Raw genomic sequence first — 536,090 nt, forward strand, 5'->3', positions numbered from 1 at the left:
CCCATCAAGGGAAATCCTCGTGCCTGCCCTGACTACCTTTGACCCGAGAAATTGTCTTTCTCCTGCTTTGGAGTTGAGCTGAGATGGCTCCACCCCTGGTCTTGGGCCTGACGGACACAGCCTGGGGCAGGCAGCACAGACCCTGGTTTTGGGCCTGACAGATGCAGCCTGGGGCAGGTGGCACAGACCCTGGTCTCGGGCCTGATGGACGCAGCCTCGGGTGGGCAGCACAGAGTCTGCTGGGCCAGGGCTGCCTGCCGTCTCGGGACATGTCGGCCCCCAGTTCCTGTGAGTCGGTCAGTCGGTCGGTCTCCAGCTGATTCTGTTCCTCTGGGGAACCTGACCAGGACCCACCCAGGCAGCAGAGAGCTTGGCCTCAGCCCAGAGAGAAACCGGGTGCCTGGGAGGTCCCTCCTGAGCCGTGGAGTGTCCCAAGTACAGGCATGTCTTGTGACGGGGCGGGGGGCAGGTCACACCCACATGGTGACTCGGGTGGTGGACTGGCCGCAGAGAGGCCGGCCTGACCCCTGGGGGGACAGAGGGCTGGAGATCGGGCAGCGACTCAGCCATGCCTGCCACGAAGCCACCGCACACACTGGCAGGCTGCAGCTGAGCCCAGCGCCCCAGGCAGGGATCCCATCGGCAGGGCGGGGGGTGACGTGTCCTGAGGACAGGGCTGCGCTGCTGTGGATGCGTGGACGCTCCCACCCCGTCTTATGTGCCTGCCTCAGCTGGAAAGGAAGAGACGCATCCGTTTGTTTTCACGAACCTGTGATCGTAGGAACCGTGCTGCCCTGAGCTCTGTGACTTGTTCTAGTGAATTGTGGGCCACAAGGGTGCTTGGGAAGCCCCCCCCAGGGTGCAGCCAGCCGGTCTGGAGCGCGGCTGCTCCGGGGACCCCGGGCGGATGGCCGGCATTGGAGGGGACGGTGGTCCCTGAGGCTGTGCGCTGTGGCCACCCCTTCCTCACCACAGCGACCTCCTTGAGTGGGCAGTGGGCTCAGCTCTGCTCCCCACTGGGGTCAGGAGGATGCCTGCCTGGGGTGGGGGGTCAGGCCTGCACTGTGAATGCACGGAATGTGGGGCCTTGGCTGCAGATTGGGTGGAGGGGGTACCAGCCCTGGTCTCGGGGTGTCTGAGGGAAAGCGGCCATCCCGCAGAGAGCCACCGGTCTAGAAGGCTGGCAAGAGATGCGCCTCGTTTTGCATCCTGAATCTCGGGACTGTGTGTTCTCCGTGGCCATCCACTGACCCTCTGCAGTGGGGAAAACAGATCGCCCTCATCACGGGGAACAATCTGCTTCCGTAACCAGCCCATCCACACGCTGACACGTTATGTAACAGTTCTCATTGTCCTCACTTGTCTAAGAATAAAAACACTTTATTCTGCAAGTAAGGCGGCGTTCTCTGTAATCTGATTTTTTGATGAAGCAAAGAAAAGCTGGTTTATTTTTAGATAATGAACGTGCTGATAAGTCCTAATTTGGCTCCAGCGTCTGTAAGCGCCCAACACAGTCAGCCTGCGCCCCTTTCTCCACGGGCACACAGGCGTGGCCGTGCCACCCGCCGGCACGCGGCAGCTTTCCGGGTCCGATCCACACAGAGGCTGCTGTTGATTCTCCAGAAAGAAGAGAATTCAAGTCAGAGTGTTTTCTTTGGCCAAAACTCTCTCTTCCCACCCATGATGATTTTCAGTCTGGCTTTTCTTGAGCTTGTTTCTAGGTTGCAAGAAAGTGGGTTTTAAAAATGAATCCTCATCTCTTGTCCCCATAGCGTGGCTTTAGGAATTAAGTGGGGGCTCTGCTGCTAGAGGTAAAGAACCCGCCTCCCAATGCAGGAGACACAAGGGACGCGGGTTCGATCCCTGGGTTGGAAACATGTTGTGGAGGAGGAGGGCACGGCAACCCACTCCAGGATTCTTGCCTAGGAGAATCCCATGGGCAGAGGAGCCTTGTGGACTACAGTCCATGCGGTCACAGAGTCAGACACAACTGAAGCGACTTAGCGCATGCACACACACACACTTAGGATAAAGGTCATTCTGAGTGCAGAAGGCTTTGTGCCCCCCTCCACGTGCTGAAAGTGTGAACGTGAAAGTGTTAGCCGCTCGGTCGTGTCTGACTCTCTGCAGCCCCATGGACTGTAGCCCACCAGGCCTCTCTGTCCATGGAATTCTCCAGGCAAGAATACTGGAGTGGGCTGCCATTTCCTTCTTCAGGGGATTTTCCCAACCCAAGGCTCGAACCCAGGTCTCCTGCATTGTAGGCAGATTCTTCACCATCTGAGCCACCAGGGAAGCCCTAATACTGGAGTGGGTAGCCATTCCTTTCTCCAGGGGAATCTTCCCGACCCAAGAATTGAACCCAGGTCTCCTGCAATGCAGGCGGATTCTTTACCGGCTGAGCCGCCTGGGAGGCGGGGCCTCTTCTTTCTGGAGCCTGGCTGGAGCCCTGGGCGAGGCGTCGTGTCTCCAGGTCACAGATGCGTCTGAACGTGGAGAGGGACCAGAGTGAGCTGCTGAGGCTCGGACGCCCAGCATGGGCCTGCTGGCCTGGGGTGTCTGGGGCATCACAGTGGCAGCAGGCGAGGCCGCGGAGATGCCGGGCTGGGGCGGGGAGCCTCGTCTGATCCAGCAGCCCAGGCGGAGTGTTTTTCATCCTGTCTGAGGGCAGCATGGAAATCAGTCCTTGCTGTTGAATGAAGGATTTGGTTTCCAGGAAGCGTCCGCACGTGCCAGGCTCTGGGTGAGATGCAGGGGAACCCAGAGCCCACCCGGGGATGCCGGGGCGGGAGGTGGCGCCCGGGGACACGGAGGCGGTGGTGCAGCTGCTAAATCCTGCGGGAAACACCGTCCCCAGTGGGGAGGCAGGCCAGGGAAGGGGCAGGAAGACAGCCCGCAGACGCCCACAACTGAGCCCAAGGTGGGTAACAAGGGGCCCACTTCGAGGACGGGGTGACGGTTAGGGGCCTTGAGGTCGGGAGATGGTCCTGAGTGTCCACGCGGGTCCGGAGAAGGTGGGGGCGTTCTCCGGGCAGGGTCAGAGGGCGGCGCCCCCTCGAGGAGGAGCAGTGAGTCGTGCGATGCGAGGTGGAGCGGCTGTGAACCAGCGGGCGAGGTGCTTCCGAAGCCGGAGCCGGAAGCCGGAAGCGGGAGGGCCCGCCCCCGCCCCGCCCCGCCCCGCCCCTTCCGGCGCCCCGGGGGCATAACCGAGATACCCGTGCTTCGGCCCAGCGAGGCGCGTGCTGGGCTTCAGGCCTCAGGACCGTCAGAGGACCTGTGAGCAGATGGGGCCACTGCGAATGCGCCGTCTAGGACCCTGGGTGCCCCGTGTGCTCCGCTGGGGAGCCCGTTAGAGACGCGGGCCCCTGTGTCGGCGCCAGCTGGGCCGAGGCAGGGCGTGCGTTTAAGAGCAGAGCTGGCCCTGCCTGCCCGGGGCCAGGCGAGCAGGGCAGGGAGGAGCGGAGACAGCAGGACCCGGCTCCGCTCGTCTCCCCACGAGCCGTGAGGCTCCCCGGACTTCCCTGGGGACCATGAGCGAGGCTCTCTTGAAGGTGACAGCCAGCTACTAAGGAGTGTGCCTCCTCTGTGTTCATCTGGTGAGTCCTCACGACCACATTCAGGCTGCGCTGGAGCGGGGCTGGGTCTCATCACACAACCTCTCCCACCTCTCCTTTGAGCAGCCCCGTGGCTGCTGCCTGTTATCATTAACCACTTAGGATGACACCTCCCAGGCATGTCCGTTTCATGTTCCTCTCTTCTGCTTCTTAGTATTTTGTGTACAAGTACTCTGAATTTAGGTAAGTGTCGTCATTAAACTTCCCATTTATATATTCATTCCTTCACTCATATCCACATAAACTCACGGTACGATTGTTTAAAGGGCTATGCTCTGCCACTGTATAGTCCCCATAGGTAGAGCTGTGGTTTTTCCAGTGGTCATGTACAGATGTGAGAGCTGGACCATAAAGAAGGCTGAGCATCGAAGAATTGATGCTTTTGAACTGTGGTGCTGGAGAAGACTCTTGAGAGTCCCTTGAACTGCAAGGAGATCCAACCAGTCCATCCTAAGGGAAATCAGTCCTGAATATTCATGGGAAGGACTGATGCTGAGGCTGAAGCTCCAATACTTTGGCCACCTGAGGCAAAGAGCCAGCTTGTTTGAAAAGACCCTGGTGCTGAGAAAGATTGAAGACGGGAGGAGAAGGGGACAGCAGAGGATGAGATGGTTGGATGGCATCACTGACTCAGTGGACTCCCAGAGAGTCTGAGCAAGCTCTGGGAGTTGGTGATGGACAGGGAGGCCTGGCGTGCTGTGGTCCATGGGGTCAGAGCTGACCATGACTTAGCGACTGAACATCAGCTCTGTTTCCACCATCACTTCCTTTGATGTGTGAATTCCCTGTCCAGCCAGAGAAGCCCTGCAGGCAGCTCGTGCCCCTGGCCTGTCTCCACTGCTCCGGGAGAAGCTTCCTGCCCTCCAGCACAACACGGTGTCCAGGTCCAGACCCGGGATCAGCCGTCTCTCCCAGGACACTGGGTTCCTTTAGTGGTTCCTCCTTTATGCTTCAGCTTGAGGATCCAGCCGCAGTCACACTCGGCCGTGAGGGGGCAGGGGGCTCCTCCCCCACCCCCAGCAGGAGGCTGTTGCAGGGTCCCCCCCACTCCCCGTGGGCCACCTTTGCTCCCAGGAGGTCAGGGGACCCGCCCCGGGCCTCCCCTCCGCCTGAGCAGAGGTCCTTGCCCGTTACCAAGGCCTTGCTTGTGCCTCACCACACTGCTGCTGCTTTTTTCCTGGTGACTTAAAAAACCGTGCTTATCTCTTCTGCTCCAAATTAATCCCCCGTGTTGCTTTATCGAACCATTTGTTGCCGCAGTGACTGTTGATTGCAGACGTACATCATTTCTCCCCCGGCCTTTTCAAGGGCCAATCACTATGGTAACCATATTATGGAAAATTGCTTTGTCTCCTTAAAATACCCTTCAGAGAAAGGTCATTCGGTATTAACATTTTCCAACTAAACCTAGCAAAGTCAGCGATGGGAAGAACCCATTCCCCGTGCCTGCGTGATTTCAGGCTCGCAATTTAAGGAAACTCTCAGAACAGGACTGCATGTTGGGAGGAGAAAGAGTTCTCATGCTGTGATACGTGTGCATGCATGCTTGCAAATTTGAGAAAATATGTTTATTTGGGTCGGTGGTTGCAGCACACACCTTAGTGGCTCTTGGGAGTGACCGATTGCTGATTCCCAGTCCTGGGCGGAGGTTGAGATGGAGATGGGTGCCCTGCTCCTGGCGGGCCTGGAGGAAGCCTGGAGCCCCAGGGAAAGATGACCCTGCGGGCAGATGGGCCCTGGAGCCCCAAAGCCCACATGCAGCGCCCACAGAGGGCGGGCTATCCCGCTAAGTGGGTGTCCGGCTAGGGCCCGGGGCAGGTCACACAATGGAACATGCTTTGTTGCTGCTTTCCACTGACCCTCGGGAGTTTTATGTAAGCATTCTTGGGCGGTAGGCTGTTTTTTTTTTTTTCAGAGTAAGAACCATTCGAACTGGCTTCTGGGTTCCTCCGCCTTTTCCTTTTCCAGGAAGGAGACGAGCGCGCAGAGGTGTGTGTGTCAGAGCTCGTCTCTGGCCACTTGAGTCCTGCTCTGCTTCCTTCTCAGTGACGACCCTCCATCAGATTCACGCAGGAGCCGAGTGTAACACGCACGTGGTCCTACGTGCCTCGGAAGGACATCAGCGTCCTGCCCACCCCCAGACCCTCTCCCCTGGAGAGGCCACTGCTCACCATTTCAGTGCCGACCAGGGGGGTTTCCTGCCTGTTTCTAAACAGTCTCCTTCTGGAGCTGTTTCACCTGCACTTACTCTGGACCAGGAGCTCCTGGAAGCGCGCTTTTCGCCTTTTAACTCCTGATTTTCTCAATAACCCAGGGAGGCAGGTACTATCTGTTGACCCGTGAAGAAACAGACCCAGAGGGGTTAAGGCGTTGGTGCCGACACACAGCGAGGAAGCGGTGGAGCTGGGCCTCGACCCGGGGCTGCCGTGTGGCTGGAGCGTCAGCTTTGTCCCCTGCACACGGGAGGGTCAGGCTTACCCGTGCGTAGCCTCTGCGCCCTTCCTTCCAGCACCGTCTGCATCACTGACGCCCGTGTTCTCCTGTGCCCTCTGCCCCTCTCTCTTGCACCATCCTGACTCACCGGGGGTGTTTCAGCATGTCCTTGCCAGGAACGAGGCTGCCCCGACTTGCCCATGCTGTTCTGGGATCCCCTGCACATCAGAAACACTCCGTATTCCAATTCGCCCAGTCAGCCCCAAAATGCCTTTCACGTACCCTTTCAATCCAGGAACCCCCGAGGAGCACGTTATGTCTGTTTGGGCATCTCTGCCACTTCCTTTGGTCTCGAGCAGCTTCCCCCCCTCGCGACGTGGACACCACACAGTCCAGCCGAGCGTCTCATTTAGCGTCCGCGGCCTGGGCTGTGAGCTGCTTTCCTCGGGATTCAGTTCAGGTCGACTGCTTCGGCAGGAGGGCCACACAGGTGGTCTGTGTCCCTTCTGGCTCGTTGCATTGGCTAGGTCTAATTATTTGGCTGAGATGACTCTCAGGCTTGCCCAGTGTAAGCTGTGTGGCCCTTTCTGAAAATGATAAGAAATCTGTGGGATGACACACTGAAGCTGTGTGAACATCCAGCCCCCCAACAACCTTCCCCCAGTGATTTTTGTCATCCTCAACTGTGGTTGCAGATATTCTAATTGTGTTGTTCCTCCTGTTTATAACGGGCTTTCTTTTGTAAGTTCAGTTCAGTCACTCACTCATCTCCGATTCTTTGCAATCCTATGGACTGCAACATGCCAGGCCTCCCTGTCCATCACCAACCAAACCCATGTCCATTGAGTTGGTGATGCCATCCAACCATCTCATCTTCTGTCGTCCCCTTCTCCTTCAGTCTTTCCAAGCATCAGGGTCTTTTCCAATGAGTCAGTTCTTTGCATCAGGTGGCCAAAGTATTGGAATTTCAGCTTCAACATCAGTCCTTCCAATGAACACCCAGGACTGATCTCCTTTAGGATGGACTGGTTGGATCTCCTTGCAGTCCAAGGGACTCTCAAGAGTCTTCTCCAACATCACAGTTCAAAAGCATCAATTCTTTGGCACTCAGCTTTCTTTATAGTTCAACTCTCACATCCATACATGACTACTGGAAAAACCATAGCCTCGACTAGACAGACCTTTATTGGCAAAGTAATGTCTGCTTTTTAATATGCTGTCTAGGCCGGTCATAACTTTCCTTCCAAGGAGTAAGCGCCTTTTAGTTTCATGGCTGCAATCACCATCTGCAGTGATTTTGGAGCCCAGAAAAATAAAGTCAGCCACTGTTTCCACTGTTTCCCCATCTATTTGCCATGAAGTGATGGGACCGGATGCCATGGTCTTAGTTTTCTGAATGTTGAGCTTTAAGCCAACTTTTCCACTCTTCTCTTTCACTTTCATCAAGAGGCTGTTTAGTTCTTCACTTTCTGCCATAAGGGTGGTGTCATCTGCATATCTGAGGTTATTGATATTTCTCCTGGCAATCTTAATTCCAGCTTGTGCTTCATCCAGCCAAGTATTTCTCATGAAGTACTCTGCATATAAGTTAAATAAGCAGGGTGATAATATACAGCCTTGACGTACTCCTTTTCCTATTTGGAACCAGTCTGTTGTTCCATGTCCAGTTCTAACTATTGCTTACTGACCTGCAAACAGATTTCTCAAGAGGCGGGTCAGGTGGTCTGGTATTCCCATCTCTTTCAGAATTTTCCACGGTTTATTGTCATCCACACAGTCAAAGGCTTTGGCATAGTCAATAAAGCAGCAGTGGATGTTTTTCTGGAACTCTCTTGCTTTTTCAGTGATCTAGCAGATATTGGCAATTTGATCTCTGGTTCCTCTGCCTTTTCTAAATGCAGCTTGAACATCTGGAAGTTCTCGGTTCACATACTGTTGAAGCTTTGCTTGGAGAATTTTGAGTATTACTTTGCTAGCGTGTGAGATGAGTACAGTTGTGCCATTGTTTGACCATTCTTTGGCGTTGCCTTTCTTTGGGATTGAAATGAAAATTGACCTTTTCCAGTCTTGTGGCCACTGTTGAGTTTTCCAAATTTTCTGGCATATTGAGTGCAGAACTTTCAAAGCATCATCTTTTAGGATTTGAAATAGCTCAACTGGAATTCCGTCACTTCCACTAGCTTTGTTTGTAGTGATGCTTTCTAAGGCCCACTTGACTTCACATTCTAGGATGTCTGACTCTAAGGGAGTGATCACACCATCATGATTATCTGGGTCACGAAGATATTTTTTTGTATAGTTCTTCTGTGTATTCTTGCCACCTCTTCTTAACATTTTCTGCTTCTGTTAGGTCCATACCATTTCTGTCCTTTATTGTGCCCATCTTTGCATGAAATGTTACCTTGGTATCTCTAGTTTTCTTGAAGAGATCTCTGGTCTTTCCCATTCTATTGTTTTCCTCTGTTTCTTTTCATTGATCACTGAAGAAGGCCTTCTTATCTCTCCTTTGGAACTCTGCATTCAAATGGGAATATCTTTCTTTTTCTCCTTTGCCTTTTGCTTCTCTTCTTTTCATAGCTATTTGTAAGGCCATTTTGCTTTTTTGCATTTCTTTTTCTTGGGGATGGTCTTGATCCTTGTCTCCTGTACAAAGTCACAAACCTCTGTCCATAGTTCTTCAGGCACTCTATCAGATCTAATCCCTTGAATCTATTTGTCACTTCCACTGAATAATTGTAAGGAATTTGATTTAGGTCATACATGAATGGTCTAGTGGTTTTCCTTACTTTCTTCAATTTAATCTGAATTTGGCAATAAGGAGTTCATGATCTGAGCCACAGTCAGCTCCAGCTCTTGTTCTTGCAGACTGTATAGAGCTTCTCCATCTTTGGCTGCAAAGAATATAATCAATTTGATTTTGGTATTGACCATCTGGTTATGTCCATGTGTAGAGTCTTCTCTTGTGTTGTTGGAGGAGGGTGTTTGCTATGACCAGTGCGTTCTCTTGGCAGAACTCTATTAGCCTTTGCCCTGCTTCATTCTGTATTCCAAGTCCAAATTTGCCTGTTACTCCAGGTGTTTCCTGACTTCCTACTTTTGCATTCCAGTTCCCTGTAATGGAAAAGACATCTTTTTTGGGTGTTAGTTCTAGAAGGTCTTGTAGGTCTTCATAGACCATTCAACTTCAGCTTCTTCAGCATTACTGGTTAGGGAATAGACTTGGATTACCGTGATATTGAGTGGTTTGCCTTGGAAATGAACAGAGATCATTCTGTTCTTTTTGAGATTGCATCCAAGTACTGCATTTCAGACTCTCTTGTTGACTATAATGGCCACTCCATTTCTTCTAAGGGATTCTTGCCCACAGTAGTAGATATAATGGTCAACAGAGTTAAATTCACCAATTCCAGTTCATCTTAGTTCGCTGATTCACTGCTTCACTCTTGCTGTCTCCTGTTTGACCACTTACAAACCACTTCTTTTGTAAAGAATGACTTTATCTTTCTAGCCTTTTCTAAAAACAAATTCACTGTGGACTCAATTATTCTTTTCAATCCCATGTGCTATAATCTATTATCATTAGCATTCTTTTTCATGATCAGATTGTTTGAAGGCTGACCATTGAGCCCCTCACATCAGGTTCTCTCACTTCTTGATATGGCCCATTTGACATTAAGGGGTTCTCTGCCTTCTGACAGGAAAGGTGTTCCTTGCTCACCGTGCCTTCTCAGCCTGAGATGGGATGAGCTAGTTTTCTAAGGGGACTTGGTTACTTTCCATGGGGAGCGAAGTGTATAAACAGACTTGGGGTGTAGGAGGGCTCATTGCTCCTGGCCCATTGAGTGGACAGGGCTAGAAGTTATATTTCCACAGATGCTCTAGCTCAAGCCCAGACCCACAGGTTGTGCCTCTTTCCACGTTCGTCTTTATCGTCTCTTGTGGTGAGACTCTGGGTCTCCCGAGGCTAAATAAACCTTGCCTCTTTGCCCCACCATGCCACGCACAAGTTCACTTCAGAATCACTACATCAACACCATGCTGAATACAAGTTTGTGAAGAGAAATCCCAGATGCCTCTGCAGTAACTGTTGTTACAGCAGACCTCACAAAGTGTGAATAGTCAGAGAGCTGGGGTAAAACTTTGCCTGTATTACTTCTCCTTGCTGTGAGGTTGTGTTATCAATTTGATATGCCATTAAATTCCTTTGCTTCTTTGGGTTTCCAGTTTTAGGGTATGACATTTATTATCATATTTGACTTTGAAGAAGTATGTTAAGCTTTTCAGTTCAGTTCAGTCGTTCAGTTGTGTCCAACTCTTTGCGACCCCATGAACCACAGCATGCCAGACCTCCCTGTCCATCACCAACTCCTGGAGTCCACCCAAACCCATGTCCATTGAGTCGGTGATGCCATCCAACCATCTCATCCTCTGTCATCCCCTTCTCCTCCTGCCTTCGATCTTTCCCAACATCAGGGTCTTTTCTAATGAGTCGGCTCTTTGCATGAGGTGGCCAAACTATTGGAGCGTTAGCTTCAGCATCAGTCAGGGTTGATTTCCTTTAGGATGGACTGGTTTGATCTCTTTGCTGTCCACTAGCACCAGAATTCAAAAGGATCAGTTCTTCAGTACTCAGCCTTCTTTGTGGTCCAGCTGTTGTTCTTACTGCATATACATTATGGCACAGTTTAAAAAGTTTCCTTCACATCTTTCATTATAAAAGAATCTACCCATATTTTCTTCTAGAAGTTTTCCTATGTAGATCACTGATCTGTTTGGTCTTTATTCTGGCATATGGTGTGAAAGATAGACTCATTTATGCCTTTTTAAACAGCCACACAATGATCACAATGTTAATGAAAGTGGGGTCCATTTGACTGCTCAAAAGCCAAGAAAGAGGCAAGGCTGGTGGAAAGGAAAGTTTGCTTTATTTTGGAGGCTGGCAACTGGGGATGGGGAGCAGGTAGGGCAGACTCCTGTCTGGAGGTTGACCTTCACCCCCGCCCCCCTCAACCAGGGGTCCAGGGCTTTTACAGACTGAGGGAGAGGGCTCCATGCAGAAGTGGAGCCCGCTCTGACAGCCGTCACAGAACCGGTCATCGCTGGTCCGCCCAGCGCAGTCTTGGTCGTCTTCAGAACAGCTGGTCTTCAGGGCCACGGTCCCCTTGTTCCCGTCTCCTTGAGGCCGGTTCTCAGAGTTGCGGCAGCTTGTCCCGGCTGCAGTCTGGTCACCGTGTCATTAGCTTCTTCCACCCGGTGTTTCAGGGTCTGCAGGGTCCTGAATGTTACCCGTAGGCCTTGAGCAGGGACTGAAGCCCTTGGCTTTGCTCGCTGACCGCATCGCTATTCTTTGGTCTGCTCTGACTCTTCCCTTTGTTTTGGCATGTTCTCACTTCTCTGACTAAGCTTATTCTTTGGCTAAAGTTTCTCCACGGACAAAAGGCAGGCAGAGGACATGGGCAGAAGGACCATAGGTATGCTGTGTGTCAGCAACATCTTTTATTATCACAGAAACCATCTTTTCCCAGTGATCTGAGATGTCACCCTCACCATGAACTGTATTCACATATGATTTTGGGTCTCTGCCTGGACTTGTTGTTCCACTGGTTGGCTTGCTCATTTGCCAAGATCACGGCTTTAATTATTGAGGCTTTTTAGTATGTTTTAATATCGAGTAGGATTAATCCTCCCTCACTGCTCTGCTTTTAGAATTTTCCTAGCTATTAGCTGCATTTGAATAATATGCAATATAATTATGTTGAAGGCTTAATTTTTCATTTAAACTGTAGAATCAGCTTGTGTAAGTTCACAATAAAAACTTACTGGGAGTTTTATTTCCATTTTGTTAAATGTATATAGTATCTCTAAGGAGGATTGATGTTTTTATAATGTTGAATTACCCTCTGCAAGAACGAAGGATTTTTCTTTTTTCATTTGTTCAAGTCATTTTTGTGCTCTTCAGGAGTGGTTTGAAATTATTTTCACGTGCATTCTGCATATTTCGTGATAAGTTAACTCATAAGCACTAGACCCTCTTTGTTGCTTTTGTAATAGTGAGTTTCTCTTCCATTGCACACCCACACAGACACATGCTATTGGCTTTTGTGGATTCATTTTACCTTCTCCTATTTTTAAAAGTTCTTTTATTATTTTTGTTATTTTCATTGTTGAGTCTCTGCTTTTCCAAGTATATTTTCACCTCTTGTGCATATAAAGTTTTATTGCTTTCCGAATTTTTAACCCTGTAATGACTTTTCCTTATCCAATTGTATTAATTATATTTTCAATATAGAGTTAAATAATAGTGTGTGTGTGTGTGTGTGTGTGTGTGTGTGTGTGAGTTGCTTAGCCATGTTCAACTCTTTGCAACCCAATAGACTGTAGCCCACCAGGCCCCTCTGTCCATGGGATTCTCCAGGCAAGAACACTGGAGTGGGTTGCCATTTCCATCTCCAAAAGGAACTATAGAAAGAAAGTGAAGTCACTCACTCATGTCTGACTCTTTGCAACCCCATGGACTGTAGCCTACCAGGGTCTTCCATCTGTGGAATTTTCCAGGCAAGAGTACTGGAGTGGGTTGCCATCTCCTTCTCCAAAATAGTAGTGTGGAGAATGGGAATTCTTGCCTTCTTTCTGACCTTAGTGGGAAATACCTCTATTATTTTCCTATTAAGAAAGATAATAACCTAAAGGCTGACTTTACGTCTGGGTATGTGGAGTCGCAATGAGTCGGACAGAACTGAGCAACTAACACTTTCACGTATATACATGTGTATGTGTGCATTTAAGTACAAATGTGGGCTTCCCAGGTGGCGCTATTGGTAAAGAACCAGCCAGGAGACAACGACATGTGTTTGATCCCTGGGTTGGGAAGATCCCTCGGAGGAGGAAATGGCAACCCACTCTAGTATTCTCGTTTGGAGAATCCCATGGAGAGAGGAGCCTGGTGGGCTACAGTCTTTAAGGCTGCAGAGAGTCGGACATGACTGAAGTGACTTAGCACACATGCACGCAGATGCAAATGGAGATAGATCTGTACATATGTCTAAGTGTGTGTCTGTGTATTTAGAGAAATATCCATGAATTCTTATTGCTACTGCTGCTAAGTCACTTCAGTCGTGTCTGACTCTGTGCGACCCCATAGACGGCAGCCCACCAGGCTCCCCTGTCCCTGGGATTCTCCAGGCAAGAACACTGGAATGGGTTGCCATTTCCCTCTCCAATGCATGAAAGTGAAAAGTGAAAGTGAAAGTGAAGTCACTCAGTCGTGTCCAACTCTTAGCGACCCCATGGACTGCAGCCCACCAGGCTCCTCCATCCATGGGATTTTCCAGGCAAGAGTACTGGAGTGGGTTGCCATTGCCTTTTCTGGAATTCTTATTGAAATTGCTGAATTTTATTGAAGGCTATTTAGTATTATGGAGAAAATCACACCATTTCTTCCTTATAGCTATTATTAATGTGGCAAATTATATTAATGGATTTTCTAATATTGAGCCAGTCTCACATTCCTAATAAATTCTACTTAGACATGATGTATTATTTTTTAATCTGTTTTTGGATTCTCTGTGCTAGTAAGTTTTGAAGGATTTTTTGCGTTGATACTTATAAGAAATACGGGTCTCTGGTTTTCCTTTTGGGCTATCTTTATTGGCTTAGAGATCAATATTATAGTTGCTTCAAGAAAGAATTTGAAGGTTTCTGTCTTTTTATATCCTGCAACAGTTTAAATACTGTTGAGATTATTTTGTATTTATATAATAGATTCCCAATAAACCTTTTGAGTTTTATTTTCTTTTTAAGGGAACAGTTCTCTTAGATAACTTTCTGTATTTTGTCTCTGGGAGTAGGTCTGTTTAAGCTTTCTATCTTTATTTGGGTCAATTTTAGAAAATTGTGTTTTCCTAGGATATTATTTTGGAGAAGGAAATGGCAACCCACTCCAGTATTCTTGCCTGGAGAATCTCGTGGACAAAAGAGCCTGGTGGGCTACGGTCACAAAGAGTTGGACACGACTTAGCGGCTAAACCAGGATGTTTTTGTTTCATCTGTATTTTTAAGTGAATTTGCATGGAGTTGTACAAAATAGTTCTTAGTTTTTTATGCTTATATTTTTCTTTGTTATTTCTCCCTTTCTTTCTTTATTTTCTTGTTTAGGCAAATTATAGAAGTATGTGTTCATCTCTTCTAAAAGAAACTACATTTTGATTTAATCCTTCTGCTTAATTTTCTATTATGTTCTATTAATAGTTAAGAATTACTTAGCAAATATTAAGTAAATATGAATTTGGTTTCTATTCTGTCACATTTACTTTTAGCTTTATTATTTTTTTCCTTTTGCTTTTTCTTGGCTTATTTTATAGCTGTCTTTCCAGGTTTTGAGTTGGGAACTTAATTCATTTATTTTTTTTCTTTTATTCTATTGGTATAATTTTGTAAAGTTACACAATTTTTCCTGATCACTGTTTTAACTGTATCCCATACATTCTGATATGCAGCACTTTTATTGCCCCTAATTTTTAGTAATTCTACAATTTTTTATTTGTATTTTTCAGCTAATGACTGTTTTTTATTATAGAGTTTTTTCTCCCCCAAGAAGAAGAAAAAAGGGCTTTTTGGTACAGTGCTTAGATTCTGTATTGTAGCTTTTCGGCATTCCTGATGGAGATTTATGTTTGTATTTCATTATTGAACACTTGCTTGTGGCGAAATGTGCTGTGTGTTTCCATGACTGCTTTGAGGAGGGGCGTGTCCTGTGTCCAGAGGTGAAGTTTACTGCATCACCAGGATCTCTGTCTCCTTCCTGATGCTTTGCCCTTTGACCTTTCTTGGACCGAGAGGAGCGGTCTTTCGCGGAGCTTAGCGGTTCCCTTCTCTGCATCTTGATGGTCCTGCACCTCACAGGTGGTTACTGTGCTTCACGAAGGTGTTCACAGCAGACATGGCATCATGAGTTGTCGCTTTAAGCACCCAAGGTATCCTTTTCATCTGTCTGAATGCCGTTTCTGCACCGGAATCCTACACTGACCGTTCACAGCTCTCCTCTCCTACTGTGCATTTGCCGAAACCGTTTGCCCTTTTGGCAAAAGGAGACATGTTGCTCTGGATGCATTTCTTGGATACACATGGGGTTTGATTTTACTTTGTGAAACCATTTGAAAATCTTTAGTTTTCAATGTTGTGTTTGAGTCAATCGTGTTCTATAATGAAGTGTTATAGTTACTGTGTGTATTGTTATGACATGTTCTATTTATTTATTTTTAATTGTTTGCTTTCCTTCTTTTCTCTTTTTTTCCCCAGTAACTTGTTTCTTTGCCCCGATGGTCAGTCTCTATGTGGACACCTTGATGACGCCTTCGTCTCCCCCCACCCACTCGATCACCCCCTGCTTTTTTATTAGCTTTCGCTGTCTGCTGACTCCTCTCCCTCTGACCTCCTGGGTGAGCTGGCCCCTTGGTTTGTCCCCAGACAAGCTCGCTCACCTCGGAGCTGTGACTCCACCCCTGCCCGCCCCCAGCCAAAGTAAAGTTCTTCCTCTTGGGGACAACTGTCCCGTGTCCTCCAGAGGAACTCTCCTTTCCTCATCCACAAGGTGTGGGGCTGACCTTGATCCCAGCCCTGGGGTGCGACACTCGAGGCCCAAAGGGGGAGGTGGGTGCCCCAGGCCCCCGTTTAGGACATCAGGGGGCAGGCCTGGCCCCAGGCACAGCCTGCTTTTGTCCCGAGAGGCGGAAACCACATCCCAAGAGGGCTCAGGCCCAGCTCTTGGGGTCGGGGGCAAGCTCATCACCCTTATCTGCTCTTTTATTTAAAAAAAATTCTAATTGGAAATAGGTATTAAAATTCCTGAATCAGTCATTGAGTTTTTCTCTCTGAACTTTCATCTCTATATTTTTCATTATCCAAATGATTTTCTCTGTTTCTAGTCCTTCAAGTGAACAAGAAGAAAAGCGTAGTATTCTCTGAATTTTCTGAACAATGTGTCTTTTATGGCATGCTATTCTTGTCCATAAAATCAACGTCTCTTATCTCTTTGATGTTAACTGTACTTGAAAGAAGCTCCCCTGCTCCCTTTATTATTTCTATTTCCTCTGAGCTAATTCTTTTTTTCCTCTCTTTCCCACCTTCCTGCCTCTGGGTTTTGTGTTGGGGACTTTCTCCCAGTGCCCGGAGACTCTGACTCTCTGGATGTGGTTTCTGGGATGAGGCCTGGGGGCTGGAGCAGCTGGTGGAGACCCCTGAGCAGCAGCTGGCTTGTCGGTTTTCCCAGACAGCACTCCTGCCTGATGAGACCTGGCCTCTGGGGCCCAGGGGCCCATCGAGAAGGATGCTGCGTCCCGCTGTGTGCCCACGCTGCTGCTCTGGCTGTTATGACAGCATCTCAGCTCCACACCCGGCTGTGCCTCTGGTCCCGCATGGCAGAGTTTACTGATCCCGCCTCCTCAGAGATGGCTGCAGTGGGCTGGGGGCCGCTTCCTGCCTGTGGAAGTTGGGGAAGGGGCCTGGGGTCCAAATAAGCCTCAACAGACCCTGCCCTCCACACCCGACATCCCCCCCTCAGGAGACCCGAGTGTCTCCCACTCCCAGCCTTTTGGGGGTCCTTGGGGGAGCTGCAGTCAAGTGTTGTTGCTTTCTGCATCCTGACGACACCCAGGTTTCATCACCACTGTATTTTCTCTGTCAGTGGCCACTGTGTATTTGCTTTCCATCCTCCAAAAACGCACTGACGCCTTGAGTCTGCCATCAATGCCTTTACCGTTCCACTGGGGAGCACCACCTCTGTTCTGCAGGGATGACTTCAGTGCTGGGGATCAGGGAGAGAGGATGTTCTCATCTCCTGAGCCACCCGCACCTGCCTTCTCTGCCGCCGTCCAGCTGCTCCTGTGCTTTATATGTTTACCTCCCCCGCCCTTCCTTTCTCTTTTTCGACTGTCCACAAAGAAGGCTGAGTGCCAAAGAACTGATGCTTTTGAACTGTGGTGTTGGAGAAGACTCTTGAAAGTCACTTGGACTGCAAGGAGATCCAACCAGTCCATCCTACAGGAAATCAACCCTGAATATTCATTGGAAGGACTGATGCTGAAGCTCCAATACTTTGGCCACCTGATGTGAAGAACTGGCTCACTGGAAAAGACCCTGATGCTGGGAAAGATTGAGGGCAGGAGGAGAAGGGGATGACAGAGGATGAGATGGCTGGATGGCATCAGCGACTCGACGGATATAAGTTTGAGCAAGCTCCAGGAGATGGTGAAGGACAGGGGGGCCTGGAGTGCTGCAGTCCTTGGGGTCACAGAGTCAGACATGACTGAGCGACTGAGCAATAACAAAGATGCTCACATTTGAAGGGTTGTCATTAGTTGTTACAAAAATGCCTCCTACCCGGAGAATTTACACCTTTCTCAGTGAAAACAAGAATGAGTTGGTAGAGTTATTTCTCGAGGCATGAGAGTGTGTGTGATTGTGTAAGTGTGTGTGTGCGCGCGCGTGGGTGCAAGGAGTGGTGGGAGGCAGAGGGTCCAAGGAGAGGGATAAGTCCACAGAACGCCCGCACACGGCTGTCGCTGGGTGCTAACTTGCTCAGAGGCGTGCACGTCGCTGATAGCGAGCTGCGCCCGTGACATCCTGACACCATCTCCCGGGAAGAGAAGGACCTGAAGGATGCTCGTGTAATCGGAGAGCCAGCTGAGACCCGGGCGGCTGGGGATGGGTCGCCATCTCTGCACAATGGTGCTGGCGGAAGGTTGTGTATAAGGTGGCCTTATTAAAGTGACAAGGCAATTTAATTCCTTTGTGCACGATGATTCTACTTCATTGATTTACAATGGGAAGGATATAATTTTGCTAGTGTTGGCAAAAAGCTCAAATGTCAGCCTTTTCAAATTGCCATACTTGCCTTGTTCAGGATGAATAATGAATAAGTCACCTTTTGTCTACAGTTAAATATTCTTGAATAAATACAAAGAACATAAAAGACATAAATGATTGCCTGATTTATATTTAAAATAAAGATCAACATTGTGATAAATGGTGGAAAGCGCTGTGTGTGCAGTGTGGGACTCTCCTGCTAATGACATTTTCCATGAGGAGCGCCAGGTGTAGACAGTGGCCGTGGGCCACGCTGACCTGGGAGCCACCTTCAGCATCTCCATGAAGGGAGCGCGGGTCCCCATGGAAGGGCCTGGGTTCTGTAGACCCTTCCCCATCCAGTACCCAACCAGGGGAGGGCAGGGCAGCCGGGGTGGGACCTCTGGAGGGCTGGTTCCCACTGGGCCATGTTGGAAGGGGTTTTATAAGAAACACTGGAGAAGGGTAGGCAAGCTGATTCATCTGGAAAATCAGCAGATCTCTGGCTGAGTAACTGGCGTTTCTGTACAGTTCTCTGCAGCTGCTGGAAGTGTGCAGGGCAGGGAGGACTTTAGTGATGAGCAGATCTATCCAGGTGGCTCTCAGGTGAGTAAAACCAGGCGTCTGTCAGGATGAAGGTAAGAGTCAACATTATTAAAAACGTGGGTAAATTCATGTGTCAGTCAGGGACTATTTTCCATAGTGTTCTGGAGGAATAAAACAATAGAACGTGTGTGGGGGGTTATGCATGTTTGTCTACAGTTATATATATACATATACACACATAAACTGTATGTGTGTGTGTATGTATATATATATATATATTTTTTTTTTTTAGGGAGAGAGAGATTCAGTTTACAGAGTTGGCGCCCATGAGTGTGGGGCAGGCGCACTGGAGACCCAGGGAAGAGCTGCATGATGATTCACCTCCAAAGGCCGTGGAGGCAGAATCCCCTCCTCTTCAGGGAGTCTCTGTCTGTTTTTCTTAGAGCCTTCAGCTGATTGGATGAGGCCCACCCACATTTTGGAAGGTGTTCTGCTTTGCTCAAAGCCTGGTCATTAAAATATTACTCACATCTGAAAAATGACTCCATAGAGGCTTCCAGACTGACTGACTTTGGCCAAACATCTGAGCACTGTGGTCTGGCCAAGATAACAAACATTAACCATCATTTATATATATACACACACACACACACATGTACATAAATAAATATATACCCATACATGTGCAAACATATATACACATATACACACAGGTATACACAGACATACATATATACACCACCATATATATATATATATATATATATATATATATATATATATATATACACACACACCTACATATGTTGTTGTTCAGTCACTCAGTCGCGTCTGACTCTTTGTGACCCGTGGACTTCAGCACGCCAGGCTTCCCTGTCCATCACCATCTTCCCTGTCCTTCACCATCTCACCATCATCTACATATACATATATACACCCACACACTCTCATACACACACACACACACACAGATACACACATGCACACACACGTGCACACACACAAACACATGTACGCACGCACACATGCTTATACACACATGTACACACATACACACGAACATGCACATGTACACAAAATACATGCACACACACATGTACACACATATGCAAGATACACATACACACATGCATACACACAGACACACACAGGTACACACATGCATGCACACATACACATGCACACATACACACATGCACACATACGTGCAGATACACATACACACAGATGCACACATGTACACACGTACACAGAGACACACATGTACACACATGTATACACATACACCCATACATGCACACAGTGCACACACATACATATGCACACAGATACACATGTACACATATATACACACATGTATACACATACACACGTGTACACACACACACCTCGTCCTGGGTAGGACCAGGGGAGCTTCTCCAACAGAAGGGAGTGCTGTCATATGACTGATCTGCTCCCCCAAGTAACAAAACTATGTCCTTGAAAAACAGAGACCTTAGGGCCCTTTTTTCTGATCAGATCTACTTCCGAAACGAGAGAAGGGATGGATGTGTGAGACCTCTCTGGGGGAGGTGAGCCCAGTGGTCAGTCTGCTCAGCTGTCAGCAAGGGTGGCGGTTTCGCGTGGTTGCTCACAGGTCTGGGGACCCGCAGGTGACGCTCGGCTGAGTCCACGTCAGGCCGTGGAGACTGGAACCCAGGGCTCTGGCTCTGCCCACCGCTCCTTCTTGAAGGAACCAAGTCCTCTGCCCCAGGGTGCAGAGTAGGAGCTGCCGTAGGCTGAGCTTGGACTTTGCCGCAGAGAAGAAGGGTGGCTTTAGCATCCAGTGAGCGGAGTAGATGCCGCGAGGTCAGGTCTCCGGACGCGGCCACGTGCGCTTCCGACCACCGTCTCTGCTCATCCGAGATCTGCAGGAGCAGCAGGCAGGGTGGGGCCTGGCTCTGCCTGCATCAGGGGGTTCAGGAGGAGAGAGGCTCAAGCTGGGCCAGGTGCTCGCGGGGGACCACACACGGTGAAAGATGGGCTCTCATCGCTTCTGCTACAAACAGAAAACCCGAGCCCGCCACACGTGAAGACGATCCTTTCTGCTTGCATGGCTCCTTTTCCCCACATGTCAAGCTGCTGTGTGGACACGCTTCCTCCCGGCCCCGTCTCTGGGAAGACAGGTCTTTGGCAGGATTGGCGGTTCTTTGGCAGATAGCGAGTTTGGGACATAGAGAGGGGCGGGTGCACTCTGCTCCTCCCTATAGCCGAGTGGAGATGGGCGCTGGGTGTCCAGGATCTGGGGGGCGCCGAGCCTGTCTGCGCCATCCCTGGGGTGCAGCAGGCACGGAGTGGGGTGGCTCCGGGCTCTGACCCCAGATGGGGTTCTGGGTGCTGCAGCCCACCTGAGCATCTGGTGACGGAGGAACGTGTCTGGTGGGAAAGGCATGCCTGAGAAGCAGAGAAGAGGGTCTGAGTGGACCCACTGGAGAGGCTGGTCAGGGAGGGCTGGTCTGGGCTGCTGTCAGCTGAAGGAGAGTGTGGGGTGTGGGGGACGGGCTGGTCTGGCGGTCAAGCCCTGGGGTCAGGGTCCTGTCCAGGCTGTCCTGTGGGTAAGGAAGGAGGTTACACCTTCCAGTGCCAGGATGGAGGTGAACGGTTAGGTGGGGCGAGGAGAGGCTCAGGGTGCCGGGCGGCTCCCAGGGCTGGGCGTGGGCCCTCTGACTCCGGGCAGGGCTGTATGCTGGGCACTGTGTGTGTGTGTGTGTGTGTGTGTGTGCGCGCGCGCGAGCTCAGTTGTGTCCGACTGCCTGCTACCCCATAGACTGCAGCCCACCAGGCTCCTCTGTCTATGGGATTCTCCAGGCAAGAATACTGGAGTGGGTGGCCATTCCCTTCTACAGGGGATCTTCCCGACCCGGGGACTGAACCCAGGTCTCCTGCATTTGCAGGCAGGTTCTTTACTGTTGAGCCACCGGGGAAGCCCAGGTGGAATTTTATGGCAATGGCCTCAGGGAACCAAACCGAAAACGAAAACGAATGTTACTGGGGGCATTCTGGTCACATGTCCTGCTGGTGGGGTCCCAGGTCTGGGGTCCTGGTGAAGCAGTGGTGGGCGGAAGCACACCTGTGCAGCTCCTGGGACTCTGGGGGCATCTCTGGGTCTCGCTGTTCTGCTCTGCCGTCTGGAGGGGCCATGCTCTTTACCTAGAGGTAATTAAAAGCCTAATAAACCCCTGCATGCCCGCATGCCAGCAGGGTCCTGACTGCTCTTAGTTTTTTTCCTACATGAAATGGTCAACCTTTCATCACACTAAATGCATTAAAAAAAATCTGATTCATTCAGACTAAATGCAAAATGAATGGATAGAAGAATGTTGTTTTATTTAAAGATAAAGGAGCATTGCCCACTGCCAAGGGCTTCTGGCTTCATTGGGATGAAGAGAAAGCAAGGAGCCCCTTCCTTGAGTCCAAGCAGGATAAAGTGGACCCCAAGCGCTCTTTGTGTCTCTTGGCCTCAGCTGTGGGTCCTTCCTGGTCTTTTGTGCATCCAGTCCTTTTTCACTGTTTAAAAACTCCTCACCCAAATTCCCCTCAAATGTGACTGCATTAAATATAAATACTCTCTGTTATCTGCAGGGCTGTGCGCAGAGGTTCTGCCAAGTACATGCAGACCCAGGGCACAACCTTTGAAGGCCTTATTTCAAAACACAGAGGAAAATCACCCCCGGATTCAGCTGATTTCATAAGTAAAAAAAAAAAAGAAAAACAAATATACGAAATGAAAATTGACTCCACTGGCCTAAGCTTTTACTGTTAGTCTCCAGGCAAAAACGCCCAGAAGAACGACCTCTTCCCAACTCCCTCCAGGCCTTTAAATCAAAAACTGATCTCCAAATCAGGCCTCCCCCGCCTCTCTCCGGCCCCACGGAGTCTGGAGGCTTCGGGGGCATCTTGGGTTTTCAGTGCTTTTTGGCGGATTGTACCATGCTTGTCCTCCCACCAGAGCTGGGGCTGTTTCCGCTCCCAGCGCCTGGGCTGACCCTGGCTGGCTGTGGCCCGCACACGAGGGGTCTGGCCTCACCCTTGCCCTGAGTCCAGCCCTTGAGGAGTCTTCCTGCCCCTCCAGAGGCTGCTGCTGTCCCAAGAGCACGCCCAGGCTCCCTGCTGGAGGCTGGTGCCGGGCGTCCCGGGCAGACCAGCAGAAGCAGCGCCCGCTGATGGCCGTGGTCCGCAGAGCTGAGGCGTGCCCCAGCCGAGCCTCGCGCAGAGCGCTGGCTCCCGGAACTGGAATCTCAAGCAGCAGCCGCCGTGCAAGCCGCCAGCTTTCAGTGCTGTGTTTTGCATAAACCCATGGCCACGAGTCGCGGGCGGTGCTGTCCCCATGTGAGGGCTGTGGCCAGCACACGGAAGTGGTTGACCTTCCACTGCAGTGGTCGGTGATGGACCCTCCCTCAGGCCCCCGAGTCCCCTCCTCTGCTGCCAGACCCTGGTCCCTGTGGCCATCAGTGGAGGGGGGTCACGACCAGCAGGGCAGGGCTCCCAGGCGCCTCTTTTTCTACGACGCTGCCCCTGTTGGATCGGCTGGCCCTCTGCTGTATAGCGGTTGAGTGTCTTGATCATCACTAGCGAGCGTGAGTGGGTGCCGTGTGCAAGGCAACTGGCGGTGTCCTGCTGGGCCGGCCCCCCACTCTGGCCTGGGGGGTCCCCACACCCCCTGAACCCAGGCCCTCATCCCCCTCCCATGTTCTGTGAAGTAGCCCACATGTGAGGCAAAGGACAGGGTCCCCCGCCCTAAAGGAAGCCCCTCACACGGGTGGGGTGCAGGGGTGGAGGCAGGCTTCTCGGGGGTCTCCTGTGTCCCCCGGAGCCTGGGGGTCAGAGCTGGAGTCGTGTTGCTGGGCTGTGGCTCCAGGCCTCGCTTCTCCATCTGAGCAGCGCCGACGCCTCTGTCCCCCGAGCTCGGGCGTGGTGCTCCCTGCGGACAGAGAACCGCCTGACCTTGAAGGGACGCGGGCGATGAGGCAGGTCCGCTGACGGTGATGAGCCAGCAGGTGGAATCTGTCTCCATCCCTCGACTGTCCCGCCCTCACTTTCTCTGGGCTCCTGGCCCTCTAGCACCATTGTGCCCGGAGGGTCCGCCCAGTCCTCCCGAGCCTGAGGCCTGCGTGGAGGCGGCTCTCCCTGCGTTTTCTCGAAGCCCCTTCCGCACACTCGCCGCCCACGGGTGCTGTCTTTCCGCAGTGGCTGTGAGCCGCCCTTGGCGTTGCGTTTTCATCCTGGTTTCCCTGGTCGTCCCCCTTTCTCCACGTCGTGAAGCAGCACGGGGCTCTCAGCATGCTTCCCACCCTCCCCGCCTTAGGCCGTGATTATTCCTTGCTTCGATTTGGACACACAGGAGCAAGCCTGGCCCCTTCTAACCCTGGTGTGTGTGTGCATGTCTGTGTGAGCATGCATGTGTGAGCATGAGTGTGTGTGAGTGTGCATGTATGTGAGCGTGCATGTGTGTGAGTGTGCGTGAGTGTGCATGTATGTGTGCGTGTGTGAGAGTGCATGTGTGAGCATGCGTGTGTGAGCGTGCGTGTGAGTGTGCACGTGAGTGTGCGTGTGTGAGTGTGCGTGTGTGAGCGTGCATGTGTGTGAGCGTGCGTGTGTGCATAAGTGAATTTGCATCCATATTCCATTCCCGCTGGTGTCCCACCAGCTAACCATCATCTCATGTTTTGCTTACTGTAAGCTTGGCTTAGGAGGGTGACTGACTTTTGGAGTAACACTCTGATTTCTGCAGGAGAAAAGATGCTTCCGTTTTGCAGTGCTGCCTCCTCCAGCCCCCCTGAGATTGTCGCTGCATCCTCCTCTCCCCCCGGGCCCCTCCATCCCTGGTCCCCACCAGCTCACCGACCTCCCCCAGCCCGTCACCTCTCAGCTGTCTGTGTCGCCTCCTGTCCGCCTGTGTCTGCCTGTATGGGACTCTCGTCTCTCTTCGCCTCTTCCTTCTGCATCATCACCGCCTCCATCTCCCTGGGCTTTGTATCTTATCTAGGTTTTTCTTTTTTTTTTTTCTTGGTAAAAGAAAACGCCTGTAGCTGGTCTTGATGCCCCAGCTGGTTGTTTTCAGAGGGGACATATATTTAGTATAAGGAGATTCAGACCCAGGTGTGACCTGCAGGATCAGGCCTGTCCAAGACTAGGGTGTTTCTGGAGGAGATGAGGCCTGGTGATAATCTGGACCACACCCTGCCTCTCGGGGAGGGATGCTCTGCGCTCAAGTCCCTCTGGGTGAAACAAGTGAGGAAACACACAGTGCAGCCTGACATCCCTGGGGCCCAGCCCTGGAGCAGGGCCCCGAGATGAGCCTCGAGGGGACACGTGGACCATCTCCCCACGGAGGAGGCCTGGCTGTGGGTGTGCCCGGGCTGCAGGGCCAGGCTCAAGGCGGGCTGTGTCTGCCGAGGCCGCCGCTCCCAGCCCTGCTCCCGGACAGAACACTCACTGCGCCCGCAGCTGGGGCCCGTCCACACAGCTGCAGGGAGCCCTGTCCTCATGCCAAACCAGACCCCACAGTCAGATGCTGACCCCTCCCTCCTTTCCCTGAAGCCTGTGGGCACCTCTGGGAAGCTTGATCTGACCTCAGCTGGAGCCGCTCTCCCCTGCCCCTTGGCCAGCACGGCCTCCCCCTCCCTCTGGACCAGTTGCCTTCTCCTCCTGCTGGGGCTGGCTCCCCCCACCCTGGCCTGCCTGGACACCCAGGCAGAGGCCGCCCACCATCTGTGGCCCGAGTGAGGCCACAGGAACCTTAAGACCCAGCGTGTGTGCTAAGCCACTTCCGTCGTGTCTGACTCTTTGAGACACTATGGACTGTACCCTTGAGAGTCCCTTGGACTGCAAAGAGATCCAACCAGTCCATCCTAAAGGAGATCAGTCCTGGGTGTTCATTGGAAGGACTGATGCTGAAGCTGAAGCTCCAATACTTTGGCCACCTGATGCGAAGAGCTGACTCACTGAAAAAGACCCTGATGCTGGGAAAGGAGGGGAAGGGGGCGACCGAGGATGAGATGGTTGGATGGCATCATCAACTCGATGGACATGAGTTTGAGCAGGCTGTGGGAGTTGGTGATGGACAGGGAGGCCTGGTGAGCTGCGGTCTATGGGGGCTGCAAAGAGCTGGACAGGGCTGAGCAACTGAACTGAACTGGACTGTAGCCCACCAGGCTCCTCTGTCCATGGGATTCTCCAGGTAGGAATACTGGAATATTTGGGGGCATGGGGCTCCCTTTGGGGTGAGAGGGTGCAGCTGGCCTTTGAACTTGTTGATGGCCATGGTCCAGCACGACCTGAAAAGCCTTGGAGGTCATAACGCTCATCCCTGGAGCAACACTTCTGGATCAAGCATCCAAGTCCAGAAGGATTTTAACTTGAGATTGCCTGCATGAGGCAATTTGTCCTTTGGGTTGAGTCTGGCTTGTTTCCTTGCTGTTTTATATATGGAAATAGAGGCTGAAATGGCTCATACCCATCTGGATTCTAATTTTTAGATGTGCATTGATTGTAAGAATTTGTGAGCCAAGCACATGAGGCCAGTCTCTATTTTTTGATAATCAGAAGAGGGGAAAAAAGAGGAGTGTAGAGGGGGGAGGAAATTGAGAGCGTCTGGATTGTAATTTTGAAACATGAAGTAGAATAAGATAAAAACTGGACAGTGATAAAAAATGGAAAGTGATTCTTATCCTGGTGTGGCTCGGCTGGTAAAGAATGTGCCTGCAAGGCAGGAGACACAGGAGATAGCTGTTTGATCCCTGGGTTGGGAAGATTCCCTGGAGAGGGAAATGGCAACCCACTCCAGTACTCTTGCCTGGAGAATCCCATGGACAGAAGAGCCTGGTGGGCTACAGGCCACGGGGTTGCACAGAGTCAGACACGACTGAATGACTACGCAGTTTTTAGATTTTCTTCTTGAGCAGTGGATGGCCATCAAGTTAAAGGCAGCGTCCCCTGCTCCTTAAACGTCCAGTGACAACAGAGAGTCTCCTCTGACGCCGTCAGGCTTCGGGGAAATGTCTTCGCGAGGCCCTCAGAGCCGTGGAGGAAACCTGAGCAATCCATATCAGGTTCCACCAATGGTGCGCATGCCGGCCACCCAGGGCTGAGCTCACGGGTGAGCTTTTCCCGCTTGAACAGTGTGGTTCTTCCGCTTCCGTGGCCTCCTGACTTAGACTTTGATCCAGAGCTCTGCTTCTCGGGGGACTGGCCTTGGCCTCAAGGACGAAGCCTGAGGACAAGGTGTCATGGGTCATTCGGGGCCCGGGAGACCTGATGAGACTTCCCGGAGCTGGGACCACATAGTCGTTGATTTCAGACGGTTGCAGGCCTGATCACAGGGGAGGCGCTCTCTCTCTGGGCAGGGCTCCTGTACGTTCATGGCTGGACCCCAGCGGTCGGCTGGAAGTCTTCAGGCGAGCGGGATCTCCTGTGTCCGGATGATGACGAGGGAGGCAGGAAACGGACTCAGTGCAGCTGAAGGTGAAGAGAAAGTGTCAGAATCTCAGTTGTGTCTGACTCTGCGACCCCATGGACTGTACCTGCCAGCCTCCTCTGTCCATGGGGTTTTCCAGGTGGGAATACTGGAGTGGGATGCCCTATCCTTCCCCAGGGGATCTTCCTGACCAGGAATTGCACCCCAGTCTCCTGCATTGCAGGCAGATTCCTTACTGTCTGAGCCTCCAGGGAAGCCTCCCAGTATAGCTGAAAGACGTTGTAAAGGTGGGTGGGCTGCATGGTTCTAAAGGTGCCGTTCTCTCTGGTGAACAAGCTCGGAGCCCCGAATCCACGGTCACCCTCCCCGTTGATGTGAGTTCCTAGCATGTGACCTTGGCTGACGTGTGATGAAACTCTGGGGTTCCGGCCCTGATGACTCTCAGTGAGTCATGAGTAATGTTCATGGCGTCTCGTGCTAATACTTACTCAAGCTCCTACTGTGTGCAGTTGCATGAAGCCAGGACAGGTGAGCGTCCCTGCTGATCTTCGAGGAGATCGGAGGTTATGGAGAGACTGAGAAACTGGCCCCCGAGCAAGGGGCGGGTCTGCCTGACGCCCAAACTGGACCTTCGCTGGCTTTGTGGACGCTGCCACAACCCGGGGAAAAGCTTCGTTGTCAACCTTCCCTGTGTTTACTTTTCTCTTTTTACTCAAAAACCCCATGTATTTGGAAAGTAAGTCTCCACTTTTAAATGACGGGTGTATCTAAGAAGCCATAAATAAGGAAAATTAGAAAATATTTGTAACAGAAGAAAAATGCAAAGACAATTGACCAGAATTTGTTGCATGCAGCCGAAGCTGCTCAGTGCAACTAAATACCATGTGGAAGCTTGAATAAGGTATGAAAGCAAATAATGGACACGAGCATAAAATTTTGTGAAATCTGAACAAAATCTGTTCTTTAGTTAATACTGGATCACATGTCAATTTCCTTATTATTATTATTTTTTTACAACATGGTATTTCTTTATATTTTCAGAATTGGATTAGAAGTTTCAAGCCTCATTCAAATTATTTAAAAAAAAATCATAAGATAGAAAACTTTCTGGTCTTTTAGCAATAATATTGGATGCCATCTCTGTGTTTACTTTTGAAGAGAACGTCATTTCTGTCCATTCTATGGGTTCCTTTTTTCCTGGAAGCTGAGACTTGTTCAAGGTCCAGAAACACTTTTCCTGGTTAAGCCTCGGCAAGCGTACCCGCGGGCAGGCTTCGGGGGCGCGCGTGGCTTTGCACGCGGGCGGTCACACCCAGCTGGGAGAGCCGCAGCTGCTCAGGGCTCGGAGCCCCGCCCGGGCCTGCTCTGCATGCCGGCTCCTTCAGTCCTTCTCCAATCAGCTCAGTGATCATGGCGTTTTTCTGACTTGATGAGGATGGGGGGTCACCTGGGTGGGAGAGGCCATGCGCAGGCTCCCGGGGCTCTACAAGGGCCGGACCCCAGCCTTCCACTTCTGAGGACGCTTGGCGGCATTATGGTGGTGGTGATGTCACGGCTCCCAGGCCCCCGTTGTGAGGCGCTGGCCCCTGGGGGGTGGACCCCCAGGCCGGCCCCGGGGCCGCTGCAGGCCTGGCTGTGGCCGGATGTGTCCCCTGGCTTGCAGGCTGCTGCTCCGTCCCCCTCGGGGTGTCTCTGAAGCCCCGCGGCCTGCACCTGGAGCTGGTGAATGGCAGACACTCACTGGCAGACCTCGGTGGGCTGCTGACTGACGTCTCTGTCCCGGCTCTCACTGGGCCTCCGTTCGCTCAGGCCGTCACGGCAGCACACGGCCGGGCGGCTTAAACACAGGTGTGGCGTCCTCCCAGCTCTCGAGGCCGGAGGTGCCGGGGGCTGGCTCCTCCTGAGGCCTCTCCCCGGCTCGCAGGCGGCCGCCCGCCAGCCGTGTCCTCACAGGCCTTCCCTTGGCTTGTGCGCTGAGAGGCAAAGTTCTCTCTTTCTCTTCTTAGGAGGCCCCCAGTCCTGAAGGTCTGGGCCCCATCCTTCTGACATCGGCCACCAGGCTCCTCTGTCCACGGAATTCTGCAGGCAAGCATACTGGAGAGGGTTGCCATTCCCTTCTCCAGGGGATCTTTCTGAACCAGGGATTGAACCCGCGTCTCTGGCATTGCAGGCAGATTCCTTGCTGTCTGAGCCATCTATGAAGCCCTTCTGACCTCACATGACCTTTTAGCTCCTAAAAGGTCCATCTCCAAGTACAGTCACAGCAGGGTTGGGGCGTCAATACTTGCATTTTGGGGGAAAAAGTTCAGTTTTTAGCTTTCTGGACTCAACTGCAAACGGCCTTATGTCCAAAAAGGAACAGTGAAGGTGATTGTCATCCGTGACTCTGTGTCTGTGAATTCGCCTACTGGCTCACATTTATTTGTAACCTCAGCAGGTCTCTCACAGATGGACGTGTGCAGGGTGGCAAAAAATATGTATCAATCAACGTATGTGTCCCCAGCTCAGGTCAGATGAGACGGTAGCTGATTCTTGTTTTGGTTTTCTCACTGTAACCATGTGGCCTTTGCATAGCCTTAGAGCCACATGTTTCAAGTTTTTGTGGGTTTTGGGTGATTTTTGCTGTCTTAAATGGCCCCAGGCACAATGCTGGAGTGAGCATGGTGTTCCAAAGTCTGAGAAGCCTTTCTGTGCCTCCTGGGGACAGTACGTTCATTAGAGGAGCCTCCCTCAGGCCCGGGTCACAGGCTGCTGGCTGCAGGCTCCGTGTGAACGAGCATCAATATGTATCCTGTAAGGTGTCTTTAACAGAACACACACAAAACAAGGTCACGTGGTGATGGGTTGGTGGACGTGTTGTGGCCAGAAGCTGGCCAGACCTCCCTGTTCGTCCCCAGGAACCATGGTCAGCATTTGCTAATTCAGAGTTCACGGTGACTTAATAGGACACAATTACTGTGAACGTTTGACCTTAGGTCTTAAAGTCAGGAAACCCTGAGGAAGGTGCCACTGGAATTAGTTATCTGGACTTTTGTTGTCAACCGAGTTCCGAATGCTCAGGTATCAGTAGGCACATGAGTGCTTGGCGGAAGCTCGGCTTTTTAATTATTAGCTTTGACATCATCAACCTCCACTGTTGGTGGTCAGACATGGTGATGATGGGAAGGTCATGGAAAATGACTTATTACAAGTGGAAACCCTCACTCCTACTGGACAGGGAGGCTCGGAAGCCTGACTCGGAGAGAAGAGAGAAAACCCTTGTATTCCGTGTTGAGTTCAGCAGTCTTTGAAAAGTGTGGTGGCCAATGGGGGGTTGTGTTACTCTCTGGTTAATTTGTTCTAAAGTATCAATACTGTTTTCCAGTAAAACATTGAGCATGACACGTTCTTTACCTGTAAACTGCACGGTGTCAGGTAGACAAGCAAGTGAAGGGGCTGGCTTGCTGACTGGCCAGCAGATTTCTAGGGGCATCTGCTTGGCTTTGGCTGGTCCGATCCCACCCGAGGCTTCCACGTGAGCCGGCCGTGCCCCAGCACCTCCAGAGCCAAGTTATCACACCGCAGACTCTATTTGCATAATGTCAAGCGCAGGTTTCTTTGGCAATCCTGCCAGCTTAGGCGTTATTACTCGAATTTTAATGGAAAGAGTGCATGTGGAGAGAGACGTTTTAGCGACAACCTGAGTTATTTAAACATTTGCCTCCAAACCACTTTCGTGGGCCACTGAGCCCTTGCAAACTTCCCGTGTCCCCGGGGGATGGAAGCAACAAGCCCACAGACCCGCGCCCTCCAGGGCAGCCCCAGGGTGGACGGCCCCTCTCGGAGCAGGCGTCCAGCCTCCAGGACACCGGGCCATTGTTCCCAGCCGAGAGTCTTTTCCGTTTTAAATGATGAAGGTGGACAAATATTCCGGGGTGTGTGGGAGTGAGCATTCTCCCCCACAGAGCTCGAATCATGGCTCTACATGTTAAGAGCACATGGAGCCTCTTCCTGGCCACCCAGCCGCCCTCCGCTCCAGCCTGAGAGGCGACAATGTCTGCCTGAACTCTGTCCCTGGGTGTGTGTTTTTAGAGCAGGCTGGGGTGACATTCAGCCTCTGCACTCGTTTTTATGATAATTCCAAGTAAATTGTGGTGCAATAAACTCTTCAAGCCTGTCTTTCTTGTGAAAGCCGTGAATCAATCAGCTGTGGCTTTTTTGGGGGCTTTTCAATGTATGGTGATCATTTAGATTTGACGTGTATTGTGAGACCTGGGCTCGCCTCCTCTCTCTGGTCTGTCATTAATTCCAGCCTCTGCTATTCTGAAGTACAGTGAAGGATGGCTGCGAAATCATTGCCCTCTTCAGCTCCGTGGTTGCGCAAAATAGCAGCGCAATAATTTTTTGTCAATGTTTTACTCTAAAAGCTTTCTACGTCAGTTTTGAAAAGGAAGCAATAAAGCCCATTCAATGGTATGAATAAAAATCCTTTGAGGGTTAGGAGCAGAGCGTCTTTTCTTCAGCTGGTAATCAAATTGGAGCTAAAATGAAATTGAGTTTTCTTATGAAAATAGCCTTTGTTGCTGGGAAGGCTGGTAATTCATAAACAATAACCTGCTCTTTTGTGTGGATAATAATATATTCATGTTCTTTCAATAGGGTAAAAGCCAGACCTAGTGCATTATGGTACAGTAAAAGCAGCAGCAGGAGCCGGCGGGAGCCATCCAAGGCGGAGACGCCGCGCGGTGCCCAGCTCTCGGAAGCCTCCAGAAACGGCCCTCCGCTCGACTTGCTTGTTGGTTTGCTGCTGCCGCACAGCATCTGGCTCCTCGTGGACGGGCTCCAGCTGTGCCCATCGCCGCCACGGCGGCGGCAGCCGGGAGACCTTGCCTGCCGCCCCCGACGCCTGGGCTGCTCCGAGCCGCCTCGCGGCCCCACGAGGACGGGAGCCCGGACCAGACAGCAGCTGGACGTCTGCGCGGGAGGTAGGCGCTGGTCCCCCCTGCAGGAGGGGGTGTCCTGGGGGGGTGGGGGCACCGCGGGCCAGGCCTCTTCTGCTGAGCGCTGGGGCTGGAGGCAGAGGGTCTGGTTGTCTGAACTGCAGTGGCCGCCGCTGGGTCGGGGGCTCCCGGGGGCCACAGAGGCTCTGCCCTGTATCCGGCATGGAGGGAGCCGGGCCGGGTGTGCTGGCCAGCGGGCCGAGCTGGGGCCTGCCAGGGCACGGTGTGAGTGGAGGGAGAGGGCTGACTCTTGGGGGCAGGAGGGCCCTGCAGCTGGATCGGCACTCACATCACTCTTGCTACCTGGGCAGCCGGGACTTGCACTCTCTGTCTCAAGTTGCTGAAAAGTTCTGTTTGGGGGATTGCAAAAACATGTGCCAGCCCCACCCTTGGTGTTGGCTGGGTTTGTGGAGATAGCCCTGGGGCTCCCAGATCCAGACTGGGGTGCTGGGGGGTGCTGGGCCAGCCAGGGGGGGAGATGCTCCCTGGAGGTCACTTTCTGCCCCCCTTTCCCAGGGACTGTGAGCACGTCCCTGCTGCTAGCATGCCCTCACTGTCCCCCGGGGAATCCTTCCTGGCTGCTTTTGAAGTTCCAGTGTCTGGCTCTGAGGATGGTTCCGGGACAGAGGAAGAAAGGAGAGCCGTCTGGCTGCTGAGAGCGTACAGGCTGGCGCGGGCAGAGTCTGCCCTGGTTGGAACAAAGTCCTTCTTCTCGCTGGGTTTTCACTGTGTGCTGGATGGTGGCAGTCTTACTCTGGGTTACCTTTATTTTGGGGTGAGGATCCCACGGAATAACAAGGATCTTTTGGCTTGCCTGAGGGCTCTGCAGACTCCATCCTGGGTTCAGAGCTGGCAAAGGGAGACACTGAAATGAGACCGTGGTGTGTGATTTTAAACTACTAAACTTTGCATTTCGGGGAAACTGAATCAATAAACCCTGAACCTGCCTCACAGAAACGAACAGAAAACGTGAGCAGCGTGGGGTATCATTAGCTCTGAGATAAGGCAGGGGTGTGTGCTAGGTTCAGGGCTGGCTAACAGGTATTTTTGCCTTGTTTTGGTGTTTTAATGATGAAATTGTGTGCTTAACAAAAGGAACTTTTAAAGGCACAGTGGAAGCTGACAGTTGGGATAATATATGTCATTATCCAATTAGTTTACAGGGACGTATATTTTCGTGCTTTCCTTAACACACCTCGACGTGTTTCAGCTCTAACAAACATTACTTTTCTTTGAAGTCTTTCAAAATGAGGATTCTAATTGTATGTATTTTATTCTGCTGCGGTTAGTGTTCTGTGCTTTTCAATATCATGAGCAGCTAAGTAAATTCTGATTTTAAAATCTCTTTCACGTGGGTTTTGGGGGAATAAACGCCAGGGTTCTTCTGGCTTTTATTATGTACTTCGTCAGAGAAACCCTGACAAGTTCCTTCTTACTTTCTCCCGCTCACAGCTGCATCGAGTGGGGCTTTATTCTTAATGCTAAACTTAAATTGATGCAAAAGAAAAGATTGCTAATTGTCAAAGAATTAGCTTTTGACTTACAAAGGAAATGATAAGGAAAAGTTCGTGGTGTATTTCCACTGTGGGAGACACGGTGAAGAAAGAGATTTTATTCATGACATAAACTATTGATCACGTATCACAGCATGTTTTCAACCTGAAAACTCTTGATTTCCTGCGTTTTAACTATTTGGTGGCCTTGATATATCTTCTCTGTAATTCCTGTTGTACCAGTGTGGCTTTGTTCTCTCCACCTGAGAGGCCCCTGCTGAGAGTGGGGAGTGGGGGGTGTCTGATGTGGGGGGTGGGGGGCCTGGCCACCCAGCGGGTAGGCTCCTGGGCCCTGGCCTTGAGCCTGGTTTCTCTCCAGTTACTTAAAAACGAGAAAAGCAAGTGATCTGTCTCGCCCCCGCCTCTGCGGCCAGTGTGTCTCCTCCATGCCCCCCTGGAAGGATGCTCGCTGTCAGGCGGGCAGGTCACAGGGACGCCCCGGGCACTGCGGGCACCCCAGCCCCTCCCCTGCCCGGGGCACCTAAACTGAGCCTGATGGACATTTGGCCCCAGAGGCCCTTCGGGCAGGAGGCGGAGACCAGGTGTCCCAAGAGGGGTGGGCGCCAGGTGTCTTCTGGGCCCCCTAGGACGCAGCAGAGTGAAGGCGCCCTCCCCCACACCGGATGGGGTCACCGGGGCCAGGCCGCTCTGCCACCGCAGTCTGGGCTCTGGCTTCACCTCGGGCCACGGAGCCACCTGCCCGGGGGCCCCGTGTCAGCTTCAAGCGCCGGGCGGAGCGCCCTTCACTTCCTCCGGAGCGCTCGGGCCTCCGGGGTGGGGGAGTGAGCGGCTGAGGGGCTCGGGGGCTGGTCAAAGCCCTTCTAGCGGAGCTCGGGCAGGTCAGGCCCCACACCTGTCCCCGGCGGCGGCAGGGGTCCCGCTGGAGGCCCGCCAGCTCCTCCCCAGGAGCCGCTCCAACTCCCGCATCACGGTCGTGATGCCTCCATCCTGCCTCGCGTGGCGATGCGGAGTCTCCGGTCTCCAGGCGGGAGAACCACCAGGGTCGTGTCCACCTCAGCCTCAAGGCCCCGACTCGCTGGGGCTGCCTCCTGACCAGCTTCCTTGGTTTCCATGGAGACAGGGAGCCCGGCATCCCCACGCCCATGGGAGCTCACCTGGAACCCAGGTGCTAGCTCACTTTGGACGATCCCACCTCACTCTGGGCAGATGGCTGGATTCTGGGCTGGGAGACCCCACGGCCTGGTCCCATCACGCAGTTTCTGCCAGGCGTGAGATGAGTTAGTTTCCTCTGACGGTGTTTTAGAAACTGTAAGTTGACTAAGAAGGTGGAGGAGGGGGAACGAAGGCGGGGGTGGGGTGGGGTGGGGGGGTGGGGGGTGGGGGGGGAATGTCCACCGAGGAAGGGTCAGTGTCCCGCATGACCGGCCTTGTCCACACACGTGACCTAACACAGGCGGATGGATTCTGTGAGGAGGCAAATGACCCGGATTGACCCGGATTTACAGCCCTGTCGATGGGCTCCTCCCGTCAACATCGTTTCAGCCTTTTAATTCTGGATTGTCAAGTGGCTTGTGGTCCCCCGGGCCATACTAGGTTTTCCACAAGGAAAAAAGTGTATGTTCATCTGTAATAGGGATGTTTGAATGTATATTTTTTACTTTTCAGGGAATCAGAATGTAGATGAAACAAATGAGCTTTGATCATTAGAAAAAGAGACAAGTAAAAGTTGGGTTAAAAAAACAGGCACTTCTTTTTTAGTGCTGGCAGCCTGTGTCAGCCATTTCAAAGGGCATCATGCAGACAATTATCTGTCAAGAATTGCATCTCGAGGGTTTCTTTATTTTTTTTCTGTTTTAGTCTGTGCTACATGACCTTCCTCTCTCTAGAACACTGGGTGAAATGCTTTTCTACCGCTGTATGCAACCACCTTTCCAAGCTCACTGGTCTGGCATGAGGCCGTCATGACTTGGGACATCCCCTTGGGTCTTCTGCTGCGAAAAACTAAGAGATTGCTTGCAGATGGCTGTTTCTTGTTCACGGCAGACACGCAATGTTTTCAGATCCTACTTACACTGTGTTCTTACCCCAAGCACACATCTCAAAAACCTAATGCCTAAATCTCCTCCAGCTGATTCAGACAAACTTCGTAGTACTGAAAGATAAACCTGAAAATATGCAATTTTACATTTTACCTTGGTTTTAGTTTTTCCTTAGTGTATCTTATTCAGAAGGCCATCTGTTAGGTATCTGAGATATTTTATCTTGACAGTGAAGAAATGTCTCTAGCATTCTTTGGAAAGTGTTGGATAAATTCTCAAAATATCATGTTTCTCTTTTTGAAAAATGAAAATATAATGTAAAATATAATAACCTAGACAGTATATTAAAAAGCAGAGACATTAGTTTGCCCACAAAGGTCCATATAGTCAAAGCTGTGGTTTTTCTAGTAGTCATGTACGGATGTGAGAGTTGGACCATCAAGAAGGCTGAGCACTGAAGAACTGATGGTTTTGAATTGTTGTACTGGAGAAGACTCTTGGGAGTCCCTTGGACTGCAAGGAGATCCAACCAGTCAATCCTAAAGGAAATCAGTTCTGAATATTCATTGGAAGGACTGATGCTGAAGCTCCAATCCTTTGGCCACCTGATGGGAAGAGCCAACTCATTGGAAAAGACCCCAATGCTGGGAAAGATTGAGGGCAAGAGGAAAAGGGGGTTACAGAAGATGAGATGGTTGATAGCATCATTGACTCAATGGACATGAATTTGAGCAAACGCCAGGAGATAGTGGAGCACAGAAGAGCCTGGTGTGCTGCAGTCCACGGGGTCGAAAAAGTCAGACACAGCTTAGCAACTGAACAGCAACAGTAAAATATAATATAAAATATAAAAAGATGTAATTATTACATCAAAACTCCTGGCCTTGGGAGAAAGCATTCAGTTGGTGGGGGTCTTAGCACTCTAGAAACATCCTGTGTGTGTTTCCAACAAAGAGAACATGTCTTTCCTACACTGTGGTTTTGATGTCCTTTAGACGATGTTTGAAGGCTTACGAGTTTGCTTATTTCTGGAGCTAATAATTGGGATTATTAGAGTTAGTTTTAATTATTTTCTCAGCATTACTTTATAATGAAGTTAATTTTAAAGAAAATGTATAAGGTGTGTTTCATAACATGAATCATCTGTACAATTGGTCTTACTTAAATAACTGTAGTCGAGTTCTGCTGGACAATGTTTTTGCTATTATTCTTGGGTTTAAAGCACAGATTTTGAAGATGTAACTTTACAGTGAAAGGAACTGAAGGAGGCCTGGCAGTGGCCCCATCACATCTCTGGGTGTCAAATAAAGACCGTGCATTGGGCGGTCACCCCAGGTCATGCTCATGCTTAAAAATGGATGGTTACCTTTGCCTGAACACATCTGCTTTTCATCCTCTTGGATTTTGGATTATTTGAATCCACCCACCGCTTCCATTCCTGACCCTGGCTACTTCTCTGGGCCTTATATCCTTCAGCTGAAAATAAATGGGTGACTTGTTCCTGGGGTCATTTAAATCCTTACATCCTTTTTTTCTGGGCTTCCCTGGTGGCTCAGAAGTAAAGACCCTGTCTGTCAATGCAAGAGACAAGGGTTCGATCCCTGGGTTGGGAAGATCCCCTGGAGAAGGGAATGGCATCCCACTCTAGTATTCTTGCCTGGAGAATCCCATGGACAGAGGAGCTTGGTGGGCTACAGTCCATGGGGTCATAAAGTGTTGGATACGACTTAGTGACTAAGCCACCACCACCACCATCCTTGATTCCCAGGGTTAAGCACCCAACAAGCATATAGCCAAGCCCCAGAGCACGCAGGATTGGCTCCCCATTTCTAGAATTTATGGGGCCAGAGCGAGAGAGCCAAGGCAGCCCCCCGGGCCATGTGTCTTGGTGTTTCAGCTATAAATCAAGCCACCAAATGTGGGTCCTGCCTCCTCCTTGAGAAAACGCTCTAAGGATCACTGAAGGCCTGGTTTGCATGTAGAAACCTCACCTTCGGGGGCTTGGCAGGCTTGGACCTGGTGGGTTCAGGTAAGCTGGCCCCAGAGCCACGGCCGTGCACACCACTCCTGAGCCCTGGACCCGCCGATCCGCACCCCCAAGCAGCCGCTGCTTCCCTCCTGGGGAGGCCGGGCGGGAGGCGGCCCGCACAGGCCCAGGCTGGGGCGCTCGCCCCTCCGCATGCGGGACTCCAGGTCTTAGCACCTGACGACGGGTGGGGGCCGATCCAGGGGCTGTATCCCCTGGTCACCGTCCACTGGGGTGGGATTGCCTGGGGGCGACTCGGGCAGCGACCTGTGAGGTGTGGGGGCTCAGGCAGGCGCCCTCCAGCCCTGGTCCAAGGACAGAGGGCTCCGTGGCCCCTGGCTGTGCCCTTCTCAGAACACGGGTCAGGCTGTGGAGGCGTGGGCTGCGTCTCCGTGGGCCAGCGCAGCCCAGATATTAGGGTGTGTCAACATTTACTCCACTACTGGCAAGTACTGCCCTCAGCGAGGGCTACTGGTCTTTACAATGGAGCTTAATTCAAGTTAGCCAACACCTGGACTTTGCTGAACCTCAATGGGGCTTCCCAGGTGGTTCCAGTAGTAAAGAACTCGCCTGCCAATGCAGGAGACATAAGGGAAGCGGGTTCCATCTGTGGGTTGTGAAGACCCCCTAGAGGAGGGCATGGCAATCCACTCCAGTATTCTTGCCTGGAGAGTCCCAAGGATAGAGGAGCCTGGTGGGCTACAGGCCATACGGTCGCAGAGTCAGACACAACTGCAGCAACTCAGCATGCACAAACGTTAATTAAAACTGGAATTTAGGCCCAATCTGCCCTTAGAGGGTGGACGTACCTTCAGGGGGAGGCAGGATGACAAAGGTGAGGCTCAGGGGTCCCCCTACCTGGATACAGCAGGCACTGGCCACCCTTGCCTTCTGAAGCCTGGCTCTCCCTGTCTGGGACGATTGGACAATGAGACCCACCCCTCGGGCCGTCCTGAGGACGCAGTGAGCTAACACTCCTGGTGCTGGTATTCCCAGAGCACAGGAAGAGCTCTCAGTCCACGCTGAGTCTTACTGCTGCCCCTCGGCTTCTACTGTGAACGTCCTTATGTTTTAGCATCTCTGATTTGATGGGTCATGGTAATCAATCTGATCGACTCTTCAATAATTAGGGAATTATTTGCGGACTTGTTGACTTTCTGAGGAGGGAGGGATAGCTGGATTAGTTATTGATGAATATCCATCTCCTAGAATCCTTCTCCCAGAGATGCTGAGGAAGGAGGAACCACAGTGAGTCTGTTGCGGTTGATGTTAGTCAAATCTCTCAGACTAAGATGTGGGCCAGGCAGCATCTTGAAGCAATAAAGCCTCATAATCACCCCCAGAACACTGGATGTTCAGAAAAGACACAAATTGCTGCATTCTGAAAGGGACAAAACATTTTGTCTTCTATTCTGGGCACAAACAGTCTTTACAAAAAGAAGATAATTGACTTGAAATCTCTCACCCTTCCCTTGGAAGGAGATCAGCTCTACTCAGGATCCAGCGTCAAATCCAAACCAAACGTCTTCTCAGAACCGCCGTCTTTCCCGTTACATTTGTAGAACGCCTCTCGCCCTAATTCTCTTCCAGACGCGTGCCGCTCAGGCCGGACCCGAGGGCGGCCCCGGGCCGTCAGCTTTCTTGGGGCGCTATGCCATCCGCGGCCTCGCGCGGCCCTCACCCAGGCGCTCAGCCCCTGCACGGGCTCTCGGGACCTGCGGGCCCTCCTTCTCGCTCCAGAGAGGCAGACCGCGCTCGTCTGCTTTCTGCTCCTGCTGCCCTGGCGTCACCAGACAGCCTGGTTCCTTCTTCCATGGAGCCGGGTTCTGTGACCAAGGATGCTCCAGAAAACAGTCTGTGCAGAGACGAGGAACGGGTGCTCTCTGACGGTACCCGAAGAAGGAGGGTGGCGCCACCTTGAGAATTCTGGGCAAGACTCTGCGGCCGAGCACCGGGCCTAGGCTGCGGGGGCGGGGTCCTCACGGTGGGGGCGGGTCCTCATGGTGGGGGGCGGGTCCTCACGGTGGTGGCGGGTGCTCATGGTAGGGGGCGGGTCCTCACGGTGGGGGGCGGGTCCTCACGGTGGGGGCGGGTCCTCACGGTGGGGGCGGGTCCTCACCAGGTGGCATTCAACCTCTGGGTGTTGGGAAGGTCACCTGGAGGGCATGGGGCCCAGTCTCCTCCTCAGCCCTCTTCCTGCCTACCAGGTGGTCCGTGGGGGCCCTGATGTGACATTAAACACTTATTGTCATATAAAATTCACCCTGTAATCCTTAACTTTCAAAAGGCTACTTTGTATATAAAGGTAATATAAGCTCGTTAATGCAAATTTTAAAATGCTCAAAAAATAGTAAAAATCACCCAAAAGCAGTTGATCTTAATATCTGATGTGATCCTTATAGTCTCTTTTTTTGACCTGAAATCTCTTTGCTTTCATATGAGAAAATAAAAAAAAAAAAAACACCCAACTCATCAGACTATGAATAAGCAGATATTCTATCTGGATCTCTTTGGGCCTGGATTTCCTGAGAGCACAGATCTGCCCTGTGTCTGCTGACCCTCCCTGATCTGTTCTGCATTGAAACACGCTGACCCATACAGCCGGGTGTACTGATGGAGGGGCCCTCCTGACCGTGCGTGCGTGCTCAGTCGTGTCCGACTCTGTGTGACCCCCTGACTGTAGCCCACCGGGCTCCTCTGTCCGTGGGATTCTCCAGGCAAGAATGCTGGAGTGGGTTGCCATTTCCTCCTCCAGGGGATCTTCCCCACCCAGGGATCAAACTGGCGTCTCTTACATTGGCAGGCAGGTTTGTTACCACTAGCGCCACCTGGGAAGCCCATAGCCAGAAGGAAAACAGCCTCGCCTGGTGATGAGGACTGAGATTCACACCGAGAGAGCTTCACTCCTTCCACGTGACCTGCCACGCTCATCACTTGCAGATTTGTGTGGCGAATACGTCATCTTTGTAAGAAGACCTGTTTTTGCCTCAGGGGAAAGTGAGGTCACAGTAAACAGATGCAAAAGTTAAAACATGTGGCTACTGACTGTTGGAGCAGGTTATCCACTGGCTGACCCCCTGGACGTGGGCACTCAGACACCCCCAACTCTCCCCGGCCTTGGCAGGCAGGCTCTGCCCAGGGTTCCCGCAGTGTAGTCTGGAGACAGCATGGTGTGCCCGAGACCTCTGGTGCTGTGCCTGAAGGCCGCTGAGGCCTCGGAAGCCTTTAGGATGCTGGCGGCGGGGCTGCCTGCCTGTCACACCCGCTCCACGGATCCGGGCACCCCCCTTCCCCCCCAGCCCCCATGGGCCGGCCCGGATGAGGACCCTTAAGGAGGAGGCGGGGAGCCCTGGATGGCGCGCTGATGAGGCCACCTCTGGCCTCTGTGCGTCCGGAAGGGACCAGGGCCCGGAGCTGGGGGTCAGAGCCGGTGCCCGAGCTCAGGAGGAGCGAGTCGGGCTGAGCCTTCCCGTCAGGTCTTGGTTATGTTTCTGGCTTGTGGAATTGTTAGCTTCATATCCGTGTAACAGTCATCCTGGGTGCTGGGGGTGTCCTACCCTCTGCCTGCCCCCTCGCGGTAAGGCCCTCTGCTCTGGAGTGTCCCCAGGAAGGAGGACACAGTCTCCCCCCTGGGGACCGGGTCCCTGCATCGGGGGCACCAGCGAGGGGCCTGGCCCTGGTGAGTGTGGTCGCCGTCCTCGCGTGCCCTCCCCAGGACACGGCTGTCCCTGGGACTCCGGCTGCATTTGGCCTGAGACCCCTGGGTGTTGTGCCCCGTGGTGTCCGCTGACATATATAAAGCTCAGGATTTCTCGTTATGTCTCGAATTCCGTAGCAGGGGCTCTGGGACATGAGGAATGCCCCAGGAGGCAGGTTTAGATCTCCTTCAGGTGCAGACACAGAAGCTAGGGCTGGGGTGCTCGTGAGCTCGCTCAGGGTGACCCCGCTGCAGGACGGGAGAGCAGAATGTGGTCAGCGCGGCCCTCCACCACGTGTCTCGAGGGGCTTTTCGGTCAGTCAGCTTTACAGCACCGTCTTTTATTCAATGCAAATCATCACCATTAGCAACAAATTCTTAAACTGCTGTCATGAACAACAGGCTTGCATCAATGTTTGGAAACGCCCTTCAAAAGCAGAAGCCAGTGCTTAGACCGATGCCAGCATTTGGAACGGATTGCCATCTGCCCCTGCGTTGAACACAGCGCCCTCCTCACAGTTGGTACTGATAACTATTTGCCAGTCTGCATTCTTGCTTGTTGCTTTCCGAGGAAGACAGTAAACATTCAGGACACATGGGGCTAGCGATTTTAAATAGAAGAGATGAGCTGAGGGAGAAAAATGTGCTGCAGCCGTGACTGGGTGTTAGGTCTAGAAAGAGTGGGTACTAGTTCATACTAGCGAGTGAGTGACTACAACTTTGAGGGGAGTGTTATCTATTAAAGACTCTGCATCATCAAGAGTTTTCAAGGGTGTTCATTACCTTCAGCCTGCGATGTATGCTTTTTGTCCACGTCAGCAAGAGAATGTACAATTTTAGGCCTCAAGGACAATTCTGGGTTTTCCATGGATGGAATAACCATGAAATTCTTGAGCAACATAAACCAACTGAAGGCAGAATGAGCAAAACATCCCACAGAGTCTCCATTTTTCTCCAACAGTAACATAATTTGAGTAAGGGAATACACTACTAGAGTTCACTTTCCAGACTTGACATAGAAATGAAAAATAAAGCAGCTGCCACCCTTTTGTAAGAAACAGCGGAGAGAGCGCTTAGGACTGGTCGAAGGAGAGACGGTCGGTTCTGCACGCGCACTCCTTTCCTCCTCTGTGCGTCTGGCTCTCTCTCTGTGGGGGATCTTCCTGTCGAAGGCTGGTTTGACAGCTGAGGGAGTCAGAAGGCTTGAGGTGCTAAGACTTCCGAAGGCAACAGCACGCTCAGATTTTCCCATCATGCCATGTTCTGGTCCCTGCCAGCGTAAGCAGTGTCAGAGGAGCCTTCCCTCTGGAGGATGATGGTTGTGCAGAGGAGGGGGCGGCAGAGCCTGTGGAGCTGGGTCTGGGGGGCAGGATTCCTCCTCTGTGGGAGGTGGTCTCTGCTGCCAGTCTGGCGTGGGCTGCAGAGGAGAGAGTAAAAGGCGCTGCTCTCAAGGGGTGAGCTGGGAGGTCAGGACCTTTGCCGGCGGAAGCTGCCTGCAGGGCCTGAAACCCCCGGCCGACGGCCAGTGGGGAGCTCTCCTAGTGATGTCCACGTTGCCTGACCCCCGAGAGCAGGGGGAGCGGTCGAGCTCATGTCCACCCTCCCCGTCTGAAACCTGACGAGGGACAAATGTAAGGGGCCCTTCTGGGAGCAAGATGAATGAATGAATGAGTGAACGATAGAAGCTGGGAGGGCTTTCAGCTTCTGGGCATCTTCAGGCTGGGAGTGTGGCTCCGTGTGTCAGTCCTGGCGTGCCGCAGCTGACCAGAGGGGTCACGGGGGCTCTGGGGGCCAGTCCCTCCGGACACAGACGGACGTGAGGGAGCTGCATGGACCAGTGCGCCCCACGGCTCGGCTGTGGTCCGGGAGCCCCCTCCTGCTCTCTGCAGCCGAGGAGCCTGCAGAGGCGATTCTGGGCGCAGGTCCACGGTGCCCCGTCCTCTCACTGGGGGGCTCAGTGCGGGGCCGCGTGGGTTCTGCTTTGTGTCCTCATGTCTTTGCCTCTCAGGGAGGCACAAGGCCTTAGCCAGGTGAGATCCCTGGGGCACCTGCTTGCAGGGGCTCTCAGCACAGCCCTCAAGTTTCCCCAGGTACAATCCACAACCTGGGGAGACCCGCGTGCACCTCTGCCCAGGCCTGCGGCTTTGCCCACGTTTGCTTTCTGTCCAGCATTAACTCTGGACTTGGACGTGCGCTCTTCCTGCACAAATCTCCCCACACTTCGTAATGTCGCTTTTCAGCCTGCTCAGTGCCTCTGATCTCAAAAGCAGAAAAAAAACCTGTGCAATTTTCCCCACAGGGTGTGGGAGCCGGGTGGTTAGTTCACAGAGAAACAGCAGAATAACAGGACAGGTCATTAACAGTGCTGCGTAACGATCAGGGTGGAGGCATGAAGTGGAAGGCCCTCCAGACTGAGGGCTTGCACCCTGAGCCGTCCACTCAGGGTGTGGGCTCTTGGAGGTGAAGTGGCCTCTCACCCTGGAACCGGAGCCTGTGGGAAGACAGGTCACTCTCAGTACCTGCCGGCCCCTCAGTACTCGCAGGAGAGCAGCCCCTGTGTGTGCAGGTCTTCAGATGGCTGTAGACGGGCTGCGTGATCCAGGCGGCTTGGCGATGCCTCGTCAGGGGTGTGGCAGGAGGAGTCATGGGAGCAGTGGAAGCTTTTAGGCCCTGGTGTCTGTCTCTCCCTCGTGATTACAGAACAGCCTGGTCTGCAGAGCATCTGCTGGAAGACATGTGAGTGCAGGCCGGCAGATGAAGGACAGGGACATTATTTACCTTTTGCACTGCTCTTTACCAGCTGTCCTCTCCACACACTCACACACACACACATATATGTACATATGAACACACATGAATACACACACATATACACACACACCTCTTCAAACCATTTAAGTTGAAATCAAGTCAAGTCCCTCCACTCCAGTATATTTAGTAAAAACAAGACATCCTTTCACAACCAAATGGTTTAATAATCAACACTGGGAAATTTAACCTTGACCCCTGGCAAGTCATTAATCCGATGGTTGGTTCTCCAAGTGGGGTCCCTGCGCCAGCTGTAGCAGCAGCGTCTCCTGGGAACGTGTTAGAAATGCAGATTCCCAGCCCCGCCCCGCCCAGACTCCGAGTCAGGAATCCAGGAGATGGGCAGGAAGCTTCCGCAAGCCCTCAGCGGGCGTGGGGTATTCAGGCCGCAAAGCGAGGCCCTGGAGCAGCTATCTCGGTCCCAGACTGTCAGGTGCTTCCAACTGACTCAGCAGCGTCCTTTTTGGGCGTTCGTTTCCCATCAGAGGCTGATCCTGATCGGGAATGACGCTGAGGGTCATGTCTTGAGAGTGTCCTTCCATCTGGAACAGCTCCTCAGTGCTTCTGGTCCGTCCTGACCCTAACGTCTTTGAAGAGGCCGGGCAGTTCCTTGGATTGATCGGTGGTGGCTCAGTGGTAAAGAGTCCACCTGCCAATACAGGAGGCGGGGGTTCAATCCCTGGGTGGGGAAGACCCCCTGGAGAAGGGAATGGCAACCCATTCCAGCATTCTTGTCTGGAGAATCCCATGGACAGAGGCGCCTGGCAAACTACAGTCCATGGGGTCTCAGAGTCGGACACGACTGGGGGGTCTCAGAGTCGGACACGACTGAGGGTCTCAGTCGGACGCGATGGAGCGAGTAACACTTTTACTTTCTTTAATCTTATGGAAGAAGCCATACTAGTGCAGGAGAGGTTGTTCTGTGATTGACTTGCTTTCATGACTTGGCCACGTTTATATATTTAAATAGTTTAGAACCACCGCGGTTAATTCTGAACACACACTGCTTTGCTTGTTTGCCACACACAGCACGTGGGTCCCTCCTGAGGCTGTGGCAGAGACTCTGTCCTGGCCCCCCAGCTTCTGGTGTGACTGATAACCTTCGGTTTGTAAGAACATGTCCCCATCTCTGTCGCTGCCTTCACACTGACGCCCTCTTCTCTGTGTGAATCTCGGTCTCACCCCTCATGGTTTCCGTGCAATCATCAAAATCAATGCATTAAACTTTGACCAACAATAATGCCATCGATAGCACACGTTCAGATCCTGTCCTTTGTCTCAATCGTGTCCTCCGCCGATATACTTTTCTTCGTCCACAGTCACCTCTGCGGATCTGTAACTGTGCTTCACACTTTTTGTCTTTCTCGATGCTTCTGAAGAGGCCAGGCCGGTCACTTGGTAGAGTGTCTCTGAGTCTGGGTTTGTCCGGTATCTCCCCCTCATCAGATTCCGGTCCCGCGCTCTGGGGAGGAAACCGTGAAGTGTCGCTCTGACTTACCAGGACGTCCATCTGGGAAGCCGGAGGGAGAGAGGAGGCAGGGGGCGGCCTCCGCTTGGCCCAGGTGGGGTGGGGAAGGCAGGCCCTGGCCTCCGGCCTGCTCCGCGCCACAGCCCTTCTCGTCCTTAAGTTTAGAACTGAAGGTCTGCTCCCCGGGCGCTGCCCCCGGGCTCCCCGCCCCCAGCCCTCCCCCTGCGCCCCTGAAGACGCTGGAGGACGCTCGCATCGATCGGCGGGGCGCCCCCTGCCGGCTAACGCGGGAGGCGGTGAGAGAAACACCAGATACAGGAGCGTCAAAAATAGAGCATCAGCTGCGTGAGGAAAAAATAAGCGCCGAGAGAGACGTTCTGAGTAAACGCTGCGGATCAGCGTCGCAAAGACGCTGAGCTAGAGATCCCCGAGGCGGCGGAGGGGAAGGTGCTGGTGCGGATGATCCCGAGAGGGAGACCGCAGCCCTGCTGGACCCTGACCGTGGTGCCCATGCGCTGGGATTCACAGGCCGGGGGAGGACCAGCGCTTCGTCTTCCTGTGGAGATGCAGCGTTTCATAAGGTGGCCCTTCCCATAAGCACACTTCCTGCCGTAGTTACTGACGAGCCTGAGAAGGCTGGGCTGAAGGCCCAGGTCACCTCCGAGGAAGACGCCTACCTGTACACACACCTAGGAGAGGGACACGCCTGGGAGAGGGAGACGCCTGTGGGAGGGAGACGCCTGTGGGAGGGAGACGCCTGGGGGAGGGAGACGCCTGAGAGAGGGAACCTGGGGGAGGGAGACGCCTGGGGGAGGGAGACGCCTGTGGGAGGGAGACGCCTGAGAGAGGGAACCTGGGGGAGGGAGACAGCTGGGGGAGGGACACGCCTGGGGGAGGGACACGCCTGAGAGAGGGAACCTGGGGGAGGGAGACGCCTGGGGGAGGGAGACGCCTGGGGGAGGGAGACGCCTGGGGGAGGGAGACAGCTGGGGGAGGGACACGCCTGGGGGAGGGACACGCCTGAGAGAGGGAACCTGGGGGAGGGAGACGCCTGGGGGAGGGAGACGCCTGGGGGAGGGACACGCCTGAGAGAGGGAACCTGGGGGAGGGGACACGCCTGGGGGAGGGACACGCCTGAGAGAGGGAACCTGGGGGAGGGAGACGCCTGGGGGAGGGAGACACGCCTGGGGGAGGGACACGCCTGAGAGAGGGGACCTGGGGGAGGGACACGCCTGGGGGAGGGACACGCCTGGGGGAGGGGACACGCCTGGGGGAGGGACACGCATGGGGGAGGGGACACGCCTGGGGGAGGGGACACGCCTGGGGGAGGGAGACGCCTGAGAGAGGGGACACGCCTGGGGGAGGGGACACGCATGGGGGAGGGACACGCCTGGGGGAGGGACACGCCTGGGGGAGGGGACACGCCTGGGGGAGGGAGACGCCTGAGAGAGGGGACACGCCTGGGGGAGGGAGACGCCTGGGGGAGGGAGACAGCTGGGGGAGGGACACGCCTGGGGGAGGGACACACCAGAGGGAGGGAGACGCGTCGGGGAGGGAGACGCCTGGGGGAGGGATGTGTGGTTTAGCGTTGCTAAACTTAATTATTCTAAGCCACATGCCAAAAATAAGGCTTTATGGAATGTTATTAAAAGTATATGTGATAAACAATCCATATGACTTGTCACATACTTTCTTGGAACATAGTCAGCACTTGATGAACCCTGGTTATTATTACCATGATGATGATGTAACACTGTGCAGTGGAATTGAAAACAGACAAAATGAGAGACTATAAGAACACTGAACCATTAAAAATAGGTGGAAGAGTGGCCTTAGAAGCACTCATGGTTCTGGTAGGTTTGTTTTGAGTCTGGGTGTTTTGTTAATTCCTTATTAGTTAAGGTAGTTTTATTATTGTAGTTGCTGTTATTGTTGAGTCTCTTGAATTTACTGAGCCTGTAATCATATTCATATCTGAAAATAATAGTATAATTTTCAGTTTTTAATATGGATACTTGTTATTTCAATTTCAAGCATCATTGCATTGGTTAAAAGAGTGGATTTCAAGGGTGTAATCATCAACTTTGCTGAGAAGATCTCCTATTTTAAGAAACATTCAGTGATAATGCTACATAAGCTATTCCAGAGCACAGAACAAGATGAAAAGCTCTCTAATTCTTGTTTTGTTTTATGAGTTTTAAATGCTTTTTCAACATTACTTTAAAAATCATTTTATTTTTATCTTCTGTTGTTTAGCATGTATATATTTGCAATTATTCTTATCTTTCAGATTTTTAAAAACTCTTCCTGTAAACATACATTTTTTTATGATTAAAAGAATAAAATATTGTATCTTGATTTCGCCTATATCATGTGCCCCTCTTCCATGACTTTTGACCTCATATTTCTTTTAATAATATAATCTGTGGTTTGAGAGTGAAATGAGTGTTGTTAATTTATAATTCTTAGAAAACATGACCCATGTGGTCTCATCTCATAGAAAACTTGAGGTCAAAGGAAGGCATTCCACCAAAGAAATAATTTATTTGAAAATAACCAAAATTCCTACTCAGACTTTTCAAATCTATGTTGAGGCTATGTAGATATCAGCAATTTTTAAAAATTCATGTGTTCATTCCTAACTTTCACATCTTTTTTCCTTCTGTTTCTCCCCTGGACTTGCTTTTATAAATACTACCCACTCACCGAAACCCACGCCAGTCTAACCATGGATGAACATTCTCAGGAGGGAGAGGGAGAAAGATAAAAATTAATGAGCATAACCAGACTTGTTCCTTGGTTTACTCCTTTGTTTTTCTGGAACATATTCTCAGCTTGTTGGCTTTTTTTTTTTTTTTTAAAGAGTAGACATCCAGGGTAAAGTTCTTTATATTTACATTTATATTTCCATGTGATTGTAGCTCAGCTGGATATGCAAGCCTAGCCTGAAAGAAACGCACCATAGCTGACAATTTTGGCTCCGTTGTTCTCTGATAACTGATGGTTGTAAGACGGAGGGCAGCAGAAAGGAGTGTGGGGAACCCGTGAGGTTTCTTTCCTGGACATTTTGAGGATCTTTTCTTTATCTTCGACCTTCTGACCGTTCACTCTCATTCCGCTGGCACTTGATGGGCGAAGGCTCTTTCTGAAATGTCCTGAGATATTTTCTTGTGTTAATATTATTTCTTGGGTGGTTTTATTTTTTCTTTCTTAAATGCTTATTTATTTGACTGCACTGGGTCATGCGGGATCTCTGATCTTTGTTTCCGCGCATGAGATCTTTAGTTGCAGCATGTGGGATCTAATTCCCTGACCAGGGATCAAACCTGGGTCCCCTGCATTGGAGCAGGGAGTCGTAGCCACTGGACCCCCAGGGAAGTCCCTGGATGGTTCCCTCTAGTCTTCCTTTCTGGATCTATTTATCTAATATGGATTACTCCTCAACTTTTCTTTAGCTTTTGAGTTATGATTGTTTTTCTTACTGTTCTGTTTTCTAGAAGAATTCCAAAGCTTTACCTCCTTAATGTTCTGTGTTAAGTTTTTGCTTTTAATTTTTGCTTTCGTTTCGCCTTTAAAGGCTCTTTCCTCCTGTTCAGTACTTTCCTTATACTATCCACTTCCCTCCCCCCACCCATGGGCTCAGTGTGATACTGAATCTTTTTGAAAATAGAAAGTTTTAAAGCCCTAGTATTTTTTTCTGAGTTAGCTGTGTCCGCTAATCGCTTGTTCTCCCTTGTGCTTATCTGGCACTTTATCTCTGGTGTGGCTGGATCTCCTCAAATATCTGGGGATCCATGGGTCTCCCTTTGCTGGGTGTTCCAGGGGGGCCCCAGGCGCATCTCCTGTGAAGCTCTGCTCTCCTCTGGCTCTTAGACAACCAAGTGGGGACCCAGGAGGGACCGCAGGGAGGAGCGGGGACCTGCAGGGGGCGTGGCTCTTCTGTTTCCTCCATCTCGGGGCGCGAGGGGTATTCTTGTCCTCGGCCTGGTTTTCTCTTCCTTGTCTCTTCTCACCCACCACGTGGCAGGTCTCGGACAGTGGTCCTCAGTGGGGGCAGCTCTGCCCCAGGGACACAGCAGGATCTGGGGTCACTTGGGGCGGTCACATCAGGGATGGTATTGGCACCCGGCATACAGAGGCCAGGGCCGCTGCTAGGACGCACAGGACGGGCCCCGCCGAGGACCCCCTGGTCCCGGATGTCAGTGGTGCAGGCGCTGGGAAAGCCTGGTCCTGAGGCTGGAGGTCTTGGTTAAACCCTGCACGGAGCAGGCCCAGAGGCTGCAGCCTGAGTCTGGTCTCCAGGCCAGAGGAGGAAAAGGGGGTCTGTGCCTCTGTGTGCCTGTCCAGTGGGTGTATAGACACACACACACACATACACACTCACACGTGCCAATACAGACTCCACACACAGAAACTTTCAGACACGAACACATATACACAAACACACAAATGCATATATACACATATACAAATACACACTCAGGCACACACAAAATATATACATACACAGAAGCTTTCAGACACAAACATGCACAAACACACAGGTGCACACATACACACAAATACATGCAAACACCCCCAGCACCCACACACACCACGTCCAGCGTCGGACAGGAAGTCTCCCGGAATGGCCCATCGTCAGTCCTGCTGGAGCAGACCCCGGGAAAGCTGGGAGTGGCGCGCAGGGCAGGTGGGCAGCCGGGCCTGCAGGGGGGCCACCTGGCAGCAGGTCAGGGGTCTGACTGGCCTGGCGGTGGTGGCCGTTCCTTGGGGGGTCCCTATTGGTATGAGTGGGTCTGCTCCACTCGCCTCCTTCTGGGCTAATCTGGGAACTGGATCTGAGAGAGGGGCCGGCTCTCCAGGGCCCAGAAGAACTAATTAGGTTTCTCTCTGCATCTCATCATATCCGAGTCATTTGTCTCGAAACGACAGAGGACTTCTTTTGTGCCTTCTGCTTCCATCCCAGACGCTAACTAACCCGTGTGCAAACAGAGAGGACGCTTACCATTGTTGTATCGGAAACAACAAAGGTTCTGCCAGCAGACACCCAGCAACGCATCCAGAGGCTGCTTGGATCCCATATTTTCTGGCATAAAAACCCACATCCCACACTCAGGCTTTGTTCTTTCTGGGCGTCGGTTCCAGAATGTTTTCTGTCTCTGCATTCAACAGCCCAGAAGCCGCTTGCCAATCTGTTCGTCCCTGTTTGATCTTGAAAATGTGCAGTGGTTTTTCCAAAGGCCAATACCTGACATCCCAAAGCCGAGAATGGCAGGGTTCTGACCCTGAAGACCATGGGACTGGATTCCCAGGAAATGTTCTAGAAGAGAGTCTGTAAGAAGCAGTGTCTCTTCTGCTATGTGTTAGAACTCAGTTGTGCCAACTCTTTGCGGCCCCGTGGACTTTGCGGCCACCAGGTTCCTCTGTCCATGGGATTCTCCAGGCAAGAATACTGGAGAGGGCAGCCATTCCCTTCTCCGGGGCATCTTCCCGACCCAGGGATCGAACCTGGGTCTCCTGCACTGCAGGCAGCTTCTTTACCACCCGAACCACCAGGGAACTGGATGGGCTGCTGGGGTGTCACCGAGCACGTCTTTCTTCAGATGCCGTGAGTCAGGGAGGACCCTGGATTGGGAGGTGAGAGCCTGCCGGACGTGGCGAGGCCCGTGGTTTGAAGCGCACGTTGGCTCCTGTGTCCGCAGACCTGGCTTTGGCCGAGGTGGGGGGTCCTGCTAGAACTCCGTATCCCTCTGGTGGAGCGTGTCTGCAGTCGTGGAAGGCTGATGGTGGGCAGGAGCTGTCTGTGAGCAGAGGCTGCAGGGCTTCTGTCGAGATGGGCCCTGAGACAGGCCTGAGTGAACATCCTCCCTTGAAAGCATCCCGTGGTCCTTCCCTCTGAGCTCTGTACATCCTGTGCTCTCAGAGCGGGAACACTCTCTGCCAGGGCGGTCCTCCTCCAGCAAGGAGGGGTCTGGAGGCTCTGATGGCAAGGCGCGTCTCTGTGGTCTCCGGAGCTCTTGCCTTCTCCGCCTCCACCCGCTGGCTGTTCTGTTGGTCTGATTCCTCAGGTCCAGTCTGGTCTCACATGCAGGAGCACATGGGTGTGAAGAAGCCCCTCTTTCCAGGTGAAACGTGTTTCCTTTAACAACACACCGGGATGGTTTCCATGGTGACCCACCTTCAGACGTCTCCCTCTTGCCCATGTTTCTCCTGAAATCTGGGCCTGGCTGGGCGTCCGGCCCTGGATGTGGGAGAGCAGAGAGGGCTTCGTGAGCCGAGGTTCAGAGCCTGGGCTGCTCTCAGCTTAGCCGGCGGCTTCCTGTAGCTTCCCTGGTCTCTACTGATGGTCGGCAAGCCTGACGAGGCCTATTTGATGAGAACTACCGCTGTCAACTACGTTGACACCCAGGCTGAACTTACGGAGTGGATTTCTAAACCCTACATCTGTGTTTTATATTTATTCCTAATGAATGTGCGCTCCTTAATTTGGGGCTAGCATCCTTGTGTAGTGAGAAGATTCTGAATCATGGTCTTGAGCTGTGAGCTGTCGTTATGTGAATTGTCTGTGAATTTCTCAGACATGTCTGCTGTGTCATGACCTGAGTCACTTCAAGGCAGGAGAGACTGGTCCAGAAGACAGACTCTGCCTGTCATTGACCTCAGTCTCCTGTGATACCTCCTCACCCCACCCCCGGGGTCCGTCATTGACCAATCTCCTCTGATACCTCCTCACCCCACCCCCGGTCCATCGTTGACCTCATCTCCTGTGATCACCTCCTCACCCCACCCCTGGTCCATCGTTGATCCCATCTCCTGTGATTACCTCCTCAACCCCACCCCCAGGGTCTGTCATTGACCCCATCTCCTGTGATCACCTCCTCACCCCCATCCCTGGGGTCCACCATTGACTCCATTTCCTGTGATCACCTCCTCACCCCACCCCCGGGGTCCGTCGTTGACCCCATCTCCTGTGATCACTCGTCACCCCCACCCCCAGCCCAGGTTTCCCACAAGCGCCTGCTCAGAGTTGAGCAGGACTCACGGCTCTTCCTCTCTGACCCCGTGAGAAGGCAACGGTCTGGGGGTCTCACGTCTCTCCCAACCCCTCTGTCCTCTCCCTGTAACTCCACGTGTTTGGATCAGTGGAAAATTTAGTTCCAACTTATCAAAGGATTTTTTAGAAGCAACTTCTTTTGAGGCTTGATTCGTACAAAATAAAGTGTACATATCTAAATTGTAGTCTTTGATACGGTTTGTCAGATATATAAATGGGAAACCATCACCACGAAGAATAGAACGAATGCGTTCACGGCTCCCCAAAGTTTTCTGGCTCCCCTTCGTAACACTCCTCCCACCCCCTGCCCCAACCAGGGCTCTGTGGCTATAGATTAGTTTCTATATTCTAGCATTTTGTGTAAGTGGAATAATACAGTCAGTATATGCTCCTTTCAGTATGGCTTCTCTCAGAGATTCCAATGGGATCTATAAAAACAGCTATTAGAACCAGTCAGTGAGGGTAGCAAGGCTGATACCACATCAATATGCAAAGATATATTGAATTTCTTTGAGCTTGAAAGTAACATACAGAAATTGAAACAAAAAATACTATTTACAATAGCATAAAATAGTATGAAATACTTAGGGATAAATCTGACAACTGAAAATTATAAAATATAGATGAGAGGAATTAAAGAAGGCCTAAATAATATGAAAGATGTGCCATGTTTGTGAGTCAGAAGATTCAATATTCCTAAAATGTCAGTTTCTCCCAAATCGATCTGAGGATTCAATATGATACCAATCAAAATTTGAACAGGCTTTTTTTTTTGTAATAATTGACAAGATGATTTCCATGAATCTGCATTTATGGGAGTGTGAAGATCCCAGAAGATACCAAAAAACTGAGAAAGAGAAACAAATTGCAGGCCTAACACTCCTTGGTTTCAAGACTAATTATAAAGTTACACTATCAAAGCTGTGTGGTTTTGGTGTCCAGGTAGACAGATAAATCAATTGAACAGAATAGAGAGTGCAGAAATAGACACACACACATACAGATAATTGATTTTCAACTAAGGTACAAAGGCAATTCAGTACAGAAAGGATAGTTATTTTAAAATGGTGCTAGAAAAAATCTGGGTATCCATATGCCAGAAGGGAACTCAATCCATACCTCACATCACAAAGATGAACTCAAAATAGGTACACACCCAAGTATAAAATATAAAATGATAAAACTTCAAGAAGAAGACATAAGACAAAACCTTCATGACCCTGGATTAAGCGAAGGTTTCTTTATATACATCATCAAAACACAAATGTACGGGAAAGAACTGATAATTTGGCTTCATCTTTAGAGGTTCTGTTTTTCAAAAATTCCTTTCAGGCAATGAAAGGTCAAGCTACAACCTGGTAGAAAAACATACATCTGATAAAGAACTTGACTCCAGGACACAAAAAGAATTCTTGAAGATGCACAAATGGAAAATGGGTAGTTTCTCAAAAGGTTGTACGTGTTCCTACCATGTAGTTGGGTCAGTTCCGTGTCTCGGTATCTACTTCAAATTAAAAAATCATATGACCAAAGACTTGGATATGAATGTTTGCCACATTTGTAATAATCCCCAAAGTGGGAGTCACACAAACGTCCCTCAGAGGGTGGCTGGCTAAGCCCGCCATCCGTGTCATGGGCCCATGACACCGCTCAGCAAAGGACAGGGATGAGCTCCTGACGCACACAATGCCTGGAGGAATCGCTAAATTGTCATGCTGTGTGAAAAATCGTCATGCTGCGTCATGCATGCTTCCATGCTGGACGGAAAGTAAGTCCTTTATGATTTCATTCAGATAAAATGCTGAAAAGTGTGAGGTAGTCTACGGTGATGCAGACACAGAAAGTAGACGTAGACACTGCGGGGAGGTGGAGGAAGGCTTACAAAGGAGCATGAGGAAGCTCCAGGCGATGATGTGTGAGCTGTGTTCATGGCAGTGATGGCTTCACGGTGTGTGTTTATGTGAAAGCTCATCACGTTGTCACTTTAAATATGTACATGCAGATCCGTGTAAGTCAGTGATAAACTTCAATAAAAAAAAAAAAAATGTCAAAAAAAACCCCCGAGGTAGAGAAATGCCTGTAGACAGAACCTCAGCGAGGCCTGTGTGTGCCTCTTATCCAGCCGGCGCCCAACGAGCGTGCGCTTAGGAAATGTTACTTTGCCTTCCGTCTTCTTCTCCACCCGTGATAAAAACTCAGAGTGCGTAGAACTAGTTACATCATCAGCTGACATGTCTCCTGTGTGGCTGATGGCAGGACAGGGTTTTGTACAAAGACACTTGGGTCTGGGAAGAGCCCACGATGCTGAAACATTCAAACGCTTCCATGTTATTTGGAACAAGGTGTGCTTGTCAGACGGACAGGTAGTTAAATACTGAAATTCCTGTCCTAGTGAAATGTACCCACGTGAGGTTTTAACGGTGTGGTCACATTTGTGGGAGTCCACAGGGAGGTAACCTCAGCCCATGAAGTATTTATGGAGACTCACCCGAGGTCCCTGTGAGGGCTGTTGCCGCGAGGATGACGGCCAGGACCCCCTGCATGGACCAGTCTCTTTGCTCTGTGGTCTGTGATGACTCTGCTCTTTGTCTGCCTGCCCCCCGCCCCCCTGCCCCTCAAGGCAGCCCTGGACTTGCCTCCATGTAGCCCCTACTCTTTTCCATCCCCCTCTTTCTCCCCATCCCTGTCACCGTGTCTGTGATCTCCAGGCCGGGTCGCCTTTGAAGGATGTATTCATTTAATCATTTCCAGAGTCCCCTCCTCCACAGGTGACACTGGAGGTGCTGAAAGCCCGCCCAGTGAGCCGCATCTTGGAGGGGGCTCTGGAGGAAGAGGATTGTCCTTGGACCCACTTGCAGGAAATAGTGTCACATTTGACTCCTCTGAACAGGGTGAGACAGGACGCAAAATGTACAGGCACATGTGGGTCTGTTTGTGAGACTTGTGCTGGGAGGTCATCTAGTCGTGACCACAATCTGGATGAGGTCACCTGCACGAATCCCGTGTTTGCAGATGGAGCTCCAGCAGGGTGGGGGGGTACTTTCTTGGGGGGGAGCCATCTCCTCCTGGAAACTGGCTGTGCTGTGGACAAAACCACAGGAAGGGGACGGACCTTCGGGTGGGCCCCCACATCAGCTCCCAGGTGCTTTCATTTTCTCTCACCCCGTTAGGTCAGGTGGAGGGGCGGTGGTCTGACTGTGGGTGACTGAAACATTCGAGATGGCTTTTATAGGCTAAAGAACCAAGTGGAATGGCCCACAAGCCCCCAAAAGAACCGTCGGCAGATTGACGGTTGGTGTCTGGCTCACTTGCTGTCGACCTGCAGTGAGCCTGGTTTCAGGGGGCAGAAAGAGTTCTCTCCTTTCTCCTCCCATAAAACACAGCTGAGAACTTCCCGGGAAACTGGGCGCTGCTCCCATCTGCCAGGAAGCACACCTCTGAGCAGGAGGGACCAGAAATCAGAGTCAGAACCAGAAATAATCTCCGCCGACGTGTGGCGCTAACCCCATGCTCACATGTGCTCCCAGGGAACTCGAAACTCTTCTGTGAAAGATGACAAGATGAGATAATAATGCCACAAAAATATGTGGTAGACATCCCCCAATGATTTTCTTTGAAGTAACGTTTATACAACCTGGATGAGCCTCTTTAGGGTCATTTACACGCAATGAAGATGGCAGCTTACCTGAGTGCCCCCAGTGTTAATGGACTCTGATGTTAATTACACAGTTATCTCTTGGTTTAATGGTTCCTAAAAACTGCCTTAAATAACCACTCCTTTTTTTTTTAAATTTTTTCATTTATTTTTATTAGTTGGAGGCTAATTACTTTACAATATTGTAGTGGTTTTGCCATACATTGACATGAATCAGCCATGGATTTACATGTGTTCCCCATCCCGATCCCCCCTTCCGCCTCCCTCCCCATCCCATCCCTCTGGGTCTTCCCAGTGCACCAGCCCTGAGCACTTGTCTCATGCATCCAACCTGGGCTGGTTCACCACTCCTTCTTGACCACATAAAATTCCCCTGCAGTAAGTACTGCTCAGGTAGAAGGCTGTTCTGTTATTTTTTTAAGTTGAAGTACATTAAGTTAATTTACAAGGTTGTTTAGTTTCAAGTGAATAGCAAGGTGACTCAGTTATACATACACATATATGCTTTCTTTTCAGATTACTTTCCCTTATAGGTTATTACGTGATAATGAGTATAGTTCCCTGTGCTATACAGTAGGTCCTTGTTATTTACCTACTTTATAGAATGCTGTTCTTTTATAGGGAATTTCCTGAATTCTGTAGTGACTTACCATTCTTGTGTTTAATTTTTAATTTATATTGGAGTAGAGTTGATTAACAATGTTAAGTTAGTTTCAGGTGTACAACAAAGTGATTCAATTATATGTAATGCATGTATCTATTCTTTTTCACATTCCTTTCCCCTTTAGGTTACTAAGAGTATTGAGGAGAGTTCCCTGTGCGGTACAGTAGGTCCTCGTTGGTTACCTGTTTAAAATACAGCAGTGTGTATTCGTCAGCCCCAAATCTGCCATTCTTAATCTAATATTCACAGCCGTGTATTCTTGGGTTTCTCCACATGTCGCATCGTTAGCGGTTCTCAGTAAAAGGCCTGCTGTTCCCAGGTTCCTGGACCACAACCTCCAGGAGGGCAGAAATGGGGCCGTCCCCATCAGAGCACCACAGCAGGTGCTCGGCACACACGTGTTGAATCAATGATGAAACATCGCATCAGTAGGGGGTGAGGACTTGGGTCCCAGAGGCCCCCCTGAGGACGGACCCTGACCGGCGGGGTGGGCAGCTAAGTCCTCTTGGGCCCATCTCAGCTGGCTGTCTCCTCCCTGGACGGTGGGTTTCCCTGGGGTCTGGCCTCATCCTCCTGGGGAAGCCGGCCAGGAGAACATGGTCTGGCCCAGAGTCGCGTGGGAGCCGCTGGCAGAGGCCCAGCGCCCCCTCCACACTCAGGTCGGCAGCTGGCACCTCCTTGGTGACTCGGGAGCAGATGAGGGCGACCTTGCTGAGCGAGCTGGGATCAGGCTTTGCACGTGTAAGTGTTCAGACTTAGTGCAGGGCAGGATGTTTGCAGTCTGGTCTGGACCTGGCTTTGCATGTGTAAGTGTTCAGACGTAGTGCAGGGCAGGGTGTTTGCAGTCTGGTCTGGACCTGGCTTTGCACGCGTAAGTGTTCAGATGTAGTGCAGGGCAGGGTGTTTGCAGTCTGGTCTGGACCTGGCTTTGCACGCGTACGTGTTCAGACGTAGTGCAGGGCAGGGTGTTTGCAGTCTGGTCTGGACCTGGCTTTGCACGCGTACGTGTTCAGACGTAGTGCAGGGCAGGGTGTTTGCAGTCTGGTCTGGACCTGGCTTTGCACGCGTACGTGTTCAGACGTAGTGCAGGGCAGGGTGTTTGCAGTCTGGTCTGGACCTGGCTTTGCACGCGTACGTGTTCAGACGTAGTGCAGGGCAGGGTGTTTGCAGTCTGGTCTGGACCTGGCTTTGCACGCGTACGTGTTCAGACGTAGTGCAGGGCAGGGTGTTTGCAGTCTGGTCTGGACCTGGCTTTGCACGCGTACGTGTTCAGACTTAGTGCAGGGCAGGGTGTTTGCAGTCTGGTCTGGACCTGGCTTTGCACGCGTACGTGTTCAGACGTAGTGCAGGGCAGGGTGTTTGCAGTCTGGTCTGGACCTGGCTTTGCACGCGTACGTGTTCAGACTTAGTGCAGGGCAGGGTGTTTGCAGTCTGGTCTGGACCTGGCTTTGCACGCGTACGTGTTCAGACTTAGTGCAGGGCAGGGTGTATGCAGTCTGGTCTGGACCTGGCTTTGCACGTGTAAGTGTTCAGACTTAGTGCAGGGCAAGGTGTTTGCTGAACCACAGCCACTGGGAATACTGTGGTTCCTGCATTTGAGTCTTGACCTCGCGTATCTGTGGAATCACACTCTCAGGGCTTGGAGTTAGGAAAGAAGGCATCCTGAGACCTCCATCCTCCTGGTTCTGACTTGCTGTTGACACAGCCCTGGCAGAGCTGCCCCCAGACCCCAGCACGGGCTGCCATGACCCCCTGGGCGCAGGTTTGCCTGGGAAGGTCCCAGGGACAGGCAGATGGCGGGATCAGTAGAGGCTGTTTGCCTGCATTGCTGGCTCAGGGGCCTGCGCAGCCTGGGCTCCCCCCAAGGTGAGCGGCCAGAGGATATATGGGGGTGGTCTGCAGGGGGTGCCCTTTGGGAGGAGGGCCGATGTCGGTCAGCACCTGTCCGCGCAGGTGGTTGGCACTTTTTTTTATCAGAGGATAGAGCTGAGTGGCCAGCCTTGATCTAAGCTCGGGCCCCTTTCTCAGGCTCCCAAGTGAAGCCAGGGGGCGAGGCAGTTGGCGGATCACAGAGGATTCCAGGCGGGGCAGGGTGGAGTGGGGAAGGGGTGACAGGGGCAAAGAGGGGGTGGGACCACTGCAGCCTCTGAAGAACCCCCTGTAATCCACAGGCCAGATGACCACGCACTCACAAAGATGTTAACAGAGGTGAATATTATTTCCTGGGGTTCATATTATTTATAGGACATTTTAAATTACCAAAAAACCATGCAGGCTTTGTAACCCAGATTTACTTGTCATGGCCACAAACAGGCCACAGACAAGGAAGATTTCCAAACTCGGTGAGTTCTACTGGGAAAAAAAACGCTTGCATTCATACAAGAAGCAGTGGGCAAAAAGTGACAGGGAACAGTAAAAAGTGAAGCACCCGACATTCTCTGTTTTCTGCCTGTGTTCTTTGGTGAAATAACTCACGGATGTTTAGAGAGAAAGGAGATGGTGTGTGTGAGAGAGAGACAGACAGAGACAGACAGACAGAGACAGAGAGACACAGCGAGACAGAGACATAGAGACATGAGAGATACAGAGGCAGAGACAGTCAGAGAGACACAGAGAGAGATGTGAGAGAGACAGAGAGACAGACAGAGGCACAGAGGGACAAAGGGACACAGAGACAGAGAGACCGAGCGGCAGAGAGGAGGAGCGCTGCTGACGGATGGAGGGTCGGCCGCGCCGTCAGCTCTGTTACCGGTGAAGCTGGTTTCCTGCCCGGACTGCTCCCGTCGCTGTAGCGTTAGCCTTGGGATCTGCGTCCTCGGCCGCGGGCGGGAGGCGCTCAGAGTGGCCTGGGGAGAGCGGCTCCTGCAGCCGCAAGCTGGGTTCTCCCGACTGGGCTCGGGTGGAGACGGCCCAAGCCGTCAGACAGAAGGCCCGCGCTCAGATTTCCTGAGGAGCCGCGGAAAAGCGGCGGGCGGAGGCGGGCTCGGCGCGCGGAGGAACCGTGCGGGGCGCGCCCTCTAGCGACGGGACGCGGCACAGTCCGCCGCGTCAGGCGCTCCGGCCGCCGCTCGGGCAAGGCCCGCGGCCCAGCCAGAGAAGAGACTGGGGCACGGTCGCCGCCCTGCTCAGCACGCGCGCGTGAGGGCACACGGGGGGCGTGCGCGTGAGGGGCACACGGTGGGGTGCGCGCGTGAGGGGCACATGGGGGCGCGCGTGAGGCACACGGGGGGCGCGCGCGTGAGGGGCACACGGCGGGGGGGGCGTGCGCTTGAGGGCACACGCGGGACGCGCGCGTGAGGGGCACACAGGGAGCGCACGCGTGAGGGCACACGGGGAATGCGCGCCTGAGGGCACACAGGGAGCGCACGCGTGAGGGCACACGGGGAACGCGAGTGAGGGCACACGGGGGCGCGCGCGTGAGGGGCACACGGGGGGGGGGGGGACACGCGCCTAAGGGCACATGGGGAACTCGCGCGTGAGGGCGACACGGGGAAGGCGCGTGAGGGCACACGGGGAGCGCGCGTGTGAGGGCACACGGGGGGGGGCGCGCGTGAGGGCACACGGGGAACGCGAGTGAGGGGCACACGGGGAACACCCGTGAGGGCACACGGGGGGACGCGCGCGTGAGGGGCACACCGGAAGTCTAGAGAGGCTTTCTTGCTTTTTGAGACGCGGGCGTGCAGACCCCTTTGACCGCAGGTGAGCTGAGGGTGGGCGCCTCTGAAGACGGCAAGACTCCCTGTGAAAGGCTGGGCCGCCCTCTGCGCCGGGACCCCGCCGGCCTTGATGGCGGACGGGTCACATCGTTGTCACCGGAACAGGCGTCGGGAGGTGGAAGGCGCTTCTGGGAACCGAGGCTGAGGTGCCCCCTCCAGGGGAACCGCGTCCCCGAGAGCCCGGGGTCAGGTCTCGACGTCGGGGGGCAGCGGCTGTGTCCCTGGGCCCGCCACCTCTCAGAGGGCAGGGCGGGACAGCCACGGGCGGGCTGGGCACAGGGCGGCAGGCGGACAGGACCGTGTGCGCTGCTGCCCTCAGCTTTCTCTCTCCTGGGTCGTTTGGGAACTTCCAACAATGGACAGCCAACACCTGGATACGCTTCTCCTAGACTCAGCTGTGGCCTTGGGCACAGCCGTTTTCTCTCTGTCCGTTTCTCTCTCCCTGTCACATGTGTACGTGTCTTCCTGAGCATCTCTGTCATCTGTCTATCTGTATTTGTCCATATCTGTCATCTGTCTTTATCAATCGTCTGTCATTTGTCTGTCTTTCATCTATCATCTATCCCCTATCTGTATCTATCACCTGTCATCTGCCTATCTTGATCAGCTCTCTGTATCTACTGTCTCTCATCTATCTTTACCTATCATCTGTCCTCTTTATCATCTCTCTGTCTGTCTGTACCTGACTTTCTGAACAGTAGTAACTTGTGGATGTCCTGACACCTCACGTCTGAGAGCAACAGGCTGTATCACCTAATAAGGCTTGGTTTCCCGGTGACCACAGGAACATGATTGCCCTCGAGAAAGTTACTAACAACTTCCTGGTATCATCTAAGAACATGGGCTGCAGGTTTTCATACCTTAAACCAAGGCTCTGTATCTCAAAGTGGACCTGCTCAGGAGATATCAATAACCCTCACACACATTAGGAAGGCCTCTGGTAAATAACCAGAATATCAAATGTCGGAAGGACGTGTAGAAAGGGAACCCTTGGGCACTGTTGGTGGGAATGTAAACGGTGCAGCCATTTCTGTAGCCATTTACTACGGAAAACAGTATGCGGGGGGGGGGTCCTCAAAAATTGAAAATAGGATTACTGTATGATACAGTCATCCCACTTCTGGATGTGTAACCACAAGGACTGAAATTCCAGAGGTGTCTGCATTCCCCAGTGTCCATCAAGGACAAATGGAAAAACAGTTCCTTCCATTGTATTTACAAACTCACAGTGGGATATTATCCAGCCATCAAAACGAAGGAGATTCTGACACCTGCTGCATGTGGATGAACCTTGGGGACACGACGCTGAGTGAAATAAGCCGGCACAGAAGGAAACGCTGTCTGATTTCACTTATATCAAGTACATAGAGTAGTCAGACTCAGAGACAGAAGGTAGAAGGGGGTGGGTGCCAGCGGCTGGGGGAGGGGTAAACAGGGAATTGTCATTGTTTAGTCACTCAGTCATGCCCAACTCTTTGCGAGCCCATGAACTGCAGCCCATCAGGCTCCTCTGTCCACAGGATTTCCCAGGCAAGAACACTAGAGTGGGTTGCCATTTTCTTCTCCAGGGGATCTTCTTGACCCACAGATGGAACCCATGTCTCCTGCTTGGCAGGCAGATTCTTTACCCCTAAGCCACCTGGGAAGCCCAAGCAGGGAGCATTGAGTGTGAAATTTCAGTTTTACAGAATGGAAAAGTTCAAGGTTTCTTGTGCAACAATGTAAACATAGTTAACACTTCTGCACTGTACAATTAGAAATGGTGAAGATGGCAGATTTTATGTGTTTTTAAACTACCTTTTTTTGAAAAGCCTATGTTGGCAGCCAGAAGCCCCCAGCTTTGGACCGTAAAACTACCTCTGATAGCTGTCATGGTTCACATTCCTGGTCTCAGTGTCCTCTTCTGTAAAGTAGGTACGGAAATCTCAGCCCCAAGCTCACGAAGCTGGTGAGTTGAGAGATCTCAGAGCACACCTGCTCTGGGGAAGTGTGTACATCACAGGTTGGTACCCTGTAACCACGTGCTTCTCCTGACTCCGCCTTCTGAGGGGCACAGGTGTTCCGGGGTGATCTTATTTAGATGAGAGGGCCATTAAGCACCACATGGCATTTTTTGAGACCTCAGAGTCTAGAAAATCCTGATTTTAAAATTTTCAGTGGAGCTGCTGTGAGCATCTTCCTGTCAACTCAGACCCTGGATGGAGGGGATGTCAGTGTAGCTTCAAATCAAGAGCAGCCTCAGCATTCTGGGAAAAACCAAGCATTTGTTTGAATGAACGGCTTTACCTAGAGCACCCTGCTGCATCACTCACCAGGGCTGGGTGCTTCCGGGAGCCCCTGGGGCTGCGTCCTTCAGGATGCTGAAAGGGGGCAGGCATCCCCACGAGTCCCCTACAGCCTCGGGGCTCAGAGTGGTCAGGCTACCAGAACATGCGGTCCTGACTCTGGGCTGCGGTCTGCCTATTCACTGTGGAGGCTGTAGACAGAATCACAACAAGCCAGCTCTTGTCTTTGTTTCTAGAAGGTGTAAACTAAGCTCACTGTTGTAGACTGCTGATTCTGTCTCCTTTTGCATTGCTCTTGGGTGGATCAGTGGACGCCTGATAAGTGGTACTTCCCATCTTATGTTGACCAAAAAACCAAGATGAAGTCGATACATATTTAGAGTCAGCAGAGGTGGCTACTTTTAGTTAGATGTGGGTGGATATATGCATGCATGCATGCCAAGTTGCTTCAGCCCTGTCTTACTCTCTGCGACCCCAGAGACTATAGCCCACCAGTCTCCTCTGTCCATGGGATTCTCCAGGCAAGAATACTGGAGTGGGTTGCCATTCCCTCCTCCAGGGGATCTTCCCAACCCAGGGATCGAACCCATGTCTATTATGTTTCCTGTGTTGGCAGGTGGGTTCTTTACCACTAGCGCCCATATAGGGAAAGGGAAGCCCATATAGGTATATAGACATAGATATATACATAGATAGCTCTCTCTCTCTCTATATATATATATATACATATATATATATATATATATACACATACATACACACATATATACCTATATACTTATATGTATATGAAATATGAAGATGTATCAGTTCAGTTCAGTCCTCAGTCTTGTCCAACTCTGCGACCTCTGGACTGCAGCAAGCCAGGCCTCCCTGTCCATCACCAACGCCTGGAGTTTACTCAAACTCATATCCATTGAGTTGGTGATGCCATCCAACCACCTCATCCTCTGTCGCCTCCTTCTCCTCCTGCCTTCAGTCTTTTCCAGCATCAGGGTCTTTTCAGATGAGTTAGTTCTTCACATGAGGTGGCCAAAGTATTGAGGTTTCAGCTTCAGCATCAGTCCTTCCAATGAATATTCAGGACTGATTTTCTTTAGGATGGACTGGTTGGATCTCCTTGCAGTCCAAGGGACTCTCAAGAGTCTTCTCCAACACCACAGTTCAAAAGCATCAATTCTTCGGTGCTCAGCTTTCTGTATGATCCAACTCTCACATCCATACATGATTACTGGGAAAACCATAGCTTTGACTAGATGGACCTTTGTTGGCAGAGTAATGTCTCTGCTTTTTAATATGCTGTCTAGGTTGGTCATCACTTTTCTTCCAAGGAGCAAGTGTCTTTTAATTTCATGGCTGCAGTCAGCGTCTGCAGTGATTTTGAAGCCCCCCAAAATGAAGTCTGCCAATGTTTCCATTGTTTCCCCATCTATTTCCCATGAAGTGATGGTACCAGATGACATTATCTTCATTTTCTGAATGTTGAGTTTTAAGCCAACTTTTTCACTCTCCTCTTTCACTTTCATCAAGAGGCTCTTTAGTTTCTGCCATAAGGGTGGTGTCATCTGCATATCTGAGGTTATTGATATTTCTCCCGGCAATCTTGATTTCAGCTTGTGCTTCATCCATCCCAGCGTTTCTCATGATGTACTCTGCATATAGGTTAAATAAGCACGGTGACAGTATACAACCTTACCGTACTCCTTTCCCTATTTGGAACCAGTCTGTTGTTCCATGTCTAGTTCTAACTGGCTTTCTGACCTGCATATGGATTTCTCAAGAGGCGGGTCAGGTGGTCTGGTATTCCCGTCTCTTCCAGAATTTTCCACAGTTTGTCGTGATCCACACAGTCAAAGGCTTTGGCATAGTCAATAAAGCAGATGCTTTTCTGAAACTCTCTTGCTTTTTTGATGATCCAACGGATGTTGGCAATTTGATCTCTGGTTCCTCTGCCTTTTCAAATCCAGCTTGAACATCTGGAAGTTCATGGTTCAAATACCATTGAAGCCTGGCTTGGAGAATTTTGGGCATTACTTTGCTAGTGTGTGAGATGAGTGCAATTGTATTGTAGTTTGAGCATTCTTTGGCATTGCTGTTCTTTGGGATTGAAATGAAAATTGACCTTTTCCAGTCCTGGGGCCACTGCCAAGTTTTCCAAATTTGCTGGCATATTGAGTACAGCACTTTAACAGCATCATCTTTTAGAATTTAAAATAGCTCAACTGAAATTCCATCACCTCCACTAGCTTTGTTTGTAGTGATGCTTCCTACGCACATCTTGACTTCACACTCCAGGTTGTCTGGCTGTAGGTTGGTGATCACACCATTATGATTAAGATCTTTTTGTATAGTTCTTCTGTGTATTCTTGCCACCTCTTCTTAATATCTTCTGCTTCTGTTAGGTCCATACCATTTCTGTCCTTTATTGTGCCCATCTTTGCATGAAATATTTCCTTGGTATCTCTAATTTTCTGGAAGAGATCTCTAGTCTTTCCCATTCTATTGTTTTCCTCTGTTTCTTTGCATTGATCACGTAGGAAGGCTTTCTTATCTCTCCTTGCTATTCTTTGGAACTCTGCATTCAAATGGGAATATCTTTCTTTTTCTCCTTTGCCTTTCGCTTCTCTTCTTTTCACAGCTATTTGTAAGGCCTCCTCAGACAGCCATTTTGCTTTTTTGCGTTTCTTTTTCTTGGGGATGGTCTTGATCCCCGTCTCCTGTACAAAGTCACAAACCTCCGTCCATAGTTCTTCAGGCACTCTGTCTATCAGATCTAGTCCCTTGAGTCTATTTGTCACTTCCACTGTATAATCGTAAGGAATTTGATTTAGGTCATACCTGAATGGTCTAGTGGTTTTCCTTACTTTCTTCAATTTAATCTGAATTTGGCAATAAGGAGTTCATGATCTCCACAGTCAGCTCCAGCTCTTGTTCTTGCTGACTGTATAGAGCTTCTCCATCTTTGGCTGTAAAGAATATAATCAATCTGATTTTGGTATTGACCATCTGGTGATGTCCATGTGTAGAGTCTTCTCTTGTGTTATTGGAAGAGGGTGTTTGCTATGACCAGTGCATTCTCTTGGCAAAACTCTTATTAGCTTTTGCCCTGCTTCATTCTGTATTCCAAGGCCAGATTTACCTGTTACTCCAGCTATATCTTGACTTGCTACTTTTGCATTCCAATTCCCTATAATGAAATGAACATCTTTTTTGGGTGTTAGTTCTAGAAGGTCTTGTAGGTCTTCATAGAACCATTCAACTTCAACTTCTTCAGCATTACTGGTCAGGGCATACACTTAGATTACTGTGATATTAAATGGTTTGCCTTGGAAATGAATAGAGATCATTCTGTCATTTTTGAGATTGCATCCAAGTACTGCATTTCAGACTCTTTTGTTGACTATGATGGCGATTCCATTTCTTCTAAAGGATTCTTGCCCACAGTAGTAGATCTAATGGTCATCTGAGTTAAATTCACCCAACCCTGTCCATTTCAGTTCTCTGATTCCTAAAATGTCGACGTTCACTCTTGCCATCTCCTGTTTGACCACTTCCAATTTGCCTTGATTTCATGGACCTAACATTCCAGGTTCCTATGTAATTTTGCTCTTTACAACATCGGACCTTGCTTCTATCACCAGTCACATCCACAGCTGGGTGTTGCTTTTGCTTTGACTCCATCTCTTCATTCTTTCTGGAGTTATTTCTCTACTGATCCCCAGTAGCATATTGGGCACCTACTGACCTAGGGAGTTCATCTTTCAGTGTCCTATCTTTTTGCCTCTTCATACTGTTCATGGGGTTCTCAAGGCAAGAATATTGAAGTGGTTTGCCATTCCCTTCTCCAGTGGACCACATTCTGTCAGAACTCTCCACCATGACCTGCCCATCTTGGGTGGCCCTACACAGCATGGCTCATAGTTTCATTGATTTAGACAAGGCTGTGGTCCATGTGATCAGTTTGATTAGTTTACTGTGATTGTGGTTTTCATTCTGACTGCCCTCTGACAAATGAGGATAAGAGGCTTATGGAAGCTTCCTGATGGGAGAGACTGACTGAGGGGGAAACTGGGTGTTGTTCTGATGGGCGGGGCCATGCTCAGTAAATCTGTAATCCAATTTTCTGTTGAAGGTTGGGTCTGTGTTCCCTCCCTGCTATTTACCGGGGCCAAACTGTGGTGGAGGTGATGGAGATAATGGTGGCCTCCCTCAAAAGGTCCCGTGCACACACTGCCACACTCAGTGCCCCCAGCCCTGCAGCAGGCCACCGCTGACCCGCGCCTCCGCCGGAGACGCCTGGCCACTCACGGGCAAGTCTGGGTCAGTCTCTTGTGGGCTCACTGCTCCTTTCTCCTGGGTCCTGGTGCACAAGCTTCTGTTTGAAGATATATAGGGAGGTATATATATGGAGAGAGATATAGGTAAGTAGGTACATGTAGGTATAACCTATATCTCTCTCCATGTATACACTTATATACCTATATCTGTAGACAAATATGTATATATTTTTTTCCACTTCCACACTGGCTGCATTTTGTACATATCCTCCAAGTATAAGAACTTCATGGAAGTGTTTGCAAGTAGGATTTTTCTGTAGCCTGCTGTCATTAATTTTCTCCTGTAGGTCGCCATCCTTTCTGGGTGTCATACTGGAGAGAATTATTTTCCTCCCACTCAAGATTTCTGGAATATTCCCTCTGGGAGTTTCACTTCTGTCTGCCTATCTTTGATTTCTCCGTATCTTCTTCACCTGCATCTCCATGTGCCTGAATCATTGCTTTATTCATTTCCTATGTTAAAGTGTTATGCCTTAAACTATTTATAATATGCATTTATTTATTTATGTGCTTATGAATATATTTGTTTAAAATTTTAAATTATCCCATAAGAGTTTCCAGAGATGGAACAGGCTCACCAGGGTACTCATGCCATTTCAAAGTTGCCTGGTTTTGAGGGGCACTGGTGGACCCTGGAGAAGTGTTGTCCATGTGAGGATCACGCAAGTTCCCCTCTGGCTCCAGGGTGCATGGGGCTCCTTAGGAGGAAAGCTGGAGATGGGCCTGAGAGTTGTCCACATTCAGACACGAGTTTAATACAATGGTCTTGCTTGGTTCGTGTTTGAGATCAGAGTCACAGGCATTTCAGAAGTTATAATCCCTATTTTTTGTTCTCACAGATTTTAGCTTATTACAACTTGAAATTTTGTAGAGGCTTTACCAGTAAAAGCATTATTAAAGATTATATTTTAAATAAAATTTTTCAGGATGGAGGAGACTTGAAAATAATTCTTGGTGGAGTTGACCGTCTTGCTCTCTGTGACTGCCTGGGAGGAGAGTTCAGATGCTCTCATGTGGACAAAATAGGAACCTGTTCAGTGGACTTGGAAAACTTGGAGATTTAGTCGTTATCTTGTCTCTGCCATCTCTGGGTTTTTCCTATTATTTAAGGCCCAATAATGATATATATATATATATGTGTGTAGTTTATGAATACATAGGCTTTGTTATGAATATGTAATTTTAAATGGGATGACTTATATTTAGCTTTCTTTGGTCTTTTAAAATCAAGTTTTAAAAACTCAGAAGAGTTGCGTGTGATACAGGAGAAGTAAATGGCTCCCCACGCCCTTTTCAGCCTCTCACCTGCACTCTTTTCCCTGGAGCTAATGACGCCTTTCACATCCTTCCAACTTCCCAGTGGAGGTGTGAGCAGAGACCCAGATACAGACGAGGATGCAGGTAGTGACGCATGCACACACACACACACACACACACGGGCAGGGCTTTCTTTTTTGCAGAGTTGTACTGCCCAGCATAGGTGTGCACACACATGAAGGTGTGGGGTGTGAGTGTGTAGGTGTGTGTGCTGTGTGTGTGGTGTGTACACAAATGAGTGTGTAGGCATGTGTGCATGCACGTGTGTGTGCATGGTGTGGATACACACTTCTATACAGAAGTGAAGAATGATTCTGGGGCACCTCTGGAGCTCGGCTGGGGCGGTGGCCATGGGCGAAGGCTCTGCGGAGGCTCGGGGGGCGCATCCCTGAGAGGAGCGGGGAGTGTGGTGGGAAGAGTGAGACGGGGTTCGGGTCTGGGCTCTGACTCCTGTGCCCATGGCGGGCTGTGGCTGAATGTCCGGTCCCTGGCGGGGCCGCTGGGCTCCTGGCCCGTCTGCGGTTGAGCGCTGGCGCCACCTATTGGCCAGAGGCTCCTTTCCCAGAGCCGGCCGCGTGGCAGGTGAGCACGTGGCCCCGGAACTGCCAGACCAGGGGCCGTGGTTTGGGTGGGGGTGGGGGGGGGGCGGCTGCCCCACAATACAGGAGCACGTTAAAACCTGCTATCCATACAGGCTTTGTTTTCTGCTTTTGTTCCGATAAAAGTTATATCTCATCACTGCAGACAATTTGGAAAAAATACGAATGTAAAAAGAGAAGGGTCATCACCCACAGGGACACCTGCCAAATATGACTGGAAACATGGGTATGTCTTCTTTAGTATCGGGTCCAAACGTGTGTGAATGAGTGTGAATAGCTCTGTCCACTGTTTGCTGTTTGCTCTGCCCTGACTGTCAGTTAAGGCTTCCCTGGGGGCTCAGATGGTAAAGAATCTGCCTGCAATGTGGGAGACCTGGGTTCGATTCCTGGGTTGGGAAGATCTGGAGAAGGGAAAGGCTACCCACTCCAGTATTCTGGCCTGGAGGATTCCATGGACTCTATAGTCCACGGGGTAGCCAAGAGTCGGACAGGACTGAGCGACGTTCACTTCACTTGTTTGTCAGTTAAGAAGGAAATCTCTCACTTTGCACTGAAAATGCTACCTTTTATCCTTTTGTCCAACTCCTCTTACTTTTAGGGGAGATTCTAGCTGATGCCTGTAGAGCTGCCGAGGCGGGATCATCCTCTTCAGGCCGATCGTTGATAAGTGACTTGTAACGACACAGATGCAGACATCGTCACATCTCTCTGCAGGAACAGGAGGAGAACGGGGTTCGGCACCTGCCCCGCGGTGCCGGGTGCCCTGGCCATGCGGCACTGTCGCTCACTCTTGCACTGTCTGTCCCTGTGACTTGGTGGGGTCAGGGGTGGACACATCCGAGTGTACTCCGGCCACTCCAGAGCCGGCAGAAGGGCCGGAGGAGTGAGAAAGGCCAGTGGGTCAGAAGATAGCTCTCGAGGTCCGACCCGGGCCATGGGCTTGCAGAGGGTTTTTCTGTTAAGCTGGAGATGATCCCAGGATTAGACTGTTTGCTTGTCACGAGTGTTCAAACTTGTGCTCCTGGCCCCTGATTTATTTATTGTCTGGACCCCGGGGCCCGGCGCCTGGGAAGGACGGGGTTTGTCTCCCCCGCACCCTGCGTCCTTAGCTCCCTCTGGGAGCGAGGGTCTGGCTGCTGCTGGGGTCCAGCGTCTGGGTGGGAATTGCAGGCTCCGCACATGGCCCCTTCATTCTGGACAACGGGCCCTAATGCAGGCCGGTTAAATCTCTGCACTTAATTTCTCTGAAAGTGAGATCTTTTCAACTGCCACCAGATGTCAGTAAAATCCCTCCTAAAATAAATGTGTGGCAGGCAGGTTGATGAGAGGCCACGGCGATGCACCTGCTGGTAACACGTTTCGCTCTATCCTCCTCCACACTCCCACCACCTCTCCTCCCGTCCTGGGGGTGCAGTTCGTGGTGTTTGTCCCTGGCTCCCCACTCCCTGCTCTGACCTTTCGCAGCACTATTTTGGGGAGTCAACTGTGAGAGATCAGAGTAGGGCTGACGCAGAGACAAGCCAGCAGAACTGTGACCGTGGCTGGGGCTCCCGAGGCCACTCTTGGGGGGACATGTGGCCCCAGGCTGGGGCCTCCATGCATCACACCCAGGAGCAGCCGGTGGGCCTGGGTGTGGGCTCCGAGAACAGGGCCGGCAAGGGCCAGTGTAACAGGTCTGGACGCTGAGCAGTCAGTCAGTCGTGTCCGACTCTGTGCAACCCATGGACTGCACCACGCCAGGCCTCCCTGTCCATCACCAACTTCCGGAGCTTGCTTAAACTCATGTCCACTGGGTCGGTGATGCCATCCAACCATCTCATCCTCTGTCATCCCCTTCTCCTCCTGCCTCCAATCTTTCCCAGCATCAGGTCTTTTACAGTGAGTCAGTTCTTCCATCAGGTGGCCAAAGTATTGGAGCTTCAGCTTCAGCATCAGTCCTTCCAGAGAGTATTCAGGGTTGTTTTCCTTTAGGATTGACTGGTTTAATCTCCTTGCAGTCCAAGAAACTCTCGAGTCTTCTCCAACACCACAGTTCAAAAGCATCAATTCTTCGGTGCTCAGCCTTTATGGTCCAACTCACACATCCATACATGACTAATGGAAAGATCATAGCTTTGACTAGATGGATCTTTGTTGGCAAAGTGATATCTCTGCTTTTTAATATGCTCTCTAGTTTGGTCATAGCTTTTCCTCCAAGGAGCAAACGTCTTTTAATTTCATGGCTGCAGTCACCATCTGCAGTGATTTTGGAGCCCAAGAAAATAAAGTCTGTCACTATTTCCATTGTTTCCCCATCTATTTATATATTTCCCATTTATATATTTTTAAAAATCTGATTCTGACTCTTGAGTTCTTTCCAGTATTCTTGCCTGGAGAATTCCATGGACAGGGGAGCCTGGGGGAGGGGGTGGTTACAATCCGTGGGATCACCAAGAGTCGGATTTGGCCTAGAAGGTGGTGATGTGGGAGGGTTTAGAGGAGGCGGGATGACTTCTGTCCCCTTCTGGAGGTGGGGAGGCTCTGGGGGGTGCAGAAGCCTGCGTGGGGACTGAGGGCCACCGAGGACCCGCTAGCCCCTGGCGTCCCCGGCTGCCCATTTAGCATCCAGGGTCGGGCGGCTCCTGAGGCCAGGGCCTTGCTCATCGCTGCCCAGGTCCAGGAGAGTGAACTTAGGGATGCCCTGTTCTGTCCGGATAGGAGATGGAAGAGGAGCGTGGAGCTGCCCACCCTGATGCCCAAAGCTGGTGCCTGGAGCGCCCAGCACCCACTGTGGGACACAGCGGCGGGCCCTCCCCACAGTCTCAGCTTCCCCTCCTGCAGCGGCTGCGGGCTAGCTTTCTGTGCCTGGGGCTGAGGTCTGGCCCTGATGGCTTCCGGGGGCCAGGCTGTCCTTTCCCGGGTGCCAGCCCAGCGCTCAGCATTTCTTCCCTGTTTTTTGGATCCAGTGTGGAGAGGGATTTGTGTGTCCGCAGGGCCCCAGGATACAAAGGCCCCATCAGGGCGAGGGCAGAAGCTCCTGGTTGGAGGGTGAGTGTCGGCCGAGGGGTGCACGGGCTGAGGGGGCCCCGATGGGACCGCCTTCCTATTGTGTTTCCAGATCTCATGCCGAGTTTTTGAGGACCTGCTCCGGGCTTGGGGAGACTTACCTGAGAGCAGGTTGTGTCACCCCATTCTTCCTTTTGTAAATCACATTGTGACTTAAATTAACTCTAAGAATGTGTCATTTACAGAAGGAAACAGTATTAATAATTCCTTTTTGTGTAAAGAATGCTCATCTCCTAATAGTCTGGTTTCTGAGTTTAGGTTTTTGGCAGCCTGGGTATTCACTTCGATAACAGGTCCTCCCCACGCCGCGCAGACATCCTCACAAAATGCGGTATTTTCCGGCTCTAAAAGTAAACACACAGTGTGGAGACTGGAGCCCGGCGAACAATGGAGTTAGGAGGTGAGGCAGGCGCTGGTTCTCAGCTCGGGAGTTTCTCGTTGCAAGTTAAACTGTTGAAAATGATGGCTTAATAGGCGCTACCTGGGATGTGGGTGAGATAATGAGGATGAAAGGCTGCGCTTCTGCATTTCCTGGCTTCTTTGTGTTGAAATTAGTAAATGCATGATCATGGCAAAATGGTTTTCTGAATTTAATTTTCACTCCTTCTATGCCCTCTGCCCGAGAGATAAGCAGAGAAGAGGTGCCTTCTTAAGAGCCTTGTTTTAAAGTTGCCTCAGCAGCTCTCGGGGGCCCTGCTGCCCTGGGGAGGGACAGGGTCTGAGGACAGATGGATGCGAGGTCTGGCTCAGGCTGGGGGGTGAAGGCTCAGGGCGGTCGGAGCCCAGCTGGGGGCTGAGGACGTGGAGCAGATGCTGAGTACACCGTGAGGTGGAGCCTTGGGGGAAGGAGACTCAGGAGAGTTACAGGCAGGTGGGCGGCCAGCAGAACGCAGGGAAAGGGGCGCCCACCCCCAGGCCCTCCCCCGAGGCCGCCTCTCTGTTGGGCCAGGCCCTCCCAGGCATTTGGCTGACTCGGGTTTAAAGGACAGCGGGGTTCAGCAGCAGCGGAGGGCACAGCCACTAATATGCCCACTGATTTGATTGTATCAGCCGGGTTCAGGGCCCAGGTTCGATCCCTGGTGGGAGGACTGAGATCCCACAAGCAGCGCTGCCTAAAAAAACACAACAGAAATCAGAGCAGTCGTCCGGGGCCTGACTCAGCCTGTGCTCACCTTCAGGGCCTTCAGGGGAGCTGTGAGGGCGGCTTTCCCGGGGCGGTCAGCGTCCGGAAGGTGCCCATCTGCCCCCGGGTGGCGGGGTCACGGGCCGTGGGGCCTGGCTTCCTCCCGGGCCCACCGGGGCCTGGCCTCTGCGTCTCTGGCCACGAGCTGTCAGGGCCCAGCTCTGCTCAGGAGCCTCTGTTTCTAGGTCAGCCCCCACCAGCGGCGCTGGGGCGGGGACCGGCCGTGCCTGGCTCCTCGTGGTGAGCCCTGGCCCTGCCACCTCTGTTCCGTGGGGCTCGGCCTCCCCAGCAGGGGGCTGGCGCAGTGTGGCCATCAGGGACTCCGCAGGAATTCAGTGACATGGCCCACGCAGCCGTTCGAGCCTGCGGGGCCTCTCCGCAGGCCGGCCGCACTCTCAGGGCTGGGCACCCTGGCTGGAGGGGTGTCTGACTCAGCCAGGGGCACAGGAGCGCCTGGCATTTACAGAGGCGACTTTACCAGCAAAGGCAGCATCGCAGGGAGCCGTCCCACGGCCGGCCCTGCTCTGAAGGCTTTCTGAGCAGAGCAGAGGGAGTGTGAGCGCGTCTTGTGGGCGGGTCCTCATTTGGGTCCCACAGGGGACTTCGTTTAGTGACCACAACCCAGCCCTCCACCTCCTCGGCCTTTGAACTTCATGTGCGCCCTCACGGAAAGGTTGTCCTTGGCGTTTTCGTACCAGCTGGAGCCTAGGATGCGGTGGCAGGCACAGAGCTCTCTGTGCATGGGGAAAACCAAGTGTGGTAAATGGGGAGGGCCTCCCACGTGGCTCTGTGGTCAGGAATCCGCCTGCCAGTGCAGGAGGCCCGGGCTTGATCCCAGGGTGGGGTTGGTCCCCTGGGGAAGGGCCTGGCAACCCACTCCAGGGTTCCTGCCTGGAGAATCCCAGGGACGGAGGAGTCTGGCGGGCTATAGTCCATGGGGTCACAGAGAGTCAGACATGACTGAGTGACTAAATGTGCCTGTAACCCTCCAGGGTTGTCAGGCCGTCCTCCAGGGGATCTTCCCGACCCAGGGATTGACCCCGCATCCTTATGTCTCCTGCACTGGCAGGGGGTCCTTTACCACTAGTTGCCACCACAACAATTAAATAGGAAATTCTCACGGCATGATGGCCTATTCAAGTCCTGTAGCATAGCCTGTGTATAAGATTTTGTAGAATAATGAATTTAAAAGAAAGGTCATATACATGTAATATCCCCCCTCCCTCCCTTCTTTCTTGCTTCCTGCTGTAGGAAAGAAGACAACTTTGGGGAACTTCTTGGATTCTATGCACCTAACTCTTCTAACTTTGCATTAATATACATTTTTGTTTATATTTAATTTCTGTGACAGACAAATTGCATGCCCTTAATTGAATTAACACAAATTAGACCTGAAAGGAATTGAGGAATGAACATCTGGGATGTTTCTTGAAAGCTTTCTTATTGCTTGAAGCGCTTGGAAAAAAAATCCCTCTTCCTTAACGACACCAATTAAAGACATATTAGAGTTAATACCAGCAGCGTCTTTCCAAAGCGGGGGTGATCATGATGGCTTCTGATCCTATTATTTCAGAACTCAGAAGGCAAGTATTTAAAAGCAGGACTGGTTTCAGGGAGGCACCTGGAACTGGAGGAGCAGATGGAGTCTGGGGAGCGGGGAGCTGACCGATCCTAGAGGGTGACCTAGGACGCATCTGCCTGCTAGGGGAGGCGCGGGACTGGTACCCGTGGGACTCTCAGGGCTGGGGGACCTTCCAGGACGCCCGGCACACGCCTCCCCTCCCCTCCCAGCCCCTTGCTTCAGTTCTTCATCTTGTTTGCAGATGACGCTTGCCCGTCTCCAGTGGCTTGTGTGCGCCCCTGAGAGCCCAGGTGCGAGTCAACGGCTGGGCCTCTAAGCAAATGATTCCCTCAGAGAAGCAGGGCCTGTGTCCCCAGGCCATGCCTGCCGGCCTGGGCTGCGCCTGAGGAAGCTTCCTTCTGTGCCCACACTTGCGGGTCTCCAAGTGTTCGAGGGCAGGGCGCCCTCCGTCTCTTTGGCTGCCTCCCCATCTTCCGTACGTGTTTCTGCTCTTTCACGCCCATCCCTTCATCCTGCTGTGAGACATGGGTGGCTTCTTGAAGGCGCTGGTCCTCAAGTGAGGTCTGCAGGCCAGCAGGGTTAGCAGGACCAGGGACCTTAGAAATGCGGATTCACTCCACTCAGACCTCCTGAACCTGAAGAGCATGCGGGCAGAGCTCAGGCTCTGCGGTAACAAGCTCTCCAGGTGGGGTGGAAGCTCCGGAACCGCTGTCTGGTTTCCTGACTGGTCCGACGTGAGTGAGTCAGGAGGGACCAGAAATGCCACCGTCTCAGGGTGCGGGGAGGGGCTCAGGAGGGCGCCGGGGAGGACCTGTGCACGCTCACTTAGGACCAGCCCTCCCCCACGGGAGCCCGCACACCCTCTGGGCAGGAAGCCATGTTTAGTGTTAATCTCAGAAAAAATGCTCTGGGAGGCCTGCTTCCCACTACCCAGGACCTCTGGCGGGCAGCCGTGGGGCCTTCCTTCATGAGGCTGGAATTACCCTTCGTCCTCATTGGAAGATCGTACTTTCCATTCTTCTGGAGGTGGCAACGTTGAACGGAGGCAGTGACTGTGACGTGCCCCAGACCTCCGCGTTCGTGAGAGAGGGGGAGAGGGGGACATCTCACCCCGAGCAGAGTGGGATAAACACTCCATGCAGGTTGTACGTGGTCCCCGAGCGGATCATGGCTGTGCCCTCTCCTCGCAGGGGTGACGGGGGTGTCTCCTCACCCCCAAGCGGAAGTTTCACCAGCGATTCCTGAGCAGTGACACACGAAGGTCTCTTACAAAGGAGAGCCTCCGTCTGCTTCCCTCCTCTAGTTCTCCAGGAGGCTTGTTGGATAAGTGGTCTCTGTGGGCCCCGTGTGGGGCTTCCCTCGTGGCTCAGTTAGTAAAGAATCCGCCTGCAATGCAGGAGGCCCCAGTTCGATTCCTGGGTTGGGAAGATGCACTGGAGAAGGGATAGGCTACCCACTCCAGTATTCTTGGGCTTCCCTTGTGGCTCAGCTGGTGAAGAATCTCCCTGCATGTGCTAGACAGATCCACTGCCCAGTGCGAGAACAATTCCAGGGCAAGATGGGACCCATCCCAGAGTTCTGAAGGAAGTGACAAGAAAATAAACAAACAAGCAAAAGAGAATCTGCCTGCAATGCGGGAGACCTGGGTTCAGTCCCTGGGTTGGGAAGATCCCCTGGAGAAGGGAAAGGCTACCCACTCCAGTGTTCTGGCCTGGAGAATTCCATGGACTGTATAGTCCATGGGGTCATAAAGAGTGGTCTCTGTGAATTGAGGGCACTTCAGCAGGCAGATGGGTTCCTCTCTTATCTGCCTACTTGGCACACACCTCCCCCCCCACCCCCCACAATGTCCCACCATCTGCTGGATCATCTTCCCCACAAGCACAGTGAGAAAGCAAAGCTGTAACCTCCGAGCTTCCTGACGACGGAGGCTGGTCTGTATAACAGGGCCTTGGGAGCCCTCTGCCAGAATGTCATCTTAAAGATGTTCATTGTGTGCTAATCTGTAGAAGTACGTAGATCCCAATCTCCTAACCTTGGGGTGGGCATGTACACACAGCTCTATTTAGAGCAGATGACCAACAAGGACCTACTGTAGGGCAGAGGGAATCCTGCTCAAACCTCTGTGTAACAACCCAAGTGGGGGGAGAGTTTGAAAAAGAACAGATGTGTGTATTACATATAACTGGGTCACTCTGCCGTACCCCTGAAACTACACTCCAGCGTAAAATACAACGGTTCACAGTACCTCGCCTGCAGTGTGGCGCTCGTCTTGGTGGTGCTCGGATGAGGTCTGATCCTCCATCCTAGCGCCGCTTCTCAAGAGGGTCCCTGGCTCCGTGGGGAGCCCCCCACTTTCCTCACCCGTCCCTCACCACCGGGCAGCATCAGTCTCTGCCTTCTTTCCCGTCCCTTGGGGATTTGCTAGAATGTGGTTCACATGAGGCTCTGTGACCTGCTCCGCCTCCCCGGACACCATCAGGCAATGGGAAGGAGAGAGAGACCGAAGACCGGGCTTGGCGCCACGCCAGGCTGCCGGCCGTGGGAGAGCGAGAACGAGGGCCCCGGTGGGTCACGTCCCCCGGCAGGCCAGCCAGGCCCGGACAGCGGAGTTGCTGCCTCCTCTTCTCCTTTTCCACGTTCCACAGGAGAGGCACCTGGGTGGGGTGGAGTGGCCACGGCTCCCTTCCCTGTGGTCTCCACCCTCCGGGAGGGCTGGGACCCAGGACAGCAGGCCGCCATTCGGCGCCTGGCTTGTAGGAACGCGGCTCTGCACCCCAAGAAGAGGCGGGAGCCTCAGCCCAGCGGCTAGACCAGGTGATTTTTCATCTGTCGGAGGGACTGTCAGCATTCACGGTCCTGGGAGAGAGTCTTTCTCCCTGTCACGGGTGAGATAAACTCCCCCCAATGCTACGGCGGCGGCCAAGCTGCCAACTCCACATTTGCATTTCATAGTTTAGTTACAAATCAAAGATGTTGCCAGAACGCTCTGGTTCAGTTTGGGAAGGTAAATTGTAGTCATTATACTGGGGCACAGAAGGCATAGTCAATTTGAGGAGCACACACTGCTAAGGCGGGGGTCAGTCCTTCAGGGGTGACCGAGGGCGGTGTGTTTGCAAACAGGTACGTCTTCCTCCAGATGGAGGTGCCCGATTTAACCAGCTCTCTGTTGATAGGGAGCTACTGTTGGTAGGAGCATCTCACGGATGGGGGGAACTGCAACACCATCTCTAAACGTCGAAGACCACAGAAGGTCCTCCAGGTCTTGCTGGGGATGCTATCGAGGGTCACCAAGTCTTGGCCAGAGGAAGTGCAGTCTTCACGAAGGCCCCGCGGTCAGGCCAGCGGTCGATACTGGGACAAAGGAGCCCCAAGCGGGGCTTTGTCTGCTTACTGTTCAATAAAAGTGCTTTGCTGGGAGAAGGCAGTGCAGCTCTCAGTTTTGAGGGCTTGATATATATGGATATTAAACTCGTCATCAGAACTGAGTGCCCACCGCTTCTGTTTCCTTTGAGAGCCGGGCAGGGTAATTGGAAAGCCGCGGCGGTCCTTGTGCTGAAGCAGCATAAATCTCTGGGGGGTGACGGGCTGACAATGGGCACCCTCCTTCACTATCAGGGTGGCCCTTGTCTGAACTATTTATTAACCGAGATGTGAATGGGCCAATGAAGGGCCAATTTATATGTAACCACAGGAGATGTATTGCGACTGCCTTAAACATTGATTTCCTTCCTGCGTTTGTTCTTAGTGGGGTATAGACGTGCAGAAGTGCAATAATGCGGGTCTGTCCTTATCAGATCTTGGATATTTCCCCAGACTGTCTGCAGCCATTAACCTTGCATATTATCTGACTTTGGTGATTAGTACCGGGCACATAAACCCGTATTGATGGCCGGTCTTGGTGGAGAATAGTCTGCTGAGTTATTGGGGGCTGGATTTTGCTGACTCTGTGATACAGACGATAGTATTATGCTGGTGCTGCGAGATTGCTCATTTGTCATCTCTAGGTGTGCGGTGTGGCCATGCGGGGCTGGGCTACGGGGAGAGGCTTGTTGAGAAGCGTCAATCCCAACTCACTGCGCTTCCCAAGGCTGCGCTGGGGCAGCCGCACCCGCTGACTCTGGTGAAGACCAAGCCACTGTGCTCTCGCTCTCTCGTCCTTGCTCTGCTACCGCGGCTGCTGTTGCTCAGCCGCTCAGTCGTGTCCGACTCTGTGACCCCCGTGGACCGCCGCACGCCAGGCCTCCCTGTCCATCACCAGCTCCCGGAGCTCGCTCAAACTCACGTCCATCCAGTTGGCGATGCCATCCAACCATCTCATCCTCTGTCGCCCCCTTCTCCTCCTGCCCTCAGTCTTTCCCAGCATCAGGGTCTTTTCCAATGAGTCAGTTCTTCGCATCAGGTGGACAAAGTATTGGAGTTTCAGCTTCAGCATCAGTCCTTACAATGAATATTCAGTTGATACCCTTCAGGATTGACTTATTTGACTTCCGTGCAGTCCAAGGGACTCTCAAGAGTCTTCTCCAACACCACAGTTCAAGAGCATGAATCCTTTGGCACTCAGCCTTCTTTACGGTTCAGCTTTCACATCCACACGTGTCTCCTGAAAAACCACAGCTCTAACTATAGGGACTACACAGTAACAGAGTGTAGCCCTTTAAATAATTGGACCATGAGTCCATGTGGACAGGAGTTCAAAGGCATCAGTTCTTTGGTGCTCAGCCATATTTATGGTCCAACTCTCACATCCATACGTGACTGCTGGAAAAACCATAGCTTTGGCTATACAAATCTTCGTGGGCAAAGTAATGTCTCTGCTTTTTCATATGCTGTTTATGTTGGTCATAGCTTTTCTTCCAAGGAGCAAGTGTCTTTTAATTTCATGGCTGTAATCACCATCCACAGTGATTATGGAGCCCAAGAAGATAAAGTCTGTCATTGTTTCCATTGTTTCCCCATCTACTGGCCATGAAGTGATGGGACCGGATGCCATGATCTTAGTTTTTCACCTCTGTTCCTCCTACTCTATCTGCCATCTCTGCCAGGCAGACTAGCGGGGTTACAACTGGACCATGTGCACTCAGACTCAGAGGCTTCCTGCCCTGGTGATGATAGTCTGAGTGGCTGATTCCTGTCTGGTCCTTCTTAGCCCCCAGCAACTTGGGTCTCCATACCCCATAGAATGTGGGCTCCCGAAGGTTGCTCATAGAAGGGAGCCCCAAACGATGGCATCGCCCCTAAAAGACACAGGATCCCATGTCCTCATGGTGTGGGGTGATGCTGAGCCCGTTTATTATGTGTGTGTGTGCTCAGCCATGTCTGACTCTTTGCCACTGGAGGGACTGTAGCTCGCCAGGCTCTTCTGTTGCTGGGATTTTCCAGAGAAGAATGCTGGAGTGGGTTGCCATTTCCTTCTCTAGGGGATCTTCCCAACCCAGAAGTCAACCCCCTGTATCCTGCGTTTCCTGCCTTGGCAGGCAGATTCTTTACCACTAGCCCCACCTGGAAAGCCCCTGGTCATTATGATCAGGACCAAATTCCCAACCTGCAAGTGGCATGAGCAAAGCCAACTTGGAGTTACGGCACTTTAGAAGTTGGGAAGGGCTGGAATGACTGTCTTGCCCAGAAAACCATGATGTCAGCAGGTGGTTAGTGGACCCACTAGAATGGCATTGGGTCTTCACATTTAGCCCATCCCTTCCCATCGCTGGTCATCTGAAGATGCTAAAGGCAGCAAGTTGAGAGTCTACAAGCCTTGTTCAAGGGCTGGGTTTGCCCAGACGGTGTTAGACATGGCTGGCTCCTCCCTGCACCATGCCTGCGAGGCCACGTGTGAACAGCTGTGCTCGGACCTGGGGCATGTGGCCGGGCTCGTCCCCACAGGCAGTGAGGGAGAAAGCACCTCCATCAAGGGATATTCCGTTCTAAGATATTTTTAATTGAAACAGGCATTAGCTGTGCTGTATACGGTACAAATAAATGCCTAAGTATGAAAGATAGCAACATATAAATGAAATAAAATCTGGGCATGGTGTGATGCTTGTGAAGAAGTCAACAATGGTCATAATTTGATTTTTTTATTCTACTAAGGCGGATTCTTAACCAGGGAAGTGCCGCACAGTTTGAGATTTTAAACTTTGGCTTGGACAGCCACGCTGGGTCTCCTTTTGAAGTCAGAAGCCTTCAGTGGATTGGAGTCTTGTCTCTCTGATGTCCTGGGTGTGGGGCCTCAGCTGAGTCCCCTTGGTTAGCCTCTCTGGTCCCTAGTTCCCTATTGACCCCTGTGGACTGAGCCCCCAGTGTTCTGATGGCTCCAGGCCACGTTGTGCTGTCTGTGAAATGAGAGAGGTGAGTGGCGTGCCTTCTACTCTCCCTTCTCGTTCTAGAATCCTGAGATCCAGGCTAGAGATGAGAGTTAGACCAGACTGGATTCCAGGATGGTGACCAGAGACAGCTCGAGGGGAGGGGAGGAATCCGAGCTGGGTTCTCCGGGGCAGGGGGCTCCTGTGGCGTGGGGAAGGCCCCCGTGTCTGGGGGTGTCACCCACCATGGTGGTCCTTGGATGGAAGGAGTCCGGGTTGCAGAGGAGGAATGCCTCAGAGACGCTGCCCCGCGGTTCCTGGGAGGTGGAGGTGGATCAGGCAGAGTCCAGGGCCTGGGATGCTCTGCTTGGGCTCTGAGGAGCCATCTTCGTCCTCAAGCCTGCCCGGGTCTCCTTCCAGCCCCGGAGGAAAGCTTGGGTGGTGAATTTTGGCCTTCTGGATGGTGGAGGGAACGGTCAGAGGGAGAGGGACCGCCTCTCCCGAGACCCTCCGGGGCGCAGGCAGGAGCCAGCCCTGCTGGCAAAGCAGCAACAGGCAGGATGCACCTTCCACCCCAGGCTTGCGCATCATCAGGGCCCGGCAGGCACGGAGGTCCTGTGGAGTGGAGACCTGACCCGGGGAAACGCTTCCCTGACCTCCCACCTGCGTGAGCCAGCCTCACTCCATTGAGGAAGAAAGAGTGGCCTGAACCTCCTCAGCCTCTGCTGAGAAGCTGGCTGCATCCGAGCCTCCGCTTCATCTTCCGATTCTGAGACGGTGACGTCAGCGTCAGCCCAGAAAACTGGACTTTCCCAACTCGTGTCTCCTCCAGCCACCCTGCTGCCCACGCAGTACCTGAGTGTCTCTCCGCTTGGGGGGGCTCCTCGCTTTTGCAGACGCGGGGCTTTCTGTCTGCCTCCTTCACGGTGGTACCGGGTGAGGCGCTTGACACAGCGCCTGTTTTCGGCCGAGTTGGCGCCGAGGCAGCCATCACTCCCAGCCTCCTGTCTTCCCTGCGTCAGTGGCATCTCGTACTTGCCCAGACTCACTTAGGGTGAGATGGTCTTTCTTTTGTTTCTACTTCAATCAGTCTCCAAGACTTGAAAATTTCTGAAAGTGCAGGAGGTGGATAGTGTTTTCCAGAAAATGCTGAAATTTTAAAGTGTTCACCATTCATTAATTTGCTGTTTAATAGTATCTGTATTTGCACCAAACTGCTCAAGGCCACAGGTAATGCAGGGAGGGCCAATCGCGAACGTGTGTTTCTCTGAGGGAGCCTGGTCCCTGGCGATGTGTGTGCTGGAATTGCTCTCACATCCTCTCCTGAACTGCAAGCTGGCTGAAGACCGGGTTTGCCCGGGGAGCCTTGGATGCCCCATGAGACCTGCGGGGAACTCGTGTGGCTGTGTCTCCCTCCGTGAGACTCTGAGCCTGGGTCCTGTGCCCCGGTGCTGTTGCATTTCTGCGGTTTATCTTCTGGAATTGTCTTCAGTTTGGGCTTACAAGCAGCAAGAACTTAATTTCCTTTTGATTTGTTGTTGTTCTTCAGTTGTGAAGTCATGTCCGACTCTCTGCGACACCATGGACGGCAGCACACCAGGCCTCCCTGTCCTTCACCATCTCCCAGAGTTTGCCCAAGTTCGTATCTATTGAATCGGTGATGCCATCAGACCATCTCATCCTCTGTCATCCCCTTCTCCTCCTGCCTTCTATCTTTCCCAGCATCAGGGTCTTTTCCAATGAGTTGGCTCTTCATATCAGGTGGTCAAAGTTTTGGAGCTTCAGCTTCAGCATCAGTCCTTCGAATGAATATTCAGGATTGATTTCCTAAAGGATCAATTGCTTTCATCTCCTTGATGTCCAAAGGACTCTCAAGACGCTTAGCACAATCCTTTGGTGCTCTGCCTTCTTCTTGGTCCAGCTCTTACATTCCTACATGACTACTAGAAAAACCGTAGCTTTGACTAAATACACTGAACATAAGAGCTTCCATTTAACCGTTTCTCAGCGTACATTTCAGGGGCATTTAGTGCATTCACAGAGCGGTGCCCTCATCGCTGGATCGTCTCCATCCTCCCAAATGGAAACTCGCCCCCGTGAAACACTGATTGCCATCCCCACCCTGTCCCTGTGACCACATCCCCTCTCTCCCTCTGTGGGCCGGACGACTCCGGGTCCCCCATAGGAGTGAAATCAGATGCATCCATTCTGTTGCAACTGGGTTCTTTCCCTCAATACTGTCCTCAAGGTTCATCCGTGTTGTTGTGGGATGGAGCCACAGTTCCTTCCCTTCTCTTTTTTGTGGTTGTGCCAGATGGCTTTCAGCATCTTAATTCCCTGCATGCTAAGTCGCTTCAGTTGTGTACAATTCTTTGCGACCCCATGGACTATAGCCCGCCAGGCTCCTCTGTCCTTGGGGGGTCTCCAGGCAAGAATACTGGAGTTGGTTGCCATTTCCTACTCCAAGGGATCTTCCCAACCAAGGGATCAAATCTTCATCTCTTATGTCTCCCACATTGGCAGGCTGTTCTTTATCACTAGTGCCACCTGGGAAGCCTGGCCAGGCATTAAACCCAGGCCTTCAGCAGTGAGAGTGCCGAGTCCTAACCACGGGACCACCAGGGAATCCCCTCCCTCCCTTCTCAAGGCTGAGCAGTGCTCACTGTACGGATGGACCACACTGGTTATCCATCACCTGCTGGCAGATGCTGGGTTGTCTCCGGTTTTGGCCGCTGTGGATGCTGCTGCCACGAGGACCTGTTTGAGTCCCACTGTGGGTCCTCAGCGGCCACACCCATCCTTCTAGGCTTTCTCAGAGGCCGTCCCACATGGGGGCCAACTCTGCCACCTCCCTTGCCAGGCTCAGCACAGGTGTCTCCATCCTCCCGGGCCGCCCGGTGGGCAGGTGTGTGTCCCTGTGTGTTGCCACCACGCCCTAGCCTGCTGCCGTACCCTTTTTCCTCAGTCCCACATCTCAACTCAAGTCTCTGAAAGGCAGGATTAGGTGTGAACCTCATGTGACCAACAGATAGATATGTATTCATCACATTAATAGAGACCCAGATGCATGGACAACTTAGTGATGACTTATCTTTAAATTCATTTTAACCTCTACCCTCACTCTGACCTTCCTCAATGTCTATCCCTCTTTTCTCTTCAGAGCCCCGACATCCACAACACCCTTATTCACAAGGAGTTGTTGGGGTGCTCCATCTCCTGACCACAGCATCTCTGTATAGAGATGCTCTATGGATGGGGGAACTAGCCCTGAAATGACGGCGATGCCTTTGTTTGGAGAAATTCCAGGCTTTTATTTTCTTGCAATAGAATGTGAACCCGTCTACAAAGGGGGAAACTATGGCAAAATAAATAACGAAAACCACTTTTCATTGACTTCTCAGGTCATTTGACCTGACCCCACGTCTCGGTGGTCAGCCCTTTGGCTAACTACTGATGGTACAGAGAGATTATTTTCACAGTTTCGTGCTGATTTCCCTATTTGTCAATTTCTCGGTTTTATGTTCTCGGGTCGGCCCTGGGCCCACAACAAAGGCTTGGTCCATCAGGACAAAGGCACCCATTGGTCACTCGCCAAACCACATACCCAGGAGAGGAGCAGTCACCGATAGCTTCTCTGGGGACCACACTGATCAACCCAGCCTGACAGAGATACTCGTTTGATCCCCATTCTACCCATCTGCCCGCATCCATCTGCAAATCCTGCCGTCCCACGAAAAGCAAGACGTGCAGCCCCAAAGCCAGAAGGATGCTGCCAAGGGTTATGAGAAGCCCACCCCTGACGGTTAACAACTGTCACTCCGGTTACCACCTCCCACCTCCCGCCCCGTCTCTCTATCCTTAATTTTAAACCCTTGAAAGCAAATGGAGAGAGCTGTGCCTTTTCTTCAGCGCATCTGTGGGTGGTCGCTAAGGTGACATATTAAATGACCTCCCCGGGAGCCAGTTTTGTAATAAACCGTTTAGTGCCTCGCAAGCCTGTGTGTTTCTGCTGGGCGGTTATTTGTTTCACTGAGATTAAAGAACTCTGAACTTTCAGCCTGTGCTATTTATTGTGTTGAGCTGTGTTTAAAGGAAATCTACTGCTTTCCCATTGATGGGAGGCTCTAGCTAACAGCACTTTAAAGAAGTGGAAAATGCTCAGTTATCACCCAATGTGAGTGGGATCAATAGTAGTTCAGTAGTGCCTGATAATTGGAGGAGCTGTTACACACAAGAGCTGGTGTCTCCTTGAGTGAGTCTTATCAATCTGTTGTCCACCATCCTCTGATAATCAGACCGAAAATATGGTGGGGAATTTTCCTTTCTTAAAATCAAGCTTGTGAAGAACATTAGAAATATGATGGAAAAAAAAAAAAAAGCAAACCCTCATTGTTCAACTCAGCAGGGAGGAAAATCCAGGAGGTGGGCAGCTCTCTGCCGGACAGACGGAAACCAGAGAGGCAGAAGGCGTGGCGTTGGGAGGGCCGCTCAGAGACGCGGTGTCAGAGGCCGGAGCGCCGCTGCCCTCCTGCCTTCCCCCAGCCCTCCTCCCCACCCCCGATCCGGGCGGGGGTCACGGCTCGAGAGGAGCTGTGGTCAGAGCCCCCGCCGTGGTCACTCCAGCTTTCTGACCACGTCACAGGGCTTCCACGAGCCCGCTGCCGGGGGCTAGGAAGGCCTTGGAAGAGAAGCGTTCAGACACAGTCAGGAGGCGTGGCTGCTGTTCTTGTGCTCGGCTGCTCAGCCACGACCGACTCTGTGAGCTCATGGACCGGAGCCCAAGGATCCTCTCTCCACGGGATTCTCCAGCAAGAATCCTGGAGTGGGTTGCCGTTTCCTTCTCCAGGGCATCTCCCCGACCCAGGGGTGGAACCCGTGTCTCCCGTGTGGGCAGCCTGGTTTCTGACCGTGAGCCACCTGCGGAGCCCCAGGAGGCATCAGAGCCCATGCCCCAGCCTTGTCTGTGCTGAAGACTCAAACCTCTGAGCCGTTCTCTTGGTTCATCCTTCACTGAGTCAGGGGATCCTCAAGTCCTGGCTGGGGGAGGGGGGCGACCCTATGTGGGGTAGATCTCAGCTGAGATCCCCGTCTTCCGGGGCCCCGTGTCTGGTCGTGCATCTCTTGTTCCTGACAGGCAGGCAGTGAGCAGCGTATGCTGCTGACTTGCTCTCTAGGCCCACGGGCAGAAGCGTGTCTGGGCTCTCATGACCTGGTGGCCCGTGGGACTCTGGGGGCAGGTCAGCCCTGGTGGATGGACCTTGTCTGGTTCCCTCCGCTCACTCCGGGCCGGCGTGCCAGACCCAGGCCAGCTCTGTTTCGCCGAGACTCTGTGAGGTCTCAGTATTTCAGAGTCCCGCCTCCTTGGGGCCAAAAGCCCAGTGTCCCCCTGGGGTTGGAGGGCCTGGTCGGCAGTCACGTCCACACCATCCGCCGCTGGACCGTGAGCTGGTGGAGAAGCAGGACTGCAGTCTGCCTGCTGTGCCCGGGACGCCTGGCACTGCGGGCACGGGTGTCTGGGGACGCGGTGACCTCCAGGTGACAGACCTGCTCTCTAGAATCGCTGTTTCCTAGAGCGGGAGTGTTCACATCATGAAATAACCTCATGACTGAGTACCTGTCGGTTTGCACTCATTTCTGGTGATTCCTCAAGAGGCATGTCAGAGCTTCGCTGGACACCCAGGAGCTGCCTCTAAGGACGGACCGGCCGGTCCGCGTCCCAGATCACATCCGTCACAGCGGGGTTTGCTGAGAATTTTACCCGAAGAAGCGCTGCCTAGAGCCCTTTGAGAGGAGCGAGTTGCTGAAGTTCTAACAAGACTTTCCCCTCCGAAAATCGAGCTGCGTATTTCAGGTACTAGTGTGAGGGGCTTCTCTGGCGGCTCAGCGGTAGAGAACCCGCCTGCCAATGCAGGAGACACAGGGTCGATCCCTGGGTCTGAAAGATCCCCTGGAGAAGGGCATGGCCACCCACTCCAGGATTCTCACCTGGGAAATCCCATGGACAGAGGAGCCTGGCGGGCTGCAGTCCCGGGGTCACAAAGAGTTGGACACGACTGCACAACTCGCACTTTACTTCAGTGTGAGGTGTACCCGGGTGAGGGTACTTGTGAGGGGTACTGTTCTGGGGGTGCCAGGCACCTGTGCTGGCTGGTTGGTGTGCTCCGTGGGCTGGTCTAATGGTCTCAGGGACGACAGTTCATTCTGTGGTGTAAATGGTCCAGCCTGAGTCACAAAGGCAGCTCATGGCTATTTTCTGACATGTGCTACTAAAAGGAAGACTTTTCCCCAGTCTCTGCCTTAGTTTCCCCTGATCAACAGAAAATGTCGATTTTTTCATGCACATGTGAACAGGTAAATGCAATTCCTTTTACAGATGACTTTAACATTTATTTATTTGTTATTTGTTGGGCTGCACCAGATCTTAGCTGTGGCATGTGGGATCTACCCACTTAATGTCTTCAAAACGCTTTGAGAACCAATCTGTAGCCAGACCCCGAGATATCTGTCCGTATCCTTCGGTGGCATTTTTCCAGAAAAGCGCAGAAATTTATGAGCATGTCTGTGTAAAATGGAACTTCCAGATGCTGTGAGCCAAAGGAGGCTGCCAGCATCTACACGCCGCTTCGGCGGAGGGCACAGTCAGGACGGGACTGGAGCCGGTATAGCTGCGGGTTCACGGGCAGCGCTGCTGTCCACCCCCAGGCCTGGCCTGGCAGCGTGGCCCAGGGGAAGGCCTGCATCCCGGCCTCTGGGACAGTAACACACCTCCTGTTCGTCTGAAACACACTGGGCGCGAGGAGCGAGATGAGTGAGACGCGCATCCTGGTGTAATCGCTGACTTTGGCCGAAGCAAGTTGCCTAATGGAAGTAAGTGGGGAAGCCCTTCGGCCAGTGCCCTTGAGCTGAATGGAATGGTCTGGGCTGCTCATGAGACCAAGACGGTTAAACGTGGAGGCCGGGGGTCTCTGCAGCTCGCTGTCCAGCACTTACGGACGGTGCTTGGTGGTGACTGTAAGCCCCCCCGCCCGCCCCTTTCTCGTCTTCCGCCCTCTTCCTCTGCTGCTTCACGGGCGTTCCATGGAAGGGTGTTCCCTTCCATCTGCAGCATCGGAAGACTTAATGCAACTCCCACTAGAAAATAAGAACGGCCACATGCCCTGCAGAACACACGGAAGGGGAGGTGGCCTCCTTCCCCGTCTCTGCCGCGGCCGCGGACGCCTGGCATGGGGACAGGGGTGACCCGCCTGCCTGGCAGGCTCGGCCTTTCCTCATCTGGGCTCGGTGTCCCTGTCAGTTGCATTCAAATCATCAAAATCACTTCCCTGGTTTTGTGTGCTAAGTTGCTCAGTTGTGTCTGACTCTCTGTGACCCCATGGACAGTAGACCACCAGGATCCTGTCCATGGGGTTCCCCAGGCAGGAATACTGGAGTGGGTTGCCATGTCCTCCTCCAGGGGATCTTACCAACCCAGGTATTGAACCTAAGAATACTGGAGTGGGTAGCCTATCCCTTCTCCAGGGGAACTTCCTGACCCAGGAATCAAACCAGGGTCTCCTGCGTTGCAGGTGGATTCTTTACCAGCTGAGCTACCTGGGAAGCCCTCTTTGTTGATGTTGGCAGCAGCCAAATGGGTCAGCCAGAGAAGGACAGAGTGCCCCCTTACATTATGTTTGTTGCATTACAAATGCAAATTTGCAGGAATTTAACAACAAAAATAGCAAACCAACTCCTAGCCAAGAACACGAATTTCCTGCATCATTTACTAATGAGTCTCCTGACTCATTGTCCTCTTGATGAACACAGCCCCGAGTCTGTCTGCAGAGGAGACCACCGTCTTCCCAAAGCAGCGTCCGTGCCCCACTCAGCAGGGCAGGGGCTTTTCCCGGTGATCGTGGAAAGCCCCCAGCTTCCAGCTCCCCCCTCCCTTGTTGTCGTTGGGGAGGGGACTTTGTTGGCCTCCCTGTCTTCCCTGCTGTCCCTCCACATGGGACAGGACATGGTTGGGGCAGGGAGAGGTAGGGGCCCAGCATAGACCACCCTTGACCTGCTGGGGCTGTGGTCCTCCTGGCCCGTCACAGCTGTGGCCCCCAAGTCCTGCTTCAGTAGAGCCTGTGTGATCCAAAGGGCAATCTTAGCATGAACTTTGAAATTGGCTCTACAGAATGGGAGGATTTTTTCCAAATTAAGCTTTATTTTATGTAATTGCTTTCTAATTGTGCTTCTGGGGAAGACTCTTGAGAGACCCTTGGGCAGCAAGGAGATCCAACCAGTCCATCCTAAAGAAAATCAGTCCTGAATATTCATTGGAAGGACTGATGCTGAAGCTGAAACTCCAATACTTTGGCCACCTGATGTGAAGAACTGACTCATTGGAAAAGATCCTGATGCTGGGAAACATTGAAGGCAGGAGGAGAAGGGGACGGCAGAGGATGAGGTGGTTGGATGGCATCACCGACTCAATGGACGTAAGTTTGAGCATACTCTGGGAGATGGTGAAGGACAGGGAAGCCTGGCGTGCTGCGGTTCATGGGGTCACAAAGATTCAGACATGGCTTAGCAACTGAACACACCCACAATCACCTTCCAAACCTATAGAAGGTGAATTGATAGACTCTCACAGATCTTTGCATTTTTCTTTGAACTCTCCCCGATCTTAGTAACATGTCAGAAGCAGGGCAGGCCATCTCCCTTACACTTCATTTATCCCAAAACAGGCATTCCCCACCTTCGACGCTTTACAGCAGGTGCGTCGCCGCCCCCAGCGCCTCATCTGGACACCGCTCCTTCCTGGTGGTGCACGTGGCGTGTCTAATGGCCGCCGGGGTTCCGCCTTTAGTCTGAGACTAGGATGTGCCGTCTCCTCCTGAAACTAGGATGAAACGCTGGAGACAGCGTTGATCCCTGTCCCTCCAGCCTCGCCCCGGGCTCCTGGGACAGGGCTGGGACAGCCTGACCTGTGATCTCCGAGGCTCACGTCAGGATCCTGATCTCGTAGGAGCCAGAGTTATTCTGCAGTGTGTGTGTGTGTGTGTGTGTGTGATTTTTAGGTGGATCGTGCGTTGATCACCAAATCCTTTTCGGGAAGACCCTTCCCTCCCTCATCTCCTTTCTCTCCCTCCCCCTCCCCTCTTTCCTCTCCCCCTTCCCCCGGCCCCTGCTCTTTCCCTCCATCACCTGCTCTGATGCTCCTAGCTAAGCTCACTGCCTGTAACCGCTCTCGTCTGCCCCTGCTTGGTCAGAATAAAGCGCGTGTCTTCCGGTGTTAAATTTGGAAACCCGACTCAGGCTCTCAGCTGCTTCCCCTTGAAGCCTGAGCTGCCTCGGCTGCTGGGCTGCTGCGGGAGAACCTCTTGCAGGAAGCCCAGCCCCAGGTCCCGGTCTCCTTCAGGTCAGGGCGCTGGGCACACAGGGTCCTAGCTCCGTGGGCACGCCCCGCTTGTTTTAGGGGCTCGCTGGGCTAGTATTTCTCTTGGGGGGTGAGCACGACCTGACCCCTGGAAGCCCCCCTGCTCCATCTGCCCCTAAACTTTGTTCCTTGGCTGAGGTGCAAGGTGAAGGCAGGATAGAGCCAGGTCCTCTTTCTACTGACGCAGTGGAGAGGAAGCCAGGGCGGGAGGTGCGTCCTGGGGAGTCCGGGGGTCTCGCGCTCGCTGAGCCGGGGGTGGACCAAGGCCTCCTGAGGGCTGTTGGCCCCACGGACGTCTGGGTGGCACACACTGGCCTGGGGACTGGCCCAGTCAGGGTCCGTCTGTCCTCAGCTCCCCGGCTCCTCTCCTTAGAGAAGAGGCCCTCCCAACATCTCTCAGAAAGGTAGCCTCCCCTGGGGGCGGCAGAGGACAGGAGGTGGGCTCCAGGCCTGCGGCGTGGATGAGGGGGGACAGGCGGGCTGGCTCTCTGCCCCCCACCATGGGCAGCTCTGCACCCACCAAGAGGGAGCCCCTCAGGGCCTTCTTCCAGCTTACTGAATGCCCATGTGACTTCTCCCAGGGTCGGTTTCTGACAGATGAGCGGTGGGCGGTTTTCCTCCGACCCTCTCTTCACAGACCAGCAGAGGAGGCTGGAAACCTGCTTTCACGTTCCCTTTCAGAGCCGTTACCGGAGATCATGAGCTGACCTCAAATCCAAGCCTGTGTTTACACGCCTGGCTGAAGGCAGCCGAGCTGGCTTCCGGTCACCCCCGTTCTGCTGGGCAGCTTCGGGCGGGGGCATGAGACTGGCAGGACCGGTGAGCGGGTCTGCCGGCCTTCCCTCCCGACACACCGCCGCCGCGTGTGGGGATTGCTCTGGCTTAATCCCACTTACAGAGAAAAGCTTCTTTTCAGGGATGTCGGTGCCATCCTGCTTCTGGGGCTTAATCTTATGTAGGTGGAATATTAGAGTTTGGGATTCATCAGGGGAAAGCTTGTGTTTTGTGGCAGAAGGAAAAAACGTTAAGTTAAATAACAATAAGGAGATTTGGAAGAATTTCAGCTCTGTAAACGGGCTTTCTGCCTTCCTTTCTCGGGAGAAAGAGGTTTCCTTTCTCTTCAGAAAATTCAAAATCAGAAAGCATTAGAGACTGTTCTAATTTTGAATACCACTCTTCTTATTGGCATTTTCCTTCAGCAACCACTTAAGGGTTTCCACTGTTAGTGTTTTGTTATAGAATTAATTTCTACTGTGTCACTTTAAAAGTATTAAATAATTTTTAAAATATCTAAAGGTAAAATGCATTCATTCTTAGGTGATGTTTTACATTACACATTTTCTTGGAACTGCTTTTACTAAAAAACATGTATAGAAACAGTTTTAAATAGAGCCTCAGCACTAGTTTTGTAAAATATTTTACAGGGTGCACGTGCCGGGAATGCATTTTCATTTATGTATTTTCGTGCCGTGGTTCTTCTTCCCCTGTTGGGCCGACCCACTTCTGGGTCTGTTGTTAGCGGCGCCGGAGGCTCCAGGGCTGGGGTGGAGGGATCTCTCCCTTCAGAGCTCAGCTGCATTCCCAGCTTTTGCAAATAGATGGCACTTTGCCCTCACCCGAGAACAGCCCGAGCAGGGCTTGGCACATGGAACACACACAATGGTCCCTGTCTGAGTCAGACGCGTATCTGCTCCTATTCACGTGGAGGCTGAGAGATTAAAGTTAAACCTCTCCGAGGACAGCAGTATTGCGTCTCTCTTAACTGCTAACACCTTAAACACACAACTACCCCAGGTATGAAAATTAGCACATTTTCTTATCTGTTTCTCTGATTTTTATTCTGCATTGGTGCATGGCGATCTTTGATCCGGAAGAGCAAAAGAAGATAGTGTCCTGAAAGTTAGATTGGAAATAGCATTGTGTGTGGCTGTGAATGTTTTTGGTGATTAATGTGTTGCAAAAGGCCCTTGTGAATATCTTAGCTTCCTCCTGCTTTCCACCATCGGCACACACGTGTGTGCGGGTGCACGCGCGCGCGCGCGCACACACACACACACACACACACACACACACACACACACACACACACACACACACACACACACACACACACACACACACACACAGAGGAGGCTTACAGCCCCTCACGCACACAGAGGGGAAAAAAATCCGGCTGTTGTCTTGCAAGTGTTACTTATCATATTAATTAAAATCTGGTGACAGGATAACACCACCAGCTGTGTGGGAGAGCGAGGGAAATTAACAAACGTTTGATTTGTTGTCTTGCTAATGTGACACTTATTATACAGGTCAGAGTAAAACAATACCTCAGCCAAAATATGCTAATGTGCGCGGAACTGTTGCGGTTGTAAAAACATTGGTGTTTATTATAATGAGGCAAAATAGCACGTTACCTTTAAGAGAATGAAGTGATCTTTGAATCTAATGGCAGAACTAAATTTTTAAACACTGAGTCGTTGGGAGTAAAAAAAAAAAATGCATTTAAAAACTTGTCCTATGTAAGTTTCCAAAAAACAATATAAGAACTTGTTTTAAATGATTTGAGTTCAAAGAAAACACATTTGCTGTTTCCTGTTTAGTTTTATCAGGATGAGAGGGAATTCTACGGAAACGAGCAGACTGCAAATGCTGTTGGTGCTTTGACATCAATCCATCAAATGTGTGAAGATGGGGGTGGTTTACAGTTGGGTACTGCTTAAGGAGAAATAGTAAACTCATTTATTCATATAAATGCCCCTACTAAGAATGACAGTTGAAATTGTTTTTAAAAATTGTATAAAAGAGCATAGTACCAGAGAGTACAGTTTTACAGGAATTTGTTACTGCCTCATGCCCCCTTCCTCCTCACTTGGCTCCACACCCACCCTCAGTCCTGCAACTAAAACAAAGCATACTTTTTCAAAATACCAGGCAGACTCCTTCCCTTTCTCCATCACTCTCTGAGTCAGCAGTTAGAACCTGTGTCTGCAAGTCCAGGCTGGGGCGGGGGTGCTGTGCAAATGCAAAGATAAGTCACCTCAGACATTCCTTGGAGGTCACATTCAGCATTTTGCATCTACAAGCTCACAAGAATATCTGATTTTTACCTTCCTCAGTGCTTTCTCATCCCAGCACAGCGTATTTTCCTTCCTTCCCTTCTGGGGTTTGATCACGGGGCGTACGAAGTCGAACATTTGTTTGACAGTCCTTGACAGCAGGTAATGTAGATTTTGCCCAAGAGAACACCAGTCATTGGGAGCAGAATTTTGAGCGAGCCTTCTACATCCAAGGTCAGATGGTGGGATCAGACGGAACGGGGACCCCTTTCCGATGTAGGGCAGGGCGGTGGGAGCCAGGAAGGCTCAGGTGCCCTGACCGCCAAGCTTGTGTGCAGGTTCAGAGCCTCTTGCTTCTCTTGGGGCTCTGTCCTTTTAGGTGTGAATACTTCCCACAGCAGGGGCCTAGAAGCTGCGGGAGGTGGTGTGTGCGTCCCTGCGAGGTGACCTCGGGTCTCAACACTCAGCCCTCCGGGGCCCTGCCGTGATGAATGCAGTTTCTGACGCGTCACTGTAGGTTCCTTTGGCAGAGGGAAAACTGCTTTATATCTGCTTATCACAATATCCTGAATAATTTCATTCAGAAAGCAAATGCCTGATAATTAAGTCAAAATGGCGATTTCCGAATGCTGGGGGTTCTGGGACAGTTTGGGCTCTAAGTTGTGAGTTTAGAAATGCTGCAATAACACTTTGCTCTCAAGCCACCTAACCGAGCTCCACGGAGAGGGACCCTTGTCACTGATTAAATCTATATAAATAAACACGTCTGCATCTGTGGGGAGCACAGTGAGATTAGGTACAAAATATGACACTGCGCACACAGATTCTCAGCCATTAGGAGGTAATTTTCAGCTCTGTTCAAACTGACAGAGCAGGCAGAGGTTAGTGCGCCAACTAAACTTCTTTTTCTCCAAATCCAGTAGCTTTAATTAAGTCTGTTCGACAGAACTGGCATTTCACCATACAAAGACGTTTAACTCTGACCGTCCCCCCCCCCAAAAAAAAAGTTTATTTAGCTTTGAATGGATTTTTGTGCTTTGAAGTGCTTGTTTTTTCCCCAAACATTAAATTATTAGTGAAAGCGTGCAGGCAATAAATCACAAACAATAATACACATTAGAATTGTGGCTGCCAGATACGCATGGAAGCAGAAGAAAATTTCCAGTATTCTTTAGGTTTTTGTTTTTTTCCTCTCCCACCCTGGGAGATACGTAGAGATTCAGGGAGCAAGCTTTTGTATAAACTTTCCACCTTGGGGTAACCGGGGGCAGGCCCACAATATGTTCAGTCACGTTGAGGAGAGCCAAATCAATAGCAGAGACATGCCGGGACAATTTGAATCTATTAAATAAATGTCATCCAAACACCATTACATATATTAAAAAACACACTTAACGTTGATGAAAAATCAAGGTATGCTGTTCTATCAGGGGAAGATGATTGAACGGGGAAATGGACCCTTCAGGCAGCATCACTAAATAGTTTCTGAGCCTGAGCTCCTCAGCAGGCCCCTTACCTACCCCACAAGGAGGCCAGAAAAAAAACACACCAAGAAAAACCTGTTTTCAGGGGTCATCAGAGTGAGGTGAGTCCTCAGCGTCACGAAGGCAGGCTGGTTTGCCGAGGCTGTGTTAGAAGGCTGGGATGTTGTGGAAGCCAGGCTGGTTAGTATTGTCTACTTAAAACAACAGTTACAAGTCACCCGGAGAAAGGCTGTTGGGACTTTGGGTGTTTCTCTGTTCACCGCACATGCATGCTTTTCTCAAAGCGTCCAGCCATAAACCCCAGGACTATCCCAGGGCAGGAAGTGGGCAGAGTCACCCTGGAAGGAAGGACCGTATGTGTTTGCCCAAGTCCTGTGACAGATTTACACGTCGCTGGCTGAGTGTGCGGAGTGACCGGCGCGGCTGTAGCCGGCACCTCTGTGTGGCGTGTTTACACTTTTCCTCCGCTTCAGGAGGGAAAGCAGCCAGCCCCAGGCAGATGGATGTACGCCCCGATTTGAAAGGGTTTTCTCAGCTGGAGAGAGCTCTGGCTTTTGTGTGTCTGTCTCTCTTTTTACAAACCTCCTCCCCGGTGTGTTATTCGCCCTCCTTGGGCTTTCTGGGCCCTCCTTGACTTGGTTCACCGCTGCGAAGGCCGCCGGCTCTCCGAGTGCGGTGTCTTCCCTGCACCTTGCTCTGGGAGGGTGCTCGGAGCACGTCTCTGATTCCTGGCTGCTGCGCCTCCTCTCCTCGTTACGTTAATCTGGGCGATCCTGCTCACGTTCATGTTCATTGTTCCTTGCATGAGACCTGAAGCAGGCCATTCTCACGATGCAGCAGAGTTTGCTGTGGTTTTCAGCCTGCCTAAGGAGTTTGGAAAGCCAGTATGTGAAAACGACACTGTCCCAGGCTCCCGTCCCTGCCACAGTCACTGTTCAGCCAGAGTGGCCACAGGCCACAATTCCTGGAGGGACAGGGCGCAGCCTTCATCCCTTTTAAAGCTGTGCATGACCCAAGACCAGAGGAGAGCAAACAGCTTTAGTATGTAGGAAATATACCCCTCATATAATTCACTGTTCAATGTGTGACTCTTGTTCCCTTACTCAGAAGGGAGACAAGGACACATTTCCGACATTCTAATATTAACTTTCGCTCTTCCATCTGCCTCGGAAAACACCTGAGCCCTGGACTCACCTCCTTCTGTCTCAATAATGGTTAAAATGAGCATTATTCTGGTTGCCCCTGCTCCCATGCCGTGGCAATGTGGCATTAATATATTATTTATTTCCTCTAATTCTCTACAAATACTGGGGAGGGTGTGGTGTAGGGAAAAGAAATTCAAAATATACCATTTGGGTTTTAAAGACAGTTTTTGAAAAAGAGCAATTTCCATATATCAACACTTTTTGGTGAGATCCATGAAACATTTTGATATGATTTAGCAAAAACAGTTTTTGCATCAGGAACGTTCTAGCTACCTCATCTGCATATGTAAAGAATGCAAAATGGAATCACATTAGGTGTAAATTCAATGCAAAAAAAAGACGCCCTTCGTTAATGCAGTATTACTGTCGGAAATTCAAATGCCCGAAGTCATAAAAGCCAGCTTTCCGGTTCTCAGCAGTTACAGCTGGTGGCTTTGCGCACTTGGCATTGTGTGTGCTCTGAGGGTCCAACCTTGAGAGGGGAGCTTTGGGTCCGCTCACCCCAGTGATCTCGGGAGGAAGACCTGGGGGCTGCAAATCAACGGTGAAGGGTGGTTTTTCTCAGCTGAATCATAGCTTCCATTTCTAAACTGAAACTGAGGGTAGATGGAGCTTTTCTTATTAGAAAAAAAAAACCAGTTATGACCCTGGGGAGAATATAAGTCACAGGGTAAAATGGACAAGTCCCTCTCTGTCCACGAGGAGCCTTGGACTCTGGTTGGGGTATGACAATGACAGACTTGGTTCTTTGTCCAAACCAAACCGAGTGGATGTTGTGATTCTCTGGTAGGGTCCTTGGGGAAGGCTGTTGTGTGTTAACAGATAGTTTGGAAACAGATTCCCTAGGCCCAGTGAGGTTGCCCACAGCACGGCCCATCCAGGTCCTGGCCCTGCCCTAGAACTGAAATCTGTAGCACACTCAGGTGGAGTGAGCAGTGGGCCTATTTTATGTGACCTTCAGCCTTGGGGCATGTTTCCATCTCAAACCTGGGGAAACTGAGACTTTTGGGCTGTGAAACATTTCAGAGACATTATCCAGCGGGCCAGCCTCTGAACTCAGAGTGATCACATCTCCTTTGGGCTGCAGGATTCCTCTTCTCTTTCCTCCTCCTCCTCCCCATCTCCTTCTTCTCCTCCTCTCTATTCTTCCTCTCATATTACCATTACCAACATCATCACCATCATCCTCACCACCGTGATCCTCACCACCATCATCATCATGACCACCACCATCATCATCATGACCACCACCACCACCCTCATCACCACCACCATCACCATCACCACAATCATCATCACCACCACCATCACCACCACCATCACTACCATCATCATCACTACCATCACCAACACCATCATCATCACTACCATCACCACCATCACCACCATCACCACCACCACCATCACCACCACCACCATCACCATCACCACCACCACCACCATCATCATCACCACCATCACCACCACCACCACCACCATCACCACCATCACCACCACCCTCATCGCCACCACCATCACCATCACCACAATCATCATCACCACCACCATCACCACCACCATCACTACCATCATCATCACTACCATCACCAACACCATCATCATCACTACCATTACCACCACCACCACCACCACCACCACCATCACCACCACCATCACCACCACCACCACCACCACCACCACCACCATCACCACCACCATCACCACCACCATCACCATCACCACCATCACCACCACCATCACCATCACCACCATCACCACCACCACCACCACCACCACCATCACCACCACCACCACCACCATCACCACCACCACCACCATCACCACCACCACCATCACCATCACCACCATCACCACCACCACCACCACCATCACCACCATCACCATCACCATCACCACCATCACCACCACCACCACCATCACCACCACCACCACCACCACCACCACCACCATCACCACCACCATCACCACCACCATCACCATCACCACCACCACCACCACCACCACCATCACCACCACCACCACCACCATCACCACCACCACCACCATCACCACCATCACCACCACCACCATCACCATCACCACCATCACCATCACCACCACCACCACCATCACCATCACCATCACCACCATCACCACCACCACCACCACCACCACCACCACCACCACCACCACCATCACCACCACCATCACCACCACCATCACCATCACCACCACCACCACCACCACCACCACCATCACCATCACCACCACCACCATCACCATCACCACCACCACCACCACCACCACCACCACCATCACCACCACCACCATCACCACCACCACCACCATCACCACCATCACCACCATCACCACCACCACCACCACCACCACCATCACCACCACCACCACCACCATCACCACCACCATCACCACCACCATCACCATCACCACCATCACCACCACCACCACCACCACCACTACCACCACCATCACCACCACCACCACCATCACCACCATCACCACCACCACCACCATCACCACCACCACCATCACCACCATCATCACCATCACCACCACCACCACCACCACCATCACCACCATCACCACCATCACCACCATCACCATCACCACCACCATCACCATCACCACCACCATCATCATCACCATCATCACCATCACCACCATCACCACCACCACCATCATCACCACCATCACCATCATCACCACCACCATCATCACCACCACCATCACCATCATCACCACCCTCATCATCACCACCATCACCACCACCATCATCACCACCACCATCACCATCATCACCACCCTCATCATCACCACCATCACCACCACCATCACTACCATCATCATCACTACCATCACCACCACATTACTACCACCACCACCATCACCATCATCACCACCATCACCACCACCATCACCACTATCACCATCACCACCACCACCACCATCACCACCATCACCACCCTCATCATCACCATCACCACCACCATCACCACCACCATCATCACCACCACCATCACCACCATCACCACCCTCATCATCACCATCACCACCATCACCACCACCACCATCACCACCACCACCACCATCACCACCACCACCATCACCATCACCACCACCACCATCACCACCACCACCATCACCACCACCACCATCATCACCACCACCACCATCACCACCATCACCACCCTCATCATCACCACCACCATCACCACCACCACCATCACCACCACCACCACCATCACCACCATCACCACCACCACCACCACCACCCTCATCATCACCATCACCACAATCACCACGATCATCATCACCACCAGCATCATCCTCAGTCACCATCACCCTCACCCACCATCACCCTCACCCTCATCCATGCACAGGGTGCTTTCTGGAAGAGTAACGAAAGGCTTTCTCTCCATGGATCTCCACTCAAATCCTTGGGAACTAGAAGGTGTTGCTCCTTTCATTTTTGACTTTTTCAAGGTCAGGACTGAAGCAGCCTTGAATCTCTGAGTTCTGACTCTAAACTCCTCTTGCTTTCAGCCTCCTGCTTGCAGGTGATGGTAACACACAATATCTTTGTCTTGCAGAGGCAGAATCAGGAAAGCTCACAGAGGATTTGGGTGGAGACAGGAGTAAGGTTCCAACACCTGTCACAGTTGGACTTGAGCCCAGCTGCTCAGAAGCAACCACATAACCATCTTCCCTGGGGTGTGGGAAGGGAGAGTCTCCAAGGCCTACACCCCACATCAGGGAGAAGCCAGGGGGGCCCATGAGCTTGTGGGGGATTAGAATGCCTCCAGAGAGCCCTGCATCCTCAGGACCAGGTGCTCAGGATGGCTCTTCCCTGGAAGGAAACCAATCACGCTCCCCACTAGTAGATTAGGGGCAGGGCAGGTCAGAGGCTGATGCTGCAGGTCTTCAGGCTGCCTCAGCCCTCACCGAGCCAAGCTGCTGTAAGAACCCTGGCTCCTCACCTGCTTCCCTTACACCAGGAGGTTCTCACCCATCATCACCCATGATGGCGGTGGTGGTGATGATGGTGATGGTGGTGGTGATGGTGGTGGTGATGATGGTGATGGTGGTGGTGATGGTGGTGGTGATGGTGGTGATGGTGATGGTGGTGGTGATGGTGGTAATGGTGATAATAGTGGCAGTGATGGTGGTGGTGATGATGATGGTGGTGATGATGATAATGGTGATGATGGTGGTGGTGATGATGGTGATGATGGTGGTGATGGTGGTGATGGTGATAATAGTGGCAGTGATGGTGGTGGTGATGATGATGGTGATCGTCACCCTCCACACCACGTCCTGGTTCATGCTCAGGTCCAAGGGGCCTGGGTTGCCTGCTGCAGGCTCACTCTCTCAGCCTCTTCACGGCACCGGATTCCATGAGCAGACTTCCCTTTGCTGTCTGTGACCACCGTGCAAAGCATCTCAGCTGCAGTTCTACTCAGGCAGAGGCTCACTTCTGGGCAGGAGAGGACGGGGCCAGGGGTCAGAAAGCCCTCACCTTCTCCCAAACCAGCCTCTGAGGGACCAGCCTGGGTTTCTGAACATGGAGCCCGGGGGCACCTCCTTGTTCATCTCTCAGCCCACATGACCTCTGCTACCTCTGCAGTTGCCAAAAAATGTGTTACAAAGCACGCACCGCTCAGGTGAGTAAGGAAGGCCAAGCCTCCCTGTGTGATGCTGAGGGAGCAGGTCCCCTGCCCCGGCAGTGGTCTCCCGTGGAAGAGAACACGGGGAGACTGAGGTCAGGGGCCTCTGTGCGCACCCGCGCACCAGGGTGCTGTCTGTGGAGCGGTTCTGGCCTCCGACTGATGGAAGCTCTGGGGATTTGGGGGTGTGAATGATGTATGTGTAAGGTCTACTGGTCTGGGGGGCACCCGAGGAGCACGGGGGCTCAGGGGCAGGCTGGGGTCACACAGCGAGCCCTTGATTGCTTCTCTTCTTCCACCCACCCTCCCTGGAAGTCAGGAAGATCCGGAGACCCCACCCACTCTGGAAGAGATGCTCTCTGAGCATTTTTGTGTCCTTTTGTTTTAAAAATCCTCATGAGTTCTAACAAAGGCATGGATTCAGGTGACTACCACCAGCGTAGCCAGGGTGGAAGACCGCTTCGTCTCCCCTGGGATCCCCCAGGCTGGCCTCAGTAGTCACACCCACAGCAACCAACCGCCCCGGTGTTTCTGGCATGTGGAACGTTCGGCGCTGAAACTGGAAAGGTGCCAGGGAAACCGAGACCCATGGTCACCCTCCCACATCACCCTTGCCCCTGGGCCCCTCCGGGCTCTTTTCCATTATTGCCTCTGAGCTTCGTCCAGGTTGCCCTGTCCCTTGGCGGGGGGCTCTCTGGCCACAGACAGTGCTATTCCCCAATGTGGATGCACTGAGGTCTGCTTGTCCACTCCTCTGCTGAAGGACATCTGGATCGATTCCAGTGTTTGGGTTTCACGCGTGCAGGTGGTTGTGGGCGTTTGTTCTTGGGCATCACAAGGGAAGTGCGCTCAGCTTCCTAAGATGGGCCAGAGTTCCCAGGAGAGGCTCCATGGCCGCCCGCGTTCCTGCCAGCCCTGCAGGAGCACCCGGGGGCTCTGAGCCTGTGCTTTAAGCCCAGGGGGCCTCGCGGGGCCCTCCTTTGGGGGCGCTCAGCTCCAGGCCACTGCCCTGGGACACGGTCAACTGGGACGGTGCCCCCGGGGCCTCGCGGGTGGAGGTCGGGGTACTGCTGCTGAACACCCTGCCGTGCATGAGATGAACCCGCATCTCCTGTGTCTCCTGCACTGTAGGCGGATTCTTTACCCACGGAACCCTCTGTTTTTACTTCCCGGGAATTGTTAATGGGCTTTGCTGGGGACTCTGGGCAACTCTTTATATAGGATTTACACTGTATTTACAACTATTTACACAGTGCTTGAGTTGTATTGGGCTTCCCAGGTAGCTCAGTGGTAAAGAATCCACCTGCCAATGCAGGAGGCATGGGTTTGATCTTCCTGGGTCAGGAAGAGCCCCTGGAGAAGAAAATGGCAACCCTCTCCAGTATTCTTGCCTGGGAAATCCCATGGATCCTAACCTAGACAGAACAGGGCTGGAAGGAGCCTACAGGCTTAACTTTTTAAAAAAATTAATTCTAATTTTTAAATAAAATACTGCAAGATAAACAATTTGAGGACATGTAGTAAACTTTGGCGGATCAGTCCTTGTAGAGGCCAGGATGGGAGGCGCTGCAGAGCTTTTGTGTTAATATGTGGGCTATTCTGGGTTCTCAGATCCTCCTCATTCCTCCGACAGATGTGGGAAGTGGCCCAGTGGCTTCTTAACTGTTATGTAAAACATAGCCAAAAATGAACAAAAGTAACCAAAAAAAAAAAAAAAAAATGGGCTATCTCAGTATTCTTCCCCCAGATGGAATTGAGTCCTTGAGTTTTTAGTCGGTGTGAACTGGGCAGAGGAAAGCATAGCAAATCTATTTATCTCTCAGAGCCTGAATTCACTTAAGAATTGCTGGAGAGGTGGGCACAGAAACCACGGGCATTTAATGAACACGCAGGTGAGGGCTGGCCAAATCAGAAGGAAGAGAAAAATTTTTGGAGGAGATACACACAGGTATACACACACAGGTATACACACAGATACACACAGGTATACACGGATACACACAAGTATACACAGATACACACAGGTATACACACAGGTATGCACACAGGTATACACAGATACAGGTATACACACAGATACACACAGGTATGCACATACAGGTATACACAGATACAGGTATACACACAGATACACACAGGTATACACAGATACACACAGGTATACACAGATACACACAGGTAAACACACAGATACACACAGGTATGCACACACAGGTAGACGCAGATACACACAGGTATGCACACAGATACACAGAACCCCTCAAGCCCCCTTGGTTTGGCTGAAATGGATCCGCACGAATGTCCAGCAGCATTAGTTGGGCAGTTTCTGAAACAGCGACACCCACAGGGCCAGAGGACTCGGGTTGTCACGTGTGGTTACCTGAGCGAGCACACGTCACCGTTTGGTGCCTGAGTCTTTAGGTACTGAATCCAATCATTCCTTTTTCTTCCTCCCTGAAAAATGTAACTTTTAAATAACAGCATATTAATTCATTTGATTCTAATTTCCAATAACTGAAACGACATTCAGTTTAGAAGCCCGCGTCAAGTAAGCCAAATACCTGAGTGCCCTTGTAATTAAATATACTTTATCAAGCGCTGCCTGACTGACCGTTGACCCTCTCGGCTGCCCGGGGAGCCCGTGGCTTCCGGCCGTGTGGGCCCAGGTCTGTGCTGGGCGCCGGGTCTCCACCTCCATCCGCCGCGCCCGTCCACCCAGGGGGTCCCCAGGCTCAGGCGGTGGGTCACTGCGGGTGAATGCCGTGTGTCCATGTGGGGAGCAGGCACGGGCCCCTCCTTGTGGAAGCTGACATGTCTGCTCTTGGGGAATCAGGTGCCGGGCCGTCCAGCAGGACAGGAGGTGTTGGAGTGAGGTGGGGGGCGGGCCAGATGGGCCCTGAGCTGTGGCACAAATTTTTATTTTTTCCCTAAACAACAACAGCTGCTCTACATGCTGGGGTGGGGAGGGCAGAGGCAAGGTATGCATTCCTTCTTTTTTCTTTTTTTGAGAGGTGGCTTTGGCCGGTTTGCGGACATTCATCAGAGGATCCCAGAAGGGGATGCGCGTTTCTGGCTCCTTCCTGGACTCTTCAGTCCAGCGTCCCGCGGACAGGCTGAGGACTCCGCCTGGCTCTGGCCGCGATCTTTGACTTATGACTCAGAGAAACCTCAGAACCCCCAAAGGAGCCAGGGAGCCCCTAGCACTGTGTCTGTGGCACAGATTCGCTGCGTGTCGGGCACCCGGGAGCAAGCGGCCCAGGACCAGCCCCGGGGTCTGCTGTCAGTGGCCCTCGCTGTGGAGGCCTGCTCTCCGCGTGGCATCTGGAGCCTCTCTGCAGACCGGGCAGTGAGCTTGGGAAGATGGCCAACGGAAGCAAGGCTGCCTGCACCCCAGGGCTGCAGCCTCAGAACCGCTGCCCCGTCTGGGCAGACGCAGGAGACCGCGGCCCCCCCTGGCCCCCTGGCCTTAGGAAGAGCCAGATCAGGCAGTGCAGTGCCGCTGCGAGACCCTCGGAGCTCAGGCCCCCTGCGGGCTAAGTGTCCTTAGAACAGCTGAAGCCGTTGGCTCTGAGGGTTCGGTGAAAGGTCTGGCGTGATCTCGAGAGCAAGTGCTCAGTGTTCAAGACAGGTTAATCACATCATGTCCGTGAGAACCTGGTGACTTCTTGAGAGAACAGTTCCAGAGGGGAATGTATGTGTCTGCACATGTGTGTATATGCATGTGTAAGAACATGAACAGTGCGCAGCATGTGTGTACACACACGTATACACACAAGCTAGCATGTGCACATGCTTAGGTGTATGTGTGCTGTGCACACACGTGTATACACACATGCACACGAGTATACACACATGTTAGCATGGATGTATACATACACTTAGGTGTATATGTGCTGTGCCCAGCATATGTGTATACACATGCACATGAGTATACACACACATTAGCAAGGGCATGTGCAAATGCTTAGGTGTATGTGTGCTGTGTGTGGCATGTGTGTACACACATGATTATAGATGAAGAAATGGAGGAAGCACCCGGCTGGAGCCCGAGGGTGAGTGTGCCTTGCAAGGAGCCCGGTGCTTTGGTGATGATGCTTTAGGCCCGAGCACAGCCGCTGACGGATGGTTTGCTGCCAGTGTCCTGTATCATTCCGGCAGGTGGCCCCGGGGGCCGGCAGGTTAAGAGGTCTGGCTGGGGCGAGGCCCGAGGCTGGTCAGTGGGGTGGTGCCCTCCTGCCCTGCCCATCTCTGCAGAGCCTGTGCTGCCAGCGCGTGACTGCTGCCCCGAGACCTGGTAGTCTGAAGGGCAGTGTGCACACTCACTCGTCAAAATGCCCGGGGATGACTGCCTCTGATGCGTCAGTGAGCCTCGCGGCTCTCTGGAGCACAAGCTACCCGGTTCCTGCGGGGCCCAGGTGCTCCGTTAGGGGGACAGACCTGCCCAGAGCAGGCGGTGGTGGCACACCCATGGCGGTGGGTAACTTCTGGACCTGCGGGAGGGCTTCCCCAAATGACGTTGTCGGGAAGGGAAGAGTGTGGAGCAAAAAGGGGCAGATTCATGGAAAATAATTGATTCTTAATTTCTGGAATGTGAATTAGAATTAGGCCCTCTCTTTTAAGTGACTCTTAGCGTTTTATGGTGAAGTATCTGGGGCAGATGTACACAAAGGACATTGCGCGACAAACGCGTGTGCTCATCACCAAGCGTAACGAGTAAACCGTGCAAGCGGTCCCCCCGCCTCTCTGCTCTCGTTCCCTAGAGGGAACCGCTATCCTGAATTGGGTGTTTCTAAGACCAGAGGCAGTACTGATGTGCATGTGGAAAGACTGTGCAAGCAGAGCTCAGATACCTTTGTGCTTCTTGGTGATGCCCAGCATCTTGTTTCAGAGACTCCCGAAAGGCGGCAGCAGGTAGCTTTGGCTCCTTCGTCTCACTGGTCTTGTTTTACTTCCGACAAATGGGCCACAGCGTGTTTGTTGATCGGCTAATGGATGGGCAGAGAGGTAGTGCCGCCTTTTGCCAGTGTCCAGGACGGCAGTGAGCAGCTCTCTACGTACACGTTGCAGAGTAGCTCTCCACAAGCAAGCTTCTCTGGGTCTAAAGCTACACCAGTTGCTGGGTCTTGGGGACGTAGCTCTTCACCTTTTCTAAGTGCCGCCTTTGTTTTCTAAATCCCTGGGAGAGCGTCAGTGGCGGAGTCAAGGGGCTGTGCCAAGGAACAGACACACTTCAGAGCAGCCTCAGGAAGGGAGCAACTTCATCCCTGACACTTCGTAAATGACGAGCCGGGCGAAGATGTGGTGTGTCACGGGCTGATACTTGCCAGAGCTGGGGTCCCCCACCTGTCTGATTCTGAGCATGAGCCCCAGTGGCCCCCCCACTCCCTGAGACCCCGGGTCCAACCCCCAGCTGAGTGATCTGCAGAGGTGGTCACCGGCAGGGCCCTCCTTTTCCAGGGCCAGTGTTGACGTTCTGCCAGCCTGGCCCTGCCCATCTCCTGGGGCTTGGCCCTCTGCAGAGGGGAGCAGCTGGCCGAGGAGCCGGACCCCACACCTGCGCTCCAGGGCGGGGACATCTGGGCCCTGGAGCTGGCCTTCTGTTTGCAGCTCCTGTCTGTCTGCTCCAACGGGCTGGGCTTGTTCTGGGGGCGGGCCAGCCCTGGGAGGCCTTGAGTCTGGATGGAGTCCTGGCTTGGTCACTCACTCTGTGAACACAAGCGAGTTGCTCACTTTTTCTCGGCGTTTCCTCATCTGTGGAACGGGGCCAACGACACATCTTTCTCATGCATTTTTGTAAAGAGGAGTTGAGATAATCCACCGAAGCACTTAGCGCCAAGGATGCCACCAAGGATGCCGTCAATGCAGTTCACCTGTTCTTTGATCGTATCAAATAGCAGGAGACGGCAGAAGCCAGCCTCTCCCTCCAGTTTATGGAGGAGGAGAGCGAGGAGGTAAAGAGACTCTCCCACAATTGCAGATTTAATGGCGGAGCCTCAACCAGGCTTTAGATCCATCCCTCCATCATCATCCCTTATCCATCCATCTACCCACCCACCCCGCCCGTCCCTTCATCTGTCCATCACCAGCCACCCCGCCATCCTGCCACTCAACAGTCGTTTACTGGGTGTCAAGTGTTGTCACTGGTGATTCCTAGATGAAGCTCATGGTCCCCATGTTGGAGACTGTCTTGGCTTAATGGGAGGGAGCTCACAGTTGGCTAACTGTCTTGCCGTGGCGGAACTACACCAACACATGTATGAGCCGGGTTCCGAGGAGAGAGGGGGCCTCTTCCCAGCCTGGGTGGGGTGGGAAGAAGGTCAGGAAAGGACTTCTGGTTCTCAGATGATAGGGGCTGGTGCTAACTCGGTCCAGGAGGGTGTGTGCGTTTGTCTGGCAGCGGTATCACCTGATGTCGAGGGGGAGGTGTACCTTGGTCCAGGAGAGTGTGATTTTTTCCAGCAGCGGCAGCATCCCTGGGAGCCTGTTAGAAATGCGGTATCTCAGGCTCCATCCCAGGCTGCCTGCGTCAGGATCTTCCTTTTCACAAGACGCCGGGACGGTTCATGCACACATTCAAGTTCAAGTGTGTCTGCTCCACACCGGGCGCCATGTTCCCTGATGCTCCCGGAAAGTGAAAAAAAAGTGAAGTCGCTCAGTCGTGTCTGACTCTTTGTGACACCATGGACTGTAGCCCGCCAGGCTCCTCCGCCCATGGGATTCTCCAGGCAAGAATACTGGAGTGGGTTGCTATTTCCTTCTCTAGGGAATCTTCCCGACCCAGGGATCGAACCCAGGTATCCCGCATTGCAGGCAGATGCTTTAACCACTGAGCCAAGGCACGTGTTAAATATGAGGGCATGGCGGGATTCTGATACAAACTCCTGCGTCCTTCATGGTTATTGGGGAGCATGCACAGTCTCCCCGCTAGTCTAACCTCCTGCCTACAGCATCACAGGCCCGGGGACAGCTAAGATGCTTCCTGTGTGTCCTGCAGGTTCATTAGAAGGCACGCCACGAGCAGAACAAGGGCTTAATTTTCATGAAAACTGGTGTGAATAATACACAAATGAAACGGCCTCTACTTCCTTCATCTGAGCAGGACTCTCCCCAAGGGAGGCGATGGGCACCCTTGTGCCTGGGAGGTCTTCTCAGTGTGGCCTCACCTGCGGGCTGTGTTGGGCGCATTTGGAGAAACCTGGCCAGAGGGAGACAATGGAACGAGGCCTCAAGGAATAAGACATCACTGACTTCTGAGAACACGCATCAGACGTATCGATCTGAAAACCAAATGTTGACCAGTGAAAGCCTATGGTCAATATTTCACCTTGAAGGACAACACACTTGGACGGCTCGCAGAAATACGTATTCTTCTGTGCATTTCTAAGGTATTTATTAGCAATCCCTGAGAAATAGCTGTGGGTTTTCACAGGAGGCGGTGGCCTGTGCCGACGTAATGAGCTGAAGTTCTGAGTCTCGGCTATGAGCTGTGGGGACAGGTGACGTCTGTGTCTCAAGGGGACCCAGAAACCAGGGAGCCGGGGCCCGGGGAGGGGCCTCACGCGTCTCCGCTCACCTTCCTGTCCTGAGTCCACTCCCTGCTCTGCCTTTTCTGACACCAGTTTCCCGAAGAAGCAGATCCAGGTCAGTGGACACCCTGCCTTCAGCGGGGGTGTCACCTTGGAGGAGCCTCTCGGTGGTTTGTGGAAGCGGAGGTGGCCGTGGGCGGTCACTAGAATCCCACAGGGCTCGGCCCGTCCCACCCGACTCAGCTGGGTCCCCACACACATGGCTTTCCCAAGGGGGAAGACCCTGCTTCTGAGTATCTGAGCTTTGGGCCTGCTTCTTTCTCTAAAGCATTGTCACAAAGCTCTTGCGTGAGTGCTCAGCTGTGTCCAACTCTTTGCAACTTCATGGACTGTAGCCCGCCAGGCTCCTCTGTCCACGGATTTCCCAGGCAAGAATACTGGAATCGATTGCCATTTCCTTCGCCAGGGGAGCTTCCTGACCCAGGGATCAAACCCGTGTCTTCTGTGGCTCCTGCACTGGCAGGAAGATTCTTTATCACTGAGCCACCTGGGAAGCCCATCACATAGTTCTAGTTCATGCCAAAATTTCCAGAAATGCACATGTGCTTCAAATGAGGGAAGGTTACTCTTGATGCTGTTCGGAGCTTTACGGAGACTGGGGTCACCGTGTTGGAAGTTCACCTCCGAGCATCCTGTGCCCCCGTCTCCAGCTGTCACATCCTCAGCAGTGGGAGTGTCAGTGCAGGCGTGGGGTGACCTCACTGTGCCTCTGGGGAGGTCACACCCAGGAGTTTACGTGTCAAAGTGCATAGTGTTTACATCATCGGTATCTTCCTTTCACGCTATTAGGGCATTGTGTTGATTTTTGAAGCTAACTGGGGTAGATTTTACTATGTATTATTTCTTTCCAAGATAGCACAGGAGCTTGTAAAACATTTTCATAAAATAGGGCCTGGGGTCTGAGTGGGCTGAGCGCCTCTGCCTCAGGCACCCTCTAGAGCAGGCGGGCAGTTCTCACCTGCTTCCTGTCGTCCTGCCCCGGGCCACCTCCTCCTGGAACTCAGAACGTGTCCAGGGTGTGTGATGGGGTGGGGCGCTCCCTCCCTCTGGGAACAGGTTCCTTTTTGGTCCTTCTCCCAACTGCGCCCTGCTCCCTCCTGAGCCTCTCTCTTCCCTGTCACATTCCCACCGTCATTCTCATTCAAACACCTGATGAAACGGTTTTTCGTATTACATTGTATGTTGTCGTTCAGTTGCTCAGTCGCGTCTGACTCTTTGAGACCTGGTGGACTGCAGCACGCTAGGCTTCCCTGTCCTTCTCCATCTCCTGAAGCTTGCTCAAACCCATGTCCATCGAGTCGGTGAAGCCATCCAACCGTCTCATCCTCTGTCGTCCCCTTCTCCTCCTGCCTTCAATCTTTCCCAGCATCAGGGTCTTTTCAGATGAGTCAGTTCTTTGCATCAGGTGGCCAAAGTATTGGAGTTTCAGCTTCAGCATCAGTCCTTCCAGTGAATATTCAGGACTGATTTCCTTCAGGATTGATATTTATTATGTCATACATGTCAGCTATCACGACATCATGGGGCAGTCATATTCCCTTCCTTTTTGGTCTAGGTGGTCACGTCGTTATTATAGAATGTGTATGTTTGGTTCTTCTGTTATTTATAGTTTCAGACATTTATTATCTATTCTCATTGACCTTATCATTCAAATTATGTCCATTCTAAGAAACACATAAGCAAGCATTTAGTTGATGACCTACACTAGAATTTAAATCGTACTTCACAATAAAGGAGCAAAAATGTAAGCTGGCTGATTCATTATAAAACTGCCTTTGATTTTACTCTTATATGTAGCATTGGATATTTTTAACTTAAAAGGCTTCCTTTGATTCATTTTTTCTTTCAAGGCGGGGAAGGTCTTTATCATGGCTCTCCTATAATGATCGAGACAGTAGGCTGTTTTGGTTCGTGAATTCCTGTTGTCAGTAAATAGTACCCTCTTCAACCTCCAGCCTGCGTTTCCATGCATGTGGTGATGGGAAGATGCGGCGCTGTAAATAAACGGAAGCCGGGGCGGAGGAGGCCCCTAGGAGGCGTTTTCTGAAAGAGACTCAGTGCGCCTCTGCCTGCTGGTCTGAAACCTCCGTTCCCGGGCTCGTCCTCCGCGGGAAGGAGGACACCCCGCCACCCCGCCGCCCCCTCCCGGCTCCGCTGTCTTGGGCAGGGTCGTCTCAGATGAGGGCGGGCGGCTGGGTGGGGCGGCCTCCAGCAGTGTGGAAGCCCCGGGGGTCTGCCGCTGGGGCCCGTGAGCCCGTGGCCACCTCCGCATCTGTGCAGGGCGGGCGGGACCAGACCCCGCGTCTCCTGCCCAGACCCCGCGGTGCGGCGCCTGTGGCGGCCTCGGGCTCAGGTCCCAGGCGGGAGGAGCAGAATCGGCGGTCAGGGGAGGCACCACGGGCGCCCTGGGTAGCTCCTGAGTCTCTGAGCTGATTTTTAAAACAAGCAAGACTTTTCAGGCAGAGAAGCAGGAGCCGGGCGGTGGGGGGAGCGTGTGCAAAGGCCGGGGGTCCCGAATGGTGTGGGCGCCCGGTGAGAGCAGGGCGGTGAGCCTGGGCGCGCACCTGGGTGGGCAGGGTCAAGGTGAAGGCAGTCTTCGTGTCAGGAGGAGAGTCTAGGCGGCTTGGGGACTTGGAGCAGGGAACCGAGAGCAGAGGACGGATGCGTGAGACGCCTGGGAAGCGGATGTGGCCGTTCATGCTGGTGCGTCTGGGGAGGGAACGTGTAGGGGGCAGGGCAGGTTGGCACCCAGGATTTTGCCAGGGGTCAGATGAGTTCCCAAGTTCAAGTTCAAGTCCTGTCCTCAGTGTGCCATCCTGACATGCAGGAATTATCCTTTACAGCTTCATCCCAAAGGTCTGGTTACCTTGTGGAATTTGCAGACACCCTTTGTCCTTTTTTCCTCCCTCGGTGTGGGTGGGGGTGCTTCAAGATGTCACCGTCCTCCAGAGTCTTAGTGAGTCTCAGAAGTGGCTTCTAACTTGCCTTAAAGAAGTACATCCTCCATAAGTAGCAAATTTGGCAGAAAAGCTGGACAAGGTCCCATGACTGCATAAAAAACTAGGGTTCGTTTTACATAAAATATCAAGTTGGTCTTTAAATAGCAGTCTCAGAAGCACAAGCCATTTTATTATCCATTAAGTCATTTAGCATCCACTATCCAATTTTTCCAAGTTATTTTCCCCAGAGGGGCTGCTGGTACACAGTATTCTTGCAAGAAGGGTGGTGGGAGGAGAGGGGAGAAGTTGCTGAAAGAATCAGTGAGCAATCTCTTGTTGCATTTGCTTTTGAATTTAGGGAAAATGCAGACATCAAACCTGAGACAAGAAGTCAAAAAGAAAATCCTTGGATGCTATTGTAAGCCTGTGTTGGGTGCAGTTCAATGAGTTTTCTGCTTTGCTGCCCTAGTCGTTTCTGCCTGTGGCACCTGCTGACATAAACCCATTACCTGTCCCCACTCTGAGTGGGACCCTGATGCAAGTGAGAGAGAAGCTGTGATCCCCAGGCCGGCCAGAGCCCTGTCTGTCTGGGGAGACTGTGCCCACCACCGCCTACTTATCGTAACTCACAGACCCTCCAAAGAGCTTGCTGGAGGCCCTTGGACCTGGAGACCTTGTTTTTTATAATTTTAAAAGGCCGAAAAGGCAGGGGTCAGTTTTCCAGTGGTTTTCACATGCCCTTAATGTGCATGAAAGATTGAGTATATATCTTCATAGGCTTTCTATGGCTTGGGGCAAGAATCCGTATTTATCAGATTCTTAAGAAGGCTAGTTCTTTGTGCCAGAAACGGGAAGAACACAGCACCAGAGTGTTAGTCTTGTAAGAGGATAAATGGGCTCTACGTGCAAAGCTGTAGGTCATCCCAGCAGCCCCTGGTCAACGTGCTGCCCTCGATGGGGCGGTCATGTGCAGGCCCTGCTGAGCGGAGCTGGGCTCACCGCAGCTCTGGGTCGGGGTGGCTCCCTCCAGCAAACTCCCTCCCAGCTTGCCCTCCGAGCTTGAGCCTCAGCAGTTGGAAACGTGCACGTGTCTCAGACTGCGGAGCGACTGTGGATGGCGCGTCCTGGGGGGCCCAGGGTCCCCTGACACAGAGGGAGGCCCGTGTGTGCCCCTGGCTGCCCCGGGGTCATGGACATTCAGGTTTTCCTGGGTCTGTGGGAAGCCTCCTTCTTCTGCCTGTTGACCTGCCTCGGGACCTTCTCTTCTGGGGTGTGGATCACTGGGGGTGAGTTGGGAAGAGCTTTAGAGGAGCTGGAGTCCTTTGCATTCCTTTAGTCAGGGATCAAACACCAAGGTCAATCTTTAAGGTCAAGCAGGACCAGTGTGAATTGGGGCATGGGGTGCCCCTTCCCACCCAGTGGGCCTGACGGCCAGAGCGTCAGTCTGTCCATCTGGTTTAAGGCTTTGGTCTGGTTTAATGGTCCTAATCTTTTATAGGGGCTTCCCAGGTGGTGTTGGTGGTAAAGAACCTGCCTGCCAAAGTGAGAGACATGAGACACGGGTTTGATCCCTGGGTCGGGAAGATCCGTTGCAGAAGGGAATGACTGCCGCTCCAGTATTCTTGCCTCGAGAATCCCATGGACAGAGGAGCCTGGCGGGCTATAGTCCAGGGGGTCACAAAGAGTCAGTCAGGACTGAGCGACTAACATGCTCCTTTTCACTTTTTCTTATGGACTCAGAGATGACAGCTGTCGAGTCCTTGGGTGGCCTCCGGACCCGGGAGTCTGGATGGTGACAGTGGACTTGGTCCCAGGGTGGGAGTGGGCGTTTCCCAGAAGTGGGACCAAAGGCGTGGGCAGGAGGGCATGGCCTCCAGGCCAGTGCCGCCCAGCAGGGGCCCAGCATGGCCTCTGGGCCTGTCCTTCTGTGCCTCCGCTTGGCCGTTTTTCCTGTGTGGCTACCACACAGGTGTGCACTGACCACTCACTGGTAAAGGCTCTAACCCCTCTCCCGCCCCCGCCCCCTTTGATCTCTCTCTCAGCCCCTCTTGTGGGCGCGTCACTTCCCACCCGACTCTGGTTCCTCCCCTGCACCTTCCGGCCCTGATGTGCGGTGATGCTCTAAGATGCTTGCCTGGATCTTAGCATTTCTTGAGCACCTCTGGGAAGGCAGATGTTTTGTGTGGTGGGGAACCAGGGGAAGGACAAGCTGATGGGAGTTCTTGCCATTTGCGGGTGATTGACATTTTGTGTGCATGTGTTCACTTGATTTTTACTACCTGTGAGCCAGGTTTTAATGGGGTTTTTGTATTGGATAAACTTTATAATCTAAGCAGATTGTAGGATTAAGTTTCAGAATCCAGTGGAAGCAGCCATTATTGATGGCTGAATGAGTCTTTGATAAACCTGAAGACTCATACCAATGGTGATCCTGGCTTTAACTTGATAGACTGTAAAATGAACTCTTTTTTCTTTTTTTTTTAGCATTTCTCCGAGTGAATATTTTGGAGTATAATTTCAGGTTAAGAGTTTTATAAAGTATAAATATGTGTTACCTTTCAACCTAGCAATTTCTTGTCCTGGAAATTATTGTAGGAAGAGAATCAAGAATATGCACAAAATTTATACGATAATATATTCATAGTGCTATTTATAATTGTTAAAAATTAGACAGCCTAAATGTTTATTTAAAAGACAAATAAAGATTTACGACAAATCCATGAAGACCTATGTTGTTGTTGTTCAGTCGCTGAGTCTGACTCTTTTCGACCCCATGGACTGCAGCACACCAGGCCTCCCTGTCCATCACCATCTCTCAGAGCTTGCTCAGACTTGTGTCCATGCAGTCGGTGATGCCATCCAACCATCTCATCCTCCGTCATCCCCTTCTCCTCCTGCCCTCAGTCTTTCCCAGCACCAGGGCCTTTTCCAATGAGTCAGCTCTTCGCATCAGGTGGCCAAAGTATTGGCACTTCAACTTCAGTATCAGTCCTTCAGTGAATATTCAGGGTTGATTTCCTTTAGGATGGACTGGGTGGATCTCCTTGCAGTCCAAGGAAGTCTCAGGAGTCTTCTCCAACACCACAGTCCGGAAGCATCAATTCTCCAGCATCCAGCTCTGACCTCTGTACATGACCACTGGAAACGACGTGAATTTGTGGGGGACGCAAACGAACTGCAGCCCTTGACGATAATGCTGCGGAGCATTTTGGGGACGGGCTTGAGGAAGGTTCAAACTCATGATGACGCGATGGCTGGGTGTATCAGCACAGCCGTTTCTCCTGGCGTTTCTACCGAGCAGCCGGACGCGCTGTGCTTTTTGCTGCCTGTCAGGGCCCGCAGCTTGTTCCAAGCGGCTCTGCGGGAAAGCCCACCTGAGCGGAGGGCTTCTCCTGAAGGCCAGCTCTGAAATCCTTCCCATTGTTGGTGCAAAACCACCCCGGGGGAGGAACCCCAAGCTCTCCATCTAAATAACAATTTCTGCTTCTTTATTTAGAGCCGCTGGTGGTGCTATCTAGCGAGGCCAATGTGGTCTTTTTCCCCCCAGGTTCCCTTCTTCATGCTGCCTGGGGAGTGGGGGGCCGGGGTGGCGTGGATCTCAGGGCTGCGGCCCCAGGCGGGAGGTGCAGAGCAGTGCATCTGCCTTCACCGTTCTGAGCGCCACAGCTGCTGATTATACACTATTCACCAGCCTTCAAACACAGGGGAGGCGGCTCAGCGCGTGATAGGTTAATTTGGAATCTTTATTTGTTAACAAACAAATCTTCGAAAAGTACCAAATAAAGCAAAAGGAGGAAAGAAGGAAGGCCCCAACAATCCGAGTTGTCTCTGCGATGTCTTTGCAGCGGAGGAGCTGCCCGTCTCCTGCTCGAGAATTCAAATGAATTTTGAGAATCCCCTTACAAGTGACAGCCCGAAGTGTGGGAATGATAAACGGCTCTGGCCTTGATAATTTTTATTAAGCACTAAATGTCACATTTAACCTGCATTACTGGAAGCAATTACCCGTGTATCAACAGTCAGGCAGTGCCGAGCGGGGCCTGGAGCGGTGCACGGGCCTCCATCTGGGAATAAGGATTTTCAATTAGGAAGCACGGAGCTGTGAGGGGCTGGGGTCCTCCCCGGCTCCCAGAGGGGGCCCGCCGGGCGGGGGCCTCGAATGCGTCATCCAGGCAGGGTGAACGGATCAGCGCCAGCCATCTGCTGCTGGAGCTGCGCTCACTTTATCAAATCTCAATATTTACAGACACTGATCAGCTCTTGGGGCCAGGATGGCTCCCTGCCAGGGAGTTCTGGGAAATTCATTTTAAGGTGTGTTTCAGGAGGCTAATTAATTTACAAGCACCTGTTTCATTGCTGGGAGCTGTTAGCACAGCAGATGAGCCTCAGCCCCGGGGGGAGAGACTTTATCCGGCTAAATTGATTTCAATTGATTTTAATTTGCTGATGGCACAGTTGTAGGTTTAACGTGAACATAGCCTGGAGCCCCCCCCTCTTTTTTTTCCCTTTCTGGAGTCAGCCCATGGCTGGCTTATTCCTTGGCCCTGTCACGGCAGGGAAGTGGCCTCTGAAGGAGGTTTGCATGGCAGACACATGCTGGCGCTCTTGAAAGTGATATTCACTGGGTCTAATCAGATGTTAGGGTCGAGTCAACAGTTAACGTCAGGTTTGGATTTCTGATAAACCATGAGTAGTTTTTTAGTGCATATGTGTCTAGGAGACATAGTTACTGGTTTATCTGAAAGCGTTAGTCGCTCAGTTGTCTCCAACTCTTTGAGACCCCATGGACTGTAGCCCACCAGGGTCCTCTGTCCATGGGATTTCCCAAGCAAGAATACTGGAACGGGTTGCCATTTCCTTCTCCAGGGATTGAACCCAGGTCTCCTGCATTTCAGGCAGATTCTTCACTCTCTGAGCCACCAGAAAAGGCAGGTGCCCTGAATTTTACCTCCTGACTGCCACCCCATGGGGGGGCCACTGAGATGTTCAGGAGCAGGCTGCCCACCCCCCATATCCAATCTGGGTGGTCTCCTCTGCTGCAAAGACGTTCTTGTCACAGGCACGTGGTTTTCATGTACACATCAGAGTCTGGATCAGAACTTCTACCCCGGGCCGTATGTTATGCTGATAATCGGTATAAACACACCCTGCGTGAGAACCACCCTTCTCAGAAAGCGGCTGTGAGTCTGCAGTGCACCCTGTACCCCCCGACCTCCGCTTCCTGTGGGGAGCCCCAGCTCCCAGGGTTAGGAGGTGAGGCTTTGGGAGGTGATCGACCACAGGGCGCAGCCTCATGGTGGGGTTGGCGTCCTCACAAGAAATGCGGGAGGAAGCTTCCTCTTGCTCCCATCCACCTGCCCCCGTCTGCTCCCACATGAAGACACAGAGGAGAAGGCGGCCGTCTGCAAACCAGCAAGAAGGCCCTCACCAGAACCCAACCATGCCAGCACCCAGATCCCCGACTTCCAGCCTCTGGAACCGGGAGAAGTGTCTGTTGTTTACAAGCCTCCCAGCTTGGGGTGCTTTGCTGGGGCAGCCCTCGCAGACTAAGAACCTGACAGATTAGGTCTTGCTCAGTGCTATCAGGGTGAAGAGCAGGTCCCTGGCCGGCATTACCCTCGGGTAACAAGCAAGGCTTCTCTTCCTGGAATTATCACACCCCGAGGGCATCACTTGCACTGCCTTCTCCCCGGGCCTCATCCGTCGCGGAAACAGAAGTCAGCGTCTCCTGGCCTCCCCCTACGCTAGGTCTTCATTGTATCACAGGACAGTCCTAGTTATAGTCTCTATCAGCGCCATCCAACTCTTAATGAAAAGTTCTCTGCTTAGTTTTTAAATATTTAAGCTTATTTTTAATGTATTTTTGTCATTTATTCAAGATTTTTTTTTGGTCTATCTACTTGTACAAAATGCTGTGCTACACTCTGAGGGATTCAAACCAGATGCAGGACCTAGATTCATGCAACAAACAGGCATTTACCTGTGTGCTCAGTGGGACTCCACCCAGTGTTAAGACCTCAGAGAAAATTCCCTCGTGTGGCTTCCTGGAGAGCTGAATGCCATCCTGGTAGTGGCCACAAGGACAGCTTTCAAGAGTTGTTTCTCATGATGCCCTTTCAGACGGGCTACTGGTAAACCCAAATCCAATGCGGTAACAGTGCTATGAACAGGGTGCTGAAACAGTCCTAGACATGCTCTTGGTCTGCTGCGGAGCAGAGCGGCAGATGACCGTGTCCTTCACCAGCCGTCCTGGTGGTGATGTGTCTGGATGAGGTGTTGACAAACGCCCAGTAGCAGCGGCCAGGAGGGTTTTGCTGCCTGAACAGAGCCTGCTGTGCAGACACCTCATTTGGCTTAAAATGGAGAAACATCTTCATTTCTGCACTGCCTTCCTGGAGTTTTCGCTATCCAAGTGCCATTGCCATATAATTAGCACTTACTGATTTCTGTTAAAAAATTTAAATTCCTATTTTAGCTTTTAAATAAGCAGTACCCTGCATGGAGTCATGGGTTTCACCTTGCTCACTTTTCTTGCCTTGTTACTTGGTCATCCATGGGTCACTAAAATCACGCCGTGTGTCCTGAAGATGGTATAATCCCAGAGCAGAAGAGTCATCAGTCCTTCAGGAAAGTGAGGGTCCGGGTTCCCTGGGGAGCCATCTCTGAGGGGGGACCGCGTGCAGGACATTTGTTCCAGGAGAACCCTGGGGACCTACAGCTGAGGACGGGAAGAAGGCGGGCTTGGGCCTGCAGGCGACGGGGCTGGACAGGGAGTCAGTGAAGCTCCAGCCGGCCCCACTGGGGGTCCTGAACATGGATGGCCTCTTAGCTTCCTGGGACGCGGGCTGCTCGGTGAGGGGTGCCCTGCGGCAGGGCGGCTCACTCCAGCTTGGCGGTCCCTGAGCCAGGCTTCAGGCTGCAGGCTGTCCGCCTGTGGAACCCCGTGTCTGCAGGTGGGCCCCTTGACACCCACCACACGGACGGGAGACAGGCGGGTCTGAGGGCTGATGCTTCACCACTCACAACATGCCGCAGCCCTCCAGACACTTCAGCATAAATCCTCACAAGACTTCTGAGGAAGGCATCTTTATTACTCTGGTTTAATATCTGATGAAACTTTCACCCAGAAATGGCAAAGAGCTTAGTGCAAGGCCCCACACCTTGGGGCGTGGATGAGCCAAAAAGGGAAGCCGGGTGGGATTTAACTCCCAGTTAAGTTCCACGTCTCCATATGTGTTCATGCACGTGTATATATTGTACACATACATGTGTGCAATTGCACATATATATGTACATATCACATGATATGGGCTTGGGTATGCAGATGTATCTGTGAATATATCTAACTTCCCCTTATATGCTAGGCCAGATGCTATCAGAGGTGGTGTTGCTTGAAAATGTGCCTTGGTTGGTGGATGAGAGAAAAAGAAAAAAATCACTCCCTGTTGTGAGCTAAGAACCATCCATAAAGGAGGGGCCCTGAGTGTAGAGAGTGTGGGTGGGTCACCCCAGAAGATGAGAAGGCAGGGGTCCAACAGCCAACGCCCAGTCCTGGACTCCAGGACTGTGGCTGCCACATTCCCGTCACCGCCTCCTCCCTGGAGACAGTGAAGGAGCGCTTTGAACATCCCCCTGAGAAGGATGCACGTGGTACAGGCGACCACCCGCTCACCGAGAGGAAGCTCACAGCCCACCTGGTGAAACAGGCAGGACTCGTGGGAGGCGCAGCCTCCGAGGCCCCTCTTCCCCTCTGTCCCCACCTCCCGCCTGCCTATCATTGGAAGCAGCAGAGCGGGAGCTGCCTGCAGACCCTATGAGGCATGTCCCCGTTTGCACGGGTTCCGTGGCAGACTCACCATGGATTAAGGCTTTGAAATTCAAATGCAGTTCAGCACGGCTGCAGTATTTTAGCCTGGAAAAAGCCCAAACCACTTTTATAACAGTGCTCATCTCAGCCATTTGAAAAAAATACAGTAAAATATCTGTACACATTAAAAAATGCCATATTGTGAAACTTCCAAGATAACCAAGTGGCCAAATGCTCTCAGTGGTAACAGAAGGAGTTAACTTGCTGCAGGAGATCATTATAACCCAGCTGAATAATGGTGATTGGCATCAACCATGTGAAACTCAACTGTGGAATCTATCAAGTCCTCTTGGTAATGTTAAAGGTGTTTCGTCTGCAGTGGGAAATCCTTGTGTGTTAATTTTCTAGGGGATGGGCTGGGAGCAAGCACATGGGGAGCTCATCCTAAAATACATGAGGTTAAAAATATTCTTGTTTGCCATACTAGGAATTATCACGTGAGGCATCAGAAGAATTTTGCTACCCATGTTGACACCGAGGTAGCATTAAGGGACAGATTTGGAATGAGTGTTCATCAGTAGCATTTCTAAATGGAGCACATATAGTTTAGCCTGGATTGGGTTACTCTCACGTATGCAAAGGTTGAAGATAAATCCATAAAAGCCGTAAATATGTTCGCTTTATTCCAGTCCGAGTTCTATGCAAAGATGAGCAAAACAACAGTCACCCACAAGTAGGATCTGGCAGGCTCTTCTTCATGGATGTTATTGTCCCGAGAAGCAGGGCTTTCCTAGAAGAGCAAATGGGTGACTACAGAGGTAACATGACTTGCATTGGGAAAGGGTAAGTGGGTGACTGCCGAGAAAATAGGACTCGCATCGGGAAAGGGCCGCAGTTCAAGATGGATGGTGTGATTTCCATTTTAAGAAAGACCCGGATCCCACCAGACAGGGCTCATTAATTTAAGACAGTTGAACTCACAAGCATCGGCGTTCACAATTCAATTATGGGGGAAGATGATCTTCCTGGGGTGCTTTATTTAGCTTCTGATTCTTAATTAACTCTGCTCCACGAGGGAACGCTGCCGACAGCAGCCTGGGCCCGTAATCTCAGGGCCGTCGGTCTCATTTTAGGACGCTGCGGCCAGGCGCACACACAGCGTCAAGGGCTGGGTCCCGGCTCCGTCGTGTGTGGCTGCCTCGCAGGAGTCCACGTGAGCGTCAGCACGCCGATGCTCGAGCAGGAAGCACTTTCTAGAGACGGTTCCTAACCCTACGGAACCTGCTATCGGCACCCGACCCCACTCCCCACACCATGGTGGACGCTGAAGCCAGAGAATAAAGCTTCATAGTTTCATTTCAGGTTCATCAGGATTAGGCAGTTCACTAGGGCTCGGCTTTTTTTTTAGTTTAATTTGGTTTTTTCATTTTAGATAATGATTCTATTTATAATTTAGCTGTGGAAAAGCAGTACTCAGGCATAATACTTAATTCACCATGTAAGCCTGGTTTGTTGCATTTTCCCATGTGGGTTGTGGGGTCATAGTTTCAGTTTGAGTTAATTTCTTTGGGAAGCGCATACTTAACTTACAAGACTTTAACTCAAAATGTAAGGTTCTTGAAAAACAAATAGGTGCATACTCTGTTTCTCCTTTAGACACTGGCTCCCTTTTCTTGTCCCACCTTCTGTCTTCAGTTCGGTTCAGTCGCTCAGGCGTGTCCTACTCTGCGACCCCGTGGACGGCAGCGCTCCAGGCCTCCCTGTCCATCACCAACTCCCGGAGCCTGCTCAAACTCATGTTTTTCCCATCGCTGATGCCATCCAATCACTATTTTCTTAGTTATGAATATGAGTGGTTTTATAGAATTGACTTTGTTTCCTGGGGTACATCATATTCTGAAGTTTTCTCTCATTTCTCTTGTACATGTAGGATCTCCATTTTTTTTTTGTTGTAGTAAAATTTTTGCAGAAATTTCACAGCATTTTTTTTTTTTTCTGTTTCTTACTTTTGACATCGAGGGGAGATCGTTCTGCCTGAGGCTGTAGTTTGCTGCCCAGAGCAGCTGATTCTCTGGGGCTCCCATCTCATTCTCTCACTCCTGCGTCTGCGGGACCCCCACGCCAGGTCCAGGGTGCGGAGGAGGAGTGCTTGGTGTCTGGGGCTGCATCCCCCGACCATCTGTACTGGGCTGAGTCCTCCAGGTTGGGGGTGTATCCAGTCTTCTAGCAAGATGCCCCCAGATTTCAGGGTTCCCCAATCTGCTATTAGTCCTGCTTCACCGTGGGAATAACCACCTCTCCCACATCTTGCCTTCTGGTCCCCAGCCTGCTGCCAGGGCTCAGAGTGCGTCCCCCTGGGGGAGGACAGGGCCTGGGTGGTCCTGCCCATCCTTCCTCTGCCCCTCCCCCCACACCTGCACTGTAGCTCCTGCAGATGGGCCTGGGGCCATGGCCCAAGGGCCCCCACCTCCAGCTGCTGCAAACTGCTCTCCTCTGGAGAGAAATTGGAGACCCAGTTCTGAATTGTATTCAGTTTGACCGGTTGTGTTGTTCAGACCACATTCCTCGAAATTTGCGGTAGTCTTTGGAGCCATCATGCTGGAGGTCAGGCCTTCACTACTTTTGCTTCTCTCCCAATTTTGATCACTTTTAAGGGTGGGAAGTCCTACACTTCCACCTGTTTGCAGGCATCATCACCCCTCCTGGAAGGCGTTCGGACACTGGAGACAGTTCATGTGAAGGAGACCCAGGTCTCAATACAGTTTTGTGCAAGTTGAGTTTTTGTGGCTTTCACACATATATGAGAGGTGAATTATTAATCAGTAAGAGAGTAATTACGATGACTTCTCAGTAATAGCCTGTACAGATGGAGTGTTTTTATTGCTGGAAGAGGGGGGAACTGGGACTCATGGAAATACTGAGTAACTACATGGACCAGTGGCATCAAAAGTGATCCAGAACTCTTCAACTGTCCTTTCAACTCCTGCCCTGTGGAGGTGGGAAAAATAGGAATTTTACCAGGAAAAGCATCTAACATTTTGGAGAAATTACTGTAGTAGCAGAACAGGAAAGAAAGAAGAAAATTTTTGATACAAAGTGCTTTAGCCAACATAGATGGATAAAGTAGCATTTGTCCTTCATGAAGTTAGAGCTGGGTTAGAAATGCAAGGAGGCAGCTTGATGCCCAGATTTGGGGGTACATGCAGACCTGATCCGAGAGAAGAACCTGCAGTGATTCCATCGTCATGAACCCAGGGGACAAAATGGGGGCAAGAGCAAACTTTGTGTCTAAATAATATAATTAATGAATGAAAATTGATTAATCTCCAAGTTGTACCTAAGAAACGCCATTTAAAAATCTTACTCTGTGTGTGTGTTAAGTTTAAGATAGTGTGTGTGTGTGTGTCAGTCTCCAGCTGTGTCTCTTTGTGACCCCAGGGACTGTAGCCCACCAGGCTCCTCTGTCCATGGGATTCTCCAGGCAAGAATCCTGGAGTGGTGGCCATGCCCTCCTCCCGGGGATCTTCCCGGCCCAGGGATGGAACCTGTTGTGTCTTCTGAATTGCAGGTGGATTTTTGACCCGCGGAGCCATCGGGGAAGCCCCATTTGAAGGTAGACCTATTAGTAAAATGTAAGGCATACATTTAAAGCAGAATTCTGCTTTTATTAGAATAAAAAACAAACCCCCAAAATACAGGGTAAGGGACAAAGGCACAGAGAGGCTTGCCAGGCCTGCAGCTGGGTGGCTCAGGTGAAGTCATTTTCGAGATCCTGCTCTGCATTCCCGGCTCAGCGGAAGGTCTCGGAGACCTCTTGAAGACCGAGCTCTGCAATCCTAAACTGAAGTGATGGTAAAATCACACCGTGAGCAGGATGGACGTTTGTGTGTCCGTAATCCCGTTTAGAGCCCCTGGGCATGTCCCGCCGAGAGTCACAAGCTGATGGACCCACACTGCAGGCTTCCTCCGGACGCTCCTGACCCGAGGGCCCGGCGTCCTCATCCATGGCTGGTGGGGGGAGGCAGTTACAGGACTGTAGCCTCTGACCCCACACTCCCCATCTCCTCCCGGATGGCACGGTGGGGCAGGCCAAGCTCTCTTTCCTCCCTAGCACCTGGAACTGTGTTTGCCTACGTGGGGTTTGCTTTCCCGAGCGAGCTCAGTGACTGGAGTGTGACATGCTGTCATAGAAAGATGTCCTTATGACAGTGTTGGACTCTGAGCCAATTGCAGGGCCTGGAGGCCTGCAAGCAGGCATCGGATGCGACTTTGGGAGCTAATGATGTAGTTCCATATGCAAAACTAGGGAAGTTATCTAAATATGTAGCATTTGAAGGAATAGAAGAATCAGGACATCTTTGGGGAGGGGATGAGGATGACTGATTGTTTAAACTGGACAGGCAGCTTTGCCATCAAAGCACGTGCCTCAGACATCTGCAGGCTTCCCCATTCAGCTGGTTTATTTATGTCACCAGGATGGATTTCCAGCATTTGTATTTCACGGATTAAACAAGGTCTCTAGGTAACTCTGTTGGAGAAACATGCTCCCAATTTTATCTGGAAACCATAAGCCTTCTGATTAACAGTATTAACTTGAGAAATAATATTTCTTTAAATGCAGGGAGAGAAAAATAACCCTAAGAGAGTCTAGGGCAGGGATGAGGAGCCCGTCAGGAGTGACTTCAGCGCTACTGCTCTTCAGGGGCTTGGGTCTAGCTGCAGTTTTTACTTTCTGGTTTCTTCCAAGTTCTGCCTCTTCGTGTGTGGGGCCCATGGCTGGACGAAGGGGGGGACTCGGGCATCACCTCCGCCCTCTGCAGTGCAGGCTCTGCAGAGGCCTTGCACTTTTATTTGTGAGGCCCTTTAACGTGGTAAAGCGGCATGTGACGGGTGATCCACCCACACCTGGTCGCGAGGAGACGCACAGCGGCGCGCTGCCATCCCGCGTGTCGGGCACCCCCTTCAGAAGCCGGGGGCCCCGGGGGCTCCGTGGGCGCTGGGGCAGCAGGGTCCTTGCCGCCCTTGCTTGGCCCCTGGATGCTGCGCTGCCTCTTCAGGGCGTCAGTTTGGGCTCGCTTCCAGCCCAGGTCGCCTTTGCCATCAGGGTGCTCGGGCAGCGATCGTGTGACCTGAGACAGACTTGTATGTACATGGTTTCCGTGTAATCTCAGGCTGTGTGCGCACACGCGTGTGTGCTCTCGAGGGTGTGGGATGAGAGTGGACTCAAGGTTAGAAACAGCAGATGGAGACAGAGACCGGTTCCCGGGAGGTCGGCGGTGTGCCCCCTGGTGCCTCTGTGGGGCTCCTCATGGTGGGGCTTGGTGTCCGAGCTCGTCAAAGGCAGTCCAGTCTAGAATCCTGACCGCAGAGTCCCTTCTTGGTCTATGACTGTCCGAGGGTCTGCAGAGTCCCTGACTCCTCTTCCCACACCCCACAGCCGCCTCCATCCCCGGGCTCAGAGGTCCTTCCTCTTTCTCCATTACTCATCCCCCCAGTAAACACCTGGTCTGCCTCTGTCCTATTTGGGCTTCCCTGGGGGCTCAGCGGTAAAGAATCCGCCTTCCAATGCAGGAGATGCTGGTTTGATCCCTGGGTCGGGAAGATCCCCTAGAGAAGGGAATGGCAACCCACCCCAGTATTCTTTCCTGGGGAATCCCATGGACAGAGGAGCCTAGCAGACTACAATCCATGGGGTCGCAAAGAGTTGGACGCAACTGAGCAACCAAGCATGCACGCCTGTTACACTCGGGCTGCAGCATGTCCGTGAGTTTCTGAGCTGCTCCTCACCCTCCTGTCAACACGTTGCAGTCAGACGTTCTCGAAGTCAGTCTGCACACAGAGGCTGTCCAAATACATGTGATGTTGACTCCGTGAGTAAAATCGCCCACCTCCGGTCACCACTGGAGCATGCACCCTCTCTCTCCTCGGTTTGGGCCTAGACTGACACCACGAGTCCCCAGAGGCTGGAACACGCAGTGATTTGACCCATACCTGGCCTCTCAGCACCTGGGCTATGCCAGGCCCCGGGGTTTGCTGTTCTGAGCGTGGCACCTCAATCCAGCTCCATTCGAGTTTTCTGACAGAATATGGGTTTCTTACCAACGCTTCCAGCATGAATCACATTCCCAGACTTCCCGGGCACAGGACTGAGACGCGGTTCTCCTCACCGACATGAGAAGCGTGTTTGTGAGCGCATGTCTTTGTTTAGGCTGGGAGGAAGAATGAGATATACTGCAGGGGCTCACAGACGCCTGCCGCTCCAGAAACACGTGTATTACCGCGTATCATGTAACGGTTCACTGTGGGGAATAGTAATGAATAGTTGGGACCACAATAATGTGCATTGTTGATGTTTGTTAAAATAAAGATATTCAATTTATAATAAAGGGGATTAAAAGCTTAATTCATGACTATGTTAATATTTGCCTGCAAGTACACAGATAAATGGCAACGCACCTTATCACGTTGAACACCTGCGCACACAAGTTCCTCCACGGAGATCTCCGTGGGATTGTACGTTTCGCCGAGCTTAAACTTCCATTTCCCAAAATAATGATATCATCCATTTACAGATATAGATAGGCTCTCCTCACTCCAGCTCCGTCATGAAATGAGCATTGTGACTTCAGCTACAAAAATACGGGATTAATTGCCGGCGCGACACGCACGGTCCGCGCGCCGCGAGAGCAGATGGCACGCCCGGCCGCGCGCAGCGCCCGCACGTCCGGGCTTCCGGGCTGCGGCGCTTCCGCAGCGCTCTTCCTCCGCGGAGGGAAGCAGGTGTGCCTGGCTCCGTGGAAAGTGGCCGCCGCAGATGCCGGCAAATCAGACCCTATTTTTAAATGTTCTGCGGGAGTTTGCCCTTTGAAAGAGGTTTATGATGAATACTTAGGATGACGTGTCCTGATGGAAAATTAACGAGTGTTTACGAGCAGCTCTGACTTGATCATCCCTGGGATAATTACCTGGGAGATGCAAGGATACGATCAGGCTGTGCTTTCATCTGGCTTCAGGAAAAACAAACAAACAGGAATAAATAACCCGAGGTGCTAAGTTACAGGCTTTATTTCTCGGGAAATCTGCTATGTAGGTGATCTACCATGTGTGTGCTCAGACTTGTCCAACTCTTTCTGGACCTCCTGGACTTAGCCCACCAGGCCCCTCTGTCCAGGGGATTCTCCAGGCAACAATAGTGGAGCGGGTTCCCATTCCCTTCTCCGGGGGATCTTCCGGACCCAGGGATTGAACCCATGACTCCTGCGTCTCCTGCGTTGGCAGCTGGGTTCTTTACCACCTGGGAATCCTGATCTGCTTAAGGCTCTTGCTGAGTCAGCTTCCCAGGGCCACTGTAGCAAGTGCCTCAGACTACGTGCCTTCATTCTTTCACACCCTCCGGGCAGAAATCAGGGCTGCGGTGTGGGCAGGCCCGATCCCTCAGGGGCTGGGGCATCTGTCCCCGCCTCTCCGAGGTTTCTGCTGATTCCTGGCTTGTGGCAGCACAGGTCAGCCTGCCCACGGCCTCTCCTGGGGTGTCCTCTGTGTCCAGACTCCCCTTTTATAAGGACGCCAGTCAGAGTATGAAGGCCTGCTGCCAGCAGTAGGACCTCCACTGATTCCACCAGGACTTGCTCTATTTCCAAATAAGGTCCCTTCGGAGGTTCAGGGCAGAACGATGAGCTTTGAAGGATGGATGAAGGGGAAGAAACACTTTCAACAGAAGACACTAAATTAGGGACAGATATTCTGTGAAGAACAAGCAACTGTACACCCCTGATTATCCACAGCTCTCGTCACTTCTCATCATTGACTATTTCCTGCAAAGAACCTCCTGCATGTGCACTTAAAGGTGACGGCAGAAAATAAACCGTGTGCGACTTTGCACGTGAATAGATTGACACACCTGGGGAACGTTGTGGGATCGTGTGTCCTGTTGTATATTTCAGTTTGCAGCTGAGACAACACACGCACAGGAGGAGACAGATGGGGAGATGTGAGCCAGCGTCGTGTCGTGGGTGGGGAGCCTGGGGACAGACAGACTCGGGAAGGCTGGCGGGCTCTGGGGGGCGCAGCCTCAGGCAAACACTGGCCACAGCCCCCCACATGACGGCCCCCCACACGATGGCCCGGGACTGATCTTGAGCTCCAGGGAACGTGGGCAGCACAGCTTGGGCAGGTATGGAGCCCGGAGCCCGAGTGGGCCAGAAGCAGCAGGTGAGGGGCAGGTGAGCCCAGCCCAGGTCAGGAGCCGTGCACGTTTCCTCTTGTTCGGCTGGACGTGGATGGGCCGGAGGCCCCAGTGCGGACATGCAGGCGGGCCGCCTTGCCTGCTGATAGAGAATGCGGTAGCGGGGCGGGGACCCGTCCCAAGGGGCTGCGGAGGCTGTGTCTGAGCGTGGACGAGGCTCAGAGCAGCTCCCCGTCCATAGGTCTGAGCGTGTAACAGGACACAGGATCTGCCCACACTGCTCAGAGGTGAGAACCTATCACATATCGAGTTGCACGGTGTTTATTTTAAAGTCCCCTTTAAATGCATCTGCAATGGATACTTTGCAGAAAACAGTAAACAGTGTGCAGTCAGGATATCTGAACAAGCCCAGGCGGCCCAGCGGCTGTTCTCTGCGGTACGTCTCCTTGAAGGAAGGCCGGCGGGCAGTGGAGGGGGCAGCTTTTGGAGGCCGGGTAGCCTTTGAAGGAACAGTGGGGATAATGGCCGGTGGGACACTCCCTCCAGGCCCTGGAAGGTGGCGTGTGTGTGGCTTGGGAGCGTCCATCCAGAGGTTGGCGTGCGCGTCCCCCGCTGCCACTGCCCTGGGGACCTCCCTGCTCTGCTCCTGGACGCCCGCTTTACCCGCCCCCTCCCTCCCCATGCTGAGCGGCCTGCTGCCCCCAGACGGGAGCCCACAGTGCCACGGATCCGGGGGTGCCGCCTGACCACCCGGGGGTCTTGGTGACCCTCCTCCCAAAAGCCTCTCTCTTTTCCTTTGTTCTTTCATTTCTCACTTGTTTTCCTGTGTTTCCTTCTTTTAAATTTCTTCTCTCAATTCTCGAGTTTCCCTCCCTTCTCAGCCTCCCGTGGCCTCGATCCAGCGCCTCTCGGTGGACTGGGGTCTCCCTGGACATGAACAAGGGTCCGCGTTTAAGAAGGACAGAGGGTGTTCACAGGCATCGGGTATCCTATTTATTATTTAAGATGGTGTTTTTAGGATGTAGGCAAAGTAGCCGTGTGGTTGGGCAGGTCAGCCCTCAATGAGATGATTTTGTATCTTGCAGAGCTGCATCGTCCAGTGCGATAGTACCTGGCTACTTGCGGCTGTTCAATTCAAATCCATTCAAATTAAATTAATTAAATTTTAGTTCTTTAGTCACACTCACCAACTTCCAAGTGTCCAACAAGCTACTGGTGGCCCCTGGCCACTGTTACGGATGAAGCAGGCATGAAACCTTTTCACCATCACAGGAGCGATGCTAAGCATGGCTCTAGGGGACTACGTTTATCTGCCAAAGACCCAGAAATCCTGTTTTAGGTAAATGTTATGATTTGCTGATTGTGTCCTGAAATAAAACCAACCTCGCTACACCGATCTTTCTTTTCGCTTCATGCTTCTCTATTTTTACTACTCAGTTAGAAAAGGTAATTTTTAAAAAATCTATTTTAGATACAAAAGTAACAACTTAGATTTTAAAGGAGTCTATTTCAGCTCTTTGGATAGAATAAGGCCAAAGTGGAATTTGGCTCTGGTGGGGCAGGACACTTGGTGATTTCACAGGACTAAGATGACCACAGACAAACTGCAGTGTAAACACGGCAACGCGGGCGGCTTCCTCCTTTCATGTGGGAAGAAGCCAGGGTGGAGTTCAGTGACCTTGCAGTTCACCCAGGGAGTGTGAAGACATGCCGTGGCTCTCACACCACAGGAGGACTCGCTGGCCAGACCACTGGCAGCCTCTTCTTCGTCCTTAGTTGTGTCCTTAGAATCATGAATCCTGAAGGAGCCAGTGCAGATGGAGACAACATCGCCCTGCCTTCTCTGCAGCCCGCGTTGTTACATCTCTAAGTTCTCGCTAATAACATCCAACACGTGTGTGTGATGTGCAGACCGAACTTGGGTCTGCTGGCCCCATGTGCATTAAAGCCATTGCTACTGACACCAGCGTGTGGTGGAGGCAAGTAAGGCGCTTATTACAGGGCCGAGCAGGACCGCGGCCAGCTGATGCTTAGATGACCCAGTTCCTCCAGGACTTTCAGGGCAGAGTTTTCAAGGACAGTGTGAGCGAGGCGGTGGCAGATCAGCTCATGGACGTTCCCGTTGGTCAATGGTGAGGTCTTGTCCTTTTGACAGGAGTTTGGTCCAGTTTACCTGTTAAACAGTTACTTAATTTCCATGAACATCGGTTTCCCTGTCTGTGGAATAGGAGTGATAATACTGCTTTGAGAGCTGGTCATGAGACGAGCCTGGCAGGGCGCCTGGCCCACGGGACAGACTCAGCGCACTGCTTATGCCACTGCAGCGTCATCACCAAACTTCACGTGTGTGCACGCTCAGTCGCTCCAGTCCTGTCCGACTCTTTATGGACTGCAGCCCACCAGGCTCCTCTGTCCATGGGATTCTCCAGGCAAGAATGCTGGAGTGGGTTGCCATTTCCTTCTCCAGGGGATGGTCCCCACTCAGGGATTGAACTCACGTCTCCTGCATCTCCTGCTCTGCAAGTGGGTTCTTTACCGCTGAGCCACCAGGAAGCCCAACTTCAAGTATATGTTAGAATTAGCACGGGATGAGGATCGGGATATTTTGCTTTCCTGACAAAGATCTAACTCCTATTTTCCTTTCTGTTTTTTTCATGGCTGCTCATTCTAATAGCTTTTAATAGATTAAATAATAACAAAAATAATCAATATTTTTTGATAAATGGGGCTGATCTCTAAATCCCTGGTATAAAGTAAATCCCCATATGTGGTCAGTGTTGTCTTTATCTGAATTACTGGACTTTTGAATTTTGGTTAGTAAAGCATGCTAAGCTTGCCTTTCAGTTCAGTTCAGTCACCCAGTCATGTCTGACTCTTGGCGACCCCATGGATTGCAGCATGCCAGGCTTCCCTGTCCATCACCAACTTTGGGAGTTTACTCAAACCCATGTCCATCGAGTCGGTGATGCCATCCAGCCATCTCATCCTCTGTCGGCCCCTTCTCCTCCTGCCTTCAATCTTGCCTAGCATCAGGGTCTTTTCCAACGAATCAGTTCTTTGCATAAGGTGGCCAGAGTACTGGAGCTTCAGCTTCAGCATCAGTCCTTCCAGTGAACACCCAGGACTGATCTTCTTTAGGATGGACTGGTTGGATCTCCTTGCAGTCCAAGGGACTCTATAGTCAAGAGTCTTCTCCAACACCTCAGTTCAAAGCATCAATTCTTCGGCACTCAGCTTTCTTTCTAGTCCAACTCTCGTATCCATACATGACCACTGGAAGCTTGCCTTTGGTCTCCTATAAAGTAGGGAAAATACATATGTGTGTTTGTGTGTCCACATGCGGCCATTATGCAGTTTTCAATAGCTGGTCAGTCCCCATCCTAATAGAAGAGGAGTGGAGGGGTTTGAGGGGCTGCTGGGAGCCTGTGTTTACAGGAGGGTTCACCCCTCTGTCCAGATCAGTCCAGGCTGGACAGAAGCTGGGCTTCTCCCCCTCACCACCCCCTTCATTTACACAGAATGAAACTTTTGTTATGCTAATCAGCAGGGCCGGTTTCCAGTTCAATTTCACCTGGGTCTGGTCGACCAGTCCCGTCTGTGGCCGCCTCTGGGGACGCCCCTCGTCTTTTAGGCTGTAGTTTAGTCAGAGCTGCTGCTGGTGTCCTGTGCTCACACCCTCGGGGGCAGCATCGCAGATTCTTCGCCCTGTGATGAGGCCGGGCTCAGAGGTAGCATGCCCGTAGCCTTGCCAGTCTCCGGCCTCAGTCCTCCAGGCCACGTGATCTGGCCTCTGCCCGACACCCTGCTCTCTGCTGGTTCTCCTCGAGTCTGGGGCTGGAAGCTTGGGTTGGCGGAGACCCGTCCAGAGGCAGTGCTGCTCACGAGTTAATTAGTGATTTCACCGAGGCGGCCGGGCCGGGTCACCCCTGCCACCTCGCTCGCTCTGACCGTCTCAGGAGAAATGAGATTATAAACCCACTACTTTCAAACTTGGCACAAGAGACCCCACTGCTGAAAGTGTTTTGTGATTAGTTTTTATCGCAGTCAGCAGCTGCCATGAAATCAACAGGGACCTTCCTGCCCCGGGTCCTCTGTCTGGTGCCTGGTGGGGGGAGAGGGGACAATAGCAGCCTGGCTGGCGCCTGGCACCTGACCTGCTGAGCCCCTGAGCAAGCCGGGGAGCCGGACGGCAGACTGCCCAGTGGCTGGGCGTTGGGGAGGCTTCTGTCCTGTTGGAGGGAGAATCCAGGATCTTTGGATCAGGCCTAAGGGGATCATGTTGGTCTCATAAATAAGATATGGGGAAGGTCCTGCCATATCAGTGAACAGGGATGCCACGGTCATCAGGGATCCCAGCCACCACGGATGGTGAGCTGGCGAGCCCTGGGGGAACTCAGGAAGGAAAGAACACCTACCTGCCGCTTGGCAGCCATCAGATTTCAGCCATGCCCCAGAGCGAGCCCTGAGGAGACTCAGGATGTGAAAACACAGGACTTAAGCCGGAGTTAAGTGAGGTGCATATCAAAGGACTGATTTCAGCGAGCCCAGACCCTTGCCTCTTCCCACACAAAGAAAAGCACTAAATTCCTTAACTTGGGATATCTGGTTTCCCTTAATTAAAAATAATCTTTTGATGTTCAGACTACCTGCCCTTTGTTGCAAAACCCCTACATCTCCTACCCTGCCCTCTTCCATGAAGGGTCACGTCTCCCATGACCTCGAGGCTGCCGCTGCCCACTCCAGCTGGTCCCCTGGTGTTTGCTGTGTAGTTCTCAACTCAGTGCGGCTCTTGGTCTGTCCATTCTGTTCTTGTTTAGTCACTAAGTGATGTCTGACTCTCTGCGGCCCCAAAGACTAGCCCACCAGGCTCCTCTGTCCATGAGATTTTCCCTGCAAGAATACTGGAGTGGGTTGCCATTTTCTCTTCCACGGGATCTTCCTGACCCTGGGATCGAACCCGAGTCTCCTGCTTGGCAGGTGGATTCTTCACCACTGAGCCACCTGGGAAGCCGGTCTTACACCTGATATGTGTGTGTAGCTGATTCACTTTGCTGCAGAGCAGAAGCTAACACGGCATTATAAAGCAACTATACTCCTATAAGGGGCTTCCCAGGTAGCACCAGTGGAAAGAACCTGCCTGCAAATCAGGAGACTCGGGTTCAGTCCCTGAGTCAGGAAGATCCCCTGGAGGAGGGCGTGGCGACACACTCCAGGATTCTTGCCTGGAGAATCCCATGGACAGAGGAGCTTGGTGGGATACAGTCCATGGGGTCACAAAGAGTTGAACACAACTAAGGCGACTTAGCACACGTGCATGCATACTCCAGTAAAAATTAACCGAAAGAAAAAGATGGCTCAGGAGAATTAACGGTTAGCTTTCAAGAATTCTGTGAGCCCACTGGTACACACAGTCACAATTAAAAATTATATAAACTCACAATTATAAATTATGCAAACCAGGAGTAATAACTACTCCAAACAGGGCTCCAGCTCCCTCCAGTGTTTTCCTGGAGTCCGCGCCCTCGAGGTCACTTACGCCTGTGGACACAGCACGCAGGAGCGTGCACGGCGCCGGGGCCGGTGCTGCTCGGCGGCTCTGCGTTCGGCGACCCCACGGTGGCAGCTTGAAGCCGGCCGCCCCGGGGCTGTCTACCCCGTGGAGGCTGGCCGACACCTCGGCGCGGGGCTCTCCTGACCGCCCTCCCCGGAGAGCCTGGCCTTCCCCACCGGCCAGCTCTCGAGCCAGGAGCCCCGTCCATGTGCAGAGCCGGTGCTCACCTGCCCAGAGACGCAGCTTCCGGCGTGCGCGGGGCTTCACACCGAGGAGGTGTGAGCTGCCTCGGGGCCCCAGGACTCGGAGGCTTCCCTCCCCAGCAGGCAGAGACTCTTTTCTCCTCCGTCAAAACTCAGTTTCCTCCACTGTTAGTCTAAACAATAACCTACATTTTGGCTAACAGTCTTTCTGAATTTCACAAAACCGTTTTGTAAAAATGTTCGCACGGCAGTTTTGAAATGACTGTGCTTGAGAGAACAAGGCTGTTCCAATGTAGCTTTTACTTCTCAGTAGGACTGTGGGTTTCCGTTCTTTGGCATGTTTAAGAAACTGTCGTTTTTGTGGGGTATGCACATTTTACTCTTTTGTTTGAAAATATTTATAATAGTAATTAACACTATAGTCTTCAAAAAAAGTGTTTAATATTTTCTATAAAGGGAGGAGAGCTGTGAACGCACATGGCACTGTGATATTTTAAAACATGCGGAGTGGAGAGTCCTATAGTTAACACCACACATCTTTGGATTGCAGTTTGATTTTCTTAAAAAGTTAAAATAAAATTAAATCATATACATATATCATTTATAACAAAACTAATATTCTCTAAGCTCAATATTTTAGTCTGAAAATCATGACACTGTGAATAGGAAAATATATAAACAGCTAGAATAAGACAATCACGAAGAAATGAGATAATAGTCTTCAGATGAAACAATTAAATATGAATTATGACATAATTACAGACCCCCCGATGGGTAAAGAAGAAAGCTACTGATGATATAATAGTGTTTTCTATAATGTCTACTGCTGTTTAGTCTAAAAAGATATTTATTTCATTGCAGATTCTTCCGTTTTGTTGCCTTAAACTTTCTCACATGTTCCTTTAGATGGGGGGTTTCATGTGCCTCAGTTGAGTCAAAAATAAGGATATTGAAAAAGTTTAACCAAAGTCCCAGTGGATTTCTGCATCAGAACGCTGTTCCCTTGACTGCTCAGCTGACAGACGTGCAAACACACAATTTCCCCCCAGTAATTACTTTTGCCATCGTTTCAAAATATCAGCTTCAAGGATGCCAGGAACTCATTTTCTAAGCTCTTTGGCAAAAATTCATTTAAGAGTTGGAAACAATTTAAATAGATTGTATCAGTTTGTACAGGACTAATATAATTATCCTGGTCTTAGGGTTTAAAATTCTTTTTTGTCTTACTTAAATTAAATATATACATTTCATTCAGATGATCATCAGAATCCGATCAAAGTCACCACTTCAAAAGGAAGGCTTGATTTCTGAAATTATGTGACTGGAAGCAGAGGAGCAAGTTTGTTATGTGTACATATAAAACATACACATCCAAATACACATCCACATTCATGTACATAAACTCACAAATATAAACATGCACACATTCATCCACGCATGCATAGTTGCACACCTACTCAGGAAACATTCATGTAGATACATAATCAAAAGCAAGAGCACAAATTAGTCTATTCATATATGTATTCATGTGCACGCACACACATGTATAAACATAATCATTCACATATACACACATATACGTACCACATACACACACATATACGTACCACATATGCAAATACATGTTTAAATATTCATATAAACGCAGGAAGTCAAGTGGGCCTTGCTGCTGCTGCTCAGTCACTTCAGTTGTGTCTGACTCTGTGCGACCCCATAGACGTCAGCCCACCAGGCTCCCCCGTCTCTGGGATTCTCCAGCCAAGAACACTGGAATGGGTTGCCATTTACTTCTCCAATGAGTTAAAGTGAAAAGTGAAAGAAGTCGCTTAGTCGTGTCTGACTCTTAGCGACCCCATGGACTGCAGCCTACCAGGCTCCTCCATCCACAGGATTTTCCAGGCAAGAGTACTGGAGTGGGGTGCCATTGCTTTCTCCAAGTGGGCCTTAGGAAGCATCATGATGAATAAAGCTAGTGGAGGTGATGGAATTCCAGTTGAACTATTTCAAATCTTAAAAGGTGATGCTGTGAAAGTACTGCACTCAATATGCCAGCAAATTTGGAAAACTCAGCAGTGGCCACAGGACTGGAAAAGGTCAGTTTTCATTCCAATCCCAAAGAAAGGCAAGGCCAAACGATGCTCAAACTACCGCACAATTGCACTCATCTCACACGCTAGCAAAGAAATGCTCAAAATTCTCCAAACCAGTCTTCAACAGTAGGTGAACCGTGAATTGCCAGATGTTCAAGCTGGTTTTAGAAAAGGCAGAGGAACCAGAGATCAAATTGCCAACATCTGCTGGATCATCAAAAAAGCAAGAGAGTTCCAGAAAAACATCTATTTCTGCTTTATTGACTATGCGAAAGCCTTTGACTGTGTGGATCACAATAAACTGTGGAAAATTCTGAAAGAGATGGGAAAAGCAGACCACCTGACCTGCCTCTTGAGAAACCTGTATGCAGGTCAGGAAGCAAAAGTTAGAACTGGACATGGAACAACAGACTGGTTCCAAATAGGAAAAAGAGTATGTCAAGGCTATATATTGTCACCCTGCTTATTTAATTTATATGCAGAGTACACGATGAGAAACGCTGGGCTGGAAGAAGCACAAGCTGGAATCAAGATTGCCAGGAGAAATATCAATAACCTCAGATATGCAGATGACACCACCCTTATAGGAGAAAGTGAAGAAGAACTAGAGAGCCTCTTGATGAAAGTGAAAGAGGAGAGTGAAAAAGTTGGCTTAGAGCTCAACATTCAGAAAACTAAGATCATGGCATCTGGTCCCATCACTTCATGGCAAATAGATGGGGAAACAGTGCCTGACTATTTTTTTGGACTCCAAAATCACGGCAGATGATGCCTGCAGCCATGAAATGAAAAGACGCTTACTCCTGGGAAGGAAAGTTATGACCAACCTAGACAGCATATTTAAAAGCAGAGACATTACTTTGCCAACAAAGGTCCATCTAGTCAAGGCTATGGTTTTTCCAGTGGTCATGTATGGATGTGAGAGTTGGACTATCAAGAAAGCAGAGAGCCAAAGAATTGATGCTTTTGAACTGTGGTGTTGGAGAAGACTCTTGAGAGTCCTTTGGACAAGGAGATCCAACCAGTTCATCCTAAAGGAAATCAGTCCTGAATATTCATCAGAAAGACTGATGCTGGAGCTGAAGCTCCAATACTTTGGCCACTTGATGCGAAGACCTGACTCATTTGAAAAGACCCTGATGCTGGGAAAGATTGAAGGCAGGAGGAGAAGGGGACCACAGAGGATGAGATGGTTGGATGGCATCACTGACTCAATGCACATGAGTTTGAGTAAACTCCAGGCATTGGTGATGGACAGGGAGGCCTGGTGTGCTGCAGTCCATGGGGTCTCAAAGAGTCGGACACGACTGAGCAACTGAAGTGAACTGAACTGAACTGATAAACAGAGGCATATCCAAACAGACCTATCCATCAGCGCATATCTCTTCATAAGCATATGCACATTCATGGTCATACCCATGCACATATATGATGGTTGGATGGACAAGTTGATGTGTTTTATGACATGTGCCATAGACTTCAAGTTATAAGGTGTTAAGAAATCAAATGCCACTGAAGCAACGTTTCAGATCTGTGTTTTATTTGCTTTAAAGGTGGTGTTAGATTATCGTCATGACTTGTGGATGCAGCCTGGCCCCTGAACCCACTTTGATTCGTCAGTGGACCTGTTAGTAAATTTCTCCATGTCTGTGTTCCGCTCTTTGTTGACTTCAGAAGATTAAGTGTAAAAATGTACCTGATGGCTCATTCTGGAGCTTTCATTTATAAAATCACATCATCCTTTTTAAAATACACCTTATTTTCTTGTATTTTCTCTGGTTGCTCAGACGGTAAAGAATCTGCCTGCAATTCAGGAGACCCAGGTTTGATCCTTGGGTTGGAAGATCCCCTGGGGAAGATCTACCCCCTCCAGCATCCTTGCCTGGAGAATCCCGTGGACAGGAGCCTGGCAGGCTGCAGTCCATAGGTTGCCCAGAGTCGGACATGAGTGAGTGACTAACATGTTCACTTTCTCACTTTCATTTTTCATGTTTATTATAAAAATGTGGGAGATATGGCAGAGTATGGATGAGCAGGAGGTATTTAGCTGTAGAAAGGTTACTGCAGTGTAGCATTCATCAGGAATGACGGTGCGCGTCTCTTCCCGCAAATGCTGTTTTGCAGTGCTGACGTCCTCACGGGATACGGTCTGGTATCCTGGCCTTCTCCTAGCCACACTGATGTGTGAGCATTTTCCCGTGTCATTAAAACCCTTTGCTGACAGTTTCCAACAGTTGTGAAACTTTCTAGGTTTGGTGCCCGGCCGACTCACTCTCCCCTGGTTCTTCTGTTCGGCATTTAGTTGTGTTCCCTGTTTTGAGATGCAGGGATCATCTCATGGTGAACCTCTTTGAATTAAGGGTGACTTTCTCTTCACTTCTTCGGAAGTGAAATGACTGTGACAAGAGACATGAGCCGTCTTCGGCTCCTGCTGTCACCAAGTTGCTTCTGAATCTGCACGCCCAAGGTTGACGTAGGCGCCCACGGCTCACGCACGCTTCTGCTGAATTTGCTCAGTGTGGGGACTTTTCATCATTCAGCTCCTCTTCTGCTCCACATGGACCCCAATGTGACACCCCAGGCCTCTGCTGGTGTTCTAAGCCCATCCTGAGTCCGTTCTTGGGAAGAGGAACCCGGCTGGAGGGCCGCCCTTGGGTGTGGTCGCAGCCCGGCGTCGGTCGGCCGGTCCCGCCGCCCGCTCTCCCGCTCCTGCAGCTCCGCTCGCTCTCACCTCCTCCCCTCACTCGCCCCCAGCGGACTCGAGGTCAGGCCTTCCTCCTCGCGGTCCAGGGGCTGTCCCGGTCAAAGGCCCTTCTCCCGCACCAGCTGCATCCTCTTCAGAAGGGGGCCACGGACGCAGCATGTCCCCCTGGTGACCATAACTCGAGATGAATGGGATTGTGCCCCTTCTAACCCAAAGGAAATGACTTTCAGATAATTACAGATGGAGGGCGGTGCTGGACACTGGTCACTGAACGTCTGTTTCTCCCTCCATCCTGCTCTGTGTAGAACTTAAATCTCTCAGGCAAGTGCCTGCTGCATAAACACACACAAAGTATAAATAAAAGTTCTGCGTGTGGGGTGGGGACGGAGGAAGCTCCCGCCGACCTGGTTTGCAGTGAGGGTCACACCTGCAGTCAAGGGTCTGGAGGGAAGCTGCAAAACGGTGGGGATAACACGGGGCAGGGAGGAGCCCAGTGGGGCAGAGACATGAGGCAGGGTGTCCTGGGGGCCACCTCCACAGCTGTCGGCTCTCACAGGGAACGTGAGAAATGCGCTGTCTCAGGCCCCAGGGGCAGGCCCTGCAATCTGCATTTTAACCCGGGCTCCTGGCACCCTCCTGACCCCTCTTCAGCACCACGGGGCTGACGGACAGCAGCCCCAGCCTCCCGGAGGATGGAAGGGGAGACTGCTGGACCCCGGCTGGGGCGTGGGGATTGGGTGGGCTCCCTGCCCTGTGCCTCCCTGCGGTTTCTATGACGTTGGCGGCATGCTGAGCAGGGTCAGGACGGTGGGGACAGAGCACTCCACGGGCGCGTCACTCATCGTCGATGACGACAGAGCTGGCACTTTTTATGTAATTACAGTCCGCACTAATTGATTATTTTCTACTCCACTAGATCTATACTCCAAGTCGATGCAGGACGTAACAGGGGAATATTGTGCTTGTATCATGCATTATGTGTGTATCCACCCAGATCCAATACCTATGCAGACAATACACTACTAATAATGCGGTGTACCAGATTTTTAATCAAAGCATCCCTTTGTCAGGGTGCAAAACTAATCGTGTTGTTGTGTGTTGGGGGTCAAAGTTGTTGTAATAAAACATCCATCTTGGAGCTTTTTAGAGGAACCTGTTTAAAAAGGTTAAAGTGGGTAATTATCACACCCTAATTTACGACTACTTGGCAATAAGAGTCGCTTTTCAATGAACCATTTACTCATGATCTGCTGCTCCACACGGCAGGGCTCTTCTTGACTAGGTTAGGAAATGTAATTAATAAATGATAGGATTATTTATGGTTCACGGTGCCAGACTGGGAAATACAATGATATACAGAATGAGCTAAAAATGATCCTTGCAAGCAGCCAGCACACTTTAATCCATGGATTGAATTGTCATATCACTTGATATAATGAAGCATATCTGGGTGGAATTCACAGGACGCTTCTGCACGTTGACCTTCCTCTTTTGGGGGCTGGTGGAAAGCAGCCACGGTCCTTCTGCCCCGGTGCAGAGGTGCACCTGTCCGTCTCGGTCTGGGTGTGTCTAGGTGGGATTGGGGGTGAGTGGTGGTAAAGAGAGGTTCATATGATTGCCTGTAACAGAGTTCTCTCTACGTGTTGGCTTCCAAACACACAGCAGAATCATCACAAGGAAATCAATCTGACGTCCTCAACACAGAGGACTTCATACGATCAAGTCAAATCACGTTTAGCTCTGCTACTTGGTTTTTTCAAAGGTGACTTTTTTTTTTTTTTTGCATAAAAACAGAAGTTTATAGCGCTGTTTAGGTTTTCTAAACCTGTCATGCCTCTGGACAGAGGATGTGCTTGAACACGGAGACGTGTGGGACCGGCCGGAGCACAGGGTGCCCGCCTGTCCCCTGTGGGCTCCGGGCAGTCCCAGGAGGGTCTGCACCCCTGCCCCTACCCAGGGCTGATGACCGCGACTGTGACTGGCTTCAGGGTTCCTGTTGGGCCCCCACGGTGCCGCGTGCTAGGGATCTGCAGCCCCGCTCCCTCACTCGGGGTCACGGCTGCCTGTCCAGCCCCGGGCGAGGCCCTCTCAGGCCCTGGTTATGCGGTGTCTGGAGCGGCCCAGCTCGTGTGGGTCGGACGCTGGCTGGGGACCCGCTGGGGACCCAGCACCTCGGGCCTGGTGCAGAGCCGCCCGCAGCGTTTAGCGCTTCCCGCATGGGCGGTGCAGCCCTCACGCTACCCCAGGAAATGGGCCTGTGTTCATGTTTATGTTCCCGCCTTGTCAGTAGTGGTCAGCCCCGGGAGGGCCGGGACCACGGGAGGGGAGCACCTCTCTCTGCTCCGAGGATGGGGCTCCCGAGATGCCCTCGTGGGATCTGGGCAGGTGTAGCATCAGGCGACTGCCTGAGCTTTCAATGGTTTCTTGCAATGTTCTGTTTGGAGGGGTGAGTCTAGATTTTTTTCCCATTTTACTCCAGTTGCGGGCTGGGTAGGAGGCTAGGGAGTGGCCACATTGAACAGAGGAGTCAGCCTGTCCACAACACCAGCTGCCCGTGCTGAGTGCCCCAGTGGGACACACGGCCCATCTCTGGGTTTTCTGATCATCACAACAGGTTGGAGTGTGACTAGCATCTCCTTCTTTCAGCTGGAACTGAGACACAGAAGTTAAATATTTACCAATTCAAGGCTGACCATTTCTAAGTATCTGAGACAATACCTGTGTCCGGCTGCCGTGCCATTTCCATGCATTGCAGAATTTTCTCACTCTTTTTTGTGCTTAACAAGGAGAGACACATTCTGCTCTGACAGACCTAAGAAGCACAAATGCTTTCATGTCAGAAGACGTTTCACTTAATTTCAAACTGTTCAGGTATAAATTATACAGTTTGTGGATCAGACACAGATTTCTAGTCCTTCCTGACTTACCAGTGTTTTCCCAAATTTATTCATTAGCAAATTTACCCAAATAGGAACAGCAGCTGGAGAAATAAAATTACAGTAGTTAATGCCATTATTTTTTAAAGTCCTGGTAAAATGGTTCATGGGTGATGAAGCATACATTTGATAAAAATGGGTGATTGGGATTTCCCTCAGCCATGCCCTTCCTGTTCTTACAGAACTGATGGTTTAGATACCCTAAGTACTATTTTATGTAATAAAATAACTTTCAGCTTTTCTGATAGAGCAATATTTCTTTACCCCAAAGTCTATCATTGTGGCTTTTGAGCTTCACTTAATATTTTGAATAATGAAATAGAAGGATCTTTGTTTGGCAGCTGAGAGGAGAGCATTGCAGAAAGATGGAAGTGCTGGAGTTAATCAGGCTGAATGGCTGTGACATTTGCAAGAAGAGATTGCGGTGAATTAGGATAGGGGAGACGCACTTCATGCTGAACAGACTCTTCTGTGAATTTAAAGGGAGAAAAAACTTAAAAGCACAATTAACTTTTCCTGGGAGTATTTTTCTCCATGGATTAGAATTTCTGCCTCTGATCCCCAAATTAGTATATTGCAACACCACAGCTCACTGAGCGTCTCAGACGGACGTGAAGAGAGGGAGCAGTTTGGAAGTCTTTCTCTAGAGATTTTTTTTTTTTAATTTATTTATTGTTAATTGAAGGATGATTGCTTTACAATATTGGCTTGGTTTCTGCCCTAGATCAACATGAGTCAGCCATCGGTGTACATAAGTCCCCTCCCCCGGGAACTGCCCTCCTGCCTCCCTCCCCATCCCACCCCTCTAGTTGTCACAGAGCCCCGGTGTGAGTTCCCCGAGACACACACCAAATTCCTGTTGGTTATCTATGCTATGTGTGGTCCCCTGCTCCCATCCTTGTCCATAATTCTGTTCTCATTAGAGACTTTTTTTCCTTACTGAATTCTTTTTTTTTTTTTTTTTAGGTATTAAAGTGTTAGTTGAGTTTTGTTTCTGACCTACCAACATCCGGTTGTGACTCAGGTTTAAAAATATCTCAGAGAGGTGTCTGTCTGGTCACCCCCCACCCACCCCCCGCTATTGCCCTGACCCCGTGAGCTGCAGCGCTGGGGCGGGAACCCCTGTTTCTGCCCATGTTGGCTGGGGCTGTGGGGGAGCCTCTGTTTTGAATTGGACGCTTGTTTTCAGGTAGGAGTTTCAATTCTGCCAATTAAGGTAGAACACCTGCTTTCTCTCTATTTTTTCAGTAGATTTACATTTTGAAAAGCCAAGCAGGTGCTTGAATTTTATGCCATTCTAATGAAATGGGAAATTGTCAATGTCACCAAAGTGATTGAAAAATTTCCAAAACGAAGTTGAATTCATGAAATGTTATGAAGCTGTGAGACCAAAGTTCCAACACGGCTTTCAAGCAGCGATTCAGCCAGGGGCCTCGGTGGCAGGGTCTGGAGTGAGTGACACTTCACACACTGTCTCCCTAGGATGTCATGGATTCCCAGAAAGAGCTTGGGGGGAGAAAAGCATTGGGATACAATTTTATGTAGTATGTTTAATACAGCATTTTAAACATACCGTGAACAGCAAATTGTCAGGAACTCTTAGGAGTGCTATTATATCCGTGATTCTGGAGCCAGGAAGAGAGATATGGGAAATTGCAGCAATTACAGTCCCATCTCATTGATTAACACCGATTGCAAAATAGTCACAAAAATATTGGCATTGCAGCTTCAGTCTGTTTTACCTAATAACGTTCATGCCAATCAAACCAGACTTCTCAAAAGAAAGCATTAAAACAACAGAGGCAGCTCCATTTGCCATCTCAGCGTATGCAACTAATGTATATGAGGCCAACACCAGCAAATCTCTCCTGAGCTAATCGCTTCCCAATTCTGATACTGAATTTGCAATCACTGTTTCTTAGCTTAATCACAGACACAAAGATAGTTAACTCAGAAACGCTGCATGTTTTGATATGTAGAAGGCTGTCAAATTAGATAGTCCTATTACGTGTCCTCTGGTGAATCATTGGAAAGACAAAACCTGAAACCAGATAATTTCTTCCCCAGAAAAAAAAAATAGTTCAAGAGTTATATTTCTATTTGTGTGCCTTTTCACCAAAAGTGAGAGGTTGTACTATGATTAAGTTCCCGAGCATATGAAGGTTCTTGACCTTCCCCAGTTCGGTGTTTTTTTCTAAGTGTTTTGTTTCAGAAAAGATGATCTCGTTCCAGGTGTTACATAGGAACACTGGCTACACCTTGTCTTATGTCTTTTTCCTTATTTATGCTGCAACTTGTCCATGTCTTTATGCAGGAACACCTTTGGTTAAAGCAGAAGCTGTAGATATGAAACTCAAAGCATCGTGCAAATGGTTCCTCTTTTCTTGCTTTGCTGCTCCAGCCATTGTCCCTGTATCACTGTAAATGCAGCTCATGTTGATGGTTAGAGAGCATCACTGACTCAATGGATACGAATCTGAGCAAATTCCAGGAGAGTGGGGGCAGAGGACCCTGGAGCACTGCCGTCCATGGGGTCACAAAGAGTCAGACATTACTTAGCAACTGAAAACAACAACAACAGATTTCTGTTGAACCAAGAGTGACGGGTTTGGGAAGAGATGAGGCTGTTTTCTTCTGGACCTTTGGATGGTAATCATAGGACACCATTAGCTCTGGAAAGACACCTCCTGAAGTTTCAGACCTCCTAGATGTGTTTGGCTGGGATGCAGGAAGAATGAAAGTTCTTGAAAACATTGGGGCATCACCCAGAGAAAGCTCCTGAAAGCCCTGCCATTTGTTTTGCTTTGATCAAAAGCTAAGAAAAGGGTCCTTGTGGACAAGAATGAAACCAGCCTTACAAGTGCAAATTCATAAATTGCCAGTGTGCCCCGGAGACGAGTGGAAGCAAGTGAAAGTCACAGGGTCGCTACTTCTTCATGCATTTTCCAGACAATGTCTGCTGAGTAACCAAGTCTGAGGGGACACCGTTGGTCTTGGAGTGGTTCTCCCCAGGAAAGAGTGGCCTGGAGCAGGCAACGCCGGCTCTTCCCCGCACACTCCCCACACCGGCTGCAGCAGGCGGCCCTGGGCTCCCCCCAGAGCCCCGGGCTTCACTGCTTCTCAGGATGTTCCTGAGGGACACCAGCTTCCTCTCCGCCTCGCTCCTCTCCGACTCCCGTCCTCTCACCTATCACGGCCCCTGAGTACCGTGTGGCTCGACCATGTCCCTCCCAAACTCTACACTGGGGCCCTCACCCCAGAACCTCAGAAGGGGACCTGATTTGGAAACAGAATGAGTGCAGGTGGACTCAGCCGAGCTCCTCCCGCAGGAGGGCGGCCCTCATCCACTGACCGGCATCCTTATGAAAGGGGCGTCCAGACACAGGGGACACCCCAAGGGACGCCGTGGGCAGACTGGACCTGTGCTGCCACAGTCAGGAAGCAGCAGAGACCTTGGGGCGGGGTGGGGGACAGACCCCCAACCGCTGCAGAGGGCGCGGCCCTGCCCACCACACCGTCCCCAGGGTGTGAGTGCGGTCTGGTATGTAAGGCTGGGTCTGTGGGCCTTTGCTGCGAAGTCCCAGGACGTGACTGCACAGAACGTACTTAGTCAGATAGGATGCGTGTGTAGCAGTGTTAGTCATTCAGTCGTGTCCGACTCTTTGCAACTGCATGAACTGTAGCCCGCCAGGCTCCTCTGTCCATGGGACTCTCCAGGCAAGAATACTGGAGTGGGTGGCCATACTCTTCTCCAGGGGATCTTCCTGACCCAGGGATCGAACCAAGGTCTCCTGCATTGCAGGCAGATTCTTTACCAGCTGAGCCACAGGGAAGATCCTTCGATACGTACTGGTTGACAATCCCCAGATTCAGTCAGCAAGTCTTTTGTTTTGCTTGTATACATTTTCAGTTCCTTCACATGCTTTTCTTAACAGGACGTGCTTGTTGGCATAAAAAAGAAAGTGCTCACCATGCTCACTGGTGAGTCTCAGCTTTTCCACCTTTGCTTTCTTTAAGAAACTTGGTTAAAGCTTTTTGAGAAATAAGCTTCATTGAGTCTTTGGATCCTGCCCTGGAGAGAAGGAACCCACCCCTGATTCCTGAGCTGACTGGCTTCGGGACGTGGATTCTGAAGTCTTAGGCAGCTTGTGATCAGTGTTATCGTGTTCGACGCTTTCCAGCTCCTGTTCAGGGACGGCTGTGTCTCTGCGTCAGTCCAGGAGCAGAGGGAAGGTGACGGTGCAGGGCAGGCCTGGGCCTGGCCATGCTCCCCTCTCTCCCGCGGCCCCTGTGAGAGAGGGGAGGGGGCCGGGCTTCCAGGCCGTGTCCTCTGTGATCTGGGCACAGACCCAGGACCGTCCTTGGTCTGCACACGTCCTGCTAAGCTTTCCAGGGACATCCCACAGCAGCCCAGGAAGGCCAGAGGGGCCCAAGTAGCTTTGTCTTGGCTCATCTTCCAGAGTTTTGAAATTTTTCCTGACTTTGCTTTGCTGCCTGATATGGTAGACAGTGGAGCTTCCCTGGGGTCACAGTGGGAAAGAATTTGCCTGCAAGGCAGCAGTTGCAGGTTTGATCCCTGGGTCTAGAAGATCCCCTGAAGGAGGGTATAGCAATCATTCCAGTACCCTTGCCTGAAGAGCCCCAGGGACAGAGGAGCCTGGCGGGCTACAGTCCATGGGGCCGCAGAGAGTCGGACACGACCGAAGTGAGTGAGCGGTAAGCACAGCATGCGGCAGACAGTCTCTTGGAAGGAGGAGCCCTGAGCCCCGCCGCCGCCCTGCCCGCGCCCAGGTGCCGTCTGCGTTGTGATGCCTTCCCCTCTGGGGCGGCCTGGCCGCGCCGGTCAACCTTTGGGAGCAGGTGCGTTCAGAGGGTTATTAGAGTGATTCAGGGCTGCTCTACCTTCTGCAGCTACTAGGGGAAACTCTTCGTCGAGGGGGGCTGGAGTGGTTAATTAAAATGTTAATAGGATTTATAGGAGGATTAAAGAGGAAATGTATGCGGGACTTTGGAGTGAGGGAGTGTGAGATCAGAGCTGCCGGGAGTCCTCGAGGAGGCTGCCTGTGAGAAGGGGCTCCGCCCCCCGCCGCCCAGGCCTGCCCCCGTGGCTCCCTCCCGGACTCGGGACCCCCCCAGCGCCTGGCCCCCAGCCCGGTCCACCCCCAGGGCTGACTGTGTGGTCCTGCTGCTGAGTTCCCGACACACATTGCCTCGCTGCCCACCTGAGTGAGGAAATGAAAACTCTCACCGCCCCCACCCTGGGCCCTGGGCCTCTGCCTACAGGTGCCACGTGCTTCACAAGAGCTGAGTGTGACGCTCGGCACACCTGTGGACACACACCTCGGCGGCAGGGCTCACGAGGCTGCGGAAGTGACACAGGTCTCTTTCTTCGTCGTTTTTTCTGGGAAACATTTGGTGCTGCTCTGGCTTTGGGCATAACTGAGACATCATCTTGACGGGCATCAACCCAAGGCCGTAGCACGTCAGGCGGGTGGTGATGTTGCTTGGGGCTCATTAAAGTCTTGGTTTAAAGCAACGCTTATCTAGCAAATACAAAAATGACCGGACCCCTGAGGCGCAGTGGGCCCTGCCCCCACGATGCTCCCCCACCTCCCTGGACACTTGAGGGACTGACCCCCCGGGTACCACCCATAGGAACCTGTCCTGCCTCATCGGGGAGCACGGCTCTGACAGCTGAGATTCCGGGAGGAAGGGCATCAGACCGTGCTCGTCCCGCAGTCTGAAACAGCTCTTGGTGTCAGTGGTGTTGGAGAAATGAGTCACCAGGCCCTGGAGGCTGTGACACTCATTCTGCTGGCCCAGGGCCGGCTCTGAAGGTCACAGGGAAAGGCCCTGCATCAGGATGGCCAGGACGCTCGCCTCTGAGCCACCGAAAAAATGCATCTCCTGTCAGAGCTGGCATCTGTCCAGGGCCGCCTCGTGTAGCCACAGGCTCCAGGAAGTCTTCACTCCAGATCCCGGACTTTGAACTTGTGGGAGCACTCATTGCAAAAGATCCTGATGGTGGGAAAGAACGAGGGCAGGAGGAGAAGGGGGTGACAGAGGATGAGATCGTTGGATGGCATCACCAACTCAAAGGACATGAGTTTGAGCAAATTCCGGGAGACAATGAGGACAGAGGAGCCTGTCATGTTGCAGTCTATGGAGTCAAGGAATCAGACGTGACATAGCGACCAAACAGCAACACACACACATGCCCGCTCCTTCACCAGATTGTCGCCCGGATCCACAGGGGGATGAGTAGAAGGAGGTCGGCTGTGTGTGGAGCCGTCGGGCAGGTTTGGGGGGCCCACCCGTGGTCTGCACCCACAGCGTGTGTTCACCATCTGAACCCCCAGGCCCACCTCCCCATGTGACTCTCTGTCTCTGTCGGGTCCCCGGGCAGCGGGGGCGGGAGCCCACGTCACTCGGGTCGTTCACGGCGGTGGGATTCCTGTAAACACCCCCCGGGCCACCGCTCTGTTCTGTCCAGACCCACGTGTGCTGTTGTCCACAACCCGAAACCCCTCCCCTGGGGAAATGGGCAACTCGGGTGCTCTGTCTGCGTGCTGCTTCAGAGACGTGCCAGCTCAGTCGGTGTGGACCCCTGGCGTGCTCCCCGCTCGCACCGTCTTCCCGAGAGCCCCTCCGAGGAGCCTCCTCCCCGCTGTCCACGCCCCCCGCCCCTGCCGCCACTCTGAGGTCTCCAGACTGGCCTTGATCCCGGTCCTCCTCCCTGCACTGGTGCCCTCACCCCGTGAGCTCACAGATCACATGGGTCCATGAAAGAAATGCCACTGACCCTGAGGTTCACTCTGAAAGCCGTGAAACTGACTCCAGGGAGCCAAGAGAAGCCACGAGGAGTCTGATTTCAGACATCCTGCAAAACCAACCACAACGAGCGTCTGCCCTGCAAAGATGGAGCAATGCGGGGTGAAGGGGGCAACAGAGGGCAATGCAGACTCCCTTCCGGAGGGGGTTCCAGACGCCTGCATTTTAATTAATGAGTAAAGCAGCTTTTGTGTAAACGCTGCCATTTTCAGAGCAGCGTTTGCTGCCTGTGCACAGACACGCAGTAAGCAGCTGTTGCTTGTTTTAGTCGCTCAGTTGTGTCTGAAAAAGACTCTTCACAACCTAATGGACGGTAGCCTGCCAGGCTCCTCTGTCCACGGGATTCTCCAGGCAAGAATATTGGAGTGGGTTCCATTCCCTTCTCCAGAGGCTTTTCCTGCCCCAGGGATGGGACGAGTGTCTCCTTCATTGGCAGGCGGATTCTTTACCCCTGAGCCGCCAGGAAAGCCCCACAGTAAGCTGACTGCCCTCTGCACACACGGGGGAATACATGCTATATAGTGCTTCCCAGTGTGGGACCAAGCTTGCCCCGGGACAGGGGCCATCTTGTCAACCCTCTGCCGGGAACGAGAAGCGGAGGGGATGGGGTGTCTCCTCTGCCGTTTAGTTGCGGGGACCTGGACCGGCAGCCTGCCTTCCAGTTGCCTTATTTGCACACCAACCTGCAGGCCCTGGTGAGACCAGGAGACAGCAAGACCCCAGCAAGAGCCCCTCTTCCTCCCGGGACCCTCACAGAACCCATGACTCCTGCCCAGATGTTCCCAGGGGTGGAGGGGCCCCCTGATCCCCCAAGCCTTTCCTGTCTGCACAGTTCCCATGGGAAGGAGCCCTGGTACTTTCAGATGTAAGATGTCAAGTTCAAGTCCAGCCACCCTTGGGAAATTGTCACTCTAGAGAACACCAGAGAACTCCTGAGACGTGTGCTGTTTTGATACATATATGTCTTTTCTGAGGAGAAAATCCAAAGCTGTCATCAGATTCTCTGAAATGCTCAGAATGTGTCTTCATGATGCAGGTTCTCTCTGGAAGGACGGCTCAGCTCACCCACATGGGAGGACTTCTGTGAATCCGGGCGGCTCCAAGTCCTGACCCTGAGGTTTGGGGTCAAAGTTCTTTGCATCTGGGGAAGGATGGTCGGCTGACAGGAAAGAGGAGATGCTGGGTGTGGTCTGTGATGGTTAATCTCCTGTGTCAACTTGGCCAGGCCGCGGCCCCCAGAAATTCGGTTAGACACCGGTACGGAGGTTGCTGTGTTAGGAACCTTTTAGACATGGTTAGATCAGTAGACTTTGAGTAAAGTGGGTTGCCCTCCCTCACCTAATCAGCAGAAAGTTTTAAGAGAAAGAGACCGAGGTTCTCCTTGAAAAAGGGGACTCTGTCTCCAGCCCTCCCCGAGGCTGCCAGCCCACCCTGCAGCTTCAGAAGTGCTGGCCTTGGTAATCACACGGGCTGAGCCCCTACACTGAATCCATCCCCCCCTCATATGTGCAGACATGCACACAGAGACACTCACACCCATTACTGGCACTGTCTCTCTGAAGAGCCCTGACTAATAAGCAGTCCCCGTTTTCCAATGAACGTGTATTAGCAATTAGTGCTAAGGATTTCCATACACGATTTAATTCTCAAAATGACTCTGTGAGGAGGTCATGGCCCAATTCTGGGGCCAGGTAGAGAGTTGGGGTCAGGGTGCCCCTGCTCCTCCCCTGAAGCCCCTGGTCGGGCGGGGTGGGCCTCGGGCCCGTGCAGGGCTGAGCCCTTCCTGCGGGTGCAGCGGGCAGTGTCTGCAGCTCTGGGCCAGATGATGCCCTCCGCACCGGGCCCCTCCTCGTGCGCGCCTCAGCTCCTTCTGGAGGCTGCATGCCTGTGCGTCCCCCTCAGACGTGGGGAAGCCTGAGCCTGGGCCTGGGGGCCCCCAGGCCGGGCTGTCTGCAGCTTGGCCGCTGCTCCGTCTCCATGACCCTCCCTCCGTCCTGTCTCGGTCCTGGCAGGAGGACGCGCCTCCCGGGGAGCCCCGGGGACAGGCAGCCCGGGCCGCCGGCTCCTGAGAGGTGCAGATGGACTTGGCGGGCACGCCCGCTGGGACGTGAGTTCTCTTTTCTGGCCAAGGGACTTGGCAGGGCCCGGACCCCGTGGGGAGATGAGGGTGCTCGGGGCCTCTCCTGTGGAGCAGGCTTCTCCAGAGCCACTCAGCGCTGACTGCACTCCCCACCATCCAGCCACCCCTTCCAGGGGTGAGGGGGAGGAGGGCAGCCGCACAGAGGTGGGGGTGCCGCACCCCAGCCACTACTGCAGTGGGCCAGCTTCCTGGCTGGCTGCCAGCCCCCAGCCCCGCCAAACTGCCCTGCCCCCGTCTGCCCCTCCCCCGTCTGCCCCTCTCCCGTCTGCCCCTCCCCTGTCTGCCCCTGGGTGGTCCCCTCTCAGGACCCCCGGCCTGTGGACGGGCTTGGGCAGCCGCTCTCACTCCAGGCTTGTCCTAAACCTTGGCGCTCCCAGGGGGGCCTGGGTCCCATCCCGTCAGGGACGGACAGGCCAGCCACGCCACCTCCAGGCACGCGCCTTCGAGGATGAGCAGCTCGTGTGAAGCTGTCACTCACGGTCCAGCCCCGTGGAAGGGGCTGCTCGGCCCCCCGGGGAGAGGCCTGGAGTGGATGGGAGGGCCGGGTCAGTGGGGGTGCCCTCCAGGGGTCTGGGAGGGGGAGAGCTCGTCCTGTGGCGGGAGTCTCCATCCCATGCTGCCTTGCTCCCCATTAGCAGACTCCGGAGCTGCACGCCTCTTTGGCCCCAGAGGCAAGCTCACACCCGCCACCTGCATCTGCCTCCCACACCCGCCATGTCCTTGCCTTCCCGGCGGAGCCCGTGCTGCGCACGGTGGGGGGGTCTGCTCCACTCCAGGTCTGGGGGTCCCACCTCGCCCCTCCTGGACACCAGCTCTTGGTCTGCTTCATCCCGCACCCCTGGATCCAGTCACGTCTTCAGTCCCCCCCTCTGACCACGGTGGACAGCTGGTCTCCCCCAGTCTCTCCCCATGGCTCCTGATGCCGCGGTGCCCCCTGACCACCGCGGGGCTGGTGGTCCCCACCTGGCCCCCGCCCCCTCTGCACGCGCCCGGGGACCCGGGACCGTGGCGCGTGCTCCTCTGCAGGGCCCGGTGGTCAGTCAGCACCGCCTGACTTGGCTGTGGGCCGGCCACAGGGGTCAGGGCAGGGGTGGCCCGGGCAGGGGTGGCCCGCCCCACAAACGCCGGGGCCAGAGGGCAGGGCCAGACACCACGATGGCTCGAGGACCTTGGACCCTGGACCATTCCCCCAGGTCAAGCGGCTCATCGTCACACTTTACGTGTGGCTCCCATCACGAGGTTGACGGCTCACACGGGGACGTCTATCTCCTGAGAAATACATGAACCGAGTACTGACCAGAAGTGGTCCCTCACAGCTGTGACAGACGCAGTTTGCTCCTTGGATGGCATTTGAAGCAGAGAGAAGGGGTTCAGGGGTGGCGTGGAGGGGCTGTGGGTGGTGAGAATCCTCTCCCCCTGAAAGGCAGAGATGCCAGGAAGGTACACACAGCGGGCTGCTTGAGGCAAGCTCAGCCTGGGAGGCCTTGAGTGCCGAGTGACCACGGCGACCCCGCCCCGCCCAGCATCCCGGGGAGGGGTCGGGATGACCCGTCCTCGGTAGGAGTCCACTCCTCTCCGGGGGAGTAGCTTCACCTTGACGCTCAGAGCCTCGCAGACTTTCTGAGCCCATGGCCTGGGAGCATCCAGAAAAACCTCGGGTCTCAGCCCTAGGTCACTGTGCATGTGCGGATGGCGGAGAAAGAGAGAGGAGCCAAATAATAGCAAATGAAGAAACAGACAAAGGATTAATCTCAAAAATATACAAGCAACTCCTGCAGCTCAATTCCAGAAAAATAAATGACCCAATCAAAAAATGGGCCAGAGAACTAAACAGACATTTCTCCAAAGAAGACATACAGATGGCTAACAAACACATGAAAAGGTGCTCAACATCACTCATTATTAGAGAAATGCAAATCAAAACCACAATGAGGTACCATTACACGCCAGTCAGGATGGCTGCTATCCAAAAGTCTACAAGCAATAAATGCTGGAGAGGGTGTGGAGAAAAGGGAACCCTCTTACACTGTTGGTGGGAATGCAAACTAGTACAGCCACTATGGAAAACAGTGTGGAGATTCCTTAAAAAACTGGAACTAGAACTGCCATATGACCCAGCAATACCACTTCTGGGCATACACACTGAGGAAACCAGATCTGAAAGAGACTCATGCACCCCAATGTTCATCGCAACACTGTTTATAATAGCCAGGACATGGAAGCAACCTAGATGCCCATCAGCAGATGAATGGATAAGGAAGCTGTGGTACATATACACCATGGAATATTACTCAGCCGTCAAAAAGAATTCATTTGAACCAGTCCTAATGAGATGGATGAAACTGGAGCCCCTTATACAGAGTGAAGTAAGCCAGAAAGATAAAGAACATTACAGCATACTAACACATATATATGGAATTTAGAAAGATGGTAACGATAACCCTATATGCAAAACAGAAAAAGAGACACAGAAATATAGAACAGACTTTTGAACTCTGTGGGAGAATGTGAGGGTGGGATGTTTCAAAAGAACAGCATGTATACTATCTATGGTGAAACAGATCACCAGCCCAGGTGGGATGCATGAGACAAGTGCTCGGGCCTGGTGCACTGGGAAGACCCAGAGGAATCGGGTAGAGAGGGAGGTGGGAGGGGGGATCGGGATGGGGAATACGTGTAAATCTATGGCTGATTCATGTCAATGTATGACAAAACCCACTGAAATGTTGTGAAGTAATTAGCCTCCAACTAATAAAAAAATTAAAAAAAAAAAAAAAAAAAAGAGAGAGGAGCCAGCCCGGTGGATGGCGGGAGGGGAGGGACGCCAGCTGGGGTGGAGCTGGGGTTGGACAGCCAGGTGCGGAAGGCCACGCAGTGGTTGCCTGGAGACCGGGACTGGTCCTGGGCAGGCAGGCAGCACCTTAGAGGGTGGCTGACCTTGGGAAAATGGGCAGGACTGGATGAGAAAGGAAGCAGGATGGGGGTGGGACTCTGGGAGAGCTCTGACCCCACGCTGGACAGAGGAGAAATGCTTTGAGCGGGTGGAGCTGGGCCGGGTTCCCAGGAGGAGGGAGGCATGGGGGCCGCTGACCAACCGAGGCAGGAAGTCATGCCTCTGCCCGCGGTGGGCCCTTCATCCCAGCTGCCTTCTTCCCCCCAGGGGTGCCTTCTTCCCCCAGGGGCGCCTTCTCCCCCCAGGGGCGCTTTCTCCCCCCAGGGGCACCTTCTCCCCCCAGGGGCGCTGTATGGAAAATGTTCAAGGCATTGCTCAGGCTTCCCCGGTGCTGCCAGGGGTAAAGAACCTGCCTGCCAATGCAGGAGACATAAGAGATGTAAGAGATGCAGTTACAAACCCGGGGTTGGGAAGATCTCCTGAAACGGGGCATGGCAACCCACTCCAGTATACCTGCCTAGAGAATCCCGTGGACAGAGGTGCCTGGTGGGCTACGATCCATGGGGTCGCAAGAGAGTCGGACGTGACTGACGTGACTTAGCGTGCCTGCATGCACTGGCATCTCTCAGGTTATAACCAATTGAGGAGTAATTTAGCAGCAGATATCTTTGACGGAAGTTTGTGGAAATGTCTATAGTTTTTGTAAAAATTAAATATTAACTTTGGAGAACTCCCCCCAGCTCTTCAGAACATGGTTTTAGGAGAACAGTTCCTGGCCAGCTCTGCTGCGGCAGAGCACACCCACCCCCCAGGGGCTGAGACGCTGCCTCCCTGGAGAAACTGTGCAGTCCGTTCCTCAGAGGGGAGGGCGGACAAGGAGGAGATCACGGCACAGGCAAGGTTATTCCTGCCGGAGCCCGGGGTTCCACAGCCATGGAAGTATAAGGAACTGGCCCCCGATGTGGCTTCCTGTCTCTGAAGAAACACAGGACCAGCATGGGGAACTGTCCCCACTGTGTGTCAATCCCCGTCCTTCCCGGGCGTGGTGCTCGGGGACGGGCGTGGTGCTCGGGGACGGGCGTGGACACAGCGCCTCGCGCTCCGCCTCCTCGTCCGGGCGGCCGGGCTGCCCCGACGCTGCCTGAGGTGCCCGGCCGGACACTCTGCACGAAGCGCGGGAGCTTGAAAGCCCCTCGTGCGGCCGGCCATCTTGCTGCTGTCATCTGAGATTGCGTTTTTAATTAAAAGTCTGCCTCGGAGTATGTCAAGTACTCCTGTATTTTTGCCATTCTTCTTATCTCTATGGCAACGAAAATATCTCAGCATTTACATGGACATCATATTCTTCGGCTAATGTACTATCTGAACTGTGTGTACGCCGGGAAGGGGGCTGGCGGAGGCTGCTTCTGCAGGCTAGGATCCTGGAGTTGCCAAGACAACCGGGGGGCCCAAAGATGTCCTCGCCGGGAGCATCAAATGGGAGCTTGAAATTAATTCACTCGCATGTGTTTCTGGAGCTTGTGTTGTTAATTGAAATAATAGGAGTGACCTTCCGTGTCCATTCAAAGCAGCTGTCCTATTGAGGTTGTCTGTGCTATTTGCTTCAGTGCACTCACCTCTCAGGTAAATCTGGCATGAAAGAGCGGAATGGAAGACACTCGCGGTGCGCCATGGCGTATTGACTTGCAGGGGTGGGGAGCAGCTCTGCTTGTGTTGGCTTGAAACACTGGCAATAAGATTTTTATTTTTAAACTTCATCCGTTTCTGCTCTCTTCTTGGCCGGCTCTGGATCTGAGGACCTTTGCGAGCCGTCAGATCCCGGCGCCGGGCAAAGGAGCCTCACCGCTGCATGCGCTGTCCCACCGGTGCATCTAGGCAGGCGGTGGTGTGGACATGCCCACGCTGTCCGCCTCGCCTGGAAGCGGGAATTAGTGTCTGGCCGGGTCTTGATGATCTAGGTGGCCCAGGGTCGCCCCTGCTTCGCCAGTTCGCCTGCTTCTCAGGACTCTTCCACTTGAGCAAATCACCACTCTGGGATCCTGATGGATTTTCCCTCCAAAATGAAAGACCTGGGCTCGGTGGGAGCATGTGAGAATGGGGCTTTTCTCGTCCATGTCCGTGAGCAAGCCGAGGCCCAGGCGTGCTCGACACACTTTGTCTCTGAAGAACATTCCATTCGCAACTATGGATTATTTTCAGAAGCTAAGAATGTGAATACACGCATCTAGAGGGAGGTGTAAGAGCATACATTCGCAGGCTCCACGCTTGAGAGTCACCACCAGCTGCAGAAACAGGGCTAATGGGCAGGTGTCAGCTGAAAAGGCGCTGCCAGAGTCACTAGCAAGAACGCTGCCACCTTCCATGAATCCCCTTTTCATGCAGTTCTCGTGACTACATTCGACATCGCTGCCTGGAAGTGGCTCTCAAGACTGTGGTCACGGGGCCAGGAGCCAGTGCAGGCTCTGCGGCGAGGATGCGCAGGGCAGGTGCGCGCCCAGCAGACAGACGGTCAGGAGACGGCCGGGCGGGGGCCTGGGGCGCCTGCAGGGCTGGGAAGCCTCAGGCTTTGCAGGGAAGAGGAAGGGAGACAGAAGTTAGCAAGAGGTGAGCTTGAAACGCTTTCACTCCCTCTCTCTGTATAAGACCAGTTTACCCACATATGAGCAAATTTTATCTTTTCCTTTCTTTACTCCCTTGCATATAGTATGATCCAGAATTGAGAATTTAATCCAGTTATCAACATTTATACCTATATGGACAAAGGTCCATCTAGTCAAAGCTATGGTTTTTTCCAGTAATCATGTATGGATGTGAGAGTTGGACTATAAAGAAGGCTGAGCGCTGAAGAATTGATGCTTCTGAACCACGGTGTTGGAGAAGACTCTGAGTCCCTTGGACTGCAAGGAGATCCAACCAGTCCATCCTAAAGGAAATCAGCCCTGGATGTTCACTGGAAGGACTGATGCTGAAGCTGAAACTCCAATACTTTGGCTACCGCATGCGAAGAGCTGACTCATTGTAAAAGACCCTGATGCTGGTAGGGATTGAAGGCAGGAGGAGAAGGGGACGACAGAGGGCGAGATGGTTGGATGGCATCACCGACTCGATGGACATGGGTTTGAGCAAACTCTGGCGGATGGTGATGGACAGGGAGGCCTGGCCTGCTGCAGTCTCTGGGGTCGCAGAGAGTCGGACATGACGAGTGAGTGGACAACAGCAACAGCAAACCTATAGAATGAAACAAAAACAGGCAACAAAGCAGCACGTGGAAAGTGGGCAAGTGAGCAGAACTGTCTCCTGGAGTGAAATTCTGACGCCCCTGGCTGTGTTCACGACAGTGGTCTAGAATGTGAAATGTGTCCGGGGAAAGGGTCTCAGCGGTCCTTGTCGGTTGTGGTGCTAGCTGAGAGCCAGGGGGGCAGGGGGACGGATGCGGGGAGGGGGCCAGGGGGCTTCAGGGTCAGCCGCCTCCAGACCCCCCGCCTGCACCCCCGAGCTTGGCTCCCATGCCAGGCCAGCCTGCGGGCAAAGCTAGACCACCCCCATGCCCTGTCTGCCGGGCACCCCCATCTGCCCGCAGCAGCAGTGGTCCCGGAGCCTCCGGCCGCTCCACACCAGAGACGGGCTGCCGCAGGGGGTTCCCTCCCGTGTGATTAAGCTCCAGGGTTCCTGGGACTGGTAATTACTCTAATGGTCGTCTGACTGCTGATTTTAAAGGCATTAGCAGGAGGGCTTTTAAAATGATGACTTTTACTTTATAGCCGCAACATGCACTGTCTTCTCATGCTCTGGACCAGACAGGGAGCTGACCTAAGCATGGATCAAGCAAAGTCACCACTGAAAAGTCAGGAACGCTGCTTTTTAATTGAGGGGGAAGTTTTATTTGACTAGGGGTATTTTCACCACTGGGGACTAGCTTTTCTATTTCATTCATAAAATAATGGTAAAATGTTACTTTGGGTTTTTTCCCCCCAGTTTAAAACTGTTCTCCTTCCTTTTAAAAGAATTAATAAATCACTGTGGCCATACTTAATTAATTGGCTAATTATTAATTTAACTAGACCTCAATGAAATGGCAATTTTAGGCAGATTTGCTGCCACCAATAATTAAATAATAAAAGAAAAAAAGCTTATATTCTGGATAATATCTATGAGGAAATCACTGACACTCATAACATTTTTATTGCACTCCCCAATTCTCCTCCAAAATTTTTTTTTAAGTTTGAATGTCACCCTGTGTCTGATTTTAACACAAAGATGTGTTACTAAGCATGCCTCTGACGGCACCCACATCTGACAATTCCATATCACACTGGTCTGTGTGTTTTCAAAAAGAGAAAGTCCAGGGGAGATTTAAGGAAATATAATCGTCAGACTCTAGGCTGGGTAGCTGGATGGTGAGCTGAAGACGAATTTGGGGAGTAACTTAGAGTAAATCGTCTGGGAGCAGGAGTCAGCAAAGATGCGTCCTCAGAAGCAGAGTCCCTCCCCCAGGAGCTCCTCCCTCCCCTGACCTGTGAGTCCGCCCAGTTTCTGCTGCTCCTTCCGTGTCCAGCACATGACCGCCCGGGTCTGCACACGGACGTGTGTGGACGCGCGGAGGCCCTCCAGCCGCGCTTCTGTGACAAGTGGAGACTCGTGAGAAGCCGAAGGGGAAGTGCAGGCTTCAGACAATCATCTTTCATTTCCTTTCTCGAATTTGCTAAGTTCATCATTGCCTCACAGAGATTTTCCCCATACCTTTGTATGTTTAATTTCCTCTTTAATAGACAAACTGTCAGGGGAGGTTACACAAACATTATTATTCAAAGGAATGTTTATATCCCTCAGATAAATATCATAGGGAATTATGGATAGGGGTGTATTTATTACATATACAGCTGAGAAAAATGACGGTGTATTATTAGGTAAATGCATGCTATATTTAAATAACATGATAACAATCACCAAGTTTTTCCTTGGTGTCCTGGAATCAGAATCCACAGAAAGGCAAATTAATATTTAAACCCTGCGTATAACTTTGAGAAGCCACAATATGCATAACAAAGGGAGATGACTTTGGGCCACGTTGGGGGTACGGGGTTCCCTTAAATGGATCTATGGTGATGGGGGGGAGGGGCAGGCGGTGCTGTCTCCACACTGAAGATCATTCCTTCACTGTTGAGAGCCTGACCTCCTACGGTTCCTGGTGGGCACCATATAAAGTACTTGAAACAAAACAACTTGTGAACCTTGAAAGCTTAGGAGTCGAGGCTGCAGACATGATCCAGGAGCCGGGGTTAACTGGCTAATTATTCCTTCCTGAGCCAAAGGCGGGGGCTGAGAAACGGAAGGAGCTGGAGGAATGGAAAGCTTGGCCAAGGAGGAGCATCCACAGGGCAGACGCGGGTTGCGTCTCAGTGACTTGAGGCGTGATGAGCGGCTTCAGGCATGCAGGTCCCGTCAGAACAAGGTCCCTCACGCGGGCTGCCGCCCTTGTCTCATCCAGCACGTTTCCGTCTACCCTGGAGGGGTGCTGGGTGGGGCTCGGCGTTCAAACCCACCCTGAAGGTCCTGGGAGTGTCAGGAACTTAGTGCAGGGTGCCCCGCCCTGAGATGCCGGGATGCGGCGTTCAGCCTGCTGCCCTGGTCATCCAGCGAAGGCGCTGGTCCTCCTCTCCTCCCTTTCCTCAGCAAGCAGACAAGAATCCAGGAGCAGCTGGCACCAGAGGCCGTGTGGTGAGGCCCACGTCATGTCCCTAATGCAGGCACTGCTGCTGAATGTGGCGAGACGGCCTCATATGTCCCCAGAGGCTGCGTGGTGAGGACCGCCTCGTGTCCCTAAGGCAGACACTGCTGCTGAATGCAGCGAGACGGCCTCTGCATTCTTGGTGCACCTTTCAGAGCAGAGACTCCACACCAGCCGTAAGCGTTCATTCCCAGATCGCACCGTCCTGGCGGTCAAAGTGTCCATCCTCCAGTCCAACCTCAATCCCAGTTAAGACGTTCTGGAATGGTAGGACTGGCCAAAACTTTAGAAACTACCAAGAGCATCCCTCCATTTCCTAAGTAACTGGAGTTCTAGAAAACGGATGCCCACTGCTGGGATTCCCTGAGAGGTCCCTACAGGACAAGGAACCCTCAAATCTAGACTCTGCGTGGACAGACCTCCTAGAAGCCACTCAAATCACTCAGCCAGTCCTGTCTGGATTAGCAGCCCTGCTTCTGTGAACTTTTCTCACAAGAGCATCTCTTCCTTCTAATGGTTGTTGTTAATCACTCAGGCGTGTCCGACTCTTTGTGACCCTACGAACTGCAGCCCGCCTGGCTCCTCTGTCCATGGGATTCTCCAGGCAAGAATACTGGAGTGGGTAGCCATGCCCTCCTCCGGGGGAGTTTCCTGACCCAGGGATCGAACCCAGGGCTGTTGCGTTGCAGGCAGATTCTTTGCTGTCTGAGGCACCAGGGGACCCCTTCTAATGTTTAATCAGTAACAATTTGAACACTGTATGTGTGACATGAAAACATACAACACATGCTACACTTCGATAGATGATGTATAAAGATGCAATGTCTAATCTGTAATAACTACCTGGTAGGTTCCAGAAACTATGCAAGATTCTTTGTCAGTATCTTAAATAATCCTCAGGAAAAAACCCTCCCAGGGAAATATTGTTTATATTTTACAAGGTGAGGAAGTGAGCCTAACAAAGGGTAAACGTCCGACCTTGACGGAGATGAGAAGTTGTAAGAGAGGAGTGGCCGACGCTCTGTTCTGTCAGTTCGGACTCTGGCTCTCTGCCTCAGATGATGTCCTTTCTGACCCTGCATCTCTCCCCTTGGACTGAGACTCGGGGCCCTCACGAGCCTCTGAGCGAGGAGCGGTCCCCCAAACAGCCCCTCTCCCGTCTGCCCGCTGTTCACCAGCTGATGAGCCCATGTCCCTGACTGCTCCTCCCCTGGGCCCGCCCCCCTACTTATCTCACTCAATGCTTCCAAGTCGCTGCCCCGGGGGCCTAGGACCACACAGAGCCGATGGGGGTTTGCGCTGTAATCAAACAAAACTTGCCCACCACACACCAGTGCCCTGAGCACTTGGGCCATTCTGCAGCGGGGATCTGGCAGGGATGGTTAGCAGTGCTCATGGACGGCAGTGATGAGTTTACTGTTCCCGAGCCAAGCTGCTTCCCGAGTTCCTCGTCTTCACTTCACCCACGAGCAGCATCCCTGCGCCGGCTCCCCTAACCCTGCTCCTCCCTCCTCGCGGTCCCGGTGCCCCCTTTGCCCCTCCTGCCCCCCATCACCCACCCCCACAGAGAGACAAATGTCAGGCTTCCCGTGTGTCTGCCCCCACCCCAACACCGCGGACGCGTCCCCTTTCCTCAGCCCCTCACTTGGAGGGTCCTCCCAGGGGTCTCCTCACCCTGTTGAGACCCTGATGCTCTGGACCAGAAGGAAGGGGCTGGGTCCTGGGTCTGTGCCTGGCCCCCCGGGGCCCCCTGGGCAGGTGGACTTGGGAACGGGAGGACTCGGGACCCTGTGAGTCTAAACAGGGCAGCTGCTCAGCGCGCCTTGTGAATCGTGAGACCCCACTGAGCCCCTAGGAGGAAATGACCATCTTCCGACTGTATTTATTCATTCAACCACAATTTATGAGTATTGACTGACTGCACTATTCTGTGTTTCTGAGAAGAAACCTCTTAAGTGGCTCTTCAAAGAACTAAAAGAGGGAGAAGTCGTTTATTTGTTCTCAAAATATCATTTGGGGGCAGCTTAGACTTGACAGGAGATGGAAACTCAGTGAAGGGTCCCGGCGTGGTTGGGGGAGCGCAAGGCGAGAAGCGGCCCCTGTTCGGCGGGTGAGTCTGGGCTTGCGGTCTGAGCTGAGACCCGCAGGGAAGGACAGCGAGGGCGCCAGGCCGGGGGCTCACTGCCGCCAGAGTCTGGGCCCGTGGTGCCGGGGGCCCGGATCCCTGCGTCTGTGTGTGTCCTTAGCACAGCCCTGCGGCCTCATGATCTCTGGGGGGCAGGTCCTCTGTCAGCGCCCAGTCTGCATCGCAGGCGGGAACAGAAACGCACACAAGGATGTGACAACTGGGGTGCTTCCGAGAGCTTCCGAGAGGAGGCCCCAGCTCTGTAGCCCGCTGCCCGGAGCCCTAAGGAGGGGCAGTCCCAGGGAGACCGTGGCAGCGGACGGCAGAGGACAGCAGGCAGATCCCCCCAGGGAGACCGCGGCAAAGGATGGCAGAGACAGCGGGCGGATCCCCCCCATGACGGCCCTGTAGGCATGACTGTGACTCTAGATGCCCGGCTGGCCCATGGGCACTGGGGTGCCAGGAGTGGGCTTAGCTTGAGGCTGGGCTGGTACCAAGGGCCTAGTATGTTCTAGAAGCTGCATTTTGTATACAATAATCACATCCATTACATCACAGTAACTGGGAGGCAGTGTGGTATAGTGGTTAGAGGTGTGGCTGCTAGAATTAGAAAGATCTGGATTAAAATTCCACCTCCGAGCCCCTCGGCGTTGGAGTGGGAGGTTGCAGATAAGCAGGCGAGGTGCTGGAATGGTCCATGTGGGGGTGGGTTAGTGTTAGGGACACCAGGGCAAGCTCATTTCTAACTCACGTGGGTACAGGTGGTTGCATACAGAAGTGCTCGGAGCTGTGGATCTACACAGATTAGTGCACACACATGCGTTCCTTTCCTCTGTCAGCAAAGAGGGCCCAGAAGCAATGCCATCAAGCACATTAGCACCTAGACCATGGTTTCTAATTCCAGTCTCCTAGAGAAAGCGCTGATTCCAGGACTGGAAACTTGCGTAGGAAACGTGTTATACAAGATGAACCTGGGGCATCGTGTTGGGCCAGCAAGTAAGGCCTGCTGAGAAAACCCACCCAGGAACGAGGGGCCCTCACAGGACCCAGGGATGCTGATGCGGTGAAAGCTGGACCAGTCTGAGCAACAAGACAAGTAACGCAGGGTTAGCTTGTAACTCCAAGTGTAAAATAAACATTCGTGAGTCCGTGTGGGTATAGATGAGTGAATAGTTGCATCAATAAACAGGTGGGGAGGAGAAGCCGATCTCCTGCACAGAAGGACTCCAGGTGAGGTATGCAGATGGCCCTGAGCACAGCCCCGGTTCCTGAGATCTGGGCTGCAGGACACGGAGGGTGGGTGGGGTGGGGCGGAGTCGCCTGCTCAGATTCTCGCAGACCTGAGACAGCTGGTCCCAACTTGCTGCTCTGGTCCTCGGAATAGTCTTCCACTTCTCGGGTTACTGTGTTCCCTTGTGAGAAACGTGTCCCCTCTCTCCAGCTGGGCGGGAGGGGAAGCGGAAACCGTGCCTGTGGGATGGAGGTATATTTGAGGAGCCACCATCAAGGCCATCGGTGTCTCCCCACTGGCTTGGCTCAGTCCGCTCTGCCATCCGTCAGAGGGCGAGGTCCATTAGCTGCCGTGCTGCGCTGGGCATTACTGTCCACGTCAAGGCAGCGGGTGCTGACCAGGGTCAGCCTGTCTGCAGCCAGTTAATGCGGCTCACTACTGTTTCCCAGTGATCGCGGGTGGCTGGGCTGTCCGATGCCCCGTGACACTAATGCCCCTTTGACCTCTGCGAGCGGCGTTGATGGGAGGACGTGAGAGAGAGGGACGTGGTCCTGTAGCCACGAGGATAGGCAGCATCGCTCCCGAGAGAGAGACTTTTACAGGAGGGCTTTTCAGCAGGGGGATTTATACTTTGTATTCCTGGTGGGTCAGACGGTGAAGAGTCTGCCTGCGGTGCAGGAGACCCAGCTTCAATCCCCGGGTCGGGAAGATCCCCTGGAGTAGGGAATGGCAACCCACCCCAGTATTCTTGCCTGGAGAATCCCGTGGACAGAGGAGCCTGGCGGGTGCATTTGAAACAGCTGAGAAGCTGGCTTTTCTCACGTGAGAACCCCCGAGTGTGCCCAGTAAACGCCGGGACGGCACAGCTGGTTTCTGATCAGATGACTCATCTTCACTCAGTGACACAACCACGGCAAAGCAGGGCTGGTCTCTGGCTCGTTTCTGCCTCCGAGTGCGTGTTAGTTCATTTTCTTGTCATGATAACCCGTGATAAAAGCACTCTTAGTTATTCCTGTTTCGTAAACGACAGAGAGGTCGAGCAACTTCCTTCAGGTCACGCAGAACTGGGGTTCTAGCAGTCCGTAACCACTGCTCCACGCCATCTTTTAGAGGAACAATTACAAAATGCTTCTAAAACTTCACAGCAGAACATTAAGTTAAATGTGGGGTGTTTGGGCGTGTGTGCCTTTGAGATCGCGTGGGGTAAGGCCTTTAACAGCGGGAGTACCCAGGGCAGTCAGACACTCCCCCGGCTTTAACGGTGGCTGGGGAGGAGGGCACCGTGGTTCCTTGGGCCCAGGGCTCTGCTGCCCAGGAGTCCTGGCCAGGGGGCAGCCATGGCCCGCCAGGGAACCCACAGACAAAGGTTCCTCTTGGGCAGGCCGACCTTCTCTCGCACTGCATGGAGTTAGAATTGTGTCTTCTCTGGATACAGTCTTTGAATGAACTGAGGTTGCTCCTCTTTGTCACTTTATTAGCAAATCATTATAGCCATTTCTTTGGGATTAAAAAGAGAGGAGAGAAGGAACTTAAGAAAAACCTTAATGGTTTATACTGCAGCAATTTTGGGGGGCTTGAATGAAATGACAGAATTGCCACGATGTTAAATTTAACACATTTTATTTTAGCAATATGCTTATCTGATCATATCTCCAAGTGCAGCCAGCGTTACAAAAGTGATTTGTATAATTGTAGACTCATTCACTCTCAGATGGTTCAGAATGACTTTTGAGACCACATTACCAAATTTCAGCTTAAAAAATCCCTTTATCCTGTCATGTGCGTAACTGCAGCAATATGAACAAAACTGGCATTTCTCACGCACGTGGAGGGCAAGAGAATTAAAGTCCTTTGTGCTTCAGAGCATGACCTCTCGTGTTCCTTTCCCACTGCATGTGTTTGCCAACACGTTGTCTCCCTTCTGCCTTGCGCACCAAAGACTCCCCCATGCCAAAGACTCCCCCACGTCACTCCATCCTTTTCCGCCGATGTTTCTACTAGGACCGGCTGGGAAGGTGGGCGTGATGTACCCCCTGGGGGGCAAGGGGTCGCGTCTGGGGGCGCCGGGTGAGGTGGCCAGTCCGGGGGGGGGGCCTCCTGCTTTGCCGTCGGCCTTTAGGTGAGCGCCTGTTTTTAGGATCCGAGATCAGATGAGATCCCAGCCCCTAACGGGCTTGTTGCCATCCAACAAGTAGTGATCACTCGTAGTAACTCAATCAGCAGCGCTCGTTACAAACACACCCAGGGCCGACTCCACACGGAGTCCCCGCAGTTGAGAGGGAGCCTCAGACAGGGAGGGGGAGGCCCAGGACGGCTCCTGCCACCTGGTGCTCTGCCCCAAAGGCTGTGCACACGCGTTGCGTGCTCCAAAGGTTGTGCACATGCGTGCGTGCCCCAAAGCCTGGGACAACTGCTGGCTCCTGGCTTTTAGGGCAGCTTCTTGAGAAAACAGTGCCAAGTCCTGGAGGTTAGGAACAGTTTTAGAAACAGCCGCAGGTTGCCGTGCGCTTCACCTCTCCATTCCCTGGCCATCGTTCCCTGGCTGGCCGCCTGCCCAGGTTAGAGGCTGGGCTCTCTCCCTGACTCGCCAGCCACGAACGCCCTCCATGGTGTCCACGTGCACCCTGCACGCCCTCCAGGCCTCCATGTGGTCAATTGCACAGAGCTGTCCCCGTCTCCCCCCTCAGAGGGGATCACGGCAGGCTGACAGGCGGCAGGGGGCCTGACTTATGACGACCACCAGCCTCGGGGGTCCTGCTCTGATGGTCCCGGCCCAGTGTGGTGATGGCCGGTGACTTAAGGGGAAGAGCGAACAGGAATTGCTCTGTAATTTTCTGTTCCTGGGCGACCCTCCAGGCCCCCAGCCAGCCCCTGGCTCCCCAGGCCAGCCCCATCCTGACCTGGGCTGCGGAAACCAGAGGACAAGCCCAGCGCTGGGGAGCACAGACGTCCATCTGAGCCTTGGGCTGCCATGGACCCCGACCCAGGCCGTGCAACCCGGCTCACACGGCCGGAGAAGGCACACGGACACAGACACAGCTCACGGCCTCGTGTCCTCTGACCGTGGTCGTCTTTACCATGGTCAGTTCTTGAGGGACAGTTTATCAAATGTCCAGCACGGACTCAGCATGCTTCTGCCCAGCCCCAGGCCTGGATGCCACCATGCAGAGCCCACACAGAGACACAGCCTCTGCCTTCATCTGAATCGACTATTTCTCTCCAACAAAAGGCAAAACCTTCAAACCAGGTGATGATTTTTGATCCAATCCAGCTGTGCGCTTCCTGGCCGGGTCTGTGCTTGCCATCTCTGCCTCTGGTTTTCCAACCCTCTGAAGCAGGGGCGTATCTGCACGGCATTGAGGGGTGTTACCTAGGAGACAGTCAAGGAGCAACCTCGGGGCTCGGGTGGGCGCTGGTGGGCTCAGAGGGACCCGGGATAAGCAGGCTGGATGGGACCCATGACTGAAGACCCCTCAGGCTTCCTACCGTCCTTCCCATGGAACATCGTGACTGCCCGTTTTTTAACAATCTTACTGGAGCTGATATATGAAGTGTTAATTTCTGCTGTGCAGCAAAGTGGTTGAGGTCTGTGTTCCTTTCCCTGATGGTCTATCGCAGGACGCTGCCCCGATTAGCCTGGGCTCTGCGGTAGCACCTGGCTGGCGGTCCATCCTGTGTACCCTGGTTTGCATCTGCCAGTCCCAAACGCCCGCCCCATCCCCCCGCTACCTTTATTGCCATTTCTTGGGGCTGTATTTTTAGTGAGCCTCTTATGATTTCAACATGTGGAAATGTTTCCATAATTTCATAAATCAAATTTAATGATACCTTTTAACCAGCCCCCTAAGTGCCGAAGTGGTCTTCATAAAATGACAAATAGCATAAAAGAAAGGAAACAGTCAACTGGAGGAAACTTGCGAAACGTCAGTGAGAAGTCGTGTCAGCCCCGTGTGACTGTTTCTGAATGCTCTGGAGAGCTGGTTGCTTTGTTGCCAGTTTCCCTTTGGGTCTTAGAGGTGAGGACACCCAGGTTCTGCTCCTTCTCTGTAGCTGGTGTTACGGACCCTGGCAGGAGTGCTGTTGGCGAGGTCATCAGTGAGCCGCTACCGCAGATGGGGAGCTTCAGATCCTTATGGGATGTTATGAGCAGTCACCTTGAGCCCCACCAACAGAGGGAGGACGTGAGGTGCTGAGAGCTTTAGTCCGAGCTGGCCCCAGGCCCACAGCCCCTGACCCAGGAGCTGGGCCCGGACGCGGGTGAGAGCCCGCCACCTCCGAGACCTCCGCGCTCCCCACCCCGGAACCGCAGCGCACTCAGACGCTCTTCCTTGCGAAGTGCCGGGTTTGTGTGGGCAGGGCAATTTGCATGACCACGTCCCCAGAGCCAAAGAGAGGTCTGATCAAATACCTGCTGAAAACTCACATGGTAGTCAACACAGCAAGGGAAGAAGACGGTGACTTTTTGTTGTTTTATTGTTATAAGAGGCTTGATTTTAACGATTCAAGAGAAAAGTCTTATGCTATTTTAAAAATATTCAAACGTATGACACTAAAAGCTATGGTGTAACATAAACCTTGTGTAATTCTCCCCAGTGGAGTGGGGGACCACGTATCAGGTTTTGTGAGTGTTTTTATTCTTTTAATGAAATGCAACTAAAGGAGAAAAAGGGCTTCCTTCAAATTTATAAAAGAAATAGAATTCAAACCTGATGTCAGAGTCCTTGTTCCTTGGTAATATCAGCCTCAATATACTATAAGAAAAGAGCTGGACACGACTGAGCCACGAGCGCCGAAGCCACTATACCATAAGAAAAAGACAGGAACTGGTTAAACAGGAAGCCCCACGCCCCGCCCCTGCCTCCAGCGCCCCTGTGACATTTTTGCACACCCTGAAATGCCGAGTTGGAAGCATCAGTTCTTTCCCACTCCGGGTGTCCAACAGTGACTGATATAAATATTTTATTAGGCGAAGCTGCAGGTTTCTGAAGATTATATGTCTTATCAAGTTGACCCTTATAATTATGCTGTCTTCTCCAGCTATGGGATCTCTTTTAATTTTGCAGTTCTTTGGTAAATATTGAACCATAAGAAAGATATACAGCTGTAAGCGGAGACGAGGGAGGACAAGAGGCATGTAAACCAATCGTGATGCACCGCGCGGGCACGGAGGCGTCCCCTGCAGGGCTCCACGTCCACCCGGAGGAGAAGCCAGCGAGGTCGAGAACCCTCTCCCTCCGGCCTGATCCCACCTGGCCCCTGTCGCCCCATCCCGAGTTGGACACGCCTCCCTCCTCCATCCTGCTGAAATCACACCCCCCCCCCCCCACCCAGGGGCAGGGGAGGCTGGGGTCGCCTGGCACGCCCCGTGTGACCCTCCCCCGCCGGGGCACTGGTTTCTCCCGACCCCCATCCTGTGTTGCGCTCTGCGGCCCGGTGGGCACGGCCATCACAGTGGCAGACGCTGCGCTGTCCTGCCGGGGCCAGGGAGGGGGCCCCTTAGCCCCCGAGTGGGCACGGGGAGGGGTGGTCACAGGTCAGCCGCCTCCTTGATGTGTCGGGCCCCCGCCGCGGCCTGCCTCTCATCTCCGCGGGCCCCCTGAGCCCCGCACTGCGCTCGGCACCTTTGAAGCTTAGGAGGCTGCTCTTGGATGTGCCCGGCGGGGACCCTTCCTGCACGGTCACTTCTCTGTCGCGATCTCCTTCCTGCCTGTCGCATCCTGCTGACTTGTGCTCAGAGCTGATCACATCTCCCACACCCTGTGCAGACAGGCCTCTGGAGAAATGTTTATGAGCTGGACAAAATGGCAGGTGGTGAGCTAGAGGGGCTTGCAGTGAGCTCAAGGGTCTCACAGTGAGCTGGAGGGTCTCGCAGTGAGCTGGAGGGTCTCGCAGTGAGCTGGAGGGTCTCAGAGTGAGCTCAAGGGTCTCACAGTGAACTGGAGGGTCCCGCAGTGAGCTTGAGGGTCTCACAGTGAGCTTGAGAGTCTCGCAGTGAGCTGGAGGGTCTCGCAGTGAGCTCAAGGGTCTCACAGTGAGCTGGAGGGTCTCGCAGTGAGCTGGAGGGTCTCGCAGTGAGCTCGAGGGTCTCACAGTGAGCTGGAGGGTCTCGCAGTGAGCTGGATGGTCTCGCAGTGAGCTGGAGGGTCTCGCAATGAGCTGGAGGGTCTCGCAGTGAGCTGGAGGGTCTCACAGTGAGCTGGAGGGTCTCGCAGTGAGCTGGAGGGTCTCTCAGTGAGCTGGAGGGTCTCTCAGTGAGCTGGAGGACCTCACAGTGAGCTGGAGGGTCTCTCAGTGAGCTGGAGGACCTCACAGTGAGCTGGAGGGTCTCTCAGTGAGCTGAGGACCTCACAGTGAGCTCAAGGGTCTCGCAGTGAGCTGGAGGCTGCCATTTGTTCCTGCTGAATTCTGAGCAGTAGGAGATTCCATGCAATGTGCATCCCCTGCCTGACTCTAATGAGGTTGCCTTCTGCAGCTTGTGTTGAGTGTACGTCCTATGGATGGTGACGATGGAACTTCTGGTCCAGGGGTCCCCTTGGCAAGCCAGCTGTGTTCATTCTTGTGAAGAGACCCACTGGGCATGTGGGGGACTGGTGGTCACTCTGACTGGGCACAGTTGGCTCGGGCACTCACCACCACCCTGACCAGAGACCCACCCCAAGAGAGGTGTGGTCCAGGGTGGCAGGGGGTCAAAGAGAAGGCTGCCCGCAGAGGTGGGAACTTCCAAGCAGGTATGGCAACTGTTGGACGGACCACATCAAGCCCCATACAATTGAAACAAATCTCTTCAGAAGGGAGGTAGCAAATAAATACGATGGAGCTGGGGAGGCAGGAACCACTGTTTGCCCTCTCGAGAGAGGGCTGGTCTGGGGGTGGAGGGCTGCTCTCCCTGTGGTGTTAGCGGAGGAAGGGACAGGGTCTGCGGGAGGAGCATGGGCTGACCAGTGCCCATCCTGATGGAGGAGCTGGGACACGCGGGCAGCCTGGGGTGGCAGTGCCCTGTGGTTCCTTTGGGCACATTCAGCGACACCCGTGCGGCACTGGCCCCTGCGTGGACCCCGGCCTCAGCGGCTTCATGGGGCCCATCTGTTTGTTTTGGTGTTGGCAGCAAGAGATGAAGCAGCTGCTAAAGAAGACAATAATGATGAGTGTCAGGAGCATGTGAGGAAAAAGCCACAGGGACCCCTGGGACAGAGCCCTCCCTAGAGAATCCTCCCCCACCCCCGACTCTCTTTGACTTTCTCTTTCTCTCTCTTTTTAGTTCTAGAATTTAGGATTTTGACCTTGCCCCAAAGTGGCTGAAGCAAAGATTGTGATAAAACATCTTGCTTTCCCCCTGTATATTGTTCATTCATAGAAACACAATTGATTTTTATGTGTTTATCTAACATCTTGTGACCTTGCTGAACTTACTTATTAATTGTAGAAGTTTCTGTAGATTTCTTAGGAGTTCTACATGGACAATCATATTATCTGTGAATACAGGCTAAATTTTCTCTCTTTTTTAAAAATCTACATTATTGTTATTTCTCTTTCTTGCCTTATTGCACTGGCTGGGATTTATAGCACTGGGTTTAATTAGAGTGGTGAGAGCAGACGTACTTGCCTTTTCCCCAAACTTCGGGAGAAAATGTTCAGTCTTTCATCGTTAAGTGTGATTTTAACTATGGGGTCTTTGTGTGTGTGCGTACTCCTAGTTTGCTAAGAATCATTATCCTTCATGGGTATCGAGTACTTTTGCTGTGGTCTTTCTTCCTTAGTCTGTTGATGTATGGACTGCACTGATTTATTTTTGCGTAGAGTCATCTTTGCATACTTGGAATAAGTCCTGCTTGGTTGTGGTGTATAGTTCTTTTGGGACATTACTAGGCTCAGTTTGCTAATATTTTTTGAGTATTTTACATTTAAGTCCATGGAAAATACATCTGCGGTTTTCTTTCATCTTTGGCTGGTTTGGTATCAGAATAATACCGACTTTATAAAATGAGTTGGAGAGTACTCTGCTGTCTGCTATTTTCCTGAACAGATTTGTAAAACCGATGTTAATTCTTTTAAGTTTGTGAATTCTCCAGTGAAAGCATCTGGACATGGAGATTTCTTTATCTGGAGCTTTTAAATTACAAATTCGACTTCTTCTAGGTTGTAAGACTGCGTCTTTTCTCAGTTTTGAAAAGCAGGAGGCAGGTACTACGATAGCTTCTTGGTTAGGAAACACAGGGTTTGGGAGAAGGGCGAGGAAAGAGAAGTGGAGAGAATTCGGGTCAGTACCATCATGATCCTGAGATTTCTCACTTATAAAATGGTCTATTTGTAGGCTATGGCACGTAATGCAAAAGTTCATCTTTATTTTTACACCTAATATTCCCGAGACATTTCTGGCGTGATTTTGATAACCTTTACCATTTCCTATTTCCTTTTCTCTTTTTAAAATTTAAGACCTTTTCAATATAGAAATACTTCTGGTCTTAACCTAGTTTTCTCTGTCTCTCTTTTTTTCTCTATTATATTTAGAATGTGTTTCCAAAGTCAATTTATTTTCTTGAGTTTGTTACAGAAGAAGCAAGCATCTGCCCAGATACTTAATGGAAGCAGAAAATCTATTCCTTAGGGCAGCCCTTGCTTTGCGAAGTAGGGTCACGGCAAGTAAATCAATCATGGGAGCCTCTGTCAGTGTGGGTGGAGGCAGGGCTAGGTAGAGTAGACGCTCTGGGAATATAACTTGTGTTGCTGTTTTAACACATCTGGGGGAAATACAAGGATGTACAGATGCTTCCTGAACCTGACCTGCCGTCTACCGCAGTGGCCTTTGGCACCTAGAAGAGCGCTTCCTACCAGGTAAATTTACAAGGGGCTGTCAAATGCATTATTTCAAAACTACAAACTTTTTTCATTAAGCTGGAAAGGAGATGTTAAGTTATGTCAGTAACACCAAAATTGAAGTAATCATTTGTTTTTATGAACTATGTCTTGTAAATATTCCAAATGTATTTTTTAAAATGAAAAATGCATGCCCCAAAGACCACTTGTCTGATTGCCCACGATGATGAAATTGAGGGAGTGATTTTTTGCTCAGGGCATGTGATGAAAACACAGAAGATTGCAGAGTGAGGGGCCGTGTTGGCTTGATTTTTGTTCATAGGAATGGGAGAGTAACCCACTTCATACCTGTAGCCCACCTGGCACAGCCAAGGCTGAAACTGCTGGTCTCCCGTCTGGAGTTATCCCAAGAAAACACTCCTATTGTTTAGAAGTGCATTGTTGTCAGTAAATAAATGCTGTCATCTCAGGGTTTCTGATGTTAAATGAAAGGGATTTTGCATTAATCACTTGCATCCCAAAGCAGGTCATATTTGCCCGAAAGCAGGCTCTGTATAAATAACAAATTCATATTCTATCGATAACATTCCTTCGGACTGCTATTTATTTTACCTTCAAAATGTGCGAACCGCTCTTGATCTTTTTATTTCTTTGAGGATGAACAATTACAGCATCAAGAGACGTTTAAATAGTGCATAGTTTTTAAAGCAAGAGAATGACACAAATAGAAGTGTTCACGCAGACTTCAGATCAGCCTTCTGGTTTTTAGCTTAATGTGTGATATTAACCTATTTAGTAGCATTCTTTTATTTGCTGCACTCTCCATCCCCATTAGACGTCATCTCATTGCTGTTTTGTATTGTTTCCATGTTAGCACATCTCTTATTAAAATATGAAGGTTGAAGGGGAAAATAATTAGATTTATGGCTTTGTACTCTGAGTTTCCGTTTTAAAGGTCTGTTGCAAACTGACTCAAGCTATGGTATGTGCATGACCATTATCTGTTCAAATTAGCTCATCAGCATCGATAGAAGGAAGGCCAACCACTAACCTGTCCACGCATTTCAAACACAACTTGGGATTAACAGTCACAGCGAAACCCACTCAACACAATAGTTGTGCCTATGTGTGTGCTCAGTTGCTCCAGTCATGTCTGAATCTTTGTGACCCCATGGACTGCAGCCCACCGGGCTCCTCTGTCCATGGGATTCTCCAGGCAAAAACACTGGAGTGGGCAGCCATTTCCTCCTCCAGGGGATCTTCCCCACCCGGGAATCAAACCTGCGTCTCCTGCATCTCCTGCATTGGCAGGCGGGCTCTTTACCACTAGCGCCACCCGGGAAGCCCCAACACAGTAGTCAGCATGAGCCAATCGACGATGATCATTTCCATGTGACTTTTTATTTTTTTTAAATTTTTTTATTAGTTGGAGGCTAATTACTTCACAACATTTCAGTGGGTTTTGTCATACATTGATATGAATCAGCCATAGATTTACACGTATTCCCCATCCCGATCCCCCCTCCCACCTCCCTCTCCACCCGATTCCTCTGGGTCTTCCCAGTGCACCAGGCCCGAGCACTTGTCTCATGCATCCCACCTGGGCTGGTGATCTGTTTCACCATAGATAGTATACATGCTGTTCTTTTGAAATATCCCACCCTCACCTTCTCCCACAGAGTTCAAAAGTCTGTTCTGTATTTCTGTGTCTCTTTTTCTGTTTTGCATATAGGGTTATCGTTACCATCTTTCTAGATTCCATATATATGTGTTAGTATGCTGTAATGTTCTTTATCTTTCTGGCTTACTTCACTCTGTATAAGGGGCTCCAGTTTCATCCATCTCATTAGGACTGATTCAAATGAATTCTTTTTAATGGCTGAGTAATATTCCATGGTGTATATGTACCACAGCTTCCTTACCCATTCATCTGCTGATGGGCATCTAGGTTGCTTCCATGTTCTGGCTATTATAAACAGTGCTGCGATGAACACTGGGGTGCACGTGTCTCTTTCAGATCTGGTTTCCTCAGTGTGTATGCCCAGAAGTGGTATTGCTGGGTCATATGGCAGTTCTATTTCCAGTTTTTTAAGAAATCTCCACACTGTTTTCCATAGCGGCTGTACTAGTTTGCATTCCCACCAACAGTGTAAGAGGGTTCCCTTTTCTCCACACCCTCTCCAGCATTTATTGCTTGTAGACTTTTGGATAGCAGCCATCCTGACTGGCGTGTAATGGTACCTCATTGTGGTTTTGATTTGCATTTCTCTAATAATGAGTGATGTTGAGCATCTTTTCATGTGTTTGTTAGCCATCTGTATGTCTTCTTTGGAGAAATCTCTGTTTAGTTCTTTGGTCCATTTTTTTGATTGGGTCATTTATTTTTCTGGAATTGAGCTGCAGGTGTTGCTTGTATATTTTTGAGATTAATCCTTTGTCTGTTTCTTCATTTGCTATTATTTTCTCCCAATCTGAGGGCTGTCTTTTCACCTTACTTATAGTTTCCTTTGTAGTGCAAAAGCTTTTAAGTTTCATTAGGTCCCATTTGTTTAGTTTTGCTTTTATTTCCAATATTCTGGGAGGATCTTGCTGTGATTTATGAGAGTGTTTTGCCTATGTTCTCCTCTAGGAGTTTTATAGTTTCTGGTCTTACATTTAGATCTTTAATCCATTTTGAGTTTATTTTTGTGTATGGTGTTAGAAAGTGTTCTAGTTTCATTCTTTTACAAGTGGTTGACCAGTTTTCCCAGCACCACTTGTTAAAGAGGTTGTCTTTTTTCCATTGTATATCCTTGCCTCCTTTCTCAAAGATAAGGTGTCCATAGGTTCGTGGATTTATCTCTGGGCTTTCTATTCTGTTCCATTGATCTATATTTCTGTCTTTGTGCCAGTACCATACTGTCTTGATGACTGTGGCTTTGTAGTAGAGTCTGAAGTCAGGCAGGTTGATTCCTCCAGTTCCATTCTTCTTTCTCAAGATTACTTTGGCTATTCGAGGTTTTTTGTATTTCCATACAAATTGTGAAATTCTTTGGTCTAGTTCTGTGAAAAATACCGTTGGTAGCTTGATAGGGATTGCATTGAATCTATAGATTGCTTTGGGTAGAATAGCCATTTTGACAATATTGATTCTTCCAATCCATGAACACGGTATGTTTCTCCATCTGTTTGTGTCCTCTTTGATTTCTTTCATCAGTGTTTTATAGTTTTCTATGTATAGGTCTTTTGTTTCTTTAGGTAGATATACTCCTAAGTATTTTATTCTTTTTGTTGCAATGGTGAATGGTATTGTTTCCTTAATTTCTCTTTCTGTTTTTTCATTGTTAGTATATAGGAATGCAAGGGATTTCTGTGTGTTAATTTTATATCCTGCAACTTTACTATATTCATTGATTAGCTCTAGTAATTTTCTGGAAGAGTCTTTAGGGTTTTCTATGTAGAGGATCATGTCATCTGCAAACAGTGAGAGTTTCACTTCTTCTTTTCCTATCTGGATTCCTTTTACTTCTTTTTCTGCTCTGATTGCTGTGGCCAAAACTTCCAACACTATGTTGAATAGTAGTGGTGAGAGTGGGCACCCTTGTCTTGTTCCTGATTTCAGGGGAAATGCTTTCAATTTTTCACCATTGAGGGTGATGCTTGCTGTGGGTTTGTCATATATAGCTTTTATTATGTTGAGGTATGTTCCTTCTATTCCTGCTTTTTGGAGAGTTTTAATCATAAATGAGTGTTGAATTTTGTCAAAGGCTTTCTCTGCATCTATTGAGATAATCATATGGTTTTTATCTTTCAATTTGTTAATGTGGTGTATTACATTGATTGATTTGCGGATATTAAAGAATCCTTGCATTCCTGGGATAAAGCCCACTTGGTCATGGTGTATGATTTTTTTAATATGTTGTTGGATTCTGTTTGCTAGAATTTTGTTAAGGATTTTGGCATCTATGTTCATCAGTGATATTGGCCTGTAGTTTTCTTTTTTTGTGGCATCTTTGTCTGGTTTTGGAATTAGGGTGATGGTGGCCTCATAGAATGAGTTTGGAAGCTTACCTTCATCTGCAATTTTCTGGAAGAGTTTGAGTAAGATAGGTGTTAGCTCTTCTCTAAATTTTTGGTAGAATTCAGCTGTGAAGCCATCTGGTCCTGGGCTTTTGTTTGCTGGAAGATTTTTGATTACAGTTTCGATTTCCTTGCTTGTGATGGATCTGTTAAGATCTTCTATTTCTTCCTGGTTCAGTTTTGGAAAGTTATACTTTTCTAAGAATTTGTCCATTTCATCCAAGTTGTCCATTTTATTGGCATAGCTGCTGGTAGTAGTCTCTTATGATCCTTTGTATTTCAGTGTTGTCTGTTGTGATCTCTCCATTTTCATTTCTAATTTTGTTAATTTGGTTCTTCTCTGTTTCTTAATGAGTCTTGCTAATGGTTTGTCAATTTTGTTTATTTTTTCAAAAAACCAGCTTTTAGCTTTGTTGATTTTTGCTATGGTCTCTTTAGTTTCTTTTGCATTTATTTCTGCCCTGATTTTTAAGATTTCTTTCCTTCTGCTAACCCTGGGGTTCTTCATTTCTTCCTTCTCTAATTGCTTTAGGTGTAGAGTTAGGTTATTTATTTGGCTTTTTTCTTGTTTCTTGATGTAAGCCTGTAATGCTATGAACCTTCCCCTTAGCACTGCTTTTACAGTGTCCCATAGGTTTTGGGTTGTTGTGTTTTCATTTTCATTCATTTCTATACATATTCTGATTTCTTTTTTGATTTCTTCTATGATTTGTTGGTTATTCAGAAGCGTGTTATTTAGTCTCCATATGTTTGAATTTTTAACAATTTTTTCCCTGTAATTGAGATCTAATCTTACTGCACTGTGGTCAGAAAAGATGACTGGAATGATTTCAATTTTTTTGAATTTTCCAAGACCAGATTTATGGCCCAGGATGTGATCTATTCTGGAGAAGGTTCCGTGTGCACTTGAGAAAAAGGTGAAGTTGATTGTTTTGGGGTGAAATGTCCTATAGATATCAATTAGGTCTAGCTGGTCCATTGTGTCATTTAAGGTTTGTGTTTCCTTGTTAATTTTCTGTTTAATTGATCTATCCATAGTTGTGAGTGGGGTATTAAAGTCTCCCACTATTATTGTGTTACTATTAATTTCCTCTTTCATACTCGTTAGTGTTTGCCGTACATATTGCGGTGCTCCTATGTTGGGTGCATATATATTTATAATTGTTATATCTTCTTCTTGGATTGATCCTTTGATCATTATGTAGTGTCCTTCTTTGTCTCTTTTCACATCCTTTATTTGAAAGTCTATTTTATCTGATATGAGTATTGTAACTCCTGCTTTCTTTTGGTCTCTGTTTGCATGAAATATTCTTTTCCAGCCCTTCACTTTTAGTCTGTATGTGTCTCTTGTTTTGAGGTGGGTCTCTTGTATACAGCATATATAGGGGTCATGTTTTTGTATCCATTCAGCCAATCTTTGTCTTTTGGTTGGGGCATTCAACCCATTTACACTTAGGGTAATTATTGATAGGTGTGGTCCCGTTGCCATTTACTTTGTTGTTTTGGGTTCATGTTTTTTTTTTTTTTTTGGGTTCATGTTTATACAACCTTTCTGCATTTCCTGTCTAGAGAAGATCCTTTAGCATTTGTTGAAGAGCTGGTTTGGTGGTGGTGAATTCTCTCAGCTTTTGCTTATCTGTAAAGCTTTTGAATTCTCCTTCATATCTGAATGAGATCCTTGCTGGATACAGTAATCTAGGTTGTAGGTTATTCTCTTTCATTACTTTCAGTACGTCCTGCCATTCCCTTCTGGCCTGGAGGGTTTCTATTGATAGATCAGCTGTTATCCTTATGGGGATCCCTTTGTGTGTTATTTGTTGTTTCTCCCTTGCTGCTTTTAATATTTGTTCTTTGTGTTTGATCTTTGTTAATTTGATTAATATGTGTCTTGGGGTGTTTCACCTTGGGTTTATCCTGTTTGGGACTCTCTGGGTTTCTTGGACTTGGGTGGCTATTTCCTTCCCCATTTTAGGGAAGTTTTCAGCTATTATCTCCTCGAGTATTTTCTCATGGCCTTTCTTTTTGTCTTCTTCTTCTGGAACTCCTATGATTTGAATGTTGGGGCATTTCACATTGTCCCAGAGGTCCCTGAGGTTGTCCTCATTTCTTTTGATCCTTTTTTCTTTTTTCCTCTCTGCTTCATTTATTTCCACCATTTTATCTTCTACCTCACTTATCCTATCTTCTGCCTCCGTTATTCTACTCTTGGTTCCCTCCAAAGTGTTTTTGATCTCATTCATTGCATTATTCATTTTTAATTGACTCTTTTTTATTTCGTCTAGGTCTTTATTAAATATTTCTTGTATCTTTTCAATCTTTGTTTCCAGGTTATTTATCTGTAACTCCATTTTGTTTTCAAGATTTTGGATCATTTTTATTATCATTATTCTAAATTCTCTTTCAGGTAGATTCCCTATGTCCTCCTCTTTTGTTTGACTTGGTGGGCATTTTTCATGTTCCTTTACCTGTTGGGTATTTCTCTGCCTTTTCATCTTGTTTAGATTTCTGTGTCTGGAGTGGGCTTTCTGTATTCTGGAGGTCTGTGGTTCCTTTTTATTGTGGAGGATTTACCCAGTGGGTGGGGTTAGACGATTGGCTTGTCAAGGTTTCCTGGTTAGGGAAGCTTGCATCAGTGTTCTGGTGCGTGGAACTTGATTTCTTCTCTTTGGAGAGCAATGGAGTGCCCAGTAATGAGTTTTGAGATGGGTCTATGTGTTAGGTGTGACCTTGGGCAGCCTGTATGTTGACGTTCAGGGCTATGTTCCTGCGTTGCTGGAGAATTTGCGTGGTATGTCTTGCTCTAAAACTTATTGGCTCTTGGGTGGTGGTTGGTTTCAGTGTAGGTATGGAGGCTTTTGGACGGTCAGTTATTACTTAAAGTTGCATGTAGTCAGGAGTTTTCTGGTGTTCTCAGGTTTTGGGCTTAAGTCTCCTGCCTCTGGATTTCAGTTTTATTCTTCCTGTAGTCTCAGGACTTCTCCAACTATACAGCACTGATAATAAAACTTCTAGGTTAGTGGCGAAAAGATTCTCCCCCATTAGGGACACCCAGAGAGGTTCACAGAGTTACATGAAGGAGAGGAGAGGGAGGAGGGAGATAGAGATGAGCAGGAGGAGAAAAAGGGGGACTCAAGAGGAGAGAGACAGATCTACGCAGCTGTCTGTTCCCAGAGTGTTCTCCGTAGCCCAGTCACCTACAAAGATTCACAGAATTGGATTGGGAAGAGAAGGGGAAAGGAGGAAATAGAGGTGTTCTGAGGTAGAATACAGAGAGTCAAGATTGGGAGAGAATAATCTTCGGTTTAAAAATAGGGCTTCTCTTCTTTTTTTTTTTTGTAAGGTTATAGTGTATTGAAAATGAAAATTAAGGAGTAGTAGAGGAGTACTAGAGGACTTTAAAAGAAATAAGAGAAAAAGAAAAATAGAAAATAGAAGAGGAAAAGGAAAGAAAAAAAGAAGAAAAAAGAAAAAAAAGAAAAAGAAAAAAAAGAAAGAAAAAATTTTTTTTCCCTAATTAAAAAAATCGTGAAAATCTATGAAAATGAAAGTTAAGGAGTAATGGGGGAGTAATAGGGAATTTTAAAGGAAATTAAAAGAGAAAAAAAAAGAAAAAAGAAAAAAAAAAGTAAAAATATATCTAGGAGTTTCTCTGGAGCTGTTGCGGTCGGTGTGGGTTCGGCTCAGTTTCAGATAGCTCCTCGTTCCAGCTTACACTTCTCGATATCTACAGGCCCCTTCCGGTGTAGTCGGTGTTTTCTACAGGGATTTTAATCTGTTGCACCAGTCCCTTCTGAGGCGGTTCCCTTTGTTTATTTGGCTTCTGTTTGCCGGTCTCTTCAGAGCCTCATTTCCGCCCTGACACAGGCGGGCGGAGGTGGACTCTTATTCAGGTAGCTAGTTCCGTCGCTCCGCGGTGAGGGGCTGGCGCTGCGGGGAGGGGCTGGCGCTGCCGGGAAGGGCTGACTTTGCTTTCTCCGTCTGCGCTGCTCAGGCTCCCGGCTGTTCTATATGGAGCGCGCCCCGCGCTGCGCGAGGTTCCAGCCCTCGGGTGTTCCACAAAAGCGCGGAAGGGAAAGCTGCGCCTGCTCTCTGTTCCTTCCCCGTCAGAGCGGTCCAGGCAGCGAGGGGCTTGATGGGCGCACTATCCCCAGGTGTGGCGCGCCCACTCCCTTCCGCGGACCCAGTCTCAGTTTCCGCTGGCGCCAGTCGGGTGCGCGCGCCTTCCGCCCTCCGCGTCCCCAGCCCCAGTCCCCGCCCGCGCCGGTCGGGTGCCTGCGCCCTGTGTCTCGCCGCGACCTTCCCCTCCCCCCTGCCTCCTGCCTCCAGCGGGGCTGGGCCGGTCCGCAGCCTGCGAGCTCTTCTCTGGACTTTCTCGGTCTCTTTGTTCTGTGAACGGCCGGCAGTGTGTTCCGGCCGGTTAATTTTCTCTCTCTCTTTTGGTCTCCCACAGTTCAAGTTGGCAACTCACAGAAGTTCCCTCCGATTGTCCTCAGGGCACTCAGGCCCGGACCCTAGCCCAAGCAATGCCGCCCAAGACTCCCCTCCCGGGACGGATCTCTGTCCTTAGCTCTTTTGTCTCACTTTTTATCTTTTACATTTTGTCCTACCTCCTTTCGAAGACAATGGGCTGCTTTTCTGGGTGCCTGATGACCTCAGCTAGCGATCAGAAGTTGTTTTGCAAAGTTTGCTCTGCGTTCAGTTATTCTTTTGATGGATTTGTAGGAGAGAAAGTGGTCTCCCCGTCCTACTCCTCCGCCATCTTGGCTCCTCCCCCCTCCACGTAACTTTTTAATACTCACACTTCCGGGGGTGTCCTGAGCCTTTAGGCCAGCAGGAGGAGTGTTTGAGTGACTGGTCCTCAGGCTCTGGTGGGGCCTGTCCTTACAGCCGTCCACCCAAAGGATCCACAGGACTGAGGCTCAGAGCAGCCTTGGGGAGATGAGACTGGGGCTGAACCACTGGGTCCATCCTGAACATGGTGGAGGGGAAGGCCTGTTTTGAGGGCGCCACAGCCCGAAACACATGTCCCGTCTGCTGGCCGAGTCCAGGCTGTCTTTTCATGAGATTAAAGACAGCTCAAAGGACTGGCCTGCAGATACACCAGCGTGAACTTCAGGCCTGGTTCTCCTGCCTCAGAAGTTTTATTTCCGGTGATTGCCTGTCGCTTCTTGAGTCTGTGTCCTCAGCTTTAAAATGCAGGAAATATCAGTTTTGTTCAGGTAATTTTATGCCTTTTCTGTCTGTACTTGTGTTGGTTGCTCAGTCATGTCTGACTCTCTGTGACCCCACAGACTGTAGCCCACCAGGCTCCCCTGTCTATGGAAATCTCCAGGCAAGAATACTGGAGTGGGTTGCCACTCCCTTCTCCAGGGGATCTTCCCAACCCAGGGATTAAATCTGGGTCTCCTGAAAGGTAGGCAGATTCTTTTCTGGCTAGGTTACTTTTTTTTCCCCCCACACAATTGAAAATAGACTAAATATGAAGTAACCCATGACATTTTCCTCTTGCTCAGAATTCTCTCTGACTCTTCCATTCACACAGTACTGCCTTGTGGTTTAAACATGATGTGAAATTCTGAACTGGGCTTAGTCGCTCCGTCGTGTCTGACTCTTTGTGACCCCATGGGTTATAGCCCACCAGGCTCCTCTGTCCATGGGATTCTCCAGGCAAGAATACTGGAGAGGGTTGCTATGCCCTCCTCCAGGGGATCTTCTCAACCCAGGGATCAAACCCATGGATGCCGCATTGCAGGCGGATTCTTTACCATCTGAGCCACCAGGGAAGGAACGTGAAAAGGAAACCATAAAATATACAGTGTGGACAGCAACGTCACCTTCGTGTGATTGGTGAGAATATGTGTAACTCCCAGCTTGCTGACTTATTCACAGCACTAATGACCTAGCAGATGTCATGTCCCTGTGACAGAGTGGCCACAGACAGCAGCCCCTGGACGTGTCTGGAGGCGGGCGGATTAGAGTCCTGAATCCAGTACTCACCCCCTCCATCATCTGGGGCTGGTCCTTGCACCTCAGAGTTTTTATTTGTGAAGCAGAGATGAAAATACCACCTTGAGGGTTATCTTAGGAATTCTACATGTTTTCTGTAACAAGCAGGCCAGCAGTTAGGAGCTAACCCCTGCCTGGAGTATTGAGGAGTTTGCTACGTGATGCTGTCTTCGCAGCACCCCTAGGAGACACAGTTATTGCCCCTCCCTGATCACCTGGGAACACGGGGCTCCCCACCCCAACATGTCAGTGGTTCTGGATGAGTCTGTGGTCCTTCCAGACAGCCAGCGTTTTCCCTCTGGAACTTCCATTAAAGCTGGGACTTCCCATCCCTGACCTTGTGTCCAAAGTGTTCAATAGTGACCACTTCTAGGACCCTGTATCTCTGATGATATGGTGGGATCTGATCAGGACGTGGGTATCAGCAGTGACCCAAATCCTTCCTAATTAATTGCAGCTTTGCTACAATCAATCTGCTATAGTGCTGAGTACTACAGGAAGCACGTGGGTTCAGTGAATCCCAACATTACCAAAGACCTCTTGCAAACTAAAAATACCTTAAAAAAAAAATCAGTGTCTTTAAGGAAGGCCATCACTTCAAATACCCATGTCTCAGAAAGTCTATCTGATGGTATGGTTTAACCTCTAGGAAGCATTATTCAATGTGTGTCAGGGGAAAAGTGTGTGTTGTGCAAATGCCTTCCACTTCTCCCCAAAGATGGTCGTATCTCCAGAAGCCACAAGTCCAACGCGAGGAACAGTGCAAAGGAAACCACAGGGGATTTAGCCCCAGTCTGCCGCTTTCTGGCTGCGCGACCCAGGACAGCACAACCTGGGGTCTAATCTCTCGAATCTTAAGGCTCCGCGTCTGTAAAATGGGCTCATGCCGCCCCCACCTTGGGTTTCAAGAATCAAACGAAACAACATATGTAAATACTCGACAATCACGTGGCTCCAGCCTTGATACAGCGTGGGAGCCTAAGAACTGCTCCCTTCCAGTCCTATGATAATGGGAAGCAGCAAACACGTTCAGCTTATTAAGCGTTCTATTAACATATTTCTGGCTTTGAGTTTTGCAGTCCGGTACACACACGCTCCGAGGCATCTTTCATCTTCAGAACGCCTATGTGTTACAAGCCTAGTAAACGGAGATAACCCACCGTGCTCCACGGAGGCCGCTAATCCACTCCTGGAGTATGACCCCCTCTGGGTAAAAAGATCAACAAATGTTTATCAGCTACATAACACCTCGATGAGATTCAATGGGGCCCTTTGATAGCATTTCCTAAAGGACAAAGATAAGAAAGCTGTGGGTGACGCGCCGTTACACCTGTGTGTGTTTATCCAGGTCTTTAAAAGATAAATACTGTAATCAGGGAGTCGAATATTAGGCAATTATAAGACTTCAGAGACTCGATGATGAATTCAGTCCCTTTTCTCCAGTTGGGTGATGGATTTAAATCAGAAACAACCGTCTTGCCCCCGAAGGGAGCGATTCTCGCTTGTGGACCCTGAAAACACAGGCTGAGAATCCTCTGCCTTCTGTCTGTTCATGTAGCCTTCAAAATAAGCGATGCATCTTCTCCAGTAAGCCCGGGTCTTCATCAGAAGATGGTATGGCTCCTCAGCTCGGTCCTCGCCCTTGGCTTAATTGCGTTAAAATTCTCCCCGAGCACAGCGGTCAGAGCAGCGCGTGGGCACTCAGGGAGTCCCAGCTCCTCTCCTAGCCTGTTGGATGTTCGCCTGAGGTTCTGACCCACATTGAACTCTGAAAGATCTACAGGCCTTGGGGCACGCATGGTCCTGACCTAGGGTCACCAGAGTTTCTAGAAAATTTCACTTTGTGGGTTGCTTGTGACCTTCACTTCATCTCCTTTGAGCTGCCTCCCCTCCCAGGTGAGGCACCCCTGAGCGCAGTGGCCGGGAGCCAGTCCACGGCAGGCAGCGGCTGCCGGCTCCTTAGGCGACCGGCCCCAGGGGCCAGGCCCTTCCCTCGCCGCCTGCAGAAGACGGGGGCCTGCTGGGAGCCAGCGCAGGCTCCCTGCTCCTTCAGGTCCGGGGCCCTCTGGGTCTACGCCTTTCAGGAATGGAGGCGTCTCAAGGGAAGATGACCAGAAGGAGAGCGGACTTCAGAACAGAAGCTACTCCGCCCGGCAGCCAGGCCCTGCCCACGCAGAGCAGGTCCTCTGGAGGCACCAGCCGGACAGCTAAAGAAAACGGGGCGGGAGGAGCGGGGAGAAGCCCCTGGAGACCGGGCGGAGGAATAGGAGGTGTGTGCTCGGGAGGCAGTACCGGGGAGAGGCAGACGGCAGCAGGGTCAGGGAAACGTGGGAAGGGGCTGGCATGTGTGGCTGGTCACGGCACCCCTTGCTGAGAGCGTGTTAGGTACCAGACGCCACGCTGAGCGGCCGGCCCACGGGTCTCAGGCCTCTCCCCAGAGCCTGTGCGCAGGCAGCTTTTCCAGCAGTCGGGGGGATGCGGGCAGGAGCCCAGCAGGTGGGTCCGCTCTGCCCATTTGCTATTGGGTAGGCCAAAGAGTTTGTTGGGGTTTTTTTCCCATAAGATGTTGGAGAAAAGACCAGAAGGACCTTTCTGGCCAGCCCTGGACTTCACGGCACTGGCTTTGTCTATATCAGGGTGGGCAAACCCTTCCTGTGAAGAGCCCCAGAGTAAATATTTTTAGCTCTCTTGGTCCTATAAGCTCTGCCATGACTACCCTTGCAGCTCAGAGGAGCCAAAGACCACATGCACATGAATGGCCATGGCACAGTACCAATAAAACTTTATCACAAACAGACAGTGGCCAGTTTTGGCTCAGGAGTCCAGCTTGCCGAGGCCTAGTTTACGTAAAAGTGGGTGGCTCCCATGTCCGGAAGGCCGATGAGTGCCAAGAGGGGGCTGGACTGGGGCTTGTGGGAGAGGCCGGAGTGTACTGGGGAGGGACGGGGAGGGACCGGCAGGGACCGCTGCCAGTCTTGAGGATGGTGAGTCTGACCACAGTTTAATCGTGCAATTGTTTCTGCTTCTAGAAAATGTTCCTATTTATGCTTTAAAAATATAAATGAAATGCATCAGTGTCTTCAAGTGAAATCTTCTCTTTCCTAAGCACCAGTGCCCTGTGCCTTCTTATCGGTGACCTCCCTTCTCCCGAGCGCGCTTGGGTGGGCTCCAAGAGGCGCTGGCCTCCACATGAGAGGCGGTCTGAGGAGCCGAGTCTATCGGGCCCCGCACGTCCCATCTCAGTCCTTTCCTGAGTGCCAGTCACTTTCAGAGGGGAGTCAAGAGAACGGCCCAATGTCTTTTTATGTTTCTTACAAAAAATACAAATGCAGGCATGGATGACTTTTCAGGTAGTGAGAGTCACCTTGATCTAATCATTCTTTCGTGTACTTTCTGTCTGCTACAAGTAGACCATTTTATTATAATCCAGTTTTGTTGACAGTGAGATACCTAGGCACTAACACAGAGCCGGCGTGCTGGAACAAACCTGAACTTTCTGTTGCAGAGCATCGATCTGCGCCGACAGCTCAGAGAAGAATGCAGAAAACGCTGCCCCTCGTCCAGCGAGAGAACAATCCAAGGACGCAGCTGCTGACGCGCCTGGAGGCGGACAGGCTTGTCTCGCCTGCCCAGCGAAGGGCCCTCCAGAAACACTACCCCCCTTTGCTTCCTCTCTCCTCCTTGGCTTCATCAACAGCTTGCCTCACCTCTGGCCATTAGCCATGCCAAGGAAAACGTCTTCTTGTCCCGGTTGAAGGGTCTCTTTGAGCCTCTTGCCTTGTAATTATTTCACCTCTGCCCAGCTGACACACCGGGAAAAATTCTTCTTGTTCCTCATTTAAGTATTTCTCTTGAGTTGTAGGATATTAGCATCGTCAGAGAGCTTTGGGGCCGTCTGGCTCATTTCTAAGCCATGAGATGCCCACGAGAGAGCTTTAGTGAAGTCTGGGGGACCCTCAGACGTGGGTGTGCTTAAATCCCAAATGCTTGGGGGTCCTCTTGGAATGCAAATATAACAGCAGTGTTGTAATTACCAGAGAGACACCTGGGTGTTTATCCCAGGCTTAAGATCTTTCCCGAAAATTAGCAACCTGTTTATTCTCATTTCTGCTTTCACGGATTGCCTGGGTCTGCCTGAAATTGTGGTGGTCTCTCTGAGAACTAGGAAACATTGTTTTAAAACAGTCAACCAGGAAGCCAGACACCCTGGAAGATACGAGTTCCGATTTTCATCAGTGATGACAATCCTTTGGGTTCAGTGAGTCTTTGGGGAGAAGAAAACCTTTGTCAGCTTTTCTCATCACATGGCACCCATTTGAGGTCTTCAGACCCAGCATCCTGCATTGAAACAAGGAAACCACAGCGCGTTCAGCCCTTCTCAGGATGGGAGCGGGGGTTGGCCGGTTACAGCCTGCGGCCAGACCTGGCCCACGCCCGTGGGGGTAGGTGGTGATCTAAGAATGGTTTTTACATTTGTAAGTGGATAGAACGCCGATTAAAATAATGGTATTTCACACCATGTAAAAATTACATGAAATTCAAATTGCTCTGACCTTGGAGTCTGACGAGCACAGAGCCACACGCAGTCACACATTTGCACGCAGCTGCTTTGCGGCCACCAGGGCAGAGTCATTGCAACAGAAGCGGTGCAGCCTGCAAAGCTGAAAATGCTTAGTGTGGGTCCCTTCAGAGGGAAAGTCTCTGCCGCAGGCATGGAGGTCTCGGAGGTCACAGAGGTCATGCCTGGTCTGCTCGCCGTCTCTGGTTCGAATCATCTGCTCTGGATCATCTGAGTTCTGTTTCCACACCTGGTGCTGTGGTTCTGAAACATTTCCAGTCGGTTCTCAACCCTCAGTGTTGGGAAGCTCAAAATGCAGCACTGATAGATAAATAAAAACACACAGTAGCTGATGCTTGGCCTTAAAGACCCACACCCAGCGGGCAAACCAGACGAGTTCCGATTTCAAATCACAAGCCATCCTCCGTAAACATAGCGCCTTTCATCAAAGATTCGGGAGCCTCAGGGCCCAGCTTCAGGGCCCAAACAGACGATGCCCTCTGCTTCCTTCTGTCCTCAGGCCTCCGTGCTGGGGGCACCTGCGCTCTCGGGGATCGCCTTCCACCGGCTGGGCATGTTCCCAGCTCCTGGGGTGGAGACAGTGGGCGAGTGCGGGTCAGGCCAGAGCTAACCTGGACCCAAACGCCCATTGGTTCTTCTACCATTCTGCCCAGAGTTTCTGGAATCTACCACTTATTTGGGTCATTCACCAAGAGCCACTTAGCTCTGTGATAACAAACTCTCGAAAGGCAGAAAGCGTCATTTTTTAAAAGCGGATGCACACGTGTCGAGTTGCAAAGGCGAGGTGGTCTCCGGTGTCCCTCAGTGACCGAATCCCGAGTCTGGGTCCCCAGCACCGCCCGTGGGGGCTGCTGTCCTCTGTGGGTCCTCAGAGACTCGTGTGTGTGCTCACTCAGGCGTGTCCGGCTCTGTGCGACCCCGTGGACTGCAGCCCTCCAGGCTCCTCTGTCCCTGGGATTCTCCAGGCAAGAGTCCTGGAGTGGGTTGCCGTGCCCTCCTCCAGGGGATCTTCCCGACCCGCGTCTCTTCTGCCTCCTGCATTGGCAGGCGGGCTCTTTACTGCTAGCGCCACCCGGGGAGCCCCCTCGGAGCCTCGGGGTGGGTTACTGCCGTGTAACGAGTTCACCGTTGCTGCCCCAGGGCAGGTGTAAACATCTCGGAGCAGGCAGCTGGTCCCGACACGGCTCCACTGGGACGCCAGGCGCCTTGTCAGCGAACCAGGTGAGGCCTGGGTCTCCCGCTGGACCCCCATGGCTGACAAGCGTGGAGCCGTGACGGCCGGCGGGGGGAACCTGACGTCGCAAGCTTCCCTTGTGACGTGTGACGTTCTATTACTGTTGGGGTCAGAGAGCAGCAGGGACAGTAAACAGATACCTCAGGACCACACGGTTCCTCCCACCGTGTCCCCCACCCCACCTGCCCTGCTCCAGAGGCCCCTTCCAGGAAGAAGGAAGTTAAGCACGAAGCGCCTGAAACCACTGGAGTGTTGCCTTTTCTGCTCTCTGACTTACTGTTCTTGAAAGTGAAAGTTGTTTAGTTGTGTCCGACTCTTGGTGACCCCATGGACTATACAGTCCATGGATTTCTCCAGACCAGAATATGGGAGTGGGTAGCCTCTTCCCTTCTCCAGGGGATCTTCCCCACCCAGGGATCAAACTCAGGTCTCTCACATTGCAGGCGGATTCTTTACCAGCTGAGCCACAAGGGAAGCCCGTTGTTCTTAATTAATGTGAATTAATTTGGTGGAAAGAAGCTTAGACAAGAGTCATATTCTGCAGAGTTCACGGATAACAGAGTAACTGAGCAGCCGACAGGTGGGTAGGCGGCGCTCATATGTGAAGCTTGGGAGAGACAGAGACTCACTCACAGACTGTGCTCCGCCAACAGCGACGACATTCGCCTTGGCTCTTGTTTGCAGCGTTTGCAGAGCCCTAGAGACGGGGCTTGGGGCTTTCCCCATGGCTCAGCTGTGAAGACCCTGACTGCCACTGCAGGAGGCCTGGGTTCAATCCCTGCGTGGGGAAGATCCCCTGGAGGAGGACATGGCAACCCACTCCAGTGTTCTTGCCTGGAGAATCCCATGGACAGAGGAGCCTGGCGGGCTACGGTCCATAGGGTAGCACAGAGTCAGACACAACTGAATGAGCACGCAGAGGCTGAGTTTAAGACTTGGATCCACCACCTCCTTTTTCCCTAACGCCTCTTTGTAGTCAGGGCTTTAACCATCCCCAGGACCAATGAAGAGGCTGTGCTCAGAGAGTTTTGTTGTCTTCTTAAAGCCACACAGGTTGGAACCTGGGTGGGATTTCAGGTCTGTCTAACTGTTACCACCCAAGCTCTTAGCCGGGAGTTTAAACGATGATGGAAGGATTTTCCTCCTTCGTGAGTATCTGTTAGTCGTTCCAGCAATGATGCAGCTTAGGAGAGGACTGTCTAGGAGGCTCGGGGCAGGAACACTCAGCGCCCTGCACATTGCCCTCCCCAGGCGGCTTTGTTTACTGGGGACAAGGGCAGGACCTTTGGCTGTGGGGCCGAGGGTGGAGGGGACGCTGGTGTCCCCCTGCCCCTCGTCTGCTCGTGAGTTCAGAGAGGAGCCTGTCCGAGGGCTGCATTAGCAGAGCGGAGTCCCATCTTCCATGGGCCCAGTCTTCCCATCAGATGCGCCCAGCTCTGTGTATTCTGGCTCCAGTAAGGACTTGGTTGCTAAGTTGTCTAAAGCCTTCCTTGTTGAAGCCGTAAAAAAACAGGGGAGTGTAACAGATTGGAGAGGAGACCCACTGGGGAAGATCTGTGTTTATAATGGGGCAGAAAACAGCATTTAGTTTCTAAAAGAAACTGCAGAGAGCTCTTAATAAGGTTCAGTCTGATTTTTCCTGCCTGTGTGAGCAGCTGGCCCTGATGAGATGATGCATGTAATTAAGGGCAACGCTTTTCCCTAGGGGGAAAAAAAATTGAAAGAATTTATGAAGTGATAAGCGATTTGTGGTGGAAATAAGTGAGGGAACCAATGAGGTAGCCGTTTTTCCTTTCTCAATGGGGCGCTCATCTTGGGCAGGGCCTTCTGTGTTTGATGACCTTGACCGGCTTCTTCGGCCTGTCCTGCCATAGCCAGAGGCATTGACCAGTGTGGTCAGGGGAAGCCAAGTGCTCCCCATCCCAGAGCCACCCGAACTTCAGTGTCTTGAGGCTCCCTCACAAAACGGCGAAGGCTCTTGCCTTGTGAAGGCCCTGCCTTGAGATAACTACTCATGCATGTCTTTCCTTTCATTATGAGAGGGCTTTGAAGGCTACAGAGATGCTCTAAAATGTCACATCAATCAATAAGGCCTATGGCATTTGGTGGGAAGAACAAATAGTACATCTTATCTTCATCATGGTGAAGATGCGATATATTTTATTTCATTTTGGGCAACAACAAAAAAGTTGGAAAAAAGGAGTGTGCCCTTGCAGTTAAAAAATCAGAAACCAATGGACCATGGGAAACAGTTCCCTGGAGAGCGGTTCAGCTCTCTAAAGGCGACTGCTGTAACCAACTTCTCATAAATCTTTCTCGGGATGAAGTTTGCATCCACAAGCATGTATTGTGTGCAGACTCTTCACAGTTGTGCCCTTGCAACATGTATACAGTGTTACAAGGCTACAACTTATATACTCAGTTCCATAAGACTATACATACGTCTGTATTTTAAAGGTAAATTATAAACACCGTTTTTCACCTTTGTAAGACCTCTTGGAGACAACCTCTTACCAGCATGCATGGTTATCTTACTTTGTTTTATCTTACCCACAGCTGAGGTTGGTCTGGTCTGCACTGTATGTGCTGTGTGTGTGAGATAATTCTCTTCAGTCGTGTCCCACTCTGTGTGACCCTGAGGACTGTAACCCACCAGACTCCTCTGTCCATGGGATTCTCCAGGCCAGAATACTGGTGTGGATTGTCATGCCCTCCTGCAGGGGATCTTCCCAAACCAGGGATCAAACCTGCGTCTCCTGCGTCTCCTCTTTGGCAGGTGGGTTCTTGACCACTCGCGCCACCTGGGAAGCTCCTGCTCCGTCTGCCCACACCTTTTTTAATGTTTTCCAGCACTTTGGTACAAGGCTTATGTAGCCACTGCCGAGGTCCCCAGGTGACCCGTCCTCCCACCTGGCTGCCTGGGCCCTGGGCGGCTCCAGGCACGTCGCCTGCTAGGTCTGTCCTGGCGCCGCCTGCAGCCTGTCCCCTGCCCGTGCCTCCCCAGGCCAAGGGGAGAGGGCGGTCCAGGCCACAGAGCCGCCAGAAAGCGCGCGCACGTGGGGGGCCTGCCCAGCCCCCGGGTTCTCCGGGAGCCACCTTGCCTGGAGGCGCCTGGGCGGGGCTGCTGCCGGACCACCACCCCGGGGCCGCCCCTTCTCCTCCGTGGTTCTCACGGGTTTCACCCAGCTGCTTGTTTACCGGCATTTCACCCCTGCACAGACCTCGCTGCGCCACACACAGGAGTAGAGTGAATCGCTGGAAGCCCATCAAAGCTGTGAGCATCTTGGTTCAGAGAGAGCGTTGCTAGCTCCCTCCATCCCGATTTGGTTCCCTCCTGTTGGAAGCGCAGTCTCTGTGGGCCTAGGCAGAGATGTCCCCTAGAGCCAGAGCTCCGAGCCGCTTGGCTGAGGCTCCAAACACAGGCGGGCACACAGGCCAAGGGCCACCGTTCTGGGGGGAGCCCCCTGAAGGGCTTTGGGTGCTGGAATGGATGTCTGATTCCAGCCCTGACTTCCCAGGATCCAGGCTGCCCTGCCTGCCCCTGACAGACACGGGAGCGTCTCCTGAAACAAGCCCGAGCAATGGAGGATGGTTCTCCTGAGACTCGGCAGCCGGAGGCTGTGCCCGGACAGCGACACGGCCTAGAAACTCCTTACGTCCCCATCCCCTCCATGGCTTTCATTTCCACTGTGAGGAAGCCTTTGATGATGAGAAAGCTTCAACTGGACTTTGGCATTCTTACCCAAACCCTCAGAGAAAGCAGAGCAGACGGTAAAGAAGCTGCCTTTCAAGTAGGAAGGCACCCTGAAGAGGGAGGAACTTACATAACAAGTAAAAGACACTTAGTTACAGTCATCCAGCAGCCCCGCTCCTAACTAGGTACCCGCAAGAAACAGAGATTAAGTGCTCAGATGCATGTCCACGCACATTCACAGTGCACTCTGCACAGGGCCCTGGCCCGTTGATGGATGATGGACAAGCAACACGTGGTCCATCTGTCCTTCCATCTGAAGGGGCGATACTCAGACTCGAAGAGGGACAAAGCGCTGACACCCACCTCCACGTGGGTGAACCTTAAGGGCATTTTGCTTCAGGAGAAAGCCAGACTTGGGAGTCCACACGGCCCACCATTCCGCTTCTAAGACATATCCAGCAAAGGCAAACCCACAGCTGAGGCTCCAATACTTTGTCCACCTGATGCAAAGAGCCAACTCATTGGAAAAGACCCTGATCCTGGGAAAGACTGAAGGCAGGAGGAGAAGGGGGTGGCTGAGGAAGAGATGACATCTTTGACTCAATGGACATGAGTCTGAGCAAACTCTGGGAGATGGTGGAGGACAGGGAAGCCTGGTGTGCTGCAGTCCCTGGGGTCCCAGAGAGTCAGGCAGGGCTTAGTGGCTGAACAAAGGAAATAACCAAGACAAAACTGGTGTCCCGGGGGCAGGCACCTTTCCAGAAGCCTCCTCCCTGCAGGCCACACTGACCTAGTCCTGCACAGAGTCCTGCACGAGCTCCTCAGGGAGTATCAGGCCCTCTACTCAGGATGTGTATTTATACACATTCTGAGAAATAGAATCACGACGTTCATGATGTTCTATAGTCTTTTCTTCTCCATGTAAACACATTTATCTCTATAGCATCATTTTCAATGGCTGTGAATTATTCCATTAAGAAGCTGTGTAACTTTGGACACAGATGAGACCCCAGGACACGCCGTGGGCAATCTGGACCTGTGCCTCCACAAGCCGGGAACCAGCAGAGACCTCGGAGAGGCGAGGACGGACCCTGCACTCCCCCTTCGGAGGCCCGGCCCTGCTCACACCCCCGACCCTGGCTTCGGCCCCAGCACTGCCTGCGGTGGCGCCACCTTGTCACGGGCCCTGGAGGACACTGGCCTCGGAGGATGAGGGCTGGGGGGCCGTGTGTGCGTGTGGATGGCCATGGTCCCTGTAGCCTGTCCCCCGTCCTCCCCCATCCCCGTAGGGGGCCGTGGGGCTGACAAATGCGTTGTTCTGTTTTGCCTTCTCGGCTGTTAACAAAAGGAAAAGCCACACAAGTGAGAAATAAGTCACTTTCATTTTTTTCCCGTTTCTGCAAAGTTGCAAGGAAAACAGGTCATTGCTTCTTCTCCACGCTTGTTTCTGCACTTGCAGGATGCGAATCCCCAGAACCCAATGGAGACCTTGGCAAACACGCCGCCACGGTGGGGGCAGGCAGGGTCAGATTGTGTGCAAATGACTGATGATTAGTTTATAGTGCTTATGATGCAGGTTCCGTAACAATGGAATTAATCTTTAGAGGGAAAAATTAAAAGGGAGTTTGCTCCCGAGGGAGCTGAGTGGGGTTTGCACATTAGCGTGACGCCTGCTCGTCGGGCAGACAGCAGAGCCCCAGGGCGCCTCATTGTTTAATCAGCGCGTGATATCAAGTTGATTAACCGCTTCCACCCTGCAGAGGCCCGGCTGCATGAGGCTGCGGCCTCTCCCCGTGCCAGGAAGGCTGGGTGCCCCGGGCAGGCCCCTCTGCTCTGGGCGACCGCTGCTGAACTGTGCCTGGTCACAAACCCTAGCCGGAGGGGCAGCTGACCCAGAGGTCCCCACTGTCGGGGACAGGGCTCTTCTCCACTCCCAGCAGAGGGACCCCCGACTTCTGTGCCCGAGACCACACCCTAGGGCAAGCAGCAGGTGGTCCCGACAGCGTCCACACCTGCAGAGTTGCATGTCTCCAGGGGACTGCACGTACCTCTGCACACACGGTCCGACTGAGTCCACGTCACGGTCGTTACTGAGGAAGCAGCAGAGAGGGCTCCACGGTCCCCAAGTGGACAATCCACCCCCATGGGCCCGGTGTGGGGTTGGGTGGCCCGGCAGAGCCTGGATGTGGGGGCCGGCAGCTGAGATGAGACAAACACGCACCCTCTTGTCACTCCACCCATGCCCTGGGCCCCCAGCAAGATCCCCATTTCTCACGGCAAGAACATTAGTTAAAATTAAGAACTGTGTCCGTAGGCCGCTTGGAGACATTGCAGGTTCAGTTCCAGATTACTGCTATATAGCGAATATCACAATTAGAGTCACGTGGATTTTCAGTTTCCCAGAAAGTCTATGTTACCCTGCAGTCCATGAAGTGTGCATTATGTCCAACCCCCCCACCATGTACCTGCCTGAATTAAAAAACACTTTATTGCTCAAAAGTGCTAACCATCATCTGATCCTTCAGCAGTTGCATCAAAGATGCTCTCAGATGACCTTAGAAGTATAATAATAATGAAAAGTCTGGAATGTTGTGAGAATTACCAATATGAGGCACGGGGACAGGAAGTGAGCGGACGCCGCTGGAAAAACTGTGTCGCCAGGCTAGTTGGTGCAGAGTTGCCCCGAACCTTCCATCTGTGAGAAACGCAGCGTCTGCAAAGGGCAGCAATGTGAAGTGTGCATTCTGACGCACCGTTTGTCCTAAGAGGGTGAGCAGGAGCGGGTTTCTATTTCGTGTTCATCCGAGGACACCACCGCACAGCAGTGGGACCTCGGGCTATGAGGGGCCCATCACAACACGCCCTGACGAAGCCCCCGCGGTCCTACAGGGGGCATGGCCCTGGTTAACGTGACCCTGGATGCACACAGATGCTCAGCCAACAGGAAAGGGGCGTGTGTGTGCGCGTGCATGTGTGTGCGTGTGCGTGGTGTGCTGTAAATCCGTGAGGTGAGGGAGGAACCTGACTCAGGGGAAGAATAAGTGTGTGAATGAGTAACGTCCTTATTTTACATCAGGATGCCCTTGGCGGTCATAGAGAGCTGATAGAACATTGCAGTGCTGTGTTTGACGGAACTTGCTGGCATTTTCAGATTCAGAAACTTGGAATTGTGTGTAATCGGTTCTCAGTCTCCATGTGCACACTCTAACATTTCACTGTCTCCTAATTTTAGAATCTTGGAACAGTTCTAAAGTGGTCGCTTTGGCAACTTCAAAATCTTTTTGAAAGGGCCACAAAGAAAATTAGCATGTATATATTAGCTTGATCTTTTATTAGTCTTGAAGTGAAATCAAGCTTGCTATTTTGAAAACCCAACAGCAAAGAAGGACATTTATCAGTGTTATCGGAGAGAAGAGAAAACATCTCTCATTTTACCTGGTAGCGCAATTAAATAAAGAATGTCAGTGAGTACGCTACTATAGCTGTGCAGTAAAATTTATATTAAGAATTTTACTATTTATAAAATATATGATCTTGTAAAATGTTTATTGTTTCTTCTGATGAAAGACCCAAAAACCTGTTATAGTGATAGAGCATGCTCTTAGCGTCTTATAACAGTGTATTAATACCGTCCATATATGCTGCTATGTCAGTGGGGTGCGTTTCCTCTGAATTTCTGGAGATTAGCTTATTAGGGATTGAAAAAGCTATTATTTTCCCTCAAGGGAAAATCTCTTAGCAGCAACTCATCTTACGAGCAAAATTTGAAAAGATAAGTACTTCAAATAAATTTTCACTTTACTTTTGAAAGAAAGGTATAAATATAATAACAACTTAAAATCTGCCAAGGTCTGCCCCCCTTGGAAGCCCAGGGGACTCGGGGGCCCCAAGGAGCAGAGTCATCTCCAGGTGTGGCCGCTCTGTCTCTGCTGAGGTCGCACGGGGCATGTATGGAGCACCTGCTGTGTGCCGGGGGCTGGGTGGGCAGGGCGGGTTCGCGTGTGACATCAGCGTGTGTTCACAGCCGCCCTGCCGAGCTCTGGAGCCCCCGCTGTGTGCGTGCGGAGAGCGCCACCGCGGTGCTGTTGGACGTCACAGTCCGTCTCCTTCGGGGTCCAACCCGGGACTGTGCCCTGCAGACCACACGCTGCAGACTTGCAGAGGCCGGGGCAGGGCTGAGGGGGTCCCGTTCTTCCATCCAAAGGAGCGTCTGCCAGTGAGGATCGCAACAGAGCCACCTGCCTCCAGCTGCAAGAGAGAGACAGATAGAGAGATGGAGAGAGACAGAGAGATGGAGAGACAGAGACACAGAGAGGTGGAGAGACAGACAGACAGAGATGCAGAGGCACGGAGCGTTTGACACAGCCGCAGAGCTTCCTCCTGGTGAAGGCACAGTTCTTGGCGGAACACCTGAGGCTTTGGGACCACAAGTTTTCCTCCACAAATGAGCAGCGACCTCTTTGTCTGGAGGGCTTTGGTGGCCCTGCCTTAAGGTTGGGCCCCGGGTCCCCCATAGCTGTTCTGGGACTGAGCTTCTGAGGTCTGAGGTCCTGGAAAGAACTAGAGAGCGTGATTCTTGTTTATTTCCACCTGTGGATATTAGCGTGAGTCTATTTAAAATGCATACATTTGGTTACATAAAACCAAATTACAGAAAATTACCTCCATTTTCTTAGGCCCAATCCGCGTCTTGCTTCCTTGACTCCTCTGCAGGATAGAACTGAATGGGGATGGGAGTGTGGGATGGAGTGGGGAGGGGAGCAGTGAGCTTCTTGGAAGTGTTCAAGCTCCAGAAACACACCTGCCGTGGAGCGGAGGTTCAGGGCCCGCAGAAGTGAGGGTGGTGTCTCCCACTTTCTTCCCGGGAGCTGCTCTGACCTCCACATGGCCTCTGGGTGGCCCCGTGGGCTGCACATGGGTCGGGCCAGCGGCCAGCATGGGGCCAGGTCTCCTGGTCACCGTCCCCTTCCCTCCCTGCAGTCCACCGCCTCCTCTATGTCTCCCCCTCTGCCCTCCACTTAAGGAAAATGCCACTTGGTCAAGTTCAGTCCATGGGGTCACAAAGAGTTGGACATGACTGAGCGACTGAACTGAAGATGTTTATAATAGTTTAGGGGCTTCCCAGGTGGCGCTGGTGGTAAAGAATCCACCTGCCAATGCAAGAGACGCAGGTTCAATCCCTGGGTTGGGAAGATCCCCTGGAGACGGGCATGGCAACCCACTCTAGCATTCTTGCCTGGTTCCAGCCCATGGACAGGGGACCCTGGCGGGCTGCAGTCCAGGGGGTCGCAGAGAGTTGGACACCACTGAGCAACTAAGCAAACGTTAGTTTAAACTTAAGGAATCTGAAACTTCTTCCCAAGGAGGAGGATACTTTTTCATTTGTTTCTCATGTTTAAAAATGTTCTAAGAAAATGTGCCAGTTTTAACCTTGAAAAATACTTGCAATGAGGCCCTGGTCTTTTCTGGGGGCAAATATAGAAAATCTCCATGTATGTAAAACCGAGGCGGCCTTGAAGCAGGACCCCCTGCCTTCACGGCTGAGCCATAGCTGGGGTCGGGGCCTGGGGTACATCGCGTGAGTGCCTGACGGTGACATGCAGGTTGGCTGGCATGAGCAGCAGCCCTTCCCGGGGGGCAGGCCTTCGTGGAGGCCCAGGCTCCAAGGCCCCGGGAAGGCCCTTCACCAGGGGCCTCGGCACGGAGCACGGTGGGAGGGCTGCCCGGGGGACAGCATGGCTCAGGGTCACTCGGGGAAGCCCAGGGACCACCGCCCAAGAGGAGACGCTGTCACCCTCCGGCCTCATTCCTCGGCCCATGGCTGGACCGGCGTCTTGTCTCCTAAATGTTGAACCTGTCTGTAAGTGTTGCCAGTTTGGAAGCCCCGCTGGGAACCGGCTTTTAACCATCAGCCTGCATTTCCGCCCATCGCAGTCCCAAGGAGGTGGCAGGAGACCTGTCCTCGGCTCCCTGGGGACGCACCGGGCCGGGAGGCAGCCTCGGGGGAGGACGGGACGTGGTCAGCGGGTCACTGGACGCCGCGGGGCTTCTCCCTCCCCTCCTTCCCCGTGGAGTGCCGTCCCCACGGGCCTGTCGGAGAGGCCGCGTCTGAGGCCGAGGCGGTTTAAACCTTCCCGGACACGTCTCATCAGGATGTGTCTGGGCTGGGTGTTGACCGCTGCCCACCCCGCATAGTGTCCCTGGTACCGAAGATGATTGGACGATCCCTGCGCATGCTCGCCTCGGACTTTCGAAAGCTTCCACCTCTCACTGCATGCTGGAACACGGCAGACACTTGATCGCCTTGCCAGTGGGGAGACGGGACTCTGGCAGCCAAGAGCAGCCTGAGGTCCTGAGTGCTGGGCGCGTGACCCCTCCAGTCTCACCTGGGTCGGCCACAACGCAGGTAGGAGGCAGTCTTGGGGAGCTCCTGGAGGTCTCCTGAGCCCAGGGTCCCGCGTCCCAGCCCAGGTGCTGGTTTGGAGGAGGGAGGGCTTGGTGAGCCTCCGGCTGGTCTTTGCCGCATGTGGGCACGGTTGCAAACCCAAAGGGACAAGGAGGAAGCCATGAAAGTTCCAGAAAAGCCCTGATTAGGAGAAAGGTCGTGAGGGAGGTTATAGAAGGGCAGCCAGCGAGCCGCAGCCCTGCTGTGAGGTCAAGGTCACACCTACCAGCTCTCACAAAAGGGACGTTTCCTGTGGCTTTCGGCCCCGTCTGCGTGGGTAAATAGAGCAAGTTTGGGAAGTGCTCCGACGACTTGGCATTCACGCTCTCAGTAGCCTAATTACAGGACAGAAGTTAAAATTTCATGTGCGTGATGTGGACTTAGGGGAGCCAGGACTGGAAGTAACCGGGCTGTGATTCGCACTTTGAAAACCAAGAGGGAATAAACGGGCGGTTACAAACATGGAAAATGACCACGGCTATTCCTAGAGACCTTGAATGTTACCAGTGGAGACGGTTCAGCAAGTGGGACAGAGAGAGGATCCGCTGTTCACAAATGCACATGTCAGCACCCGGAAGCGATGGTGAAAACTGGCCTTGTTGGCAGCTTGCTTTACATTTGTGCCATCAATACTGTGCCATGTGAGCAAAGATCTGGGCTTACTCCCTAAGAAACTGTGGACATTTCTGTGCGTGGACATTTCTGATAAGGACAGGCAGACAGGAGGGCGTCCGAAGGACCAGCTCCATCTGCACGAAGACCGCAGTGTAAAATCCCCCAGCTCCAGGTGTATTTCTGTCATCACTCACAGCACGCCGCGTAGCTGCTCCTGGGCAGTCTCTCTCTGTCTCCCCACTGCCCTGCATCCTTATCTCAGACGAGGCACACGGCAGGTACGCAGCGGACGGTAAGGCACTGAATGTGTGTGAGCGGTTCCCCGGGCTCTCCCCGACCCTGCCCTGGTGAGTGAGGTCAGCGGGGGCCCCGTTTCCACCCATGGAGGGCGGCCATGTGGGCAACCTGTCCTGGCGGGAGGAGCCGGAGCTGGGCCTTGAGCTTGGGGCTCGCGGACTCTGAGACGAGCATCCTTCCACCTGCCCAGAAGTATCTACAAGTATCAGTAGATTCCAGCACAACGGGGTCCTTAGACTTGCTGGTTCCAACGTACTGTCCTCATCGAGTTATCGTAGCTCAACTTTATTTTGACCACAAATATTAATAAAGGACTAGGAAGCCTGGCGTGCTGCAGTTTACGGGGTCATAAAGAGTGGGACATGACTTAGCGATGGAACAACAGGAAAAAAAATTATGTGAATGGTGTGTAGATTTTGTGAAATCAGAGGTTTAATGGTGGTTTTATGAAATGACTGTTGGGTCTTAATCTTTCTTCATCCTGGGGAGGGGCACGGTGATAAACTGGCACATTAAAAATAACCAAGGTGTCTCTCTCTGTCACTTTGCTGTCAGGGGTTTGGAAACTTACCTCATGGGTTGCCAGCATCCCAGCCCCAGGGCCCAGGGTGCAGGTCACCAGGCTGCTCTGAGGAGGTCATGACCACCCCGCTCCGATGCGCTCAGTTCAGCTTCAGCTTCAGAGGGAAGAGCATCGTGGGAGACCCCAGGGTGCCTACACGCAGTGTAGACGTCATCCTCCCCGGGATCTCACCTCCCTGGCTTCCAGCCCTTGTCCCGGCGTAGTTACCAACACCGCCTCCTTGCGCGTCTAGGAGGGAGCCTCACTGGGGTGGTCCTGCTGAGAGCTGACACCACTTCCTACAAGGACCCCGGGGTCATGTTGGATTTGGGACCACTGGGGCTTCCAGGGAGGCTCAGACGGAAAAGAATCCACCTGCAACACAGGAGACCCACGTTTGATTCCTGGGTCAGGAAGATCCCCTGGAGAAGGAAATGGCAACCCATTCCAGTACTTTTGCCTGGAAAATCCCATGGACAGAGGAGCCTGGCGGTCTACAGTCCATGGGGTCGCAAAGAGTCAGACATGACTGAGTGACTAACCCTTTCACACTGCTGCAGCGTGAGATCATCTTTACCAACTACATCGACAACAGCCCTGTTTCCAAATAAGGTCACAGTCAGCGGCCTCGGGGTAGGGTCTTCTATGCTGTGGGGACACCGTTCAACCCATAGCGCGCCCGTGGAGGGAAAGCTCGGCCTCAGACGGGCATCTAATAGCATGAGGTCCAGGCTCTGACCACTCCGTGCAGATGCCAGGGGGACGAGACAGGGCACCGGCCAGAAGGAGTGGGCGCCGTCCGTGGGCTCCTGGTCAGGCCCCTCCCAGCCAGGCCGGGCGCATCCTTGGCCCCTGGCCAGGCTGAGTGGGCCTGAGGGTGACCCTGGGTGGCTCTGCCAGGGCCTTGGAGCCGGACGGTGCTGAAGCAGAGACTGGACACGCCCCGTGTAGACCCAGGGACCAGCGGCCGGGGTGGTGCACCCGCCCCTCCAGCCTGTCACGTGGGGAGGCGCGTCCGAGGCTGGCACACAGACAGGGCTGGCCCACCTGCTCTAGGGCGGGAGGGCCCGCATCTGTCTGGGCGAACGAGGCCAGCTGCCCTCCAGACGCCGTCTCGTGGCCTGAAGGTGCTTCTGTCTCTCCAGCTGAACCTGTAAAGGCCGGGCAGACAGAAGCTAACCTCAGAGATGGAGAGAGTCCTGGGGGGCAGGGGGGCCCAGCCGTGCCCCCATCCTGCTCCCCAGTGTCCTGGAACCAGGAGTTTCAGGATCTGGCATTGGGGAGGAAGAACTCAAAATAAAAGCAGACCCAAGTTTCTGAGGTTCTCTGGGTTCTTCAGCTGTAGCATCTCCACCAGGGAAGCTGTGTTCTTCATGATCATTCAAAACTCCTGCCGGAAACCCCTTAAGCAGCGGAAGGCAGGTCCTCAGGGCTGACTCTCTTGTGTCGGGGACGGGCCGACAGCCTCCAGCGCCCAGGTGACCTCTAGGCATCCCCCCCTGGACCCCACTGGCTTCGGCTCTCTCTGCTTTGCTTGAGCTGGGAACCTCTCTCCTTGTGAAGAAGTTTTCTTTCTCCCTTGATGTCTTTAACTTAAAAACAAAAATCAAAGAGTTGCGGGATTCCCACCGGGACGTGTTATGCAGGAGGAAATTATTCCCATTAGAACCCAGTGAATTTCACATGTATCCAGAAGTGCTTTTATAATAAAAAATAAATGCTCTATAAGTGGTGGTACCAGGGGAATTTCGCCAGTTCTGACACGCCTGGGTGATTTGGGCTCAGAAGTCAGTTTTTCTGTCTCCTCTTTATTTGTCATCTTCCTGAGTCTCCACCCCTTATAGTGCACTTCATTTCATGGGATCTAATACCTGATGGGTGTGCTTGGAAATAGCACTTTATTGGTGCTTCATTTAGATAGGTCCGGGGTGGGGGGCCCGGGTTGCGGGGCAGAGGGGGTGGACGCAGGAAGCCGGGGTCTCCCCATCACGAGGTGACCGCTGAGAGATGATGGAAACAGTTACTCACAGACGAAGAGAACGAGACCCGGGCTCACGAGCACACCCAACGTGAGAGTGGGAGGGAACCCTGGGACGGGGATGCTGCTGGGCTGCTGGCGGGCGAGCAGGGGCAGCCCGCCCAGGAGGGGCCAGGCCCCGGGGCGCCTGCACTCGGGATCTGCTCGATTTTGGAACTGACTGTGGGATCGGGAGGAGAATAAAGCAAGCGTGTCATCCGCTGGGAGTTACAAGGCCCCAAACTCAGGGAGGAGACTTAAAACTCAGCTGTGTACAGATTGGGCTGTGAAATAAAATCCGAGGGTGCCCCCACCCCGCCTCAATTTTGGCTCTTTCCCTTTCCCGAATGTGCACACACCCAGGCACACACACACACACACAGACTCAGAACCGCACTTTATTTGTGGGTCTCTGCAAAGTTCGCAGCCCTCAGGTGGGCAGACCCCCTGCACACAAGCACTTGCCTTTGTTTCTTGAGGTTCCCTCCATCCTGTGGCGCAGAACAGAGTCTGGGGAGAAGGGCCAGGGAGGCCCGTGGTCCACAAGCTGTCCCAGCCTCCTAGAAGTGAAGCCCTCTTTGTATTAATTAGAGAAAAACAGTGCTTGGTCTCCATTTTTTTTTTTAATGGGAATTAAAGCCATTTCTTCTCGATCACTCAACTCCCCCTGTGAGATTTAACGGGAGAACATTATTTATAGACTTCAGCATCGCCTCCTGCTGGTGGCTGGGAGCCGCCCCGAGAGCAAGATTCTGGAGGCGGACGCCCCGGGGGCCCGCGGAGACTCTGGGCGTCCCCGCGGCTCTCCCTGGGCACCGCGAGGGCCCGGGCCGACTCTGGTTCACAAGGCAGTGAGCAGCGTTAGCTGGGTGCCGCGCGGGTCGGGGGCACGCCTCCCTGTCCACTGCCGCCGGGAGGGGGCGTTTCCATGGCGATGAGAAGCGCTGCTCCTGCTCCCTCATTGGTATTCACTCCCCATCCAGGTTCATTGTGCTTGTGCTAATGACAGGGTTGTCTCGGTAATAAGGATGGTGCACTGGAGAAATTTGCTGCCGTGGTACATTTTCCCTGGCAGCAAACTACTCGGAGACTGCAGTCGGCAAGGAGGGTGACTGGCAGGCGGAAGAGGCTGCGCGGCATATGGGGGAAGGCGGCTGCTCTGCGCGCTTGCATATGCTGCCATTAAACTCCAGCTTTGCGCTTTGTGTGCTCCTGGGCTCGTGCCAGCGAGCCCACCTGCTGCAAGAATACTCGCAAAGCCCAACTCAAAAGTGATTGAAAAGCTACTAGAATAAACCGTAATAACACAGCGCTTCACAGATGGGACATAATTGCAAGCTAAAGTGTACAGCCCCAGCCGTAATGAAAACACGAGCCATTAAATTAAAATCATAAGGGAGAAAACGATAAAAGTCTGTGGGGTTTTTCCCCCCTAGTTTTATTGCAAAAACTTCAATTTCCCTGCCCTCATTAATCAAATACCATAAAACTATAGCGCGACTTTGTTCTGGTGGAGGTTCAGGCAATTAGAATGATGAATGTTGATGAAAAATGATGTAACTTTTGTTATCCGCGTGCTCGGATAACTTCAACCCTCTGTAACAGGGGCCACCAGGGGCTGACACGCATCCATCAATCCTCGGGTTGAAAGAGGCTTTGGGTTGTGCCCTGAGGGTTCACGGGGAGGGGTGGTTCAGCCAAGTTTGTCCAAGGCCAGGGCATGTGAAAACGGAACGCGGGGCTTTCTTGCTCAAAACTGGTATGTGTGCAGGGTGAATCCTTTCTCCCTAGCCAGCCCGCTCTTTCTTTTTTTCTTAAATATTGGTTATTTCCCATCTTTTTGGACAATTCAGAGACACTCGTCAAGTTGTAAACCCAGGTGCTGCTGGAGAGCTGGAGCCACGGCTGGGGCTGGGGGACGCTGGTGTGTAAGGAGCGGGCGGCTGCGTGCAAGGGGTGGGGGAGGCCAGGGCTGAGTGGGCCGGCCGGGGCCGCGCGGGGCCTCTGGGGGCCATCCATGCAGGCCCCGGCACCGCTGTCCTGTCCTCCCAGCAGCGGGCCCAGGGAGGACAAAGGAACACCGTGTCACCCGCATCACCCAAGCAAACAGCCTTTTTAGAAGACTTTCTCTTTTCATTTTTAATTATGCATTTCTTAGGCATTCCGCATGGTGAAGTGGAAGCATTCCCATCTATTTAAAACAAAAAAAAAAAGCCTGGCACCAATAGGATAAATGTGTTTTCAATTTACCAGCGGAGACAGGTGTGCGGTCTTGGGGCGTCTTACGTTCACAGAGAAAAAGGATGTGGAGTTTGCAAAGGTCCCTTTGACTGGGCCCTCCGTCCCTGGGGAGGATGTGGGCTTATTTCTCGGGGGCAGGCTTCCCCGGCTGCAGGGTCTCCTGGTCACCAGAGGAGCTGGTGGGTCACCCCGAGCACGGCCTCAGCTCGTGGGCTCCAGAGCGGCCGCGGCCGTTTGGCAGCAGGTTCGGGAACTCATCGCAGAGCCTCAGTTGCGGCAGGGTCCCTGTCTGAGGCTGGCCGTGGAGCCAGGAAGGACCGGGGTGGGTGGGAGGTGGCCTCGCTCACTCCCTGTGGTTACCCCCCGGGGGTGAGGCCTGCAGACGGGGCCCGGCGCGGTCTGTCTCGGGCGGAGGCTGGCCGGGGGCTCGGCTGGGGTTGGCCTCCACTGCCCCGGTTGAGCTGTGTCCCCTGGAGGAGCCTGCGGTCTGCAGCCTGTGCTCACGGCACAGAGACCCTGCCTCCCTGGAGGTGGTCTCACCACTGCACTCTGCCCCCCGTGTGTCCGCCTCTCCCCACCCCTCCAGGACCCTTCCAGAACCCCTCGGCGTTTCTGTCCCGGACTGCAGAGCAGAGCGCTAAAGGCGCCGCAGGCTGCCGGTTCCCTGACTTTTACCAAACTTCCTTGGGAACGGCCGGGTTGATGTCGCCTGGGGCTGGCCTTTCCCTTCCCAGTGGCCCTGGGGGGCATCCGGAAGTCAAGTTGGCCTGGAGAAGGCCAGACTGGATGAAAGGCGGGGAAGGAATGTTGGTCTCACCTGAACCTTGGAGGTGCCGCCAGCCTCCCTGGGCTGGGTCTTGTGTGAGCTGAGCGCCGAGGCAGGGGCAGCTGCATCCTTCTGGTCCCCCGTGGGGCTGAGCTCGAGCCCCCGACCCCTGCCCTCTGCCCCAGACGGAGCTGTGGCCACGTCCGGCCGCTTTAGCTGGTGAAGACACGTGCCCTGTGTCAGGCGTGAGGGGAGATCGGTGTTCATGGGCTATGAGGAAAGCCCTGTCGATGAACACAGATTCATCTAAACTGCCGATCATGAAAAGAGCATGAAAGTGTCTGCTCCAGCTTAGATGCTGCCGCCAGAACACGCGTGTTCCCCTCTGAGATTCGGGAGAACCATCTGAAACCCAGCATGCGGCCTCTGGAGAAACACGGTGTGATAATACCTCTCAGGGAGCCCTGGCAGGCTGCAGTCCAAGGGGTCGCAGAGTCAGACACAACCGAGCAACTGAACAACAACAAATTAAACATGAAGGCCCTGAGCATCCCATGCCAGTGAGTAATTTTAGAATGCTCGGAACTTCAGGAGCCTGAATTAGTTTCTCCATGGTGCAGCCTGGCTGAATGTATAGTCCGTGGGCACCTTGATCTGAAATTTCAGACTCCACGGAAGCCACTTGGAGACTCAGGAAGTCATTCTCAAAGGCAGGTCGCCTCAGAAGACCTGCCCCAGAGTGAAGGTTCCTACACTGCTTAGAACTATTTCCAAGAATCCCTTTTATGAATGTTCTTCTCTTATTTAAAGAAAAGTACAGTTGACCCTTAAACAACATGAGTTTGAACTGTATGAGTCCGCTTACTTGAAAAATTTTTTCGATAAAGATATTGGAAAATTTTTTTGAGATCTGTGACAATTTGAAAAAACTCACAGGTGAACTGTGTGACCTAGAAATATTGAAAAAAATTTAAAAATGTAGGTATGTCTTGAATGCATAAAATTTTATAAAAATATGTGTTAATTGAGTGATTGTGTTATTGATAAGGTTTCTGGTCAATAATAGGCAATTAGTAGCTAAGTTTGGGGGTCTTCCCTGGTGGCTCACTGGTAAAGAATCTGTCTGCAATGCAGGAGACTTGGGTTGCATCCCTGGGTTGGGAAGATCCCCTGGAGAAGGAAATGGCAACCCACTCCAGGATTCTTGCCTGGAGAATCCTCACAGACAGAGGAGCCTGGCAGGGCGACAGTCAATGTGGTCACAAAGAGTCAGACACAACTGGAGCAACTAACATTTTCACTTTCACTTTCACTTTCAGTTCAGTCGCTCAGTCCTGTCAGACTCCCCGCGACCCCACGCACCGCAACACGCCTGGCCTCCCTGTCCGTCACCAACTCCCGGAGTTTACTCAAACTCATGTCCATTGAATCGGTGATGCCATCCAACCATCTCATCCTCTGTCGTCCTTATCCTCCTGCCCTCAATCTATCCCAGCATCAGGGTCTTTTCCAGTGAGTCAGCTCCTCGCATCAGGTGGCCAAAGTATTGGAGTTTCAGCTTCAACATCAGTCCTTCCAACGAACACCCAGGACTGATCTCCTTTAGGATGAACTGGCTGGATCTCCTTGCAGTCCAAGGGACTCTCAAGAGTCTTCTCCAACACCACAGTTCAAAAGCACCAATTCTTTGGTGCTCAGCTTTCTTCACAGTCCAGCTCTCACATCCATACATGACCACTGGAAAAACCATAGCCTTGACTAGACGGACCTTTGTTGACAAATTAATGTCTCTGCTTTTTAATATGCTGTCTAGGTTGGTCATAACTTTCCTTCCAAGGAGTGAGCGTTTTTTAATTTCATGGCTGCAGGCATCATCTGCAGTGATTTTGGAGCCCAGAAAAATAAAGTCAGCCACTGATTCCACTGTTTCCCCATCTATTTGCCATGAAGTGATGGGACCAGATGCCATGATCTTAGTTTTCTGAATGTTGAGCTCTAAGCCAACTTTTTCACTCTCCTCTTTCACTTTCATTAAGAGGCTCTTCTTCGCTTTCTGCCATAAGGGTAGTGTCATTTGCATATCTGAGTTTATTGATATTTCTCCCGGCAATCTTGATTCCAGCCTGTGCTTCCTCCAGCCCAGCATTTCTCATGATGTACTCTGCATATAAGTTAAATAAGCAGGGTGACAATATACAGCCTTGACGTACTCCTTTTCCTATTTGGAACCAGTCTGTTGTTCCATGTCCAGTTCTAACTGTTGCTTCCTGACCTGCATACAGGTTTCTCAAGAGGCAGGTCAGGTGGTCTGGTATTCTCATCTCTTTCAGAATTTTCCACAGTTTGTTGTGATCCACAGTCAAAGGCTTTGGCATAGTCAATAAAGCAGAAATAGATGTTTTTCTGGAACTCTCTTGCTTTTTTGATGATCCAGCGGATGTTGGCAATTTGATCTCTGGTTCCTCTACCTTTTCTAAATCCAGCTTGAACTTCTGGAAGTTCACGCTTCATGTATTACTGAAGCCTGGCTTGGAGAATTTGAGCACTACTTTACTAACATGTGAGATAAGTGCAATCGTGCAGTTATTTGAACATTCTTTGGGATTGCCTTTCTTTGGGACTGGAATGAAAACAGACCTTTTCCAGTCCTGTGGCCACTGCTGAGTTTTCCAAATTTGCTGGCATATTGAGTGCAGCACTTTCACAGCATCATCTTTTAGGATTTGGAATAGCTCAACTGGAATTCCATCACCTCCACTAGCTTTGTTCATAGTGATGCTTCCTAAGGCCCACTTGACTTCACATTCCAGGATGTCTGGCTCTAGGTGAGTGATCACACCATCGTGATTATCTGGGTCATGAAGATCTTTTTTGTACAGCTCTTCTGTGTATTCTTGCCACCTCTTCTTAATATCTTCTGCTTCGTTTAGGTCCATACCATTTCTGTCCTTTATTGAGCTCATCTTTGCATGAAATGTTCCCCTGGTATCTCTAATTTTCTTGAAGAGATCTCTAGAGAAATAGATGTAAGGGACTAGATCTGATAGACAGAGTGCTTGATGAAATATGGACAGAGTTTCGTGACATTGTACAGGAGACAGGGATCAAGACCATCCCCAAGAAAAAGAAACGCAGAAAAGCAAAATGGTTGTCTGAGGAGGCCTTACAAATAGCTGAGAAAAGAGAAGCAAAAAGCAAAGGAGAAAAGGAAAGATACACCCATTTGAGTGCAGAGTTCCTAAGAATAGCCAGGAGAGATAAGAAAGCCTCCCACTTTTACTTTGGGGCAGTCAAAATTTACACGCCGAGTTTTGACTGTGTGGGGGGTCAGCACCCCTAATCCCCATGTGTTCAAGGGTCGACTGTGTTTGTGAATGGGGCTAATGGCCACTGGAACACCAGCCCACAAGACCACGCTCATACCCTGTAGGGTTGTCGGTGGTCTGATGAACACAAGGTTGTCAGCTCGGTAAACATTTTGTGCTTTGGAAAAAAACGGCTGTTTTCACTGCTGGCTCCTCCTTTGCCCATCTTCTTTCTAATTCCCAGGTCCAGATCTCGGGGTGCTCACTGCATTCCCACCACCTAACAGGCAGCTGAAGGGGAAGCAGTCTGTGGTTGCAGGACCCTGTCACCAGTCTCCCTTCCCATCACAGGTGCCGTCTTTGGGGATGGATCTTGTTGGCTCTCAAATCGGGCCAGTTATTTCCTCTCTACCTGAATAAGATGTTTTAAAAGAAAATGGCAGTTTCTCTTGCAGTAGAATACTTCTGGGGAGGATTAGAGGTTAACGGGATACAAATGGATGCTATTCAAAGGGAGGACTAAGCGGTCACGTCATAGGTCACTGTAAAGAATCACAAAAATTAGAGATTTGGATTTGGGCTACTCTGTTTTACTCATTTCACCAACTTGCGATCTTACAGAGACAAAGAATCGGGAAGACAGTTGCTTCAACGTCTTAGAATCTAAGCTAAGTGTAGCCCGTTTCTCAGGTCTGGTGGCACCTCAAACCCGACACCTTATTTGTGCATAAAATACATGCCGACAGATATACTCAGTCATGGTGGTCACCCCCGGCCTCTCAGGGACCAGAAGTATGGAGAATCATTCACACGACACGACTGTCCCCATCTCGGACTGTTGGACCAGACACCTTTGCTGACAGCCTTTGCTGGGCTGTGCTGTAGACGTTCTTGCGAAGGACCCGCTGAGCTTCACTGTAAAATCCACACCCCCTGGTAAAACCCACGCCCGGCTCAGAGCCTCTCAGCTGTGTCTTGACGTCCGTCTGCTCATCAGGCTTTGCCCGTGTCTTCTCCTCGTCGGGTTCGTCCACATCCTCCCCCGCGAGCAGCCCTCCCAAGTCCAGGGCCACCCACCCCTCCTGGAAGCGCTCTGCAGGTGGACGAGGGAAGTGTCTTTGCTGATCTGGGGCCTCAGCTTCCAGTGACCGAGGGGCTTGCTTTTGCCGCGGGCTGGATACCACTCTGTGTTCAGCCGGTGGAAGCTCCTGCGTGCATCTGTGTCATCATGGGGTGAATTCAGAGAGAATGTGCAAGGCCCTGCTTGTGCCCCTTGGAGGCGAACATAAGGAGAACTCACCTGAGGAGCCCTGTTGGGGTCCGAGGGGTGTTGATCCTTGCTCAGTGCTCAAGCCCACCCTTCCTTACGGACGGCTCCTCCTGCCTGGGGGCAGTCGCGGCTCTGCTGAGCTCGAGGCTGGCCATCTGCCCACCCGAGAGAGGTGCTGGCTGCGGTGGGTCTGATTAAATCACTCAGCTCCGCCCCACCCCTGTGACCTACCCGATTGTCATGGTCAGTCAGGATGGCCAGTGGGCCCGGGGGTCCTCCCAGCACGGCCAGAGGCCCGTCTCCTTGTGAGGGGAGGGCCCCACTGACTCTTCGGGCTGTGGGGCACTGACCCCTCCCAGCCTCCAGGATTCTGACCATTGGCTGGAAACGTGCATAGAGAATGCCGTCCTGAGCCCGATGACCCAGCTTGGCTGCCAGCTTAGCCGTCAGTGGAGCAGAGGCGTGGCGGGTGCTGGGGTGCTGGCAGCTCAGTGAATTTTATTTCAGAGGCCAAGACCTTCCTGGGCTTCATCCCTTAATGGACCAGCCTGCCACCCCAGCCGGTGTGGGGCCTGACTCCCTTCTCAGAACTGTGTGAGTGTGCGTGTACGTGTGTGCACACCTGTGTGAGTGTACATGTATGCACACGTGTGTGAGTGCACATGTACATGTGTGCGTGCACACATGTATGGGTGTGTGCACACGTGTGAGCGCACATGTGTGTGTACATGTGTGTGCGTCTGCACACACATGCCTGCGGTCTCCAGGGTAAAAGGCTTCTGGGACGTTACGGCGCCGTTGGACCAGAGCAGCGGTGATGGGGTCACCCGCAGCCCACACGGCTCTCTCTCATGGAGATCCGATCCCCACGCGGGGCTGGGCTGAAGTGCGGGTCAACAGAGGCCTCAGGCGGTCCTGCGGGAAGCTCCGCCCTTCGAAGATTCCTCAAACTCAGGCCTGCTTTCAAAAGGCCCGGCGGTGCAGGGGTGTAACTGGGGCGGCTGGCAGAAATTACGGTACAGCAGGAAAGCCCCGGGGATGTACTGTCTGATAGCTCTGGAGACCAGAAGTCCGGGGCTCAGGGGTCAGCAGGGCTGTGGGTCCCTCCGAAACCTGTAGGGAGGGTCTTCCCTGCATCTTCCGGCTTCTGCTGCCCTGTGGCCTATAGGAGCATCTCTCCAAGATGCCACATGGCATCTTCTTCTCCCCGTGTCTGTGTCCGCTCTCTCGAGGACACCAGTCACCTTGGATCCACCCCACCCCTACCCCCTATATAACCTCATCTGAACTAATACATCTACAAAGACTATTTGCAAACCAGGTCGTATTCTGAGAGTCCTGTGGTCAGAAGCCTGGGGGATGCTAGCACTGACGGTCAGCCTCCTGCGGCTGAGACGATTTCCCAGAAGGTCTCAGCCGTGAGCTGTCGACCTTCCCTGAGCTGGGGGTCAGGGCTGTGCTCCGGGGGTGGGAAGTCTGTTGTCCAGACCATCTGCCCCATCCCTGTCTGCCCTCATCCGGAGCTCTTCCCGGGCTCGGGGGAGGGGATGAGGTCAGACATGCCGGTGCCTGCACCCAGGTGAGGATGCTGAGTCTCAACCTCACGCTTGGTCCTGGGGGGTGCGGAACCCCCGCCTGTCCGCTGGCCTGCTAACCCCGCCGCCTCTGCCGGCCACTTCCTCGGCACCCTGGACTTGCCTGAGTCCCAGATGCCGCGCCCGCCCACTGCCTCTTCTCCACGTCTGTCTCTCCCCCTTCAGCTCCTGGTCCCACAGATGGCCCGCGGAGCCGGGGCCTCCTCTGGGCTTAGGGTGGAAGGAAACTTGCAGTAAGCAGGGTCTTAGTGCTGGCAGAGCGAGTGAGCCCCTCTGAGGATGGAACGGGAGCCAGAGGGCTGTGGGGGCCTCCCAGACAGCAGGCTCCCGGGGGGTCCACCTGCACACACCGCCACCCGGGGCCGGCCACAGGGTGAGGACCCACCACGACCCTTGAAAGCTCATCCACCTCCAGGGAGCGTAAGGCAGCTTGTTTGATCGTCTCACTAGAGACCTTCGCCCAAAACTGCCCAGTCAAGCTCCTGAGTATCTGATCCCCAGGTTATCCCACTTGAGATACAGGGATTGAAATGTGATGCATCATAAATGTTCGTTGTTGTTTGGAACAAAACAAAGCAAAAGGCAGTGGGCCTGATGATGTGGGATCAAGTTCTCATAAAATCAAGGACTGAACCATGCACCCGAGACCAAGCACCCCGGCCACGTCCGCCAGGGAGTCCCCGTGGGGCGTCCAGCCCAGCCCGTAGGGTCCTCGGCGGTTCCCAAGGTGAGAAGGTACCCTGGGGCACAAAGTGTCCCCTCCAAATCCGTGTCCTTCCCGGAGCCTCAGGGTGGGGCTTCTTAGGAAGCAGAGCCCCTGCAGACGTCCCAGGTGTGGTACGCTGTGGTCACAGTGGAGAAGGCGGGCCCTCCATCCAATATGATCCCGGCCCTTCTCGGGGAAGAGAGGTGCTGTGGGAAGAGACAGGCCTGGGTCCAGGGACGGAGCGCCGAGGATGCCGGGCGCTACACGACGGGGAGGGGAGGACACGGCTCCGCTGGACCCTTGATCTCGGCCCTCGGCCTGCAAACTGCGAGGGTCCATTCCCGTGATTGAGACAGCCTGGAACACGGACACAGGGGGTCCAGCCACTTCTAACGGGCGCAGGAGCAGGCGCTCTCAGAGGGACGCTCAGGGTGGGGCGTGGGGTTTGGGGAGTCGGCGAGGAATCCAGGCAGGTGGGGGCCGCTGAGGGCTTTGTGATCATGCAGGGCTCGTGGTCCAGGTCGGGGTCTGGGGCCTGGGGTCCAGGTCGTGGTCTGGGCTGGGGGCTGGGGTCCGTGGTCTGGGGTCCATGGTCTGGGCTGGGATCTGGAGGCTGGGGTCCATGGTCTGGGCCAGGGCCTGGGGTCCGTGGTCTGGGCCAGGCTCTGGGATCCGGGCCGGGGTCTTGGCTGGGGTCTGGAATCTGGGCTGATCCAGGAGACGGGACTGAGGGGGTTGAGTCCTTCCCTCCAGGGACGTCAGTGGCGTTGCAGTACCTTCTCCTCCACCCCCCACCCCACGCTGGGCTCCAGCCCTGGGCTCCAGCGGCAGAACGGCAGTTCATTTTTCCTTCTCAGCTGCAATTAGGCTTCCAAGCAGGGCGGGCCGTCCCCTCCATCCCGACTGGAGGCCGCGGGCGCGTGCGCAGGGCTAGCCTCGCCACTGGGCACCACTTTATTTGGGGGCTCGGGCCTGGGGCGCGAGGGCCTTCTTTCTGCAGCAAGACGCACGCCTGCATGTGAAACGCTGTCAGGGCCCCCGTCCTCCAGGGCTGCTTCTCTTCAGAATAACAAAAACACATCAGTGGTGAGTTTCAGGGTTAGTTTTAATAAAAGAAAACCCTTTAATTTACATATATTTCAGGCTAAGTAAATGAAAATGCATTATATTGCCACTGTTCTAGGGAATAATGAGCCACAGCTTCAGAAGAACATGTGCCTTTCAGAGTCCGCACCCCCCTGCTCTCGGGAGGGGCTCGGGGCCTCGCTCCTGCTCTGTGATCTGGGCCGAAAGTGCCCCCGCGGGGGGCTGGGGGACAAACGGATTTGACATCCAGCTGCAGACCCAAACCTTTTCACCCAGGGCATGTGCAAGTGCATGGAGCTTGTTTCCATAGGGCAGGGCGGCCCTGAGGTGGGCAGGTCTGTCTCCTGAGAGCTGGGCTGGTGGCATTGGCCCTCTGACACCCACACAGAGCCAGCCGGGAAACCAAAGAGAGGACGCCCGTGCACACTCACGCACACACATTTACACACACACATACACACATGCACACGTATACACATGCTCATACACACACATAGTTAGGTGCACACACAGACATCACTTCCCTGCACTGTAGTGGAAGGAACACATCCTTGGGAATCCCTGAAAACCATCATTTCCAGACCTTAGTGGAGCCTGGCGTTCCCCGTCCTCTGAAGGCTCCCCCCGAGAGGCCGTGCTGGAGCCGAGGGGTGTCGTGAGGCACGTGGGGCCTCAGTCCGGCCCCGAGGACCGTCTGTCAGCTGGTGGTGCTGTCGCTGCGAGTCCTTCATCACAAGCACCTGGCCAACCCTGGTGGCGGTCAGGCTTCCCCCTCCAGGAGGATGCCCCCTTGTCCACCTCAATAAAGAGCATGGCTGGAAAGGGAGCCTGCCGGGAAGCAGCGCAGGGACTGCGGCTAGAGAAACACACCCACGGCCACTGCGGGCGAGGACTTGAGGGTCGGGGCCAGGTCCAAGCGGCGTTTATTGGCGTGAGGATGGGGGAGACTTGGCCGGGGATCACTGGTCAGGAGGTGGGTTTCCGTTTTCCATAAATCAGGCGCTGGTGAGGCCTCCTTCTCTCACCTCTTAGGTCTCGCTTTCCTGTGGGCGCAGATCTCAGGTTCTCCCTTTCACATCCTGGTTTTGTTTTAGGTCAAACCCCTTTTGGGTTCTCAGACCTCAAGCATTTGTTCGGGGCTGGGAGTCCAGACAGGCTGGAGGAGGAAACCACCAGCTCGGAGCCCTGACCTGCTCCTCCGCTGGGACCTTCCCCTGACGTGGAGGAGGTGGCCTGGCACGCGGAGCTGTGACCTGGGCCTGGAGCGGTGGGCAGGGGCTTCACGGAGGAGGCGGGGTTTTCCCACGGGCCCGGCAGGGCGGCCGAGGATGGAGCCGGCCACCTGCAGGCCATGGAGTACCGGATGGCCCCCAGGTACCCTCAGAGCTGCAGCTGCAGCCTCGGTCCCCTGGCCTTTCAGTGACATTTGCACCCCGGGCAAGGACACGCTGTCTTTTCTCTGTTTCCCCAGTTAATCAGGTGACTTGAAACCAGAAAAGAGCACTGTTTACCCTGATGACGCCCTGATGACACGTCTGGGGAGACGGAGGGAAAGCTCGCTTTCTGAGCTGTGGAGTCACTAGTGAGGCCTGGAGTCACCGTGTTTCTAGGTTAACGGCCACAGAAAGTCTGGAAAGGGACAACTATGATTTCCCTCCAAAAAGTGCTGATTTTTCACTCTCGCGACAATAAAACGCTCATGAAGGAGCTTCAGGAGGGCCCTGTCTTGCAGCTCAATAACCTGATAATTCCCCTGAAGGCTGTCTGTGCTCCTATTCGAAGGACATTCTTGTGCATTTGTTAAATCTGGGTGGCAGGTCACGAGCTGGACTCATGCAACCCCCTCCCACCTCCCAGGGGACTATCGATCATCCATGAAGACACAAGTGTACCTGCTGAAGCGTCTCACTGGGAATCAGAGACCCCAGCGTGTGCCGGCGTGCATGGCTGCCCGGGCACAGCTCCTGTCTGCTTGGAAAATCCTAAGCAAACACTCAGCAAACAGTACAAGGCAGCCAGCTGCTGGCTCGGCCTTATCATCAAAGTCACGGCAAGACTGCTACTATGAGCCAGGGTAACACTCCTGGGGGCTTCCCAGGTGGCGCTCATGGTGAAGAATCTGCCTGCCAATGCAGGAGATGCAGATTCAGTCCCTGCGTCAGGAAAATCCCCTGGGGGAGGAAATGGCAGCCGACTCCAGTACTCTTGCCTGGAGAACCCCATGGACAGAGAGGAGCCTGGCGGGCTGCGGCCCATGGGGTCATAAAGAGTCAGACACGACTGGAGCAACTTAGCACGCACACAGGCTTGTTACCCTCCCTATGTTTAGAAAAAGGAATCAGACAAATAGTCTGCACCTAGAGGCCAGGGAAGGGCTGTGTTCCTGCTGAAATTTCCCACGAGGGACGTGTTGCTTTCACGGCGGTGACGTGGGTCCGTCCCCTCTTGTTTTTAAGCTGGATGGAACAGGAGTGAGTCCTGCTAGAGCCTGGCTCCTGGAGCAGTTCTCCTCTGTGCCAGACCTTCCTGGGGGAGGGTGCGCTGTGTCTGCAGCCTGCGTCCGGGGGTCCATGCTCTTTGTCCCCGGACCGCCCGCCCTGATGGTGTGTTGGTGACAGATGCCTTCTGACACACTGGTCGGAATCTTCTGCCACTCAGAGGGGCCAGGGGAAAGCTGTCTTAGAATCTTCCTCTTCCTCTTTCTCTCCCCATGGGGACGCAGCCTGGCCGAGCTCGCCTGAGCGGGTCCTCACGGGGGCTGGACGGGGTGCAGAGGCTCTCTGAGCAGCAGCAAGGCTCCGGAGGGCGATGCTGAGCCAGAAGGGTGCGCCTTCCCGGCGAATCCTGGGTCCTCCGTGTGGAGGGGCCTCGAGCTGGGAGGGGAGGACTGCAGACCAAGAGAGAGGACCTCCCGGGTCTGCGGGCGTCGGGTGGGAGTCTTGAGTCAGGCACGCACTGCTGCTTCAGGAAGCCCTTCCCTGTCTCCTTGTCTTCAGCATGATGTCTGTGATTATGTCAGGGGTGGTGCGTCTCCGTGGACAGCAAGCGCCGTGTAGGGGACCGCACTGTCCTTGCTGGGGTCCCCTGAGAACACTGGACCCCTCGGGAAGGATGAACAGCTCATGATCAGTGTGGTTGGGCCCAGGTGCCCCCAGCTACTCTGCTCAGGGACTAAGGCCACAGTCAAAGGCCCTCTGAGTGTCCCACCCTGAACGCTCCGCAGGTCGAAGCAGGTGACTGCCCAAGATGTTTTTGTTTGATCTTGAATCATCTGAATTGGGATTGTGGGGCTGTTTTCCAAGTGGAAAGCAAAGCTAAGCTCATTCCTTGGGTTACACAGAGCTCACATTTGGGATGAGCTGACATGGGTTAGGCACAGACGACCCCCCCACCCACCCAGCTTCCCTTGGCGGGGAGGTCGTCACTGTCAGAAGCGTGATAGCAACTGTCAAATGTGCATGAAATCAGCCGTGCAGATGGTGAAACAGAAGTCACGGCTGCCTTTGTTCTGTGACAGGGGGAACGTTTCAAATTCTTCATCAAGGAGGAAACGGAATTCCAACACTTCCCCATCTAATAAAGGGGCCCGACCCCTTCTGGAGGCTCGTAGCTGACATTCGGTTGTGCAGAGCAGGTCAGCCCCTCTAGCCCAGGAGGACAGGCTGGTAGACTGTGGGGACATCCTCACCAAACGGTTTTATCTGATGTGAAATCTGAATCCGTGCGGCGGCCAAGACACGTGTTCAGAGGTGACCCAGGTCCAGCCTCCGTGCTCCAGGCTCCTGGGTCCTGCACATGGATGGCGGTCTCCCCGCCTGGCTCCTGCACACGGATGGCGGTCTCCCCGCCTGGGTCCCGCACGCGGATGGGGGTCTCCCCGCCTGGCTCCTGCACACGGATTGGGGTCTCCCCGCAGGGAAGAGGCTCCCAGAGACCTGCTTTGTTGCCGCCTCCTCCCTTAACCGTTCCCGGGCCTGGGACAGACCCTCCCCAGGGCTCTGCAGCTCCGGGTCCCCTTGCTCCCCCACCTCAGTGGTCCTCGTGGGGCGGCTGCCTGTGTCCCGGGTGGGAAGACCAGGGGGGCCCTGGAGGCAGTGAGGCTCGGCTGGTCAGCCGCCCCACGGATTCCTGCGGAGACCGTGCAGATGAGACCTCCAGACGCCGAGAGTCCCTCAGAAGCTCCCCTTCCTGGGGGCAAACTAGGAGCTTCACGTCCTCACCTGGCTCAGAGGGTCAGGAGGGTGTGAGGAGTGTCACACGTGTGCACGCTCGTTGCTCACTCGTGTCCGACTCTGTGACCCCACGGGCTGCAGCCCGCCAAGCCCCTCTGTCCCTGGGGTTCTCCGGGAAGAACACTGGCGTGGGTTGTCATGCTCCCGGCCGGGGATCGTCCCGACCTGGGGATCGAACCTGCGGCTCCTGCGTCTCCTGCACTGCAGGTGGCTTCTTTACCCCTGAGTCACCCGGGAAGCAGAGCTGAGTCTGGGCGCTCCCAGGCGTCCTGCCGGGGCGGCTGTCTTCCTGCCCCTGCTCAGACCAACTGGCACATGAAAGGGCCAGTGGGGCCCGCGACCTGGGAGGGGTGGGGATGCTCCTGGGAGGCGGCCCTGCTATCTCCTCTCTCCAGCCACCAGCTGCCCCGGGCGGGGAAGGACGGGGCGAAGGAGCGGAGTGGCGGGTCAGGGGGTTGCGCCATTCCTGGTTCCCGAGGACCCGCGTGCTGTCTCCACAGAGGCTGCACCCACTGAGCTCCCCTCAACGGCGCATCGGGGTCCCCTTTTCTCCACACCCTTCCCAGCGCTTGGTATTTGTGCTCTTTTGGACAGCAGCCCCTCTGACAGGTATGAGTTGATAGCTCGTTGAGGTATTTGACTTGCTTTTTCCCGGTGATTAGTGATGTTTCCAGGTACCCTTCGGCCATTCATACATCTTCTTTGGAAAAATGTCTATTCAGGTCTTCTGTGTATTTTTTAATCATCTTTCTTTTGTTTCCTTGATGTTGAGTTATATGAGTTATTACGCTAAATGAAATGTCAGGAGAAAGACAAACCCGGCATGTTTTCATTTACAGGTGGAATCTAAACAACAAGACAAACAAACAGATCAAACAAAGTGGGAAGAGACTCAGGGAACAATCTAGGTTAGAAGGGTGGGGAGTGAGGGGGCGGGCGCGATAGGTGAGGGGCATGAAGGGGTGGACATTACCAGTTAGAAAGTCAGTCACTCTTGGGGGTGTAATATCCAGCACAGGCGAAATAGCCAGCGTTATAACAGCTTTCCATGGTACACAATCTACAGAAATACCAACACAATCAGTGTGTTGCACACCTGAAATCAATGTAATATCGTAAGCAACTATACTTCAGTCTCAAAAAGGACTGTTAGAAGGGGGCAGCTTTGAAATCTACACATCCAAATACAGGTTTTCCTCCAACAGAAGGAGACAAGGAGTCAGTCACCGCACACCTTTAATTCACATCGGGAAGTAAGCTTGGCTCATACGTCTTATAGATTGCACGTGACGGGATCAAGACAAATACACTGTGAGGTCCTGTGTACACGCTTCAAATAAACACAGTGGATGAGCAGCGCTGAGCACACCTGTCTGGTCGGCTTTGAGTGTGAAGAGAGTGTGTACGTTTCTCTGGCTTGTACAAGCCTTAGACTTTCATTCCAAAAGCTAGAAACCCCATTAAAACCAACTTGAGCAAAATAGGGGCAGTCCTTGGCTGGTTATCCCACGTATGTGTCTGTGTCCTGATCTTCTCCTCCAGGGGAACCTGTCAGACAAGATCAGGGCCCGCCCATGTGGCCTCACTGTAATTTAATCGCCTCTTTAAAAGCCCAACCCCAAGGGCAGTCGCACTCTGAGTCCTGGGGGGTTAGGGCTTCAGCATGTGGTTTTAGGGGGACATAGTTAGGCCACAGCAGCGGCCTTCCGCAGCCTTGCCCAGCACACATGACTTGTCCCCAGACGGCGGCCTGGTGTCTGGCAGCAATGCTCAGAGTCAATGCTGGCAGGAATGAGTCCAGCCTCGTGAGTTTAGTAGGGCTCTGTCAGTCATGTTTCAGGGATAAGAACAATGCTCTCCAGTTTAAAACATCTAAAAATATTAAATATCTAAAATATTAAAATATCTAAAAATAACCTCCATGTTATCATTTTCTTTTTAGGTTTTCTACACATTTTTTCCCTATAATTTAAAAAAGCATGGCAAGAAACTAAAATTATCAAGTGCTTTTAAATTCAGAAACTTTTGCTGAGAAAACGTGAGCCCTGGTTGTTTAAAATCGATGTCCACCTTCCAGAGGGCGCTTCCCCAAGCGTGGGCACGCACCCCAGGGACCTCGGTCTGGGGGCTGAGACGGGACCGCGGTGGCCTTGCTCTTACACACACACCTGTCACTGGTCTTCGGTGGATTAGGGGGAAGGAAACCTCTCCCACCATTAAGGTGCCCTGAGAGGATTAATCTGCTTTTGTAACTCTGCCAGAAACGGCCGCTCTAATCCAGCTGTTGACGAAGTCCGGCCGGGCGGGGCTGGGGTGCGGGGCCTGCTGCTCTGCCCCCAAGTCCTTAGTCCCCGCGGTATTGTGACGAGCATCCTGCTTCTTTTGCGGCTGTTCTGTTCCCGTGCCCATCCTGTAACTTCCCACTGCCGCTTACTCCGTGGAACGCGAGTTGCTGATCCACAGGAGAACCACCGCAAAAGTGCATGTGAACTGCTGGGAATTACCCAAGGGAATGACGCGTCGTGCAATTGTATACTTAGCAAGGTGATCTCAGTGTGAAGCTGGGTACGTTTTTATTTGGAAGACTGGGCTGTACATATAGCAATCTAGTTAAACCTGTTAGCATATGCCTAGAATTTTGGTTCCAAAATACAGCTTTTAACCAAGTGGGAAAGCTTCCTAGAGGACGCGGGACTTGGATCGGCCTTTTGAGTAAGGCTGAGTGACAGGCTTGAGGCAGCAAAGCGCTGCAAACAGGGGCCTAGCGTGGGGGGGCAGGGGGGGCAGGGTTGAGTGCTCTGGGCCCCTCACTCAATCCCAGGCTTGCCACCAGGCCTGCTCTCCCGGGCCGGACTCTCCCACATGGGGACACAGCAGGGCTGGCGGGAAGTCCGCTTCCTGTTTGAGGTGATGTTTCTCTGTGGCTTCTCTGGCTGTTTTGTTACTAGTGACGCTTACCCAGTGCCAGGCTTGTGGTGCGTATAACTAGCAGAAGCCCCGCTTTCCGTCAGTTCAGACGTGAAAATCTATATAAGGAGAGTGGAACAGAGCAGAGCCGGCGGGGAGGGGGCGGTTGGAGTGGCATCGGTGCTCCTGGTCAGGGCGTCAGCCCCGGGGACGCGTCGCACGCGTGCACACATGGGCAGTCACCCTCTGACAGTGAGTCGTCCCTGATTTTGCTGTGATTTGGAGTCAGTGTCTCCAGCTTCCTGCAGACTCTGAAAAATGCACATTCTCACTCTATGGGTCCTGGAGGGGAGGGACCTGGGCCCGTGTTTCCAGCAGCTCCCAGGAGATGCTGGTGCCTCAGGGACGTGCTCTGAGCAGTGAGGCTCTGGGCCCCTCTGAGTGGAGTCTGAGGACCGCTGGTCCCTGCGCCCTGCACCTGCCGGGTCGGAACCCGTGGGAGGGAGGACCCTGGCTGCAGGACAGAACGTGTGTCCTGGCCCAGCGGGGCTCCCCCTGCAAGGGGCCCCTCCCTGGCTCCGCCCCATCCTGGACCTGGGGCACCTGAGCCAGCTTGCGTGCCTTGCAGTTTCCAGGAGACCCTGGGGCACCGGCTCAAGTCAGGTTGGTTATTTGGGAGGAAAGAAAGCTGAGCGGCGAAGAATTGATGCTTTTGAACTGTGGTGTTGGAGAAGACTCTTGAGACTCCTTTGGACTGCAAGGAGATCCAACCAGTCCATCCTAAAGGAGGTCAGTCCTGGGTGTTCATTAGAAGGACTGATGCTGAAGCTGAAACTCCAGTACTTTGGCCACCTGATGCGAAGAATTGATTCATTAGAAAAGACCCTGATGCTGGGAAAGATTGAAGGCGGGAGGAGAAGGAGATGACAGAGGATGAGATGGTTGGATGGCATCACCGACTCGATGGACATGAGTTTGGGTGGACTCCAGGAGTTGGTGATGGACAGGGAGGCCTGACGTGCTGTAGTCCATGGGGTCGCAAAGAGCCAGACACGACTGACTGAACTGAACTGAACTGAGGGGCTGACACTGAGCCCCTTCCTCTGCTTAGGTCTCTGCAGAAGAGATGCCTCCCAGTCGTCCATGTCAGAAAACACGCCTTCTTCCCCTAAGCCTTTCCCCATCCAGCCTCTATCCTGTCTCCTACGTATCTGGAAGCCCCGTCTGTGAACCATCACCACGGCCGCCTGCTCTGGGCATGGGTGCCCAGCTGGCCTGCACTCTGCTATCTGCCTGGTCCTAGCCCACGGGTCTCTCCAGAAATCTCAGATTTACTGTGCTTTCCTGCAGAGGTGCCTAGCGGCTCCTGTCCTCGGGACGGGCTCTAAAGTCTTCGGTGAGGCTGCGGAGCCTGTGTTGTCAGCCCCCACCTCCTCCAACCTCATCACACCCGTCACCCTGGGTCTAGGAATCACCCCTTATTGTGGGACCCTAACCCTGACATTGCAGGGGTTACCCAGCTGCCTGGCATAATGCTAGGGAGGACCACGAGTAGATGCATTTCTTACCAGGCAGCGGGCAGACAGCTCGGTGCTTGGTAAGGAAAGGTAGAAGGAACGGTGAATAAACTAACAAGTGTTTGCTGGCGGGGTGTGTGGTCTCCCATCAGAGGGCTCCGTGTCAGGGGGGCTTCAGTAAGGAGTCTGACCAAGCGCATCCGTCACTCTGGCTTCCTGTGTCCCCCCTCACGGTGGTCCGCGAGGGGCAGCGGAAGCGCCAGCAGCTGACGGGCCCCCTGCTCTTCACCACGTTCATCTTGAAAGGACCTTCTCAAGACTCTTTATCCTCGTCATCTTCTGTTGGTTTAAACTTGATGTTCCTCGATCTCCATCTCATCTATCCTAGGGTGTTTTTCATTTTACCTCTAGTGGGTTTTAAACTTGTAGCTTAATCTTCCCCCTCCCTCATCTTTTGAGCTTTTTATCTCAATGGATTTTGGATTTGGCTTTTATTTCAGTCTCATCAATCATATCTTATTTTCAATATTGCTTTCCTTTTATAGGAGCATTCCCACATGCAAGTGCTCTGGATCAGACCGTTCAAACACAAAGTATCTCCACGTGAGATTCATAAAGATGTTATCTCATGCTTTCTTCTAAATGATAAGAAAACGCTGTCACACTCAGGCTACTAATGCTGGGTTTTCGTGAATGAAGTGAGGTGGGGAGCAGGCTTCTGGGTTTCCCTGGATGACCAGGGGTCCTGTTCTCGCCTCGCTCATCCACAAGGCCTGTTGGAAATCAGCCTTCCCGCGCGTGGACCCGTTTCTAGCCTCTGTACTGTACTTCACTTGATCGTCAGCCACCACCACGCCCTCCTGGTTACTGAAACTACACAGCAAGTCTCTGTGTCTGGTTGATGGTTTTCCTGCTTTGAGCTGCTTGTATGGTATTTATAGTAATGTGGGTTTTAATGTTTTTAAGGCAAAAGTAACCTCGAAGTCCTGTGTGCACATGACTTTTATTTGCTAATGATTTTCAGTATTTTTGCATTTGTGTACGTGTGGGTTTTTGCTCATGTGAAAGGTTGGCCTGTCGTCTCTTTTATATTATCCGTGATTTTGATAACTAGCCCAGTAGGATGAGCTGAAGGAATGTTTGTTCTTTCTACATTCTCTGGAATAGTTGACTGATGGAGTTGTGCAATGATTGGTAGAACTTGCCTGTAAAACCATCTGTATTTTCTTTGCAGATAGATTTTAAAATATTGATTCAAGGCATTTAACGGTTTCAAGATCATTCAGTCCTGTAGGGGTCAGTTTAGCTAAATTGTTTTACATAGGAATTTATTATTTTCACATTTTTTACAAATTATTTGTCCTAGATGTGTTTTAATATTCTTTGATAAATTTTGTTGCTTATACATACTTAACCAATTTTTCTTTTATACTATGAATATTTTATCTTTTTATACTGTGAATATTTGTTAATTTGATTAATCTTTTTCAAGGAATCAAACTTAGGCTTTGCTTATCCTTTCCCCCTTTATTTTCAACTGCCTTGCATCTTGTGCATTACTGTTTCCCTTCTTTTGCTTTGTTGAGTTTATTCTGCTATTCTTGCAGGCTATGCTATTCTTCCAGCCTTTTAAAATTTTCTAATATAATTTGTGCATGTGTGCTAAGTCGCTTCAGGTATGTCTGACTCTTTGCGACCCTGTGGAGCATAGCCCACCAGGCTCCTCTGTCCATGGACTTCTCTAGGCAAGAATACTGGAGTGGGTTGCCATTCCCTTCTCCAGGGGGTCTCCCCGACCCAGGGACGGAACTCGAGTCTCTCCCATCTCCTGCGTTGGCAGGCGGGTTCTTTACCCCTGGGAAGTCCCTCATATAATTTAAGACTATAAATTTGCCTTTTACTGTGACCGTGGCTGCATCTCACAATTACTGACGCCTGATACTTTTAGCAAGTATTTTCTAACTTCCGTAAGGATTACTATTTTGATCCAGGAGGCTTTTTCTTCTTCTACTTGTATTGAGCCCAATTGACACAGAGCGCTGTGTAAGCTTTAGGCGAATTGCATAATGATTTGACATCATGAAATGATCATAAGGTTTTTGAAAGTATGTCTTTTGCTTCACATGAATTTGTTTTAAAATCATTTCATTATTGATTTTGAATTTAACATATTTATTGGCCCTAAAATGCTACACAAGATGTATTAAGATTTCAGAAATGTTAAGATGTGGGAAAATGGCAACAGCAAGTATAAGAGCCCCTGACTGTAAGACACATCCCAATTTAGAGACACTAAAAACCAAAAAAGAAGATTGTGTTTTAGAATCTATAAAATTGTGTTGAAGTCAGAAACGATGTGTCCATATTATATCAACTTACTAAACTACGGTGCACTTAACTTTATTTCCTAGCATGTGGTATTTGTAAATGTTTCTGGAGTGTTTGAAAAAATTTGATTCTTATCTCTGTTTTATCCTTATTTTATCAACCCTTTCAGAGTATTGTTCATATATTTTATATCCTTACTGAATTTTGTCTATTTGGTCTATTGATTATTCACAGAATGTATTTTAAAATCTGCTTCTCTGATGCTGGATTTCTCAAATTTTCCTTACAATTTCACCTATTTTTGTTTTATGTATTTTGATCGAGTTATCAGGAACAGAAGTGCTTAGAATTGTTACACTTTCCTGTTGAACTGAGCTGTTTATGCCTTGTATTAATATGTAATAACCTTTTTTTTTTTAAAAAAATGTAACCATTAATGCCTTTGGCCTTAATTGTTTTGTTTTCAACTTATACCAATATACTAATATCAGTGTCCCTTGGTTACTTTTTTTTAGAACATAGTTTTCCTTTTTGTTTTTGAGTTTTGCCTGTCTAAGCTCTTATACTTTTTTATCTATCTCTTATTAACAACATATAACTGGGATTTTAAAAATTCAGCATGATAATCTTAACCTTTTAATTAGAAAGTTTTATTCATTAGTACTTATTGTGATTAGTGATAATGGAAATTTCTACTATTTTCCTTCATGCTTTCTATTGAATATTTGTCCTCCCTTTGTTAGCTTTCTTTTTTCTTTCTGTTCTTACATCCTTTTAAATTAATTGATTTTTAATTTCTTCCCATCTTATTTTCCAACTCAATTTGGAATACATTCTATTTCTAGGATATTGTTGATTACCATAAAATATTAATAATCCATAAGTCATTTGAGTTGACAAAGTATACAGCTAATATTTACCCTCTTTACAAATGATACAAGAAACTTGGAGTTCTTTTTATTATAAATTATATGTTGCAGTTGTTCTGTTTCTTAGTTCTATTTTGTTATTTTTAACCACACAAATTATATGTTATTATTTTCCACAGCTAATGTTTGTTTAGACTTATCCACATATTTACTATTTTCTTTGATAAATATTCTTTGTATCTCAGATCTTTTTTTTTCTGGGGTCCTTTCTCTCTTCCTAGAGTTTTCCCTACAGAAGTATCTCTAATGAGGGTCAGTCATGAGATTTTTGAAATATTTTTACTTCATCATCATTTTTTAAAAATACATTGAACTGACCTATAATTTAAAGTAAACATCTATTTTTTCTCAGCAGTTTAGATATTATGCCACAGTCTTCTGTTTTCCCTATTACAGTTGAGAAATCAGCTATATTTCTAAATCCTGTTTTCTTTTAGAAAATCTATTTCTTTCCTCCCATTTCACCGACTCGATGGACATGAGTTTGAGTAAACTCCAGGAGTTGGTGATGGACAGGGAGGCCTGGCGTGCTGTGATTCATGGGGTCGCAAAGAGTCGGACACGACTGAGCGACTGAACTGAACTGAACTGAAGAAGTTTTTCTTTGTCATTTGTATCCATCAGTGTCATTAGAATGTGTCTAAATGTGAATTATTAATTACCCTTCTTGGGATTTATGGACATCCTAAATATGATCAGTCATATCTTTAAAAAATATTGGGAAAATTTCAACTATTCTTTTTTCAAATACTGTGTCTCTTCCATTCTATTTTCCCTCTAGAATTCTGATCAGAAACATACTCTATTTTCTCACATTGTGCTACGCCCGTAAAAGGCTAATCTGCATTTTCCTTCTCTTTTCTTTCTTTCTCTGCTTCATTCTAGAATGTTTTTGACAAGGAGGTCTATCTTCCAATCATATAATTCTCTCTTTAGCTCTGTCTAGTCTGCTGTGTAACTTTTCTATGACAGTTTCTATTTTTAATTATCAGATTTTTCATTCTTTTAAAAGTTTAACTCTCAGGCCACCATTCTACATACAATCAAGAAAGCTTTTAGCTTGTGTTAGTGCACTCCACTCACTGTTATTATGTTCACTATCACCAGTGGAAAGCACATTAGGAAGAATAAAATGATTGTCTGATATCACTGACCTGTCCTTAAGTCTTGACTCTGAGACCAGAAATTGATTAGGGCATTTGTCATATCAGCTCAATAGAAACTCATATCTATTGATGTTTAAACCAAACTTTTTCACCAATACTCCTTTGAGCTGTGGTCAATTTGTCCAAATAGGGAGGAATCCCAGCAGGGAAAAACAAAACTGTGCTATAGATCCTTCCTCATGTAGATGATTACTTAATGACTGAATACTAGTTTAGACAAGCTAGGTACCACCTCCTTGACAGACAGGATAGTAAGGTAAATAAATGTTCCCCTGTGGGTTCTCATAAAGTAACATTTTGTGGCAAACCCTGACCCCCACTGCTATGAAGCTATTTATGATCTTTATACCATTTGGTGTGAATATTCATACACTTAACTGCAGAAATTTGTTTGATTATGGTCTGCTGCCTGAGATCCCCTTGACTTGTTAAATCAGATTGGTATTTGGTAGGATTTCCTTTCTAAAATACAGAAAGTTATTGATTCTGAAAAACAACTGGCCTTGGGGGTTTTAGATAAGGGATCATGGCCCCTTAACGTTTATGCCATTGTGTTCTAGCAAGAAGGACACACCACGAAGTGTAGACTGTACAAACTGCTTGGTTTAGAGTAAACCCTCGATAAACCCGAGCGCTCTGGGGGTTGTTATCGGACCACTTCTGTTGTCAGAGCCCCTCTGATTGTCATACTTCCTAAAGTGGTCTTGGGGACAAGGGACAGGAAATGTGGAGCTTGGCCCCTTGATACTTCTGTGGTGTCTTGCATTTCACATGCCAGCGTGCCAGCAACATGGGCTTTTAGAAATTCACTAGGCACTGATGTGGCTGGAGCCAGCCAGACTGAAAACTTCAATCTAAGTGACTCAACGGGGGGAGAGAAAGTCATGGGAATATGGAACAACGTGCTTGAGAAATCAAATGAATGAACACAAAATTGTTAAGACCCTCCCCAGGTCCTTAGAAGGGGCCGTGCAAGCGGGAGGCCAAAGTCTCGGCTTCAGCGGCTTCTCGTTGGACATGAGCCCTGACTCCGGATGCAGTCTAAGCACCCGTGCAAACCGCGCTTTTGGAGCATCCCTCTGAGTTGGCCGTTGGCTGGTGGCCCTGCCCTTCCTTTGCCCACAAGTTCACCACAGAATGCTTGCACAGCCGAGTCCTCAGCCCTCTTCATCTCCACTCAGTCTGGAAGGAATGGGTGTCTCTTTCAAGAATTCTGACGGGCTTGAGGCTGAGCCTTCCAGAAACAGATCCAGCTCCGTGACCCCTGCTGCTTTCCGCACACAGCCATGGGCCACTGGCGGCTGCTAATTAGGGAGACCAGGTGGGCGCGCCCTTGGGGTGAGGCGGGAGGCGCCAAGCCCAGAGGGCGCCGCGATGATCAATGTGAGAGTTCGGGTGCAGGAAGTGGGGGTCCAAACTCACGCCCTGTGCATCCAGAATAATCTGGAATCTAAGGCGGGCAAGAGGCCTCGCTGACCTGCTCACTGCTGACCCCCAGCCCCCCGCCCGTGGCACACCTGACCCGGTGCCTGCGGAGGGACGGATCCACAGAACAGGGCTCTGAGCGGGGCAGGAAGGCGGGCAGGACTCTGAGGGGCAGGGCTGAAGCCAGAGGGAGTTGGAGATGAAACAGGTGAGTCCTCCTCTCTGAAACAAAACGAGTCCTGCCAAGAAGTGCGGAGACAGATCCCAAGCCGCTGGTTGGGAAAGAGAGGGAAGTCCTTAGCTGAGTGCTCCGGGGTGAAAGCAGGTCTCAGGGAGCCGACACTGGGGCCTGGCAAGGGCCAACCACGCGGTCCTGAAGCCGCCCGCTCGCTTCCAAACACGCCTGCCCGGGGCCATTCCCTCCCCAACCCGCCGCCTCTCCCTCCAGGACGGGAGCGGACGCGGCGGCCTGGAAACGTGTGAACTGATGTTCACGGCAGCCCAGACGTGCTCTGCTGGCCCAGCGCCGAGACTCCGAGGACAGACCCGACACTGGGAGGGCTGGAGCGCAAAAGCGCAGGAGCAGCTCGGTCACTCCTGGGGCGGAGCAGCCCCCGAGCGACCACGGGCGACGCCGTGAGCGGGAAGCGTTAATGCGTCTAGCCTCTGAAAGTCTGTGGCCGTTTTAAAGCAGGAGGAAAAACCACTTGAAGTAAGCATGTTAAACTATAGAAGCCTAAAATATAATCTAGTATTCAGCAACACCACCAACGCGTTAAAAATATCTCAAGAGGTGGGAAGAAGGGGAACTCGAAGAACTCAAACCCGGGGTGTGAGATGGCGTTTCCACTGATCACACGGTGAAGGAGCTGAAGTGATGTTTACCCAACACGTTTACGGGAAATAAGAACATTGAAAGACGCGATGGGAGAGCAGGAGAGAGGGATTCCTTTCAAACCACTAAGCTGGCCAACGTGGAAAGAAGTAGGCCCAGGCGGATGGGGCTGGATTAGACCAGCGCGGCGGGGCCTGCTGGTGGCAGCGTAGAGCGGCGGGGCCTTTCCTGAGGAGAGAAGGCCCTTCAGGAGCCGCGCGGTGGGAAGACATGACAGTTGGACGTGAGGGCGGCGGCGCCGCCGTCGCCGCGCCTGGGCCCAGAGGAGTGGGAGGAAGGCCAGGCCCGCTCGGGCGGCGGCTCCAGCGCGAGGCCGCTGCTGGCCTCTCGGTCCACCGCCGCGGGGCCCGGCCTTCAGCCGCCTGCTTCCCCCGCTGAGCCCGAGTGCTTGGTCCGCAGCTCCGCGGTCGCGCTCTCGCCTCCAGGAGTAACACCCGCCGACCGCGAGCTCCGCGCCCCTTTGGCAAGCAGGACCCGACACCGCCTCTGGGGCGAGAGAGAGCCGGGGCGAACGGGATGCTTCACAGATGGAGGGAACCAGACAGGCGGGCCCGCGGCGCCCACCGCCAGGCCTGGAAGTTAGGCTCAGAGAAAGGGCTTCCCGCCCGAGTCTGAATTCTCAGCGTAAGGAATGACTTGACGCGCTGGGTCCTGAACCCCAGAGGCCTCACTTGGGGATGTTGCCTCATCACTGGGGCTGCCCAGTGGGTCAGTAGTGAAGAACTCACCTGCAATGCAGGAGACACAGGACAGAGATGTGGGCTCCATCCCTGGGTGGCGAAGATCCCCTGGAGGAGGGCATGGCGACCCACCCCAGTATTCTTGCCTGGAGAATCCCACGGGCAGAAGAGCCAGGAGGGCTGCCGTCCATGGGGTTGCGAAGAGTCAGACAGGACTGAAGCAGCTGAGCATCTTGTTGTTTGCTTTTTAAAAAAATTACATTGAGTTTGATTGCTCTAATTGAAAAAAAATGCATGCTGATTGTAGGGAAAGTGAATGTTAAAGATAAAGTAGAGATCATAACATATGAGAAAGTTTATATCCTGTGCTTACACTTAGCGTCATATCATGAAAATTTCCCCATAGCATGAAACGCTTTTCTAAAGTGATTTTTGAATATTATGCAATGGTCCCTTATAAATGCACAGTTAAGTCAATTTATTTTGAAGAATTTTCCTCTTGATGAATAGTTAGGTTTTTATTCCCCAAGTTTGATACAGAAAATTACAATTTAAGTCCTTGGTCATAATCTTAGTGTTTCTTTCTAATTATTTCCTCAGGGGACAAACTACAGTTGCTGGTTCAACAGGAGGGAGACATTTGCGAGACACCTGAGACACTTTGAAGATCAGGACTCCAGCAGAAATTGTGTACAAATGAATACACCCGTCAACAAGGTAGGGAACAGTTTCTGATTCCTAGCTACACTTGGCAATCTGAGTGTTGTCATTTTTTAAATGTTTGCCGTTTTGACCACAAACAATGGTATCGAGTTTTAGGTTGTTCTCTTTTGGTTGTTAGTGAGATGAAGAGTTTTCCTATGGTGACTGGCTGTTTATTGGTCTACCTTTCTGAATTGCCTATTTGTAGCCATAGTCTGTTCTTCTAGGGAGTTACTTTATTCTCCTATTGATTTGCAAGCTCTTTCTTACATATTAGAGTGTTTAATGATTTTTTGGGTATTGTATATATTCTAAATATTTCCCCATAGGCATTTTTAACAGTAAAAAGATAAGAACATTTTAAGTTGTCAAATCTATCAAATTTTTCCAAGTGTTTCTATTTCAATGCTATTGTTTACAAAGTCTGTCTTCACACTCTAGAAGTAAGCATATAAAATTTTCTTCCTCTGGTTTTTTCTGGTTTATTCATTGGCAGTTATCTTGTAGTTTACTTAGATGCATGTCAAAATTTACTTATTACTAATGGCAAAGCAATTATATTGGAAGAATTCACTTAATAATTTTTTCTCCACTGAGTTAAAATGCATTTTTACATCACATTAACGACATAGTTTGTTCTATTTCTGCTTTTTTGTCTGTGCTGTTGGACTGTTTACCTCACCTCTGGCCGTTGCATGGTGTTTGAGTTAGTGCTATCCCAGGTATTACGCTTTAATAGGTAGCTGTGGTCCTTCTCAGCTATTTCTCTCCTTAGTGATCTTTATTTTCCTTGCCCATTCATACTTTCTTATAAAGTTTGATATAACTTGGTTAAAACTGTGTTGTTGGTCATTTTACTGGAATTTCTTTCAGTTTATTAAATAATCTCAGGATGAACTGACATTTCTGGAATACATACTGTGGCTTTTCTATCTACGAATATTAAATACTTCTTATTTTATTTATATCTGTTCCCTCAGGAAATATTTGCTTGATAAGATGTGTTTCATCATATTTTAGTGTCTTTTATGTTGTATGGTTTTTCTGAATGGATTTTTTTCATCATTGCCAACATCTGGGAATTATATTATTTTTTGTGTATGTGTTTTTCTACTGGTTGTCTAAATAGGTCCTAAAGTTTCTATTTAGACTTTTATATTAAAAAGTCTAAATAGACTTTCTATTTAGACACTTTGAAATTTATTATTACTTTTTTGAGAGAGTAGTAGAGGAGAAAATCTTACTGTAGGAAAACAATGGCAATTTTGCCTCTGCCCAGTTCCTCCAATTTTCAGATGATGGTGAACATCGGAGTGCAGGGGCATCCTAGCCTTCTGCTGTCAAAGCATCATCACTATGATGATGCAGACTGCAGAGCCTCCATTTTGAATTCACATCTCTTGTGAGCTGTTAAAATAATACGTAAATGTTCCCACTGATCACCAACTGATCTCTAAATCGTTTTTCTTATTCTCAATGTTTCCTTTACATTTTTCTATCTAAAGAAATTATATAGCTTTGCCTCTGTTGGTTTGAAGAATATGTGTTGTGCTTAGTCGCTCAGTCGTGTCCAACTCTTTGCGACTGTATGACTGCAGCCTGCCAGGCCCCTCTGGTCTACGGAGATTCTCCAGGCAAGAGTCCTGGCATGGGCTGCCATGCCCTCCTCCAGCGCATCTTCCCAACCCAGAGATCGAACCCAGGTCTCCCGCATTGCAGGTGGATTCTTTACCATCTAAGCCACAAGGGAAGCCCAAGAATACTGGAGTGGGTAGCCTTTCCGTTCTCCAGGGGATCTTTCCAACCCAGAAATCGAACCGAGGTCTCCTGCATTGCAGGTGGATTTTTTACCAGCTGAGCTACCAGGGAAGAAAATAAACTTAGGTGTTTTTCTTTATTTAATGGCTACTCTTGTGTTTCTGAGACCTGAGTTCAATCTGTGGTCCTCTAATTATCAACGTGAGAAAGTAACTCTCTGCTCTGAAAGACTGGGAACTTCTCTCTCCTCCTCACCCTGAAATAATTTCTAAACATTTTTAATGTAACCTGGGATATTTTAAAGCCAGACAATAATGAAGATAATTTATAATACTTTGTTTTCCAAGAATATTTTGCATTTTACTTTAAATTTAGAATCACGTTTACAATTGTATAAATGTAATTCTATGGTTGTATTGGGAGGCTCCCATACTGAGTTCTGTGTTCGTGTCCACTTTGGGTTCCCTGAGTCACACACACTTCATTCAGAGAGATTGGGAATGTTTTTTTTTTTTTTCCTGAATTCTTCGTCTCTAAGAAGTGGTCTTGCTGCTGTTTGCATATGAAGTCGACTTGCATGGGCTGGGGCTTCTCAGCTCAGCTCTGTGCACCCCGAAACATGGGCCCACCCGTCCCTGTCCTCTGGGGCCACAGTGATGGAGGTGGGAGAGTGTCAGCTTGATTTATTTATGTATTATGTATTTTTACCAGTAACACCTAACTGTAGGATTATTTTGTCTATGCTTGAAATTTAATCACAAGTTCATGTTTTATCTCCCATCAGAAAGTGGGGTTATCTCCCCATTGTGGATGGGGTCTTCTCCCCATCAAGGGGTGGGGTCATCTCCCATCAGGGGGTGGGGTCATCTCCCATCAGGAGGTGGGCTCATCTCCCATCAGAAGGTGGAATCATCATTCCATCAGGGGGTGGGGTCATCTCCCCATGCGGGGATGAGGGGTGGGGGAAGTGAGGTCATCTCCCATCAGAAGGTGGGCTCATCTCCCATCAGAAGATGGGGTCGTCATCCCATCAGGAGGTGGGGTCATCTCCCATCAGAAGATGGGGTCATCTCCCATCAGGAGGTGGGGTCATCTCCCCATCAGGAGGTGGGGTCATCTCCCATCAGAAGATGGGGTCATCTCCCATCAGGAGGTGGAGTCATCATTCCATCAGGGAGTGGGGTCATCTCCCATCAGGGGGTGGGGTCATCTCCCATCAGAAGATGGGGTCATCTCCCATCAGGAGGTGGAGTCATCATTCCATCAGGGAGTGGGGTCATCTCCCATCAGGGGGTGGGGTCATCTCCCATCAGGGGGTGGGGTCATCTCCCATCAGGGGGTGGGGTCATCTCCCCATCAGGAGGTGGGGTCATCTCCCATCAGAAGATGGGGTCATCTCCCATCAGGAGGTGGAGTCATCATTCCATCAGGGAGTGGGGTCATCTCCCATCAGGGGGTGGGGTCATCTCCCATCAGAAGGTGGGGTCATCTCCCATCAGGAGGTGGAGTCATCATTCCATCAGGGAGTGGGGTCATCTCCCATCAGGGGGTGGGGTCATCTCCCATCAGGGGGTGTGGTCATCTCCCATCAGGGGGTGGGGTCATCTCCCCATCAGGAGGTGGGGTCATCTCCCATCAGAAGATGGGGTCATCTCCCATCAGGAGGTGGAGTCATCATTCCATCAGGGAGTGGGGTCGTCTCCCATCAGGGGGTGGGGTCATCTCCCATCAGAAGATGGGGTCATCTCCCATCAGGAGGTGGAGTCATCATTCCATCAGGGAGTGGGGCCATCTCCCATCAGGGGGTGGCATCATCTCCCCATCAGGGAGTGGGGTCATCTCCCCATCAGGGGGTGGGGTCATCTCCCATCAGGGGGTGGGGTCATCTCCCCATGCGGGGATGAGGGGTGGGGGAAGTGAGGTCATCTCCCATCAGGGGGTGGGCTCATCTCCCATCAGAAGATGGGGTCGTCATCCCATCAGGGGTGGGGTCACCTCCCCATCAGGGGGTGGGGTCATTGCCCCATCAGGGGCTGGGGTCATCCCATCAGGGAGTGGGGTCATCTCCCCATCAGGAGCTGGGGTCCTCACCCCATTGGTAGATAGGGTCTATTTCCTCACCCTTGGATTCTTGACTGGCTTATGACATCCCTGGACCAGTAAACTGTAGTAGACATGACAAACTGCAGCTTCTGCCTTTGCCCTCCTGACGTACCCTGGGACCCCCATAAGGCAGTGGTCTGGCCTGCATGAGTCACCACGTAGAGGAGAGCTGGGCAGCCCAGCCAACAGCTACTGCCCACCTCCAGATGAGATCAGTCCAGCCAGCCCTTCAGCTGGACATGGCTGCTGGAGGGAGCCCAGGCAAGGCCAGCCCAGCCCACCCAGCCCACCCACGCGACGGAGGACCCACCTCCTTGTCAGCCACTGAGTTTCGGGGGCGGGTTGTTATGTAGTGAAATTGAACGATGCGCAGTCCTCCTGACCCCAAGGAGGAGGGTGACCCGGTGAGCCGATGGACTTGACCATCTGAGCTCCCAGAGGACGGGGGGAAGACGGCATCGCTGACGTTCTGGAGGCCTCTCTGCCCCAGCCCGGCTCACAGCCCTGCTGGAAGCACAGCTGGACGGGACGCAGGTGGTTTGGGGGCACACGTCTCGTCGGATAATGGGGGCTGAGGGTGAGACGCTGAGCAGGGAGCTCTGGGCGGGGCCTGGGGGCTCGAGGGGTAGCACCGCTAGCCCGGAGTGTCCTTCTCCCAGACTCAAGGCCCGGATGCCAGGCGTGCGGGCTGACTTGTTCTGCAGGCGGGTGGGCGGAGGACAGGAGGCGCTGAGGGCCTGTGGTCCCTGCTCCTTCCCTCTGGCCCCGCAGCACAGGTTCAGGCAGGTCCCTGGAGAGATGGCAGGTTCCCCTCTCTCGGAAGGAATTCACGCCTTTAAAGCTAGTTAAGGAGCTGATGAGATCAGCAGAGGCTGGGAGTGGCCTGACAGTTCGTTTCACCCAGCTGACGCTTAGGAACACGTGAGGCGGCACTCACTCGGAGGTGTAGGACGGTCGTGGCCCTGGAGGAGCCCCAACCCCGTTGGGGATGGTTCATCTCTTCCGCTCGGTTCATCTCCCACGTGTGAGAAATGCAGATAAATACACGCACATGTAAGAATGTGTCTGAGTGTGTGTGCATGGGTGTAGAGAGGCATTTCCCAGAAGAGTTCAGGTTCTGACCCCTGACTCCTGGCTGTACCTGACTCTGCAGCACAAAGCTTCAGAGGAGTCTGGTGCCATGGAGGAGCTAGAAGAACAGGTCAAAGGTTGGAGGTCACAGGAAATTACATGAACTTGAGACTCAGGGGTGAGGGAAAGCCAGGCCTGAAGGAGCCAGGTTGAGGCTGCTGGGGTGGAGCAGGGGGGTGGGGGCACATGTTTATGGGCACAGATGCTGGCTTGGCTCAGCTACTGGCCGGGGAACCAAGGGCTGAAAACAGTCTTCTCTGTCCTGTGTGGCTGGGTCTGGTTAGAGCTGATGTGACCCAAAGAAAGGTAGTTCTAGAATAAACCAGCATGCCCGGCCATATTTCATCAGACGGGTACCTGCTGTGTCCACATCCGATGCCAGGACACCAGTTTATAAGACAGGATGAGGGCCCCGGGCTCGTCAGGGAGCGGCACCCACGGCTGAGGCCCTCCTCTGCGGAGAGTGCCGGCTGCGGTGGCCGTGGCCTCCTCTGGCCACGAGCAGGGGGTCTTGGCTGCCCGCTGTCTGTGTCTCAGGGGCAGCAGGCTTGGGCCTCTGTTGTTGGCCGACTCCCGCCAGCCCGTTCCGCGTTCCTCACTGTCTGTATCTCCCGGGGCTGCAGTGACGGTGACCACTCAGGGGGCCCCCAGGCAGGAGGCTGGCCTCCCACACCCTAGAGCCTGGGCTTCAGAAGCGCCGCTCAGCAGGCCCTGCTCCCCCTGAGCCCCAGGGGGGCTCCTTCCGGCTTCTGGGGCTGCGGACAGTCTTCCGGGTCCTCGGCCCAGTCCCTGCCTCTGGCTGCACACGGTCCCTCTCTGCGCCTCGCCGCCTTCTCATCAGGGCGCCAGTCCCCCTGGGTGAGCAGCCCGGCCTGCTCCGGGGTGACCCCCCTAACCTAGTCACGATAAGGTCAGGCTCACAGGTGCGGGGAGGGACGCTTGCCAAGCCCAGACCCCGGTCCAGTGCTGTCCGCAGGCGGTGGCTGCAGGCCGGGCCCCCAGGACTGGCGGCCTGCCGGGACTCAGGCTGGGCCAGTGTGCGTGAGGAGGGGGCGGCAGATGACAAAGGTGCTGTGTGCTTCCTCCCGGTGCTCCCGGCACCCTAATCACAGCCGTCACCAGCGCCCCTCCATGCTACTTCCGGTCCTGAATCTGCTGGCTCCTCTGCCAACCCACGGCGAGTTCTCCTGCTGCAGCCCTCAGAGTGGTACATTGTCACCCGACTCGAATGTCCGGTGGAAGCAGTATTTTCTACTGAGATGAACCGACCTGTCTGGGCAGGGAGGACCTACCTGGCGAGAAAGGTCTACGGTGACAGCTGGCCCCCGATTTGGAACAACAGTAGTTTAAGGCAGCTCAGTTACTCAACCAGAGAAACCCCTGGGTGTTAGGGTTAACACAGCCACAGTTTACTCCCTGTGGGGCAGCTCTCGAGCTGGGGGTCTAGGATCCAGGCCCACTCCGTCTTAGGCTGCACTGTCCTCCATCATGTTGCCCCTGAGGCCTGGGACGTGGTCCCCATCCCAGCAAACTGGAAAGGGGACAGAGAGCTCAGAAGGGGCGAGTCACTTTCCCTCACGTTCTGCTGTGCCTGCTGCTTGCAAGGCCCAGGAGGAGAGACAGAACTGGATGGGACAAGTGGAGCCCTGCCTCGTGGAATGTCTTCCTGGGTTTGCGTCACCACTCACCCAATCAGCCAAAGTTCCACGAATCAGTCCACTTCTTTTCAGTCTGGTTTCCAGCTAGGATTTCTATACCCAGCCCAAATCTCAATCAAGACAGATGTTCGACTCAGTATATCTTCCTTGGTATCACCTACATCTGCCCTGCCCTGCCCCCTGTGTGGACTGTCCTCCCCTCCCGCAGCAGATCACCCCTAGCCTGATCCTCGTAAACGGTAAATTGGATGGTGGTGTGGCTTCCTGCACAGTCATCTCCCCAAAGTTTTTCCTCTACTTTTTGGGAGGCTTTTTGCTTGTTATAATCCAGTGTCACTTACGAGCTTTTAATTTCCAACGTCATATACTTAATTTCAGTTTTGTGCTCTGAATGATCCCCTTTGTATAGCCTTTTGTCCTTATTTCACTAATGGAATATCGTCCCTTCTCTATTTAAAGACATTTATTTAAAGACAAGTTCCTGCAAAGTTGGCTTCTTCTTGCATGGTCTTTGGTTTTTGGAGATGAGTGTTTTCCTGCTTACTCAATCATTTAATCTGTTGATTTCACATTAGATCCTCTGCTCACACATATGTCTGATGGCCCTTAGTTCTGGCTCATACTCAGGAGAGGGCCCTAAAGGCTCATCTGAAGCTGAAGGGCGGGGGGGCGGCGGGGGACAGGAATGGATGAGTATGGGATTCAGTGAAGGGGGGGAACTATGCGTTTAAGTTGGGAAATGTTACTACTAGTCTCTTTGGGTCTTTTTTCATTGCCCAGTCAGGTGGCTCAGCCTCCTGTCTGGACCATGGAAGGCCTGGCCGCTTGCATTCTGAGACCCTGGATGGGAGGGAGCTGAGGGTGCAAATGTTTGTCTGGTTTCCTGACTTAAGCATGGCTCCCCTACCGTGACTAGATTGAGGTTTCCTGCTTTGCTCACCCAGAGGATCTGGTCTTCCCCAGCCTGCCCACCTCTAAAGGAGACATTTGGCCAATCTGCTTTTTTTAATCCCACTTGGTTCACAGCTTTCAGAAGTCCCCGGGCAGTTCTGTCCTGTAATGTCAGTCACTCTCAACGCCCCCACCGCGGGCCGAGCTGCAGCCTTCCCAAATCTCACCATCAGTTCCAAGCATCCATCACCTCCCAGCTCCCAGGATGGTGTCACTGCTCTTACCGCCCCTCTCCTCCCTCCCCTGTGGGTTTATACCTTTGGAAGAAACCCTGAACTGTCTCTTTGGTGGGGATTTAGAGCACGATTTGGGGGGAGGGAAGCACAAGGTGACCCGCCTGGGCACCGTAACGCCCCCATCTCTGTCCAGCACCCTGCATGGCCGGCCGTGCCCTGCTGGGTTAGGGTCACTCTGCAACCTCAATCACACCGTCCAGGCTGCGTTTCCAACTTGGGCTGGCCAGCATGGCGTCTCGGGTCGTCCACTTCCACCCTGCCACGGTGCCTGGCATTCAGTCATGCGCTGATTAGCAAATGATTGTGGATGGGTGGTCTGCTCATAGATGCTGAGAACACAGAGAGATGCAGGACAGGGCTCCTGGCATTGGGAGGCTGACCGCATCCTTGCAGGGTGTGGGTGGAGACAACGTGAAACAACCAAATAGCCCTTGAATTAGAGTGTGACCCTATTGCATGTGTGTGACCCTGTTGCATACTTTATATACACATCTGCATATTAAAAATGCATGCATGGGTGCATGTGCAGTCACTCAGTCGTGTCTGACTCTGTAACACCATGGGCTGCAGCCCACCAGGCTCTTCTGTCCATGGGATTTCCCAGGCTAGAATACTGGAGTGGGTAGCTGTTTCCTTCTCCAGGGGGTCTTCTCAAGGCAGGGATCAAATCCAGGTCTGCTGCATTGCAGGCAGATTCTTTACCAACTATGCCACCTGGGAAACCTCCATTAAAAATGTATAACACTCAATATAATTTGTTTAACAAATGATATTTTCTTTCAAAATATGTCCAAAAGCACACAGAGCTAATATGTGCAACCTTTGCTTCACTGTTGTATTTATTAATGTGATATCATCCTATTAAATGTGAGGGACTTTTTCTGAATCTGAAATGTGTGTGTGTGTGAAATACATATGCATTTGCTCATTAATTCATTGGCCATACCTTGCTAGCAGATGGAAGCAATAGGGAGGTAAATCTGTCTATTTAAGGTTATTTCCCTATTTCTAAATTGTGAGCTACATGTAGGAGTCACGTCTGATTCATGTTCCCCCCCACCACAATGCCCAGTAAGCAGTTTGCTCAGAGTGCACATATATGGAAAAGACTTAATAAATATTTAATAAATGGATAGATGGATGGATAGATGAGTGGATGTATAGGTAGGTGAGTGAATGAATGGACTGGGTGAATGATGTACAAATGGACAGATAGTCTTTAATTTTTATTAATGATCTCAAAGTTATGGACAGTTTTACAAAATTTAAGTGACATGACATACCAGAAAACACTTGGAAAACCCCAAAATTAAATGCATCAATTACTAATAATAAAAATAAATGCATTACTGTTGGGCTTACGTTGTTTATATTGTGTCTCTTCTCAAGAACATTATGAAGTGCCCATAAGATCTTGGTACCAATGACTGTTGATTGTTGTCCATCTGGTTGCTGAAGTAGACAGATGGTCCAATGACCTCCATGCCATTTGTGCTTTTCTCTTTCTTCTGGACCTAAGGACAGGAAATGAGAAAAGGGACAAATGCCCTTTGTATCTTAAAGTGCTGGAGTTAATCAAAAGGAAAGTGCTTCAGAAAGTCAGAATTTTATTTATTAACCATTTGTATCCTATTATTAATTTTGTATCTGATGTTTTCAGTTTAGTTTAGCTTCAAGATTCCTCTTTTTAAAAAAGTAAAAGAAGAAAAGAAACGGTGAGAAATCTTAGGCAATGTTGAGTGTTTAGATGATGGGCTTGAGTTAACCATATTTAGTCCTGGGGTGGGGGTGTGCAGGGGTAAGAAGGTGAAGGACTTTACTGATTTTCCTGTCCTCAAGATCTGGGACAGTCCTTCTCAGTGGTTTTCAACTTACCAGGGGCAATTTGGCACTATTTGGAGAAATTTTTGATCGTCACCACTGGGAGGGGAAGGCGGCCACCCTGGCACCTGGTGGGTAGGGACCAGGGATGCTGCTAAGGGTGCAGGATGGCCCCACCAGCAAAGAATGGCCTGGCCCCAAATACCGATAGCGAGAAGCCCAGGTCTCAATGCAATGGAAACAGCAAAGGACTTACAGGCTCGTGAATCCTGGAAAAGGAAGGAAGATTTTATGAGGCGGTTGCACACGGAACACCTCTCTCTCAAAGACACCTGAAGACTTACATACCCTCCCTCCTCCAAATCAATGAAAAGAAAAAAAAAAAAAAACCTGGTCTAGAATTTTTTGTTCAATTTTAGTAATAATTGATTTATCTACTAAATTATCTACCTCATAAGGCAAAGCAGAAATGCCTTCTTGCTAGAATAAAATATTAAGTCCAAGAAAGCTAATTTGGGAAAGAAAAAAGGAGGAACAACATTTCTAATAATCACTTCTAAGGACAAGAAAAGCCAGGTTATTTGGCTTTGCAGATCACATTTGTTTTAGTCTAGGATTTTTCTGAGTATACCTTCCTCTCTAGTTCAAGAAATCTGCCTTAACATCTAAGATACAATCTCCTTTCAGAATCACTACAGTACTCCGTCCGAGAATTTGAGCGAAATCTTGGATCTTTGTTTAGGAGAAAAAAATAACCAAAATTTACCAAAAACCTAAAATACTAAGTAAAATGGTGAGTAGTGGAGAAAAATCCTCAATGGAATCATTGGATGGAAAAAAGAAAAGGGTGTTGCCTTAATTGGCTTTTTAATGATTCTGTATTTCTCTCTTCTGGCCTTTTTTTTTTTTTTTTTGGGGGGGGGGAAAACCCTTAAAACAGAAAGGTTAATCTAACTATACATTTTAAGCTTTTAAAGGCTCCATTACAGGACTTATTATGCTAAAAGAAACATACCTGGCACATTGCAGCTTCTAAATGTATCAGCAATGCACGTAATGATTCACTTAAAACACCATGGTCAGAATTCTTCCACGTTATTTCTATGTAAATTGGATGCTTCACAATTACTATAATATGTGTGAAATTCCACTTATTATTTCTTTTAACATAGAAACTTTTATCACTTAACTCACTGGACAGAATATTTGAGCCATTTGCAATCATTAGAGCATTCCTGTTTGGTCAAACCCTTGCGGATTATACTTTGCAAAAGACAGTGAATTATATTCATTGCAAGAAAACAGCAATTTTAAATATATAAGGGGCAGCAGGAAACTTTTCATTTCAGTGCAAATTCAGTATTATATCTTACTACTTTTTACAGCAGGGTAAGCTTTTATCTTTAAGCAATTTATAAAACCCAGCATGGACTAGGCCTGTGGCTCACAGCGTACATCAGTCTGATAGATAAACAGGGACTTGGGTCAGGGTGGAAGCTGAGCCTTGCCGGGCTCCAGGCCCATTGCTTTTCCCTCCGGGAGCCTTCCCGCGTGACCCCGGTGGAGGTCCAGCTCACTGCCCCCTCCCCGCTTCCTGCATGGCTGACTGTGTCCTGCCGTCCCCTCCTAGTTACCCCAGCCCATCTTTTCCCTGGACACCTGAGTGCCCCCGTGAACTCTGGGGACCAGCTGGCTGGTAACGGGCCTTCTGGGAAGAACATTTGAGTTTTTCAAACAGATTTGGAGAAGAAGCTCAAAATCAGAAAAAGAGGGGCGTTGTTACCTATTGAGCTGCTGTCTGTGTGGGCCGAGGGGCTCTGCTTGGGAATCTGGCGCTCTAAACAAGCATTCCAGTCGTGGCGCGGCATGTTTGGAGGAGCCCTTTCTGCCTCGGTCATTTGGGATGCTTTCCAGGGAGGAGAAACAGCAGCGAAGAGGAGATTTGCATGCATGCCACCCGAATTTTAAGACACAGTGTATGTAGGTTTGTTTTTAATAAATGGAGGAGAAAATTAAAATCAGAACTTTATTAATAGCTAATTATGTAAACATCTAAATTATTGGATGAGGTTTTTTTTCTTAAATTGTGCCATTTTAAAATGAGGCAATTTTTCAGTGACATGATGTAATATTGATTTCCCAAGTTTTATTCTCCAAACATTAACTAACAAAGACAAGTTGAGAACATCCGATGAAAGCTCTTATATATGGAATAAAAATTAAGTGATTTTTATTTGGACTGTTTTTTCAGCTATATCCCTTAAAGGAAAGATAGTTACATTCTCCCAGAAAATTGAAAATGCAATTGTCATTTTTCTATTAATGTAATGTTACTTCACATTTTGATTGTACTCTTTTTAGGTGCCTATAGGATATTTGAAATACACTGTGTAACAGACCTGTGTTTGTGTGTATTGTGTGTGTGTGTGTGTGTGTGTGTGTGTGTGTGTATGAATGACTGGTGAATTATGCTTTGGTTTCATCTGAAAGTTACCTTGCATAGATTTAATATTGGAACTATATTATTAATAGTTGAACATATAATGAGCCTAGTCTTTAACTGTGCCCTAAAGAAAGATGGTTTTGGTGTTTAAATGAAAGACGGAGACTGAAATTCAAGTTCATTCCAGGTTCAAATGAAGAAGAGTTAAAAAAAAAAAAAATGTAGGCAGGTCAACCAGGCAGGCTACGCCTCTGTGTCAGGAAGCAAACTGTTGTCAATCCAGCTGGTCCTCCTAGGTCAGCACTGGCCGGCCCAGCCACAGGGATGGGCCCGGCCGGTCCTGGACAGGCTGGTCATGTGGCCTCACGGAGGAAGAGGACACACACATGGACAGCATGGTCTGGGCGTGTCCCGCAAATGACTGAAAGAAGCAGCTACCAAGTACAGGATCGAGGCCCCTCCGTCTGGGGCCGATTAAATAAAATGTATAAACATCACATATCCGTTCTCACCGCACGCTCTGGTAGAAAGGCATGCATCCCAGATGCCAAGATGGTGTGTAGACTTCCGGCAAAGGTGTCGACACCCTGAAAGAATTAAGGACAGAAACCTGGAGGACGGGCAGTACCCCCTTTGGGTTGAATTATCAAGAACAAACTATTTTACAAATTTTAAATGGTTCGTCTATTCATAGCTAAAGCAGAAGAAAAGCCAGTATGTTTTCATTCCTTCTTTTTTTTTTAGCCCGCATATTTTCAAAGACCTCCTATAGTTAACATTATAATATAGTTAGTTGCTACAAATAATCGGGGTGATTATAGGAAAACTGTCAGTGTCGGCTCAGGGTCTGAAAAGGCTGCGGCAAATGGCTTTTCTCTTTGCCATGGAGACTGGGCTCCGTTTGTACGGTTACTCTGGAAACCGGAGCCTTGCTGTTGTTAGTCCCTTTCAGCTACTTCAGCTATTAAACCCTCCGGTTGAGACAAAAGGAGGGAGGTATGCAGACACTTCCTCGGAAAGAAAACCTCGCGCCCGCAAAGGGCAGTGCCCAGGCCGCGGACAGGCGGTGTGTGTCGACTCTGCGTTTTTACCGAGGAGGGGGCCTGATGAACGCACCCTCGCCTGGGGAAGCCACCTCTGAACGTTAGGGTTTGTCATCAGATGTCAGCAGAACGCACCGCCTCTAGCATCCAATTCCTCTGGGCCGGGGCACACATTTTCACGTGGACAGGGGTTAGTGGACTCAGGACGCAGCAGTTCAGAATCTCTGTGCACAATGGGGTTTCTTTTTCATGCAAATGCACGTTTAGAGACTGTATGCATTTTTGTTTTGAAGAAATTGGACCCCACAGTCAGTCATATTTCTCTCCATCCTACTAACAGATCAAGTACTAACCTAAGAAGACGCAGCACTCTGAGTTAGCAGATGTTTCACAGAGCAAGGAGAAGGCGATTTGGAACCTGGAGTTAGATTACTGGCCAGCTCCATGGGACCCTTCACTTTTTCTTTTTTTGCTTTTTTTCCCTTTTTCCTCCAGCTAGGAATGCTTTCTCACCTCCCATAAGAGTTTATTGTTGCCAGCTTTTACATTCTCCTCACTTTTTGGTGAAAGTGTTCTCACCAAAAAGGAATCCTCCCCAGAAGCAGCAACAACCTGAAGAGACATCACATAACACGCTGCTGGGCAGGACGGAGCTCGATTCCAGCCGGAACGTGGCCACACTCAGTAGCACTAAGCCCTGCAGGCCCTGTGGGGATAAGCGACACTCAGTGGGCTGACTATTCAGTTATTTTTCATTTGAACCATTCCAACCATTCAGCACGTCACCCCCAATCCCCTGTACTGTTTCTCTCTATCCTGGTATTACTCAGGGTTAGGTCCTGGCCGCAGAGTTAAAACTGAAACACTTGCTTTTAAAGGTAGCAACCAAATGAATAACAATGGATATGTGTTAACAAGAAGCAGCATTAAGAAGGAAAAAAGAAAGAAATGCTTTCTTTTTCGATCTACCCCCTGACTGCTGTTTGGTGGTTTTATTTATTTTACATCCAAATGCCTAGCAGGCTGGGTTTGCCCGCCCACCGTCCCCTGTATGTGATGTCTTTCCTGTTAGACCCAGGCGGGGGTGAGGACCTTATGAGCACACCCACAGACACGGGAGCCTTTCTGCACCCTCTGTTCCGGCAAATCAAAAACAGCAGCAACCCAAAGAAAGGTCACACCCAAGGGAGCGCGGCAGAGTCGTCCCTGGGGTCCCCACCCAGGCCAGTGATTCCCATGGTCAGCGTGGCTTCCGCCCCACTCCGCCCTGACACGGCTAGGATTTTCAGCCATCGGAAACTCAGGATTCAAGTGGCGCCAACAACACACCGCAGAAGGCAATATCCTTCTTTTAACGAGCCTGCCATATTTCAATCTAAGTCACACTGATTTCTCTCCGAACAAAAATTACATACAAATGGATAGAGGCTTCCCAGTCAATATTCAGCTTCTATTTAAAGAAAATGCAGAGCCCAAAGATATACCATTAGTAATTTACTAATGATCATGAAATTAGGTTTGGTTTTGAAAAAACACAAGTACCAGGGGGTTCATAGAGCTCCACCCCGCCGATTTACACTGTCCTTTATCCTCTGAATGACATCATTCTTCACTCATTCATTCAGTTTTCCAGGCATGTGCATTTAGTGCCTACTATGTGCTCAGACCCACCCCTGCTGTTACAGTGTCCTGAGCGAAGGCAAGCGCATCTCTTGGGATCGCCTCTTTAAGGGGCTGTCTGGTAACCAAGAGTCCTTCTCCACCCATCCTAAAGAGAGACGCGGGCTGTGTGTGTGGGTTCCGTCCCTGATTAACACACCACTCACAATAATGGAGTGGAAAGTATTCCGACCCAGGGAAGACTGGGCTTGTTACATATTCCTTTTCTCTTCCCGTTCTCTCTGACCAATCAGGATAGGAAAATCCCGTGAATTGTGAGGGCTGCCTTTTTCAGCCACGCGTTACGCTGTAATATGTGTGTAGCTCAGATTCTTTTCCTAACATCTCTGCTTTATTTAGCGTAGACTAGTGGGTGAAGGGTAACTTTGGACTCATGGCTCATTCTGCACATTTTCACCTTGATATTTCACCAGACACCAGCCTTCTGGATATCCCCTTTGTTTTGCACTTGTTATTAAAATTGTAATTGGATTTTGGTCGACTATTAGTAAATTAGTATTTTCTGTAACTTTGTCAAAATGCATTGTTTTCCTAAGTGAATTTGGGTGGCTGCTTCGGAGATGCATATAAATTCTTCATTTGAATTTTCTGTTATTGTTCGAAAATGGTTATGCAGTATGTATGTCCTTTGTGTAATGTCAGACATAACTCTAGGGGTTTATATATTAAAGGCTGCCGTCTTTTATAAATTGCTATTTAAAACTGAGTTATTGCTCCTTTGAAACTAGAGTTTTCCAAACAGTAGCTTTTCGTTTATCAGCCTGAATGCCAGATTCACGCTAGAATTTTCAGTCAGACCCTGAGCTCGTTTAAGAGTGATTGCATGGGTTTATACATGCTCAGGAGTACCGAGACTGTCATGGTTTTCCTTGCGAGCCAAATTCTATTCAGATCTCACTGGCTCTTTCCTTGATCATTTCAGCTAAAAGTGAGCTTTTTCTACTTGATTCATAATATTATTGCCTGTAAAGCTAACTCAGCAGTCAAGACGATTGAGTCCTGTAATATTTTTTACTACGGTAGTACCATGGTATTCTCTGAATCTCACTGTAAATTCATTTTGTGCTGCTTTATGTCTCATCTCTCCCGGTACACCATTAACTCCTCAATGGCAAGGGTAATATTTTTAAATGCCTGTGGTATCCTTCCACTCCTAGCCCAGTTCCGCATTCCCAGTTCGTGACATCCTGCCCTGCTTAAAGTATTGCCTGTGGCTTGAATTGAATCGTCACTAGCTGCTAGCGTGCATGTCCGAATGGAAACCATTTTTGATTTGTGGGGACGAGGGGTTGGGATTCCAGCCTCCGTGGAAGCATCAAAGCAAGTCACTTGGACCAGGATCTTGTTCCCTATGAACCTGAGGTGGGGCTTCTCTTCTGTGTGGTCTGAGCATGGGAGGTGACTGACGAAGAGCCTGGTAGACGGGCAGGCTCGCTAGCACCAGTGAGAAGGGACAGGGAACCACAGTGACCCCGAAACCTTGGGAGGGAGGGAGGCAGGAAGGCCGGTGAGCCAGGGCGATGCCCTGTGCCGTGGGGCCAAGGCGTGGGCGTCCCTCTGGGGGTCTTACCTGCCCCTCTCCCCTTTATCCGTCCCCATCCTGCTTTGCTAACACTGGCGTTGAGGGGACTGTCCTCCTACATCGATTGACCTGCTCTTCTATGCTACCCCTTATATAGCTATACCTGTACCAGGGAGACATGGGGACCGGGCACCCAGCAGGAAGGTTCTGACTTGGAAGGAGCCAAGGGATGGCAGATTTTGAATATCTTTGATTTCAGTTGCCTCTTAAATAATATTATGTTCTCTGTGACAAGAAGGCTTTTCAGAAAATAAGGACACAGTTTATGCAGATTTTCTTTTTACTCATTATATTTTTAATAGAGTCTTGTATTTCCTCCTTGCTTTGTTACTTGTGCAGAATATATAAAAAATATACAGAAGTGAATGAACAGATGCAGGGTTAGTCTGTATATTTTATGCAAAGGGTCTTGTATGCCAGGACAGACAGTAAACAAGCCTTTCCTTCTCTCTGCTGTTCTTTGAATTGCTTCAGGACCAGAAACTGCCCATTCACAGGTTGGTGAATCTAGTTGTTGATCCATTTGTCTGTTGGAAGCTTAGACAGTTGGTGGGGAGGCTTTCTTTGGGGGGGGGTCGCTTTGAGGATTTTGTAAATACTTTGTTTATGTGCTCCTTATTTATTTGTGGCCAGTACACAGCTCTCTAAGGGCCTTTTTTACGTCAGAAATAGTAGGAAACACTGATAAGACCTGTCGAGTTAAGGTCCAAAAGACAACCCCCAAGTGAGGTGTTACCCGTGCACGCTGAGGTGTGTGGAATAATATCCCTGAGTTTCCCCGATCTCTCCCGTGGTCTGAACACCTGTAGTGAGTTTCTGTTGATACAGGAAATCTAGACCTCCTCTTCAAATGGTTCCTGGGTCTCTTTGACGTTTCCCGTCACTGGATGGATGCCTCTGGACTTACAAGTTTTGATGTTACACTTCGTCAAACACGCCCGGTGCATGTGCTTACACACACGAAAAAGGAAAAAGAAAATGCAGAGAAGGGAAGCTCAGGCAGTCTGCACCTAGCAGGAGCCTGCCGACCGGTGGGAGACGAATCTCTCAGGACAGCATTTGTGGTCCCGGAGTCTGCACCGGGGCGCGCGGGCCTGCCCCCTCGCGGAGAGGGTGAGCGCAGCCGGGCGCGTGGCGGCAGGGAAACACACCTGCTTCCGGAGTCTGGGTGCTCGAGATCCGGCCACTCCAAGATTCCTCCCCACGACGGAAAAATAAGGAGAGATGAAGAGGCTAGGTGTGGTCTCAACAAAGCCCGGGTGATGGAGATGTTTCAATTATAGCTATTTCAGGGAGCGGGCAGCCCCCGCGCTCCGCACGAGGCTTCCCAAGGGACGGAGGGTCTCCCTGTGTTTACGCTTTTTATTATTATATAGGATTAGGTCTGTTGCCCACACAGAAGAGGAAGTCATTTTATTTTACACAAATCAGCTACTTAAAGTAAATTGAGATATATAGAATTTACCAATGAAATGAGTGATTTGATGTGAATACAAGAGGTGGTGTGTGGTAAATGGACACTGACAGCGAAATGGGGAAAATTGACAGGGCGCTGTAATCACTCCCAACATCCACTGAAGTTATTGATCCAGAACCTCTATAATCCCCTTCACATAACACAGGCAATTTCATATAATACCTGTAATAACGGTGCATTCAAGCTCAAGTAGCCATCTGAGGCATTGTATCTAATGGCGGAGCGGGCCTCCGCCGCGTGAGTGCGGCGGAAAACGCCAGCGGCCCCTGCCTTTCCCAGGTAGCAGCCTCCGCCGAGAGCGCCTTCAGAAGAAGATAAACAGTTTCTAATGCCCAAGAACGCGAACTATTAATTGCTGGCTTGCTAAATATGCCGTAAACGCGGGAGCGGCGGCGGGCACGGCGCGGAGCGAGGGAGGCTGGATCCGGGGGCCGATAAACTTCTCGGGTCAGCCGCGCGCCCGCTATCTGATGTTAATTACGACCGAGGGGAGCGGCAGCTGACAGGCGTTTAGCTGCTGGGTCGTTACACCCTTTCCAGGTGTTTTTCCCATGAAACGTTCCTCCCGTTTTACAAGCTCCTTCCCCACTGATGGATTATTCCGCAGCCTTATCAAAGCCTTGCCAGCTCCTCATTAATATATAGCGCGCTCGGCGCTGTCCTATATATCATTGTCTTCCTCTTGGGGAGGGTTAATCTGTCAGGCATTATCAGCCCGTCGGCAGAAGGTAGGCAATCAGACCTGACAGCGGAGAATCATGGGAGATCAGCGGGGTTAAATGAGGCTGACAGTTGCGATAATGATGATTATACTATAAATTAAGATATGATGATAAAGGAGAATAAAAGACACAATCTGAAGCAATATTTGGTTTAACATGTCTCTCTTTTTCGTTACTGTTACACGGCCATAACATTTATCACACCGAACAAGAATGGACGTTTAACTACCATGATAAAACGGGACAGCATCAGATTGAAAACCCAACAAGTTGTGATTACAGTGTCAGGCACTTTTCCACTGGTTGAGGGGGGAAAAAAAAACCCGGGAGATAGAGCATATGTTATAATCATTCATGCATTATTCTGCAGAATGAAAAGAAAATAGATCTATTTTAGAAATGTCTTTCAGCCCTCTCGATGGAAAACCAAAGGAAACGGTTAACATATTCTGCCGCTTCCCGGATCATTTTTATCAATGAAACAATAGGAACTTAAGCGATGGCCCTCCCATCAGCCTTCTCCCCCAAACGCATGTTTATTAGGCGCTGATTCAGAGGCAGCGCGAGGGAGGTCTGGGAACGTCTCACTCCCGGCTGAATTCTGGAATAAAGCAGCTCGGATCAGCCAAAGAGGTCCCGTGTGTGGCTTTTCAGAGGAGGCGTTCACAGGCTGCTGTGAAACAAAAGTGACGCACAATTTGCTCTCAAAAATTAAGAAGCAGGACATCTGATGTGGAGGGCCAGTTATTAAACCGCCTTTACTGACATATTTCTTTGGGGACAGAGGCTCTAACATTCGAAACCTAAAAAATTTTGACATCTCCATGGGAAAAATTGCTTAAAGGAGGCGCTGTGTCTCTGCACACACCCACACGCTGACCGTCATGGGGTCTGACCTGTGAGTCTCCCACGCACGTGACCAACCGCCAGCATCAGCCCACGTCTGTGTTTCACACCACTTACACAGTCTTACCACGGTCTTACCCATCTCTGCACGTGGGCAGGCTGACAGCTAACGTGAGGTGTAAATTCCACAGTGTGATTTGCTTCCACAGAAGGAAAATGGGTGTTCTGCTCTTGTTTTCCTGTTTCTAGTAGAATCAGGATGGAGGAAAAAGAAGTCCCTATATCCTCCTTGCCTCCTGTGACAGTTTCTCTTTCAGCTGAGAAAGACAAAAATGTATAGTTGAAAAAAAAAATCCCACTCTGCTCTTTTCTCGTGTTTACATTTCAGGAGCTGGGAAGGTCAGGGAGGAAAAGTTTATCACTTCAGCTGCATCTGGTGTTGATGGAGCACAAGGCTTTCAGGCTGTGATTTTTTTTTCTTGCAACTAATATTTGTCCATTTAAACCAGGGTTTGCAGGGCTTAGTTCCTTGGACATTCGTAACGAGTAGCTCTAGCTGAGGGCAGGCCTGTCCTGTGCATTGCAGAATGCCAGCTTCTGCCGCCCGCCAACAGCAGCCCCCCCCCCCCACCGTGTGACAACAAAACTTGTCCCCAGACACTGCCAAGTGTCCCCCAGGGGTAAAGTCACCCCCAGTTGAGAACAATTGATTTAAACCCATACAGTTAGCACAGAGCTGACCTGAAACCAACACCTCTAGCTCTGAGAAGCCTTCCCCAGGATTTCTGCATTTCCTCCTGTGCCTAGTGGTTCATTTTTGTAGCATGCAGACCACATGTTGGAACAGCCGCTTCAGGATATGGGTGCAAGCTGACCTGTGGTTGGTTAACTTTTAAACTGCACACGTATTAACTGGCTACTAGCGTGTACACTCCCTGGAGCAGGAAATGACAACCCACTCCAGGATTCTTGCCTGGAGAATCCCGTGGACAGAGGAGCCTGGCAGGCACATAGTGGGATACGACTGAAGCAACTTAGCACACACACAGTATCTACACTCAACTTCAGCCAAGTGAAAATCACACGCATCCTCCATCCAGATGCAAAAGGAAATTATGAGGCTTAGTCTATAATCTGGTTGGTCTGTTTTGGAAAAGCTCAGGTGAGCTCCACGCTCTGGCGTTGATGTTTACCCCAGAGGGGACTGATAAGGCTGCCAGGATGCCAGGAAGGACACTGACATGGTTTGAAACAAGGGGTGTTTGCCGTGGTGCTCGTGGTAAAGAATCTGCCTGCCAATGCAGGAAATGCAGGAGATGTGGGTTCAGTCCCTGGGTGGGGAAGATCCCCTGGAGAAGCAAATGGCAGCCCACTCCAGCAATCTTGCCTGAAGAATCCCATGGACAGAGGAGCCTGGCGGGCTACAGTCCATGGGATCGCAGAGAGTCAGACACGACTGACTGGCTGAGCATGCACGCAGTGTGTACGTTGGTTGTGACACGCAGCCCATGTAGAGTGTAAGCCTCACAGAGCATGTGTATTAAATTGTCACCGCACAGTGACACATTCTATACGCGAACGAGCACAGGTCATTTTGCAGTTGTGCCTGGGATGCTGCTACTGCTTCAGAGTTGAATCTCACTGTCTCCATGAGGATGGGGACGTGCTGGCCATCCCCCCGGGGGTCAGTCCTGCACGACCTCCTCAGTGCACAGGCCGAGCAGCGGCTTAGGGCTCCAGGAGCGTGGGTTCTGCCTGGCTGGGGGCGTTTGGGGGTGCCGGGACATGGCCCCTGGGTCTGAAAGCAGCCCTCTGCAGCCTCTGCCCCAACCTAGCAGCCCTGGGCCCACCTGCCTGTGGGCCACGACTTACGGACCTTCCCGCGCGGAGCCTCGCAGGATGAAAGCCCAAACGGCCCCTGGTTTCTGGCAGAAGGACTCGCAGATGAGCCAGCAGGCTCGGACCCTCTGAGACCAGGGCGCACGCGTCCTTTACCACCTGCCTGCCGGTTCTGGCTCTGGCGCATGAACCACAGCTGGAAATACCTTGCTCTTTCGTCCGTTTTATTAACTTTGTTCTGCTGGCTGGAGCCGAGCCCTGCATTAGGCCTCGGATAATCACAGCTGCCCAGGGCTCCAGGAGCGGGAACGAGAGGCTTTCTTCCAGGGCCGCGATCCCGCTGAAATGATTCGTACCCCTGGGCTGATTGTCCCCGACGGAAAATGAGAAGCCAGGACATTCAATGCAAAGTAATGCGTTCTGTACAATTACTGGATTAATAATTTTATTCCATTACCTTGCGGGGAGCGGGGACACAGGCCCGCAGGTCTGCAATTCTAGTGTATTTCTAAGCGTCCTGTTAAGAGAGTGAGCAAGGGTCAGGAAACTTAATTATGCTATAACTAGATAGAAATTGCCAAGTGATAAAAAGAAACATCCAGACAGATTCGGCAGGAAATTACAGCTTTAATAATATAGCATAATGCCTACTTCTATACAATTATCGGAGAGACCCTGAATGGTTCAGAATAACAGGCTTGAGTTTCCAGGAACGACAAAAAAAAATCCCACTGAAAATGACATTTTGCATCTTGCTGTAAATATTTTTTTCAGAAAAAAATAAATGGCATCATTATTCAGTGATCAAAAATCTCATCCTCAGGCAAGACCTGATGCGATGACCACGTTGACATTTTGAAATGATGAGAGGGTTGGGTTGTGAGGGAGAGTCATTTACATTTTCAAATTAGGTTTCTGGTGATATACATTAAATTTAAAAATTTGTCTATCCCACTAAGTCTTTGAGAAAGAAAAAAAAAAATACCCCGGTGGGTGGGGGTGTCCTGGTTTCGTGTAGCTGGGCGCGTGTGGTCCCGCTGAAGTGGGAGGCCGGGCACCCTTCTCAGAAGCCGCGGAGGAGGGCCGTGGGTGAGCACCAAGATCCATCACCCGGCCTCAGAAACCGCGGAGGGAGGACTTTGCAGAGAGCACGCGGAGGAGGCCTGGGAGGAAGCGGTCAGGCCCCGCGACGCGGCTCCCACGGCCCCACGACGCGGCTCCCACAGCCTCGCCCTCCGCACGCGGCCCAGGCCCTGTGCCTTTGGCGCCGACTCCTCCCCCCGACCCCCGCTTTCGCGGGGGGCAAAGTCATTTCTTGCGCTCGCCCAGGGGAGCCCCGTGTTTCATTTTGTATTCCGAGGACGCAGATTAATCAGCCGGCTCCCTACCCAGAGATGGCCATCCTGCCCAGAAATCTGCATATCTGCATATTACCGTTCTTCCCCGAATTTAATTTCCTACAGGAGCTGATATTAATCACCCTGTTTAAACAGAGGGGATTTGGGGTCTATACAAATATGACTTTTTTTTTTTTTTCCCGTGGAACTCACAGAATATTTTGCTTTCTGTTTTTCTTTTCCAATTTAAAGGGACAATAGCCTTACTGGCTTAATCCTAAATAGTCGCTGCTGTTGTGTTTTATTTTATTTCTACTTGTCTGCTGGTGACTGGGGCAGTGGCCATGGGCCCGGATTCGACTTCTCCGACTCGGGAAGCGAATCCAGGAGACGCAGAAATAGAGCAGCATCTTGTCCATGGCGGGCAACCCACGTGTCAGTGCGAGGTTCCTCCACCTCTCGGGTGACGGCTGCGCAGGGAACCTCAACGCATCGGCTTTCGGAGCCTCTGCTAGGAGCGCCTGGCGTTTCTTACACTGGCTCCCGGCAACGCAGCAGCGGCCCGGGCAGAAGCGCACACGGGGGATCCCCGGGCTCGGGGCAGAAGTGGTCCCCGGGATCGGTGAGGACACGTGCGCCCGGCCTTGCCGGCTGGGACCGGAGACCCACGTCCAGCCGAGTGGATGCGCCCCTGCCGTGAACCGGGAGCCGCCTCCAGGTCTCGGGGTGGTTTCACCTGGCTTCTGGTGGCTGCGGGGGCTGATTTGGGTGGGGGGTGCTTTCCCCTCGGGCTCTCCTGCTAAGGCCCCGAGCATGTTGAGAGCCGGAGGATGGAGCAGGGAAATGCGGGAAAAGATGCGGTTTCAGGGCATCTCTCAAGAGCCAGGTGCCCCCGCCGCCCCCTCGCCCTGGGGTGTCCTGGAGCAGATGTCCCGAAGCGCAGCAAGGCCGTGGGGCCCAGGGATCCACTGTCCCCACCGGGTCCAACCCTCCTGACGGCCTCACTTGGAGCATCTTCGGGGCCGTGCTCAGTGATGCAGGTGGGGCCAGGCCCCTCAGAAATCAGAGGACGTTCCCGGGCGGTGGCCTTCCTGGTTTCAGCCAGGTCCTTCCGGCACATGAAAAGCGGGCTTCTGTGACTCTCCATGGGTGACGTCACTTGCTACTTTAAGCAGAAACAAAGACGCGGTGTTTAGTATTCTCTTGCTCAGCTGAAACCAGTGAGAGACTCCCTCACGCTTGGTGTTTGCTTAAGTCCGTTTATGCCACTCATTTGAAACCAGGAGCTGCTTTGGGCACACGGGACGCAGCCGGGTGAGGGGCTGAGCAGGTATGAAGGGCCAGGAGCGGCCCAGAGGAGGGGTTTCCGGAGTGTGTGAGTCTTTCTCATCGTGGGGCCTGCTGTGTTCTCTTTGCCCATTGTAAATCACAAGGGTATCGCCCCAGGCAAACAGCGGCTTAGATTGTTTATCTGTCTGTGCTAATAGCGTTTTATTTGAAGTCTTAGAAAGTCCCAAGTGGCTTAAAAGGGTGCTGTTACACGACTTCACATTTTATTGCAAAGTGACCGGGTCCAGCTTCCTCTGCTTTGAAGTCTTAATGCTCCCTGGCTGTCAGATCCCCACGTCCTTTCCAATTTAAACTCGGAACAGAATCCTCTTGAAACGAGCCTCTTTCTTCTGCAGGGTACCAGGGGCATTTAATAACTCATAAAAGTATAGTTTTCAAGAGAGTATGTGGTTGTCACTCCTGTGGTACATCTTACTAGTTGGTTTATTGCCAAAATGTCTGAAAAAGATGACAATGTAAATTCTACTTATTAGGGGAGCATACCTGACTGAAGGGTTGTGGATATTTACCTTCCATTAAATTAACTTGAAAGAAAATCTTCAATATCCACCCCCATCTGACATATGTACATATGCAGTAAACACATTGGAAAGTTGTACAGTCCTTGGAGGAATCAATAAATTCATCTTCAGGAGAAAGGCTGTAATCAGGCGCTCAGTCATGTCCGATTCTCTGCGACCGCATGGGCCATAGCCCATCAGGCTCCTCTGTCCATGGGATTTCCCACTGGAGTGGGTGGCCATTCCCTTCTCCAGGGGCTCGTCCCGACTCAGGGCTTGAATCAGTGTGTAAACTATAAGGCAGGGTGTGTGTGTGCTGGGTCACTTCAGTCGTGTCTGACTCTCTGCAGCCCCATGGACGGTAGCCTGCCAGGTTCCTCTGTCCATGGGATTTCCCAGGCAAGAACACTGGAGTGGGCTGCCATTTCCTCCTCCAGGGGACCTTCCCGACCCAGGGATGCAACCGAGTCTCTGTGTCTCCTACACTGGCAGGCAGATTCTTTACCATTAGCCTCACTCATCCTCAGGAAAAAGTGCCACTACATGTTGGCTTACCTGCAAGCAGAGTTCCAAGCAGTGGAGGAGAGCAGGACTTCAAGACAAAACATGATGGGGGAAGGTTGGTAGGGAGCTGAGAGGTGACGTCGACCTTACTGGGGCTCCCTCAACCCCATGTAAACGTCTGGATCGAAACCTAAAGCCCGTGTGGAGGAGGAAGATCCTGGGGCAGAGACCTGGCGGGCACTGTCTGCAAACTGTCCCCTGACTGACCCTCTTGCCTGGCAGGCCATTGTGAACCTTCCACACCCCGGCCACCCCGTTTGTCCGGCAAAAATAAAGGTGATCCCTCCCCCACGGCGAGGGAACTCGAGATAATCTTTTAAAATAATCCTAGTAGCACGTGCTGCCAATGTCCCCGTGTCGCTTCCAGTGGGGCAGGGGCCCTGCTCCTTGCCAGGAGACTCATGATGGCAAATCGAGATAGAGACACACACAGCTTTTTTTAAAAATTCATTTCCCTTCTCTTCCCTGCACTTCTGTGTATTTTATGCAGAAGTCAGGAGAGAGCCCAATGTACAGATCCTGGTGTAGAGGAGACACACGTCAGAAGAAATTGACGGCAAATGTCAAATATTAAACCCTATCTGGTTATTACCCAGCGTATTAGCGATGTGAGTAGCTTAACAATCGCAGCCGTGATTGACTAGGTGGGAACCAGGATCCTAAACATCAACTGCCAGAAGGGATAATTATAACACATTAGCACCTGCGTAGACGAGATTGACAACTCCAGGGTAACATCTGCTGCGTCTCACTTTCATACTTTTCACGTATTTTTCTCCCTTTTGAATGGGGCAACGCAAGATTTCCTCGAGGGTGACAATAACCCGCATCTATGTTATTCATTCGCATCATCCAGCTGCTGGGTGGCTGCGGCCATGCTTTCCTGCTGACGCTGGTGCAGTTGAGTGAGGAGGGAGGGGTGGGCTCCCGGCGCCAGGCAGGCACAGTCCTGGGACATCTCAGCAAAATCGCGGGTCACTCGATGTGCTGGAAAGGCCTAGCTTAATGGTCGGGTTTGTAAGAATATTCACGTCCACTGAAATCGGATTGGCATCTGAATGATCACATAATCCCACAGTTAAAGCCCAGTAACCACGTGGGCATCCTTCAAAGCGAGTGTCTCACCTGGAGCTCGGGGTGAGGAGGTTGTGCCCTGAGACCGGGGCACCTGGAATTCCGCACCTCCCTTCCACGGAAAGTATCTGAGAAGCACGTTGCAAAACCCCACCTGTCCTTCTTGGCTCGGCTTGGCTACATCTCTGTGGGACTAAAGGTCCAGAACCCTTGCCCATTTATTTAATGACTCCATAAGCAGTTGTTCTTTGCTTAATGAGAGCTATTTTATTACTTCTGTTCTTAGGACCAGGGCTTGGGGTAGATTTTTTTTCTCCTCAGCAATTCCGTAACTGCATGGAGTGTGCTCTGTGGCTCAGGCGTGTCTGACTCTTTGTAACCCCAAGGACTGTAGCCCGCCAGGCTCCTCTGTCCATGGAATTTTCCAGACTAGAATTCTGGAGTGGGTTGCCATTTCCTTCTCTCAACCGCAAGGTGAATGCTTTGGTCTATCTGGGCATATCCCCGTGTAACTCCAGTTGGGGCCGTCAGACAGGCAGCAGGTGGGAGACGATGGCAGAATCAGACAGATTAGAGTTTAGGTTAGACAGATTAGGGTTAGAGTCTTCTCATAGGTGCACGGTCTACGCCCTGACTTTTCGTCATGTGTCCATTCGCCTCTCCATCCTCACCACTCACAGGTTCTTTCAGCTGACAGGCATTCAGTGAGCACCCGCTGCGTGCCAGGCCCTCTGCCAGGCTGCACGGGCACCTTGTGGACGAGATGCAGGCCCAGACTTCGGGCTCTCTTGACCTAAACACACTCTGATGGGCTCACCGTGGTCCAGGCCCTGGGAGGGGTGGTCCCTATCTCTGTGGAGCTTACCCCATAGGAGGAAAGGTACACACAAACATGGCCAGTATTTCCTGGGGCAGGGAGAGTGGCTGTGGACCCCTGGAGCTAAGACCCCTGGATTGACCTGGGCAGTCAGAAACCTCAGCCTGGAAGAAGTGGTCATTTGAATCCTGAAAGATAAGTGAGAATTAGTCAGGAAGAATAGCTATTTCCCTCATTAATTTAGCCTCCAAAAACTGGATTTAAAAAAAAATTAATCAAATCACCTTTGTAGCTGTGGGTACGTTTGTATCATAACACCCAGGCCCTGTAATTATGAGTAAAATTCTATAATAAAATAGAGTGTATTTACAAACATAAAAGTGAAAAAGTGACAGTTTGAATCTTGAAAGATAAGTGAAAGTTAGTCAGGAAGAACAGTTGTTTCCCTCATTTAGCTTCCAACACCATGTAAAGACAGAATGTCATGGTGCATCTCTTGTCTTCCTGAAATGGTGCCATTTTACTGAAGAAGAACAAGCCTAGTGAATAATTAAAGATTCAGCATGCAGAGACAAATAAACAGCCTGTGTTAAGACAACATTGGTAAAATACAAGCTTTCAACAATCTGAGGGCATAGTTTTGCTAGCAAGATTACCCCAGAGTGGGTGTGGGTTCCTAGGTCAGTCCTGATAAAAAATAAGACAATAGCCTTTTGATCGGTGCTTTGCCAAGAACTGTGCTGGCCTTGCCCAGGTGCCAGAGCGTCCTGCTGGCCCGGGAGGAGGGTGGCGCGGGGGTCTCTCCTAGAAGGCGCGCCACCTGCCCAGGGAGAGTGCTAAGTGAACCTGCCCCCAGCCTCCCTCCAGGCCAGGGCAGTCTCGGCAACCTGGCCAGTCCTTCATACTTCTGTTTTGCCTTTTTCAGAATGTCTCGTAGTAGAGTCTTGCAACACAGTAGCCTTTGGAGATGAACTTCTTTAACTTGGTAAAAATTGACTCAAGATCTGTCCATTTGTAGCATGAATCAGTGGCCATTTGATCCTTACTATTACTGCTCTGAGCATTTCTGCAAAGCTGCTATAAACTCACACACAGCTGTGGGGGGTTGGGGCTTTTTGTCTATGTTTTTATTGACTGTGGGAACATAGGGCTTCCCAGCTTGCACTAGTGGCGAGGAAACTGCCTGCCGATACAGGAGACCTAAGAGTGTGGGTTCGATCCCTGGGTTGGGCAGATCCCCCCCGAGACGCAAACAGCAATCCAGTCCAGTATTCTCTCCTGGGGAATCCCATGGACAGAGGAGCCAGGTGGGCTACAGTACATTTAGTACATTAGTACTAAATTTAGTATATGTACATTATAGCACATGTGATTGCAAAGAGTCAGACACGGCTGAAGCGACTTAGCATGCACACATGGGATTAGTGGGTTTTATGGTGCAATTACGTTTAACTTCGTAAGAAACTACCAACCTGTTTTTAGAAAGTGTCTGGACATGTTCCCACCAGTAATAAACAAGAAGATCTGTTTCTCTGCATCTTTGCCAACATTTGGTATTGCTCCTTTTAAAAATGTTATTCATTTGTTTTTAATCTTAACCTTTCTAATTGGTGTGTGGTGATTGTTATCTTGTTGTGGTTTGAATTTTCATTTCCTTAATGACTCATGATGTTGAGCACCTTTCAATAAGCCAAAGCCTATGAGCCATCAATCTATCTTCTTTGGTAAAGTATCTGATCAGATATTTTGTCACTTTTTTATTGGGTTGTTCCTTTTTGTTGTTGTTGAGTTTTAAATGTTCTTTATATAGTCTAGATAGAAGTTTTCTTGCTCATATATTGATTTACAAGTATTTTCTACCAGGTCTGTGGCCTTTCATCCTTCTAACAGTATTTTTCACAGAAGATAAGTTTTTACTTTGATAAAGTAAAATTTATCAAAAATTTTTGGACCATGCTTTTGGTGTTCTATCTAGAATCACAGTCAGTGGATATGAGTTTGAGCAAACCCCAGAAGATGGTGAAATACAGGGAAGCCTGGCATGCTGCAGTCCGTGGAGTCAGAGAGTCAGACACGACTGGGCAGCTGAACAAGTGGAATCCCATCACCAAACCCAGGGTCAAACAGGGTTTTCCATAAAAGTTTTATAACTTTATATTTTATATTTAAGCCTATGAGCTGCTTTGAGTTGAATTTTTGGATAAAGGGTGACGTATACATTAAGGCTTATTTATTTATTCATTTATTTACATAGGTCTATATGATATTTCTAGTTTTTTAGAAACTCCTTTCTCTGTTGAATTGATGTTGCCATGTTGCCCCAGATCAGTTGACTACGTTTCTGCGGGTCTGTTTCTGAACTTTCTCCTGGCCCGTTGATCCATGTGCCCGTTCTTTCCACCACTGTCAGGATCACACACGGGAATCTGAGTGACATGAGGGCTGCCGGTCAGCTCTGTCTTGGCAATTCTAGTTCCTTTGCCTTCTGTAGAAATTTAGAACTGGTTTGTAAACACCTGCAGAAAGCCCTGGTGAGATTTTGATTGAGATTATCATAGATCGGATTCTAGCGGACGGACATCTCAGCACAGTGAGCCTGCTGTCTCAGGCACACAGGACGTCTCTCCCTTTATTTGTACCTTCCTTGACCTCTTCTGCTGGCATTTTGTTCTTTATAGCATACAGATCCTGCACATACTTTGTCAGCTTTGTACTTAAGTACTTTATGGTTTGGTATTATTTTTTCAGTTTCTAATTGTTTGTGTTCAAGAGCTCAGCTGGGCTGAAGGCTGAGCCGCCAGATGTCAGAACAGCTGATTAAGAAAATAAGCTACAGCCAACCTCCCTTCACCTACCATGAAGGGGGAGCAGGAGACTGGGCCAGATGAGGCCCCAGTGCCCACATTCCATCTTGCCCATAGGTTGGCACCAGCTGGGGTCTGGCTGACCAGAGCAGGCATCATGTCATCTCACTGCTGAGGCAGCCCCAAACGAAAGGCTCTCGTGTGTTTTTGGACCCAGGGCTTGCGGGAGGCAGAGGGGGAAGGGCTAGGAATTTTAAAGCACTGGGTACTGAGTCAGAGCAGTGTCTTAGAGAGTCTCCCCTCCTCCCAACAAGGAGATCTCAACAGCAGCACCCGAGGAAGGCCCCAGGTAGACAGGCCCCTGGACAGGGACGTCCATCCTGGGAACGTGGACATGCAGGGGCCTGCGGCCTTGGTGCAACTCCCCTTAGAGACGGTGGTGCCAGGCTGTGTCCCAGGTGTGGGGTGGAGGGCACGGCCCCTGCGAAGTCTGCCCAGTAGAATCTTTGTGATGGCTGTGGATGGGCCTGCGAGATTACTCAGAGATCACACCTAGGCTTTGGGCCAGGGTCCACACTCCTCAGCTGTTACACGGAATGCACTGCATCCTGGGAGCTTGCTCTATTCGCTTACTAATTTTAGGAGTTTTTGTGGAGATGCTTTTTTGGCATCTATTAAGATGATCATATAATTTTTCATTTTTAGTGCCTTAATATGGGAAACTGTGTGAGTTTACTTTTGAATGTTGAACAGTCCTTGAATTCTTGGAATGAACCCTGAGTAGCTGTGTGGTATTATTGTGCTTATATGCCACTGGGTTCTATTTGCTTCTTTCTACTTTTTCTATCTGTATGTCCTTCTTCTTCCTTTCCTGAGTTCTTTTGGGTTATTTGGGCATTTTGTATGAGTCCATTTAATCTCCTGACTTGACCAATAGCTTATAAAGTGAAAGTGAAATTCGCTCAGTCTTGTCTGATTCTTTGCGACCCCATGAACTATACAGCCCATGGAATTCTCCAGGCCGGAATACTGGAGTGGGGAGCCTTTCCCTTCTCCAGGGGATCTTCCCAACCCAGGGATGGAACCCAGGTCTCCCACATTGCAGGCGGATTCTTTATCATCTGAGCCACATGGGAAGCCCAGGAATACTGGAGTGGGTAGCCTATCCCTTCTCCAGGGGATTTTCCCGACCCAGAAATCGAACTGGGGTCTCCTGCATTGCAGGCAGAATCTTTACCAACTGAGCTACTAGGGAAGCCCCCAATAGCATATACATCTTAAGAAAAATTTTAGTAGTTGCCCCACAGTCTAAAATATGTATATAAATATCAAATATGTGTTTAAGGAGTGAGTCTGTGCTGAAATAACTTTGTACCCATTTTGTGGTGTGTAAGGCCCTTACGACAGTATATTACCAATTCCCCTCTCTCTTCCTGTGTGCTTTTCGTCATAACTCCACTTTTACAGACACTACACACACAAGATGCAATGCTACTGTTTTTTCTTTACACCTGGCATCAGCAAAGGTTTTCTTTAAAGGCCCAGATATTAAGTCTTTTAGGCTTTACTGGCGCCATCATATCTGCTGAAACTACTCAGTTCTCCAACCGCAGCATGTAAGCCTGTCTGGATTATGTGCAGATGAATGGGTTTAGCCGCTTCTAGTGAAACAAGAACAGGAGTGGATGGAGCTCTCCCACCTTTACTCCAGACTCCAAAGTTCGCCTTTCAGACGACGTTAAAAAGGAATTTCAGTTGGTTGTTTTTGCTTAGTCCCTGAGTCATGTCTGACCCTTTGAGACCCCGTGGGCTGCAGCACGCCAGGCTTCCCTGTCCTTCACCAGCTCTCACAGTTTGCTCAAGCTCGTGTCCATGGGGTTGATGAATTTCCGTTTGCCTTCATGCATTTTGCTCCAGAGCTTTTTCACTTCTTTGTGCAGATCCAGACTTTGTCTGATACTGCCTTATTGTTTGTATTGTTGGAATACATCTGCTGACACTGAATTCCATCAGTCCTAGTTCTTTCCTGAGAATGTCTGTCTTCTTCTTTCATTTTAAAACACATTCTCTCTGGGTGTAGAATTCAGGGTTGACCGTTTTTCTTCCTTCTGCAGTTTGAGGTGTGATCCCATTGTCTCCTGGTTTCCTTGGTTTCTGTGCACGAAGAAGTCACTCTCTAACTCCCTTCAGGATGTTCTTTGTTTCCTGCTTTTGGTGGTTTAATATGATGTCCTAAGTGAGTGTTTTTGTTTTGCTTCACATTCATCCTGCTGACTGTTTTCTGTGCTTCTCGGATATGTGGTTCGGTGTCTGTCATTCACTCTTGAGACTTCTTAACCAGTATTACTGTGTCTCTGACGGACATGGAGGGGAAGACTCAGGTGGACTTCTGGCCCTTGCTCCCTAGTGCCTGCTGCTTTCTTCCCTGGGTCTTCACTAGAAGGGCTAATTCTGGGGCTCTCTGTAACCGTTTCCACAAGTGTCTGGTTGACTGAGGAGAGAAAGAACCTGTGAGGTGGTGTAGCCTCCCTGACACCTGCAGCCCCGGGGCTCACACTGACCTCCACCAGCCCCTTGGCCCACTGGCTGAATTCCTCCTGACTGTGTCTTGTCCTGTCTACCCAAGGTGGCCCCACATGGGCGTCTCTTTCTCCGTGAGTGCTGGGTCTCCTTCAGCCTTGGGACAGTGGTTTGCTCTGTGAGGTCAACTTCCTGGCAGGTTCATGGAAAGAGGTGACTTTGAAGTTAGGCTGACTCTCACTGTCGGGGAGGGGGAGATATTCCCTCCAACTCTACAGTCCTGGGGTTAGAAACCCAAATCTCCAGGCTCTTCCTTTGAATAGCGCCCACAGCTGGGTCCAGGCACACTGCATTTGGGGATGTCCATATTCCAGTGACTCTCAACCTTGGCTGTAGATCCATTTCATCCAGATTTATAGGCATGAGACCCAGGCTTCAGGGTTTTGGAAAGCTCAACAGGTGGACCCAAGGTGAGGCCAAATCTGGGAACCTGCGATGGAATCCTGCAAGAACCTGTTGTTTGTATTCTCTGCTGCTCACTGGGCCTTCCTCTGCAAACAGCCCTCTTCTAGACCGATGGCTGTTATTGTTGTTATCCCTCCACGGAACAGAAGCAGCAGCAGCCTCCTGTCACTGTTCCCAAAAATGTGCCTCAAAAATGACTCCAACGAGATGAGAATGGTTTTGATTTCTGTATTTGGCTGCTGGTCCTTACTGAAGCCTGCCAAAGGGGCTGCTAGTTGGAACCTGGTCTCATTGGGTTCTCCAGAAACAGAAATAAAATCAGTCTCATATAGTCTCCCCAATTTGGTGACACATACTCTTTCCTTCCCATTCCTATTTCCCAGCCCAGTCTTCCGTCACAGCATCTCCTTCCTTTCACACAGTTGCCGTCTGGCCTTGACCTCTGTCCCCCTCACAGAAGCATTGTGTTTTGGCATTTCATTCTCCCATTCCTCTCTGAAGAGCCAACAGCTTTAATTTCATTATTGCCCCAGAAATAGCTACGTTCATTGGAACGGCTTGAACCAGCTGTTGTCCCTGAAAGGGATGCACTCCATTAGGCATCTTCATCTTTCAGACGATGCCTCTCCAAGTACTCTCTCTCTCTGTTCCAACCTACAGTCCTCTCTAAGCGCGCGGACATTCCCAAGGCCAACAGGCGTTGCTTCCAGGCGTCCCTCGTTTTCTCCTCTGTGGGCACCAGGTGAGGAGTAGGGACATCTTGTGTCTCCTCAGACACATCCTGGCCTGTCATCCTGGCCTCACAGACTCTGGTGAAACGTGTCACACCTTGTGCCTGTCCTGGAGCGGTGCTTCTCAGACGTGTGCTCACGCCTGGTTCCCCGAGGGTCTTCAGATTGCAGAGGGATCAGGAGGTCGAGAGGGCCGGCCCTGCTGGTCTCAGCAGCCCCAGATGGGGCTGGACACACTCCGAGCATCCAGGTGCTAGAGGAATGAAGTAGCATGTACAAAGCTAGATTCTACAGTTTCTAGAACTTTTTATCCTCTCAGTTTTCCAAAATTCCCAGTCCAGGTTGTTAGACTCAAATCTGTTCTTGTGGTCAGTCGCTCAGTCATGTCCAACTCTTTGCAACCCCCGTGGACTGTAGCCAACCAGGCTCCTCTGTCCATGACATTTCCCAGGCAACAGTACTGGAGTAGGTTGCCATTTCCTTCTTCAGGGGATCTTCCCGACCCAAGAATCAAAGCTCCCTGTCTCCTGCGTCTTATGCATTGGCAGGTGACTTCTTTACCACTGAGCTAACAGGGAAGCCCCTGAAGTTCAAATTAGTTTTGCATGATTATTTTTCCTGATGGTATCCTGGAGGTTTTCCTGCAGTTCTTTGAGGACCGGCCAAGTGGACACAGCATTCATCAGCTGAAAAATCAGTGACCTGCTGGGGTTGGAAGAGGGCAGAAGAGGTGAGGAGGCAGGTGGGGTCAGCCCCCAGCAGAACTTCCCAGTCCTTCCAACTCTCTTCCACAGCACAGCACCGTCTCTGGGTGGACACCCTCTGCATGGCCAAGCCAGAAGCTCCCAGTGGCCCCCACGTGTTGGGGGGAGCGGGGCAGCTGGCAGCCCCTCCCTCTGCTTCCCTCCTTCTGCTCCTGACCCACCCCTGCTACATCCACCCCCAGGAGCCGGGACACTACCTAAGACCTTGCCAGTCTGGCCTGACCTTTGTCAGAGGCCAGGCGTGGCCTGGAGACGCGGCCAGGGGTGGTGCCCCTGGCAAAGGGAGCCGACCATCCCCATAGGAGCCCGGCTCTGACTGTCCTTCCGGGCCGGGACTCGGGGACTGTCTGGGTACATCTTTTCAGGAGGACCAGGCGACAGTTTCTGACCTTGAGCTAAGTTTAAAGACCATCCACAGCCTGACAGTGATGCCCCACAGGACCCCACACTCTGTGTCCCCTGCAGCCGTCCTTGTGACCCTCAGCAACCAGAAAGCTGTGCGTGTGTGTGTATGTGTGAGACTCACTGACTCTCTCTGGCTCCCTCTAAGTGCAGTATTTCTGGATGTTCCCTAAAACGAGAAAATAGATCACCCTGTCCTCATGTTCTCTGCGATAGAATGGTCTAGAGAAAACTGACTTCCATTCACGAGTAATTGTCCTTAAATTTTCCCAGAGACATTTGTCCTTTACTTGGCTTCATGGCTGTGAGCATGAAGTCATCCCCCAAAGGTTCAGAGACCCAGATCACAGGATGGGATGGACGCCGTGCGTGCTGACCCCCTCGACCTTCACTTACTGGTTCCACCAGTGCCCGCTGAGACCCAGTGAGTGGTGAGGCCCGCAGCCGGGACCAGCGCCCTTGAGGAAGCTCCTGACGTGATCCCTTCCAAGAACGTGTGACCTATAGGCCCCGCACCCCCACTCCCACCCCCTGCACACCAGGACTGACCCCCTTGGCCACTCGGCTCAAACCCTCACGGGGCTAGATTCCCCGCCCCCGGTGTGATTCTATTCATGGTTGACCTTGTCCATGGTGCCCCCGGCCTAGGGTCCTCTTGCCGTGTGTTTCCATTAGGTTTCTGTGCAGGATGGTGGTCAGTGAGTTCCGTCTAACACGCAGGCCCGGGAAAGTCCTGGGCTCTGGTCCCCACAGGACGCAGGCCCCTCTGCCCAGCATGTGCCAATGTGGGCTTCCCCATCCCCTGTTGTTTGTGGGCCTGCTCTGTCTGCGTCTGCTTCCTCTGGGCGCACGTGGGGTGAATTTATCTGGCTTTGATAGGATGGCCCCATGCGTGCGTGCTGAGTCGCTCCGTCATGTCTGACTCTATGTGACCCCCTGGACTGTAGCCCGCCAGGCTGCTCTGTCCATGGGATTCCCCAGGCAAGAACGCTGGAGTGGGTTGCCATTTCCTTCTCCAGGGGATCTTCCCGACCCAGGGGTCAAACCCGGGTCTCCTGCATGGGCAGGCAGGTTCTTTACCACTGAGCCACCTGGGAAGCCCTGGATGGCCCCAGTGGACAGGAGTTCTCCTAGTACTTTTATTACTGTTTTATTTCTGTTGTTCTCAGAGGTACCTTTTACAGCACACTGGCCAAGCACAGAATATGCTCTGCTTTATCTAACGTGGCGTTTTCCCTGGGTTTTACACTAAATGCTAAGGAAAAAGTCGATAATGACCAAACGGACAGATGGTACATTCTGAAATCAGTACTGCCGGCGCCTTTCCCCCACCAGCTCAGAAAGCCTCCCGATTGGAGGTACAGGGTGAGGAGGCCACGATCCCTGTGGCTGAAGGTTTACGAAGGGGCTCCTTTTGGGGAGTGCTCTCCTGGGCTCTTTCCTCCACTGGTCAAAAAGCTGACGTAAAGACGATGCCTTGTGGTTTGTTTGCCGAATGCATTCACAGAAAGACTTTCTGGGCTGCAGCCCTGTGAGCTGGGTGGTTAGGGCAGCCCTGCCATGGCCCAGGGCGGCGAGCGGGCAGGAGAGGGGGCGGGGTTCTGAAGGCACACTCATGGGGATGCCCGCTGCAGGAGGAGCTGTGGATCTCAGCAGGTGAGCAGGCATAGTGCAAGGGCATGGCTCCCGTGCCTGCCAGCATCCCGCCCCCCCATGCCCGCCAGCATCCCGCCCCCGCCACGATCCTCTGCGTGGACTCTCTGCGGGGCCCTGCTGGACCAGCAAGGAAGCAGGGGGCCACTGGCTGGCAGAGCGCTCACTGTGTGTCTCTTGCCATTCTCAACTGCCCATCACTTGAAACCGCTCAGGGGACCCCGCAGGAGACTCAGCCACATCCTACACGTGAGATATCATTATTTGCAGTCAACAAAGGGAAAACACATACACTGGCCTTCATCAAAATGAAAAACCTGTGTGCATCAAAGGACTCACTTTCACAGAGTGAAAAGGCTTGGGAGAAAAGACTTGCAAATCATATACCGGGTAAGGGGTTAATGATCAGAATCCAGCGTTTTGTTGTCTTCCTTTGATTCCCTTTTGTACATACTGTGCTTTTACAAATTGAAGGTTTGTGGCAACCCTGCGTTGTCACGTGATGGTTAGCATTCTTTAGCGATAAAGTATTTTAAATTAAGGTATGGGCACTGCTTTTTTAGACATGATGCTGTTGTACACTTAATAGACTATGATACAGTGTAAACATCACTTTTGTATTCAGGGGAAAACAAAAAAACCTCATGTAACTTGTTTTCCAGTGGTATTTGATTTATTTAATCATCTGGAACTGAACCCAAATTATCTCCAATGTGTGCCTGTACCCAAAAGAAATTATAGATGCAAATAAAGGTCCATACACCAGTGTCCCTGGGACCATTGTTCACAGAGGCCAAAAGATAGGAAAAATCCCAAATGTCCATGAATAGAGGAACAAATAAACAAAAAGTGAACTGTATATACATACAATGGAACAGTATTCAGCCATGAAAAGGAATAAAATTCTAACACATGCTACCACATGGATGATCCTTGAAGATATGATGCTCAGAGAGATAAGCCAGGCACAGAAAGACACATATCATGTGATTCCACTGACAGGAAGCACCTGGAACAGTCAAATTCATGGAGACAGAAAGTAGGATCGTGGTGACCAGGGGAAGGGAGTGTTTAATGGGGCAGACCATCAGTGTGCGAAGATGGAAGAGTTCTGGAGGTGATGGTGGTGGGGTACACAGCAGTGAATGTCTGCCTCTGAGCTGTGCCCTTAGAAATGGTTGCGGCGGTACCTTGTATATTACATATCTTTTATGTTACGTATGTTTTGCTACAATAAAAAAGCGACATGTCAGGAGAGCTGATGCTGGTGTCAGGAACACTGCATCCACCGAGATGTCATCTCCTGCCGTACAGGGCTTTCTCTGGGTGACTGTAGTTCCTCGGTTGTTAAAAATAAAAGAAGGGGAAAAAAAAATAAAAATAAATAAATAAATAAAAGAAGGAAGACATAGGGTAAAGAGGATTCTGAGGGTATTTTGCTCAGATTTTGTCCTAAGATATTCTAAGGGTTGTCTCATTCGTGGAATATTGCTTTTGGTTTGGAAAGTATATAAATGATGATGGAATCTTGAGTTGGAAGGGACTCAGGAGGTCACCATCTCATTCCCCGCCTGCAGAGGTCACCATCTTGCCCCTGCCTGCAGATACTGTCTCACTTAAATTACCCGAGGTGGATGAGAATCTATCTTCTTATGAAAAAGATCTCTTCATATTCCATTTCAATTTTAAGCATTTCACTGACATGAGACTACTCTTCATAGATAACCTCAAACAGTCACTCTGACCAGAAAAAATTCATAGAGCGCCCACGTGACAATGCCCTGACTTGGGCACTGTGGGGCCCAGAAGCAGACAGTAACCAGCGAATGAGGTCACTATCCTCACGCCTCACGGTCCAGGGAGGGGCTGGCTCATCCCGAGCGCTGTCTGAGGCCCTACTCTGACCCCGCAGACCGGAGGGGTGCCTCCAGGCAACCATCGTCCAGTACAGAGCACGGATGGGACCTGAAGGCCAAGGATCACCTCCTGGCCACCTCCTCCCCAGGCGTGGAATCCCATTTCCTCTCTCACTCCATCCAGGCATCATTTTCCAACCATTCAGTCCTCTTTGAACCCTCCTCCGTGAGCCCTAAGCATTTCCACAGGCTGCTGTTGCCCATACCTTAGAAACAAGCGTTGTTTTCTGGAAAGACTCCATGGAGTTTAAAAGCAATGGGATAAAGGCCTATGTTGCACAGTCATTAAAATGGAACTACACTGTTTTCTTTCCAGTAACCCAGAACAGTTTCAGAATTTGCCGGGTGGGCAAATTTGTCTTCCACTCCCGAAGGCCTCTCATCTGCAGGAGAGCTCAGAGGTCAGTGTTAGGACGTGATCAGCCTCCAGTTGGGAGACCTCCTGTGATGCAAGGTGTTGCAAATACGCCTCTAGTGTATTGACCTTAGCAACTCAGGTTTCTGGCAAATTCCCGTTTTCCATTTTCAGAGTTAGCGTGTGTGTGTGTGTGTGTGTGTGTGTGTGTGCACGCGCGTGCGTGCATTCAGTCACTTCAGGCAAGTTTGACTTTTTGTGACCCCATGGACTGTAGCCCACCAGGCTCCTCTGTCCATGGAATTCTGAACACTGGAGTAGGTTGCCATTTCCTCCGCCAGGGGATCCTCCCAACCCAGGGACTGAACCCACGTCTTCTGTATTTCCTTCATTGCAGGTGGACTCTTTACCCGCTGAGCCACCTGGGAAGCCCAGCATCTGTTTACATTATTTTATTATCTGGTCACTGAGCAAAAAGTGTTTATCTGGGACAAGAACTGACTCACACAATGAACAATGGTTTATCAAGTCATTTTGTCATTTTATTCATTGCTCCGTTGATGTCTATTCCCTCTGATCCATCTGTCAATTTGCTTAGACGATTCCCATATGTGTCATTTGAGACAGATTCCTCTAGATGAGGAAACTGGGGCTTAGGACGTCGTTTTCCTAAACAAGTCAAACTCAAATCCTTGTCTTTGGTCTTCAAATAAATGACATCATTATAGAGCCAGCGTGCGCAAGAATTCCAAGTGTCAAATAGGTCACGGACACGGAATGACTTTCCAGAAAACAATGCTTGTTTCTAAGGGATGGGGGGAGTGAGATGAAGCCTGGACCGGCAGGGGAAGACCATCTAGGGTCCCATCCATCCGGGGGCTCCTGAGTGTGGTGCTCATGTTTCACCATGACTCGCCCGGGCTGATCGGATGGTGCTGAGTACTGGCAGGAAACCCAGAGGAGTGGGTATTGATGTAAAGATTAACTTAAATGCTATTATAATATAGAGCCCCTAGTCGCGCTGTTTAATCTGTCGTTGTTATCTGTCACGTTGCTGGGCGACTGAAAGCAGCTGCATTGCCGACCCGCAAAGTGGGGCTGCTCCCTGGGTGATAATTGACCGCACTGGTATTTCTATTCACGGGTTTTTAAAAAGAAGGTAAAAGTGGGTTGTGGCCAAGTACAGCATTTGATTGTGCTCACAAATGCAATAATCAGGTTTGGATGTACAACAAAGTGCCTCCCACGAGTGGCCGGGTGGCCCAGCCTGCTGGGCGCCTGTAACCGCGGAAAACCCAGGGCCTCTGTCCCCAGACCGCTGTGTCTGTTGTGTGAGACGGCGTCAGCTGTGCCCACTGGAACTGTTTGTTCCGAAAGAAAGTTTTACGTGGAAAGTCACACAGAGAGAACATTTTGCTCCCTGCATTTCCTTCCCTTCCTGAGTCAGTGTTGGAGTTTGAGCATGGGAGGCGGGAGCCCCTTCAAGTCCCAGAGAAAGTCCTTTCCAGGCTGGGCTCCTAAGGTCTGTGCGTGAGCTTGTCCAGTTCTCAGCAGGGCAGCCACTGAGACCCACCAGGGGGAGACCCATCCAGGGGAGGCCCACCAGGGTGAGACCTATCTAGGAGGAGACCCATCCAGGGGAGATCCACCAGGGTGAGGTCCATCCAGGGGGAGACCCACCCTCCAGGGGGAGACCCACCAGGTTGAGGTCCATCCAGGGGGAGCCCCACCCCCCAGGGGGAGACCCATCCAGGGGGAGACACACCACAGGAGACCCAGCAGGGGAGACCTGGGTCCTGATGGGAAAAAGCCCCATGGTCTTGCATCTGACCAGCTCCAGGGACATCTTCGCAGCTCAGGCACCTTGCCCTCCTTATGTGGGACCCAACTCTCCCTGGAGCAGAGGCTCTGGGACTTGGGACTGGCCTGGGATGGAGGGTGCTGGGCAGACATGGGTACGGCTCTGCTTCTGTTGCTTCTGAAAGTTAGAAAACCCTTCAGTCTCCTTCCTCCTCACATCATCTGACGTCTCCATCTGTGGTGCGTGCACGCTCAGTCGTGTCCAACTCTCTGCGACCCCATGGACTGTAGCCTGTCAGGCTCCTCTGTCCATGGGCCTCTCCAGGCAAGAATGAAGGAGTGGGTAGCCATTCCCTTCTCCAGGAGATCTTTCCAACCTACGATCGAACCCGCTTCTATATCTCCTGCATTGCAGGTGTGTTCTTTAGGGCCGGGCCACCTGAGAAGGCCTCCATCTGTGGAAAGATGCTGGTATTACCCACCATGTGGGTTTACTGTGAGCTCCTGAAAGGGGTCCCGTGAAGCCATTGCCTCTCAAAATAGCCACATCAATGTCATGAGCAGTTCTCACATTTATAGTGTTTATTACATCTTTATTCCCTTGTGGCTCAGCTGGTAAAGAATCTGCCTGCAATGCGGGAGACCTGGGTTCGATCTCTGGGTTGGGAAGATCCCCTGGAGAAGGGAAAGACCACCCACTCCAGTATTCTGTCCTGGAGAATCCCATGAACTCTATAGGCCATGGGGTCGCAAAGGGTCAGACATGACTGAGCAGCTTTCACTTAACTTCATACCTTTCTTCCTTAGGCTTTGAATCTTAGCAGTCCCCTTTTCAAGGTAGAACACAGCAGAACAGTGTGATTAAAGTGGGTTATGTGTAAAGAGCTGGGCTTAGTTCTCTGCCCTTGACCTTGTGGGTGGTGGGGTGACCCTGTGTGTGTAGACGCCACTGTCTGCTCTAGACCGGCCTTGAGTGTTGGGGCCGGGGGGATCTTGGGGCTTTTTAGGAGGTGACTGATGGGCGTAATCACCCTCCTGCCTCTTTCTTTCCCCCGGGGGCCCGCGAGCTGCCGTTGCCTCCATCGATGCTCGGGTGGGTAAAACGCCGCGGTCCCCGTGAGCTCTCTGCTTGCAGGAACATCTGAGAAAGCAGAGGGTGAATTAGGGGGCAGTCAGTGTGCAGCCTCCAGCTCACGGCCGCTTATGCAGGGAGCACAGAATGCAGAACCTTTTAGGCAATTGATCTTCCGTCTCTATTTCTATGACTCCCATCACCATGGAGTCTCAGATCCCGGCAGGCGCGGGCTAAAAGCAGAAGCCGGGGGCGGGGGGAGTGCCCTTCCTGACTTGATCACTGGGAGTTCTGTTCTGCTGGGAACAAAGTCGGAGCAGAAGAGTGACTCCCTCCTTCCGGGCGCGGAGGAGGCCCGGCCTCCAGACCTCGGGCTGGGCTGGCTCTGAGCCGCGTCTCAGCCTCCAGGAGGGCATGCTGGCCCAGGGGGCCAGAGCTGGCGCCCAGCTCAGGCCTGGGTGCCCGGGGGTCCCGCTTGTCCACGCGTGTGGGGGTGGGGAGGTCGGCCAGGAGCCAGATGCGGCCTGGGGGCTGGGGTGGCGGCAGGGGGCAGGGGACACACACGGCCCTGTCCTCCGGGGGAGAGCAGGCTCGTCTGCACGCAGGGTCGTCGGAAACCAGGGCTGGGCGGGTGGAATGGGGAGTCACTGCAGGAGCACCGTGGGGCCCCAGGCGTCCTGGAGGCTGAAAGGAGAGAGTGGCATGAGCCAGGCTGACCGGTAGATGTGGGCAGAACGCTGGGGGGGATGAAGTGACCAGAGAACCAGAGGGCCGCCTGTGGCCTTGTGGAGGGGCCCGGGGCCGGTGGACAGCCCACGCAACCCTACTCAGGGCTTATCGTCCCATGCACACTTAAGGGGCTCAGGCCTTGTCCCCAGTCAGCAAGTAAAGGAGATTCTGGAGGCGTCCACCAAGCCAGCAGGGCAACATGGGTGCAGAAGGCTTTGCCCAGAGACATCACTGACCGGAGGCTTTCAGTGTCTTAGATGCGGGGCTTCTCCCGGGATGTGAAGGATTTTTAGCCATCGGTCAGTGCTCGGTTCAAACAGTCATTGCCTTTCCCACACCCTGAGCACTCATTTAAATCCATAGCTTAGTTCTCTCCCGGGAGAAGGACCGCCTCTCTGCAGACTTGTGTTTTCAGATTTTTTCATCATATGCGAGGTCTTTTCCGATCCATGGTTTCTGGTTCCAAGGCACATGGCTGGAGGGGTGGGTGGGCGCCGCTGGCAGGCGGGAGCTGCTGGCGGGCGGGAGCTGCTGGCGGAGCAGAGCACTGTTAGTGAAGAGCTGAGGGAGGTCGAGGCTGAGACTCCCTGGGCCCCGTCCCCCGCTCTGCAGGCTCAGCTGGAGGTCACAGGTTCAGAACCCTACGGGCTGCGTGACTGTCCTCACCCTTGCCTTTCCTCCTCCCACGCTCCCGGGGTGGGGTTTAGCGAAAGCCTTTCCCAGCTTGTGGAGGACGGTGTGATGACCTGTTGTTCAGTCGCTCACACATTAGTAGTTGTAATGATTTTATTGTTGTTCTTCACTTGCTAAGTCGTGCCTGACTCTCTGCAACCCCATGAACTGCAGCACACCAGGCTTCCCCGTCCTTCACCATCTCCCGGATCTTGCTCAAACTCATGTCCTTTGAGTTGGTGATGCCATCCAACCATCTCATCCTCTGTCGTCCCCTTTTCCTCCTGCCCTCAGTCTTCCCCAGCATCAGTGATGGGCTCTAAGATCATTTGTATTTTATACTTTTAAGATAGGAGGATTTGTTACCTGGAAGAGCCCAACATCGAGTGATCACGTTTCCTCCAGATTTCCAGGCCTGGGGCTGTTGCTTTTCTTTCCTGGATGGGCTGCCAGCGCAGCCAGTGGCTCTTCCCATCTGGACGGTGACTCAGGTCAGACTTCTGTGGAAAGCCATACCTTCCGGGCAAAGCTTTCCAAGGAGTTGTATTGAGTCTGGTTGTGAAAACCACCTGAGTAGACTTTCAGGGTGAGAGCTGACCATGCGAGCCGGCTCTGGGACACTTACCTGAGCCCTGGGGCTTGAGCCGTGCCCCCTGATGTGCTGAAGCTCCAGTATCCGGGGCCTGTGAGCGTGAGCGTGCCTGGAGGTCCGGGAGGACAGCGAGTGCAGACACCGCCTCGGGGCCGCCCTAAGCCAATGTGACCGGTGTCCGTGGGAAGAGGGAGAGTCAGACAGACAGACGCAGACAGAGGCGATGAGAAGACGCGGGCAGAAGGTGGTCACCTGCGAGCCGAGGGGTGTCCAGAATCTGGGGAGGAGGCAGGAGCAGGGTCTCCATCACTGCCCCCGGGGAGCCCACCCTGCTGACACCCCCGCCTTGGACTTCCGGCCCGCAGGCTGTGAGAAGGTGCGTTTCTGTGACTTGAACTGGTTTGCAGCACAGCCCCAGGAAATGAATACACTGATCATTGGGGTCAGTGTCACAGATCAGGCTGGCACCAAGCCCGCTGACCCCCGGGTCACTGAGAACGTCTCACAGCCCCTTCGCCAAGATGTCCCAGGGATGTGTACTTCTAACAAACCTCTACTGGAGACGCCACATTCAGGAGGTGGGGTTTGTCCTTGGGAGAGACGACCATGTTTAACATGCTGCCTGTCTGGTCCCACCCGCGCCTCTGGGGTGGTTTCAGGAAATCCAGGGGCATATCTGGGAAGCTTCCTGTCAATAACTACTGAGTGGTTGCCTTCACTTCCTCTTCAAATTTCTGATCTTTCATCAGTTTGGTCGCATCCTGCATGAAGAAAGCTTTTCATCAAATTTGTCCATTCTTCTGCCTTTTGTTCTGGCTCTGTTAAAGTGCTCGACTAGGATCACTTTCAGTTTCATCGCTTGGAAAAACCCTGATAATTAGATTTAAATCATAAAATATGCTAATGCATGCAGATAGACGCAGGATAGAGATTTCAAAGGCAACTTAATGGGTTCCTCGCTGGCAGGAACAATGCGGAGCCACGTGGGTAGTGGCGTATCCGTTCTCGGAGGTTACGTAGGAGGAGCCCAGAGCCGCCAGGCCGGAGAGCCGGGGGCTGCATGGCGCGGGCCGCGGGCGTGTTGATGACCCTTCACTCCCAGGTGCCCTCGGGGCACGTCCGGCCGTGTGCCCAAGCCATTTTGTGCTGCCAGGCCTCGTTTCTGCACCCAGGGGTGCATGCGTCATATGCCGCGGGGGGTCTTGGGGGGGTTTCAGCATGGCCCTGCCCTCAGGGGACCACTTTCAGGGGACAAAGACAATGGACACGGAAGCCCCACCAGCTGGGTTACAGGGGCTCCTGCCCACCCGGAGCAGACGGGCGTGTGTGGGGGGAGATGCTGAGCCCGCAGAGCAGAGTCTCCTCCTAGGAGAGCGGATGCCAGCCCCGCCGGGGAACCGACGGCCAAACAAGCGTGGCCTTGCGGGCTGCCCGTCCGCCTGCACCGCCCGACCCTGGAAACCTGCCAGTCACAGAGGAGCCCCGCGCTGCGGCCCGGGAAGGGTGTCTGGGAGAAGCGGGCGAGTGGCGGGGCGGGGCAGGGGCCGGGGTGCTCTGCGTCTCTCTCAGGTCTCCAGAGGCCGGGAACCTCGGCGTGGGGGCGGCGGGGGGTTCCGGGCCAGAGCTGCAGCCACCAGTGCCTCATGTCAGAAGGTGAGGTTTTAGGGAGCCTCTCGCGTGGGGCTGAAGACGAGGACACTCGGCCTGTCGGGAGGGCAGGGTCTCGGGCATGCGAGGCCAGCGGCGGACAGGCCGACACAGGGTCCCGGGAAGCTCAGGGTCTAGATCCACTTTCCTCCCCAGGGGGAGAAGGAAGGACAGCGGTCAGTTCTCCAGCCCTGAGACCCGGCCGGCCTCGCCCACAGGGGCCTGTGGGTACAAACAGGTCTAATGCCTGATATGCAAGGAAGGGGAGGGGAGTCACCGAACAGAAGTTGAAATTCCAGCAGCTGGCCCTGACCTCCCGATAAACATCTCACCCCCCGCACCCGAAGTCAGCGCTCATTCTCCAGCCCTTCCGGTTGGAGCATGGCGTCCACGGAGGACGAAGGCTTGGTTCTGCACCAAGTGGACCCAAGAGCTTGGAACAGAGCGTAGGCTCCACGTGCCCGTGGACGGAAGGAGGGAAGGAAGGAAGGGGTGAATGGAGAGAGATTTGGGTCCTGCTGCAGACAGAGCGCAACTTCGGTGGGAGGCCCACCCGGAGAGAACCGCACGGTGGTCAGGCTCTGATCACATCGAGCTGGGTTTCCGTGTCCCAGGACCCGGTACGGACTGCCTCATTTCCTGCTTCTTCCTCACGTGGCTCTGTGTGGGGGGCAGCCCAGCAGGTTTATTAAAACTGTGAGCCGTCTACTGAACCCCTTTAATGTGGCCATGGTTCCTTCAGCAAATGGGGCCTCAGCGCAGCAAACTGAAGCCCAGCCCTCGGGGGTCCCAGCCTTGTGTTCAGAGTGGCTGACCCCCTGCAGAATGAGAAGGAGGAACCTCAGAAGGTCACCTGCCTTAATACAGGGCCAGGGCCTTGTCGCGTTTTTCTCGCTTTAAATCAGAAACTAACAGCATGTGCTCTTAGGTCTTCTAAGCAGACTTTCCCCCTGTTCCTTTAACGAATTTGGTCTCATCATACCATGACCGCGCTTGGCAGGGGTGCAGTCACCGTAAGCTGAACGTGAGTCCCCCGAGGGCGCGCCTCACCACCCACCCACTCCTCGGACCCTTGGACGAGGGAGGGGAGGAGTCAAAGAAAGTGCCAGCTGATGACCACGCCCTGGAGCTGAAAGCCGTTGCCCTTAGCTGCCTGTTCTGCCTCTTAGTTCAGAGGCCCCCAAGTCACTTCGCGTCCCGCGATAAAACAGTGGAAGCTTCCATGTGCGAGCATCCCTGTGATTGTCTGAAAGGCCGTTCTGTCTCTCTGTTGAGATTTAATTATTTGCTGCAAAATAGCATCTGTGAATGAGTGTTGCCCAACTCGTGCTGGAATAGAAACGATCAAATATTTGGTAGCCAGAAGCCAAGTGGTGCTGGTTACGCCAAACACACAGCCTTCCGCTCTGGCTCTCGGGAAACCAGACAGGAGGGCAACGCAGGGGAACGAGGGGGCCTGCAGCTGAGACAGGCGGTGACGGTCGTGCTGGTGACCTCACAGTGTACATGGGTCAGCAGCTCTGCCGGTGGAGCGCGTGCGCGCGCGCGCACACACGCACACACACACACGGTCCAGCGTGGGAGCGTCTGAGTTCAGGCAACCTGACCTCAGAGTCACTCACCCTGGGAGCCACGTCTGTCCACCTTCGCCGCCCCCCCGTCCCCCAGGTGCGCTTCTGAAGCCCGGCTGTGCGTGTTTACGTCCTGAGGAAACGTCTGAATTTCTCCGTAACTCTTCGGCACATCTCCTTTGTCTTTTGTTTGTGTTACTTGATGCAGGCGTATACATGCCCCGCTTTTAAAAATGTATGATTTTTTGTTGACGTGTGTTTGACATATACCCTTGTGTAAGTTTAAAGTGTACGTGGTGGCTTGCTGTGTTCATATACTTCAGTATGATGACCACTGAAGCATTAGCTAGCGCCTCTGATGCCAAATGCATAATGATAGAAAGTAAAATGGAGGTTACTGGAGCCTCAGGGGTGCAGGAAGAGATGTTGTTAAGGTGCACATTTGCAACCAGTAGATAAATACGTCCTGGAGCTCTAGGGCCCGCTGCAGCACTTGCAGGCAGCAGGACTGGACACGTGTATGCATGGCTGGTCCCTCTGCCTGCACCCGCACGTCTCCTTGGAGATGACGTCTTTGAGCCCCGACGCTCTGCTTCGTCTGGAGTCTCCTGGTTCCTGCAACGTGTGGGGCCTTCCCCAGCAGTCCTGAGGGCGTCAGGCTTGGCATGCACCCCGCGCCCCCTCTGAGGTCGCCCTGCAGGGGCCGGCTCAGCCTCGGGAAGCGCAGTGCTTCTCCCGTGGGGGTCCCACCAGAGCGGCCACCCCCAAGCGGGTTTCCCAGCCCCATGTGTCAGCTTGTCTGAAGCCAGAGAGCGACATCTGGAGAACCGAGTCACCCAACACCCAGACTTAATGAGTCATGGTTCGGAGCGTGAGCAGCGGCACAGAACCCAGCCACATGGCAGAGTCACGGCTCCAGGTAAGCCCGGCGTCTCCTTCAAAGTTCAGCAAGCGTTCAGACAAGTCAGCGTTTCCTGAGTGAGTTGGAACCTGGTTTTTCTGCCGTGGGACTTGCTGGCCCAGCAAACAAAGATCAGTCACTGCTGGTTTTACTCTTCTCAGCCCCGGGTCACTGTGCTGCTGAGCACCTGGGTTGCCCTCACCCTGAGACACCCCAACCCTCACCCTGAAACACCCCAACCCTCACCCTGAAACACCCCTAACCCTCACCCTGAAACACCCCTAACCCTCACCCTGAAACACCCCAACCCTCACCCTGAAACACCCCAACCCTCACCCTGAAACACCCCAACCCTCACCCTGAAACACCCCTAACCCTCACCCTGAAACACCCCAACCCTCACCCTGAAACACCCCAACCCTCACCCTGAAACACCCCAACCCTCACCCTGAAACACCCCTAACCCTCACCCCGAAACCCCCCAACCCTCACCCTGAAACACCCCCACCCTCACCCTGAAACACCCCAACCCTCACCCTGAAACACCCCTAACCCTCACCCTGAAACACCCCAACCCTCACCCTGAAACACCCCAACCCTCACCCTGAAACACCCCTAACCCTCACCCTGAAACACCCCAACCCTCACCCTGAAACACCCCAACCCTCACCCTGAAACACCCCAACCCTCACCCTGAAACACCCCTAACCCTCACCCTGAAACACCCCAACCCTCACCCTGAAACACCCCAACCCTCACCCTGAAACACCCCAACCCTCACCCTGAGACACCCCAACCCTCACCCTGAGACACCCCAACCCTCACCCTGAGACACCCCAACCCTCACCCTGAGACACCCCAACCCTCACCCTGAAACACCCCTAACCCTCACCCTGAAACACCCCTAACCCTCACCCTGAAACACCCCAACCCTCACCCTGAAACACCCCAACCCTCACCCTGAAACACCCCTAACCCTCACCCTGAAACACCCCAACCCTCACCCTGAAACACCCCAACCCTCACCCTGAAACACCCCTAACCCTCACCCTGTGAGGCACAGGACTGGATCTTTGGTGAATCAGTTTGCATGTCTAGTTCACAGTGATTAATTGCACTGGGGTGTGTGAATATGATGGGCTTTGGTTTCTGACATACAGATCTTAAAAGAAGGAAATAGAGGTAGGTAAGTGTGAAGGAGGGAAGGATGGGAGGGAGAGAGGGGGTCTGGCAGCCAGAGACAGTGACAGCTGAGAAGGGACGAAGCTGACAAACACAGGGAGATGAACTGGCGAAAGCAGAACGACAGTGTCAGAAGCACATACGGTCTAGCAGCTGTGGCTGACGGGATGGGCTCCCGGACCCGCGTGAACATGTGGAGGACCCTTTCTTTGAGGAGGGACCACTTCCCAGACGCTGTGTGGTTGGCGTCGACCTTCGTGGATTGCAGGTTCTTGGCGGGCTGGCAGAGAGATCACGCTGGGATTTCTGCTGCAGGAACTTGTCAAGGACCCCAGGCGGCCTGCCCGCTCTTTCCTGAGGGAGCCGGGCACAGGAGGCTCTCTTCCCACTTCTGGGCGTCTGAGCCCCTGCCCACTCTGCTCCCACGGGAGGACCGCGGCACAGATACCTCATCGCCGGGGACCAGTGGGCAGGCGTGGCAGCCCCCTCTCTGACACCAGCACAGACCCTGTGCTGATAAGGGTCAGTATCCCAAAGGGCTTGATTTGTGTACAAATCAAATACAAATCAAAGTCCGTCACTCTCCCAAAGGAGTCTCTCTCAACCTCCTCCTTACTCAGCACACCGGCTCCCCTGCCAACTCCAGGCCTTGGCCTGCACGCCCTGTTTCCATGACACATGTCTGAGATCAGAGGGATCCAAGTCGCGCGCATGGTGTCAAGTGTGGTCCTGCCCACGGCGCCCATAAAGACGGCTGGAGTCCTCCAGGGTTTTAGCGCATGCTCCCCAGCTGGTCTGCTGTCTTTGACCCACTGGTGACACTTCTGATTTCTGTCTCCATCTCCATGTCCATTCGAGGCCACTGTGTGCCTGTTGCCGTTTCGGCCACCTGCCCTTTCGCAATTTCTATCCCTCATCTCAGTCTCTTTCCTTTCTCCCTCCTCAACTGCGTCCCCACTTACCCAACTCAGAACCATTCCTTTGAGTGACATGACCCCTCACCTCTACTTTTGGCCACTTGTCCCAACCAGCAAATTCCATCACTTGTGCTCTCTCTGCTCCAGGCATCTCTCCCCTTGGACTGGACAAGCCCTCCCTGCCCGCTCTACCATCCCTGCGGCCCTGCAGCGTCCCAGGTGTCTGTTTTTCTTCCCATTGGACCCTGTGTTTGCCCTCATCATCCACCTCAAGTGCTCCATGAGTTCCTCCAGATGAACGATTTATGATTCAAGGACTTGGCCTCCCAAATCTAGTCCCTTCTACTTTCTTCTCTTTCATGTCTTCAAAACAAACTGACAAAAAAGTTTATGACGCAGTATTCTGTGTGATAAAGCTCTGAGCTAGATGTCCTAGGGACAGCTCAGTTGTCCACTGTTTCTCACTAGCAGGGGATAAAGGTCATCTTTCCCTAAGGTGACTCTGAAGCTGCCTCAAGAACACCACTGAGGGACTTCCATGGTGCTCGCATAGTTAAGAGTTTGCCTTCCAATGCAGGGCGTGTGGGTTCAATTCCTGCTCAAGGAGCTAAGATACTACATGCCTCTTGGCCAAAAAACCAAAACATAAAACAGAAGCAATGTACTAACAAATGCAATGAGGACTTCTGAAATGATTATAAAAAAAAAAATCTTAAAAAAGAATACAAAACGAGCAGATGCCCCAGAGCTGGGCTGCAGTATGTTGCTCCATTGCCCCAGAGCTGGGCTGCAGTATGTTGCTCCATTGCCCCAGAGCTGGGCTGCAGTATGTTGCTCCATGTGCGTGTGTGTTTCTCTGCGTGTACCATCTTTACGGGTCAGAAGATCCAAAGCCATTTCTATGCACAAGGAAATAAACAGCTCCCTGTTCCCCATCGTCCCCGTGAAGCCCTAAATGTACAGTGTGCTTGCTGGTCACTCCTGGCAGCCTCAGGCGGCAGCCTCCCCACCCCCTCCCTGCAGGCTCAGGGGTGGGTGCGCCTGCCCCTCTGCAGGCACTCACCTCTGGATCTCCCGTGTCAACAGGGTCCTGGTTTCCTCACCATCCTCGCCCCTCCTGGGGGAGACGTGTGCATGCCCTCCCCGCTCTAGCCCCCTTCGTGAACGATGAGAGAAAACATTAATTGATTTTTTTTAGGAATTAATTATCACAACCATGTTCCAGAGTCCCCATTGTCTCTTGGTGACCTCCGACTCCATCAAGTTGCATTAAATTGCATAATTTATCTTAATACTTCCTGGAGCCTCCCTTTCATTTCCGAGCCTGGCTTTCTCCCCTATTTTTTTTTTTTTTAACTTTTTAAACTTCGGTGTGAGATAATCTCCTCTTCCGCTCTGCCCTGGCGCTCTATCGTGCAGGGACTTCTCACTTAGCATTCATCGTCTCTGTCCTTCCTTCTGCCCTGTGGTAACAACATTTAGCATTTATATAGTGCCTTTCCTCCTCGAAGTGCTGCACAAACTTATGGAGGTTTAATTGTCTTGCCCCCTCGGGCGCTGCTGGATTGGCTACCAGAGATCGGGACGCTGTGTCCAAGGCTCAGGCAGGGCGCCGCGGGCCCCGCAGGCTTCGCCGTGGGCTCCCCATTAATTCCGCAGGCGGGGCCTTCTCCGGGCCGAACGAGGGAGCCGTGCCCTGCAGAGGTGGCTGTGGAGCGTGCTCTCGCAGCTCAGTCCATCCCACCTCTAATCGATTTCTAAACCTGCACCCCACGGCCGCCCCGGGGAATGTGGCGCCTCGCACACAAGGAGGGCGGGGAATGGCCCAGCCCTCACACGCCAGCTGGGTGACTGCAGCGGTCAGGCACACGGGGAAGCCAGCTTGCTTGGAGAGGTTGGCCACGACACGGAGAGGCAAGATGTGTGCGCGGTGACCGGCAAATGGTCCGTCGAAGCGAGGCGTTCAAGGCCCAGCAGCAGGGGCTGATGGCCGGCAAGCGTCTGAGCTTGTTTAGAGTTGTTACTGCAGATACAGACGTGCTGAGAGCCCTCAATGGCTTGTGTTATAAGAAACAGCAAGGCAACGTCACAGTCAGATGTGAAGTAAGAGCCTCGCTACTGGGCTTCTTCCATTTGTGCTTCCTCTAGAGAAACTTTACTGAAAGAAATCACATGTCATTTTACCAGAATCTCATGATGTTTTCCACCCGAAGACTCTCTCACCCAGCCCCCCAGAGACCATACTCTCTGCAGATTTTGTCTCCATTTCTATTTCTTTCATTTTTAAACCTTGAAAATAAGTGTAAATAGACAACCAAACTGCAGACTAAACAGTTTCTAGTGGCTGCTCTTAATAATCACTGGCCCAACGGTCATGAGTTTGGGCAAACTCTGGGAGATGGGGAAGGACAGGGAAGCCTGTAGTGCTGAGTCCGTGGGGTCGCCAGGAGTCGGACACGACTTAGTGACTGGACAGCAGCAACAACTCTTAATAACACTGCTTGAGCTCATTATTGAAGAAAGAAAAAAGTGGGTATAGTGATCTACTACCTAAAACCCCAGTTCATTGGGAGCTTTTATTCTTCAGTTCAGTTCAGTTGCTCAGTCATGTCCAACTCTTTGTGACCCAAGGGACCACAGCACGCCAGGGCCTCCCTGTCCATCACCAGCTCCCGGAGTTTACCCAAACTCATGTCCATTGAGTTGGTGATACCATCCAACCATCTCATCCTCTGTCATCCCCTTCTCCTCTCGCCTTCAATCTTTCCCAGCATCAGGGTCTTTTCCAATGAGTCAGCTCTTCGCATGAGGTGGTCAAAGTATTGGAGTCTCAGCTTCAACATCAGTCCCTCCAACGAACACCCAGGACTGATCTCCTTTAGGATGGATTGGTTGGATCTCCTTACAGTTCAGGGGACTCAGGGGACTCTCAAGAGTCTTCTCCAACACCACAGTTCAAAAGCATCAATTCTTCCTGGCTCAGCTTTCTTTATGGTCCAACTCTCACACCCATACATGACTACTGAAAAAACCAAAGCTTTGACTAGATGGACCTTTGTTGGCAAAGTAATGTCTCTGTTTTTTTAATATCTGTCTAGGTTGGTCATAGTTTTTCTTCTAAGTAGCAAGTGTCTTATAATTTCATGGCTGTAGTCACCATCTGCAGTGATTTTGGAGCCCAAGAAAATAAATTCTGCCACTGTTTCCACTGTTTCCCCATCTATTTGCCATAAAGTGATGGGTTCAGATGCCATGATCTTGGTTTTCTGAATGTTGAGCTTTTAGCCAACTTTTTCACTCTCCTCTTTCACTTTCATCAAGGGGCCCTTTAGTTCTTCACTTTCTGCCATAAGGGTGGTGTCATCTGCATATCTGAGGTTATTGATATTTCTCCTGGCAATCTTGATTCCAGCCTGTGCTTCATCCAGCCCAGCATTTCTCATGATGTACTTTGCATAGAAGTTAAATAAGCAGAGTGACAATATTCAGCCTTGATGTTTTTTTTTCCCTATTTGGAACCAGTCTGTTATTCCATGTCCAGTTCTAACTGTTGCTTCCTGACCTGCATACAGATTTCTCAAGAGGCAGGCCAGGTGGTCTGGTATTCCCACCTCTTGAAGAATTTTCCACAGTTTATTGTGACCCACACAGTCCAAGGCTTTGGCATAGTCAATAGAGCAGAAATAGATGTTTTTCTGGAACTCTCTTGCTTTTTTGATGATCCAGCGGATGTTGGCAATTTGATCTCTGGTTCCTCTGCCTTTTCTACTTCCAGTTTGAACATCTGGAAGTTCACAGTTCACGTGCTGTTGAAGCTTGGCCTGGAGAATTTTGAGCATTACTTTGCTAGCGTGTGAGATGAGTGCAGTTGTGCGGTAGTTTGAGCATTCTTTGGCATTTGGCTTTTCTTTCTTTATTCTTATGTAGAGTGTAATATATTGATGAGGATATTGATAACTCTGAGGGGTGGCAAGTTCTGAAGAATCTTCTGAATCATTAAAGAAATATGAAATCACATTTAGATTAATTTTGTAGTGAATTGTATCTTTATTCTAACAACTTGGAAAATAGCATTTCTGTTACAGTACACGTATCACAAGTCTATGAACTGGACTTCCTGTAGGCCGGGCGTGCTGCATATGTTCCTATATGTTTAAGAACTGAGAAATGGCAGAGTGGTGCTTTTCTAGGTTGAATGTCTATTTTTAAAGGCATGCGACTGTTCCAGAGAGACAGGGGTGAATGGTAACACAGAGCTCTGGAGGGAATCCTTCTTAAGACACACACTCATGTCTGGGTGTCATAATGGTTTTGCAATGCTGGATGGTTAGAGTTTACAAGACCCAAGAACCAAATGAATCAATAAATGTGTCCTGTGAGCCCAGTCGTGTCTGGCTCTTTGTGACCCCATGAACTATAGCCTGCCCGGCTCCTCTGTCCATGGGATTCTCCAGGGAAGAATATTGGAGTGGGTTGTCATTCCCTCCTCCAGGGGATCTTCCTGACTCAGGGACTGAACCTGTGTCTCCTAAGTCTCCTGCATTGGCATACCACCAGCAATTAAGTTGCCTATAAAGGCTATAAGAAGTGCGCTGAGAAGTTTATTGATTTCCCAGAAAATAATCATGTTTTGACCTTGCTACAGTTCACACGGGACCCAACCATTCTTCCCAGCCAGGCCATGAAAGCACGAGCCGCCCCCTGCCCCCGCTGGGAATGTGCCTAGACTTTACCCCAGGGTTCTGAGCCACCCCGAGCCCAGCTGGACACACAAGGGTGATGCTGAAGTGTTCTTCCCAGGTAATCTTGGCTGGACTGGGATTACCTTTCCTTATAGATTTAACTCCAGAGCCAAGAGTGCTGCCCCCAAATGACCTGCAGCTCCAGCCTCATCCCGACTCTCGGTTCCTGGGGACCAAGTAAGTGCAGGTGCGTTAGCCCACGTTGTGCTGCTGTGAGGGAACAGGCAGGAAGGTGCAGGAAGGCCCGCCTGTGCTTCAGGCCGGACAGAAGCAGGAAAAGCACATGGCTTCCGGGGGCCCGGAGCATCGTGAGCACGGGCCACCCCTCAGGCTCACCCTGGTGTCGCTGGGGGCCCTGCAGCTGACAGGCTGCCGTCCTGAGACATTTCTGGGGACATTTCACAGACAGCATGTTTGGAAAGTGGAGCTCATCCTGCCCACTGCACCCAGCCCCCATCTGGGAGGCCATCTGTAGACAGACAGGGCTTCTGTCCCCTCCCCTGCACGGTCACCGTGCTGCTTTGTGAGGGCCCCCCCTCAATCCACAGCTGCCCCGCCCAAGGCAACGGGGCACCCCGAACTCAGATGCCCCACCCTGAAGGCGTGGGTGGGGGCGGCTTCAGGAGAGGCAGCCCGGGGTTGACCAGGTGGCCGGCCCTTCACGGTGTGGCTGGTGCTTCCTGGTCTCTGCGACATAGCACTGAATTGAGCAGCTTAGAAACAGCGGCAACACCCTCACTCCCTGCTCTGGACGCAGGTCTGGGCAGGGCTGGTTGCTCCTTCGGGGCTCAGGAGGGTCTCCCCTGAGGCTCCTGGTGGTGACCCAAGTCCCCGGCTCCCCAGGCATCACCCTGTCTCTGTCCACACAGGCCGTCTTCTCCCCGTGTCTGTGCCCCTGCGTCTCTTTCTGTGAGGACACCAATCCTATCGGATGAGGGTCCGCCCAGCTCCAGGGTGACCTCATCCTAACAGATCCCTCTGCAAAGACCCCCCCTCTCCAAGTAGGCTGTGTTCTGAGGTCTGGGCTCCACCTGTCTTCTGGGGGTGCAATTCAGCCCATGGTATCTGGCTCTCGGTTTCCCAGGTGGTGCTAGTGGTAAAGAACCCACCTGCCAATCCTGGAGATGCAAGAGATACAAGTTTGACCCCCGGGTCGGGAAGACCCCCTGGAGAAGGAAACAGCAGCCCACTCCTGTACTCTTGCCTGGAGAACCCCGTGGACGGAGGAGCCCGGCGGCTGCAGCCCACGGGGTCGCAGAGAGAAGGGCGTGCCTGAGCGACGAGCACGCAGGCACGTCTGGTTCCCAGGCTCTCAGCTGTTGGACTCTGAGGGCCCCGACCTGGAAAGAAGGCGCTGCACTGGGTGGTCCTCACTGAGAGCCTCTGGGCCAGCGGGAGACAGAGGATGCACTGGGTGGTCCTCACTGAGAGCCTCTGGGCCAGCGGGAGACAGAGGATGCACTGGGTGGTCCTCACTGAGAGCCTCTGGGCCAGCGGGAGACAGAGGATGCACTGGGTGGTCCTCACTGAGAGCCTCTGGGCCAGCGGGAGACAGAGGATGCACTGGGTGGTCCTCACTGAGAGCCTCTGGGCCAGCGGGAGACAGAGGATGCACTGGGTGGTCCTCACTGAGAGCCTCTGGGCCAGTGGGAGACAGAGAAGCTCACTTGTCCTTGACTTGCTTAAAAGGAAAGTGAAGACTTGCTTCTCTCCCTTCCCCCAGGAGACACTGACCCCCAGGTAACCGGATGCCAGCATCTCAGCACAGCTCTGCCACTCCAGCCCTGAGATGACTTATTAGACTCATGCGACCATAGAGGGCCTCACATGGGACCCAGTGAACGCCTCCTACCAAGCCAGTCTGCTCACAGGTGACTCCCTGAGACTGAAGTTGTAGGCAGCGCTGTCAAAAATTTATTCAATAAAAATAAGTTTGCAATACTCCTTAAGGAGCCTGTTGTGGTCCTGGCTACACCGTTTATGATAACAGATCCAGGGCATCTAAAATCTCTGTTTCTGATCTGGACCAGCTCTGGCCAAGACTTCGTGGCTTGACTTTCTATACACATGCACCTGCTGTCATGTGTCAGGATCGCTGTAAGCGTCCATCTTCAGCACAGTTGTCCAGGGAGGTCCTCAGAAAGCCCAGGGTCTTCCTGGAGCACCATCAAATATTTCTCGTCACCGCTGACTCTCCCATGTGGCATCCCCCCATCGGAATATACAGCAATTTGTACAAGGCTTAGCACCATCTGCCTGGGGAGGTAGCCTCTCCTTTCTGTGCCTCTGAGTGGAAGGGACTGGACCACCACCAAGCTGTCCAGCCTGGGTGACAGGGGCCATGGATGGTTGCACATGCGCACAAAGATGGACCTTGAGCAGCTGCGGGGGTGGCCGGGAACTTGGCTGTCCACCCAAATCTACCATCCAAATACTGTCCTTTTTATGTGCCAGGGACAGGCCAACAGAGCCCTGGGCTGGTGGCTGTCAGGGTCCCCTGGAGGGCAATGCTTCTGATTTGATTCCTAGCCTGATTGCTTCAGGCCTGACCCAAGTTCTGCACACTGTTGGGTCTGTTTCGTATTCAATCCACAGGCATTCCATAAACATCCATTCCCAGACCCGCCCCATGCATCCTGCTTTAGGCCCAGTGACACTGGGCTGCCCAGGAGCTGCAGAGTCTAACCTCGGGAGAGACCAAGACGGAGGCCAAGAGGATTGTAGCAGAGCAATTCGGTGGGCAGCTGAAGACGCCACCCAGAGTCACCGGCAGGAGCAGGCCCGCGTGATCTCAGTGGGGTGACTGGGAAGGCGACCTTTGACCTGGGGCATGACCACTGGAAGAAGCCAGCAGGTAGACAGCAGACAGCAAAGGCCTTCCTCTGGGGCGGCACAAGCCTCTCGAAGCCCTCCTGGCTGGAGGGGGGCTTGGGGAACCGTACTAAGCAGGTTTCCCCTGCATTGGAGTGAGAGGAACTGGGCACTGAGACGTCTGCACCCACTGAGCACACAGCCAGCCTGTCTGGGGAACCAGGAGCTGCCGCGACTTCCTCCGCGGTGTGAGATCTGCCTGTTTCCTCGGGTCAGGCGCTCATTCACAGCATTCCGACCAAAAGCAAAGCCCTGCTACGTGACAGAGTAAATAATGTGCCCAGAAGTGGGATTCTGAAATATGGAGCTGAGATTGACAGTAATAATTTGTATTTGTGGACTGCTTTTCCTCCTTGACCTTGGAATATTGCTCAGCAGAGCAGGGAAGCCTGTGTGTTTTACACATCCTCACAGCAACCCTGTGAGGCAAAGTGGCTAATGATAGTAATAGTGGAAGTAACAGCAGCTAATGTTTACCGAACGCTGGCGGCAGCGGGGCTGCGCACGCGTGAGGCGGTGCATACCTATGCATTTATTAATGCAGGCTGGGTACAATGGCTATAATGTACACACTATGCTGGCTAATATGCTCTCAGTCAACAAATATCTACTGACCACCTACTACGTGCCAGGCCTGCTCAAGTACCTAAGTGAACAACTAGACAAAACCTCTGCTCTCACAGTTTACTCAATTTCCTTTAATCCTCACAAGAACTAGCAAACACTCGCTGTTATTATCTCCATTGTAAGCTGAGATTTCAGAGACCTGGAGAGCTCGGGTAGCTTTTCAAAGTCACACGACCAGCAAATGTCAAAGCCAGCACTGCCTACAGGGTGCGGTATGGGGGGAGTCCCTCTACATTGCAAGGTGGAAAGACCTGGGATTCAGTTTCTCCAAGATCACAATGTAGGGGCAGCTCCCGAGGATGGCCTAGTCCTGCCCGTCTTCACATAACATGAGCCCCAGGTGCCTCCTGGGGCACAGGAAGTGCAGGGGACACCCAGGGACCTCAGAGCAGGGACACAGGAAGTGCAGGGGACACCAGGGACCTCAGAGCAGGGACACAGGAAGTGCAGGGAACACCCAGGGACCTCAGAGCAGGGACACAGGAAGTGCAGGGTGACACCCAGGGGCCTCAGAGCAGGGACACAGGAAGTGCAGGGAACACCCAGGGACCTCAGAGCAGGGACACAGGAAGTGCAGGGGACACCAGGGACCTCAGAGCAGGGACACAGGAAGTGCAGGGGACACCCATGGGGCTCAGAGCAGGGACACAGGAAGTGCAGGGTGACACCCAGGGGCCTCAGAGCAGGGACACAGGAAGTGCAGGATGACACCCATGGGGCTCAGAGCAGGGACACAGGAAGTGCAGGGTGACACCCAGGGGCCTCAGAGCAGGGACACAGGAAGTGCAGGGGACACCAGGGACCTCAGAGCAGGGACACAGGGAGTGCAGGATGACACCCATGGGGCTCAGAGCAGGGACACAGGAAGTGCAGGGTGACACCCAGGGACCTCAGAGCAGGGACACAGGAAGTGCAGGGGACACCAGGGACCTCAGAGCAGGGACACAGGGAGTTCAGGGTGACACCAGGGACCTCAGAGCAGGGACACAGGAAGTGCAGGGGACACCAGGGACCTCAGAGCAGGGACACAGGAAGTGCAGGGGACACCCAGGGACCTCAGAGCAAGGAACACAGGAAGTGCAGGGGACACCCAGGGGCCTCAGAGCAGGGACACAGGAAGTGCAGGGGACACCAGGGGCCTCAGAGCAGGGACACAGGAAGTGCAGGGGACACCAGGGACCTCAGAGCAGGGATGCAGGAAGTGCAGGGCGACACCCAGGGACCTCAGAGCAGGGACACAGGAAGTGCAGGGGACACCTGGGACCTCAGAGCAGGGACACAGGAAGTGCAGGGGACACCCAGGGGCCTCAGAGCAGGGACGCAGGAAGTGCAGGGGACACCTGGGACCTCAGAGCAGGGACACAGGAAGTGCAGGGGACACCCAGAGGCCTCAGAGCAGGGACACAGGAAGTGCAGGGCGACACCCAGGGACCTCAGAGCAGGGACACAGGAAGTGCAGGTAGACATCAGGGACCTCAGAGCAGGGACACAGGAAGTGCAGGGCGACACCCAGGGACCTCAGAGCAGGGACACAGGAAGTGCAGGGGACACCCAGGGACCTCAGAGCAGGGACACAGGAAGTGCAGGGGACACCCAGGGACCTCAGAGCAGGGACACAGGAAGTGCAGGGGACACCCAGGGGCCTCAGAGCAGGGACACAGGAAGTGCAGGGGACACCAGGGGCCTCAGAGCAGGGACACAGGAAGTGCAGGGGACACCAGGGACCTCAGAGCAGGGATGCAGGAAGTGCAGGGCGACACCCAGGGACCTCAGAGCAGGGACACAGGAAGTGCAGGGGACACCTGGGACCTCAGAGCAGGGACACAGGAAGTGCAGGGGACACCCAGGGGCCTCAGAGCAGGGACGCAGGAAGTGCAGGGGACACCTGGGACCTCAGAGCAGGGACACAGGAAGTGCAGGGGACACCCAGAGGCCTCAGAGCAGGGACACAGGAAGTGCAGGGCGACACCCAGGGACCTCAGAGCAGGGACACAGGAAGTGCAGGTAGACATCAGGGACCTCAGAGCAGGGACACAGGAAGTGCAGGGTGACACCCAGGGACCTCAGAGCAGGGACACAGGAAGTGCAGGGGACACCCAGGGACCTCAGAGCAGGGACACAGGAAGTGCAGGGGACACCCAGGGGCCTCAGAGCAGGGACACAGGAAGTGCAGGGGACACCCAGGGGCCTCAGAGCAGGGACACAGGAAATGCAGGTAGACATGAGGGACCTCAGAGCAGGGACACAGGAAGTGCAGGGGACACCTGGGACCTCAGAGCAGGGACACAGGAAGTGCAGGGGACACCCAGGGGCCTCAGAGCAGGGACACAGGAAGTGCAGGGGACACCTGGGACCTCAGAGCAGGGACATAGGAAGTGCAGGGCGACACCCGGGGTCCTGTTGCAGGGACAAGGGAAGCAGCCCTTTGTCTCAGCAGTGGCACTAGATGATACTAGATGCCCAGGCATCCCGACAAGCCACCGAGGCTCTCAGCTTGTTCTCCCTATGTCACTGTGCTGTGGGAAGGTGCACTCCAGCCTGCAATGCGAGAAGAAGCGAAGGTTTCCACGGCGCTAACCATTTCAGGGCCCAGACAGCAGTCAGAACTGGAACAAAGCGGTGTGTGTCTTTCCAATGACGGCTGTCTCCTTCTCCGGGGACCGGCGGCCTCATGGCCTGGGAACATCTTCTCATGGGACAATTTACAACCATTCAGTTTTTCTTTCCTGGTTAAACCTGGTAATCAGATACACAGAGAAAACCCCAGCCTCATGTCTCTCAGAGGAATTGCAAGGAATCCTACTGTTGCAGCCTCAGATGCAGGAACAATGAGGTCCTGGGACTGTGACGAGCACTGGGCTCCGTGCCCTCAGACGTGGGTGGGGCCCGGAGTCAGCGTTGGGTCATCATTCGTGGGCACAGGTGTCCTGGCCAGGACAGGGCTGGTGGTGCTTGCAGGCTCTTCTCTGTCTCCTCCTTTCCTGGATGTCTGGATGTATACCAGGTAGCACCCCCACACTTCGTAGCTGCCCCAACATTTCATGGCGTAAAAGGATGATTGTCTAGTTAACTCACAGTTCTGCAGTTTGGGGGTTTATGTGGGGGGTGGGGGAAGGTCCGCCCTCACACGTCTATGCTCGGACCTGCTCTCTCCCGCACCTGCAGCCTTGGCTGGGACACATGCTGACATAGACTTGGTTCCCTGGCCCCTCAGCCACCAGCCCGCTGGTCTGGCAGTTAACAGGGATTTGGGCAGAAGGTCAAGGATGAGGGGAGATGCACACAGCGCCCTGGGGTCCTGGGACTGGCTCAGGGTCGCTTCTGTGCAGGTCAGAGCCAAGGCCAGTTCACCCTCCAGGAGGGGGCGGTGGTTTCAGCCTCTTTCTGGGAAGACCTGCCCCATCACCAGCCAAGAGGGGGGGCTTCAGGGAGGGGCTGTCCTGGGGTAGTTTCTGCAAAGCTTCCCCCAGGCCCCCTGTCCCCACCTTGTTCCTACCACCTAGCCAGAGGTCTTGCAGATGCAGCCCCCTGGGTTACTCCCGCCTCCCCAAGTCACCCAGACACTCCTGTCACCCTGACTCTCCTGGGGGTGCCTCACCCCCCACCACACCCTAGTATCCCTCACAGGGGTCCCTAAAACAGGACTTAACTCCAGACCCACCAACCTTTGTGCCAAAACCCATGGAGGCAGATGTGTTTTAGAGTTTAGAATTTTTAGGTTTCAAAATAATACGTCTGTATGTTATATACATATATGCATATATGTACCCATATATAGCACAACCGGCTTCCCTGGTGGCTCAGATGGTAAAGAATCTGCCTGCAATGTAGGAGACCTGGGTTCGATCCTTGGGTGGGGCAGATCCCCTGGAGAAAGGAATGGCTACCCACACCAGTATTCTTATGTGGAGAAGCCCATGGACAGAGGAACCTGGCAGGCTACAGTCCACGGGGTCGCAAAGAGCCAGACACAACTGAGCGACTAACATCTTCATATAGCACAGCCTCTGGGCATCATTTTGTAATCAAGCACATTAATCTTTCTACTTTAAAAATATTGCTCTTCACACTTCGTAGGTAAGGACCATAAACAGCCCCACATGGCTAAAGGCCCTCCTGCCCCGTGAGCTAGTAGCTTTTGCCTGCCACCAATGAACTACAGCAGGGGAGGGACTTCGGTTTTCAGAATGTCTTGGACCCAGAAATGCAGAGAAGGGATTGGAGATCTTTTTCAACTTCTCCACAGACTGGTCTCCACAAGGGAGGAGCTGGACCATCTCCTGGCCCCATCCTGGCCCCATCCTCTTCTCTGTACTAAGTAGAGGGTCGGAAGCCAAGATACTCAGGACGGTTTGAGATAAATAAGCCGGCAAACAACCCCTGTGCAAGCCCTTGAGGTGTGTTCCCTCTGTAGGTGGTTAATTCCTCCTGTTCGAAACCAGTTCTCCTTAACTTCATTGTCAGCAGTTGACAGATTCTGACCCGGCCACATGTTCTGTTCATGCAGGGGACTTGCAGACCCAGACCCTCTGCACGTCCCTGGAAATCTATAGATACCTAGGTAATGACTGTGTTATATGGCATGTTGTATTTGGAAAGCTGGCAGATACCACTCAGGGCATGGCTAGGCGCCGGGAGGCAGGGCTGAGAGCAGCTAGAAGCCTTCTGGTCTTTCCCGGGCTGACTGACCGCCTCTCGTCTCAGCAGTCAGCGATGGCTGTGCTTGCTCTGAGCTTTGCTTTTCCGCACCAGTCGTTCAGAACATTTCCTAGATGTCCTCCAGGGCAGCCGCATGGTTCTTGGTTCAGGGGTTCCCAATCAAGGGGAGTGCTGCGCTTAGTCATTCAGTCGAATCCAACTCTTTGTAACCCCGTAGACTGTAGCCCGCCAGGCTCGTCTGTCCCTAGGGATTCTCCAGGCAAGAATAATGGAGTGGGTTTCCATGCCCTCTCAGGGGATCTTCCAGACCCAAAGATCAAACCCAGGTTCTTGCTTTGCAGGCAGATTCTTTACCACCTGAGCCACCAGGGAAACCCAAGAATACTATCCCTTCTGCAGGGGAACTTCCTGACTCAGGAATCAAACCGGAGTCTCCTGCATGACAGGAGGATTCTTAACCAGCTGAGCTGCCTGGGAAATACATGTACGTTGGGATGAGGCACACGTGACATGTGTGTGATTTGTGGTGTCAGAACAGCTTGAACACATTCTAGAGCGTTTCAGAAGGAACTCTCCCTTCTGCACAAGCTCCCCAGAGAGCATTTCCCCAAGAAAGGTGATTTGAACTGGAAAGCAAAGAAAGACAAAGGCATTTTGAGGCAAGGAAGTCTTGGAAAGTCTTTTCAGGTGGAGAGAAAAGCCTGTCAATGTCTGAACCTCCGATTTGGTGTGTTTGAAACATGGGGTGTTTATGGAGTCAGGAGCGGGACAGGTAGTTTAGTGTTCAGGTTGATTACCACATCAACTAAAAATAGGTAGCATGCTCAAAGCTAAATAAAAACAATTTTAAAGCAATCGGATATAAATTCAGTGCAACTGCTAATGTTAATGATACAAAAAGTGGAAGATCAAGTTTCCATCCTAATAGTAATAAGCATAATTTATTGCAGAATTACTGTGCCAAGGATTATTCTTTCTTTCCATCTGTCAGCTCATTTAGTCCTTGTCAAATCTAGATCCCCATCAGCATTACCATCATCCCTGATCAACAGATGAGGAAGCTGAGGTTCCAGGAGGCAAAGTAATTTTCTGACGGTCACACACAACTTAGTGACAAAGTCAGGAGCTGAACCGAGTCCTCTGGCTCCTGAGCAGACACAAGGCCCCAGCAGGGAACTGAAGTCTGCACCATGTGCAGTCCCCGTAGGAGGACAAGACACGTGAACAGCCTTAGAGGCGAACGTAGAAGAACAAACGCTATTTAACGCCAAAGCAAGGGGGACCAGCAGCATATGCTGGGGGCGGAGAGGGAGCTGAAAACTGCAGGAAGTGTTCGGAAGGGTATGTGCCTCTTTCCCCAGGATTATTATTTTAGACTCATTATCTGTTCTGTTTGTGCAGATAAGTTCTCCCAGAGCCGCATCTGAGGCATAAAAGCGATGAATAGATGACATTCTGCAAATGAAACTGTCCTTTTTCCTGTGGCAGCGTGTGTGTTTGGGTGCGGGTGCCCATGTGTGGAATTTGGGGGTGTTTGTATGTGTGTGTTTGGTTGGAACTTAACAATAAAGTGATCACAGCAAGTGGCTCGCCTGGGGGCAGGGGGTGAGAACCGTTTGCAGAGTGTGGAGATTTCTCGATTGTTTCCCATGTTGCGGAAAGTTGAGCTGCGTTGGTAAACTGCCAGCTGGCAGGTGGGACAGGCAGCTCTGTCCCAGTCTCCGGGCGCAGCGACTCCGCTGCGTTTGTAGCTAGATTAATTAGCAAGTATCTGATAAAAGCAGAGGCGACGTATTTCTTGTTCTGGAGGTGTCACGATTATGTGAAGTTGTTACTTTAGAACCCAGAATGAGCAGTAAGACGCAGAACGGCTTTGGTGCTGTTCAGCCCTGCAAGACAAGGAAGCAGCTGGGAAACCAGGGAGCCTGCTCGAGGCCGCGGCCGGGCCAGCGGGGTTCGTTCAGCGTCGTGAGGACAAGTGAAGTCAGAGGGCATCCCCAAGGAGGAGGCCCTACCCCTGGCGCGGGAGAACCCCAACCTGCGAGCCCGGCGCCCAGCTGAGTGACTGTTCCCTGTGAACCTCAGCGTCCACAGCGGCTCTGGCTCACGGGGGCCACCCGCCGGACCTGACATGAGCGTTTGGAAAGTACAGTGAGCCCCTCTGCGCTCGTGTGACTGGGCTGGGAGGGCGGTCCAGACCACGGTGTCTGTGGCCAAATTACATTCCACTTTCTGCGCCTCGAAAGACGGCGTGCTGTTCCTTCTTCTCTCTGCTCAGCCCACGTCACACACAAGCTTGTCAACCGCCCTTCTGCTCGTCCACACATACATGCACAGACATGCACAGTAACACACATCACAGCTACACCTGCGTGCTCACACACACACACACACACTCGCTCAGAACGGCCCGTTGAGAGGACTTCCTGGGACTGCAGACTGTTCTCTCTGCGCTGCTGGCTGTGTCGCCTGCCAGCAAATGAGCTGGTGACGGGGAAGGGGGGGGTGGACTTTTAATGTAATTGGAATGTAATTATTTCCAGTTCCAGGCCTGGCTTATGGCTGCCAGGCTGGCCAGCCTGGCCCTGAGATGGAAGCCCCGAGGGGACGGGACTCTGTTTGCCTCGCCTCCTTCCGTCCTGCGCGGGGTCTTACAGATGTGCTTGTCCACTGGGTGCCTGAGGCCATCAAAGGGCAGGGCTGGGCCACTTGGAGCCGCCTGGACGCTGTTACCGCCCCCATCCCCGTCCAGGCCTGCACACCCATGCTGAGCGCTGGCCACCTAGTAAAGAGGCCGCCTCCGCCGCAAGCAGCGTTCCAGTTATTGCTGTTGTCTGGGGGGCAGGTCACAACCCCACCCCTCGGGGGCTTCCCAAAGCCGCACGCGCTTCTTCCCCGCCAGGGCCCAGGGAGACAGCTCCTTCCTGCGTTCACCCGGAGGGAAAAGCAGGACTCCGGTGCGTCATCATCTCCCTTATCACAGGTTCACATGGCGTCCTCAGCGTCCTGGCGCCCGGCTCCCTCCACCCCGCCGGGTCTCAGCTTCCGCTGGTTCTGACCCCCGCCACCCACCCCTCCAGTCTCCCCACGCTCCTCCCCCTCCCCGGGCTCCTCTGGCGATGGGGCGTCTCCCCGGGCTGGCAGCCCGGGCCATGGGTGTCATTTTTGGTAGAAACTGACCACAGGCAGGACCGGTGCCGCGTGTGGTCAGACGCCACGCGTGTTCGGGGTGGAAACACACGCCAGCGGCTCCGTGGGGTGGGCAGGACACGCTGCGCCCCTCGCCGCTGCGGTCACTGAGATCGTGTGACCTGCGCCCGCGGACGGGCCGCTGCCGCAGCCTCCCCGTCCTGTTGGTTCTTCTCAGGCGAAGTCCGGCAACCGCATGTTTGGAAGGAAAACTGCCCGAGAAGCCTGACCCCCAGCGCGCCTGCGCGGAACCAGAGGCCAACCGGCCTCCGCGGCCTCGGCTGGGGTCCGCTGACCGCTCAGACCGGAGCGGGAGACACGCGGCCCCAGGAGAGCAGGCCCGTCCGCGGGCCGACCCCTCAGGGCACACCAGCCTGTGCGGGGCCGCCCTGCTTGCGGGGGCCCAGGCCCCTAGTCCCCCGCGGACCCCCGGGAGCTGCCGCGGGGCCTCCAGGACCTCCCGCTGCAGCCCCGCGTCTCCCTCCCCGCCTGGCCCGGCCTCGGCCCCACCTCGGCCCCACCTCGTCTCCGTGTTTGGGTCCCAGCCTCCCCCTCCGCCTCCACCCGCCTCCCCCAGGCCCCGCCGAACAAGGGCAGTGATGGGGACCCGGGAGGGTGTTGTCAGCGCTGTCTGGGCTTACAATGGCCCCGGCCTGCTGATTGGCAGCTACTTACACTCAGCCTCCCACTGAGCTATTGGCGAGCCTGCCTGTTCTGTGCAATTTTAAACTGCTCCTGGCCTGAATATTAATATGTGAGGTCCAGTACATGGAGAAAAATAACGGTGTTTAAACCCCCTTGCTGTGGGATCTCTGCACAGCAAGGTGATTCTGAAGTCCCGGAAAGGTCTTAGTCAAGGCGACCTGAGGCGGAGAGGTGAAGGCTGGGGTTTGCTCCGTGTGTGTTCATATTTCTTCATGGGCCCGTCCCAGTGAAGACGCTGAAGGGACTCCGCTCACATCCACATAAAGCGTGATTGTTGCTTAATCTTTTCTCTTTCTACCCTAAGTGCATTCAGACGGCTTGTAAAAACTTGTCACGGGAGGGATGGTTGGAACCAATTATACATAACAGGTCATTCTGCACGTCTTTGAGTGTGAAACAACTCTTGCTTTTAATATCATCTTGTTGTGTGATTTTTTGAAGGTAAATGGTCCAGAATGTAAGAAAGCGTGATTTTTTTTCTCATTTAAAAAGATTAGGTCTCATCTTTCCATCTGCAAAATCAACAGGTTTAAACGTCTGAAAGACCAGCATGGGTGGTCAGGGTTGGAATGTGGGCTGGACTCTGTGAAGGCCACCCGTGGCCCCAGAGCTGGGCAGTGTCTGGGACTCATGGGGTCTGTCGCCCCAGCCTAGCCCTCCCCAAGCCCTCCTGTCATCTACCCTCAAGGGTGGACCCTGCAGCCCATCCCCCAAGTTCCTCTGATTGGCCTCCATCACATCAGGTGGAGTCTGTCCACCTGACCTCCCTGTGGGTGGCACCCTTGCCCACTGCCTGAGGGTGCTGGTCAGCTGTCTCTGCTAAGTTCGTTTTTCCATGTAGCCATCGGTCCTCCTGGGATGAAAGCCACCCTGCACAGTCCAGGCTGAGGGAGAAGAGGGTGAAATAGTCGCATAAATTCCACAAATTGTTTCACATTCCTTTGCATGAGAGACATGTCTCTCCACCCTTATCTAATAGTTTTTCGATTATTTGTTTACATCACTTGCTGTGATCACATCCTTTTTAAACAACTACCACTCATGAATAACGCTTATGAGGTACACACCGCATGCTCTGAAATGGTCTCTCATTTGCTAAAAACAAGCAGGAGTCTAGGGAATGATCCTTAATATATTAACATGTTGATTTCCTTAAGTACCTTCTAGAAAGAAATGTGTGCATTTAAAGCCACATATCCCTTTCCATAATCTCATTTTATGGTGCTCATTATTCACACACACACCACAAAACTAGTCTTAGGGATAGTTTCTTGATATTTACCTGCCTCTCTGACATACAGTTCAATCACTCATGTTGGGAGTTTACAGCTGTGTGAGTGAAAGGCAAATCTGCAGAACATGATACCATTCTATGTGTTTGGTAATTCGTTCATCCCACCTATTTTCATGAGTTTTCAGTGCTGGGAATGAGGCGGGAAACCAACCGGCAGGTATGTCTCCCTGGGAGCCCCACTGCAGCCCCGGCGGGCCGGCAGCCAGGCCTGTGTGCCAGCCGCTCAGTCCCGTCTGGTCTGTGCTGCCCCAGCGACTGTGGCCCGCCCGGCTCCTCCGTCCGTGGGACTTCCCAGGCAAGAGGACTGCAGTGGGTAGCCGTTTCCTTCTCCAGGGATCTTCCCGACCCAGGGGCTGAACCCGCATCGTCTGCATTTCCTGCACTGGAAGGCGCATTCTTAACCACCATGAAACCAGGCACCTGTGAGTAAAGAAGGGGAAAAGGCCGTTGCCCCAGGAGAGTAACGGGCTGGCGCTGTGCGTGGGGCTGTGGCGTGGATGCGAGTACGGGGCGCTTTCTGAGATGTGTGGCCGGCACGCGCTCTTCAGTCACTTCACTCTTGAGCCACCGTGGCAGGCGTCGATGTGTAATGGTGTCTTTGCATTCAATTTGTAGGTAGAAACAGAGCACAAATGCTATAGGTATTCCCGGTTATATGTAATTAGCAGCTCTTAGAGATTTACAGACCTGCTCATGACCTGTAACAGCGTATCACACCCCCTCCTTCAACAGCCCAGGGTAGGAGGGACAATTAGGGAGCTCGGGGACCACGGTCAGCTCCAACCCAGGGAGGGGCATTTCAGGGTGAGAGGCGGCGAGAGCAGGTCTGAAGCTCTGAACTCGTAAGCGGTTAAGTGCTGAGGAGTCGGAATGTGGATCTCAGGACTGTGCTTCCACAGCAACAGAACTCACGGGGACAAAGGCTGGCTTCTTGGGGAGCCACCCTGACCCCCTTCAGGTGCCTTCTGGGAAGCATTTCAGTGCAATGTCAGATGTCTGGCCGCCGAGGTTGCAGTGGCCCCGGGCCCCTACCTGTTGGGATTGAAGCGCTGACTCCGATGCTACTGTGACAGGGGAGGACATTTCCCTGTTGAGGCCCCTCTCGACCCCTAACAGGGAAGCACGTTTAAAGCCCAACTTCACCCCCCGTTTTCCAATCCAACTGACCGGCACCCGACATGAGGCTCTTCGTGTGTGGAGCCCACCTTCAGCCAACATGGGCTCGGTCAGCACAGGTTAGTCCCACCTCATTTCCAGGGTGAGCCCCCGGAACCCCACCTTCTGGAGGCCCCGGGGTGGATGGGGAGCGACCCTCCCTCTCTAGAGCTTAGAGTCTAGTGAGGAACGCAGACATTGCCCAAACCTTCGCATTCATCACATGCACCAGTCCACCCACCCTCCAGCAAGTGTGAACAGACCGTGGGCTGGGGTCCCGCAGGGCGGGCAGTGAGTGCAGGAAAGTTCGTCCTGAAGCAGTGACGTGGGTGGGAGCCCCAAAATAACTAGAAGATTCCAGGAAGGAGAACCGCCTGTGGAGGCTGTCGAGAAGCACCCAGGTGGATGGAAGGAGAAAGTCAGGCAGGACATGAGGGGACCCCCCCACGCCAGTGTGAAGCTGACGCAGGGGGCTCCCCGGGCCCACGGACCCCAGCTCCCACACCGCTGCGCCCCCACGCTGCTCCCGCTGCCCCAGGCCAAGCGGGCTCCCCCTGCCCTTTGCACCTGCTCTCTGCAGACACCCCGGGCTCGCCCCCTCCCCGCTCCTGCTCTTGTTCAAAGACACCTCCCAGTGGGACCCAGCACCCTGCTCATCCTGACTGCTGCAGCCTGGGCCACTGTTGGCGAAGGACGTTTCTAACAGACCTCTGGCTTTCTCAGTTTTCCTTCCATGTCTGACTTCCCCTTGGAAGTTCGTCTCCGTGAGGCAGGCATTTCTCTGACTCTTCACAGATGTCGCCCTAGTGGCCGGAACAGTGTGTGGTTCTCCACAAATGCTGCAGAAAGGGCGACAGAGGCCCGGCAAGGGGCCTGTGGTGGGACAGTGACCCGGCGGCACGGGCAGAGGGACCGTCCACTGCAGCGGGGGCTGTGAGGGGAGCCAGGGCCGGCACACGGCCAGGGAGGATTTGACCCAAATCCCATTCGCTGCTCTTCCGGAGGCTGCAGTGTACATGTGGCCACAGTGAGAATACTGGCTGTAAAAGGACTTTTCGGACTTGCAGGCAAAAATAGCCCTTGTTTAAAAATTACATGAACTCTGGAGAAGAAGCCCCAGAATCGCATTTTTGAAGGTTCGACCCCATGACCTAACAGCAGTGCCTGGATCACGCCTCTGTGGGCAGAAGCAGGCAGCTCTCAAGGGCTGGCCATGCCTCCCAACAGCTTCAGGTAAGCCAGAGAAAGCCTAGAAACTCAGCAAGTTGAGTCCCACAGCATTGCTGAATGCAGCACTTAAGAAGCCCGGAGAACCCTGGGTGCGCCGGAATCAACGCAAGGATCCAGGTTTCACTGCAGAAAACAAGCTCCTTCCCCCAGAAGACGAGGAGGCCCCCAGGCCCTCGGCATAAACCGGAGGTAGCAGGGACTCGGGCCTCCAGGAAGGGACTGACCACTGCTCAGAGCTTGGGGATTCTGGGGGCAGAGCTGGCTTCGGGTCCTGAAGGTGGAATGACTTCCTGCCCGGGAGTCATGTGGATTTCCTAGGTCCGTCTCATAAAAATGCCCCCAGTCAGCACAGCAGTTATGGTCCCAAGGAGGTGACTGGTCCTGAGAGCGGGAATGCTGGCAGGAGACAGGTGTCCAGACTCTATTTATAGAAGTGTGTGTGTGTGTGTGTGTGTGCGTGCGTGTGTGTGTGTGCGCGCGCGTGTGTGTGTGTGTGCGCATGCGTGTGTGTGTGCACGCATGTGTGTGTGCGTGTGTGTGTGTGTGTGCGCGCGTGTGTGTGTGCACGTGCGTGTGTGTGCGCGCGCGCGTGTGTGTGTGCGTGCATGTGTGTGCGCGCGCGTGTGTGTGTGTGCGCGCGCATGTGTGTGTGCGTGTGTGTGTGTGCGTGCGTGCGTGTGTGTGCGCGCGCGTGTATGTGTGTGCGCGCGTGTGTGTGTGTGCGTGTGTGTGTGTGCGTGTGTGTGTGTGTGCGTGCGTGTGCGTGTGTGTGTGTGTGCGTGTGTGTGTGTGTGTGTGTGCATGCGTGCGTGTGCGCGCATGTGGTCTCAGGGGAAACTGTTCTAAACCATAGGGAAAAATAAGAAGGAAACACTCCCGCTGGAAAACTCTCAGACTGCCTGCATGATGAGGGTCAGACAAACATCCCCACGGGCAGTGGTCGCGATGCCTGTACCCTGCGGGGCTCCAAGTATGGTCTGCAGAGGCCTGGGGTCTCCCAGAGCTGACAGAGTGTCCACAGAGTCGGAACCGTTTGCACAAGTCAGGGCCAGCCTTGCCCTCCCTGCGGGGCTCACCTTGTAATGGAGCGGGGGAGGCCCGGGATGTGATGAGCTCATGTCACGTTGTAAGGCAAAAGGGGTGTGATGGACGTGAAACGGCACGTGTGCGCTGATGAAGGTGCCCAGCCTGGCGAGTCGCTGCGAGCCGCAGAAAAGGAAGATGATGCCTTGTGCCCTCCCCACATCCACGGTTCGGCTGGTGGCAGGTGAACCTGCAGGGCATTGGCACTCGAGAGCGGCCTTGCCCCCCTGGGCACCTCGCCCGTGCAGGGGAGAAAGCCAGGTCCTCTCAAGAATGTTCTGGACAGAGCAGTAAAGAGGGTGCATTTTATTAACCCTTGACCCTTCTCCCACGTCTTTTCAGTGCCCGCGTGACAAAGCTGGGGTGGGCACGAAGCCCCTCTGAAAGGCCACATTTGTCTCAGGGGAAAACTCAGTTTGCAACCCGAACCACCCGCTTTTCTTGGTAGAGCCTCATTTTTGCCTGAAGGGATATTTAATGGGAAACAATACTTCTGCAGACGTGGGCATTAGGCAGACGTTTTCGCAAAACATCACTTCAAAGAAAATAACGCAGCATTTATTGTCAATAAGAAAAATTGAATGTTCAAGTGAAAATTAGAACTTTGGAAAACTGATACCCGCCACTGAGAGCCTCAGATGTTCCGGTACTTGAAGACTTTTCCGCTGAGAACTGTGGTGGGTTTTAAATATATTGTCTAGTAAAATGTGCCAGCCTTTGGAAGATCTGTGTAACTCTAGGGCATCAATAATTTCCAAACAGTGGCACTCAAGATACAAAATCCTGCATTTAGAGGGCAAAACAGACCAACGGATGTTACAGTAATAGAGGAAGAGTTTACTGGTACGGCTTCAGGTTTCATAAGTAAGCACGGCTGAGTCTTGGTGGAGCCATGAAGCACACCCGCGGTTCTCTGAAAAGCTATTCAAACACTCCTCGCTTCCCCAACAACACACCTGCACGAGGCTGAATTTCCTTCACATGATTCAACCAAACAGCACGCAGCAGCCGCCGGGCACAGAGAGACGGGGCCCAGCTGTCCTCTTCAGCCAGGACTTCAGAGAGATGTGCAGAAATGTAGACCAGTGCTACTCTTCCCACTGATTATTTTTGGGAAAATATACCGTTTTCATAAAAATGTTGTTTGTATGAATGTGCACTGGGTTTATTGTGTGTGTGTGGTTTCAGTTGTGTCCGGCTTTTTGCCACCCCATGGACTATAGCCCACCAGGCTCCTTTGTTCATGAGATTCTCCAGACAAAAATACTGGAGTGGGTGTCATTTCCTTCTCCAGGGGATCTTCTCGACCCGGAGATCGAACTTGCGTCTCTCATATCTCCTTCATTGGCAGGTGTGTTCTTTACCACTAGTGAAGGATTTATTGTAGTTATTTTTAAATGGATTAAAGTAATTAATTGATGCAAACACATCCCTATTTTAATTTCTAGCATGGTAAACATCGATAGATACAATCCACAGACACAAGAGCTCTTTGTGTTTTCCGGCGATTAGTACAAAGGACTTTGGGGTCAAAGGTTTGAGAACACCTGATGCAATCTTACACAGGGGGTGGGAGGGAGAGTGTCACTGACGCAGGCTGGGGAGCTCACTGTCACGGACTGAACTGTGTCCCCAGAAGAGACGCCTGCGTTCTGACTCCTGGTGCCTGTGACCGTGACCTTGTTTGGAGATTGGGCCGCTGCAGAGCTAGCCGTGACTGGTGCTGCTGTGAAAAGGGGAAGTGTGGGCACAGAGACAGATACTCCGAGAAGGAAGACGATCGAGGACAGGAGAAGATGACCACGTGGCCGTGCGGAGCCGGCAGTGGACAGGAAGGAGGACACACCCCCTTGACTCTGGACTCTGCCTCCGGGCTGAGACCATCAGCTTCTGCCATGTGAGGCCACCCAGCGTGCGGCGCCGCATCCTGGCCAGCCGGGGACCCTCTGCCACTGCGTGCCCACGCCCCGAGCTGTACCGGCGTGAGTGACCACACCTCGGCCCCCAGGAGCCGCAGAGAAGTGGCCACCCGTCATCTAACACGGCAGGAACAGGAACTGCAGAGGAGCCGGGGCCTGAAGCCCGAGCCTGTCCTGTCTCCCTGGGCTGACTCCAGGGATGGCGACTGCTCCTCTTCCCAAACCCACTCCTGCGATGCCTCACGAGTTCACTCAGGTTGTTGTCTCCCGGAAGAACACGCCGCATGCTGAGGCAGCCTTTATCCTTTAGTGGAGGTGATCATACACATGAGGTCATTAATGACATCGGCCAAGTACCTAACGGTAAAGTTAATAATTACTGTTTTGACTGCCAAAACTTGTCAGCGGTTCCAGCCATCGGTTTTATCAACAAACTCAGGACAGGATTCAAGCGATACCCCGTCTCTGCTCCGCAGCGGTGGGTACTGGCCGGGGTGTGAGGTGATTGGGAACGTTCCTGCCCAAAGACGTGTGACCATGGGAGAGACACAGAAGAGGTGCCCTGGGGGGCTCGGCAGACTTGGGGTCTGGTCCGAGAGAACCGGGCAGGGGAGGAGACTTCAGCCGTGCTGGAGGCAGGTTTGAAGGCTGCCCGGGAACCAGCGGAAGCACAGAGGGGGTTCTCCCGCGATGCTCGCCCAGGGAAGGGGGCCTCCCACTGAGGCCTGTGTACCCCTCTCGCAGTTGCTCTGTTTCATCTTTGGGGGAGACCATGGTCTCTCCTCCTAACCTCCACTCCCCAGGCTTAGGAACCCAGACTTTTTTTTTTCCTTTTCCCTGAGATAGTCTACCTTACAGAAAGATTCTGAAAAAAAATCTTTCAAATTAATGCATTAATGATTTTTCTCAGGGGGAGGGAAATTTGACTTTTAACAGGAGCAAGAACAGTGTGTAACTGAAGCCAAATATGCAGCTCTCTCGGGACCAAATCTCGGTAGTCGAGGGGCAGCGGGAGGGGTCACTGTGAAAAGGGCCCTGACGTCCCAGTCTGCCTGCAGTGGGCATGGCTGGACCGAGCCAGACTCTCCACAGGGCGGTGTCCGCACCCCAGTCTGCCTTCAGCACACTTCCTAGGAAATTCTGCCTTTCACCTTCTGTTCTCCAGCTTCTAGCCTAAAATCGGAAACTCCCCAAACTGGGGTCTTTGGCACCGAGGGGTGGGGAGCTGTTCCTGAGAGCAGAGCCGCAGGGGTGGGTCTGCCCGGCCTGGCGGGGGGCGCGGCTCTCCGGCTGGCCTCCCGAGTCTAGGATTCACGTGTGACCCAGAAACTGGAGGAGCAGCGTCCGCTCAGCAAGCGCCCACCATCGGTGCGTGTTAGAGCCCGTGTCGGAGCGCGAGGTTCCGTTTCCGCTTCAGAACATGTGCATGGATCAGGAACCCGGAAGTTGCGCTTCTTTCCACCCAGCTAACCATTTTCAGATGCCTCGGTTGGGAGGCTGCTTTCAGGTGACGTCAGACAGGTCACCCGGGCCTCGGTGCTGGTCTGGGCTCCAGGGACCTAGGTCCTGCAGGGTCGCCCGACGTCCGCACAGGTCAGCAGTGAGCCGTCCTCCCCCCAGGGCCACTCCAGGGGGTGTGTCGTGATCGTTTTACCCGGCAGAAATCATGGAACTAGGCTGGTGGCGTAGCGGGGTGGATGGTAAGGGATTGATGGAAATGGAGAAGCCAGTGGTGAGATGCCTCTTCCCTGGTGACTGGTGTTAAGTGCACCAAGTCAGGCCATCCTTAGTGGTAACTGAGCCACTCACACCGCAGACCGAGTATTTCCTCCACACAGTTGGCTTGCCGAAGGTTCGTCCGTCTCCCTTACATAGAGAGCATGATGGGTTCTCACCTCTCCTCATCAGGAGGCTTTCAGTAGCCAGCCGCAGTCTCTAATGTCTGAGCTGAAAGGTGCTTTTATAACCCACTGTCTAGCTTCAGTCCTAGAAATCCCTTCCCTGGGCTCCTCACGGGGTGGTTCTGTTACCAGAGGTCAAGAGGAGTGACATCCTCTAAGTTTAGCCCCGAGTGGGCTGTCCTCGGAGCGCCGACCACAGCCTCCCGGTGCTGGAGGTGACACTGGACATTCTCTCCTGGACACTTCCTTCAGACGAAAGACAAGAACTGAAGCCCAGTGTTCTCAGTCTAGACACTTAGGATGTCTTCCTTAGGACGCAGTGCTAGCTTCTTCATTGAAGTTGGAATTCTTAGGTGATCTGCTGCTTTCAGTGCTGGAGACAGAGTCAGGGGTCGGCGCTACATTCAGTGACATTTAGTGACTTCATCTTCGATTGAGGAGAACGCTTGTGGCAGGTGTGAAAAGCAGGCTGCTGTGCGGGGTCTTTGGGGACCACTTAGGTGAGCAGTCGGCCTCAGCCAAGCTGCTGGTCATCTGCATGGATGGCTTCCCCACCAATGAGCCAGTGGCCGGAGACTTGATTCAAGGTGATGCCCACTGTGCTCTGACCATGACTTTTCACCAGCTGATGGACTGCCTGCGTGTCTGAAGGAGGGGCAGAGGCCTCTCCAGCCCTTGCAATGCCTCTTATTACTGAGGTCAGTGCTGAAACTGAAAAGTCAAAATAGACAAGGAATTAGAATTTGTCTCACGGATTTATTTTCTCAACAACTTGTGTGTAAAAGCAATGATGATGTCACCATTTGGAATCTGAGTTAAAATCTAAATTCAAGGTTATCACCAGCCAACAAAGGTACATGTACATTCAAAGCTATGATTTTTCCAGTAATCACATACAGATGTGAGAGTTGGATCATAAAGAAAGCTGAGCGCTGAAGAATTGATGCTTTTTGAACTGTGGTGTTGGAGAAGAGTCTTGAGAGTCCCTTGGAGATCAAACCAGTCCATCCTAAAGGAAATCAACCCTGAATATTCACTGGAAGGACTGATGCTGAAGCTGAAGCTCTAATGGCCACCTGATGCAAAGAGCTGACTCATTGGAAAAGACCCTGATGCTGGGAAAGATTGAGGGCAGGAGGTGAAGGGGACGACAGAGGATGAGATGGCTGGATGGCATCACCGACTCAATGGGCATGACTTTGAGCAAATGCGGCAGGGAATGCCACATTCCATGGAATCACAGAGTTGGACATGATTTAGAGACTGAACAGCCACGCCACCACCAGCCTGAGTAGGTGGTTGCCTTTCCCTTAGTCTGTGGATCGCAGTTAAAGTTATCACGCTCGTGATGGCTGACTTTTTCAGTGAGCAGCTTGGGTTCAGCTCATTTTCTATAAGTTGAAAAGCTTGTATTCCTTTACATTTGGCCGCCAAATGGGGAGACTGTTTAGACCATGATGTGAGGTACACCTTGTCCCATAAAATAAGACACACTTTTCCTAGTAGTTTTAAGTATAATTTTATAATCTGGTAAGTTTTCCTCCAATAGCAAATCTGATTTCAGTTGGTATAAAAGGAAATGAAATGATAAGGGAATATTTTGAGGCTGTGCTAGGACAGAATATTATGGATCCTCAGACTGAAGCTGTGGTCCTGCCTAACTTTCTCTCCTGAGTTGGGGTGTCATCAGAGGTTTCAACCTAGGTGCCTTCCTTTGCTAGAGACAAAAAATAAACTCCATCATCTCATTCTGACAAAGGGTTTTACTGGATGGAGGAAGGTAACATGCAAAAATAACTGGAAGGCTACTCCTTGGACTTTGCAGATGAATGTTCCATGGAGGAGGATGTTTAATTTGCATCAATTATGCAATTCCATTCTCTGAAATTGGAGGCTTTCAAACCGCTGGGAGCAGCATGAGCAAATGCTGGAATATGGCACAGTGCTGTGGGCAGGAACCACAGAAGGCAAGTGTGGGCAAAGAAAGATCTTGGGCTTTGTATCAGAGGCTCCTATGATGAGCAAGTGAGAAGAGCGAGCTAGTTACAGGGAAACCAGACGTGAGACGAGAGTGTAGGGCTGGGCCGCGTTTTCGCGGTTAGTGGAAGCTCATGGGATGGACGTGCGTGGCTGGAGGACCGGGTGGCACCAGGAACAACCAGAGGGCAGGCTTCTGCGGGACCGCACGCCGGCACTCATGGCCTGGTCAGCTGTTCCCCGAGGAGCTTGTGGACGGAAGAAGCACCCGCGGGAACTGTGAGGAATGCGGTGGGAAGCCGTGGGGCACAAGATGAAAAGGAGGCTATGCGGGGCCTAGAGCCGAGAAGGGCAGACACGTGCAAACATGGGGACACGAAGAGCCGTGCGTTCACAGGTACACTGCGCAACGTGGGGAGGACAGCGGTCGCAGCACATAAATCCAGGAGAGGGGAGAGGAGGCGCTTCCGTGCCTCTGTTCCCGGGCTGAGGAAGACTCTGTCTGATGAACTGCTTCTCCGCTTCAGGATGGTGGGGGACACGGATGTCGCATCTCGAGCCCAGGAATGTTGGTTCATTAGGGTGGGGGTCAGCCCACGCTTTCCTGGTGGGATCACGCCATCCTCTGGCCGACACCAGCGGCGCCCTGGGCAGAGCCCTAGTCCCGTCCCTGTGCAGAGACCAGCTCGGGGCTCACTAGCCCCGACTCTCCGCAGGAACACTCGGGACCCTCACGCCCGCCGTGAACGGGTTAGCTGGACGGGTTAGCGCCCGACCGCAGGCGTGGCCTCCCGTCCACGAACTCCCCGGAAACGCCCTACTTAAACTCGAGGTAGACGCCCCTGGACGCGCAGGAGGATGGCGCTTCTCCACCAGGTGGGGTGGCTTCTGCGGAGACCCAGAGCAGACATCCCGACCGAAGGCTGATGCGAGGCAGCCGCGTGCCCCGGGGAGGCTCAGCGCCCTGACTCCCCTTCTGCCCAGCTCCTCAGCTCGGAGGAGCCCCATCCTCGTGGGTGGGGATCCTCCGTGGAGCTGCGCCCCACGTGCTGGCTCAGTGTTCCGGAAGCTTCTGCCTTGTGCCGCCTGTCTGCCAGCCGATGTGTCTGTCCAGCCACGGGAGAGAGAGCTGCAGACCCTCAGGTCCCTCCGTGGGGTTTGGGGAGCGAGGGTCACCCGCTGGACCCGCAGGCTGGCTCCAGGGCTGCCCTCGCGGCAAAGCGACCACGTCGGGGCGGCCCTCCCGATCGCGTCCTCGGCCACCAAGCGGTGCGCTCGCCGCTCCCAAGGGCCCGCGGAAGGCTGCGTCTCCCGGAGCTGGAGGACCTGCGCTCGGGTGGGCTCGCAGGCAGGCCAGGGGCTTCCCTCAGGCGGAGGCGGCTGCTGTCCTCTCCCGCATCGCTGCAGCCACCGTGGAGCCCAGGGCCGGGCGTGGGCGGCGTGTCCTCACTGTCCCCCCACCAGGCCCGGGTGCTCCCTCGAGGCCTTCTTGCCCCCCGGCCGTTTGGACGATGTCACCATGCCCGGCAGCCTCCGGGGCCCCTGCACCGTCCATCCTGAGGTGCAGCCCCCACGGGAACCTGGAGAGGACCGGGTGCCACGGCTGGAGCAGGGGAGGGGCGGGGTCACCCCAGAAACCCCAGGGCCGGCCGCCGCTGCTCGGTCCTCACCCCTCCATCCGTGCTCGGCCCAGAGCGGGCGGCGGCTCTGGGAGCCCCCGGGTCCCTTTGTCCCCGGTGCCCTAAAAGCTTGCTAGGAAACCTCCAACGACTCCCCCAAGGGCTTTTCTCCCCTCCTCTAGTTCTGTTGAAACGTGACAAAGCGGAGATGGAGCAGGGATCACAAGTGCCGTCACCCTTGTCAACCAGGTGTGACAGCACCATCTTCCTAAATTGCCGCTAATCTGCCGGGAGCTCGCGGTCCACAGCCTGCATCGCGCTGTTTGCTCACATTCGGGAACGCTTGAAATTTCCCTTTCCGAGGTGTCACTGTTTGCCATTTAGCGGGTAAGGAGAGCTGTGAGAGCGGCTTCAAGCACACGGATTTGGGAAGCTGGGAAAAGCTGATTAGCTATTCAGGGAGAATAATCTTATTGAGAGTAGTAAGAGCTGTATAAAGAATGCTCTTCCCTTCCCGGGAACAATCTTCTAATTATGTTGTCAAGCTTGCTGTTGAGTTCTTTCCCTGTGCCATTAAGAAACCGTTTTCTATGTTAAGAAAGAGATTTCCAGATTGTGATGCTGTTTGCTGATTTTTTTTTATTGTTTAAAGAATCTGTATGTATTAAACCAAACATTAAAAAATGATTCATGTGCAGCGTAATTATTGGTGACGAGGTTTGGGGACACGGGTGGGAGGTGAGAGGAGGGGTGGTGGGACCAGGGGCCGGGGGTTAGGATCCCAGTCGGGGTGACGAGCACAGCGGCTCTTCCTTGGCGGATGAAAGGGTCAGGAGCAGCGGCAGCACGTGCAGCTCTAGGTTTTGGGTGAAACAAACGTTCCTGGGCAACGGATGCCAATCGAGAAGGAGAACCAAGCCATCTGACCTGTGTACAGCCTCCTGAGGCCCGCTCTCGCTGCTTGAAGGCAGAACCAAGGCAGCCAGGAGGGGATGCCCACCCCGACCACCTGCAGACGCCCCCCCCCCAGGGTCTCCCCCCTCCCATCTCAGACCCACTTCCAGCTGGAGACTCAGGGCCAAGGGAGCAAGCTGTAAACCCTCTCTGCCAGTCCTCTGCTTGTGACCCGCAGTCTCCACGCTGTCTGCATGCATGCTCGGACCCTAAGTCATGTCCGACTCTGCGACCCCAAGGACTAGCCCACCAGGCTTCTCTGTCCATGGGATTTCCCAGGCAAGAATACTGGAGTGGGTTGCCATTTCCTTCTCCGATATAAAATGCTAAGAGATATGCATACTGATCTTAGATATTTTGTGAAAAATAGAAGAGAAAAACTAGAGATGGTGATTTTTAGTCATTCATAATAATTTATTTCTTTCCAGTCATTTTTTTCTTCATTTATAGGCAATACCATCTTGTTGTTTAGTTTCCAAGTCATGTCTGACTCTTTGTGACCCCATGGACTATAGCCCACCCAGCTACCCTGTCCATGGGGTTCTCCAGGCAAGAATACTGGAGTCGGCTGCCATTCCCTCCTCCAGAGGATCTTCCCCACCCAGGGATTGGACCTGCATCTCCTGTGTTGACAGGTGGATTCTTCACCTCTGAGCTACCAGGGAAGCCCATAACACTGTCTGAAAGTGCAAGTCCCTCAGCCATGTCTGACTCTTTGTGACACCAGGGACTGTAGCCTGCCAGGTTCCTCTGTCCATGGAATTCTCCAGGCCAGTATACCAGAGTGGGTTGCCGTTCCCTTTGCCAGTTTTTCCCTACCCAAGTATCGAACCCATTTGTCCCACATTGCAGGCAGATTGTTTACCATCTGAGCCACTAGGGAAGCCCAACAACACTGGAGTGGGTAGTCTATTTATTCTCCAGCAGATCTTCCTGACCCAGGAATCAAGCCAGTGTCTCTTGCATTGCAAGCAGATTCTTTACCAGCTGAGCTACCAGGGAAGCCCCATAACGCTGTCTCAGTTCAGTTCAGTTCAGTTGCTCAGTCGTGTCTGACTCTTTGCGACCCCATGGACTGCTGCAACCAGGCTTCCCTATCCATCACCAACTCCCAGACTTTGCTCAAACTCATGTCCATCAAGTAGGTGATGCCATCCAACCATCTCATCCTCTGTCATCCCCTTATCCTCCTGCCTTCAATCTCTCCCAGCATCAGGGTCTTTTCCAAGGAATCAGTTCTTTGCATCAGGTGGCCAAAATATTGGAGCTTCAGCTTCAGCATCAGTCCTTCCAATGAATATTCAGGACTGATCTCCTTTAGGATGGACTGGTTGGATCTCCTTGCAGTCCAAGGGACTCTCAAGAGCCTTCTCCAACACCACAGTTCAAAAGCATTAATCCTTCTGTGCTAAGCTTTCTTTATAGTCCAACTCTCAGGTCCATACATGACTACTGGAAAAACCATAGCTTTGACTAGATGGACCTTTGTTGGCAAAGTAATGTCTCTGCTTTTTAATATGCTGTCTAGGTTGATCATAGTTTTTCTTCCAAGGAGCAAGCATCTTTTAATTTCATGGCTGCAGTCACCATCCGCAGTGATTTGGGAGCCCAAGAAAATAAAGTCTCTCAGTTTCCATTGTTTCCCCATCTATTTGCCATGAAGTGATGGGACCTGATGCTATGATCTTAGTTTTCTGAATGTTGAGTTTTAAGCCAGCTTTTCATTCTCCTCTTTCACTTTAATCAAGAGTCTCTTTAGTTCTTCTTCACTTTCTGCCTTAAGAGTGGTGTCACATGCATATCTGAGGTTATTGATATTTCTCCTGGAAATCTTGATTCCAGCTTGTGCTTCATCCAGCCTGACATTTCTCATGATGTACTCTGCATATAAGTTAAATAAGCAGGGTGACAATATATAGCCTTGAAGTACTCCTTTCCCAATTAGGAGTCAGTCCGTTGTTCCATGTCCAATCGAACTGTTGCTTTTTGACCTGCTTACAGATTTCTCAGGAGACAGGTAAGGTGGTCTGGGATTCCCATCTTTTTAAGGATTTTCTACAGTTTGTTGTGATCCACACAGTCAAAGGCTTTGGCATAGTCAATGAAGCAGAAGTAGATGTTTTTCTGGAACTCTCTTGCTTTTTCGATGCTCCAACGGATGTTGGCAATTTGTTCTCTGCTTCCTCTGCCTTTTCTAAATCCAGCTTGAACATCTGGAAGTTCACAGTTCATGTACTGTTGAAGCCTGGCTTGGAGAATTTTGAGCTTTACTTTGATAGCATGTGAGATGAGTGCAATTGTGTGGTAGTTTGAACATTCTTTGGCATTGCCTTTCTTTGGCACTGTCTACTGTCTACTACCTGCTAATTTAAATAATAAACAGCATGGAGCTTTGTTTCAACCTCCGTGTGAACCAGGGCACAGAGAGTGGGTTCCAGAAGATTTCGTTATAACAAATCCCATCAGAGGAATGAACACTGAAACCGAAGCTGCGTGCACCTTGCAGGAACAGACCGCATTTCTGGGGCATCCTCACCGGTCGATCCACATTCACTCCTTGGGACCCTGCCTCCTTTTCTTTCGCTACGGTAGGATTTGGGATCGATTCTGGCAAATCCTACAGTTAGACGGTTTGGAATTCATACGTTGGGACCCGTGTTACAACACCTCCTGGTGTATCTATAGGAGCAGGAAGTGACTGAAGCCACCTCCTCTAGCCTTGGTGAAACACACGGTAGCGGGCGTCGTCCATCATTGGTCACTGAGCAGCTACTAGTGCCAGAGTTTGCCGTGGGCGTCACGGAACCAGAGGCAAGAGAGGCTCTGGATTTTCATGACATTAGAAGCAAGACTTCCTGGTACAGTTTCAGTGTAGGGAGAAGTCGGCTTGGACGCCGTCGGCCCCTCCCGCCCCAGTAAGTCTGGACAAAGCTTTTAGCTTTCTGATTCGAGCCCCAACAATTACAAACAAGAACACCATTTATTTGAGGCTTGTTGGAAGGCTTAAAAGAAATTGCCTGGAGTAAGTAGGTACTCAATAAATTGTACACTTTTGTTAATTCTTTGGCTCAGGATGAAAGGACTGCTTCAAGGTTGATTTCCATTTGTTTCTTTTGCTCCTTTTTTGGTTTGTTTTTATTTTAAATGCACAAAATTCAAAAGACTGAAAGAAATACCTCCTGAAAAGTAAGCTCTCTGGTTTGTCAAATCATGAAGCCCAGCCCCCTCCTCTTCTGCACTTGGGGTGGGGCCCAGGAATAGAGTTCACACCACAATGAATCATAAACCCAGGAAACAATATTCCATGGAGTGATTGTATGGATTACCATAGATTACCTAACCGGTTTGCTGTTGGTTGATTATTTTCAATATTTTACATAGTATCTAATGCTGTCTTTGAACATACATATTTTGCTCTGAGTCAACACTTATCAAAGGCAAATTTCTTGAAGAGCAATTTGTGAGTCAAAAAGTGTATGAATTTTTGATAGAAAGTTGACAAATTTCTCTCCATAGAATTTATCCCACTTTTGCAATTCAGGAGACCCTGGTTCGATTCCTGGGTCGGGAAGATCTGCTGGAGAAGGGATGGGCTATCCATTCCAATATTCTTGGGCTTCCCTTGTGGCTTAGCTGGCAAAGAATCTTCCTGCAATGCGGGAGACATGAGTTTGATCCCTGGGTTGGGAAGATCCCCTGGAGAAGGGAATAGCTACCCACTCTAGTGTTCTGGCCTGGAGAATTCCATGGACTATATGGAATTGTGACCATGGGGCTACAAAGAGTCAGACACGACTGAGTGACTTTTACTTTCGCTTTTGATCTTTGACAGCCCGACAGGGAAGCAGTGGTATCTCACTATAGTTTTAATTTACATTTTTCTTTATATGAGGAAAGTCAGGAATCTTATGTGCAAGAGGCATTTGTATTTCATTCTCCATGTTCTGTCTGCTGTATTTCTGCCATTAATTCTGCTAGATGGCTGGTCTTTTGCTTATTGACTTTAGAAGTTCTTTATCTACTAGAAAAATTAGCACTTTATGATATGAGTTCAAATATTTTGATCCACTTAGTCATTTGTCTTTTCTCTTTGTTCCTATTCCTTTTTGTGATTCAAAACTTTTTTCAAATTTTTTTATGTAAAAGGTGAGGCAAAGATTTCTTAAGCATGACACCAAAAGCATGATCTATAAAAGAAAAAAAATGATAAATTGAACATAATAAAAATTAAGAGCGTCTGCTCTTCTAAGGATACTGTTAAGACAATGAAAAGACAAGTCACTGCATGGGAGGAAACATTCGCAAATCATGTATCTGATAAAGGATTTCCATCCAGAATGTAGAAGACACCTTTAGGACTCAGTAACAAAAAAACACTAACCCAGTTTAAAAAACGGGCAGAGATGTGAATAGACGTTTCACCAAGGAAGAGATACAAATGGCCAATGAGCACATGAAAAGATGTGCAGCACCATTAATCACAGCGAGAGGCAAATCAAAACCACAGTGAGACCCCTCTTTTCCAAGGAAATATAAATTTTACCAGCTAAGCCGCCTTGCAGAAATTTAAAGATAAGATGGTTCCACTGGAGAAGTAGCAAAACAGTCACACCTTTTTTTTAAATTGTTGCAGCGTAGTTGATTTACGATGCTATATTATTCTCAGGTGTAAGCATGGTGGTTCAGTATTTGTACAAATCATGCTCCATTGAAAGTTACTACGAGATAATGGCTATGATCCCGCGTCACACAACGTAACCTTGTGTCTTACCTACTGTGTACACCGTCTTTTTTATCTCTTAATCCCATACCCCTGATTGGGCCCTCCGTACTTCCTTCTTCCAGAGTCTGCCTGCAGTGCGGGAGACCTGAGTTCGATCCCTGGGTGGGGAAGATCCCCTGGAGAAGGGAACGGCTCCCCACTCCAGCGTTCTGGCCTGGAGAGTTGCATGGACTGCGTGGTCCCCGGGGTCACAAAGAGCCGGACACGCCTGAGACGCTCTCACTTTCACTTCCTTCTTCCACTTGGGAACCGGCGGTTTGTTTCCTGTGTCCGTGTGTTCCGTTTTGCGTTTACAATTGTTTGTATTACTTTTTGGATTCCTCGTATCAGTGGTCGTACGGTATTTGTCTTGGATTTTGCTAAGCGTATGATATTCTCCAGGTCATCCCTGTCGTTGCAATGGCGATATTGCATTCTTTGTATAGCTGAGCGTATATTCCATCGCACGTGTGTTCCACATCCTCTTCATCCATCCGTCTGCTGATGGGCGCTGAGGTTGCTTTCTAACTTGGCTATTGTGAATACAGCGGCTGTAGACACCGGGGCGCGTATATCTTTATGAATTAGTGTCTTCATTTTTTCCAAATATATACCAGTAGTGGAATTGGTGGATCATATGGTAACTCTATTTTTAGTTTTTTAAAGTTTTTTTCTGTTCTCCATAGTGACTGCACCAACTTACATTCCCAGCGACAGTGTAGAGAATTCCCTTTTCTCCACACCCTCTCAGCACTTGTTATTATGGACTTTTGATGGTGGCCATTCTGACCTGTGTGAGGGGTCCCTCATTTTAATTTTGATTTGCATTTCTCTAATAAGTAGTGATATTGAGCATCCTTTCATATACCTGTTGGCCATCAGTATGTCTCCTTTGGAGAAATGTCTGTGCAGGTCTTCAGCCTATTTTGAGGGTGGGCTGTTGGTTTAATCATGCATCTGGCTCGGTCTCAGTATCCAGTTCTTTGCTTACTGACCTGGACACCAAGCCCGATACTCAACGTCTGAGTCTCAGCTACTGCTCAGACCTCACACAGGTCTCTCCACCCTGCGGGCGGCCTGGTGGAGATTAGCAGGGGCTACAGACCTCCACCAGGGTCTGGGCGAGAGTGGCTGCTCCTCTGATGCTGGGCACCAGGACACAGGGGCGCCAGGAAGCCCGTGGCCTCCTCCAGGGCAGGGCGCCCTCCCGCCCCCTCCCGGAGCGGTGCTGTGCTATCCAGGTGTGGTCCACAGAGTCTGTTTGAAACCATGCAGCGGGGCTGGCGGGCGGTGAAACACACCCGGCCCGACGGACAGACCGCAGGGCTCCCCCTGGGGCCCTGACATCCCGCTTATTTTGAAGCAGCCGCCGCCCACGCTCCCTGCCAGGCCGCAGCCCCAGCGCACAGGGTCCCAGCACCTCTGCGAGCCAGGCCTGCTCCCTGCTGCGCAGGTGAGGAAGCTGGGGGCAGGACCCGAAGTCCGCTCTGGTGGTGGAGTCGGGATTTGAACCTGGAAGCTTCCCCGCAGGGCTCACACCCTCAGACACTCCTCCCCACCATCACTGTTTGAAGCAGGGAGCATGAGGCCGCGGCTGCAGGGGGGCGGTGACTCCTGACCTTGCGGCTGGTTCCTGGGGCAGACGCTGCAGGGGGCGGGCCGGCTTCTTTCACAGGCGCATCTCAGGGCCCCGGGCCCTGCTCCACGGGCAGACCCACTTCCCCAGGGCTCCTGGAGGAGGCGCTAGTGAGACGGACCCCAAGGGAATCTACTGCTGGGAAGCAAGGGAGCCAGATGCTTGCCCACAAACGGAGGTCAGATAGAGACCAGGAAAGGGGTGTGCAGGGCGGGGTGGGGGGGGGGGGCAGCTCTGCCCAGAACCAGCGTGGGGGAGACGGGTGGGCATTGCAGACAGGGGACCCCGAGAGCCTCGGCGAAGCTCCTGGAGGCGGCCTCCTGGATGGAAAAGCAAGAGGAAAGGGAGTGGAGAGGACCCGCAGCCGGTTGCCACCCTCAGGGTTGCCGACGTTCTCGGGAGCCCTTCCCAGGCTCCGTCCCAGCTAAGGCGGCGCTGGGTCAGCGCAGCTCATGGCCGTCACCGCCTGGCCCCGGGCGTTCCCCTGTGTGCACGGGCCAGCGGACTTTGCAGATACGGGCCTCCTGGTCGAGGAGTCTCCACGGAGCTCCAGCTGCCAGCAGCCTTCCCCCGTCTCCCCCTGGGCCCCTGGCCCCAGGAATCACAGAGATGACCCTCGTCATCCCCGCCCCAGGAACCAGGCAGTGAGCGCTGGCTCTGCTTGGCCCCGCATCCTGCGTTCCCCCTCCTGGGCCAGAGCGGCAGCACACTGGACCCCGAGGGCCGTCGGTCCACTCAGACCTCCCAGAGCAGGGCGCGGCGAAGGGCCTGCGGTCCACCTGCTGGGGAGGCGCCTGCTCGCTGCCGGTCTGGGAGGCTGTGTCCTGCCAGTGACGGACAGTGACGAGCCACGCCTCCTGTGGGCAGGAGGGCAGGGGTGAGTGCAGGGGCGGCAGAGCTCCCCCGGCCTGTCCAGGATCAAGGCTGCCAAGAGGAGGGAAGCACCGCTGTGGACAGAACAGGGGCATCCTCGCCCAGAGGGGCCGGCGGGGGGTCTCCTCCAAGAAGAGCAGCCAGCTTCCGTGGCTGCATTTGCAGCGATCGCAGAGGGCACCCCACCCTTGAGTCTTCTGAGGGCCCCGCGTGAGAAAGCAGGTGAGAGCCGGGCTGGCCTGGCAGGGCGACCCTCCGCTGGGGGCGGCAGATAACTGGCCAGTGCGGGCTGCTGCCTCCTGGCTGTCTGAACCTCACAGACACTTTGTGGGCAGACTCAGTGGCCTTAGGTGCTTGGGGTTCACCCGCCAATGGGGGGCGATTGTGCCGGAGAGCATCCTGCTCCCACGTGAGTGGTCCAGGACCAAGAGTGCATCCCTGTGGAGCGGTTCTGGAGACCACGTGTGCTGGGAGCTGGGGAGCGACGCGCGGATGCCCAGAGGAGGGGACGCGAGCCCCAGGGACCCTCCGGCCAGCACCCCGGGCCCCCCACGCTACCCCAGTGGCTGCTTGCCACACTTCTGTGTGGACGGGATCGCACCTCTTGTGCTAGAACGCCAGCTCCAAGGGGACGGGGAGTTTCGTGGGCTCCCCTGGAGCCCCAGAGTCGCTGGTGTGTGCTGGGGGCTTAATCCAGAGGGTGGGATGAGGAGCACACCCCCCTGCACCACGCTCGGTCCCCCGCGGCCGGTGTCATGCGTGGGGAGCAGCTGGGACCGCCGGCCTGTCGGGCCATTTCTGGGCTCACGTTCACGGACTGTGTCGCAGGTCTTCAGTGTACAATTTGAGTCAGAAGTGCCTTTTCACTGAGGTGCCTAATGATTCCTGCTGAGAATGTAATTAAAATATCGCAGTAGTTTAAAAATAATGCTCTCTTAGGATAATACACCAAAACGGCTCATTCAGACTGAGTGCCTCCTGCTTTGATGACATGACGGGGAGCATGGTATATGAAACGCTTTCATCTGAAACGTGACCGTCTACACAAACACACCGCCGCGATGTGCGTCGGACTCTGGGAGGATGACATTTCAGACTCTCCGCGTGGTCCAGACGTGTCTGAGGGCAGCGTCCGGAGTTCACGCTGGTGTTTTGAAGTCCCGGCGTCCGGACGAGCAGAGGCTCCTGTAAATATCATCTCTGCTCAGCCCACCCAAAGACAGGCTGGACACCCGCCTGGCGACCTTGACCTCTGTCCTTTTCACATTAACACCGGTTGGAATTCTGAAGCCTGAGCGAGGCTCGGAGGCTGTGCTGCTGGCTGGGGAAGGGTCTCGGGGACCCTCCGGGGCAGGAGTCTCACAGCCGCCGCTGAGGACGGGGTCTGGGGGTGTGCGGGGGTGCCGGCACCCAGGCCCCCATCCTTGGTCCCTCCCAGGGCAGCCCGGGGGACCAAGGTTCTGATCGCTTCTCTGCTTCTTATGGGTCTTCATTATTTATTGAAGTACAGTTGATTTACAGCATTGTGTTAATTTCTGCTGTATAGCGCAGTGGCTCAGTAATACACATATATGCATTCTTTTTTTTTTTTATTCTTTTCCATTGTGGTTTATCCCAGGATGTTGGATATATTTCTGTGCATACAGTTCGCACTCTCTAGACTCCTGATGGAAAGAGCCGCTACATTGGAAAAGACCCTGATGCTGAAAGATTGAGGGCGGGGAGGAGAAGGGGATGACAGAGGATGAAATGGTTGGATGGCATCACCTATTCGATGGACGTGAGTTTGAGGAAACTCCGGGAGATGGTGATGGACAGGGAAGCCTGGCGTGCTGCAGTCCACGGGGTCGCAGAGAGTCAGACGGGACTTGGCAACTGAAACAAGAAGAGTTCCGACACTTACTGAGAGCTTCACGTAACCAGCCCACAAACTTGGCTCCCTCAGACCTGCCCAGAGGCTCTGCAGAGGCACGGGTTGCTGAGCTGCAGAGGGTCCACATCACGCACGAGCTTCCCCGGTGATGCCCGAGCTTCCAGCCTGGCCACCGTGGGGCCACCAGCAACATGTCACACCAACAAACGCTCCCGGGGCTCAGGGTAGTCACTGTGACCCCTCTGTGTTAACAAAAAATAAAACAAAATTAAATCCAAGGAAGGGCAAAAGACATAGAGTAGGTTGAGTCTGCTCCACTGCCCACAGAGTCTGACCCGAGGGCCTGTGAGCAGATGGAGTAACGCAGATCGAAACTGCTTCCCGGGCCTGGACCGCCACCGTGCAGCCTCCCGGGGCTGCCCAGCCGCCGACACACAGCGCCGCAGACCGTGAGGCTTAGCCCAGAAGTGGACCGTCTCGCGTAGTCCTGGAGCCGGAGTCCAAGGTCAGGGGTCTGCAGGGCTGGCTCCTCGTGAGGCTATGCCTGGTCCCCAAAAAAGCTGCTGTGGGGGGGCAGCCTTGGCTTGTGGATGTGGCACCTCCACCCTCTGCCTCCGTAGCAGGCTTCCCCTGCGGGTGTCCACCTCAGCGTCTCTTCTCTGGACCCCACTGGTCAGCATAGGAGCCCTCTATCTACACCTGCCAACCCCCTGCAAGTGAGTCCCCTGCATACGAATCAGTTCTGCTCCCAGAGCACGTCCGTAAGTCCGGCTTGTTTGTAAGTCCAATGAAGAGAGCCCGGGTACCCAGCCAACCATCAGCTGTAGAGCCCTGCACTGTAGCGGGTTTGTAATACTTTTCACACTAATAACACAGAAAAAAACAAGCACAAAAAAAAGACATTTTTCATCTTCCAGGACAGCACCTGGAAAGCACAGCAGCCCCGGACGACAGCTGGCACACGGGCTGGCATCGAGTGGGCGGGCAGGGAGAGTGCCTGACGGCCGGGAGAGATGGGGAGGGAGGGGGCAGAGCTGCAGGGGCGTCGGTGACGGGAGACGGGAGGCCGGCCGAGACAGCGCGTGCCTGATGCTGATGGAACACACGGTCGCATCCCTGAAGTTTGCAAGTTGGAGGTTCTTACATAGGGGACTTACTGTATCTCTAAATGAGGTCACATCCTGGGGGTTGGGGTGGAGTTAGGGCCTCCGGACCTCTGTGCAGAGACACAGCTCATCACAGAGGACAAGCCTGGTCATCAAGGCCCAACCACCAGGACTTGTCACCCGTCCTGGGGCACAGTCACTGCCTGGCGGCCTCCCGGGAAGGCTTGCAGGACCGCTGGGCCCGGAAGAGCCCCTGCCTGCCCCCAGCTGCTCCTGGTGCATCCCACAGGCTGAGTGGCCGGAAGCTACAGCCAAGGACGCTGGGGCACATGGTCCCCTGAGCCCTGGGCGGAGCTGTGCCAGCCCTGAGCCTGGCAGAGGCACAAGGGGCCCCCCAACTTCTGGCCTCGGTCAGCCTCGGGCCGAGCCTGACCAACACTTTCCCTCCAGGCGCGCCCCTGAGCGGGGCTGGGCATCCTCAGCCATCGCCCCGGTCACGTCCTCCTCAGAGTCAGAGCTGGGGGCCCGCCCTCTCCTCCGACCACGCCGCCCCTGGTGCTGCAGGCAGGATGTGTGGGTGGCACTGAAAGTGACGGTCTTGGCATGTCATGGTCCAGACACCTCGGGGAAGGACACCCACGGGCTGAGGGGTAACTGTGGGCGTCTCCCCATCCACATGGTTCCCACAGCCTGGAGCCTCCTGACCACCCTGCAGGTGCCTCGCTCTGCGTTTCTTCTCCCTGAGGACCCAGGTCAACTCCGCCTGCTTCCTCCTAAATGCCACCCATTTACCTGGCAGCTCAGCGTTTCGGGAGACGCAGGAACCGAGGCGGCCCAAGCATTTCTGCAAAGAGCCCAGGGTCGCCAGGCCACCAGCTGGCCCACGTGGTGGCCTCCGCGTTCCACGAGGCTTAGCTCAGCAGCAAACACAGGGGGCCCAGGACCTCAGCTCCACGGACGGGAAGGCTCCCTCTTGACTATCTTGCCTGCCTTGTTTGGGGAGCAGGGCTTCTGCTCTTGCCTTGGGTTTGTTTTGAAGATGAATATAGAAAGAAGGAGAAAGCAGAGGTCAGAGAAGGCGGGGCAGGTCAGCCGTCCCACCAGGCGAACAGCTGTGAAACTTATGAATATTGCACCTTGTTCTCCGAGAAACTTGCTCTTCTCAAAGCGAGAAGTGAATTCACCGGTGCCCTGCATGCGGGCGGGGCTGTGTTGCCTCCAAGAGGGCAGGTTTTAGAGCAAGCTCTCAGGGTCCCTGCAAACTGCAGCCTTTCGTCACCTTGGACACCCACATGGCATTGAAGAGCTTTCAGCGGAAAGAAGGGGCCTCGTCTGCCATCCTCCACCGTTTCCACACAGGAGCCGGGCTGTCCTGACTAGCGCCTTCCCTCCATGGAGGAAGCATCGCTTGCAGGTGGGAGTGGGCTGCAGCCGTGGCTCCTCCAGACCATCCCTCAAGGGGGGAGGCAGGGGTCTTCTGTCCCTCAAGAGGGGAGGTAGGGGTCTCCTGGTCCCAGGCTCCCTGCAGGGATGGGGTTCAGGTAGGACGGGGCTGGCAGACACCAGGAGCGGGTGACCAGGTCCCGAACCCACCCGTGACCCCTGCTTGCCCTCAGCCCCCGACAGGACCCGGGCAGGTGCACACAGCCAGTGGCCTGGAGCTGCCCGTGGGCTCCACCATGACGGCCGTGGCCGTTGCCACCTTCGAGTCGTCAGCGCTGGGCACCTCCTATCTGTCAGAGCAGCCAGTTCCCAAGCCTGGGACGTGGCTCCTGGTACCTTGATTTTATGGGGGAAAACCAAAGCTCAGAATCTTCAACTAATCTGCTAGGGTCACAGAGATGTCTAGTGAGTGAATGAGTGAAAGTCGCTCAGTCGTGTCCGAGTCTTTGCGACCCCATGGATGATACAGTCCACGGGATTCTCCAGGCCAGAACATTGGAGTGGGTAGCCTTTCCCTTCTCCTAGGTCAGCCCTCAGGAGAGCCCAGATCAGCTGCCTCCCCCGGGAGATGAACGGCCCCTCTGCGGGGGGCTCCAGCCTGGAGGGCAGACCCCCCCCCCACTTCCCTCATCTTTGTTTGCTGACGCTCTGGGGCCTTTGTGGATGTCAAGGCAGACAAGGGAGGCGTGTTCTAATATTTACTCTGCTTCTCGCCTAAGGCTTGTTGCAGCCTGCTCTCAGTTCAAACAGCAGGTGAATCAGAAGGCTTAGACTTAGAAAGACTCATCTTTGAAACGTAACCCTTTGTTCTTCTCCCACGGACCGTGGGGCCATCCAGAAGGAAGGTCGGCTGGGCCTCGGGAAGCATACGCACCACCCTGACCCGAGGGCGGGAGTCAACAAGGAGTCCCGCTTGCCGATTGTTCTCCTCTCAAAGCTGGGCTGCAGCTGGGAAAACACAGACACACGCAAGCCCGCCCGCCCAGCAACGGCCTCCTGCGAGACCGCTCACCTGCCCACGGGCCGCTGGCGGCACCCCACATGCACGCGAGCCCGCCGCGCGGGCCAGGGGCCCTGCTCACCGCTCGCTGGTCCTTCCAGCCGCCTTAGGAGGTCGATCCTGCAACCGTCCCGTTTCACAGACCAGGAAGGGGGGTCGCTCCCCCGCCCCCACGGCGGGTTCCCACAGCGTCCCCGCCAGCCAGGCTCATCGCTGCGGTCAGCTGCGGAAGCCCCAGCCCCATCTCACCAGAGTGAAGACTGACCCGCCCCGTGAGCCACTCTCCACGCACACGCAGCGATCCCTGCTTGAGGGCCTCGTCCTGCTGGCTGGGTGCCCTCCCTGGGGACCTCGTGGGAACAGAGCAGGCTGTCCCCCTGACTCGGCAGCAAACTTCCCTCCTGATGCGCTGCACACCCCTCTCACCCCCAGAAGGACAGTGTCAGCTTCCAACATGCTCCAGCCGGGTGACAAGTGACCGCACATCAGTCACCTTTATCTGAAGTCATTCATTCATTCACACATGTCGGAAGATGACTTCCTAGTGCCTCCAGCCAGTCAGGTGGAGGTGCGGGTCTGTGCTGGGCCTCACGAGCCCGATGTTAGACCCCTTTGTGATGGCACCCCTTAAAACGTATTGTCCGTCATTTTCCAGATTAATGCTCTTCTTCAGCGGGGCCCATGCTCCACTCCAGGTCAGCTGGGTATTTTCAGCCTGAAATCAGTATGTGCTGAAGGAAAGAACTTGGGAGGTTGGATGCCCCGGACAGGAGGAGTGTGGCCATGAGCATCTGACCCCGGGCCTGGCGCCGTCCCAGCGCCTGTGACCCCGCGGCGTCTCTCCCTCCACAGCTGGGTCTGTCTCCACGGGCCCAGAACCATGGGGGCGGCCTGGGGTCTTCTCTGCATCCCGGGGACCCTGCACAGCGGGCTCTGGGGCACCCACAGTGGACGGAAGGGCAGCTCTCAGTCCGTCACCGGGAAGCTTTCCTTTCGGGGCGACTCGGCTGCTGGAGCACAGAGCAGGAGCACGGGGCAGGCGGGAGGATGCGGCGGGATCACCCAGCTCGGCGGAGGGCGGGGAGGGCTGAGCCCTGCAGGCTGCGTGCTCGGGAGCCAGCCCCGCGGTAAGACCGGCTCTCGGAACAGGGGCCCGAGCGCCCGGGTGGGGGTGGTGCGACCTCCCCGCAGGCCCAGGGGGGCAGCCTGCATGTCCCCAGCCGCCCCGGGCCCCGGCGGCTGAAACGCGGAGGGGCCGGGATGAAGAGCCGCTGTGTTTCCAGTTCTGCTTTTCCTCCCGAGGAAGACAGTCTTAGAAGGATTAATGACTGTGATGAGAAATATGTTTCAAGATTAGGGGTGGCGTGTCTTTCCTCATCAATTCCTATTCTTTGGGTCATTAAACCTTGACGTTTTAAATGAAACGGTGCTCGCTGGATTGAAGCCGGGCCTCGGGGACACGGCGTCAGGGAGGCCCCCCGGGTCCCTCCAGGGAGGCCGGACAAGCGCGCTCTGCTCCAGTCTGATGTGGGGCTTGCGGCGTGCGGTGACGGCCTGCTGCCCCTTCTCCTTCCGGCCCGGTCTCTGGCCACGTCCCCAGTCCCCGGCGTGTTCCCTGTGCATCTGGAAGGAACATCTCGAGGGGCCACTAGGGCGGGAGAGTGTGTGGTCCCCACCGAGGGTGCTCTGGGCCTCTCTGCCGACTTCAGCCTGAGTGAGATGCCCTGTGAAGCCAGTGACCGGTCATGCCCAGTGCTGCCTGCACGCGGGCACGGCCACGTCGGGTCTGGAAGCTTACGGCCAAGGTCAATACCAAAGCCGAGGCTTTCTGGCCAAGCCACCGTTCTCCCACCCCAGCCGCTGCCTGGCGAGCCACTTGGTGCTTCTGTCCCGCACCAGCCGGCGGGCACGGGCAGGCAGTGGCCAACCTCAAAGGCAGTTCTCTGTCCTCGTGGGGTTTGCAGCCCAGGGGTCACACGCCTCAGACGTCAGCACAAACTGCGGCCCACAGATGCCTGTGGCTGAGCACCCTCCCTCCCAAACCCTCCCTGTCCCAGTTTCGGGGGAGAACTCCCTGAGGACTGTTGGTGAAGAGGATGCGTGCATGTGTGCATGCATGCTTAGTTGCTCAGTTGTGTCTGACCCTTTGCGACCCTGCGGGCTCTGGCCCACCAGGCTCCCCGTCCATGGGGCTCCCCAGACAAGGATACTGGAGTCAGTTGCCACGTCCTTCTCCAGGGATCTTCTCAACCCGGGGATCGAACCCAGGCCTCCTGCATTGCAGTCAGAGTCTTTACTGTCTGAGCCGCCAGAGGAGCCCATGAAGCGGGTAAAGGTCCTCAAATTTGCGCTTTTAAAAGACTGTCCGCCAGTTGAGAAGGAGTCGGAGGTTGAAGGTCAGCAGGCAGATTCAGGCCCAAGTGGGATGGTGCAAAAGCTGGGGTGGGGTGGGGTGGCGAGCCCTTCTCTGGGCGAAGGGGCTGGGGGCTCCCACAGTCCACACTCGGGGTCCACGGGAGCTGCGCCGGCCCCACCAGCCACCCCTCACTCACATCTTCCTACAAACTCGGTGATGGAAGGCTGATCATGGACCATGATTCCACTGCATCCCAAGCAGCTCCGCCAGCAGCCGGGACCCTGTGGGACCCCAGCTGCCCCCCCTGCCCCTCTCGATTGGCACTCGGATGCATGGATTGGCTGGCATGCTCTTGCCGCTGGACTTGGAGAGTGGATGACGGGTCCAAGAGGGTGGGTCCCCGTCTTCCAGAGCCCCCTGAGGGACTCAGGCCCTTGAGTCCGCAGTGTCCTGCGAGCCAGGTCCTCTGACTGCACCACCCCCGACCCATCCCTGCACTCTCCCTCTGTCCTAGAGTCAATGTTTCAAGCCCACGTTGGGTCCGGGAGCGGAGGGGGCAGAGTTCAAGGGCAGGGCTGGGGGCCCGAGAGAAGGTGCTTGTGGAGAGGTGCAGCTGCCTCGGCACGAAAGGTCCTAGCTTTATTCTCGGAGCCAGAAGCTCTCTGTCAGGCTCAGAGCAGCATGGTCTCCTGCGAGGATGAGGGTGGGTCCACTGGTGCGGCCTCTGATGGGAAACGCCCGGGAGACACCTGAGCTCTCCTTGGGCACGGACGCTTCCGGGGACCCAAGTCTACAAAAGGAAACACAAACTGGAGAAGCTTCTTAAAATACGTGTGAAAATGAAGCTCCCATCCATCAGCGGTGAAGGGGATTTTTCAGTCTGGATGATTCCATTTTTCTCTGAGCCAGCCCACTGTCACCCAAAGTACAACCTCAGAACCGAGGACCACCCCCGGGCATTTCTCACCCACCCCACAAATCCACAGCTTCTGTTGCTGGATTCGTGTACCACACTGCCAGGACAGAAGGGGCGGGGTTTTGATACAAGGTCGCTTTGCATTTAGAATCTGAGATTTTGGAGTTAACGGGCGTCAGTGAAGTTCTGTGTGAACTTCATATCATATCATACATACCCCATATCATACATGGGGTGATGTGAAACAGCGTGCTAGCAAACGCGCTCAGAGCGCGCTGTCTCCACAGCCTGTGGCACAGTGTTGCTGGGCCGGGGTAGTTGCCTTTTATTACTAATGAAAACATATTCTCCTAATTGTTCCGAACCATCTCAGGACTGGTAAGTGTACAGTGTAAGCATTTTATAGGTGTAATTCAATTAATCTCACCAGAAAAATATCTGTTGGATGCACGTAAACATACTGGTTAAATTGTACATCTTCATTTCTTCCACTCCGATGACTGAGACTGTGGGGAACAGACTATAAAAATCTCACCAAAGAGCTTTATTCTCTTTTTATCGCCTGTCAAATAATTGCCGCGACGCCCCTAGTTGGTGGTGAAACATTGCGTTCAGATGCTGCTAGCAACGACACGCCGTGTGTGAGTTGCACATTGAGTTTAGGTAATGTACCAGAAACTGTTGCATGAAAACACTAATTTTCTCAATATATATTAGTAGACACGGTGTTTACCAGTGAAAAGTGGGGATATTTTTAAACAGTTTGTTAACTTCGAGTCTTGGCCGGGCCGCCCGTGAACGCCGTCTGGCTGGTGTTAGAACTGGGGGCAGAGGCGGCCTCAGGGCTGGAGGGCTTGGCTGCACGGTTCCCACCCAGCTGGCCTCACGCACCCTCCGTCACGTGGGCCCTGGCCCCAGGCTCGCTTGCTGGTCATGTTTTGGCATCATCAGCGTTGCTGACATCACTGCAAACAGGCCCAGCTCTCTGCTGCCTCCCTCCATCTCTGCTGGGCTCCCCTCAGCCCCTGACCCCAGGCCCATTCACCCCCGAGCCAGTCATTCCATGGACAGAGCAGGAGCCATTATAGCAACTCATCTCAGGCTGGTGAGCAAAGAGATGTTTAATTTAATTTGTCTGGCCTGCAGAAAACAAAATGGGAGAAGTACAAGATATGTTATTATCAGCCTTAGATGACACCAGCCTTCCAACATTTCATTATCTTATTATTGAGCAGGGTTTCCAAGAAGAACCTCTTTGTCTCTCAGCCTTTCTTAAGAAACCTGTTCTTAAGGAATAATTGTTGTCTACGAGCATGAGGGGAATGCAGCCTCTCGTGGGTGTTCGTGTGGCTGATCTGAGCGCCATCCGATGTGCTATAAATCGATGTCCCCGGGGCTCCGGCCTTCGTCTGTGATGTGCTTGGACCCGACGTTTGCTGGGCCCCATCCTGAGCCTTTTCATAAACAGTCCTCGCACCAGCGTGGGAGGCGGGTCGGTCTGGGCGTGTGCTCTGGCTCCCAGGCCCCACTGAGACATCAAGGACCCCATGCTGCTGACGAGGCCGTGATCGTTTTCCTGCGGAAGACGTGGGACTGAGCCCGTGGTCTCACGCTGGCAGACAGCTGCCGGGGTCCACGAGAGTGCAGAGCCCCCCAGTGTGAAAGAGGGGCCTCCCTCCGCGCTCTAGCCCCAGGTAAAATCATGCACGAATTCCACAGCTGCATCGAATGCCACGGTGCAAAGCAGTCGTGGGTGGTGGAACTAGACGCCCACCACCGCCACGCCTGCAGCCAGCCAGAGGGGGGATCTAGTAGGAAGACACTTCCTCCAGACCAGAGTCCAGCAGTGCTGTGTGCTTCTGTTTTCCATATATATATTTATAGCACAATTATTATCACCTCACAGTGACGTTCTTGTGACCTCAAGGTTAGGACTAACCAGATTATATTGAAAGGATCTAGACAAAAAGAAGAAGAGAATTATTTTTCAATGTAATTTGATAAATACATTTTCATGCAATTTTAGTTTAGTGTAAGAAAGCTTTTATGGTACATTCGGAATATATATGTAATCCCAAAGAAGAAAATAAAATCATTCCTAATCTAAAAGGCAGGATAAGAGGGTGGCAGAGGATGAGATGGTTGGGTGGCATCACTGACTCAATGGACAGGAGTTTGAGCAAACTCTGGGAGATGGTGAAGGACGGGGAAGCCTGGCGTGCTGCAGTCCATGGGGTCACAGAGAGTCGGACACGACTGAGTGACTGAACCGCAGCAACCTCATTCCCAGAGAGAAAGCTTTGTCAATGGGTGTGGTCGGTCAGATTAGGCATTTCTACCGCAAGCATCACACAGCTCCTGAAAAGACTCAGTTTTGCAAAATTTTAAAAACAAGACTAGGATGGAGTAGACTGTCAAAACCTCTGGCACTTTGCAACTAGAGCCCTGGCAGAAATGGGTAATGGATCCAAACACCCCTCCAGGGAACCCATGGCGAGATCTGGAGAACTCTGTGGATGTCAGGACCGGGCTGCTCTGGGCAAGAGCGGTGGCAGCCAGGGGTGCCGCGCACAGCACAGCACACACAGGACGGCCCCACGCAAGGTGCCGTCAGACACCACACCGTCAGCAGAGCAGAAGCCCAGGGACCCGCCCTGGCCACCCCCTCCCCAGGGCCAGCCCAGCCTTCCCTCCCTGTGACGGCCGATCACCGCCCTCCCTCACCTCTCCACTCCTGACGCCTGTATCTTTTGTTTTCTTGTGTGCATGCTCAGATGTGTCCCACTCTTGGCAACCCCAGGGACTGCAGCCCGCCAGGCTCCTCTGTCCATGGAGATTCTCCAGGCAAGAATACTGGAGTGGGTGGCCATTTCCTTCTCCAGCGGATCTTCCCAACTCAGGGATCAAACTCACGTCTTCTGCATTGGCAGGCGGGCTCTTTACCGCTGAGCCTCCTGTAATTCATTTACAAACACACATCTGCACAAAAACGCAGAGACAAGGGGGAAGCACCCTGGTCCTGGAGACCCCACAGTCCAGACGGAAGATAATCTGGACAACTCCAGTTTGCTCTCCGTCCGTTAGTTCACCTAATCTTACAGGGCTTCCCTGATGGCTCAGACGGTAAAAAAAAAAAAAATCTGCCTCTAATGCAGGAGATCCGGGTTCCATCCCTGGGTCAGGAAGATACCTGGAGAAGAGAATGGCAACCCACTGCAGTATTCTTGCCTGGAGAATCCCACGGACGGGGGAGTCCGTCGGGTCACAAAGAGTGGGACACGGCTGAGCGACTAACACACTTCACACACACAGTCACCGCCGCCCCCGAGGAAGGCCCGTGATAACGTTCGCTTATAACAGATAACAGACACAGAGGTTGGTGCGTTAACAGTCATGGCAGGTGAGAGCCACCGTTAGCTTGCAAACAGCCGAACACCCCTCCAGGGAACCCCTGGCAAAATCTGGAGAACTTTGCTGACGTCAGGACTGGGGTGTCAGGGTCAGCGGCTACAGGGTCACAGCCAATATTTGTGGACTTTTCCCGTGCCGGGGGCTATGGATAAAGCGGTGAGCAAAAGCACTAAATAAACACAATTTACTATGACAATTGGTTGCTTTAATCATATACAGAAAATTACAAGTAAATTTATTTTTTAAATGTGTTCATCTTGAAAACTTTTTTCCTTTCAAAAATCTAACTTCTTTCATTTTTTAAAGGGTAAAAATATCACTAATTGCCTTTATATGGGTCTGTGGTTTCTGAAAAAAAAAAAAAAATGCATGGGTCTGTGTCGTTGTCCCAGAGGAGGGCCTTTTAAAAGAAACAACATCTAAATTAAAGAACAGCTAAATTAAAAACTCTCCCCCCAGGACATCAGCAAACGTAATGAGTTGATTGAAGGGGATTTTGTTTCTCTCATCTCAATTTTCTAGGGACAGTTTTCGCACTGTATCAATGAAAAAGAAAGCAACGTACAGGATAAGGATTAAATTTTCTAGTCACAAAAGTTGATTATTTCCCGAGCGGTGGTGCTGCAGTTGCGGGGGTTTCTTTGTGTCTGTGTAAGTTGCCCGGCGTGCCTGGGGGGTTGCTGAGCACAGGGCAAGAGGACCCAGAGAAGACTTTAACGGGTGCAGGCCAGTATGTCCGCCAGGAGTCTCGTAGAGCTTTAACATTTAAATTTGGGTTTAAATGATTCAAAACCAAAGAAAACGAGAATGTAGGTCTTGTTTGCACTGGCCACGCTTCCATGCTCAGCTCCGGCCGGGACAGCGGCCAGCTCGCACCAGACTGAGGCCCGTCCCGGTGGCCCCGGGCTGCCGACGGCGCCGTGAAGACCCCGAGTTTCTGACAGCCCCCTTCCCCCACGGGAGGGGCTGCCTGCAGACCCCACCTCCGTCTGTCCAGCCTTGTGCGTGAGGAGCACACGGCCGCGTCAAACAAGGTGACACCCTTCTTGTGACTGTAAAAATTTTGTCTCTTTTTGATACCATAAGAAAGAACAACCAGATTTTGTATGAATGTGCTTCTGAATTTGGCTTGAAAAAGTGCTCTGACTCTGAGACCCCTGAGGTTTCAGGGGTCCCCAAGACCCCACAGCCATGTTCTGGAAAAAGAGGGGGTCCCCCAGGGGTGTCTGTGGGACAAGGACCAGAACACAGATCGGACCCCAGCCCTCGACGGGACAGAGTCACGCGGAGCCCACATCCCCCGAGCATGGCCACAACGGCCCCACGTCCTCGTTAGGCCAGCGAGTCCCAGCCCCGTGGCCGTCAGAGGCTCTGCAGCTCTCGGCTCTGGGGAGTGTGCCCTGGGGTGGAGCAGAGAACAGAGAGAGAGAAGTTGAGGTTTCCCTTAGTCACAAGGGTTTCCATCCGTTCCCTGCTTTTCTATTCAGTTCAGTCGCTCAGCCGTTCCCGACTCTTGCGACCCCGTGGACTGCAGCACACCAGGCTTCCCTGTCCATCACCCACTCCCGGAGCCTACTCAAGCTCACGTCCATTGAATCGGTGATGCCATCCAACCATCTCATCCTCTGTCGTCCCCTCCTCCTCCCGCCTTCAATCTTTCCCTGCTTTAGGAAACAGCAAGTTCAGGACGATGGACCTGGAATTGTGTGTGTGTGACAGGCTGAGGTGTGATTGATTCAGAAAACTGTGTACGTTCAAGACGTACAGTGAGTCCATCAGTAAATGCATCATAAATTTGACACATTTATGTATCACAACATGATACTACCATAGCCTTAGCTAACTTGTCTATCCTGTGACGTAAGCATCCTTTCTTTGTGGTGAGACCATGGAGGATCCGTCTGCTGGAGACTTTGAAGTTGACGGAATGGTCTCCGTGACATCCTCACCCTGCTGGGCGCCGGGTCCCAGGACTCACTCACCTTCTAGGTGCGACTCTGGGCCCTTCACCCAGCATCTCCCTGGTCCCCCAGCCGCAGCCCCTGCTAACCACTCTGTCCTCCGCTTCTATGAGCTCAGCTTTTTAAAATTCTGCAAATACGTGAGGCCACACAGTTGGTCTCTGACTCGTCTCAGCGGCGTGCCCGCAGGCCTGTCCACGGTCTTGCAGAGGGCAGGGGCTCCTTTTCTGTGGCCACACGATGGTCTCTTCCAGATATTTAGTGAGAGAGATGCAAGCAGGATGTTGAAATGATACCTGCACTCCCGTGCTCACTGCAGCTTTGCTGACAGCAGTGGCCAGGCTCCAGAAGCAGCCCACCTGTCTCTCGGACGTGTCTGCTCTAAGGACCAGGTGTGAGAAGGGAGGAATCATTCCAGGCCATAGAGGGCCAGTCCCCTGGGGACCTCCCAGTCCCCGGTTTAAACCACAGGCCTTGGAACCATTGACTGGCAGCCCCAGACCATGTTTCCTCCTGGCCAGTACGGTCGTTCCTTTGCATGGGGAGCAGTGCCCCCATTTCCGTGGGGCCCAAACCGTTGAGGGTGGAGGGTTTCCCTCACTCCTGCAAGACCCAGTGAGGGGTTGTTCCCAGCCAACGTATATCTGACAACATGAAAAGTGTCGTGGGATGCAGCCCGACCCTGCCAGCGAGCGGGCACACGCCCTCGGCCGCGGAGCCTTTGAAAGCGGGGCGAGTGTGCGTGGGTGTGCCGGGCTGGGCCCCTGCAGCTGCTGGCTGCGGCGTTTGCTCTCTTTGTTCCTCACGACCTCTTTGCACTGAACCCCAGATGCGAGTGAAATGGTCACAAAAGAAGTATCTGGGTTAAATGCGTGGCAAACAGGTTTAAAATTACTGCTCATTGTCTGCACGCAGATGCAAGCCTCAAACAAATGCAAAACCTCAGGCAGACACGCAGGGAGGGCAGCCGGAGCTGGCGCTGAGTGCTGCCCAACGCTGAGCTGGGGGTTCGGCCACGGCCCAGCCACCTGCCCGCGGGGCTCAGGTCCAGCGGCCAGAGGATGGGGAGAGCCGTGGCCCGAGCGTGGGGGAGCCAGGAAGGCAGCCCTTGTTTCCGTGACAAGCTTGACCCCCTGAATCAGGGCCTTTGCACGCCTGGCGTCCTGGGAAGGCCTGTGACCACGAGCCCCAAGCTCACCACTGCCCTTTGTGCTCAGGACGACTTCGCGTGCTTTGCCCAGCAGCGCTCCCCTGGCGCACACCCGGCACCGTCCCTGCATGGAAGCATCCCGTCACGGTGGCTCAGCTCACCTCCGCCTTCCTTGCTTTTCCCGAGTGCACCCTCTGTGTTCTGCAGGCTGCCAGCAGCTCACCCTTACTTGGCACAGCCCTGAGCCCGGCCTCAGTGCAGACCTGTTGAATATGGTGCCTGGATCCTTTGACGGCAACTGGATCACAGAACCTGGATCTCTTGACACCAAGCCTTCATGCAAAGTCTTCCTTGTCATTACAGCTCCATTAGAGATGGCTCTGGCACAGCTCACCTGCACTGGGCATTTCAAAGAGCATTGCACTCTGCCCTCCATGTTGGGGACTCACTCACTGGGGAGACTGGGGTCTGAGGCAGGCTGCATCTGCCCAGGTGGCCTCAGGATCGGAGCCCGGACAGAATCCTCTCTGACGTCTGTGTAGACGTCTCTGCTGACTTAAAGGAGGGGGGACCAGCACCCCCCTCCTTTCATTCTCAATATTTTAGTGTCAAGATGATACTTGGGGGAAGAAAAGGTAATATTTTACCTTTTGAAATCTGACTTCTGATCATCGAGATGATTTACTTGATTCTGCTCCTTAAGTGTTTTGCCAAAGTGGCTGAAAATGAAATCTCAGACAAACTGCTTGAAACTTGGTTCACCCTCATGGCATCACACAGAGTCGGGCATGACCAACTGACTAACTTCTTCTTGCCACTTATGAAAATTTAATATAAAGGGGAATTTAAAATGCCTAAATGCTGCTGAAAAGTATAACCTTCCACTGCTTCTCAGCTCTTCGAATGTCATCTGATCATGTGGGGAGGGGTCAAGCTATCTCTCTCACATCAGGCTCCTGAGAAGTCAGGGGTGACTGATGGTGGCTTGGTCAGGACCTGCTCTGCCAGCGTCTGAGAGGAGAGCGGGTGGGTAGGGGAGTGGGCCTCAGTGGCCCTGCCCCCTGGAGCAGGCACAGTGCGGCCAGGGCCATGGGCTGCAGTGTCCTCTTGGGGTCTTGAGCAGAAATGCCTCTGTGTCTGCTTCACGTCCAAGAACTGAGCGGTTCCCCAGAGAAAGCTTCTCCACGCTGCATGTGCGACCTCGATGTCTAAACCCCAGAAGGAGGACCACTGGACACATATTTTCTGCATTAATAACATTATTTTTTTCCACCAACATGCTTTGAACCCTAAGGCCATGAGGACAGTGAGACATTTTAAGCTCCATTAAAGCCAGAAGGGATCTTTGAGACTCTCCCCGGACCCTCACGAGGGACATGAGTGGACTTAAATCCGTGAGGCTGCTGTCTGTGTCCACAACACAAAGCAGAAAATGGAAACAGAGGGTTAGCGGGGCAAAGCCGCAGCGTGCAGGGCCCGGAACCCGCATCGCTCCTCCTCTACTGAGTCCACACGAGATGAGGGGCCCTGCTCCTCCTGGGTGTATGTGAGTGGCTGTCTAGAACCCTCACAGGCAACAATTATCTTTATAAAAAGCCCGGCAATGCTCGGCCCTCAAGTCCTTCCAGAGGGGCCAGTCCGGGGTCCCCTCCCCCAGCCGCACTTCACAAACCACAGGCCCAGAGCCACAGGTCCGACTGGCTCATCACGGTCCAGAGGCGGGGAGAGGCAGAGACCCCCAGCAAGGTTCATTACTAGCAAGCCTCCCCCGCCCCAGCATCTCCGCGCCCCACTCTCCAGTTTCCATTAGCCGAGAGCAGGTGGGGCCTGGACACGGCAGCCTGGGCCTGGAGGCAGCGGCATGGGGGAGCCTTCTGGGGATTCACAGAGTGCTGGCCTCTCTGTTTACGTGGGAGGTGCTCCCTGCAGTGCCCAGACCCTCCTCTCTCAAGGGATGCGGGGGTCCCCAGGTCCCCTCCTGATTCACTTCTAAGAGCTGCTGCACTGGAGTGATCTGTCCTTGCAGTGGGCTCGCTCTTCCTCGTGGGCGAGCTTATGAACAGCACAGCCTCTCAGTGAAGAAGGGGTCTCCAGGGGGCCGGTGGCTGACATTTAGCAGAGGGGTGTCTGCCTCCAACCAGGGATGTGATAAATGAGAGAGACAGAGAGGCTTCTGCAAACACACACACACGCTGTTGGCTGGCAGACATCAGCGTAGAAACTGCACAACTGGGTCACCCCAACACCTGAGACTCTTTATCTGTAGTGAGGGTGGAAGTGTTAGCTGCTCAGACCTGTCTGACTCTCTGCTGACCCAATGGACTATAGCCCGCCAAGCTCCTCTGTGGGATTCTCCAGGCAAGAATATGAGAGTGGGCTGCCATTCCCTTCTCCAGAGGATCTTCCCAACCCAGGGATGGAACCTGGGTCTCCCACATTGCAGGCAGATTCTTTCCCATCTGAGCAGCCAGGGAAGCCCCTTTATCTGTGACACAGGAGTGAAAACACTCGCAGAGGGGCCCTGGCACCATGACTGTGAACTCTGCCGGGCGCTTGGGAGACATCTGTGTGGAGCTGGCGTCCGGCGAGGTGGGCAAGGGGGGCACCATTCTGGTGAAGATGTGTGAACTGGAAGCACCCGGGGGTCTGCAGGCAGAGGCTCCCAGCGTGGCCCCTCCAGGGGCACTGGGGCCTGGTGGGGGGGGGGGCTAGGGGTTTCCCTGGCATGGGAGGAAGCTGGAAGCAAGGATGCTCACAGCCTGCCATCTAGGGTCAGTCCTTATAGATGAGAAAGGCGGCCTGGGGAGGAACATGAAGATGCCCAGGTTGTTTCCAGGGGCAGCTTGGGGGAGAGACGGATGAGGAGATAGAACTCGGTTGAGGGAGGGGTGGGGACTCCCGTTTGCTGGGCGCCCTGCCCACGGCAGACCTTGGCACATGTGCCCCGGCCTCTCTCCCATATTGTAGCTCAAGCAGGTGATCTTTACTACCCGCCCGTGATAGAGACTTGTGATTCCCACAAAATAGAAGTTCAAGTCAGGGCAGGGAGATGGGAGCTTCTGAGAGGAGCTGCAAACAACACTGAGGATAATAACACATCCCACTGAATACTTAGAGGTGATGTCAATTCAGTCTAAGAGAAAAGTGGTTCAAGCACCTAAATGCTGCAACAGGCACCTCCCACCTCCACACCTGAAAAGGAAATGGATTTTGTTATGCCCTTGACTGTTCTTATTTGTGACATGAAAAGTGAAAGTGAAAGTCCCTCAGTCATGTCCGACTCTTTGCGACCCAACGGACCATACAGTCCATGGAATTCCCCAGGCCAGAATACTGGAGTGGGTAGCCTGTCCTTTCTCCAGGGGATCTTCCCCACCCAGGGATCAAACCCAGGTCTCCCACATTGCAGGCAGATTCTTATTTGTGACATACACACAAACTTCTACTTAGGTACATAAGAAAATGGGCAGGAAACCAGGTTTCCTGGGGACATCAAGAGTCGCTTTGGGATCTGGAGTTCCACTTCTGTGGTGTGAAATTAAGGACATTTAATGTACGGTGTTTGGGGTAATTTGTTACACGGCAGCAGACAGCTGATACAAAGCCCCGTGGGGAAACCCTTCCCGAGGGTTCTGAGAGTGTCCTTTGAGTGCCCAGGCATTCAGGGGCCCAGCTGTCCCTCCTCCTCAGTCACTGGAGGAAGAGCATCGCTCTCTGAGGAGACTTCCCTGGGCTGAGACCGAAATGCAGCCAACAGGCTTGAACCACAGGCTGAGGGCTCAGCATGGTGTGTCCCCTTTTTTCTTTAGAAGGTCAAAAGACTGCGTGCAAACTGGGTCCTCTGGGTCATTTTGTCCTCACACGAGCACCTCCTCCCCCCCAGCCAGGCCATTCCCGACTTTATGAAAATACGGAATGAATATGAGCCAAATTGACCTCAAAAGCCAGCACTCTATTTTGGAGGAAAAAAAAGGAATAACTATTCCTTGTTTCAGTGCAGGAAAACCCAACTAAAATTATTGAGCATTATTTGAGAGAAAGGTTACCGAAAGCACAGCGCACTTGGGGCTAATTAAAGTGGGCAGGACCAGAAGAGATCAGATGCACACGTGTTAAACAGGAGGGCTGGATAACATCTGCAATAAGCCTAAACACGTTGGAAGCACCCTTTCAGCCTGTGTGAAGACAGGCAGGCCCAGCTGGGCGCTGGCCGTCGTCCTGACACTGGGCTCCACCTGGTCTCCCCGGTCACTCTCCAATGCTGCAACCTGAGTGGCAGGCCTTACCTCCCTCATGATGCTGAGAGTGATCTGCCCGAGAAAGTCTTCACTTCAAGCCCTAGCGATGCCAGGTGAAGGTTCAGTGATTTATCGACCTTTTCCCCTGTGTCTGGGAGTGACTCCAGAGCAAGGGAGGCAGGTGCAGAAGCTAGCCCCTTCATGGAGCGAGCATGACCTTGCCATCAGGCCTCTCCTAGGAGATGCTTGGTGCACCTGAGATCCCGAGAAGCCCGATCCATCAAAGTAAGATTCAGCTGTAAAGAAACGGAAGTTGGTGATAATGTAACAAACAGCCTGGGGTAAACTATTAGCCTTTGGGGAGGGAACTAATAGTTTTTTTAAAAGTACTTATGATTAGGACTTATCATTAGCACTTATGATTAGTAGCATTATGATTAGGTTGAGTGCCAAGTAAGATACCTGAGAATAAAATCAAAATAATGAAAAAGAAAGAAAGAAAAGAAACACAGAGTGGAACAGCCCAGACCGGCATAGTGAGTGTAAGGTCAGTGGGAACCACATCCTTTCCAGGTTCTGCCCTACCATCCATGGGGGGTGGGCCTTAACCCCAAAGGTGGAGTTGGACTTGCCCCCCAGACACTCCCTGACCCTGACCGCATCTTGCTCTTCACTCTGCAGGCCCTGCTGTCCACTCCGTTGCGGAGCCCGGCCCAGTGGGCCCCCACATCCTCCCACCCTCCTGCCACTCTGAGAAGGTGCACAGTCCTTGGAGTTGTGAGGGGCAGGTGCCCCCCGGAAGGTCTGCATCTTCAAGGAACAGGAGCATCTCCTCCTCACCTGTCTTGATCCTCCTGGTGCACCCACAATGCAGGGGCTATGTGCCCGCATCCCCGGACCAGTGGCCACAGACACCCCCCAACGGCAAGGAGGGCAAGACCCTGCTGGGGACATTCTGACATTTCTGGGTCTGACTGTCCGTGGAGAGCGATCAGGAGGGAACTGAATGTTCGCCAGGACGGAACTAACTGCGTGACGGAGATTGAGAGCCTGTTGGCACAAAGTGGACAGGCAGTTGTTCAAAGAACAGCTGTCATCAAACACCGGGACCACTCTCCAGTGCGTGACCCCCAGGGGGCCGCAGAGCACGCGGGGACGTGGGGACTGAGAGGGTGTGATGCTGGAGAGACGGGCACCGGCGGCCCACCGCCAGCGGCTTGCCAGCCCTTCAGCCTCTCCACGGAGCCCATGTTCCCTCCTCCTGCTGTCCAGGCCAGCGCCTGCAGGCTGGGGCTTGGGGCCACACTGAGCTATGCTCCCTGAGGAGGGCCAGTCCTACCCCGGGCTCTTAGACAACTGGGCTCTGGAGGACGCCCGTCTCCTCTGCTGAAACCCAGAGGAACTGGAGACAACGTCCTCCCTGCAGCTGAAACTTGCTGGCTTCCTTATCAGCCTCTCAGCCCTGGAGCAGCTAGCCAGGATCGACACCTCGGTGTAGGTCGATTGGAGTTGGATTACAAATGGCACTCGTCTGAGAGAGGAGGTGGTGGACTCTGTATCTGAAGGCATGCCCCGCAGGCAAGGATGGACCCAGAAGCAAGCACGCACGCCTGAGCACTCCGTCCTCAGGCAGGTAAGTCTGAACGCCCTTCTCCTTCTGCTGAGCGATGATGGGCTTCTGTCAGGAGGAAGGTGGAGAAGTTCTAGGGAACGCTTGCTCCATCAAGGTGGTCGTGTGTTCTTGTGGACTTGGGGGCAGGGGGATTGTCTCTGGAATCCCTGGATTGTTACTGCCATTTTGCCATTTTCTATGTCTTGAAACCTCATAATTTTTCAGATGAGACCTAGATTCAGAATGGAGAGCTCAGATTTGTCACGTTTTTGTGTCATGATTTTAGAAAAGGTGAGGGAAGTGCTGAAAACTAAACAAAAGATTTGTTAGAATTAGAGAAATTTGGGTCATAAGAAAAGTTGTAAATTCAATTCACTTAATTTTACCAAGCATTTCAATGCAGAGTGAAAAGCTTGAATGGCTCTGGGTCTGGGCATTAGGGGAGGAATAAGGTTGTGGATCAGAGGGGCTGTGCCCAGGGCTGGACGTCTCTGGGTGGCTGACACTGCCTTTGGCAACATGCAAAATAGACCTTCTAGAAGGACAGGGGGTCAGAGTGGCAAGTCCAGCCAAACCTGTGCCTTTTACCTGAAAAAGGTGAAAGTTGCGGGTGCAGAGAGGGGGTGGTCCCCAGGTGTGCCTCTGGGCTCCTCTAGTGCAGACGGGTGTGAAGGAGAAGGCCACACACGTGGACACACACACACAAACACATGGGTGCACATGTACATGCATACACACATGCACGCACGGGTACACATGCACACACATATGCACACCGGCACACATGTGTGCACACACACATAGGTACACACATGTGCACACAGAGACACATGCACGCACAGGTACATGCATGCACACATACAGACACATGCACACATGTACACATGCTTGCACACACACATGTACAGCCACATATGCACACAGAGACACATGCACACACAGGTACATGCATGCACACATGCAGACACATGCACACATGTACACATGCTTGCACACACACATGTACAGACACACACGCACACGCAGGTGCACACGGCTGTGCCCAGGCTCTAGCCGGTGGTGAGAAGCCTCCCGGCGCTGGCACAGCCCCCCGCGGGGTCCCCACATGAGTGCACAGATGCAGGACGGGAGCGTGTCTGGGAGCTCACACAGGACCAACTTTTCCAAAAGGTGAGAGTAAAGTTTCCATGTCTTGAGGACTGTTTATTGTTTTTCTAGTTCTGTTGATAAAGTATTATCTTAAAGCGTGAAGCAGTTGTTTTCTGATGAAAGTGACCGTGGATGGTCCACTCAAGCTTGCAGCAAAACTGGTACCTTCTTCGCGTCGTCGGGGGCGTGAATGTTTTCAGCAGGGACATTTTGCTGCGTGCTTTAAGACTCACCAGCATGGCTGTCACCACAGTAACCTTTGACCCACCAGTCCCACTGTCAGGACTCTGTCCTAAGGAAAAAAGTTAAATAACGCACATGAAAATATGCATGACGGTCCATTCATAATAGACAAAAATCAGTAAAAAGGCAAAAGGAAAACGATTTCTAAATTGTGACACATAAATCTGTTGGAATTTCTTGCAACTGTTTGACATGGGGAAATCAAACTTTTTATTTATTCCATATCCCATATTTAATAATTTTAATGTAATGATAGTTTGATTTAATAATTTTAATTTAAGCCAAAAGAAAAGCTGAAGGGAATAAACCTCTTTTCTCATCTTTCATTTAGATGTAACAATATTTTATTCTGATTTCTGATAGATATTAGTCTTATTTGGCCTCTTATGTCATGCTTTGTCTTTATTCCCTCTTGCCAGAGGCTTTTTTCTAATGTCCCCAAGATTCCTCCCCATGGTGAACACAGCTGTGTTGCTGTGAGTGGCCTAGGTTACGTGTACAAGACGCTCAGCTGCCCCCGAGGAGGGAGCCTCGCAAGGCTGGGGGCCACAGGAACCCCAGCCCGAGCGCAGAAGGCCCTAGGACCGTGCTCTCTGAGGAGGGTCGTGGGTGTAGAGTCCTGAGGCCACAGGGCAGATGCACAGGGCAGAGCCTGGCAGGGTACGTCCACATTTACCTCGTGTTTCCCTCTGGGGCTTCCCTGGTGGCTTAGCTAGTGAAGAATCCGCCTGCAATGCGGGACACCTGGGTTCCATCCCTGGGTTGGGAAGATCCCCTGGAGGAGGGAAAGGCAACTCACTCCAGTATTCTGTCCTGGAGAATTCCATGGACTGTATAGTCCATAGGGTCGCAAAAGGTCGGACACGACTGCGACTTACACCTTCACTTTTCCTCTAGGAAATGGAGTGAGTTCACACTCAGAGCAGCTCTCCTCAATGCTGTTTCCACCCTTCTGATCTTTTCCTGCCTCAGAAGTAAACTCTAGTTTCCGTGTAGTTTCAACTTGTTCTCTTATTGGAGTGAAGTTGAGCTTCTGTTCGTGTATTAAGCTAAGTGCACACAGGACTGTACCCTTAATAGTGGTTAAGATAGTAAATTATGTGCTTCTTACCACAAGTAAAAAAGCTGTTCTGTTCTTTTTCATAAAGAAACATTCACAGTTGCAGTCCGTGTGTTTGCCTTCACTGTAGTAAGTTTTAGCGGATTCCTCTGGGTTTCTAGGTAGACACTCGTATTTCCTGCAAGTCAGGGTAGCATCGCGTCGCCTTCAGTCACGCCAAGGAGCAGAGGCGTCCCGTCCTCTGTCCCCTCCGCAGGACACGGTCACTCTCCTCGCCATGACTCCATGGTCCGGTGTCATCGGCCATCGCCAGAGGAAACCTGCTTCTAGTTCTTTCCCTGGTGGCCTAGTGGTAAAGAACCGCCTGCCAGTGCAGGAGACAGAAGAGCCGTGGGTGCGATCCCTGGTCAGGAAGATGCCCCGGAGGAGGACACGGCGACCCACTCCAGTGCTCTTGCCTGGAGAACCCCACGGACAGAGGAGCCTGGCAGGGTACAGTCCACGGGGTCACAAAGAGTCGGACATGAAGCGACTTAGCACGCATGCAGTGCTAGTTCTGGTTTCCTTAACATCGTTCAGTCTTCTGCTTCCAGCAGGAGTGTCCTATGTTCTAGGAAGATGTCCTTGCATCGGAAAGAATAGAAACAGGAAAAGGGCCCCTCTCCAACACTTCTTATTCAACAGGGCCCTCTGACTGGAGTATTTCAGATACTCCAGATCCAGCTCCGAGTGAAAGCTCAGTGTCTCTGCCTCAAACTGTGAGATTTTTAGTGTAATTTAGCCCGATTGCTCCTGATTACGATCCTGGATCTTGCACCTTTTCCCTTTTTAAGGAAATTATGTTTGTGTTCATTGGGGACGAACAGCGCTCTGACTAGTAAGAGGTCTGGTCTCAGGTTCCTGGTTCTTGTTACGACAAATCAGTGTGAAACAGACCAAGCCTCCCTGTCAAGAGCATCTAGGAGAACACGGTACAGTTGTTTCGAGATACGCCTGAGGGTGCAGAGAGCTGCCAGGCAGCCCAGGAGAGAACCAGGCTCCCGGAGGCGGGACGCTGGCAGAGCTGAGCCCCTGTTTGCACAGACTCAGCTCCAAGGCCTTTCCTGCCTGATAAGCACCGTGGGCCAAGAAACGGGAAATCTTGGCAGATTTTAGAAGCCAGAGGGGCTGGGGACCTGGGGAGAGCTTCTGCACGTCTCTGGTTTAGAGGGACTCAGGGTCACCAAGACAGGGCTGGCTGGCGGAGCCCGGAGCCCCGGGGAAGGGACGTATCAGACGTGTGGGTTGTCTTTCATCTTGAAGCGTTTGTTGACTCTTGGCCACCTCTGGTCCTTGGGTGGAGATGCTGCTTGCGTGCTAAGTCATTTACATCAAGTCCAACGCTTTGTGACCCTGTGGACTGTAGCCCGCCAGACTCCTCTGTCCATGGGATTCTCCAGGCAAGAGTACTGGAGTGGGGTGCCATGCCCTCCTCCGGGGGATCTTCCTGACCCAGGGATCGAATCCACATCTCTTACGTCTCCTGCACTGGCAGGCGGGCTCTTAATCACTAGCGCCACCTGGGAAGCCCCTGGTGCTGCGTGGGTACTCAGCCTCCATCTGCTACAAAGACTGCTATTCTGGATGCTCAGAGGTTGGGAAGATGAGGTAAAATTCCTAAAATCTGATAGAAAATGAAGAAAAGAATCCTCCAGCTGTAGGACAGCCACGCCATTCCTGGGCCTCTCATTGACATATGTTGGATCTGGGATGATCTCACGATCTTGTGAGATCGCAGTGGATCCCACAAGATTCTGCCTTTCTGACAAGCATCCAGGTGACGCTGAAGCCGCTGGCCCATGGACTTCACTCTGAGCATCAAGGCGCCAGAGAGAGCACTAGTGTGTGACATGCTCACCAGTCTTGAGACCAGTGTGGCTCAAGAGAGCCACAGACACACAGTTCCTCCAAAAGGCCTGATTCCAACAAGGCTGCAGCGAGAAGCAGAGGAAACGGACCCGGCGGGAAATGTCAAGTAAACGCTTTGAATGAGCGCATGGGAGCTGCCGCGGTGTGGGTAGGGTGTGGGTGGGGTTCCGATCACGGATCTGCCACCCAGTAGCTGCGTTTCCCCGTCTGGAGCGAGTGGGTAGGATTCCATGATGTCTAGCAAAGTTCAGCCCGAATCTGCGACCCTCCTGACTGCGGCGAGGGGAGGGGGTCCCCCCGGCCGAGCTCATCACCATGTGTGCTGAGTGGGAGCCGCTAGGGTTGACGTGAAGCCAGGGCCTGAGAGACGGCCAGATGCTGCAGACTGGAATTTGCATGTTTAACTGCTGTTTTCCCAGGAAATCTGAAATGTCACAATTGTCTTCACACCGCTTGCGAGCCTGCAGTGTCAGAGTCCAGCGTGTATTTGTCATGTTGTGCGAGGACTCGCGTTGGCCCAAATCATGGGCTTGGGGTTGTTGCTGTTGAGTCTCCAAAGTCCTAAAAAGTTGTATCAGCTGCAAAGCAGTGGGGGAGTTCTGCGTACTTCGTGCAGTGACTGAAGCTGTCCGGTCCGACCGGAATGACCACGCGCTCTGGGAGCGCTCTTGTGTTCACACAGCTGTGCTGTCTGTCGCTCAGTCGTGTCCAGCTTTGTGACCCCGTGGACTGTAGCCCACCAGGCTCCTCTGTCCATGGGGTTCTCCAGGCAAGAGTCCTGGAGTGGGTCGCCATGCCCTCCTCCAGGGGATCTTCCCGACCCAGGGATCGAACCCGCATCTCCTCTGTCTCCTGCACTGTAGGCAGATTCTTTCCTGCTGACCCACCTGGGAAGCCCTCTCTGCACTCAGATGGAAGATACGTTCCCTCCTGTCCAGGCCTGCAATCGAGGGGGGACGGTGTGAGGAGCCTCAGAACCAGTTCCCACCTGAGCCGCATCCCTAGAGTTACCGGGACTGTGACCTCCAGCGCCTGCCCTGCCACCTCCCAAGCTACACTCTGAGGGTAGCCCGGCCGGGGGGCTTCCTGGAGAAGAACAGAGACCCCCCCAAGGAGAAACAGGTCATGTGCACATATGTGGAGCTCACTGCAGCAGGTGGTCGGCCGCCCTCACCCGTGTTGGGCAGAGACTCTGCCGTGTGCGGCAGAACAGGAGAAATCGAAGTGGAAAGGGAGGGGCAGGGTGCCTGGGGAGGCTGTCGGCCTGAGTGACCGCGGCAGGTTGTTGGAGCCGGCGGCCCGCGTCCAGGGCAAGGGGAGCACGTGGCTCTGTGGTTGGTCCTGAGTTGGAGGCAGGGACGAACGTGGGGAAGCTGTCGGTCACTGATCAAGCCCTCGCCATTTGGGTTGTTGTCTGGCTTCCTGGATCCTTACTGGGGACAGTGGTCAACGTCCTGCTCAGCTGACTAACCGGCAAGGGCTGGCTTCCTGCAAGCCTGGCTTAGAGCGGCTGCCTCCTGGGCGGCCTCTGTCCACAGGAGGCCGGCTTTTCAGGCAGGCTGCTGCAGTGTGGGGAGAGCTCCATCTTTATGGACCGTCTGGCCTGGACCATGTGTAGATTCAGTCTCTCCAGTTTCAAGTGTCAGTGATGAGGTGACGTCTTGCCAAAGCTTTAAGAGAGTCAAGACAGTTCCCAGTTCAGAGCAGCCGCTAAAATGTCCTGAAAGTCTTTTTAGAGTGACAGCACCCCTCAACCCAACCCAACAGAGGGGGCTCTGCCCATTCTAATGGGAGACTGCCAGTCTCCCCGATGGAAAAAGACAGACATCTGCAGGGGACGCAGACGCTGGAGAACAAAAGCAAGGGGCGGTGGCTCCGGGGGGTCTGGAGGTGCCGGAGCCAGAGAAGAGGCGTAACTGGGAGTCGGGGAGAGGCTGCCCCTCCCCTTGGGCGGACCCCAATTTCCAAGCAAATTGTGACGCCCAGCACACTCTTTCATGTAACTTAATTTTGGAGAGCGGGGAGGCGCATTTGAGTCACTGAAAATGAACACCACACACTCACAGCCGTGACTGGAGTGGCTCCAGGTTGTCAGGGAGAGGCTGGGCTGCCTTGGGGTGGAGGGGTGAAGCCAGGCTTGCACAGACGGGCCCATCCCCATGAGGCTTCATCCAGCCGGGCCCCGCGGAATCCCATCCCTGAGACGGCCAACCCGCCACTATTTCAGCAAAACCACAACCTCTGTGCAGTCTCCAGGGAGGATTTCAGTCAATGCTGTGCCTAAGTACCCTTGAGAGAAAAGGCAAAATCAGTCGTACTGATCTCATTTTTATTTGAATTTTATCATTTGGTTTCTCGTGGATTTTTACATTAGCTTCATTTATATAAACGTTGCACTGAAGTATTCTTTACCTCCAGGAAGGGCTGTTTTGACGCATCCCGGCATTTTGTGCCCAAGGTGAGTCAGTGGTCCCAGCGCCCACCTGCCTCCGGTATCCTGGAGTCCAGTGTGGCCCTGGACCTCCTCCACTTCCACACGCCGTCTCTGTGTCCTTCACACTGTACAAGGCCTGGTCTTACACAAGGAAAACACGCAGCTGAAACTCACTGTAAGGATGTTACGGAATGCGAACTGAGCAAGGCAGGGCAGCTCCGCATTTCGGAAGCAGCGGTGATGGACCGGGTCAGCATTCTGCTACTGGGGACAGAACGCCTGCCTGCGTGCAGCTGGGCAACTGACGAGGCTGCAGACAGAGCCCCAGACACGGCAGACGCTGCTCGCAAACAAGACCTCAGGGGACGGGGGACGGCGCTGCCGCACGACTCGGAGGAGAGTTTGTGAGCTATGGGGCGGCCACCTTATCCGCGTGCTAACCCGGCGCTGAACACGTGAAGATGCTCATCCAACTGAACCGGGCCCCCCCCCGCCCCCGTGGATGACAGCATCGTCCACAGATGCGTCTTGGACATAGGACACAGGACAGAAAATTGAGGACGCTGGTGGTGAACGTGGTCATTGACTCAGCGGGCGTGAGCACTGCCCAAAGGGGTGACCACAGTGGGTACTGTCCTCCGAATGCCGTGACCTCATGATGAGCAGCTCTCATCATGCAAGGCTGCTCCAGGAGCTCTGGCTCCCAGGGGGCGACCCACGTGGGCAGGGCTGGGGGTGTCTGGGGCTACCTCATGGGAACTACCTCAAGTCCCAGCAAGTGCAAGGTCCCAGAGCTGCCAGACAAGCTACAGGACTCCCACGGAATTTGAGCTTCAGATAAACAATGAATGCTTTTTTAGTATTAACACATCTCAAACAGTGCTCAGGCATTCTATGTTTCTATTTCCTATCTCTGGGAACCCTAAACAGATGTCAAGGCTTTGGAAGTTGAAGAATGCAGATGGAATCACCATGTTACTGGTAAGGGGCTGCTGGGGGCCTGGGGCAGGGGCTTCCAAAGGCCCCCTTGGAAGCCCAGTCTTGGCAGCTTTGGCTCTAGGTTTTTGTAAATTCCTGAGAGGAGCGTCAGAGCCAGAAAGCTGCAGGGGATGGGGAGGAGCCGTGGAGAGAGGAAGGCGATGATTAAGGGGGTTGGGGGACTGTGTGATTTATGGTTTATGAGTAGAGATTTAAAGACCCAGATAGGATTTCCCTTAATTGTACAAAGACTAATTATCCAAAGACTACCGACAGAGATGAATGCCTGAAAATATCTTTCTGGGCAAAAGCATCAAAGGTGATTAAACTCTGTTGGAATCAGGGACAATGGGACGGCGTCAAGAAAAGAAGGAAAAGTTCTTAAGACAGATGGGTTTTTCCTAAAACCACCACATTCACACTCATAATACAGCCGGCCTGCTGCATTGCTCTCTTGGACATTTTGCCTCCTTTTAATCTTTGGATGCTTTTCCTCATCTGTGAGAACATCCGTGCCCATTGTTTGGGGTTCGCCGAGGACCAGGAGCTGGTGAAGGAAGGATGTTTCTGTTCCTGAGACATTAAGTAATTTGGGGTCTTAGACGACGTATAAAATAAGAGGAGAGAACAGACCATCTAGAGGGAGGGGGCAGGCTGCACCCCCAGCGCAGCTGAGATCCGCTCAGGGCTCGCTGGGTTCTGGCGACTCCAGGGCCGAATCCAGCACCCCACATGGCGAGCCTGTGCTCTGAGGGGCCTTCCTGGAGGCGAGCAGGACGGTTCTGGGTGATGGTCTGGGCTGCAGACGTCCGGTTTTGCACATTATTCAGGCGTTGGTTTGAATGTCAGACATTACAGGGCCTGAAAGCATGGGGCCGAGGGGCCACCCCCGCCTCCAGCAGCAGGTGACCCGCCTGGCCGTGAGGAGCAGCAACTCCATGCTCCTCCGAGAGTGGCCCGCCTGCCGCCCACTGGGGCCTGGCTCCCGGGAGGCGGGCCCTCAGCCAGATGAGGGCCTCGGGATGGACCTCGGTCCCGCGCCCCCGTGGTGAGAGCGCGGATGAGTGATGCAGCTGCTGCGGGCCCCGGGGGGTGGGCTGGGCGCGGGAGACGGGGCGCCCGTCACGGGAGTCCGGGTCTGCTGGCTGTCAGTCTTTCCCCGGAGGACAGACCCTGGAGAGGCAAGGAAGCCATCACTGTGTTGTGGCACACTCTCCCTTGGGTCTGGTGTGGCCCACAGTCAGGCTGGTGTGAGTCTGCCTGCCTCCCCACTGGGGCAGGAATTCTTGCCTCCACAGAGTTCACAGGTCCGACACCCACCGTGTCCGCTGAGCGGTCCCCAGGACACGGGGAGGACCTCTCACAGCTCATCTCCTAGCATCACCCCCGAGGTCATCTCAACCACCAGTCCCCGCATATGGATTCGCTGAAAGGTGCCCTGGGGACACGACCCAACACATGTTACTGGACAACGTTTTGGAAGATACAGATTCAGAGTCTGTTTCACAGAAAACGCAGTTAATCACCCTCTGGGTATAAATTAGTTTGGGTGCATGTTGTAATATATAATATGCGTGCACCAATAATTCCTCTCAGACCAGCTATGAATTTATCAGTATTTTTTTGTTTATTTACTGGGCTGTTTCTATGATTTGGCCCCTATTTAGTTCCGAAACTAGAATGAAAGCTTCAAGGCAAGGATATATATTAATAATCGCAATTGGGTTTAGAAAATACTAAGGCCAAGTGAAAACAAATGTCTCCATCTCTAGAAGAAAACTCACTTCTTCGTTGTCGAGTTTGCGCAGAGTCTTGAAGGATGATGGATCGTGTGCAGCCTGTGCTCTTTTTGAGCAGAAAACACAAGCAGGAAGGAAAGAGCCGCCCCCTCGCCCCACCAGCCCGCACAACCTGCGAGGCGATGTGTGAACCTCGGGTTTTGTTTAGTGGTTAATGTCTGAAAATGTTAAGAAATGATATATTAAAGTTGATTCATAACGAGACAAAGTTGAAGCTTCTAAACTGCGGTGTTGGAGAAGACTCTTGAGAGTCCCTTAGACTGCAAGGAGATGAATCTAGTCCATCCTAAAGGAGATCAGTCCTGAGTGTTCATTGGAAGGACTGATGCTAAAGCTGAAGCTCCAATACTTTGACCACCTGATGCAAAGAGCCAACTCATTGGAAAAGACCCTGAAGCTGGGAAAGATTGAAGCGGGGAGGAGAAGGGGACAACAGCAGATGAGATGGTTGGATGGCATCACCAACTTGATGGACATGAGTTTGAGTAAGCTCTGGGAGGTACTGAAGGACAGGGAAGCCTGGCGTGCTGCAGTCCACGGGGTCACAAAGAGTCGGACATGACTGAGCAACTGAACAGCAATAACGAAGTTGATGCATCTTAATTTTGTGAGTTTCTTCGAGGTCATCCCACCAACACCACCAGTCTGGAGACCTCACTGGATGCCATCAGGGGCCAACAAGATGGCCCGTTTTACCCATGGTAAGAGGGCCTGGAAGCAGCTAGCTGGATGTCCTGATGAAGACTGCTCTCTGGGACCCTGCACTCACCTGTCTCCTGGAAGAGACCACAGTCAGCCTGCAGAGGCCTCCGCCATCTGGCAGGCGTGCAGAGGATCCTGTGAGCTCAGCGGGGAAACTTTCTGCCACTTCTGCGCCCAGTAAATCGTTTCAGTCACTTGCCAGTAAGAAGCTTAAAAAAAAAAAATGTAAGTAGCAATACAAGAAGTGCTCAGCACCGTGAGCACCCAGAAGCTCTCAGGAGAGGCGCTTTATCTTCGAGAACGTCTAGAAGCCGTCAGCGCTCGTCCAGAGGGGCCCGCAGAGCGTCTCCTCCACGTGGGCACCTGGAGACAGTGCCTCTGGTGGGGACGCCAGACAGGGACTCAGCAGATGCGGTTTTCATTCTGCTCCTGCCTTTGAAGGCTGTGTGACCCTGGGCAGGTCACTTGCCTTCTCTGAGTTTCAGTGTCTTTATAAATCAGGAGTTTGGGACGTGATCTTTTCTGACTCTCGCGGCTTACGATCCCTTTTCACTGGTATAAAGATCGACTCTCATCTCAGCACTCTTCTCTGCTAACTGTGATCTTTTACTTGTTGGCAGCCCTGGGTCTTCCCTGCGGTGTGCAGGCCCTTCTTTGCTTCGTGCGGGCATCTCTAGTTCCGGCACACAGGCTTGGCTGTGGTATGTGGGGTCTCGTTCCCTGACCAGGGGTCCAACCTGGGCCCCTGTAGTGGGAGGTGGAGTCTTTGTCACTGGACCACCAGGGAAACCCCCCAGTACTGATCTGACAGACAGTTTGGGCTGGTTTTGCCTGGCCACTCTCCAGCACCGGACTCTGAACACTGGGGCAGAGGAGCTGCGTGGCCCGTGTCCCTCTGACCAGACCCGAGAGCCACGCGTTAAGCAGGAAGCAGGCCTGTGCCATATGTCTCAGGCTGGAAATTTGCAGACATGCATATGGTCTCTTAGAAAACAAGGGGCTCATCCCTATTAAGCTGGTCTCATTACAGAGTAATAAATTGGAAATTGCGATGAAATTAGGTTGATTTCTGACTGACAAATTTTGGTTGCAGGGCGGAGAAGAAATAATCATTTTTAAAGCTGCAACAGCTGTTACATCATATTATATTTTAAAATCCTTTAGAGGAATTAGTTAATTAATTTTAACATTGTTACACTCTCCTTAATAGTGTTCCAAAATACCTGGCAGTGATTAATCATGATCGGAATTTTTATCAGTCATGATCTAATACATTTTTCCAAAAAGAAGATTTTATTGCATATTAAAATTACTTCGTTTGAATTCTTTAATTGTAGATCTTAATCTTGTTTGAAAATATAATCTTTATCCATTCAGTGTCACGGAAAGTTTGTGCTTCTCCTCAAAAAAACATTTTCAAACTTTGCTTGGATTCTTTTCTTTCTCTTTTCTAAGCTGTATCATTTAATTTCATGTGGCTTTAATGAGTAACTGTTTTCAACAGTTTCTAAGAGTTTCCATCAGCAATATTTCATTCCAGAATAAAAGGTAATGATCCATAAATTCTTAATGCCATATTTTTATAGCCAGTAAATTAGTCTTTAATGGGTTCAATAAGTTCTATGATGTATGTCATTAATTGTTAATGGTGTTTTAACTAGATAATTGTTATGAAGGGCTGTTTGTCATCACCTCTGTGAATGACTGATCCTTCTATCCATTCTGCTTCATGGTGTGGCACTTATTTTATCTGGTCTGTGTGCCAAGAACAGACCAGGGACCCAAAACGCACCAGCCGAGCCTCGAATTCCCACAGCCGTGCATCAGGCGATGATGGCAGCTCCAGAGCCTTCAGCTCCGATGTGTTTCTGTCTTGTGTATCGGTCAGCTGTTGGTCCTAGAGTACTGAGTGACGAACCACCCGAAACCCCAGCGGCTTCAAGCAGCAATCATTTACACTCACTGAGGTGGTTTGTCTTACAATGGCCCCGGTACCCAGTTATTCAATCAAGCATAAATCTGGGTGTTACTGTGAAGGCGTTTTGTAGACACAGCTAACATCTAGTCAGCTGACTTTAAATAAAGGAGATTACACTCGCCAACGTGGTGGGCCTTGCCCCATCAGTTGACGGCTGTCAGGGCAAAGACTGAGCCCCAGCTTCTGCCCCAGAGGAGGAATTCTGCCTCCAGACGGCGGCATTGAGTCCTGTCTGCCTTTGCAGCCTCGCCAGCCCCGCTGGGAGTGTGCAGGCTGGGTGGGGATGGGCGGGTCCGGTCCGGGCTCAGCGGGGCTGGCTCTTCACTGCAGGGGCACTCTGCCTGTCCTCGGGTCTCTTGGCTGCCCAGGCACGCTCTCCTTGGCAGGGGCAGAGAAGCAGGAGCTTGCGTGTCAATCCCACTTGCCTCTCATCTGCCCTCCGCCTCTGGCCACAGCAAACTGGGGCTGGATCCCTCAGCGCGGGGCGGGGACGTTCACGCGCTTCCAGGGAAGGCAGTCGGAGCCCTGAGCCGACGGAGAGGACAGAGAGACAGAGCGGGGACCAGCGACCCTGCCTCCTGCCTTCTCCTGAGCCCAGTGAGGCCGGAGCCGCGGGCCGTTTGCTTCTGACACGTCCACCCCATCACTCGTTCTGGGCCAGACTGGGAATCGTGGGTCGAGGACAAGCCAAAACTCCCGAGAAGGCAACACCACCTCTGAGACCCTCAGTGGCACCACTGGCAAGTGACGCAGAGTTGTCACCTTAAAACCTCCATTTTCATCACACGCCGGCCTGCTTTCTCTTGGGTTCAGTATGCATTTTCTCTTTTTTGGGCAACTTTACATGGATAGTCACTGATTTTCCAGCCTGATCAACAGGCTTACTTTGGGGTTTTTTTTTTTTTGCAGCAGTAGAAATGCTACACTACAGCTTCCGTCTTCTCTGTGCGTTTTGACCTTTCTAGACAGACAGTGTCTGGTGCTTGCACCCTGAGAAGGTGACAGATACGTCTGCGAGGGGGCAGGGGGCCCAGAGAGCACACGACGGCACCCCGAGGGAAGAGCCAGCGAAGATGGATGAGCATTGAAAGGGATTTCCAGCCAAGGGAAAGCGTCCACAGAATCAGAGAAAATGATAATTGGTGATAAATGATAACTGCTTCTGTGTAAGCAAGACTGACTCAGTGATTCATGGTCCAATGTCAAAGCACAGCTATGAGTCCTCAGCAATCTGTCTAATCTACCAAAAACTCCCCTAAAATGTCCTCTCGTTAAAAAGAAATTTGTGCTCACATGCACACACAAACGCACAACCACATGCTTGCAAAAACCTACAGCATAGTATACAGTTAGAGGACCTACAACTTCAAGGAGTTCATGGGCCCGTGTCTGCATTCGAGGGCTACTGAGGATTCACGTCCACAGCGTAGTTGGTCAGCTTCATGGGGGATGAGGGAGAGGGAAGGGCCAGGGCTGCTGTTCTCTGATTTGGTTTGTTGGGTGAAGGATATGGGCCTCCTCTGTCCTGGGGCCAGGAGAGCAGCCTCAGGGGCTGGAGGAGAAGGCAGCTGGGCAGGTGGGTCGCCCGTCCAGAGCAGCCAGAAGAGAAGGCAGCTGTCGTCTAGATGCAAGCACAGCAGAGAGCCGGGGTTTGATGTCAGGAGGAGGAGCCGCGGCAACAGACAGAGGTGGAAGCGTTAGGGCCAGGGCTCTGGGGCCCAGAATGGAGGGGAGGGGGCCAGGGCCGCAGGAGGCAGACCGGAGCGGCAGAAGCAGCGGCACAGAGCTGCGTCTCGGAATCTAAAGGGAGGGTCATCTCCACGGTGAGACAGCATGGGGAGCCGCGGCCAGCCGGGCGGGAAGACCAGGGAACAAGCGGCCTTGGAAGAGCGCTGAGACCATCAGGTTTCAAACGGAACAGCTAAAGCCCTCGGGGCTTGCCGGCCACATCTGGTCCCTCGGGACTCGTCAGAGCTGACCTGAGTGGCGGCAACCTGGGGTTGAGGACGCAGATCCGTGACACTGGCCGGGCTGGGCTCTGTCGTTTGCAGAGGGCCCACATCTCCATGCCCTGTTTGGCATCCTCGATCTTTTGGATGGTGAGATTTCCATAACTTAACATTCTGGGCACACTAACAGGTCCATGAAAGGTTCTTTCCTTGCAGTGCGTGAGAGTCAGACTAGGATGCCCCTTCCTGAGAGACGGCAATCCTTTGCCACCCTTCCCCATGGTCCTATGCAGGCCAGGCAATGCCTTCTGGAGACTGCAGGCAGCCTCCGCCTGGAGCTGGGCCCCTAGGGGGACCGCAGAGCTGAAGGGTGACCAAGGCCCAGCCAACCACAACGTGGGTCTCATTACCTCTAAGACGCGTCTGTTTTTACATCTGAGTCCATACAAAAACCAGACATACCTCACAACCCACAGAGTGTCATAATCTAGTTTTTGTTCAGAAGGGGACATAAATTATTGTGTCTGCTACAGTGAAAGGCATCTTAGACTGAGATACGGTTGGCGTGAAGGAGGCCCAGCTCATGGTCATCGGGAATGGTGGGGCTTGTGACGGGTTCAAATTCAGAAAAACATGTGTTTTAACATTTCAAAGATCTGACAAGACTCCTCTGGCTCAAGGTCTGGCCCGTCCCCCTGGCCAGTCCAGGTCATTCTGTGTCTGATGTACGTAGGGCGTGGGGTGACCCCCGGGCGGGCTCGTCACTCCCTGGCTGGGACCCCCAGGGCGGCGCAGCAAGGCAAAGGGGACTGCAGACCAACCAGGGGGGGATGCTGGGGTTCACCCACGAGGTTTCTGGGTTCCCCTGTAGCCGGAAGCTGAGCATCCAGGGCAGCTTACAGCCGCCGAAGCCGCCTGCCCGCCCGCCCTCTTGGGGCGGCCGGCTCTGGGCCACAACTGTGCTCAGCTCTGCGCTGTCGCTGGAGCCTCACAGGCGCTGGGGACGCCCCCTGCCCTCTGCCCCCAGCGCCCACGGGGACACTCCACACCCCGCGCTGCAGCCCAGGTCCCCGAGCCTGCAGAAACCCGGCTCCCACCTCCCTCCACACGCTCTGCGCACCGTTCACCTGGTCTGTTCGGGCTCATGAAACACACAGCATAGGCCACTTGCTAAACAACGGTCACCGCACAGCGCTGGGGGCTGGGAGTCCAAGGTCGAGGAGCCGGTACGCTCGGTTCCGAGTGAGAACCTCGTCTGTGCTGGTAGATACCACCGTCTCGCGGGGTCCGTCACAGCCTCTTCTCAGAGGGGGAGAGAGAGGGAGAGAGGAGGAGGTTTCATCCCCTTGTAAACATGAGTCCCATCACAGGGCCCCACTCTTGTCTCAACCTGACCACTTCTAGAGCCTCCAGACACCCTCCCTGGAGGTTAGAGCTGCAACTCACAGGCTTCAGGGGGACACAAAGGTTCGGCCGTATCAGAGCTGACTCAGCAACACCTATTCCATCATGACGCTCTCACTGCGGCCTGGAGGGGGTGAGGGGGCCCCCGGGGGCTCAAGGGCAGCCCCTGCGGAAGTTCTTCTACCAGGGAGTTGAAGGTTGGGGAGCAAAGCGCTTCTGCCGACTGGAAACAGCAGCGGTGTTATGATCGCCGACATCAGTGAAGATACAGTGGTGAGACCTACGCCAAGCTCTGCTCTTCACGCTCTTATTTATAAAATTTCTCCAAGCACAGCAGTTCGTACCTTTGTGAAATGCAGCTTACTGCGCGAGGAATATGAAGATGGTTATTATGCAGTATCTAATTAGTGCTGGCAAAACAGAAGTCACATGAGAGCTTACAGACACCTTATAACTCAGACAATAATTAAAAGCACTGTAGTTCACATCCGAACAGATTCAGTAAAGATAGTATCACGCCTAGAAAAATAACCTCATGATACTGTGTGTCATAATAACAGCAATAACATGAACCAATGGCAAGAGGCGTAGGCGGCAGAGCAGGATGAATACAAGCCAGGTTGACACCGTTGTCTCCCGTTAAAAAGGTGCACAAACTTTCCTTCATGCATAGGTCCACCGTGAGATCAAATGTAATCACGGTAGCCATCAAGAAACTATGGGGGTCAAAACCAATCAAGAAGAACAATAAAACTGACTCAGCGCAGGGGCATCTGCTCTGGGTCAGCCAAAACGTTGGGTCCAGGCCCTTGGAGATTAATAACAGCGATTACTGCCATTGTCGAGGTAACACCCTGATGACTGAGAGCGCCTGAGAAAAATAATTAAATGTCTGAACAGTTTGTTGATCGCTAGGTCACTGCTCATCTCTGAATATTTTCTCTCTCTTAGTTTTCAAAAATTTTATTTCTAATGTACATTTAGTAAAAACTCACTCTTCAGGGCATAAGGATATGTGAGTGCTGACCGACACATAGAGCCCTGTGGCCACCGCCGCTGTCGAGATACAGAAAAGCGCCATCAGCCTGGACACTGCCTTGAGGGACGGCTCTGAGGTCACACCTCTTCTCGCCTTTACCCCTGGCCTCCGGGTTTCCTCTTGCAGTGTAACGGGAGGAACGCCGCACGCCACCGTCCGAGACCGCGCCCATCACCACGACGCGCTTGAGGCCCAAGCCCCTGGTCTGGTCCTCCTGCTGCGCTTTGGGTTCCGTTTATATGAAGTCACACTTTGCTGTCCGTCCCCCAGATGAAGACCATTTGGGGGGTTTCTACTCTTCAGCAGTTACAATAGAGCCACTGTAAACATCACCTACAGCTCCTTATGAAAACGTGTCTTCATTTCACTTGGACGAGTGCCTCGGAGTGGGCCTGCTGGATCACACGGTGAGTGTGCGTCTAACAAATGCAGAGACCACCGAGCCATTTTCCAACCGGGCTGAACCACCTTGCGTCCGCAGTGTGTGACAGTTCTGACCACTCTGTGTCCCCACCAATGCTCGATATTATTAACTTGTTTCTAATGAAAAAACTTTTGTGGTCCAAAGGACACCGCCAAGAAAGTGAAAAGATAACCTACAGAATAGGAGGAAAGATTTTCAAGTTTTATATCTGATAAGGGTCTGCAACCAAATATGTAAAGCAGTCTTACAACTCAACAATAAAAAAACAAATGGTCTACTTAAAGAATGAACAAAGGAACTGAATAGAATTTCTCCAAAGATACACAAATGGCCGATAAACACCTGAAGTCTTGCTCAACATCATTGCTGGTCAGAGAGCTGCAAATCAAATCCGTGGTGAAATACCACTTCCATCCTCTAAGTGGCTATGATTAAAAAAAAAAAAAAGACAGATAATAACAAGGGTTGACAAAGATGTGGAGAAATTGAAACCCTAATACTTCACTGGTGAGAATGGAAAATGCTGCAGCTACTCTGGAAAACAGTTCCTCAGCAGTATCGCATAAGTGATAGTACACAGTCTCTTGTTTTCATTCTTCTCAAAGTGTTTCCTAATTTCCCTTATGATGTCTTTTTTGACCGACTGATTATTTCGGTGTGTGTAGATTAGTTTCTACATATTTGTGAATCCCCAAGTTTCCTTCTGATTCTGATTTCTAGTTTCATTCCGTTGTGATCAGAGAATACATTCTTTATTATTTTAAATGTATTGAGACTTTATTGAAATCTGTGGCCCAACATGCGTCCTATACTGGAGAATATTTCACGTTCACTCAAGGAGAATGTCTGTCCTGCCATAGCTGGGTGCACTGTTCCACAGAGACCAGGAAACCCCAAGTGGTTAATAATGCCGTTCAGATCTATGATTTCTTTATCAATTTTTGTCTAGTTGTTCTATCCATTACTGAAAGTAGGATGTTGAAATCTTTGACTGTTATTGTTAAATTATTTTTCCTCTTCTATTCCATGAGTTTTTCCTTCCTTTATTTTATTCTGTGTTTTTTGTGTATATTATTTATAATTTTTATATTTTCTTGATAGTTTCACACTTCTATCATTATAAAATGTCCTACTTTGTGTCTGAGAGCAACTGGTATCTCAAAGCCTATTTTGTCTGATATTAGAGTAACTAACCCACTTCTTTTTTGGTTAGTGTTTCTGTGGTGTATCTTTTTCTATCTTCTTACTTCCAGCTTATAAATGTCTTTGGATATAAAGTTTACCTGCCAAGACAGCACATATTTGGATCATGTTGTTGTCTATTCTGCCAATTTCTGCCTTTAAACACTAAAGCATTTAATTGATACATATTTTATGTAATTACTGATCAGATAGTATTTATCCCTGCTGTCACCACAGATTTGTAATTATTTATGCTATGTTCCTTTAAATCATTTAGAGAAAAAATTAAATACGATTTTATGGTCTCTCACTAATATATTTATGTCTGTAGTTCCCTTTACTGGTGCTTTTATGCCATTGCGAGGATTGGAGTTGCTGTCTAACATCCTTGCAGTTTAAGCCTGGGGTCCCCAGCAGTCCCCGCAGGGCAGGTCTGCAAGCCACACAGGCTCTCAGCGTTTGTCCCCCTCGCCCTCACCTTTGAAGGACGGTTTTGCCGGGTGCAGGACTCCGCGCTGACGCTTTCCCTTCTGTGGGCAGTGAGCGTCTCACCGCCCCTGCTCCGTGGCTTCTGGTGAGAAGCCGGCGGTCGCCTTAGGACGGCCCCTCCGTGTGATGTGTTACCGTCACAGCTCTGTCCTTCCACGGGGTGCGTGTTGGGGGCTGAGTCTCTTTGAGTTTGCCTCACTTGGAGTTTGATGAGCTCCTTGGGTGTAGGGATTAATGTTTCCATTCTGACTGGGAAGGTTTTGACACTATTTCTTCAAACATTCTTCCTGCCTCCTTCCATTTCCTCCCTCTTTCTGAGACTTGCCTCAGAGGCCACGTGTGTTAGTGGCCTCTGGGAGCTTTCTGAGGTTCTCCCAGTTTTCTTCTTTCTTTCTGCTCTATTTTTCAGAATGGGTAATTTCAACTGATACACCTCTGAGTTCACAGAGATGAACTAATCTACCGTTAAGCTCTTCTAATGAAATTCTTATTTCAATTATTGTACTTTTCAACTCCGTAATTTCTATTTGATTCCTTTTAAAATAATTTCTCTCCCTTTATGATATTTTCTATTTGGTAAGACATTGTTCTTATATTTTACTTTATCTCACTGAACATATTTTAAATAGCTGGTTTAAAGCCTTTGTCTGGAAAGCCCGATGTCTGTGCTTCTGCTCAGGGACAAGTTCTGTTGATTTTTTGCTTTTCTCCTGTGCATGAGCCGTACTTTTTGTCTTCTCTGCATGTCTCACAATTTTTTGCTGAAAATTGGGCATGTGATGTAACACAACATGTCAGCTCCAGAAATCAGACTCTCTCCCCTCAGGGTCTGTTGATGTTGCTGTTGGTTTAGTACATTCCCTGAGTTGATTCTATCAAGCCTGTGTTTTACGTCACACGTGGCCACTGAGGTCTTTTCTCGGTTAGCTCAGTGGCAGCCCATCATTAGACAAAGTGAAGTGAAGTCCCTCAGTCATGTCCGACTCTTTGCCACCCCATGGACTGCAGCCTACCAGGCTCCTCAGTCCGTGGGATTTTCCAAGCAAGAGTACTGGAGTGGGTTGCCATTTCCTACTCCAGTCATTAGACAAAAGTTCCCTTAAAATCCTGGAACCACTGCATCTCCCTGTCTTTGCTGAGGGGCCAGCTGACTGTCCCCACTCTTCTGTTTGGGATTCAGCCACTAACCTTTGTTTAAATAGTTGTGCTTCTGATTTTCAGATTTATTTTTTCCAACTATGGGTTTGCTGTTCATCCCTCCAGTCAAGGAGTTGTTTTGGAAGTCTTTATTTCTTTTAAAAGTTTCGGCCAAACAACCTTATATAGCTTAGATATTACAGGAAATGTATATAATGTCATAATCTTAAATAAGAATTACTTTTTAAAACGTGATAAGGACTTGAAAGTAAAGCGGGGCGGGGGAGCGGATCACGTGGAGCAAGGCAGACAGGCAGCCGCTGGTGCTCCCCCGGGGCCGGGACACGACCGCCTTCTCCGTCATCCCGAGTGCAAGAGGTGAGGAATTCAGTGTGGACGCAGCATCCTGACACTCAGGGGACAGGTGTGGGCACATGTGCCGTCTCTGGGGGCTCAGCGCCACGGCCATTCCTGCCCCGGGGAGCCCGCAGAGCACTGAGCTTGCAGGAAGCGCCACTGGATGCTTTAACAGTGTTGGCGGAGGTTGGATCTGTGTGCCCAGACCGTCCCACAGTTTGTTCACAGCCTGAGAAGCCCATTTAGACTCAACCCTCCACACGGACTAATTTGTTCTGGGGAAACGTGCAACGACTGAGAGGGTTTTCTCCGGCATGTAGTCGATGCCGTAATTCACTTTGTAGAAACCACTTTGTCAATCAGCCAGATTACCCGGCTCATTTTATTTTTGAAAATTTTGATATGAAAGAATTTGCTGCCAAATCTGAGACACGCCCTTATTCAAATGCACCCAGGGGAGCAGAACCTCCAAACAAAACCCACCCACAGCCCCCTCCGGGTCTTTGCTGCAGGGATTCCTCAGACCCAGGCACCCATGGGGTACAGAGGAGCCAGCGCTTGCAGGCTGCCAGCTCAGTCCGCGAGGGCGAGGGGCCAGCCCCAGCCTGCAGTGTGCATGGAGCACGGAACACAAGGACGCCAGCAGTTTACAGGCAGGATGAAGCAAACACATCAGTGTGCAAACCCTCCCCGGGAGCCCCGAGCAGGCGCCAGCCACAGTGAAGCTTCAGGCCCAGCCTCATCCCCACGTGACTCCCAGAGGCCGGAGCTCCGAGGTCGAAGTTCAAAGACCTGAGACCTAATTACCAGCGTAATTAGAGTAAGGACACCTTCTCCTGTGGAGGGCGGCCCTCGCCTCGGGCAGAAAGCTGGTCTTCATCTCCCGGGAGCCACGGGGCAGCAAGGCCACCCCAGGCCTCACCACCTGCCGGGCCTTCAGCTGGTCCTGGGTACCTGGAGCCACTGCTATGAATGTGCTAACGAGGGTCGTTATTTTAGGTGCATAGGTGAGGGACCAGGCTCTGCAAGCTGAGCTGCCTGGGGAAGGAGCTTGTTTACAGCCCCTCCTTGCAGGGCAGGACTCTCTCGGCTTGCATTTCTGCTTCTCCTACAAACCCACGCCTTTCAGCCTCTGGAACCTGCAGGAGACAAAAGGGAGCGTGGTCGGAGAACAGTCAGCTTGGCGGAAGCAGGCCCCCTCTGGGGCCGGGGGCCCAGGTGGGCTTAGTCAGTGAGAGCCTGGTGCCCAGGCCCAGAGCCCAGCTGGGCCTGAGACCAGCGCCTGGCGACACCTGCACCCTGTGTCGGGCGCTCTGGGGTCCGGAGCGGGCTCTGGGGTCCGAGGGGCGTGCCCTGCCATGCCGGGCCTGGCTCCTCGGCGGGAAGCAGCAGCAATGACTGTGCCCCCCGGGAGTATTGCCCCCCGGGCGGCCCCGCCCCTCCCCCGCAGGCAGAAAGCGGGTGGCTGTCTGAGCCGCCCGTGTTCACACCGTGGTGCACACGCACGGCCTCTCCTGGGACACCCGTGACCAAGCCTGGTCAGGGCTGGCCGGGGCCCCGGGAGGCACCCTAGGAGAAACAGGGAGCTCCCCCGTCTACAGGAGCGAGGAGGCCAAGAAGCTGCCTGCAAGGGGATCTCGGGGGCGAGGGGAGCACACAGGGACTGTTGGGGGTAAGAGGTTAGAGGAGGGGAGCGGGGAAGCTCCAGGGTCCAGTTGGGTCGGAACCAGCTCTTGGGACTGGTGGCTGTCGGCTCTGCAGGGTCCACGCGGGGCGTCCCCAGGGCAGGCGGCCCTCCCAGGGGCCCGCAGGGGCCAGCAAGGCCCGGCGGGGTGCAGAGGAGCAGTCTGTGGAGGCAGAGGGGAGCGTGGACGTGAGCACGGACTGGAGGGAGAACAGAGCCACAGGGCTAGCGGACTACCCAGGGCAGCACGGAAGCAGGGGGATGGAGGCAGAGGCGGCCTGGGCAGGGGTGGTGCTCCAGGGGTAGGGAGGAGACACGAGACGCCACGAGACGGGGGACCGGTCCATGTCGGGTAGCAACAGCCTAGGAGGCTTCTCCCACACATCCTGGCAAAACAAGAGCTGATCCAACTTGAGAGCCATGGGACTCTGAGTCCCGGCTCCGGGGCTGGCTCCTTCCAGGGAGGGGGGCAGTGAGTTGGGGGTGCTGAAATCTGCCAGCGGGGTGCCTTGGGGCAAAGCCCTTACTTCTCAGAGCCTCTGGGAACCTCAGCAGGAGGACTAGGTGGGTGCGGGAGTCTGGGAACACCAGGGCCTTGGAGGCAGAAATTAATTCTGAAATGTCGAGATGCATCATCCTTAAGCCAACATGTTGCGGCTTCCCTGGCGTCTCAGTTGCTAAAGAGGCAGCTTGTTAATCAGCAGACCCGCGTTCGATCCCTGGGTTGGCAAATTCCCCTGGAGGAAATGGCAGCCCACTCCAGTATTGCCTGGAGAATCCCGTGGACAGAGGAGCCTGGCGGGCTGTAGCTCACGTGGTTGCAGAAGAGTCAAACACTTACTGACTAAACCACCCACCACCATCACAAGCCTACATTTTAAATGACATAAAAAATGCATCACAAAAGCCAAAGAGGCATATAAAAAAGCAATTCCCATAGATACGTTAGCTGGATTTAAAACTGAAAGCTGGACAGTTTCTGACAGGAGAGAGCTGGCTTTCCTGTGGCAAGCTCTGGACAAATCCCCGCTAAACACGAGGTCCAGGGCTGGCATCAGGTTGCTGATCTGCGTCTGACCAGAGCCTGCCCCCCATCTGCTGGATCATTCAAGAACTCTGGACCCACCGCTGCTCAGGAGGGTAACTGAAAACTCTGGGGGAGCCTTGGGACGCAGGCCTGAGCCGCACTGACGGGCGGGCTTCAGCTGCCCCTCTGGAAGCCCCGCTGCACACCCAGGAGGTTAGCATCCGGGTGCAGGCGTCAGCTTGGACGGCTGCTGACAGGGGCAGGCAGGAACGTTCAAACATTTGTGCCCCATTCTGCATGGAAAAGGCTGATCAAGCAGAGAAGATGGCATACGCAAGATTCATTTGGGGTCGAGGGCAATTGCTACGTGAGCAGACACTGCAAGCATAATAAAACCCGTGAACACCCCACCCCAATGACTCATGCCCGCCGGCCCTGCACCCTCCGTCCCACCAATCACCGGGAGGGATGCATGTGTCACGCTGATTGCTCTGTTCAAGTGCCACCATCGCTATTACGGGGCTTTCCTTCTTAATTGGTTAAATCCAGGGCTACCATTAAGGCTTGCTTTTTAATTCCACCCCTCTTGGATACGTTATTTGAAAATGCACCTTTTCCAACCCCCACATCAGCCTGGCCCTCAGAAATCTTCAGCTTTCCTGGTTGGTGGCCTGTGGGATGGCGTCCGGCTGACAGTCAACTAGAGAGATGCCCTCCTCAGAGCAGGAGCTGACGAGTCACCGCCATCTGCAGCATCACTCGGAAAGAGTCAAGTCGCCCTGGCAGGGCTGCGCCCTGTGCCTCTGGGGGGTGGCCAAGTCCAGCCCGCAGGTGTCCGCCCCAGGCCAAGTCCCATCACAGACTCAGGGGCCCCCTGGCCTGGGTTTTCTCATGAAGACAACATAAGCAAAGCCACCCTCTGCCCAGTCCACCTCTGCTATCCGGGGGGCACCTCACCCTCCACGACCAAAAGTTCCCAGGCTTTCCTACAGTTTCCAGAGGGCAGCCTGGGGCTGCAGTCCTGAGGGAAGGACCAGGCAATGACCAGAGGCCCTGGGGGCCCAGACTCGGGAGTCCAGATCTCAAGGGAGGTGGGGGTCAGGGGCCCCTTCTTGTAGGCACCCACCTGGGAGGGGCTGCAAGCAGTGTCCCCAGAGATGCTGACTTTTCCGACCAACCCTGAGCAGGGGCCCCTCCTGGGGGCCAGCATCCGATCCCCCACGGGAACGGCTGGCCACGGGTCCCTCTGCCATGGCCGTGCTCCGAAGGCCAGGATGGGGTCCCCTCGGTCCTTCTGGCGAGCTGCCTGCAGCCAACGGCGTGGACTGCAGGCCTGGCTGCCCGGCGCTCGGGAATGGCTGTGATTACACTCTGTGCAGCCTCGCCCCATGCCAGCCTCTCCGCCGAGCCGCGCATTACGCCTGGATGAGACTCAAAGAGCGGCTTAATATCAGATTCTCGGTGCTTAATAGACGGTTCAAGAGCCGGCAGATCCCACCAAGGCGGCGTTTCTGCTCGGTCCCCGGGTTAAAACACGCGGATCACATCTAGGGGCACACTCTGAGTTAAAGCTAAACCCACGGGGCGTGAAGGAAAATAAACAAAGGCCGGCACTCGGCCCAGCGTGAGGACGCCACACGCGGCCGCAGGGAGCTCAGACACACTCGCGGGCACAGGAAGGGGGAAAAATCAAAACCCTCCTCACGGCAGACAGGCTGCCTCTGCCCGCTGGCCACGTGTGTTCTTTTCTTGACATTCCCATGACCCCGAGACCCCCGTCTTTATCACTCGGGCCGAGGTGGGAGACGGCATCCACTGTGGCCCGTGACCCCTGCACAACACGCTGAGGAGACCCTTGATCCCCGAGCAAGCACGTCTGCTCCCACAGCTGGGAGACTCTCTTCAGGCAGCCCTCTGCTCTCGTGTTCCTGGTCTGCACGCCCAGGCGTGGTCCAGAGGAAATGCCGTTTCCCCGGAGATGCAGGTCCCCGTAGTGTGGACGCGGGTCAGCCGTGTCACCAAGTCAAAGCGGATCTGGTGCTCACTGCCTGGTCTCTCTGGCTGTCTGCTCTCCCATCAGCCTGGGGGCCCCACTGGTGGGCAGCCGCGTGTCCTGGCCTGGAGGCAGTGGCCAGCCGTGCGGGTTAAAGGCAGAGGTGCCACCCACACTCCAGGCTCAAGCCTCGGTCCGCCGCCCTTCTGACCACAGGCGGTAAATCCCAGGGTTCCCGTGGCCTCCTTGGGGGCAATAATTCAGAGTGACTCGCAGAACCAGAAAAGCACTCTGTCTGCAGCTCTGCTTTCCAGGACACGAATCGGGGTCCGCCAAAGGAAGAGGCACCTGGGGAGGTCTGGGTGGCCCCAGGGCCCTCTCCCGTGGAGCCAGGGGCATCACCCACCCTCGTGGCATGCGGATGCGGTCCTGCCCAGAGTTTTCACTGGTCTCTACATAGAGTGAATGCCGTCTCAGCCTCATGCCTCTCGTAGAGGTCAGAGGGTGACCTCACTAGGTCAGCCTTGCTGGCATGGCCACCCGGCTCCGAGCACCTCCTCAGCATAAGCATAAGCTCTCCAGGGCCTCTGGAGGACCAGAGACACTTGTGTCTCCAGGGAAATTCAGTCTGTTCAGTCATTTAGTCGTGTCTGACTCTTCTCAACCCCATGGACTGCAGCACGCCAGGCCTCCCTGTCCATCACCAGCTCCCAGAGTTTACTCAGACTCATGTCCGTGGAGTTGGTGATGCCATCCAGCCATCTCATTCCCTGTCGTCCCCTTCTCCTCCTGCCCCCTCAATCCTTCCCAGCTTCAGGGTCTTTTCCAGTGAGTCAGTTCTTCTCATCAGGTGGCCAAATTACTGGAGTTTCAGCTTCAGCATCAATCCTTCCAATGAACACCCAGGACTGATCTCCTTTAGGATGGACTGGTTGGATCTCCTTGCAGTCCAAGGGACTCTCAAGAGTCTTCTCCAACACCACAGTTCAAAAGCATCAGTTTGCAGCAGCTTAAATGTTATCCCCGGGCAGCCGGGACACAACTAGTCAAATTCCTTCTTACACAACAGTTAGATAAGTTATGACCGTTAAATGAGAAAATGCACAGCAAGGAGGAATTGAAGTGTCTGTGGTCCGTGGCTTACATAGTAGATACTTAATAAGGTTAGCTGGGGTCATCACCACCATCACGACAGTCAGCACAGCCCTGGAGAATCAAGGCTGGTCCAAACTCTGCAATACCTGTACTTAAGGTGCTGGCAAACTCCCTGACTGGGTCCACCAGATAAACTGTCCTACATCTATCTGTAAATCATTTCCACATGAACTAAGGCATGCACCAGCCCATTTTGTCAAGGTCCAAATTGCTAATGGCTTTTCAGATCAACTTCATTTCTCTGAATCTAGACCTGTGTTTTATTTACTCTCTCTCACCTTTGAATTTTAGGTGATATCCTGATGTATTTTTATGGGAAATTGATTAGTTATCTCTAAGAACCACAGGTAGCCACTAAACACAAGTAATTTTCATGTTCGTGTGTAATTTCAGTCTCTCAACCATAATTTCAAGTTAGTATTATTATTCACATTTATAAGTCATTATTCTGATGAGGCATGTAAAGGTTACAAGACTATCAAGGCCATAAAGCTGATAAGTGATGGAGCATTGCAGAGAAGTTATTTGGGAGGAATAAGGTGCAGCACTGGGTTCAGAGTGTCAGAGGCTGACTTCTCGGGGGACAGGGAGAGAAGTGGGGTCGTCCTTCCGCCACTGGGGGGAAGAGCTGCCCGGCATGTGGGGACTTCAGCAGACCTGCAGGGACAAGGCAAGGCAGCAGACACTTATCAGATCCCAAGGTCGGCCGTGGGACAGGCCACCCTGCAGGAGTTTCAAGTGAGAACCAGAGCCAGTGAAACAGCCCACTTGGATTAAGGACAGAGAAGGCTTTTAGTCGAGGCGCACTTGGTAAATGCCTTACAACTGGCTCTTGGCAGGCTGGGGAGAGCCCTGATGCAGAGCGTGCCTGTTTCCGTGGTCCCGACACCCATAAAGTGTGTCCACATACATGCATCCGTGTCTGTGCGTCTTTGTCCGTGAATCCACCCACACATCTGTGTCTATGCGTCTTTGTCTATGAATCCACCCATGCATCCGTGTCTATGTGTCTTTGTCTATGAATTCACCCATGCATCCATGTCTACACATCTTTGTGAATTCACTCATGTATCCGTGTCTACACCTCTTTGTCTATGAATTCACCCATGCATCCGTGTCTGTGTCTTTGTCTATGAATTCACCCATGCATCCGTGTCTACACATCTTTGTGAATTCACTCATGTATCCGTGTCTACACATCTTTGTGAATTCACTCATGTATCCGTGTCTACACCTCTTTGTCTATGAATTCACCCATGCATCCGTGTCTGTGTCTTTGTCTATGAATTCACCCATGCATCCGTGTCTGTGTCTTTGTCTATGAATTCACCCATGCATCCGTGTCTGTGTCTTTGTCTATGAATCCACCCATGCATCCGTGTCTACGCATCTTTGTCTATGAATCCACGTCCATCTGCCGGATTCCAGCCACCACCACACCGTCCCTGAGTGCAGAGCGGTGAGGAGGACTGCATATCTTCTCTTGCAAGGCACTCAGCTCTCCAGGGTCCAGGCCAGGGTCCCACGTGTCTCAAGGACTCAGGTCTTGACTTTGTCATCAATCATTCCTGTCTCAGTCCTCTTCAGATTTCCCCAGGCCCTGCGTTGGGAGAGGGTGAACAGAACAATTTTGAGGCAGAGCCTGGAGCCCCGGCTGGAGTCCTTCCAACTCATAGGCACTAGCTGTTCACACTCTTGTCAAGTCACATCCTTTTTCTCTTGGTGAGACACTGTTTACAATGAGCACACGGGGCGTTTCTCAGTGGTGACCCTCATACCCGACCTGGTCCCAGTAAACACGTCTCTTTGCTTTGTGTCGTCTGCAGACCTGCGTGTGGTCTGTTGCCCTGTCGGACTTTATGCTCTTTCCAGGTGGCGTGGTGGTTAAGAATCCTCCTGCCAGCCCAGGAGGTGCAGGAGATGTGGATTTCATCCCTGAGTTGGGAAGATCCCCTGGAGAAGGAGATGGCAACCCACTCCAGTACTCCTGCCTGGATAATCCCATGGGGAGAGGAGCCTGGCGGGCTACAGTCCATGTGGTCACAGAGAGTCGGACATAGCTGAGCACACACACAGACACATCCGACTTTGTGATTCACTCACCAGATGCCGGTCCCCAAACTCAGGAAGGGCTGTGTTAGTTTCACAGCCCTTCCCGGAAAACAGAAGTTCACGCTACTCGACTTACAAAACCCAGGTAAAGAGGACCGCAGAGAAGCCACAGATGCGATGGGAGTCGTTTGGTGCAGGTCTGGACGCCGTCGGCGTGTTTCCACGCTGGGAGACGGCAGGACAGGTGGCATCTGAGTGGGGAGGGCGCGGGGGGAGCACCTGGACCCTGGGCGCGGGAAAGCAGGAGACACAGGCGGGACCCCGGCCTGCGAGGAGGAAGATGAGGCAGAGCCTGGAGCGGGCGCCCGCCAGCCGCAGTTTCAGCGCTGCTGTCCCGAGCCCTGGGTGAGAGTGGGGAGGGAAGCAGCCGATCTGAACCAGTGTGATTTGTCAGGAAAAGAACCCACCCGTGGCTGCCGCTGAAGAAGGAGCAGATCTTCCCCGCAGCTCAGGGGACCACAGGCTCTGAAGCCGGGCCCCGTGTGTGTCTGCTGAAATGCGGCCCTGCTGTCGCTGAGGAAATGCTGCCCCAGCCCACACTCGCGGGGCAGCGCGCTCCAGGCCGCGACCCCGGTCCTCCTCCTGCGGGGAACGCGCGCCCGCCCTCCCCGCAGGCAGCCCTGCCGCACCCCCCGCGCCGCCCCCGTAATTGGCCACCGCGGCTCCCCGCGCCGCGGGAGCTCCTCCAGGAGTATTTTTAGCGCTTCTCCTGCCAACCCCAGTCACAGCCCTGCCGCACGGGTTTGCTGGCAGAGCACTTTGAACACCCCGCTGTTAAATGTCCTCTGCGCTGATGGGGAGCAGTGGGGGAAGCTGGATGGAGCTGCAGAGGCAGCGGACGCCCCTGGGCAGGTTGTGCTAGAGGTCAGCGGCGCTGTGCCCTGGGTGTGTGCCGAGGCCACGCTCGTGGGCAGCGGTTCCCCTGGAGTCTGACCCCATCTCGGAGGCAGGGCTGCAGCCCTCGGTGCCTCCCGCCCATTAAGCCTGGTGCCCCATCCGCCCATCCTCACCCCGCAGACAGGCCGCCTCCGCCCTCACCTCCATGAGTCCAGAGAGCATGTCCTTCCTGCAGCCGGGAGGGGGGCAGCGCACGTCAGTCCCCTGCGGTCTGCTCTCTGGTCCACGGAAGGTCCCGGGCACAGACGCTGGACACGCAGGAGAGAGGCAGAGCTGCGATTTGGGGTCTCCCTGCTCCCCCATCCTCCCCCCATTCTTTCCCCCTTCCTGGCTGCAGCACAGTTACATAAACTAGGAGCTGTGTTAGCGACCCCAGCGTTTTGGTGGCTTTAATGCGGCAGCAGCTTGGCTTCGCCCTCCTATGCAGTCAAGGATGTGCGGCATCTCAGGGGTGAGGTGGGAACCTGCCCTGCACAGCGTCCAGCGTCCCCTGGCCGGAGCTCTGGCCCCTGGCCTGACCCCTGGGGAATGTATGAATGTGTTAGCTGCTCAGTCGTGTAGCACTTTTTGTGACCCTTTAGACTGTAGCCCATCAGGCTCCTCTGTCCACAGGATTTTTCAGGCAAGAATACTGGAGCGGGTTGCCATTTCCTCCTCCAGGGGATCTTCCCCACCCAGGGATCGAACTAGGGTCTCTTGTATTGCAGGCAGACTCTTTACTGTCTGAGCCCCCAGCGAGGCTGGAGACAAAGGCTGTCAGAGACCCAGGGAGAAAATGCGGTGTGTTGGATGAGTGCCAGGCCCGTCTCTCAGACTCTCCCCGGATTTATGCAGGAAAACGGAGATGCTTTAGTGTCCACATTCCAACGTGGGATGGGAAGCATTGATCTAAATCTTAAGTGTCCCCAGACCTGGCCCCTCTTGCTCAATCAGTGGGAGAACATCCGTCGCCCAGCTGGCCCACAGCATCCTCACCTCCTCCCTGCTTCCCACGTTGCCTCCTTCCCCTCCAGCCCACCCCACCCAGCCGGGTGGTGCACCGCTGCGGGCTTTTGCTGCAGCTCTGGCCGCTCGGCTCTGAGGAGCCCGGTCCATGCAGTGCCGGCCTTAGGGCCCTGGGTCTGCCTCCCCCGCCAGGACGGAAGCCTTCAGGACAGGCAGCCTCCTGCTTAGCTCTGAGATCTAGCATGGTGCATACAGCTGGTGCCCAATAAGTGCTCCTTAAACTGATCCCAATTACAGCCTCAAGGGCAGCCGCAGAAACATGGAGCTGGAGGTGTAAGACGCCATCTCTGCTTCACGGCTTTGGGAAGAAGTTCTCAGGAAGGGGGAGGGCGGTGCCTGGCTCCCCACCTCACCGCTCACCAGAAATTCTGAGGTTCGAGCCCCTCCGATACCGGACGTGTCCCCAGACCAGACCATCCCCCGAAGGCGGAGGACCTTGCGGGTCCTCTCTCTGTCCTGAGCGGCTGAGGGGCCCCAGGGCCCACCAAGGTGTCCTGGCAGGCTGGGGTTCTTGACTTTACAGTCTTCTGAGCTCTGAGGAAGACCCGTCCCCGACAGCATCATGGGAAACTGCTCCGCAAGCCGTGCTCAGGGGCCGTTGGGGTGACCTGCTGCCTGGGTCAGAGGCCGCCTGCTCTGAGGCAGAGGGAGCCACAGCCCCATGTCAGATGTCCGTTCCAAAAGGAGCCAAGTCTGGTTCGACAAGTCCCTCCCACTTCCTAGCCCAGGTTGGACTGGACCAAGAGCATCTCCTGTGCGGATTCTCAGCCCCACGTGCAGGGTCCTTTTCAGGAAGTCTGAAGGGTGAGGTCATGCTGCTGGGCCTCAGGGCTGCAGACCCAGTTCCACATGGTCCTCTGGCCACTGCCTCCCTGGGCGAAGGGCCGGCACTCATTATGGTCAGAGGTGGACGTCAGGGAGGGCCCTCCCGCCTGCATGGAGGTGGGGCTGGGATGGCTGTCTGTCCTCAGGGCTCGTCAGGGACAAGACTGACCGCCCTCCACCTGGAACACAGGGCTCACCTTCCCCACCTGTCTCCTCTTCACTTCCGAGCCTCCCCCCCTTCCTCCCCCACCTTCTTCCCCCTCCCTCCTCCCCTCCCCCTCCCTCCCCTCCCCCTTCTCCACCTCCCTCCTCCCCTCTCCCTTCTCCCCCCTCCTCCCCTTCTCCCCCCTCCTCCCCTTCCATCCCCCTCCCCCTCCCTCCTCCCCTCCCCCTCCCTCCCCCTTCTCCCCCCTCTCCTCACCTCCCCTTCCCTCCCCGCCTCTTCTCCCCTCCTCCCCCTTCCCTCCCCCTCCTTCTTCCTCTCCCTCTCCTCCCTCCCCTTCCCTCTCCTCCCTCCCCCTCCCTCCTCACCTCCCCTTCCCTCCCCGCCTCTTCTCCCCTCCTCCCCCTTCCCTCCCCCTCCTTCTTCCTCTCCCCCTCCTCCCTCCCCTTCCCCCTCCTCCCTCCCCCTCCCTCCTCACCTCTCCTTCCCTCCCCGCCTCTTCTCCCCTTCCTCCCCTCCCTCCCCCTCCCCCTCCTCCCCGCCTCTTCTCCCCTCCTCCCCCTTCCCTCCCCCTCCTTCTTCCTCTCCCCCTCCTCCCTCCCCCTCCCTCCTCACCTCCCCTTCCCTCCCCGCCTCTTCTCCCCTCCTCCCCCCTCCCTCCCCCTCCTTCTTTCCCCTCCTTCCCCCCTCCCCCTCCCCTCCTCTCCCCTTCCCCATGTCCCCGGAGGGAGGGGTCCGGAGCAGGCTCTCGGCCAAGCCCGCTCTTCACGCCGGGTCTGCACTTGGCGCCCTGCTCATCTCCGGGCAGCGATTGCGCACACGGCCCACAGTGCAGCGGTGGGAACACCTCCTGGAAGTTGAACTGTAATTTATACGAAGCCTCTTGCTGCCAACAGCAGTAATTTGAGAATAAAATGCTCCTTTTCTCTGTCAAGGTTTTAGGGCATTTCCCTCCCTCTTCTGTGGTCCTTCTGAAGAAGCTCCGTCCTGCTCTGACAGTTGTTGCCGCAACAGTAATGAAGGTTCCCGACGGTCGGGACTCGGCCTGTAACCGGACACGGCCTGTGCCCATGTGCCCCCCAGCCGCGCAGCGTGACCCTGAGGTCTCAGCTTTCGTGGACTTTGCAGAGTGTTACCTGTTGGGCTTCCGAGATGCACTTGTTTGATTTGCACTAAAAGGGAACACCTGCTTACTACAACTTACCAGTTCTTCAGCTGCTGGGGCCGCAAAGGTGGGAGTATGGAATCTGTAAGAGAGGGACGTCAGAGTGGGCACACTTAGAAAAACTAGAAAACCTGCCACCTCTACCTGCCCCGTCCAATCAGGGAGAAGGTGCCGTGAGAACATCTGCCTGCTGCATGCGTCCCCCGGGACGGCCCGGAGCCTGCTCCTGGATGCCCCCCCCACCAGGACGGTTTCAAATTGATGCTGATGGTCACGCATCCAGCCTGACCGAGCCCAGAGAGGGTACGTCCTCTCGGAAATAAGGGCCCAGGAGTCCCGGGGGCAGGCACCCTGTGTCCCTCTGCCTGCCTGGCTCCTGTCCCCAAGGCGTCTCTGCATCCAGAGGGAGCACGCCCCCCAGGGCTGCCGGACCCCCAGATCTGTGAAGACCACCAGCCTCACCTCCCGGTCTCCTGATCCTTGTCCATCGTGGGCTTTCTCTTTCCTCGTCTTTGAATTAACTGCTCTCTCTTCCTCTAAGAATGTCTTCTAAACACTGTGTGAACATGACCCCCGTCTCCCCCCAGCTGCTCAGCCGCCTGTGGGCCCGTGGGCTCCTCTCTGGCCTCTGTGCCCCATTGCTGGTTAGAGCTCCTTTGTTCTTAACTCTTCAGCTAACTGGCCCTGGCCTTTCCTCCCTGATTTTTGCGCTTACCTGTCTCGCCATCTCACCTCACCGAGAGGCTTCCCCTCTGGTGTGTGTGTTTGCTGAATTCCATCTACTTTCTTCTCTTGAGACCACTTTTTTTCTCCTAATTCTCAGTGTCCTTATTACCCTTTTATGATGGAAAAAAAAATGCACCTTTTTCTTCTCCTTCCCCCCTGCTTCTATTTCTTCTCCTTTCTGTTTGTCTTTTAATGGCAGCAGGAAGCTGGGCATTAGGATGGGGAAGGATGTGGGGACTGGGGTGCTCACTGTGGAGAAGAGGTTCTGGAAGCCCAGCTCCCCGAGGGCCTTAAGCTGGCCTGGGGACCGTTGAAAGTGGGATTCTCAGCCCATTTTCAGGAGCCAGGTTCCAACTCTCACCCTGAGGAAGTGGCCAGAAGCCCGGGGTGGCGGCCCTCCACCTCTGCTCCCCTGACTCTCACAGGCAGGGCTCATGGTCAGGATGGGACCTGCGGGTTAGGGGGGGCTCACGGCCGGTTTCCAGGGGCTCCCCCTTCTCTGCAGGGTCACGTCTTCGCCCGCTCCCCGCACCCTCAGCAGCCACATTCTCAGAGCACAGGCCGGAAGGAGAACGTGGCCCGATCGTGGTCACTCTATGTAGGACCACGGTCAAACCAGCAAGCAGGAGTAGCTCTGTCCTGGTTGGACGCCGCCTGACTTTGTAGGGCTGCCCTGGGGCCACCCAGGGCCACCAGCACACACACGGAGGCGACAGCTCCTGCGGTGGGCGGCCAGGTCCTCCCCTGCAGGGCGGGGCCGTGACCCCCACGTCTGGGCTGGGCCTTTCCTCCCCAGACCTCAAGTCACCTGTCCAGAGGACGTCCTTCCCTGGACGACAGCGGTGGGCAAGAACAGGTCTCCCTGCCTCTGATGCGCAGAGCCAGGCCCAGGACTCAGCCCTGGCCCCTCCCAGCCACCCAGGTGGGCGCCCCTGAGGACAGGGTTCCCACGAAGCCTCGGTGTTGGGTGTCCGTTCCCAGGGCCCCAGCCTCCGACGGGTCCCCACCCCAGCACGGCCATTCAGAGGAGCTGAAATCCATCACACAATGAACCCACATGATACTCCTCTTTGCAGAGACATGAATAAATCATTGTGCCAGGCAGGACCGCACCCAAGTGGACGGGGAGGCCCTGCTGCACTTTGATGAGCGGTGCTGGGGAGGCCGCACTGGAATGAATGCGCCCGTCTCTGCCCCCGCGGGCCTGGCACCTGCTGAAACCAGACCTGGGCCGAGGGCACCGCCTGCAGCTGAGGGCAGATGCTGGGGACAAAGCCCGCCGCTGTCGGAGCCCCTCAGCCGAGCGGGGACAGGTGGGTGAGGCAGCTACGGACCCAGTGGGCCCCCATCAGGGACCGGCATCCCACTTCCATCCCCCGTGGGGCTTGTCCCCCAAGGTGGGTACAGGCCACCCCTCTTCATCCCTCAGGGGCTTCTCCTTGTAACAGTAAGCATCCACTTCTTCCAGGAGACACAGTGGCCTGATGTCATAATGGGGGTCCTGACCCCACTCGCCAGGCTGGGTGTTAGGAGCAGACTCTGCTTTGGGGAGGCTCGGGTCCTGGGCTTACCCCTTGGCAGGTAAATACTGTGAAGACTGATGCCAGCACCCAACACACGGTGCATGCTCACTCGGTCCTGTCTGACTCTTTGCCACCGCTTGGACTGCAGCCCGCCAGGCTCCTCTGTCCACGGGATTCTCCAGGCAAGAATACTGGAGTGGGTTGCCATTTCCTCCTCTGGGCAATCTTCCCGACCCAGGGATCGAACCCAGGTCTCTTGCATCTCCTGCATTGGCAGGAGGGTTCCTCCTCCAGGGGACCTTCCCGACCCGGGATTGAACCCTGGTCTCCCACATTGCAAGCGGATTCTTTACCACCAGAGCCTTCAGGGAATACTCCAAACGCAGGAGGGCAGTCACACAGATCCTGCCACAGACACCCCTGCCTCTGGCCCCCGGTGGGGCCGACGTTCCGCACCCAGGACCCTCGCAGGTCCTGCCGGCTGCACGCGGAACCCGTGCGTCCAGCGTGAAGGCCAATCAGACAGCGAGGCCCGGCAGTCTAAGACCCCGAAGCTCCCTCCTAAACGCTAGCGGGCTCGTGAGGGGTCCCCCCACCCTGGAAGCCAAGTGCTGTGCTGGCACACGGCCCCGCCCTGACCAAGTGGACACTGAGTCCACACGGGCAGCTCTGCTCTGCTTTTCCCAGGACGAGAGTCACGCGGAGATGGTCGTCCAGTCACATAGGGGCGGACCCCGGACACAGGGGGCCCGTCCTAGCAGAAGGGCCGTGCCTCAGAACCAGGCTCTGGGCGTTTCTTCCTTTTTAAAGGATGCTTTTGGAAAACTTTGTGCCCGCTCATCCATTATTGTAAGTGCTTTTTTTTTTTTTAATGTGGACCATTTAAAAAATCTTTATTGAATCTGTTACACTGCTATTTCTGTTTTGTGTTTTGTGTTTTTTGGCCAAGAGGCATGTGGCATCTTCGATTCCTGACTGGGAGTCGACCCCACACTCCCTGCATCGGGAGGTGAGGTCTTAACCAACGGACCACCAAGGAAGTCCCCATCACCCGTCCATTTTTAAGATGATCTTTAAATTTGTGTACCATTCATTTGGGAAGATCCCCTGGCGGAGGGCATGGAAACCCACTCCAGTGTTCCTGCCTGGAGAATCCCGTGGACAGAGGAGCCTGGTGGGCCACGGTCCATGGGGTCTCACAGAGTAGGACACGACTGAGTGACTTAGCATGCACGCACCGTTCATTTAAAGAGTTGCGCTGGATAGGTATGTATTGTTTGTTAGAGCTACAGAATTTAGCTATGCAATTTATAGCAAGTGTTATAAATTGCACACACATCAATTAGAAGATCCAGTTCTCCTTGTCAGAACTGACAGCCCAACCAGAGGCACAGACTGCATGAGTTAGGGAGGCCCGGTTAAGCTATCACAGCAAACCGTCCTGAGGCTCAGCGCCCACCCAGGGGCGCTGTCTGGATCCCAGGTCAGGTCACAGGCGCTCAGAGTGCTTGGCTGAGGCGTCCTTGGCGCGGGGTTATGACCGCTACATCTGGGAGGGGAAGTGCGGTCACCGACAGGGTTCACTGCTCGCGTCCCCTGTACCCACCTGCAGTGACCGAACAAGTCATGTGGCCACCCCTGACTCCCAGCGGTGGGTAGGAAGGTGACCTCCAATCACACAGCCCGAAGGAGAAAACCAAGTCACATGGAGACTTGTCTAACGATTATCAGAAAAACCGCGACTTCGTCTACAGTCAGCACGTGTTGATACCGACCCTGTGGGGTCTTCTCTGAATTCAGCAGAGAGACGCACAGAGGGTCATGACGTACCTTCCACAGTCTGCTCCGTCCCCGGGGCCTCGCCCCTCCCGGGACCTCAGGACCTCCTCCCTCCCGACTGTGCCAACCAGCCCCCCTCTCTTCGGGGGTGTGCCCAGCCCTCATCCTCTCCAGGGGCCCCGGTCATGCCTCCATCAGCCCAGTGTTGGCCCCAGCCCTGCTGGGATCTGGAGACACCTCTGGCAGACACCAGTGGTTCCCCAAGGGTGTGTCTGCATCAGTGTTTCCCCAGATGAAGCCGCTCAGGAGGCCCCACGGGGAGTGGAAGGGGGTATGGGGGCTCTGGCAGCAGGGAGTGGGATGCTGCAGACCCAGCCCCCAGATAGCCCTGGGCCTCAGGACAGCTCCAACTCCTGGAAGCCCTCGAAAGCCACCACCATCATCAGAATGTCGACACAGACACACTTGGAAACGTGGGTGCAGCTCCACTGGGTCACTTCACTCGGAGCCCCCGGATCGCGCCGTGTGGCTGGCCCTCAGCGGGCCGGGCCGTCAGCGTCACTCGGGCTGAGCCGGCACGTCGCATCCTGTCACTTGGTCACGTCAAGAATCCGGTTGGCGCTTCAGGCCCTCATTTGCAGGAAAGGATTGTGTCAGCATTTCCCTTCTGAATCCCTATTTTCAATGATTTATAATGAAGCCTCTTCTTAAAATGGTTTCAGCTGTTTGAGCTATATGCAGCCAAGAGAATGGATCCTAGGGCTTTTTTAGCACTCCACTAACTATGAAATTGTTTGATTTTTACAAAACATATTTAGCAAATTGTTAAAAGTATTGGCTAAACACAGCATTTCATAAATGAAATGTTGAAGTGATCAAGATGTTGAACTTTAAAATCATCTGCTTTCGCTGAACAGTGCCTTTTTATTACAAAGTTCAATATGAATTTTTAACTTAATTTTACACAACATTATAAGCGCACTGCTCCATCTTGTAATACCATGCCACTGCACATTCTAATTACCTGATTACATTCGTTTACGTTAAATTTGTGATTAAATGTAACTCTGTGCTTATTGAGTGACAGTCCTTGGAAACTGTGGTCCTGCTGTCTGCAGCAGTCCGCAAGGTCAAGAGCAGCCCAGCCTTGGGGTGTCTGCAACAGCATTTAGCAAATCCCATCCGGCAAATGGTTTCTCAAACACATCTGCAGACAGTGAGCTTGTGGTAGGAGTTAGCTCGTAACGAGTGATGTTGCAGAACAAAGATCTTTGTTCCTGTGGTTTTGATCTTTTGGGGTCCTGAGTCACGCAGTAAAATAGGATACTGCTTTGTCTAACAAATTAGGAAATTTTGATTTGTGTTACGAGGACAGTTACACTATGGGAAGAAGTCACCTGCCTATGTTCAGACCAAGTGCCTTTAAATTCTAAGCCTTTCTTCTCTTGCAACATTTTCTAGTCTTTTTCCAAATTCTATCTCATCTCCTAGCGTCACCATAGCAACCCACCTCCTATGGCAAGCCCGGGGACACTTTCAGATGAGCTCGAAGGGGGAGTCTTAGCCGCAAATTTGGCCTTGAATGACTAATTGTTATCTGCTTTTTGTGAGCACTTAGCCTCATGTGACACTTGAGCAGCCAAATATGTTCAGTAAAAGACTTCTCGGTGGATTTCAGCTGCCCTTGACATCTTGATACCAAAGATGGGTCTGAATCCTCCCCTGTGTCAGCACAGAGAGATCAGGGAAACCGGAACCACGTTGTCTAGCTTGTGCCCAGAGGGAGGTGGCCAGAGGCCTGGCTGAGACAAGGCAGGCAGACCCGGCCGGCCGCCTGGAGCAAGCCCCACCTGCGTGAGTCTCTGCAGAAACGTCCCCGGGGCAACCAGAGCCCCTCTGGTCACCGTGATTATTTAAACAAAACAGAACGAAAGCCTTCCCCACTGAAAGGAGACCAGTGAGGGTGTCCTCGTGGTGCGCACACCTGCGTGTGCCAGAGATTTGCAGGCGGATTTGCTGAAATGCAGCCGGCGGGCTGCACCCCCTCAGTCTCTGATTCTCTGGGTCTGAGGTGGGAGCCAAGGACCCGCTTCTAACTGGCACCCTGGGGGAGCTGGTCTACTGGCCTGGGTGGAGCCTCGCCCTCCGGAGGCTCAGGGGCACAGCATAAATGCCCCAGGACAGAGTCCAACCCGCCCCCACCTTGGAGCTGCACCAGGCCCTGGGTCTGAAATCTCTGGCCAGGCCACGCCCCCCACTGCCACGGTGGGGTGCCCCCTTCCCGTTTCACTGCAGCTTCTAATTTAGAAACAGCAGGGTGGTCACCACGCTCGGGAAAGGAAGAAAGAGACAGCTCTGAAGCCAGTTTACCAAACAACTGCCAGGGATCCCTGGACGGGCGGCCAGTCCAGCTGGTCCCCTCCCCAATACTGACTCAGGGCCTGTGACCCAGCAAAGACTTTTAAAGTCAGATAAGACCTTTCCTCGGGAATGCACACACCGGAGACTTCCACAACCATCCTGAACTTGGAAGCGCGGCAGAGATTTACACTTGGGGGATAATGTTTTCAAGCATAAATGCTTTAATGTAACTATCACAGATATAGGAGAGGAAACGGTTATACTTTCCTCACATTTCACTGTGGATGAGACGTTGTGGAATTGCTCTGTTCTTTAGCTCAGGCAGGCAAGGTTCTCTTAACTCAAAGGCATGCTGCTGGAATTAAAAATAAGCCAAAAGGTGCAGCCATAAAAAAAGAAATATTTCTGGAGGCAGAGGGGGATGATGTTGGGAGACGATTCTCCTATTAGAGAATCATAAGTACTGTTTTAAATTTTCAACAGGTTTGGAAAGGGGCAGAGAAAGCATCCAAAAATACTGTTTGGAAGCACGTGGTTTTTGATAATACTAATTTAAAAAAACCCCAAATCCTGTTTCTCTACTACCATCAGAATGTCCCGTTCCATTTCCATGATTACTCCCGCAGACGTGCTGGGGACTAGGGGTCCGTGGCATCGCTGGGCCTCCATGGTTCTGGCCCATTTCCCACAGTTTGCTCGGCGGGGCTGTTCTTACCTCAGAGAGCAGCGAGGAAACCTGAGCGCTATCACATTTCATCGAAACAGCCGTTGCTTAAGCCTCCCTTGGTGGCTTAGCTGCACAACCTTGTCCTTCAAGAATGTAATCTTTATTTTTACTGTATTTTGGGGCAAGCATGCTTATTCATTCATCCATTCAGCATTTGCTGAGCACCCAGCTTGCACTAGACACCGAGGGCTGAACTATTTAGTAAGTCGCCTGTCACAGAGACAGGAGAGAGAGAAGGATGAGGACTCGGCTGAAGTCCCTAAGACACAGCCTCTCGTAAGGCCTGTGACGGGAGCGGGCAGTGGTCACGGCGGCGGCAGCTCCCCTGAGCGCCGGGGGAGGTTCCCGGCATCCGGTTCCAGCGGCAGAGCGGCTGGAAGCAGGGCCTCGATCCTTGCCTTCTTTGAAGGAGGAATCCAGCAGATTCTGTGAAATAGAGACAGGGCTTAGGAGGCGCGCGATGGGTGAGGAGGAGCGCATGGGTGAGCGCGGATGAGTGGCGTGCAGTGGGCAGCTCAGGCTGCCTCCGCGGGTCAGCTGTCCCGGTGGTCCCTGGACGGTGTCCTGCTCGTGCCCAAGTCTGACTCAGGGCCCCTCCTGATGTGCGAGTGACTCTCGGCCAAGACAGATTCCAACGAGAAAGCGGGACCTGTCATGGGCGGGTGCCTCCTGCCTCCTGTGGCCTCCCTTACACTGCCGACCTCCCCTGCGTGAGCATCGGGCCAGCGGTCGCAGGGACCACAGGGCAAGGAGGGCGGCTGCTCTGTCCTCCACCCGATCGGCGTCTCATCCTGAAGTGTTGGCAACAGACCCGTCAGAGCCGCTCGGCCTCAACCCGACGTGAGTTTGATGGTGGCATCCTCACTGCCTCCCTGGGAGGGCTGAGCCGTGAACACCCACATCACAGTTGGGAGAGTAGGGGTCAGAGACCCCCAGCAGCTCTCCTAAGGTCACACAGCTGCTGATGTGATGGGCACGTCGTCACAGGACTGTCCGGCCGCGCGGGTCGTCCGCTCCCCTCTCTGTGACGCCGACTTCACGCGCGCGTTCCTCTGGGAACACGTGTCAAGCAGGAGGAGCCCGAGCTCCTGGAAGGACCGGCCCCTCTGGGAAGGAGCAACGGCGGCTGGCCTGCAGCTTCTCCTCTGAAGGCCTCCCCTGGCCTCAGCTCCCAGGTGGACGGGGGCGCGGCCGCGGGCTTCCCGGGCGATGGTGCCGTGAGGGCTGGGGGTCCCGTGCCCCCCACCGCAGGCCTGCGGGCGCCCCGCCCCCTGCCGCATCACACGGAAGCATCTGAGATGAGATGCTGATGCTCTCACAGGTGCAGGAGGGGAGGGAGGCGCTGAGCTTTTGAGGAAGTCAGATGGCATTGTACGGCAAACAGAAGGCAGGCGCTGATTTCAAAGCCCAAAATCAGATCCTTTTATTTGTGTAGAATGTATCCATTTGGAAGGCACGGTTTGAAATTGCTGGGTATAGAATCTGCTACGTTTGATTGTAGTATGATGTTCCAGGCGGCAGCATCCAGATCCCAGCCCAGGGGTAACGCGCTCACGCCCAGGCCCGTCTCTCCTGGAACCGTCACCCAGCGCCCCGAGAGGCCCGTGCCCGTCCCGCGTGCCTCACACTCTCGGGCGCTTGGTTTCCCTGAGGCATCGAGCTGCCTGCCGCGGGCTGCGTCCTGTGACTCGGGGTGGGCTTTCTGTGTGATTTCACTTTCTTATTGATTTCTGCTTAAACATCCATGTAAACAAAATAGGGCAAATATTCATAGATTACAGCATCCGCCTCATCTCCCTCCAGCTTTAAGCCAGTGCTTTAAACGCTGACTGATCGCTGGGAAGCGGGAGAGAGAAATGCCCTGTGGTCAAGGCCTCTCAAAGGCATGTCCTCATCATGGTCCAGCTGCTGGCTGGGCCCCTCACCACCCACAGCCCTTCATGGAAGACGGACTCCCCTCCCACAGCCCTGCACAGCGCTGGCCATGGGTGACTCTGGAGGGACATGCGGGAGCTGGGGCGTCACTCCCAGGGGCATCGAGGGAACCATCTCAAGAGAGACTCGGGGTGGGAGGTCCCGGCACGAAGCAAGAGGTCCAGTCCCTTCCAGCGGCCGAGGGTCAGGGGTCAGCCCTGAGCCCGAGGGCCCCTGTTCCGGCCCCCAGGCCAAGGGCTCATGCTGCGGCAGCCTCTGCTCTGGGACGGGCAGGAGCTGGTGTCTGTGGCCGGCCGGCCGCTCCAGCTGTGGCCAGGGCTCACTCCACTTAATCTCAGATGCAGCGTCGACACCACCCCCTGGGCGCTCGTGACCCCAGAGCGGATCACAGGGAGGGTCCTTCTGCCCAGAGTTTATTTCAGTTTCCTGCTTTGCTGCCGTTTTTTAGTTGACAGGGGTACCAGGCATAGGAGTCTCTGTCTTAGAAAGAAAGGAAGAAGGAAGCCAAGGGGAAGGAGGAAGGAAGAATGAGGGAGGAGGGAAAGGGGGAGGAAAGAAAATTCTTCATTAAACCTTTCTGTCATTGAAATAAATGAAGAGGGAAGAAAGGCCACGCTGGGAAGGCCTGCAGACTCAAGCACCAGCAGGTGCGTTCCCGTTTCACCGTCACGTGTGACTCTGATGAAGCCCAGTCCTGGGTGGTGAGCGGAGCTCCCAACACCCAGCCTTGTGCCCCTTCAGCCCTGACCCCTCTGGGCGTGGTCTCTCCTGCACATTGCAGTGGCTCTGTGATGCAAACACCGTCGTATGTTTCACAGACAGAGAAGCGGCGGGTTTTCAAAGCCTCAGATGAGTCACAGAACTACTGTGCCCATTCTTGGGCTTCCCTGGCGGCTCAGCTGGTAAAGAAACCACCTGCAATGCAGGAGACCTGGGCTTGATCCCTGGGTTGGGAAGATCCCCTGGAGAAGGGAACAGCTGCCCACTCCAGTATTCTGGCCTGGAGAATTCCATGGACTGTGAAGCCCGTGGGGCCACAAAGAGTCAGACACGACTGAGCAACTTTCACTTTGCTCCATCACTGCCAATAGACCTTCCCCGCTGGCTCGGGTCCTGGGTCATCACTGCTGACGGCTTCATGGAAATGCTTTCGGTCTTTTTTCCTACTTACTTATCACCCTATCTGACCATTTCTGGAACAAAAATGAAATCACATTCTTTATCCAGGTTCCCAACTTGATGTTATCCTTAACAACAAATTGTGTCTCTCCCTGTCAGCGCAAATGGATCCCCTTTATTCTTTTCAATAGACACATCCTATTTCCTTGTACAAATGGTTTTGTTGTTTATTTTTAACCGATCTGTTGCTGAGGGACATTTGAGTTACTTTCAACTCTTCTCTGCAGTAAGTCATTCCCAGTTTTGCAGACAGCGCTGCACGCAATTCCGGCAGGGCAGTTTGCGAGTGGAGCGTCTGCAGTGAAAGCGAGGCGTGGGAACAGAACGCGACGTGACTGCCCAGCTGGGCCCAGCGTCCGCCTGGGGCCCTGTCCTCCGGGAAGCCGCCTCCAGGTCCGGGGTCCTGGGGGCCGGCCGGGCCCTCGTCACACCCACGGAGGTCCCGGGGCTCCTGACCCAAGCGCAGAGCGTACACCCCTAGCTTAGCCCTGGTCTCACGGATGAGCCAGCAGGCTCTGTGCCCCAGTCTCCGACTCGGGCTCATCTTTCTGGGGGGGAGAGTGAGGAGACGGAGAGTCTAAGTGTTCCTTAATCCCACCAGTTGCAGCCTGCGTTCCCTGAGTTGTGTGTCTGGAGGGCTGAACTGGCCACACCAGGTCAGCAAGTCAGCTGGTGAGCAGGGTTGCCGACTGGGCCCCTGAGCGGTCACCCCGGATCTCTGTCACAGCTCCCAGCCTGCCCTGGGGTGGCAGGGGAGGCCCCCCTCTAGCCTCGTGGCCCCTCCTGGATATGGACCCCGAGGCCCCAGGCCCTGCGCAGAGGACCAGGCGAGGCCCTCGGAAGCAGGCCCAGGAATCCCGCACATCTGCCAGCTGCTGGCTCACTAGGCCCTTGTACGGCCCGAATGAATTCAGTGGGTTCAAATCCACAAGTCCCTCAGCGAGGACCTTGCGGACAGAAAGTGCTGTAGAGGCATTTGCTAAACCAGGAAATAAGAGGGAAAGAATTCACAAATGCCAGACCTTACCATTCTTCATTTTTAAAGTGGGTTTCTTTTTGGCATTCCCAGTCATTTCAGTGAGTATTTAACAGGTGTATCAGATTTAACACACAGTAAAATTTGGATCAACCAGAATGATAAACCTGAATAAACTGTAATTTTAAACGGGGAAAAAGGTTGAGACTCTATTGGTGAGACTGGCCATTAGCAGTGACAGAGTGATAAGAAGCAAGATGGTGTGTGTGCTCGGTTGAGTCTGACTCTGCGACCCCACGGACTGCAGCCCGCCAGGCTCCTCTGTCCGTGGGATTCTCCAGGCAAGAATGCTGGAGTGGGCTGCCATGCCCTCCTCCAGGGGATCTTCCCGACCCAGGGATCGGACCCAGGTCTCCTACACCTCCTGTGTTGGCAGGTGGATTCTTTACCATTGCGCCACCCAGGAAGCCCAAACGAGATGGTGTTAGGATCTATTTAGCACAATTTGTAGAGAGAACAGTGCAATAAGACCCAAACACCCTTCATCCAGGTACTGCAATTATTCATATTCTGCAGTTCTGTTTCATCATTCCCCCTCCCGCTACAATTGCTTTCCAGCGTACTTCACAGGAGAGTGTTTCAAACTCGAGGGTCCACGCAAGACCCCCAGGGATGTCTTCACAATGCATATGCCTCTTCAGGGGGGGCGGGGAAGGCCTGGGACCCGTCTCTCTCACAGCCTCCCAAGTGATTCGCACACTCCTGGACCAGGCCACACCTGGAGCAAGATTTTATTTTTTTTATTTTTTACTTTTTTAGTTCTACCACTTTATTGCTACCAACCCGTCTCCCTCCACCCTCATGCACACATGCTCAGCCATGTGACCCCATGGACTGCAGCCCGCCAGGCTCCTCTGTCCGTGGACTTTTCCAGGCAAGAGTGCTGGAGTGGGTCGCCATTTCCTTCTCCACGAAGCAAGATTTTAAAATACCTGGATGCTGCATCCATCACAGACATCAAGCATTTATTTTTTTTACAAAGGAAAATAAAGCAGCATCTTCTACCTTACACTACATATACATGTACACACACACACACACACACACACACTAACACATACGCTTCTGTAGCAATTGTACAATGAGAATTAACATCCAGGACAGTGACTCACTCACAGAGCCGCCAAATCCAGAATCAGCCAAGAAAGCCCAAATCGTGTCTCCTTTTCTACACTCACAAAGGCAGAGAAACATTCTCACACATTTCACGAAGACTTCTAATGTTAGTCTCTCAGCCGTGTCCTACTTTTTGTGACCCCATGGACTATAGCCCACCAGGCTTCTCTGTCCATGGGATTCTGCAGGCCAGAATACTGCAGTGGGTAGCCTTTCCCTCCTCCAGGGGAGCTTCCCAACCCAGGGATCAAACCTGGGTCTCCTGCACTGCAGGCAGCTTCTTTACCATCTGAGTCACCAAGGAAGCCCCTAAGACTTTAATAGTACTTCTCAAAACCAAAATTTGTATCTGGGTTAACTGTATTGGTCAGGAAAGAAGTCTAAAATACCCCCAATGCCCCGATTTCTGAGTATTTCTGTTCATTAGGGTCGTCCACCCAGACAGGGGCTCAGTGCAGTTCACTGTTTAGAAAGACTCTTCCCATCTCTTCTTTCCATCCTTTGAGTATTCCCAGCAGTGTCTGCTCCCCTCACGAGGGCCACGAGCCTCACAGCAACCACTGCACGATCTGTTTAAGCCAGCTCACTTCAGGTGAAGTTTCACCTGTTTTTCATGATCCGATCTGAGGAAAGTGTGACAAACTCGCCTGAGCGAAGGCGATCCCCTGAGTGAGTCGGATCCCGAGATGACTCTTCATTCACACGCAGACTCAACCAGTGCCCAACACACCGCGCTCACCCCACGCTGCCACCGCCCAGCACGTCCCGTGTCGGAGGGTCGGGCCATTTTCAGAACACTCTGTGAGTCTCAGAGAAGACGAAACAGGAGAGGATGGAAATGACCCCGTTAGAGGAAGCGCGGGAGCGTCCGCCGTGCCCATCTCCCGTGTGTCCGGCCACCAGCTGTGCCCACCCACTCCCAGCTGTGACCACGCCACGGGGGCTGACGCGAGAACCTCCCCTCCCTGATCCGCGCCCTGGACAGCGTGGGGCTGAATTCTCCCGCCCACACCTCACAAGGAGCTCCCTTGGGGGTTCCCCACCGCAGCGGGCTGCATGGCATCCCTGGTGATGCTGCCGGCCTAGGGGCAGGGAGGCCGCTGTGCTGCTGACTGCCCCCGGGTCCGTGGAGCCCCCACCGCCTCTCCATCAACCCAGGAACCTGAGGGGCCCTGGGCATCTCAGTGTTTCAGGAGGAAAGAATCTGGAGAAACCCTGTGGCACTCAAAATGAAACTGCAATCGTTGTAAGTTCTTTTTTTTATTATTATTTTTTTTACTGAAGGATAATTGCTTTCAGAATTTTGTCGTTGTCCATCAAACCTCAGCATGAGCCAGCCATAGGTGTACATATACCCCCTCCCTTTTGAACCTCCTCCCCCATCTCCCTCCCCATCCCACCCCTCTAGGTTGACACAGAGCCCCTGTTTGAGTTTCCTGAAAGTGAAAGTGAAGGTCGCTCAGTCGTGTCCGACTCATTGCAACCCCATGGTCTATACAGTCCATGGAATTCTCCAGGCCAGAATACTGGAGTGGGTAGCCTTTCCCTCCTCCAGGGGTCTTCCCAACCCAGGGATCGAACCCAGGCCTCCTGCACTGCAGGCGGACTCTTTACCAGCTGAGCCACCAGGGAAGCCCAAGAATCCTGGAGTGGGTAGCCTATCCCTTCTCCAGAGGTTCTTCCTGACCCAGGAATCAAACCGGGTCTCCTGCGTTGCAGGCGGATTCTTTACCAGCTGAGCTATGAGGGAAGCCCTGAGTTTCCTGAGCCATACAGCAAATTCCCATTGGCTATCTATTTTACATATGGTAATGTAAGATTCCATGTTACTCCTTCCATACATCTCACCCTCTCCTCCCCTCTCCCCATGTCCATAAGTCTATTCTCTATGTCTATTTCCCCATTGCTGCTCTGTAAGTAAATTCTTCAGTACCATTTTTCTAGATTCCGTATATATGTGTTAGGATACAATATTTATCTTTCTCTTTCTGACTTACTTAACTCTATATAATAGGTTCTAGGTTCATCCACCTCATTAGAACTGACTCAGATATACTCCTTTTATGGCTGAGTAATATTCCATTGTGTATATGTACCACAATTTCTTTATCTATTCATCTGTCGATGGACATCTAGGTTGCTTCTATGATCTAGCTATTGTAAATAGTGCTGCAGTGAACAATGGGATACATGTGTCTTTTTCAATTTTGGTTTCCTCAGGGTATATGCCTAGGAGGGGGATTGCTGGGTCCTATGGTGGTTTTATTCCAAGTTTTTAAAGGAATCTCCATCTTCCATAGTGGCTGTATCAACTTACATTCCCACCAACAGTGCAAAAGGGTTCCCTTTTCTCCACACCCTCTCCAGCATTTATTGTTTGTACTTTTTGATGATGGCCATTCTGACCTGTGTGAGGTGATACCTCATTGTAGTTTTGATTTGCATTTCTCTAATAATGAGCAACGGTGAGCATCTTTTCATGTGTTAGCCATCTGTATGTCTTCTTTGGATAAATGTCTGTTTAGGTCTCTTCCCCACTTTTTGATTGGGTTGTTTGTTTTTCTGATATTGAGTTGTATGAGCTGCTTGTATATTTTGGAAATTAATCCTTTGTCATTTGTTTCATTTGCTATTATTCTCTCCCATTCTGAGGGTTGTCTATCCACCTTGCAGATAACAGAGGGGGTGGGGAAACAGCTGCCCACCTGCCTAGCCCCGGCCCCTGGAGCTTCTTCTGAGAACCCAGGCTGAGAACCACGTGGCCTGCTCACCTCGGGTCACTGGGCACCTCCGGAGTGCCTTGTGCAACCATGCATGTGCTTCAGGGCACAGAGTTGCGAGGGTGACCCACTTGTTTGAGGGATAACATGTTTGAAAGGTCGTCCTCATGTAGTTGCCATGTGTGCTTGTGTGTGCACACGTGTGTAGGAGGGTGAGAGGTTCACGTCTCTTTGGTTTACTGTGGTCAGCTCACAGACCCTCCAGAGACGGAGCCACTGTCCACCGATTCTGAATCAGGACTGGCTCCAGGCCCCTCAGCCCCCAGCAGCCTCGGCGGGAGCGTACTTTACTGCAGACCCTCTTCTGGGGTCACTGTACAGCTGCGGTCCTCGGCTCCATTTGACTCCCCAGCACATCCTCCACCTTCTGGCGGAGAAGAGGTGTGAACGGGGGCAGTTAGCACGGCCACCGTCAGCGTCCCAACCCCGGCACATTGCTGTTGCTCCTGGACGCTCGCATCGACCCCACGGCCTCCACGGACGTGCTGTGAAACGACCTAGGCCCGTTCAGCACCATGCCTGACACCAGTCACGAGCGGTCAGAGCGCTGCGGGTGCCTGGAGCCCGGCTGAGTGACCCTTGCGGCCGGGGTTGAGGACAGGGCGTCCACACCACAAGCCACGTGTGTTGTTACAGGTGCTTTCAGGAACAGGGGCCACTGAAGCCTACATGGATCCAACCTGTGCTGCGTGGTGGTCAGAATGATCGCATTTTATGGAAAGCATCGCACCGTGTCCCACCAGCCAGCCCTTCTCAGGTGATGTGCAATATGTCTGCTTCAGAGAAGCCTGGAATTCAGGAATCCAAGTCTGCAAAAAAAGAAAAAAGAAAAATTCAGTGGAGGAGAGGGATGGTTATATTTTTCGATATGCAAACGTTTCTCACCACTTTTCCTTAAAGCATAAGCTTCTCCTTGTGAATTTTAAGTGGGATTGTTACAAGTCTGAGAAGAGCGCGTGTGTGTACACTTTCACATAACGTGTCACCTGCTCACATCCTCACGTCGTAAGCTCCGCAGTGGGAGCTGGGTGTTCGGTCCCCCGGTGCACAGCTGTTCCACACTGAGAGCTTGAAGGTGAGCAGGCCTCTCTGTAACTGCAGCGGTGGCGTGGCAGGAACGTGAGGGGCTCTGGGCAGGGCAGGAGAGAGGCCCACCGCGGGGTGAGGGCCGTGGGGTCACCAAGAGCCCTGGGGGATCAGCCCGAGGACGGACACGCAGACTGACAGGAAGGCCCCCGGGAGCCACATCCTACAGGGCTGAGCCACGCTCACCAGGCGGCAAGAGCCTTGCCTAGAAAGAGCAAGGCCACGAGCAACGTTGGCGACCTTCAGCGAGCAGCAGGAAGACAGGGATGAGGTCGGTCCAGAGGGCAAAGGGCACAGGTGCCTCGGGAAGGGTCTCCCGTGTAGAGACGTGGGTCTGTGGGCTCTGTGCCAGCCGAGGCTTCCTCTGCCTCTCACCACCCGCTCAGCCTTCAGCTGGGACGGCTTCGAGGGGTCCAACCCCTCCCCTGGGCCCTAGAGCAAGCCTGGAGCTCCTGGAGACAGGCCGGCCCCTGCCTCCCCTGGCAGTCCCCTCTGCTGCCTGCCTTGCGCCTCCTCCTTCAGAACCGATGCAAAGCAGGTCCAGATAGACACGGGCCCCAAACACTGTCCGTTCCGCCCCGCCTCTTCATTGCCCTTCAGGAGAGCCCTGACCGTGGGATGGAACTGGGACACTCAGGGTGCAGAATCAGTTCATCAATTAAGCCAAGTATTTCCAATATTTGGGACCCCTCCTCCCAACCTTGGGTCCCACTGGAAAACACGCAGACAAGGAACCCCATCCTCGGGACACACCGAGGATGTTCCCAGGTTTGATTTGTTCCTTTTTTCAAATCCCTGTTGTCGTGGGGAGTTATTAATTCTCTACTCATTTAATAGCTATTGATCCCGTGTCTGGGTGAGCAGATGAAACAGTAAGCAGAGGAGACATCCTGCCCTCCCCTGGGTTACTTATTCATGCAAAATAAACCCATGATAGAGACCTGGGCGTGAGCTTGGAGAAGACCGCACAGCAGGGGAGGGGACAGACGTGAGCGCGGTGATGCCAGAGCGGGGATAGGAAGAGATGAGCGCTCCAGGCAGGAGAGAAGTCAGGGCGGCAGGGAGGGCCCCCAGCAGCTCGGGGGCATTTTTTCCCCAGTGTTTGATTTTGTCTTTCTGTGTTTTGACTCTTCTCAAAGAACCACCCACTTGGTTATCATTTTCAAGTGTACGGGCCCCGGTTCCTAAGTTTTGATAGTGAGTGTCTCTTTGCAACTTGTCTGGGCTCTCCAGGTGGCACTAGTGGTAAAGAACCCACCTGCCAATGGAGGAGACGTAAGGGATGCGAGTTCAGTCCCTGGGTTGGGAAGATCCTCTGGAGGAGGAAACGGCAACCCACTCCAGTATTCTTGCCTGGAGAATCCCGTGGACAGAGGAGCCTGGCAGGCTGCAGTCCGTGGGGTCGCAGAGAGTTGGACGCAACTCAGCAACTAAACACAAACACCATTCTTTAGTGTAGATTCTGTGGCATTAAATACACTCACATTAGAGTCGACCCTGAACGACATGGGTTTAAAATGCACAGTCCATTTACACATGGATTTTTTTCAAAAGTAGTCACAGCAGCGCTACATGACTGGGGCTGGGTTGAATATGCAGGTGGAGAACCATGCATGTGGAGGATCCACGTACACAGAGGACTGACTGTGACTCACTCTACGATTTTCTACCGTGTAGGACGTCAGTGTCCATGTTCCCCTTGGAGTTCAGGGGTCAACTGTACTGGGCCATCTGCAGAACTTTTCCACCTGCCCAAACTGAAACCCTGTGTCCACTCAGCGCTAACCCCCGGCCCCTCCTCCCCAGCCCTTGGGATCACCAGCTACCTTCTGCTTTAAGACTCTGATGACCCCAGCTCCCTCGTATGAGCGCGCTCACGTAGGATCTGTCCTTCTGTGACTGGCTCACTCCACTGAGCGTATCGACCTCGAGGTTCATCCGTGTCATAGCCTGTGTCAGGATCTCCAACCTTTTCATGGCTGAGTAGTAGTCCATCGCGGGGCTGGACCACGCTGTGCTTACCTGCCACCTGGGCTGCTTCCACCTTTTGGCTGGTGTGAGTTCGCTGCTGAGCACGTGGGTGTGCAAAGAGAGGAGTCCCTTGTGAGGCGCACCTGCCTTTACAGTCATCACCAGGAAGCGAATTCAGTCCCTCCTCCCTCAGGCGTTGGGGGTCTCATCCTTGTAGTGGGGAGTCCCGTCATGTTTGAGGGAGATCTCAGAGGACGGAGGAGCAGGTCCCCGGCCGGGAGTTTGGAGACGCGGCTGAAAGCAGGAGGAGGCGCCGGGGCTGCTGGCTTCTGGGAAGAGCCCTCTGGTTCCTTGGGTCCGCACGCCAGGCGGGCGCTGGGCTGGCCTTTACGGGGCATCCATTTGAGATGCGAAGATGGAACCCGAGCTCTGGGGAGAGAGAACCTCCCACGAGGGCCCCACGTAGACGGCTGGGCCGGCTTTGTTTCAGGGGCGGCCCCTCCCCTCCCAGCAGGGTCTTAGTCCGCCTGGGGGCCCCTGGCCTCCGGTGATTCCCAGACGTGGACCCACGATAGTCGTTCCTGAGGCTTTTATCTTCATCGCTGCACTGGGCGCTTTTTTTAGACTCAGCCTAGATCTGCATCTTCCCCGATGCCACTATCCATTACACTGTCAGCCCGCGGGGCGCCTCGGGGCAGGACGAGTGTCAACAGAAGGTGAGAGGGGAAGTCAGCCGCCAGGGCTAATTACCCTGCCTCGCAGTTAATTAAATGCTTGTTAGGAGCAGCGGGGTAGATCCTAATTAAACGTGTCTAATCACAGTCCCCTGACATCCCCGGACACCAGGCGCCTACCCGGCTGAAGTCACTCTCTCGGGGGCAATAATACCTGTCAGGGCGCAAGGGGCGGAGAGGGGGGCGCCGGCTCCGTGTTCTGCTCGCAGTTCCCAAGAAGCGCGCACTTGGCGGGTCATCGACACTCGTTTCCGGGCAGTGACCCTGAGTTGTCCTGACAATTCTGTCGCTTTCCCCTCTTTTCCAAGAGGAAGAGAAAAGGAACAGAAAGTAACGAACGCGCAGCGGAAGCGGTCAGCAGTGTCCTTCCGCACGATTCGGGTAATGATCATGATTAATGCGTGTTGATTGTTCTGTCTCTTATGTTATGGAAACAAAGCTGTGGCCTTCTCCTTCCAATGCCAATTCCATTTGGAAGCGCGGAGGGAGGGCAAGGCGGCCCTGCCAGCCTGCAGGGGCCTGTGCCCGGCCATGCCCGCCCCGTGGTACCAGACCCGCCTCCTGCCCCGGGCACACAAGCTGGCACCACCCCCTCAAAATGAGCCAGGATGGGGTGAGCGGGTGTCCGCAGGGGCGCTGCAGGCCCCAGACAGTGAGCAGAAAAGGGTGGACTTGCCACTGCTGTTTCCAGCCTTCGTGGGCAAAAGAGGAGACGGTGGAGGGGAGTCAGCGGCCGCATGGGGGTGGGGGGGAGCGCGGGGAAGGCCAGAGAGGGGGCACCCTCTCCAGGCTCGCGGGGGCCTGGGGCTTCGACCTGGTCAGAAACAGAACTGCTGCGCCATGGAGACTGTCCACACAGACGCAAGTGCTTTCTCAGGCTGGGAGGGTCTGGGACTGCTTTTTAAAGTCTTGTTAAGCAGCACAAACACCTGCACACGTCTAATGCCTGTAGGAGAGGAAGCCCGTCTCCCAGGCAGCTCTGTGGTTCAGCTGGGGGGTGGTGGCACCATCGGGGGAGGGGAGATCCTCAGTGTCCCGGCTGGGCGTCTGCAGAGGAGGCTATCTGTGACAAATCCCTGGTGACTGGCCGCGCAAGACCTCCCCAGGAGCCCAGGCGGCAAGTCCAGGGCCAGCGGCCGGTGCTGCAGGGCCAGAGTCCAGAGGAAACCAGCCGCTCGGGTTACAAACGGGCTCGGGTATCTGTCAGGCAGAGACCCAGACTCAGGACGCAGGAGGCCGTGCTAATTCACGGGCATTCGGCACACAGAGCCGCAGCTTGCCCCTGTGAAGCTGTGCCCCAGACCTGCCCCTCCTCCGGTGGTCCCGGAACGGAGGGGTTAAATCAAGCCGCCCCTTCTTATTTTTCACCTTCTCACCAAACAGCATGAATTAATGAAAAGATGTGAGCACTCAGATCTTTTCTGGCAAGAATGCTTGTTGAAATAATCAATTAACCTTGGAAGATCAAATTGACAGGCCTTAAGTGCAAAGTTATTCAAGATGCCAGATTATCTAGCCAGATGACTGCTTCTGTTGCAAGAAGGCGGTAAGAATGCTTTTGAGAAATTTCAAGGCTTCGGAAAGATTTAATGTTATTTCCCCACAGAATTAATCTGCCCATTAGAACATACTTTAACCTCTCACGAGTAATAACCTGGGATAACTTTAATTTACCTCTTTCCTTTATTCGTACAGTGAAAATGAGCTGAAGACAGCAAACAGATAAATTAGGTTCAAGCTTTTGCCTTCATTTATTTTCAAAAGGGTTTTTTTTTTTTTTTAATGAAATGAAATCTCAATTTGCATGAGATATTCTAAATTCATCAAGGTGCCACTCAAATGTCCTTTATCTTGTAATAGTAACTACACTGGATTTTGTAGGCTCAGGATGAGAACATTTTATTCAGAAATGCTTCTATGATGGAAGCTGTCTTTTTCATAACTGGCCAGTCTGCTTTTGCAAAAAATAATGGTATGCTGTCTGGGGGGGAAAGACTCCATGAGAAGTGGTGTCCCATGGGTTTACACACCATGTGTCCACTCCTGGCCACGTGGTGCTATGTCAACTAAAGGAATGCCGGCTGTCGTTGGATACCAGGCAAAGGCGGTTTTTTCTTGGCGTCACACTTGAAAAGTGGTGCTAGGAGCAGCCGGTTTTTCCACAGTGTTTATCTTACCCCATTTTCAAAGTCATTAGCAAGATGTGAGTATTGCTGTAATTTGGAACAGTGACTGTGCAGAGGAGAGTGTAATTCCGTCTCCGCGTTCCCCGACCCTGGCTAGCTCCGTGACAGTTTTTCTTTCGTATGAAAGCCGCCTGCTTATTGGTAATTCCTTTAAATAAAGGAATTATTTTCCTAAGCAATTTGTTTTGATTGTGTTACGTTCTAGCTCGTCCCTCCTCGGCTGTGATGAAAGAAAAGCTAATCTACTGGTTTACTATCTTGCCACACATAAAAGACAAGTGGAAAATGGAATTTTCCAAACACGAAACTCCTAATTTCTGTGACAAAATGTGAATGAAAATGATGAACTTATTCACAAGAGATGAGGATTTTGAAGTGAATGATTTACGGGTGTGAGCATTAAAATATATTAATTTCGTGTGGAGGCAGCGACTGTAACTGTTAGTTGGTGGCTGGGCAGGGAGGGTGTGAGCAGGCGAGCCGAGGGCAGAGCAGCCGTGAGCCACCGCGCTGTCGAGCGGGCCCTGCAGGGAAGCAGCCGGCGAGACTGCAGTCCAGGTGCGGGGGCACCGACCACGCCAGCCCAGGGTTCCCCCCGTCCGTGGCCCGAGTCTGCAGGTGCATGCCAGCAGCCACGCTGGGCGCCCCGCGGGAAGAGCACCTCTCTAGCGAAACCCAGGACTCTCCCACCTCCACACTGTGGTCCCGTGGGGGCAGACGCCCCCCGTGCTGGGGCGTCCTGCGCATCGCGGGGTGAGGAGCAACACCCCTGGCCTCTCCCGCTGGTGCCGATAGCACCCCCTGTCCAGCTGGGGCAGTCCAAACTGCCTGCAGACGCTGGCAAACGTCCCCTGGAAAAGAACGCCAACCGAGGAGCCCCGCTGTGACCTGCTGCAACCCGCGACATCCCCGCGCCGGGCTGGGGCCTCCGCAGAGGCTGCCGCACGCAGAGCTGCGGAGCCGCAAGGTCGGGCCCCTGGCTTCCGTAAATTCCCATCCGAATGGGGTGTTTGCAATCGTGTAAGTCTTTATGAAAGAGGACGGCCCGCATGCCAGGAGGTTAGGCCCCGTAACATCTGGACCTGGTCTTAACCCAGTCAGTGTGGGTCAACCTCCATTACCAAGACCCGGCCGCCCTCTGCCCGCCGGCCGTGTGCCGTGACCTCCACAGAAACAGCCGCCCTGCCCCGCGCCCCCGCACGGCTGGGCCCGACAGCCATGACGTCATTTCCTGGGCCCTGCCGTCACTCCTGTGCTCGGGGGCGCGCCCACAGCAGGGGACGTGGAGCCCTGTTCTCCCGCCGCTGAGGGTTCCGCACAAATGCCGTTGCCACCTGGACCGCTCCGCGTGGTTTATGGCCAGGTCACACTCAGACCACAGATTCCTCGGGAATGCGCCCAGTCCCAGGCAGTGGGGGGCCGGGGGTCAGAGCTGAGAAGACGAGCCCCGCCCCGCCAGGAAGACCGGGCTCAGAGACCACCACGAGGCGGACGCCCTGTCCTGCCGGGGCCTCCCCAGGAAGGGCCCCGTCCGTCCCCAGCCGGCCGCGTCTCGCTGCGGCATCTCCAGCGTGGCGCTGGCGGTGGGCGTGCGTCAGGCCCCCAGCCTCCCAGCCCCCCTGGCCTGCCCTCTTCACCTGGGCCCCCCCAACCTGGGGAGCTCGCGTGGCCACAGGCAGGAGAGACCCCCGCGGAGATTTGGGTCCACGGACGCGCCTGGGCGCCCCTGGAACAGGAGGGCTGAGAATGGCCCTCTGCGTGTCGGCTCTCTGTGGCCAAAGACGGCTTTTCCACCCGAGATGGGTCCCGGGGCCTGAAGCCACCAAAGCGGGTGGGCAGGGGAGCAGAGCAGGTCAGGGCTGGGCGGGGGCGGCGTGTCACGGGTGAGCTTGAACACTCAATCACGCACGAGGATGCAGTTGGCAGCTCTGGTGACCACCCAGCTGCACAGACCACGTGTGCAAAGCAAAGCGCCGCCCTCCCCCGCCACCTCCTCTGACCGCTCCGCTGACCTTAGAACACCGCCCAGGGAGCTGGGAGCGCAAACCACGTCCCCAGGCTCCAGGCGCACCCTGCAGACAAGCCCTTCCCACTTACAGCCCCCAGAGGCTCCAGGCCACCGGTCGGCCTGTAATGTGACGTGAGCCACACGTGTGAGCTTCAGTGCTTCTACTAACCACGTTTTTTTTTAAGTAAAAAGAAATAAGTAATTTTAATGGTATGCTTTATTTAATCCAGTGTATTAATAACACATTTTTTTTTCAATCCAGCAATCACGCTCCTTGGTTTTTACTCAGATGAATTGAAAAGTTACTGCCACACAAACACCAATACACAGTGTCTGTGGCAGCTTCATTCATTGTCACCAAATCTTGGAAGCAACCAAGATGCCCTTCAGTAGGTGACGGGTAAATACGCCAGTGCATCCACGTCATGGGAGTTCGTTCTGCACAAAAAGAAGTGTGTTTCAGTTCACAGAAAGACGTGGAGGAAACGAAGCACATGTGACCAAGTGAGAAGAGCCTGTCTAAAAAGGCTACACACTGTGTGATTCCAGCAACATGACATCCTGGGAAAGGCAAGACACTGGGGACTGTAAAAAGCTCAGTGGCGCCCGGGTTTCAGGGCAGAAAGAGACGGGGGAGAGCATGGAGGATCACAGGGCGATGAGATTCCCCCTCAGGAGACGGGGGCGGTGGAGACATGACGTTACACGCTTGTCCTGGCCGGTAGAATTCTCACCAAGAGCGAACCCTGGTGTCACCTGCGCACTCTGGGCAGTGAGGACACGTCAGTCAGTCAGTCCATCTCTCAGTCGCTCAGTCGTGTCCGACTCTTTGCGACCCCATGGACTGCAGCACAGCAGGCCTCCCGTCCATCACCAACTGCAGGAGCTTACACAGACTCATGCCCATCGAGTGGGTGATGCCATCCAACCATCTCATCCTCTGCCGTCCCCTTCTCCTCCCGCCTTCAGTCTTTCCCAGCATCAGGTCTTTTCCAGTGAGTCGGTTCTTCACATCAGGTGGCCAAAGTATTGGAGTTTCAGCTTCAGCATCATTCAGGACTGATTTCCTTTAGGATGGACTGGTTGGATCTCCTTGCAGTCCAAAGGACTCTCAAGAGTCTTCTCCAACACCACAGTTCAAAAGCATCAATTCTTTGGCACTCAGCTTTCTTTTTAGTCCAACTCTCACATCCATCCATGACTACTGGAAAAACCATAGCTTTGACTAGACGGACGTTTGTTGGCAAAGTAATGTCTCTGCTTTTTAATGTCCTGTCATGGTGGGTCCATCAGTGGTAACAGGTGCCCCGCTGCAGTGGGGGTGCTGGTAACAGGGAGGCTGTCTGGGGAGGGGTGGGGGTTTGTGGGAATCTCTGCCCTTTCCTTCAGTTTTACTGTGGGCCTAAAAACTGCTCCAGAAAATGAAGTCTATTTGTTAAAATTTTTAACAACATATTCTTCTTTTCATGATAAGTCTTCAAAATCCGATGCACGCTTTGCCCTCACCCCCACGTCCTTCCTCTGGATTTCACGTATCAGTGGCCGCCTGGGGGCTCAGGTGCCACCTGCCCGGCTCTGCGGAGGCTAGCACACCGGGCCGGTTACCTGCGGGCTGGGGCTGGGGCGGGGGACCATGAGGAGGGGGAGCAGGGGTTAGAAGGCGGTGTCGCCACCACGGCGTCGCCTCCCGGCACGGCATGTCACCTCCAAGAGCCACCTTCGGCCTCCTGGGCAGACAACACCTGATGCTGAGGCTGCGACGCCTGGCTGGGCACAGAGAAGTGAAGCGTCTTCCCCTGACCTGTCTTGGCTTCCAAGGCCGCACCAGTGTGCAAGCCGGTTGTGAACGGGTGTTTCCAGCTCACCATCAGCCGTCCTTCAGGCTCTTGGAGGTCTGTTTCAGGACCCAGTGCTCACAGGGGCAGCCAGGGTGCAGTACTTCTTTGCTCAACTCAGAGGAGGACTATTGCTTCAGAAAAAGCCTGCATTTTAGGGCAATTAAATAAATAGGTATCACATTTTCTTCCTTGGCTGTACAATGAAGTAGGAAGTTAGTTTTAAAAATAGACCTTTTAGGAAAACACATGTCATAAAACATCACTGATTTCATGTTCAAAAAGTTGGCTTTACCTCTAAAAACCTTCCCTGAATATTTTACCTATCAATAGTTCAGCTGAAAACCAAGCTGTGCCCAGTGAGTAAGTCTGGCCCCGCTAGAGGATGCTGTGGGCGATGGCAGGAGCTGGCATCCACGACGCTCTTCCCTCCAGGGCAGCCTGGGACCCTGGGGACAAGTCGTGAGGAGAGGAGGCTGCCTGTGGCACCGAGGAGAAGTGACCCATGGGCCGGGCCTGCCAGGTCCAGAGTCACGGCTCTTCCCATCCGCCGCGGGCAGGGCACGGTCAAGTTCCCGGGGGCGGTCAGCAGGCGGACAGCACTCCGGGGAGCAGTGCGGGCCAGGGGGCACCTGAGCTCTGTGCCCTCTTGGCCCCGTACATAGGGCCCCGCCGCCCCACTCCTGCATCAGACGGGCGAGCCGCAGCCGTCCCTCAGGGTCCCAGAAGCTTCGGTGAAGAGGTGCACGTAACCCTGAGCCCGCCCTGCGTGGTCAGGGCTCAGGAGGCGGCAGCTGCCGCAGCTCCAGCTCAGTTCAGGGGCCCGATCCACGTGGCAGAAATAAAGCGCAGCAGCCACACGATGGCGTGGACTGAGTCAGCGAAGAGCAGCGGGCGTGTAGGAGAAGGAGGAAATAGATGGACGAGGGGCGGGGATGGGGCAGAAACGGGGAAGGAAAAGGAGCGCCTTGCGAGGGAGAAGGGCTAGCTGGCGCCAGGGGACGAGAGAGCCCGGCTCCACGGCCGCGAAGCAGGGAGACGCTCGCCGGTGATGAGAGGGCAGGACGCCAAGGTCTGTAATAAAGAAGTGATTAATTGAGGCGGCCGGGAGAGGATTAGAACAGAGCGCTTTTGATATTGTGCAGTTGGGGAGGAAGACTGCAAGGAATTTTAAAGCATATTAAAAAAAAAAAAAAAGGAAAGGGAAACGAGCTGAAAAAAATTAAAGACTGGAGAACTGATTTTCATTTTTACTGGGCTTGCTGCAAATTCAGTCCAGGAAAGCATGCACTGCTCTGCCCAGGATGTGTGTGTGGCCAGTTCCCTGGGCAGCAGCACCCGTTGTTTAAAAATCTGGACATAGCAGAACCCAAGGGTGGAAAAGGGAAGTCCACAACTGCGTGCGTGCTCAGTCGTGTCTGACTCTTTGTGACTCCATGGACTGTAGCCCGCCAGGCTCCTCTGTCCATGGGATGCTCCAGGCAAGAATACCAGATTGGGTCGCCAAGCCCTTCTCCAGGGGACCTTCCCGACCCAGAGATGGAACCTGCATCTCCTACACCTCCTGAACTGGCAGATGACTCCTCACCAGTGAGCCACCTCTGCCTTCTGCACATGTTATAAAAATTCAGGTTCTCAAATGTCACGTGTGAAAAGTCCACGTGAAACGGTCAGGCTCCTCACATTCCGTCTAGCTGGGACTATGATGTACAGTAGTGAAACAGGAGGCCGTGAAACACCCAAGGTAAAACGGAGTAACTGGGGGAAGAGGCTTGTGTGTAGCAGCGGCAGGCCAGCTCAGGGGAGCCCCTTCCGACGCACATGAGAGCCGCCGGGGACTTACACAGCACCTTTCCCCCTCAGAGTCTACAATGAGTGGTTCTAATTCACCTTCCCCCAGGATCACCACTGATTAAACATACTACGGGGACATTCGTGTCTTTAGGAAACAGGTGAAGTTGAGGGCATAGAAGTAGATGGACATAAATTATCAAGACAATTTCAGTTTTTACGATTTCTTTATTGTAGTGTGTTTACAATGTTGTGTTAATTTCTCTTGTACAACAAAGTGATTCAATTATATATATATTCTCTATATATATTCTACCCATACATTCTATCTACATAAAAAGAATTTATATATATAAGCATCAATACATTCTTTTTTAAAACTCTTTTCCATTGTAAGATATTGGCTGCACGTCCTGCGCTGCCTGGAGGACCTTGCTCATCCACCCCGTGTGCAGTAGTTTGCGTCTGCCAACCCCAAACCCCCCTCCACCCCTCCCCACACCCCGCCCCTTGGCAAACACCAGTCCGCTCTCCAAGTCCGTGATTCTGTTCCACAGATGGGGCCATTTGTGTCCTAGTTTAGACTCTGCACGTAAGTGGTATCAAGACCATCTTAAAGTTGGAGAACCGGAAGACCAGATTTAAAGTTGGGGAACTGGGAGCCCAGATCGGGTCCCCAAAACCCGAAGTGAGATGTAGACTCACTTCCTCCCCTCAGCAGACACTCCAGCCCCTGAATCTTGGACCCACCCACTTACCTTTGGCCAACTAGGAGAAACACAGCGGTGTGTTCTGTGACCGGCCATCTGCTGCATGCTGATGGCATAGGAAATAAATGAATTAGCCTCTTTCTAAGGCTGAGGAATGGTCCAGAAGCTGAGCCTGTTTTCCAGGCCGCAGGTTAGGGCGGCCTGCCTCAGCTGCCATCAGTGGTCCTCTGAGAACTGACGTTACCTGAGCACAAGCACCTCCAGGTGATACCTGCGGCTTTAGCATCACACAGAGGGATCCTCGAAGATGGAGGAGCCCCGCATCAAGCAATCTCTGAGTCACCTCTCACTTGATCATTTTTGAGTCATCGAAAGACTGAAAATCTGTGTACAAAATGGAAAACTCCTGTAGAAAATAGTAGAGGTTTACTGGAGTGTCTCTACCCCAAAAGTAATTGCATCATTTACTACTGCTTTTCATGGACCACTATATTTAAACCTTTCTAAATTAAAAAAATTGTTTAAGTACTTAAATAGCTTAACAGATCTGAGAACTTATCCCAATTTGTTGGCTAACTGATCTTGAAAAGCCAATTTGCTTTGAATCTCAATTTTTCCCTCTCTAAAATGAGAACATTAGACCAACTGATTTCTCAGATTCCTACCAAATCCTGTTGTTCTCTGAGTTTCCACAACCCTTAGGCTCTGGACTCAGCTTGCTCTACTGAGAAATAAAAACATTAAATTCCAGGACAAGCCCAGAGCCCCCAGGGCTCCAGATAAAGCCAGCAAGGATTTCATCAACCAGGCTTTCTGGTCACGTAGCACTGCAGTGATTGTTTTAAAAAAGGAAAGTGTTCCAACTTCAGAAAAGTACTAGCAACACGGAAGCTGAAGGAACAGAGGCCCAGAGAGCAGGACGGGTCCAGTCACAGCCAGGCCGGGACTCGCCACTCCACTGCGTTTTATTGTCTACTTTCAGCCATAGCACATTTACTGATGGTTTTCCTGTAGAAGCTCAACTAAGATCTCAGTGTTGTGATCTTTGTAAATGGAGAGCTCTCCAGAATCTGCCCAGATGGTGCCTTCAGAGCCATTCAAAGAACCCCTGGTTTAGAAGCTGTGCCCCGATAACTATTTCTATCATGGGAAATAAACATTTTTAAAAGAGATCTTTACAAATGTCCCACTACCAAATCCAAATCACAGCAGCAGGTCACCGTGTGTCGGACGTTGTTGAAACTCACTTGGTCTCCTGTTGCTGCAGAGGGACGTGTTTCCGGAGCATGAAAGCGATGGCAAGGGTCATCCCGAGAGGACACGCTGGCATGAGGGGCGCTCTGGACAGGCCAGGGGCAGAAGGGCCCTTAACACACTGAAGAACAGGCTAGTTTCTAAAACACAAGAGGTAACCAGTGTCGGTGAGGACGTGGCGAGAAGGGAACCCGTGAGCACTGTCGGCTCCTCCAGAATTAAAGTAGGACCACCGTGCGGCCCAGCAAGTCCACTTCTGGGTGTTTATCCTAAAGAAATGGAAACAAGACACTGGGGAAAGCCTGTATCGCCACGTTCACTGCAGCGTTATTCACAGAAGCCAAGATACAGAAATGACTAAGTGTTATCAGTGATGAATGGGTAAAAAATGTGATATGTATTTATTCTGTTATATGTGTATTCCACTATATACATAATAAGAGGTAGTCTGGTGGCTCAGATGGTAAGGAATCTGCTTGTGGTACGGGAGACTGGGGTTCGATCCCTGGGTTGGGAAGATCTCCTGGAGAAGGGAATGGCTACCCACTGCAGTATTCTTGCCTGGAGAATCCCATGCACAGAGGAGCCTGGCGGGCCACAGTCCAGGGGGTCTCAAAGAGTCAGACACAACTGAGCAACTAACACGCACACAATATACATTATATTATATATTCTACCACATATGCTACATATTATAGCTATTCCACTTTATATAATATTATATATTATATGAAGTTACATAAGTATAACATTATATATGTTTATATTATATAACTATAATATATTGCAATGTAATATGATTATATACAATTTTATATTATATAGCAAATTTGACGGAGAAGGCAACGGCACCCCACCCCAGTGCTCTTGCCTGGAAAATCCCATGGACGGAGGAGCCTGATAGGCTGGAGTTCGTGGGGTCACTAAGAGTCGGACACGACTGAGTGACTTCACTTTCACTTTTCACTTTCATGCCTTGGAGAAGGAAATGGCAACCCACTCCAGTGTTCTTGCCTGGAGAATCCCAGGGACGGCGGAGCCTGGTGGGCTGCTGTTTGTGGGGTCGCACAGAGTCGGACATGACTGAAGCGACTTAGCAGCAGCAGCAGCATATTTGATGTTTAATTATATTATAAATAGGTTACATTGTACTCTATTATGTATTGTTATTGTTCAGTCGCTAAGTCGTGTCCAACTCTTTGCAACCCCATGAACTGCAACACGTCAGCCTTCCCTGTCCTTCACCATCTCCCAGAGTTTGCTCAAACTCATGTCCATTGAGTTGGTGATGCCATCCAACCATCTCATTCTCTGTTGCCTCCTGCTCCTCCTGCCCTCGATATTTCCCCAGAATCAGGGTCTTTTTCCATGAGTCAGCTCTTCACATCAGGTGGCCAAAGTATTGGAGGTTTAGCTTTAGCATTAGTCCTTCCAAGTAATATTCAGGGTTGATTTTCTTTAGGATGGACTGGTTGGATCTCCTTGCAGTCCAAGGGACTCTCAAAAGTCTTCTCCAACACCACAATTTGAATGCATCAATTCTTCAGCTCTTAGCCTTCTTTATGGTCCAACACTCACATCTGTACATGACTACTGGAAAAACCATAGCTTTGACTATACGGACCTTTGTCAGCAAAGTAATATCTCTGCTTTGTAATACGCTGTCTAGGGACTATCATATGTTATATGATACTATATAAAGTGAAATATATATAATATATAGCATACGTAGTGGAATATATAATAATGTTATGTATATAGTGGAATATACATATAATAGAATGTATACATATCACATTTTTAAAATCTTTTCATCACTGACAGACTGGACATTTCTGTACCTTGGCTACTGTGAATAAAGCTGCAATGAACATGGTGAGGTATATCCTACAGTGTACATTCCACTACTTATAATATTGTATGTTATATATAATATATTCCACTACATATACTTCACGTATTTCACATACATAATATTAGTAATATTATATAGTGATATTAGATAATATTCTATATATTTCACTATATATATAATATTCTACCATATATATTATATATTCCACTACATATACTCTACTATATGTACCTTTATATATTATATAATACATATATTCTACTATACATAGTATTATGTATTGTATATAATATTATATATGTTATATATATATATATGTGGGGTTCCTTAGTGGCTCAGTTATATTATATATCCTACTATATACACTTAGGACTTCCCTGGTGGCAAGATGGTAAAAGCGTCTGCCTACAATGCGGGAGACCCAGGTTCGATCCCTGGGTCAGGAAGATCCCCTGGAGAAGGAAATGGCAACCCACTCCAATATTCTTGCATGGAAAATCCCATGGACAGGAGCCTGATGGGCTACAGTCCACAGGGCCACAAAGAGTCGGACTGGACTGAGCGACTTCACGTTCACTTTCACTATTTACGCCACTAAATAATGTTATATATTATATATGTTCCACCATATAAATAAGATTCCACCTAGATATAGGTACAGATACAAGTGCAGGTACAGAGAGAGGAAGGTTTTTCATGGTGGAAGGAAGGAAATCCTACCACTGGGATGGCACGGAGCGACCTCGAGGACGCTGAGCCCGGGGAGCCGGTGTGAGAAAGACAGCCGCACGGCCAGCCTCACAGCTGGAATCTCAGGACACTGAACTCAGACTCAGCAGCCTGTGGTTTCCGGAGATGGTGGATGCGGCGGGCTGGCAAGGGTGAAAGTGATCAAAGGTACAGACCTCCAGCTCTAAATGTGAAAACAGAAACGTCTCTTTCAAAAAACGTTGAGAACCAGCTAGAGGTGTGAGGTGCTTGTTTCAGGGGGAGATCAGACACAGTCAGTCACTAAAATGCAATGAGAGAGGAAGGCCTGGATTCGGACACCCCGTAAGTGCAGGGACTCGGCGCTGAGAGTCCGGTGAGCGGCCTCCATGTTCTCAGCTCAGCGAGGCCCGTGTGGCCTGGGGAGTCTGACCCCTGCAGGCCGGGGCCTCTGCATGTGTGCACCCCGAGGAGGGGACAGCTCTGGGTCACCGTGGGCTGGCCACGCGTCCCAGCTCGCCGTGACCGCCATCCCCCGTTGTGTGCGCGGCACAAGCAGGTCGCGTTGGCGGCGCTTCCCCGCCCGAGCCGCAGCAGCCACTCTCTGCAGAAGAGCGAAACCTAGAACCAAAGTCGCAGCCTTCTCTGCCCGCACAGCGCAGCTCTGAGCAGGCACATGGCTCCCCCTTGGAAGGGGACGTCCGGGGACGGGGGACAGCTGGAGACAGCCCGAGGTTGGGGATCGAAGGGCTGGCGGTGGGGCTCCAGGACAGCGCACCCCCGGAAAGACCTGGGTCTGGGCGGCCCCGGCCCAGGCCCCCGCACCTGGCTGAGAACCACAGTTACAGCCGTGACCTGTCTTTCCCTGTTGCCATGAGTGGGGAAAACGTCTTACTGGCAGAAAACTGAAATTCAAGAACGCTTTTTCCTCCAGCTGGCAGGGAAAGAAGAAGTTTACAGGTTATAACTAGCAGGCCCTCTTCTCACAACTGCAGTCCAGGCATGTTACAAAGCAATGTTTAGCTGCTAGGCCTGAAGCGGAGACGGAGCAGCTACGCCCACCAACACACAGAACGTGGAGTCAGGCCTCGCGCTCTGGACCCCCACGCAGGGCACGTGGAGGCCATCGCTGAGTTTATGCTGGGACTGATGGAGCCTGTTCTCAGTAGGGGAGGCCAGTGTCCTCCAAGTAGAAGGTTCTGGAAATGGGCAGAGGGGTCACCCAGGAGTGTGGGTGGTGGGCGCATGCCCAGGCTGACGCTGCCTAAGCAAAACTTCTGGAGCCCCCGTGCGCCCCAAGTGGGGTTGATGGGGGACAGAAGGGAGCGCCCTGGGCTGAGCCCCCGTCACGTGGACTCCGGTGGGTTTTGCTGATACGGGTTTTCCCTCCCGGAACCGGGGGGGCTGGGAGCACCCCCCGCGGCCCGGCCGCCCAGAGGCCACTCGGCTCCTGTCCGCCTTTTTGTTTACACTGGGGACACAATGGGAGCTGCAGTCCTTCCAATACATCATTTATAAGTGTATTCTACCTCTGAATGTACAGACAGAGCTGGCTGTGCGTGAATAAGCCCTGTGAATATTGCCAAGACACTGTGCTTTGTTCAGCATTATTCTTCACAATAGACACCACACTTTGGAAGTAATTTTAAAAAGGGAATCAAAATAGTGGTACTTTTAGCCTTTGTTTCTTTTATACCACACTGCATTCTCTGTCTCTCATTCAGCCGCTCCCATTATCCTGACAAATTAAATAAACCACTCCAGCGCAGAAAGGCTCGGGCGGGCAGGACTTCGCTCCAGTGCAGCCCCGGGAATTCGAAATAAACATTGAGGCGGTTTCTGCTAGCCCTTTCGGCTCACTTTAGCTGGGGGGGGGAAAGTCGGGGGGACTGGAGGTTTGGAGCCGGCCAGCAGCGCCCAGAGCCGGCCTCCGCGGCAGGTGACGGACGGGCAGAGAGGCTGTGGTTCCAGGGAGCCGAGCGCCCATCCTGCTGGGCGGCCGGGAGCCGCACAGGTGAGTCCCGGGAGCGCGGGGCAGGCTGGGGGCTTCGCGGAGCCGCCGAGCCGCTGACCACTCTGCAAGGTCCAGACTCCCCTCCTGCAAGCATCTTGGCGTGTCTCTTCTTTCTGGAAGGCATGATTTATTCATTCGTCTCCTGAGCCGCTCCCTAAGGAGGGTTGGTGGGGGCCAGGTGTGGGCAAGCTCCTCTCTGTGTCTCTCAAACTCTACTCGACTTACAGCAGGTTTTGGTCTGCTACAGACCCCATCTGTTTTTGAAATTCAAGTCCTGGAGGAACCGAGGATAGGATTTTTGAGTGCAGGCTTGGTTTTGGTCTTCTCGAGGTCCCAAGGAGCCATGAATGCCAGCTTTAGAAGGTGTCTGTCTAACTTTTGGCCTGAAAACATTTTTATTTTTGCAGGAGCAGAAAGACAAAAAATTTACTTTATACTAGAGAAGCAAGCTGTTTCAAATTAACAGCTAATTTTTTTTTTAAGACACAAATTCACTGAAATAGAATGCACACTGGAGCCCACAAAAATCTGGGTTTGTCCTTGTGAGTCAGGCCCAGAACGCAGTGTCGGTCTTGAAGAGCGGCTCTGGCTTGACCTGGGAAAAGTGCTGTGAATGTTGTGAAAGTCACCTTCTGAGGCTGTACTGGGACCCCACGCCCCTCCCCTCTGGCCCCCACCCACTCTTAACAAAATAGGGGAGTTGGTGGAAAAGCCTGAGTCCAGAGAGCTGGTTGTCAGGGGCCTCCGAGGCGGCCAGATTCCTCATGAAAACAGAGCCAGTAAATGCCAGTCACGGAAAAGGCTTTGAAGCCTGCAGCCACCAGCTAGGATGACCTCATTGAAAATGCACGCTGTCCCAGGCCTGGGGTGGGAACTCTGTGTTCCAGCAGAGGCGTCCCCCGGCTTCCGAGTCAGAGGCCACCGCAGGCAGAGGGAAATATTGAGCTGGAGGAGTTTGAACAGAACCATCGGGGTTCATCTTTTATTACCAAAGAAAGACTTGAAAAAGCCCAGGTGAAATTTCCTTCCATTGTCTAGGGAAATTCTCTGTAATTTGCCCCCAGGGAAACCCAAGTGCCTTGCGGCCGGGCCCCTCCACCCCTGCGTCCCCCCGCCCCCCCTCCCGCTCCCCCGGCTCAGCGTAAATGTCTCCGGGGTCCCTGGAGGATGGCGCGGGTGAGCGGGGGACGCTGAAGGTCAGGGTTGCCCACTGTGGCCTGACTTTTAAGCTAAAGAGGTTTTTCTTTCTCTTGTTGCCATGTCAGGTCTAATTTGGCGGCATTATGCTAAAGGGGTGGGCCTGCTCCTGACAGGAGGGGGTTAAATGAGATTACAAGCTTCAGAGTCTGTCAGCAGCTCCCACTGCCTGGGATGTTAAATTGCGATTTAATGGTCAGCTTTATCTGTGGAGTATCAGTGGAAATCTGCTGTTTTCAGCAACTTAATTGGCACTGTGTGTGCAGGAGTTTTTTCGGGGAGGTGGGAGAGCTGACCAGATTTTACTGCTGAATTATTTAGAGATCACACTGGCAGAATGTCAGTGGAAATGTGTGGTGCGTTTTGTTTTTCTGGAGCAGGGAGAGCTTATGAATGGGCAAGATGCTGGGATTCTGCTGCGATACCCGAAACTTTTCTAAAAATATTCCTGGGCTCCGATGTAGTTTATTTAAAGACGGAATAAACAAAGAGTAACAGTTGCTACCACAACATATGTGTGCTGCCTGATTGCCAGCAGGGCTGTGAGAATGTGCAGACAGAGGCAGGGACGGGTGCCGGCCTTTCCGAAATTCTAGTGGACGGCATCCGTGTGGAGCTGAGTCTTCTGGGCTGGCTTACAGGTGAATCACAGGTGACGCAGGTGTGTGCACATGTGTGCACGCGTGCAGGATGGCATGTAATCCGTGTCCAGCATGCCGGTTGGTCCCCGCGTGTCAAAGTCGCCTGCGGAAGGCGGAACTGCACAGACACGCTGTGGATGCCCCATCCCCGTCCATCCACAAACCCATCAGTTACCTCGGGCTCCAGCCAAGCGGCTCAGGCCGGAAGGACCCTGAACAGTGTTTCCAGCCAAGGAGGGGGTGCGGTGCCCTCTTCGGATCACCTGCAGGAGCGTGCGCCCATCGGAGGGGGCCGCGGCCTGGGCGCCGGTGACGCTTGAGGGAGCACAGGTTTTGGGGTGCGCACTGGGGCCGGTGGGGCCACGCGAGGGGTCGCAGGGGAGAAAAGGCGGAAGGACAAGAGAAGACAGAGAAAGTGCTTTTCCGGCAGACAGCCGCATTGTCTGCTCCCAGGGAGGGTCAGTCCGCAAAGTGCAGGATTAGTAAATTTAATATCCTGTCAAAATTCTCATGATAATGAGTCCCAGCCAGCCGCGAGCACGGCTGCCTCCGCGCTGCAACCGGAGAGATAGCGGCGCTTGATCGCCGGCAGGAGACCGTGCCGGGCCCCCAGCCCCGCTGCGCCCTGGGCCGGTCACAAGGCGGGGCGGGCTCGGTTTTCCCTAGGAGAACCGGGGGAAGGCCTCACAGGAAAATCTAGTTCTAAGACGATCGCTTGCCGGCCCGTCTCTGTGATCCAAAGCGAGCCTAGACGGATGGGCAGGAGAGTCCCAGAGCCGGGGGAGAGACAGGCAGGAAGAGGGCAGGCCAGCCGTGGCCGCCTCCCGGTGGGGCCGCCCGGGCGGCTTGCAGGCTGCAAGGGTGATGCGAGCTGTGATGGGCCCAGCGAGGAGCACAGAAACGACACAGATCCTGTGCAATTTGTTCAAGGCGCTGCACCTCTCTAAGCAGCTGTCAGATCCGTGCATTATGGCGCATTGAATCTGAATGAGGCTCTCAACATCAAAACCTTCCCTCCATTATGATATCATCTCCCGCTCTAAGCCGTAATGCTTATTAATTCTGCACCCATACTCCCCGGCTCCAGCAAATGTATTCCATCAGCCTAGCATTTAATTTAATTAGTACAGCTGGGCTCTCATTCTCCTTTCTGTGTCAGAGGTATTGTCAGCACGGTCTGCTGTAACACAATTACTGATTGCTTTTAGATAGGCAGAAATATGATTAGGGTATTGGGTGACTGTATCATAAGCCTTATTAGATTCATTTGAAATCTGGAGATAAATAGGAAACTTTTATTTGCAGTGTAATGAGATTATGCTTATTAGGCCAAGACCTCACAGCCTTTTGCAGAGAACACTGTATCAGCCGGATTATACTCTGGGAACACATTCCCGGCTCCCGGCACCCGAGCCATTTCCGAGCCTCCGAGACTTCCGTGTTGTCACACTGGAGTCGTCTGGGGATTAAGGCCACCCCGGATCTTCCCAGTGACACAGAGTCCCAGAGTCCCTTTTCCTTCTCAGAGTCTGATGGAATACACGCATTTTGATATGGAATTTCACTTTGCTAGAAACATTTTGAAAAATCGGTACACAGGCTAAGAGAAATTATACTTTTAAACGTATTTATTTGCTTTTAAGGATGTTTGCATTTATTACATGTCGCTTACCGAGATTGGCATGTAATGAATGTCGGAAAAATCCCTGGTGCTCAATCTCTAAAACATTTATCACTGCTGTTATTGTTTTGATAACAGCTAGTACAATTCCAGAAACATTTTTTTTTCATTGGCATTTATTTGATCGTCTCAAATTTCGAATATTTGTGGAGGGTTCAGGCAGGAATTTTATCCTACCTAGAATATGAATAGTGTGGAGCTATCATGAAAGGGCTGGTATGACTTAAGGAAATCTACTGAAACAGAGAGCATCAAGATGGCAATGTATTTAACTGAGCCGAAATTTGTCAAATATGCCTGTTAGTTTTAAAATAAAGTGCTTCTATACCCAAGGAAAATGATGGTGATTTCTCTTAGATACAAAAGTGTTGAAATGATATAAATGAATTTTGCTTTAGGAAAATCCAAGGTGTAAAATCTAAATTTGCAAGTTACGTGCGGTACCTTTAAACCATGAATCGTCTCCTGTATGACTCCCCTCTAACCCCACTTCATTTTTATCAGATAATTTATAGCATCATTTGATTTAAATGAGTCTAAGTAGATAATTTTCATGAGTTCACTAATTGCATAAGATCTCTATGTACAATGAATGTGCTTTGGCATGAATGTCCACAAAACAAGGAGCACATGCTTCTTGATTAAATATGTGATCAAATCAAGATACATAGAAAAGGAAAACCTATGCTGGCTCACCCGAACTGAAAGCTAAGAAGGAGGTGGAGGCCGTGACAGGGAGGGTGAGGCTTCTTGCTTACTGGGCACTTCACTTCCGTTTGGGGTGATGGAAAAGTTTGGGAAATATGGTGATGGTCCAACAATGGTGGGAGTGTCATTATTGCCACTGAATTGCACACTTAAAAATGGCTAAAATGCCAGATTTTATGTTTTAAACGTTGCACAGCAGCGGAAGAGAAAAGGAATGGAAGAGGCGGGTCTGTGGTGTGAATGACAGGTCCTGGGCACCCGTCAGTGACTCGATGCTCCAGCCCTTGGATTTAATGGCCGGTGGGTTTGAAGCCCCGATTTAGGGAGCTCTGCATCATTCCTGCAAGTTTGGTTTTGACATTTCCTCTCAAATAAAGTATCAGGCACTCTAGTGAAGACACACGTTGTCTCCCCAAAATGACCCACAAGGAGGATCTCGCTTGGCCTTGGCGACCATTCCTGGTGGCGTGATTTGTACACAGAATTAGGGTTGTCGGACTCTGTTCAAGGAGTTGGTATTTAGGGAAGGACTAAATGAATAAGTAGTGAAGAAGCATCAACACGTGTTGGTGACTTCTTTCTCCAGCGGCGCAGAGGAGAGAGCTGACCCTCCAGCTGCCCACCACCGCCTTTCGTCAGCCTTAGAGAGGCGTGTTTGACACATGAAACCACCGTCTATAGTAGCTGTTCATCATGGTGACTTGCTGTATATATATATGAACTGTGGAGGGCCTCCCCCATCTAATTTATTATCAAGGATCACCTCACATATTTATTTTTTGGGGGGATGTGAGAACCTTGAAATTCAACTCCCTTAGCAAATTTCTGTACAACACAGTTTCATCAACAGTGTTACATCAGACGCGGGGACCTTGTCCACCTTAGGCCAAAAATCTGTGCCCTTTGACCTGCCTCTCCCCATCCTTCCCCGTCCACTGCCGTCCTTGCATGGGGTGAAGTGGAGGCAGGATCTAAAGTCTGCGAGGGGAATGGGGTAGGCCTCCAGGGGCATCAGCAGCCGGAGGGAGCTCTCTGCACGCACCTCGTCCTAACCAGCCTTCCCCAAACCCCCCTCCTCTCTGGGATATGGCACTCCCAACCCTCTTCCTCCCTAGGGTTCAGTTCAGTTCAGTCACTCAGTCATGTCCAATTCTTTGTGACCCCATGGACTGCAGCACGCCAGGCCTCCCTGCCCATCACCAACTCCCAGAGCTTGTTCAAACTCATGTCCATCGAGTCGGTGATGCCATCCAACAATCTCATCCTCTGTCGTCCCCTTCTCCTCCCGGCGTCAATCTTTCCCAGCATCAGGGTCTTTTCCAATGAGTCAGTTCTTCACGTCAGGTGGCCAAAGTATTGGAGTTTCAGCTTCAATATCAGTCCTTCCAATGAACAATCAGGACTGATTTCCTTTAGGATGGACTGGTTAGATCTCCTCGCAGTCCCAGGGACTCTGGGGTACAGCACCCCCAACCCTCTTCCTCCCTGGGATACGGCACTTGAATGGCGCCTGACCCTGTCAGAGGTGCTAGATTTGCTCCAACATCAAATCATACCATATGCAATTACTGTTGTTTTTTAATTTAACTAAATATGTGAGCCACTGAAATATGAGTGCAAAAAAACCATAAAGAATATTTTTCTATGGAAATTAAAGTGAGTATTTAGGAAAGGCCAGATAAAACCAGTTGTTTTAAAGTATATAGAATTACTGCTCCTCTGGCAGCGGGCAGCCAAGGTGCAGAGGGCAGTCAAGCAGGCAGGTTGGGCCGCAGCTGGGCGGACACAGCAGAATGTTGGTACCAGAGCGTGCAGCCTAATCGGCAGGCAGGCACTTTCCACCTTGGTGTGTGTGAGCACACAGAAGTGATGTGAGGACTGAAGACCACGCTCTGACTACTCTCTCCTGGGTTACGTGGACAGGCGTACCCTTGCCCGACGTGGCCCGCGTCGAGAACCTGTCTGCCAGCCAGAGGCCTTGAAGGGAAGAGAAGGCCTCCCAGGGCAGCATCTCCACTGATGAGAAAGTCTGACTCTACCAGCTGGAGTTCGGGAGCTCTGCTGACGTGGACGGGCCCACGGACGAGCGGGAGGCGGTGCTGGGCCCTGCCCTGCTCGCCCTCAGCCTCTCGGCACCCCTGTCACCTGGAGAAGCACTGCGGGCACATCCGCAGACTGTTGGGGCGGCCAAGCAGACCGAGAGGACGCGCGGGGCGAAGGCGGCCCCATCCAGGGCTTCTCGGCCGAGCGGGACTGTGGCACGGACGAGCCGCAGAAGTAAGGCCACACCTGCCCCTCACCTGGGCCGGCCCCCTCCACGCCGCTCCGCATGTCTCCTGGAGGTCCTGTCCCAGCACCAGTGCTAATAAACGAGCGGTTTATGTGAAAAAAAAAAAAAAAAAAAGAATCACTTGTAGGTGAGATCAGTATCAGTTACTGGCGGAAAATCTTTGAAACCTAAGAATCAATGTTCAGATTGCTTCACAAGCGGTTTAAACTAATTGGTTCATTTCAAAGAAACACAAGGGATGCATTATAGATAGAAGCTGTGTGTACAAGAGGAAGGACTATGAAACCCCCTCAGCAGCAGCTTTAGCCCTACCTCAAAATAAGTACATGAGTTGCGTTAAAAGTTTCAGGCATAAATTTGGATTTTTTTATTTCTTATTGGGACACTCTTTTCTGATTACCCACTAATCCCCAGCCCCAGTGCTTCAGCCAGGCGGGGGGTCTGGAGGAGACGGGAGGGGCTGTCTGTGCAGTGACCACTCAACTGTAGTTCTGACTCCAAGGAATTTGTTGGGGGGGCTCTGAAGGGGTTCCAGACATTTGCCGTTGGGGTAGAGTGAATAGGTGTGCGTAGGTAAATGCCCAACAGAAGTGTAAGTGACAGGATGGATCCTTTTGCGGTGGCCCTAGGATGGGACAGAGGGTTGGCGTAGAGCAGAGGGGAAGGGAGGAGATGTCTCACACTTTCTCGGGCAGCTTGGGAAAATGCATGTCCAACCATCACGCACATCCCAGTCCTCCCTTCACCTCCCTAACCAGCCTCAGGACATTAATGGGTGAGTTTCAGAGAGATACCACTCAACCCGTGAAAGAGACAGAAAGCCTTTTGCTCAGCAATGACGCATTTCACAGAGAACCTGCACTTCTCCGGCACCTCTTCAACAAAGCCGACCGAGCCTGAGGTGCGTCCTGTGAACTCGAAGCCAGAGGCTGCCGTTCCAGCCTCTGCTTTATCGGGGAAGCACTTGGCGATTTGTTGCTCCTTTCTCCCTGAAATGAGTTGGCAGCCTCCTTGTGTTTCTGACTGTGGGAATCCACCTTGCTGGCGGGCTCGGCAGGGGCAGGGCCTGGACCGCCGCAGCACAAAGAGCCCTGATCGCCCAGAGAGCCAGGGACGGTGCAGGGGGCAAGGTTGGCGGCGGGGAAAGCTGGGCTTGGTGTGGACTCCAGGGCTGACCCTGCAGGAGCCCGGGGCAGCTTTCAAGCCCTGGCAGATGCCGCCCTGCTCTGGGCCTGTTTCACCAGGCCCTCCTGCGGGGAGGCCCCACACGCAGAGAAGGCCCCTGGCGGTGCCAGCAGGAGGCAGGGTGAGCACCACGGCTCTGGGTGTGAAGGGCAGTGCCTGTCCTGGCCTGGCCGTTGGGGGTAGGGATCGGGGGTGGCCAGGGGCTATGCCCACAGCACTGCTTGCCTTTCACTGAGGGTCTGTCCACCTCGGCAGGCCCTCCTGACGCTCCGAGGTCTCTCCACCTCATCCCGGTCTCTCCTTCCTTCCTTCCTTCTCTGGGAGCCCCGTCATCTGAATTTTCCCACTAACTTTCCCACATCAACCCTTCTCCTGGGGCCCAGCTCCCTGCCCAGAGAGCAGCTCTTGACGTCTGCCGCGGGTCTGGCAGGGCCCAGGCCAGACGCGAGTGCATTTCAGCAGACGCCTGCGGGTTCACTGCGCCGAGAGCCCCGTTCCTCCTTCTGTCCTGGGTCCTAGGACTGTCCCGCGACGCCTTGAACATCCAGGTTCTCACTGTCCCAATTGCCCGAGTCCTCCTAAGTTAGCATCCCCACAGGAAGGGCTGGAAAATACACATTTTCCAAAAGCGTCCTTCCCCTGAAGAAGGGCATGGCAACCCACTCCAGTGTTCCTGCCTGGAGAATCCCACGGACAGAGGGGCCAGTGGGCTACAGTCCGTGGGGTTGCAAAGAGTTGGACACGACTGAGTGACTGACAGTTCACTTCAAGAGCATCTTTGCTGTTTGTAACAATAGCAGATTTCTAACAAAACCAAGCTTCAGAAATCCCAAATTTCTCCTTTCACTCTCGCCATGACTCTCAGTTACCGATGAGGAAACAGGGCCTGGAGGGGGAACGTGCCCGCAGTTAAGCCGCAGAGGCCGCCTCAGACCCTGTGGTGGTGAGTGGAGGAGACGCTGGGGGTTGCGGGAGCTCGGGGTCTCCGCGCAGCCTGGGGTTCCCACTCACACCCACGTCCATCCCTCCTCTTTCAGCCTTGGTGACAAACTGTCACCGTAAAGAGTTGTTTTCCAGAAGGTGGCTGTGCCGATGTGCCAGACCACAAGGGGCACATGCTGTAAGGACCCGGGCTGGGGGGCAAAGGTCACCCTGCCCTTCTCGAGACCCCCATCCCGTTACAGGAGGCTCCGGGGTCTATGCTGTCGACGCAGAGCAGCTCTGCAGCGGCTTTCAGAAAAGTCAGTGTCCTTACATTTCACGTAAAAGGAAACTGTGCCATTAGCTGTTAAATACATATTTGCTGTTGTTTTTAGTTGCTAAGTCATGTCAGACCTCTTGTGACCCCGTGGACTGCAGCCCGCCAGGCTCCTCCGTCCATGGGGTTTCCTGGGCAAGTACTGCAGTGGGCTGCCATTTCCTTCTCCAGGGGGTCTGTCTGACCCAGGGATCGAACCCGCGTCTCCTGTATTGTGGGCAGATTCTTTACCACTGAGCCACCTGGGAAGCCCAACAACATGTTTATCACTAAATAAAAATAATTTTAAATCTCTGGGCCTGTATTACAGGCAAAAGTGCATAAGAAGGAAATGATCACGTCAGTTTTCTGAGAACTAGCATATTAAATGAAAGCGTAATCATTGCTATATGTTTGTTTGATGTAGATTCAAAGGTGGAATCACCACAGATGTAATTAGAGTAATTATTAAAGTCTGCGTTTAGTCCAGAAGCCCCAGGGAATACTGCAAATTCATTCATCTGAGCCTGAAATATTTCCGATGAAAATCTGAGCTGCCTCCCAAATCACCTGCCTGTCTGCCCTCTAGGGAGTGGCGGTTTGGGGGACACCTCTGCCTCAGAGACAGGGCTTGCTACTTGCAGACACCGTCTAAGAGGCAGCATTCATCCTGCCAGGATTGTCTCTTTGCTTTCACGAGAACCGTATACTTCCCTGAATTACGTCCTGAGGCGAGAAGGCTGCTGGCAAAGCGTTCTCAGAGACCAGACTCCTGGCCGCTGCTCCTACCAGACGTCCTGCAGGTCGATAGCAGGGTTGAAACCCCCAAGGTGAAAGTTTATCACCTTCTAGAACCGAAGCTCACTTCTGAGTGACTATGTCCTGAAAATAACTGATGGGAAAAAATACACGAAACCACAGAGGGCTTTAATTTACTACTGGGCTCGGTCGCTTCAGTCGTGTCTGACTCTGTGCGGTCCTGTGGACTATAACCCACCAGGCTCCTCTGTCCATGGGATTTCCCAAGTAAAGATACTGGAATGGGTTGCCATGCCCTCCTCCAAGGGATCTTCCCAACCCAGAGAACGAACCCACGTCTCCTCTGTCTCTTGCACTGGCAGGCGGATTCTTTACCACTGAGCCATCCCGGAAGCCAGTAATTCACTATTAGCTGGTTGAGTTCTGATCATCTTATATAAACCTACATACTTCAATAAAGAAGGCAGCTGTATCCTTCATCTTGGATCAGAAAGGATGATGGACTTGCTTCTTAGGGGTCTGTGTCTCTCACTGTGTCTGTCTTCAAGTCTAGGCTCTCGCGCCCCTACCTACGATCACCACTGCTCTGGGATGAGACTGGATGGGACGCAAGGTCCACGGCCCCATCCCTCCGGTGCTGTCCTTCAATACAAAGGGATGACTCGATCAGGAAGTCAATCAGCAAATGTTTATTGAGCCCCTGGGAGCCTGAGGTCCCAATGCCATGAAGAAGCGTGAAAAATAAAAAATAATCAAGTGGGAAGTTGGAACAACCACATAGTTTTTAAAAAACCAAGTTATGTGAGGCAGGGACCTGGGAGGACCCCACGGCCGTGAGCCGGCGCCAGAGACCGCTGCTTTGTCCCTCCTTCCCACACTCCGGCACGCGAGCTTCCCAAGTCGACCGAAAGTTCCATAGACGGTGAGCGTTTCCCGGGTTCTCCAGATTCTTGGGATAGAATTCCAGACAACTTGGGCTACCAGGAGCAGCCTGCCTTCCCGGGGCACCGTCTTTGAGCTGTGTTTGGGAGCACATGGGCTAGACGCTGTCTCGGGTTGGAAAGACACAGGAAGGCTACCCCGGTATAATCGCAAAAGGGCACCAGCTCCTCCCACGATCTGTATCTTTAGAGACTGGCCGCATCCCTCTGTGATCTCCACGGGAGTCCAGTGGCACAAGAGATGTGTGGTTCCAGGATGAACTAGCTTCATTTCTGCTGATCACCTTTAAAGTACAGAAGAATACTCAAATACAGTGAGAGAATAAATTGTAAATCTCCTGCTTGGTGAACATGTTGGTGTTACGTCCTCATCAAGCTTGTCACGAGTCTTTTTTTTTGCACTGATCTATCCAGGTGTTGGTCGCTTTATTCATTCAACCCCACGCTGTTGCCTGTTTCTGTGCAAGGCGCCACAGAGCCCCAGAGACCCGCAGATGGCCAAGGTTTGCCACTGTCTTCAGGGGACTTGTAGTCCCGTGAGACTGCACGGCCAAAGTGCCTCCATCAGAGGCCGACTTGGCTCCAGGGAAGGAACAGCCCCTGGCCGAGGAGTCTAGGGGGACCCATGGCCAGGTTGGCCCTGGAGGCAGCCTTGACCCCCTCATGTGCAGCGGGTACCAGGGCCAGTGGACTATCTCCTGGATCACTGCTGTGTGAGAACCAGCCTTTTTTAGAAGTCAGTATTATGACTACAGTCTTATCCCCGCAATGTTCTTTCCCACTTTTTTTCTGTTCTGTTCAAATAGATCTCTGTAAAATTACCAGGCACGCCCCCCATCCACACGCTCCCATGCAGCTCTCAGCAGAGCAGCGAGATCCTTCTCATTTCCCCCCCATTTACTTTCACATCTCTCACCTTCGTCAATTAACAGCAGATCCTAACTGCACATAAAAGAAATGCTGGCGCCTTTTAATTTCAATCCTGGTTGATTTGACGTCCAAGTTTATACTGTTATTTTGTGGTTCTAAGCGACGGGGGCGATTGAGATTCAGAAAATTTCATCCAGAGGTGCCGCATTTGCATTTCAAGAGTAGTCGTTAGTGAATAGAGTTTATACATTCGCTCTTGAATGAAAACAGCGGTGGCAGAGGCAGCGTTAAAGCAGCTGGTAAGGATGCCCAGGCCACCTCATAGCAACCGCCAGGTTTCCAAGGGCAAATAGCTCCTTCCGACCCTAAGCAACTAGACGGGAACATCAAAACATGCCTCGCACCAGACCTCCAACGCCCATTAGTGTTAGGAGCTGTTACCTCCATCATGAGTGACAGAGCCCTAATTATTAAGGTAATTAGAAGTTATAACACTGGCAATATTAAAGGGAGAACTTCTAGAGCCCATTAACAATGTTACTTTAAGTGATCTGGCTGTGAACTGTTCAAATCTCTAATTACATTATACGTCTATCTTAAAGGGTGATGTAATTAAGTGATGGCGAGGGGATTAGTGTATACGGACTGCTGCTAACGCTCCTAAGTACTATTTTCACAGGATCTGGCTGCAGCAATGTCATTTCGTTTTCTGCCACTTGACCGTATATAGTGTGTAGCTGAAAAAACCTGACCTTGATGTGTTTACGTGTATTTTATGCCCAGATATTTGTCTTCTTTCCTTCCCCTATTGAATGTGTTTCTTTATATTTATGGCAAATTCATCTACACCCAGTTAAAGATAAACCTTTAGTTTATACACAAAATATAGATTCTATTTTTTGATACATAAAAACATTTAAATGTTATGCCTGCCTCTCTACGACTGAATCAGTTGTTCTGGAGATACAGAGCTATAGGAAAACCTTCAATAATTAATAAACTGTAGCATTTTTTTTCTTTTGTGACCCAAGCAATGCATTTTATACTGGACCTATCATTATATCTTAGTTTTCTACAATTTCTCATGAAATTTTATTTAAGATTCAGTAAGATTGGCTTATTTATCATAAGCCATGCCTGCATGCTAAGTCACTGCAGTCGTGTCCGACTCTTTGCAATCCTATGGGCTGTAGCCCACCAGGCTCGTCTGTCCACGGAATTCTCCAGGCAAGAGTACTGGAGTGGGTTGTCATGCCCTCCTCCAGGGGATTTTCCCGGCCCAGGGATCAAACCTGCCTCTCTTACATTGGCAGGCAGGTTCTTTACCACAAGTGCCACCTGAGAAGCCTCTATCATAAGCCATATTTGATCAAAATGAGTTGGTTTTGAGAAATTAGACTTCCAGAAAAGACAATATTTCAAGTTGCCTTCATGGAGAGCTTCATTTTTTATTTTACAAATCATCTTTCATTTAGAAATCATCTACTAATTCATTATATGCCGATAATGTGAGAATATGGAAAATGACAGATAATGAAAATAATGAAGGATATTGTCTTCATTTAAAGTCAGGCCTCATGCAAGGAACCCCAAGCAGCTGCTCTGTGACAATCTGGAGGGATGGGTGGGGAGGGAGGGAGGCCGGAGCAGGGAGCAGGAGAGGCGACACGGGCCACGGGGTGCCTGTGGCCACTTCAGGCCGATACACGGCAAAAACCATCACAATATCATAAAGCAATTCAGTTCAGTTCAGTCACTCAGTCATGTCTGACTCTTTGCAACCCCATGAACCGCAGCACAACAGGCCTCCCTGTCCATCACCAACTCCTGGAGTCCACCCAAACCCATGTCCATTGAGTCGGTGATGCCATCCAACCATCTCATCCTCTGTCATCCCCTTCTCCTCCTGCCCTCAATCTTTCTCAGCATCAGGGTCTTTTCAAATGAGTCAGCTCTTCGCATGAGGTGGCCAAAGTATTGGAGTTTCAGCTTCAGCATCAGTCCTTCCAATGAACACCCAGGACCAATCTCCTTTAGGATGGAAGGGTTGGATCTCCTTGCAGTCCAAGGGACTCTCAAGAGTCTTCTCCAACGCCACAGTTCAAAAGCATCAATTCTTCAGTGCTCAGCTTTCTTTATAGTCCAACTCTCACATCCATACATGACTACTTGAAAAACCATACCCTTGACTAGACGGACCTTTGTTGGCAAAGTAATGTCTCTGCTTTTTAATATGCTATCTAGGTTGGTCATAACTTTCCTTCCAAGGAGTAAGCGTCTTTTAATTTCATGGCTGCAATCACCATCTGCAGTGATTTTGGAGCCCAGAACAATAAAGTCTGACACTGTTTCCATTGTTACCCCATCTATTTGCCATGAAGTGATGGGGCCGGATGCCACGATCTTAATTTTCTGAATGCTGAGCTTTAAGCCAACTTTTTCACTCTCCTCTTTCACCTTCATCAAGAGGCTCTTTAGTTCTTCTTCACTTTCTGCCATAAGGGTGGTGTCATCTGCATATCTGAGGTTATTGATATTTCTCCTGGCAATCTTGATTCCAGCCTGTGCTTCATTCAGCCCAGTGTTTCTCATGATGTACTCTGCATATAAGTTAAATAAGCAACGTGACAATATACAGCCTTGATGTACTCCTTTTCCTATTTGGAAATATAAATATATAAAGCAATTATCCTTCAATTAAAATAAATTAATTTAAAAACTAATGAAGTCAGGCCTCTCAATGCCATCCACACTGGCTTGACGTCAACGAGGCAGCTTCTATTTTTTCTTAGACTAGGAAGAGTCCCCTCGTCTTCCTTTCCTGTCTGACCCCAGCTGTTGGTTTCTTCCCTCCCACGTTCAGGCTGGAGGAGCAGGTGAGCAACAGGACCAGAGGGTCAGCTCCTCCCAACCCGACTGTGTCCCTGCGTAGATGCAGAAGCCGCCCTGGGGCAACCCGCTCCGGGCCTCCCTCTCCCGCCAGTAATCCCAGGCTTGCTCTCTACTTCTGTAAGTCTGGTTCTGTTTTGCGATATTCATTTGTTTGTTTCATTTTTTAGATTCCACAAATAAGTGCTTACATACAGTGTCTGTCTTTGTCTCATTTCATTAAGCCTAATACCCTCCGCAGCCATCCATGTTGTTTCAAATGGCAAGATTTCATTTTTGATGGCTGAGTAGTATTCCATCGTACATACACCACATCTGTTTCTTTCATCTGGTGATGGACACTTAAGTTGCTTCCATATCTTGGCAATTGGAGATAATGCTGCTGTAAACATTGAGGGACATGTAGGTTTTGAAGTAGTGTTTTCATTTCCTTCGGAAAAATACCCAGGAGTGGAATTGCTGGGTCGTATGGTAACTCTACATTTAGTTTTTTGCGGAGCCCTCCATACTCTTCTCCACAGTGGGACACTGACTGGCATCCCCACCAACAGAGTGCAGGGCTCCCTTTTCTCCACAAGAGATTAAGTTAATTTTGAAGGTCATCCTCCATGAAGCATGTGTCGGATCTTCTTCATAATGTTCATGTTGGGTAAGACACGAGCCCCGGCTAAATTGGATTTTGAAATGAGCTGTCACCAAACTATTCAGAACTGAATAAACTAGAATTTCTGTTTCTCGTCCCGAGTGGTACATAAGCTCTGTGTGTGCCTTTACTCTCAGATATCCTTTCAAGAGTAGCGTTCGTCTAAACGAGAAAGTGCTCAGAGTTACGCACACAAACAGTGCAGTGTCATAGGGCTTTCCCTGGTGGCTCAGACAAAAAAGAATTTGCCTGCCAATGCAGGAGACCTGGGTTCAATCCAGGGTCAGGAAGATCCCCTGGAGAAGGAAATGGCAACCCACTCCAGTATTCTTGCCTGAGAATCCCATGGACAGGGGAGCCTAGAGGGCTACAGTCCATGGGGTCGTAAAGAGTCACGACTAAGCTACTATCACTTTCCTTCCCATGGGGAACAAAGCCCGTCAGCCCTGATTAACTCCACCCCTCGCAAATCACACCTTTGCCTTCAACATGAGACGACATCTTTAGTCAAGTTTTTAGTCAAGCCTTTAGTCAAGTTTTATGCCTGAAGGAAGGATTGTAGCTGTTAGCAGCGCTTTATTATCGAGGACACACCTCTACAAACATCCAAATTGGGCGTGTGTTTGTGGGCAGAGGCCCCACGTGCTGGCCGCTCTGTGAATTTCCTGTCACACGTGGCCCGCCCTCCCAGTGTTTGGAAAATCAAGACATTTTCTCAATGTTTTTTACTTAATTACAGTCATAGCTACCCAGATCTAAAGTCTTAGATTTCACCTGGCCCGAGGTTGGAGGTCTAGTGACAGCATGCTTCTGATAACTTTTAACCTCTGTGTGCTCTAGCTGTGTCAGGATAAAATTATTCTCATTTTTAAACACTATAAAACATCAGAGAATTAACTTCGAATGCATGGGGAGGCCTTGGTGAAAATGGAAGTCCTATGAAGTATGAAGAATTTTTGAGCTAAAATTAGCAAGATTATTAACATTTGAAAATTATGAACTCTGCAGGAACACTAAAACATTCTCATTTTTAAGAGCGTTCTATCAGAAACATGTTCTGAAAACAAGTACAGAACTTGGGGTCCATACAGTGAATAAAATTCAAATAGAATGAAGGTATTTATGTCCTTGAGAGATTTCCTCACTTTTTGATTTTTTTTTCTTTCTTCTAATCAGTGTTGAGTTCAAGTTTTGCTGCAGCCGAAGTCAAGTCTTGCAGAATTACACACTTCTGCAATACTCTTGAACGACCTGTGTGATTTCAAGTGTCTGTTTGTGGGTATGCATGTCTATGTATGTGGATGCTTGTATGCACAATGGAATAATAATTTAATTCACAGAGGTGTGCCTTCAACTGTAACAGATTTTAGTTGTTAACACATTGTTTTGTTTTGCTAAAAACTGAGAGTTTCAAGGACCTTATTGTTTCACTGAGCAAGTGTTCGGAGGCACTTGTACTGTTTCCTGTAAATGAAACCAAGGCCCGGCTGTGACACGCCAGTCTTATGACCAGTCTGCTGAGCCAGCATCAGGAGATAGTCCAGGGACCACGGGTCAAGTCTAGGAACCCAACACCTGTGCAGATAAAGAGCAGAAAAGCGAGTGCTTTTCCCAGAAGGTTTCCTTTTTTACTTGCTTATAGCTCCCAGCCTCCTAACTTGGATGAAACATTATCATAATCTTTCACTAAACATAGTTTTAATTTTATCCAATGGGGACACTCTGGCCGATGTCCTTGGTGGCCCACCCAAGACTGAAACTGAGCTGCCATGACTCATGATTATGACATAACAAAATGCAGTGCATTTTAAATATTCTCTTCTGAGCTGCAAATATAGGAAATTGACGTTGGTTCCCAATTAATGTAATCCTTCACCAGCCTCAATTCAAGAAAGGAAAGCATGCTTGCAGCACATTAGTTTGGGAGGTCATCACACAACAGTTTCTGAGCAGACATCCTTAAATATATTGGTCCCCAGGGCACAGTGCTCTCTTAGAAAATGCAAAGACCTGTCTATGTGAGGTACACCCGTAAATACTCATCACATGGCAAATTAACACTGAGAATTTTTAGAAAGTGTTAATTTATTTTAAAATAGCTATAATACATAACATTAACAAATAAACATTACTTTTAACCTTATTCTTGTGAAAAATACAGCCATATTTTCAAGAGAATAAAAGGCCATTTAGTGGAAAGGGTATATTATTTTAAATCTGGCTTGAGAGAAGACAGGCAGGTTTTCATACCTGCTTCAGTATTCAGTCTGTTGGTGTGATATGGTTGAAGGACTTCATGCCAATTTGTACTTGGAAAAGGGGAGAATGTTTTAATACTCTTTTAACAAACTGTGGACATTCTTCTTTGTCACTGCACCGAAACTGGGGACAATATTTAGTATCCTATGGGTTAATTGCACAGACTCTGAAAATACGTCAATAAACTTGTTTTCGTATTTCATATTTAAATCCACTGGGTTATCCTGTGTTTGAATAAATCTTGTACACATTCATGGTTTTGTGACATCACACACTGGTCAGTTGGAAAACACTGAATCGTGCAGTCATGCAGTTGAGACATTTCTTTAAACTATATTCCAAAATCACTCATTAATATTACCACCAGCTTCAACAACAAACAGCCTTTGAGAATTAGGAAGGTGTTAAAGTCACAGAGGCACTTTTTCACAAATCTGCGTTTCTGTTTCAAAAGTCAGATGTTACCATGAACAACAAAGGGGGGCAATTACTTTCCTTGAGCTGACGGGCTGCTTCTTTCACGTTCATCAGATATCAAGTCTTGATATCATGACTTGTCTGTCGGGTTCTTTGGAGTAAAGACTGCACTTGGTGAAGGAGAAGAGTGGCTCGTTTAGCGCTTCTTGGTCAAGGCCACGATGTCTTCATGAGACCAGCGTCATGTTTCCCACCCCCTCACACAGAGCGTGGAAGAGACACACACTCAAGGGCCGAGAGTTCAAATAATCACTTTCACAGTATCGTCAAGGCATTTCTCAAGTGTGGCCGGCATTATTAATTCTTGCTATTATTGTATCCCATGAGCATGGGCCATGAAGCTCCCCGTGACAGCGGGCACCGAGGGGAGCCCCTGCCCTGGCGTGGGCCCGGACCCCAGCAGGTCAGCCACCGGGACGCTGCACCGTCAGCACAAATGTCCACATGGGCAGAGGGCGAGAACACGGCGGCAACTTCATGAGACAGTCAGGGCCTTGGGGCCTATTGTGAAGGCTTTAGGGTTCCCCAGGTAACTGAGTACCACATTTTGAAAATGGCTAAATTAGATGATGGGTAAGGGTCAAAACAAAAAGCAGTTGTTTTGCTAGGAATCTATGAGGACTCCAGAAACTCATAAAAATAACCCAAGCCAGGCGATGCTGTTTTCTATCGAAGTAGCCAAAACCTTTGGCTCGCTTGGAGAGCTGTACAGGGAAAGAGCTGGTATGCTGTTATAAAGAGCAAACTGGCATCCTTGATCTGAGAGGCCATCTCTACCAACTTGCAAGTGAAGCTTGAATAAGAATTCAATGCCTAAACCAGCACCACTGGGCACTGCAGGCTGGGGGAGGCAGCGGGCATCTCTGCTTGTCCAGAAAAGGCTGAACAAGCTCCTCCTACTTCCACGCTCTTGAAATCCGCCCCCCCCCCCCAATGAGGGGAGGGAAGAGCACATGGATCGCAGTATAATTGGAACTGTGGGTGATTTTAATAAGAGCTAATACTCATTTTAAAAAAATAGGAATGGTGCTTGCATCCTACAGAATGTCTTAACAGAAATCTATGAAAATATATGAAAAATGTCATATCAGTAAAGTGGATGAAATTTGTAAAATTTTGTTAGCATGCAGTTAGTATGCAGGAGATCCACATTTTAGACGATAAAAACCTTTTTTTTTTTAAGCAAAACAAAGACAATAAAAGCTAACAATAGCTAGAGCTGCAGTTAATCTTTAGAATTCAATTTATGCCTTGGCAGTTTACTCTGTTTTTGGTGAACACAGGTTTTTTTTTTTTTTTTTTGAAAGCTTTTTGGCTTCGATTCAGGCAAAAGTGAAACAAGGCTGAAAACGTACAGTATTCTGAGCCCCTGATGGACGCCAGCAACAGCGACTCTCAGCTCGTTTGTTTTAAAGGTTGTGTATCTGAGTACAAGTGTCTTTAATATGCTTTTTTTGAAACAAAATGGGATAGATCTAAAAACGGAAAGTGAATGCATTGCTAATGTGTATTGATATTTTAAGAATATTGACATTTCATAACTAGTTTATACAGAAAATACATTACCAAGTATTTGCAAGGTGTTTTTAAGTCTTGTTTGGACCAGCAGCTGATGACTTTATTACTATCGAATAAGCCATTAAGGGGACTACATTACCGCAATATAATTATTTATTAAACCTTTTACAGTGAAATGAACACTTAGAAAGAGAGAACTGTCTCCACTTTCTCTTAACCAATAATTATAATGTATTTACCATGTGTTTTTTTATGTCACTGATGCATGGTAAATTGTATGTATGGTGGCTTCACATTTTACCCATAAGGGTGGTTATTTTATAAATGTGCTAAATCTAATTAGAGTATATTCAGCCAAGAACACCAGCCACCAACACAAAGTCCCGCCTACCTGGCCGTTTGCTTCCTGGTTTCGACCCCTTTGCCCTGGGCGGCATCCGACTAGCAGGACTGGCTGCAGGCTCAGGACAGAGAGGAGCGGTCCTTCCGGGCAGTTACCGGGGAGCGCACGGCCCGCCTGCTGCCGTGGGACCTAACCCCTGCCGGGTCTGCCCGCCCCTCATGCCAGCGCCCCGCGCCGGCCCTGGACGTGTGGTCTGGCTGACCAACCGGGTCTCGGTGAGCTTCTCAAGGTCTTTCCAGTGTCACACACCTGGGGAGGCATCTAGGGAGACGTGTGTGCGTTTCAGGATGTGTGTGGTGTGAAACAATACAACACGGGACATGAGAGGGAAAATGGAAATTTTTGTCAAGAAAACTAAGAAAACCCCCACGCACCTACACAGAGTGTATATTTTCGTATCTAAAGCGTTAAGGATCCAAACAACAGTTAAACTCAGTAAATGCAGAGGATGGGTCATTACGCAGATTTGTTATTGTTAAGAAGAGACAGACAACTGAAGCTGAATCTCAGTTCTACTCAGCTACACTTAGCTGTGTGACTTGGTGGTAATTACTTAACCTCTCTGAGCCTTTGTTTCCCCTTCTGTAAAATGGGCATAATGATAACACCTACCTCACTGGACTCCTGTGAGGATGAAATGAATGAAGTGGTCCATGAGAGGCCTGGTAAACCGCTGTTGTGGTTCAGTGGCTCAGTCGTGTCTGACTCTTTGCAACGCCATGGACTGCAGCACGCCAGGCTTCCCTGTCCTTCACCATCTCCTGGAGTTTGCTCAAACTCACGACCATTGAGTGGATGATGCCATTCAATCATCTCATCCTCTGGTAAACAGTAAGTCCTCAATAAATGGTAGATATTGTTCTTTTTGCTGCCTTTGGGAAGCATCGCGTGTGAATACCGACTCTGCTTTTGTAATCGGACTTCCCAGATGGCTCAGTGGTAAAGGATCCACCTGAATGCAGGAGCCGCAGGAAACACGGGTTTGATCCCTGGGTTGGGAAGGTCCCCTGGAGGAGGGAATGGCCACCCGCTCCAGTATTTTTGCTTGGAGAAGCTGCAAGTTTCCCCTGAGCTGGGAGGGCACAGTGGACGCAGGTTCCCCCTCCAGGCTGCTGCTGCTCCAGCTGCTTGGGTCACTGCTCGTCTGGAGGCAGACGGCGTCAGACGGTGGGTCCAGAGTCCCTCCAGCAGGATGACGGGGCCGGGGCAGAGTGCAAGGATGCGCCCCGGCGCGTCACTCCTCAAAGTGGTGTACGGCCCCGCCAGGGGCTTGGAAAGAGCTGGAGAATAGCACATGCCGCTCAGAGGCCACCACCAGCTGCCGACGGAAGCGCAAGACGGGTCCTCCCGCCTGTGACCATGTCGTCGAGGGGAAGCACCCCTCGAGAGCCCCATAATCGCCCAGGGAGACAGCCCTGGCACGTGGTCCTGGGCACCTCTGTGACCTCACAGGTCCTTACTGCCCCTGGTCCCCCATGTCCTCATCTGTAAATGGGAGATGATGTACCCCCTGTAGAGGGGGTCCACGTGGGCATCTCTGTCATGGAGAGCTGACGGGAAGGGTTCAGTGGGAAGGTGTGTTATTGATGGAAATCCAGTGTACTAATAAAAAGCGAATGTTGGTGACTCTCTTCTGTAAGGGTGTGAACACTTAAATGTGACCTTGGGCATGTATGCATGCGTGCTAAGTCGCTTCTGTCGTACCTGACTCTCTGTGACCCCAGGGACTGCAGCTCACCAGGCTCCTCTGACCATGGAGATTCTTCAGGCAAGAATATTGGCATGGGTTGCCATGTCCTCCTCCAGGGGATCTTCCTGACCCAGGGGTCGAACCCATATCTCTGACGCCTCCTGCATTGGCAGATGGGTTCTTTACCACTAGTGCCACCTGGTATCAAGGCAAATTGGAAGTGGTCAAACAGCAGATGGCAAGAGTGAACATCGACGTTTTAGGAATCTATTAACTAAAATGGACTGGAATGGGTGAAAATAACTCAGGTGACCATTATATCTACTACTGTGGGCAAGAATACCTTAGAAGAAATGGAGTAGCCGTCATAGTCAACAAAGAGCCTGAAATGCAGTACTTGGATGCAATCTCAAAAACAACAGAATGATCTCTATTCATTGCCAAGGCAAACCATTCAGAGTCACAGTAATCCAAGTCTATGGCCCGACCAGTAACGCCAAAGAAGCTGGAGTTGAACGGTTCTATGAAGACCTACAAGACCTTTTAGAACTAACACCCAAAAAAGATGTCCTTTTCATTATAGGGAACTGGAATGCAAAAGTAGGAAGTCAAGAAACACTTGGAGTAATAGGAAAATTTGGCCTTGGAGTACAGAATGAAGCAGGGCAAAGGCGAATAGAGTTTTGCCAAGAGAATGCCCTGGTCATAGCAAACACCCTCTTCCAACAACACAAGAGAAGACTCTATACATGGACATGACTAGATGACCAACACTGAAATCAGGTTGATTATATTCTTTGCAGCCAAAGATGGAGAAGCTTTATACAGTCAGCAAAAACAAGACCGGGAGCTGATTGTGGCTAAAATCATGAACTCCTTATTGCCAAATTCAGACTTAAATTGAAGAAAGTAGGGAAAACCACTAGACCATTCAGGTATGACCTAAATCAAATCCCTTATGATTAAACAGTGGAAGTGAGAAATAGATTTAAGGGACTAGATCTGATAGACAGATTGCCTGATGAACTATGGACAGAGGTTCATGACACTGTACAAGAGACAGGGATCAAGACCATCCCCAAGAAAAAGAAATGTGAAAAAGCAAAATGGCTGCCTGAGGAGGCCTAACAAATAGCTGTGAAAAGAAGAGAAGTGAAAAGCAAAGGAGAAAAAGAAAGATATACCCATCTGAATGCAGAGTTCCAAAGAATAGCAAGGAGAGATAAGAAAGGCTTCCTCAATGATCAATGCAAAGAAATAGAGGAAAACAATAGAATGGGAAAGACTAGAGATCTCTTCAAGAAAATTAGAGATACCAAGGGAACATTTCATGCAAAGATGGGCTCAATAAAGGACAGGAATGGTATGGACCTAACAGAAACAGAAGATATTAAGAAAAGGTGGCAAGAATACACAGAAGAACTGTGCAAAAAAGATCTTCATGACTCAGATAATCACGATGGAGTGATCACTCACCTAGAGCCAGACATTCTGGAATGTGGAGTCAAGTGGGCCTTAGAAAGCATCACTACGAACAAAGCTAGTGGAGGTGATGGAATTCCAGTTGAGCTATTTCAAATCCTAAAAGATGATGCTGTGAAAGTGCTGCACTCAATATGCCAGCAAATTTAGAAAACTCAGCCATGACCAAGGACTGGAAAAGGTCCGTTTTCATTCCAATCCCAAAGAAAGGCAATGCCAAAGAATGCTCAAACTACTGCACAATTGCACTCATCTCACATGTTAGTAAAGTAATGCTCAAAATTCTCCAAGCCAGACTTTAGCAATACATGAACCGTGAACTTCCAGATGTTCAAGCTGACTTTAGAAAAGCCAGAGGAACCAGAGATCAAATTGCCAACATCTACTGGATTATCAAAAAAGCAAGAGAGTTCCAGAAAAACATCTATTTCTGCTTTATTGACTATGCCAAAGCCTTTGACTGTGTGGATCACAATAAACTGGAAAATTCTGAAAGAGATGGGAATACCAGGCCACCTGACCTGCCTCTTGAGAAATCTGTATGCAGGTCAGGAAACAACAGTTAGAACTAGACTGGAACAACAGACTGGTTCCAAATAGGAAAAGGAGTACGTCAAGGCTGTATATTGTCACCCTGCTTATTTAACTTATATGCAGAGTACATCATGAGAAACACTGGGCTGGATGAAGCACAAGCTGGAATCAAGATTGCCAGGAGAAATATCAATAACCTCAGATACGCAGATGACACCACCCTTACGGCAGAATGTGAAGAACAACTAAAAAGCCTCTTGATGAAGGTGAAAGAGGAGAGTGAAAAAGTTGGCTTAAAGCTCAACATTCAGAAAACTAAGATCATGGCATCTGGCCCTATCATTTCATGGCAAATAGATGGGGAAACAGTGGAAATAGTGACAAACTTAATCACTGTAGATGGTGACTGCAGCCATGAAATTAAAAGATGCTTACTCCTTGGAAGGAAAGTTATGACCAACCTAGATAGCATATTAAAAAGCAGAGACATTACTTTGCCAAAAAAGGTCTGTTTAGTCAAGGCTATGGTTTTTCCAGTGGTCATGTATGGGTGTGAGAGTTGGACTATAAATAAAGCTGAGTGCGGAAGAATTGATGCTTTTGAACTGTGGTGTTGGAGAAGACTCTTGAGAGTCCCGTGGACTGCAAGGAGATACAACCAGTCCATCCTAAAGGAGATAAGTCCTGGGTGTTTGTTGGAAGGACTAATGCTGAAGCTGAAACTCTAATACTTTGGCCACCTGACGCGAAGAGCTGACTCATTGGAAAAGACCCTGATGCTGGGAGGGATTGGGGGCAGGAGGAAAAGGGGACGACGGAAGATGAGATGGCTGGATAGCATCACTGACTCGATGGACATGAGTTTGAGTAAACTCCGGAGTTGTTGATGGACAGGGAGGCCTGGCGTGCTGCAGTCCATGGGGCCTCAGAGTTGTATAAGACTGAGCGACTGAACTGGACTGAACTGAGTGCCACCTGGAAGCCCGTGGGTATGTGGAGGATGAAAGTGAAAGTCCCTCATTCATGTCTGACTCTCTTGACCCCATGGACTAATCTGCAGAGTTGAGAAAGGAAGCCTGAGAACAGGCAAGCAGAGAGGGAGGCAAGTGTGGGGCCCTCAGCGTCGACGGTGAAAACAAAAGCCTGGTTTTTAATCTACTTTGCAAGTAAGTAGATAGAAACTGTCTTTTCATCTGTATTCATTGGGCACTTGATGTGATCCAGGGCTTTCCCTAGGCCTAAAAAGTGGGTTAATTCACAACTAATTCTGCTGTTATGAAAGCTGTAGTTTTAAAAATATATAAATCGTAGTATAGTCATAACTGTAGAAAGAAAATACAATCCAATCACATAATGGAAGAAAATAATTTGTGTGTCAGCCGTAGCTATCTTCCAGCAGAGGATTTTGTTTTTCATTTCCAACTTTTCTGTACTGTGTAGATTTTCAACAAGGATCCTGCGTCACTTAAAAGTACTGAATAAATGCTTACGAATTTGAAAAAGAAAGGCACTGTCCAGCGGTAACTAGCTCACTGGCCTCATTAAAGACAAACTCACCTGTCTGGCTCAGTCATGGTCACCATCACGCCAGATGTGGGGCACCTGGCGTGGAGGCCTGGCCTGGAAGCCAGCAGATGGTTCTCCCTGTGCTGGGAGCTGGAGGCCAAGGCTGTGTGGGTGAACCATGGCCCCCCAATTCCTATGTTGGAGCCCCCGCACCCAGGAGCTCAGGATGTGACTGTACTTAGAAAAAGGGTCATTACTGAGGTGGTCAACACGACAAGCTGCTGCCTCCCCCACTTCACACCGCCTCCCCCACTTCACACCGCCTCCCCCCACCTCATACCAATTCCCCCACCGCACACTGCCTCCCCTCACCTCACCAACTCCCTGACCACACACCACCTCCCCCACCTCACTCCATCTCCCCCACCACACACCACCTTCACCCACCTCACCAACACCCCCACCTCACACCGCCTCCCCCACCTTACTCCATCTCCCCCACCTCACACCGCCTCCCCCACCTCACACCGCCTCCCCCACCTCACACCGCCTTCCCCCACCTCACACCACCTCCCCTCACCTCACCCCATCTCCCCCACCTCACACCGCCTCCCCCACCTTACTCCATCTCCCCCACCACACACCACCTTCACCCACCTCACACCGCCTCCCCCACCTCACTCCATCTCCCCCACCTCACACCGCCTCCCCCACCTCACCAACTCCCCCACCTCACACCTCCTCCCCCCACCTCACACCAATTCCCCCACCTCACACCTCCTCCCCTCACCTCACCCCATCTCCCCCACCTCACACCGCCTCCCCCACCTCACACCGCCTTCCCCCACCTCACCAACTCCCCCACCTCACACCTCCTCCCCCACCCCACACCAATTCCCCCACCTCACACCTCCTCCCCTCACCTCACTCCATCTCCCCCACCTCACACCGCCTCCCCCACCTCACACCGCCTCCCCCACCTCACACCGCCTTCCCCCACCTCACACCACCTCCCCTCACCTCACCCCATCTCCCCCACCTCACACCGCCTCCCCCACCTTACTCCATCTCCCCCACCACACACCACCTTCACCCACCTCACACCGCCTCCCCCACCTCACTCCATCTCCCCCACCTCACACCGCCTCCCCCACCTCACCAACTCCCCCACCTCACACCTCCTCCCCCCACCTCACACCAATTCCCCCACCTCACACCTCCTCCCCTCACCTCACCCCATCTCCCCCACCTCACACCGCCTCCCCCACCTCACACCGCCTTCCCCCACCTCACCAACTCCCCCACCTCACACCTCCTCCCCCACCCCACACCAATTCCCCCACCTCACACCTCCTCCCCTCACCTCACTCCATCTCCCCCACCTCACACCGCCTCCCCCACCTCACCAACTCCCCCACCTCACACCTCCTCCCCCCACCTCACACCAATTCCCCCACCTCACACCTCCTCCCCTCACCTCACCCCATCTCCCCCACCTCACACCGCCTCCCCCACCTCACACCGCCTTCCCCCACCTCACCAACTCCCCCACCTCACACCTCCTCCCCCACCCCACACCAATTCCCCCACCTCACACCTCCTCCCCTCACCTCACTCCATCTCCCCCACCTCACACCGCCTCCCCCACCTCACACCGCCTTCCCCCACCTCACCAACTCCCCCACCTCACACCTCCTCCCCCACCCCACACCAATTCCCCCACCTCACACCTCCTCCCCTCACCTCACTCCATCTCCCCCACCTCACACCGCCTCCCCCACCTCACACCGCCTCCCCCACCTCACACCGCCTTCCCCCACCTCACACCAATTCCCCCACCTCACACCTCCTCCCCTCACCTCACCCCATCTCCCCCACCTCACACCGCCTCCCCCATCTCACACCATCTCCCCCACCTCACACCATCTCCCCCACCTCACATCACCTCCCCCACCTCACACTGCCTCCCCCAACTCACACCATCCTCCCCACCCCACACCGCCTCCCTCACCCCTGCTGTGTCCCCTCTCTGGAATCCTCCCCAGGACCCATCAAAACTGAAAGCAAAACTAGGAATTGTTTCTGAAGTTTCAATTCCAAATGGAGACAGGCCAGCTCGGGCATTTCAGGGCTGCTGCCCTGGGGGCCAGCCTGGTGGGAGGGTTCCTGCTGCCCTGCCCCTCACCTGCTCTCTCTGGAGTCCGTGGGAGTCCCACACTCTCGCCAGGGCAGAGTCTGGGGTCACCGGTTAGCGTTCTGCTTGAAGGCAGCCTCTGGCACAAAATCTGACCCCATACTGCAGTTGGGGTTCTACTCTTCCACCAAACCCAAACCCAGGTTCACTCCCTGCTCCCCTGACTTCAGGAGTCCCCCTGGCTCCCTGCTTCTCTGACTCCAGGCACGGAACTCGCCCAGTCACCCAAGCATCTCGGGGCACAGTCCTCTGGCCCATGTGTCTGGGTCCAGGGGTCTTCATCGAGAGCCCGCCTTGCAGCACACTGTCAGGGGCATCCCCAGGGTGCTGCCGTGGCAGTCACCCTGTGTCCCTGTCCCGGAAGGAGAGAGCACTCTCTCTGCTCAGAATCCTCCAGATTCAGGAACAGACCCTTGGAGTGTCGCTCCTCCACATCTCCCCTGACCTGCCCACCCTCCTCTCTCTCCTTCTGCTCCACCAGCTCCTGTGGCTCCTCGACTGCCCTGAGCTCTCTCCCCTTCACCTCAGCCTCAGAATGTTCTGCTCGTCATCTCATCACCGAGACCTGCCCTGGCCAACCTAGGCCCCCTCTCCCCTTAACTTGGGTTTATCTTCCCCAGAGCACGGCCCACCACTTAGCATCGGCAGGTAATCCTCTTATCTGTGAGTTTCTTGTCCCCAGCTACACCTCCAGGACCCAGATTATGGGCCTGTAAGCGGCTCTCAGTAAATCTGTGTTCGATCAATGCAAAACTGAGCTCCTTTCACTCCTATAACCGTCAGCTGAGAAAAAGAAATCCATTACATCCCCAGATCCTAAGCCAATCTCTTGTTTCTGCTGTGACACAGACACAGCTTCCTTCATGAGAATATTGGTCACTGCATGTGTCTCAAGCTTGGTTTTGGAGGAAAATAAAATACATCTTTTCCCTGTTAAGGAGCTCCATCGCAAAGAGGAGACGACGCACCGGCCGTGCTGTGTCTGCACCTGCAGGGTCACCGGGGCCGCTCTGTGTGGGTCTTTAATTAAGATGAAGGGAATGAAAGCCAGGAGACAGCTGCTTGGCTATAGGTCAAGGGCTAAGTAGCCACGGGGATGGGTGGTCACAGTCAGACATGGAACGTTGCCTTCGGCACAGAAAGTTCTCCTGAAAGCCCAACTCTAAACACTTGACCCTGGAATCATTCTCTGTTTGCAGCTATTTGGGAATGAATTGGGGTTAATTAAATAAGACAGAAAGAAAATAACTGATCTTGTTTAAATATCATATTATGGTAACAAGAATTAGCAGATTCATAAAATCATTTCAATAAACCATCTTGCTAGATTCCACAGGAATGTGTGCAAGAAAAGAAACAGAGAAATAAAGCTACAGAGGGTGAGTCTGAGCATCACCAGTTGGAAAGTGCCTTTGCTTGTCCCAGAGAGTTGGTGCCAACCTCCTATTTCCCCCGGGAAACCCTGGGAGCCCCTAACAGGGGAGATCCCCCGGCTGGTGCCCAGACTCAGCCAGGACTTGTCTCCGTGGCCCCGTGATCACAAGTGCTGGGGAAACACAGCTGCCACTGGGACTTTGCGATGTGCGTGTTGTTTCCCCTAAAATGTGTGGGAGTGAACCTGCGATTCTCACAGCTTGGGAAAGGGAGCTGGAGACTTGGAAACACGCAGGTTGTGGCCCCCGCTTGTTCCACGCTGGACCACGGGTCGGGAACCCGAGCCTGCATCCTGGCAGCCCGAGCCTCTGTCACCACAGCTGAGAGCTGACCCGCCCTCAGTGGGCTTGGCTTTCATGCTGAAACTGGCGACGCAGGGCTGATCTGAAAACACGTGGGAAGTAAATGCTGGGCAAAGTGATCACTGCTCCTGCACGCGTCTCCACCATGTGCCGGGTTAGATGGTTTGAGTCTGCGGGACTCTGAGTGTGAGGCGATGGAGAAGTGCATCGGGCCCACCTGCACTGGTCCTCCTGAGGGACGTGGCCCCTTCCTGCCCGCACGAGGCGCTCACCAGGTCCTGGCGTCTCTCCTCGCGAGGATGCTTTGACCTCTGGGTCCTCTCCCAGCCAGCTGTCACCGCCTGGGCCCCGTCCCAGTGCACGTGCTGGAGCCTCACACTGTTTCTGGCCATCAATTCTGTCCTTTGCGGCAAGAGAAGCTCTTCTGTCTGTGCCACGTCACGTCGCTGCTTCAACACCCTCCACTGTTTCTTGAGGAACTTCCATCTAAGGTGCATACAGAGAGATGACCGGCTCCAAGGGCGCAGCCCAGTCAACTACCAAAAGGTGAATCCCTAGGGCCCCCTCAACCCCGTTACCAGCCCCAGACTTGGGACCAGAGACGTCCAGTCACTATCCCCTCCTGTCATCCTAACTCCAGACATTACAGGCTGGCTCTCCGGCTTCTAAAGTGAATGCACAGCATGGATTCTTTTGATTTGGCTTATTTGGTTCAAAGTGACATCCAAGAGACTCAGTCACATTGGTGTGTGTAGCAGCGGATCATTCCATTCCATCCTTTTGCCATTGGCCGTGGTTTGAATGCGCTCAGCACCCAGCTCATCGAGGACCTTCATAATATCTGCCAAATGGTTATTGAGTGTTAATAATGATATCTATTACAAGCTTTGCTCAAGACAACAGGATTCTAAAACTCCGAGGCAACATGCTCATGGCCATCAGAGTTCTCTTTCCAGAATGATCCAAATGAGCAAGGACTTTAATTCAGATTTCATTTTAAGAAGAGAATGTGCACATACATGTGTGAGATCACACTTGGCCCACACAGGACAAGGACAGCAAGAAATGATGACCCCCTAGTCCCTCATGACTGCTCCGGGAACCAGGCACAGGCACTTTCTGGGCTCGGACCCCTCTTCCCAGTGGGTCTCCCTGGAAGTTGGCTTAGTGCATTTACTTCAATGGCTTTAGACTCCCTGGAAAGAAACGTCCCCTACTGCACCTAAATAACCTTGATGTAGGCGCAAACCTAATCCCATTGGGCAGAGACGCTGAGCCCAGTGCTTTCTGCCAAGCGTGCTGCCTGCTTTGTACACAGGCGTGGGGAATGGCATTTTGCATAAGTGGTTTTATGTGGGCGGTTGTTGAGGAAAAAAAAATATTCTCTATCACAGCAGCCCCTCAGTGGGTAAGTCACAAGTGCTCACTTCTGCAGAAAAAATACAAATCTCAAACAAGCCGTGGAAATGCATGGAAACATAGAGTGTACTTCCTTTGACTAAAACTTTAACGCAATTACTCGTTGGAAAGAGGATCAGCCTTCTCCTATGTTAATACTGTTAATCTTTTAAGAAGGACCAAATCGTTGGTATTCAGAGTGGTAAAATTGTTTATTTTCTTTCCTTGAATCCTTTGAATTTTTTTATGCTGTTGTATCACTTAAAATTTAGTCAAGGTTAGTTTATAAAATTCTGAACTAAGTGGGAATTAACCATGTTGTTGTTGCCTGAATACTGGAAATGCCTGCTTCCAGGGGCATTGCTGGGGAGTGGGATCCGTGTACCCCCAGCCCAGCCCAGAGCTATTGCTTATCCTGACAACTAGGAGATTGGCACCTGCTTAAACTTTGTACCCGGGGTGAGTGTCTCATCCCCCTGATGCAGGGCCCAGCCTGACTGGAAGCAAACTAAGGATAAAAACACAGAAGTAAAGGTAAGAGACACAGGACTCTGCCTTCCGTGTTTTTCAGCCATAGTTTGCTCATGATAATTTTTGGATTACTGCTCAACTGCCTCCCAATTCACTAATTCTCTCTTTAGCTCTAATTTATCCTAAATCTATCCAGTGAGATAGATTTTATGAAGATAGATTTTATGAAGACATTGAGTTATTATCATTTTTTTTCTTCTGAAACCCTAAAAATTTTTTTCACTTTTTGTGGTTTCTAATTCCTGGCCATTTTTGAGCTTGGTTTTATCTCTTAAAAGGCAGTAAATATAATCATCCCAGACCACGGCTAGTGACTCTGGCATCTGGAGTCACTGTGGTTCTGTTCATGGTGACTCCTGTCTGCATTTCTTCTCACTCATGGTGGTGTTGTCTGTCGTGTCTGCTTATCTTTGACTGTGTGCTGGACACAGTGGGGTGTGTATGTGTCTAAGTGCTGGAGGAAACCACTTGAGGCCTCGGATGACACTATCTTCCTTTAGGGAAGAGCTTTATTTGCTTCTGTAACTCCCTGGGTGGGCTGGGAGGTAGCTGTCTGGGACACCTTAAACCAGAGGGCAGCCCTGAGGTTTTCCCGGCCACCTCGCTGGCATGAAAGGGGGCTGCAGAACTGTGGGCAGATGGTTCGCCTCACCCTCACTTCTGTGCGAAGCCCCTAGGGGTTGCCAGCCCCCAGTGGGGGTTCCCTTATCAAAGTTTGGTGCGCCGCAGATTCCAGCATTTTTCCTCGGCTCTGGGAGAACCCCAGAAGCAGAGTTCAAGTCTCAGCCACGGCTTCCCGGCCAGCTGCTGCCTATAAGATTCAAAGAGATCCTTCCTGGCCAGTCTGTCTCTGTTCCAGCTCCATCTTGGATTTCAGTCCAGTAATCTCTCACTATCGTCTCAATTCTTTGAGGCTTTAAAAAACTGATTTTCCCCAGCTTATTGGGCTATCCTCTGTAAGACATAGCAAGTCATATAGTTGTTATAGCTAATTATGTTAGTTATTATATTTGCTTTTACAACCTTATGAAATTGTATTTGCTTTTATAATATAATGTTACAGCAAATCATCTAGTCTGCCATTTACTTGAAGTGGCAGTTCTTTCGACAAGAAACTTAAGGACAGATAAAGCTGTACATATAAAAATTTCATGTAAAAAAAAAAAAGGCCCATCAAAAATTTTCCAAGTAATAGAGGTTCGCATGTATTAACTCATTTAGTGTCACTACAATGATCTCCAAGGTTGTGCTATTATTATCCACATTTTTAGGTGACAGAGATTGTGGCCCAGAGACAGGGGATGACTTAACTGTGGATAAGCAGCCAGGCAAGGGCACAGCACGATTTAGACCCAGGCCTGCCTGACTTTGAGGCCCATTCTCTTTGCCTCTGCTTTAGAGTCAGGAATGAAAACTGATATTTTAATCTCTGCTTCATGCAGCAAAAAGGACTTCTTCTGGAGATGAGTGGCAACTGTGAACAGCCAAGAAATCAATGGATAAAATATGCTTTCACTGCATATTTTATACAAATCAGTTCAACCATAAAATTTGACAGCTTGTAAATAATGGCTTAAGAAACCCAGAGAGAAGAGAGGTAAAATTAATTTAGAGACTGATTGTCCCTGGTCTTTAGTGTAACCCCCAGTTCTCTGCTTCCCAACTTTATAATGGCATTTCATGGGTATTTACTTCACTGCAAAGCTCTTTTTCCTTCTCTCAGCGTCTAGATGATGGAGGAGTTATAATACAGATGTACACATATTATAGGAAGCATGTAAGGTGGAAAACAAGTTTACAGTTTTTAAATCATGAAAGCTAGTTTACATTTTAGTAAGTACAAAGCAGCATGGGATGATAAGTAACTAGATATTAAATAATTAAGTACTTAGACGCTCAACTAAGATTTGAAATAATCTAACCCCAAAATAACTCCTGAGTTGACTTAGATGAATTATAATATACTTTTAGTCATTGTTTTAAAATGCAATACAGTGAAATTTTTTGCGCAGCACACTGCATATAAAATAAGCTTCAGAAGAGTATCAAAAATAATCATTAAAAATTCATATTAACTTCTGTTTTGAGGATGGATTGCACATTGTCATTGTTGTTGTTCAGTCAATAAGTCATGGCCAGCTCTTTGCGACCGCATGGAATGCAGCACGCTAGGCTCCTCTGTACTTCACTGTCTTCCAGAGTTTGCTCAGATTTATATCCATTGAGTCAGTGATACTAGTGAACCACCTCATCCTCTGTCACCCCCTTCTCCTTTTGCCTTCAATCTTTCCCAGCATCAGGGTCTTTTCCAGTGAGTTGGCTCTTTGCATCAGGTGATTGCATGAGATTGCCTCAAAGTACTTGACACTATTTTATCCCATGAAACTCTTCTAGTAAACATCAATCTATAGACAGTCCAATACCCGTGACACTTCCTTTTAAAGGGGTCCTTTGCAAATGCACATCCTGCTTCAATAGGTCTGGGATGGGATCTGAGACACTGCACTTGTAACAAGCTCCCAGTGATGCCCGAGCTGGAGTCAGCGGGTGTTTCATTTTCAAAATGCAGAGTTCAGAAAGGTAGCTTTTGAATCACATATAGAAGATATGAGAAAAATCCAGTAATTCTATCAATAAAAATTTAAATAATAGTCTACTTATTTTCAAGCATAAGTAAATTTGTCTACAAAATTAGATAAGGAGAAAATTTTTGCTTAGCCCTGCTCTTTTAAAATTATTTTCTAACATTACAAAATGACTACAAGCTGGCATGTGAAACACACTTTTTCAGATTTTTTTTTATTGATGAGAAGAGCTTCAACAGTTGTTGAGAGAGCATCCCATGGAACCTCAAAGAGAAAGCTTGGGTAAGTATATATGTCATCAGAAGACGGGGAGAAGTGTGTGTGTGTGTGATACCTTCAAATTTATAAAGATGGTAAAACAATCCTGTGTCTTTCTGTCAAGTGGCAAAGAAAATAAATAGGAAAAGAATGAAAATTAAATGTCCTCACAGACAGTACTATATTTATCCTAATCGATAAAATTTTTTTTCTTCTTTCCAAATGCTAAGCTCAATGAATATAATTCAATATGCTTTCCTTATTAAAGAGTGTAATTCACCTAACATAAAGACTCATAACTAAACATAGAAAATCATTCTCTATCGCAAAAAAAAATGCACGGTCAGTATCCAATGAGAAAGAGACTAAAGAAAAGAGAAAGACAGAAGGAGGAGGAGAAGAGGGAAAGAAAGAAAAAGGAGGCGGGAGGAAGAGGAGGAGGAGATGAAGGAGGCGGTAGAGAGTGAGGAAGGAGGGAGTGAAGACAGGAATTAGTTCTTCATCTCAAAAGGAAGCATCTTTATTTACCATTATACACAGAGATCCAGAGTCCAGTAACTATTCAATTTTAATGTGTCCCCCATGAACCTCTTGCGAGGAGAAATTATCCCAAATGCCCTTGGGCAGAACATGAAAGACTACTCAATTTATGTTGCAAACAAAGCAGGGTTTGTAAAAATGGGCCAGATTCTTCACTCGACATCCTGTCCCTTGTCTCTAATGAAGCAAGGACTCTTGAGGCGATCAAAAAAACAGGCAGAGGAACAAGCTAACACAATGCTGGTAGAAGACATTGTATCTTAAAAGGATGCAACAATTCCTCAACACAGCCTAGTTTCTGACTAGAAGGTAAGAGGTCTTAAAAACTCACTGTGGGCAAACTATTCTGAAAATTCACCAACTCCCAAGACTTCGGTTCTCTTTGTAATCAAGCATTATTATTTTCAACACCGTGTTGTGTGGTTTTCTCTTTTTCTTTCTTGCTTTATCTGGAAGCAGACGTTCAGCTTGTTGGAACTAGTGAAGACAAAGACATGGATTCGATCTCCATATGGATCTGTTAACTCCATACTAGTTCTGAAGGGGCAGACTTGCTTTTTAAACACTGAGCTATTTTCTAACTAAATTAGGAGAAAAAATGAAGCATTCCACATATCTCTGGCTCTTCATTTCTTCCTGTAGATGTTAGTTTCCACCGAGGGTCTCGTCCTTTCACTCTGAAGAATGTCTTTTAGCGCTTTTTATAGTGCAAATCTGTTGGTTGTAAATACTATCAGCTTTCAATGATGTGAAAATATCTTATTACAAGCTTCATTTGAAAGATATTTTTGCTTCATATGGAATGACTGGGGGTTGATGGTGTGTGGGGGGCTTTTCTTTCATCATTTTAAAGAGGTCTTTCCTTCATTTTCTGCTCTTCATTGTATTTCATGAGAAATAAATGTGTAATCCTGTACATATGTCCTTTTTCTCCAGCCGATTTGAAGAGCTTCTCTTTTTATTTTCACCAGTTTAACTAAAATATGCCTCTGTATGGTTGTTTTTATATTTATCTTTCTGAGAGTTTGGTGAGCTTCCTAGGTCTGTAGGTCATGTTTTTCACCAAATTGGTCTGATATCTGGCCATTATTTCCTCAAAAAAAAAAAAAAGCTTTCACCTCAGTATTGCTTGCTGGGCTTCCCTGGTGACTCAGATGGTAAAGAATCCGCCTGCAGTGTGGGAGACCTGGGTTCAGTTCCTGGATCAGGGAGATCCCCTGGAGGAGGGCAGGGCAACCCACTGCAGTGTTCTTGCCTGGAGAATCCCATGGACAGAGGAGCCTGGCAGGCCCCATGGGGTCCCAAAGAGTCAGACACGACTGAGTGGCTAAGCACCTTGCCTGCTACTCCTTCTGACCTCCAGTTACATTAGCGGTTAGACCGTTTGATAATGTCTGCAGGTCCCTGAGGCTCTGTTGACTTTTTCTTTACCTTTTCTCTCTCTGTTCCCCAGGTTGGATAATTTCTGTTGGTATCTTTGAATTAATTACTCTCTCTTCCGATGTCTCCTGCCTGCTGGAAGCCTGTCTTACGAATTTTTCTCTGCGGTTACTACGCTTTCAAGTTCATAATTTCCATTTGCTTCTTCTCGATAATTTCAAAATCTTCACTGAGATTCTCAATCTGTTTACTTGTTAATACTATATTTTCCTTCAATCATTTGAACGTGTTTTTGAAATCTTGGCTGAGGGCAACATCTGGGTCATCTCAGGGTCGGTTTCTATCGACTGCTTTTTCTCTTGACTATAGCCTTCATTTTGCTATTTCCCACCATGTCTAGAGAGTCTTTTTACTTCCAGCCCTAATCAGCTGTTCAGTTGAAGGTACACAGTGTGAAAAGTTCACCTTAACTAAGACTGTGGTTTGGCCATATAGTTAGTGAAGCAAGAATAGAGGCAGGAGGCTGAGAGTATTTCAAAGGCGAGATTATGATGAGTGACTAGAACGTAAACTGGTTCAAAGAAGACAACCTCAGGATCGAAGGATTAGTGGAGACGAGCGGGCTGCACACGGCCATGCTGCAGCCCTGTGCTCCCGTGAGGAGGGCTCCAGGGGCAGTTATTTGTGGCAAGATAATCACAGACACGGACTGCAGATCTACACAGAGAGTGTGGATGATGCGTCAGAGAGACTGAGTTCTGCTTCCTTCCTCTCTTCTACATTGGCCCATGACCCGTCACTGGATGGCCACCACAAACTTGGTTCCATGCTCTGCTGGTGCATGCGCGGGAGTCCAAAGTTTCCCCAAGTCCCTCTCACTTGGCCTGACTTTTTGCTTCCTCTGTGAATCTGCCCAGAGCTTGGCATTAGGCTCATTAGCAAATCGGGCCCAAGCGTGTGAGCCTCACCCCGAGGCCGTCCTCTGGGGTCTCGTCTGGATGTGCAGGTGTTGATTTGGCGTTGATGAGCCCCCGTCCCCCGCAGAGTCCACACTGCTCAGCTCTGGTTGCTGTTCGGCTGCCAGTCCCTTTCGAGCTTCTACCTGGTAAGCCCGGTTAGCCTTGCCCGGTGCATGCACAGCCTGGCCGTCAGCCACACCCTCCTGGGCCCCCGCAGGACACCCAGGGCCCTCCAGCTGCATGGCGCTCTCTTCTCTACTGTTCTGCAGATTGCAGCGGCTCCAGGCACCCAGAACTCTGATTTCTGCTTTCCTGACTTAGAGAGACCACTGGGCTCTCTTGGTCCCCAACCACTGGACTGTGGCCAGGAAATCGCTCCCAGGAAGAGAGGCAGGCCACAGGGCTGAGCTCACAAGCTTCCTTCTGCTAGAGATCATGACCTTGTGAAACCTGTTACCCGCTGCTGGAAAACAATTGCCTTGTATTTTTTGTCAGGTTTTACAGTTGTTTGGGGCTGAAGAACAACCCAGGATGGCTTCCCCATCATAGACAACTGGCTGTTTTTGTTTGTTTTTACCTATCCAGAAAATATTTCTTGAGTGTCTACAATGTTGGAGGCATTAGAAATACAGGGTGAACAAATGACATGAACCTTGTCCTCATGAAGTTTATAGTCTATGGGAAAAAATAGATATTAAACAAATAACCACAGAAATAAATCTGCTATTTAAGGTGTGGTAGGTGGTGTATATTTTAAAATACAACATTTGCCTTAATTTAGATTGAGAAAGAAGGCATCTTCAAGCAAGTCACCTGAGTGATGTGTAGGCAAACTAAAGTTTGAGGGAAGAAATATGAGATAAAAGAACAGATTAGAACCAAGAAAAGATTGTGGGAGGAGGTCCCTGGGGCAGGAACGGAAGTCGTCCGGGGCCTTGGGCCTGGGGACAGCACCCAAGATCATGGAATAGCAGACGGGCTTCGTTAACAGTATGAGATCACATCGTCAGAGCTGGAGCACCAAGGAAATGTAAGATCACCTTCAGAATTGTGTTGTTAAGTGTAGGTCACTGTGTGCGTGCTCAGTCATGTCCCAGTCTTTGCGATCCCAATGACTGTAGCCCACCAGGCTCCTCCGTCCTTGGGATTCTCCTGGCAAGAATACTGGAGTGGGTTGCCATGCCCTCCTCCAGGGGATCTTCCTGACTGAGGGATCAAACCTGAGTCTCACGTCTCCTGCATTGGCAGCTGGGTTCTTTGCCACTAGCACCACCTGGGAAGCCCTAAGTATAGATAACAATGATGCTGACTGGTCCCAACAAGTTTGTCACACCACGTCCTCCAAGAACAAGAAGGAATGTATCTTTGAGAGGATGGAATCTCAGCTGAGGATGTTCGCCTCAGAAGACCCAGTGTGCTATAGGCCAGTATTTATTGAGATGATAAAGCTCAATAGTTAGTCCTTCCCTTTCAAACGTTCACAGGGATTGAACCGCGTCTCTTACGGCTCCTACGCTGGCAGGCAGGTTCATTACCACTAGCGCCACCTGGGAAGCCCTCAGACAATAAAATTCTACCTAAAAAGCCCTTTGAAATGTTGCCTGTTGGTTCTCTGTACTTTCACAGGGTTAGCTAGCTGTAGCAAGAACCTTACAAGTGAAAACAGTAGAATTAAAGGCATCAGGCTAGTTTTCTGGAGCTTAAGTGTTAAGGTAAAGAGGCAGTAGATATTAGGAGTTACAAACACCACGGAGAGTAGGAGGGCACACAGAAAAGTCACTTATATAATTACTGGAAATGTTTCCGGAATCTTCTTTGGAGGCCTGACATAAGATGCCAACTAGTAAATGCCTATTGCGATCAAGGTTACTCTTCTGTCTCATACTTGAACTGAAGCAAAAACATTTTTAAGTCATTGAAGAGAAGCTTTCAAACACAGTATTTACAACCTCATATGATCACAGCCGTTCACATGATCACCAAATTTGCTTGGTAACTATCCACTCAAATTAGGCAATTTTTGCTCAGTGTAGACAAATATTGGTCAATCTGGTTAGTTTTGGCTTCAATCATCCTGTTATTAAAATAGTTTCTTTGGGGCAGAAATAAATTAATACTCATGCAAGTCATATTTTTTTTCAAACTGTTGCAGGAGGAGCTGTGTTAATTAAAATTTTAAAGACATTCTGACACAGAAAAAGCATGCATCTTTTCTGCATAAGATACTAGCCAAAAAGATGCATAACTCTGTGTGTGTGCGTGCGTGTGTGTGATGTAGGAAGTTATATGCCCATAATCATGTACATATGTAACCTAGTTCCTCAATGTCACCTCACATACATTATACTCAGCTAAATTACTGAAAATAAAATGTATAGTATGATATATTGCAACCATATATTGTGTACAGTTTGTATATAAAAAAGAAAGAATGATTAAAAGTCGATGAGAGACTGTTTATAAATCTTGATTGCTTCATAATTTTAACTTTGAGCAACATTTTTATCATAATTATAGGCTTTCTTAAAGCATTTATGCAGATTGTTGTTACTCAAAAGGGGGTTTATTCCATTTTGGTATAAACTACACTTTTTTTTCTTTATGAAATCACTCTTTGAGTTCCTAATACTCAGTCCTCTGCCAGAGCTGCAAAATTCACATGGCAAGAATTCACTCCTCTCAAGGGACTGTCGCTTTATCCCCTCGCCTGCCCACGTCCTGCCCCCGACATGGGGCAGGCAGAGAAACACATCCTTACTGCGGGCACTCACATCTGCAGAAGCTTCGAATTTCTCTCTGGACTCTCACAGGCCCGCGAGGCAAGCGCATTTTTGCACCCACTTCTCAGGTCAGACACTTAATCCCTAGAGGTTTAAACTGTGACAAAATATTCCATTCTAGACTCATAAAGCATTACTGCTGCCTCACTTTAAAGCTTGAAAACTCGAGGTCCCAGAGAAGGGACGTGGTGGAGCCACGGCAGAACCGGGGGTTTGCCTGCATTGAAGGAACAGCAACAATCTCATGGAAATCTAGGCAGAATTGTTCACAGAGACTTTGGCATCATGTAGACTCAAAGCCAGAGAAAAATCCTACAGCGTTTTCTTCCACGGAGTCCTCACCTTCCCTGAGTGAGCACAGACCCAAAAGGAAAGGAGGAAAAGAAATATATCACCAGAAACGAACATGAAAACAACCCCACCCTGGCTCCAAACAAAGCTTTAAGAAGAGCACCCATGAAAGGGAGGACCCCCAGAAGAGGCCGGGGTGGGGGGCCGGGGTGGGGAGGCCGTCCCGCAAGAGTGGCCCAGGTCTGCTCAGGCCTGCAGACGTGCTCCCGCGGGGCGGGAGGGGAGTCACACTCCAGGGACGAGCGCGTGGCCACACCCGCGGGGCCAGCTCTGTGCCTGGCACATTGCAGGACATTGGCACAGATACACTTAGTGACTGCATGAAGTTCTGAAACAGAGCACCTCCCCGAACCAGGAAGGAGTAAGACCTCCAAAACCTACAGTTTACGAAAGAGGGACCGCCCTGAGTATCCACTGCGTCGTCAGTAAATAAGCCGTGAGCCTGGAGGGCTAGAGTCCATGGGTCGCAAAGAACTGCACATGACTTAGCAAGTAAACACCAACGTGGACGGAGTAAGAAGTTAAGATTTGGTCAGTTTCCTGAAGAAGTGGATTTGATCACAAGAAGCCATGTGACAGCTCCCTGTTGTCACAGGTTGCAGGGGGCGGGGCCAGGCATCTCAGGTTTTCAGAGGTAAACACTGAAATGTCAAGGTGGTCAGAGTCCGGGTTCCTGAAATGAACACTTGTGCATGGGAGATGGTGATGCCCTCGGGGGCTGCACTGGTCAGACGGGTGGTGTTTTCACAGGAGAAGTCGCTGTTGCCTGGCTGGCCCTCGCTCTGGCCCTCGCTCTGTCCAGGGAAGTCAGCGTCAGCCACTGCAGTGGTTGCAAGAATCCTGAAAGTGGGCGTTGACGTCTCCACTACAGACTAGGGGCCAGGGCTGGAGAAGCTCGGGGTCACACTGCTCGGAGCTGCAGGGAAGCCGGGCTCCGCACTGATGTCCCCGTCGCAATCACTCCATCATGAACACACATCTCCGCACGTGCTGTGCCCAGCCCCCTCCCAGGTGCGAGCTGATCTCCCGACTCCACTACCCCAAGGCCAGAGCCACTTGCAGGCTCCTGTGTGTATCACCAGAAAGCAGGCCAACCACAAATATTAGATGTTACACAGTTACATTCCCTTTTCAAAGGTAAACTGTTTAAATTATGAATATTAATTACCGAGAAGCTCCTCTGTTCTATGAGCGTATATTCACAGAGAAATTTCTGTATTCACAGGTGTGGTTGTGTGTGTACACAGAGATGCACCAGCAAGCCACTCCTCCTTTTTTTCTGATTTATTTTTTATTGCCATATAGTTGATCTACAATGTTGTGTTAATTTCTGCCGTACGGCCGAGTGATACACTACTGCATTCTTGTTTATGTTCTTTTCCATCATGGTTTGTCCCAGAAGACTGAACAGCGTTCCCTGTCTCTGTAGTAGGGTCACGTGGCTCATCCATCCGACATATAACAGTCAGCATCTACTCAACCCACACTCCCAGGCCATCTCTCTCCCACCCCCACCCCCTCCTTTCAAGGACAATTATTCAAGTTCTTCACCAAAAATGTTCAACCCTTTGGTGAAGTCTTTCAATAATTACAGCTGAGCTTCTATGGTAAAGGACAGGAACAGAATGAAAGATGGGGCTTCATCAGCTCTGCTACAGAGAATATTCTGATATTCCAGCTGTCTTCCTGCTCAATGACCTGGGGTTCAGGGTATGCCCCTGGGTTACCATGAGGGTTGACTCTCAGGAGAGGACAGGAGACGCTTATGCCCCATTCAACGTGAATACGGACATTTGACAAATCAGCCAGAATGCATTACTTCATGGCTCAACAGTTCAGTTTAAATCCTTAGATTTAAAAAAAGGCATAGAAAAATACTACCCTGAAAGTTAACTTTAACAAAGGATGGGTAGCTAGAAGGCGAAGGATGTTCCTGAGCGGTGAATCTAACCACGGGGAAACCACTGCTAACTGGGCTTTTGGAAAGGGGCATCACCGCCTGGAGTCCCCGCAGTGGCCTGTCCTGGATGAAGCCCTCCTCCTCCTCCCCGCTCCGCCCCAGGGTTCCCAGTCTCACCGACCTTCTCCAGGCTGGGCGCCTTCTGATGGATGCAGTCTGCACCTCACAGCTCTCCCCTGAAGTGGCTCCTTCGCCTGCACTTCCTGCACATCCCTTAGACCTGAAGGGTCTGTTCCCTGGGGACCTGCTTCCTGCTGAGTCTGACCTTGGGGCTCAAAGCCTGGTATCCTTGCGCTGAGGCAAGGCTGCCCACCGGACCTGCCTCCCCCACCCTCTGCCTTTCCCAGAGACCAGCCAGGACCCCGTGGAGTGGGAGTGAGCTGCTCAATCACGGCACATCACATACAAGTGGGTCACACCTGCAAGCATGCGTGCTGCGTGTCAGCACGCGGGAATCTGCACAGCCGTGTCCACGTCGGCTGCCGTAAACTTTGACATCATAATTCTTCCATAAAACTGGAAAGTAACTCACTGTAAGTGCAAGGCAGTATGGTTTTCAGGTGAGCTTCAAGTTCTCTCTTAAAAATACTAGGTTAAGTGAGGGATTCTCTGAAGTCCAAGCACAAACACTCTGGGGCACGTTTTAAAATCCTGGCAAGTTTTTCAAGAGATTGGATCAGCTGGCCTGGGATGGGCCCACACACTGGAATGTTCTAGAGGCCTTAAGTGATTATCATTTGAAATATTTTTACTTAAATAACTATTTTCGTGGGTAGGTTGTGAAAATAGTGAACTCTGGTCAAAAATTCATTTTTGTATATTTAGAATTAATCAGTTCTATGGACCTGGGAAAGGGGCTCTTAAAACGTTAACACATCTGGTTCTCCATTAAAATATAATTAAAAATCAATGGACACAGGAAGCTTCAGTTGTCCTAAAACTGCCATCCCAGTAAAACATTTGTTCTGTATATTTTAAGAGGACAAGGGTGGGGTATTAAATTTTGTTTTGTTTTCCATCCCATCAGTGAGAATATGAGAAACAAGTAAAGCCCTTATTTCCAGCGTGAAGCAGTGGCACGTGTATTCATAGAAGATTCGAATGTGTCCCAGGCTGATCTTACAGTAAAGCAAGTCAAAGTTAGGGTTTTGATCTTGGTTTATTATAGAGTAGATAGTAGCCTAAATAATCTAGACATTTTTTTTCTAGTTTTATTGAGATGTAATTGGCACATAGCACTCAGCATAATGATTCAACTTATACCCTTCATGGAGTGATCAACATCACCTCATAGAGATACAACATTAAGGAAATGGAAAAAATTATTTTTCCTTGTGACGAGAACTCAGGATTTACTATCAACAGCCTTTATATACAACATGCAGTAGTGCTACTTATATTAATCACTTATTAAAGATGTGATTATAATTGTTATGACAAACCTAGACAGCACATTAAAAAGCAGAGACATCACTTTGCCAACAAAGGTCCATATAGTAAACTCTATGGTTTTTCCAGTAGTCACATATGGATGTGAGAGTTGGAAGAAAGAAGGCTGAGCACTAAAGAACTGATGCTTTCCAACTTGTGGTGCTGGAGGAGACTCTTGAGAGTCCCTTGGACTGAAAGGAGATCAAACCAGTCAATCCTAAAGGAAATCAACCCTGATTATTCATTGGAAGGACTGATACTGAAGCTGAAGCTCCAATACTTTGGCCACCCGATGAGAACTTATTCATTGGAAAAGATTCTGATGCTGAGAAAGATTGAGGGCAGGAGGTGAGGGGGACGATAGAGGATGAGATGGCTGGATGGCATCACCAACTCAATGGACATGAATTTGAGTAAGCTCTGGGAGATAGTAGAGGACTGGGAAGCCTGGTGTGCTGCAATTCATGGGGTCGCAAAGAGTAGGACATGCCTTAGCAATTAAGCAACAACAGTAAATCACAAATCATTGTGCTTATTTATCTGAGGACCGGAAGTCTGCACCTTTTGACAGTCTTCCTCCGATTCCCCTGATGCTCTGTTAACCACGGAACTGACCTCTTCTTCTGTGAGTCTATTGGTGGGTTTGTTTTTGAAGCATAATTGACCTACCATGCTGTGAGTTCCTGTTGCACAACATGGTGATTTGATATTTTTACACTTTTCAGAGTGATGACCGTGATAAGCCTCGTTGCCATCTGTCACCATACGAAGATACATTTTCTGAAATGCCTATCCTGAGGGAATCTGTGAGGCAGAAAAGTCACTTTCTTTCAAGGGAAGCCATGAGAATTTTCTTAATCTTCATACCGACACTTGCTTTTCATCACATGTTGTAGTATGATCAAAGTTTTCTATTTTGACCTTCCAGCTTCAAGAATAAGTTCTAACACTGAGGAGCTGGCAGGATGGCTGTATAAAAGGAAGGAGAGAGCAGCAAGTCAATTGCAATCCGTGGTATAAAAATCTAACAAGTGATCATCTGTTGTGACTCCCACCTTGCCTTGTAACATTCGGCGATGGATGTGACCTTGGCAACATTTGCATTTGGTGGACAAGTTAGGTGACACCAAGAGGTGAAACTTTGGGAAGACATTTCAAGGATGACTTGGGCTCTGAGCGAGCCTGTGTAACTACTCTGCCTTCAGGGTCATCCTTCCATTGCACCCAGTCTCCCGAGAGCAGTGCCGGACACCAGGCCCAGCGGCGCCTAAGTGTTACCCTTACCTGCGCTCAGGATAGAGAGTCGGCAAATCAGATGGTAGAGCTGGGGCCTCTTCGGACTCCAGGGGCTGTCCAGATGTGGGGAGGGGAGACTGCCTGGGAGAGAGAGGGGGTCCCAGGCCTGCCTCTGGGGCGCCAGAACAAAGGAAATGCTCTTCTGCCCCTCCCCCGTCCTCCTGCCTCCGGGAGGGCCTCATTCCTGGTCCCAACTGTGAGGGACAGCCGGCTCCCACCCAGACACCCCGACTTGGGGAGATGGGAAAGAAGCGGCCGGCCCGCCTCTGGCCCTGGGCCTCGCTGCGGTCCGATATGGCCGTGAACAGATGGGCGACCTCGGAGGTGCCGGCTGGTTCCGCAGCGACGGCGGGTATTTTCCTGGGTCTCTATTTCCCAGAGGCCACTGGCAAGGCTGTCTGCCAGAGGCCTTGCGGGGAGAGGCTTGGGCGCCTGGGGAGGAGCCCGCGGGGCTCGCGGCCCCTCCTCGAGCTGGAATCTGCCAAGCTGCCACTGCGCGGGAGGCGGGGCCTTCAGTGGAGGCAGGGGAGCTCCCGGTCCTCCCTCGGGAGCCGGGCATCCGCTCTGCTCCTCCCTGCCTGGGACGGAGAGGAGCGTCTCCCGCTTTACTGAATTCCAGGGTTGCCAGCGCCCAGCACCCGGCCAGGACTTTTCCAGCGCTGGCGTCAGGGGGCTGTCCACATGTGCTCAGGCGCTCCAGCCCTTGATGTGGGTTAAAACTCCACTTCACAACCCCCATTGATATGAGATATGGATTTGACATCTGTTTGCCAGAGTGTTTTGCACTTAGCCTAACACCCACTATTAAGTGACAAAATTGTGGCAGCCTGTCAGAGCCAGATGACTGGCAGCTGCTGGCTTACAAAACCATTCAAATATTTGCAGGTTTTGAAGCTTTATGCAGTGTTGTACCCAATCTTTCAGTGATTTAACATGTAAAATATAAGTCAAAGTTTTAAATCTGGATTCCAAAATGTTTCCATTTTCCTACAAAAGGAAAAAGCATTCAGGGTGTCTGCTGGAATCAGGCCAATTTCAACCTCCCTCCTTTCCCACCACCACCAAGATTCCTGCGCAAACCCGGTTTTTAAAAAATGTTTGGTTTTTTAAAAACCAAACTCTCTCCTCCTATTATGACCGACATCTCGGATGACAGAACTAAATTGCCTTAAACTCCAAGGGAATACAATTTCTCAAAAGTAGACTGCAAGAATAATAAGAATCCCCAAGTAAAGCAGGGCTTCATTTTGCATTTGACAATTGCACCAACGTGCCTTTCGGGGTAAAGGCTCCTAGGTAACATCTGAGCCCTTTGGTTATTTCTAGAACACAAACTCCTCTCCCCACACCTCTAAATAGCTTGGTCCAATTAAGAAATAATTTGCAAATGGCAGAGTATTTCTCTAGATTAAGGTCCATTGAATAAAGTCATGTGGGGGTTTGTCTCCACAATTAGAGCCGGACAGACAAGGACCTCCTGAAAACTGCAGCTGTGAGCAATGGGGGGAAAAAAAAACATTCGTCCAAGATAACTTGATAAGTACACCCGCCTTAAACCCTGGAAGACTGGGGGACTGACTGCCACTTGAGACGTTCAAATGCGCTGTACTTGCAGACTTTTTTTTAATGTTAGTAAATATCCTTTCTTCTGGTGGGAGGGGGTCGTAAGTCCTTTTGGGAAAATGGGGGGTGATCATTTTCAAGCAGTTGCTTTGCTTGTGAGACGTTTCCAGAGAGGATCAAAGGGTACTAGAGGCACAGTTCTAGAGAGAGAGGAGAGAGACCGGAGAGGCGGCTCCGGCCAGGGGGGCCTTCTCAGAAGGCTTCCGCTTCTGGTCCCGCGGGGTGGGCGTCCGGGGCCTCAGAAGGGAGGCCGCGGCCTCCATCGGCAGCGTCAGTCCAGGCGCGGGAGGGCCGAAGCCCTGGAGGCCCCATCGGCCGTGCGCTCCTGGAAGGCGGCCTCCGACCGCAGCCACTTCCTACCTGGAGATGTGTCCGCAATAGTGACCCTTAGGCACAGGCTCTGCTTTCGCAGCTGCCGAGTTGCTTGGTAGAGAGCTGGGGGAGTTAAAGGCCCGTACCAGCGCAAAACAACAAAACAAAAACCGAAAAAATAAAAGCGGGGCCAAGGTGTCCCTTGGGCGGGAGAACAACGCTGAAGCTTGGTCCCCTCGCTGCAGCGAGGACGCGGTGAGGAGCGAGGGGGCGGCGCCCAGACCCCGGGAGCCGGCGCAGGTGACTCGGGCCTGCGGGTGCGGGCAGACACCCTCCGCCCGGAGGTCGGGAAGGGACCTGGGGAGCAGTTCCAGGCGGAAATCGTAGCCTGTGTGATGACAGGAGTGACATCTAGTTTACGGGGAGGGGGGTGTGCCGGAGAGAAGGGAGCTTTTTCAGGCCAGGACAGCTTTATCGGGCTGATCTCTGGGGCCGGGCCGGGCCGGGCCGGGGCTGGGGGTGGGGGCGACGACCGATCCGCGGAGCGAAGGGGGGAGCGGGGCGCGGGCTGGGGCGCGGCGCCGGGAGCACGGCGACTCGGCTCCACCTCCCCGCTCCAAACGGCGTCGCAGCTGCTCGCGAACCAACTGCTCGATTCTATTCACTGTCGAGTAGGAACAAAAAAGTGGCTATTTATTAGAATACTTGTTTGGTATTGTTCGGCGCCGCACAAAAGGCGTTTCATTATGTGGAAGGATCCCCCTTTTTCCAGAGAGAAACAATAACTGGAAATTGTCTTTAAAAGTCTTTTCCATCAGTAATAAATTTCATTTTCGTCTCCCTCGCCGGCAGCGTGCGTGTCCGGGAGGGCGCGCGAGGCGAGCAGCGGCGTGTGCGTGTGCAGCGAGTGTGCGAGCGGGCTGCGCGTGAGTGTGCGCGTGTGAGTGTGCGTGCGCGTGGCGCCCGCGCCCGCCGTGCGGCGCCGCCGGAGCCGGCCGGGCTGGGGTCCCCGGGCAGCGGCGCACGGCGCCGGGCCGGGGAGGCAACCGGGGCCGAGCGCCCGGGCGCCGCCGAGGCGGACCCGCTCCCGGGACCCGCTGGAGCCGGCGAAGGAACTAACTGTAAGTGTGTCTCCAACTTGCGCGGGGTCTTCCGCCCGCCCCAAGCCGAGGAAGGGGGCGGGAGGGGCTCCGGGCGGGGGCGAGGGTCCCTAAGCGACCTTGGCGGCGGCGGCGGGAGGGGGGGGGTGGGTAGGGCGTCCCCGAAGCTCCCGCCCCGGCTGAGAACAGGTGGGGAGCTGCGCTGGCCGCCGCGGGAGGACTGGACCCGCGCGCCGGCCACATTTGTCATTTTCTTATCTGTGCGTTCACTCCTCCTTCCTCCTTGGCTTTCCGGATTGGCCACCGCCCAAGGGACCGAGACTCAGTTTCAGTCGGGTCGCCCTTTGGGGGGAGGGGGGAGGTTGACCCAGTCGATTTTGGGGGGGAGAGGGGAGGTTCGCGTCCGCAGGGTCCCCTTTTCCTCCTGCCCGCGCCCCCGCCCGCCGAGGCCCGGGCTCCCGGCTCCGGCTCTCTGCCGTGCGCTCCTGCAGCGCCGAGAACGAAAGCCGTGGGTCGAAATTGCCTTTAAAAAATTGACATGTTGAGCGTGTGCCATTTAGTGAGAAGTGTTTTGGGCAAAGAATCAATTTAACTTTGACTGACCGACGGTCTTGACTGTGTTAATACTGCCGCAAGCACGCACACTCAAAATCCATGAGCAGGGACCCCTGGACGCGCGGCGAGCGTCCCTGGACCCGGCGCCTGGCCCGCAGCCCCGCTCGCGGCCGATGCCTCGGTCCAGCGAGCTAGAGCAGCGCGCCCCAAGACGGGCTTTGGGGTGCCCTAAAGCCACGCGTGCCGGGCGGGCCGCCCTAGACCGCAGGGATCCCACTCCGCGCGGGCGCCCACCCCCTTGGCTCGCAGGCCCTCCTCCAGCGAAATTGGCTTCCCTGCGCCGCACGCGGCGGCCTCGGTCCTCCGTGCGCGCAGCCGCGAGTCTCCCTTCCGGCGCGCGGGCCGCCCTCCTCCGCCTCCCATTCCCCTGCTTTAGCTGCCCGCTGAGAAGAAAGGTGGCAAGGTGGCGAAGTTTCAAAGGTGAAATGGATTTTTGACGGTGGCTGGGGCTGGAAACCCGCGGCCGTGAGGGGCGGTGCGGCTGCCATCGACCGGGATAGGACGGGGCTGGCCGCCTCTCCAGGCAAGAAACGGGTGTTTGAACATGATAGCGGCCGCCGGTCAATTAACCCATTAAAAGCCCGCTTTGCCGCATCGATTTCCCGGAGCGCTGGACGCCCCTCTGTGAAGGCGCGCGCGGGGGCTGCAGGGCACCCGGCGGGCGCAGAGACCTCCAGCCCCGAGGCAGCGCCGCCCAAGTGGCCAGGCCCAGAGCTCTGCCCTACGCTGAGGTCAAGGAGGGAGGGGTTCTGTCCTCGGCTCCGGCCTGGCAGGTGGGCTTCGCCGAGGCAGAGGGGGGAACGCCCCGCGCCAGCCAGTGTCCCCCGACTCGCCCAACTGTGGCTGTGAACCACAGGCTAAGCCGGCACCGGCGCCGAGGGAAACGGCGCCCAGCCCACCTCCCTACGGCGCTCCTAGGCTTCCTCCCCCAGCGCCTCTCACAGAAGGGGCGCCGCGGGCCGGGCAGCTGGCCTGAACACTGGTGAGGGTGGGGCGGGGAGGTAGCGCCACACTTGCTCCTTGAGGACGACAGCAACCCCCCAGGTGGCCTTGAGTTCGGGTCCCAGTTGTCACCGAAGAGGATAAGGCAGACGGCCGAGCCTGGCGCGGGAGGCAGCAGCTGGTGGGGCAGGACTGGGATCTGAAGGAGGTGCGTCTCTCCAAGGAACCTGCGGCTGCTGAGACTTGGGGGACCCGGTCTCCCCCGCACAAGCAGACAGGGGCCTTGAGGACCCTGCCGGCTCTGCCCCAAGGGCGGCCTCTCTGCTCAACCCCGGGGTAATCCGGGGGTAAGGAGGCTCTCCTTCCGGGGAAAATGAGCCTGTATTGTGAGGGCTCAACACCCTTCAGATGAAACCTAAGAAAACGCCCCGTTCCTACCCAGAGACCTGAGCACCCCTCCCCTTCTGCTTGAGGAGGGTCCTTGGTCCTTTTGGAGCCACTGGGAGCCCCCAGGTTCCAGTCCAGGGTCAGTCGGTCCATAACAGGAGAGGTGCCCACCCCACTAGCCAGCTGTCTAGAAATCCCCCTATGTTCACCTGCTCTTTCCTCATTCAAATCCGGGGCTCAGAAATTTAGCCCTGAAACTAGTAGGGTGCTTGCTCTCTCTCCCTCTCAGTCTCTTTCTTCCTTTCTCTCCCTCTCTCATGCCAAATCTCCCTCCATCTTACTTTCATGCTGCCTAATCCCGAAGGTGGGTAGTGTCCTGAGTGGGGGGAGGTCCCTGGAGACCCTCCCCATCTCCCCTGCATCCCCCCCAAATACCTAAGAAAGAATAATGCAGGTGTGTCCTCCACAAAGACCCATGCCCCTGACATCCACCAGGCGTCCACCTGGTGGACCTTAGGGAGGGACACCTAAGCCCCCCTTGCAGGGCGGCTGGCTCTGCGTGGGGGGGGGGGGGCTAGGAAACGGCCCCGAATGTGGGGGGCTGGGGGGTTCTCAGTTCGAGTACAGGGCCCAGCGCTGCCTTCCCCCAACCCCGCTGCCTGAAGACTCTGATGGACCCACTTCTCTGTTTGCTGTTTTCTAAAGTAAGCAACTGAAAGGGCTTGAAATTGTGTCAAAGTGATGTTTTAATCTCATTGAAAAGTGTATTAAAGGACAAGATGTAATTTATGTGAGATGCTTCGATGAAAGGAGAGATTGGAGTGGATGGGCCTTTCACTCCGGTGAACTTCGTGTCATGTTTATATTGAAGCCTGTGTAGCTAATCTAATTTGCAATAACAGGGCCAGCCTGCACCAAGAAGCATCTCTGATTTCACTTTATTTCTTTTCATATAGAAATTCCTTATGACTGTCTCCTTCTGTGAGTGATGCCTTCTCTATTTGGGGGCTAATGAGAGAGAATAAGAGACAAGGCCGTGTTTACTCATAACCCGGCCTCTTGCCTGCGCACCCCTGGTCCCTGGCTGGCCTGGACTTGACCGGGCGCTGCATGGCCCAGAAACACTATTTTTGATCTCTTCAGAATGAACCCGAGGGCAGCCTCCCGCATCAAGCCCTGTGCCGAACCCCGGGAGCTTGGATGGGGCTCCTCGGTGGAACAGTACATGCTGGACCATTTTCTGCCAAGGATTTTGGCTTTAGAAGTTAGCTTAAAAAGCAGATGGTGCTGTATTGTCAGGCCTTTGTTTCTGCAGATTTTAATGGGAAACACTAAGGAAGCTCCCCCCATTCAGCAAAGTTTCATCTTTGCTGACTCTTTCCAGGAGACCCCGTTCAGGCACCAGCCTTGTATTCTTATTACCACCCTGAACACAAGCATTCTTTACCAATAGAGAACTACACGCGCCAGAAAATTACAACTTCTGTACAACGTAAAAAGGTGTATTCAAACTGTTAATTACCGAGGGTTGTATAAATGAAACTTTCGCAGTGACCCATTTAATTTTGTGGTAATTACTGACAAAAAAAGACAAGGATGAATCACAATACAGTATATTTATCTTGAAGGAGGATATTGCACTGGTGCAGTTAAGCCAAGGACTAAGAAAAAACTAGGGGGGGGGGGTGGAGGGTGTCGCAGAAATAGAAAAAGTACATAAAAATCACACCCTGAAACCATCTGGGTTCAAACTGCAGAAGGCAGGCTCGGGTGGCGTCCATCCAGATTTCAGAGGCTCCCAAACCCTCTGCTCTGGCATCGTCGTGTCAGTCCTGCGGATTCGCTGCCTTGAGCACAACTTCTGCAGATCCTGGAAATCTGGGCGGCAGAACGCGGGCTCTGCCTGCCCTGCATCAGCTCTCGGCAGACTCTGCCCCGGGACGGAGAGGCTGGACAGTGACCCCGAAACCGCGCTGAGCCCAGGCCCGGGAGGGCCGGGCGGGATGCGGCGGGGGTTGTGGACGTCCCCTCGCCCAGTCCGCTTCTTGCAGGCGAGTCCACAGGCTTGCTCCTTCCCGCTCCGTCTCGGGGCTTCAGGGACGGTCGAGGAAGGGACGTGGCCTAGCTTGGGGATCTTCTCTGCCGCCCCGGGGTCGGGCAGCAGCTTAGCCGAGGCCTTCCGGGCACTAGCCGGGGTCCCTGCTCCAGCCGCTTTCCCGCCCAGCCCTGCATCATCTGTGGGGACAGAGAATGCAGGCCGCCTGCCGCGCCCACCAGCGCCTGGCCCTGGGTCCTCACCCCACCTGCAGCCCCAGGGACCAGCGACTGGCTGCCCTGGGCGAGTGGCCCTGCGCCCCGCCGCCGCGGGTGGGGCTGGCAGCCCGCGAGGCCCCTGCCTTCAAAGCCCACTCAACAGAACTGCGCGCTAAAGGCGCGCGCCGCCTGGCCCTCCAACCCAACTGGTTTGGGCCGGATGGGCACCCTCGCAGAGACCCCAGCGCCCGGGCGGACGGGGCCGGAGGTAGGCCTGGTTGAGATTCTCCTCGGGAAGTTTCCCGCGAAAGGAGGGCCGGGCGGCGGAGCGGCAGGAGGAGGCGCGCTGGCGGCGAGGCCCGGGCACCGGCACCCCGCAGCCGCCCGCCCTCCAGGGCGCCCGCAGCTCCCCGGCGGAGGGCGCGAGGCTCCCCTCGGGTCGCCGTGTTTTCCTCTGTCTTCTCTTCATTCATAAACCTGGTGGCTACAGACGCGGCTTGAATATTGACGGCTCTCCCCCAACTGCTCCGCCGTTAACCCAATTACAGAATTCATCAAGAACTGTGTGAATTATCTCTTTCCATACAGTATCAGCATTAGCCTAATTAAAAGCTATAATGTCTGATATAATGATTAAATCGTTAGCTCTGCTGTAGGGAAGCAATATTTTGTTTTCCCTTCAATTAGAAGCTGATTGAGGTTTTCAGAGCAGGTCAGCTGTGAAATTTGAATTATATGTGTGAGTACTGCTCACAGGGTGAGCCCCTACTCGAAAGCGCCGAGATTCTCCAAGCGCTTTCGCCCAGAGCGCTGGAGGCACAAACAACGCGCCCGCGCGCTCACACGCAGGGCGGTTTGATCGTCGCCGGGAATTCACGCATCTCCACGCCGATGCTGGAGAAAGAGTCCTGCTTGACTTAGAGGGGATGGGCTTCCTTTCTCCAGCAGACGCTCCTGGAACAGCCCCCCCCCCCCCCGAAACCCCATTCTTCTCGTTGACGGAGAGGAAGAGATGGCCTTGCCCGCGGCCAGCCGTGGCCGGACCCCCTGCTCTGTAAGGACCGAAACCACTTGAAGCTCCGATTTGGCAGCGGTTCTCTTTCTCTCTGCTTCCTCTCTTCCCGCTTTTCCACACGTTTTATTTTCCCCTTTAAGAGAGAAATTCGCCACCATCAAGAAAAAACTTTTCTGTTACTTTGGCCCCTTGGCTTTGGGAACAGTGGGGCCAAGGTGGCCTGGTCACGACGCAGAGTGGGTACGCAGCGCCCCTAAGGCCCCTAGCTCGTCACCCGCGCGCAAACCCCCGAGTGCGCGCGCCGAGCCCTGGGACCCGCTGGCGCCTGGAGAGCGCCGGCCGGAGGCCCCCGAGCTCCGCCCGGGCGGCGAGGGCGGCGGCGGCCAGCAGACGGCGACCGCGGCCCGTGCGGCGGCTGGGTGCAGGCTGACGCGCGCGGGGCCGGCATCGGGGTCCGGGCGCGCACCCGGCGGCTCCCCCGCCTCCCCGCGAGGTCCCCTCCTGCCCGCCCAGCGCCGCGGTTCCCTCCCACACGCGCGGGCCTCCGCCTCCTCGCCGTCTGCGCCTCCTGTTGGCCGAGGTGACCTCGGAGCCTTTCAATTGAATTGTCTTCTCTTTCCTTTTCCCTCCTGCGCTTTCTTTCCGCCTTCTCTTCCTCTCTCTTCTCACATCACTTTCTTTCCCAAAAGTCCTGCCAAGGAATTGGCGGCTCCGTCGTGATTTGCCTGTTAAAACTTTGGTCTCAGTCCGTCGGGCTGCGCCCTGGGCGGTCTGTGGAGGCGCCTACCCGCGGCCTCGGTCCTCGGGGGATCTCCGGAAGTGGCTGGGCTGAGTTAGGCAGGGCCTCGGGCGGAGGTCTGGGCACCGCCTCCGGAGGGTGTCATCAGACCGGTCGTCTGCGCCAAGGCCTCGGGAGACCTTGGAGAACATTCGTCTTCTTCGCGTTCCCAGAGGTCCCTTTGATTGTCCTCGGAAACTCCTAACCTGTGCATCTCTGCTCCTTGGAGCTTCAGACGGGCGCTGGAACAGAAGGTCATCTCCGAGTGCCTGAGAGCAGGCTTTCATTGACAGACTGCTGGGGCCAGGCTGCTGTCCAGCCTTCTCCTGAGCACAGCCTCAGCAAGGGGAGAGAGCCAACGCCAAGAGTCTGAGTCACTGCGAACAGGCAACGTGAGCTCCTGGTGTTCAAGTCCAGAACTCAAGTTACTGGAGAGTCAAGGGCTCTAGTATAACCGCCTAAACACAGGACTTGAATATATGTGCATATATTCTTTGGGTACACACCTGTATGTACATTGATGCATATATTCTTTGGTATATACATGCATATACAGGTGTGAATATATTCCGTGTGCACCAGTGTGTACATGAATGCATATATGTATATGTCCTGTGTGTACACATGTATTTTATGTGTGCACACATGTATGTAAACATATGCACACATGTGTGTGTGCATGTGTGTTTATACATATGCATATATTTTGTGTATACACATGTATTTAGACATGGGCATATATTCTGTGTATACACATTTATACACAGGCATGTATTATCGATGTGCACTTGTATGTACACAATATGCACAGGTGTGTGTATATAATTTCCTCTAATGAGGGCTTGAATCTGAATTCTCTTTAAGGATTGTCCCCAAAAGTTAAATAAAAGGACAGAAAGCATCTTTACTTATCCGCATTTCTAAGTTGATCTTCTCTTTGGCGCCCTGAACAAACAGGCACAAAGAAGTTTCTGAGTTGCTAAGAGAGCAAATGTGGCCAATCAACAGTGAACGAATCCATCGCTGGGGGTCTGGGCTCTGATGTTACTTGGAACCAGTGTAGTCTGTCTTCACATTCTGCAGTGCCTGGCCTTGGAGAGGCACCAGTGCCCTGCCAACCTGGTGGGGGTCAGGAGGGAGGAACATAGATTCAGGGAGAGATGTTTTCCCAACTGTTTTGGACCATTTCTGGCTTCTCCAGGAGTGACAGGGAGCGGAGGCCACAAGGAGGAAGACGCTGAGGCCCGAAGAAGCCCTCACTGGCAGGAATTCATGTGAAGCTCCTCAATCTCCATGCCAGGCAGGAAGGCACCAAGAGTTCTGGCAAGCAGTGCCCTGCCACTGCCTAGCTGGCACAGGCGGTGGCTGCCAATCATCTATCACTTGGCAACAAGTTACACCTGCAGCTTGGGTTTAATGCTTATGCATGTGGGCACCCGTAGCGTGTGCACCAGCTTGGGCTCAGGGACCACCTCATCACTGAAAAGGGCTTATGGAGAGCACCCTGGATGCTGAGGACCAGTGTGCTTTAACAGAAGGCTAAACCATTTACCCCCTATTTAGATGCTCTGGAAAACAAGGGTAACTTTGTATTTGGGAACAATTTCCAGGACTGTGGTAGAAAGAAATCAGACCATTTCAGAGTCAGCTATCCAAGTTCCCCAAAGCATAAAGCATTCCTGCAATGCACACTGGAGTGCAGGGTGTTTATAAAATAAATTGCTCCATTGATATGGAAAAATAATGTGCCAAGCCTGGTTCACACAAAGCGTTTTCAGGGGGTCTTAGGCTATTTAGTTTAACATTTAAATTGAAAAGCAGAGGAAAGAAATCTTTCACTTGCTAAGTGGATAATATAGTTTATAATTTGTAAACCATTTCCTTTATTTCAGTCTTGCTGACTTTCCATAACACACTGGATCACACTGCACACCCATTGCCTCCTAAGTTATCAAAGGAGAAACAGATCTATAGCATTCTTCAGCAATATTCCTGTTCTTTTTTTGTTCATTCACAATGGAAGTGGTATTTGGAGGTAGTGCATGAAACAAATCAAAAGGTTTAACAAACTCGATGGGTGAAATAAGAAGGCAGTTGAAAACCAAGTTTATAACCTAGATATTTAGTGAAAAATAAATATGAAATGACGTTTCCTTTATAATATAATTATATATTATTTGATGAGTTCACTATTAAATGCTGAATGGCCTGAAATGAAAGCAGTTAAATCTGCAGAGGCCAATTTGCTCTTGCACTGCATACTGCAACAATCCTGCAATAAAAAAAAAAAAAAAGCAACGGTAATAATCACAGTGATTGAGAGGAAAGAAAGCATTATTCCTGTACCCAGGACAAGCAACAGGGTTAGGAAATTCACAAGCTCAGAATTTTTTTAAGGGGTGGGGGGAGGGAAGAGGCGTCGTGTGTTCGCTGCCCGACATACTTGAACAGCCTTCTTAACTTGTAACGATCATCATTATATGTTTATTTTTGTCACAAGATGGTCAGTTAGGCGTTTTGGTTGGGCACCACTTTATCCACCAGCCATCTCCTAAGCACCTCCCTCCGCAGAGCACAGAGACGCCCCGTTCCTCCCCAGGACTTGAGGGATTTTCCGCAAGCCTTTGGGCCATTTTCAGACCCTTGGGGTTGTACCCACAGCGAGAGCGCACTGGTGTTTGAGAACGGGCCTGTGCTTCCCGGAACTGAGGACACTTCGTGGTTTAACAATTACACCCGCAGGTCTGTGCCTTCGTCGTTCCAGGAAACAGGCCTCTGGTTTGCGTAAAGCAGGAGAAAGGGCATCGGTCTCCTCGTCCCGAGGCCCCACGTTTCCAATTCGGGTTCAGGTGCCCACCCACCCGGCCTCCGTTCACGAAGTTTTCGCAGTTCTTAAGCAAACGGCTCCAGAAGAGCGTGGGCTAGATCCTTCGTTTGCGATTTCAAACAACTTTTTCAACTGTCGTTGAGTCACTAGGTTCCAGATAGATCTTGTTGCTTTCAACCTTCCTAGAAATGCAGTTTTAGGAGGAGGAAGCCAAACCAAGAACAGCACGTGATGACAACCCCTAGACTCATTACCCATCTCCCCACCCCGTCCAAAATAAGACTTCAGGGCTAATGCTAAGAGCAGCCGTGGAGTGGAGCCCGACGCAAACGCTCGCGCGCCTCGGGATCCTCGCGGCCTGGACCTCGGAGGCCTCCCCTACGGGAAGGGTCTGAGAACTTCAGCCCGGCGGCGGCGAAGCGTGCGCCTGGGGAGGGGGACGCAGCGGTCCAGGCCTCGCGGGCGCGCCCGCGGGGCGGGGGAAGGGGGACGTTCCAGCTGCGTGCCTCGGCAGGTCTCCCCTGCTCCCGGGGGCGCGCCCGGCCTTCCGCCCCCCGGGCCGAGCGGGGGGAGGTGGGAGGGGGGCGAGCATCCCGCTTCGGCCTCCAACTTCCCCCTTCCCAGCAGGCGCGGAGTTGGCTGGCAGGGGAGCGGAGGGGCCGCGTTTCCTTGGCGCTCTTTTAAACGCTGCTCGGGACTGCCGGCCCCCGCCCCCCGCCCCGCAGGAGTCGTTCTTCATCTTCGCTTTTAAACCCGCTCGTTAATCGTTCGGAGCGCGCGGGCGGGGAGAGGCGAGGAGGGCGAGCTCGGGGTTCACCGCCGCCGCCGCCGCGCGCGCTCGGGAAGCGGCGTGGCGTGGACCCCCTCCCGGCTGCCTCCCGCCTCCCTCTTCCCTCCTCCCCTGCTCCTCCGCTTCCCTTCGCTCCTCCCGCTCCGCCGCCCGCGCCCGGCGCCCCTACCCCCTCCCCACGTCACTCGCCAGCGCGCCATGCAAATCACCGCCGCCGCCGGCTCCCATTGGCCGCGGCGCGCTCATTTAATGGCAGCCCGGGCCCGGCGTATGGCTGCTGGGCCCCGCGCGCCGCCGGCCCCGCGTGCGCCTCCGCTCCGAGCGCACGGCCCCGGGCAGGCAGCCGGCAGCGCGTCCCGGGCTCGGCCGCCCCGCTCTCAGGCCCTCTCCGCGCGCCTGCGCCCCCTCCGCGGCCCCCGGCCCCCCTCCCCGGCTGCACCGTGATCGCCCCCCGCCCCCGCACCCCCCTCCCGCTCCCCTCGGCGACTCGCTCCCCCCGGGCACCTGGGACCGGCACATGCCCAGCGCACGCGGCGCACCGCCCTGCTAGAAGTTGCAGCCCCGGAGTTGGAGGCCGCGGAGGACCGAGCGCGGGAGGAAGGAGCTGCGCGGCGGCGGCGAGCCCCGAGCCGGGCCCCGCGCACCGCTGCGCCCCGGAAAGTGGAGCTGCAACTTGGCCGCGCCTGCACCTGTTGGCAGCACGCCGCCGAGAGCGACCCGGCTGCGGCGACGGCGACCCCGGCCCTCGGCCTCTTCGGCAAGTGGTTGGCGCTTCAGAGAAACTTTCCACCCGTGAGCCGGACCGGCGCTAAGTGCGTGTATCCTTGCCTCTTTTGTGTCGTTGTCGCCTCCACCTCTCCGCACTCTTCTCTCCGCCAGGACCTCACCCCCCCGCCCGCGTCTCGGTCCGTCTGAGCCCCTCTCCATCCCCCACCCCGGCCGTCTATGCGCCAGGCCCTCTCCGCGCGGCGCCGGTGAACCCGCGAGCCGCCTCGATGTACAGCATGATGATGGAGACCGACCTGCATTCGCCCGGCGGCGCCCAGGCGCCCACGAACCTGTCGGGCCCGGCCGGGGCGGGTGGGGGCGGCGGCGGCGGCGGCGGGGGCGCCAAGGCCAACCAGGACCGAGTCAAGCGGCCCATGAACGCCTTCATGGTGTGGTCCCGCGGTCAGCGGCGCAAGATGGCCCAGGAGAACCCCAAGATGCACAACTCGGAGATCAGCAAGCGCCTGGGCGCCGAGTGGAAGGTCATGTCCGAGGCCGAGAAGCGGCCGTTCATCGACGAGGCCAAACGGCTGCGCGCGCTGCACATGAAGGAGCACCCGGATTACAAGTACCGGCCGCGGCGCAAGACCAAGACGCTGCTCAAAAAGGACAAGTACTCGCTGGCCGGCGGGCTGCTGGCGGCCGGCGCGGGCGGCGGCGCGGCCGTGGCCGTGGGCGTGGGCGCAGCGGCCGTGGGCCAGCGGCTCGAGAGCCCCGGCGGCGCGGCGGGCGGCGGCTACGCGCACGTCAACGGCTGGGCCAACGGCGCCTACCCCGGCTCGGTGGCGGCGGCGGCCGCCGCCGCGGCCATGATGCAGGAGGCGCAGCTGGCCTACGGGCAGCACCCGGGCGCGGGTGGCGCGCACCCGCACGCGCACCCCGCGCACCCGCACGCGCACCACCCGCACGCGCACCCGCACAACCCGCAGCCCATGCACCGCTACGACATGGGCGCGCTGCAGTACAGCCCGATCTCCAACTCGCAGGGCTACATGAGCGCCTCGCCCTCGGGCTACGGCGGCCTCCCCTACGGCGCCGCGGGCGGCGCGCACCAGAACTCGGCCGTGGCGGCGGCAGCGGCGGCGGCGGCCGCGTCGTCGGGCGCCCTGGGCGCGCTGGGCTCGCTCGTCAAGTCAGAGCCGAGCGGCAGCCCGCCGGCCGCGGCGCACTCGCGGGCGCCGTGCCCCGGGGACCTGCGCGAGATGATCAGCATGTACTTGCCGGCCGGCGAGGGCGGCGACCCGGCGGCGGCACAGAGCCGGCTGCACTCGCTGCCGCAGCACTACCAGGGCGCGGGCGCGGGCGTCAATGGCACGGTGCCTCTGACGCACATCTAGGGGCGCGCACCCCGCGGCCGGCCGGCCTCCGTACAAACCTGTCCACGTTCTCCTGAAAAGGAAGACACAGGCGCCGCACGCCCGGCGCCGCCTGGCCCCCCGACCGCGAGCTCCCGGGGACCGCTCGGCGGGACGGTTGCGCGTCGGAGACTGAACTCCGGTGTTTTCTTGAGACTTTTTGTACAGTATTTATCATCCATCCGCGGAGAAGGCAGAAAGCGTCTTCTTTGCTCGAGGGGACACAGAGACCGAACCAAACACGAGGCGACTCCCAACTTTTCTATCCCCGCCGCGGGCCCGCTTTCATCCCGCATCGCCTCCTGACGGCGTCGGGTGACGGCGGCGCGGGGAGCGGGTCTCATCTATTAGCAGTGTAGGGAGACGGCGCCAAACACAAGTTTTGGTAGTCGTTATGGCTTTGGGGGGGGTCGGTTTGTTAATTTATACGAAGAGATTCCCCCCACCCACCCCTTTCAGGCGGCAGCGTTATTCTGGGTTTTGTAAAACTTTCTGTATCTGAGCATTTTCATTTTTTTTTTGTTTTGTATTATTTCATGTAAATGCGTTGTGAAATTTTTATTTGCGGCGTTGCGGTGTGGAGAGGGGGATTCAGATTATGTACATAGTTTCCTAAAAAGCCTTTCTTCTAAAAACGAAAAAAAGAACCCCCCACCCTAAAAAATAATTGCATCGAGCTTTGAGTCAATAAATTTAAGAGCGAGAAGTCCGTTTTTCCCCCATAAATTTGAAACGTGCTAAATTTATAATCATGCTTTATGAGCTCAAGATACAATTAGTTAATCTGAAGGAGAAAGAAAAATTATCATCATGAAATGAAACTGAGGGAAGCCGGGGGAGAGGGCACAGTGTCCTTGGAGTTGCATTAAAGAGGAAGGAAGGGGAGTAAAAATCGATAGATTATTTTGTAGACTTTACACTGTCATTACGGAACGAGAAATAATTGCCCCCCCCCAAAAAAAAACAGTTTTGTAGCCCGGCCTTGGGTGCGCAGTTTTTAACCGCAGGCAGATGCCGCGGGCTTTGCGATTCCTTGCTTCCAGCCTCTTCCTGCTGGCCCGGGACCTGCGCGCAGTTTGGTCCAAAGGAGGGAGGAGAAAAGACCCCAGTGGCGGGACCAGGGCAAGGACGGGCGACAAAGACGGTGGGGGTGCCGGGGGGCCCAATTCCCCTGCAGTTAATGAGACTGCAAGTGGAATTTTCTGAATTTGGCTCAAGGAAACGCATTCTTTAAACCAAAATGTACTGCAACCGATTCCCCTCTGTCTGTCCTCAGCCCCTCCCTCTGGTATCTCTCTCCTTGGAAAAGGACAAAATAGTTCTGTTGGGTTTTCACACACAAAACCGATCACTCCCGGATGCCCCGCGTGAACTGGGATGCAAGTTGCTAACCAATGTGAATGCAAAATGCGGTGTTTATTATTCCTGACGAGATCTGAGGTTGTTTGATGCTTTAATTTTTTTTAATTATATTTTTTCTAGGTGTTTATTGGTACATTGCAGTTTTTTCTGGATTTTAAAGTTTTCTGTAAAACTTTGTCTTCAAGTAATGACAGCATTAAATATTGCATTTGAAAGTTATACTGTAGCAAATACATTTTGACATTAGTCACAGCATAAAGATGAAAATTATATTTTTGAAAAGAACAAAGCTTTCAGTCAGATCGAAATACATTGATTTCATCAGCCCCTCATTTTTCTCAACATTTTTTTTTTTTTGGTCCTGGAATGAGCATAGACTGTCCCTCCAAACGTGAGCCTGTGCTAGCAGGTTAAAGAAAACCAGGGTCAGCCTGCGCTAGAGAACAGCTTTAAGTAAAATGCTCACCTGACAATTGACATGTGTAATTTTTTTGGAGTCACTTTGATAATTTTGCTTCAATCACTCATTCCTTAAGGTGATTGCAGAAATTTTAAGAGCTAGGGCAGTTGCTTCTTTCTAACAAGATAATAAAGTTTCCCTCTTTTTTCTTTTCTTTTTTTTTGCTTTAGCAATTTGATGTGTTTGGGCAGAACAGCATCTTAGATAGTGAGACAATCTGAAAATAAATGCCACACACTGTCTCCTCTGGGAGACACTTTGAGAAATTCTGTGATGCTCTGTGGACTCCCCAAGCGGCGGAAGGTGCAGGCCTCATCTGCTCTGAAATGTCCAGAGTTCAGTGGACTCCGCCTGGCTCGTCTGCACCATCTTCCTGCACCTGCTAAGGGGGCAGAACAGACCTGGGGCTGTGCTCACATATAAACACATTTGTATCTTTGCTGGACCATTGGCATAACAATGTTAGTAAGGTGGATACATTGGAAATGTTTCTGACCATAAAAGTTTAGCCGGGCTCCTGGCAAAGCTGCCTGTTGGTCTCCTGGAAGGTGAACTTATAGTGTGGCATTTTCCCTAATCGGCCTCATACCAAGTCAGCAGAAATAGTCAATGCCAGGTGGCCCAAGCCACGTTGTTAAGAACCCCGGAAGATCTGAAAACAAAAATTCCTGAAATTCAGCAATTCTGTTTTGTTGACTAGAACAAGGAGGAGAAAAGCAAATAAAAATTCTTTAATGATTCCATTTTAAAACAACTTAGGACGGGGCGGGGGTGGGTGGGAGTAGAAATTAGCCAGGAATCATGTTTCAGGATTGAGGTCTTATCGCTCCAGCAGTGTTTCTTCGACTTCAGATCGTGGGGAGAATATTCCACAAGGCCCGGGAGCACCTCACTCAACCGCGAACTGCTCTCCTGCCGAGACGGCCTGGCCCTGTTCACGCGCACGGCGTGGCCGTCACGGTACTGCCCCGGCCTCGTCCACGTCCCCAGGGCACTCGGGGGTGGGAGTCCTGAGGCTTACTCCAGTTTTTGTGAAACCCGTGTGGAGACTGCAGACGGGACTCTGATGGTCTTGTGCAAAGTTTGCATAACTTCGTGCCTCGAGGATCCGCGAGCTCAGGAACCGGCCCGCGCGCACCTCCGGCTTCTCCAGGCCGAGGGTAGCAGGGTTTGTTTGCTGGGGACATTTTCCCCTCGTTTCTGTACCCCACCCCCACCTTTTTTTTTTTTAACCCTACGGGGCTCTCTCGTTTTCGTGGTTGAGACTCTGGCCCTCCTCCTCCTCCCCCCTCCCCCGTCAGAGAAGCCCACTGCAGCTGGTGAAATGATTTCCAAACTGGCAGTGGGCATAGAGCGCGCGACCTGCAGACGCGGGACTGGTGGGTCTGGTCAAGGCCTGCCTTTAGGAGCAGATCAACACGCGTCTTCACGCGTTTCACTTTCCCGACAAAGACTGGGCCACGCGGATTTCTTCTTCGAAAAATTCCAGTTAATTCGGGAAACCCCTCCGGGGCCGCCGCGGGCCCGGGTTCCCGCACCCACGGCCCGCGCCCCCCTACGCCCACCCCCACTCCCTCGCTTCTGCAGCCCGGCCCTCGGGGCAGAGGCTCCAGAAACATCGGCGGCTGAATGTAATAATAGGTTTGATTCCTTGGAAACTTCAAGTGAAAAGCAGACTTGGCCTTGGCGCGGCTCTTTTTCCAGCGTGGCTGTTTGGCGGGATTGAAAGGCCCAGCCGGGAGGGGAGGGGTGGGGAGGGGGGCGCGGGCCTCCCGGGGCGAGGAACCGAGGGAGGTGGGCCCGGGCCCCCGCCCCCCAGCCCCCCAGGGTCGGGGCGGCGAGGGGAACGCGCGAGGGCCGGCGGGCGGGCGGCGCGGAGGCCGAGCCCGGCAGTAGGGGACTTGGGACCCCTCACCCTCTCCCACACCTCGAGGTCCGCCCACCCCAGCCAGACGGCGAGGCCCCGCGGGGGGCGCGGAGCTCCCCCTCCCTCCGCCCCCGCCCCCTCACCCCCGCCCTTCCTCTCCAGCTGCGCGCCCCCGGGAACCCGGCAGTGTCGGCGGCGGGCGGCGCACGGGGCCCGGTGCCCTCTGGGCGGGGGCGGCCCGGCCTCGCGGCTTGCGGACGTGGCCCTCCGCCGCGGGCGACCTCCCGCTCCCGCCGCTTCGGGTTCTCTCCGCCCCGCAGCCGCGGCGCCCCTCCGCGTCCTGAGGCCTCTCTCCGCCCCCTCCCTCCCCTCCACCTCCCCTCCGGCTCCGGCTCCTCCGCGCTCCTTCTCCGCGCTCCGGGCCTCCTCGCCTTTGTCTCCACGCGCCCGGCCCACCTCCCCCGCGGCCGGGCCCGGGACACTCCCCGAGGTCCGGGCTGGGTCGGCAGGTGCCCCGAGGGCCGGTGCCCCGTCCCCTCCGCCGCGTCTCTGCGGGCTCGGCGCGGGCGGGGCCCCGCGGGAGCGGCCCGGGCAGGGGGCCGCGCGGGGTGTCAGCCGCGGGGGGATTAAGACGACTGAAGCGAGGGAAGGGGCAGAGTGTTTTGTGTTTAAAGAGAGCGGGATTAGCGGAGAGAAAGTCCTGACCCGGGGTCAGCGGCGAGTCAAACCCTTTTACAATCAGCAGGCGGAACGGGCGGTCTCCACGCTCGGCCGCAACAAGTTGGGGGCGGGGAGGCCGGGCCGTGCGCGGAGGCGGCGGGGGCACCCGGGGGCCCGCAGGCGGCCGAGCGCGCAGAGGGCTCGTCCTTCAGCATCCTTCTCCGTAACCAGAGCGCCTGTCTCCGCTCGCTGGGCCCGCGCGAGCCTGGGAACAAGCCCGCGAGGCTCCATCCTGCCCGGGCAGTTCTGTTTCCAGAAGAAACCACAACCAACGACCGGGCCCTCGGTCGGCCGGCCGGCCTCTCCGTTTTTCACCCGAGGCGCAACGGGCCTGGGTTCCTGCAAACCCTGGGGTGTGTGTGTGTGTGTGTGTGTGTGTGTGTGCGCAGCATGGCGGGGGGCATGGAATATATTCAGGCTGTTTGTGCCTGGACGCGGTTCTCCACCAGGGTGGAGGAATGGAGCGCTGATCTGGGTTGTAAACCCGCGGCGCTCACCAGAGAGTGAGACCCGCGAGGCTCATCTGAAAACTCGGGAAAACTGGAGTTTGCGGTGCCGGGTGGGGGGCGGGTGGGAGTCAAGGGGGAAGGAAAGCGGAGGACGGACTGTCCTCCTCACAAGTCAGGTTGGGGTTCGCGCTGCGATCACAGCTGAAGAGCGCTGCCAACTATGAAAAACAGATCAGGAACCCAGACGACTGATACATCCAAAGATAGAAAAAGATCATCTGTTTTGATAGCGAAAACAGAACTGCCGTATTTTCTTCCAAATTGGCTTCTCATCTGTAAATGTGAAAACGCCAACCCCAGAGAGAGAGGGGGAGAGAAAAGCCATGTTAAAACCACCACAAACAAACCACTCCCGGTGAGCTGACGTGTTTGCACAGCCGTCCTGGGTAACGCTGGACTCTCAGGGTGAATGGGTTCCCGGCTCAGAGCAAGGACCGATTCCTGCTCCCAAGTTGCTCAACACCACCTCTGGGGAAATGCATCTATAGCAGAAACTCTGGACACTGAGAGCAATTCTGAGCGTCCGCAGGCCGCCGCCGCCAGGACTTAATTGCCCGCAGCCCCTTCAGAATGACCGTGTGGGGCATTAAAGATGCTGTTTGTGAAGAACAGCAGGGCATCACATGCAAAGCCTCGAAATAGTCAGCCAGTCAAATCAGTGGAAAAAATCAGCTTTTGTTAGATTTTGCAGTTTCAGGAATTAGGCATTCACTGCAGAGCTGCAGTTTTGAGAAATTGCAATGTCAGGCATGTTCCCAATGGGGAAATATTGTGAGAGTGCGGAGGAATGTCAGGCTGGGTTTGACAATGGGGGGGAGGGGCGCTGACAAGAGTGATCACCCAGACATTGTTCTCTGTCTGCACCCCGGAAACGATAAGTAGGGACCATATCTAGTGGCAGCAATGGTCCTACGTGCTCGAAGACACGGGGATGAGAGTTTGAGCCTGGAAAACACTGACCCAGGCTTCGCAGAAGGAGAACCGGGCCGCACAGTGCACAGAACCGCACAGGTTCGGAACACTTAGGACGGAAGAGCAGCAGGCGAGGGCGGTCCAAAGACGTCCCGAGCAGAGGCCAGCTTCTCTTTGTATTTCTAAGCAACAGAACAGGAGGAAGCCCAGGTGGACGTGTTTCTAACCTGGGAAAGGATGTAGAAACCTCATGCCTTTCAGTCATCCAAACTCTAGGGGGAAATTTAGGCGCGTGGGAGAGCCCAGACTTGGGCAGGACGTTAGCGTGAATGCCCACACAGAGGGAGAAGTGGGGCTTTGTTCTGTGTGTTAGAAACTGCTCTGAAGGGCGATGTTTATCCTTGTAGGAGCTGGGGCCACTTGCATTTCACCCCAGGGAGCAGCGACTCACCTGTGCTGTGACAGGAAGCGTCCGTCCGAGGTGGTGTCTGGACTGCTTCTAATCTCTGCCGACCTTGTCCAGCAGGATGGGGAAGGATGTGGGAGTTGGACCGAAGGGGAGCCTGCTGGTGACCCGGCAGCTCCATGTCCTCAGTTAACGTCTTCACCGCGAGTCCATCTTCTCACCATCACACCCACCGGGGAAGGGTGTTAATGGTTCATGGTCTGAGTGTGTGCTCTGCCCAGAAAATAGCAGCCTTTCAATAAACGGTATTTTGCCAGGTAAGCCTGTGCCCATCCAGGCAGGGACAAAGTGGAGAGTTGTGACCTCAGTTGGGTGCCTGGGTGGCAGACAAAATTATACAGACCAGTGTCCCCCCCCCGCCCCCATCGTATTAATACTGATTTCCTTTGAGAGTTACTGATGAGCGTCGCGTCACTGGCTCACCTGCCCGGCAGACGTTGTTACACATCGATGGTGGGCATGGGTCACTCTCTGGGCGCCTGTCCTGTGCGTGGCCTGTTCCCAGGCCCTGGCAGTGCAGCGCTGGACTCTCGGGCCTCCCTGCGCCAGTGAGCCTGATGGTACATGAGGGAGCGTGACCCTGGGGGCCACCACTGGAGGACAGGCGGTGGGGGCCCATCCTGGGGGCTCAAGGAGGGTCCTTCAGAGGAAGCAGGAGCTGGCCTGGAGGCTGAGACGCCCTGGGCTGCCCTGCCCGTGGGGCCCTCCCATGGGGCATGCACCCTGTCTCTCCGCACGGATGAACGCTGGAACGACTTTGAGCAGAGTGGGTCTGATCACGATCTTGTTCATCGGCAGCGGCCCACATTGCCTTGGAGTTGGCACAGAGTTACCCTCAGAGGTTCACGAGGCAGGGCCTCTCACATCCGGAGGCACGGACGCTGGGAGAGCTTGTTGCCGAGGCAGGGGCTCAGACCAGTCCCCGGCGCAGGACGCCTCCGAGGTCCAGGAGGACCCAGGCCCAACCTGCTCCTCAGCACCCTGGGGATGCTGAGCAGGGCCGCCGGGACTCGGGAGACTGGGGACACGACACGGCCCAGCACGTGTGTGGTGAGCAGTTGTTCAGACTGTGAGTGTGTGTGTTAAGTCGTTCAGTCATGGGACTCTGTGTGACCCCAGGGACTGCAGCCCGCCAGGCTCCTCTGTCCATGGGATTTTCCAGGCTAGAACACTGGAGTGGGTTGCCGTGTCCTCCTCCAGGGGATCTCCCTGACCCAGGGATCAAACCCAGGTCTCCTGCATGGCAGGCAGACTCTTTACCATCTGAGCCACCCAGGAAGCCCAAGACTCTGTTTAGATCACTTAAATTTGAGGAGCAATTTATTGTTTTTAAAGTACTCTCACTTAACTGTTCAATTTAGATGATTTTTGAAAAAATTAAACTGGCAGAAGAAAATTTTAAGCTGGATTATCAGAATCTTGCAAGTAGAGAGGACTGACCAGTTTACTGGTTTTATTCTCCGTTCTTGGACTGGCCGCTCCGGCTGCCTGAGGATGCAGTGCGCCTCTCCTGGAGGGTGGTCGGGCAGACACGGGAGGCAGGCCCCCCACACGTTTCTGTTGTAAAGAATGGGCGACTAAACAGACTCAGCGAGGTCATGTGCTGTGCGTCATCGAGCTCTGATTTTACCAAACTAACTGGTATTCACACAGACCAGGTCTGCACAACCTGTGAGCGCGGTGAGGGCCAAAACACATAAACAGTGGGGCATTGTTTTAATGATACTTGAAAGTGGGAGAAGGGCATTTAATCGTGCAGGTGAAATTGAATGAATGGGTTTTGTTGGATGTAGAACCGTAGCTATTGTCTGTAAAATGGGGCTATCTTGCTTTTTTAAAAAAAGCTTAATACATTAAGCACTTTCAGTAACTTTGAAAGGAAGGGGTTGTGCAGATAGAATAACGGGATAAGCTACTGTGTGTCAGCACCGTTCTGTCTGGAAACGACTCAGCTCTGTGTGATGCGTGTGACTGCTCCTGCAGATCGTAACAACGAGGCCTTCCTTATGTCTGTAGACACAGATCTAGACCAAGGTGTGTTTAGGGAAGAAATGTGTGTCTACTTGAGTAGCATGTGAGGAAATAAATTTTAAATAGGATATAATGAGAGAAAATGTTCTATAGATTCAAAACTATCTTGATAATGCAAAAGTTCCAATAGGGTTTTTAGCTAATTTCAGGACTCAGGGCATCATTCAAAAAATCTGATAACCTGTGCATCTTAACTGTAGCCTTTTGGAGACAATGACAGTGTCTTTGTTGTCTAAATCATTCATCATTTCAGTGGATAAGATGTCAATCCAGACACTCAGGCCCCTGTGCACAGTAGGCAGGGGAGAGTTTCTGAAACCCTCTTGTTTTGACCATCGTTGCGTATTATTAATAGCATCACTGCAGTTATTGTGACTACGTGCGTGCACCTTGCACACCATACACCCAGACCCATCGACATTCTGTCACGTAGCTTGCATAGAGAAAAGAAGGTCCTGCACAAAGAAGGAAAGACGGGGAAAGGGAAGGAGTGGGGAGAGAAGGAAGGGGGAAGGAAGAGAAGAAGGGGGGGAGGCCGGAACAGAAACGGTTACGTCGCAGCTGATGAAATGAGATAGAGAAGTAACATTCAGGCTGACTCTTAGCGCAGTCTCGCCCATGGTCAGAACCAATAGACTAAGCGTCTATTTAAAAACTCGAAGGATTCCCCTGCGCTCCAGTGGTTAAGAATCCGCTTGGCAGTGCAGGGGACGCAGGTTCGATCCCTGGTTGGGGAACGAAGACCCCACGGGCAGCGGGCAGCTAAGCCAGCCTGCCTCGACCACTGAGCATGGAGCTCCACAGCGAGAGTCCACGCACCGCAACGACGACCCTGCAGGACGCGGGCAAGACCCGAGGCAGCCAAGCAGAGAGAGAGAGCTCTTTTAATTGAAAAAATTAAAAGTTGGTAGAAATCCTGGTGCTGCGAACATTTACAATGAAAATAAACAAAAAGCTGGGGAACATGTTTTAGCAAGTCCTTGCGTGTGAGCTTACATGTCAGTAGTTTCAGTTTAGTCCAGTCGCTCAGTCGTGTCCGGCCCTTTGCGACTACATGGACTGCAGCACACAGGCCTCCCTGTCCATCACCAACTCCTGGAGCTTACTCAGACTCATGTCTATCGAGTCGGTGATGCCATCCAACCATCTCATCCTCTGTCGTCCCCTTCTCCTCCCGCCTTCAGTCAGTAGTTCACCATCTCTAGCTCTCTCTGAGTTGCATGGATTAAAATCTGATTATGTTAATCTGAATAAGATATTAATGTAAAACCTTTCTTCTCATTTTAAAAAAGCAAATCATTTATTTTAGTCTTTCAAACCAAAATTACTACAAGAAATATATTCTCAATTTTAAAATATTGATGACAAGATGTGGATAATGAATGAAGTTATACACTTACTAAAGGCAATTAAATGAAAGCCTTCAAATAATTAAACCATACTTTATTATCTAAAATAAATACATCACCTGTAGCAACTATTTGCAGAAAACCAAAATTGTCTTTAAAAGTCACAGCTCAAATGTAATCATGTATTTGCATTAAAAATAGATAATTTAAATCAATCTATAAGCTACAAGTTCAATATAAATTTAAACAGCTTAAGTTTTAAATGAATGTGAAACAGTTATGATTACATTAAATTAGGTTTGAGGAAAATAGCACATTTACAACATTTTAAGCAAAGTCTTCACTTAAGGATTTTTTAAAAACTCAACAAGCAAAACGGGGTCAGTGCCCCTCCCTTGCCTGTGCAGCCTCTGCGGAGTCTGGACACCTGTAGATTCGTGAAGTAAAGGCCTGTCTTTGCTAGAACACCTTCCCAGATGTGCCCCTGGCCAGAGGCCAGTGTGGACTGGCCTGCCAGCAGCCCCCAGCCTCCTGGAGAACAGGCTCTGGGTCCCGCCTGATTTGTTCTGAACACTGTATTTCAAATATCAGCACAGTTCCAGGCACCTCGTGGGGCCAACAGCTGTCTACTGCCCCGGACCCTGCGCAGAGCCGACGTCAGGGCTGGTGGGGCCGAGCCGTCCGGGACCTTGGTGCAGGACTTCTCTTCTCTTTGTAAACCTCATGCTGACAAAACATCTCGAGTCCTGGCTGCTGTGAGCCGCGAACAAGGAACACGGCCGCCTGGAACCCCCATGCAGGCCACCATGGCGCTGCCCACACGTGACGAGGCTGGACATGTTCGCTCAGTCCTGCCTGCAAGGCGGCAGTTCCGAAAGCAGAGGGCGTCGGTGTGAGTCACTCCCACGACTCTGAAATCAAAACATCTGATTACCTTTTACTCTTTCAGGGATTATTTTTATCTCACAGGCTTCCTCAGTATCCATGAATAGGAGGAAAGGGATGACTCTCAGTTTTGCACAGTAAACACCTTCTCCTAAGGCTTTTCATTATTTCAAAATTTATTTTGCTTGTATTTGTTCTGTCTTGTTGAGGAAGCTGAGAAGGACCAAGGCAAGTTCAGGGCAGCGATGAGGGAGGGCAGCTGGCCTGGGACCCGCCCGGTGTCGAGGCAGAGGAGAGCGGCTCTGCATGAATACGGGGCATCGAGGCTCCCTGTGGAGACACTCCTGCCCTGCCCTCAGCCTGGAGGCCGGGCTCTGTGATGCATCAGGTGGTTATGTGATTGCCTTTGAGCTGGATGGGCCTTCCCTGGTGGCTCAGCTGGTAAAAAATCTGCCTGCAATGCAGGAGACCCCGGTTCCATTCCTGGGTCAGGAAGATCCCCTGGAGAAGGGAAAGGCTACCCACTCCAGTATTCTTGGGCTTCCCTTGTGGCTCAGACAGTAAAGAATCTGCCTACAATGTGGGAGACCCAGGTTCATTCCCTGGGTTGGGAAGATCCCCTGGAGAAGGGAACGGCAACCCCCTCCGGTAGTCTTGCCTGGAGAATCCCATGGACCATATAGTCTATGGGGTTGCAAAGAGTTGGACATGACTGAGCGACTTTCACTTCTTTTGAACTGGATGGGATTGAAATATTTTGGTTGGGTGTATTCATGATGGTGACTAGAACGTGGGAACAAGTGGAAAACATAATTCAGACCAAGAAATACAGGGAACACTGAGAAAATTATTAGGAATGAGGGGTTATCCAGACGCCAACAGGGCACCCAAAGCAGAAGGGATCAGAGCGGGGTCACGCTGGAAAGAGAGATGTGTTAAAGGGACAGGAAAGCTGGCAAGGAGACCCCCGACCCCAGCTCAGAGGTGTCCCCCGAGGCTGCAGTGCAGACGCCTGGACGGAAGAGGGGTTCTTGGTCACCTGCCTGTGTGCTGAGTCCCCGCTGCAGGAAACCAGTGCCGCAGGCCTCGGGCTTTCCAACAACACAAAGGTGCGCCCTTGCAGCCTAGAGGCCGGAAGTCAGACTGGAAGAGCGGCCAGGCGGTTCCCTCTGAGGCCAGAGGGAGGACCTGTCCAGGTCCCCAGGCCGTCGGTGGTTTGCGGGCATGCTTGGCGGAAGGACGTTCTGGTCTGGTCTGGACTGCACGGTCCACGCGGTCGCAAAGAGTCGGACACGACTGAGCGACGTTCACACTCACGTTTGGCTGGAGGAGCACCCTCCGTGATCGCTGAGCATCTCCGGGTCCAGGTTGCCCTTTATAAGGACACGGCACACACGGGCCCACTCTGACACCCCATCTTGGTCGTCTGCAGAGGCCGTATTTCCAAGCAAGGTCCCACAGCGGGGTTAGGACACCCTTCTTCCATTCCAGCTGTAACGTCCCCTCTTTCGACCACGATTCCAGCCAGGGTTCTTGCTGAGTGAGTGCTGTGTGCTCAAGGGCCCTGGCTACGGGAAGATTGAAGACTGCCTTCTGCGGGCTCTCAAAGCTCTGTGTGCAATTCTCCCCTCAAGCTGTTTGTGACAGGACCTTCTGATACAGCCAAGCGGGAGCCCACCCTGGACTAAGCATGCACGCAAAAGCGCTGCCACAAAACTCCGAGGGGACTCGCTGAAACCTGACCCCAGACGCGCCGCTTCCGTCAGAAAGGAGGAGCAGTGAACAACGCACAAGTGCCCGACGCGGCCTTCTTTTTATTTGTTTTTAATTCACGTTGTCTTGCTATATTAAATGCATCTTTGTAGACCATCTTCACATCTTTGGGAAGCATGCAACATATAAAGAGGCTAATCACTAGGAGAGTTCACACATATAGTCTCATTTAATCCTCACTGCATCTCCAGCCTAGAAGTAGAGTGGTGCTTAGTCGTTCAGTCGTGTCTGATTCTGTGTGACCCCATGGACTGTAGCCCACCAGGCTCCTCTGTCCAAGGGACTCTCCAGGCAAGAGTCCTGGAGTGGGTTACCGTTTCCTCCTCCAGATAGAAGTATAGTTGTTTCCCCTTTATATAGACTAAGAATCTGAAAGGTTAAGCTATCTACCAAAGGGCATATCATGGAGGAACAGAAAATTCAGAATCAAAATCCAGAGATGACAGATTCTAATATTTATGTAATACATGGGAGTATTTTCAGTAGACTTTATTTTTGGAGTGGTTTTAGGTTCGCAGCAACACCGAGCGTGGGTGCAGAGATGACTGCCTGCCCCGCCATGCCCAGCCTTCCCCGACATCAGCGTGCCCACCAGATGGTTCACTTATGCCAGTGGATGGGCCTCCCTGACGTGTCGTCACCCGGAGTGCAGTCTGCATTCGCATCACTCTGGGTGTTCTGCATCTGCTGCGGTTTTGGACAAAGTCATAATGTCACAGAGTATTTCCTCTGTCCTAATTCCACCCCACCCCCGCCCCTGTACTCCTATTCATTGTCCCTGCCGCCAACCCTGGAAACCACTGATCGTGTTACTGTCCATACTTCTGCTAAACACTTTTTTAAGGCAGGCACTATTATAAAGTTCATTAGGAAAATAACCCTTGTTTCAGGCATCCCAGCCTCCGTCCCAGTCCCCAGCAGCAACGTGTTATAAGACTTTTGGCTGTTTTCCCCATGGTTTATCTCAATGGCTCTGGGTTATATTTTTATATTGCTTATTCTTTATTAATTTGGGGCATTATTTATTTGGACCTTTACTCATTAGACACTGTAAAGCTTTTGCGTCCTTCGCATGCTTCCCCAGCCCTCTTTTCCCCACAGAAGCATATCATTGTTTCTCTTAAGTCCTATCCAGTGTACCCTGGCGTCCGTTCATGGAAGGACTGGTCGTGGCTGAGCCAGTGGAAAACTATGATTATATTTCCTTTCTTTCAAAGCTGTGTTTCCCCTGAAGTTATCAACGGTCTCGTTTGCTGAGAGCGCTTGTTCTTTAACACTTGATTTCTCTGTTCTTATTACAAATTCTCGCCAGGCTCGGCATCACCACGGTAAACACCCTCGATACTAGTTTTTGCAAGGTTAAGCACGTCGGGAATGTATGAGCTCAGCCTCTTCCTCCCGCCGTTGCTGCTGAGGTCTTCTGCCCCCCTGCCCCCAGCGGGTGGCTGCTCTGACGGCGGCCCGTCGTCATCATCGTCTCCTTTCTTCCAGGCGCTTGTTCATCCTCTGGGTCCCATGTTGCCCTCGTGTTCACTTACTCCCCTGTTCCGGTAACTCCCAGCAGGCTGTGCAACACTGGAGTGGTACAGTTTAGCTGGTTAAAGGATTCTAAAATCATCTTCCTTTAAGATTCTGTTTTCTGTCCTACTCTGTTGCTTTTGAATAGTCCATACTACTTTTTTTTTTTTTTTTACAGTTTCCTGAGGGTTACTTGGCATAAAATAAACTATACGTATGTAAAGTGTCCAATATGATTCCTTTTGACAAGTAAGCAAACCCAGGCAACAATTGCCATAGTTTTGAGAGTGAACATGTCTGTCACCCTCAAGGTGTTCCCTACCTTCTTTGCAAACCCCCGCTCCTGTTCTCTCCCCTCACAGGTAATGAGTCATCTGCTTTTATCGGTTTATTTGTCATCATTTGTTTGCGTTTCCTAGAATTTTACATAAATGGAAGTGCATAGTATGGACTCCGCTGCCTGTCCTCTTTCTCCCAGCATAATCACCCTGAGACCCATTCACGTTCTAATGGTCTGTGGGTCCTTCCTTTGACGGCTGAGTGGCGTCCCGCTGTGTGGATGAACTGCAGTCTGCCCACCTCGTGATGGACATTTGTTCCGTTTTGGGCTGTCGTCAGTTGTGTGCAAGTCTGGGTGAACATAGGCTGTCATTTCTCTTGGGTGAATCCGTAGGCTGCTGTGTGGTGCCGTGCCTACTCACTCAGTCCTGACTCTCTGTGACCCCATGGACTGTAGCCGCCAGGCTCCTGTGTCCATGGGGACTCTCCAGGCAAGAATACTGCAGTGGGTTAAATTTTTAAGAAATTGCAAATCCTTTTTCAGAGTGCGTGCCCTGCATTTCATTCCCAGTAGCGTGTATGAGAGTTCCAGTTGCTCCACATCCACACTTGCTTTTTAGTGTTAGCTATGCCCCTGGCTGTGTGAGAGAATCCCGTGTTGCTTTAATTTGCTTTTCCCTAATGACGAATCCTCTCAAGCATCCTTTCATGTGCTTATTAGCCATCCCTCTACATATCTTCTTTGGAGAAACGTCTGTTAAAATATTTGCAAATATTTTCTGTCTGTAGCTTACCTTTTCATCTTAACAATGTCATTTGAAGAAGAAAGGTTTTATGTTTTCGTGAAGTTTGGTTTCTTGATTTCATTTTTCTTTTATATTTATGCATTTTGTGTTGTATTTTCTTTCACATAGGTCATGCCTTTTCTGGTGTATTTTATTTTATTTTTTGCCAAATTCAAGGTCATTAAGATTTTCTCTCAGGATTTCTTTGGAAATTTGTTACCCAATCAAATAGCCACTACCTACATGTGGTCATTTAACATTACAACAAGTAAAATTAAATTTTTTAAAATTTGTTTCTCAATCACAGTAGCCAATTCCAAATGCTCTGTAGTTATATGTGGTTATTATCTTGGGAAATACAAAAATATTTCCAGCATCAAGAAAGTTCTGTTGAACTATCCTGTAACCTTCTATAGCCTCCTGAATTAGGTCAGTGGTGCATCTGTGTTGACTCTTGTATGTGGTATGAGGTAAGGGTTAATGCCTTTTGCATGTGGCTGCTCAGTTCTAATAATTTCATTTTTTGAAAAGATCATTCTTTCCATTAAATTGCTTTGGTACCTTTGCTGACAATCACTTAGCAATGTATGTCTGGATCTGCCTTCAGACTCCCTATCCTGACACTGATTCATTGGCTCGTCTTCCTGCCAGGACCACACAGTGTTGGCTACCACAGATCCAAAATAAACCTTAAAAACGAGCAGTGTAAATTCTCCCACTTTTTCATTTTGTTCAAGATTGTTTTGGCTTTACAATACCCTGTGAATTTTGAGGGACTTAATATCTTGATAATACTGATTCTTCCAATTCACTGCCATGTTATATTTCTCCATGTATTTAAATCTTTAACTTTCTTAAAGCAATGTTTTATTTTCATGTACAGATCTTGTACATCTCTGGTCATTTTTCTCCCAAACTGTTTCATGTTTCATTCTGTTACTGTAGGTAGTAGTGCTTTTTATATTTCCGTTTCTGACAGAAAAATACCACTGATTTTTTAATTTGGGTCTTGTGATGTATACGTTTGATAAATTTTTTATAAGTTGTGGTAGGTTCATTTTGCAGCTTCTGTGAGATTTTTTACAACGACAATTTTACTACCAGCAAATAAAGATTTCTTTCTTCCTCTCTAATCTAGGGATCTTTTTTTTTTCCATGTCTTATTTTACTGGCTAGAACCCCCAGTACAACGTTGAAGAGAAGCTAGGATAGCAACATTCCTGTCTTAGTCTGGATTTCAGGGGGAAGCTTTCAATCTCTCACCATTAAGTCTGATGTTAGCTATGGCGGTGGGTTAGTTACTGACTCGTGTCCGGCTCTTCACGACCACATGCTCTGTAGCCTGCAAGGCTCCTCTGTCCATGGGCTTCTCCAGACAAGAATACTGCAGTGGGTTGCCATTTCCTTCTCCAGGAGATCTTCCTGACCCAGGGATCGAACCCATTCTGTTGCATTCCAGATCCTTTCTTTTTGACCTGTTTTTATTTTGTTTGCTTATTTTTCTTAGTCTCTCTGAGTTATTTTTTGATTGCGTCTCTCTCTCTCTGCTTCTTGAAACCACATGAAGATGTGCGTTATGTTAGACTTCTTCGTGATTTGTTGTACTCTCCACCTCAAGAGATGAACCCTTCAATTCTGAAGATCTTATTAATTTTTGAAGCTTTCTTCTCTCCACTCTCTCTGTCCTCTCTTTCTGGAGCTCCCGTTAGTTAGAAGACACATCTCCATCACCCTCTGATTTTTTGTAATTTTTTCCTTTTATTCTCTCTCCTCCCACCTTCTCTTTAGGTTCTGATTCCCTGAAGAGTTCCTCATATTTATCTTTAACTTATTCTATTGTTTTTTCAGGAATCATATTTTTATATTCCAAGATCTATACTGTTCTCTGAGTTTCCATGTATGTATGTATTGTTGTTCTTGTTGCTCTTCAGTCGCTAAGTCATGTCTGACTCTTTGTGACCCCAAGGACTGCAGCACACCAGGCCTCCCCGTCCTTCAGTATCTCCCAGAGCTTACTCAAACTCATGTCCACTGAGTCAGTGATGCCATCCAGCCATCTCATCCTCTGTCGTCCCCTTCTCCTCCTGCCCTCAGTCTTTCCCAGCATCAGGGTCTTTTCCAGTTAGTTGACTCTTTGAATCTGGTGGTCAGAGTATTGGAGCTTCAGCTGCAGCATCAGTCTTTCCAATGAATATTCAGTGTTGAATTCTTTTAGGATTGACTGGTTTGATTTTCTTGCTGTCCAAGGGACTCTCAAGAGTCTTCTCCAGCACCACAGTTCGAAAGCATCAGTTCTTGAAATGCTGATTTTTTTCATGCGTATCTTCTTTGTGATTTTTTAAAAATACTTTTTCTTTACCCTCAATAGCTTCTGTTCTTTGTGAATCCGCTTTGCATGTTAGTTTTGGACTCAGTCTTTCCTGTTGGAGGTTTTCCACAAAAGTCTAGTCATCTTTTTTATCTGTTAATGTTTAACAGTGGGTCCTCAAACCGTTGCTTGGAAGCTTTGGGAGCTGCTCCCAAAGCTGCTCCCAAAGCACACAGCTGCTATGTGATAGCTGGCAGGCTTTATTATAGCCTGAAACTTGAGTGTTTCATTGCAGGAATATCCAAATATCAGTTATCTGTAGTTTTCCTGCTTCTGGAAACCTTTCCTTTGTCTAGAGAAGAACTCACAATTGCCTACAAAGAGTCTTAAGACAGGCCAGCAGAAGGGGGTCACGGGACTCACAGATCAACACGCAAACTTTGTGCTCCAAGCTCAGTGTTCGGTAACATAGTGTCACTTGATGTTGGAAGAAATACACCAAGGTAAAATAAAGATATAATACATTAATTATTAGCAAATGAAAACTACTTTACAAAAAATCAAAGTCCCACATAAAAATTGGTGTTGAACACGAAGGTGTTGGCAGCGAAATCTGATTCCAATAGCAGACACACTTGCCTTTAGTAATACAGTATAGCCATTTAAGAATGTAATTAAAATATTGCTTTGTTCCTTCGGCTGACATCTGTTACTTTTTTCAATCAACTACAGAGTTGTTAGCACATAAAATATTTTAAGTTGAACCTAACTCCTTAATGAACAAAGCAATGAAGTGTTTCTTTGGGGGAAGGCTGCTGGGCGATGTTCCTGAGACAGTAAGCCCTCTGTGAACCGGGCAGGTCCCGGAGCCGGCAGACCAGGTGGCCCCTCTGTCGGAGCATCACCTCCCATCCGCAGAGGCGGTGCATCCTCCTTAAGGCCTTTTTTAAAAAGTCTTTATTGAACTTGCTACAATATTGCTTCTGGGTTATTTTCAAATTTTTTATTGGGGGATAATTGCTTTACAATATTGTGCTGGTTTCTGCCGTACATCAACACGAATTACCCACAGGCAAATATGTCCCGCCCGCCTGAACCCCCTCCCCCTCCCACCGCGCCCCTCCCCTCGCGGTCCCCACAGAACACGGGGTTGAGCGCCCTCGGGGCACGGCGCGTTCCCACCAGCCGTCTGTTTCACACATGGCACTGGGTGTGCGTCCACGCCCCTCTCTCCGTTCCTCCCGCTCGCTCCTTCCCCCACGGTGCCCCCAAGTCTGCTCTGTATGTCTGCGTCCCCGCTGCTGCCTGACAGGGAACAGGCTGCTGTTTTCTGTGTTGCTTTTTGGTCGCGAGGCACGTGGGATCTCAGCTCCCTGACCAGGGATCAAACCTGCACCCCCTGCAGGAAGGCAAAGGCTTATCCATGGAACCCACCAGGGAAATCCCCTTACGGCCTCTTCTTATTCTAACACTTTAGGAGTCTGGTTCTCTATCACTACAGGTGATTCCTAAGTGGTACAATGAATATGGGGTGTTAACTTGGCCATTTTTCCATCAGGGAGAGGAAAGAAGAAATGCTGGGATTCCCAACTTGTCTCTGAACGAGCCATTCCCCATGGGTCCTAGAAGAAGAGGAAGCCAAGACAGATCCATGAATGTGTCAAACAGCTAAGAACCAGGATGTAAAGTCAGTTCCAATCCCCACATCAGACGTGGCCTGGCTCTCTAGAACAAAGAGAGCAAAGCGTGGTGTTCACCCCAGAAAACCCCCACGCCTTGAGAACGTGGCCATTAACCTGGGGTTCACTGAGCTACCCTGAGGTCTGCCAGGCTACCCTGAAGTCCAAATACCCCGTGAAGAGAACTCAGAATGTCCATTGAACTTGGACAGAAAAATAGTCACCTTTATTTTTATTACCCTTTAACTGAAATTCAGCATTTCGGTAATCCACACACCGCAGGAGCAGTATTCCCTATAACTTTCTCACCAATGGAAATAATCAGTATTTTCATGTCACAGTATACTTGTTGCAAATATTACATTTCAAAATACCATTTATGCTCCCAACCATTTTGAAATTGCAGTTGCTTTTGGACCTGCCACAGAACTTGTTACTTAGTGCATTATGGAGGAAAATTATTACTATATCACACAATATTTTAAAAATATATTCTGATAACTGCATTTCAATACAAGTTGTTTCCTTGGCCATCTTAAATCTTAGTTTTAACCTTTTATCATGGAGGACTTGGAAGATACATTAAAGTAAATGACATGTAGATGCTCACATACCCATCACCCCATTTAGCCCAAACCCTTTCCATTGCTGCAATGCTTGTAGCGAATCCTAGACATTATGTAACTTCACCTGTGAGTATTTCAGCTTGTGCTTCTAAAATAGAAGACCTTTTTCTTCACGTATAATCATAATACCATGCTTGCACTGGAGAAAATCAACACGTCCTTAAGTTCATCAAATATCCCGTCAGTGTTCAAGTCTTCAAGCATCCATAAGCGTTAGCTTTTTAAATTTATTTTTTCAATTAGAATTCAAATAGGTTCACACTTTTAATTAGTGGGTATGTCTCTTAAGCCTCTTAATTTCTAGATTCTGCTTCAACTCTTCTCTCTTCTTACAATTGATTTCTTGAAGTTAAAAAAAGCGGGAAGATTTTTTATCCTGTAGTTTTCCCATCTGAAAGATCCTCTGGAGGAGGAACTGGCACCCACTCCAGTATCCCTGCCTGGGAAACCCCGCGGACAGAGGAGCCTGGCGGGCTGCAGTCCATGGGGTCACACAGAGTCGGACGCGACTGTGGGACAAACAATGACAACAGTAACCCCTGAGTTAGGCCCCTCAGACACAGCGCATTCCTCGGGGCTCCTGTGAAGCAGGGCTGCCCGCGGGGAGCTTAAATATCTTAAATGCTCCGCCTCACACCCTGCGTGGCCCTCGGCGTGTCCCACCCGCGTCCCACTGACGCGTCTCCTGTCCCGCCTGCCCCGCAGGTCCCACTGAGGGGGCAGGGTGGGCGGCTGGGAGCATCTCGGTCGTCAGACTGAGTTGGGATGTGAGCCTCCCCGTGTGGTAGCGGTGTGCTCTGAGCCCCAACTTCCTATTTGTAAACACACGTCGCAGCACCTGCGGGAAGCTCCCCGGCGGGCTGTAAGCGCCGGGCCCCTGGGTCAGTCGCCTCCTTGGAGGGTAACCCTTACCCTCTCCGTGTCCGAGGTCACAGCGGCCCCTGCACGCGGTTCTGCGGTCACTTCCTCCCGGCCTCGTCACTCTGGACAGCAGCGGCTAAAGCCACACTGGCGAGTTAGCCCAGCCTGGGTCCAGATGCCAAGGCTCTGTGGTTTTCAGCTCTAAAGCGGGCGGCGGATTCTCAGACAGGACAAGGCAGTGAGGGGAAGAACAGCAGTGTCCGGCGCCCGCCGGGGGCTCAGTGGAGGCTGCGGTCAGCACAGTTGTCGCCCCTACCCCAAGCCCCCGAGTGGTGTCCAGCCCCTCCAGGGGCCTGCCCTCTCCGCTCGGGCGGGTGGTGGTGTCTGCTCCCTGCCCGCCCCCCAGCTGGGTCCTGAGGGTTGGCAGTGACCCATCTCAGCACGCGGGGACGCGCAGGCACCGCGAGCTCCTCTGCGGTTCCCCAGCTGGCCGGCGCCTCTCCCCTCCAGAACGCTGCTCTCACTCCACTTCTCGGCTTCTAGAGGGGACCCCCACTCCCACCTCTGCTCCGCCCACGGCCTCTTCCCATCCCCCAGCTGGGAAACCCTGTTGCCCCCGTGACAGCTTCGTCCTGTTCCCTCTTCTCAGGACGGCCCTTCCCTTGACCTTCCCATTAACTGTGGTGTGGATGACCACTCTGATCCCAACTCACGTGTCCCCACCAGAGCTGCACACGATACTCCCCCGGTGACCAAACATCCCCCGCGTCTGACTGCCTGGAGGGTGGAGATGCTTTAGGGGGGCACCCAGCAACGCCCCCATCTTCTTTTCTTCTGCCCCTCAGGTATTTCCGACTTTACGCAAATAAACTGGCAGTTTTTCAACCCAGATTCCTCTTTCACGGTCCCTGCCTTGGCTGATGGTAACCTCTCTGCACTGCCGACCCTGCTTCACACAGACAATTCCTCTTCCGCCTTTAAGGTTTAGCGCACTCCCTCCGTCCGCAGGTGAGCAAGGCCTTCCGGGGGCTGGAGGGAGGAACCAGGGCGGCAGGATCCTGTTAGGTTTCATCTCTGGCCAGAACCAGCTCCGGCTGGTGGGACGGGTTTGCAAACACGCATACACTGCGTGATGCTGACCACAAACAGGAAGTCATCCTCACTGCGGCCGGAAGTGATGCTGAGGGCGGCAGCTGAGTCCGGAGCCTCCGCTCTCCTCTGCCCTTCTCCCCACGCCTCCTCCGGCTGAGGTCCTGGCATTTCTGGATCTTCATCTCTGTCGTGGAGGGCACACCCCTGGCCTGTATTCCAGTCCCGGCACAGACGTTGCCGGCGCTGAGAAATAAGCTGAGGTCTGAACTCCTCTGGGGTCCCACACATGGGAAGCAGAAGGGAGCATGGCCGTTTCAGAGACTTAGAGACTAGAAAGAGCTTTTGATTTTGGAAGAACAGTTTTTTAAAATGGATTTGTATGCATAACATCCATTTGCAGTTGGTGATGGTGGAGTCAGTGACTAATAAAAATGTCATTTCCTGTGATTTTTATAAATTACAGTAAATATGCGGTAATCACCCACATTAGCAGGCAGCCATCTGGAGGGGGGACCAGGGACCTCATTGAAGCCTCAAGAGGTAGACCCCACAGGTGCAAATTGACACCTAGGAAAACAGTAGTTAATACATGCTAGAATTTGGAGAAGGGGAAAGTGTTAAAATAAATGTATGTCAAGCAGACAAATTTGGACTTCTCCATGAGAATCTGTCATGTCAAACAGGAAATAGCTATAAATTACTTGTAATAGTAAAAATCTTGTCATTTATAACCTTTAAAGCAACGGGCTCATTTAACACATCAACTCATAGATGATAATCTAGGACAGTCAGCCTGGGTATTTATTTCAGTTTTACTGTGTAGAAACCAGAGCAAGCCATGCATGCTCCACAAAAGACCCCCAGCATTCCATCAGCTCCAAGAGCCACAGAACCGGAGAGCCACCACTGCGGGCCCCAGGAGAGGAATGTGTCAAGATATGAAAACCCTTTCGATCCTACCAAGAAAATTAAGACATGATTAGAAACGTCATGATTTGGGTCGTCTCATAATGAATAATTCCAAATAAATCCCACCATTATTCTGTTTATTTGTTTTACTAAGAGCTATTTGAAGTCGCTGGAGCTGAAAGTATGTTTCAACATGCCAAGTGTATTTACAGTATCTTGTAATCATCTTGCTAACCAGTTCACAGGCAAACAGTAATTGGAGTTCTGTGTTTATTTCAGATACCTCGGTGTATACTACCCACAGATAAGAATCTGGCTCAGAGACCTTTGTGAAGGGGCTGCAACACCCCTGAGAAAGTGTTCCAGGAGTGTGAGTCAGGAAGAGGAGCACACGAAGCATCTTCTGCTTTATTGGAAGAGTCAGTGGCAACTAGGTACTTACGACATGGGTGCCTCATGAAGCTGGCATGTGCTGAATATATATTTATGTCAGTTGATTCAGGGTGGGGGCAGGTTCTGGAGAGAAGAAGTAAGGGCAGGGGACACAACCACACGCCAAGCTAACCACTCACTTTTTCCACCAAGAGTAGGAGTTGGGCTCGGAGACACATTCACAGCTCTGTTGTCATCCTGAGCAGCAGAGGAAAAACCAAGCCTGTCCTGGTTCACAGAGACACTAACCCAAGCTTGTAATTCCTCCAGCTTCTCCCACCTTCTCCCTGGCACACCCACCCTCCTCCGAGTTTGCTCCCTTACCTGCAAGGCACATGTCCATGGGGTACTCACAGACACACACACACACACACACAAGGCACATGTCCATGGGGTACTCACAGACATACACACACACACACACACACACACACACACACACACACACAGCCCAGAAGGGTGCCACCACATTTAGAATCCCTTGGTCTGTTGTTTGGGTAACTTCCCCACTGTTTTACTCTTCCACATTCTGCCAAGGTCCACTGTTAGTGGGGTGAAAGTTTGCCACTGTCCAAATATAGGAACGCAGGCAAATTTAAGAAAAAAAATGAATTTCATCTTAAAAAGAAGTTAAATTTAGAAAATTAGCTTCAACTGATACACAGTTTGACTGATTCCTTGCATTTAACTGGTTATCTCAGACATAGTGGTCCCTGTCTGAGTTTAGTCCTGTTTTCATAATAATGGCTAATTCTGTAGCTGGAATGGTTGTCAGTGAGGGGAGAAGGGGGGTGAGGACAGGGGAAGCATGCAGGCAGAGTTGAGGCCCTCTTCTGTGGCTTTGGTGAACACTCTGTAATTCGGGGGGAAAGCAGACCCTGGGGAACAACCTCTCCGGATGAACAGTCTTCAGACCAAACCCAGCCAGTAACCACACCGGCCTCAATCCGCCGCTTTGCTTTGGCAGGACGTGTCCATGTGGGAAGTGACACATTGATTTTTGCGGGGAATCTCAATGCACCAAATAAACTGAAGAACTGGGGTTCTTTCTGAAGCCTAGGTAAAGTTTCTAGAAATGCCAACAACTTACATCTTCAGCCTCCGTGACCAGAGTATTACTAATGAGAGAATATTTGTCTTTTCTCTCTCTCTTTTTTGTTTTTTGGTGAATTGAATGGATAACTGTGTTGATGCTACATTTTTAAACCACGTACAACTGTAGAGTAGCTGCTGCCTTTGTTGACTACATATTAACACATCTGTTCATTTTTAGCAAAGTTAATTTCTATAGAATAATGAATGATTTTTTCAGTATTTTGGGCAAAATGGTACACATTCATGAATCAACTAACGACTGTGCACACTGCGTTTTCTTGGTTCTAAGACACACATTTTCAGTTTTATCATCTCGGGAATCTAAGTGCACCATTACCCTCAGTGACAGCTCACAATTATAAGTGGCAGAGTTTTTTCATGCATAGTGGCATGTGAAATAAAGATGCATCTTACTGTCAAAGGCATTTCAGGCTGGTTGAAAAGAAAAAGTGCACGTGTGTGTTCATAACCTGTGGATAATTTCTTGTCCACATGGTCTGGGCTGAAGAAAAGTCACATCAAGGATCGGCTAGTCTTCCATGATACTTCCTTACAGAGGGATTACAAGTTACACACCCAAACTTCAGCATGGCTCTCTTTATTCTAAAAAGTCTTATATTTAAAATAGCTGGTTCTCACTAGATCACAATATGCATTTGACAGAGGAGTCCTATGGCCTTGGACCAGAGGTGGTCCAATGCAACTGAAAAGGTTCCTAATGAAACCTCTAGAAGACTCTCAAAGGATGAAGGAAGGGGACCAGTTTTCCGATTGGGACCCAAGCAGATGCTTGACGGTGAGTCAAAATGGAAAAATCGAAGTTAGTGCCACTGAATGGGATTTAGTGACTATTCCAGGTTTCAAGATGAGCCCACAAATGTGTATCAGAATACTCAGCTCCACTTGTGTGCGCTTCCTGGAACCTTTACAAGGCAATTACTGTAATGCAGGAAAATCGCTCCCGCTGAGCCCACAGCCATGCCAGGCGACAGTTCCAGCCTGAAGTCTTTCTGCACCTTTTCCCAGAGCAAGTCTTGGGGAGGCCTGGGACCCGGTGTGAAACATCAGGTCAGTCTGAGGTGGTGTGGGGACGGTAGAGAGAAGAGAAGGAGTTTGTTTCCATTGTTAAACTTTTAAATTACAAGGATTCCAGACCGGAACAGCTGACTCAGGGCCTCTGTGCTCCAGGCCGTGTGCACGAGCCTGCTGGCCGGAGACAGGCCCCCGGGCACACGGGGAGGGTCCACGTTCACGTGTTTCTGGCGGGGTTGATGCTACTCTCCATGCAGCCCTCTGCTCTCCCCGAGTCTCACTCTTCCTGGGAGCATTACCTCAGCGTCCTCTACGTCCGATTTAAAGGGAATTACCTATGACTTCAATTATGTGTCCCTTATCAGCTGATGTTACACTACACGGATTTGCATTGAAAGGCCACAAAGAAAGAGCAAGTCATGGCACCCAGCCAAATAAAAGAGTGATGTTCTGGTGAATTTAGCCTAAATAATTTACTGCTATATAAAAGTGGAAAAGTGGAAGGTGAACCCTTTGACCAATAAATCTCTCCTGCCCGTGAAACCCTTATCTGGTTGCCTCCAACATATTCTGCACGAGGAAGCCATCACCACTGGCTCTGGTTCGTTATTTGTAAACCTTGATCTTCTGCACTCGGTGTCCTAAATATGGATAATTAGCATCAGTTTATCACGCTTCTGCATATTTTCTCTTCTCTCCAAACATGCATGCTTCTATTGGCTGCCGTTCTCCCGCAGAAGATTATGGAGACAGATTGCAGAGAATGAATGTGCTCAACGAGATTAGGAAGGAATAGAAATAGCAACTTGGCCAATAAATTCCTCGTGAGAGCCTTATCATGCAATTACACGTTGCCTCGCGCCACACTCTCCCAGCCTCTTAATCCAACGCCCCACCAAGAATAAAATTTCACTAATTTCTGAATTACTGCATAGCCTCCCGACTCGTTCCCGAGGACGGTTCGGAGGAGAAATGCTGCTGAAAACTACACATCCAACTTTCCAATAAGACGTGAAAGTTGAAATGTCAGGAAGAGCGGCACGGACTCGGGGTGGCTCAGCGGCTACAAAGGGCTGTGGCAGCCCTGGGCCCAGAGAGACCGTCCCTTCCCTCCTGGGCCACTTACGGGGTTCAGGATGGGAGGGAGGGGAGGATTATCTGCTCTGAGACGATCCAGCGTGTTTGAAACCAGGACAAAGCTTCGCTAGTTTTCTCATCATTGCTGATCACAGTCGTGGCCCCGTGAGTCCCCGGCGGTCACCCGGCCCCTCTGAGAACAGCTCACATGGCCTGTTTCACCATCGGCCCCTCTTCCAGGTCCTCACTGACACATCATAGCTTCTTATGCCCCTTGACACGCTGGCATATATAAATGGGAGAGTTCTTGCCCCTCCATGTCTCCTAAGAGTGCAACAAGGCCCGTCCTGGAGCGTTCGCAGAGCTCACACGCCCCTCCGCCTGTTCACACATCCCCCAGGCTTCACGGTCTGTTGGGTGCTTAAGGAGGCCCGTCGGGCCCCCCACCCACCGGGGACCATCTCTCTCCCAGAGCCGCAATCAGGCGGTGGGTACACCCACACAAACAAAATGCTGCAGGACTGTGGCTCCCCTTCCTTGAAGGAGTGGAATCCAGATGGAGTCCAAAACGATGCACGTGCCCTTGCAGACAAGGAAAGGCTTCTGACTGTGGGTGGAAGAATTCTTAGCAGAAGCAATCCCCAGCAGGTGTGAGACTGCCTGCACTGTGCTTTTCCCAGGGGACGTCTGCGAGGGCCTCGGCGGGATGGGGAGAAAGGACCCCGTGTTCCAGAACCCCCCCTTCCAGGCTTAGAATCCAGAGGCAGGAGTGGACGGTGTTCAGGCAAGGAGTGTTTCTGGGAGCCGCCCGTCCTAACGCAGAGCCACGCGTAACCACACAGAGCCGAGGCGTGTCCGGCCAGCTGACGGGACGGACGCTGGGGGTGCGGACGCTGAGGAGTGCGAGTTGGCCTCCCGCTCACTGCCCAGCTACTGGCTGCCCAGGCATTCCTTTCTTGGAGAGAGCCAGCCAGGCACCTCGTGGGGAAGAGAGGGACCAGGCCTCTGGGCCGGCCGCGGGGAGGCCTCCTCGGAGGCCCTGGACTCTCAGTAGGCCCAGTTGCTCGGAGGACAGGGGTCGCCCCAGAGCCTCCAACACAGCCACCGTGGCAGCCCCAGCTCCAGGCTGCCCGCCTCGAGGCCTACTGTCTGTCCCCAAATAAACAAAACCATCTTCCCTGTGCCGATGTTGGAGCAGTTCTGCCTCCTTGAACCCTCCTCCCTTGCAGAGCCCCTCAAGTCCCACCCGAAGGACTGGGGGTCCTGCTGGGCGGGGCGAGGGGCCTGGAGAAGAAGCAGGCTGGGTTGTTGATTTTGTTTCCTGTTGGGTAGGGCCCCATGCAGGGCCCCCGCTCCAGCCAAGAGTCCACAGATGCCAGGCGAGGTCCAGGAGCACTTGGGGTTGGGGTACGCGCGCTGGGGAATCTCCAGGCCCCAGAGTGAAATCAGAGGCGCAGTTATTAATAACCGCCTGCGCTCCCCGGGTCATGTTTCCTGAGTCGGTGAGCTAAGTTGGGGGGCGGGGATGGGAGGGAGTCCGTTTGCCATTAATCTGGGAACAAACGACGGCCAACCTGGGTGACTGGGATTTTCGCCTTTCTTTTCTCCCTGCTCTCAGTGTGGGGAAGCGGAGCCCGCGGGGCGATTGTGCGGCGTCTGCTGGAATTTGGCAGCGCGGAGGCTTGGAGAGCAGCCCCATGCTGGCTCCTATTCAGCCGGCCGGTTCTCCTCGAGCTTTGGAAGTTTCACTCAGCCGTGCACTCAATGGCTTCACAAAGCTGATTACAAGCTTCAGCGCATTCCTGAAGGAGCCGAAAGCGACGCAGGTGCAAGCGAGCCGAGGGAGCCCCTTATCCCGGTGACAGAATGGGAGAAGCTGGGAAAGGCTTGGACCACACAAATCCAAGCGCGCCAGGCAGCAGAGAGCCCGCCTTGGGAACCAGGGGTCATTATGCGCCCTATTCAGCAGGGCCCCGGGACCCTGGGGGCCCGGGAGGCCGGGCCGCGAGGGCGTGCTGGCGGCCAGGCTGAGACGCGGGCCGCCCGCGGGCTTGTGCATTTGCAACGACGGGGCCAGCGAAGTCCGTGCGCGGACGGGCCTGGGGCAGCACCAGCAGAATCACAGAACTCAGCCTGGTGTGTGGACGGCTGCAACCTCTGCCCACCCCCTGTCCAGACCACCTGCCCTTCCCCGGTCCCAGCCCGGCTCTGCGGGTCTCTGCGCCCGCCCCCCGCCCCAGGCCGCTGTCTCTGGGCCCCGAGGGTCACTCTGCGCCCTTCCTCCCCCAGCCCGCCTTCCCCATCAGTCCTCGCGTCGGCCGGTCAGCTGGGAGTGACCGTGTCCGAGCCCCGGTCGCCGGGCCGCCCCGTCGGAGCGAGCTCCTCGTGGCGAGGACGCCTGCGCTGGAAGTCTGACTCCGCGGGGGGAGGAGAGCCGGCCCTCTGGGGCGCGGAGGATGAGTGACGTCCTCGACTGAGCGCAAGGACACAAAACCAGGGGCGCGCGGCGGGGAACGCGAGGGAAAGGAGGGCCCGCGAGGGGACGGTGAACGCTGGCGGAGCTGGAGGCCCTGGAGAGCCGTGCGGCGTCGGGAGAGCGAGGCCCTGTAGTCCCTGCGTGGGGCGGGGGTCCCCGTCGTGCGCGGCCACTTGCCCCGCGACCGCATCCCTCCACCCGTCGGCAGCGCGCTGGACCCGACTGCGCCCGGGGGTCCCTGCGGGCAGGGCGCGGGCGGGCCGGGCGCGCGCGCCGACGCTCTTTTGTCTGATAACTAATTTGAGTTAATGCGATCTTTATGTAAAGCTAACAGCGGATAATTGTCTATTTTCTCGCCAACAATCTCCATCACAATCACTTATCTGGAAACCTGCGGCTGGATTAATCGTTATATTCCCGAGATGAGCGTCGCTGCCATGCGCAGCGAACGCGGGTGTGGACGGGGAAGCGCCTCCCCCGCGCCTGTGGGACTCCAGTCGGCCGTCGGGCTACGGCCTGGGGCCCGGGTGCCCGGGCTTCGGTGCCCACGGGTGCGGCCGCAGGGCACCTGAGCAGCTCAGGTGGGTGGTGTGGGAGTGCGGGGGGCAGCGGAAGGGCTGGAACCGGCGAGAGGGCCGCCGCAGCGACCCCGCGCATCCGGACTCGGCCTCGGGGTCCGCGCGGTCGGGCGCGCTCAGCGCCAGAATCGCGCCTTTTGACCTGAACCGGTGCTCCCTGCCCTCGCTGTTTTCGGCAGGAACGGTTCTCCCTCCTGGGTCTGGGTTCCTCCAGCCTCGTCCCCTCCCCACCCACTCGGTCCGAATTAAGTCCCTCCCCCAGACCCCCTCCTCCAAGATGCCCATCTCTGCAAAATCCCCCGGAGAGGAGGTGCGGAGACCCGCCCCAGTGCCGCCGCCTCCGCGCTCCCCGATGGGGGTGAACCTCGGCGGCAGAGGCATCTGAGGCCTGGGCATGGGGTGGGGCGGGGGGCACTTGGGTGGCCAGGATTTTGTCTTTGAGCTGAAGTCAAAACGTCAGTTCGGATGAAACTCCGACGGGGAAGGAGGCGCTCCGCGCCCGGGTGCGCTGTGCGCGGTGACTTGTAGAGGGTGGACTTCTGAAGGAGGGGCAGGTGCGGCCCGTTGATTAGAACCAAACCATTTGATTCCCCAACTCCGATGGGCTGGCCTAGGGACCTCCGCCGCAACGCCTCAAAACGGTGCTTCAGGGAAAGAGCAAATTCCGTTTCAACTGGTGACAGTTTTTGGCCACACGGCCTGGAACTGGTTCCCTTCCGACAGCGTAACTCTTACTTAAACTTGGGGAGTGAAAGAATACAGGGAAACCAAGTGCCATAAAATCATTGGATTTTTGGATAAAGGAGAGTCCCAAATTGCCCCCCAAATAAGGCATTGTAAATTCCTGTTGAAATCCTTAAGCCTTCCCTTTCCCCTCCAGCGACTTGATGAGGTCTTTAAAAGCAAACAAGTAAATCCACTCTGGGGTCGGCGGCGGCCCCGCCGGGTTTCCCAGGCTGCTCTTTGTGCGGCGGGCGGCCCGGCCCACTTAGCCTCTCACCTGAGCCTTGTCATCCGGGCATCTCCCAGTGATCGGGGAACAAAGCTGGTCCCCGCGGCAGCCCCGCTGGTCAATCAGGCAGAACAGACTATGCAAATGCGGCGCGGAGCCGCAGCGCCGGGAACACTGGCCCCTTTGTCTGCAGCTTCTCAAAGCGGGAGCAGCTGCACAGACTTGTCGCCCCAGACCCTCCGTTGCCACACTAATGTCATCATCGCAAAACATCAGATTTTGAAAACTATACAATCCGAATTCATTAGCAGCCTCCTCGGCAAAGGTTTCTCTTCTTCGTGTGACAAGTTGCAAACTCCAGACCCCCTTCTGCCGCGCGCAGGGGGGCGGGGGGCGCGGGGGCGGGAGTTTGACAAGTGACAGGGCTGATGACCCATCACTTCCTCCCTCTGCTGGATTCCAGACCTCAAAACCCGTCCTGGGGGCTCTGAGCTCCTTCCTGGGACGGGGGCGACTGGGAGATGCCCACCTTTCCAGATTTTCCTTAAGTGTTGCTTCTAAGTTTAAAATTCCTAGGAGCAGCCAAGATAGCCAGTGCAGAGAATTTAACAGAAGCTCGTCTTCTGCCTCTGTGACAACACCCGTGAGAGGTTCTGAAGTTCCTTTCTTCAGATTGAACTCGAAACCATACCTGTTAGGGCTACGGTGTGACCTGAAGCCTCAAGGCGGCTACAGGGGGCTGGGGGGCGCCCCTAGCACCACAACAAACAGCTGGCCACTCTGGGCACCCCAGGACCCGAGTCTTGGAGACCTGTGTGTCTGTCCCCCCTCGACCAAGGATGCTCCTCCTTCTCCATCATCACATCATGCCCCCCGGCCCCCATCTTCTGGGTAGACCTCGGTTTTTCTAGAATCGTGATGGCAGAGGAACGCCCTGGGCTCACCTGTGGCCCAGGTAGGGTGCGTGTGGGGCCACGGGGGCCAGGCGGGGCTGTGCGCCTAGAGCCCCCAAGGCTCCGTGAAGGCCTCTTTGCCCGCTTAAGGCACTGCCCAGGGAGCGGTGTTCACCTGCCCCTCAGTTAACAGGGTTCTGTGCCCACTGCCCTCTCCCTCCTCCGTGGGCTGGAAATGGTCCCCAGGAAAAAGCAGCCGACACGTGGAAAGCCACCAGGTCAATTCATTGCCCGCGGCTGAGGACTGCAGGAGGCTGGACGGCGGGGTCCGAGTTCGCCCCGCGCCCCAGGCCTGGTGCCTCCTGTCTCCTGACCAGCTGGGAGGCCTGGGAGGGGAGTCACCCAAACGGAGGACAGGAAAGCCAGGGGGAAAGGCCCCCAGAGGCTGTGCTTGTTTGGTTGGGGGGGAGGGGAGGCTGAGATCGCCCCCCCAAAACTGTAGGGGCTTTTCTCAAATGTGGACACTTTGTGGGGAACTAGACTAGAGCCCTTCTTCCCAGAAAACTGACTGGGCCTGGGGCCTGCGGGTGTACTTGGAAGTCTCTTGATGCCTGGGACACCCCCACGTCCCCCACCAGCCCTCAGAGCCCCTCCTGCGCCCTCCTGGGGCCCCGTGCAGCTGGGCGAGCTGGAGGCTGGGGGTCTCCCCACCCGAAGGTCCTGGCTGCAGGCACGCGGCTCCCAGGATGCTGCCAGTTCCAGGAGGCCGAGTCTTTGCCCGGTGGCCTCACCAGGGTCTCTCCAGGGTGTAGACAGCGCCTGGTTCATTGGGGGTGCCCAGATACGGTGCTGAAACCCTGAAGGGGCCCTCCTGGGTGGAGCCCGTGGCCGCGGTCAAATGTGAGTGACCAGGGTGGGCTTTTTCCTGGCAGAGGTGGCCCAGTCTCCGGGGAGCTGGTGAGCCTGGCTCTGCCCTCACCTCCCTCCTCACACACGCTGTGCACATCCTTACACGCCCACACACTGTGCACACCCTTACACACTCACACACATGCTGTATACAACCTGACACATTCACTCACACACACTGTGCACATCTGTACACACTCACCTACATGTTCAATCCTTATACACCCCCACACACTGTGCACATCCTCGCACACCCACACACACTGTGCACACCCTTACACACTCACACACATGCTGTATACAACCTGACACATTCACTCACACACGCTGTGCACATCTGTACACACTCACCTACATGTTCAATCCTTATACACCCCCACACACTGTGCACATCCTCACACACCCACACACACTGTGCACACCCTTACACACTCACACACATGCTGTATACAACCTGACACATTCACTCACACACACTGTGCACATCTGTACACACTCACCTACATGTTCAATCCTTATACACCCCCACACACTGTGCACATCCTCGCACACCCACACACACTGTGCACACCCTTACACACTCACACACATGCTGTATACAACCTGACACATTCACTCACACACACTGTGCACATCTGTACACACTCACCTACATGTTCAATCCTTATACACCCCCACACACTGTGCACATCCTCGCACACCCACACACACTGTGCACACCCTTACACACTCACACACATGCTGTATACAACCTGACACATTCACTCACACACGCTGTGCACATCCTCACACACCCACACACACTGTGCACATCCTCACACACCCACACACACTGTGCACATCCTCACACACACTCACACTCACTGTGCACACACTTACACACCCACACACTGTGCACACCCTTACACACTCACCCATACATGCTGTGCACTCACCACCCTCACAAGCACCGGAACCTCTCTCACACACAGCACTTGCTACCCGGGACCACACACTCATTGTTTCACCTATGAGTCTCACACACACACACACACACACACACACACACTGATTCTGGGGTGGCTGGGGAAAAATCAAGCCTCTCCGCCATGTGCAGAGGGCAGGAGTGAGCCAGCCCTTGTGGAAACAGCAAACAGTGCTGAGGGGCGGGCAGCTCTTCCCCACCCTTCCCTTCTGAGTTCTCGGATTCCCGTCTTGAACCAGCACTTCACGTCCACGTTCACTTTCTCCCAAGATGGTTCCCTGGGCTTCCTCTTAGGCATGTGGCCTCTGAGCGCGTCACACGTGGCCTGTTCAAGTGGAGAAGTGCTGAGCGCACGCTGCGCACGGGCTTTAAAATGAAGCCTGGAAGCCAGCATGTAGAGTACCTCGCTATTCATTTTAAAATACTGATTTCATGTTGAAATGCTTGTATTTTTATATAGGGGTAAACTAGGTTCTTGACATGAGTTTCACTTGCTTCTTTTCACCCATTAAAAACGTAGCTATTAATTCAGCTGCCTCTGGCGGCTTGCGTTGCATTTCTGCAGGGCATCTCTGACTCTCCTCGGCATCCTTCAGGAAACGGAAGCGGACAGGCAGAGATGGAGGAAGACGCTGGCCCCGTGGTTCAGGGGGAGGCCAGGCGAAACCGCTTGTGCTGGAGCTGCCTCTGCAACACAGCGTCGCAGCCAAGCATCATTTCTCCCCCTAGAACTGGCGGTGGGACGAGGTGGCATCACACTTTGTATTTTGTTGCCTGATTCATTTTCTTTCCATTTTAATTTTAATCTCATCCAATTATTGTGTTGTGATCTCAGTCAGCAACCTTAAATGAACTCTCAAGTAACTTGGGAAGGGTCGTGCTAGGAGCATTGGATGGGGATTAGATGTAAATTGCAGCAGGTTATCCGGTGATGTCTGCATGGGTGGAAGCAAACCCTTTCCTGTTATTTTCAAATTTCAGATCAGCATTTTTGGTACTCTTCTGTTTACTTTTTCCCCTGCCAGGTATTACCACCACCACCCACCACCACTGCAACCCCAGGCAAAGCAAACGGCGCAGAAAGCCTGCGCCAGGATTTCTCCCAGTGAAGATGCTTTCTATTAAGCAGGAATAGAAGGGTTTTTTTCCCCTGGTTTTTTATTTTATTTTTTATGATTGACCCATAGGTTTAAAAATCTGTGAAGTCACACCTTGGTCAAGGAGAATACAAGAAATCATTTGCAAGCTTTTTAAAATTTTAAATAAGATTTTTCAAAATAGTCTCCATTAACACTTTAGAGACACGAGTTCTAGAAATAAAGTAATAAAACTTAAAAATTATATTTGGTCTTTTGATGATAGCAAGAGACAAGAGAACCCTCCAAGAATATTGTATATAGTAAATTCAGTATAACTGTATCATGAAAAGTCTGCATGCCTATATATTTGCTAGACACACATTATATTTTTTACATATTTATCTTGAGGGCTGTATAAGTAATGAAAAACACAATTCAGCAAAAATGTAAGATGGCTCTACATTGCCAATAATTGAATGTATCTCATAGATAATTTTGGACAAAACTAAAAATATGTTTCTATCATAAAAGGAACCCTTCTGTTATTCATTATTTGTACATTTATTTACAGGTCATTTTTGGCTAAATTAAATTTAATTAATGGGAAAAGAAAATAGTGAATAATACCCAAAATGATCAAGGCTTTGTGGGTAAACTCATTAAAATGGTTTATTATCTGTATTAATTCCTTGGAAAATGCCATTCTTGTTATTGAAGGCTTGTGCATCATTAATAAGAAAATGATAGAAATTTAAATTATTTCATTGGACTGCCTGGTTTTTTTTAAAAAGTTTCCAAGGAAATAACTGAAAATTTAGCATGTATGTTGCTGAAGAGCTATCAACATCCCATTTAGAAACTTAAGTAATCTCACTTGGGGTGTGTAGGATGGTGTATTTATTAATAGGAGAGGTTGCTTATCTTATTTCTGAGATGACTCACATTTGCTCTCGTTAAATTTACCGGGATAACTGTAAGGAGCAAACCACCAGATTTCAGAACTTAGCCACGTACTGTCTGCTCCTCTCTTCTGGTACTTTTTTGGAATCATCTCAGAGTTAGAGAACAGAAAGTGATAGACAAGCAGAGGAGCTCAGGCCATGGCACCCGGGCTGACGGCATGGGGAGTCTGTGTGGGCAGAGGTCCCGGGAGCCCGTTCCTCCGTTTGTTAATCTGCATGTTGCGTGGCTTCGTTTTCTTCATCATGTTAAAAACTAGAGACAACACTCTCGCCCACACTCCCATTTTTCTTTTTTCCTCCCTGAAGACTATAATGGTTATACATTTTCAAATATTCACAGACAAGATATTCTGGATAAATGATCCAAGATTAACAAAATTAGGTCAATGTTCATACTGGGCTAGTGCGATATGTCCCTTGTGTTGAAATGATCTGGTGTCAGCTAGTGATTGAAAAAGCACTACGGACCAAAAAAAAAAAAAAGAACTATTTATTACAACATGTCTCAAAAGCAGATAAGCAAGCCATGGCGCCTGCTCGTAAATGAGGGCCCTTATCTAGATTTTAATATGGCCATAAGCAAATTGTGAAGGTTTTTGCAAGTTAGGCAGCTTCTAGGGGAAAGCAGGCATTTTGAAAGTTTCTAGACTTCTAAGCCAGGCGTGATGGTTTTCACACCTGTCTGTTGATGGCAGGGTCTTTGTTCTTTTCCGATTCAGGGCAGGTGGTCTGGACGGTTTACCTCCCTCCAGGGTGGAGAGGGTCCCGGAGGCTGCAGCCCCGAGACCCTCGTGGAAGCCCCTTCTGGCTCTCCACTGCTTGGCTGCCCACATTCTTTCTTTCTTCCTGACACCTGCTGCTAATACTGATGCGATCCCTGAGGCCAGGACCGGAAGGACTTTCTTGGTGCCTTCGTATAGAAACCACTTTTGCTGACATCAGTGCGTGCTCTCTGCTGTCCGGTCACTAACTCGTGTCCGACTCTGGGCGACCCCGTGGACTGCAGCAGCCAGGCTCCCCGTCCTCCATTGCCTTCCAGAGTTCGCTCAAATTCATGTCCACTGAGTCGGGGACGCTATCTAACCATCTCATCCTCTGCCGCCCACTTCTGCCCTCCAGCAACAGGGTCTTTTCCAGTGAGTCAGTTCTTTGCATCAGGTGGCCAAAGTTTGGAGCTTCAGCTTCAGCACCAGTCCTTCCAGTGAGTATTTAGGGCTGATCTCCTTTAGGATGGACTGCTCTGACCTTCTTGCAGTCCAAGGGACTCTCAAGGGTCTTCTCCAGCACCACAATTCAAAAGCATCAATTCTTTGGCACTCAGCCTTCTTTATGGCCTAACTCTCACATCTATACGTGGCTACTGGAAAAACCATACCTTTGACTATACAGACCTTTGTTGGCAAGGTGATGTCTCTGATTTTTAATATGCTATTTGCCCCAGTAGCCTTTGAGCCACTGTTTGGGAAGTGGAAGTTGCATTTATCTGATCCTCATTCTTTTAACAAAGGTCACTGACTTGTCCTTTCATTACCATTATAATCTATTAACACAAAATTTATTTAATAACCTATTAACACAAAAGATATTCAACATGATAAAATTTGACATAATTAACAGAATGGCTGTTATTTAAAAAGTTTCAAAAATAGACATAGACTAGTCTATAAACTAGATGATGCTATCCCATTTAAAATTGACTATATTTAGAACACAATTCTGAGTGTCCATAACTATGATAGTCTTTATTTTCAGGTTTAAATTGCATTTGTAATGCAAACACGCTGACTCAGGCATACAACAAACTGTAATGAGATAAAACCCAGGAGAAAATCCAGCAGCCTAAACCCCAAAATTCCCAATTGCATCATAATAGGAAACCGAGGGCTTTGCCCAAGAGCAGGGAGGTCCGTCAAATCTAGAAAAACAGCTGCCAAAATGGAAATAGAAAAGCAAAGTAAATCAGAGTCTGAGGTCCCGGAAACAGAAATTTTCAAAATTTAAGATAGTGACTGTCACAGAAAAACAGGGACTGAAGACCACCCAGGTCCACTCTTGGGTCTGAGGTGGCTGTTAGGACCCCCACCCCAAGAGCGTGCTCCGTACAGAGGTGTTGGGAGGCTCCTGGGGCGCTGTCTTGGGGAGAAGCCGTGGGGAGGCGGTGGAGAGCCCCCAGAGGACGGGGCCTCGCTCAGGACCCTGGAACAGGAGCCCACCTGGGGGGAGCTGAGTGCAAGGTGCCGTCCAGGGCAGGAGTGGGAGGAAGGGGTGTGCAAGTGGCCTTGAGTGGAGCTCCCCTGACCTTGGTTGGAGAGAAGACCAGCAGGTGAAGACGGGTGATGATGCCGGTCCCGCCGAGCCCGGTGGCCTTGGAGGCAGGGAACAGACAGAGACCTGAGTCTGATTCTCTGCACAAGGAGGACCCAGTGGATGGTTCTGAGCAGGAGGAGACGTGAGGAGTGTGTACGTCCGTGTGTGTGACTGTGAGTGGTTAGGGTTGCAGACAGCTTTGCTTGCTCCCGGGTCCATGAGAATCAAATTGTCCTTGACAAGAATCTGAGACGAAGACAGCTATGAGGGGTGGGGAGTGAATGGACCAGGCCATCACGTGTCTGGGGGCAGCGCTGGAAGTGGATGGCAGTCAGGATTTAGAGGGGACGCAAGGAGGCAAGGTCCCATGTGAGACTCACAGCCAGGCTCTCAGGGTTCGGGGGGCATCAGCCTGAGGACAGCGGCCCACAGAGGATGCCCGGGAGGACGGGGCAGCAAAGGGGCAGCTGAACAGGCGCGGCAGAGCCTGAGCCCGAAGGCAAGCAGTCTGCAAGGGCTCACGTTTTCCTGGGTGAAGGCAGCTTTCCTGGAGCTTCTGGAGTGAAAAAACCTGATAAAATATGGAATGTTCCTCCCATTATGATGAGCTTTTAATTACAAGTTGAAAATAAAGATGCAAACACATTCTTGATGCTTAAATATTTATGGATGTCGTTTCTTGTCAATTTCTCAAAGAATTAAAGAATGAAAAATGAAACTGCAGAGCTTCTAAGGGAATCTCAGTACCTGCCTTACTCTGGTCTGGAAAATTATTTCCACTTTAAACAGTGTTTAAGCGGCCCTTGAGATATCTAGGACTTAAAGGTTAGCATGTACTTTGAGAAAATTATGTCACATCCATAGTTTGTACGGGCTTCCCTGGTGGCTCAATTGGTAAAGAATCCACCTTCAATGCAGGAGACCGTGGTTTGATTCCTGGGTCAGGAAGACACCCTGGAGAAGGGAACTGTTACCCACTCCAGTATTCTGGCCTGGAAAATGCCATGGACTCCATAGTCCATGGGGTCGCAAAGAGTGGGACCCGACTGAACGAGTTTCAGTTCTCTTAGTTTGTGCAGAGATGGTGTGTTCATACAGGGTGATATTTCCTTCCCTTCAGATCTAACTGGTGGGAGGACAGCATGCACAACGGGCTGGTTGGTCACACACACACACACCCCCAGGCACACGCCTGGCCAGACATGCAGGCAGGACGGGCAGCTGAACCCCACCCCCCGGGCTAGCACCCCAGCTTTGCCAGGATCACCTCCCACTCCCTCCAAAGCGCCCACATGGGGCTGTGTGGGTCTTGGTTATGCCACTTTCCTGACGAGCCCAGTGTGTGAGCAGAGTGGGGTGGGTAGGGGTGGAAGCAGGCAGGCCCTGGACACACCATTCCCGCCCAGCCTGCCCCGTGGCCCTTTGGGGGAAAACTCGGCAAGGAGAAAGAGATGCCTGTCATCCACAGATTCCGATTAGTGAGAGAACCAAACAGCAGTGATGAACTTCACATTTTGGGGGTAGGAGAACATCCCCCAAGTTAGTAGAGATGATCTGAAAAGTGTTATGCAGCCAGCCATCCACGTTTATGAATTTAAAACCGGTGATTCTCTGGCATCACCAACTCAATGGACATGAGTTCGAGCAAACTCTGGGAGAGAGTGAAGGGCAGGGAAGCGTGGTGTGCGGCAGCCTGTGGGGTTGCAGAGTCAGACATGACTGAGCAACTGAACAGCGGCAAATTCTATGGTCCTGGTAAGACGGGCCCTTGAGAGGAAGGGGCCGTGTGCAGGCTGGTCACCGGTTAGCCCTGCTTCCAGGACCGAGAGGTCAGTGACACAGGAAGCCTCGTAGGAGGGAAGGGACAGAAAGGGAGACAGCAGGGGGTCAGGCTGCGGCTGCTGCTGAGTCGCTTCAGTCGTGTCCAACTCTGTGCAGCCCCATAGACGGCAGCCCATCAGGCTCCCCCGTCCCTGGGATTCTGCAGGCAAGAGAACTGGAGTGGGTTGCCATTTCCTTCTCCAATGGGGGTCAGGGCACCCCTGAAACGGGGGGTGGCCCTGGTTCTTGCCCCACAGCCTCAGGAGCCGGGCTCTGGGAAGGGCCCAACAGCCTGGCTGGGGGGTGAAGGTCCCGACCCCGGGACCTGTAACAGGGTCGCAGCAGAGGCGGTTGGCTGAGACGCACTCAGACCAGGGTGCAGAGGCCAAACCTGCTCTGGCTCGTGTCCTTACAAGACGGACCCAGAGGGGAGAGGCCGGGCAACCGGGACAGGGTTGGAAGGGTGCCCCGTGAGCTGAGGCGGGCAGAGCCGGCAACGGGAGCCAGAGTCCTGGAAGGGGCAGAGGGCGTGCCTGGGGCTTCAGGGGGCCAGCCGCCCACTGTGACTCCAGCCTCTGAGTCACTCAGATCTCAGGGGACCGCCTGCCGTGGGCCTGTGAGTGCCCCTCGGGGGACAGCCCCCTGTGGGTATGTGGGTGCCCCTGGGGGACAGCCCCCTGTGGGTATGTGGGTGCCCCTCGGGGGACAGCCCCTTGTGGGCCCATGGGTGTCCCTCGGGGGACAGCCCCCCTGTGGGTGTGCCTTGGGGAACAGCCACCCCCCCATGTGAACAAGTCCTGCAGGGGCACCGTCCCCCTACCCTCACTCATGTGAGCCCAGCAGGCAGGCCCCTCCGGGGAGCCGTCCAGGCTGCCGGCCGCTCCTCAGCCAGAGAAGAGCCCGGGGCGGTGGGCGCTGGGGGCCGGCAGTGCAGGCCTTGGGCTTGTGACCCAGGGGCTGCTCCCACCCTCAGGCCCGAGGGGACAAAGGAGGCCACGTCCCCAAGCCAGCCTGGGGAAGGAGGTGCTGCGGAGGGGCCTGACCCAGTGCAGAGCAGCCTGCGGAGTGGACGCCCTGCCGGCCCTGCAGCCCCCGGAGCCGGGGTGGGCAGGGCATAGCTGGGGCTCCCAGGGCCTCCCTGGAGCCTCCCCAGAGCTTCAGCCACACAGCCGCCTCTGTCCACATGTCCCCGGGCCAAGGTTCCCGGGGGGACAGGCAGAACCAGGCCGAGTCACGGCTGCGTTGGGGGTGGGCGAGGACACACCCCAGCCACCTCTGATCCGCGTGGGGAGGACGACGAAGGGGCTCCTATGCACAAGGACACCGCAGCCAGGGGCCCAGCTCACACTTGGTGTGACCTGTCAAGTCCCCCTCTCGGTTACCTTTCTCCATCTTCCCCCCGAGCCAGCCGGCCACAGCTGGCCCCGCCTCCCCTCGGTCGTCTTCCTCTGGCCCAGGGCCTGCCTGCTCAGCTGCTCCTCCGGCCGCAGGAGAGGGCCGGGGCGGAGACGATTTCAGATCTGATTGCGCCGACAGGCTCCTCGGCCTGATTGCCAATCAGCCCAGAGGAGATGCGATTCAGAGCCGGCCCGCGTGGCTGGGCCCCACCTTGCAATCATCCTGACCTGCGGCAGAGTGCGGGTGCCACTCAGGTCCCGGGCCCGCGCTGCCCCTGGGGCGGCACGGGGCTCAGAGTGCTTCATGCTCAGCCCCGGGAGCCCTGCTGGGCTGGCGAGCCCCAATCAGTGCTGCTGGGCCATCCGGGGCTGCTCTGTGGCCCCCAGATGGCTCTTGAGGCCGGACGACCTCGGGGTCCTTAATGGGCTCGGGAGCCAGGGGAGCCCCCCCCCCAGACCCCGCAAGCTCAGGGCCCTCAGCTGCGAGACCAGAGAGGCTGGGGAGGGGGCCCTGCTCCGGCCTGAGGACAGACTGGCCCCCTTCACCCCTGCCTGCCGCGCTCTCGGGGTGAAGTCCCAAGCCTGAGTCTGCATGTGAAGAGTAACAGATGAGCAATGAAGCTGCAAGGCCTCCTGCAGTGAGCACGGCCACGCTGGGAGGCGGGGGGCTGAGTAGATGCTCGGAGACACACTTCAGAACGGGCCGTCTGGGCCTGGACACTCAGGGCTGTCGGGGGTCTTGGGCGGCCGGGTCAGCCACTCAGCCACTGGGAAGCGGCTTCATGCCCTTGCCCCATCCTCCCGCCAGGGCACCGGGTGCCCAGAGCCCAGAGCCTGGGACCCTCTGCAGGGCGGTCCGTCCCCTCCAGCCCCGGGCCTAGAGGCTCCTCCTAGCCCCCCGGAGGGGCGTGGGGGTCTCAGCTAGACCTTGCAGCAAGACGCTGCAGTCGTGGGTCACTGCTCTGTCCCTGCACCCCTTTGGGCCTTGTGTCCCCAGCGCTGGGACAGGGCAGTCAGAGTGGATACGGCTGAGGGATGGAGGAGCAGACGGGCGAGGAGGCGGGTGAGGGTCGGCCGTTCCTGGGATGGAGCAGAGGCACTGGGCCCCGGGCGGGGGCCCTCACGGGGTCCTCCTCCCCACTCTCTCAAAGTCCCAGCTTCCACTGGACTCAGTGAAGACCAGCTTCCCTCTTTAAGGGCAGACGCCATTCTGGGACTGGCTGGTGTGGCTTGTGAAAGCTGTGTTATTTTTACCATCCCTGAAATATATTCTTTAGAAAAAAGATGCTGTTTCAGGGTTGGTTGAAGAGAGTAATGAACACATGTCTGTGAACAGTCTAAGGGTCCCCTCATCCCTGCCTCGATGGCTGGATCCCTGGAGAAGCGCAGATGGTGTGTGAGCATGGATGCTCCAGGCACAGACAAACAGGGGCGGCATGAGGGGCCATCCAGCGGAGCAGGCAGCAGAGGTGGGCTCCGCGCTGCAGATGGGCGGCCAATGCAAGCTTCCAGAAGGGGAGGCGCTCCTGTGACCGTCACTTGAAGCCCAAGGCTCCGGCCTCGTGGTTCACATGGACTCGTCAGCACCTCGTCCATAGGTGAGAGATATGAGAGCTGTCATCCCCATCTCAAAGTCCTGAGCTGGGGCTTCCCCGGTGGTCCAGTGGTTACGAAGCTGCCTTGCAATGCAGGGGACGCCGGTTCAACCGCCAGCTCGGGAAGATCTCACGTGCCGTGGGGCAAGCAGACCTGTGTGCCACCACGACTGAGCCTGCCCACCTGGGGCACCAGAGCCGCAGCTCCTGAAGCCTGCGCAGTGCAGCGGGGCAGGCCGCCACGGTGAGAAGCCGGAACACCACGGTGAAGAAGCCCTGCTCACCGCAGCTGGAGAAAGCCGGGGCCCAGCAACGAAGACCCAGCACGGCCAATAAATAAATTTCAAAGGAGATTTATTTTTTTAAAAAAACAAAATCTGGAACCCAAACCCCTGAGTGTGGGTGCAAAGAGTTTTCCTGGCCGTGGAGATGTGCTATTTTTGTTCGATGGGAGCTCACAGACGCAGCTCTGGACGGTTGCAACCTCACCGTCTTCGGGAGGTGGGTGGGCGAGCAGGGTGTCCACAGAACGCGCGCGTGTGTGACGTCCTCGGGGCCGCGGGCGGGGAGGAGGCCGTGCTGACCTGTTGCATTCCGGGGGGAGTGGCGTTTGTAGCCCCCCCTTCTCTGTTTATTTGCAAACCGAGCCATCATTCTGTTCTTGGAGAAGTCGTGTTGAAGACAATTACTTAGGGAGGTTCCAGAAATTCCCAAATACAGAGATTAATTATAGTCATTTTTAGATTTCATGAAAACAGTTGTTTAAGAGAAAACGGCCATAAAACTGCTTCGTGATTGTGCTCAGTTTATCAAGGTGCATGGATATACAGCATAATTACTGTTGGGTTCGGTTATTTGAATTAAGAAGCTCCAAACTCACTCTGCAGCTATTTTGGGAAGCAGCCAGAAGAAATGAACTAACGAACAACTGCTTTTTCAGTGCAGACTTCAAGACGCAAACCCTGTTCTAGGGGCGTGAGTGTGCGTGCAGTGAAATCAGGAGACTTTTTTTCTCCTTAAACATGTTTGATCACAGAAGGGAACATCGCCTGGGAGGAGGGAGAGATAGAGAGAAACCTGTTTGGAGACTGTGGGTCCCACGAGTGACAATGCCAGGACTCGGGTCTTCAAAACCCTGTCCTTTCTGGGGATAGGGGTGGGACGTGGGCCACTGGGGACCCCAGGGAGCCCAGATAGACCCCACCCTGATGCACCAGGCCCTCCGGGAAGAACAGAATGTGCACCACGCTGAGACCGAGGGCACAGACGGGGTTTGAAGACCCTGCAGAGGACGGAGTCCTTTCCTTCCGGAATCGCATCTCCACTCATCCCAGCCACGGGCTTCCCTCTGCCCGCTGCGTGGGGCTCTGTGGGCCACAAACATCTGCCCACTCAGTGTCCCTAGTTCACCTGCAGCACCAGATACAAGGCTCGGAGTGTAAAGAATACTTTACTTCTTTCAATCCAGTGAGGGACTTCAAAAAAATCATCTTTTTCAAGGCTTATGTTAGTATTCACTATTCGTGTGTGTGTATGCATGAGTTTGAGTAAACTCCGGGAGGTGGTGATGGACATGGAGGCCTGGCGTGCTGCGATTCATGGGGTCGCAGAGAGTCGGACACGACTGAGCGACTGAACTGATGTGTGTGTGTGATTTCCTCAGTCGTGTCTGACTCTCTGTGACCCCATGGACTGTAGCCTGCCAGGCTCCTCTGTCCCATGAATTCTCCAGGCAAGACTACTGGAGTGGGTAGCCATTCTCTTCTCCAGGGGATCTTCGCGACCCAGTGATGGAACCCACGTCTCTTGCATTACAGGCAGACTCTTTACCATCTGAGCCCCCAGGCAGCCCATTCACCGTTTATACAGCTTCAAATTAGGTGTCGATGAACCTGACTCTGAGAACCAAAACGGAGTTCTAACAATAATCCTTAGTCGCTCTTCAGAATAAAGACATCTTTTCTTCATACTTTTGTACTGAACGCTGCATCCATTTTCCAAGAGTTACCAGGCATTGAAGTGGAGGACTTCTGTTCTCCTGGGGAGGACTCTGTTCTCCTGGGGAGGACGAGGGTCCCCTGATGACTTCAGTTGCTACATCTCCTGTTTCTGAGGATAAGGAAACCCTCGTTTCTTTGGCCTTCTTTCACGGATCAAATTTTCTTAATTATCTTGGCTTCCCATGTACTTCACTGCTGGATGCAGCGTAAGTCTTTTTCTCCAAGCACGTGTTTCATACCCTTAAGAGTCAGCGTGTCTCACTTGCAGGTAATAAGCCGACGGCTCACAGTCCTGTCCTTGCTGACCTCTGCGCTGGTTACTGATGGCTGTGTAAGAACCCACCCACGCCGAGCAGCAAACACGAGTCATCTCAGGTCCTGTGACTCCGCCACTCGGGAGGCCCCGCGCGGTGGTCAGCAGAGGGTCTCTCCCGAATCGTTGTCGCGACGACAGCGGGGAAGGCTTGGCTGGGAGGTTCTTTGTGGGAAAAATGGCCAGAGACCCTGGAGGAGGTGATGTTCGGTGCTCAGCAAGTTGTGCCCAGTCTACTCCAAAGGGAGACTTTAGACACAGATTCAGAGCCACAGGTTTCTACAGACACATTAACAGGAGCCAGAACACCTTGGCAATACCCCCAGAAGGCAGCTCTGGGACTCCAAGCCTTCAGAAGGTCTGATGCCCACCTACCCGTGTGGCTGGCCTCAGTGGGGAACGGGGATCAAGGGGACGTCACCGCGGGAGAAGCAGCTCAAGCCAAGGCTGGCCCTGGAGCCCAAGCTGCTGAGAGAGGATGAAGAGTGGTCCTCAAGGGGGACAAATGGGACAGGGAGAAGCGCCCACTATGCGAAGACCTGGGAGAGTGGAGGAAGGGCACGGTGGGCACAGGTGGGCTGAGGACGCAAGCAAGGCACCTCGAGCTCATCCTGAGAGGAGAGGGAGGGCGGAGCCTGCAGGAGGCTGAGCATGGGTGACGTCCACGACAACCCGCTCAAGGCGCTCAGTCACATTCGACTCTCTGCGGCCCCACGGACTGTAGCCAGGCTCCTCTGCCCTCGGGGATTCTCCAGACAAGAGTACTGGAGTGGGTATCATTTCCTTCTCCAGGGGATCTTCCGGTCCCAGGGATCGAACCTGCATCTCTTATGCCTCCTGCATTGGCAGGCAGGTTCTTCATCACTAGCACCACCTGGGAAGCCCTAAGTGCAAAAGATCAAAAACTAAGAATACGCAGGCAAAGAAGAATATGAAGAAATCCATCAATGGTTACCTCTGGATAAGGGTGTAGGTCTTTTTCCCTTCTTTGAACTTTCACTTTATTTTTTAAAAATCAGATTTAATTTTTTAATAGGAAGAATGAATCAACGTTTCGGTTCAGTTCAGTTCAGTCACTCAGTCGTGTTTGACTCTCTGCAACCCCATGAACCGCAGCACGCCCGGCCTCCCTGTCCATCACCAACTCCCAGAGTCCACCCAAACCCATGTCCATTGAGTCGGTGATGCCATCCAACCGTCTCATCCTCTGTCGTCCCCTTCTCCTCCTGCCCTCAATCTTTCCCAGCATCAGGGTCTTTTCCAATGAGTCAGCTCTTCACATCAGGTGGCCAAAATACTGGAGTTTCAGCTTCAGCATCAGTCCTTTCAATGAACACCCAGGACTGATCTCCTTTAGGATGGATTGGTTGGATCTCCTTGCAGTCCAAGGGACTCTCAAGAGTCTTCTCCAATGCCACAGTTCAAAAGAATCAATTCTTTGGCACTCAGCTTTCTTTATAGTCCAACTCTAACATCCACATGTGACTACTGGAAAAACCATAGCCTTGACTAGATGGACCTTTGTTGACAAACTAATGTTTCAGCTTTTTAATATACTGTCTAGGTTGGTCATAACTCTCCTTCCAAGGAGTAAGCGTCTTTTAATTTCATGGCTGCAGTCACCATCTGCAGTGATTTTGGAGCCCCCCAAAATAAAGTCAGCCACTGTTTCCCCATCTATTTGCGATGCAGTGATGGGACCAGATGCCATGATCTTCGTTTTCTGAATGTTGAGCTTTAAGCCAACTTTTTCACGCTCCTCTTTCACCTTCATCAAGAGGCTCTTTAGTTCTTCTTCATTTTCTGCCATAAGGGTGGTGTCATCTGCATATCTGAGGTTATTGATATTTCTCCTGGCAATCTTGATTCCAGCTTGTGCTTTATCCAGCCCAGCGTTTCTCATGATGTACTCTGCATATAAGTTAAATAAGCAGGGTAACAATATACAGCCTTGATGTACTCCTTTTCCTATTTGGAACCAGTCTGTTGTTCCATGTCCAGTTCTAACTGTTGCTTCCTGACCTGCATACAGGTGTCTCAGGAGGCAGGTCAGGTGGTCTGGTATTCCCAGCTCTTTCAGAATTTTCCACAGTTTATTGTGATCCACAGTCAAAGGCTTTCGCATAGTCAATAAAGCAGAAATAGATGTTTTTCTGGAACTCTCTTGCTTTTTTGATGATCTAGTGGATGTTGGCAATTTGATCTCTGGTTCCTCTGCCTTTTATAAAACAATGTCTTTTTCATTATAGGGGACAGGAATGCAAAAGTCGGAAGTTAAGAAACACCTAGAGTAACAGGTAAATTTGGCCTTGGAGTACAGAATGAAGCAGGGCAAAGACTAGTAGAGTTTTGCCAAGAGAACGCACTGGTCATATAGCTGGTCCCTCTCCCCTTGGTAATTTCCTGGGTGCATTAACTACTAATGGATGTCTAACGGGTCATCTAAAGGTCAGAGGCCCTCCTGACCAGGGACTCCATTGGTCTCCGTGCCCCTCTTGGAGAGAGGGACGTGACCAAAACCTTGGACCAACTTGACCTTGACGTTCATGGAGCATTCCACAGGGTCGGCCTAGGTGACAGGATGGAGCTCCGGGCTCTCCAAGGCGTTGGGTGGGGCTACCCACCCGTGTCGTTCTGCCTGCCTTCCAGCTGCCGACCAGTCAAGGTCCTGACTGCGCTAGCGCTGTGTTTCCCTAAGTCCAGACTGAGGCTCTCCAAGAAGCTCGATGGAGAAGCTCTTCGCTCCGGCGCTCAGCACCCTGGGCTTCCCTGGTCCTGGAGGGCACTGCACACCCCCACCACCTGCTCTGCCCTCCCTCCATTCCTCCAGTACCCCTCCCCTCCCCTCCCCTCCTCCCTCCCCTCCCCTCCCCTCCTCCCTCCCCTCCCCTCCCCTCCTCCCTCCCCCCACCTGCTCCTCCCTCCCCTCCCCTCCCCTCCTCCCTCCCCTCCCCTCCCCTCCTCCCTCCCCTCCCCTCCCCTCCTCCCTCCCCCCACCTGTCCTCCTCCCTCCCCCCACCTGTCCTCCCTCCCCTCCCCTCCTCCCTGTCCCTCCCTCCTTCCTGTCCCCCCCTCCCTCCTCCCCGTGCCCCCCTCCCTCCAGTTCTCTGTCCCTCCCTCTGTTCCTCTTCCTTTTCTCCAGGTCAATTGTTTTTCTGCACTGCTTGGGCACAAACCTGCCTGATACACGTTCTTTTTGCTCAGTTATTTTCTGAAGTTTTCTTTTAAATAAAAGAACATGCTATATGAATCCTAAAAACACACTTTACAAATCAAAGTAAAAGGTGCTGAATAGATGTGAGGGTGGCCGTACCCTCCTTTTATCTGGGGGGGGTGGTCAAGCCGCAGGGGTGAGTGAGCCCCAGCTGTAGCCGACAGCAGTCACCTGCAGAAAAGTGTGGCGGGGACAGCGTGGCGGGTGTCTGCAGGGGCCCTGCAGATAGTAGACCCGAGAAAAGTGAGTCACACTCAGAACCAAACGAGGAGAGCCCACGTGATCCCAATGACACACAAGTAACACAGGAAACTCACCAGAAATCCCTGCTTGGTGTGAACGGAAATCATCTGTTTCAGTTAAATCGTTCAATTATGAAGAATTACAAAGCTCGCCTACAGTTCAGGCTGAGAGAAAACCTCCCTCAGCCGCTGCCCCGTCACTGGTTCTGTTCTTCATCAGAAGGGATGAGGGTAACTGAGTTCCTGGAACCTGGGCCCGGAGGAACTTACCAGGACCCCTGTGATGGGGGGTGGTCCGTGCCGGTGGGGCTGTCACTGCAGAGGACCCCCCGGGGCAGAAACAAGGGGGCATCAAACGACCGCAACCCCACCCTGACCTTGACTTCCTACACTCACATCTCCAAAGCCTATCACGGCAGTTGGGTGAATAAGGGGGTCAGAACTAGTGCCTGAGTCGCTCTAACAAGCCGGATTTAACTGCCACCTCCCTCGTCTGTAGGAGCTGACAGCAACCTCACGGGGTCTTTTAAATCAGAATGACACCACACTCCATCCTCTTCCGTTGGTGAGCGCAGTGCTGCCCGAGGACTGGTCCACAGCCAAGGCTTGACACGTTTCTGATTAAGGACCAAATGTATCTCCATATTCCTACATCGCCTAGTGCACATACCCCCGCTGGTGATAGACCAATGTTTCTTGTGTTGTAAATAAAGCTCAAACGAACCCCTGAGTGGACAGGGGGTGAATGGATGAAGCGGTTCCGTTTGTGAAGCACAGAGAACCAGACCCAGGGATGGAGCCTGAGAGCTGAGGCATTAAGCAGACCCGGTCCTTACAAGCGCGTGCTTGCTGCAGGGCAAGCACCCTCCCACCCAGCTCCTCTGCCCACATCCATCTGCGCGCGCGCACACACACACACACACACACACACACACACACACACGGGCGGGAGTGAAACAGTGCCTCTAAGAGGCCAGCATGGGGCCCCACAGCAAGCGAGGCCGGTCCCTTTGCCTTTGTTTTAAAACCAAGCCTGGGGTGGCCGTCGTGACCCAGGAGGAGGACATTTTCTGGCAGTTAGCAACTGACCAGAGGAGTTCAAAACCTGGAGCGAAATCAAAGGCCCTTCAGGGAAAAAAGTGAATGCAAATGGCCAGTTGGTCATTAATCACCGGAGTTGTCCAACCTGGGGTGGGGCAGCATTATTGCTATTATAAACTATACAAATGTAAAGAAGAAGGTAATTACCTCCTTTCTACTTGGAAAGTTAAAGGTTGGCCGCTTGTTGCCATGGAGACCCTGGACTGTTTACAGCCTGGGCTTTTCCTGGCCCCGAGGGCCGGCTCGGTGGCCATGGAGAGCGCAGCACTTCCGCCTTAATGACATTCATTAGGGTCACTTCTGTCAGTAGGTCCTTTCTTTGAAAAGCAAACCCAATTGCTTCTGCACATGCCTTCATGAACAGCAGTGCAGGAAGGAGCAGGTGAGGCTGCCGGGCCAGAGCCGGAGTCAGCCGGGACGTGGGCTCTGCCCGCTGCCCACCACAGGCTGCAAGAACTCCGCATCTCCACTTGGTCCTGGAAACCGCATCATTGTTCACGATCTCACCAGGGAGGCTGCCCAGGAGATTCTGTTGAGATGGAGGAGCACGTGGTGGGCTCTGGGCAAACGGCAGACCAGCGGAGCCCAACTGGAGAGAGAAGAAAGAGCCTCCCTCCCCCTGTTCTAGCAAAACCTCAACAAGTGCCATCAAACTGCACTGGCGAGACATGAGGACAGCCGTGATGTCCCCGGGGCTGCTGAAACCGCGACCCCATCCCCAGGGGCTCATGGCCACTGACCGTGGATGCGGGACAGGTGTCACCGTCGCCTGTGCTGAGTGGACATCCCCGATTCATCCCCCAGAAGCCTGCTCTGTGACTTAAGTAGCAACCATGTTCTCCCTTTCCCTGGACGTCCCAGGAACTTTTTTTTTTTTTTTTGCAGGAATAACAATAATGCCCCTCAAAGAAAAAGGACCCTGGAGGCTTGGGTTTCAAATCTAAGGTGCCCACAACCTTACGTCCATCTCTGGGAACCACAGCAAAAGGGAAAGAAGTCAGCTACTCCTGTTTCACACCACGTTCCACGCACATCAGGCGTTGGATCAGTTTTACAGGTGGGTTGAAATCCACACCATCTCCAACACTGAGCGTCTGATCCACAGTCTGGCGACCATGTCTGGGAGGAGAGGGCTGCTTGCAGAGTGAAAATTTAGAAACTTCTGTAGCATTTTCATAAGTAATGCTATGTCTGTAGAGTCTCATAATTAAAAAGTCAGCTTGAATGTCAATGATTATTTTTATTTCACCTTTTTAGTGATGTTATGGGATCAAACTTGGGTCCGCAGCAAAGCCAATCCACCCACACAGGTTGTGGTTAAGGAAAGGGCAGTGTTCACTGCAGGCGCCCAGCAGAGGGCCAAGCAAGGAGCACGGGCAGCTCGGGCCTAGGAGACCCGAGTGCCCGGAGGCTTTCAGAGCAGGGGTTTTAGAGGCAGAGCCAGCAAGAGGGACTCAGGGGGTCTGACCAGCATGGGCACAGCTCTCTGGTCGATGGTGAGGTAACAGGGTGATAGCTCAGGAATCCCCATCATCAGCCTCTGGTTCTAACTGGTCTGGGGTCTAGTGCTTGCGTCCTTGCTTAGTCGCTCAGTCGTATCTGACTCTTTGTGACCCCATGGACTGTAGCCCGACAGGTTCCTCTGTCCTTGGAATTCTCTAGGCAGGAATACTGGGGTGGGTTGCCTTTTCCTACTCCAGGGAATCTTCCCAACCCAGGGATGTAACTCCTGCATCTCTGGCATTGGTGGGCTGATTCCCAAGGAGCCACCTGCGATTCTTTGTCACGGGGTCTAGCGCTGGTGGTCAGCATGAAGTTAACTTCTTCCTCTTGGGGGGTGTGTGTGTGCGGAGGGGGTCTTAGTATCTGCACCACAGCTCAAGGACATGGCTTAGGATGTTATTTACAGCCCTTGGGGAGGAACTAGAGGTCTTCTATCTTGTTTTATTACCAATTTTTTATTATTTTTGTTCCACTTGGCTGGTCTCCTCCATTCTGCACTTTCTCTCTTCTCTGATTAAATTTGCTCTTTGGAGCCTGGACAAGGCATAGGAGATTGAGGCTTTTCTACAAACAAGAAGCAGGGGGTGGTGGAGGGGGGTCTGTCCCAGGAAAACCCCACTGGGCCGGTTACAGTAATTTGTTTTCATTATGTTTTGTAGAAACATCATGTACTTCCAGTGGTCATGTATGGATGTGAGAGCTGGACCATAAAGAAGCCTAAGAGCCAACGAATTGATGCTTTTGAACTGTGGTGTTGGAGAAGACTTTTGAGAGTCCCTTGGATGGCAAGGAGATCAAACTAGTCATTCCTAAAGGAAATCAGTCCTGAATAGTCATTGGAAGGACAGATGCTGAAGCTGAAACTCCAATACTTTGGCCACCTGATGCAAAGAACTGAGTCTTTGAAAAGACCCTGATGCTGGGAAAGACTGAAGGCTGGAGGAGAAGGGGACAACAGAGGATGAGATGGTTGGATGGCATCACTAACTCAATTGACATGAGTCTGAGCAAGCTCTGGGAGATGGCGAAGAACTGGGAAGCCTGGCGTGCTGCAGTCCATGGGGTCACAAAGAGTTGGACACGACTGAGCGACTGAACAACAAAAGAAGTGTCATTCCATAATAGGTGGGAAATAGAATACTGGTCCCTCACTGCAGGATAGGTGATCTCGGTCACACAGGCTGGGCACTTGAGTTCTTCCTTAAACTTGGACAACACCCATGCCAAGCCAAGACCTACCTTATGAGGTGGATTAACTTTAGGACCTTCTTAAAAAAGTTTTTTGAACCATCTCTAGGCGTTAGCTTTTCTGTCCTTTGTTGGTAAACTTTGAGAGTCATGGGAACCAGCTCAGGTCCTTTCATGAGTGGCCCCTGTGCAGCCTGCACAAACTCCATCTGATGCTCCCAGCTGGGAAACCGTCCTGGAGACTTCCAGTCAGCTGAGGAAATGGTCTGCCATTGATCCGGCCCGGGAGAGATGCGGCTTGTGCCAGGAGCTGTCAGGAGACGGGCCCTTCCCCCACAGCCCTGCTGGAGTCCGGGTTTAAGTAGCTCTCCGCTTCTAAACAGGTTCTTCCTCAAGTTCGAGTCCACATTAGTTGTCAGCCCCTTAGAATACATTTTCATGGAAATAATGTGAAACAGTGAAACTAGGGTCCCAGGTAAGCCTATCAAAGCTGATTTAACCTATAACATAAAGTGTTAAAGCAATGTTTTAGGAAAGCATCTCAGACGTCTCCTAAGCCTGCCGCTGTCTTCCCCATCCTTCTGCTTCACCGCGGACTGCTCTCTGCTTTCACATCGGCTCACCCAGATCGTCCCTCGAGCTGCAGCCAGAGCTGCTGCTGCCTCTTTCTTCAGGGTTGGAAACTGTAATTTTTACTTTCATGCTGAGCTTATGTGTGAAAGTATTGGTCACTCAGTTGTGTCTGACTTAGCCCACCAGGCTCCTCTGTCCAGGGGATTCTCCAGGCCTGAATACTGGAGTGGACTGCCATGCCCTCCTCCAGGGGACCTTCCCGACCCCAGGATTGAACCCTCATCTCCTGTACTGCAGGCAGATTCTTTATCACTGAGCCCCCAGGGAAGCCTGATGCTGAGCATGTATTTCCTCTAAAATAAAAAGTAAAAATTAAAAAAGAGAAGGCTGTAGAAATTACGTGGACCAAGGCAGCTGGGACTGTGTGGATTCTCTTCTTGCCTTTAGGTTTTGCTCTAGATTTATTTTAAATCTGATGTTTCTGAGCTAACTGCGCCCAGCCTTCCTGCCTCCCAACCTTCCTGGGTTCCTCTGGCCAAACGTCTGCCCGGCTGCCCCCCGCCCCGGGAACGGGAGGGAGCTTCCCAGAGGGTGGCCCTCACCCTCTGTCCCCTCGCTGGACTGTCAGACTCCTCTTCCCTTTGTCCGGCCACCAGGTCTTGGCTTAAGGGAATTTTTCTCAAATAGATGTTCTTGACCCCAGGCCCTCCTCAAGGTAAAAGCCTTCTCTGCCCTAGACTTGCCTTGCCGTGGGCCCATCCTGCCAACTGGACACCTGCTTTCCTCTTTTCTGTCCTCTCTGCCCCATCCTCCACCCTCCTTCATCCCTTCCTTCTGCCCCCTCTCCTTCCCGTCCATCTCAGAGACTCAGGAGACAGGGTCACACTGAGAGGTACTGGGACAAGCCGAATCTTCGCAGAGCAGAGCAGTGAATGTGGTCAGGGCATCAGATCAGGTCCCAGCAAATGCGGGAGGTGCAGCTGGGGGCTTCAGCACAAGAAATAGGTAACTTTGGGCATCATCTCAACCCTCTTCAGGGCTTTGAGCCCCTCGTGTAGGCGGAGCAGGATGCTCAGGTAAGAGTTAAGCTGCAGCTTCAGCTGGTTTGGGGTAAAGGCTCTACCCCAGCGCTCCGCCAGGGTACTCCCGGAGGTGCACAGGCAGTGGCCAGAGGCGTCCTTCGGGGGCGCCCTCCGAGGTCTGGAACTGCACCTGAGACCTCCCACCCCACGGAGATGAGGGGAGCCCTGGCCCACCTCCCGGCCCATCTCGCGACCAAGGCCGACTCTGGGAAGCGTCTGGCAGCCATGCTGGAGCTTCTTCCCCGGAGAGGTCAGAGCCAGGCACGGGCGGCCTGCAGCGCCCCAGGGGCCCTTCCACTGGGACCAAGCGGGGACAGTCCCCAGAGGCGGCGGTGGGCCTGCCGGGTCTTCTGCTTCGTGCTCCAGAAGTTCTTTACGCTTTCAGCTTTGACTGGTGGAGCGGTTAGCAGAGCTGCCTTCCAAAGTGAGTGAACACAGGCTCTTCACTTGGCTGTGGATTCCCATCTTCAAAAAGCACCGCTTCCTCCAGTTCAAAGAGCCATGTTATCATTAATTCACTAAGAAAGGCTGACCATGTAAATGCTCTACATGTCAGGACCTTTATGAAGGTACAGAAAGATATTCAGATATGCTCACAAACAGGTATTAAAGTAAGAGGGGTTACCCCAGACACAGAAAACTAATGATTCCCAAAGGGGAGAGGGGAGGAGGGGTAAGTTAGGAGTTTGGGACTCGTGGACTCACACGACTTTATATGAAGTAGGTAAACAGTAAGGACCTACCGCAAAGCACGGGGACTCTACTCAGTATTTTGATATAATCTACAAGGGAAAAGAATCTGAATAAACAGATTTATATGCACGCATAACTGAATTACTTTGCTATACCCCTGAAACTAACAGAACACTGTGAATTAATTATTTTTTAGTTTAAAAAGAGGGTTTATCTGGGTTGTTTATTCAGTCATCTGTATCATTTTTAAAACACCTTGCTCACGTCTTTGTAAGTCTGGTGAGAAGAGGAACTTTACTTCCACAACATAGACAGTCCTGAGAATTTTCAGGGCTGTTTATCGCCTGGGTATGAGACAGTTGGGTTGAGCAGGTTAGGAGGAAAACATGCTGCTTAAACAAAGACACTCGAGTTTGCCGAATCCTTTCCTTTATTGGAACTGGGAGTAAAGTCCCAACAATAACTGCAGTTAATTTTGCTTCAAATCCCTTTTTCTCAGTAGAGCTCATTACACAAGAGAAGTCTCGAGAGCCCTGGTTGTTTTGTTTTGTCTTTTTTGTTGCAGCAATATTTGCCAAAGGTTCAGGCAGCCATTGTCTGATGCTGAGCTAAACAGTCAGGAATCCAGGGGTCGTGGAGGTCTTGCTTCTCGGGGACCGTCGCCCTGAGACGGAAACCGAGGCCCAGAGGAGCCGGGTCCCTTCCCCAGCGTGCAGGCGGATGTCAGGACAGATACTCAGACAGAAAAGCAAGAGCTGCTTCGGAAGGTGGGTGTTCAGCAAGCAGAAGTGGACCGCCACCAGGAAGCGAAAGTAGAAATCAGTAAATCTCTGCATTCTCCAAAGTGACATTCGGCCTCAGTTAAGAAGCAAGACCATTTCAAGGAAAGACACTCAAAGTCGTGATGTCTGAGGGTGGCTCCAGTGTCCCCCCAAGTCCGAGGCTTCCGGGGCCACCGTCCAGGACCCATGGGCTCAGGGCCCACGCACCACATGTAGACACAGGCACACAGACATTCCTGTTTGCCAAACTCCTGGTAATTTCTGTAATTATACACATTATGTATCTTAACCAAATACACAAAGGAGATTTTCGTAATGCCACTTAGGGTCTAGATTTAACTTAAACCACTACTTAGACTATCTCTCTTAATAGGATACTAAAAGGGAATTTTATGACAACATTATCAGTAGCATTTTGCTGATAATTAGAATAACAATAATAATACCGAGATATTTTTTCAGTAATAATGGTGTTATTAATGAGATTTTTATGAAAGACAGACTTCTTTGGTATAATTATGAAAATTGATCTTTTGCATTTTACTTATTCACTGAAATCAGATAAGTGGCTTAACTACATGTATTATTTCTAATAAATATTCAAAAGAATGCATTTAAACAAGGCTGCTCATTCTATTCTTGCTCATATTCCTTGCATTTAAATAAAAGTGTAATTGCTCTGCTTTTTAAACTGCTAGTTTGGATTAGCTGTCTAACCTGTACAGTGCCGCTGTTTGCTGTTTGCATTTTTAATAGCTTTATTACCATTTGGTGAAGCCTTAATTTCTGACTCCTTGAAGAGTCCTGCCTTTAAGTCAGCACTACAATTTAACCAGCAATAATCTGTCAAGATAAGATAAAGACCCACACCGGATGAAACACAGTATTTCTGTGGGGCTTCCTGTCATTGTTAAAGGCAAGATATCAGTTTGTCAAATGTAACCTCCGAAAGTTTTCTAAACTTTACAGCATAATTTTCAGTTCACTTCATGTTTTTAATCAGTGGCTCCAGAATGCATTATCTCATTCAGCAGACTAGAATAGCTCTCCTTGAAGACAGATGCTTACGGACATTAGCAGGGACGCACACTGACGTGCGTATGTGTGTATACACGTGGAAATGCTGCAAGGAGAAGCGGGAGGTCTTTAGTTTTTCAGCAATAGTAGTGATTTTATTTCCTAAGAATCTGAGATTATACATATGTGTGTATGTTTTATTTTAAAAATTATGTCAAACATGTAAACAGGGACAGAATAATGTAATAAGCCTTCATGTACCCACCACCCAACTTTAATAATTCAATAATTCATAAGGATTTTGTCTACCCATCCCACCCTCCCCCTTCGTGTTCCCAGCAAATCCCCAAAGTCATGTTTTTATGTGTAAATATTCTTGCTATGGATCTTTAAAATTAAAGGAATCATTTTCTAAAAATTATGATTACATAGTCACACCTAAAGATGTAACAATAATTCCTTAGTATCATGAAATACCTAGCCATTGTTGAAATTTTCTACTTGTCTCATTTAATGTCATTTATCTGACTTATGGGGCTTCCAACGTGGCGCTAGTGGTAAAGAGCCCTCCTGCCAATGCAGAAGATATAAGAGATGTGGGTTCAATCCCTGGTTTGGGAAGATCCCCTGGAGGGCACGGCAACCCACTCCAGTGTTCTTGCCTGGAGAATCCCATGGACAGGGGAGCCTGGAGGGCCATAACCCATGAGGTCACAAGAGTCAGACACGACTGAGTGACTTAGCACGCACTTATCTGACTTACAGAGATCATAAATAAATGCGTTTTTCAGTTTAGAATGTAAAGTTTGCTCAAACCAGGATCAGATGAGGCTCCCCATGTTGGGACTGGTTGAACTGCGCCTTCAGTCTCAGTCAGTAGGTCTCGCGGCATTTCTTTTTCCTTAGTGTTTATTCATTGAGGAAACAGTCATTAATCTACAGAGTTTCCCAGTTTGAGGATTTCCCCTGGGTGCGTTCCAGAGCTTTAGTCCAGCACAGCCCACTGTGCTTCCTGTGACGTGTGCCTAGACCTGGCGTGTGAGCGGATCCCAGTCCCCCTGGGGGAGGCCCAGTGACTCCCCGGGCACCTCTTCTACTGTGAGGTCAGGAGACCGGGAAGGTCTGACCGCCTCCATCCTTGCAGAGCAGCTGTGGCTGCTACTCTGTGTCAGGACACAGGCGTCCGTTACGGGTTGGTGTGCGGGCCTGTTCTCATCCTGACTCTTCACCACTGGTCCGTAAGCTGGAGCACCTCGGTAAGAAGAGAAATTCCTCATACTGTAGCAGGCTGCCCAGGGTGCAGTTTTTATTGTAAACTTGGGATAAGTATTTGATACCTTCCCTTCACTTACTAGTTTTCAAAATAATGAATTTTCCATTAGCATCCTCCAGGGGTACCAGTTGATTTTGTTTAGTTTTATGAAGGGCCTGTGGATTAAACACGTGCCGTGTTTTGATCCCCTGCGGTTACGATATTCTGAGGATCAAATTGTCTCTTCTTTGATCAATAAAGCCTCCTTAATTTGGCTCCTTCATTAATGAGTGAAAAAATGTCCCGGGGTCATCTGGTAAACATCCAGACCAGGGTGGCTGTTTCTCTGTGAAGCTCCAGTGAGACACTGTATTTCAAGACCACAGTGTTGGCCCTTGGATACATCCACATGTACAGGTGACATGCTATGCCTGGGCTCCCCCCAGTATGTATCATGTCAGTCTTCAATGAAAAACACTCACGAAACAATACCCAAAAGCTGCTGCTAAATCCATCACGTTCAGGTTCATTTCAGCATTGAGTAGCTAATTTCTTCACAGACATGGAATAGACGCTACGACCAATGTCGCTGGGTAGTTGCTCAGCCGCTTAGTCGTGTCCAGCTCTTTGCAGCCCCCCGGACTGCAGCACGCCAGGCTTCCCTGTCCTTCGCCATCTCCCGGGGTTATTAAGTCATGGAAATGTTCAGGTCTGCGCTCTCCCAGGCTTGTCAGTCATCAAGGTGTGGTCACAGGGTCATTGCAATTGAAGCGCCAGGACAAGAGCTGAGCGGTGGCAGGTTCAGGCCTTGCAGAGCCTCGTCAAGGTCAGTTCATGGGTCTTCAGGGACCTGCTTTCCCTTCTGTGCTGAGACTCTGTCCCACGCCAGCCCCGTGTGGTCAGCAGTGGACATGTCCTCCCAGGTGAGGTCTGCACAGCAGGGAGCGAGGGCCCAGGGGAAGGGCACCCCTCTGACTGGGAGTCTGGGCAGCTGCAGCCCCCCAGTGGACAGAGGCAAATGTGAGTCAGACCAGGGGAGACTGAGGCACCGGGGTGGGGGCCCGCCTCTCCCTCTGAGCCTGCCGGTCTCGTGACCACAGCGGGCGGCACACCCTCCCTGCCCCTGCACACCACCTGCAGCCCCCAGCTGCGCCCCCAGCAATGTCCGGATCCCCCTCACCTGCTCCCAGGGGGCGTGCTCCGCTCTGCCCTCCACGGCAGTCACCTGCCGCCTCGGGGCTCCGTCCACACGCCCCCGGCCCAGCACACTTGCCACGTCTACCCCTGCCCCACAGTCTCCCACTGTCTTCTCCCAAGCGATGCCTGCAGGAACCGACATGACCTCTCCCCCTGCAGTCCCCCCTTCTCCTCCCACGCTCTGCTTTTATAAAGGTCATTTTGTTGCTTTTTAAAAATCATTTATTGAAATACAGTCGATTTACAGTGGTGTTGTAACGGACACTTGTGGGCACTGAAGCCCGCTGCTGGCTTGTAGGTGCTCCCAGCCCAGGGTCAGCATTTTACCCACCGCAGGGGGCAGCCCTGAGCAGGTCAGCAAAGCGCCCAGGCTGGAGGCCTGGACGCCGGTCAGTGCTGAGGGTGGGGGCCGGCCCGCGGAGGACACACGGGAAGGGGTGGCTGAGGGGCCTGCACTTTAGCTCAGCGCCGACACTCACAGGGCCCCGGGCGGGCGCAGCCCAGCACAGGATGCATTCTAGCTCAGCGCCGTCACTCGCGGGAGCCCGGGCGGGCGCAGCCCCGCGGGACAGCACTGAGAACCCGGCCTGCTGGCCTCCGACACGCCCTGGGCCCCAGCCCGTCACGGCGACGTCCCCACTGACCGAGGGAGGCTGCGATGACCACAGCGTTACTTACGGCTTGTTCTGTGCTCTTTCCGGGAGGCACAGCGAGGAACCACTCAGTTCCGAGTCTGGCGTGGAGGGCCGTCAGGAGGCTCCCACCACCCGCTGTGCAGGCAGGGCCGGGCAGTTTGACGGGGGAGGCCGGTCTGCTGGCTCCGGGGCTGGCGGTGTGGAGACTGCACCTCACGTCCTCGCCGTGTGTGAGGCAGGAGCCGGGCCAGCCCCTCGGGTCCCGCAGAAGCAGAGGCTCTCAGGCAACCACACCCTGCAGGCCCACGCGCCAGGGCCACAGGCCAGCATGTGGTGTGGGGGGTGGACCTCCAGCTGCGGAGCGGGAGGGCAGCGGCTTGGGCAAAGAGCACGTCGGCCCACAATTGTCATGAGCGCTGAGAAATGCCACCACGGCGCCGGGAGCAGCTCAGCACCTCATCAGGGCACCCACTGAACAGGGCCACGTCCAGGAAGACCAGCTTTTCCCTCCAGGACGAGGCCGTTTCCTGCCCCTTTTTCCCCTACTTCCTGTCTGTGCAGGTGGGGTTAACGTAGGCCCAGGGCGCCCCCAGGGAGCGTGATGGGCGTGGTGGGGATGGATGTGAACCCCGAGTGTGCTGGTGCGGCTGGATCCAGGCACACAGCACCAACACGCCTTCGCAGGACTCCCAGCAAGTCCGGCCCTGACGTGGGGAGCAGGGAGGGTTACAGAAACAGCTTCTTACTATCCTTAAGTCACACAGTGAGAAGACAGACATTAGCAAGGCCTTCCGTGCACTCCATGGCCATGTACAGGTCGGAAGCCAGAACCCACACCACCCTGGGGACTGGCCAGGATTCTCCGGGCTCCCCCCGCCAGCGTAACCAACACAGGTTCAGGGGAACCAGACCTGGATTGTTGTAAAACTCGACACAATGAACTTGACAGGCAGCCAGATTTCTGTTTTCAGCCAGGTTCGGGTTACGGTAATCTCATTATTATGCTTGAAAGGGGACTAGTAACGGCATCTCAGGTGGCACGCAGGCTCTGCCCGACTTCCCTTGATTACCTGGCCGAGTGAGGCTCAGTTTTCAACCACTTTCCCCGCAGAAGCAATCATCCGATCGCTCGCGCCTCTCCCTGCCTGCCATCAGCAGTTCTGACGGGTCAAGCATCGAATTAACCCTTTAGCTCTGATCCCCCCACGAAAATACCACCCTTATTAAAAAGCAATTTACTTTTCAACTGCTGTCAGAGGGGCGACGGGCCTGTGCGCCGGCCGCCGGCTCTCCCGCTCCGTGGGCAGCCCTGGTTAGGCGAGTCCGTGTTCTTCCCACCAACACAGAGGAGCGCCCGAGCCGGCGTCTCCACAAAGCCGCTCTGGCCTGGTCGTGCTCACCGTCTGGAGGAGGACGGCGCCAAACGCTTCTGGGTATTTCACACTCTGTTCAAACACAGTGAGGCCTGACAAAGGCTGGGTGGGCTATTAATTGCACTTTACGGAAAAGCACTTCTACTGGAAAACGACTCAGCAGGCAAGAAGATTTCCTGAGATTCGTGGTTTTGTGGTGTTTGTGGTGTTTGTGGTTTTGTGTGTGTGTTTGTGGTGTTTGTGTGTTTGTGGTTTTGTGGTGTTTGTGTGTTTGTGGTTTTTTGTGTTTGTGGTGTTTGTGGTTTTGTGTATTTGTGGTTTTTTGTGTTTGTGGTGTTTGTGGTTTTATGTGTGTGTGGTTTTGTGGTGTTTGTGGCTTTGTGTGTTTGTGGTTTTGTGGTGTTTATGGTGTTTGTGGTTTTGTGGTGTTTGTGGTGTTGTGGTGGTGTTGTGGTTGTGGGTTTGGCTGCCTTGCCACACTCGATCTGAGCTTCATACACACCGCTGTGCTTCAAACGGAAAACCAACAAGGACCACCCGAAGCGCACAGGGAGCTCTGCTGGGTGTCACGTGGCAGCCTGGCTGGGGGTTTGGGGGGAACGGATGCGTGTCTATGTGGGGCTGAGTCCCTTCACTGTCCACCTGAAGCTACCACAACCTTGCTTGTTAATCGGCTATGCCCCAGTACAAAATAAAAAGTTTCTTTAAAAAAAAAAAAAAAAGGTCTGACCTGAAAACTAAATCTACAGACAAGGGCTTGGGGAGATGGACCACAGCGTCCTTCACAATCTAGGGTGCACAGCCGCCTGGAAACACCCCTGTGAATGGAGGCGGTCTAACTTGACACCCACCCACAAACATTCAGCATCCAGAGTTTTTGCTTCTGTATGTCATGCAGGCGTTTGGTGTGGGCGCGTCTGCTCACCCTCGTATTGTCAGCTTTCTGGGAAAGTGGGGGCTCCTCACCAGTGGTACCGAGTATCAGCGACTTTACTTTGTGGCCACAGCTGAAGCCAGGGCGGCGTCCACCAGAGCCCCAGGAGCCCCCAGCGGGAGCCCAGGCCAGCACCTGCTCCCCACAGAGCGCAGAGGGCTCCGCCCAGGCTCAGGCTGTGTGGGTGACCTTGCACTTGACTCAAGGTCACCTTCCGCTTATCTCCAAAGCTGGTGGAAGAGGCTGGCCGCCAGATGCAGTTCTGTGTTGCCCCGTATCTTCCAGACGTTTGCACTACATTTGGGGGTCTCAGCAGTCAAGAGGGGAGGAGATGTCCTCTAACTCTGGGGAGCCCAGAACAGGAGGCTCACAACCTTCCTTACCCTAGCCGGGTGCCCTGGACTGTCTGCCCAGGCACACAGAACCTGCTATTCAGGGGGTCTTGCCACCCAGATGGGGGCAAGTATGAGCTTTCAGACCCCCGCCTCCCAATGGGCAGTGTCCCTGCTTCCCACCCCTGCACCCAAGGGCTGGCGCTCTCCAGGGCCCAGGGGTGCCTGCAAGGAGCTCGGACTGCGGCCACCCCGGGGCAGTGGTGCTTCTGCATGTGAACCACGTACCTTTATCATCTCTGCATCTGCCCTAGGAAACCACAGCAAGCCACCTCTGCCAGCTGAGTTGCCTTGAGCAGACAAACAAAGCAATCCTGTTTGTGAGCACTCTGACACTGGAGCCAGGGACTGAGCTGCCCCCGCACCCCAGACTCACATGTTGAACTGAAGCCCTAACTCCCAGCAGGACGGGGTTTGGAGATGGGCCTCCAGGCAGTAATCAGGTTTGGATGAGGGTGAGGCCTTCACGATGGGATCAAGAAGGGACCCAGGATCTGTCTCCCTCTCTCTCCCACGTAAGGACAGATTCATCTGTGAACAAGGAAGCGGGCCCTCACAGGGACCCAAAGCTTGGACTTGCCAGCCTCCAGAATGTGAAGCCCTGCTGTTTAAGCCCCCAGGCTACGGGACCTTTCAGGTCAGCCCAGGACCACTGACACCCCTGGCGACATGCAGCTGGACAAGGGAGCCACCCTGACGTTCCTCTCTAGAAGACAAGGCACCTTTACACACGGACATGGAAAGAGAAGAAAGCGCGTCTGTTTTCAGACAATTTAACTGTCTTGTGTACGATCAGCTTCAACGTGAGGAGACAGAGGGTATCAGCCTGAGCTGTTGTTGCAGCGTATTTTCGGCAGTGGAATATTAATATGAAGTATGGAAGTGGGTGAGCTTATGCCAGGATGAGGTTATTAATAAGAACAATGCTCCACAGCTGCCTGGCGCTTTTATCCGAGAAGAGGTTTACAAAACCAAGCCCGCAGGAAACAAATATTCACGACTCCCACCTGCACACTGAAGGGAGGACGAACTCAGCTCCAGAGACAGGAGAAAAGCAGCAGCAGCTCATCAAGGTCGCGCGTCAAGGTCACGGGAGAGCCAGGGACGGCGTGGAGGGCCCGCCGCGCGGCCTGCCATGCTGCCCAAGCAAGACGCTCAAGCGCGCTTAGCCGTCAGGAGTTGAGGCCTCCGGGCCAGCCCTGAGCGCCCTGCTCCTACAGTTCCTCCGAGTGCTTCCAGATTCCAGAATGTTTCCCTTCTGGGCAGCGGTCACCTCCATGTCCCCCCGTGGGGGGACGGCAGGGGCAGGACTGGAGGGGACGCGTGTGCCGAATGCCGCGGCCTCAATTCACTGCAACAGCACTGCCCACGCGGGTGTGTGTGGACCCCATTTCCAGAAAGGCCAGCCAGGCGCCAAGCAGGGGGAATGATCTCCCCAGGATTCCACACTCAGGAGGGTCTGCTCAGTCAGGGGGACTAGAAAACAAAAGTCATTAAAACAAGTGAGAGAAATTCCAGCACGAGACTTGAGTGGATGGGCCCCGTGATGGGATTCAGTTCAGCCCAGTTGCTCAGTCGTGTCCGACTCTTTGAGACCCCATGGACGGCAGCGCGCCAGGCCTCCCTGTCCTTCACCACCTCCTGGAGTTTGATCACACTCATGTCCATGGAGTCAGTGATGCCATCCAACCATCTCATCCTCTGTCGTCCCCTTCTCCTCCTGCCTTCACTCTTTCCCAGCATCACAGTCTTTTCCAGTGAGTCAGTTCTTCGCATCAGGCAGCCACAGTATTGGAGTGATGGTATTAGAGGCTTTATAACGAGAGTAAGAGACGAGTGCTCTGCCCGCAGCCGCAGGCTCCTGCACCAGGGAAGGCAGTGAGGACCCAGCGAGAGGGCGGTATCTGCCCTGAGGACAGGGTCACTGAGAACCGGACATGTCACTTTGCGGGACTCGGCTGTATCCGGGGGTGAGGTACTGGCCTGGGCTCCCCTCCAACCACACACACTCACTAAGGGTCACTGTCACGAGAGGGGCCTCAGCCCTCCTGCGGAGCCCAGAGCTTGATTTCTGCTTGAGAAAGGGGTGAGGGAGAGCGAGCTGACGGTAAATGCACTTTCAGTAGCTTGACAGCCTGCAGAATTCAATACCTTATACATTTTCATCCCGGTGTTATCCTGTTCATGTTGTAACCAACAGAATGCAAAAGCACTGTCTGTCTGCAAGTCAGAAACCTGGAAAAGAGTCTGGATGCCTGAGAGATGCTGTCAGTCCATTTCTCTGATCTGGGTTATGGCCACAAACTGGTTCCAAGTCTCACGGCTGGAGCCCAGGGCATCTACCATCTTAGAAAATAAAATAACGTCATTGTCTGAGGTTCCTCTGCTCTGAACGAGGGCTCTCCAAGTCCAGACATTCACAGAACCCCTGGCTTCCAAGTTCTCATGCAGACGTGGGTTCCTTCCAGCGCTTTCAACCCACTGGATACAGTTTCATACTTAGGCAAGTTCAGGAGATGAAGTTCGGGAAATATCAACTGTGTCATCAGAAGACTCTTCTCCTTTGCCAGAGGGAACCCCCAGACTCCATCTTTCAACCTCTGGGGGGTCACGGAGCTCCGGGACAGACAGTGGAAGTGATTCTAAAGCCTGGCTTCTAGGAGTTGCTGCTCTAGGTGCAAATATTAGAACTATGTTGACCAAAGACACATCAGCTGTTACTGTGGGTGGATAAGCAGAGGCTTCTTTATAAGAAAATTCAGTGCACAGAAATTCAGACTTTCAGTGTCTGAAGGCATGCAAGACAGAGGGAAAACCCATCCTAAACCGGACTAAATAAAAAACCAAATTCATTGGCTCCCCTAAGCTAGGCTTCAGGCCCGAGTACTTCCGCAGCCAGCAGCATCAGGAGCTGAAGGGTATTTGCTCTGACCTCGCTAAGTCAGTAGAGGTCTTCATGCATTAACAAGATGGAGTCAGCGGTTCCGTCTCCAGCATCCTCGTGGGGCTCAGCTCCAGTGGCATCAGGCTTCTCTCTTCCAGAAGCCATAGTCCCAAAGCATCTCCTCAGCTGTGGTCAGGCAAGGTGCCCTCCATGACAGTGTGAGCATGCTCTGCCCTTCCTGGTGGATCCTGGGCTGTATCCTCCAGCACTGGAGCTGGGAAGGGATCCTGGGCCAGGACCACATGGACTGAGAAAGGGTCATTTCACTGAGCTCTCACTACCAAAGGTACAGTTACCAGAGGAGGCCCACGGATGCTGCAGAACAAAGAGATGTAATCCATTGCACTTCCCAAACAGATAAATTATGGGGTTACTGTTACTGCCGCAGAGGAAGCTGTGCCAGACAAAAGGAGACTTTATAGCAGGCTTCACAGAAGCCTTCCTTCAGGCGGTTGTCTCCAAATGCAGCTCATCACTTGTTCAGTGATCAGTGATGCTTCAGCAGGAAGGCTGAGGAAAGGAACACTTAGAGCTGAATGTAAGAGCCGCTGTCAATTGGGAATCAATCAAGAAAGAAAGAAAACAAACTTGAAGAGGTAGGTTAGTGAGCTGGAAAATGGGATCTGATTTACATAAAACTTCTCACAGACACGCCTGTGCGGGAAGAAGGCGCTCGCTGCTGAGGAAAGCTGCACTTGGAGAGGAATATGGTTCATGACTGTCCTGGTTCCCCCGAGGGAGCAGAACAACCGTGCGAGTTTCAGGCACCCTGAAGGCAGGAGGGGAGAGGCTTTCTCTCCCGGCACCACTCGGTCTTTGACCTTGAGCCAGCCAGCCAGCCAACCACCTAGACGACAGCGGCCTACCTGCTCAAGACACCTGTTCATTAGGGGCTTCCTGGGGCGCCTGAGAACTCCGAGACAGTTCTGGGGATTGGTTCTTGTGTTGGCCGTTATGATCCACACCAGGAACGCGGGCCGGATTTGCAGTTCAGAACGTTCTAATTACTGACTGGCCACTGACTGCCGTAAAGACTCCCGTTAGCACTTACAGGTCATGCAGGTTGATGCTTGTTTGTTTGCGGATGTTCTAGTCTCATTAAAATGGAAACTACTATCGTGTTGCTTTGTTGTTGTTGCTCAGCTGCTCACTCGAGTCGGACTCCTCGACCTCACAGACTGCAGCACGCCAGGAGTCTCTGTCCTCCACTATCTCCTGGTGTTTGCTCAGACTCATGTCCATTGAGTCGGTGATGACATCCAACCATCTCATCCTCTGTCACCTCCTTCTCCTCCTGCCCTCAATCTTTCCCTGCATCAGGGTCTTTTCTAGTGAGTCAACTCTTCGCATCAAGGTGGCCAACGTATTGGAGTTTCAGCTTCAGCTTCAGTCCTTCCAATGAATAGTCAGGACTGATTTCCTTTAGGATGGACTGGTTGGATCTCCTTGAAGTCCAAGGGGCTCTCAAGAGCCTTCTCCAACACCACAGTTCAAAAGCATCAGTTCTTCAGTGCTCAGCCTTCTTTATGGTCATTTATTTTTGTCATTCTTTATAATTAGTCACCATTGTTTGACATATCCAGCTCATCTTAAAAATTGTGACTTTTATTATTACATATTTTCATCTGATTTCAAGCCATTAGTCCTAAATTCTTCATTGTCTGATGCTAACATCACCACATCTTTCTGTTCGCATCTGCTAACATCTGTTTGCTTGTTCCTCTGTTTTCAACTTTACCGTTCTGTTGGAAGGGTTTTTTGAAATCACATATACCTGTTTTTTAAGACACAGTCTGACAACCTCTGATTTTAATAGAGCAATTTATCTCATTCACCTTTAGTATAATAATGAATGTGCTTATCTTATTCTTCTACCTTACTTTATGATCCTTGTTTGTTACAATTTCTCTTCTTTTTCCTTTTCCTCATTTTGGATGGTTTGATTTCATTAATGTTCATTCCCCTTTTTTCTTTTGTTAATTATGTGTTTCCGAGCTTCTCTGTTGAGCTGGTAACTATTCATCAATTCCTCACACTCAGAATTCACACACATTTTTCAACTGTTGGAAGAAAACCAGAAAGCAGAATGCTCTATTTCTCCCTTCACACAAAACAAATAAGATTGAAAAGAGCTGGAATCTTCTACTCTGTTCTCTCCTTTTACTCCTAGTTTTTGCTGAGACACTTTAGCATTTTCACGGCAAAAATATTAGATTTTCCTTGGACACCAACTTTTTCTCTCTTAAAACAATGCTTTTCACTCTCTACTACAAATGTTCAACCTTTATTAATATTATTTTGGGATCAGCTCTACCGGAAGCAAAATTCATCACTGTCCAATGTTCCATCTCTTATTTACCTTCTCTTTTCTTGAAGTTGCAATGAGTGCAAGATTGAACTCATTTGTTTATCTTGAAATTTCACTCTGCTTTTCACTTGAATTTCACTTTGAATCCCAAAGCGCTCACTGCCACTGTCCCCCTGTCATCCTCACGACCCCGTGTATCTGGGACAGCAGACGTTGTCAGCACCCCCGTTTTATGCTGAAAAACCCGAAGCACAGTCACCCCTTGATGCGACGAGCCCTCACCCCACCCTCCAAACACTTTGCTAAAAAGGAGTTTCTCAGTTTGCCAAAGGGAGTCTCTGATGGCATCTGTATATTAAGGATAAATGCCAGGATCTCAACAAATAAGTTTTAAATTAAAAGAGGCTGCTGTCCCAAAAGGAATATCTAGGAAAACTGAGATGAGTAATTGCGTTTAGCAAAGCTTGTGTAAGAGAGACAAAATAGGACATTAATTTTCTTCAAAATCGCTTATTTCCTTGCATCTAAGTTTTTATTGTTTCTTCAGAAGAAAGAATTGCTTTGTCCGGACGGTATTTCTTCACACTACTAGAGGCCAGGGAGTGGACGAGGTGAGCGGGCAAGAGGTGGTTAGGGTAAGGTGAGTAGGCGGTGGGGTGAAGAGGTCTCTGGGCCCCCCCAGTCTCTGCTCTGCCCAACAGGCAGTGACGTGCTGTGGTCTTACTTCACCCTTCATTCACCCACCCTCTCGGTAGAGTCTCAGACCTGGGCTGGGGAGCCGGAGTCCAGGGACATCCTCGCCAAGGAGAAGCTCTCAGCCCGGCAGTTAAGGGACGGGACCCGGAAGTCCAGGACCCGTGACCCGGAAGTCCAGAACCCGGCGGGCTACACCTGCTCTGAGGTCGCGGAACACAGTCTCCCCCCCTCAGTCTGCCCCCCGCCAAACCCCCGACAGCAGCCGGGGCCCGAACCCCGCCCCTGGAAGCCGTGCCAGCTGGGGGCGGGTCACCGGCGGCCTTTGTCCAGGCTGGTTTTGCACATTTGCCCTTAAAGAATGGTTCTGAAACGTGTGTGCAAATCTGGGTGGGGACATCAAGCAGGAAACGCGTCAGGCCCAGTCCACACCGCCTTCCCGGGGGCACGGGAGCTGCCCTGCCCGGTACCCAGCGCCCAGCACACCCACCATCGTCTCTACCTCTGGGGTCTCAAGGGAGAGCTGCGCGCCCGGGAGGTGCTTCTGCCAAGTCCCATCAGCCTCTGACTCCCTTCCTTTGCTGGAACCAGCCCGCCCTGGCCCTTTGACTTCCGGGGTGTCGTCCCCTCACACACACAGCAGAGTCTAAACGCCAGGTTCTCGCTTGTCCTCGACTTTGCCTCTTGCTGCTGCTGTTTCCTTGCTTTTACATTGGAAGAGTCACACCCTGAGAACCTCTGCTTAGGTCAGTGCCCTCACACGATCGTGAAGCAGCCCCCAGAGAGAAGGGCACCGCACCCTCAGAGACGCACGCCTCTTGATCCTTTGTCAGTCTTGCCGAACGCACCTCTTTCTGGAACTTTCTGGAGCAGCACTGGGGCACCATTCCAAGGACTGACTCAGCATGCCCTGCGTTCTCTTGCTTGCTCTCAGAGTCTGTCCACTCCCAGGGACGGAGGAGGGTGCTTGCTCTTCCTCCAAAAACCATGCTGAGCCCATGGCTTCCTCAGACCAGTCAGAAGAAACACCGATCTCATTGATTCAGCACTTTTAAAAGAAAAACCCGCCAGGTTTCTCCTCACTTTTCTGAGTCTCCAGAAAGTCCCAAGCCTGGTCACTGCACTACCGCCCTCTAGACTGTTCCCTATTAGTTTCTATTTTAAAAGTGTTCCTTTCTTGGATCTCCAGAGACCAGGTAAACACAGAACATTCCCAGACTCCACCTTGGCTCCGTCCTTGTTTCTCGGGAAAGCCAAGGAGGTTTGTGTCCACTTCGGTTTTCAGGCCCTGCACGGAACAGTCTCATCAGTTTGAAACATGCAGTCCAGGCGGCCTGGCTTCATGAGACATCTGAGCACAGTCACCTTGTGGCTTCGTGGCTGTGAACACACGTGTTCATGGAGGGGCCGTCACTGCCTCTCCTGCCAGCCTGGCTCCTTCCTGCCAAGCCGCAAGAATATTTATTCCTGTGGCGGGAATGCTAAGAGGTCGCTGACTTTTCACCTTAAAAAAAACTGAGTTTCCATGGTAACAAACGCACGATGGCCCAGACAGTTCGCAGTTCAAAACAAAACCCAAGCAAAACCAGCCTGAAGGGCAGGCATTGCTCAAACTTTGCCAGAAAGATGCACCCCCACAACCCAACCACTGTTTACAGAAACTCAGCAACCGGCCAGTACCTGCAGCTTGGCTTTGCTGAAACACTGGAAATTAACATTTCAGTGCCGTGCTTTCCACTCCATGGCAGGTAACTTTGCAATAACGAGCAAGGAGGGAGTCGTTGGCTGATGGGACGTGAAGGAAACGATTGTGGGGCCCAGCCTGCAGACCCTGAAGACACCCGCCTCCCCTCAAGCCCAGGTCTGTTAGGGAAGGATGTTGCATACAAGGCTCCCATCTTGAGTTGCTTTTGTTTGTGCTGGTTAATTACGCTGCTAGGGCCAAATGAAACACACGTTTCACAGACTCCCCTTTCTCACCAAGGAGGGGAAAAGGGATCTATTTGCAGGAGTTATATATTTTTTTTTCAGGCACTTTACGGAGACACCCCAGCCCCCCTTGGCTGCTGACTGTAAAATAAGAAAACTATTACCCAGCTGGGGTGACAATAGTCTCCCACAGTGCCTTTCTGCTCAGCCCGCAGCTGCAGGGAAAGTGGAAACTCAGCAGCGGGGTAACATTCTTTCCCTGCAGCCTGTTTCTATGGGCAAGGAGCCCTCCCACTGATCCAATGTATTTTCTATGCAAAACTGCAGAAGAAGTGACATTTTAAAAGTTTTGACCTTTGTGTTTCTCTTGCGTGAACCGAGGCATACATTTTTTAAACCTTCTGACAGGGTGTCTGTTAGAAACAGCAATAGCCATTACAGTAATAATAAAATGTTTCAAAATTTGAAAATTCTATATTGAACATAATGCACAGATAACCTTTGTCTGGAGAATGATAGTGATGTGGGTCTTGGAACCACTTCTTTATTGTTCCAGGAAAACAGATTATGACAGATTTCAGACATATTTAGGAAACAATATCCCTGGACACGGTGTTTTCATTTGCTAATTTGAGACTTTTGAGATTTTTTTTTTCCCCCCTCAAAAGGACTTGGAAGAGTTCTGCATTTATCCCATAGGGTGTTTCCACTTAATACTAACATTCATGTTATTTGTTCAGAAAAACTATTCTTTCCATAACAAAAGTATTATTTAAAAAATTTAGTTTTGTACATCAGTATATTTAGGATCGAGGGGAGAAAAGTTTAACTCTTACTTGAATCTAAAACTTCTCCATTAATACAGAAAAGAGAAAACAAAATAACCAAAGGACCAAATGCCGGGGAGAACTTTCTTCAAAAGACCTTCCAATTAGCAAGGGACATGAATGGGGGAGACGAAAAGCTCACATACAAAAATATAAAGAAAGAAAATGAGGGCAAATGAGATGTTGAATTACTTGCAACAAAAGATGGGTGAGTGGGGACGGATTCTCCAGTGAAAGGATTACGTGGCTTTCCGTCCAGACCAGACTCCCGGTGGCCAGGTGAAGACCCATCAGTTAGGGCTGTGCCAGGCTGCTCGGGTCCCTAATTTGTCCTCTGATCCACTGTAGCTTTTATTCTCAAGGCTGGAAGGTTTTCGGGGTAAATGGGAGTTTGGAAAAGCACGTGCTGCCCCTCCCTGGCTGCTGGAAGCCGACAAGCTGAACGTGACTGGCCGCTCCCAGGAGGGGCCACCTTCTAACTTCGTGAGGCTTCGGAAGCCGGCACTGAGTTTCAATGTAGTTTCTCCCTTTGTTTCCTGCTCGGGGCTGATCTCTTAACTTTTCAGTCTTTCCTCCTCAAACATGGAGCCAACAACAATCACCACATCATGCAGCTGGTCCCTGGCTAGGAACTGCTAATTTAATTTCCATGATGTACTTTGAGATGGGAGCATTTTCTCTAACTCACCAAGTGGTCAAAATCCTGCAGATAACGAGTGTGCTTTAATTTTAAAACTTCAAATCATCTCTATGGCACTGAAAGCATTTAACTCAAACTCACCTGATTAAAAAAGAGCAGTCAAGCAGGGGCCAAGGAGTTTATAAAAATGGTACCTGATGCCTGAAAGAACGCTTCTTAAGGTATGAAGCATGTTAAAGCTATGCTGACGTGTTCTTAACCCACTGGTACTGTTTAGAAGTTCAGAACATGGGATTATAGAGCTAGAAATGCTAAATTCCTCTAGTCCAAATCCTCTGTCTTTCAGATATAGAAACCGAGGCTCAGAGAGCTTCAGTGACTCACCCAAAGCCACTGAGACTGAGCAGGGGTAAAACCGGCAGCCCACCTCCTTCCCCAGCCCACTGGGAGGTCCCCTCCCCCCTCCCCCTCCCCTCCCTTCCCCCTCTCTCCTTCTCCTCCCTCTCCTCCTCCTCCTCCCTCCTCCCCTTCCCCCCCTCTCCCCTCCCTGCCCCCTCCTCCCTCCTCCCCACCCCCTCCCCTCTTCCTTCCCTCCTCCCCCTCCCTCCCCCTCCCTCTCCCCCTCCTCCCTCTCCTTTCCCACCCCTTTCCCCCTCTTCCCTCCCCCCCAAAATGTTATTATTTTGATAAAACTTGAATCACAGCTATGACTTCAGCCCACACTGGACCCTGTGCTCACGCCCACCCTCTGAGCCCCTGCCAACCTTAGCCCATTCGTCTTGACCACAGCCCCTGGCGCTCACCTCTCCCTCCAAGAGCGCACCCGCAGAAGAGTGCCCACCGGGAAGGACCTCCTGCAGGGCGCTGCCCTGTGCAGGCTGCGGAGAAGGTTCAGGGCCTTGCTCCTGGCTTCTTAGCTCCTGGCTTCTTAGCACCAGCAGCCGGACTGGCCTCCCAGCAACGGTTGTGCAGTCAGATTGCCGGAGCCAATTCCTCGCTGCTTCTGTCACGCTGTAAAGACAAATTTGAAACATACGATTTCTTGAATTGCTCAGTCTCTCCTGTTAGCACATGGATGAAAAAGGACAGAAATGATGGTGATTAGCCCAGTCAGTCTCTCCATTGAGGCCATAAGGCGACTCCTGGCTGCCCCGAAGCGGTGACCAGGGTCACCCAAGGATGGGGCTTTGGGCTGCGAGGTCTGACCCTCCCTGCCCAGCAGAGGCCATGGGATGGGTGAGGGGCTCCGGGCAGGCCAGCAGGCGGTGGGTGGGCAGCCCTGAGTTCTGGCCGGTCTAGAAGGGAAGGAAGGAGCCAAGCAGATGGAAATATGCACAACACCCGCAAGGACATTTCAGACCTGACCAGGAGGCAACCCTTCAGAGTCGGGATGCTCTGGGCACCAGCAGGGGTTGACGGGTTCCCCAGGCTGACAATTCTAGGGGGTCCTCGGCCGTCTCTACAGGGCTTCTCACGGGTGGGGGCGGCCTTTATACTCCCAGGGAGGTGCATGCACAACAGAACTCCTCTTATCTCCGGGAGGAGGTTTAGGAAAAGACCAAGAGGATTCAAGTTGTCCTCAAGAAGGAAAACAGATGGTCAGTATTTTCTTAAGAAATTATTTCAAAAACTCTATCTGACTTGTGAATGGTTGTAAGTCCCAGGCACGCACACTAGGAAAGATGAGCTCTGCCTTGGGATCACGCCTTTATCTTTTAAGGCGAGGGTCATTATTAAACTCCTGGTTTTCTAAATTCGTTCCTGGCTGCCTTCTCAGAGAAATGTTGGTCATGCAGCATGGGCAGGCCAGACCCGACCCAAAGTGAAACGTGAGCTTGTCTTCGGGTCTCTGGACAGGCATCCTTAGGAAGCAGGTGGGAGACACAGGGACCAAAGCCCCCACCCCGGCCCCTCGCACCGACTCACCGGAAGTGGCCTCGGGGGTGTTTCTGGTCCTGACAGGTGGCATCTGCCTCCCGCAACATTAGGATCTCTGAACACAAGCCCGTGGCCTCAACGTCAAAGCACAAGCAAGTTAAACCCAGACTGGGCCCTTTTCTATTCATATCCTGGAAAAAACTGCCTCCAGATTTTAGAAAGAGTTATAAGGGAGAAAAGTGAAGAAATAGCATTGACTAGACATGTAGGCTGCATTAAAATCCCAATTTTTCTTTTCTGTGTTCTTTTTAACTAAGCCTCAGTTTTATCAACTGTAAAATGGCCATAATAATAGTATTTTCATCCAAGGTAGGGCTGGTCTCGAATAATGCCTGTGTAACACAAAGCATAGTATAATTTTTATTATGCAAAATGTCCACACAAGAAAAAGATTGCCTAAAATAGCTCTTTAAGACAAGAAAAGGACTCCCTATGGAGAAAATGAAAACAAACGTACTTTTCTGCAGTGGACTGTGTTCTGGTGGAAGAGGAGGCCCTGTTCACACCCTCCATCGGGCTGAAGCATCATATTTATAGAGCAGCCTTAGGGCCGAGCGTGCTTGGGTCCACCTGGGGACAAGCCAGCACAGCAGGTTTCAGGGTCAATGCACGGAAGGTGCCCGAAGGTTGAGTGTCCTCTACACTTAAAGTGTGTTCACCATTCCTGTGCTGGCCACCAACACGTCTGCAGGACACGAAGGGCCAGGCGTGCATGCCGAGGGCGGCTGGTTCCACCCATTGGTCCCACTCACCAAACTGGGGAAGCTCTATTGCAACTGGAGTCAAGGATCTGGCCGGCGGGCTGATGGTTACCCAAGCATAGGGTTAAAGGCTGGAAACTTGTGAGATGCGCTCTAATCAGACTTCATGAGTCCCTAGCTCAGAGGGTAGAGAGAGGTCTCCGAGGAGTAGAGCTCAGACGTGAACGTGGGCTCTGACGCCGCCCACTGACAGTGCGGCAGCCTGGGGGGTTTGATGTCTCCCCCAGGCGGGCCTCCCAGGCGGGCCTCCCAGGCTCTGTGTGTGTGTGTGTGTGTGTGCGCACGTGTGTGTGCACGCGTGCGTGTGTCTCTCCCTTGGTCTTTCCCAACGCTGGGCTCTGCTGAGCCGAGGTCGGCTTTTCTTCCTCCAGGTAGGTTCCCGTTCTCTAAAGCTCCTTCCCCAGGGGTGGTACATCCTACCTCGGGGACAATGACAACTGGCTGCCAACGTCATCGAGGCCCCCGGGCGTGAACCCTCTCCCCCCACCAACGCCGTGCTGCTGGCACTGTTGGTGCCCCCATCCTCGCTTTATAAACGGGGAGTCCGAGGCTTAGAGAGCAAGCGTGCGTACACGCGTGCTAAGTCGCTTCAGTCGTGTCCGGCTCTTTGTCACCCCACAGACTGTGGCCCACCAGGCTCTTCTGTCCGTGGGATTCTCCAGGCAGGAATACTGGAGTGTGTGGCTATTTTCTCCTCCAGGGGGTCTTCCTGACCCAGGGACTGAACCAGCGTCTCTTACGTCCCCTGCATTGGCAGGCAGGTTCTTTACCACCAGCGCCACCTGGGAAGCCCTCGGGGAACGGGCCGTGCTCTGCTCCGTCACTCAGTCATCTGACTGTTTGCGATGCGACCCCCTGGACTGTAGCCCGCCAGGGTCCTCTGTCCTTGAGATTCTCCAGGCAGGAATACTGGAGTGGGTTGCCACGTCCTCCTCTGGGGGAATCTTCCCAACCCAGGGATCAAACCAGCATCTCCATCATCTGCTGCACCACAGGCAGGGTCTTTACCGCTGAGACCCCGGGGAAGCTTGGGGAACAAGCCTGTCTCCTGAACTGAGACTCTGAGGAGAACTTGAGCCCCGGCACCTGTGGTCTCTCCTGCCTCGAGGGTGGGGCCAGCGTGCCCCTGCCTTCACTCACCGGGTTTGCAGCACGGCCACTAGAACCACACACAAAGTTAAGATATTTTAAAAATCCACCTTAGGACAAGTGTCCGAGTGTCCGCTGTGAAACCCCACGGGTCCAAAACCTCACAGGCATAACTAACGCCTGAGAGGTCCACCAAATTCATCCGGGAGGAGAGAAGCCTCTCTGAGCTGCCAGGTGAAGCGGGAACTATTTGTAGAATCACTTGAAATTAGTCTTCTAAGGAAGAGCATTTACTGAGGATCTTAATCTCGGGGTTTTCTCTGTTGTTGCTATATGTCATCTCTTTCTGTTCTCTCAGGCAAATAAGAATATTAACAAGCCCACACCAGAACCATTTGAAAATGGCTCTGTTTTTACATGTTGCAGTGTCTGACCTCCATCAGTAAACAGCTAAAGGTCAGGGGTCCGTCTGTTCATTCGTGGAACACTTATCCTATCCTTGTGGATTTACTCACGTTAATAATCAGTTAATGAGCTCAGCAAACATTTCTGGAGTGTTCGACAGAAGATATTAGCAGTTTTGCCGGGTCCTCGGGGCACAGCAGCCCATAACACAGAACTCCTATCTGGTTCATCTTTCTGGCCTGTTTATATATTTCTCCGCGAGCTCTGATGGTCCGATAAGAAATTCATTCCTGTCGCTCTTCCCTTCGTTTTATGCCTCCCTGTCCAGGCCACGGAAAACTTCATTAAAATAGCGTAACTCTATTACCCCAGAAGCACAAGGTGTTAATTTAAAAGTGGAGTAGTGTTTGGCTCCCGAAAGTCAGAGGTTCACCAGATCCAGACTCAGAAAGCCCACCCGCTGTGCCCCACCCCCCAGTCTTGTTCTATTAACAGATACCCAGAGCATCAGCCCCAGGGATGGACCGCCTCCCGCCAGAGGCTCACTTTGGAAATGGTCAGCAAATCTGTCCTCTCG

At 52.2% G+C, this 536,090-nt stretch overlaps 1 protein-coding gene and 2 long non-coding RNA genes across 5 annotated transcripts; 2 read left to right on the forward strand and 1 right to left on the reverse strand.

The window, feature by feature from the left end:
• Positions 1–31,380: 31,380 nt before the first annotated feature.
• On the forward strand, positions 31,381–335,895 carry LOC122686931. 3 transcript variants are annotated; one of them, XR_006338951.1, is made up of 5 exons: positions 31,381–31,394; positions 31,528–31,853; positions 227,894–228,010; positions 282,458–282,549; positions 284,086–284,210. It is a non-coding gene; the product is annotated as an uncharacterized LOC122686931 (long non-coding RNA). The 3 variants fall into 3 exon arrangements; XR_006338950.1 differs by lacking the exon at positions 31,381–31,394 and having other exon boundaries at positions 31,421–31,853; XR_006338952.1 differs by lacking the exons at positions 31,381–31,394; positions 282,458–282,549; positions 284,086–284,210 and adding an exon at positions 334,952–335,895 and having other exon boundaries at positions 31,421–31,853.
• On the reverse strand, positions 237,098–239,564 carry LOC122686932. The gene is made up of 3 exons (XR_006338953.1): positions 239,437–239,564; positions 237,708–237,922; positions 237,098–237,346 (listed from the first exon to the last, which is right to left on the reverse strand). It is a non-coding gene; the product is annotated as an uncharacterized LOC122686932 (long non-coding RNA).
• A 123,280-nt stretch (positions 335,896–459,175) lies between the features above and the next one.
• On the forward strand, positions 459,176–462,013 carry SOX1 (SRY-box transcription factor 1). The gene has a single exon (XM_043892298.1). The coding sequence runs from the start codon at positions 459,401–459,403 to the stop codon at positions 460,508–460,510; it is 1,110 nt and encodes a 369-aa protein (XP_043748233.1). The 5' UTR covers positions 459,176–459,400; the 3' UTR covers positions 460,511–462,013.
• Positions 462,014–536,090: the final 74,077 nt, after the last annotated feature.

This window comes from Cervus elaphus, chromosome 30 (assembly GCF_910594005.1).
Source record: "Cervus elaphus chromosome 30, mCerEla1.1, whole genome shotgun sequence".
NCBI lineage: Eukaryota > Metazoa > Chordata > Mammalia > Artiodactyla > Cervidae > Cervus > Cervus elaphus.

Excerpts from the sequence above, each read along its gene's own strand:
- SOX1 (XM_043892298.1), top strand. The coding sequence starts at position 459,401 with ATGTACAGCATGATGATGGAGACCGACCTGCATTCGCCCGGCGGCGCC.